Source organism: Dasypus novemcinctus, chromosome 13 (assembly GCF_030445035.2).
Source record: "Dasypus novemcinctus isolate mDasNov1 chromosome 13, mDasNov1.1.hap2, whole genome shotgun sequence".
Classification (NCBI taxonomy): Eukaryota; Metazoa; Chordata; class Mammalia; order Cingulata; family Dasypodidae; genus Dasypus; species Dasypus novemcinctus.
The window spans coordinates 41,123,230-41,699,945 of record NC_080685.1 but is presented as its reverse complement, the minus strand read 5'-3'; the positions used below and the strand labels follow the sequence as shown (position 1 = coordinate 41,699,945).

The 576,716-nt window shown below is 37.0% G+C and overlaps 1 non-coding gene across 1 annotated transcript; it reads right to left on the bottom strand.

The window, feature by feature from the left end:
* Positions 1–300,012: 300,012 nt before the first annotated feature.
* LOC111766426 (small nucleolar RNA SNORA73 family) lies at positions 300,013–300,216 on the bottom strand. Its single transcript, XR_002798481.2, has one exon. It is a non-coding gene; the product is annotated as a small nucleolar RNA SNORA73 family (small nucleolar RNA).
* Between the last annotated feature and the right edge of the window lie 276,500 nt (positions 300,217–576,716).

The window sequence follows — 576,716 nt, the reverse complement described above, 5'->3', positions numbered from 1 at the left end:
GAATTCTGACCTCCACAACTGTAATATAAACCTTTATTGTGTTAAGTCACTAAGTTTATAATAAGTTACTAAGAAAGCTACCAAGTTTGTAGCAACAGGAAACTCATTCATGGTGTGTGAAGGTGAGGGAGAAATAGTGGAAGGCAATCAATCTTTCAATGTGAAACATTCACTCTACTAAATACATGCAAATGCTAAATAAATCATTGCACAAAAGATCGCAAAATGGGGCTTTGCTCTAGTAATAATAGTTCTTATCTATATTAATTACTAGTTAATAGTACTTACTATTACTTACTATGTACCAGGCACTGTGGTACATGCTTTAGGTGGATTATATCCTTTAATCCTATACAGAACTCTGTGAAGTAGTTGCTATTGTTATACAAATTTTAAAAGGATGGCTAATAAGGCTCAGAGAGTAGAAATAACCTGGCAAACTTTTAGAGTTAAGAAGGGTTGATACCATAATTCAGATGTGTTTACTCTGATTTCAAAGCCAGAACATCTTCCTGGCCCAGAGCAAAGACATACCTATAAAGCATACTCCAGTTAAGGAAGACAGAGCCAAAAATCATTGCTTTCTGTTAATCAACTCAGTTCTCTTCTCTTTCCCTTACATGGAATGTCTACAAACAATTTAATATATGAACAAGGGTCCCCATTCAAAGTAATAATAAGAAAAAAAAATCAAACATAGTCCTTATGCAACATACTCAAAAAGAAGAAACTATAAACCAAAACCAAGGTGCAGAATGTAAAGCATACAGATTACATCATGAAGCATATAATTACGGATCAACACATCCCTAGGAAATAAAAGAAATTAAAGATTTATGAACTGTTGACAAGAGTTCATAAAATGGATGCTAGGGTTTGAAGAAGAAATGATAAGACAGAAGAATGTGATGAAAATAGAGCTAACAGAGTTCAGGATTCAGAAAAAGGGAAAACATTTCATAAATGAAAGGCACGTTAATAGCAGAAAAAAAGGACAATAGATACCCTTGAAGCCATAGTAAAGGACATGGTGGACACATTTGAAGAAAGGAAACAAAATAGAATAGAAATGAATAAGTGAAAAAAATGGAATTCATGTTAAGATATAATGGGTATATCATTGGCGTTCTTTAGGAAGATAACTGGACAAATAAAACAAACTTAAAAGTTATAATAGAAAAAAATTGTTTTACACATGAAATACTGAGCTTTCAGTGTGTCTCAGGATATAGAATGATAAATACAAAGGTATAGTCTGAAAAAGTGTTTAAATTTTAATGAAGAAGAGAGAATCCTTTGATATAAGCAAACAATTTTAAAAAATCAAGCCACTTATCAGGAATTAGGTTGGCTTACCTTCAACAACTTCCAACATTAGTCAATGGAATGATGTCTATAGAATTCTAAGTGAAAGAAAGCTTGACCAAGAATTTTATTAGAAACCTGTAAGTCATTCTAAATTAAGACAAAAAATAGGCTTTTTAAGCATGAGCCCTTTAAAATATACTTGAAAAACATTTCAGTCTCCTGGGCAATCAATAAAAAATTCTTGGAAATAGGTAGTTGGTGAGGATTTATTCTGAATACTATAAACCAAGTCTAAACAATTGAGGGAATGATGCTGTAGAAATAATAATAAATTATTATAGATTATGAAGTATCTGGGAGGAAGGGTAGAAGATAGTATAAATAAGTAATTTCCTCATCTTTCAAATCAGAGGTGCCAACATCCTGTTAACAGTAGATGAATGAAATAATCAATGTTTAAGTATATTATTATAAAATATAAAGGTAACAATGAGAAGAACTGAGATTGGGCAGTGGGAGGGAAGTATCCGTGTACAAATCCTTATTTTTCTATGTCTAAATGTCATAACTCAAGAAACAGAGATTTGAAGACTCTGGAGGTTTGGAACTGTACACATACCTACATACAATTAAGTATCTTCTTTAAGTTAATGCATTCCTATGGATATGAACTCATTGTAAATAAGAACTGTTGATGAGGTTGCTTCTGATACGTAGTTTCTAAATATTTTCTCCCATTGTTTAGGTTGTCATTTTACTTTCATGCTAAAGTCCTTTGAGGCCTGCCTAAGAATGGTGCCGAGCACACGGAAAGCTGACACAACAAGATGATACAACAAAAAAAGAAAACACAGATTCCAGTGCTGCTGACAACAACAGAAGCAGACAAAGAAGATGCAGCAAATAGACACAGAGAACAGACAACTTGGGCAGGGTGGGGGGAAGGGGAGATAAATAAATAAATAAATCTTAAAAAAAATAAAAGAAATCATTAATAGAATAAATAAAAAGATGCAACAAACCTCTAAAATACCAGAAGTAAAACCACAAAAATACAAATCACAACAAATATATACCACACTGTGGAGAAATAAGATCAGGAATTACAAGATCCTTAAATACAACAACAGAATCAGGACCAAACATATCTGTTTTATAAATAAATGTGAATGAAACACACATATTTTTAAAAATTACTATAGAGATTAGTTAAAAGGAAAACCCAACTGTAATATGCATAAAAAAGGCACATCTAAAACAATGATCTTGACCAAGATGGATTAATTCTAGGGAAAGGTTGGTTGGTTCAACATTAGCAAATCTATCGATAAAAATAGATGACATTCCTAAGGAACAGACAGATCATCTTCCACAGAGGCTGAGCCATTTTGTACTCCCACCAACAGTGAAGGAGTGTTCCCTATTTCTTCATTATTCTCTCTAGTACTTGTAGTTCTCTGTTTTGTTTTTGGTTTTGTTTTTTAATACTGGCCATTCTGTATGGTGTGAGATGACATATCATTGTAGTTTTGATCTATATTTCTCCAATAGCTAGTGATGTTGAACATACTTTCATGTGTCTTTTGAACATTTGTATTTCCACTTCAGAAAAATGTAAACTCAAATCTTCTGCCCATTTAAAAAATTTGGTTGCTTTCATTTTGTCATTAAGTTGTGTGATCTTTTTATATAACGTGGAGATTTATCCCTTATCAGACATACATTTTCTGACGATTTTTTTGGCAGTTCCACAGAAACTAAATATAGAACTGCCATATGTTCCAGCAACCCCACATATATATCTTCAGAAGAACTGAAAACAAGGACGTGAACTGATATTTGCACACTGGTGTTCACAGTAGCATTATTTACAACTGCTAAAAGATGGAAACAACCTTAGTGTCTGTCCACTGATGAAAGAATAAACATGTTATGTATTTATATGATGGAATATTATTCAACTGTAAGAAGAAATCAATTGGGGAAGCACATGACAACATGGAGGAAACTTGAAGATATTATGTTGAGTGAAATAAGCCAGACACAAAAGGATAAATACTATATGGTCTTGCTAATATGAATTAATTAATTATAATTAGTAGACTTACGGAGTTGGACTATGAAACATAGGTTGGAGGAAGATGAAATGTGGAATGAAAAGAGGGAGACAATGCTGAATGTATGTAGACTCTTCAGTAAGGTCAAAAGTAAATATTGGCAATGATTGGAATTGAAGGTAAGACATTATAATGAATGTAACAAATTGTTGTTTTAAGGAAGTGATTGTGGCTGAAATCTAGGGAGATTAATGTTAGTAAGAAAACAGCTAGAGGATAGTATTGGGAATCTATAATAATAATTTTAGCAGTAGTTGAGGATTATGGTTAATAATATAAATACAAAAATGTTCCTCTGCTGCAGGGTGGAAAGAATGTGGTAATATATGGGAAAGTATAACCAATGTAACTTATAGGCTATAGTTAACAAAATTTTAATGTTTTTGTGGCAAAAGCAATGTTGGCACTATTTTAATGCTAAAAGTCAAAAAAAGAATATAGGGTTTGGTTTTGTGAAATATGAATACAATTAAGTATTTATTTTTATCTTCTTCATTTTTTCATTAATAAGCAGACATTGACCAAGCCATTTAACTAATCTGTACTCATCTGTGTATCTTTCTGAGCACTAGAGGAACAATTGAGTTAGTAGTTGGAATTAAGTGAGATAAAAGTGCCTGGAAAGAACTTTCTAGGAGTAATGTTCCCATAAATTGTTAAACTGTTTTTTTCTGTTATTTCATGTTTGTGGGGAATTTGAAATAAAATTATTAAAAAAGTAGATGACATTATAAAGCCATGTGATCATCTCCATGGATGCCGATGAAAAGCAGTTGGTGAAATGTATCATCAAATGTTAGTGAAGAAGGAAGACCCAAATAGTGAAAGGGTAGGAAGCTCTAACAATCAGCTCATTCCACAGGACAACTAATAATCAGCCAGAATCCATCCAGATTAACTGCCTGGGCAACTTTGAATACCAGAAACAGAGTACACCATCCAGGGAAGAACAGTAAGGGGAGATTGACCATCTGCTGTGAAGATTTGTGAGTAGATTCATCCATGTTGCATAGGAAGTTCTCCTACCTCCACTGGTGAGGTGGGCCACCTCAGGATCCACTCCCTGGCTGGAAACAGAAGCTCTCTTTCCCCAGAGGGGAAGTGACTAGCACCAACTACAGATGTTGATTGGTGGATTTGGTTACCTGGTTTCTAATCTTGAGCATAGCTGAGGTATAAACCTGCTGAGGCCACCAAGAAGCCAGCAGCATTTGTGTGTCTCCACCTCTAGCAGGAGTGGAAGCAGGAGTGACTGAAAAACACACTGGTCCCCCATGGTGGTAAGGATCAGATCTATCACGCCCAGTTTGGAAAGCCACTGCTTAAGTCCTCATACCCAGTAGGAGTAGAAATTGAGTACAGTTTGAACACTTTCTTAGGGCAAAGCAGGCAGATTCATACTGGGCACCAATGTCCCCTGGAAGGAGGGGAAGCAAGTGCTCTCTCATGGACATGGAAGGCAGATGTTCCCTGCCCACTTTAAAGGACTGGGCACACTTGGTCCCAAGGCACCCTTGGATGTAGAGGAAGCACACACTCTCTAGCAGGCAGATTTGCTCATTCCACCTTGAAGAGTACCTGCACATTTTGCATGTGTGGATAGATGTGTGCCCTCTTTCGGGGGCAGGGTAGGCAGATTCACCCCATTAACTTTAAAAAGGCTGCTGCACTCTTATGCCCAAGGTGCCCCAGGAAGGAGATGAACGAAGAGTCATCTGATTATTCTCACAAGACTGCTGGAAGAGTCATCTCACTCACCTGGAGGGAGTCTTAGCACAGGGGGTGGCAGTTGATCAGAGAACTCAGATCTCAGGGGCTGGGAGCTGTATGACAGTTTCTTCCCAGGTAGGCTGGCAACCTCAGCTTCAACCATGTCCTTACCAAGAGCTAAGTCAGCTAAGACTTAAAGGCACAGAATAACCTTAGGGCATCAGGGAACAACTAGATAGATTACTACCTGCTGGGTACTTTAGGAAAGCCTAGATTGGGGGATACATCAAAGAAAAGATTGGAAGCCTTTAGTGTCTCTTCTCTAGAGCACATTGGACTTGATCTACACTCCCTTTATAGGTCCTCTGAGCCTGTTTTGACCAGGAAACCAGAGCTTGGAAAGTTGTCTCCAGGGCCACACTGCTACCAAAATTAGCATTCCATGAAATAGCAGTGAAAGACAACTAAAGGAGTATTAAAATATACAGAGGCAAATATAAAAAATGAACAGAACAGACTAACATTCACAGAGGAGGAACAGAGGAAATTTTAGCAAAAAACCAACCAATAAGAAAGCCATAGGCTGAAGAGAGAAACTGAGCACAGAATAAACACATTAAAAATCAGATGCTAAGACACCAGCAAAAAAATTTCTAGTCATACTAAGAAACAGGAAGATACCCAAAGGAAAAAATTAAACCCTCAAATGAAACACAGTATTTGAGCCAACTAATCACAGATATCCAAGCAAATCTCCTTAAAAATTCAATGTGATGATTAAAGAGATTAAGGATATTAAGAAGACACTGGTTGAACATAAAGAAGAATTTAAAAGTTTGCAAAGAAAGTTTGCAAAGATCTTATGGGAATGAAAGACAGTGGAAGAGATTAAGAATACATTGGAGGCATTATCATAGCAGATTTGAATTGATTGAGGACAGAATAAGTGAGTTGGAGGACAGAGTCTCTGAATTTGAAAAGACAGGAGGAGAAAGAGAAAAGAATGGAAAAAAATGGAACAGGGTCTCAGGGAATTGAATGAAAATCTGAAATGTCAAACAAATATGTTATAAGTGTCCCAGAAGGAGAAGAGAATGGAAAGGGTCAGAAAAAATATTTGAGGAAATAATGACCCAAAATTTTGCAGCCCAATGAAAGACATAAATATCAATATCAGAGAAGGACAATGCACCTAAACAGAATAAATCTGAATAGAGCTACTCTGAGACACCTACTATTCAGATTGTCAAATGCCAGGGATAAAGAGAGAATTGTGAAAGCAGCAAGAGAAAAATAATTCATCACATACAAGGGATGTTCAATAAGACTAAGTACCGATTTCTCATCAGAAACCATGGAGACAAGAAGGCAGTGGTAAGTGGTATGATATATTAAAGATTCTGAAAAAAGAAAAACTGTCAATCAAGAATTCTTATAGTAATGAAGATTATTAAAAAGGGTAACAAAAAGGGTAAAAAGACAGAAAATAGTATGATAGGTCAATGGAAAGTAAAAAGATATAGTGGACCAAGTAAGTAATGCCTTTATAGTAATAATGTTAAATGTTAATGGACAAACTCCCCAATATTAAGACATTAACTGGAAGAAAGGATAAAAAATAGCCATTTATATGCTGCCTACAAGAGACTTGCCTTACAAGCAAGGACACAAATAGACTGAAAGTGAAAGGTTGGAAAAGAAATTCTGTGCAAACAAAAATCAAAAAAGAGCTGGAGCAGCTTTACTAATATTAGACAAAGTAGACTTTAAATACAAAAATGCTATAAGAGATGAAGAAGGACATTGTATATTAATAAAAGGAACAATTGACCAAGAAAAAAACAATAATAAATATTTGTGCACCTAATCATGGTGCTTCCAAAATATATGATGCACACACTTGCAAAACTGAAGAGAGAAATAGATGTCTACAATACTAGTTAGAGACTACATACAATATATACAATATTCTCATCTTTAGATAGAACAGCTGGACAAAGGAACAGTAAAGAAACAGAGAACTTGAATAATATGATAAATAAACTAGACCTCACAAACATATATAGAATATTGCACCCAAAAATAGCAGGGTTTGCTTTCTTTGAAAGTGCTCATGGATCTTTCTCAAGGAGACACTATATGTTCTCAAGGAGGCACTATATTTTACAAAACAAGTCTCAGTGAATTTAAAAAGATTGAAATTATACAAAACACTTTCTCTGATCATAATAGAATGAAGTTGGAAACCAACAACAGTGGGAAAAAGGGAAAACTCACAAATATATGGGAATTAAACAACACACGCTCAAACAACCAGTGGGTTAAAGAAGAAATTACAAGAGAAATCAGTAAATATCTATGGATGAATGAAAACACAATCATAACATTTCAAAACCTATGGGGAGCAGCAAAGGCAGTGCTGAAGGAAATTTATATCCCTAAATGCTTACATTAAAAAAGAGGAAAGAGCTAATATCAAAGATCTAACTGAGCACCTGCAGGAACTAGAAAAAGAACAGTGAACTAACCCTAGTGTAAACATAAGTGAAGAAATAAAGATCAGAGCATAAATAAATAAAACTGAGAACAACAACAACAAGAAACAATAGAGAAAATCAACAAAACCAATACTTGATTTTTTAAAAGATCAAAAAATCAACAAACCCTTAGCTAGACTGACAAAGAAAAAAAGAGAGAAGGTGCAAATACATAGAAATGAGAAATGAGAGGGGGACATTACTATTGACCCCACAGAAATAAATGGGATCATAAAAGGATTCTATGAACAAATGTACACCAACAAACTAAACAATGTAGATGAAATGGACAAAATCCTAGAAACACATGTACAACCTACACTGACCCTAGAAGAAACAGAAGACCTCAACCAAAAAACACAAGAAGATTGAAATAGTCATGAAAACCTCCCAAAGATGAAAAGTCAAGGACCAGATGGCTTCACAGATTAATTCTACCAATCATTCAAAGAAGAATTAATACAACCATGCTCAAACTCTTCCAAAAAATAGATCAGGTGTGAACTCTACTAAACTCATTCTATGGAGCCAACAACACTCTAATACCAAAGTCATAAATATAACATGATGAGTTGGGGGGAGTTCTCCAGGGCGTGTATAAAGGGGACATAAAAATGTTCCAATATATGTTGGGTATTTTTATAGTAGTTACAATTACAAACATCAACTGACAAGTGCTGAGTTCCTACCTAGGTGAGCTCTGCCACATTCCCCAATGGAACAACAATAGTCCCCCAAGTGCAATGGCAAAGACTACAAGGAAGTATGGTCCAGTAATGAGCCCTTGATACTGATGACTACGCTTATGAGTCTGTGTGCCTGAAATATAAACTAGGTCTAGAGTGGCAGAGTGCCTAAATATTAGCTCCTGAGAGCCTCCATGTTGCTCAAATGTGGGCACTCTCTAAGGCAAACTCAGCATGTAAATACATTACCTTCCCCCAGCATGGGACATTACTCCTGGGGATGAGCCTCCCTTGTGCCTAGGGATTACTACCGATCACTAACTGGTAATGCAACTAGAAAGAGACCTTGAATAAAAGGGTCAACTCAGACCAGCAGAATATCCCAGCCTACATGTAGGATCAAGTGTTAAAAAACTGCTTTTTGACCTTGAATAAAAGGGGGAAATGGCAAAGACAAATGAGTTTATATGGCTAAGTCTTCTAAAAAGAGTTGGGAGGTCATCAGAGGGCTCAGCAGGACCCCAGAGAGAGCCAAAGTAGATACAACCCTAGGTGCTGGTTCTCCTGAAGGCTACAGAGATCCACAGCATATATGGTCATGGGAGGTGGATTTGGAGTTCTGTGCCATGTCAGAGGGCCCTACTTTGGAATCTGTGCTCCTGAGTATGATGGAGCTGTATTCAGATGTGTCTCTTCTCTACACATGTCTCTTCTCTCACTTTTACTGAACCTGTGGTTGGTGCTAGGGATGTTGAATACTCAGGACACTTGAATCTCTGGACTGCCTCTGTGCCAGGTGGGCCCTGATCTTCAGCAGAGTGGTGACTCCTACTCTCTGGTTCATTAAACTTACCCAGGTCAGCTAACATGGAGGTGAAGATGGTCAATTTTCACACCAAGTAATCAAGAATGCCAACTACAAGCAGAGGAATTGCATCCACCATCCATGTGGAATCTAAGCCCCCTCTTGATCTAGACGTGGAGTGGATATCACCATTCCAGGGTCCACAGAACAGAGGAATAAAATATGTATTAGAGTGGACACACTGATATTCTACTATAAAACTATTGCAATGAGTAATAGAAGAAATTGTAGCATTGAGGTGGAGAAAGTGGCCACAGTAGTTGCTGAGGGCAGGCAGAGAGAAGAAGAGATGTGATGTGGGGGCATTTTTGGGACCTTGAGTTGTCCTAAATGATATTGCAGGGTCAGATGCTGGACTTCACATATCCTGCCATAACCCACTAAATGTACTGGGGGAGAGTGTGAACTACAGGGTAAACTATTATCTATGTGGTACAGCAGTGCTCCAAAATGTGTTCACTGAGTGCGATGAGTGTGCCGCAATGATGGAGGAGGTTGTTGGTGTGGGAGGAGTGGGGTGGGGGAGTGGGGGATATCCAGGAATCTCTTATATTTTTTAATGTAACTTTTTTTGTGATGTATATACCTTCAAAAAAATACAATTTACAAAAATGATGGGGTGGGGGTTGGAAGCCTCATGTTTTTTGTTTTTTAATGTGTTTTAATGTAACGTTCTATTGTAATCTATTAACTTTAATAAAAATAAGTGTAAAAAATAAATAAAACCTTAAAAAAGATAAAAATAGCATGAAAAAAGAAAATTATAGACTGATTTCTCTAATGGATGTAGAATATTTCCATCTACCATTTACCTCCACCAAGTAATCTGCCAGTTGGACATAAAAGATTTACTGAAAAATTTATTTCTCTCACCAGGGATTTGAAATACCACTACTTTTAAATGCTCACTATATTTGGATCTATTTATGGATGATAGATAAAAGTTATATTGTAATATTTTTGCAAAATGGCAAAGAAGGTATTATACTAATTCGAAGGGACAACAATGGAGAGGTATAAGGGGGTATAGGATTTTTCCTTTTGGAGCAATGAAAACATTCTAATTCGATTGAGGTTATGACAGCACAACTCTGTGATGAATGTGAGAGTCACTGGATATACACTTGAAATGGACTGTAGAAAACATGGGACTGTATAACAGTGAATGCTGTGGTAGAAGATGGACTTTGGTTAACAGAACAAATATGAGAACATTCTCCCATGAACTATAACAGGTATGTAATACTAATACAGGGTGTCATTAACTGGGTAAGTTGGGGGGAGGAATATGCCAAATGTAAAAGAATGGCAATAGTTAGTAGAGGTTTTGATGATGATCTTTCATAGTTTGTAACAATTGTTTCATAACAATGCAAGTTGTTGTTGGTGGGAGACCTATATGATGATATGCATGTTTGCTTTGTAAATTCACAACTTATACTATACCATTATTGTTTATGGCTATTCATGTATGAATGATACACTTCAATTAAAAAGCTTAAAAAATGTTAAGGCCAACTTAATTAAATAAATAAGAGACCTCTCCCTCCTGTCTCTCTTGCTTTCATTCTCTACCCATATTTGTACATTAAAAATCTTACCATCTGGAATTAGATTTAAAGACGAATCACCAGTCACTAGTCATATTTCCCTTAAAATAAGCTACATGTAGCACATCTGTTCCTACCACCACTACCATTAGAAACAACACTCTAGAATGTAGATGCACTTTTAAATAAACAAAAGGTTTAAAATTTGGAAATGAGGAAACACATTATTATGATATTCAGATAAGAATTGTATATGTCGACACCTTGGAAGGATATAATTGCTATTAGAAATAATAACAGCATTCCAAATATGCCAGTGTACAAAATTAATACTAAAAAAAACCTTTCCTGTATACTAACAATAATCATTTGGAAAAAAAGGTATTGTTGACAATAATACCATAAATGATAAAATACTAAAGGATAGGCTTATGAAGGCATATTCAGGTCCTATCAGAAGAGAAAACTTAAGCCCCTTCTTGCCCTATCTAAGAACATAAAAGTTTTCTTACTTGTATAGAAGGATGTACTTTTTTATAGAAATACTCATTATGGTAAATATGTCAGAAGTCTCTAAAATTATCCAAAATCCCTTTGCAATTTCAATAAAAACATCCTTAAGATTTTTATTTATGAATAGGGAAAAACAAGCTATTTCTGCGGTTTGTATGAGAAATTTTCAAAAAAGAAGGGAATGAGGAAGGGGGTGGATTAAAATTACTACTAAAAGTTAACCTTTAACAAATGTTTAGTGGTGGTGTATAAATAGAAAAAAACAAGATAGAGAGTCCATAAATAGATCCAAATATAGATGAGCATTTAATAGTAGTGATATTTCAAATCACTGATGAGGGAAATACATTTTTCAATAAATCTTATGTGTACAACTGGCTGATTACTTGGTAGAGGTAAACGGTAAATGGAAATATTCTTACTATATTGTACAGGAGAAAACAAAACCATATTAAAGTGTTTTAATTTTTGAAAAAATGTATGCGTGTATGTAACTGTGTGTATATATATATATATATATATATATATATTCATATCAAAATATAAACCAAAGATGTACTTACCAAATGCAATGGATGTGTCATGATGATGGGAATGAGTGTTGCTGGGGGGGGGAGAGGTGGGGTGGGGGTGGTGGGGTTGAATGGGACCTCATATATATATACTTTTAATGTAATATTATTACAAAGTCAATAAAAAAAAAAAGAAAAAAAGAAAAAGGAAGTAAAACCTAAAAAAAAAAAATATAAACCATAGATATATTCTTCCTGTTTTGCCTTCAGTGTGTATCTAAATGTTTTCCAATGTTTTTGCTTTTGAAATTTGGTAAAAGGTGCATTACTTTTGGGGTTATGGAAAATATTGTTTGGGACCATAAAGGATGTAGGGTAACCAAGACTTTATTTGCCATTTATTTTATTTATTTATCTATCTGCCCCCTATTTATTAAGTACCTATTAAGGGATGGATTTGTGCTATGATCAGACTTGATGATCAAATCCCACAATACTTAAACTGTAAGAGTGAATGATAGCATATTGAACTAATAAATGAAAGACTGCTTTACATAGGCTTGTGATTTTAGATGCCCTGTTATATAATGAGGCTGTACAAGCAGAAAATTCAAATAGAGAGAAGTCATATTGGGATAAAGTAAGGACTATAAATCCATAGGTAATCACTACTTAGATGCTCTTAAAAGATGACTGCCTGAAATTTCAATTTATATGTCTTTTTCATTATATGGTTCCAAGTTGATGATTTTGAACAGACTTGGTTCAACACTAAAGAGCATTTCAATACAGTTTAAGTTTGATTTATGGATTCACTATCCAATGGAATGACAAATAATTTACAAAAATAAGCATTTCTTTTCCATGTGTGAGACATGTAGTTCTAGAAAAGCCAGAGTATTATTAAGTGGATGTTATATATTGCTGAATGAGATGTATCTGAAAATTTAAAGTATATGCTACATAAAACAACCAAAAGCCTTTTTTGGGAAGGCATGTGTAGCCAGTTTTAGTTAATCATACTTCTTAGTTCATGATTAATCCTCATTGGTGGTTTAAGCAAATCCCTGTTGTCATTCTATGTTTTCTTTTATGTCCTGATTCCACACTCCTATTTCCTTATCTCCAAAGGCAAAAATTCTAATGTTTGATGTGTATATTTTTGTTTATATGTGTTTTTGTAAAACATGTGTTTTATTTATGAGCAGTGCTTTAAATATTATTTTCCAAAATAGTATTTCATTTTGTTGTTTATTTTTTCCTCTCAGCACTATATCTACATGTAACGTTTATCTATTTTGGCTCTGTGTACTTCTAGTTTGTTGCTCCTAAGACTTGCATAGTATCTTATAGTTTGAGTTCACTACCTTTTACCTTCCCATTCTCTGTCTGATGGTCATCAAGATTACCTCTGATTCTATTAAATATGCTATGATGAACATGCTTATGAATGTTTCCTTTGTGCAAAATAGGTACGATAATTTATTTGCAACATACCAGAATAGGGTGGCTGGGTCATAAGAGTATATGTATGCTTAACTTGACTGAGTGCTGCCATACTGCTCCTTAGACTGATTTCCTTTCTCTATCTCTCTATCAATCATTGACCATCTATGTATCTATTTTATCTATCAGCAAAAGGTGCATAAACATTGCGCTGAAAGAATAAAACCATCCAGAGAGTAATGGAAAAGAATTGCTTTCCTAAGTACTTCTGAATAGTGTAGCACTTTTACTTTGGCAAGGGAGAAATATTTTGCATATATATTCCACACATTTACATCAGGTTAACTGATTATAAACCCAAATATTGATTATTATTGATTTAATCTATCTTATTATAGTTTTGCTTTTATTTTTATTTACATAAAGCTTAAATTCAAAGAATACCTACAATTTCTATCTTAATTTAGAATTATAAACAAGTAAGCAATTTGTCATTAATGCATTTATATTCCACTTTGTTGTAAGAAAAATTTAAGCCAACTGAGCAATGAAGAATTTATTAATGGGGGTAAGACCCTCAAAAAACTCTGCTAGATGTGGCATTTGGACTTGGACATGAAGGAGGAAAATTGGCTAACCAAATGAGGCAGATATTGTTGAGGTCCTATCCAGGTCCCCTGGGATCTCTGGTTCCCAACCTTTAGGAGCTGTGGGCACAGCTATTAGTTTGCACTTGCAACCTTCTGCTCATGAATGATTTTTCCTTGGGTGATTGAAGTTACCTTGCCCAGAGGGGCTTGGGAGTTATTGTTACTCTTACCCAACACCACATCCTATATTTGTAGCCAATGCCTCACTGGTACAGAGGTACAAAATTCTTGCTCTCCTACCTTCAGGTAAAGCAATTCAGACCTCCCACTGGGCTTAAATAAGGATAGGCTTCATTGGAAGCCACAGTCTTGTCTAGCATCTTTGCTTTGCCTTTCTTTTTCCTTCTTTCAGACACTCAAAATGTCAGGAATCACGGGAATGGGAGTGGTTCTCCAGGCACAGTGAATACAGGCACAGAAACATGTAGAAACACACAGAGAAAGATCAAGAGTTTTGGGGAGGAAGGGCAAGAAGTTTGGCATGGTGGGACTTTTGGGAAATATATGAAAGGGACCACATTGTGAAAGACAGTATTGTGTCATATATCCTCTTTCCTCACCTAGTAGGATCAAGATGGTATTAAAAATGTGTATTTGTTGAATAATTCAATACAACTGCAGCCTTGAGTTTTTGAAACTCCATCAGCTGGGGCACTGCTCCTAATAGTCCTGCCTTGTTGGGGAAAACAACAGAGAGGCTATCATCTGGCAGTGAGTAGAGACTTGTTTGTTTGTTTGTTTGTTTTTTAATTTCTCCAGAGAGCAAAAGTGATAATATTAATTCAGCAAAAGAAATCATTGCCTTTTTTCTATGTACCAGGTAATATGTTCAGTGCTGGGTGGAATTAAGGTTAGTAAAATTTCAAGTCTTATAAAGATGAAGTGTCTAATATTATGTCTGGTAATAATTGAGCTGCCTGTTTTAAAAAGTGGTGTGATCCTTAATACTGGAAACATTCCAAGAGGGGCTGTATGAGCACTTTCCAGACATGCTTGACAACATCTTATTTGGAGAATTAAATTGTACTAAATGGTATTTACACTGCTATCCAATGGATTCATGGGAGCCACTAATTCCTTTCCTCTTCTCTTTGATCCTGCCCCTGGCTAAGCACTCACCTTTAAGCTACCTTTACTCCATTGATATTAAGTCTAGTGTGTCTGTGCAATGTTAAAGAGGGAGATGGGGAAGGAGGCCATCACCTTATTCATTACCTGGTATTGAACTGTTAGCTCATTCATTCATTTATTCAACAAAAATGTATTGAAAAGTCATGATGCAGCCACTCTACCTGTGTTTACGGTGTTCAGTAGGCAATATTTATTTGCTTTTGCCTCAGTTTCCCTCTGCACTGGCATGTTAGATTGATAGCTTTATTTCCATTTCTTAGCTATAACTCTTGTTTCAAATCTTCATGTCTTCTAGATCATAGCTCTAGCAATCAGAGCCTTTTATATTGATTTTAAAATAAAATGAAGCCTTTTGTTATTTCAAGTCAGAGTGGTTTTGTGGTTATTTTGTTTGCCTAACTGCATGCCTGCCTGTCTGTCTATATGTGTATGTTTTTTCCTGAGATAAAGATTTAAGGTTTGGTCTTGCTTTCGTGAAAATTACTTCTGGGTCACTTGGCTTTCTCTCTTAGCAGTGGTTTCAGGTGAAACCAAAAATTCCACAAAAGCCCACTTGTGTTTACAGTATACGTTTTGGCTAACATACTTGCTCACCCATTCAATAAATATTTAAGCAGTGCCAGGTACTGTTCTAATTGTTATGGAAATAACAATGAACAAAACAAAGTCCTTGCTTTTATTCTAGTAAAATTATCTTTTATGGGAAAGATTCTGGGGTCATGTGCAAATTTTAAAGGATGAAAACCACAAAATATTTATGTATCTATATGCACGTTTACATTTATATGTATATGTATATCCATCTAAAGAGAAAGTTGTTTACATGTGTGTGTATTGCTAGGTCTTTTGATAGACTAAATCTATGTCATTTGAAAAGTATTTTCCTTGTTGAAAATACATGATAGCAAAAGAGGAGAAATAAAAGGAGGACAAATTGAGTATATTTCAGATAACTTTCCCTTATCACAAATAGTGAAGTGTATTTCAGGCCTTCCAGAGCACTTACTTTCTTTCAAACTCCACCCAGGCTTTGAGTCTTAAACATACACACACACACACATCAACATAGAGAGAGAAAGAGTGAAAGGAAGGGGTAAAGAAAATCAGATTGTTAGATTGCATCCTTTTGGTGAATCATAAAGAAATCATTAAATACCTGACAATGGTAGCTATCTGAGGTGAAGATTTTGGGTAATAGAAGAGAGAACCACTAAATATTATATAAAATGTTTCCTAACTGGAAAACTCCATTTGCTTTGTCCTGATCCAAAACCCCACATTAACAACTTCTTTCATTAGTGTGGTACATTCATTGCAATTGATGCACACATTTTGGGACATTGCTACTGAGCATGGATTATAGTTTACATTCAGGTTTACACTCTTTCCAACTCGATTTTGTAGGTTATGGCAGGATCTATAATGACCCATATCTGTCATTGCAATATCACTCAGGACAATTCCAAGTCCTGAAAATGCCCCCTGACTTGTCCCTCCCTCTGAATTTAGCACCTTCAGTGGCCACTGTCTCCACATCAATGATATAATTTCTCCCATTGCTAGAATCACAGTAGGTCTGCAGTATAATACCAGTAAGTCCACTGCAGTTCATATTTTATCCCCCAATCTGCATTTATCTTACAAGTAGAGAACCTAGAACGAAAGTCACAGAACTTTCAAATAGCATGGCCAGCTTGCAAACCCAAGTCGGCCTGACTGCAGAGTGTGTGTTTTGCCACGACTCCATGCTGGAGGAGGTGTGAGAGGTCGCCACTGATGAAACCAGCAGAAAAAAGCTGGTTCACTGTGTTCACGTAGTCAGATATCCACAGCCTCAGCCAGAGCCAGAGTCTGCTTGATGCAGCGACTGCCTGAATCATCCAGATAACCATCTAGACCTCTGTATGGACTAGTACTGGCTTAAGGTGACCTTTTTAATGACATTTCTGCACTTGAGAAGGCACCTGTTGTCTTGGGTTGGAAAATAATTTTTCCCAGTAGGTTATGGAGGTTCTGAGAATGAGAAGCTTGATACTAAGAATAGCCAGTTTCCTTGAAAAACTGCTAGCATAAAGTAGATCTCTATTTATACGACAGCATGAATAAAATAGACTATTTTGCATTTATATAGTGTCTTTCCTCACATAAGAGCCCAGAGGCTTCACTAATACAGCCTTACAATGAAACACAACCACCTCTGGGAGGCCACCAGGCAGACAACCAAGCTGTGCAGACTGTAACAACAGTGGGGGAGGAGACTGTGAAGCTGAAGACATCACGCACCTATTCAGAAAACGCTTTGAAAACAATATATGCTTTCAGGGCTATGACATAAACATACCCTCATCAATCCTCAATCTTGCCAATGAGAAGAAGAGAAGTAGGTACAAATGTTCTGTTTTTGTAGATTGTGAAATAAAGAAATTATTTGTAAAATTGCATTTTCAATTTAAGTAAAAATGGTATAACCTCATTTCTGAAATTATAGCTCCTAATCTGTACAAGTAGTTCTAGAGCTCTACTTAAATGTATGTATGCATGTGTGTATGTATATATACACACATATATGTGGCTGAGATTGTATTATTGCATTATATATTATACATTAAAAAAATCTTTATTCACTTGGCAGTCTGTAAGTATTTCCCCATATATGGAAATATCAAATATAATTTAATGGCACATATTATATTTCACTTTCTATATCATAATGCTATAATTCATTTAAGCATCCCTTTTTTGTTGTTTCTTTACCCCCCACCCCCATAAATAATGTGATGTCTTTGTGAATAAAGCTTTGACTACATTTATTTCTGTTTATTTTCCTGGAAGTAGAATGATTACATGAAATGGGATGAGCATATTTAAGGCTATTAATACCCATTGCCAATTGGAAAATTAATTTCCTGAAACTTGTACAAATTTACATAATCAGAATCAGTGTATCAGTCTATTTTTGTCCATCGATATCATGTATTATCCTTTAAAATTATTTTCAAATATGATAAAGTACATATCCATTTTAAAGTTGAGTGATTTTAATGATTATTAACCATTTGTGTCTGCTCTTTATTAAATTGTCTATTTTTCTAATGGAATATGGTGATCTCATATTGACTCAAAATAACTTTTTCATTTCTTAAGGATATTAACTCTTTTGTTTCTTTTATAAGGAGAACTGTTATAGAGTGCTGTCTTTGTAACTATTTGGCTTTGACTTCCAAGCTCTGCTCTAATTTATGAGCTGTGTGGTCATGGACAAGTTATTTAACCTTCCAAAATTAGTTTTCTACATTACAAATCGGGGATAATTAGGAGTATATATACAATGAAGCTACTAAAGGGTCCTAGAATTGTGTTCAAAGGGTTATATGTTTTTGAAAAATGTGCACAAATGATATCTTAACCACACTCAGTTAAGGCCACTGTCTCTTTCCATTCCCACCTTCCCTCATGACCTTCCTCTCTATCACATATCCCCTCCATTATATTTCTTCTATGACAACTTGCACTGTAGTGTCCGCAGGCATTGTGGGATCGAGCTAAAAGAAAAGTGAGCTGGGGAAAGTTTGATTTCATACTCTGTTCTGATTCCCTGGCATTCTAACACTAAAATGCATAGGTCAAGTTTCTAAGGCAATGTAAATGTTTTTTTCTGGAGCTCATCACTGAAAGGATGTGGTTAATGGAGGAACACCAAGGTTTGAAATGTATAAAGCTGGAAGTTAATCTATGGAAAATTCTCTAAATCTTGCACTCATATACAGAAGAAACCTGATAGAATTTTCCTAAATTTAATAATAATCCTAAAAATTTATGTAACATTATCAATGACTTGAGAATCTGAAAGAAATTTCTTGAATTATCAATTATAAAAGTAAAATTTGCTTTTTTTATGAAAAAGCAAACAATATGCAGCCAAAACATGTAGGGGAAAATATAGACGTATGTCAGTAATCAGTTAAAAATATTTTTTCAGATTTCATAATATGTTTGGGGTCTATTAGTATTGTTGACGTTTGTACATAGTTTTTCTCATTCTAAATTAATATTTCCTTTCATAACTAATTATATATTTGCAACACTGTATTCTTTTTCTTAAAGGGTACACCCATAACTGTGACCCCTTTAGTTGTCCCCCAACTTAGATTCATATAGACTTGCACATTTGCATTGGGTGAAGTAAATATCTAATTTTACTTTTTGCCAAGTAGCCAATACATTTCACAACACCATTTATTGATTATTACTATTTCTCATTGATTTATAATGACTACTTTATCATATATTGAATATTCTATACATTATGATCTCTTCTTGGCCTTTTTTGGTATGAAACTCTCTGGGTATTTGTTGTGCCAGCAGCAGAAGGCTTTGATAAATATATATTAATAATATGCTTTACTTACTAGTAGGATAAATTCTCCCTTTCATGATAACTTTTACTTTTATGAAAATGTCTATTCTATCTTATTATTCTGAATTAATCCTGGCATCATTTTATTCTCTCTTGTATTTTTTTTTAACCCTATTGGTATTTTTATAGGAATTTTAAAAAACTGAAAATAATTTGCTTTGATTGATTTCTTTACAATATTTGGTCTTTCCATTCAGGAATAATACAGCTCCACAGTTGCCCAAGTCTTCCTTTTTATTGTTCAGTAATGTTTTGTAGTTTCCTCACAATGTAGTTCTTTAAACATTAAATCTAATTTTACTAGAAAGATTTGGATTTCCATTAAGTGATTGGATCCAGTTGAATAGTTGTTTGGCTTACTTGGGGATTTATTTTCTTTTATCAATTCTCAAGATAAAGAATGCAAACACAGCTTTGGGGGTCTAAAAATACCTCACTAGTTACCCAAATTTATGAGGACTGCTTCATGTCATCAATTGACTTTTCAATATATTGTCAATATTAGTTTTAACAAATGTTTTACTCTGAGATTGAGAATTATAAAAACATCTCCAGGTGAGTAAAATAGTGATGAACATTCAGACCTTAGGACTTTTTTTCCAGGGGCCTTTCAGGGCACTTGTATTTTATAACATGTGTGTGAGAGAACATGCTTATGTGGGAGTTTTATACCTTTTATACAAACCTGGGTTTAGTTCATGAAGTATAATTATAATGGGAAGCAAAGAAGCCCAGACTTATTCTAAGTCTCCATACAATGGACATGTTGATGTCTACAAGAAAGATTTGTTAATGCACTGGTTTCCTGGGTCATACTAATCATAGCATGAGGTTCCTATTAATGTTTTCATGACTGGACAGTATGGGCTATTGAGGCTCTATCCTATCACATGGAATGACATAAACATAGGTAACATTAAAACTTTCTTAAGAAAACAAAAGTAGATTGCTGACCTTTGACATATTTAATAGCTAATTTAAAGTGTTATATGTCTGTTATTTCAATATTGCAATATTCTTGGAAGATTAATGGAAATTTTCCAACCCATTAACTACTATCCCTGGGACAGTAATAAGGGCATATAATCCACAAATCAATGAATTACTATCTAAAATGAAATAGGTAATGTAAGGTGGAAATAATCCAAAATATTTTTTCAAGTTTATTTGTATCTGGAAATCACAAAAATTGGAAAAACAATATAATGAAGCCCAATTAGATTCTCAGAGTCATAGTATCCTCATCTGAAAAATAAGGATATTAAGGGAAATTACTGAGTCCCTTCTCAAAGAACTGTTCGATTTTCTTTCAAAATTGTTTTGCTAGCCTGCTTGAATTTTATTGTGACCTGATAGCTGAGTTTATAAGGTGAAGGAAAAGTGTGAATCTAAACTATTATGCCTTAATCTGGGCTTTTGGATGTTATGTTTTGGATGATATATATGTATCCATTACCAGGGTAGGCATAAAAGAACATATATAAATATTAAGATGGGTAGATATCACTGGTGAATAAGCATAGAATTGATATCAATGGGTTACATTAACCTGGAATGACTTAAGAATTGATTTTCCATCATGATTATTCCTGCATTTAATAATATTTAATATTTCAATCAATAATCCAAATGACCATGTTCATTTGGTGTGCAAATGATACCATACTAGTTAGTAGAATGAGTACTAAAATTCCATATAAGTAGGACAAGCTGCAAAAGTGGTAAATACAGAATGATCTTTACTAAGTGCAAATACATTTGGGGAAAGATAGAATGCATAAACAGAATAGAGAATTGCACATATATTTCTAAGACTGGGCAGATCTTAGAGTTTGCACCCAGAATAGACCAAAAGAGAAATAAATATGAGATAAATCTCACTATATATGAAAGAAAGTATAAACTCAAACTATAGTGTCCAATAATTAAACTTTAATGTAGAATAAATTAAGCAGTTTCAGGAATTATAAAAGCAAGGGTTATAAATGAACCCACCTACATAAATGTAGTTTGTCTCTACATTCCTTTATTTTTTCTTCTTTTGTACAGTTTATTTTGAGGAATGTAGATATATTTAACATCTATACAAAATTTAATATGTGAAAGTACCCTTGTGAAGATGGACATTTGTTATATGTAAAAAAAAGATAATTGGTTAAAACAGAGTTAATGGATAACATTTTTAAACAGTTCACAAAGCTTTTAAAACCAGTGCAAATTTATTGTATTAACAGAAAACCTTTCAACAATAGTGACTTGTTCATTTATTCATGCTCTTAACCCTTTATTTCATTCTAAGAAGGTGACGACTGTGCTTATATAAATAATCTATGTTCTTCAATACTTAGAATTCTTCTAATATGAAATATTTCAGGCACACTTGAAAGTACATATGATTACTCACTTAATACTTCTATATTCACCACTCAGCTTAAGAAGAAAAATCATTTCATTGCCAAATTTAATACCTACTCACTGTGGAGGCAGTTGTTTGTATTTCTCACAGGCATATGTCAGTACAGTCTTTCTAAAAATGGAATCTCAAAACCAGGGCCTGAGTCAATTAATTCACAGCTTTCTAACAAAAAGCTCAAATATTAATATATGCATAAGTAAAATAATGTAATGATAACGATCCTCATCAAATCCTACGGTGCAATACCCGGACTTTGTCTTTCTCTATTAGTTAGCCGAAAGCCAACTGGGTCTCCAAAGAAAATCTTGCAAGACAGAAATAAGACATACAAGGAAAAGCTAAAGAAATGTAAATTTTATAGTCTAGGAAATAAACTGAAGGATAACTTAGATGTGGCCTACAACCTATAGTAACAATAAATAGATGTATAATAGCAAATGTCATTGACATACTTCTAATAAATAACACTCATTAAATAGTTACTATGCACTGTGCTTTCAAGTAGATTATCCAAATTATTCCTCACAGCACCCTAGAAAAAAAGTACTACTAGTATCCTCACTTCACAAATGAGAAAACAGAAGCTGGAAAGAAAGGTTAAATTGTGTTAAGATCAAACATCTATAAAGGAGAGTACTGGATTTTATCCCAGCAATCTGTCCCTTAATTAGCCAAAACATTTTACAAATCACTGGGGACTTGGATTATATATGTGCAACATTTGTGTGTGTGTGTTCATGTGGATGTGTGTTGTGGTTAATAAAATGTACCTATAGGTATATCACTAAATAGTCAAATGTTGCTTCAATCATTTCTTTCTTTCTCTACGTCTTTGCCTTTTTTCTATTCATATTGCCATAAAAATTTGGTTATCGCAAATAATGAGTTATGTCCATGGTTCTTTGGAAAAGAATTTGACATCAATAAGTCATACTAATTCATCCTATCACAAAAGTTAGAATTATGTATAAAAAAGTCATTTTCCTAAAAAGTAAAATAGTAAAATAGTGACTCTCCAAGTGCGGGGGAAAGGAGAGGAGCTAGGATGATTAAATCTTGGGGAGAGGGCTGTTATCCATGGTGAGACCATGGCTCCTGTTGTATCATTTTGAGGTTGACACTTACTGGTAAGATGAACCAACTGCAGCAGTTGAAGGACTAGGGATGGGCATGGATGAAGGCCGATAATGGGGAACTTGTAGAAGACTGGATAAATCATTTAGACACTATTGTGGAGTAGAAGAACAAAGATAAGAAATACTACCTGGGTCTAGAGGAAGGGAGGTAATAAAGACAGAAATGTGTATATTAGAGGACCCCAAAGTTGTTGAGAGTCAAAGGCAGTATTAAAGTGCCTTGGCATTTAAATAGCCAAGTGGAGCATGTCCATGGCCAGAGTCTCAGACAAGATTCCATCAGACAGGGGTCATGGGTGCATTTGTTATGCTTGCTATCACTACTCCCCATGTTGTTCATTTGTCTGTTTTGTTTTTTTAAAAGATTTATTTATTTATTTATTCCCCTCATCCCTTGCTTGTGCTTGCTGTCTGCTCTCTGTGGCATTTGCTGCGTGTTCTTCTGCGTCTGCTTGTCCTCTCTTCTCATCTTCTCTTTAGGAGGCACTGAACCAAGCCTGGGACCTTCCAACGTGAGAGAGAGGCACTCAATTGCTTGAGTCTCCTTCGCTCCCTAGTTTGTTGTGTCTCTCACTGTTTTTCCTCTGTGTCTCTATTTTGTTGCATCAATTGTTGCTCCAGCTCTCCAGGCTGTCCGGGCCAGCTCTCTGCACCACGCCAGCTCGCTTTCTCCAGGAGGCCCTGGGAACTGAACCTGGGACTCTCCATATGGTGGACAGGAGCCCAAATGCTTGAGCCACATCCACTTTCCGTGTTTTGGTTCTTAAAGGGACCATTATTGGCTTCTGACACCAGGGATCTTAGGAACTCTCTGGAGAACAACTGTTATCTTGCTACCATGCATGTCAATGAACTCAATAGAGGAATTCTTATGCCCCTTTCTACCTCTGAGAGTCTGTATTTCTGTTATTCAGTTCAACACAGTACTCTTTTGAAGTGGCAACCAAATGACAGGTAACACACGAACTCGGCTGGATAACTAGACAGATGATCCTAGGAACATGTTCTGTTCCAGTGATTTCATTTCCCTCAGATAGAATGATACCTGGAGATTTAATCATTTTCTCCGGTGAGTGAATGCACAGACATGACAAGGCAGGAGAGCTCTCTAGCTTATAGGAAATGTTTACATGTAAAATATTTTTCTAAAGACATGTAGTTAATCAGTGTTTTTAGGAAATGAGAAAGCTCGAATACATATTATTTTTTCTCATTTAATCTGGAGTATTGGGGTTGGAGTAATTCATGCTTACTATGCTTTTATTAATTGATTTGTTCCTGAGAGATAAAAGGAAATTTTCCATTTTGACCACTGAAGGAAGATAGGGAATTATATTCTGTATCAAGGACATGGTGGGCATTTATAACTTGCCTTGGTGACAGAATCGCAAGCTTTCCTGATCATCCATCCACTATGTAATATTCACTGAACTTCTGCTATTTGCTGGGCACTTTGTAAGTAGCTAGAGATTCAGAGAATAAAACACAGCTCTGGGTCACTTTTGCTTTCATTCAAACAAACTTTAAAAAATATCCAGAAATCAGAGAGCTCTCTAGGCAGGACATTTTCTTGTGGAGATATTATAGCCAATGTTAAATATACATTCAGTTTAAGAAGTGTTAAAGTGTTATAATACAATTTTATGAGAGTATGAGTATATTCTCAGTGAATCCTTATATGTGAAAACTATATCAATGAATTAAATTTTCATAATTTAATTTCTTATTTTAATTAATTTTTCTTAATTTTATCAGCAGATTCTATTTCAAATATTCCTGGTATACCTTTTGCAATATTAATTCATTGTTCTGAGCTTTTATATATTCATTTACCAAGTCATAAGTATTTTCATTCTGACTGGTTAAATTTGGGAAAAAGAAAAAGTTTTGAGAATAAGCTCTTGACTTACAGTTTTTAGTCACTGAATAAATCTTGTTGCCTCTGACTACAATGGGAAACATGGATGGATTAACAGGCTTGGGAATGATTTTCAAACTTAGCCCTTCTCAGGGAATGGTATTGCCATAACCCTGATCTCAGTTCAAAATCTTAGATATACCTTTCCCTTCTCATTACCAACCAACACCCAATCACAGAGATCCAATTGTTCTAACTCCAAAAAATTTTTTTTAAACATTAATTTGTTTTCTTAACAGCTTACTGAGTCATAGTTAACCTACAATAGACTTCGTATATTTAAAGAGTGTAATTAGATGAATTTTGACATATGTAGACACCCATGAAACCATCACCACAATCAAAATAGTGAAGAGATGTATCATCCCAAAATTTTCCTCATTCCCATCATAGACACCTCTGTCTCATACATGCCTAGTGCCTTTCCTTCCTAATATAACCACTGATCTTTTATCTGACATTACAGATTACTTTGCTTATTTCAGAATTTTATATGAATGAAATCATATGGTAGGTACTCTATTTTGTCTAGCTTCTTTCACTCAGTGTAATTATTTTGAGATTCATCTATGTTGTGGTGTGAACCAATAGTTCATTCCATTTTATTACTAAGTTGTATTTTATTGTATAGTTATACTACAATTTGTTTATCCACTTAACTGTTGTTGGACAATTGAACTGTTTCCAGGTTTTAGCTATTACAAATAAAACCTGCTATGAACCCTGAAAAAATATTTATGCATATGTACTTTATTTTCTCTTTGGCAAATACCTAAAAGTGGATGGACTAGATCATATGATAAGTGTTTGTTTAATTTTAAATAATATATATATATTTAAATCTGCGTATTTTTGAAAGTTGTGGGTAACTATTTTATATTCTCACCAGTAAAGCAATGAGAGTTACAGTTCCTTCACATCCTTGCCAACACCAATATGGCCACTCTTTTTAATTTTAGCAATATATATATATACATAGTGGTATCTCATTGTGGTTTCTGCTTATATTTACCTAAAGACTAATAATGTTGAGCATCTTTTTATGTACTCACTTGACATCTATATATCTTATTTTGCCAAAGTGTTTTTTCAAAATTTTGCCCATATTTAAATTGTTTTGTTGTTATTATTAAATTTTGAAAGTTCTTTATGTAGTCTGGTGATAAGAACATTATCTGATATAGATTATACAGGTTTTTTTCAAGAAATTTCTCCTAGACTGTATCTTGCCTTTCTATTCTCTAATTAGGGAATTTTCATTTTTATTATGTTGAAATATAAATAATATAGTGTTTTCCATTGTGGTGTTTTGGAGTTATGTACCCCCATAATTACATATTCCTAATCTTAATCCGTTCTCGTGGATGTGACCTCATTATAAATACGACCTTTTGGTAAGGTTGCCTCGGTTAAGTTGTGGCCAAATTGAATCAGGATGGCTCTTAATCCTGTTTCTGGAGACCTGATAGAGAAGGTCATAGGGAGAAATAAGAAGCTGGAAGTCAACAGCACCTGGAAGAAAAAGAAGACACAGCCATGTGCAATGCTACACTATGGGAAACCCAAAGCATCCCAAAGATTGTTGGCCAGCCAGAAAATACCCATCTTGGGAGGAAGCAAACCTTTTAGCCTTTGAAACCATGATCCAATAAATTCCTCTAATCAAGCTAACCCATTGTATGCTATTTGTTTTAGCAACTGGGAACTAAAATAAACATGTTAACTATTTTTAAGTATATAAATCAGTGGTATTAATTTCATTCACAATGTTGTGCAACTATTAACGCTATTTCCAAAATCCTTTCATTACTCCAAACGGAAATTTGGTAACCATTAAGCACTACTCCCCATTCTCCCAACACCTTCCCGCTTGCCCCCTCCGGTCCTGGTAACTTCTACTCTAAATTTTGTCTCTATGAATTTGCCTATCCTAGACATTTCAGACAAGCTAAGTCATGTCATACAATATTTGTTCTTTTCTGTCTGGCTTATTTAAGGAAGCACATGATTTTCAGAGTTCATCCACATTGTGGGAAGTATGAGAACTTCATTCCTTTTTTGGTTGAATGATATTCCATTTTTAACATCAGATTTTATTTATCTATTCATCTGTTAATGGAAATATTGGTTGTTTCTACCTTTTGGCTATTGTGAATTATGCTACATTGATATACAAGTATCTGTTTGAGTCCCTGTTTTCACTTCTTTTGGTTATATACCTGAATTGAAATAGCTGGGTCATATAATAACTTTATACTTAACTTTCTGAGGCATTGAAAAACTGCCTTCTGTAACAACTACACAATTTTACTTTCTACCTGCAATGTACGAGAGTTCCAACTTCTCCACATCCTTGTGAACACTTGTTATTTTTCCATTTTTTTGTATAATCATCCTTAATTTGCATTCCCTAATGACTAATAATGTTGAACATCTTTGCCTATGCTTATTTGTCATTTGTATATATTCTTTGGATATATACAATTTAATATATCTATTAAAATTCTTTGCCCATTTTTAATTGGGTTGTCTGTCTTTTCATTGTTGAGATGTAGGAATACTTTAAATATTCTGGATATTAAAAACATGTCAAATATTTCATTTGCAAATATTTTCTCCCATTCTGTGCTTGTCTCTTTTAGTATCTTGACAGTGACTTCAATGCAGGAAAGCTTACAATTTTGATGAAGTCCAATTTATTTATTTTTTCTTTTGTTCCTGTACTTTTGCTGTAATATTTAAGAAACCATTGCTGAATACAAGGTCATGAAGAAGACTTTCCCCTATGGTTTATTTCAATAATTTTAGTTTTAGCTCTTAAATTTAGGTATTTGATTCATTTTAACTTAATTTTATGTATAGAGTAAGGTAAGGCCTAACTTATTATTTTGCAGGTGGATATCCAGTGTTCTCAGCAACATTTGTTGGAGATACTATTCTCTCCTTATTGAAGAATATTGGCAACCTTGTCAAAAATAGACTGATCATTGATGTAAGAGTTTATTTCTAAGCTTTCAATTCTCTTCCATTGGTCTATATGCTTATCCTTTTGCTAATAGCACACTCTTTTGATGACTCTACATTTGTAGTAACTTTTGAAACTGAGAAGCATGAGCTCTTTAACTTCTTTTTTAATAATTGTTTGGCTATTTGGGGTTCCTCGAAATTCCATGTGGATTTTAGAATGGGTTTTTCCATTTCTTTAAAAAAATCAATATTTTTGTGAAATTGCAATATTGGTAGGAATTGGATTGAACTACTTCATGTAGTCTTATCTTAACAATATTATCTCCTTCAATCCATGAACATGGGATATATTGCCATTTATTTAGGTGTTTTTTAATTTCTTTGAACAATGTGTTGTACTTTTCAGTGTACAAGTCTGTGTCACTTTGGTTTTATTTATTCCTATGCATTTTATTCTTTATATGCTATTGTAAATGGAATTGTTTTCTTAATTTCCTTTTTGGATTATTCATTTCTTTTGTATAGAAATGGAATTGATTTTTGTTTGTTGATTTTGTACCCTTCGAATTTGCTGAGTTTGATTCTTACTGCTAACAGTTAGTGTGTATGTGTGTGTGTGTATTCTTTAGAGTTTTAGAGATATGAGATCACATTATCTATGAAAAGAGATCCAATCTGGGTTCTTTTTCTTTCTTTCTTTTGACTGATTTCTCTGTGTAGAGCAGGGGTTCTTAACAAGGGGTCCATGAGCTTAAATTTAAATTAAAAAAAACATTATTCTTGTGGGGATGTGTTGGTGTGGGTGTGATATATTTATTAAATAGTTTACAATATAGTATAGACTTAGGTCCATGGAACTGAAAAGGTTAAGAACCCCTGGCCCAAATTTCCAATACTATTTTGAGTAAAAGTGGTGAAAACAGGCATCCTTGCTTTGTTAAAAAATTTTGCATTTAGATGCAGTTCAATTTATCAGTTTGTGCTTTAATGGATAATGCTTTAGGTGTCACAGCTAAGAAATTTTTGTCACCAGAAAATAGAATAGAAAATAGGTTAGAAAATGGAAAGCTAAGATTTAATCTGTGAAAAATTGGTAAAAGGTTGTTTGTAAATCTTTGGAAAGCATATCATGGTGTTTGTAACTAGTAGGGCTATTGTATGGGTATGACAGTAGTTAAAGGGAAAGTCTAAGGTTGTGTATATTACTAGAAGGAAAGCTAAAAACTATGGTACTATATATGACAGTAAATGCTCATAGAAAACACGAATATGGGTGATATTACTTATATAAGACTATTTTTTAAAAATATGAATACAAATATACTAGAGAGAAGGAAAAAGAGTAGAAGCTATGTACAGCAGGGGAAGTAATGAGAGATTGAGAGGTGATGATTTTTATTTGTTCCTTTGTTTTTTTAAATTTTTATTATTATTGGAATAATGAGGGTATTTTAAAAATGATTAAAGTGATATATGCACAAATGTATGATTGTACTGAATACCATTGATTGTACACTTTGTATGGATTAATGCTTTATTAATATGTACGAATAAAATTGATTTGTCAAAAAAAGAGAAATTTTTGCCTAACCCAAATTCTCAAAGACTTTCTCTGTTTTCTTTGAGAAAGTTTATAGTTTTAATTTTATTAAATTATTTAATTTATTAAATAAAATTATTTAAATCTATGATCTATTTTCAGTTAGTTTTTGAATCTATAGATCAATTTGGGGAGAATTGAAATTTAAATATTTTGAGTCTTCTGACCTGCGAACATGGTGTATTTGTCCCTTAAGTTTTTTTTTAACTTTTCTTAACAAGGTTTTATAGATTTTGGTATATAGCTCTTGACCATCTTTTCTCAAATTTATTCCTTTAAGTCTTTCACATTTATGGATACAGTTGAGAGTGGCATTTTAAAATTCAATTTCTGATTTTTCCTTACTGGCACTTAAAAATGCACTTGATTTTTTTTTTCTTAAAAGCTGTAACCTTACTAATCCCATTCATTAGTTCTAGTAGTTGTGTATAGATTCCATTAGGTTTTTATATATATAATCATGTTGCTTGAGAATAAAGACTTTTTTCTTCTTGCTAAAGCTTTTTTTTTTTTTTCTTTTAACATTTGCTTGCCTTTTTAGTACTGACTAGAACTTCTAGCACAATGTTGCGTAGGCATTGTGAGAATAGATATCCTCCTCTTAGGGGAAAGCATTCAGTCTTTTACCATTAAGTGTATCGTGAGCTGTAGGTTTCTTCTAAATTCCTTTTATTAGACTGAGAAACTTCACTTCTCTTCCTAGTTTGCTGAGTTTTTATCAAGAATAAATTTTAAATTTTGAAAAAGGCTTTTTGTACATTTATTGAGAAAATAATTTGGTTTTTCTTTTTAAGTGTGTTAATATGGTAAATTATATTGTTTCATATTTGAATATTCCTTTGCATTTCTGGGATAAATTCCATTTGGTTATGATGTACTATCCTTATCGTATACTTCTGTATTTGATTTGATAATTTTAAAAATATTTTTCTCATGAATGTTGATGAGGGATATGTGTGCTCTGTTTTCTCATGTCTGTCTTATTTTGATATCTAGGTAATGTTGGTATTATATAATCAGTAGGTGATGTTTTCTTTTGCTTCAGTTTTCTGAAAGAATGTTTTTGTGGAATTATCAAATACCTCAAATTTTACCTTGTTGAACATATAAATGTACTCATATAAATACATGTATCATATAACTTTATTAATAACTGCTATTATCGGGAAACGGACTTTGGCCCAGTGGTTAGGGCGTCCGTCTACCATATGGGAGGTCCGCGGTTCAAACCCCGGGCCTCCTTGACCCGTGTGGAGCTGGCCCACGTGCAGTGCTGATGCGCGCAAGGAGTGCCGTGCCACGCAAGGGTGTCCCCCGCGTGGGGGAGAACCACGCGCAAGGAGTGTGCCCGTGAGGAAAGCCGCCCAGCGTGAAAAGAAAGAGCAGCCTGCCCAGGAATGGCGCCCACACTTCCCGTGCCGCTGACGACAACAGAAGCGGACAAAGAAACAAGACGCAGCAAATAGACACCAAGAACAGACAACCAGGGGAGGGGGGGGAAATAAATAAATAAATAAATCTTAAAAAAAAAAAAAACAAAACTGCTATTATCATCCTGGTTTTTATAGGTGAGGAATATAAATTACAGAGTGGTTAAGTTACTTGTCCAAGGCCTCAAATTGATAGATGATGGACCCAGGTTGTGAAAATAGCTGACTCCAGACTTCATTCACTAACCATTATATTACAGCATGAGCTCTTTGGCAACTCTGACTCCTAACATTTGAATGCAATACTACCTTTCCCAGAATGATGCAATTATGTAAAGATGCACTACAGAAATATTCCTTTCACTTCTTTAGTCGACTACTCCCCTCATGCCTCTCCTTCTCTACACTTAAAAATAAGGAATATCACCTCTCAGGCTAACATAACACATCAATTTGAACATAACTACTCTGTAAGCTTACTGTGTCTGGTTCATAATTTGTCAGGAAGAGACTGAAGTAATTAAGGGTTTTGCTTTCTATTTTTTTTCTATTCTATTTCTATCTGCTGAGATGCTTTTTGGGAGGGAAGCAGCTGTTGAACTTCACCTCTGTAGGTTTCCTTTCCCCACAGCTGAACACTTCTACTGTTAGTGACCAGGGATATAGGGACTCAGTATTCTGCTGCTCTTTTTTTATTCTGGTGCAGATTTCAGGGTAGAGTTTTTTTTAAAGGAGTCCTTCTTATATTTGCATATTATTCCTTAACTCAGTCAGGATCCTATGGCCTATCCCTAAATATCCACCTTTTCCAACACCCTCTCAACAGAATTCTAAGGCTGGAAATAAATAACTGCAGAACCTGCCCACCTGCTACATAGGAGACATTAGATGGTATTATGAATGGACTCCTGGCCATGAGCCCCATCCCTTTGTTACTGGTTCTACCACCTGCTGAGAGACTTCCAGATTTCAAGTACTTGCCAGTTACTTGATTCCCTGGGTTCATTCACTCCTGGTGTCCAGGTATTATGCTCTGTCCAACTTATTAGGACAAACTATTCCCCTGCATTGGAAAGCACCCCCACCTCCCATGTGACTGGGTGCAGTCGCATACGGGGTTCCGTGAATGCTGCACTACGATGAGACATTGTTTCCTTTAAGCACCTATAAGTAGCTCTTTCTCCCTAATACTTGTCTGGCCAAGAGTGTTGAGGTCGTTTCAGGTCCTGGATTCTTTGAGCCTGGCCAGTCTTATTGTAATTAACCTAGTCATCTCAAGCCATGAGATGGAATAAAAGGCACTTTAAGGTTCATCTGCTTTAACCACCTAACTGATTCAGCAATTTCTCCTATAACCTTCCCCACAAGTCATTATCCTCTCTCTGCTTGAAGACTTCTGTGGTTGGGAAACTGACAGTCTCAGGAGCCACCCAAGCCTTTTCTCTAGCAAGCTCACTTTGAAAATTTTTCATTTCTGTTGAGCCAGATATATTTTTCTTTTAATTTTTACCCTTTATCAAACTCCCTAGTCAGGTTTAAGTCCATTAGTTTTAACAATTTAAACTTACACAGTTTGAATTTCAATACAATTATAAAGTTATGAATACAGCTGACAATGGTGTGTTTTTATTTATTTTGGCCTTAATTAGCTGGTAACCATGGGCAGATAGCTTAGTTCCATTTCTTCTTATAGAGTAAAAAACTAAACCAGATCATTATTTCTAAAATCAGTTATTGACTTCCTTAAAATGCTGGCAGACTAAAAAATTGCTTTCTCAAAGAGGATTAAAAAATGCTAGATTAAATAAATTAATCAGCTTTCTTCAATAGAAGGTTTCAAAAACCTTTAATAAACGTGTGCTTTCAAAAGTACGAGAAGAAAATAGAATACAAAATATTTCACAAAATCTTTATTGTAGTTCTTTCTTTTTGTCTATTGACTACCTATAGAATTCCACTGAACACATCATGAAATTAATTCTGGACCTGATTGGAAAGGTCTAAGTAATATGTAGATTCTATGATGAAAAAGAAATTTCCTTTGAATAGAAAGCTATAAATAGCCTTGAAATGTACTTTTAATCTTTATATATATGTAAAGATCTATATTTGCTGTCTCATAAAAACAATCTTAATATCAATTCTTTAATATACTTTTCCAATATACCCTTTAATTCAAAGTGTGAAAAACTCAATTCTTTTAGGAATTCTTCCTTGATTAATGCTTGTGTGTTCTGACCATTCTTGAACCCTGTGTGTTCTGCTGGTAAGAAATCAGTCTGCATTTGTTGACTCATGTATACAAAGGTGTATCCTGCCTCCCAAACTATGCTCTTCAAAGGTAATTACAAACTTTCTGCCTTTCATCGTACCTAAAATAGGGTTCTAAATACAAAAGGAATTCCCATATAGATGTCCTCTTTCATGAGATATACATTTTCCAATGTACTAATAGACCTGTGTTCCTTCTCTTCCAAACAATTTCTTTCTCAAGATTATTTAGCCTCATGATTTTCAAGAACCGACATTTAGCAAATGCTTAAATAACTCCTGTCGTCATCAAAGTTGTTCAAGAGATGAGTTGAACTTTAGGCAATATTACTTTCTGGAGAGAATTTTAGTCCCATTTAATACCAGGCTCAAAGAAAAATATGCCATGCCATTTCAGGCAGATTTCAAACTTCCTGTTTATCCCTCCTCCAGTGTGCCAGCTCCTCTGCAGAATGAAATGTCTCCAAATCGCTGAGACTGTAATTTCCATGACAGTGTCGTCCATCTCATTTCTTCCCTGTCCTTTCAGTTTTATGAAGGTTAGAGACATTCTTTCTGCGTGTTTGTCAAATTGTTTATCTAGTCTGGAACCAGCTAGCCATGCTCTGCCCAGAATATTTTATGCAGATTTCCCTTTCCATTGTTGCTGGCGCCTCTGAAAGCCTGCAGCCACTGAGTAAGGAAGGGACACATCTTTGATGGCTGCTTCATTTGCGTTTAATCGTATTCATTCATGTCAGTTTCTACTGCTTACTGGTTGGGCTCAGAATATATGCTGCGTCAACAGATGGGGGCATTTCCTGTTTGGTCACGAGTCTGCTGTATTTTTCTGTCTCACTCCAGTTCAGTGCACACAATGGATCTGGAGTTCCACTTCATCAATATTCAAACCTGTTGTTTCCATAAGGAAGACACAGAAATACATTCACATATTCTCTTTCTTTCTCTCTCTTTCCATCTCTCCTTCTGGAAAATCATTTTGCAAGAATGAGACATTGTTCCCCTGAAGAACTTCTCCAAATATTTAATGAAAAATATATTTATCTAGTCATTTACTGGTTCATGCCCTTGACAAATAAGTTATTAAGCATTATCATGAAACAGGCATTTTGTTTGGTACTAGGATCAAAAAGACAAATAAGACAGCAGCCTTGCCTTTGAAGAGGTTCCAAGGCTTTTTGTTTAGGGCAGACCAACATGGTAACAAGAAAATAAGATTATCTAGTCAGGACTGGAACTCCATATCTTTTTCAAGCATGGCTCGAAGGGATAAGTGTATATTCCAAAACTGATGGTAATTCTTCCATTGTAGGGGAGAGAGGTAACTTCTTTGAATGTAAATGGTTCTTTTGTGATTTTAGGAAGTATCATTATGTATTTTGGGTATGCAAAGTTAAAGCTGTGATACTGTTCCAGAATAGCAAATTTCAGGCTATGAAGAGACCTAAAGTATTCTTATAAAAACATGTATAATTGTACTCACTGTGGTGTTGTAGAATTTGAGAGAGGTTCAATTATTTGAGTATAGAGAGGCCAGGACTTAGGAATGATTTTGAGAAGGAAAAATGGTTTATTGACTGCCGGCTGGACTCCGGAGCTTTCGGTTTCAATCCTGAGCCCAGAACAAGATTTTTGAGTCCCTTTTATACAGAGAGGAAAGGCCAAATGGTCCTTTTGTTTCAGTTCTCAATAGGCTTGAATTAGCATATATGTCTTCCACATCTTAGGTAAGCTTTTAGTATGGACCTCAGGCATTCTAGATAAGCTTTTAGCATATTTTGTTTGCATTTCCCCTGAATACTTAAAGTTTATAGACCTTGCATTGTTAAACTGTTTCCTGGGACTGGAGTCCTTGCCATGGTCACCAAGGGCAGGACTGCAGCCTTTTATCATCCCACACCCACAAGTCACAGATAGTTTAGGTTGTCTCTGAAGAGACAAAGAGCCTCCCACCCCTAGCCCACATCTGTGGGAAGAGCTGTATCCATGTACAGTAAATAGATGAAAGTCTTGCCTTACACATGGATTAAGACAGAGAAGGAGAGTTTTCAATTATTAGCTATCAAGGATGGACTCCCTTGGAGCTGATGAATGAGAAGAAGTTACTGAGGCAGTGTAGGGATGAGGAAAAATGTGTGCAGAGGCCCTGGGATGGGAGAGAGCCTGGTGCTCCAGGTCCTGAAATAGGGCTAGTATTGCCGGGGAATAGAGAGTGGGTGTGGGTAGAGCAGGCAACTCAGTTGTTGTGGTCAGCTGAATAATGCGCCCCACAGATGCCCAATGCCCCAATCCCTGGAACTTGTGAACATGCTGCATCACATAGTAAAAGGGACTTAGAGATGGGAGTCCCTTAAGGATCTTGAAATGGGGAGACAATCCAAGTGGGCCCAGTGAAATCACAGGGATCCTTCCAAGAGGGAGGGAGGAAGGTCAAAGTCAATAATAGATGTGACAGTGAAAGCTGGAGTCTGGGGTGATGTGAGGAAGGAGCCATGAATCAAGGAATGTGGGCAGCCTCCAGAAGTTGGAGAGGGAACAGACTCTCCCCTCAGAGCCTCTGGTGGAAACCAGCCATACCAACACCTTGATCTGAGCCTAGTGAAGCTGATTTTGCACTTCTGACCTCCAGAAGTATAAAGAATAAATGTGTATTGTTTTACAAATAGTTATATTTCCTATCAAGCTTTTGTTTAAACTTTAATCTCTCTCAGTCAAGTTTTGAGCTTTCTTAAATGCTAAAGGCTGATCTTTGGTACTTTGGGGAGTTAGGGGGCAGAAACATGTTCTTATTTGGGATGAAACAGCATGTGAAAAGAAGCAGAAATTCATTATGCAACGGCAAGAAGTGATTTCTTGAGATGAGCAGAGATTCCGGGACAATCTTTCTTATGAGGTTATGAGCAAAAGCCAGAGTAAATCAGTAGAACATGAAACATTCACAGGTGCTCAAAGATAACTGAAGAGCAAAACAGGCTAAAGAACGGACTTCCTGCAGCAAATGGTATTAGCATTCAGGTTATTACTGTTTGGAAAATGAAAGGAAAGGTCACCTTTCCAGAGAAGGGTCCAGAAAAATTATAGGTATTTTGGTAGGGTGCACTGGAGGATCTTCCCATTATATCTTGACCAATTTCTAAATACATTATACCATAACTACATTGTGATACATTTCTAGACTCTAATGCAAACTTCTAAGGAACAAAGCAACCCCAATTGTTTAGAAACACTGTGAGCTGAAACTACCATGAGTAACCATGGACAGTGAGTAAAAGCTAGAACCAGGGTTCTAGGGGCAAGCACTGGGGTAAGATACTAAGTTCTTGGGCTTACCTCAGAATAAGAAAATTGATCCTGGTACTAAAATTATTTCTAGATTAGTAACACTTTGCTCCCAGCAGAAGGAAATGCAATTCCTTTTTGTAGGAAAGGAACTTCAATTTAGGTCCTCAGAATTTCCTTAGATTTCATTCAGTTATATGACAGCATATAATAAAATGATCTAATATATTTTTTAAAAAAGATAAAATCCAGTCATGAAAGGTTAACAAAAGACTTAGAATGTCCCCCAAATTTAAGATGTTGTAGTTATCAGCCACATTATTAAATACTGATGTGTGAAATTTTTAAAGAAAGAAAGGAGAAATTTAGGAAAGCAGGTAACAGAAACTGTAAAAACAGACATTTAAATATAATCGATTATATAAAATATGATTATTAAATTAAAGTTTAGTAAATGTTCTATACAACAGATTAATAATAGCCAAATAGAATGAACTAGAAAAAACACAAGGACAAATAGATGGAAAATATGAAAAAGATAACAAAACACATGAAAGAATGAGTAAGTTTATCATACATCTAACCTAACACCCAAAAGGAGAAAATAGGTGTAAAGAAAGTCTGCTTTACACCTATCCATTAAGTTTTTAAAAACTCAATTTTGGTTTCTTTTTCAAATCTAGCTTGTATTTTCAATATCGTCTTTTATTTTATATGCTGTTTGATATTTTTAATATTTGATGTTTTTAAGGTATAATTTTGTTATTTTTCTTGTTTATTCTGGTTTTTATTTCTTTGTGAATTTTGTGTGTGTGTGTTATTGTTAGCTTGTGTTTCTCTGACGTTAATCAGTAGCAAGCAATACTTGGGAAGTTTTGTAGAAAATAAACTCCTCCAGAAAGAATTTTCATTATCTTCTGCCAAACACTTAAGGGCATTATCATTTCATGAAATTTTAAATTAAATTCTAAGCTTGAAGTTTTGTAAAGAACTTAGTAAAACTATGTTTCATATATGCATGAGGACCAGCTAGTGGATGCAAATATTCAGAGGATATTTTCTCCTGTTTATTCAGTGTTGAAGTTCTAAACAGTCCATTGGGGCTAGGTTTGTTTGTCATTTACCATTTCACTTAGAGATAGGAGCACTGAAGTTTTAGCTTTATGTGGCATGAAGGGTTCAGGTTCATTTTGTTCTCTTCATCTTGGACAGAAGCTCAGGTGGGGCTTTGTGTCCTATTAATTCAATGCTGCATTGTGCCTGTTAATTCAATGCTGCATTTTAAAAAAGATGTTATGTGCATGTTATCCAGCATTTTAGTTGTTTTTAGGGAATGCTTTCTTAAGTATCTAGTTCACTTCAAAACATGCTGGGGAAAAGATGACAAACCACCTATCACTATCTTAGACTAGAATGACTTTGATAAGAACACCAGTCAAAGTAATCAAGAGATGGGAAAATTACAGAACAGTGTCATCATGAAAATAGGTGCAAAAATCCAAAGCAAGATATTAGCAAATCAAATCCATAAGTGCAGATGTACAAAGATAAAACAACATGATTCAGTAGTGTATATCCCAGGAATGCAAGGAAGAATTCATGTTAGAATATCTAAAAGTATTTTTCACCAAATTAATTGATTAAAAGAGGAAATATTTCAAGGAGATACATAAATATTTAGCAACTATTTATAAAAAACAAAAATAGCCATAAAACACATAACAACCTAGGTATAGAAGTACATTTTCTTCAAATGGTAAAGAATGTTTATAAAAGACTATAAGTAATATAATTTTTAAAGTTGAAGTGTTAGAAGCCTTCACTTCAATTTCAGAAACAAGACATGGGACAATATTTTACTAGAGGTTCTATCCAGCAAAATAAGACATGAATAAATAAATAAAGCAGATAAATATTTAAAATAAAGAAATAATGGTCAATATTCACAAATGAAATGATTCATGTAGAAAATTTAAAACAATCTACAGATAAATTTTGAAAATCAATATAATAGTTTATCAACTTGGCTGGATATAAAATGGGTATAAAATTAAAATTGCATTTCTATATTCTAAAATAAGCAGGCTGAAATTGTTACCTAAAATATACTAACACAAAACTTGACAAATAAAATAATGTAATAATAGAGAGCCCAGAAACAGACAAACACACATGAGTTTATTTATGACAAAGGTATTACTTTATAAAAGTGAAGAATGGGCCATCTTTTGAATAAATTGTGCAACATTAAGTCAAGGATGTGAAACAGTGGGAACATTTATACACTATTGGTGAGAATACAAATCATGCTAAATACACCAGAAAACTATTATATTACTTGAGAATTAATTTTAAAATAACAGTTGAATCTCTATTATATGCTAGGTATTATTATAGTCACCCCTGTGAATATCACTTAACAAAACAGAAAAAAAAAATCTGTTTTCATGGTGCTTACATGCTAATGAATATTCCCATATTTTATATCCCAGAAATTCCACTCTTGGCCAGTCTTGTATCATGTGAATGACCTTGTAACTTAAGGCACTCAGTGAATGTAATCAATTAGATTCTTTCTCATGTACCTAGAATGCTACTTATTATACAACTTCTTTGGGGGAATTGGGAAAATAATCATTCTCATCATTTTCTGTATTCTGGGGTACCTGTGAGATACCCAGTTGAGAAAGCCTGTGGGAAACTATATACCTCTGCACCAGGATGAATGTCCAAGAATGATCATGGTAAGGTTGCCAGACTTAGCAAGTAAAAATACAGGACACCCCATTAAATTGGAATTTCAGATAAATGATATGCTTTACTGTTTAAGTATGTTCCATACACTATTTTATCAGGCAATTATATTCATAGTAACATCATTAGTTATACCAATGCTTTTCCCAACCTCCCAAACAAAAATGATGCCAGCAATTGAAGAAATCACACTTTGTTATATTGAAGAGAAGAGTACTCATGAACTAGGAACCTCATCCATAAAAATGCTTAGAAATAGGAAAAATCAGTCCAATTCCATACAGAGTTACTGTAGTGGCAGAGAGAAGTCGGGTGTATGTGGTAGTGAAGGCCAGGATGCGAGAATTCTGAGAAAGAAGATGATTTAATTTGACTGGCCGGACTTGGCGGACTCTTGTCCTTATAAAAACCGAGCCCTGAATAGAATTTTTGGGTCCCTTTTATACAGAGGAAGTATGAGTGGGGAGTCAAATAGTGCTTATATGCAAGAGGACTTTTTGCTAGTTTCTTCAAGTGTTTTATCTGAGTATTAGGTTATTTCCTCTAGGTAAGCTTGATTTAATACATATCCCTCACATTCCAGGTAGGCTTGAGTTAACATATATCCCCTACATTCCAGGTAAGCTTTTAGTACAAACCCCCCACATTCCAGGTAAGCTTGACACATTTGGCTTGCATCCTTCCTGAATATCCAAACCTATAGAGTTTATACTTCTCAATTGGCTTTCCAGGCATATTTGGGATATAAAATAAGTTGAATTTATGCACAGGCTATATTATTACTATAAGAAGAAAAAAGAAAATAAGACTCAAAGTATTTCAACTGATGAAACTTTCCCTAAAAAGCATCCATGAAGAAGAAGAAAACTATAAGACAATATTCCAAATTGAATTAAATGTCCTCAAGCAAATATTGTGAGATATGAAAAGGGTATCAGTCAGAGTTCAACCAGAGAAGCAAAACCTGTAGGAGTGTAAATGTATAGGCATATGCCTATGTATCTTCATTTGCATATGCGTATGCATGTCTAGGTCTAGATCTATGTCTAAGTCTTGGTCTAGGTCTAAATATATATCCATACACAAAAGGAATTGGCTAATGCAATTGTGGAGGCTGGTTAAGCAAGTTGAAAGTCTGTAGGGCAGACTGTCAGGAAGGAAAGATCACAACCTAGCTGAAACCCTACAATCACAGTTCAAAGCAAGGTCTACAGGCTGTTGGGAATGGAGATCACAAGCAGATTAGAATTCCATGGGCAAGGGAAGAAACTTTTGTCTACAGTGAGAATTTTTTCTCTTTCTTAGGAATGTCTCAACTTTGTTTTTAAGGCCTTCCAGTGGGTTAAATAAGGCTCACCTAGGATAATTGCCCTTAATAAAGTCAGCTGATGAAGGAATTTAATTATATCTGCAAAATTCTCCCAGAGCAGCAAGTAGATTGGTAGAACTATCATCTAGCCAACATGGCTCATTAAAAAGTCATCACAAAGTACTACATATGGTATGATTCCATTTATATAAAATGTAAATATAAATAAATCTATAGAGGCAGAATTCAATTAGTGGTTATGGGGAAGGATAGAGAGATTGAGAGTTGACTCCTAAGGGGCATGGGGAGGTTTTCTTTGTGGAATAATGAAAATGTTCTAAAATTGACTGTAGTGATGAATGCACAACTCTGTGATTATATTGAAAGTCATTGATTATACACCATGGATAGATTGTATGGTATGTAAATATATCTCAATAAAACTGCTTAATGAAAGAAAGACAAAAGAGCTAGGCAAATAGACCTCACACTACTCCATAGTGGACTAAAAATATTAATTTAACTCCCTGAGTGTTTTATTTCCTCTTATTTTGTCTATAGAAATAGAAGATAAATTTGATGGTGATGAATTTTCTGAAAATAAAAAAGGGTACATTGACACTACTCCCAAAGGATTCCTATGTGTAATGAAAATCCCAAAAGAGCTGAAAACAAGAAATCACAATTATCTCTATACCAAAGGGTAATATGTGTGTCCTGGAAGATACCGTTATGATTAGGTTAATGTGTCAACTCATCCAGGTAATTGTGCCCAGTTGTTTGGTCAAGCTAGCACTGGGCTAATTATAATACAAAGACATTTATGGGCTTTAGTCATCATTGAATTTATTGCATAAATGGTTGATTACATCTACATCAACCAGGGAGATTGCCATCAGCAATGAGAGACAATTTATCCAATCAGTTGAATGCCTTAAAAGGGGAAGTGATTTCAGCATTCAGAGGGAATTTCCCAGTTAATCTTTGGACAGCTACTGTCTTCTAGAAACTCATCAAGGGCCTTCACTGGACTTTCAACAGAGCCCCTGGTTTGCAGCCTGCCTAGACTGGAGTATCCCCACCATCATATGAGAGGTACTTATAAAATCTCATACTATTTACAAATATCTCCTGCTGTTTCTTTTTCCCTAGAGAACCCTGACTAATACATACTGCAAACCATTGTGCAAATACCTTGAAGAGAAAAGTATACTGACACTCCTAGCTTGGCTTCCTAAAGATCAAGTCTTGTCAGAAAAATCTTATTTCCTCTGTGACAGAATGAAGCTGTAATCATTCAAAAATATAAATTTAAACTAAATAACTGAAGATATAAGAACTCACAGGAAGAAAAGTTCTCTTCATCCCCATTAAAACCTCTCACCTAAATACTGGTTTCCTGAATTTTTAGAATAAAACAGTAGGAACAATCTGCCTGGGATTCCTGAAGACAAACACCTATTTTAGAATTAGGATTATCAGGATCTGATTCCATCTCATTTTAGCTTCCATTTCCCTGAGGAATGTTCATAGTCATGAGCTTCATCTTCCACAATTTCATTGCCCCAGCCATTGCTACAGCTGTCACACCTACAACCAGAATGATTCCATTTTAAAAGAGGGACGATTTCTTAATGTGATTGAAAACTGTATACATTTACATAACAGGCTTATCCTGTACAGCACAAGCCAAAACTAGACCAATTTTGAATTTATGACTAATATTCTTTAACAAAGTAATTTTCAACTCCTGTAATCCCTTCATCTTACAAGTTTGAAGAGCTAAAAATGAACAGAATATGGTTCTGACCCCCAATTCAAAACACAGAAACAAAGATAGTAAAATGCAAATCATTTGAAAAAGTCCAACACTCTTAATGAGTCTGTCTGCTAAGAGATCTAGGCAGTTGTTTTACACAGAACTTACCAGGTACTAAATTCCATCTGAAAGAGTCAGAGGAAGCACTCTGAAATACTTCAGTATTTCATTTCCTAGTCCTGGTCCTTATCAAAGTCAAGGTTCAGATTTCAGATATTAAAAATGGGCTTAGGTGAGCTGAGGTAGAAATATGATAAAAATCGAGCCAATCAATCAGTTTTTCACCTTCTACTACTTTTCTCATCACCTACTAGACCCTTCCATAACTAAAAAATCAACTTGGGGAACTTCAGGAAGCTCGAGAGTCTTTCTGTTCAAAACCTATTATTGGCTGCATACTCCTGTGGAATACAATCCAAACTCCTTAGACTCACAGCCAAGGACCCATCAACATACACCTGCAGCCTGATCTCCTTCTATTCTCCTGCATATTCCCTCTATTATTCTCTGTTTAAATTACAAGCTTTTCTCTTTGCTATGACTAGAGTCTTCCTGCCACCATACCCTTGCTTGTTCCATGCCCTCTATCTGGAATGCTTTCCCTTCTATTCTTATCTAAGTGTAGAATTCCTATCCATTCTCAAGACCCAGTTGGAACATCACACACTCTGTGAAACCTTCCTTGTTTATACCCAAGGAGTTATGATATCTCTAAAATAAACCCTCAAGTAACTTGTTCATCCTTTCTTAAGATACTTATTATATTCTATGATCAGTATGATTTTTTTAGGTTCATACACTAGTTCTCCTGCTGAACTATTAATTCATTACAAGTTTTTTTTTTAATGTAACTTTTGTGAAAAGCTCAGAAATAAAATTAGTCACAGATAGAGATTCTGAGTTATTGATGCAATATTATTTTTCCATATATTGTATACTTTGCAAAGGATTGACAAATGTCCAGGCCTTCTTTATGTCTGGATTTATATTTATGCATATAAAATGTATATTTTATTAAAATACTTAATGTTTAAACTACTTTAATACTAAAGTACTTTATTTTTTACTTTAAGTACTCAATACAAAAAAAAAGTCATCACAGTCCATCCTTTGTCATCTTGACACCAACACAACAAATCTCTTTAACCATACTTAATCTCCAGATAAAGACAAAAAATAGTTAGACTTCCACTTAACAGGATACTGGTACCCTACACAAAACTAAAAACATGCTAATCCTTTCCCCAGAAAAAGGTATCAACTCCTTGAGTAATGTTCACCCTTCTCCTTTGAAATCCCTTAATTTAAATGCTAAGGTATGAAGTTACATATCATTGAAACATTTTGTGCTTGATGGTAAGTGGAAAAGAGGGGGAAAAATATTTGGTTGATATATATATGCAAAAATATTCATATCAAAATAAGGAAGAAGACTCATAATGCAATATATGCTTATCTTGTATTTATAACTAACTTCTTTGCTAAGGCAAAGACCCTCAGATGATCATGGTTCTTTGTTTGGTAAAGTAACCCAAACCTTCATTCCTGAAAGGTCTGGCTTTTTAGCAGTCCTACCTGATTAGGTTGTATTTTTTCTTTGACTTTAATCACAAGGTGTGGGAGTACTGAAATGTCCCAAGGTATCCCCTGTATTCCAGACATTATCCACTTTATTCCCAATGTGTAATAACAATCTAGTTTACCCTTGGTAGATGAATTTGATCACTCTCAAAAGTACAGTGCTTCCCTTCTTTGTTAATTCAGACATGGGAAGCCCAAAGGGGCTAGGTAACAGTCTTTCTCAACTACCATTTCAATGGAATCATTGTATTTTCAGTTGGAAATATTCTTCCATTTGGAGCTAAGACTTCTAGACAAGGTCATGAGAACAAGAAGCAAAACTTTTGCTAGTGAATCACTAGGTGTAATAGAAGAACCACTCCCATTTCCACACTTTGATTCATGGACCCATGAACCCTATGTATGGGAATAATGACACCATTTATTCAGAGTATATACCTCATCCTATATTATATACATTGACCCAGTCCCCAAAAATATTGGCACATACCTGCCACCTGAATCTTCAAAAGAATGTTCCAGCATACCATCTTCTTCAGGATTGTGGGAAATATGGTAAGACCAGTGAATTTCATAAACATGACTCTATTGCTATACTTTGTTTACTGTGAAATACATTCCTTACTCAGAAGCTTCACTGAGTGGGATACCATGACAGAGTATAAAGCATTCTGTAAGTCCACAGATGATAGCTTTGGTAGAAGCATCCCTGGAAGGGATGACAAAATCATATTTAGGGCATGTGTTGATTCCAGTAACACCAGTGTGCTGACACTTCCAATTTGGAAGTGGTCTTATGTAATCCACCAGCAACCAAATAACTGTCTGATTATCCTAGGGAATGATATATACCATTTTGGGCAGCTCAGTTTTTGTCTCTGCTGCTCATAATCATTCAACACTGGCTGTAGTCAGGTCTGCCTTGGTAAGTGAATGTCCATGTTGCTGAGCCCATTTATAATCTCCACCACTGCCACCATGGTCACTTTGTTCATAAACCCATTACAGAAATGACAGGAATATCTAGGAAAAGAGACTAAATGATAAAACAGAACAGGCTATCCTATCCACTTTTTCACCATCCTCCCCTGGAATATCCCAGAAAAAGTCTCTAGTACTACAGCTATCTACTTTTGGGTGGTGCTTTAATATCATACAGAACCACCTACAAATCAGGTCCTTGAGTTTTTTTTTTCCTTCCTTAGTCTACCTACTGGTTGTAGAAGATGCCCCATGAAGCCAGAGGTAAGTACTGAGAAACAAAATGTTATGTGGCAGGAGTAGGAGCCATGGATATTTGGGCCACTTCCTTGTGAAACTTTTGCCTTCAAGAACTTCAGGCCAATCTTGTACATACCAATACATATCTTTACAATGGTTTGATGGGCTGGACAACATCCAGTTCCTGATGGGCAGCTCAAGTTGTATGGTAACTTCATGATCCATGGTTAAATGTTCCATCTCTACTAGGGCCCAGTAACAAGGGAAAAATCCTTTTTCAAAAGGAGAGCAGTTATTCACAGATAATATGGTTTTGTTGCAAAATCCTAAAAGGCTGTTCTGTAATTCACTTATATTGGGTTTTTATAAGCTCCAAACAATATCTCTATCTGCCACTGACACTTCAAGCACCTTAATACCTGGTGGATCATATGACCCAAGTGGTAGGGCAGCTTACATGGCAGCCTGGTCCTGTTGAAGATTCTTCTCTTGTTTTGGACCCTGCTTAAAATGCAGCTTTTGAATCACTTGGTAAATGGGTCAGATTAGCACACCAAAAATGAGCTATATTCAAAATCTAAAGAGGCCCACTGCAGGAGGGGTCAGATGCAAAAATGTATCTTTTACCTTGGAAGGGATATTTCAACATGCCCAAATTACTGGACCCTTGGAATTTCACTGAGATAGAATACCCCTGAATTCTTGTGAGAATGTGTAGTGAGATAAAGATGGTGAGAATATGTAGTTGAATCAGGTGAAATTTATTCATATGGGTCCACTGAGAAGAAATTTTGGATGCAAAGTTTTAGTTTTAGGAGTAAGGAAGTGCTCTAGAAGTTCATCTGGTTAGTTGACTGATCCCGTTTGCTTACATTAAATAAAATTGAAATACCAGAATTGCCATGGGATACTTTAGAGAAAGGGATCTAAAAAGCTTAGGGATATTGGAATGTTAGAATACATTTACCATGAAATAATTTCTTACTAGCCAGTCCCAGTATAGTCCAGAGGACTCATCTTTCACAACAACTGAGAAATAACTTTGAAAGGTGTGGTAGTTTAAGGCTGTATGTACCCCAGAAAATCCAGTTCTTAAATAAACAAATTTAAATAAATTTAATCCATTCCTATTGGTGTAGGACATTTTGATGAGGCTTCTTCAGTTAGAGCGCACCCCATCTCAATCAGGATGGGTAGTAATCCTATTACTGGAGTCCTTTATAAGAGAATGAAATTCATATGGGCAGAGGAAAATCCACAGGAAGCAAGAATTTGAAATGGAACCTGGAAGAGAAAGAAGAGAGCATAAGACAGTTCAATTTGCATTGCCATGTGACAGAAAAGCCAAGGAACAAGGATTGCCAGCAACCTGTCCCAGAATGCCATAATTATCCGAGAGAAAGCATCACCTTGATTTGGACATTAATTTTGCCTCAAAATCATAAGCTAAGAAATTTCCATTGTTTAAACTGACCCATTTCATGATATTTGCTTGAGCAGCTTAGGAAACTAAAACAGGAGGGGTCCACAAAATCCTTGAAGAGCTCTGTGATTGCTCTTCTCTGTAGGTTAGAAATTACAGTGGAAACTGCTGACAACAAATTGGAATTCCTCTATTCATTGCGATAATTGGATCCCAGTGTGCTAGGGACCATGTGGTAGCACTTAATCACCAAAGAAAAGGTGGGCATGGTTATTGTAATGGAGAGTGGAGCCAAAGCAGTAATCAGAATAGTCTGACATACGAGATCTATGGCATTGGCTAATTGAGCAAAGTTTCTCTTGGAAAGTATGAAATGGACAGTCTATCAAACTCTTAAATGTTCTAAATAAACAGAAGAGTTCTAATTCTAGTGAAACAGAAGCCTAACTTGAATCACCAAAACAGAGAGACTTGACCCATCAATCATTTCCCAGATTTGAGTCTCTTTATCGACCCAAATATCTTGATAAAGGTAATGTCATGTCCTCTTGAAGAAGGACTCTGCTACATTGCCAACAAGTATACTTTTAGTCTTTTTCCCAATCTTTCCTAAGGGACCTATGGCCATTTACCAGTGTAACTGAATATTTAGAAAGGAAAATGAGAAGACTTTTGGGGGATTACTGCACACTGGCTCTGAACTGACACTGATTCTTGGAGACCCAAAACATCACTGTGGTCTACTAGACAGAGTAGGGGCTTGTGGAAGTTATGTGGTCAGTGGAATTTTGGTTTAGCTCTGTCTCACAGTGGGCTCATTGTTACCCTAAACCCACCCTGTGAATATATCCCTAATTCTAGAGTTCATAATTGTATTAGACATCCTCAGCAACAGGCAGAGTCCCCAAATTAGTTCTCAGACCTATGGAGTGAGGGATATTTTGATAGGCAATGCCAACTGAAAGCCATTTGAACTGCTTCTACCTACAAACATAGCAAACTAAAAGCAATACCACATTCCTGGAGAGTCTGCAGAGATTAATGCCATCATCAAAGACTTGAATGATATATGGTTGTTGATTCCTACCCCTTTCCTATTCCACTACCCTCTTTGGCTTGTACAGAAGACAGATGTATTTTGGAGAATGACAGTAGATTATCATGAACTAAATCAAGGGGTGACTCCAATTTCAACTGCTATTCCATATGTGGCTTCATTGCTTGAGCATATAACCCTTATTCTGCTATGCAATTGTTGATCTGGTGAATGCTGTTTTCTGTGTCTTTTAGTAAGACCTAAAGGTAAAGCAGAGTATGAAAGTAAGCATGTGCCTCACAGAGTTTCTAAAAGAAACAAAAGGGTTTCTAGGAAAGTTAAGGACAATGTTCCTTGGCCATCCCACTGGAACCACAATAAAGAAGGGAATATTTTTATTTTTAAAGTTGTTATTATTTTTTTATTTTTAAAGAAGCTTTAGATTACATAAATGTTACATTTTTAAAAAATGGTATTTCCATATGCTCCACTCTCTCCCCCCCCTACATTTTCCTACACTAACAACGTCCTTCATTAGGGTGGTACATTTGTTATAATTGATGAATGTATTTTTAAGCATTGCTACTAACCATCAACTATAGTTTACATTGTAGTTTACACTCTGTCCTGCACAATTTTGTAGGTTATGACAAAAAATATAATGATCTGTGTCCAACAATGTCATTCAGGACAATGTTCTGTAAATGCCCCCATATTACATCTTTTCTTCCTTTTCCTTCCCCTCCGAACCTTTGTTGACCACTGCCTTTTTATATCAGTGATAAAATTCTTCCATTGCTAGAATAATAATAAGTCTACTTTAGTTTTCATTTCCCAGTCTTGAGGATTTGGGGATGGTAATGTTAACTCTGCTTCTAATTGAGAGGAGCTTAGATTACATGGGGCAGAGGGATGGCATTATCTTGCTTGCAGTTGCAGACACTCTCTGTTCCGTGGGATGGGTGTAGTCCTTCATTAACTCCTTGTTGTCCGGGGTGAGTTCAGTGAACTGGAGAGTAGGTGTTGTAACACTGCTGAGATTTAGGGCTCAACTGGCACATGGATAGACCAAAGATTTAAGTCTCTGGGACATGTTTATCAAGTGTAGTGGTAATTATATGTTCAAATAAAAGGGGCAGAAAAGCCATGTATAGGGAAACTATAAATGAGCGTAACTGCTACACTGTGGAGCTTAAATATCAAAGTAAAGTCAACTGACAGGGTGCTGAATTCCTGAGCTGCCTGTCCTGCTTATAGAATCTGGATGTCTCTAGAGCCCTCAGGGGCCCCACTGTTTGAGGCATTGTTTACAGTGGCAGTCAATGAGATCTTGCTGAGACATGCATAAGCATAAGCTCTGGAATGACCTCCCAACTCACTTTGAAATCTCTTAGCCATTAAAACTCATTTCTACTTACCATTTTCCCATTTTGGTCAAGGTCTTTTTCCAGATGTATTGCTAGTTGGCACTTGGTGACAGTCCCTTGGTACCAGAGAGGCTTACCCCTGGGGGTCATGTTCCACTCTAGGGGGTGGGGGGATGGAGGATGGAGGAGAAAGTAGTGGTAATGCATTTATAGGCTGAGTTTGGCTTATAAGGCGCCCACATTTGAGCAAGAAGGAAGTTCTCAGGAGGTCACTCGTAGGCAATATATAATACTAAGCTAAGTTTCAGTTTCACAAGAACAAGGTCCATAAGTACAAGCCTAAATGTCAAGGGCCTGGTGTAATGGTCTGTCTTCCTTCACTAGGCACTGTCCTGTACTCTGGGGATTCTTGCTATTTAATTAGAGAATGCAGCAGAACTACACAGGATAGGAATTCAATATTCTTTCAGTCATTGTGTGGCTCTCTACCCACCAACACAATGCCCCATGAACACTTAAACATATTCATATGCCTTACAGGTATGCCCCCAGGTGGACCCCTACCCATGCGTCCCCCCATCAACAACACCCGGCATCAATGATCCTCCCTTGCAACAGTTGCAACCCTTCTGTGATCCAAAACCTCTCCAAAATTGAAGCCAACAAAATAACCAAATAAAGTTAAAAGAAAATGAAATAGTAAGCTTTAAAAATAAAATTTTTTTTTATAAATTAGAAATAAATAAAATTTTTTTAGATATTGTGTCTTTCATCACTGTAAGATCTGTGGTAATGTATGTACCATGACATTTTCTTCTGTATATTCCCCCAGTGTCTTATTCTTTTTTCATTTTATCTTCAAAGAAGCTTTAGGTTACTGAAAAGTCACATAGAGAATATAGAGGATTCCCATATACCTAATATGCTCCTCCTTTTCCCTTCTCTCCTATTAATAACATTTTTCATGCAGATGGTACATTTGTTACAATTGATGTACAAATATTGAAGCATTGCTACTAGCTATGGTCAATGGTTTACATTATGGTTTATACTTTGGACCATATACTTTTATAGGTTCTGACAAAATTTAAAATGGTGCATATCTGTTATTGCAAGACCATGCAGAACAATTCAAATGCCCTAAAAATGCCCTATGTTCCATCTATTCTATTCTTTCCTCCCACTCCCTTGAGAACCTATGGTAACCACTAAGGTAAAATTTTTATTTTATTTTATTTTTATTTTTTAATTGTATTTTTTGAAGATGCATAGATCACAAAAAAATGTCTCACGTACAATTTTTGAAGAGTAAGACTCATAATTACTTGTAACAATATTGAGGGTTTGACATATTGGTGTGTTTTCTTTTACTTGGCACTGCCTAATTTCTTTAGAGATTCTTACCCCTTTAATTGAGAACATACCAGGACTCCCCAGGATGCGATTTAAAAAAAATGTATTGAAATATATCACTCATACATAAACATACATAAACAGTAAGTGTATAGTAATAGTTGTGAACTTACAAAACAAACATATATAACATCATACACAACTCTCATAACTCACCCTACCACCAACACCTTGCATTGTTGTTAAACCTTTTTAACTGATGATTAAAGAGCATTGTCGAAATATTACTACTAACCAAAGTATTTTCCCCTAGCCCACCCTATTATTATCTGTATATCATTTATATATCAGCATACATAAAAAATAAGTGTATAGTAAAATCTGTGAATGTACAAAACAAACATGCATAACGTCAGACAGGGATCCCATACATGAACCCTCCACCAACACCTTGCATTGTCGTGAGATGTTTATTGCAAGTTATGAAAGAATATTGCCAAAATCTTACTACTAATTATAGTCCTTATCTTCCATTTGGTGTGTTTTACCCCCAATTCACCCTATTAATATTTTTAAAATATATTTTTTATGACAGAAGTTATAAACTTATAAAACAATCATGAACATGTGTAGAATTCCCAATACACCACTCTATCAACACACCACACTCTAGTGGAACATTTGCTACAGATAAGGTAATATCTGAGTGCTACCACATCCATAGTGTACATTTGGTTCACATTTTCCATACTACTCCATTATCAACACAGTACATCTTTGGCATAGATGCAAGAATATTATAATATTACTGCTAACCATAGTCCATAGATCACTCCAGTTGTATTTTTCCCATGCTTCTCCACATTCCTACCACCCTGCAGTATTGATGTACATTTGCTCTAGCTCACAAAGGACACTCTTGCATCTGTACCATCAGCCTGCTAGGGCTGCAGGCCCAAATGGGTGAAAGAAATTGGTTCCAACTGTCACTGTGATTTTCAGTCAGTGGGGCTTCCCCTCATGCTGGGGACAGAGTCAAAATGACCTGGCCTTTTTTCAACTTGTGCAGATTCACACCCTAGCAGTTCCTAGGGTTATAACTTAGCCAGCCCAGTCTACCAATCAGTAGCCCAAATCGGTGGCCAACCATCTCTGCTTCCCCTGTTTTTGGGAAATGGAGCTTCAAGTTCTAGCCACAGAACAGCTTCCAGGAAGGCTTGTTCAGCCAGAGTAGGATAATCACCAGTCTCTGTGGCTTGGCTGGTAATTTCTCAGAGAGGCTGGCTCAGGTCCCTCCAGCTTCCTCCCTGCTGGAGGTAGGGCTGGGGCCTAGGCTGGAGCTGCAATCTAATCTGGATGGAAAGAAGCTAGTCCCTACTAGCATTGTGATTTTTCAGTCTGCCCCACTTCCACTTGTGCCAGGCACGGAGTTAAGATGGTGGCTACTGGCCTCTTTCTGACTGGGAGAGCTCAAACGTTAGCTGTTCTCAGAATTATATTTTAGCCTGCTGAATTTACTCATCAGGAGCTGAAGTTGATGCCCAACCGTCTCACCCTCCCCCATTTTTGGGAAGTGGAGCTTTCAATTCCAGCTGCGGAACAGCTCCCGAGGCGGCTTGTGCCTCCAGTGGAGGATGGGCACAGGCCTCCGTGACCTCGAGCCCTCTACTTACAAGTCTTCTCTGCAGATGGGCAGTCTCCTCCTTGCATTCCTTTAAGAATGTGGCAGGATGTTCTTCTGGTCTCCTGGAGCCCCCAAACAGGTGCTTCAGCTAGCTCCAGAGAGCTCTGGGTGTTTATTAACTACCCTGTAGCAGGAGCTGACTCTAGGAGTGCCTTACTATGCCTCCATCTTACTGGTTGTTCCCCAGGATGGGATTTTAATATTTTTCTGCTTATTTTGTGGTCTCCATTCACTGAGATGACACACTGTGACAGGATGAACACTTTCATATTCCATAGAGGTATGCTTCAGGTGCACTTTATACTATATCAACTCCCCGTAACTGACACCCTACAGCAGTAACCCTCCCTTGCCATATTTGCCAAAAGAACATTCTCAACATTGTAGTTTTAACCACAGACCTGCAAATCTCCAGAGTTCACCTGCCTTCCCCCAACCCTCCCACCAGTTCCATGGATAGTACAGTCCAACCATTTCACCCTACTCAACCTCACAGACCACCACCACCCAACCCTAATAGCATTAATGCACCATTGTCATGCCCATTCACTGCACAACTACTCCCTTCCACCTTATCATAGATTTTGCCCATATGGGCATTGGCTTATAACCCTCTACTTCCCTTTGTCTCCTGTAAACCTATCTTCCAGATTCTAGCTCTGTGAGTCTGCTCAATTTGCTTAATTCACATCAGTGAGGCCATGTAATATTTGTCCTTTAGTGCCCAGCTTACTTCACTCAACATAAGGTCTTCAAGATTCATCCATGTTATCCTATGTGGTAACACTGCATTTCTTCTTACAGTTGATTAATTTTCCATTGTTTATGTATATACCACAGTTTGCTTATCCATTCATCTGTTGATGGACATTTGGGTTGCTGCCAACTTTTGGCAATAGTGAATAATGCCACTATGAATATGGTTGTGCATATATTATTCATGTCCCTGCTTTCAGTACTTCTGGGTATGTATGATCGATCATATGGCAGTTCTATAGTTAACTTCCTGAGGAACTGCCAGGGTGTCCTTCACAATAGCTGCATCATTCTACATTCCTGCCAGTAGTGGATAAGTGTTGTCTTTCCTTAACACCCTGTCCAACACTTACAGTCCTCTATTATTTTTTAATAACCACCAGTCTAATGGATGTAAGATGATATCTCGTTGTAGTTTTGATTTGCATTTCCCTAATAGCCTAGTGACCTGGAGCATCTTTTTTTTTTTTTTTTTAAAGATTTATTTATTTATTTAATTCTGCCCCCCCCCCCCCCGCCCCCGTTGTCTGTTCTTGGTGTCTATTTGCTGCGTCTTGTTTCTTTGTCCGCTTCTGTTGTCGTCAGCAGCACGGGAAGTGTGGGCGGCGCCATTCCTGGGCAGGCTGCTCTTTCTTTTCACGCTGGGCGGCTTTCCTCACGGGCGCACTCCTTGCGTGTGGGGCTCCCCCACACGGGGGACACCCTTGCGTGGCACGGCACTCCTTGCGCGCATCAGCACTGCGCATGGGCCAGCTCCACACGGGTCAAGGAGGCCCGGCGTTTGAACCGCGGACCTCCCATATGGTAGACGGACGCCCTAACCACTGGGCCAAAGTCCGTTTCCCAACCTGGAGCATCTTGTGCTTTTCAGTCATTTGTATTTTTTCTTTGCCCATTTTTTAAATGTGTTGTTTGTGTTTATTTTTGAGATGTAGGATTTCTTTATATATGCTGGATATTAAACCCCTATTGAAAAAATGGTTACTAAGTATTTTCTCCCATTGAATGGACTGACTTTTTACTTTCTTGACAAACTCCTTTGAAGCACAAAGGTTTTTAATTTTTAGGGGGTCCCATTTATCTGTTTTTCTTTCATTGTTCATGCTTTGGTTGTAAAGTTTATGACCATTTCCTACTAGAAGATATCAGTAGATGCTTCCCTACATTATCTTCCAGGATATTTATGGTCTTGACTCATATTTAGATCTTTGAACCATCTTGAGTTAATTTTTGTATAGGACATGAGATGGTGATCCTCTTTCATTCTTTTGGACATGGACTATCCAGTTCTCCAAGTGCCATTTGTTGGAGAGGCCATCTCTCTCAATTGAGTGGGCTTGATGACCTTTTAAATATCAGTGGACTGTATATGTGAGAACCTATATCAGAACTCTCAGCTCTGTTCCATTGGTCAGTATGTCTATCCTTGTGTCAATGCCAGGCAGTTTTGATCACTGTATCTTTGTAATATGTTTTAAAGTCATGTAGTGTGATTCCTCCTTTTTCATTTTTCTTTTTCAATGTCTTTGGCTTTTTGGGGTCCCTTGCCTTACAAATATATTTCATAGTTAGCATTTCCAATACAGTAAAAATGCTGTTGTAGTTTTTATTGGAATTGCATTAAATCTGTAAATCAGTTTGAGTAGGATAGACATCTTAGTGATGTTTAGTCTTCCTATCCACAAACAGGGAATATTCTTCCATCTATTTAGGTTTTCTTTGATTTCCTTTAACAATGTGGTATTGTTTTCTGCATACAGGTTCTTACATCTTTATCAAGTTTATTCCTAGGTATTTGATTCTTTTAGTTGCTATTGTACGTGGAATTTTTTTCTTGATTTCCTTCTCAGATTGCTCATTATTGGTGCACAGAAAAGCTACTGATTTTTGCATGTTGATCTTATATCCTATCACTTACTGAACTCATTTATCAGCTCTAGAAGCTTTGTTGTTGACTTTTCAGGGTTTTCTATGTAAAGGATCATATCATCTGCAAACAGTGAAAATTTTACTTCTTCCTTTCCAATTTGTATGCTTTTTATATCTTTTACTTGCTTAAGTGCTTGAGTAAGTTCTTCTATCACAGTGTTTAATAAGAGTGGGGACAGTGGGCATCCTTGCCTTGTTCCAGATCTTAGAGGGAAAGCTTTTAGCCTTTTAGCATTGAATCTATTTTGAAGTGTTTTTATCAGGAAAGGGTTCTGTATTTTGTTGAATGCTTTTTCTGCATCAATAGATGATCATGTGATTTTTTTCCTTCAGTCTGTAAATGTGTTGTATTACATTGACTTTTTTTCTTAGGTTGAACCATCTTTGCATACCAGGCATGAAACCCACTTGGTCATGATATGCAATTCATTTGCTGTCTTATACAATTAATGAGTATTTTGTTGAGGATTTTAGCATTTAGGTTCATTAGAGAAATTGGTTTATAGTTTTCCTTTCTTGTGGTGTCTTTGTGTGGCTTTGGTATTAGGGTGATGTTGGCATCATAGAATGCGTTAATCAATGTTCCCTCCACTTCCAGGTTTTTAAAGAGTTTAAGCAGGATTGGTGTTAGTTCTTTTTGGAATGATTGGAAGAATTAACTTGTGAAGTTATCTGGTCCTGGGCTTTTCTTAGTTGGGATGTTTTTGATGACTAATTCCATCTTGTTATTTTTTATTGATCTGTTGAGTTCTTCGATTTCTTCTTTTATCAATGTAGGCTGTTTTTGTGTTTCTAGAAATTTGTCATTTCATCTAAGTTATCCATCTTTTTGATATACAATTTTTCAAACTATTCTTTTATGATACTCTACATCTGTGGGGTCAGTAGTGATATCTCCTTCCTCATGTCTTCTTTTTAAAAAAAATATATATATATATATTTAAGATTTATTTCTCTCCCTTTCTTAATTTACATATTTGCATCTTCTCTTTTTTTTCCCTTTGTTAGTCTGGCTAAGGGTTTGTCAATTTCATTAATCTCAAAAAACCAGCTTTTGTTTTGTTAATCTTTTCTAGTGTTTTCTTATTTTCTATTTCATTTAGGTCTGCTCTAATCTTTGTTATTTCCTTATTTCTACTTGCTTTGGGATTAATTTGCTGTTCCTTTTCTAATTCCTCCAGGTATGCAGTTAAGTCTTTGATTTTAGCTCTTTCCTCTTTTTTTATTATTTTAATTTTTTAATTTTTTAAATTTCTCTCCCCTTCCCCCCTGCTCCCCGGCCCCCCCCTGCCCCCACTGCCCCAGTTGTCTGTTCTCTGTGTCCTTTTTCTGTGTGTTCTTCTTTGTCCGCTTCTGTTGTTGTCAGTGGCATGGGAATCTGTGTTCCTTTTTGTCGCATCGTCTTCTGGTGTCAGCTCTCTGTGTGTGCAGTGCCATTCCTGGGCAGGCTGGACTTTCTTTCACTCTGGGCGGCTTTCTTTATGGGGAGCACTCCTTGCATGTGGGGCTCCCCTATGCAGGGACACCACTGCATGGCATGGCACTCCTTGTGCACATCACCACTGCATGTGGGCCAGCTCCACATGGGTCAAGGAGGCCCGGGGTTTGAACCGCGGAGCTCCCATGTGGTAGACGGATACCCTAACCACTGGGCCAAGTCAGCTTCCCTCTTCTTTTTTAATATAGGCATTTATGGTTATAAATTTCCTTCTCAACACTGCTTTTGCTAAATCCCATAGGTTTTCATGTGTTGTATTGTCATTTTCATTTGTTTCAAGGTACTTAGTGATTTCTTTTGCAGTTTCCTCCTTGACCCCCTGATTATCTAAGATTGTGTTGTTTAACTTCCATATCTTTGTGCCTAATCTGGTTCTCTGCCCCTACTGATGTCCAACTTCATTCTATTGTGGTCAGAGAAATAACTTTGTATCATTTCAATCTTTCTGAATTTGTTGAGAGTTATTCTGTAGTCTAGAATGTAGTTTATTCTGCTGAATGAGAATGATCCATAGGCACACGAGAAGAATGTATATCCCATTGCATTTGGGTGTAATGTTCTGTATATGTCTATTAGGTCTAGTTCCTCTAATGTTTCATTCAAAGTCTGTTTCTTTATTGATCCTCTGTTGAGATGTTCTGTGCAATGCTGATAATGGTGTATTAAATTCTCCCATTTTAACTGTAGAGGTATCTATTTCTTCACTTAGTTTTTCCAATGTTTGCCTCATATATTTTGAAGTGCCCTGGTCAGGTGCATAAATATTTATGATTGTTCTTTCTTCTTGATAGATTACCCCTTTTATTAATATATAATGTTCTTCTTTGTCTCTTACAATAGTTTTGTATTTAAAGTCTATTTTGTCCAATATTATTACAGCTAATCTGCCCTTTTTTGGTTATTGTTTGCATGTGAAATTGTTTTCCAACTATTCACTTTCAGCATCCTTGCATCCCTGGATCTAAGGCAAGTTTCTTGTTGCCAGCATATAAATGGGTCATATTTCCCTATTCTTTTCGCCAATCTGTCTCTTGTTATTATTGTAAGGCATTTCTTATATCAGCCAAATTTTCTTTAGGTTTTTATTTGTCATGTATTGCTTTTATTTCTCTTTTTATCTTTTTAGTTATTCTCACCACTAATCTTCCTTCCTACACTCTCCTCCAATCCTCTCTGTCCTGTTTTTTCCTTTCACCTTGTAGAGTATCCTTTAATATTTCTTGAAGTGCAGGTTTTTTGTTAACACATTCTCTTAATTTCTGCTTATTTTTGAATATTTTGAACTCTTCCCCATTTTTGAATGCCTGCTTTGCTGGCTACAGAATACTTAGCTGACAGTTTTTTTTCTTTTTAGCACCTTAACTATGTCATACCACTGCCTTCTTGTCTCCATGGTTTCAGATGAGAAATCAGCACTTAATCTTATCAAGTTTCCCTTGTATGTGATAGATCTCTTTTCTCTTGCTGCTTTCAGTATTCTTTCTTTGTCTTAAGCATTGGACCAATTGATAAGTATATGTCTTGGGGTAGGCTTGTTAGGATTTATATTGTTTGGGGTATGCTGCACTTCCTGGACATGTACATCCATTTCCCTCAGAAGAGTTGGGAAATTTTCAGCCATTATTTCCTCCAACACTCCTTCTGACCCTGGTTGAGAGGGGAATATTTTTCAAAGATGTAAGTACAGATTTTGTCTAATGGAGTGAAACCTGGAGCAATTCATGCAATGTTGACAGATTCTTCAGGAAAGTGTTTCAGAAGAAACACTGCCTGTTTGGACTAAAAAGGACAATGAGAGTACAAAATGAAAGGAGACTGTTCAAACCCCTAGATTCTGACAAGACACAAGGTAGTAAAACTACTCTGATACAAACACTACCATTCATGTAAAAGTAAGAGTGACATGGAGAATGAAACCAAAAGCACAAAGGGGAAAGTTGAGAGGCATAGTAGACTGCTCTCAGGGCTTGGAACCTAATCAGGGAACTCTGCTTGGAGTTTGCCCAGCTGGATTTCAAAAACTGCTTTGGACCGGTGATTTATTTTCACCTTTCATTTTCTAAAATTTTCAACCAGAATACCTATAATTGTCCCACCATCGTATGTTGGTATTTGTATCAGATAATTTTTTTTTCTTTTTGATTTCACTAATTCACAAATGGAGAAAAAATTTCCCCCAGGTATTGTAATGAACTATACCCAGAAACTTCATCAGAACCTATGTAGATGATTTAGATTATGGTATTTTGGACTTTGAATTAATGCTGTAATAGAGCCAGAATCTAGGGATTGTTGGGAAAGGATAAATGTGTTTTATATTTGCAGGGATATGAATTATTGAGAGGCAGAGGGTAGATTGTAGTAGGCAAAATTCTAATTTGATCTCCAAGATTCCTGCATCTTGTATAACTGCTTTGTTTAAGTTCCTCCCCTTGCATCTTGACAAAACCCAGGAATCTGACAGGTTATCATTTCCATAATTTGATCACTAATAAAATTAAAAGAGAGAATATCTGGATGGCCCTAACTTGGTCAGGTGGGTCCTTGAAAATTACTGGGAACTTCCTGAACAGAAAGGTACAAAGTTTGAAAGGACATAAGGAAGAGGCCATGTAGTCTTTAGTTGCTGAGAGTGGTCCTTGCAAACAGCTAGCAGAGTTGAGTGTTCTCAGTTCTACACAAGAAATTGAATTCTGATAACCACCACATGAGTTTGAAAAAGTCTCCAAGATCCAGAACTGAATGCAGCCCAGTAGACACCTTTATTTTAGACTGGTGAGATCTTGAGCAAAGATTTAGTTGCCCTTTGCTTGAACTTCTGACCTAACCAAACTGTGGGATAATATATGAGTATTGTTTTAAACCACAAATAAAGTTTGTGGTAATTTGTTATGCAGCAATAAAAGACTAATACATGTAGAATTAGAAACTCAAAACATAAATGAAATTGACAGAAATAGTATGAAATACATTAAAAGTTGATTAGACTAAAAAAAAATCAAATAACAGACAAAGAAGATAAAACACATCTTTGCTTGAAATCCTGAAGAGAAAAAATGAAAGAAAACAAATAGTTTTAGTCATAAACCAAGAAAACTTTATTGATGTAGGTGAAATCACAACATGCATTTTATCAAAGGCCAACTAAGTACCTGAGAAAACTGACACAGAACAGTCAACTCTGGTACATATTCAAAGGACCTATTAGATAAAGAAAATATTCAGGATCTCCAGGGGTGGGGCGGGGTGGGTGGTTTCAAACTACTTATAAAGGTAAAAATATTAGATAAGCACCAGACTTTTCAAGAGTAGCATATTAAGCAAGGCAACTGTGGGAAATATTTTTAAGAAACTCAAGGAAAGAAAGTGTGAGCCGTGTAATAGAATTCTCTAGGGAAACAGAATCAAAAAGAGATATCTATAAATAGTATGGATTTTATAAAATTCTCTCACGTGGCCACGGGTATGCACAAGTCCAAATTCCACAGGCAAGCTGCAAACCAGGGACTTCAGTGAAGATCCCTGACGAATTCCCAGGAGAAGGAGACATTGATTGTCCCAAGTCGGGCTGGAAAATTCTCTCTGAATCCTTAAATCACTTCCCCTTTTAAGGCATTCAACTGATTGGATAAAATGTCATTCACTGCTGACAGCAATCTCCTTGGTTGATCATAGATGTAATCAGCCATCTTTGCAATGAAGCCACTGATGAAAAGTCCATAAATGTTCTTGTATTATAATTAGTCCATTGCCTCCTTAACCAAACAACGGGGCACAATTACCTGGCCGAGTTAACACATTAGCCTAACCATCGCAAGCCCCAAATTTTATATCTAGTCAGTTTTTCAAGTATCAAGGCTTTAGATAGACAATTCTGAATATTGCAGAACTTAGGCAACACTGCATTTAGGAACACTTCATCTAACCCCGCTACTAAAGGAGAAACTTCATCAAACCAAGAGGTGAATGGAGTAACTTGGCAAAAAAGAATGATGGTGAGCATGTAACATATAGAGTTGTAAATCTGAAATGAAGACAAGGGTGAGGACGGGGTTAAAAATAGTAGGATGTAAACATCATATATTCTGACAAAGTAAGAACAATACTGCTAAAAATTAGAGAAGGGAAAGAGAAGATTAATATGATTTATTATGTAAAGGTAATATGAGAGTCAAAACACAATCTAAAACTAACAAACCACTCAATAAATTATTTCATAAGGGAAAAAAAGGTAGATTAGGTCATCTTAGATGTAAAGGCACAAATGTAATCACTAGAAATAAAATGCAAACCTTTTTAAATACCAAAAATAAAATTTTAAAAAGTGGAAAAAAGAGAGAAGAGAAGGCATACCACTTAGAACTATACTAAATATACCATAATACACAAAATATATGGCAAGATTTGAATGTAACATATCACCCTCATCAATAAAATTAAAGGGGCCTGACATATGAAAAGAAAAAGATTTCCAAATTAACACATAGAGCAAAACCATGTTTACAGAGACACCTAAAATAAAGTGACCCAAAATGCTAAAAATAAAGGAATATGCAGACATATCAAGGAAAGGGGGAGAGCTAAGAAAACAGGTCTACTCATATTGTTGTCAGACAAAGTAGAATTGAGACCAAAAAGCATGAAATAAGATCAAGAACATTTTAAATGCTAAGAGTCATGATTTTCAAGGAAGATATAATGGTTTTGAATATCTCTACACCAATAACATTGCAATGACCTGAAGCAGAAACTACAAGAGATTCAAGGAGAAATCAATAGAATCACATTCATAAAAGGAGACTTGAATTCCCATTCTTCACCCCTTCACCAACACCTTACATTGCTGTGAAACGCTTGCTACAAATTATGAAAGAATATCATCAGACTATGGGAATTCTGCACATTATGAATTATTTGTAAGCTCACAACTTTTCTAATAACAAATATATATTTAAAAACAGTAAAATAAATTACCAGTAAAAAAGCAGACTTGAGCACCTATCAATACAATATAGATCAGTGGTCAAAAAACCTCACAAAACAACCAAAAACCAAAAATCAACAACAAAACAAGGATGTTGAAGATATAAACAGCATAATCAATCCAACTGATCTCTTGATTGTGTGTGTGTGTATAAAGCACTGTTAACACAGAATATATAAAAATAAAAATGTTGCAGGTTTCTTATCAAAATGCAAAAAAACTAGAAGTTTAAAAAATAATAAGAAAAGAAACTGAATGGAAATTTTATAAATATTTTAAACAAGTCTCGGATGAAAGGGAAAATAGAAACAGAAATTACAAAATATTTGAAAAATAATGAAAACACAGCAAATCAGAATTTGTGAGACTTAAAACAAAGATCAGAGAAAAATTCATACACCTAAACATTTATATCAATATAAATAAAACAATAAAAATGAACAACTAAATTATTTGCTGGAGCTACTATGACAAATACCACAGAATTGGTTGGCTTAGCATTTATTGTCTTAGTGTTTTGAAGGCTAGAGATCCAAACTGAAGATGTCAGCAAACCTACTTTTTTGTTGGATATGGGATATTTTGGTGATAGCACTCCTCGGAACATGGTGATCACACTCGCCTCTCTGCCCTCTTCTGACTTCTGGCTGCTATTCACTGAGTGAGTTTGAATGTCTCTTCTTCATAAGACCTCCAGTCACACAGATTAATAAGAGCCACTCTGATTCAATATGGCTGCACCTTAACTAATACAAACTTCAAAAGCTCCTATTTACAAATAGGTTCACACACCCTGCAAAATAGTTTAAGATTTGAAAAGGTGTTTTGTGGGAGACATGATTCAATCTCCAACAATTTTCCACTCATAAATCCGTTTAAAAGAACAAAAGAATAAGCCAGAAGAAAGTGCAGAAAATGAAACAATAATAATATAAAATAGAACATAATAAAAGTATAATAATTCATGAGATAGGAAATAAATAGTAGAACAAATTAATAAATCAAAATCTTAATTCTTTGAAAAAAAGTGAAAACAATAGAAAAACACTTGTCAATGTAATCCAGCTGCAAGAAAGAAAGCATAAATCTAGAAAATATCAAAGGGAAAAGATAAATAATATTGATACAGGAATTATATCTGCTTTATAAAACTGTATACAAATAAATTAGAATACTTGGTAGCATAATTTCCTAAGAAAATATAACGTATCAAAATAAACTGCAAACAAGTGGTGATGCTGATGGTAGGGACTTATAATAATAATTTTCATAAAAGAAATACAGAATACTCTCAAGGAACTACTCTACCAATAAGTAAAACAAAAAACAAAATACCAGACCCAGATGGATTTAGAATGGGGTTCTAGCCAATCTTTGGAGACCAGATTGTTCCAAAGAATTATATATTGTTTCAAAACATAGAAAGTGAAGGAAAACTTCCAAATTCTTTTTATGATATACTTAAACTAGATAAAGATGGCTAAATAAAAGAAAATTACAGAACGATAGCTCTTATATTTTTTATATTTTTTAAATTAATTTTTAAAAATTTATTTATTTTTAAAGATTTATTTTTATTTTCTCCCCTTCCCCCCATTGTCTGCTCTCTGTGTCCATTCGCTGTGTGTTCTGTTTCCACTTGCACTCTCAGTGGCAATGGGAAACTGCATGACTTTTGTTGCTGTTGTTGTGCCATCTTGCTGTGTCAGCTCTCCGTGTGTGCTGCTCCACTCCTGGGTGGACTGTGCTTTTTTCGTGTGGGGTGGCTTTCTTGCAGGGCACAATCTTTGCATATGGGGCACCCTCATGTGGGGTAACCCTGCATGGCTGCTGCGCACAGCAGCTCTGCTCATGGGCCAGCTCACCACATGGGTCAGGAGGCCCTGGGTCTCAAACCCTGGACCCTCCCATATGGTAGGCAGATGCTCTACCTGTTGAGCCACGTCTGCTTCCCAGCTCTTATATATTTTATGCAAAAATCCTAAATAAAATATTTAACAGAATCCAACATCAAATTAAGAAACTAATATGCAAATGACAAGGTGGAATTTACATCAGAATACAAATATCTTTCAGTATTGGGAAATCTGTTATAAAATGTATCATTTAAACAAGTCTAAGAAGAACAAAAACAAACTGTGATTATATCTCATAAATGCTGAAGAAGCCTTAGAATAATTCAACATATTCCTTATAAAAACTCTTAAAGAAGTGGAAATTTTAACCCTTAAAGGTGATATCTTACTTAAAATGGGAAAATATTAGAAACATTTCCATTAAAGTGAGGAAAGGTGAGGATATCCACTAATTCTATTACACTTTAACTCTTGGAACCATTTAAGTCTTAGGAATTGCAAAAGAAGGGAACTATCTCTATTTACAGATGACTTGATAATATTACCTGGGAAACACTAGACCATGAAAATTAATGGTAAAACTAACTCCAAAAAAAAAAAAAAAAAGAATTCAGCAAGGTATAAAATGTTAAATACAAAATCAATGGCCATTTAGAAGATATAATGAAGGGAAAATCTCATTTACAATAGCAAAAGCAACAACAACAAAAAATGGTGAATCCTGGAGAATATACTTACCAAAAATATTAAAAACCTGTTTTAACTACTGACGCAAGAATTCATTTAAACAAATGGAAAGATATCCCTTATTCTGGGATAGAATTCCTCTACATTATCAGGATGCCAGTTTTCCTTAAGTTAATTTACACACTTAAAATTACCCAAATATAAAATATCAGCAACTGTTTTTATGCAGCTAAAGAACTAACACTAAAGTTCAAGTAGAAAAATAAACTCACAAGAAGTTTTCCATAATTGTTTTGGGACAACATAACAGCTATGTGAAAAAGGGAATATAATACTATTTTAGACACTACACACAAGAATAAATTCTAAAGGAACTGGAGATCTTAATTTATAAAATGAAACTATAAAAGTATTGAAAGGTAGTGTGGATAAATTCCTTTACAACTTGGGTGCAGGGGATGGCATTCTAGTAGGACTCAGAATTCAGGTGCATCCAAAGATTGATGAATTTGACTCCATAAAAATGAATGGGTATTGTATGACAGGCAACAAAATAAGTCATATCAGAAGGCAGATGACAAACTGGAAGAACATATTTGAAGCATATATTATGCAGGTGGGTCTAATTTGAAATATATATATGTATAAATTTTAAATATTGTGTTTAGAAAGACCAATGATCCTATTAAAATGACTAAAAGAAGCAGTCAATTCACAAATAAAGATACAAAAGTGGCTCTTAAATATAAGAAAAGCTTTAACTGCATTCATACAAATGAAATGAAATGCAAATTAAAACCATACTGAAATACTATTTCTTACCTAACAGATTATTTAATATCAACAATATTTAGTAGTAAGATAACATAAGTATATAATTATGTGATATTTGAACTTAACAATAATAATAATATAAATATATTTAAAAGGTTGACAATACTCTCTGTTGGTATGGCTGCAAGGTAACAACACTTCCTTTACATTGCTAAAGATGATATGAAATAGTAAACCTTAGAGAGGGGACCTTATCAGTGTTTAACAGAGCAAATGCACATTTATCCTTTGACCTGGCAATCCTATTTCTAGGAAAACTCTTCAAATACTCCCCCAACAATAGGAAAATACATATACACGTTATGTGCATATGCCTATAATTACAAAATGCTGGAAGGTATCTCAACAAACAAATAGGAAATTGGTTGAATAAGTTGTATATTCATCCAATGAAATAATTTTTCAAAATAATTAAGAAGATCTCTATAAACTGATATGGAGTAATTTAAGGATATGTAAAATGAAAAAGTGAAGTGCAAGAAAGTATATATAATATGTTAACTTTGTAAAAGAAAGAAAAGGAACTAAGAAATCCTACATATATTTGTTTTTTTATATAAAGAACAACAATAGAAAGGATAAGCAGGAATACGATAAAATGTGCTCTCTTCAAGGGGTGGAAATGAGTGGGAGGAAGAGGAGGAAAAATGTCACTTCCCTGTGTATCCCTTTTTACAGAGTTTTTTTTTTTTTTTTAAGGAGGTACTGGGGATTGAATTTGTAAAACAGGCTCTCTCCCACTGAGTTATACCTGCTCTACCCTTTTTTACATAGTTTTGACTTTTGGAATCATGTTAATGTTCCACATATTCAAAAACTAAAATTAAATCAATAAGAATGGGTGGGAGGTTAGGGGAAGAGGCTTAAACCATAATGCACTAAGAAACGAGTAAATCCAAATAATTTAGCCATACTGAAGGGAGGGGAAAAAGAGAACTAATCCAAGTAATTTGTTGATAAAAAACTTTTAAATACATGCTCAGTCTAAAGAAAACAAACAAACAAATGTAACAAATCTTTAGCTCTTACTAGGCTTACTTTTCATATTGGTATGGCTATCCAAATTCTCCAAATCCTTGTGTGAGTTTAGAAATAAGCAAAAGAAGAAATATGTAATATTCTGAAGAGCTAAGTTTTTACGTTAGGAGAAGGGAATACAAATATGGAATAAGGAAAGAGGAGGAAAATCCTGTAATGTTTAATTGGAATTGAAAAGTATCCATAGAAACTCATTATGAAACATCAGCATAAACTCTTGGGTCTTTTCTTTTTTCTCCCTTAGCAATTTGATTCCTAAGGGCCTAGAAGTAATGACACCACTTGTAGTGCAGATTTTTAAATATAGTTCTCCACCAAAAAGAACAAAACCTCATGGAGAAATGGCTGATATCATGGCTACACAAATATGTGGGAAACATATAAAATGAGCCTGGAAAATCTTCTTGTGCCATAAAACAATGAAGTGCTCACAGTATGGCAGGATTATATCAAAAGGACACAGAAACCAGTTTGAAATGATACCTACTGGTCAAATTTGGGACAATTTGCACACCAGAATAAATAAGGACAAAAATGGATTATATATCATTGACTCAAATAAGAATTCATGAGTTCACACTGGTAAGAAATAGATAAATAGGTGAATAAATAAATTAAAATTACTTGAAATAAAATCGGAATGCTATCTTTAGATTAGATAATAGCCTCATCTCTAGAGTAGGGATAACACAATACCTATTAAAATGGGATTGCTGCAATGATTGACAGATGTAAAACAATTAGAACAGCACTTAGGAAGGACTCAATAAATGCTAGCTATTAGTATATAATGCCACTCAATAAAACAGTAGCAGCAAACTATCATTAACAATACATGTAAACAAACAAAAAATATATATATTTTTTCATTATCCATTATATTCCTTCTCATGCTAAAATGGGCATAAATAATTATTGTGATTTATACAAAATTCAATGAAAAGATCAAGGAAAAGATAAACAATATGTATACTATATGTATGTACATGTATATATACATATATCTGTATATGCATTTATGTATGTAAATCAACCGGTTTTGTTGAGCAATTTTCATAGAGTGACTTTTGGTGTTTTGCATCTGACCTTGGATGTGAAAGATGCTTAACTGTATATAGCTCTTTTTTCTAAAAACAGAGTGTTTTCTATTAAATATTTATTATAATATTTAAAATTAAAATTTTCATAATAAAAAGTAATTTTATAATTAATTGATTAAATTGACTCATTACTTCAATTAATTGAAATAATTAATTGAATAAAATGTGCTACCTAATTCACAAAAAAGTAATTGGATAACCAACGTACCATAACTGTGTCCACTTTGTACCACTAGCCATTAGCCATTTTATTAAAATAAATAAATTCCCAAACTCTATTTTAGGATACTGAATTTTAGGCCATCCCATTTACTAGCTAGCCACATCCCCAATTATGATTTCCATCTTCATCACAAGACATTAGGGCAGCAGTAAAAGAAGAGGATTAAAATGAAGGAAAATAATATTGTAGCAAGTAGTACACCCATTTTGAGACAAGATAATATTGATGTAGGCTATGGGTGGGTGGGGGGCTGTTCATCTCTTTGTAGGTAACCTGAGCTGTATGTGTCCTGAGCTATGCATTTGGGACAGTGAGAACTGCAGCCCTGCCCTTGGTAACCATGACAACAACTCCAGTCCCAGAAAAACAGATTAGCAATGCAAACTCTGTAAACTTTAAATATTCAGGGAAAATGCAAACCAAATGTGCTAAAAGCTTACCTAGAATGTATGAAGTCCATGCTAAACGCTTACCTAGGATGTGGAAGATATATGTTAATTCAAGCTTATTGAGCACCAAAACAAAGAACCATTTGGTGCTTCCTTTGTATAAAAGAACTCAAAAATCTTGTTCAGGGTTCAGATTTTGAATGAGAAGCTCTCAGCCTGGCCAGTCATAAATAAATCTTTTCTTCCTTCCCAAAATTATTCCTGAGTCCTGGCTTTTCTATATGCAAAAAATTGAACCTCTCCCAACTTCTACAACATTTTTGGGGACCTGAGAAGTAGCATTTTGCTACTCCTTCCAAATCCTAAAGGAAGCTGGGAGGACTCAGGTGCACCCCAATCTGGGTGCCCCTGGATTACATTTAATCCAGAAAAGATGTGGGCTCCACCGGAATCTTCCTGATGAAAATCAAAGGAAATGGAAGTTTTGAAAAAAAATTCTGGGAATGAAAAAGACTCCAAACACAGAAGAAGGTGAGACTCCCTGGAGAGCATAGTCAGGACAACCCTAGCTTTAATTGCTAGGAAAGGAGCCCAATCACCTCCCAGGGGACCCCATTACCTCCAGAAATTCAGGGAGAAGCCATCTCCTCCAGGTTTAAAAGGGAAGAAAAAAAAAAAAAGGAAAAAAGCCTGGTGTTTTGGGTTTGTCTAACTGCATGTTAGTATCTGGTTTCTGGTCTTGTCTCCAATGAAAGAGTGAAAGGCTTGATTATAATAAGAAAGGATGTTTGTAGGTTTGAGTCCTAACATCCTGGAAATTGGTCTGGATTTTGAAAAACTTGGTTACAGGAAAATGAATCTGCTTTTTAGTGAAGCTTGGTCTCAGTATAAAGTTAGACAGTGGAAAGGTCTAGCTGGAATCCTTTGTTATGGTGTTGAATTGTGAATGAATTTGCTTTATACCAGATGTTAATGTTAAGTGTTCTCTCTTTCTAAAGTTTGTAATGGCTGCAGAGGCAGCCGTGCCAAAGAAAATATATATGGAACTTGTAAGTCAGATTAATAAGTTTTGTGCTTCTATCTGTGTCAGCTCATTGCTAGTATTAAAACTGTGTAATTATATAAAGTGGTAAAATTTGGTTAAGCTGGAACCCTCCCTTGCCATTGGCAAAGGAATGAATTGATTGTAGTTTATAAAGCAAAACTGCAGCATGAATGTGTGTGCACTTGCTCTGCTGTCTTGCCTTTCTGGGTTGGCCCCATTTGTTGGAACTCAGGGATTGTCTGTGTCTATGTCCATGCCACACACCCAAGTTTTTTGGAGCTGGCCCAGTCAGGGTGGCTGGTGGAGCCAGTGACTTGACTCATAGCCCTGTCAGGACAGGGAGTCCCTGGGAAAGGTGCTGAATTTGAAACATTTTCTCAAGCCATTTTAGTAGCCTGGAACTTGCTACCATCACCTTATCTCCCCGCCTCCCTTTAGAAGGATGCATAATAAAAGTGGAGAGCTGGGAAGGGGGGTGGCTTGCCCCTTTCCAATGATCTATTAGTAAGCCACATTCCTATCAAATCACTGATCAACTTGGAAGGGGGGTGGTTAAGGGAGATCCCTCTCTTTGTAAGTCTATGTAGAAATGCTTTAAAATGTTTAAAGCTGGAAACTGGTAAAATACCTTGGTCTAAAGGAAAGAGGCTATTGCGTGAAAACAATAAAACTCTAATCACTTGATAGCCCTTTTAATGGTTTGGCTGGGAGCAGTAGCAGTAAGGGTCATGAGATACCGCAGAAAAAAAAAAACCCAGATAAATGTGAAAACCCAAAAACTTCATGTTATGTGTCCTTAAAAATTGAAAAAATTATTAATAAACCTCAACTTCTCAATTTAAATTCAATTATGCCTATAAAAGGTATAAATAGTAATCAAAATAAGATCTCATGTGCTATCAGTTTGGGTCAGAGGGTTCCTTAAAATGCTAAGGTATGGAATTCTGACTTTAAAATCTGTGTTTGGATTCGGTCAGGTTGCTTGTGCCTAAAAAATCACCATAAAAGTTAACTTAAAATGAATCTTTAAATGACAATTTTGTCTTGCTGGGAAATTAAATGCATAAGCTGCAGATGAAATTTGTTCAGTTACTAAAAAAACAGGAAAGCTTCGCAGGGTTGTTACTAATAAGGGTCTTGTAACTTAATTAATAAAGGTATCCAATTCATCTTAAAGTAAAACATGCTAAAAACTGTAGCTAAGAATTAAAATCACTGTGAAAGTACCCATATATATATATACATATGTGTGTGTGTATGTGTATATATATATATATATATATGTTGGTAACTGGGGCTATTGCAATGGAGTAAATGTAGCCTGGATTTCAGCTATTGTGACAGTAATTGTAGACTGCATTTAGTTGTGATTCCTGGAAATCTGGCCCACCTCTTAACAATTCAACTTAATAATTAAACTTTAAAAACTTATGGTTAAATTTAAAAAAGGGGATTTATGCATATGACTTTTGTGCCATTCTATATATTTTTGGTCTTCTCATTTCCTCTTTACCCTTTTAAAGGATTTTCCAAAATGAACGATATTCTTCTTAGGGTACCAGACTTTACTAAACAACCCCCCATTGTTCAGGCTATCTCAGAGGAAAAAAAATGAGTAAAAGTTACCCAGTTTCTCTCCAGTCTTAACAAAAGCCCAAACGCTTGCCAGGTTCCCTCCAAACAGCAATTTTGTCAGGCATTGTCACTACTTCCACCCCACTCCCAACCCCATTGCCTGCATTAGTACCTGGTACATAATGAGCATTCGGTAAGTAAATTGATGTGTTTAAAACCTCATGGAAAAGTACCATAAGCATTTCCTCTAATTGTTTTCTTAACTCATTCATATGTGTGTATGTGTGCATATGTATACCATCTATACTAATGTAGTGTTACCTGTCATATTAGAGGGTTTATGACTGTGTGCACCAGTGGTCAGACTGCAGATATAAAATGATATAGCCCTTGATCATATATATATATATTTTTTCTTTTATGCCATCTTTGTAACTCTAATTATAAATAGAAAAGTAAAAAGGGAGGTGTAAATAGCAAGTTGGTGTTTCTGTACCAAACTATTCATGTATGCCTATTTGATCAATTTATTAAAATTAAATATGCAGTTATATAAGTAATATATATACATATATATATATTTCTAAAACCCAAATTAAACTAATGGCAGAATACATCATGTAAAATCTAAATATACAGAACAGTTAAAAGACTATAAAATCCTCATTAAATTATAATAAAAAAGGTTAAATAATTGCTTTATATTCTAGAGCCTAAAAATTGGTATGCTTTTAAAATTATTCAGTTTTAAAATTATCAAAAATAAAAAGTTTTATGCCCCTGTAAAAAAGAAAACAACATTCTTTATTTAATCAATAACAATTTCAACTTGTTTGGCTTAGGTATTATATCTTAGGTTTATAAAATACCAGGTTGATAAGTTAACATTATATGTGTTGAATCTTTAGAATAATGGAAATTGTAAACTCATGTCTCATAAAATTAAATTTTGTATAAACTTCTCTCTCTCTCTCTCTAAGATGCATAAAGTAAATTCCATTGGTTGCTAATTGTAATCTAAGGTAAATTAGCCAGTCTGTGATTGTGGTCAATTATTAAGAGTTTGTAAAAGCATCTTCCAAACTGAAGTGTTTAAATGGTTCTAGTTCTAGAAGCCATTGTTAACTAAAAACCTGGATTGGTACTGATGGCAAAGAATAACTTCGTATAATAAAACCTGTCTGAAGGTCACCACAAAGTGCATATTTAAGTAAATGGTGATGAAAGTTACCTTAATTCTACTGGGAATCTTCCATTTTCATTTTAACAATGAAAAATAGTTTTTTTCCTTCTACTACTAAGGTAAAATGCCTGCTAGTATCTTCATGGTAAAAGTGTAAAAGAAATAAAGTCATTTGATGTATAATGTTTTGCATTAAAAATGTTTACAAATATATATAAAATCAAAGGATAAACTTTAACATTGTCAAATTCTCATGTGCATTCAAACCAGGCCTTGAATACATTACAGGTTGCCTCTCCATGTGAGTTATTGGCTAGGTTGGTCACTGACCCCTCAAATAAAAATATTTGCTGTGTCTCTGATCGTACTCCTGAAGTTAATGGAAACTACGTTGCAGTTTCAAGCCCCTGCAGCAGCCAATGATGGCTCGGTATAGCCAAGTGTACAATGGATATCGCCTCCAGACTGGCACTGTTTCATAATGTCAGAGAACACTGTGCACCAGTCCAGTAAAATACTGGAAACTCTTGCTAGGATCAATGATATTGCAACTTGCTCACTGTGTAAAAAACATGCTAAGTGGAGCCATGATTACCAGGATACTATAAATAAAACTTAAATACAATTGGCATTATGGCCTGCTCCCATGGAGAGATAACATGTACAGTATTACACACCTGAAACTTAAAACTATTAATTGCAACTCAGAATCCTTATGCATTAAGTAATACATTAATTAATAGTAAGTGCTGTACTTTTATCCTGTTCTAAATATATGCCTAATAATTATAATGTTATCTTTTCTATTCTGAATCAGATATAAAAGTACATTAGACAATGTTAAATTCCTGGTAACTTCATTTTCTAAATAATTAATAAACATGTCTATAAAATAAGGTGGCAGTCTTAGCTGAAAAAAATGAGGCCACCAGTGGCTTGCAGGTAGCCAGTTAATTGGTGCCAGGCTCAGCCACCCTACTACTCTACTGTACTCTACTGTGTGGCAAAATGAGTCTTGCTTGCTAGTGATGGGTCACCTTTTGAACAGTTAAAATTACCAGAAATTATTCAATTAAAACCAAAATGTAAAAGAACTATTCTGCCCAAAAAGTGCCAGTTCACCAGAAGTACCTGACGAAGCACACAAGTGCCAATCATTAAATAGCCTCATATACATCTTCAAAACAAAGCTAAGTACCTAATACTCTTATCTATTACAATTTCTCTTTGAAAATAAATAACTTAAAAAAATATGTAAATATATATATATGTACTGCTCCCCACCAACTTTTACAAAAGGGTACCATCTTTATAGGCACCCAACCTTGTCTACCTCTGTAGTCCAGTGTCCTCTTTTAAAAAACAGGTATTCCAAAACTTTAATTAAGTTAGTTTCTTTCAGAATGAACATTTTATTAACCATATGAAGACTTCATCCAGGTTCGTACAGAATGCCAGATCCAACTTCCTCCAGTCAAATAAAATAACAAAGTTTTTATACCTTGTTAGGTAAAAACTACAATCCATGGCCAGCAGAAAGTAATTACAGAAAAGAGATCATCTCCCTTCAGCACCCCTTTAAGATTAAAGGCGTAAACTCTCTAAGAGTAAAATAAAATTAATAGATGGATCTGGAGCTTAGCAAGAAATCCATGTAAGCACCAATAACCCCCAGGATGACTTCTGGGGGACCCCACCCCCAGGATTCTACTGTCCAGGATGAGAACTTCTTCTGAAAACAGGATAAACCCCAGATGATACCCAGGAACTTTGTCTTTGGGCCCTCACTGGGAAATTGATAAGTGGAATAATCAATCAAAACAACGAACAGCCACCCACCTGATAACTCCAACAATAATTATGTCAAAGCTTAGCAAGATAAGCTGGCATAAAGGGGGGAAATGATATCTCTTTGTAGATAACCTGAGCTGTATGTGTCCTGAGCTGTGCATTTGGGACAGTGAGAACTGCAGCCCTGCCCTTGGTAACCATGACAACAACTCCAGTCCCAGAAAAACAGTTCAGTAATGCAAACTCTATAAACTTTAAATATTCAGGGAAAATGCAAACCAAATGTGCTAAAAGCTTACCTAAAATGTATGAAGTCCATGCTAAAAGCTTACCTAGGATGTGGAAGATATATGTTAATTCAAGCTTATTGAATACTGAAACAAAGAACCATTTGGCCCTTTCACTGTATAAAAATAATTCAAAAATCTTGTTCAGGGTTCGGATTTTGAATGAGAAGCTCTGAGCTGGCCAGTCATAAATAAATCATTTTTTCCTTCCCAAAATTATTCCTGTGTCCTGGCCTTTCTGTATGTAAATAATTAAACCTCTCTCAACTTCTACAACACTATGTTTTAATTTATGTGCTTTGTGGCACAACCCTACTGACCATTCCTTCACTATCCTACTCTCAACCCACAATCCCCTCAGAAATATCATGTTCAGCCATATTAAATTCTGTGGAAATCCAGAGGGTCCCATGAATTGTCTCACTTCAGCAGTTTTTATAATAGTAATGATAGCAATGTTAACCTATATGAACATAGTTCAAAGTCCAACTATTACTTTTGACTAAAGTGCCTTACTTTACTCAAGACTCAGCTCAAATGCCAACTCCAGGCATCTTTTCTTTTTCTTGTCTCCATAATGTTTCAGTCACACCTTTAAATTTCAGTCATCATGTTGTTGTAATTATTTACAAGTTTGAGTCCTCTGGACTTCTCCATAAAGCCTCTTCATTCCCAGCATAATGCTGAACCCAAGTAATCATTTAATAAATGTTCGTTGAATTAAAATTGTAATTATTTGCATATTACTTTACAATTTTTGGCACCTTTTTTGTACTAAGTCTCTTGAGGTGGTAAACTTCCCTGTGGGGGAAAAAAAGACCGTCTCTCAGTTGGGTCTACCTGCAACAGTGTAGTCCTCTCCAAACTTTTAGGGACAGATTGCGTGACTACTATTGCCATCTCATTCACCTATCCTTGCCCCCAGCCTTCCCTGAGACCTCTCAGAGCTGTACTGTAATTGTAGATCACTACTAATAATAATTGCTTATATCACTTGCTATGTGTCAGGTTCTAAGTGCCTTACATACATTAACTTATTTATTTCCACATATTCCTTATAATCTTCATAACTTATTATGTCCATTTTTTATAGAAGAAGAAACTCAGTTTGAGGGAGACCAAGAAACTTGCCCAAGAACATAGCACATAGATGGAGGAACCAGGAATCATACCCAAGCTCACTGGTTCTAGAGACCACTTTATTTTTTTAACCTCTAAAAAGTGTTTTCCAAATTCCAGATAGTTACCTTATAAGGAATTGCAAAGGAATTGCAAAATCAGTTCAGGGGTCATAACTAGTATAAATAAGATAAAAGACATTAGAGTATATTCCACAAATTAAGGGTGATTATTGGTATTATTGTTTTGAAACACTTGTTTCAGAAATGCACATGCATGCACAATTTCACTGGTATGGTGTACAGTTTGGGAACTTCACAGAGGCTCCCAGATAAGGAATTGGGAGGATAAGTATGGCACTCTACACTTATGTCCAGTCAGGTGCCCAAGGTTATGTCTGTAAGAAATGGCATTTTTCCAATTTGCCCAGATGCTGCAGAGGGAGCACCTTTGTCTAATTTCCACAAAGGCACCATAATAAAAGCTGGCTGTGCCTCTACACACATATATGCAGGTGCTGGGTTGTGATATAAAATATGTTTCTTACTATGGACCATACTCAAAGGAAATAAGAAATTTCCCTACATCATAGCATGAACAAGAAGACACATGCTTTAAAACAGTGCAGAAAAGAAACCTGTAAACTTCTTAAAATTTATTCCAAAGGTAGTGCTTCCTAAAGCTTAGTGGAGAGAGAAAATGGATCCCACTATGCGTGGGGTTTAGAATTGGTTCCTTCAGCAGGTATCAAGCTCTGATCACAGATACTGGGCATGAAACTTGAATTGTGAAAGTGCTCTCAGGGCATGTATAATTCTCACCATTTGGAACTTAGAGTCTAACCTAATTACTATTTTAGGAAAGTTTTGTTTGAAAATAAAATGTTCCTGGAATCTCTGCAGTAATAATATTAATTAGGACAATGGTGATGATGATGATGACAGTAGTGCTTAATAGATATTGAGAACTTAATATGTATAAGGCACAATTCAAAGTGTTTTACATTTAATCCTTATGGCAGCATTATGAATAGGTCTTATCATTATCCTCATTTTATATACAAGGCTACTGAGGTATAAATAAAGTAACCAAAGAAGTATAGCTACTAGGGGTCAGATATGGGAATTTTAACTCAGGCCTTCTGAATTGAGGGTCCAGATGTTAACCCCTCTTCTATTCTGTTTCTCAAAACTAATTGGAAATATATTTTGTCATATTACAGCATCTCAAACTGTTAAATTTCAAACTTTTTGGGATAGATTCTCGTGAAATATTTATCATCACAATGGCAAGATATTCTAAATAATCCCATCAACAATTGCATATCATAGAGTGGTTATTCTACTCTCTTACTATGAAAAACTACTGTGAAGAAAACAGGATGTGATTGTTAAATAATTAATAATTTCAGACTGCTCATCAAGCACAAAGTCAGGCATTGCCCTTGGGGGTGTGACATCATAATGTTTGCTACCTCCACTAAGTACAAGATTGCACTTTCAATCGAGTGAGTCTTTAAGAGGCCAGGGAAAGAGTGCTGAGACCTCATGATCTCATTTCGACACGTATGCCAGCAAGTGATAAAAACCTGAGAAGTGAAATACAGAACTATCAGTTGATAAAGAAATAAAATTGTCTCTAAATGCTATGTCTTTCAAAGTTTTCCAGGATACATTCCTATGTCTGTACAGACAGCCTTCCCTTCTTTAAAGACAGGGTCAGTCAAGGGCAGCCAGTCATTTATCTCTGAGGTGGCAGAAGTCTATAACTTAAGAACACCCCACTTGAAAATGACAGTCATCTGGAGGCCCCTTTTATGATATCTCCTTCTTTCAAGCTGATAATAGAACAGAACTTGGTAAGGGCCACTCTGTGCCATGAATCAAATCGTACTTCACAAAAGTCATTTCCTATTGATGTTGATGTGCCTGTTCCTCATTTGTATCGATCAGTGGACATTTGTTTGCCCAGATAAAACTAAAAGAGATTGCCTAGGTGCCCTGTGACATTTTCAAAGGGGAAAATGCATTTTTGCAGCATTCTGTATGTCACTGGATTTCAGAAAGAGGGAGTTACAAATCTTTTCCTTTACAGATGTCTAGGATGGAATGGGGAAGATAATATTTCTGGGTCATTTTCTGTTTCCCAAGGGTCACCTTTACAAAGTTGGAGTTTGTGTCATTTGTAAAATGAAATTGGGACCACGTATTCATTCAATTCAGTTAGGTTCTAGGATTTGGGTGTTTGTAAGCAAATCTTGGCACTTATCACATACAGAGGAAATAGTTGAGCTCTAGAAAAGTGTTAAAGCTCTGCAACCATTGTGCATAAAACACTGGTTTCTGATATATATTGAATAAAAAGTCCTAATGTATATTGTGTGTGTCTACCTCCCTACCTATCTACTTATCTGTCTGCTTCTTCCTGCCTTCCTCCCTCCCTCCATCTTTCCATTCCTATCTATCTATCTATCTATCTATCTATCTATCTATCTATCTATCTATCTATCTATCTATCTACCTATCATCTACCATCTATCTATTAACAATCTCCCTTGAAGCTGAGTAGAAAAATTGAATGTTAACTTAGGAAAAATGCTTACTTACATTCAGTTCCTAAAAACAAGTGATCAAATCTGTCCCACTCAGAACATCTGCACATGTCTTATATCACAATAAAGTTATTTGCATAAGTGGTTCATCAAAATCAAATATCTGCTTTAACTGAAAAGAGACTACTTTGAGAAAGAAGCTAAAAGTCACAGATTAATGCATTCAGAAATGGAGGCTCAAACCAAATGCCCATTAAGTAACAGTTACTGTATTTCATCTTGACAATAAAATGTATAAGGGCATTGAGGAATTGACCTATTGTGGGAATACTGTATGACAACACTTTTCTTCAATTGATTTTGGTGATACTTTGGGTCACATACAAATCTTTTAAGACTACCTGAAGGGGCTAGCAATCAAACTCAATCAGCAAATTGAAAATGAGATGCTCTTTTGAAGGTCACCAATAATCTTTTGTTTACAAAATTCCATAACCTTCCCTCATTTTTCATGATTTCTACATTTCCTTACTTTCTGAAACTATGTATGGGCCTTTTACCTGAAGCCCCCTTGGTTTTCTTATATTTCATGATAAATAATGCTCTCTTCATATTTCCTTCTCGATATTTCAACATTTCATTTTTCATCTCCTCTCTGTCCTTTTCCAGTTGAAATTGGAATTTTCCAAGATTTACTCTTTAGCCTTCCTATTTTCTCTCTGTGAGATCTCATATAGTTATTTTATTTGTTCTTCTAAGAAAATAACTGTTTGTACTATTGTTCTATTGTATTACTACCTTAGGCTTAGACACAACTGGGTTTTAGGCAAGACTGGGAAAATTAAAACATCAAGTCCAAGCATATCTATAGAGCTAGGCAATGCAAGATTTTAGAATGTGAGAGCAAGGTGATACAATGCTTATTCAAGATATAAAAAAGCAGATAGGGAAGCAGATTTGGCTCAGTGGATAGAGCATCTACCACATGGGAGGTCCAAGGTTCAAACCCAGGGCCTCCTGACCTGTGTGGTGAAGCTGGGCCACGTGCAGTGCTGATGAGCACAAGGAGTGGTGTGCCACGCAGGGGTGCCCCCGCGTAGTGGAGTCCCACGTGCAAGAAGTGTGCCCCTAAAGAGAGCAGCCCTGCTGGAAAACGTGCAGCCTATCCAAGAGTGAGGCTGCACACACGGAGAGCTGACCCAGCAAGATGAAGCAACAAAAAGAGACACAAATTCCTGGTGCCGCTGTCAAGAATACAAGTGGACACAGAAGACACACAGCAAATGGACACAGAGAGCAGACAACTGGGGGAGAGTGGAAAAGGGAGAGAAATAAATAAAAAATAAATCTTTTAAAAAAAAAGCAGATAAATGATTGAAGGTATGTGAAAAGCTGCAAGACCAGTATTAGTGATGGGGAGATTAGACAGACATTAATTCTACACTTGTGGGAAAGAATATCAAACCTACTCAACTAGTCCTGGCTGCTTTCCTGAAAGATAATTCTAAATTTCTAAATGTCTTTGGGTATGATATCCCATAAGAATTATCAAATTTATTACATCACAAATCAAAATTATCTCGATTATTCACCAATGGATTTTCTGCCACTCTTGACTTCTTTCTTTTGTTAATGACACCACAAGTCTAGAAAAGGAAACAGGTATCCACTTGGGCTTTGGATAGGCTGCTCATATTTTAGATCAGATGAAACTCTTTCGCAAATGATGTCTTCATCTGTCTAGTCTCTCTTTCACCACTTTTGTGGTGCATTTGTCCTTAGGCCATTATCCCTGTTTTTATGTTTCTTGAATAACCCATACATGAGCTTGTTCAAATATTCTAAAACCCAGCATTTGGCAGGCTCTCTCATCCTACCTGGACACCATGTTTTAGACTTCCCAACATTTTCTATTATTCGAGGTAGGCTTAAACTAAGCAATTAAATCATGGCGGTCCTCATGTGTGGGTGCCATGCTAAGGAATTTAAAAGTTATCCTAAAATCTATGGAGAACCACTGAATGAATTTAAGGAGGACCTTAGCATGACTAGACAAGCATCCTAGAAAGAGCAGTTTAGTCGAAATGAATGCGTTGGAAACAGTCAAATTCGGAGATAAAGAGAACTGTTGGGGGAATATAATCAATCTAGGGAAAAATTGTTGAGAACCTGAACTAGGGTTTTGATATTAAAAGTGAAGCAAATTTGAGACATTGAGCAGGTATTTGTGAGTAATTGGATTTGGGAATTGAAAAATGGGGAGGAGAGAAGTTTAAGATGAAGTCAGGTTTCTGATTTCCATGATTGGACATGTGATAATGTTTTGCACTAAGATAAGACAAAGAAGAGTAGAAACAGGTTTTGTGGGAAGGATTCTGAACTAAGTTTTTTACCTGTGGAAACTGAGGTGTCTATGGAACTTATAAATGGAAGTGTCTAGTTGGAGGTTTAACAGTGAGATCTAGATTAGAGATACAGATTTGGAAGTTATTAACAACATGTGATTTGGCAAGCCATGAGAACAGATAAGGTCACCCAGAGAATGTATATAGAACATGATCAGGTTCCAGAATTGCACCTAAGAAACACCACATCTTTTAAGAGCTATTTGAAGGAAACACAAGTGTGGGAGGAAGGAAGGAAGGAAGGAATAAAGGAAGGAAGGAAGGAAGGAAGGAAGGAGGGAGGGAAGAAGAAGGAAAGAGAAAGAGAGAGAGAGGGAGGGATGAGTAAAGGAGAGAGGAAGGAATGGAAGAAAGAAAGAGTAAGGAAGGGAGTAAGAAAGATAATTGAAAATATTTACCTTATAGTTAAAATGCTACTAATAAATATAAAAGAAATGCAATCATCAATAACTAAAATTAGTAGGTAAAAATTGACCAGGAATAGAATATTACATAGTCTCAGAATATCTTTCCACAATTTACTTATTAATTACAATGGAAAGAATGTAACTTTATGCTGGAAAAACATGATAGACATAATTTTAGCCAAGTAATCAAAATTTGCATCACCGAAACTCCACAGGTCTTATAAGATTCCTGCAACTAAAAAAATCCATAGCCTGAATCTAATCATGAAGAAACCTCAGACAAATCCCAATGAGGGATATTCTACAACATAATTAGCCTACCCTTTTTTAAAATGTAAAGATCAAGAAACAGAAAAAAAAAATCACTGAAGTTGTATTCCATATTAAAGGAGATCATAGAGACATGACAATTGCATGCAATACTTAATCCTATATTAATCTTGGACCAGGAAAAATAGCTCTAAAGGTGACAACTGATGAGATTTGAATATAGGCAGTGGACAAGATAATATTTTAAATGGTTCAGAAAAAGAAAAAAATTACAGATAGAAATGATAAAGCAAATTAGAGAATAATTGAGAGGCTCTGTAACATGTGTACAAAAATTCCGTGTACTAAATCTTGGTATTTTGCTACTTTTCTATAAGTTTGAAATTTTATCAAAAGAAAATTACCCCCAAATGTGCCATAGAAGGAGAACACAATAGTACCCTGACAGTGGATCAAAATATTTATATTTAACTTAGCTATTATACCCCTTTGTTTGTCATTTTTCCTGGGCTCAGTTCATTCTTTTAATGACTTCCTTCTACTCTCTTACATTCACTGCCATTCTTTCGTAAAATGAGGCTATATGGGGTGGGGAGTAAAAGTGGGGGCTCTAGAGCCAGGCCACCTGGATTGGTTGTGTGACTTTGGACAAGATACTTAGCATCTAGTTCCAGCTGTTGTTTTTAATCTATAAAAGGGGAAAAATAAGACACCTACATGATAGGGTTATTATGATCTTCTTAACATTGTCTGATATACACTAAGCAGTCAATAATTGTTACTATTTATTACTTTGGGTCCTTCATATACAGTTTCTTCTCCCATCTCTTTTCTTTCTTTTTAAACAACTGACTTCAAGAGATAGGAACTCATGGGAAGTTGTATTGTTTCCAATTTAATTCATATGATGTAATATCTTACTGAGCCTTGAGCCTCTAGCTTTCTGAGTCGTTCTATATCCACCCGCCATTTTTTTTTCCCAACATACTAGAATTATCCAAGAAGTTAAATATACTGAACGAGGGAAATGGACTTTTCATACATTAGGTACAAAATTTTTCTCCACCATCCCATTGTGTGCTGTATTAACATTTTCTAGATACCTCAATCTGTTAATAACAGTTTCAACCTGAAAATCTTATTAGTACAGATAGGCCAGTAGAGTACCTATAAAAGATTAATCCTCACCATGACTCAGAGTAGAATGACTTCTGATTTGGATTTTTTTATTAATCAGCAATGAAATATAATCTAGACCCATGTAAATATGGCTAAAATAAAACACAGTGTCTGAATTTAAAATATAGTTAGTGAAGATAAGAGAGCAAAGATGTACAAACTATCCTCAGAGGAAATAGGACTTTCAGACTCAGCTTCCTTGACACAACAGTTTTAAAGCTGTGTATTCTGTGATAGGAGAATTTTAAAAATAAGGCTGTTTGGAAGTCCTGATTTTAAAGTGGTCCCATCAAACAGGTCAGACCAAACTTCCCTCTTCATTTATTTATTTATTTATTTATTTTATTTATTTCTCTCCCCTTCCCCTCTCCCCCTCCCCCATTTGTCTGCTCTCTGTGTCCATACACTGTGTGTTCTTCTGTGACTATTTCTATCCTTATCAGTGGCACCAGGAATCTGTGTCTCTTTTTGTTGCGTCATCTTGTTGTGTCAGTTCTCTGTGTGGGCAGCGCCATTCCTGGGCAGGCTGCACTTTCTTTCACGCTGGGCGGCTCTCCTTAAGTGGTGCACTCCTTGCGCATGGGGCTCCCCTACGTGGGGGACACCCCTGTGTGACACACCACTCCTTGCACACATCAGCACTGGGCATAGGCCAGCTCCACACGGGTCAAGGAGGCCCGGGGTTTGAACCGCGGACCTCCCGTGTGGTAGGCAGACATCCTATCCATTGAGCCAAGTCCACTTCCCCCTTTTCATTTAAATTATGTAGGCTATGTCAACCAAAGACTGTCATTTGCTTCTCAACCCACTGTTATTCCCAAGTCACCTTACCTTACCAGGGAAGGGAATAGATCTAGGTTTCATTCTAATGAGATACCATTGGGGGGATTTTAAACATCTAAACATGTATGTTTTTAAGGAGATTACTTTGGCTGCAATGTTAAAAAAAAAAAAAAGACACACAAGACCAAGTTAAAAGGTTATTTCAGAGCCCAGGTAGGAAATAATGGTGGCTTAGAGTAGGATGTTAACTGCCAGAATATAATGAATTTTTGACACTGTCAAATCTAGTGCTCAGAGCCACCCTGGCAGTTGAGAGAACTGGGTTCATTCGGTTGTTGTTCATCTCCACTTTGGGTTCAGTTTCTATGCCAGAGGAGAGACAATCTCCAGGCTGCTTGAACCTTGTACAACAGGGATATCAATAAGCATCACGGTTTATTAGGTTTATCAAACAGCAATCTAACTGGTCTACTGGCCAGGATGTGTTGATCTGTTATGCTAACTCAATCTCACTTTTTCCCACTTCAGTCATCTGTGAATACCGTCGCATGTTCATGCTTAAAATATAATATGAATGGCATTCCATTAAAACACTAAGGAGTCCATTCAAAGCATAATAGAGGCAGAGGCAGTGAGTCTTACATGTGAAAGGAGAAAAATTTCAGTTTTCCTCTCTTTTAGCAATAATAAAATTAAGTTCTGGGACCTTATCTCTTTCTAGAGGATCATCTATTACATTTGCTGCATTTTATATGTTAAAAAATAGCTTTCATATTCATCATTTTCATTGATATTATCAACAGCTTGAGTTTGGACTAGTATAACTACTTTTACGGCTAGAACTACAAATAGTTAATCAGTTAATTTGCTGAAAGGAGGGCTGTTAGCATGCAATCCTAGTAGCAAATTACACTTAGGGGTATAACCCACAGCAACCCAAGCAGTACATCCTTTATATACATTCTCTGCTTTCTAATATAACAGCATAACAGCCAACTTTCTTTCTTAAATATATGGAAGAGGTATTTATAGAGGCCATTTAACTTTTATCCATTATAACCATACTTTCACCTTCATCAAATGCCAAAATTAAGACAGTTTTTCCACTGGACCAATGGGGAGAAAGGAAAACAATGCCAGTGGTACTATACTTGTCTCTTGGCTCCAGGTACATATTTACCATTGGATTATGTGAAAGTTCAGAAATACCAATTGATAATCTCTGCTTTAGCTACTAACTGATGATGTTTGTTTTCTGATGCAACTTCTAACCATGTATCACCTCACTTTTTGTATTTGGGAGACATGACATATTTTGTCTATCCTAACAAACTAAACACTTTCTTAAAGATGTCCAGAGTTCTCCCAGGTAGAAGTTATTGCACTCTCTGTTGTGTTACCTTTCCTCCTCCTACAAATCTGCATTATCCTTTGCATCATCACATTTCTGCAAGAATTGATAAACTGAGTTTTCTTATCTACTAGACTCTGAAGCTCTTGATAACATTTTAAAAAACGTACCTTTAAATCCTGGTTACTTAGCATGGTTACTGAGCACACAATAGCTTTCAGATGTAGCTTGAACCTGTTTTGTTGGATGAAATAGGATAAAATGGAACTCCTAACTCTACTTTGCCTCCAGAGACTCATAACAGTAGAAATTAGGCAACAAAGTGATTGTAGGAAAATCTTATCAAAACCCCTCTTTTCCCATGTAGAATTTACAAGGAGAATATCTATAAACCTGATCCACAGATTCTCTGTTTTTTAACAGATCAAGGAAATGAAGATAAGAGAAGAGTTTGAAGGTTTCTTCAGAGGAAAAGGAAAAGGGTATGGTGGGGGAGTGCTAACCCTTCATTTGGAAAATAGAATGTAGGTTAGTTAAGTAGAAGTAAAAGGTGACTGGCAAAGGATCTAGCGGTAAGGAACCATATGTTTGCAGATTTTCAGGGACATTTCTAATATCAAATAGCCTGTGCTGTTGTCCCCATAATTATACTCATGCTGTCAGACTACATGTTCCAATTTTTGCAGTATAAATTATAGTCACTATAACTAAAGATGACTCAGAGATTTTTTTTAAGTGGTGATAGAATGTTCATATTTTATATATGAGGAGTTCAAGAAATAGGAGAAAAATGGTCTGACTGGTCAGAAAAATCAGGGCAGCTCAGGGTCATTTCTGATTATCCTTTTAGTGTTAGAGCCTTTGAACGCTTCAGGGTTTTCTTCCAAGAGGCATTGCCTAGCTTGGACACTTAACCTACATTTCTGCAGAGGCTGATGAAATGTTAATATCTTTGCATCAGTTAGAGCCAATCAGAGTGAAAGACAAAAGGAGGGTGATTTGGGGGAGTGAATTATAAAACTATATATAGGCTTGTGTCAAGGAACCTAAAGCCGTAAATGTGGCCAGAAATGGAAAGCCACAAGGAACTTGAGAGAGATCCTGTTTCTCATTTTGACTTCATCTTCTTTATTCCCAGTCTGTAGACTACCTTTCTCTGCTACTCAGTCATAAAATAGTATAATTACTAGTTAACCATTATAGAGAGCATGCTTTGTGCTTCATTTACATATTACCTAATTTAACCATGACAGCTTTATGAGGGAGTCCCAATTTATAGGTGAAGAGATTGAGGTGTAGGGAAGTTAAGTAACTTTTCCAAACTCTTAGTTGATAGGGCAAATCTTTGAAAACGGCCTTATCTGACTCCGGGCCAATACTATCAAACTCTCTGATACATTCTTTCTACCTGACAGTAGGTGCTATCCCTCTAAAATCTTAAATTTATACATTGTCGGTTATGTTCCTGGAAAAGAGCATCTCTATTTCCTCAGACCCAGTTCTGAATCCTTGATTGATCAAGATTGAGTCAAATGGGCATTTCTGATAGGGGATGGTCATCCTTTAAAAATATCCCAGTTTTAGGGCACATGTTCAATAATCAGAGGTTCTTGGTTCAAGATGTTGTCTACTTTCTGACAATAGAGTCTCATATCCTAAAATATACCTTTATACTCTGTGCAATCAGCATTCCAAACCCCCGATTACAGGTTAATTCAATTCTGTTCAACAAATATTTATTGAATACCTATTAGGCATATGGCATTACTAGGGTTGGCTGATTTTAGCAAATAAAAATACAGTATGCCTAACTAAATTTCTATTTCAGATAAGTAAGAAATAATTTTTTGCATAAGGATTTCCTGAATATTGCATGTGCATCCTCTATTTTATCTGGCTGCCCTAGTCATTATTTTGTTCCCTTAAGGTTTCCAGTGCCTTGAGGAAACTGGTCATCATTCCTGCTTAGTCATGTAAAACTGACCCAGACTATTTAAGGTAATGTAGACAACCTTGAAGGGCCTGACTTTCTCCCTATTTCAGTTTGGACTCACTCCCAGTATCAGTACCCTTTTCTTTTCTAGGCAGAAGAGATTATTGCTCAGGTTACCTGTGGGTTTATTTTGGTAGTTATAAAATGAATTAGCCCACTGAAGAGCCCTTCAGCCAGATATCATTAAAATCACGTATCTTTGGATTCAGCATAGGCATCTAAGACTTTGAATCTGCTCCCCTGTCTTATTTAGGAAATTAATTCTTTAAAAATATTAAATGGGTGGGAATGGCTAATTTAAAATGATTAAGTGGTCCCTAATTAAAAATCAACTTTGTGTCCAGGAGAGACTTCTGTCCAGGTGTGTGTTATGACAACTTGGCTCTCCAAATGTCAACTCATTAAACTGTTTCCACATTGCTCCTTTTACCTCACCTCACTGCACCATTTCCACTCCCTGTCTTCCCTTCATCACACACACACGCACACACACACACGCACGCACACATGCATGCATGCACACACGCATGCATGCACATACACATGTACAGACACACAAACACACGCACTGGTTGGATAGACTACCTAGTTTATGCTTAGAGAAAGGAGCCTATGACTTTGGCAGCATACATCTACCTAACCACAACATTTCCCTGCAAAACTCCCCCTCCTTTCCCGTCTGGCTCCAGACCACATCCTGTATACCTGAGGCACCGGCTGTGCTTTATGAAGTCTAAAATTTTCAACTGGTTGTGTCTTTCCATGCAAACTCATTAGGCACTATTTACACCCGCTGCAGCTGCGAAGAGAGAGGTTCTGAACTCTGGCATTCTACAGTAGGCTTTGTTTCTCATTTACATTTGCATATTAAAGTGTTTGCCTGAAATAGGCTATTGAAATTAATTCAGGATTAATTGGTGTCTTTATCTCATTAGGACAATCTAATTTAAGGATGATGAAATTGTTTAGCCTCCCGTTTGCATAATTAGATTGCTTTGAATTGCTGTCATTATTGGCTCTTTAGCATCATCTGTAGGCCTCAAACAGACAAGAGCTTCAACCTCATAAAGACCAATCATGTGTTACAGCAGAGGGCTGTTAACCCCTTTTAACCCAAACTCTCTTGGATTAGCAGTCACAGTAGACAGGCCTTGGTCCCTGAGAGCCTTAAGTGCCTTCTTTTTTTGAATTCTTGATATTTTGATTGATAAATTTCCCTGCATTTATGTATTTGGCCTTGGGAACTTTTAAAGCATATCTTCTGGGATCCAAAGCATTCAGAAGACCCTCTTCTTTGAGTATCACCCTCAATGTTGTGGTGACCTCCCTTCACTATAAATCTCTTTCTACCTCCTTAGTTGATTGGAAATTCTTCCGTGACCTCAAAATGTGACAGCTTTCCCAGCATCCCTGAGAGAGTGTTCAGCTTCTACCAAGCCTGATACTCTTTACTTGTCTGAATGTTCAGCAATACATATTAAATCAGTGATGTTATAGAATAGATGAGACATAGGGAGCTAGCTGACATTTGTTTAATTATTCATTCATTCATTTATTTGTTCAATGTTTAGTAAATATTTTATAGAGTACCTTCAATGTGCCTGACATAGTGCAAGACATTGAGAGATCAATGATAAAAAAGTCATAGACTCTTCTGCATTCTATTGTATGTGGGGAAGTGGGGGCATAGAATAAATGACAGCAGAGCTGGGTTCTGGTTTGAGCTGTACTAACCTAGTGAAGTCACAGAACCTGAATGGACTTTAATTTCCTTATCTTGCTTCATCAATGAAGAGTGGTTATATTAGTGGTTCTCATATTGGGCAGCACATTACATTTCCCTGAAAACTTTTTTTACTGATTTAGTCTATTGATTGTAATCAGTGGGCCTTACCTTGAAATATATGACAACCTATTTCCCCAATGTAAGAGTTAGACACATTTATAATTTCCCTACACATAGTTCTTCTACTCCTTTTATTTGAGCCCAAAATTAGCACTGTACCCATTAAATATGTCTCAGAGACTTAAATCTTCAGGCTGTTTGTATGCTTGTTCAACCCTGAGTCACAGAAGAATTGTGGCCAACGCCTAACTCTCCAGATCACTGGACTCACCCAGGTTAACTAACAAAGTGATGATAATGGAAAACTCCAATTCCCCAAAACTGAGAGTATCTAGAGCTGCAAGCAAAACTTCTCCTTCCATCTGCCCCATTAGAGCTAATCTTCTCTCAGTTTGAGGCAGAGCTGGCATTGCTATCTCCATTCCTCAAGTTTGGAACTACCTTGAGGAACTACCTAATTGTCTTCCACAGTGGCTGCACCATTTTACAGTGCCACAGCAATGAATGAGTGTTTTCTGTATCCTGTCCAACACTTATAATTTTGCATTTTTAAGTAGCCATTTTAGTGAGTGTGAAATGGTTTCTCAATGTGATTTTGATTTACATTTCCCAAATGGCTAATGATGTTGAGCATCTTTTCATGTGCTTTCTGGCCATTTACATATCTTCTTTGGAGAAATGTTTATGCAAGTCTTTTGCCTATTTTTCACTTGGGTTGTCTTTTTGCTATTGAGTTAAAAGATTTCTTTATATATTCTGTATAGTAAACCCTTATCAGATATGTGGTTTCCAAATATTTTTTTCCATTATGTAGGTTTTTGTTTTGCTCTCATGATAAAGTCCTTATTGGTACAAAAGTTTTTAATTTTGATGAGGTCCCATTTCTCCTTTTTTTCCTTTTGTTTCTTATTCTTTGGATGTAAATTCTTAAGAATACATAACTAAACATAAGGTACTGAAGATGCTTTCCTACATTTTCTTCTTGTAGTTTTATAGGTCTTTAATACATTTAGGTATTATTACATTTTGAGTTGATTTTTGTATGTGGAGTGAGATAGGGGTCAACCTTCCATTCTTTTGCAAATGGAGATCCAGTTTTCCCAGCACCTTAGTTGAAGAGACTATTCTTTCCCAATGGAGTGGTCTTTGCCCCTTTTTTCAACAAAAATTGGCCATATATGTAAGGGTTGGTTGCTGAGCTCTCATTCAATTCCATTGGTCTATAAGTTTGTCTTTGTGCTGTACCATGCTGTTTTGATTACTGTGGCTTTGTCATTAGTTTTAAGATCTGGAATTGTGAAGCCTCCAACTTCGTTCTTCTTTTTCAAGATGGCTTTAGCTATTCAAGGCCCCTTAAGCTTCCATATACATTTGGTGTTTGGCTTTTCCATTTCTGCAAAATATTACATGACCTCACTGATATGACTTAAGCAAATTGAGCAGACTCACAGAGCTAGAGTCTGGAAGACAGGTTATCAGGAGACAGAAAGGGAATAAAGTGGAGAGCTTATGCCCATAAGGGCAAAATCTATGATAAGGCAGAAGGGTGTGGTTGGGCAGTGGATGGGCATGAGAATGGGCCAGTGATGTGATTGGGTTTGGCAGTGCTGGTCTGTGAGGGGGAGTAGGGTGGAGGGGTAGAAATATTCATGGAACTGGGGGGAGGGTTGGAGGAAGGAGGAGGTGATCTCTGGGGATTTGTAAGAAGGCTATCAGAATTTTGATTAGGATTGCAGATTTTATAAGTTGCTTTGGGTAGAATTGACATCTTAACAATATTTAGTCTTCCAACCCATGAACATGGACTATCATTCCACTTATTTAGATCTTCTTTGATTTCTTTTGGCAATATTTTGTTTTCTGCATAATAGTCCTTTATAACTAGACCTTTGTTAGGTTTATTCTTAGAAATTTGAATCTTTTAGTTACTATTGTAAATGGAATTTTTGGTCTTGATTTCTTCTTCCAATTGTTCATTACTAATGCATAGAAACACTACTGATTTTGGGGTGTTGATCTTTTACCCTGTCACACTGTTGAATTAATTTATTAGCTCTGTGAGTTTTGTTGCAGATTTTTCAGGATTTTCTGTATATAGGGTGATAAAATCTGCAAATAGGGAAAGATATACTTCTTCCCTTTCCAATTTGTATGCCTTTTATTTCTTTTTCATGCCTAATTGCTCTGGTAAGAATAGCCAATACAATGGTGAATAACAGTTGTGACAAGGGACACCCTTGTCTTGTTCCTGTTTTTAAAGGGAAAGTTTCCGGTCTTTCACCATTAAGTATGATATTAGCAGTCAGTTTTTCATATATGCCCATTGTCATGTTGAGAAAGTTTTCTTCTATTCCTATTTTTCTAAGTTTTTTTTTTTTAATCAAGGAAGGAGGCTGGATTTTGTCAAATGTGTTTTTGCAACATTGAAATGATCATGAGTTTTTCCCTTCATTCTGATTATGTGGTGTATTATTTTAATTAATTTTCTTTTTTTATACCACCTTTGCATACCTAGGTATGTATAATTCTTTTAATGTGCTGTTGGATTCAGTTTACTAGTATTTTGTTGAGGATTTGTGCACCACGATTCATAGGAGATATTGGTCTGCAATTTTCTTTTCTTGTGGTATCTTTATCTGACTTTGTTATGAGGGTGATGTTGGCCTCATGGAATGAATCAGGTAATTTTCCCCCTATTCAATTTTTTGGAAGAGTTTGAGTAACAATGGCATTAATTTGTCATGGAATGTTGATAAAATTTCCCTGAGAAGACATCTGGTCCTGAGCTTTTCTTTATTGGCAGGTTATTGATTACTGATTCAAGTTCATTGCCAATTTTCTTTATGGAGATCTTCTGTTTCTTCTTGAGTCAGTGTAGGTAGTTTTTGTGTATCTAGGAATTTGTCCATTTATTCTAGGTTATCTAATTTGTTGGCATACAGCTGTTCATGTATGCCAATAAGTTGTTCATACCCTTATAGTCCTTTTTATTTCAGTATTAGCAATGTCCCCCTTTTCATTTCTGATTTTAGTCACTTGCGTCTTCTTTTTTCTTCATCAGTTTAGCTAGAGGTTTGTTGATTTGTTGATCTTTTCAGAGAGCCAGTTTTGTTTTGTTTTGTTTTATTTTGTGGATTCTCTCTATTGTTTTTTATTCTTGATTTTATTTATATCCACTCCAGTCTTTGTTATTTCCTTCTTTCTGCCCATTTTGGGTTTAGTTTGCTCTTCTTTTTGAAGCTCTTTCAGTTTTGAGGGAACATCTCTGTCTTGCTATCTTTTTTTTTTAAGTGAGTATTTAGAGCTATAAATTTTCCCTCTCAGCAATGGATTTGCTGCATCCCATAAATTTTGATCTGTTGTATTTTCATTTTCATTTCCCTCAAGATATTTCCTAATAACCACTGTGATTTTCTCTGTAACCCGTTGGTTGTTTAAGAATACACTGCTTAATTTCCACATAGTTGTGAATTTTCCATCTCTTCCTCTGTTATTGATTTCTAGCTTCATTCCATTGTGGTTGGAGAAGTTTATATTGTATAATTTCAACATATATATTTTTAACTTATTGAGACTTGTTTTGTCACCTAAGATATGGTCTATTCTGGAGAATGATCCATGTACACTCAAAAGGAAGGTGCATTTTATTGTTGTTGGGCAAATGGTTCTAAATATATCTGTAGAATTTAGAGTATCATTCATTATCTTGTATTGCCTTGTTGATCTTCTGTCTAGATGTTCTATCCATTATTGAAAGTGGAATTAAACTCTCCTACTACTAATGTAAAACTGTCAATTTCTCCTTTCAAATCTGCCAGTATTTTCTTCATCTATTTTGGGACTCTGCTGTTAGGTATGTATATATTTATAATTGTCATATCTTCTTGTTGAATTGACCCCTGTATCAGTATATAATGGTCATCATTATCCCTTATACCAGGTTTTGACTGAAAGTCTATTTTGTCTGGTATATGTTTAGCTAGCCTACCTCATTTTTGGTTACTACTTTCATGGTATATATTCTTTCCACCCTTTCACTTTCAACCTATTTACATATTTGAATTTAAGTTGGATCTTTTGTAGATAGCATATAGTTGGGTCATCTTTTTTTTCCCCCTTCTGTCAATCCCTGCCTTTGACTGGAGAGTTTTATCCATTCACATTTTAAGATCCTTGTGACAATGCAGGATTTTATCTGCTATTTTGCTACTTAGCCTTTTTAATTCTTGTATCCTTTTTTACCCCTCAATTCTTCCATTAATGCTTACTTTCATATTTTTTAGATTTTTTTTTTGTATTACACCATATTGAGTCCCTTCTCATTTCTATGTGGATATATTCATCATATATTTTTCTTCATATTTACCTTGGAATTAAAATTTAACATTCTAAATATATAAAATCATATTTGATTAGCTGCCATCTTAACTTCAATAGTGTACACATACAGTGTTCCTATACTTTTTCATGCCCCCACCACTTTTTGTACTTGCTACAAATGATATCTTTGTACATTTTATGTCCAAGATAATATATTTTTCATTACTATTCTTTTAAATTTATTTTTGCATTTTCATTTTAGCATCTGTAAGAATTAAGAACTGGAGTTACATAGCAAAAAATACAATATAATAGTATTGGCATTAATAATTATCCATATGGTTACTTTTACCATAGGTTTTTATTTCTTTGTGCTGCCTTGAACCACTGTCTTGGGTCCTTTCCTTTCAGTATGAAGAATTCCCTTTAGTATTGCTTATTGGACAGGTCTAGTGGTTATGAACTCCCTCAGCTTTTGCTTATCTGGGAATGTCTTAATCTCCCATTTTTGACTGAATATAAAATTCTTAGCAGGCCATTGTTTTCTTTCAGCACATTAAGTATTTTGATCCACTGTCTTTTTGTCTCCATGGTTTGTAACTAGAAATTGGCCCTTACTCTAATTGGGATAAGCTTATATATAACACAGTGTTTTTCTCTTATAGCTTTCAGAACTCTCTCCTGGTCCTATGCATTTGACAGTTTGAATAGTATGTGAAGGGCATAGTTTTCTTCATGTTTATCCTATTTGGTATTCTCTGGACTTCTTGGATGTGCATATTCGCATTTTATGCTGTGTTTGAGATGTTTTCTGTTATTTTCGAATATCACTCCTGCTCCTTTCTTTCTTCTCCTCTGGGACCCCTGTTATGCATATATTAGTATGTTGATGGTGCACCAGAGGTGTCATATGCTATTTTCAAACTCTTCATGATTTGTTTCTCTTTCTGCTCCTCAGCCTTACTCATTTCAATTGTTTTGTCTTTGAGTTTCCGGATTCTTTCTTCTGCTGACTCCAAACTGCTGTTGAAACCCTCCTGAGAATTTTCATTTCAACTATTGTGATCTTCAACTCCACTAGATCTTTTTGGGTCCTTTTGAAAATTCATGTCTTTTTATTTAGGGTCTCATATTGTTCATTCATTGTGTTCATTTTTTAGTTCTTTTTTTGTGTTTTCCTTACTCTCCTTGAGCCTGCAGACAATCATTTTATTAAAAGTCTGTGACTAATAATAAATGTTTGAAGCATTTCTGAATCTCAGAAAAGATCACATTCTTGGAGCTAATCCATTCCTGTGGGTGCGGAACACTTTGATTGGATTGAGTTGGGGACCTTTGATTGGATTCAGTAGGGGACTTTTGAAAGAAGATTTTGGAGCAATGGATTGATAGAAAAGGCCTAGATTGCTTTGCAGAGACTTTGAAGAGATTGTTGGTAGATATAGGGATGCTGATAAGGCCTTAAGAGGAAATAATGAATGTATTACTGGAAAATGGAGGAAAGGCAATCCTTCCCTTAGCAAAATTGACTCCTGATTTTTAGAAGGAAGGCAGAATTTGAAAGGGATGAGCTTGGATATATAGCTACAGAGATTTCTGAAATAAATGTGGAAAATGTGGCCTGGCTTCTTGTGGTTTATAGTAAAATATGAAAAAAGAAAGTTGAGAACTGAACCCCTGGACACAAAGAAACCAGAAATTGATGATTTTGGAAAATTCTGAGCTTCCAGAAAATGAGTCCCAAGAGGATAGGGTCCCATGTGAGGACTTAAATAAACTTTGAAACAGCCAGCTATTTCCTTGCAAATCAGGATTGGAAATGCAATTATCCAGAAAGAATTTGTGGAAGGTCCTATTGTCTGATGGTTGGGAGAAAAATTAAGAGACACACAGAGAAAGAGATTTGATGTTTTTACCCTGCCATGTGAACGGTGACTCTAGGATCACTTACTGACACAGAAAGACAGAGAAATCCCTAGAGGCTGAGAAAGAGGCCAGTGGCTGCCTGAAGCTGAAGCAATGAGGCCAGGAAGAATGAGGGGAGAAAGGAGCTATATACCTGATCACCAACAGCTGAGCTTAGGGAGAAAGTGAGCTTGAAGGAGAAGATACAGACCAGCCACCATTTTGCCTTACCATGTGGCAGGAGTCTAGAATCAGTAAAATAGCCAAACTTTGATGAGACAGCATCTCTGATGATGCCTTAATTTGGACATTTTCAAGCTACAGAACTGTAAGATTTTACTCTAATAAAGTCCCATAATAAAAGACAACCATTTCTGGTATTTTTTCTGCAGCAACCATTAGTAAACTAAAACAAAGCCTTTGTTCAGTATGTCTAGTCTGGTCTTCTTTGTTGATATTTTCTAGACTTTTTCCTATTTACTTATGATGGACCAATATTTCCTGTTTCTTTGTCTTATAATCTTCCACTGCACACTGTACATTTTAGTATTTTAAAATGGTAACTCTGGGATTTATTCCCTGAGATGTCTATTTATTGAGTTTGTAAACACCTGATGGTATGACAGATTTTCTTGAGTGTCTGCCCTTCTATCAGGAATGTCCACCCAAGGACAATGAAAAGTGCAAGGTTCTCTCTGTCTTTTCTAGGCCTGTATTTTTTTCCTGGACTTGTTCTTGGCCTTAGGAGTTCCCCTTTTTACAGAAGTTTGAATGCTACCTCAAATTCACAAGGGACAGAATTTCTCCCTCTATCGGGTATTCCACTGTTGGATTTCTCCTGTGAACTTTCCAAAAAATACCTATGCCTGTGTCCAACCCCCAGTAAACCAAATCATAATATTTAGGGGTGGAGCATGGAACCTGTGGTGGATAGAATTATGTAACCCAATTTACACATGTTCTTGATCCATAATCCTATGACTGTGAACTTGTAAATAGGATCTCTTGAAGATGTAATTTTAGTTAAGGTGTGGCTTATCCAAATGAGCCTTTTTCCAAATTTCTGGAGTCCTATATAAAGCAGAAGATATTTAGACTTAGAGGTAGACAGTTATGGAGAAGAGCTGGAAATCATAAGTCAACAGTACATGGAAGAGAACACCACTGTGGTAGACTGAATATTTGTGGACCTAAAAATAGCCTGTTCTTAAAGCTAATCCATTCCTGTGCATATAAACCTTTTGATAAAATTACTCCAATTAAGGGCCTTTGATTAGATTGTGTAACATAGGATGGTTTTAATTCTCTTATTGGTGTCCTTTATAAATGGAGGAATAAAAAACCACAGATACAGGAAAAAATCTGGAGAGATATAGAAGAACACAGAAGCTGAGAAAGAAGTCCCTGGGAGTCAGAAACTGCAATCAATGGAACACAGAAGCTGAGAGGAAGCTACTTTAGCCAGAAGCTTAAAGCAAGGAGACCCAGAGGAGGGGACAGAAATGAGTAGACTAGTTTTGTTCTGTTTTTTTTTTTTTTTTTTTAAACAAAACTAGTCTGTGATATTTGTGATAGTGGTCTAGCAAAACTAAGGCAAGTTCCCTTACAGCTTAAAATTAGGTGAATCTAATGCACTGAAAACCAGCCTCCCAATGATTTTTAAAGTTCTTTCTAGTGATTAAAGCAAAAAAAAGATTGTGTTTTCACTTCATGCTAGACTCCCAGTAAGATTAAATTCTGGGATACAAAATTTGATTTCAATCTCTTCAGGTATTAAAAAGAACTGAAATTAAAGAATAAAGAGAATTTTTTAATTTAAAAGAAATAAAAATAAGAACCCTAAAAATCAATACTTTATATGAAGAAAACAATACTTGAGGAAGTGAAAGACAAAAATAAAACACAAACAATATAAAATAAAACAATGACAACAACAGAGAAGAATATGTAAAATATTTGGTTGCATTTTTTTTCTGAAAAATTAAAGTGGCTTTTTGAATTATTATGCACTAAAATATGCCTGGGTCTCATATCAACTCCGTTTCTCTTATATCCCTGGCTCTGGTGACCATAAAAAATGTCCCTTGCTTGATACCATCAGCTAACAAAACACTCCTAATCATGCCAGTAAGAGAAAATAGAAAAAAAAAAAAACTTTAAACATAAAATTATAACTTAGATTATATTTTGGACAATTTAAAGGACCCTTTATGAGTACTATTAATTAATATTCCTTACCAATAATTATACAATAATTATATAATTATAAATAATAAAATATATAGAAATATATAATTACTATATAAAACTATGATCCCAGTTGATAGTTTTATATTATAATATGTATATATATATTTATTATATTAATAATCATATAATAACTATATAAAACTATCAACTGCAATGATATGTATAAAACTATCATCCAAGTTTTACAGAAGAGAAAACTGCAGTAGAGCAAAGGAATGACCCACCATGAAGGATTATAACATCTGATTTCTAAAATATGCTTCTATTTCCACTGAACCTTGCTTTCAGTTTTGCCTGGCTTCATTTCTTAAGGGCTTGGATTTTCATATATGTATTCACATTTAGTAAAGAAAATAAACTCCTGGTTTCTCAAAGAAGTGTAACTATGCACCCAAGCCAGAGGCTGGAGATTTGGGTTTAATTGACTACTTGTATGAGTTTGAATAATTTGCTTAACTTCCATGGTCTCAATTCTTTAACTTAAAATGAGTGTCTAAGGACCTCAAAGTCTTGCCTATACCTAAAACCACACTTTCGAACATCTAAGAAAATTGATTATACCCTAGAGTATAAAATGTTTCAACTAAGTTGGAAAAATTGGAATCATATATAAAAATCATGGCATAGATTAGGGACTATAATAAGGCCTGAAGACAGACAAAACACAAAAGTCAAAGTATGTCAAAGAATGGCACTAAATCCACTCAGGAGTTATAAGTAGCAGAAAATATCTGTGAAGTTAATGACAATGACTATTCTGTTTTTCATCTTGGAAAATATAATTGCTTTCAGAAAATGACTGACTTCAATCTGGACCACCAAGTCCCCTAGCTGGATATAAAGAACTAAATGGACCACCAGCTTCTCTGAGTTAGGAAAAAAGATAGTGCAAGAGAGAGGCTGCTTTATGAGTCACTTCACGTTTGGCAACATCTGGTTATGTCTCATCACATTGCAAATTTATGACCCTGGAAACAACATGTTGATGTTGATGATCCTTTGTGAAGAGAAGCCTGAACTATAAACTTCTGACCAGAGCGGTAACAAGGGCCTGGTGCCTGCTTTCTCTGATCTGACAACTCTGGCTTGGGTCAAGCAGTTAAAGGCTTGGACCACTCACCCTTCCTAAACAATGTCATATATGAATACTGAGTGAAGAGGACTAGCTGACAAAGGAGCAGAAGGTTACCAGGAGGTAAAGAAGGCCTGAATTCCCCCAGAAGGAGCTGAGTGAGATTTAGCAGGGGCCAAATCTTACAGAAATCAGGAAATAAAGAAGACATATCACACACCAAGCCTACAATATTTATTAACCTACACAAAGGCAGAGTCATCAAATTAAAAGGCAGATCTATTCTCAGAAGATACCTGGGATTTGCTTTTTGATAATGCTGAATCCCAGAAGGTCAAAGGCAAGCTGTTCTTTATATTCATGTAAAATGATTGCCTCAAACTTCTAATCACAGCCATGTTACAATATGAGAGATAGTCCACCTCTCAAGCACTATGTTTTCAACAGCAGGAGAAAAGAAAGATCTCTTTCATGAAAGACTCTCTTTTAATAAATTTCTTCTCTCAAATGAAATTCAAGACCCTAACATTTTCTTATTTTGCGGACACTGCTAAATATATCTCAATTTTTGCTGGGCAATCTAGGTAAGGGACAGATGGTTTTGTTATGGGTAATATTATACTAAAATAGCTTATTTTTAAGACTTCTGGCAAAAGGTGGTGTCATAAAAGATTTATTCCTTTCCCTTTCTTAAACCTTGGTCCACACACAAAAAACAAAAACAAAACCAAAAAAAAGTAAAAAGTAAAGAAGAAAATTGCATTTCCTAAGAAGCTAAGAAGAATATTGCCAAATAGAATAAAGATTGTAAAATTGAGGTGAATTGTCAACTAACACAAACAATGCCAGATCTCAATTAGGGTATATATGCCTCTGCAACTGAGTTAAAACATCTTGAAAGACCCAAGTAATAGTTGGTTTATTTTAGTGATGAAAAGTAGGCATAAGTGTAGGAAAGGAAAGTGCGCAGAATAAAATGAGACAATATTCCTACAGCAACAATGAAGAGCAGAATGGAAGTATACTAAAGGAAGGATTGCCCAAAGTTTCCCAAACCCAAAAACATAATGGGTGAAACATTTGGAAAGAGAAAATTGCACAACTAACAACTCTGTAGTTCCTGACAAAGTCAACTGAACAGAAGAAAACAAAAAGTAATAGAACAATTAAAATTTTCACAATGTGTCATACAGGATTCTTACCAGGGTAATCTATTCATCCCAAAAAGTAAACTTGGCAAGTTTAGGAGAGCTATTTACCTAGATTGGAGAACACAACAAAATATGATAAAAAGTGTTTTAAGGCAATATGACCAAATAATAGATGCTGGCTCCCCAAGCTCACTTTCTCATCTTATCCCTATTAATGAATCTTGCTAGGATTGTCCCTTTTAAAGACGATTAAAATGCAAAAAAGTGCCCAATATTTGGCCTATGGAAAGCAATTATTTTAGGCAAAGAAAGGAATATAACAAGGAGAAATGAGTTGAAAACACATTTTAAGAGAAGATTAAGAAAACATGATTGTCTATACAGGTGTTTAATAAAGGCAATATTGACTCATTTAAAAGAGAAATGGACTCAAGCAAAAATTAAGGCAATAGTAAGGAGGCAAGAAGTACCATGCCCTGAGTCTGGATGTGGGAAACTTCTCCTGGGGTTCTGAGTGCTCGTGCTTGCAAAAGAAGGATCATTGATATTGTCTACATTGCGTCCAAAAATGAGCTGGTCAGCACCAAGATCCTGGTGAAGAAATGTACTGTGCTGCTTTTCAGCACAGCATGCCAGCAGTGGTAATTATGCTCTGCTACTGGACTGCAAGAAGGGGGCCAAGCTAACTCTTGAGAAGGAAGAAATTTGAAACAAAAAATGATCAAAGACATTTCAGAAGGAATGTGATGAAAAGCAAAAGAACGCCAAAATCAATGGTCTTCTGGAGGAGCAGTTCCAGCAGGACAACTTCAAGGCCAGGCCAGTGTGGCCAAGCAGATGGCTATGTGCTAGAGGGCAAGGAGCTAGAGTTTTATCTGAGGAAAATCAAGGTTGGGAAAGGCAAATAATTCCTCCCTCCCATCCTAGCTCATGTGATAAAAGTGTTTATTGTTTTATGAAAAAAATAATAAGGCAATAAAATTTGTTAAAACTTGAGTTGCCTGGGCCCAATAAAGATGTGTTTTTTAATCTCAGAACTAAAAAACACATTAGAGTCATTCAGAATTAGAATAGATGTTGCTTAAAGCATAATAAATTACAAGAAACATGGTTTAGTAAAATCATGTAAAACAAAGCAGAGAAGAGAAAAGAGCTACAAGTTGATAGGAATAGATGAGAGGGAGACACAATATTTGCATAATTTGTATTCCAGAAGAAGGAAATAGAATAAATGGAAAAGTCAAATACTCAAAGATAAAATACAGAAAAAACTTCCTGGAATAAGAAAGAACTGAAAATCTAGATCAAAGAACATGGGTAAATGATAAAACATGGTTGAAAATTTTTAAGAGCTACACAGTTTAGAACTTACTGAATTTCAAGTTTCAAGGACCAATACGTTATTTCAACAGCATAAAGGCAAGGGATCTAGAAAACCAAAAATTGAAAATAAAAATGATAATAGAGCAAACCAAGAGCCAACACCATGTTTAAAGGAGGCCTAGTAGAATCATTCACATTGAGGACAAGGACAAAACAAATATTAGTAACTAATGCTAATATTAGTTAACACTATTTTGGAATAGTAGTAAAATTATAAAAGATAATTAAAATAAATAATACTACTACTAGAATCAGAGAGTCAGCCCTTATTTGCAGTTGAAAAGATTTGCAGTAAAAAATGCAAAGGATTTGACTGAAAATCTACTAGTAAGGTAAATGGCTACTCAAAAATGAATAGTAGTACTGTTCTATGCCATTGAAACAAGAATAAAAGTATTTAAAATTTTCTTTTCACCTTTTTTTATTTTCTAAAAGATACTGCCATTGTATAAATGTTACAGGGATTATATAGGGGATTCCATATGCCCCACTCCCCACACCTTCCATATTTTCCCACATTAACAATATCTTCCATCAGTGTGGTACATTCATTGCAATTGATAAACACATTCTTTTTTTTTTTAAAGATTTATTTTTTATTTATTTCTCCCCCCCGCCCCCCACACACACACACAGTTGTCTGCTCTCTGTGTCCATTCTGTGTTCTTCTGTGACTGCTTCTATCCTTATCAGTGGCACCAGGAATCTGTGTTTCTTTTTTGTTGTGTCATCTTGCTGTGTCAGAGCTCCATGTGTATGGCTCCATTCCTGGGCAGGCTGCACTTTCTTTGGCACTGGGCAGCTCTCCTTATGGGGCACACTCCTTGCGCATGGGGCTGCCCTATGTGGGGGACACCCCTGCGTGGCACGGCACTCCTGGTGCACATCAGCACTGTGCATGGGCCAGCTCCACACGGGTCAAGTAGGCCCAGGGTTTGAACTGCATACCTCTCATGTGGTAGGCAGACGCCCTATCCATTGCGCCAAGTCCACTTCCTGATAAACACATTCTGGAGCATTGCCACTAAGCATAGATAATAGCTTACATTGTAATTTACACTCTTTTCTATTTGACTCTGTAGGTTATGGCCAGATATATAATGGACTGTATCTGTTATTGTAATGTCATTCAGGATGATTCCCATGTCCTGAAAATGCCCTCCTATTATACCTGTTTTACCCCTCCCTAACCCAAGAATATGCATGGGTCACTGCCTCCACAACAGTAGTATTTCTTCCATTGCTAGAATCACAATAAGTCTATAGTAGAATACTAGTAAGTTTATTTTAGTCCACAGTTTGTTTCCCAATCCTGAGGACTCCGGGATGGTGATGCCTATACCCCCATTAATTGAGGGGGGCTTTGATCCCATACATCCTATGAAAGGGACTCTCTTGCTTGCAGTTGTAGGCACTCTTGGTTCCTTGGTATGTTGTTTGTCCATCATCCCCTCCCCACCTGTTAGTTGTCCTGGGTGAGTCTATTGAACCAGAGAGTAGGTGGTGCAACTCTGTTGAGATTCAGGGCTTAGTTGATACATGGACAGCACAAAGATTTAAGTGTCTTGGATGTATACCTACCTACCCTAATACTAATTATAGGTTCAGATAGAAGGACAGAAGAGTCATGAATAGGGGAACCACTGCTGAGTTTAACTCTGTCACAGTGGGGAGCATAAATACCAGATTAGGGCCACCTGGCAGGAGACCAAATTCCTGAGCTATCTGCCCTGATCACAGTGTCTGGATGTCTCCATATCCCTGAGGAGCTTCGCCATTTGGGGTAGTATTTACTTTGGCTGTCAATAAGATCCTATGGAGATGTGCGTTAAGTGCTACTTCTGGGATGGCTTCCCAACTCACTTTGAATTCTCAGCCATACAAACTCATTTATCTTTAGCTTTTCACCCTTTTGGTCAAGGTTTTTTTTTCTTTTTTTTTTCCAGATGCATTGCTTATTGGTACTTGATAGCAATCCCTCAGTACCAAGGAGGTTCATTGCTAGGAGTCATGTCATATGCAGGGGGAAATTATTGCTTTTATATGCTGAGTTTGACTTAGAGAGAGGCCACATTTGAGCAACAAGGAGGTTCCCAGTAGATAACTCTTAGGCACCCTACATCACTAGGCTAAGGTTCAATTTCAAGAGCAAAGGCTCATAAGCATAGTTATCAGTATCAAGAGTCCTTCAATGGACCATCCAATTTCACAAGCCTTATCCCTGTACTTGGAGCATTCTGGTTGTTACATTAGACAATGTGACAGAGCTCCCCTACATAGGAATTTGATATTCTCTTGGTTATTTTGTGAATTTCCACCCATTGTCACAATGCCCCATGAACATTTGAACACATTTATATACTTTATATTTATACCCAAGTGAACTTCCTCCCATGTATCCCCCATCACTGACACCCTACACCAATTATTATTCCCTGCCTAGGTTGTAACCACTCTGAGATCCAAAACCTCTTCAAAAATGAAGCCAATAAAACAGCCATATACAATTTATAGGAAAATAAAATAATAATAATGATAGTTTTATACATACTAATGATAAGTTTTAGACATAAAATACAGGAAAAATAATAAAAAGTAACAATAAAATAATATTTTAAAAATCTGGGATATTACAAAATAATGAAAAATTATTTAAAGAAATTTTTTTTTGACATTTTGTCTAAGATTAAAAATGTTTTTGCCGTTTGCTGCAGTTAGAACAGTTAAATATAGATGTACAGCAGAATTTCTAATATTATGAAAATTTCCATTTAATTTTTAAAGGAAATTATCATAAATAATCTGATTGAATATAAATATTTTGCCAACTCCATTCATTCATCTGTGAACTGTATCCCAGCAAGCATGGCCTAAATGGAATAAATTAAGATAAGGGAATGGTACATTTTTCTGAATTAAATAAAAAATAACTTTTTGATGTCTTCTAGCAGCACTTTGAAAAAAGGTTTGAAAATTTTCAAGAAGATATTGAAAGGACGCACTACATTACAGAAGCTAGTCAATATGAGTGCATCTAAAATGGACAGTTTACAACAAAAATTACTAGGCATGAAAGAAACAAGAAAATATGCTACAGACACAGGAGGAAGGGGAAGTGACCAAAAAAAATGTTCCTGAGAAGGTCCAGATTTTGGAATTAGTAGACAAAAATTTAAATCATGCCATGCCTTAACTGAGGTACCCTAATCAAAAGGTCCTACTTACAATAGGTTTACACCCACAGGAATGGATTAGCTTTAAGAACATGTTTTTATGGGGTCCATACCTCTTCAAATCATCACAATAGATAAGAGAAAAAAGTGTTATAACAAAAATATATTTGTACTTGTTTCCATAATATGTATTATTTTTACTGATACTACTTTTACTGACACTTGAAAAATTTTTTATGTAGATTTAAATTACCTTCTAATGTCCTTTCTTTTCAGCCTGAAGGACTCCTTAGTATTTCTTGTAGGGAAGGTCTGCTAACACCAAGTTCTCTCAGCTTTTGTTTATATTGATATGTCTTAATTTCTCTTTAATTTTGAAGGAGGGAACAATTGGATACAGAAATCTGGCTTGATAGTCTTTCTTTCAACACTTTGAAGATGTCATCCCAAGGTCTTATGACCTCTGTAGTTTTTGTTAGGAAGTCAGCAGTTATTCTCATTGAGAATTTCTTGTACATGATAAATCATTTTCTCCTTACAACTTCCTAATTTTTTTCTTTGTCTTTGACTTTCATCACTTTGACTACTGTGTGACTAAGTGAGAATCTCTTTGAGTTTATTATTCTTGGAGTTCATTAAGATTCTTGAATGTGTGTAATATTTTTCATCAAATTTGAGATGTTTTAAGCCATTATCTCTTGAAATATTTTTCTATTTTTTCTCCTCTTCTCCTTCTGGAACTTCCATTATACATTTACTGATAACCTTGATTGAGTTCCATAAGTGTCTGAGATTCTGTTTGTTTTTATCTTTTTTCCTTTTTGCTTCTTATACTAGATAATTTCTATTGACCTATCTTCAAGTTCATTGATTCTTGCTTCTGTCAGTTCAACTCAGTTGTAGAAACCCTCTAGTGAATTTTTCATTTCAGTTATTTTATATTTCAGAATTTCTATTTTTTTAAATAATTACTGTCTCTGTTGATAATCTCTGATTGGTGAGATGTAATACTTTCCCTTATTTCTTTAAACCAACTTTCCTGTAATTCTTTGAACCTATTTATAACAATTGATTTAAACACATGAAAAAATGTTCAGCATCACTAGTGATTAGGGAATTGTAAAACAAAATTGCAATGTGATATCATTTCATACCTATTAGACTGGCAGTTATTATATGTTGGAAAATTATAAAAATTGGAGAAGCTGTGGAGAGATAGGAATGCTTATTCACTGTAGTTGGGAATGTAGAATGGTACAGCCGCTGTGGAGGGCTCTTTGGCAGCTCCTAAGGAAGTTGATTATAGACTTGCCATGTGAACCAGCAATATCTTTACTAGGTATCTATCCAGAAGAACTGAGAGCAGAGGCATGAAGAGACGTCTGCCTACCAATGCTCATAGTGGAATTTTTCATGATTGCCAAAGGTTGGAAATAACCCAGTTATCAACTGATAAACCTATTGTGGTGTATACACATGATGGAATCTTATGCAGTGGTAAGAAGAAATGAAGTTGTAAAGCATTTGACAACATGGATGAAACTAGAGGACATTAGTTGAGTGAAGCAATTCAGATACAAAAGGACAAATACTGTATGATTGCACTATTATGACCTAAATATATCACATAAACTTATGGAGTTAATAATTAGAATATGGGCCACCAAAAAGTAGAATGAGGTTAAGAGAATGGAGAGCTAAGGTTTAATCTGCACAGAATTGGTAAAAAGTTATTTGTAAATCTTTGGAAATGAATCAAAAGGCAGAAAGCCTATTGTGGTATTTGTAGCTAGCAGTGCTATTGTATGGGCATGACAGTGGTTGAAAGGGAAAGTCTAAGGTCATGTATATTACTAGAAGGAAAGCTAAAAACTGTAACATGGTACTGTATATGACAGTATATGACAGTAAAACCTCATGTAAAACACCAATAGAGTGATACTGCATCTATTAGTGCAGATTTTACAAAATATAAATACAAATATACTAGGGAGAAGGAAAAAGAATAGCAGCTATGTATGGCAGGGAAAGCATAGAGAGATTGAGAGGTGATGAGTTTTTGTTTTTGTTTTTGTTTATTATTATTATTCAACTAATGAGGGTGTTCTAAGAATGATTGAAGTGATATATGCACAAATATGTGATTGCACTGAATACCATGGATTGTATACTTTGGATGGATTTGTTCTTTATTTGTATGCACCAATAAATTTGGTTTGTTAAAAAAAAGAAACAATGGAAGAAAGCAGGGCCAGCCAGCAAGTGAGGGAAAGTGGAAAGGCATCAGGTAGGAGGAATAGGCAAGGGTCAGGTCATTGTGGAGACTTGCAGACAAAGGTGAGGAGTTAGGATTCAAGTCTAAATGCCATGGGTTTGGAGCAGGGAAATGAAATGATTAATAATTTAAATATTTAAAATGTTACTCTGAGGAGATTAGAAGTTGGAAATGATGGTGGCTGTGGGGGTTCCTTAGGAAAATATTTAACTTTTGTATTAATTTTTAAAAATTTCCATTAAGTATGATATTTGTTTTAGCAGCTGGAAACTAAAATAGGTGAATAAATAAAATAAAATGGATATTTTATATTGATATGAAAGTTAATCAGAAAGACAAAATAGTTATGAACATATATGTATCCAACCACAAAGCTGCAAAATACATGAAGTAAAAATTGAGATCAATGAAGAGAGAAATATATAATTTAACAGTAATAATTGGAAACTTCAATTTCCATGTTAAACAGTGGCTGTAACAAATTAGCAGAAGTTGAACAAGGAAACAGCAACTTGAAAAATACTAAAAATTAACTTGAGCTAGTCTGTATCTAAAGAACATTCCATCTAATAGCAGAAAACACATTCTTCACAAGAGTACATGGAACATTCTCCAGAGTGGATCATATGCCAGGCCATTAAACATGGTTCAATACATATAAAATGATAGAAGTCATACAACGTATTTTCTCCAACAACAATGTATTTAATTAGAAATCAAAAACAGAAGAAAATTTGAGAAATTCATAAATTTGCTGAAGTTAAATAATAACATTCTTTTTTTTTTAAGGATTTATTTATTTATTTAATTTCTCCCCCTCCCGCGGTTGTCTGTTCTCTGTGTCTATTTGTTGCCTCTTGTTTCTTTGTCCACTTCTGTTGTCGTCAGTGGCACGGGAAGTGTGGGCGGTGCCATTCCTGGGCAGGCTGCACTTTTCTTTCATGCTGGGCGGCTCTCCTTATGGGTGCACTCCTTGCGCGTGGGGCTCCCCTACGCGGGGGACACACCTGAGTGGTGCAGCACTCCTTGCGCGCATCAGCACTGTGCATGGGCCAGCTCCACACCGGTCAAGGAGGCCCGGGGTTTAAACTGCGGACCTCCTATGTGGTAGACGGACGCCCTAACCACTGGGCCAAGTCGGTTTCCAAATAATAACATTCTTAAATAAGCAATGTGTTGATTTAAAAACCAAAGGGAAAAATTAAACATATATTAATATAAAGATGAAGGAAATTTTCTCTTTCTCTTCAACTTGTAAAGAGCTTCAAAGCCATCACTCCAATCCCAACACTGAGTAAAAAGCTAAACAAACTGAAAAACAACTTTAGATCCATTAGAGAATTGAGGTCACATTGGCTAAACACAAGCCACTATAATGTTTCAAATTAAGTCGAACCAGGTATCAAAGAAGGGCTGTAGCATTAAGCTAATCAAATAGAAAACCCTAGACTAAAGAGATAAACTGAGCTCAGAATAAATATATCTAGTAAATCAGATGCTGAGACACCAACAAAAAATAATCCATACCAAGAAACAGGAAGACATGGCCCAGTCAAAATAACAAACTAGGCTTCCAGAAGTGATGAAAGAGTGAGATAATCATAGATGTTCAAATAAATCTCCTTAATAAATTCAATGAGTTGACTAAAAAGATTAAGGATATTAAGACACAGGGTGTGCACAAAAAAGAATTTGAAAGCAAAAATAGAAAAATAGCAGATCTTATGGGAATGAAAGGCACAATAAATGAAAATAAAAGTACACTGGAGGGGAGTGTTGTATGGAATTCCACACATGTACATGACTGCTTTTGTAAACAGCAGATTTGAAGAGGCAGAAGAAAGAATCAATAAGTTTGAAGATAGGACATCTGAAACTGAATATACAAAAGAAGAGATAAAGAAAAGAATGGAAAAATTGTACAGGGTCTCAGGGAAATAAATGACAGTAAGAGAGTGAAAACGTATGTGTCATGGATATCTCGGAGAAGAGAAGGGAAAAAGGGAAGAAGGTATATTTGAGGAAATAATGGTAGAAAATTTCCCAACCCTATTGAAGAACATAGATACCCATGTCCAAGAAGCACAAAGTACTCCCATCCAAATAAACCTGAATGGACCTACTCCAAGACATATGTAATGGTTTGATATTATTGATAAATTCCAAAAAGAAATATTGAATTATGTTTGTAAACTGGTCTTTTCCTCTGGGCATATGAAATTATATTGGATTCAGAGGTTTACTTGTGTCAGTAGGATTTTGAGTACCCACACTTGGTGGGTGGGAACTTGCAGATAAAAGGCAATGCAAAAGACAGAGTTGAGGGTTTTTGATGTTGGTGTTTTTTAAAGATTTATTTTATTAATTTCTCCCCCCTTCCCCTCCATTGTCTACTCTCTGTGTCCATTCGCTGTGCATTCTTCTGTGTCTGCTTGCATTATCCAGCAGCACTGGGAAACTGTGTTTCTTTTTTGATGCATCATCTTGCTGCATCAGCTCTCATGTTGGGTGGCATCACTCCTGGGTGGGCCGTGCTTTTTTTCATGTGGGGTGGCTCTTCTTGCAGGGTGCACACCTTGTGTGTGGGACACCCCTATGGGGGGGCATCCCTGTGTGGCATGGCAACTCTTTGTGTGCAGCAACACTGCACATGGACCAGCTTAACACACAGGTCAGGAGGCCCTGGGGATCAAACTCTGGACCACTCTATCAGTTGAGCCACATCCACTCCTCTGATGTTGGTGTTTTGATGTTGGAGTTTGATGCTGAAGCCTTAAACTGGAGCCCCAGAACCCAGGAAGCCTGAATTCTTGCAGATGTTGGCAATCATCTCACTGTAACACGTGAAAATAGACTTTGGTGAGGGAAGTAACTTATGCTTTATGGCCTGGTATCTATAAACTCCTACCCCAAATAAATACCATTTTATAAAAGCCTAAATAAATAAATAAATAAATAATAAAAAGTTAAAAAAGAACAAAAATTACATGATCATCTCAATAGATGCCGAAAAATCATTAGGCAAAATCTAACACCCTGTCATAATAAAATCACTCAACAAACTAAAAATTGAAGGAAACTTCTTCAATCTGATAAAGTGTGTCTATGAATACTCATAACAACCAATAGAATTAATGGAGTTTGATTGAATGCTTTCCCATCAAGATCAGAAACATGACAAGAATGTTTACTTTTTATTAGTTCTATTCAACATTGTACTATAATTTCTTGCCAGGTAAAAAAGGCAAGAAAAATTTTTAAAAATTGCATTCAGATTGGGAAAGAAGAATCAAAACTAACTCATATTATGGTGACATGATCTTGTATATAGAAAACCCCGAGGAATCTAGACTAAAAATCTGTTAGAATAATAAAGTTTAATAATGTAGCAATAATTAACTGAAATTGGTCATAGATATAAATGTAAGAAATAAAACTATAAAATTCATAGAAGGAAATATAGGAGTAAAACTTTGTGACATTGGATTAGTTAATGGTTTCTTCAATAGGAAGAAAAGCATAAGTGAAAAAAGAAAAACAATAAATTGGGCTACATCAAAATTGAAAATGTTTGTACATTAGTATCTATGCTCAATGGAGAAACAAAATGTGATATAGCCATACAATGGAATATTATTCAACAATAAAAAACAATGAAGTACTGATATGTGCTATAACGTGGATGAAACTGAAAAATATATAAAAGAAGCGAGTCACTAAAGACCACATATTGAATGATTCCATCTATGTCAAATATCCAGGATAAGAAAAAAGTTAATTAGTGTCTGCATGTGGCTAAGGTTGGGTGGATATGGTTTAGGAATGGGAATTGACTTCTAAGGTGTATGTGATTGCTTTCTGGATGCTGAAATACTCTAAAATTAGATTGTGTTGATGATTGCATAGCTTTGCAAGCATATGAAATTCCTTGTGCTATATACTTTAACTGGGTGAATTATATGATATGTGAAACATATATCAATAAACTATTAAACAAAAAAGAGTCACCAATCCAAGATGGATAATATATTTAAAAATCCTAAAGACACAGATATTTAAAATGCCAGTAACAGTATATAAAGATGATGAACTGTATTAAAGATTCAAAAAATCAAATTAAAATGAATTCCAGTTTTCATTTATTTTGGCAAAAAATTGAAAGTTTGATAATGTTCTCTGCTGCATAGTAGTCAGTAGTTGAAATGTAAATTGGAGCAAACATATTGAAGGCAAATTGGATAGATAGACAAAGAGATATGGATATTGATATAGATATATCATAACATTTTTTTTAAAGATTTATTTATTCCCCCCCCCACCCCGGTTGTCTGTACTCTGTGTCTATTTGCTGCATCTTCTTCTTTGTCCGCTTCTGTTGTCAGCAGCACGGGAATCTGTATTTCTTTTTGTTGGGTCATCTTGTTGTGTCAGCTCTCCATGTGGGTGTTGCCATTCTTAGGCAGGCTGCACTTTCTGTCGTGCTGGGTGGCTCTCCTTAGGGGCACACTCCTTACACGTGGGGCTCCCCTACGCAGGGGACACCCCAGCGTGGCATGGCACTCCATGCGCACATCAGCACTGCACATGGGCCAGCTCCACACGGGTCGAGGAATTCCGGGATTTGAACCGGGGACCTCCCATGTGTTAGATAGACGCCCTAGCCACTGGCCCAAGTCTGTTTCCCATCAAAACATTTTAAAATGCAAATATCTATGGGTCCAACAATTCTGTTTCTAGAACTTAATTCTAAAGATCTACAAGTTGATATATATATAAGAATATTTAATATGCCATTTTTATCATGATAAAAAATGGAAATAATTTAATAGTATATAGCTACATACATAATGTTTTTATTATATTAAAGAAGTTGTGGTTTTACTGAACAATAATGCATAAAATACAGGATTTCCATACACCATCCCACCAATACCTTCCACTAGTGTGGAACATTCATTACAATTGATGATAACACATTTTTATAATTGTACTATTAATTAAACCCACCGTTTAACTTAGGGTTCCCTGTTTGTGTAGTGTAGTCCTATGGATTTAAAATTTTATTATGTTATCATATATACAATCTAACATTTTTGCTTTTAATCATATTAAGTTTTATATTTCAGTGCTTCTGTGTTCACAGCATTGTGCTGCCATCACCAGCATCCATTTCCTAAACCTTTCCATCATTCCAAATAGGAATCTTCTACATTTTAAACCTTAATTTCCCATTCCTTAGCCACACTCCATCCCTAGTAACCTATATTCTAGATTCAGACTTTATGAGTTTGTTTATTCTAATTGTTTCAAATCACTAAGATCACACGATGATTTGTTTTTTTGTGTCTGTCTTATATCACACAACATGATGTCTTCAAGGCCCATCATGTAGTAGCATGTATCAGGTCTTCATTCCTTTTTATGGCTGAATAATAACCCATTGTATAAATATACTACATTTTATTGATCCATTCATTGATTAGTGGACACTTGGGTTGCTTCCATCTTTTAGCAATTGGGAATAATGCCACATAAACACCAGGGTACAAAACCTGTTTGAGTCCCAGCTTTCAAGTTTTTTCATTGTATACCTAGTAGTACAATTGCCAGGTCATATGACAGCTTTGTATTTATCTTTCTGAAGAATTGCCAAACTAGCTTCTACAGTAGTTGCACCATTTTACATTGTGACCAGCAATGAATGAGAGTTCCTATTACTCTACATCCTTTCTAATACTTGTTATTTTCCATTTTTAAATAGTAACCATTCTAATGGGTATAAAATGATATTTCTTTATAGTTTTGATTTGCATTTCCCTGATGTTGAGCATCTTTTCATATGCTTTCTGACCATTTGTGTATCTTCTTTGGAGAGATGTATATTCAAGTCTTTTACCCACTTTTTAATTGGGTTGTGGTTTTTTTTGTTGATAAGTTGAAGGATTTCCTTATACATTTTGGATATTAAACCTTTATTGGATATGTGGTTTCCAAATATTTTCTCCCATTATGTAGGTTGGAACTTTGCTTTCATAATAAAGTCCTTTGAGGCTCAAAAGCTTTTAATTTTGATGAGGTCCTATGTATCTATTTTTTCTTTTGTTTCTTACACTTTGGGTGAAAAGCACAAGAAACAATTGCCTAACAGAATGTCCTGAAGATCAAACTCCTGGAAGGAGGAATTCTAGCTCTTATATTTAGGTCTTTGATCCATTTTGAGTTGACTTTTGTATATGGTGTGAGGTAGAATTTTCTTTCTTTTTTGTTTGCAAATGGAAATCCAGTTTTACCAGCACCATTTGCTGGAGAGATTATTCTTCCTGAATTAAGAGGTCTCTGGCACTTTGTCAAAAATCAGTTGGCCCTAAATGTGAGGTTTAATTTCTGAGATTTCAATTTTGTTGACTGATCTATATATCTGGCCTTATGTCAGATGTGCTGGGTTTTTTTTTTTTAAGATTTATTTATTTATTTATTTCTCTCCCTTTCCTCCTCCCCTGCCCCCCCCCCCCCATTGTCTGTTCTCTGTGTCCATTCACTGTGTGTTCTTCTGTGACTGCTGCTATCCTTATCAGTGGCACTGGGAATCTGTGTTTCTTTTTGTTGTGTCATCTTGCTGTGTCAGCTCTCCACGTGTGCGGCACCATTCTTGGGCAGGTTGCACTTTTCTTTCGCACTGGGCGGCTCTCATGGGTGCACTCCTTGTGCGTGGGGCTCCCCTACATAAGTGACACCCCTGCATGGCAGTGCATTCTTTGCATGCATCAGCACTGTGCATGGACCTGCTCTACATGGGTCAAGAAGGCCTGGGGTTTGAACCACGGACCTCCCACGTGGTAGGCGAGTGCCCTATCCATTGGGTCAAATCTGCTTCCCCAGATGTGCTGTTTTGATTACTTTTATAATAAGTTTTAAGATCAAAAAGTGTGACTCTTCCAAATTGATTATTCTTTTTCAAGATGGCTTTAGCTATTCAGGGTCTATTGCCCGTCCATGTAATTTTGATGGCTTTTACATTTCTGTAAAGAGAGTTGTTGGAATTTTTATTGGGATTGTATTGACTTTATAAATTTCATTGGGTAGAATTGCTATCCCTGTCCTGGATGTTTAAAGCCAGAAAGCCTTTTTCTAAGACTGTCTGTCTCTATAGATTTTTACACTCCTTTTGTTGTTTCAAACTCCTTTTGCCTGGTAGGCAAATTCTGGGATGACAGTCCCCCAGAGAGACTTTCTTAAGTCAGTCTTTCCCAGCCAAAACAGGGCCAGGGACACACAAAGTGGGCTCAGACTGGCTCCAAAATTCACTGGAGAAGTGATCAGGAAGGACACCAAGAACTTATCTGATGGCTCTTCAAACATGAGCTCTCTTGGACTGCCCAGCAAATGTAGCCCTTCAGCTAACTGTTCCCTGTTAGCATGAGGATCTACAGTATCCTTAAGTCTCCACCACTGCCAAACTCTGCCCAGGGATGGCTGAAACAAGGGCTGCCACTGCCCTGTCTGGATAGATTGAAACAATGACTGCTGCCAATTTTTTCCAGGGTGAGTTGAAACAATAACTTCCTTCAGAGCTGGCCCCCAGCAAAAGCCATGACCAGCTATCAGCTGTGGCCATGCCTATTCTTACAGAAGAGGATTTTTAAGCCCCTTTCTGCCATAAGAGAACTAGCCAGGGAGTGGACCCCACAGTGATCTGTGGCAATAGTGGGGGAAATGAGAGCCAGTAGCTGCTGTGCAGAGGGAATAATTTACTGTCTTTCAATGGAATTTATCAGCCTTTTCCTCCCACTCTTCCCTGAGTACTGTACAATGTTCTTCTGGACTCTGCAGTTCCAAAACTTTTGTTCAAACTGTTCCTGCCAGTTCAATAGTTGTTTTGGTGGAACAGCTGAGTCCTGAATCTCCTTACTCTGTCATCTTCCCACAATCTTCCTCCATACATAGTTTTTATTCATACAATTACATATATTATTCATGCATTATATATGAAAGATCTATAATAATGATATCAAAATATGACATAAAATGGTGAAAAAAGCATGTTTCAATAGGATGATATAATATAATTCCATGTGAAATAAAAACAGAAAGGTGTGCAGATGCTTTTTAATGCACGAAAATTCCTCAAAAATATAAATGTAGCTGTTGAAAGTGGATATATCTGCTAATGGAATGAATGCCTTTATTGCTTCTGCATACACTTATAGGCTTGTAAATTTTATAGCAAGTATTTTATAAAACTGTTTGAAATACATATTGTTGTTGCCAAATAATAAAATACAACTGATATTCCATAGCTATTGACATCTACAAACTGTAAATTTTTTCCCCTTACTTTCTTAACAGTCCCTATCATTTGCATTTGTCAGGATTAGGTTTAATGATAGCAAAAATCCATATTAGTAACTTAAGCAAAGAAATCTCTCTGGTGAAAAATATCTGGAGATAGGCAGTGCTTCAGGCTTTTTCTCTCTTTCTGCCCTACAATTCTAGCATGCAGCTTCCAGCTTCAAGGTCACTTCTTGATCCAGTATGGAGGTTGGAGCATCAGACATCAAATATTTGTTCTTAACTCCTCAGTTCTCTGTTTAAAATAGGTCCACTTAGAGGTCAATGCTCGCAAACAATATCACCAAAAAATTACAGCTGGCCAAATTCAACATCAATGGTTGAAACTTAAGTATGCCCAGATATTTTCCACCATGGCTCTATTTCTTCTGGCTTGTAATATAAATTGAAACAATAGAAGGAGGTGGGATATTATTTTTAAAGGGATCTAACTACATCAAATGCTTTGTCTATTAGTTTTTCAAAGTTCATATCCACTAAACACATTGTTTCCTTAATTCTCCACACTTTCAGTTCTAAAACCTGGGTGTTCTATAGCAGAGCCTTAGGTTTTTAGAGTTGGTATATCATCTCTGATATTTACATCTGGGAGTATTAAAAGTGACAGGCTTTTCATAATTTCTTTTGAATTTTCTCTGTTTATATTACTCAGAAGTGATGAACTTTGTGTTTTCTGCAGACATAATGGGGAATTCTATATGGCTGAGACTCTAATTTTACTCCATACTAATACACTAAATTGTAACAACCAGTGATTATGTCATTTAAATATAGTGCTGATGGCAACTGACAAAAACAGTGAAGCCCTAACACCATTTTGGAATAGAACTTGAAACCATCTTTTGCAGAGAAGGGCAATCAAATCTGAGTCTCAATCAATTATTTTCCTGTACTTGTTGACCTTATAATTTCCTTGGAATACTATGTAGCAAGTTGTTCCTAAAGGCTGGTGGCTTTCTCAGTTCACTTTTCTGTCTATTAAAGTAGACATGTCATTCTCAAATGGTCAGAGTCACTCAAAAGACTTTTTGAGAGAAAGATACCTTTTAAAAAGATAAATATGAATAGAATTGTCTCTTAAATTAGGAGGACATTATGGCTAAGGGAAGTGACAGATGACTACATAACTGCCAGAGGAACATCTGCATTGAGTGTCATGCTAGACTTACTATCTGCTTCTCTGCCAATATTCCATGAATGGTTATAGCTCTTTTGCTCCCAATGCATGGAGGCAATCTTTTCTGGGGTAATTAAATTTGCCTCCTATTTATAGGTAGAAAACAATTTCAAAGTTATATAATATTCGCAGCAGTGCCCTTACTTATTGATTAGGTAGAGAATAATAGTAATCATGGAACCCAAAATAAAGGGAAGGAGCAACACAAGACAATAATAAAAAGAGACCTTTTATTTTATTTTATTTTAATATTTATTTATTATTATTATTTTTAATTACATTAAAAAATATATATGAGGTCCCATTCAACCCCACCGCCCCCGCCCCCCACTCCCCCCACAGCAACACTCTCTCCCATCATCATGATACATCCATTGCACCTGGTAAGTTCATCTCTGAGCATCACTGCACCCCATAGTCAATGGTCCACATCATAGCCCAGACTCTCTCACGTTCCATCCAGTGGGCCCTGGGGGGATCTACAGTGTCCCGTAATTGTCCGTGAAGCACTATCCAGGAAACTCCACGTCCCGAAAACGCCTCCACATCTCATCAAAAAGAGACCTTTTATTGAAAGCCTACTATTGGTAGACATTGTACTAGATACTTTATGCACATGATCTGTGTTAACTCCAACAACAATCTTACCTGAGATTAAAAGAGCTTAAATATTAAACATATGTATTATGATTCCTTATTTATAAATCTTTGCAGATCCAGATTCTTTAGCATAATATTGAGTTTAGAGTAGGCACTCATCAAACATTGAGTAAGTGAATGAATGAATAGAACATAGATTAACAAAGCAAGGTCACTATCTTCAAGAACCAAGTCTACTGGAGGTGGTCAGGGAAGAATCTAAGATGTCCAAAGCCATGTAGCCTCCCAGTACTCATTGATTCCTTGAGTAGTGTGGTTTCTGGGTGGATGCACTGAATTTCAGTCATACTGTAATAGCCTAATTTTACATTACATTAAAGATTCACTACACAATGTGATAGGGCTCTTTAAAAGGTTAATGAGGCATCGAAATTAAAAAGGCTTGAAAATCTTTGCAAAAAATATAATTTAAAGGTAAATGATTATTACTCACTTTATTATTTCCTGCAACTATGATTCAGCCTGAAGTTGATAACAAATCTATCATGTTTGCGGTCTCCTGGTTCATTCTTGGATTCTTAAAGTGAAGGAAATATTAAAACTAACAATTTGATACCTCCTTGCAAAATAATTCATATTTTCTAATCAATTACATTCTATCTGGTGAATTGATGATAGAAAATAACAATATAACTATGTTGGAGCTTATATGTGCATGCATTTTTTTCTATATGTAGATATTTATTTGAGTGTATCAATAGTGGTTATGTTTAGATTGAGTGATTACTGGCCATTTTAATATTCTACCTTATCTTTTCTCTTCTTTCCACATTTTTGCCAGTAAAAACATGCAGTCCTTACGGTAATTATAATAATATCTAATATTTGTTGAGCACTTAGGTGTGACCATTACAGTTTTGAAAACATTACATGAATTATTTATTATTCACCATCATCCCATAAACAGGGCATTATCTCAACTTTATAAATTAGGAAGCTGAGACTTGAAGAAATATATTGATATTCCTAAGGTTGGTGAAAGATAAAATTGGGATTTGAACCAAGAGCTCAATATGCTCTTGAAAAGAAAATGAGAAAGAGAAATTGAGAGAAAGTAGGAGAGAATGAAAGAGAGAAAAAAAACAGAGAGAAACCATTCTGTAATTTATTTTTGGCACTAGTGAAGCAAATGTGGTAGAGTGAAAAGATTGCTCAACTGTGAACTATGGAGCTCTGCATTCTGAGTCAATCTTTTCTCCTAAATTAACTAACATGGACTTGGGCGAGATAAGTACTAATATATCTTCTAACCTTAAATTCTGGCATTTCGAAGCTCAGAGAACTTGGGTGCATGAGCACGTGCCAGGTATAATTAGAAGATCTTTAGTTGGATAATAATATAACGAGAGAAGGCATTATTCTTACTTAGTAATAATCATATTTGGAACATCATTCTATCTGTCAACTGACCAGGGCTTTTTGTAGTGTTTCTCATAGCACACACCCTAATAACTCTATGAGGTGCTTCTGACAATTTAAATTGTTTTGGATATGGTCTATTTTCAGTGTACTCTAGATGAAGGAAAGGAAATGAAAACTTAGACCACCAAGCAAACAATTAAACAACGACTTTGAGGTGTAAAATTTGGGCTTAGTTGTCTTCCTAATATGCTTATCACTCTGGATTCTGCTGTGACTTTTGGAAGATCCAAACGGAAATGAGTTTTCTTCTGATCCTACTCCATTGCACTGGGTAGTGCATCAGGCATTTCTGCTTAGGACACCAAAATCTTGTCTGTAATTGACAGTTTTGTCTTCTTATTTCAGAATCCTTTTTAAGATATAAAACCATAACAAGTCTTGAGGGATTCCTTTCTTGGGACTTTTACATAAAGATTAAAAAACCAAACAGATGAAAAGAAATTAAGTGCTACCTCACAATGAACAGTATACAATTTATTATACAGATAATATAATCATATAAACGAGTATTTAACCAACCATTAATATACTTATGCACATATAATGTGATTATAGTCTTATTTTACCAATTTCCTCATTCCTTTATTGTTTACCTTCTCTTTTGCTTTTATGGACTGGTTCTCTGTTGTTTGCCAACCCTCTTAGATATCTTAGTGCGCATCTTAAGCTGATTCCTCTTATACTAGTCATTTCCATACAATAAAAAATAATATGAGAATCCAGATTCTGGTTTACTCTATCTGACATTGACCAAATTTAAGACTCTAAGGTTCAAAGTTATCATTAGTGTAGTGCCTATAAATCTACTTATTTTAGTTATGATTTACAACTCTACTTATGATGAAATACAGTATTCTATTTTCCTCACAGGTAGGAAAAATGTAGAATTCTGCGAAAAGACAATTTCTTTTGTCTACTCTGCTATGGAGAGTGACTTTCATAGGTTATACTAATATTTACCAGAAAGAGGAAGACCTTCAGGAGAAGTGCTACCTTGGAAAGTCTTCTCCCATTGCTCAAGAGATTGTTCGTTTACAGTTACTTACTGTTCACTCTATTATAGACCACATAACAGTTTTGAAGCTACTTGCATTTTATGCCCAGAACTGAATTAGTTCAACTTCAGTTTCATTTTTTTCTTGGTCTTTTGAAGACCAGGTATGAATTAACGGAATAGAATTTGGATTTATGGCATAAGGAGAGTTTCCTACTAAAAGAAAACTCTGCAGATTAGGTTTTCTTACCTGTGTCTTACCAAAGGAGAACCAAAATTAAAGGTTTTCCTTCCCCCCCTGGAAATCTATCTGAGGATGATGAATGCTTTGAACTGGCTCCTTGAATGGGGGACAACAAGTGGAGTATCTGTGTCAAGTGGGGGATCCTGTAAGTTATTTCACAGTCCAGCACTGCATAAAGCTAAATTCACTGACAGAAACCTTGATATAAGCAATTTGATGACTATTTAGACATCATATGAGCTCCTTGGAATCATCCAAACAAAAGAACATTTCAGATACAGCTGGGATCTTGAGCAGCACAAAAAGCTAGACCAACCAGCTTTATTAACTGCTTTTCCTAAAACTGGGGGGACACATATCAGGAAGATTCCAAAAATTCTCTTTCAGCATCTATTCACACAACATACAAAACTGACTTTTGTGATTCTCTGTACTTCCAAGAAGGGATGCTGCATTTTTATGATGGTTTACAGAATTGTGAAGATACAGATATAGAATGTGTATACATGCATAGGTGGGATGGTTTTGTGCTAATGTGGATTAATTAAACATCCAAATGGAGGAATAGTCCTATGATTTCTTAAAATTTGTGTAGATAGTAAGCTGCCTTAGATGGTTTAATGTATAGGATATGTAGCCTTCAATCCCTTTTTTTTTTTTTTGCTTTCTATATTTAAATGTGCTCCTTCATACTAAATTTGCACACATACAGCATTGTGTTTTCTTCAAGCAGTGCCAAGCACCTACAACTTAAAATTTTGGACTAGGTCCTGAATTAGGGATAGAATAGAAAAAGTGAAGAAAATAGTATTTAATTTTGAAGATCATTTAATCTATTTGGACAAATAAATAGGAAAACACATATGAACACCTCCACCAGAAGTAGACAACCAAGCTACTATTGAATAACTCTAAAGAGTCACACTTTAAAAAGTATTGGAAAGCATTTCTGAAGCTAATGTATGACTATCAGAGTTTGTCTTTGAGAAGCTTTATTGAGGAACTAAATGTTAATTGCCACAGAGAGAAGCAAAAATAAATTTCAGAAATGAAGATTTGAAAACTCAAAAGACCTGTTGGAGTAGTTGGCAAGATAAGTTTGAAGGTTAATGAGCACATCATTTTGGTCACACAAAAAAATAACATGTGAGTGTTTGACCAAACAATCATTTTCTTTTATATTTTATAGAATGCAAATTAGATGAAAGTAGAACATCTCTTCTATTGCAGATATTAAAATCTGTACAGAAAAGTACACAAGAATACAGATAGAGCCATAGGCCAATGAAAAGAACATGGGCACTCTCCAGATTAGGCAAGTCTAGAAGGTGAGCCACCGCATTTTTTCAGAGCAATGAAGTGAATTAATTAAAATGACAGCCAAGGATATGGGATTTGCTGTTAAGTATGGGAACAATGAGTGAATCTTTTACATCTTAAGTCTTGGCCAAATAAAAAGAAGTTCAATGAACAGTTTTAGTCAATATGAAGGGATAAATTGAAGAAGGATCAAAAGCAACAAAGAAACACAAATCTGAGGATGGATGAAGTACACTTTTGATTTCTTAATCTCTTTCAGAAATCTAAAAGCTAATTGGAAGAAGTAGAGATTGTTAGTGTGAGGAAGAGAATGTACATGAGGAACATGGCTTCTACTTCAAAAATAAAATGTCCAATGAAAGAGAAATGGGTTTAGGTTTGACTAGAGGATGTAACTAGGGTCGCAGGGTAGAAGACAAAAGAAGATAGATTTTCTTTTAATATTAGAAAGTCTTTTAATTAGAATTTTCCAATACTGAAATATGCTCTCACATGAATTGGGGAAAATCTTTCAAAGGTGCATGTCAAATCAAAATCTTTTTCATTGTCTATATAGATACTGGTAAAAGGATTGGTAAATTACTTGGAACTTTGTTCTAGAATGTTGTATCTAGGAACCTTTTTATTTTTAAGATTCCCAAAATAAGAAGAGCAATGGTTTAAGATTACATTAACAACAATGTGGTATCATAGGAGGAGCTAGATTCTTCACAACTCTTCAACCCCATGTAAACCAAGTTTTATTCAATGAAGTGCTAGGGAAGTAGAATGAAGCTGAGGACTCCAAGGAGGCATAAAAGCAATGATGGCGACACTTGGGGAATTTCAATTGAATAAACAGACTAAATGTGGTGGTTTAAAGCTTATGTGCCGCAGAAGAACATGTTCTTAAATTTAATACATTCCTGTGGGTCTGAACTTATTATAAGTAGGACCCTTTGATGACTTTACTTCAATTAAGGTGTGGTCTAGCCCAATTATAACAAATCTTAATCCTATTCCTGGAGGTCTTTATAAGAGAATGAAATTCAGACAGAGAAAGAAAGCCATAGTAAGAAGAAATTGAAATTCAATAAAAACTGGAAGAGAAGGGATATGCCAGGAAAGGCTGCCATGGGCATTTTCATGTACCTTGCCTTGCGACAGAGGGGATCAGGATGGAAAATTGCCAGCAGACAGCCCCAGAATACCAGTTTTCAGGAAGAAAACATTGCCTTGATGATGCCTTGATTTGGACTCAAACTGTGAGCTAATAAATTCCCATTATTTAACCAACTTATTGCATAATATTTGCTTGAGGAAACTAAAACACTGTGATCAGAAGAACGAAAACAAATCTTCCGCACTTTCAAACCCTGCCCATTACTCAAGTCTAGCTTAACAATCTTCCTGTCAAGGATCAACTCCTTAACCCTTAACAACTACTGTGTACAAGCACTGTCCCAGGCAATGCAATACAAGCCAATTGCTTAAAGAGTTGTAGTCTTATCTGCCACTGAAAACCAGAAGATTATTTAATAATGTTTTAAAATACCGAAGTATCTTTAAAAATTAGTATTTAAAAAGCTCTGCAGTTAATTAATCTAATCACCAAATTGCATTTTATCATTTTTGCTTTTCTTTCCCTCAAAAATCTCAGTTTCCATTAAATTTTCTTCCTCTAAATAGTTGTCCTTGTTGTTTGGGTATAATTAAGTTTCCAGGTTGCTTAGGAAACTAAACATAGGCAGCAGCTGCCAAGGCTTAACAATGAGATCCCACTCCAATTCAGCTCCTTTGTCAGAGGTTAAATGGACAACATATATTATTTCAGAAGAAATATTTTTTAAAATAATGTATTTAATTAAAATGTAAAAATACATTTCTGAAATACAAAAGCCCAAAATCTCTCTTATCTAACAGTTGCTAAAGAAAAAGAGGTCTGCATTACTGTTAGAACCATACACTCCAGTAGGTAACAAACCATTGTATCAAATGCAGGTAGCACTGGGGACCTGGCTGGGAGAAAGGAGCTATGTTTGCAGGAGTGCCAGCATCTCTAGACAGGCAAATGAAAACCACCTGCCAGAGCAATGATACACAGGAGACTTCTCAGGCCAGGCACATAGTCAAGTGTTGTTAGAAAATGAAGGAAAAAGGGTTCAGTATCATAGATATTAAAATCATTCAAGAGATGAGGAACATAAGGATAATGGCTTCTGCTGTGGTTTTAGAAGAGTTATCAAACTTTCATGGACACTTTTTTTCTGAATGTTTTGGCATCATAATTATGAGTCACCTATTAGTCAGATAGTATTATCAACTTGTTAGGCACACAATAAAAAATATTGTATAGTTTTCCTCCAGAATCCTACTTCATTTACTGTTATTTGCACAATTAATTTTCATATGTATTATTTTATTCATTAAGCACATACTTAGCAAATGCCAGTATGTATTAAGAATTGTGGCAGGTACAGAGTAATACAAAGAGGAAAAAAATCATAACTTTTCATTGAAGGGAGCTTGAAGTCTGTCCATTCAGACAAAGTAATCAGGCAACATCTAGACACTGTGATAAGTGCGTAGGACTAAGAACAAAGTGCTATGGGGGCATGTAGGACAAGCAACAAACCTAGCTTGCTGTGATGGTCAGGAAAGACTTTCCAGAAGAATTTAAGTTGATGCCTGGAGATTACGTTCTTTTAACTATTGGCAGAAAATAGGTATGGAGCTGAGACTTCTATGTATAGGAAAGTACCATGAGATGATTTTAGGGAGTAAAGCAAAGGGTAAATTATACAAGACTTTGTTTCCATATTTAAGAAATGTTCTCTATCAGAATTATAATGACTCTTAGGTGTTTTAGATAGTAGAGTGCATTTTCTGTTGTTCTATAAAGATATATTTTTAAAGAAACATATAAACAAAGAAAAAATTATCTTCTTTATGGAGCTTGGATTAGAAATGGGAAAACTAAAAGTAGAGACCTGTGAGAATCTGTTACCATAATCCAGTAGTGAGACGCTGGTGGATTAACTAATGTAAGAACGATGAGGATGGATATATATGGACAAATTTGACAGGTATTTTGAAGGTAACATTGACAGGATTTGACTTTTGGGCATTGAATGAGAGAGAAGCTTAAGTTCAAATTTAGGTTTTTTACATAGGCAGATAGTGTAGTATTAGGGCTATCTTTTGAGATAGGAGAACATCAGAGATAAAGTAGACCATGGAAGATTTGCTTAACAACATCCCTGGGTAATGCACAGTTCAAGGTACTGGAGATAAAGTAGAAAACAGGAAATACAGGAATCCTTATCTCGAATAGTTTATATTCAAATTGGAAAAGCATAAGTAAACAAATTACCAAATGCTTAAATATGCTGATTATATGGTACTGAGTTATTGATGTGATTGATGGAAAGTGTTAATAGGAAAATTGAGGGAAGCAGACTTGGCCCAATGGATAGCGCGTCCGCCTACCACATGGGAGGTCTGCAGTTCAAACTCTGGGCCTCCTTGACCCATGTGCAGCTGGCCCATGCGCAGTGTTGATGCGCACAAGGAGTGCCCTGCCACACAGGGGTGCCCCCGTGTAGGGAAGCCCCATGCGCAAGAAGTGCGCCCCATAAGGAGAGCTGCCCAGCGCGAAAGAAAGTGCAGCCTACCCGGGAATGGTGCCACACACACATGGAGAGCTGACACAACAAGATGACGCAATGAAAAGAAACACAGATTCCCGGTGCCGCTGGTAAGGATAGAAGCGGTCACAGAAGAACACACAGCAAATGGACACAGAAAAGCAGACAACTGGGGTGGAAGGGGAGAGAAATAAATAAATAATAATTCTTAAAAAAAAAAAAGAAAATAAAAAAAAGAAAAATTAGAATATCCAAAAAGTCTTCTTTAAGATGGTGCTTGAATTGAATAATGAGATAGAGGTAGACTTGGAAAGACCTGGGAAAATAGCACCCCAGGAGAAGAAACTGTGCAGAGGCGCTAAGTTTGGACTGACCTTGGCATGTTTCAGAAACAGAATAAAGGTCAGTGTGGTTTAAGCAAAGTGAGCAGGTAGGGGCAGAGAGAGATCATGAGACCATACAAGTAAGCAGAGATCCCAACATGTAAGGCCTTGTATGCATCACTAAGGAACTTTAATTTTATTCTAAGAGCCGTGAGAAGGCAATGAAAAATTTAGACCAGGCAAGTGACATATCTAACTTATATTTGCTTTATAGAAAAGTGATTAATTATAAGGTGATAGGATATTAGGTAGGAAGGATATAATTACAAGTAGATCGGTGAATATAGTGGTGATTAGATGAGGTTGTTTTCTTCTTATTGTTATTATTTTCTCAAAGAATTATGAAGCAAAATATCAAGTGGGAATATGGAGCAGGTAAAGGAATTGTTGGTGATTCAAGAAAAGAGGAGAAGTTAGAAATAGCAATATTCTGCTGCTTGAGTACAAGCAGAGTAGATGTACAGTTGTATTTACCCAGATTTGGGATTTTGTTAAACCATTATTTAAGAGTGAAAGGAGGATAAGGGCATCAATTGTAATTCAAGTGTGTAATTATAATGTTGTAACAGGAATGCCCATGAAAGTGTGATGGGCAGTGAAAGAGGGTCAAAGGATTTGAGGCGTTTAAGAAAGAGATATAATGTTGGATTGGAGTTATTAGAGTGAACTGTAAACATAGAAGATTTTAGAGAGAGAGATTTTTTACATTAAGATTTCAGAAACAGAAAAATGGTGATGACATGGGATTGGGGAAGTGATATGGGTAGAGAACTTGGGCAATGAAAATAAGTTAAAGGAAATGAAAGTCCAGGGCATGGGTATACCATTCAAGTGCTTGTTGAAGTCACTAGGCATCATGATGGGAGTAGTGGCAAAAAAAAGAAAGTATGCCAGATGCTAAAGTCATCAGTAAATGAAAAAGGGGGTAATCAGGATGACAGCTAATGAAAGGGAATGTAATTTAATGACGTTAATTCTCAAATGATCTTGGGTGTTTGCAGGAGGACTAAAGAAGAGTTATTTTGCTAGTATATGTGGCTTTATTGACTTTTCTGGACACAATTAATTTAGCCATTAAAGAGATGGAGAGTCTGCAGGACATGCAAGAAAATATTTATTAATATAATATGTATCTGGAAGACAAGGATGTGTAATGACTAAGGAAAAATTTGGTTAAAATAGCTAATTATGGCAGTTGAATACAAGGGAATTGTGAGCTCATCTGGTGGGAATTTTGAGGGACACTATACTTTGCATGGGGTGGGGGGCAGAGGAAGAGGAACTATAAAGAATAAGAAGCATCCAGAAGTATAGAAAATATATTATGAGAAATGCTATGTAATCCAGGGAAAGAGAAATCTTCAAGACAGAGGTAATGATTGGCAGTGTCAATGCTGGGAATGTGTCAAATAAGATACGCACTGTAAAGTGTCTTTTGAATATAGCAATATGAGGTCATTCATGACTTTGACAAAAACAAAACAATTGAGTGATGGAGTCAGAAGTCATATTTTCCTGTTTTGAAGAGAGAATATTTGGTAAGAAATGGAGCCAGTAATTGTAAATAACTCTCAAAAAGGTCAGGTATGAAATCTGTGAAGAGAAAAAAAATCTGAAGAAAGTACTGAGGATTTAAGAAGGATTTATTTATTTGGGTTTTTTTGTTTGTTTGTTTTTTGTATTTTGTTTTAGGAGGTCCTGGGGATTGAACCCATGAGCCTATATATGTGAAGCAGGCTTCAACCACTGAGCTATACCCACTCCCCTAGAAGGATTTTTAAAATACAATCCCTGAAAATGAATGAAAATGTATTCCTGTCTCTTTTTTATAGCACTGGACACACTGAATTATAATAATTTCTTCACATGTCTACTATCTACATTGTACTGTTAGCTCATAAAAGGAAGTGACTAGATTGTACTCAACTTTGTTCCCCAAATACCTACCACAGTGTTCCCAATGGGACATAAAATCATTAAATAAATGCTTTTTAAATTACTTTTTACATGAAAACTATATTTTGGAAAAAAAGCAGAGAGATTAATGGGATTAAATTAAAACAGAAGAAAAGAAAGTTTCACTATTTTATAGTTTCAAGATGAAGAATTTAATCTTTATGATATTAGATATCCAGAAAGAAATATCAGAAAAGCGCTGAAGCAAGTAAGCCTGAATTGAATGTGCTGTGTGTGTATGCATGTATGCATGTGTGTGTGTGTGTGTATGTGTGTATTGTAGGTTTAGGAACTGTTGGAATGGTGAGATAGGTCAACTCAAAAGAAAAATACTCAAGCCTCTTTTGGATGGGAAGATTGAGGAATGAGGTGGAATCTCTACTACACCACAATTTAAATGGGGGAAAATTGTAAACAAAAAAAATCATTTAAATTTTCTAGAAATTGTCCTAAAAACATAAAAAGGGACAAACATTTATTCAAGAAAATCAACTAAACTTTGGTAAAAACAACAAGTGTCTAGGATTTGAGATGTGCCCCATTTGCCACACCACTGTCTCACAGAAACTACCATAGAGACTCTAATTCAGGTATGTAGGGGTTCCCTTTTCCCTTCTACTCCTGGTCTGGAAGTACAGTTTCAACTTGGATGAGCAGGCCACTGGTGTTTCTCATATCTCCCAGCCTTATAGTGCAAAAGATCTATTCTAGGTAGGTTTAACCAATTGGACTGGTCTCTGTTCCTTCACCAGACCCCACTTGTTTGTTGGAAACTGTACTCCAGGTGTAGCAGGTCTAGTATACATGGCCCTGACCTCTCCTGCCACATATAATTTGTAGGGTAGAAGACAAGCCAAGAACACATGAGTTACCATTACTCCACTACCCCCACAATATTGGCTTATATAGCAGAGGTACCACTCCAGGCAATGTAGGCTGTTGTCTCTGCCCCCAACACTATGTTTTGAACAGAGATTCTGCTCGAGCAAGAGATAGCCCAGAAAGGTCAGCATCAGAAATGAGAAGCTATGCAGCTCTGCTTAAGGAAGCTAATTTTATTTGGAATAAATCATAGAGGATACCTTACCTAGGGGCATTGTAGAAAATAATGGAGATCTTGGTGGACAGTAATGAAAAGGACACTCATAGCTTAATGATCTAAGTAGCAACAAGCAAAATAGCAGAACATTCAGAAATTTATCAGTGAGAACAAGGAAAGGGACAGACAAGAAGGGTACTGGGAGTCTGAAAGGTTGTGCACAAGCATTAGTCTGCATCCATCCAGGAAATATCAGGGTGGGACATGGTGAAGGTTTAAAAACATTCCCCATATTGGATGTGGGGGGCATGTGGGACAGGGTGCATCTGGGGCTGGCTTCTAGGGAGTGTGTGTAATATTCATCTTGTCATAATGTGTTGTATCAGTGGGTGGAGACCCACTTAATGAATGGGAGCAAGTTGGACTCCCATCTTGGGGAGTCTTGCTGTGTTCTCAAATAGAGGGGCAGGAGTCTCTCAAGAGCACAGGCAGTGCCTAATAAGGGAGGGCAACCAGTATGTCAAGGCTTCAACTTTGTTTCAAGTAGTTATGAATCTTGTCCTACAATGAGTTAACTTGGTGGTTACCACGGGCTCTGAGGGGAAGGGAAGGAAGGAATAGAATAGATGGAACATGAGGCATTTTGGGGGCAATGGAATTGTTCCACATGATCTTGCAATGATGGATACAGACCACATTAAATTTCATCAAAACTTATGAAAGCGTATGGTCCAAAACGTAAATCATAATGTAAATCATTGACCATGGTTAGTAGCAATGTTCAATATTGGTGTATCAATTGTAACAAATGTACCATCCACATGTAAAATGTTATTAATAGGGGAAAGGAGAAGAGGGGGAGGATGTTTGGTATATGGCAATCACCTATATTCTGTACATGACTTTTCTGTGACCTAAATCTTCTTAAAGACATAATGTAAAAAGAATACCCTGGGGGAATAAGCAAAAGAAAATGTCACTGTACATACAAGACAACAAATTTTACAATGATGAAAGATATAAAGTAAAAAATATTAATTTCATAATTTTTATTATTTCAAAAATTTTAAGTTTTTTATATTTTATTTGTTTTTTTAAACTATTATTATTTCATCTTCTTATTAATTGCATTTGGTTATTTTGTTGGCTTCATTTTTGAAGAAGTTTTGGATCACTGAAGGGTTACAACTTTGGCAGGGGAGCATAATTAGTGTGGGGTGTCAGAGATGGGGAATGCACAGGAGGAGGTTCATCTGGGGCATACCTATAAGGCATATAAATGTGTTCAAGTGTTTATGGCACATTGTCACGGTGGGTGGACATTCACACAATAGCTTTAAGAATATCAAATTCCCATCCTGGGGAGCTCTGCCACATTCTCTAATGGGACAACAAGAATCCCCTGAGTATGGGCAATGACTAGTGAAGGAGGATGGTCCATTGATGGGCACTTGATGGTGATGACAGTACTTATGAAACCTTACTTTTGAAATTGAGATTTAGCCTAGTATTATAGGGTGCCTAAGAGTTACCTCCTGAGAGCTTCCTTATTGCTCAAATGTGACCTCTCTCTAAATCAAATTCAGCATATAAATCCATTCTTTACCTTACCCCAAGCATGGGACATGACTCCCAGGGATGAGCCTCCCTGGCACCAAGGGATTATTGCCAAGCACCAACTAGCAATGAACTGGAAAAAGGCCTTGACCAAAAGGGGGAAAGGGTAAAGACAAGAGTTTATATAGCAAAGAGAATTCAAACTGAGTCAGGAGGTCATTTCAGAGGTTATGCTTATGCAGGTCTCAGTCATATCTCACTGACTGCTCTTATTGCCTCAAATAGCAGGTCTTCAGAGGGCTCTGGAGACATCCAGAGACTATAGTCAAGGCAGACACCCCAGGAGTCTGGCATCCTGCCAATGGGCCCTACTTTGATATTTATGCTCCCCAGTGTGACAGAGTTGGACTCGGTTGTGGTTTCCTACACATGGTTCCTCTGACCCTTCTATTTGAACCTAGAGTTAGTACTAGAGTTGATAGGTGTATGTCCAAGAACTTAAAATCTTTGAGCTGTCCATGTGCCATATGGGCCCTGAATCTCAACAGCATTACAACACCTAGTCTCCAGTTCATTGACTCACCCAGGACAACTAACAAGGAGATGTTGCTAGACAAGCACCATCCCAAGGAACAGAGAGAGTGTGCAACTGCAGGCAAGATAGTCCCATCCATCTGCCCCATTGGAACTAAGCCCTCTCTCAATTAGAGGCAGAGTGGGCATCACCATCCCAGAATCCTCAGGATTAAGGAATGAATGATGGACAAGGGTAGACTTATTGTTATTTTACTACAGACTTATTGTGATTCTAGCAATGGAAGAACTTATATCACTGATGTGGAGGCAGTGGCCACTGGAGGTTCTGAGGGGAGAGGGAAAAATAGATGTAATATGGGGACATTTTTGGGACTTGGGAATTGTTCTGAATGACATTGCAATGACAGATGTAGTCCACTATGTATCTTGTCATAACTTACAAAATTGTGTGGGAGACGGTGTAAACTACAATATAAACTATAATCCAAGCTTAGTGACAATGCTTAAAATGTTTTTATCAGTTTTAACAAATGTACCACACTAATAAAGGATGTTGTTAATGTGGGAAAATGTGGGAGGGAATAGGAAGGGGGGCATATGGGAGTCCCCTATATTTTTCACATAAGATTTATGTAATATGAGTATCTTTTTTATTTAAAAAGTATATTATAAAACAAAACAAAACATTCCCCAAACCCTACATAGATCTATCAACAAAGATCAGAAGCTTCACTGGGATAATGAACTTTTATGCCCAATCTCTGGTCAACTATTTTAAAAGCAACAAGCTACTTCACTCAGGGAACATGCCTAGGAAGTCAGCCTTAAAAATTAAAATCACATGATCCCTGGAAGTCTGGAAGATTCTAAACATGTCCAAGCTGTGTCCTCCAGGAGTGATGGTTGCTAGATCCTGGATGAATATGGGGCAAAATGTAAAATTGAACTGTAATAGAAGTCTCCAATTCATATAAATAAGTCTGATGTCAAGAGTTAAAGTTTAACTGGCTAAGGAGGCTTAAGTATAAGATTTGAATTACAAGATGCTTAAACTGAGCCAGTGACAACCCCTTTAGTAAACTAAAAGATAAAATCAAGAAAAAACAATCTGAGCATGGACACCAGGGCTGCATAATATGGGAAAAATAGTTTTCAAAGAGTTAATTCAGCAAATTAGCTGAATAAATTAGTAAACTACCAAGCAAACAATGACAACAAAGAAATCAACCCTGGGGTAGGAATTTGATGGTAGATAAAGGATGATCCAGTTCCAGAGTTGCATTAATATATTATCTGAAATGTCCAACTTTCAACAAAAAATTACAAGACAAGCAAATAAACAGGAAAGTGAGACCCAAATATATAAGCAAAAACATTCAATGGAAGGGGCTTTTGAAGGGGCACAGCTAATGAACTTAGAGGACAAATAATTAATAGTAGCCATCATAAGTACTTTTAAAGAACTAAAGGATACCATAGCTAAAGAAAGGGAGGCATTTCCCCCCAGCATGGGACATGACTCCCAGGGATGAGCCTCCCTGGCTCTGAGGGATTACTACCAAGTACCAGCTGATGATGTAACTAGGAAATGACCTTGAATAAAAGGGTCAACTTGGACCAGCAGAATATCTCAATCTACATATATAATACCAGGAGTTAAAATGCTTTTTCACCTGAATCAAGGGGGAAATGGAAAGGACAAATGAGTTTATATGGCTATGAGTCTCCAAAAAGAGCTGGGAGGTTATCAGAGGGGTTGCCCTTATGCACACCTCAGCAGAGTCCCAGAGACAGATAAAGTAGATACAACTCCAGGTATTGGTTCTTCTGAGGGCTACAGAGACCCACAGGTTTTATGGTCATGGCAGATGGAGTTCAGTGCCATGTCAGTTGGCCCTATTTTGGAGTTTGTGTTTCTATGTGATGGAGTTGGACTCAGATGTGATCTTTGTTCACAAGCCTCACCTGTTACTTTTACCGGAACTGTAGTTGGTGCTGGGGTTTATTATATACTCAGGGGACTGAATCTCTGGACTGACCATGTGATAGCCAGGCCCTGAGCCTCAACAGACTTCAGCTCCTAAACTCTGGTTTATTGGACTTACCCCACTCAGCTAACATGGAGTTGAAGAAGGTCAACTACCATACCATGGTGCCAAGAGGACCTACAACTGAAAGCAGGAGGATTGCATCCAGCATCCATGTGGAATCTAAGCCTCCTCTTTATATAGATGTGGAATGGACACAACCATTCCAAGGTCCACAGGATGGAGGAATAGAGTATGGATTAGAGTGGACTTACTGATAATCTATTCATGAACTATTGAGATTAGTAATCGAAGAAAATGTGACATTGGTGTGGAGAAAGTGGCCATGGTGGCTGCTGGGGGTAGGGAATGGGAGGAAGAGATGAGATGTGGAGGTGTTTTCGGGACTTGGAATCATCCTGGGTGATGCTACAGGGACAGTTACCGGACATTTTATGTCCTCCCATGGCCTACTGGTTGAAACGTGGGACAGTGTGGGCAATAATGTGAATCATTGACCATGAGGTGCATTGGTGCTCAGAGATGTATTCACCAAATGCAATGAATGTCTCATGATGATGGAGGAGATCGTTGTTATGGGGGGAGGAGTGGAGTGAGGGGATAGGGGGTATATGGGGACCTCATATTTTTTTAATGTAATATTAAAAAAATTAAAAAGGACAAAAAAACCCCCAAAAAACCACATATCTATTAAAGGTTTAATATCCAGGATGTATAAAGGAATTGTACAAGTCAACAATGAAAAGGCAACTCGATATTAAAAATTGGCAAAATACTTGAATAAACATTTGTCCAAAGGGGAAAAAAAAAAGGGAGGCATGAAAACAAGTTATCATCAAATAGAGAATATCAATAAAGAGATAAAAAAATATAGAAAGAACCAAATGGAATTTCTGGAGCTGAAAATTACCATAACTGAAACAGAGCCTCAGAGAAATGTGGTTCATCTTAAGCATGACAAAAGGCACATAATGTAAGTACAGAAGGAGAGCAGAGGGAGAAAGAAGTATAAAAAATATATGCAAAAAATTAATGACAAAAGAGTACTGGGTGGGACTTCTGGGAAAGATTGCAGAGTAGGGAACTCCAAGACTCAGTACTTCCACTAAATTAACTACTAAATGGGCAGGAACTGTCTGAAACACTATTTTGAAACTCTGGAGGACAAGAGAATACTGTACAACAAACAGCGAAGAGCAAGAGGAAGAAGCTAATAAACCAGTAAATTGTGCTCTCAGTGAGGCAGCTAACAGTGCCCATCATAGTAAGCTGCTTCGGGGTGAGCCCTTGACTTGCTTGTTGGCAACAGAAAGAGACATAGAAATCCTCTTCTCCAAGAGCAGGAGTAGGCATGACAAATCAATGATCCCATATTTTGATTAGTGAGTTTGGATCAGTGGGTGCCCAGTTCTAAGGGCAGCTGTTGTTTCAATCCAAACTGGGAAAAGGTTGCAGCAGCCATTGTTTCCACCCTGCAATGTTTTGTTCACTGCACGGCAGAAACATTCATTTTCTCAAACCTCTATGGACATGATCATAGGCAGTGAAGATTTAAAGATATAGCACTTCCTCACAGCTGTTGAGGACACTTAGCTGAAGGGCTGCATTTGCAGGGTCAAAAAACCTCAGCTTTAAGAAGCCATCAGAGGGAAGAAGATGTGGCTCAACTGATAGAGTGTCTGCCTACCATAAGGCGGGTCCATGGTTCATTACCCAGGGCCTCCTGACCCGTGTGGTGAGCTGGCCTGTGTGCAGTGCTGCTGCATGTAAGGAGTGCCATGCCACCGGGGCTGCCCCCACATAGGGGAACCCCACGCACAAGGAGCATGCCCCACAAGGAAACCCACCCCACATGAAAAGTGCAGCCTGCCCAGGACTGGCACTGCACACATGGAGAGCTGATGCAGCAAGATGACACAACAAAAAGAGACACAGATTCCCTGTGCCACCTAACAAGAATGCAAGCGGACACAGAAAAACACACAGCAAATGGACATAAGAGAGCAGACAATGGGGGCGGGGGGAGAGAAATAAATAAAATAAATCTTAAAAAAAAAAAAAAAGAAGCCATCAGAGAAGCTTTTGGATAATTACCTGCTGCCCTCCCCAGGGGGCTTTGGAGTCAGTCTGTATCCCGATTATGGGCTTCTGACTCTGTTTTGGCAGAGAAAGCCTGACTTGGGAAAGTCATCTCCAGGGTGAGCCTCCTTCCAGTATTTTGTCTCCAAAAGCAGCGTGAGACAATGAAAGGAGTATAAAAATTATAGAAGCATGCAGTCAGGGACAAAGGATTGTCAGCTTCAAACACTCAGGAGAGAGAAGTCTTCTCTGAGGAAACAGAGGGGACAGCCAAATGTATAAATGGGGAAAATCCAAAATAACTAACAAGAAAAAGCCCAGGACAATACAGAAGTCTACAAAGACAGGGAAAATCCTGCACATTGCATTCATCTTGGCAGACATTTTTGATAAGAGAGCTGAAGCTCAAGAAAATCTGTCTCATCACCAGTTGATTACAAAACCAAAAAATAGACATCTCAGTGAATAAGTGTAAGAGTTAACATTTAAAAATATTAAAATACGTGTGCAAGAAAAGAATACAAGACAAACAAAGAAACAGGAAATGATGGCCCATCCAAAGGAAGAGGATAAAAAAATACAGAAAACACCAGTAGAACCTTTAAAAAAAATGATCACAAAGAAGACGAAAGTACAGAGAGAGAACTAAAGGATATCAGGAGAACAATAAATTAGCAATATGAGAGCCTAAGTAAAGAGATAGATATTTTTTAAAAAAGGAAACAAACAGTAATACTGGAGTTGAAGACCACAATAAATAAAATGAAAATTTCTGAGGAGTCTTTCAACAATAGATTGGTGCTGCCAGAAGAATCAGTGAACTTGAAGATAAGACACTTGAAATGAGTCAGGTTGAGGAGCAGCAAGAAAAAAGAAATATTAAAAGTGATAATAGACTAAGAACACTATGAGAAGTTATCAATTGCACCAATATGCACATTATGGGAGTTACAGAAGAAGAAAGAAAAGGGCAGAAGGATTAGTTAAAAATAGGGGGTGGGATGGGGAGAGAGAATTTCTCAAACTTAGCAAAAGACATGAATACGCTCATAAAAGAAACTCAGAGAACACCTAAAATTATAAATATGAAGAAAATTACAAACTGTCATATGTTGATTACAATATCAAATGCAAAGGACAAGGAGATAGTTCTGAAAGCTGCAAGAGAAAAGCATCATGTTACATACAAGGGAGTCCCAATAAGATTGAGTGTCAATTTCTCTTCAGAAACCCGGGAGGCAAGAAGTTAGTGGATTCAAACCTTAAAATACTGAAAGGAAACAAATTACTAGCTAGACAAGAATTTTGTATCCTGTGAGACATTCTTTCATAAATGAGGAAAACTTAAGCTGAGGGAGTTCATAATTACCTGACCTGCCCTACAAGCAAAGCATAAGAGAGTGTTAAAGACTGAAAAGTAAGGATACTAGACAGTGGTTCAAGCAGCATAAAGAAATAAAGATCTCAGCAATTATAAATGCCGACATTGTATTATTCAGTAGGTAACTCCACTTCTTACTTCCTACAGTTGCTTAAATGCAAATGAATAAAAGCATGATAAATCTATGCTTTTGGACATACAATATCTAATGATGAAGTGGTAGGTACAAAAATGGTGATGGGAGGAAGAAGTTTGGGAAATATATATATATGCATGCTATTGAAGTTACATTGGTATCAAACTAAATATGACTTTTATATATTTAGGATTTTAAATTTTAACTTCATGACAACCAGAAGGAAAATAGATGAAAAATACATCCATATGGAAATGAGGATACATTCAATATGGGACAACACATAAAAGCAAATATATATGCACATAGTCATTAACAGAAATGAGGGACAAAAGCATGTAAGACTTACAAAGTTTATGTGGCAACAAGGCAAAAAAAAAAGTTCTGTATTATCAGTAGTGATTTTAGAATTAAAACTCTCCAGTCAAAAGGCAGTGATTTGCAGAATGGAAAAAAAGCATGACATTGCTATATGCTGTCTTGCAGGAAACTCACCTTAAATTCAAAGATGCAAGTTGGTTGAGAATGAAAGGATGGAAAAAATTATATCGTGCAAGTAGTAATCAAAAGAGAACTGGAGTGACTATACTAATATCAGATAAAATAGATTTTAAGTGAAAAACAGTTATAAGGGACAAATAATTATATGCCAAAAAAGGGGACAATTCAAGAGGATGCAAAATTATAAATATATGTATAACTAATAGCAAAGCCCCAAAATATATGAAGCAAACAGTGATAGATTTGAAGGGAGAAATTGATGATTTTACATAAATAGTGGAGACTTCTTTAACACACTACTCTTAATAATGGATTAAAAATCTCATCAGAATTTCAGTAAGGAAGTACAGGACTTGAATAACACACTAAACCAACTAGAACCAACAGACACATATAGAAAATGGAACCCAACATAAACAGATCACATATTCCTCTCAAATGCACATGGAACCCTCTACAGGATAGACTATAGGTTGGGAAACATATTCCAATAAATTAAAAAATATTGATGGCATGCAATGTATATACTCTGGTAGAACAGAATAAAGTCAGAAATTAAAAAGATAGGAATGGAAAATTCACAAATACATGGAAATTAAACAACATACTCTTAAACAAACAATGGATGAAAGAGGAACTCAGAAGTGAAATTAGGACATATTTTGAAGTGAATTAAAATGAAAATACAACAACAAAAAGTACAACAACCTTTCATGATAAAATACTTAGAACACTAGGAATAGAAAGAAACTTCCTCAACATAAGAGCCCACAGTTAACCTCCTACTAAATGTTAAAAGAAAGAAAGCTTTCCATCTAAGATGAGGAAGAAGACAAGGATGTCCACTGTCACCACAGTTATTCATCATTGTACTAGATGTTCTTGCCAGAGCAATTAGGCAAGAAAAAGAAATAAAGGCATGCAAATTGGAAAGGAAGAAGTAAAACTTTCCTTATTTACAGATGATATCATCTTATATACAAAAAAGAAAAAAAAGAAAGAAAAATGTACAACAAAGCTCCTAGAGCCAGTAAACAAATTTAGCAAGTTGACAACATTTGCGATCAACACCCTAGAATTAGTAGTATTTAATACCTAAGTAATTAGCAATCTGAGGAAGAAATCAAGAACAAAATTCCATTCACAATAGGAACTAAAAGAGTTAAATATCTAGGAATAAATCTAACCAAGGGTGTAAAGGACTTGTACACAGAAAATTACAAACCATTACTAAAAGAAATCAAGGAAGACCTAAATAAAAAGGTGACCATTATGTGTTCATGGACTGGAAGACCAAATATTGTTAAGATGTCAATACTACCCAAAGCAATTTATAGATTCAATGCAATCCCAACAAAATTCCAAAAATCTTTTCAGAAATGGAAGAGCCAATCATCAAATTTATATGGAATGGTAAGGGGCCTCAAATAGCTAAAGCCACCTGGAAAAATAACGATTTTGTAGGAGTCACACTTTCCATTCTTAAAACTTATTCTTAAACCAGTAAAATTTAAATAGCATGGAACTGATACAAGAACAGACATATAGACCAATAGAAAAGAATTGGAGGTAAGAAATCTACCCCTCACAGTCAACTGATTTTTGACAAGGTACCAGAGACCACTTAATTGGAAAAGAACAATCTCTTCAACAAATGGTGCTGGGTAAACTGGATCTCCATTTGCAAGCAAAAAAGGAGGACACTCACATCACACCATATATAAAACTCAACTAAAAATGGACCAATAGCCTAAATATAACATTTAGAACTATCAGACTCCTGGAGGAAAATGTAATGGAGCATCTTCAAGACATTGTGTTAGGCAATTGTTTCTTTAGACCTTACACCCAAATAATAATCAAGAAAAGAAAAAATAAATAAAGAAGACATCATCAAAAACAAAAACGAAACAAACTTTAGGGCCTCAAATGACTTTACCATGAAAGTAAAATGACAACCTACATGATGAGAGAAAATACTTGGAAACAACACATACAATAAAGGATTACTTCCAGGATATATAAGGAAATCCTTCAACTTAACAACAAAAAAAGAAACAACCCAAGTAAAAAATGGCAAAAAATTTTGAAATATATCTTTCCAAAGAAGATATACAAATGGCAAGAAAGCACATGAAAAGATGGTCAACATAATTAGCCGTCAGGAAAATGCCAATCAAAACTATGATGATGATGGGAAGCGGACTTGGCCCAGTGGTTAGGGCATCCATCTACCACATGGGAGGTCCGCGGTTCAAACCCTGGGCCTCCTTGACCTGTGTGCAGCTGGCCCACACGCAGTGCTGATGCATGCAAGGAGTGTCCTGCCACGCAGGGGTGCCCCGGCATAGGGGAACCCCATGTGCAAGGAGTACACCCCATAAGGAGAGCCACCCAGCGTGAAACAAAGTGCAGCCTGCCCAGGAGTGGTACCATACACACAGAGCTGACACAACAAGATGATGCAACAAAAACAGACATAGATTCCCATGCTGCTGACAACAACAGAAGCAGACAAAGAACACGCAGCAAATGGACACAGAAAACAGACAACTGGGGTGGGGAGGGGAGAGAAATAAATAAAAATAAAATTTAAAAAGAAAACTATGATAAGATACCATTTCATACCCATTAGAAGAGTTGCTAGTAAAAAAGTGTAATATAACAAGTGTTGGAGAGGATGCAGAGTAATGGGAACACTCATTCATTGCTGGTGGCAATGGAAAATTGTTCAGATGCTGTGAAGAAGAGTTTGGCAATTCCTTAGAGAGTTAAGTGTAGAACTACCATGTGACCCAGCAATCCCATCATTAGGTATATACACAAAAGAATTGAAATCAGGGGCTTGAGCACATATTTTCACACTGATGTCCATAGTGGCATTATATCCAGTTGCCAAAAGATAGAAGCAATCCACGGGTCCATCAATTGATGAATGGATAAATAAAAAGTAGTATATACATACACTGAAATATTATTCTGTTCCAAAAGGAGAACGAAGTCCTGATACATGAAACAACATGGAAGAACCTTAAAGACATCATGTTGTGTGACATAAGACAGACACAGAAGGGCATATACTGCATGATCTCACTATTTGAAACAATCAGAATAAGCAAAACTGAATCTGGAATATAGGTTACCAGGAAATAGAGGAAGCTAAGGAATGGGAAGTTAAAGCTTAAAATGTACAAGATTCTTATTTGGGATGATGGAAAATCTTAGGAAATGGATGGTGGTGATGGTAGCACAGCATTGTGAATGCCAATACCAGCACTGAAATGTATCTCTAAATGTGATTAAAAGAGGAAATGTTAGATTGTATCTATCATAACAATAATTTTTTAAAAAATCCATGGAACTACAGTACACAAAGAGTGAACCCTCAATTAAACCAGGGACTTTAATTAATGGTACAATTATAAAATGTGGTATCATCAATTGTAACAAATGGTCCACACCAATTCAAGGTGTTGGTGGTAGGTTGGGATAATGTTTTTAAGCTCTATATACTCCAGAAAATTACATTCTTAAGTTAATCCATCATTGTGGATGTGGACCTAGTGTGAGAAGGACCTTTTAGTGAGTAGGATCTTAACCTAAGATGTGACCCACCTCATTCAGGGTGGGTCTTAATTCTCTTACTGTAATCATTTGTAAGAGAAGGAAATTCACACAAAGAGGAAGAAACCCTCAGAAGCAAGAAGTTAGAAGCAAAAAAAAAAAAAAAAAGAAGAAGAGAAGGGCATGATTAGCAATCATAGCTATTTGTCTTGCCATCTGACAGAAAGGTCCAGGATTGCCAGCAGCTAGTCTTCAGGAAAAAGGTATTTTCTTGATGATGTCTTGATTTTGACATTTTCATGGCCTCAGAACTGTAAGATATAAGCCAATAAATACCCATTGGTGACACCAACACATTTCATGTGGTGTCTGTTTGAGACTCTGTACTTAATATTGCTACTGAAATTATTTAATGCTTTTGGGATATCTGGATGGAAGTGTTTTGCATATGGAAAGAACATGTATTTTGGGGGTCCAAAGGGGGAGATTGTAATGGTTTGCAGCTGTATGTACCCAAGAAAAGAATATTCTTAAGTTAATCTATTTCTGTGTGTGTGGACCTAATGTAAGTAGGATCTTTTGGTGGGTAGGATGTTAACTTAAGATGTGACCCACTTAATTCTGGGTAGGTGTCAATCCTGGAGTTCTTTATAAGGGAATGAAATTCAGGCAATAAGAGAGAAAGCCACAGAAGCAAGAAGCCAAAAGCAATTAAACCCAGAAGAGAAGGGAGTGACCTGCAGATGCCATCCTGTGCTTTGTAATTTGACAATGTCCCATTGTAAAAGCCAGTACATGGTGTCTGCTTGAGTAGCTTAACAAACCAGAACAGGCCGTGCATGGGAATCCTGTATTTTAGGCATGATTTTCTGTAGACATTCAATTTTTCTGATAAAAAAAATTAATGACTAAAAATTTCCCAAATTCAGTGAAAAACATTAGTCTAAATATTCATGAAGCTAATGAAACTTAAAGGCTAAATGCAAAGAGATCCACATTCAGATACAGCATAGTCAAAAAGTTCAAAGTCATAGATGAAGTGGAAGTCTTGAAAGCAGCAAGAAAAAAAAATGACCAATCAAGAATAAAGGAACCCAAATAAGATTAACAGCTGACTTCTCATCAGAAAAAAATGGAGTTTAGGAGGCAGTGGAATGACATACTGAGAATGCCGAAATAAAAAACAACTGTGAATTACAAATCTTATATATAGCAAAATACCTTTCAGAATTGAAGGCAAAGTAAAGGCATGCCCATATTAACAAAACTTGAGATAATTCATATTTAGAAGTCCCTCTTAAAAGAAGGCATTCTTCAAACTAAAAAGAAGCCATATCAGAGAGCAATTCAATCCCCCTACACACATACACACACAAACATAGAATGTCAGCAAGTATGATTATGTAAGTAATTATACATGATAGTATAGTTGCATATTACTTCCCCTCCATTTTCTTAACCAATTTAAAGTGTAATTGCATCAAACTATATATAAAATAGCATTGTTGAGCTTATGTAGAAACACATTATATTTTAAAATAATAGTACAAAGGGAGTGGATGGGAAAAAAAGATTATTGGAAAAGGAGATTACACTAGATGGTAATGCAACATCCACAAAAAGATTTGGAAAGGATCTGAAATGGCAAATAAGCAGGCTAACATAACAAACTCTAAATATATGTCCTCCTACATTCTTCTCTCAGCTTCATTATATTCATAATAGTATACAAATTAATAATTATTACAATTATTGTTGGATTTGTAATACATATACAGATACAATTTGTATAATGGTAATAGCAAAAAATGTAAGAGGAATCAAGACATGAAAATATGTCTTTATTTTACTGTATTAAGTTAATATAAATCTATAATGGAGTTAGATAAATTAAGATGCATATTGTAATCCTTATATTAAATTTTTAGCTGCAATTGCCTATATTTAAAAGAAATAAGAGCTCAAATTAATAAAGTCTTCAATTTAAGACACTGCAAAAAGAAGGGCAAACTAAACTGAAAAGAAACAGAAGGATGAAAATAATAAAAAATAGAGTGGAAATAAATGAAATGAAGAAGAGAATAGAAAAAAAAAAAAAGAAAATCCATGAAAACAAAAGATAGATGTTTGGAAGATCAACAAAACTGACCATCTTTTGGCTATGCCAATCAAGAGAGAAGATTCAATTATTAAAATCAGAAATGAAAGAAGGGACATCACTACTGATCTGATAAAAAGTAAGACTTTAAGGAAATATCATCAAAATATATGAAAACAAATTGGATAACTTGGATGAAATTAACAAAAAAAATGTAGAAAAATGTAAACTAAATAGATTCAAGAAGTAGAACATCTGAATAGACTTACAAGAAGCAAAACATTGAATTAATAATTTTTAAACTTTCAACACAGAAAAGCCCAGGTGAATCTGATTTCACTGGTGAGTTCCACGAAATATTTAAAGAAGGATTAATGTCAATTCTTCACAAACTCTTCCAAAAAATTGAAGAGGAGGAAATAATAACTCATTTTATGTGACTAGTATTATTCTGCTATGAAAACAAGGGGAAATGTCATGAGAAATCTGCTTTTATAAATGCAGGAGTAAAATTTTCAAATGCATCCAGAAACATATAAAAAGCTTATACAATATGATCATATAAGATATATCCCAGGAATGCAAGATTGTTTAACATCCAAAAATAAATCAGTGTTATACAGCATATTAATAGAATTATCAACAAAAACCACATCATCTTCTCAATAGATGCAAAAAACATGTTTGTTTCTTTGTTTGTTTTTATAAAATCCAACATGGTTTCATGATTAAGAACAAAAGGAAACAAAAAACAACAACAAACAACCCTGAAGACACTGACTAGAAGGGAACTTTTTTAATCTGATAAAGGTTGCAATGAAAAAGTAAACAGCCTGGTAGTTAATGGTGAAAGACTGAATGCTTTCCCTCTAAAATCAGGGACAAGATAAGGATGTTCTCTCTCACCACTTCTATCCAACACTGTATTGGAGGTCCTAGGTATGGAAACTAGGCAAGAAAAAGAAATTAAATGCACCTAGACCAGAAATGAAGAAGACCATATAAATATAAATGGAAAGATGTCCCATGTTTATCAGATATTGTTAAGATGATAATACTCCTGAAATTGATCTATAGATTCACTACAATGCTTGTCAAAATCCCAATTGCCTTTTTTACAGAAATTGACAAAGTGATGCTAAAATTCATATGGAAATGCAAGAGACCCAAAAGAGCCAAAACAATCCTGAAAGAGAAGAATAAAGTTGGAGGATCATATATCCCAATTTTAAAACTTATTACACAGCTGCAATAGTCAAGACAGTGTTATGAGAATAAACGTAGATCAATTTTATAGAACTGAGAGTCCACAATAAATCCCCATATTAATGAGCAATTGATATTTGACATAGGTGTCAAGGCATTTCAGTGGAATAATAACAGTTTTTTCAATAAATGATGCTGGGATAACTGGATTTTAACATGTAAAAGAATGAATTTGGTCTTTTATCTCAAACCATACATAAAAATTAACTCAAATGGATCATAGGCCTAAATGTAAGAGCTAATACTATAAAACTCTTTGAAGATAACATAGGAATTGACAATGATTTATTAGATATGTCAACAAAAGCCCAAGAGACAAAAGACAAAAAAAGATAAATTGGACTATATCAAAAAGAAAAATTTTTTGAGTTGCAAATGATACTCCCCAAGAAAGCAAAAATACAAATTTTCACAGAATGAGGGAAAATATATTACATATCCAGAATACATAAAGAGATTCTATAATTCAATAATTAAAAGACAAAGGATTTGAATATATGTTTCTCCAAAGAAGATATGCAAATAGTTAATAAGCACATGAAAACATGTTCAACATCTTTAGTCATTAAGGAAATGGAAATCAAACCACAATTAGATACCACTTCATACCCACTAAAATAGCTAAAATAAAAAAATTAGAAAATAAAAATAGTGAAGAGGATGTAGAGAAATTAATACCTTCATACTTTGTTGATGACGATGTAAAACGGTGCAGCCATTTTGGAAAACAGTTTGGATTCCTCAAAATCTTAAACATGGATTTACGATATAACTCATTAATTCCATTCTTAGATATATACCCCAAAGAAGGGAAAACTTATGTCCACACAAAAACATGTACACCAATGTGTATAGAAACATTATTCACAATATCAAAAATAATGGAAACAACCCAAATGCCCATCAACTGATGAATAGTTAAACAAAATGTGGTATATCTAAACAATGAAATATTATTCAGCAATAAAAATGAATGAAATTTGATAAATGCTACAGCATGTATGCATGTTTAAATATTATGCTAAGTGAAAGAAGCCAGTTGTAGAAGACCACAGATTGCATTATTTCATTTTATATGGAAGCCTAGAATAGGCAAATACATGGAGAAAGAAAGCAGATTATTGTTTGCCTCAGGTAGAGGTGGGGTGGAGTGGGAAGAGAGTAGTGACTACTCTTAAGTAAGAGGTTTCTTTTTGGGATCGGGAAAATATTCTAAACTTACATTGTGGTTATGGTTGCACAACTATGTAAATATACTAAAACTATTCAATTATACTTTTTTGCAGATCTAATATTTTATTTTAAATCGGACAAACCCAACAAAATATATCAGTAGAGCTTCTTTTTTCAAAAAATATTTTTATTACAGAAGTTGTGAAGTTATAAAACAATCATGCGTATGTGTAGAATTCTCATACAACACCCTGTCACTAACACACCACACCATTGTGGAACATTTGTTACAGATTATGAGATAATATCATCAGACAATTACCACTAACTTTGGTCCATAGTGTACATTCGGCATATTTTTTCTATAACCCCTATAATTAACACAGTACATCTTTGGCATTGATGCAAGTATATTACAGTATTGCTGTTAACTATAGTCCATAGGTAATACTAATTATATTTTCCCATGCTGCTCCACATTCCTACCACCCAGCAATAGTTACATACATCCATTCTTGTTCACAGAAGGGCCTTCTTACATTTGTACTATTAACCACAATTCTCATTCACCTCTGGGTTCACTGTATTACTCAGTCCCTAGATTACTCTCTAGCTTTCTTTCAATTGGCATTTACATCCCTAGGCTACCCTTTTTAGCCACAATCCCATTTATAATTAAATGAGATGGATTTATGTGTTAGTTCTACTCACTATAATGCGTTACCATCAACTCTATCCATTTCCACACTTTCACAATCAGTTTAATTAAAACTTCTACATACATTAAGCATCAGTACTCCTTGTCAGCCCTCCTCTTATCTCCTAATACCCTGTACTCTAGGTTTTAACTCCATGGATTTATTCTTTGTATTTAGTTCCTATTTGTGAGAATATGCAATATTTTGTCTTTTTGTGTCTGGCTTATTTCATTAGCATAATGTGTTCAGGTTTCAGCTGTGTGATCATATGTGTTCCAATTTCATTTCTTCCTACATTCCACTGTGTGTATATACTGCATTTTTTAATCCATTCATTAGTTGATGGACACTTGTGTTGTTTCCACAATTATGCTTTTTAAATGGATGAATGTTGTGAAGTATGAAAAAATCTCAAAGATGCTTAAAGAAATAAAATAATCAGGTGATGCATGTCATAAGAAAAAACGGAGATGAGAATGTGGAAGACAGTTTCAAGGAATGGGAAATTGTCTAATTTTGCTGGAGCAAAAGATAAGAGTGGGTGGGAAGGATTAGTGGGAAATTATACTGGAAATGCAGGATGGTGCCACATTTCTGTCTATGGAACTCATGCTGAGAAAGTCACTCTTCTGCCATGGAATAATGGGAACCAATAAAGCCTTTCATGAAGAAGAGTAATGTGATCCAAACAGTGCTTTATGAAGATTGATTTTTATGTGGTATGATTTTTAGGTTGGATGATATGATTCTAGCATTTTAAAATGCCATCATTAGATACCAATATTATTTCTCATTTTTTGTCAATATAACCCCTCTACAGGAACCAAGGCTAACTGCTTTGCTATTTCTCATACTTAAACTGTATATGTCTTTCCTTATTTCATTCACCCCCCACTGGGAGAAACTATTCCCAGCCATCCACTGTATTTTAAGACCCAGTTTGAAAATATTTTTTCCTGAAATTTCCCTCGACTCCCTCTCATTTAACTCTGATCATTCTTTTACTCTATATGTTTCTTTCAACTTGTGTGCATTCAATGTATACTGGGCAGGTTGACATATTTCCATATATAGAATTAATTATGCTCCTCTATATATTTTCCAAACATACGTTGAAGTTAAGAGCTACTACTTTGATTACTGTTGACTAGGTCCTGAGTAGCCAAATACATGATTGAGTGGCTAGAAGTTACTCAAAAACATTGCAGCCAGCAAACTCCTTAGGGAGGTTTACATTCATTTAGTTTATGCTTCCTTCAGATCATTTGGCCAAATCTAATTTTCTCCTTGTGACATTTAATGGCTATACTCTCAATTTTCAGAATGTGCTATCTATAATATACACTTCCCAGATGGTCCTATTGTTACAATACTATTACAAAGTGCTTACATCTTTCTAACTAACTTTCTTCCCTACTGACATCTTCTGACTATTGCTGCATCCAAATCACAGTGGCCTGGTGGTGACCTGAGTTACTTGGAAAACCATGTGCTATATCGTTGTGACTTCATTGCAAATGCTAAGAATAACTGTGTTAGGTCCCCCAAAAAGGGAGTGCTCACTCAACATTCTGCTCAGGAGGTATATGCCACAACTTGTTGGTTGCCACTTTCTTCTTTAATAAACAGTTTTAATTAGGAATTTTTCCTAAGGGAAAGAGCCTTTTATGAGTCAGGGTTAGTATCATCACAATTTTTTATGGTGCTTGCGACCTATAAAAGATGGGTCTCCTCCTCAGGAAGGAAAGGGTACCTGATTTAATTAAGTCCCAGTGCACATGACTGAGGCCATAGCCCTGCACGGCCTAAAGGAGGGCCACATGCAGGAAACTTATGAGTAGATACAAAATACCCTTTTGTTTATTTCCATCCCCAACACAATTCAGCATCCAGGAGAGAATTTAATTTCACCGTATGAAAGTCTGCCTTAAATTCAGAAGACCTTGGACTAGTTTCAAATTCTAGTTTTTACTATATATTTATTTTGAGGTAGCTTGTAGAAACTTGCTGAGCCTCAGTTTTGGTTGCCCTATCGAATTTTGTAAAGGACAATTATGAAGAGCAAATGAACTAAAACTAGAAAAGTGACTTGCCAATTTAAGTATTATACAGATAAAAGCTAATGTTATTTTGGAAGTTGAAGACTATAAAGTATATATTTCAAAGTAAAAACAGTCCAGAGATAAATGCCAAAAGACTAACTTAAAAGCGGCCTTGAAAAATTTGATCTTTATTTTCTTCATGAGCTAAATAAACATACAAACACCCAAACATAAATGTTGGATTTTGTCTATTAAAAATATGGGAAGATAGGTTCTTCTTAAGTGCAATGAAATTAGATAAAATGGGCCAGACTTTGGAATTACAAGAACAGTGCAGCAGATGCTGGGGCAACAGATCTAGCTATAATAAGTTAGAAGGAAGTATTGTGAAAGGTAATGGCGATAGATAACAGGTGGTAATCCTGTGGAATTATTGGTATGAGGAAGATTTAGTTAGCTTCACAGGGTGTATCTGCATGCATCCAGTCTACAGCATTGGGGTCCCTGGAGAGAGAGGATGTGTGGAGTCAAATTAGCCAAGTTTACAATAGTTGGCAGGGACTCAGACACTTGACTGGGGACTCAGGATAGGACAGCAAATGATTTGCAGGAAGGGAAAGGCAAGGCAAGATGAATCCTTGGATTTACTGGGAATTAAGTTTATCAAGACAGGAACTGAGTCAAAGAACAATAGGACTAAAATCCAGTTACCAAGGCTGGACCCAAGATGAGAAGTGGGTCTCTAGACCAAGGCAGGGGAATAGTCTGGGGAATAGTAGTAATAATACTAATATTAATAATGACACCAAGGAGTGTTTATTGAGTGCTGAATATTTGTTGGGTATAGATCTTTGTGGTACATGCATTATCTTCCTGACTTCTTATAACCTTCCCATTAGTTGAGACTTATCACCATTTTATTGATGGAAACACTGAAGCACAGAGAGGCTTAGCAATATGACCAAAGTCAAACGAGGAATTTCCATCCTGATATCTGTCTCTGGAGCCCTGGCTTTAACTACAGCATTATGTTGTCTATTAGTTCATGAACAATTCCAGGTGAGACTATCAGTGAAGGTGACTTCATGCTGTCTGATGTCTACCACCATAGGGATGAATTTACCAGAGTCAGAGACAATGAATTGGAGATTTCAAATTGCTTTTTACAGAAGTTGAAGTATGAGCTGTGAACATAATTATTAGTTTCAGGTCTAAACTATATGAAGAATGATGACTTAGTAAACAAAGGAAAAGCTGGTGTCAGGTAGGGTGTTTGCCAGATGAGATAAGTCTGGAGATATGCATTTGATGATGAGGCCAAGATACATGTAGCAATACAGGCACGACAATTTGAAGAGATGAAGTAGTTTGGAGGAGAGCTAGATCCAAAAGATTTGTGCTCTTTAAATAACTCCCGCCTCAAGTAAAAACTGGGTAGATTGGGATGGCTGCACCAGCAGAGAGAAAAGGCAAGCAGGGGCATTATTCTCCTGCAGTGAAGGCTGGATCATGCTGGCTTCATTTAAATTTTTCTTTCCAGAATGCTGCTTTAGCTTAAGTATAGCATTGATTCTCTTTTAGAGAGAATTTTGATTCAAATGATAGATCCATGTTTTCAGACATGTGTAAGAATCAGAAACAACTTGAATTTCAGTCATTCAACTTCACCTTCACACACTCTCTTGGGGAAACTGGTAGTTTTATATTCCAATAGAAATAGACTGGTGCAGTAGTAAACTCAGGAAATTTCCAAAATTGCAACAATATATAATAAATCACATTTTGAAAGTTTCCCTTACTGACAGCACATTCAGGATATTTCCACATTTCCTCAATGGGTGAAAATGCCCCCACCCAAATTCTTCCTCCTCCCTCAAATAAAAAGTAGGAACTAAAAGTACACAAAATGAATCATAATCAGAAGGACTCACTATGGACAATCCCAGATTATATGTGTTGTATAAGGAATTTTTTAAATAATCTTGGTAAAATGGCTGAGAATATGACATTGGAACTCCTGGAATGGAAGGAACCCATTGAGACACTTAATTCTGAATATACCTTTAGGGTTCAATTCAATTCAACAAATAGTTGTTGAGTGTTTTCTAATGCTAGGAATTGGAGAAACAAAATGATTAAAAAATGAACCCTGATGAATTTGTTATGATTTGTTAGTCTATTGGAACACATTTATTTTTCTCTCATATGAAAGGAAAAGAAAGTAGTCCAGGGCTGTTACAGAAGTTTGAGATTTTAGAGACAAAAGCTTCCTTTATCTTTTTGCATTGACAATTTTTTCTTTATTGAAGTGTACTTTACATGCAGGAAAATGCACAGATATTAAGTATATAGTTCAATGAGTTTTGAAAAATTTACAGATACTTGATATCAATACCCAAATCAAGAAACTGTTTCTATCACAAGTTACCCTATGTCTTTTTTCTGTCAACCCTTCACCCCTTCCACCACAGAAAGAAACACTTTTGTGATTTCTATCCTTAAAAATTAGTTTTGCCTGTTCTTTAGTTCCCTTTAAATGAAATCATACAGTAAATCTTACTTTGAAATAGCTTCTTTAGCTCAGTATAATAGTTTGGAAATGTTTGCATGTTGTCGCATGTCTTAGTAGTTAATTCCTTTTTTGTTGTTATTAAATAGCATTCCATTGTATGAATGTACCCATGACCGTTAAGTTCATGTGTCAAATTGGCCAGTTTATCATGCCCAGTTGTTTTGTCAAGCAAGCACTGGCCTGATTGTTACTGTGAGGATATTTTGTGGACTTAAATCAATAAGTTTATTGCATCTATGGCTGATTACACCTACAATCAACTGAGAAGATTGCCTTCAACAATGAAAGAAGACTCATCCAATCATTTGGAGGCTTTAAAAGCAGAAGTGATGACTTCAGCAGTCAGAGAGAAAATTTCCATTTGTACATGAGACAATAAGATTATCCTGGAGAATTCTTTGAAAACCTTCACCAGAGTTCCCACCTTTAGCCTGCCCTATGGAATTTGCACTTGCCTATCCCCACAGAAAGATGAGACAATTCTTGTAAAAATCTCAAGGTATTTACAGATATCACCTGTCAGTTGTGTTTCTCTAGAGAACTCTGACTAACATGGCACCATAATCTGTTTATCCATTTTCCTATAAACATTTGTGATGTTTTCAGCTATTATGAACAAAGATGCTATTTAATGAAAACATTGTTTTACAGGTCTTTTTGGACATATACTTTTATTTATTATGCTTAAATACCTAGACATGGGATTACTGGTTATAAGGTATATTTTTTAAGAAACTACCTAAAGTTTTTAACATTTTTCTACCATTTACAGTTTTACCAGCAATGTATGAAAGTTTCAGTAACACCACATTCTCTCAATATTGTCAGTCTTAAGTTTTAACCCTTCTAGTGAGAGTGAAGTGGCATATCATTGTGGTTTTAGCTGACATTTCCTTGGTGACCAGTGATCTTAAGCACTTTTACATGCTTTTTAGCCATTCATATATTTTCTTCTGTGATTTGTCCTTCATGTCTTTGGTACATTGCTAATTGTTTACTGTGTCTTTTTATCCATTTGTAGAAATTGTTTATATATTCTGGTTGTAGGTTCTCTATAAGATACATATTTTGTGAATAGTTTCTTTCAATATGTGGCTTAAATTTTCAATTTCTTAGTAATGACTTTTGATGAGCAGAGGCTTTTAATTTTTGATGAATTTCCTATTCGTCAATTTTTTTTTCCTATAATGGGCAGTGCTTTTCGTGCCCTGTGTAAAAAAAAAAATTCTACTCCAAGGTTAGGATGGTATTGCCCTATTTTCTTCTTCAGGCTTTATAGTTTTAGATTGTACGTTTAGATATATGATCCATCTCAAATAATTTTTTTGAATACAATGTGAGGTTTGAAGCAAGTTTATATACTTTCCATATGGATATCTTGTAGTTTCAGCATGATTTGTTGAAAATACTCTCCTTTTCCGTAGAATTGATTTGACAAATTCATCAAAATTCAATTGAATGCATATGTATGGATACATTTCTGCTTTCTCTATCCTGTCCCATTGGTCTATTTGTCAATAACATACTATCTTGATTACTGTAGCTTGTATAGAACTTCTTGAAATCAGGTAGTAGAAAGCCTCCAACTTTGCTAATCTTTACTTAGATTATTTCACTATTCTAAGTCTTTGTATAACTATGCATAATTCATAATCAGCTTATCAATTCTACAAAGAGAAAACAGCTCTTATGTATTTCTAAAATTTGACAAATTTTATTTTAAAAATAATTTTATGGGAGTGGATGTGGCTCAAATGATAGAGCTTCCACATACCATATGGGAGGACCTGGGTTTGATCCCTGGGGCCTCCTGGTGAAAAAGAAGAGAAAGCATGCCTGCATGGCAAGCCAGTGTCCACATGAGCATGTGGTGAGCCAGTGCCTGCGTGAGTACCTGTGTGATGAGCCAGTGCCCGTGCAAGTGAATCATGCAGCTAGATGATGATGCATCAAAAAAGATACAAGGGGCGAATCAAGGTGAAGTACAGCAGAAACCAGGAACTGAGGTGGCACAATTGACAGGGAACTTCTCTCCACATCAGAGGTCTCCAGGATCGAATCCTGGTGAATTCTAGAGAAGAGAAAATAAGTAGAGAAGACAATACAGACAGCAAAAACAGCAGGGCAGGAGGAGGGGAAGGAGGAAAATAAATATATAAATAAGTCTTTAAAAAATAATTTTATATTTTTAAGTTTTTTTAAAGAAAATATTTAAATTTACAGAAAAGTTGTGGAGATAATATGGAGTGTTCTGTATACCCCACACTTAATCTCTCCATTTTATTAATTTGCCACAATTAATGAACCAAGATTAATACATCATTATTAATTAAAGTCCATACTTTATTCCTTAGTTTTTACCAAATTCCCTTTTTCTATTCCAGGATGCAATTTAGGATGACACATTACATTTTGTCATCAAGTCTGTGTTACACCAAAGATTTTTGAAGACTATTTCAATGTCCTGTGGCCCAATGGTGTTCATCCATGGAATGAGGCAAATCAAGTGTTCATCAACTCGCTAGGGTAAGAGGGAAAATATGGATGGATTAGGGGTGCTCTGGTTTGTTTTTAAAGAAGGGTTTTCCCAAAGGAAGCCAGTCTGCTCACCCCCACCAGCCACAGCTCAACCTGGCTCTAATTAGGAAAGCCCTTGGGTTTCCCTAGCAACTGTGCAGGACTTTTAGGGATACTTCAGGCTCTGTGTGATTGCTAGGGAAACAACAGCAGGGGGCACTGGGGAAGCTGGGCATGGCAGGAAGCTGCTGGTGGTGAGGTACATGTCATATGGGAAGATCATTTCAGACTCCTGAACTTTCAGTAGGGCAGGTTTCACCATTTCTGGAATCATTAGTTTCTACCAACAATGAAATTGTGAAAGAGTCCTCTCTTTAGTCTGAAGCCTGAGAAGCATCTTCTCCTCACCCGCCCCCAGCCCGATTTGTGTCTGTATAAATAATTAGAAACAATAATCATAAGATAACTTGGCAGAGGGGATTTTCCGCTTAAAAGACAAAGGTTGTCTCTTGCGAGGGGGACACGAGAGGCATCTGGTTAGAGACGCCATAGGGGAAGAGCTTTGCAAAGTTTGAGAAATGTCTCCCATTATTTGTAGAGCAATATAGGAAAATTTCTCAGACTGAAACAAGAAAGGCAATTAGTTTCCTGTTCCGAAACAAAGAGACATCTGTGCGAAGTATGCTAGCATATTCACTAGGGGCAGGCACTGTTCATGAGGAATATATTCCAGCTGTACTTCTCTCCCCTTCTTTAGCCCCAGTTCAAAAGCTCCAGTTAGTCTCAAATGGAATTATTCACCATGATCTAAGGAAAGTACGGATGCATTAGTAACCAATTTTCTCCCTTCTCAAGGGCACAGGAGAAAGATGTGCTGTAGGCCCTAATTATAATATTTATAGGCAATTTAAAAAGATTTGTGGTACTCTCTGAATCTTAAAAATTCACAGTATCCTTATTTCAAAGAAAAGTAAACTGAGGCTCACAGATATTAGTAACTTACCCAAGTCACAAAGTAACTGAAATAGGAAGGGGTCCCTTATTATATGACAATATTAATTACATTATTTATTAAACACTTAATATATGTCATGCTCTATACATATATACTCTCACTTAATCCTTATAACCACCCAACAGAATATGTGTTAACATTTCTATTTTATAGAAAATATAACAGGCTCAGAGAATTATCAAGCAAATTTTGTAAGGCCACACAGGTAGTAAGTGATAGAAACTGGATTCAAACCTGTGACCATCTGAATCTAAGAGCCAAGTGTTTTTCATTACATCTTTCAGCACCTTCTGACTTTAGAGTCTGGGTTACACTCATATAGTGATATGAAGTCTCATGCGTAGTTAGGTAATCACTGTTGGGGAGAAAACAAAGCTGAACTACATAAGCAAGCATTTGCATAGTTTCCTTAAATCACTGCTCTTTCTTCTTTTCTGTCCCAGTTGAAGATTGTGAGGAGTAAACATCTACCCTGCTGCTCTCCTGATAAGGTTGTATCCATCTTTTGACAATTGTGAATAAGGTCATTATGAATATTGGTATGCAAATATCTGCTCGAGTCCCTCCTTTCAATTCTTTTGGGTATAAACTTAGAAGTGACGTTGCCAGGGTTATGGCAGTTCTATACAAATTATTTGAGGAATCCCCAAACTGTTTTCCACAGAGGCTGCACCATTTTATATACCCACCATCAATGAACAAGTGTTTTTATTTTCTACATCCTCTCCAACACATGTAATTTTCTCTCTCTTTTTTAACAATAGCCATTCTAGTGTATGTGAGTTAGAATCATTCTGGTTTTGATTTGCAAGCCCCTAACGGCTAATGATGATAAGCATCTTTTTATGTGCTTATTGCCATTTCTGTGTCTTCTTTGGAGAAATATCTATTCAAGTCCTTTGTCCATTTTTAAATTGGGTTGTTTGGTTTTTTGTTGTTGAGTGGTAGGACTTCTTTATAAATTCTGGATATTAAACCGTTATCAGATATGTGGTTTCCAAATATTTTCTCCATATCTGTAGGTTGTTTTTTCACATTACTGATGGTGTACTTTGATGCACAGAAGTTTTTAATTTTTATGAAGTCTCATTTAACTATTGATTCTTTAGTTGCTCATGCTTTTGGTATAAAGTCTAAGAAACCATTGTAACATGAGAACCTGAAGATGCTTACCTATGCTTTTTCCTAGTAACTTTATAGTTTTGATTCTTATATTTAGGCCTTTGATCCATTTTGAGTTAATTTCTGTATATGGTGTGATGTGGGGTTTGATGTTCATTCTTTTTCATATGGAGACCAGAGTTTCCCACCACCTTTTGCTAATGATACTATTCTTTCCCCATTAAGTGGATTTGGCACCCTTATCAAAAATCAATTGGCCATAGCTGTGAGATTTCATTTTGAACTTTCAATTCATTCCATTGGTCTATATGTCTGTCCTTGTGTCAGTACTATTATATTTTTATTACTGTAGCTTTCTAGTAGTTTTAAAATCGGGAAGTGTAAGTCTTCCAAATTCATTTTTCTTTTCAAGATGATTTTGTTGATTTAGGGCCACTTATCTTTCAATATAAAATTTGTAGTTGAATTTTTAATTTCTTCAAACAAGGCTGTTGGAATTTTTATTGGAATTGCATAGAATCTGTCAATTGTTTTGGTTAAAATTGACATCCTAACAATATTTAATCTTCCAGTCCATGAACATGGAATGCCCTTCATTTATTTAGGATTTCTTAATTTTCTTTCAGCAATATTTTGTAGCTTTCCACATATAATTCCTTTAAACCCGTGGTTAAATTTCTTTCTGGATATTTGATTATTTTAGATACTATTGTAAATGAAATTTTCGACTTGATTTATTCTTCAGATTGTGCATTTCCAGTGTGTAGAAACGCCAGTGATATTTGCATGTTGATATTCTAACCTATCTATTTGCTGAATTAGCTTATTAGCTCTAGTCAATGGATTTTTCCAGGTTATCATGTATGTAGAATCAAACTCACTACATTCCACCCAATGTTGAGACATAACTCCCAGGGATGAGCCTCCCTGGCACTGAGGGATTATTACTAAGCACCAACCAATGATTCATTTGGAAAAGGACATTGACCAAAAGGGGGAAACATTAAAAAAAAAGAGTTTTCATGACTAAGAGATTTCAAAGAAAGTTGGGAGTTCATTCTGGAGGTTATGCTTATACAGATCTCAGGAAGTTTTCACTAACTGTCACAGTAAACAGAGCCTCAAACAAAAGTACTTCCAAGGACTTTAGGGACTTGTGGACACTATAGGCAAGGTAAGCAGCCTCATGGAATCAACAGTACCTTGGTGGGCCCTATTTGGGAATATAGGATAATCTATTTCCCCAATATAACAGAGTTAGTCTCAATTACAGTTTCCCTCTTCATGATTTTTCAATCCCTTTTATTTGAAACTACAACTATCTCTATGCCTTTTAAACATATGTCTCAGAGACTTAAATCTTGGAACTGTTCATGTGCCATTTTAGCCCTGAATCCCAGCAGAGTTGTGGCCAGCAGTATTCTCCAGATCTTCGAAACTGCAAAGGAAAACTAACAAAATGATGATGATGGGCAAGTCCCATCTCAAAATCAAGAAGTATCTACAACTGCAAGCAAAATAGTTTCTTCCATCTGCCCCATAATATTATATCTAGGCCTGCTCTTAATGTGAAGCAGACAGAGCAGGCATCTTCTAAAGTTTCTCAAGATTGAAGAATGAATAAACATAATGGGGGACTATAACCACAGACCAAAGCAGATATATTGTTATTTTGGCTATTATCATGTGGTAATGGAAGAAATTGTAACATTGATATGAAGATAGTGGTTACCGGAGGTTCAGAGGGAAGGAGATGGATGAATAGGTAGAGCACAGGGCATTTTTAAGGCATTGAACTTGTTCTAAATGATTCTGCAAATGACAGATATGTGACATTATACATTTGTGAAAGCCTCTAAAACTGTACAGCTCAAAGTGTAACCTATAATATGAACTATAGACCTTGGGTAGTAGCAATGCTTCAATATTGGTTAGTCACTTTTAACATATGTAACACACTAATGTAAGATGTTAGTAATAGGGTCAAATGTGTCTGTGGGTGGGATAATATGGAAGTCCCTTATACTTTTGACGTAACTTTTCTGAAATCTAGAACTTCTCTAAAAATAAAGTTTATTATTACAAATAAAAGAATCATATCATCTGCAGATAGGGGAAGTTTTACTTCTTTCTTTCTGATTTAGTTGTATTTACTTTCTTTTTTTTTTTTTTTTTTTTTGTCTAGTTACTCTGGTTAGAACATCCAGGACAATATTGAATAATACTGATGACAGTTGGCATCCTTCTCTTGATCCTGATGTTAAAGGAATAGGTTTCAGTCTTTCACCATCAAGTCTGAATTTAATTGTGGATTTTTCATATATGCCCTTTATCAGGTAGAGAAAGGTTCCTTCTATTCTTAGTTTTCTAGATGTTTTTTTCAAGAAATGGTGCTGGATTTTGTCAAATGTTTCTTATGCAATTGTTTCTTTTGCAATATAATATGATGTATTATATTAATTATATTCTTATGTTGTACTAACCTGTGTAAATCCTACTTGATCATGGTGAATAATTCTCTTAATGTGCTTTTGGATTTAGATTGGTAGTATTTTCTTGAAGATTTTCACATCTAAATGTATAAGGGCTATTGGTCAGTAATTATCTTGTCTTGTGTTATCTTTACCTGGCTTTGATATTTGAGTATTGTGGCCTCATAGAATGAGTTAGAGTTTTTCATTCTTTTCAATTTTATGGAAGAGCTTGAGCATGATTGTTGTTAATTTGTCTTGTAATGTTTGATAAAATATACCAGTGAAGTCATCTGGTCCTGGACTTTTCTTTGTTGGGGAGTTTTGTTTTATTTTGTTTTGTTTTAACTGCCCCATCTTTTGTTATTGGACTGTTCAGTTCTTCTATTTATTTTTGCATCAATGTGTTTCTAGGTATTTCTTTGTAGTTTTAGGGATTTGTCTACTTCATCTAGGTTGTTTGATTTGTTGGTTTATAGTTTGTCTGAGAGTCTTTTTATAACCCATTTTATTTTTGAGGGTTGATAGTAATGTCCCCTCTTTCATTCTGATTTTAGTTATTTGGATCTTTCCTATTTTTTATTTATATTGCTAAAAGTTTGTTGATTTTCTTATCTTTTCAAAGAACCAACTTTTGGTTTCATTGGTTGTTGTTGTTGTGGTTGTTGTTGATTTATTCTCTATTTCATTTACCTACACTCTAATATTTATTATGCTCTTTTTTCTGTTCCCTTTGGGTTTAGTTTGTTCTTCATTTTCTAAATCTTCCATCATAAGATTAGGTCCTGAGTTGAGGTCTTTCTTCTTTTTTAATGTATATATTAGAGCTATAAGTTTCCTTTTCATCATTGATTTTGCTGCAGCCTATAAATTTTGTTTCATTCCATTTTTGTTTTATTAACCTCAAAGTATATTCTAATTTCCCTTGTAATTTCTTCTTTGCCCATTGGTATTTAATATTGGGTTTTGTATTTCCACATATTTCGAATTTTCTAGTTCTTCCTCTGTTACTAATTTCTAGCTTCCTTCCATTGTGATTGGAGAAGATATATTACCTGATTTCACTGTTGGCTGAAATGTCTGTTCAGTCTAGTCTTCTAGATTGAAGTCTAGATTCAGTCAAGTCTTCTAATTCCTTCCAGCTTGATCTTCTGTCTAGATGTTCTACCCATTATTGAAAGTGGTGTATTGAAGTCTCCAGCCATTAATGTAGAAATGTGTTTTTCTCTTCAAATCTATCAATATCTGTTTTATATATTTTGGAGCTCTGCTGATAGGTGCATATATTTATAATTGTTATATATCTTTATTAATATATAGTGACTTTCTCTGTCTCTAGTAACAATTTTGACTTAGAAGTCTCTTTTGTCTTATATTACTATAACTTCTCCAGCTCTCTTTTGGTTATACTTTTCATGATATATTTTGTCCCATCCTTTCACTTTCAACCTACTTGTGTCTTTGAACTTAAGGTGAGTCTCTTGTAAAAAGCATATAGGTAGGCCATGCCATTGGCTCTGTTTTGAGGTATTTATATCCTATCCCCAAATGACCAGCAGAACTTTATATTGCTCTACCTTGGTTTTATGTTTCATAGCCAAAAGCTTGCCTCTCAGCAGAGGATGCTGGCATATTAATTCCTCAGCCCAGGTGACCAACTGGGAAACCTTGAACTCCTTCAAGGTCCATACCTGGAGAAGAGAAATTCAAACCACAGCACTTGGGCTTCTCCTTCATTTCCACCTCTTGGTTGGAACACACTTATCATAGCTGCTACTTTACAATCAGGCAAAACCTTGTCACTACCTATAGATATAATAAAAGAATAGCATTTTAATAACAAAATAGCCTCCACACACATGAAAAATATTTTTTTAACATCTACTGTATGCTGAGGAAAACAATGGGCAAAACAGTGTCGCTAATGTCCAAGGAGATAATACAAGGTAGAAAAAAAGTGTAGTATAATACTATGCCGTTCAAACCCATTTAACTGTGAGAAATACAGATTATACAACATCCCTACATACACACACAATGATATGAAGACAGAAATAAAAGTTTCATAAAAAAATACTGACACTACATGTGATACCCTATGATTTTTTTAAATTGATTTTATCAATCATGAATAAGTCACATGCCAAGTGTTGAAAAACTCAGGTATAATAAAATGCCTAGAGGATTTGAAGTCACAGAGACCTGAATTAAATTTCCACTCTGCTGTTGATTCCTTTTGTGATCTTAGCAGATTATTTACCTTTTGGAATCTCTGTTTTCTCATCTAAAAAACTGAGATAATAGCACCTTTTTATAGGCTCTTTCTGAGATTTAAATACTATAGTATCTCTGAAGTTCTTAGAACAGTCCTGGCTTGTAGAAAATAATTGCTAAATGGCAGTTATCATTATTGTTATTATTATTTCTAGTGTAGTTATTATTCAGACACAATTATGATGTGTGGGTAAGGAATGTTAATTCCCCTCCTTGTGGTATAATACAAAATTAGGTGCTCAGAAAACAAAAAAAAAAGGTGTAAACTGCTTATGTAGATGATAACTTATGCTGCGTCTATGCTGCTTAGACAGGGCACTGAGGAAATGGGTTGTGAAAATAATCACTACTCCTGATAAAGAGTAAGTGTAAGAGACACAGGCAGCTCCCTCTTATCTATAAGAATTCTGTTCTTTCTCTCTTTTTCCTTCCTTCCTTCCTTCCTTCCTTCCTTCCTTCCTTCCTTCCTTCCTTCCTTCCTTCCTTCCTTCCTTCCTTCCTTCCTTCCTTCCTTCCTTCCTTCCTTCCTTCCTTCCTTCTCCTTCCTTCCTTCCTTCCTCTCTCTCTCCCTCTTTCTCTCTCTCTCTCCCTTTCTCTTTCTTTCTCTCTCCCTTTCTCTCTTTCTTTCTCTCTCTCTTTCTTTCTCTCTCTCTTTCTTTCTTTCTTTCTTTCTTTCTTCTTTCTTTCTTTTGTTGGTTTAAGAAAAATAGCAGCAATCTATCACAACCTTATGATAAAATAAATGTTATGGAAAAAGTAAAAGAATGTAGTAAATGAGGAGGATTCAGTTTTACTAGTTGGAGAATGGACATAGGTCTTTTGAAAACTTTTTTAAGGAAAAGGCTGGTTGGTTTTTAAAAAACCGGGACCCCAGTATTCTAAGAACCCTATGTTCCAAGTGATGACTTATGTACATTAGAGTATTAAAAAGGAGAAGACAAAGTTCTGCAAAAGAAACTACCTGAGAATATATAGGAAAAAAGTTATTTGGAGAAAATAGCATGTGATTATCTGGTTAATATTGAGAAATCAGACTGTTCTGATTCATATGACTCAGTCAATCTCGTTTACTTGCAGAAGAACCCTATGATTCGTCTCCCTCCAGTACTCTTACTTTTACAATCTGGAGATTGACTCTGTGTCTGTTAACTGAACATCTAATAATTCAATATGAAAGTGACCATTAGAAATCCTTTTAACTGACTTACTATTCCAGATGAACACTATCACTTATATTTTCTCTGCTCAACAAAAACTTAATTTAAAAAATAGGAAAAAAAAATAGAGGCTGGAATAAAGAACATGTTTTTCCTTCTTTTGGAGCTATCCAAAGCATTTACATTAACCTGAGTATGATAAATGTATGTGTCACTTTGCTAAGAGATAAGAATCTCTGACCTTTCAATGTTTGGGGGAACCATTAGCACAAATTATGAAAAAGGAAAATTCACTACTGAAGCAGGAATTACCCTTTTTTGGGTTTCAAAATCCTCATCACCTATCTTCCTCTGCTGCTCCTCTCCCCTTCCTTTTCACTCTTTATCTAGCTTTACAAAACTATAATCCAGAAGAATGGGAATTCATGCTTGGTGATTTATAGATTTGCTCATGGAAACTGGTAAGTGATCCACAAATTGCTTAAGTCTCTTATAATGGCCAGACTTGGTGTTTTGTGATCTGGTTGAAGAGGAAGATGCTTTGGAAAGTCAGATGTGCAGGTGCACTTTAGGGAACATTGAACCACCTGGAGTTTCCATAAAGTGGCCTCTCCAGTCATTTTACGAATAGAGAAATAGCATAGAAGGTTATTATCATTAAATTTCGAATTCTAAAGAACAGTTAGGAGAAATTAAATCCAGACCCCTTTTTCAGAGAAGATAAAGTGTCTAGAAGATTGAAACACTTTGTCAAATTCATAAACCTAGTTAATGTCCAGCCAGGTTTATTGATACCTGGTCTTCTCAAGTTACCATGACACTAAAAGTTCAGAAGAGTTTCCTTATTTCATTGATTTAAATGAATCCCAATCCAATTTTTTCCTAACATTGCCATGATAACTGAGAATAATTTAGATGATATTATAGAAGGTCATGGTCCTTTGCCAGTTGAAATTGAAACAACCAAAAGAAAAGACAGTGCAGTGCTTCTTCAATCAGGCAAGTATCATATGTGAAAAAAAGAACCATACAAAAGCAATGAGTGCATACAGATCATGTCTGCATGGCACGGGACACAGAGTTCCAGAGACATTAATTTTCCAGGAAATTAAGAACTGATATTTTCATGTGACTGAGTTAATATGAAAACAAACCATAGTTTGTGAATTTGATCTAAAGTCAGAAAATAGTTTTAGTGTCACTGTATATAAGTGAAAACCTAAATCCTGCATGTTTATCAAATATATGCTTTCTATTTTTCCTTCTCAGTATTTTATCAGATTTATTAATATCCATTGTTTCATTATTGTTTTCTTGGTGTGAAAAGATGGAGAAAAACATGGAGAGTCATAAAAGGGAAAATCAAGAGTGGTTTGTAGGATAGAGACTGCTGTACAGAAAAGAAAAATGACAGGTAGGTAAGAGGGGAGTCAAGTTCAAGCTCAGTTTTTGAAGACATTTATGCCACATTTTATAAAACTATAATGTTACTCTCTTTATAAAAATGAAATAAGAAATGCTTTAAGGGTCTCTATTTCCTACCCAAAATAGTAGCTATTTACAACAGGTTAACAATCTATTTTTCCAAGTCCCTAGTCATTCTGCTCTGTATATAGTGGACTGGTTAAAATCTTTTATACAGCATTTGCTAAATATGGTATCCATTTTCATATTTTTTATATGAACTCTTGCAAATGCATATTCAACCAGAGTTTACTTTTTCATTTTCCAAACATAGTTAAGATATTATCTACTTTTCCTAGGCAGAATTAATTCCACTTTAATCAATGTCTTGACAAATTTTTTTTTCATGTATGTTTGATAATCCTTGTTGCATTTTCTTAGTTATGCATAGGTGTGTTTATTTCCTTTGAGAGAATGTGAGTTCCTTAAAGTTAAGGATACATGTTATTTATCCTTGTATCTCTAGTATGCTCCTGACATATGGCTAATATATGTTTACTGAAATGAATTTATGTATATTTTTTTATTCCTTGCAAGAACCTAGGGAACAGATTTTAGACCTCCGGATTGAAATTGGAGCCCAGTTCTTTTTACTGAACTGCATGGATTCCTTGACTCTCCAGCTTTTTTTGAGAGTGCTTCCTCACCCACCCCAGCTGGAGCAGTCATGCTCTAGTGACTCCAGATGGTTGGCCTGGGCCTTGGGCAGCTGCGTGGGGAATGCACCTTCCATCTGATTGCACTCACCATGGGTGGCCAGGTACCCTCTGTCAGGATGGCTGCAACCAGAAGCCAAATGGGTGGCTCACTGAGGTAAAGGCAGCAAGCACGAATTACCATGATTCAAAGCCCAGCAATGCCCCTGAGCTTAGAAGACATTATATAGTTGACCTTGAAATAACAGGTTCCTCCTGATGCCTGTCATTTCCATTATCACTGTCTAAGGGCTTAGACTCTTTCTCAGATACCTTTTACTGATGTTACATATCCAGCTTGAGAAATAAGTCAACAACCACAACGTGTCATCAAGTTGTCTGGAGTGCTACCAAATTGTCTTTAGGTGGTGGGGGCAGATGGGCACAGGTAAACAAAGGAGGTATGTAGGCCAGCTTCCTCCAAGCTCCTTCCACTGGGAGTTTCCCTGCCATACCTGACCCTTCTCACTGCTTCAAAGTCACCAGCATTTCTCCCTGGATATTATAGTTGCATCCTAACTGGTTTGTTGGCTTCTGTTTTTTAATCTTCTTCAGTCTGTTTCCTTATGACAACGAGATTTTTCTCTTAAACAGAAGTCATCTTAGGTTACTCCCTTGCACAAAACTCTTCAATGGCTTCTGATTTTGTTCTTAGTGGAAGCCAAGGTACTTGCAATGACTGTATGGCCCCATGTAGCTTAACTCCCCATTATCTCTCTGACCTCATTTTCTATCATTCTGTCCCTCCTTTACTCTGTGCCATTCATTCTGGCCCCCCCCATCATTCCTCAAACATGTCAAGTATGCTCCCACCTCAGGATTTTTGCATTGGCTGTTCAGTTTTGTCTGGACTCTTCTTTCCCTAGCCTTGCATTAGATACCTGCATAATGAATACCTCACCTCCTTCTAGTCTTATAAATTTGAAGCACCCTTCTCCATGACACTCTTAATCACTTCCCCTTCATTGCTTTGTCTGAAGTATTTATTACTAGTTGGCATACATATTTTCCTGATTTATTGTTTTATTGTCTATGTCTTCTCTGAAGAATATAAGTTCCACAAGGGAAGGATTATTTGCATGTTTCATTTGCTGCTTTATCCCCAGGGCCCAGAGCAATGCCTGACACACAGTAAGCAGTATTTTTGGAGTAAACATAAGATATTGGAAATATTAGTCACAATAGCTGCTACACATAAAATCTTCTTTTAATAGAAAATGCATGATCCATATTCCTTGATGAGATAAGCCTTTGTTTTTTCCTTCAGCAGTAGCCATGTTCTGTATTACATAACCCTGTGATTTTACCCTCCTATGTTGCTACCATAATTGATTGGACTACAGGTGGGTTCCCGATCCAAGCAATCAACCCATATACTGTTCAGAGGTAAATGGGTCTCTGAAACTGATTAACTATGCTGATTAGAGTCTCTCTTATAGGAATCTGAAGAAGGAAATAAGAGGAGAATTATTCAAATGGAGGCTAAAGGGAATGGAAAGGGAAACAAATGAAAGAAAGAAGAGCAGAGACCTGCAAAATAGTTGGCTTCCATGAAAGTCAAGGCTCCTAGCTTGAGGGTGAAGAAGACATGCTTTTTAAGGAGTAACCCAGCTCCAAGGAACTTCTGAGTTCACTGACATTCCCTTCTTTCCTACTATAAAGTTATTCACAATGAATCCTTGTCTTTTGAAGAGGTTGAAACTTCTCTGTTGCTTGGCTAAATAAAGCAACCTAAGATTACCTGGCTGCAGAGGAAGCAGATTAGTTTTATTTGGTTGTCAAAATACTGCTCTAGCTCAGGCAGAAAGATCCTCCAGATTTAAATTTCTTAATAATAATATGTAAAAAGTATTAAGCTCTTATTATATGCCAGGCACTGGGTTAATCACTTGACATACACTAGCTAATTTAATCTTCATAACACTGGAACGTACAGTCTAGACTCATTATTCATGGGAATTGTGTTCTATAAATGTCTGAATTAGTAAATACTGAACCATTGCTCTTAGGAGAAATATAGGGTTAGGTTCCTATGAGCCTCTACTCCCAACATTTCTGTCAACTTATCATTGCATAACCTTGTATTGTGTACTTATTATTTAACAGATATTTCTTATTCATTGACACTGAACTCATGGCTAATACCATTATAACTAATTCCTGAATGAAGCTTATCTAAACACATGTGTTTTCTCCATAACGTACATCACAGACTTCTTGGGCTTGGGAGCACTGGACAGCACTTCAGCACTATGCTTGGGGGCCACTTTAAACAGTGAATGCACCAACAGATAGCACAAAAGTGTGTAAAGCGTGTCACTAACTATACTGTGAAAAGCATACTTTTTCTTAGAATACAAGAATAGAAACAAGAAGACAGAACATTGCCTTGTTCAACCACAACTGAGAATGTGTGCATTGGGGTCTCAAATTTTTCACTGCTCTGTGCATATCTACAGGTGGCCATGAAAGCACCACAAATATTGATTTCAGTTACAAATAAATTTTAGAGAGTATGTGAATTCGTAAGTAGAGAATCTGTGAATAAGGAGGATTGACTATATATAAAAGTATTTTGAAAATCATAAAATGTGACACAAATATGCAAATTACTGTTTTTGTTCAAGTGGATCGCCATACCAACATTCTAATGTGGCTTCCTTGCTTCTATTCTTGTCTCGTTTTTATACTCTGTAGAGGTGACACATTGATAGTAACTTTTAAATGAACTAATCAGATTATATCAATCCTCTGCTCAAAACCACCTAGTGGGCTCCCATCCCATTTAGAATTAAATTCTGCCTCCCTCTATTGCCCATAAGGCCATTCTATTCTCCTCCATTCTCCACCTACATCCCAGTTTTACTGCTTATCCTCAGTCCTTGTTCATATAATTCAGTCACTCCACATCCTTGGGACCCTTAATTTTCTTCAGTCCCCTTATACCAGCTGATCTCTCTGGCTGGCTGCTTTCTTCTCATTATTCAGGTGTGAGTTCAAATGCCACCTTTTTGGAGAAAGCACTCTATACCGTTCAAGACATTCTTTAGATCTGTGTTATCTAATACAGTAGTCAACAGTCAGGTGTGGTTATTAAGCACTTGAAATATGGCTTGTCTGAATGGAAATAAGCTGTATGAACAAGAGTAAAATACAAGTTGGATTGCATAGACTTAGTATGAAAAATATAACTTTTAGAGTTATTATATGTGAAGCCATAATTTGGATATATTGGGTGAAATGAAATATAATCAACATTAATTTCATTTTAAAAATTTATTATCATAAAATTTTCAATTGCATACATATACATAGCTCACATTATGTTTCTATTGCACTGCACTGATCTATGCTATCATTCTGTTTATTTTCTTCTTAGCATTTGTGATTCTCTTAAATCATCTTACTTGTGTGCTTATTTTCTATCTCCTTCAGAAAGTGAAAGTTCCAGGATAGCTGGGACTTTCTTGTGTTCACTTCTATATTTCATACCCTAGAATAGTGACCGGCACAGAAATGATGATTCATAAAATCCATGGATGACTAACAATTGAAGTAATGGGGACTTTCTTCTTTAATTCTAGTCTCCTTTCAATGGATTCCATTTAACTGGGCCCAGGTGCCTTCAGAATAATAATATTAATATTCCGTTATATTACAACACCACCATTTACATAGTCCAGGGATCAACAACCTTGTTCCGTAAAGGGCCAGATAGTGACCGTTACAGGTTTGCATTACAAATATGGATATTTTCCAATAAAACTTTAAAGAAAAAGGTGGTGGGTCAGATTTGGCCAACAAGCACTAGTTTGCTAGATGAGATGTGGAGGCGCCTTTGGGACTTGGAGTTGCCCTGGATGGTGCTTCAGGGGCAATCACCGGACATTGTAAATCCTCCCAGGGCTCACTGGATGGAATGGGGGAGAGTGTGGGCCATGATGTGGACCAATGACCATGAGGTGCAGAGATACCCAGAGATGTACTTACCAAATGCAATGGATGTGTCATGATGATGGGAGTGAGTGTTGCTGGGGGGGGGAGGGGTGCGGTGGGGGTGGTGGGGTCGAATGGGACCTCATATTTTTTAATGTAATATTTTTACAAAATCAATAAAAAAAAAAAGCACTAGTTTGCTGACCCTTGATAGTGACTATTCAAAGATAATAATTTGACCACAAGGACATTTGAATCAATTAAAAAATACGTAGTAAGCACCTGTAATATATAGTGCCTTTGAAAGCACAGAAATTAATAAAATGTGTCCTCAAGTGCTTCCTGCTAGGGGCAGAAACTTGCATGCCAGGCATGCAAATATGTCTTGATAAATGTGTAGGTGTTAAGACCATAACCAGAAAGCTATACATGAAGGGTAGAGACTCTTCCCACATTTTAATATACTGGAAAAAAATTGGGTGGAATGTAGAAAAGATATAGAATTTGCACATTCAGCTCACAAAAGAAAGACATGTCTTCAACATAAGTACCACAGTGCTACAGACATTTTATTCTCCTGGCCAACAGTTAAAGACTTGAGATCTATGAGAATCTTGAAGAATGAATCTTTGTGCAGACAGGTATTCTCTAAGATGTTAGGCATAGCACTGTAAATCTGCAGGAGAAAAATTTCCCCCAAACATCTAAATCTGACATTTTGGTAATTTCCATAGGCCAATTTTATATTTCCTTGGAAAACATGGAATAGAGATGGCAAGACTAATGTGTTTGAATTTGATTGACATTATGGGCTAGCTTAAGCAACTTACATCTGAAGGAATTGTGGTGACTTTTGAGGTTCTCTGTCATGTAAAAGTACTCCATATTTTCTAATAGGTCTTAAAGAATGTTTTCCAAAGAGAACCATGAATTCTCTGAAGAACAGGTAAGATCTCACTCTTTTAGAATCAACAGTTCATTTTATAATCTTATTGAATGTTTCCAGTCACTTACCTCCCAGGTAAAATCCTGCTTGGCCTGGTTTGAGTTTCCTGGGCACACTTCTTCCCTCAGTTAGGAGGTTGGGAGGGAGAAGAGATGACCTGCAGCTTAAAGCCCACCTTATTTTTAAACAAATTTGCTCTCATTGTCTATGAAAGTGCAAGGCCTACCTCTGTCCCTTCCTCCCTAATTTGCTTTTTTTATTATCCATCTTGATGCTGATGCAGCACCACTCCTGTGGTTTTTCCAGGAAAGAAAGGTGATTACCAGCTGAATGACAATTGGGTTAAACAAGTCCGCATCGAAGAGCCAGCTGCTGAAATTTGACATTATAACTACCACTTACACTGGCATTTCTGGAGAGGAGCTTACATATAATCATTGAAGTCATGTCCTTTAGTACATGTCTATGCAAGAAGAACAAGGGAATGAAAAGAGGGAGGGGAGACATGAATGAATAATAACATTTATATGGAGCATTACAGCTTTCAAAGTACTTACTATATGTTATTGCAAATGACTTGGATAAAATACTGTGAGGGGATGCTTCCATTCACATATAAGTCATTTCTATAAATAATCATCCAGCTACACTGTATATTCTGTTAGGATCTCTGAAAGGAGAAATTAAGGTAGAAATTCAATAAATAAAATACAGAGAATAGAAATTATGGTTTAAGTCAAGTGACATGCACCAAAGCCACATAACTAAACACTGGGGCAAGTGGGACCAGAACCAGCGACTACATTTCTGAGATTCTGCCCCATAAAATTTTCTTCTTAGAATTTAGGCTAAAATGCTAGAGGTAGAGAAAAACTAGACCAATTTATATGTGAGTTGGATATATAAACAAAGGACAGATAAAAATCAGCACTGAGAGAATATCACTTATTCAATTATCCCACTCACCTAATAGGACCTAATTCTCCAGATGGTATTATTACTGACCATATATTCTTTCTCTTTTTTGTAAATTAAATTTGAAGTTGAAAACCACAAGAATTTAAATTGTCCAACCTCTCTCACTCTGATACCTAATCACTATTTTGAATTTTTGCAGAAAGAAGGAAAATGAGTGGGAAATCAGAAATACCGTTTTCGTTTCTCTTTTCTCCCTCCTGCTTTCCTCATCTATTATTTTTCCCCTCTGCTTCCCATTCTTTACCTTTCTCTCATGTCCTTAGACCTACCAACGAATGCACAAGTATTTGAACTCTCTTCTCATGCTACCCAACCCCAGCCTCCCAGAAAAAAGTCAGCCCTAAAGTTTTACTGAATTCCATAGTAATACTTAATTTGTAAATCATAAGATTTGACTGGGTGAGTCTTCTGAGCATGTTCCAAAAGGAAACTGGGAGGGGGCTCAGCAACCCTCTTTAAAAATAACAGAAAGGGAAAAACAACCCCACTGTCTCAGGTTCTTCTCTTCCCCTCTCCCTACTATCTGCACAGGGCTGAGGGAGAAGGAAGGTCTTTGTCCAAGAAAGTAATCAGGCCCTTACAAGAAGTAATTTCAAAGTTTCCGTGGGTCTTTGTGTAGCCAGATGAACAGCCCTTAAGTGGTCCATGGCTAGTCAAAGAGCCCTATTCCAGCAGGCTCAAAGGGCCACAGCATGTAGAGGAAGGGCTATGGCTGAATGAGGCTAGCATTACTTGGGAATGGAAAATAACAGTACAGCAGTGAAAGGAGGAGCCTTGCAGTTGTGGTTAATTTGGAAAACATTTCTTTCCCTACTTTAGTATCAGACAAGTGCTTCTGAAACTAAGGGTTTCTGAGGATTACCTAAACAATGTTTGGTACACAAATGGAACAATTTCAGAAAATGTTCTTTTAAGATGGTTCAAGACAATTAAAAATGATGAAAATAAAGCAATATTTAAACCTGCAATTTTATTTCCTACATATGAGAAGTTATTTAGCAACAAAATAAGCCTACTATGGGCCAGGCTTGGTTCTAAATGCTGGGCACAAAGGTGTGAACAAAACAGCCCCTGCATGGTGGAACTGACATACTAGCAGGGGATTTACTGATCAATGAAGTGAGGAGTGTGAGAGAAAGAGTGTTGTACACCGATATAAATTGATGTGCTCATGTGCAATATTTAGGTTATTCTGAGTAGATAACTGCAGCCGCCAAAGATGTCTGAATTGGTGAGGGAGTGCTATATCCTTTCATCCTCCTATCCGATTATAATGAACAGTGATCTCAGACCAAATCCTGTGATACATAAAGTCATTTATTGGCCAAATATTCTTTGGCAATAGAAACAAAATATGTCATAGACCCACTGACACACTCAGTGAAGTCAAGCTCTCGTACCATGTAGGAAAAAATTAATTCTAGTCCAACCTAACAGATCTTCTGAGGCAAGAAGCAGAACTTCATGGTCTATAGTTAAAATCAAGAAAGAAAAAATCCTGAGCCACTGGCTGGACAAGGACTGATTAAGGGTCCAGCCACAGGGTCCCATCTCTAAAAGGCTGCAGGATGTGGATCTCAGAAGAATGTTTAAACACAAACATAAGGAGGATGGCTAAGCAGCTTTAACTAATATTTGTATTTTAAATACTTAAATTGCACAAAAGACAGCCCATTTCTACTATCTGTCATACTCACTCCTAGGCTGCTAGATTCACCAGTAGAAATCTTATTTGACATCCAGTATGCTAATTAGCAAATGCTGGCTCCCCAGTGAAACAAGACTAGCAGAGGGTCTTACTGTAGCTGTCTCTTGAGTGAGGTTCTGACTGATAAAATGCTGGCTGACTATGCCAGGACTAGGAATTCTAGATAATATGGTGGCTGACCCCCACCAGGGATCAAACTTAGTCAAATTGAAAGTGCATACTGTCTTACTGATTATATACTTTAATATTATAAAATAAAGATCTCAAAATATGTAGGTGGGGAGGCCACTAAGAAGACTTTCAAGGTTTCAGCCTGAGCAAAAGAATGGAGTTGTCATTTATTGAGAAGGTACAAATCAAGGAAGATAAAGATTTTGGAGAAAATCAGAAATTCATTTTGAATACATTAAGCTTGAAATGGTTACTAAACACCAAGTAGAGATGTTGACTAGAAAGGTATATATATGATCTGAAGCTCAGAGGAGAAATCAGAGCTAGAGACATAAATTTGGGAATCATAAGGCTCTTCATGATAATTGGGGACATAAAACCAATGAAATCACTTAAGGAGTGAGGTAGATAGAAAACAAGAATTTCTGGGGACTGATCCCTGGGAGCGTTTCAACCATAAAAGATCAGGGTAGTGATGACGATGATGATGATGATGATGATGATGATAAAAGCTAAATCCTACCTTGTGCTTATATATACTGGACACCATTTTAAATCTTTACATATATTTGTTCATTTAATCCTCAAAAACAATTCTATGATCAGATACTATTATTAGTCCTATTTTATAGTAGAGGAAATTCAGAAAGGTTAAGTAATTTGTGCAAGGTCACAGGTAATAAGAGGAGAAGAAACCCAGCAAAAGAGAGAAAGAAGCAGCAGCCAGTAAAAAAGGAGGAGAAGTAAGACAGAGAGATATCAGGGTGCCAAGTGAAGAAAGTGTTTCATGAAGAAGGGAAAAAAACATACGGTGTCAAATACTTTTAGATCAAGATAAAATAATTGAGAGACATGGTCATTGGTGTACTTCTTAAGAGCAGATTTTTTAGGATATAGTCATGATAAAAACCTATTTGGAGTTGATTCAAGAGATGTGATGTGGGGGCATTTTTGGGACTTGGAGTTGTCCTGAATGATATTGCAGGGGCAGATGCTGGACATTGTGTGTCCTGCCATGGCCCACTGAATGTACTGGGGGAGAGTGTAGACTACAATGTAAGCTATTACACATGTAGTAAAGCAGTGCTCCAAAATGTATTCACCAAATGCAATGAATGTGCTACAATAATGAAAGAGGTTGCTGATGTGGGAGGAGTGGGGAAGGGGGGTTGGGAATCTCTTATATTTTTTGAATGTAACATTTAAAAAAAAAAGAGACTGTAGGGGGTGGAAAAGAATAAAAGGGAGGAACAAAAGTAGTGATAGAAAATATTCACAACTGTTTTTAAGGGGTTTTGCTGTAAAGGGGGTGAAAAAAGAGGGCAATACATAAAGATGGATGAGCCATGTTTGTATGCTGATAAGAATGATTCAGTAGAGTAGGACATTTTAATGGTGCCAGAAAGAGGGTAGGTGGGTAATTGAAGAGCAATGTCATTTCAGAAGCAGACAGGTTGAGATCCTGATAATAAATGGAAGGATTGATTCCAGACAGGGGTAGGAAAAGTTTATACATTGTAATGGCAGATTAGTGGGAGTGTGGGAGTGCTCATTAGTTTGCTTCTATTTTCCCCCCAGTGAATTAAGAAGCAAGGTCATCCGTTAAGAATAGGTGGAGAGAAATTGTAGTGGTTTGAGAAATGTGAAAGGGGTGAACTATGATAGGAAATCTGAAAATCAAATTGAGCAGAGAAATGTAAAAGGAGAGCTTGGTAGCCCTGTCTTCTTAAGGTTAGTGGTTATGAATTAAAAGAAAGGTATTATTTAAAATTGTAATTAGCGTTAAAAGTAAAGCTTTGCCAAGGAACCAAGATACACAGACACAGAAAACCAAGGCAAAGGGCCCTAAAAAACATAAACTTTCAAAATAGGTGGCTGAAATATGTTAGTGTTTGGTGGAATGGATGCAGCGCACAGCAGAAAAAGAGCTGGGACACGGATACTTTTTATGTCTTGCTCAAGTATACCACTTGGAAGGTGTAAGGATGTTTCAGCAGAGATTCTGGGTGTAGAGAGGATCAATAGGGAAACAGGGGATAAAGAAGAAAGGCTACCCCAAAGAGAAGTCCTGTCTATGTCACTGGTGTTGGAGCTGAAAGGGCCTGCCCACAAAAGAGCACCAACAGTGAAGGGTGACTAAACTGCCTGTAGAGAACTGAACTCTGTTTCTCCAGTCTTCTCTTCTCTTCTCTTCTCTTTCTTGCTAGTGGCTAAAACAGCAATTGTCAAGCCAGGGTAGGAGAAGAAATGTTAAGCAAGGACAGAAAAAAGAAGGACCAGTCCCCTAGCTCCATAAGAAGTGAGTATACATGATTGTCATGAAATAATTACTGTTGTCGACTTATTCAGAAACCGCAGCAGTGTTTATGAACTAAACCGTGGAATCTATTAGTAAACAATAAGCATAAAATTCATAGTACTATACCCTTTGTAAAAAACCCAGAAACAGAGAAAGTGTTTCCCTACTAAATTTGTTAAATTAATAAAGAAAGATAAAACAAATTTGTCGTTGTTCAATATAATAGTTACACAGTCTTTTACATCTTTTAACTTCTTTCCTTACTCTTAACCTCTATTAATGTAAAGATCCTAATTCATACTGATAGATCATTGTAAAGACCAAAAATGCATTTGGTGGCTCTATTAGAAGGTCTGGAATATTCAGATGAAACGAAGACCCAGAAATTAGATTTTTTTCATAGCATTGCACAAATGCTAAGATAAAGAACCCATCACACTAAAATTGTTGTGTGTTTCAATGTTCCCAATGAATTTTTGATCCATTCTTCAGATTCACTGAACTCTGGAACGTATTTCTTCACATTATTATGGCAGTATTTGGATGAAGTTCTAAAATAGTACCAATAATGCCTTACTGTTTTTTAAGTGTTAAAAATCAAGCGATAACAAAACATAAAATTTTAGTGAATGAAATGATTGTGCCATAGTTTGGATTTCTAAAAAAAAAAATGCTTGTATCTTATCCTCAACATTTAAAAAATTCTACTATTTTAGGCTAAAGTGATAGCACACAATCTGTCACTGGGTTAGGCCCCGAGAGCACACCGTGGGCAGGCTTAGAAATAGTCTGTATGAGCATGCTGAAAAAAATGCATATTCCCAATTACACTATTTTTTTCAAAAGTTAATTACCATAATGAGGCATATATTGACCAAAAAGTTGTTAAATTGTGTGCATTGTTCTTAGGGTGTACCTTATTTTAGTTGCATACCTGTTAATATTGATCCCAATGGACCATTTTCAATTTATATCATATTTTCCAAAGTAATCATTATTTTTCCTGTATTGTGGCTCTTTAGTGATTAAAGCAAATGTGTTCCAACATTTCTCTCTCATATTGGTTTTGGATAATGTATCAGGAGTTTTCCATACTCTTTCCACATATACAGCAAAACACCTGCCCCAGACATAAGTGATAGCATTTGCTTTGTCACCTTGTGCCAATGATGTTTATTGATGTCCAAATTTTGTCATTCAATTTCTTATTCTGAATTATCTCTAAGGAATCCCTTTGTCATTAATGCTGAATAAGTTTCCTGGTAGGAGCATGACCTGAGAAAAGCACAAGTGGGCACATGATCCAAAGGGTGTAACTTGAGTCATACTTCTGTAATTTTCTCTTCTCTATTTGATAATAAAAATTTTTCCTTTTTTATAGAAAAGACTATTTTTCTTCTTTTCAAGGGGAAAAGGCTCAGTTACTTTACTGGAAAGATAACTGTATTTTATTTCATAAAGATACAAAAACGTCAGTGACCCCTTTCTACTATTTGAGAATAAATACAAGACACCAAAGGCCAAATGTTAATGCTTCTATTGTCTAATAAAATCCAGTTTTCAGGAGTTCATTTTCATATTTTCTATTTGCTCTTTTATTCTGAAATCACTTGGTGCAATCACCACACTCACAGATGAACTTGTTGTAGCACATACTAGAGTCCTGTTCACAATTTATCTAATTATGGTTTCTGATATTTACTGTTACTACTTTATCATTCTTTTGTATTTCCAAAAGTTTCTCTTGAGACACTGGTCTGTATTTAAGAACTGGAGAAACAACACACCACAAAATAAATGCAAATTTAATAGAAATAAGCCTTAATATGGAAATGACAAGAGAATACATTGGCTGAAATGAACTATACTCTGTTAACTGAATGACAGTGGAGTTGAACTTGACAATGCAGCCCTTAAATGCATGTTCTCACTTTAAAAAAATGTGTCTGCTTCAAGACGCTACCGAATTTCTTTGAAAAATCATTTTACATTTCACATTCATGAAATGTAATTGAAAAAAAAAGTTTGTCTTTGAATCTGTCAGATTGCACACAAATTTCTGGAGGGTATAAAAGGTCATTGGATACACTTTGTGAAATAATAGGTTATAGTAAATATCTCTAGAATGTTTGTCTTTGTGAGGTGTGTGTGTGTGTGTGTGCAGGTATATGGATTGCTGTCTTTATGAGAAAGAGAAGAAAGACCTAACCTCTTGGAACCCAATAGGTCCAATTTACCTATTGGGACAGAAGAATAAAGAGATGTTTTTGTAACTTCCTCAGGTTGGAAGACTTCAACAATGGCTAGATTTGGGGTGCCTTCTCCCATTTTGAAATATTTTTAGAACTTCGATAAAGTAAAGAGTGGACTATTCTACCTGAGCCATTGAGACATTATTTTAGGTACAATATTTTAGGTTTAGATGCTGTCATAAAATCCTGTACTCTATGTCTTAATATAAAGGTTTTTAGAAATATATATATGTAGAAGATAGTTACTTCTCCTCATTTCCAGCCTTATCATCTTTGTTTAGCCTCTATTGTCTCTTACCTGGATTATTGCAACAGCCTCCAAATCTAGGCTCTTTGCTTTTGCCTCCCTACTGCATATTTTCAACTCCCCACAGAGTTGTCCTTTTAAAATGTAAATCAGATCATGTTACTCCTCTATTAAAACCAAAGCCATTACAGTGGTACCCATATAACACCATAGGAGCTCCTCCCCTGCTCCACTCCCCTTCATTTCCTACCATTCTTCTCTTTGCTCAGCATGCTTTCTCTAGCCTCACTGGCTTCCTAGGAAATTCCAAGTATCCTTTTGCCTTGGGTCACTTGCAATTTCAATAATTCAGCATAGAATGCTCATCTCCCCTATATCTTGGTGCTTTACTTCTTCACCTCCTTTAGTTCGTAAGGGTCACCTTTCTATGTATAGTCTTTCCCTACTAAAAATTGCATCCTGGCTTTCACACCTGCACTTACCAGTCCTCTTCCCTGCTTTGTTTTTCTCCATAGAACTTATTAACACCTGTTATATTATATAATTGATGTATTTCTTTATTTTCCATCTCTCCCACTACAATGTAAGCTCCATGAAGCCCAGATTTTCATCTCTTTTTTCCACTGGTATATATTCAACGCCTAGATCATTATTTGGCACATAAGTATTTAATAAATATTTGTTGAATAAATAATGAAGTGTATTAATGGAGGCAAGAGGAAGGTGTATCTTGAAATGAGCCCAAACCTCTTTGAGTAGGAAGGAGAGTTCTCCAAAGTGGCAGGAGAGGTATATGGTGGAATTTAGTAGAAGACATCAGGAAAGTACTTTCTTAGAGAAAACTATAGATCTGAAGGCAAGTTTCACAAATGAACTATACAAATGAAATGTTTAACCTTAGACACTTTTCCCTTGGACTATGCGATTTTTACTGTTTTGTTTCATATGATGTAATTCCCTTTATTTTTACATAAAACTAGTAGAGTCTAATAAACCAAACTCAGTACAGTAGCTGTTTGAGGAAAGTCAGAGGAATTGAGGCCTGCTTCACATTCACCTGCCCACCTCCACAAAAACCCCATGTGGAAGAGGTAACCTTGTATCAAGGGAGAGTGTGAGGTGTGAGCTTTATGTCATGAGCTGCAGCTAAGAGAATGAAGTGAATGGGGGCAGAACATTAGAGCGGTGATCAAGGCCATTGCTTGGGAATAGATAAGAGACAAGCCCCCCCCCCCCCACCTTGTTTCTAAATATATTCAGCAGAGGTGACCTTTTGGGGAAAGGAAAACCTGATACTCATGATATACATAGGTAAGGAAATGAACCCTGAAAAACAGATTGACATATGAAATGCTCTTAATCTTTGACTCCTTAGTGCAGTTCTTTTTCTACTATTCTAGGCTACTCTCCTATATTTAGCTCATCTTTAACCCACAGATTTATTGGCCCTAGTTTCCTAATCTACAATATGGGCACAACAATTCTTACACTGTAATTTATCACAATTTACATGTGTCTTCCAAGTAATTTTGTCTCTCGGGATTTTACACAAATCTTAAATCTTGCTAAATGTAAATTTTAGTAATTTTTAAATGTCTCTGCTTTCATCTACATGGAGTTTGCCAATAACCCTAAGTAAAAGACAATTAAGAAAGGAAAAGAAGCAATGCAAAAATATTCTGTGATCTATGCAGACTGTTTTTTTTCCTATCCAATATTCTACAGTCAACAAGAAAATATTTCCCTAAAGAAAACCAGACTGATAAGGGTATTTTCTCTTTTAAGAAATGAGAAAAGGGAAAAAAAAAGTTTGTATTGGTTTGAAATAGCATGTATGATTTTGTCAGTTAGAAATGAAAACAACCCAGGTTCTTCCAAGGACCCTCAAACCAACCTATATTCAGTCCGAACTGGTAGAACCCAAAGCTCTGGACGGGGATAGCGTTGGAAATATTGTCTGTCTAGGTGAAGTCACACGATATTGCAAATGTTCAATTGGTGTGTTGTTTATTTCCCCTACAATAATTGCCTTTCTTTTAGATTTCAGTGTTTCCCTTTTGTGTTTACGATAACAGAGGGATGCTTTATTGCATTTCACCAGGCCAGTTGCCATGGTGATCAGCAGTTGCTGTATGCTGTAAAAATAACACTCCTTCCTTGATAGATTTCACTTGAGTGAAAATAACCCTTAAAAATAGGTTGAAATTTACATACTAACTCTTCCAGCAGGTTCAATGGGGAAAAAAATGAATTACATCGTGATTTGACAAGCTATTAGGATAGGGGCTGCTGGACAAGGTTTGAGCAGAGGAGTCTGATACAGGCCAGTGAGAGGCCCACCAAATTTCAGTATAAAACCATCAAATGTATGTCTCTTTTATTGGGTCTTTCCTCATTAGTACTATATGATGGCTACAAAGGAATATGAGGGGAAATTTAAATTTCTGTGGACATTAGAGATAGCAAGAGTTGGTAAATCATCATAGTGCAGGATGGTCTAGATTAGATCACCATTTCTCAAACCATGTTCCATAGAATGCTGTTCAGAAAATGTCAATGGAATGCTATTACAGAAAATGTTAACCATGTGTACTGTGGGCAAATACATATGAGAAGCAGCACATGCTATACTCATATCATCAAGGTGAAGTTTCTGAATTAGTCTACAAAAAACTGCTTCTCAGAATTAATAGCCATAATACATTTGTTTAAACGTAGATAGCCTGACAAATAACAATTATAAGCATTCCATGTTGGAAACTTTTAAGATCCTTCAAGTTTATGATTTCATGAAGATGGTGTCACAAACTGGAGGATCTCCTATGAATTTCCTTTGAAAATGTTTTTGCCCAAGAAAATAAAGAATAAATAAAGTTTATAGATAACCTGGGTAATGAAACACAAGAAAAGAATACCTCCTTGGCTGTCTCAGAAGAATTAACAAGTCCACAGTAAAAATTGTTTCAGGATGAATCAGAATTGTCTTATATACATACCTTAATAATTTGTGGTAAATAAAGATTTTTAAGTATCAACAAAATAATCCCATAAGCAATTCTTGATTTTGAGAAAAGTTTATCTGGAAAGATTTTGGGCATACTCAAAAATTATTTATGTCTCTCCCTCCAAGATACTGAACCTACAAATAATATCTTTTTGGCCTTTCCCTGGTTATATTCTCACATCTGGTATCTTCTGGTTCAGATGTTTCATATCATTATTATACTGAATGTATTTTCCACCTCTGTAAATAAAAATTTAATGATTTCATTTTCTATCTAATACCTAAGGCTCTCTGGAGACAAGTTATATATTTCATGGGATGCTATCCAAACTCCTAATTCTAGGGAGATTGAGCTCTTATTATATGACCAGGATATTTCTCTTGTTTCTCAGTTTATTGATCTGAAGATATTCATTTTTACCAAAATCTGAAAACTTTCCAAACTACTTGTTAACTCTGACTTCTTATCCTCACTCCCTTGAAAGAAGGAGCCATGGCCTCATCATATCTTTATTCCTGAAAATTTATTAATTGAAATGAATTAAATGTTTCATATAACAACATATCATGACATCTTACATATCTATACATATATAACACTTGTGTGAGTGCACACACATCACACACATACAGGTTTCATAACTTCATGGAACTCATAGTTTAAGGAATAGATCTCAGTAGATTATCCTTTTAACCTTCACCCTCACAACATGAATCATATACCAAAATTGTAAAGCAAATTTTTGTAAGCAAATAACTTGCAAGCTTGAAGTAGGTACAAATTTCCTAGACAGGGCATAGAAAGTAATAACCACAAAAGGAAAAAAAAGAACAACATAAAGTGGGACTTTAAAAAACCTTTTAAAATTCTGCCCACCATAAGATATCCTTAAGGGAATGAATAGGCAAGCTACAGACTAGGAAAATATTTGCAATACATACATATGACAAAGGGTACATATCTAGAATGTAAACAGAACTACAAATCAAGAAATAGGCAAATAGCCTATTAAAAATTGGCAAAATAACCTGAACATATACTTCATAAAAGAGGCTAGAGGAATGGCTAATAAGCACATAAAATTATGCTCAACATCATTATTCATCAGGAAAATGCAAATTAAAACTTCACTAAGATACCAATTTACACCCATTAGAATGACTAAAAAAAAAAACAACCAAAACAACAAGACAAACAAACAAAAAATATCTAACAAAATGGACTAACAAATTCAAATGTTGGCAAGAATGTAGAAAATTGCAGCTCTCATATATGGTTGGAGGTATTGTTAAATAGCCACCCATTTGGAGAACTGTTTGACAGTTTCTTACATAGTAGAACATGTATCTAGCCTATAACCTAGAAATTGTCCTCCTTGGTATTGCCAAAGAATAATAATGTATGTGTATAAAAAGACTTGAGTAAGACTCATCATATTAGCTTTATTCATAATAGTGAAAAATGAAGCAACACAAATGCCCATCAATAGATGAACCGTGAACAAACTCCCAGTGTGTTTTCTTTGCTGGAATATTACCTAGCAATTAAAAGAATTAAACTACTTATACATGCCATAGCATGGATGGATTTCAACCCACTAAGTTGAGTGAATGAAGCAAGGCATAAAAGAATGCATCCTGCATGATTCCATTTATGCGAAGTCATAGAAGGGATAAAACTAGGGTGGTGAGGAAAAAATAACAGTGATTGCTCTGAGGGTACAGGAACTGATGGGAAAGAGGCACAAGAAAACTTTCTAGGGTGATGAAAACGTTTTGTATTTTGATTGGGTTGATGATTACATGATTACAAACATTTGTCCAGACTCATCTTACTGTACACTCAAAATCTGTGCATTTTACTTCATACAAATTGTATTCCTTCTTAAAAATATTAAAATAATAAAGATGAAGAATGTTGTTGCTTCTTAAATTTTATCTTTTTTCATAAGCATCACTTCTGTGGTCTGGGTTCCTTTCTTAGTATTGCCCTTAGTCAGAACTCAACTACGGAAAATGAAATAAACAAATCTCACAGATATTGTAATAGTCATTATTGTCTCCTTTGCCCAATTAACTGAAGGGAAAAAGCAATAGCTTGAACTTTATCGGTGACTGTGTTTTGAAGCTCTTTTGTTCATTTTTGAGTTTTTACCATAGGACCCCAGGAAAGTGGAAAGAGGAAGCAGGAGTATTTTTAATTCCTATGTCTGACTTCCATCACATGGGATGTTGTCATTTAAAATATACTGAAGCACAAACTGTTTTTTTTCCACTCTAATATATTTCCTGCTTGAGGGAGGTAAGTAAGAGAGTGGACACTGGAACAGGAATAGGTAAGGCCTAAATTTCTTTGTCAGATTGAAAATGAATATCTTCTTTTCAATATATGTAAAATAGAAATCTATACTTTACCTTTGGTTTGTTTGCTGGCAAATATAGTGTTAATTGCTGTATAATCCTTACACCTCTGGTTTCTGTCTTCTTATATATAGAAATTTATTTCTGGAAGAGTAAATTAATTCTATTTGACCTCCTTGGTGGCAGGGCCTACATGGTATTAACCTCTGAAGCCATTGCATGAAGAACAGTGCCTAATTCAGAGAAGGTTCTCAATATTTGGGGGATGAAGAAGTAAATGGAGGGATGAAATTCATCTTCAAAATTTATTTAGATTTGGTATATGTATTACTAAAATATGATAATGTAATTGTTCTGATATCATTGGCATTAGGATTTTAGTCTCTAGTTTTATAGGGAGAATTTCTATGTGATTCCTTCTGGACAATCACTACGGGATTTGTTCTCAGTGCTTCCACCAGCGTTAGGTATTTGTAACAGGAAAATTGCCCTGTGCTTTAGTTTTGTGTAAGTAAAATATATTTACATTCCCACTTGAAGTGTAATGAACTTTAATAAATATATGTTATAAAGAGTTTAGAGACCCTAGCACCAAAGGTGCTACAGAACTGGCCATAGTTGTTGAAATTCAAGAAAAAAAATCATGTAAAAAGTACTATTTCTGACTGAATGACTATTGAAGAAAAGCTACTTAAGACTACATTGCAATATATACTCCGGGCTCTCACTTTTCTCTAGCCCCTGAACTATTTCTGTTTCCTTGTTTTCATACATACACACACACACACACTAAAAAAGAGATAACAAACTCAGACAATATTAACTTTTTTTTTTAAGTGAGTACTTTGTATTCTTTTGAGTGAAGATTCTATTGTGTACTTTGAGGTTGTGCCTGGAGAGAAACAAAGCCTTTGTAATCAAAGGCAAAGACAGCACATTTAAGCATTTAATGCTTGCATCTTGATGATTTCATTATTGACTTCTATTAAGCTCTCTCTGGGCTAAGAACCAAACTCCCCCACAGCTCTACAAAGCTGCATGGCTGGATCTATTTGCTATTAAGTTTAAATCCTCATTTCTCCCCATGACATGCTTACTGGCTTGGGATGACTTCCTCCTGGTCCTATGGAGACATCTGCAGATGCCGTATTAAGTTTCTAAACTTCCATCCTCTCCCCTCCCTCCAACAAAAATTTGCTGAATCTCTTCCTTCACCAATTCTGTCTCTTTTATTTCTCTCTCACTCTTTCAGCCTCTCTTTCTTTCTCTCTCTTCGCCTCCTGCACCCCCCCCCCCCCCACTTCAGTCACTTACCCCCGGCCCTGGAGGCCATTCTTGGTTCTGAAATAGAACCAAATTCCTCTTGCAAGGTGAGTCCAACTATCAGGAGTAAAGTAATGAGATTATGATTAAAAGTACACCTCGATAGTGGAATATCCATCAACCTGTCAAAGAAATCTTATCTCTGGTGCTAGTCTCATCAATCTGACCTTTCAATTACTATCCCCAGTTCATGACTCTAAGTATATATAACTCAGAGATGGAGTATGAGATATACAATTCTTTGTTTAGTACTATTGGCAGTTGATGCACTGGATATCTCTTTTCTGCAATCGGTGGCCTCCTTGGAAGGTAAATTTTGCTAGGATCAAACCTGGTCATTTTTTCTATGACCTATGTATTGACATGACACTAGCTGCTATGATGTACAGACCTCTAGATATTAGGGCCTTAACAATGAAAGTTTAGTTCTATTCACACAATTGTCAAAGAGGGTATTCCTAGTTGGTAAGGGGTTTTCTTCTACATGGAGATTCAGGGACTCAGTTGCCTTCCATTTTGCAGATTTGTTAGCTCACAGAGCCTGGGGAGAGTTCTGTACTCAGAAAATGAGGAGAAGGCTGACCTGCTTTTTAAAGTCCCCATCTCGAGTGTGACATATATTGCTCCTCTCACATTCATGAGAACTAGTCACATGATCTCAGCTCAATGTGAGGGTTGCTGGGAAATAATGCTCCTGGTGGGACAAACATATCCCACACACAATTCAATATTATGGAAGGAGGAGCAGGAGTCTTTGGTGGTCTGCTAGCCAGCTCTGTCACAACCCCTTTCTGTAATTCTGTAAAGATTTAAAATATTTACTGAATGCCTGTTTCAGTCCTAAGAGACTATATTATTATATTAAATTTCATTTTCTACCTGAATTTTGTTTTGTCAGATACACACTTGACAAGAAATTCCTTCTGGAACATGGGATGAAATGTTAGGTACTGAGGCCATTCTGCAGCATGCTAATATAGAACTTGATTACAGATTATAGGTTTTCTAGTTACAAAGCTGATGACTCAATTTGATTGTTAAGAAGTGCCCATGGCTGACAAATTCAATCCAAAGGCATTTATTAAGTACCTTTCTGTACATAAATAAAGCAGAATCATGCATAGTGCAGAAGATTCATTACAACCCATTAATGACCTTTTGAAAGGACTTAAATCCCTCTTTAGCCAAAGTATATAGCATACAGCCACATCTCAGTGTCCTTTTTACTTGCCTGGAGGCAACAAGGAACTTGGGAAATTACTGGCCTGGGTGTCAGTGCCCCAGTTCTGGACTCCCTCACCCACAATCACTCACTAGCCTGTTTCATTTTCCTCCACTCAAATGATAAGGTTGGACAACATAAGGTCTTAGGTTTCTTCCACTGCTAGTGTTCCATTCTAATGCCTGTGATAACAACAGGCATTTTTCCAAAATCAGGAAGGAGACAAAATAAAATTTTTTTGGAGAAAGTATCATCCGCCTGATTTTGGAATCTGAAAAAGTAGCAGCCAAGACCATTTTCCCTTAAAGATGATAACAAAATTGCCCAACAAATTGGGGGAGGGAGGGGCAACATACGAACATAGGAGATTGTCAGGTGTTGGTTGAGAGTAAAATGCTGAGAAAATCGTATCAAAAAATAATTAGGAGGGTTACCTGTTTAGGATGCTCGGAGGGGATGGTCTGACACGGGACGGACTCCTGGGGAGTGTCTGAGTGCTCATTTTGCCAGGGTGGGTTGTACCATTGGGTAGAGACCCAAGTAGTGAGAGTGGGGGTGGACCCACATCCTGGGGAGGACTAATGCCATCAAATAGAGGGAACTGTATCTCTCAAGAGAAAGGGTGGCTCCCAGGGCATTAGGGCAGTTGAGCAAGCCAGGCTCTGAACACTGTTGCAAGTATCTCTGGACGTGGCTCCTTGGGAAATGGAGATTGGCTGTCGCTGTGGGCCCCAAGGGGAGGGGAAAATGGATGTTGATTGGATGGAACCAAGGTAAATGTGGGGGCAAGAGAGGAGTTTCACGAGACTACACAAGGATGGATATAAAACATGTAATAATACACCAAAAACATATAGGGGACGACAGACTAATAATGTAAACCATAATGTAAAACATAGGATACCTAAAAAATTTAGAAAACTATATAGCCTAAAGTATGGACCACAATGTAAGCACAGATGTCACCTTGTTTGAAAGCTATTGTCTCGGAGTCTGTACATCTGTTTCAGTAAATATGATATGAATAAGTTAAAAGATTATCGCTGTGGAAGGGAAAAGGTTTTATGGTGGATGTGTGGGAGTACTGTATATTGTATATATGAATTACTGTGATCTAAGGCTCTTGTGAAGAGAAGCTCAATAATTAGGAAAAAAGAAAAGAAAAAGATAGGATGTAGAATTTTTCCAAATCAATATGTATTCTATATCTAACCTTTAAACTCATCACTATATTCCATTTTACTAGTAAGGGAACCTGACATTATATTGGGCTTCACTTTTCAGGAAGTTTTGGATCACAGAGCAGTTCAACAATGGCAGCGGAGGAATACTGGTATGGGTTATTGACAGGCGATATAGGGTTGACAGGGAGTTATACAGGGCATGTGTCGAGGGTGCATGGAAATGTTTGGATATACTCATAGTGGAAACAATTAAAAACAACAGCTGGGAGGGTACTGGGTCCCTGGCTAGGGGGGCTCTGTCGTGGTCCCTAGGGGAGCAGCGGCAGTCCCCCAGGTGCAACGGTAAGGACCAGGAAGGAATGAGGGTCCAACAGTGAGCCTCTGATACTAATGACTATGCTTGTGAACCTATACACCTGAAATAAGAACAAGGCCTAGAGCAGCACTGTGCCTAAGAGTTCCCTCCTGACAGCTTCCGTGTTACTCAAATGTGGCCAGTCTCGAAGCCAAACTCAGCATGTAAATGCAATGCCTTCCCCCCAGCGTGGGACATGACACCCGGGGATGACCCTCCCTGGCACCGAGGGATCACTACCAAGTACCAGCTGATGACGCAACTAGAAAATGACCTTAAATGAAAGGTTCAATGCGGACCAGCAGAATATCCCTGTCTACATATTATAACAGGAGTTAAAAATGCTGTTTGACCTAAAGTAAGGGGGAAATGGAAAAGACAAATGAGTTCATATGGCTATGAGTTTCTAGAAAAAGAGTCTGGAGGTTGTCAGAAGGATTGCCCTTATGCACACCTGAGCAGAGTCTCAGAGACAGATAAAGTAGATACAACCCCAGATATTGGTCCTTTTGAGGGCTAAAGAGATCCACAGTTTCAATGGTCATGACAGATGGGGTTCACTGCCATGGCAGTTGGCCCTTCTTTGGTGCTGGTGTTTCTGTGTGATGGAGCTGGACTCAGATGGGATCTCTTTTCACAAGCCTTTCATGCTACTTTACTGGAATTGTAGTTGGTGCTGGGGCTTAAGATATATCTAGGGGATTTGAATCACTGGACTGACAATATGATAGCCAGGCCCTGAGCCTCAACAGATTTCAGCTCCTACACTCTGATTTATTGGACTTACTCCACTCAGCTAACATGGAGTTGAAGAATGTCAACCACCACACCATGGAGCCAAGAGAGCCTACAACTGAAAGCAGGAGGATTGCATCCAATATCCATGTGGAATCTAAACCCCCTCTTGACATAGATGTGGAATGGACTCAACCAAGCCAAGGTCCACAGGAAGGAGGAATACAGTAAGGATCAGAGTGGACTTAATGATATTCTATTCATGAACTAGTGTGGTTAATAATAGAGAAAATGTGGCATTGATGTGGAAAAAGTGGCCATGGTGGCTGCTGGGTGCGGGGAATGGGAGGAAGAGAAGAGATGTGGAGGCATTCTCAGGACTTGGAGTTGTCCTTGGTGGTGCCCCAGGGACAATTGCCGGATGTTGTATGTCCTCCCATGGCCCACTGGATGGAACATGGGAAAGTGTGGGCTATGGTGTGGAACACGGGACATGGGGTGCAGCGATGCCCGGAGATGTACCCACCAGACGCAATGGATGTGACATGATGATGGGGGAGAGTGTTACTGTGGGGGGAGTGGGGGGGGGGTGGGGGCAAATGGGGACCTCATATATATATTTTTAAATATAATATCTTTTTAAAAAATGAATAAATAGAGTAGAATTTGGAAAAAAAAAGATGATAACAAAAATACCACATATAGAAAATTGAGAAATGTATTCTTTCAAAAGGTTGAGTGAGACTATTTACAATTTATCACTTCACAAACCATCAAATACTTTATATTCAGAATTGTATGCAGAGAGTATCAGCGCCAATAGTGCTGCAAAGAGATCCAGCATATTTATCATCTTGAGCTCAAAACATAGTCTTTGATCTCAATTGTGTAGAGCAGCAGTGGATGGCCCGTGCCTTCAGACTTCAGGGGGCAAATACACACAGACATTCTGCCAAAGGAAGGGCTGTGCCTCTTAATGGGTCAACAACATTGTTGCATCTTTCCACCAGCCTACTACCAACACAGCAATTACTTTAACATATGCTTAATTTTTTCAGACATTAAACATGATAACAGTTCTTGGCCAGATATGTGTCTTGAAATAAAATGCCCAGGTGAGAGGAAGAGAAGAGGTGAAACATTACTGATGGGGAAAAACCAAGTGCTCCAAGCAGGATATCATTTTTGCTCTTGAGCACACTCAAGAGACTCTAGAAAAAGAGTTCTAGCAGGGAGGAGACTTCTGTATTGACTAACAGGGGAGTTAGCCAACCCAGCAATCAGCCAATTTCTATCTTTCTGGGCTCCATCATTCCTGCAGTCTTTATCTTTTATTTCAAGTAGTATTGGAAAGTTCTTAGGAAGACTGCAGATTAATCATTTCTTCTACTTTGAGTAATGCATATTGAGATGTTCTGAGAGAAGGGAGAAGGGCACATAGGCATTTGAGAATTCAGAAGTTTGCAAATGTAAAGAACCCTGTGGAGTTTTCAAACATTGATAAGTGCATGTTTATTTTAAGTGAAGAGAGAGAAAATAATTTCCATTGGTTAGCAAAGATTCAGAAGAGGGTTATGGTTTTGGACACAAACCCAGAGAAATTTGTTCTTGCTGCTAAAACCAAACACAGTGAAGTCAAAGCAGTTATGCAATATTTAATAATAAAAATAGCCATGATTGAATAACCTCTTTTTATGTAGAAGTTCTGTAATGGTGCTTTATATACTTGTCCATTGAATTATCAAAATATCCATGAAACATATGTTTTAGACAAAGGGATTGAGATTCATAGAGTTGTGAAAAATTTTTAAGGACAAATATTTGAAAGGATCAAATATTTAAACCCATGTTTAAAGCCTGTGCTCTTACTGCTCAATGTCTCTTCTAAGATTCCTTTCCTCTTTATTTTATTAAAGAAAGCTGCTTTTGCTTCGTATGAAGAAGAATGAAAAGAGAAAAGGATATTGTGAAAACTTAGAGTCAAGAATTAAAAAATGTAAAGTTAATATATTTAACCAATATGCTTTTAAACTGGCAGTTAAGATCTTTTCAGCCTAAAACAATAAAACAGCTCTGCAAAAATAATCACCTGAGAGTTAAATACAAACTGAGCGTTTGCTTATGCAAAATCTATTTGAGCAATCAGTAAGAAAAATGGTTAACTATCTTTTTGAAGAAGGATTAGGACAATGAAAAGATAAATGAAGCAGTCCTCCTTGATAACAGTTCGACTTTGAGAAAACATCTAACTCTACATAATACTGTTTTATTTGCTTATATCTTTACTCTAAATCACATATGCCTTTCCACTAATGATAGGTAAAAGCTTATGTTATTCTTAAAATGGTTTACTTTGGAGAAAAATCATATATTTCTAGTAAGTGCTTTATTTTCTTTTTTTTTCTCAGTTATTTGAACCTGAAAAATGTGTAACATTGACATAGTTAAGTAACACCATCTGTCTTGTAACAGATACACAGTTTATAAACACCAGGATTACAAAAAATACCTCTAATTTTAGTTTTATACATCTAAGCCTATAAAGTTACAGAAAATGGCATCAAGTTCATTCTTTGGGTCACATCATTTTAGGGAATTTCTGTATTTCATTGAGTCCCTAAATTTTAGAATTCTAGACACCTTAAAGCTGTCCTGCTTCTGTGCTTCTCAATCTGTTTTTTTCATTATCATACCACCAATGAGAAAAAAAAATTATTATATTTAAATTCTCCCTAAAAAGAGAAATTAGATAACAGAGTATGATTTTGTTGGGTTGGCTTGCACTTTGGAAGGTCACAAACCATTGTAATACATAAGACTCTTTACATCCCTCAAGAATCAATTTCCACCTTCCTGGGGGAGAAATTACCCCTGTTGAGAATTGTGATCTAATCCAATTTACAAATAAGCAAACAGAACCTAGAGAAGAAAGCAACAATGGACACACAGCAGCAATGTGGTGTCAAAACCATGTAGAGGACTTAATGCTTTGGGCTCTTGTGCCATTGTTCTTCTCCAACTCTACCCTGTTTCCTATCCCAAATCCAAGAGGGCCATTCTAGAACAGGCAGAATGTGCTAAGATGGACTCTGACCCCCCACTCTGGTATGCCACCACAAGAAATGCAGTATTTGCAATGAACAGATACACAGCGGGACATTCAATTCCAGTCTGATCCTCACCTATAGGACATGCCAAAAAAGAAGGCTGCATGAAGAGCAGGACCTGGACAAACACCTGCTGTCACACAGACTACCACTCTGAAATTCAAACCCAGTGGCCATTTTACTCTGGGTTTCTCAGACAAAGAATCTAAGAAATCAATATTTACTGCTGACAGAAAGAGTAGTCTTTAAAACCAATTGCCCACTCTCAGAATAAGTACTCGCAAGAGCCAAATTTCTAATAGAAAAAAAAATGAAATGAGTTTTTCTTGCTACAGGGTTGTCCATTGAAAGCATCTCCTCCTTTAGAAAACTTGACTCTGAATGCTTAACATTCTCATTGGCATCCCTCTGAATAAGAGCTGAGTAGAGGCAAACAAGTGCAGAAGCATTTCATGCTCCTTTAGTTATGTGTGCAAGTAGTCCAATATGGTCATAAGCTAAAGCACTTAGAATTGGATTAAAAGCAAAACAGGTAGCATTCTTGAGTAGTGATAAACAAGGCTGGCACAGAAAGCATTATGGTTATAGCTGAGAATAATCGTGAAGAGTCGTGGTGTATTAAAATAAACTATTTGGATGTCAGGCTTAGTAATTTATTTAAATGTTATTGCTGCTCTGCGACTCCCAGTGGAGTTTCCTTCTCACATTTTTAATATCAGATAACTTTGAACAGCCCATATACAAATTTCATAAAATTAATTAATTCATTTTTGCAAAACAATCTTAGCATTTTCATTTGCTAACTCATAGCAGTAGCTTCAGGGCTATGAGTCATTGGTGAAAGACTCTGCCCTCGCCAGCAAATTGTTCACTTGATGTTGGTGAGGTAACAGAGGTCTTGCACCCCGGCTGAGTATAATGATATTTCAGAATTTGTTCTGATCTCTATTGGGATGAGGGAGGAAAGGCACAAAGCAAAGGGAAAAGAGAAGAGGTTTTAGCCATCTTTTGACCACTGATGCTCTATTAGTGATGTCATCTCTATATATCCATCTTGGCACTTCCATCTCTGGATTTGGAAGTGCAGGTAGGCAAGAGTTTCCCATATTGTCCTAAACAAGATGGGGGGCTTATTATTTTTACATAAGAAAGAATGTTTGAATGGTGCCTCCAATTCAAAAGACAAATTTAAGAAGGGGTTCCTCTTATAGTAATAAGGAGCTCTTTTTTTGCTCTCTGATTTCAGATATAGAACACTCATTAATGGTGTCCACGTAACTCATATTGTGAGCAATTTGCTTGTTTGTTAAATTCTTGTGAAAATTTTCTAAATTGCATGCAGCTAAAAAAGGTGCTGATAGAGGAAACTATACTCCTCAAATATCCACATGACATTGACTAAAATCCTAGATCATAGTTTCCCACAGCTTTAGGCACTGGGGTATCTTTGATGGGTTCAAGGTGTGCCAGTTCATTTATCCCCTCAGTTGGCCTTTGAGTGGTTAGCCTAAGTGGATGGAATTTTCTTACAGCCTTTCATATGCCTTACAAATATGATAATTTTCTGTGTGTTTCATGAGAAGTCCTGATGTATACCATCATAGCTACATACTTCCCTGGTACCTTAAAGGTTTGAGGATAGTTAGTTTGTTCCAAGAACAAAATGACTAGTCAGAAGTAGGATTGTGGACAGGGCTGAGGCAGATGACTATATTTATTAAGTATCTCTTATCCAGTCAGTGCTCTGCTGGGAAATTTACATATGTTTTAGGCATTCCTTACCAACTGTATAACATAAATGTGATTATACTCATTTTAACTTGGGAAAATGTTCTTGGAGTTTCTTGTTGCCCAAATTCGCTCAGTAAAGTGGATAAAATTAGTTCAAATCCAATTCTGCCAGACTCTAATGGCCATGCTCAAACCATAAACAAGTGTTTCACATAAAATAGGTGTCTGGCAATGTCCTCACCTGCTCCTACATCTAATTGCAAGCTTCTTGAAGGCAAGGCTAGGCCTCAGTCATCTGTGGATCTCACAGAACATCTGGTTCATCTAATAACAAGTGATGAAATTAGAAATGAAGTGAAATGTCAATACTTCATTTTTGAAAGGAAAATCAATGACTGTGTGAATTTATAAGCCAGAAAAAAAGCAGAGATGATTTTCCATAGCACAAAAGTATTCTAAAATTATCAATATATCAAAAAATAAAGTCAATAAATTTAAAACATGATTGATTTGCAAATTCAGAGGAATATATTTCATAAAACAAAGTAAATCCATATTCTATCTTTTGTCTTTGAAAGAGTGTGTGAGGTCCAGGGTCATAGAGTTTGTATAAAAAGCAAGTAAAGATGCAAATGGGATAGCTGTAGAAAGTATAGTTAATAATCATGTAGTGTAAGTAATGAATGGTCTCCTGTCTCTGGGAAGAAGAAACTACACACAGTCTCATTTCCCATCAGCCCCAAAATACCAGGATGCCTTTGACTGAGAAATTAAAGCCCATTTGTAAATAGAACTAAAATCTCATGATGATGGTAATGTTTGGATATACTCATAGTGGCAACAATTAAAAACTAAAGCTGGGGGGGTACTGGGTCCCTGGCTGGGGGTGCTGTGCCGTGGTCCCTAGGGGAGCAGCGGCAGCCCCCCAAGTGCAGTGGCAAGGACCGAGAAGGAATGAAGGTCCAACAGTAAGCCCCTGATACTAATGACTATGCTTGTGAGCCTACAGGCCTGAAATAAGAACAAAGCCTAGAGCAGCACTGTGCCTGGGAATCTCCTCCTGACAGCCTTCATGTTACTCAAATGTGGCCAGTCTCGAAGCCTAACTCAGCATCTAAATGCAATGCCTTCCCCCCAGCGTGGGACATGACACCCGGGGATGAGCCTCCCTGGCACCGAGGGATCACTATCAACTAACAACTGATAATGCAACTGGAAAATGACCTTGAATTGAAGGTTTGATGTGGATCAGTAGAATATCCCTGTCTACATAGAATAATATGACTTTAAAATGCTGTTTGACCTAATGTAAGGGGGAAATAGAAAGGAGAAATGAGTTTATATGGCTATGAGTCTCTAAAAAAAAAAGAGTCTGGAGGCTGTCAGAAGGATTTCCCTTATGCACAACTGAGCAGAGTCTAAGAGACAGATAAAGTAGATACAATCCCCAGGTATTGGTTCCTTTGAGGGCTAAAGGGACCCACGGGTTCTACGGTCATGGCAGATAGGGTTCACTGCCATGTCAGATGGCCCTTCTATGGAGCTGGTGTTTCTGAGTGATGAAACTGGACCCAGAGGGGATCTCTTTTCATAAGACTATCATGCTACTTTACTGGAATTGTAGTTGGTATTGGGGTTTAAGATATATTTAGGGGATTGAATCTTTTTACTGACAATATGATAGCCAGGCCCTGAGCCTCAACAGACTCCAGCTCCTACAATCTGAATTATTGGACTCACCTCACTCAGCTAAGATGGAGTTGAAGAAGGGCAACCACCACACCATGGAGCCTAGAGGGCCTACAACTGAAAGCAGGAGGATTGCATCCAGTAACCATGTGGAATCTGAGCCTCCTCTTGACATAGAGGTGCAACGGACACAACCAATCCAAGGACCTCAGAGAAAAGGTGGCAATGGAGTGGGAAAAGTGGACATGGTGGCTGTTGGGTATGGGGAATGGCAGGAAGAGATGAGATGTGGAGGCGCCTTTGGGACTTGGAGTTGCCCTGGATGGTGCTTCAGGGGCAATCACCGGACATTGTAAATCCTCCCAGGGCCCACTGGATGGAATGGGGGAGAGTGGGGGCCATGATGTGGACCAATGACCATGAGGTGCAGAGATACCCAGAGATGTACTTACCAAATGCAATGGATGTGTCATGATGATGGGAGTGAGTGTTGCTGGGGGGGGGGAGGGGGTGCGGTGGGGGTGGTAGGGTCGAATGGGACCTCATATTTTTTAATGTAATATTTTTACAAAATCAATAAAAAAAATAAAAAAAAAAATCTCATGATGAGAACACACAAGATATAGAATGCTATTCAGTAAAAAAAAAACAAATTTTGAACATGACTTAAACTCTGGATGCACTAATTTTAAAATAATGAAGAGGAAGCAGAACTTTGAATAGTATATAACAAAGGTACAGAACTCTTTTTTTTTCTTGAGAGAAGCATTAGGCTTAATCATAATGATGATTCAGATGCTAGAATTCATAGCTATCATCTGGTGAAGAGAGTGAAAGTAAAGTTACAGATATCTCTGGCTTATTCCTAATTTGGAAGTGGTATCTCTGGGAAAATACACTGTGCCTCTTTGCTCCACTGTCAAAGTTTTTAAAAAAGTAATGCTGGGTGGACCACTAGTGACCTGGAGGTGTTTTCTGAGGTTGAAATCGCCTTGGATTGTTTTTTTGTCCACATACCACCATATACAAATCCTCTACATGTACACACACACACACACACTCACATCAACACCTACACAAAGAACAGCAACTTCTCCCCCTGACTACCCATTTTAAGACAGCTCTTTAGGAAGCTCCCATTTGATTAAACAGCAGGCAAGACTCAAAATAATCATTCAACCTTCTCCGGAAGGCCAGAGCAGTGGGGAATTGTATGCTAATACCACCCATAATCCCATGCTAATTTATTTTATCAAATTAAAGCAAACACTGCTCTTTGACCTCCAGGGACCTTCCATTCTTTTCTTTGGGTCCCCACAGTGAGCTAGAATCCGTTTAGTGGAAGAGTTTGCCAAGAGTATAAATTAATAAAACAGGATTAAAGGGAGACATGGTTATAACCGATTCCTTAATCCCAGTGAATAATTAATGATAGTGATTCATGATTTGGCTGAATTCTACTTATATTTGAATAATAAATAGCTTCAAAATAAACTTGCAATGAAAACCAACTGAGGCAAAATTCTGGCTAGTGAAGCTTTTCTTGAAGGGATCACATCGCTGAAACAGAATCTGGAGAGGCCTCCTCATTCTGCTTGCTTTTCAGTTCATGTTTCAGGACAGAGGAGTAATTCCATTACCCACAAAATCTTCCATATTTAATTAAATATATTTTTAAATGTTGCTATCATCATAAGGTGGTCAGCCCAGCATGAGATTTAGGTTATAGTCTTCCAAAACTAGTTAGTAATAATAACATATTAGTGTCCAGAAAACAAAGATACTGAGATTGGTGCTCACTCAAATATCCATTCAAAATCAAAATGTATTTAGTGGTTTCTGCGGTTAAGCACTACTCTCAGAAGTAGGGAGGGAAACAATGGGTATAATGGAGAGAAATGCTGTCCTTTCTGGAGTATCCATTGCACTGTTGCTAAAATGGATTTTATTTGTTTTGAGATCTTCAACAAAATGTTATTGTTTGACTTGTACTTAAATGGTGCAAATAATATAAAATAAAGTAGTTTTCCCTGTGATAACTTATCATTTCTGTCCATTATTGGATAGACACTTTGGTATGGAACAGCTACCAGCTGAAAAGCTGGCAACTGAATAGCTTCTGAACCATGTCATTTCTTCCACTCAGTACCCCATGACTCCCAGAATATCACCTTTCCATATGATGTGCTTTTAACTTTTGCCCTCTTTCTGGGTATCCATTAGCTGTAAATAACATGAGAGGGATGGGAAGAACCTCATGTGATTCATTCATAGCAACCCCTCATTTCTCCATTGCATATCAAACTGTCCCCAGGGCCCTCAAACTTTCTGATTTGCACCCTGCCCTAAAAGAGAGGACATGTATTTAAATGCTATGCACCAGTCATTCTCCAGCTCGAGAGACCCAGCCCATTTTCACAAAGTTCATAGATAATATAAACTATGCATAAATATGAATTTTAAAAGCATATCTATAATATATTATATATGTTATATAATATATAATTCTTTAACTCATTCTCCTATAAAACAGAAATTAAAGGAAATTAATTTATAATAAGACATGTTATATTCCAATATAGATATGCTTGGAAATGCTACACTGGAAGTCATAATTAAGTCATTAGTAACCTCTATATGTAGATTTACTCTGAAAATGACAGCTACAGATGCAAACAATTACAGGGGTGTTGTATTGGGTACTTAGTACTACAACCAGTTTTTCCTTCAATGATGTGATGTTCCAAAATGGTTACCAGATTGTCTAAAGTTTCAAACAAAATGTAGCAAACTTTTCCCCCAATTGACATGGAAGTTACAGTCCTGGAAAACTCAGTGTATATAAAAATCTTATGAAAGTATATAATTCTTTACATGTAAAGTGGATTTAGATTTTTAACTCAGATCATTTAAAGCAGGTTTTTCATCCACATAAATGTCAAAAGGGCACAGGACAATCTTTCTTCTTTATTGAGCTGGTCTGTCCCAGAGATTGCAGACCCCTGTCCACTAAGTGTCATTCATTCTCTGCAATCATGGTGGCAACCAAAACAGCTCCTACAAATTTCCAAAATATGTTTTAGGAAGCAGTATCACCCCTTGTTAATGACCACTGCTGGAAATTTTTGCAACTAATCTACTTGCAAATTTGTAAAGAAGGAAAATTTTATTTGAAATATTTGATCAGAGGTTTAAAGTTTGCAATTGGAAAATCAAATATGCCAGAATTTCCTGGCTTACATCAAACATTATAGTCTGAATATATAATATGAACAGGGAAAACAGTCTTTGGTCGATTCTATTTAGCAGCCATTTCATTCTGTATTCAGAGTACACTGCATCTGATTGCTGAAGGGGAATGTTGCTCTCCTACTTTCAGAGAAAGAATTATTCATTCATTCATTTGACAAATATTTATGAAGACCTTGCTAAGAGTGTGATGCAGTAGAAGATTATAGACGTAAAACAATAGCTTACACATATCATGGAGTTTCATACTAAGTTGGGGAGATAAACCATACATAAAATATTCAAAAACTCTTCCCCTACAAAAATCCATAAATTTTATTATGAATCCAAATCTCACAGCAATTGCTCATATCAATTTATGAAGTAATTGGGTAGGGGAATGGGAATTTTATATCTGAATTTCCTAAATTAGACTTTTTTCCCTCATAGAAACAATATATATAAGAAAACAGAGATGCCTCAGGCTTGTGGGGTCCCCAGCAAATATTTTTTGTGAGGTCCCCAGCAAATATTTTTTTGTGGGGCCCCCAGCAAATATTCTTTTTGTGGGGTCCCATCTGTATGAATAATTTGATGAATCAATGATATTTCAGGTTAATGAGTAGAAAAGGAGGACTTCAGTGTTTGTGCATTGTCTAAAATCAGTGCACACAATGATACTGTGTATCATCCAGGCACAATATCTTCCTGTTCACATCTAGGAATCATCTCTTTCTGTTCTCTCTTGTCAAATGTTTCATTCCTGACTCAACATATTTTCTATCTTTTTCTCATAGTAGGACAGTTGATCTTTGAACCCATTTTTTATTGAAACAATGTAGGTCTTGTTGCCCGTGTATTTCCTGGTTTCATTTATTTAATGCCCGGTTAGCTCTTTACCTATGTGATAGCCTCATCCATGGTGCCACCCGTGAATACTGTCTTCCAGTAACTCTCTCAGTGATGATGACCACAACTGCAAATATATTATTTGGAATACACAGAAAAATATGAAAATAATTTTTAAATTAGCCATTCAGAACTGTATAACAAAAACAACAGATCTCCCAGTCAAGTCATCTCTTAAATACTTCAGGCTGAAATTACTGCATTCTTCAAATGTGATCTCTTTCCATGTTGACTGCAGTGCTGTTGACTGCCAGAACATAAATGGTGGAGAGGGGACTGAAGGGCCCACATAGGCAGTTAATGCCTAAACGCCAGCAGTGAACTGGTACCACAGATCTCTGAAATCACCGTTTCCAATGTGTATCACCCAAAATCAATGTGTCAACACCATTTTGGAAACAGAATTTTGTGTAATACTATGAAAGAAAGACCTTGTCAGTCCGAGAGAATGATCTACTTGCTAGGCCATCCTCTTAGCACCAGGCCCTGGATATGGAAGCCCGATCCAACCCCCTAGATATGAATCCTGGAGCTCTTTGGGGCATCTGGTCAATTCTACATGTGAGGTGAAGAGTTGGAGGTTGCCCCAAAGGGGAGAAAAGAGAACCAGGACCCATGTGGGTTCCTGTCTGGGCCTGGGGTACCGTGCAGGGATGGTACTAATGGCTCTGGCTAGTCCCAAGCAGTGAAGTGGGTCATAGAAAGTATTGAGGAAGGCATTCCAAAGCATTGGAAGTGAGGGTTTTCTCAAGCACTGTGACTGGGGAGGCCCTGTTTGTCTGGATCTAAGTGCCGTACTAGAAAAATTCATCAGCATCTTCAATAAATAAACTACATTGCTATGCGGAAGGATGTGTTTTCAGAAAAATGATAAAATTTCCAGTCTTGCATTTTATTTGAATAAGACCGTGCATGATTCCTTCAGAACAGCCTGATGCAGTTTGGATCCTCAGTCTGTGGATCAGTATGAATTGCTTCAGGTTTAATAAAATCTGAATATATATATATATATATTATATATAAGTATTTATGTTTGTGACAACAAATTAACTTCTAATCCTAATCAAATATTAGCTAAGGGTGTATTGCATTTATAGCACTGTGCTAAACTCTTCAATTAGAATAGGGCATATATTAAACCCAAATCTTACTTTCAAGGTACTTATATTCTATGAAGAAGAATGAAGAGGAGGAAGACTAATAAAATAATTAAAAGGTTAACACCCAATCTTGACTACAGGAAAAGATTATTTCATGATTTAATATAAAGTCAAAATAGAATTAATTATTGGGTTTTTCTTTGTTGAAACAGTTTAATTTATCAATTGGTCAAATGATGATATTGTAAAGGAATCTCTTCAATATTTTTTTGTCTAGTAGTTCACATTCACTTTGAATTAGCTGAAACCTTGGGCTAGCCTGGAATTAAAACACAATGTACATTTAATCAACAATTCTGTAAGTTAAAAAAATATGTATCACTTAAAGCCATTTAGCCATCATGCCAGGAGAAGCAGGTGAGCTATTTTAGCATGTGAAAACTTGCTGCTGCCAATTCCCCCTCTGTTCCAGGAAAGTACTGTCTATCTTAAAACTGCCAAACACAGGAAGTAACCACTCAGTAGAATTTTTTATTTTATACACTCAAAAAGAAATGGGCTCTGAGTATCCTCCTTTACCTGGGAGATAAGACACTGATCATTTTGCTGACTCTCTCAGTTGGAAGAGAGCCAAGATAATAATGGCTATCTGAGGATCCTCAAAGATTTAATCTTGGAGATGAGTTCTTTACAGGGCTCAATTCCTTTTGCTTTCCCGACCTGTCTACTTTCTGAAATGGCCTTTAGCGTAAAGGTACCTGACAGAGGTGTGCACCTTCTGAAAGCCAAGTTACTGAACTTCATTTCTGTAAATCTCAGCTGCACATGCTGGAGTCGGCTACAGTGGTGCTTAGGATCAAGGGCCGTGCTGCCTGGGATCTTGAGACCAAGCCCAGACTTTTCAATGACTCAGTCCAGGTATCTCTGCAGTCAAAAACCTCACCGCAGAGGTTTAGAAGGGACAGGACAGAGTAATGTGCAGATGTGAAAGAAGTGCTTCAGTTGAAGGTAAAATACAGTCAGCATTCATTCATGTGTTCATTACTCTTTCTTCAAGGTTATTTAGTGCCTGCTATGTGCTCAGCACTGTTTCTACAGTCTAGTATACAATAGTGAACAAGACAAAATCTCTTCCTTCATGAAGCTGCATTCTTATGAGGAAAACATAAAAATAAATAAAAGCAAATATAAGGTAATATAAGTTGGTGATAAGTGTTATGAGGAGAAATGTAGTACAAGATTTTATTAGGAGTAAGACTAAGTTGCTATAACAAAGAAATTCTTTAAATTTAACTGACTTAAGGAAGCTAGAAGTCTGTTTCTCTCTCAATTAGTGAGGTGAATATTCCAGGCTGGTGGACAACTGTGTTCCACCTGGCCATTCAGGGACTTAGAGTCCTTCCTTATTGTTGCTTCATAATCCCCTACAGCCTTGTTGTTATCTGCATGGCTGAGACTGCCTTGCTACCTGGACCTAGACAGGAGAAAGTAGAAAGAGAGCAAGAAGTCATAACCATGGCCGTATGGACTGGCCTGGAAGCAGCATGCATCACTTATAGTTACATTCCATTGGGGAGAACTTAGTGAAAGGTCATTAACTGCAAGATAGAAGGGGGGTAATATAGTGTAGGTGGGCATCTCTAATTCTATCACTGTAGGAAAGAAAGGATAGATTTTGCAAATAGCAGGCTCTGTCATATAAGGTAAGGGTTAGAGTGATGGGGGCAGGGGCTTAAGGAAGATTTGAGAAACCAAATTTTGAATTGGGACCCAAATGAACTGGAGGAATGAGTTGCACGAATATCAGATAGAAGAGAGTTCTAGACAGATGGAACACAAGTCAGGCAAATGCTTGGCTCTTTTTGAAGAAGGAGGTTCATGTAGTTTTAACACAATAAGGGGGAAAGTAAATAGCTTGATGCCAACTCATGAAAATCCTTGCAGAACTTAATAAGGTCTTGGAAATTTATTCTTTGAGAGGATGGTACAATAAAAGGAGAAAGGCCTTTGAAGAAATGTTGGCTAACGATGGAACATAAGCTGACCAGTAGAGAACAGTTGTGAAAATGTTAGAAAGTATTCCTCCAATGAAAAAGACGTTCACCCCGTGGGCATGAAATGGGGAGGACAGATTCATTTTACAATCCTACCTTCCACCTCTGGCTTCTATGTGCTTTCAAAGAAAAGAGATTTTACTTCTTTGAGTTTATACTGTTAATTATGAGGACCAAGTATTGAGTGTCCTTTTAACTGCCGCTATTATTCAAGAAAAAGATTACTGTAACTATAGTAGCCAACACTATTTACAGCAATACCTCAGACTACTTAACATTTTATTTATACTAATGAAAAACCACTTAAATTCATTTGTATAGGCTGCTCTTTCCAAGAGATTGAGAATAATGAATATGTGCTATAAATATATGAAAATGACTGATTTCATTATTCTTCTAATAGTTGTTCCTGATAACAGGAATTTAAAATGCAGGCTGAAGTTTTAGCTTAATGCACTTTCATAAGTCACAATTTGTATAGATTTTTCCTGCTAATGACTGTCTTTCCCTATCATTATCTAAGTAGTTTGCAAGTGGTGAACAATTAAAATTTAATGTTTCTCTTAATATTGGAAATAAGATTAAGATAGGAGACTCTCCATATGTCTTATTTTAACAAGTATACAAAAACCAGACCTTTGGGAGATAAATTCCCCTTTCTTGTAGTTATTTTGCACTCATTTTGGCAAAATTGCTATCCTAGGTGAACTTAATTATTCACCTTAGTTAAGTCTGTATTCAAGATGCTAATTGCTGCTGTAGAAAAATAAATAGACAACTCATAAATTGGAGACACTTCTGGATCTTTAGCAATGCTTAGCCATTCCAGTATAGATTCTTAATCAACTAAACCCACAATGACTGTTTCCAACATTCTCATACTATTCAAATATATCAGCCTTACTTATGCTTCCTCACTCTCAGCAAAGACCTCCTCTCTTCATCAGCACACAGAAATTCTTCAGTTTCTGACCCCAGATTTACTGATCTACACATAACCTCCCTTTCTTTTCCCCTTTCCCATCTGTTTAGGTAGAAGCAGTGTCTCTTTCAAAGACAAATGTCAGCCCTGTGCCCTGAATTCCATCCTTGCTAGCCTCCCTAGCACCTCCATTACCAATAACTTCAACCTTTCCCTCTCTGTTGGCTCTTACTCATCAGCATTTAAGAGTTTCTTCTATTTTTATATTACATTTCTCTTGCATTTTCAGAGGATTCACTATCTGTTCCCATTTTCTCAACTTGCTTTCCTTACTCAGACTGCTACAGTCTGGCTTCCACCTACACCACTTCTCTGAAGTTACTTTATTCAAGGTCTTCAATGAAACTTGTTACTAAATCTAATGATCAATTGTTGCAGATAACTTTCAAATTGTCTAAAGCCTTGCTACTCACAGTATAATTTCTAGAATGACATCGTCATCAGTTGGGTACTTGATGGAAATGAGAATCTCAAGCCCCACCCCAGATCTACTAAATCATAATCTTAGGTCCAGGAAATAATGTTTTAACAAGCTTGACAAATCAAGATAATCATGCACACTATAGTTCTGAAACTGTTCATTTAGATGAATGATGTAACAGTTCTTCCAAATCCTGCACACATGGTCCAATCACATTGTTCACTCAGCTCAGGCACCTGTCCCAGAGCTAAGTACTTCTATAGGCCATGTATTTTTCCCTTGGGATGGGTGTAGCTGATGATTTAGGGATGCTGGTGTCCCTTCCTGGACCACAGCTTAACTGCACGTTTTTCTTTGCCTATGGAAATGCTCCTTTCTATAGTAAGTCAGAAGAGTTAACTTGGTCTCAAGGTATTTGCTAATGATGAGGAGGTGTCCATTACAGAAATTGTGAAGCAAAATAGGGCTAATTTTTTTATGGTTTCCTCCCCTTGGCATTGTGGATTTTGAGATAAAAATAGGTTTACTCTTCATCAAAATTCTCCAAGTCTGACATCAGGCATAGACATTTATCTTTATGGGCAAGTAACTCCTGTGTGTGTCAGGATTCTAAGAAACAAACTCTGGTTGATTAAGCAGAAAAATAATTTATTAAATGGATATTGAGTGAGTTCACAGAATAGGTGAGAGGGCTGATCAGACTTGAACCCATATTTTCAGAATAATACCCACAATCATGTTCCACAGCAGGCCTAATGAGGAAACCACATTAGGGTTCAACAACCCTTGTACTTTTGATGTTTCAGTTGGCAAGCCCATGGCTACCATGTTCCAAATTTGACTTTGCAATCAGTGATGGCCCAAATCTTGATGCCTCTACCACTACTTTTACCAGAAAATGGATTCCACGTTGTCTTATTCCTCTTTTCCCAGGTGAATCACTTCACAATTGAAATCTCCAGCAGGTGCTTTTGGTCGGTGGCATCTGTGGAATGAGTGGCTTTTCAGTGCATTGTGGGAACACAGGCTCAAGCACAACAGAGACTTCCAGCAAAATGAATACTAATTGCTTGCACAGCACAAAGGATCCAAAAATGCAGGAGAAAAGATCCCGTGTTGGCTGGTCTCCCAGGGAGGCCAACTGCTAGATTGTTGTTGGAGGGCAACTCTGCAAGCCTTTCTCCTTGTCCAGGATGTGGGACCAATTGTGCTGGTCCCCTTGGGGAGGCCAAACTCTTTGTCCACTCCACATGCCTCACTTCGTGTCATAGATGAAGGATACCTGTACTGACCGAGTGCCGAGCTTTTATACACTCCATGGGGAGAGGCTCTGCTAATAAGCAAACTTTGTGCCCTGGTAAACAATTGGAACTGGTTAAGCTTTAACATTTCTCCGGCTGCCTGCAGTTTCTTGTGAAATAGAAACATACAGAAGACTTGTATATAAACAAACAAGAGGAGAAAAGACAGGGAATAGATGAGGGTTGGGAGATGGCCGCTGAGTGTATCCTTGACTTCCCTAATATCATCTAGATTATATGCTTGTGCTCTCGTTGCAAAGAAGGGTGGGGAAAAGTGCTTATTGCTTCCTTCATGGAAAGGCAGAGAGCAAATATAGGAAATTTTTTAAACGTAGAAAGTTTCGAAAATTCTGGCCAAATTGAAAATCAGGACAAATATTTACTATAATTCTGAAGATACACCAAGAGAAGAGGGTATGTATTAAGGTCATATGTGTGTTGATGTAGTGGGGGTGGAAGGGGGAGAGGAGAGGATGTTATCTTAGTCAATCAGGGCTGCTTGTCTTAAATAACAAGAATTTATTGTCTCACAGTTTTGGAGGTTAGAAGTCCAAAATCAAGGTATTGGCAGTCCATGCTTTCTTTGAAGTTTGTAGTGTTCTTCTCGTGCTGGCTTGCTGGAAGTCCATAATTCAATGCCTGCCTCTATCACATGGTCATCTGTCTCCTTCTGTGTCCTCCTCACTCCCACCACCATGACCACATTCCTTCTTTTTATAAGGATTCCAGTCATATTGTATAAAGGCTCACTTTCAATCAGCTTGGCCCCATCTTAATAAAATCTTTGAAGACCCAATTTACAAATTAGTTCACACCACAGGAATGGGGGTGAGAACTTGAACATGTAGTTGTGGGGGCCATAAATTAATCCATAACAGGTGGTACTCAATACATAAGAATTTTTATAGTCAGTCATGTGGATCAAAATAAACTTCTTTAATTCATTATTCATTCTGGGCCACAACATATTATGTATCTAAATATAAACATATAAACTATGTCTTTTACTTCTTTTTCCATGCAAGATAATCACATTATTTAGAAAATTCTCCATGCATTGTTTTCAGGCTTCATTTTTCTTGATCTTTCAGCAGCATCTGACTTTTTTCTGTATTGCTTAATGCTTGTCATCCCTGTAAGTGTAAAATTCATGAAGGCACAAAGCAATTCTGAGAGATAATTTTAGAAGTGGATTCTATGGTTCATCTCTAGTGCCTGGCACTTAGTAGAGTGGCAGTAAATATCTGTTGGATGATTTTATCCATGGATGAGGGGTGGAATAATGGTTGTATCTCAATTCCCAACTTGTATTCTCCCACTCAGAAATTTTATATTTCATTGTTTTCCTTAGGCCCGGAATTTGTATATTTATTACCAGTTCTACCTTGGTAAAATTGTATGGCGATGCTATAAACTGACTGATATTAGTAATGGAAGAAAGGAAACTCTGAAGATGAAAGATATTTTTTAAGAGTAGGATGTTTTATTTTGCTTGGCATTCATGCCCGCTCATTAAAATGGAGCTGAGTTTGGAGGATGGAGTCTTCCTTTAAGACTATCAAATACATTCTGCTTATTTTTTAGATGAAAAGAATGAGATGCAGAGCAGTTAGATGACTTGCCCAAAACCAGAACTGGGTCAGAATCAAGTTTCCTAGGTCTCAGTTTATAATTATTTTTCTATGTAATACAGTATGAAGGAGTAGAGATTTTCCCATCTTTCATCTAAATTATGGAATCTAGTTTGTTACTTAACCAGAGGAGAACATCACCATGATGGGAAAAGAACACTAGATTAGTGCAGAAAGTCTTACAGCATCTTAGAGATCATATTGCACAACCTCTCCTTAGCAAGAATTCCATCTGTATCATACGTTATGCATTTGGATACACATAGCCTACTCTTGGCTTTGCTGTTTCCTAATTGTGTTCCCTTTGGTATTTACTCCTTTCAAGCTTAATCCACCACAGTTGTTAAACAAGGTTACTAATATTTGCCCTATGCATTTAATAAGGTATTTGTGAGGATATAATAAGCCTATACATTTGAGTGTTCTTTGAAAAGACTAGATAATATCATTACAATACAAAATATCTTAGGAACAGTTCTTTGAGTCTCATCATACACAAAGGTAACTTCAAGAAGAATCTCTCCTTGGATAAGACTGAACACTATCCATTGTTAATGTGGATTCCTGGAAAACACTGCTCTAAATCTGTATGCATCTATATTTCCATGCTCAGTGCTACAGAGTTTTGTTCACTTCCTGACTTGGATTTTCTGATTTGTCTCTGGCCTTAATGCAAAGGATACAATGGTACTGGTGTTTATCCTCCATTCTGGAGATTGATATGCAAGTTTCAAGGATATGGGGAATCTTGTCCTAGACCTAAAGAGGTTTGTAAGTGCTCCAATAAAGCTCTTCATGTCTGATTACAGCATTGCCAGAAAACTGAAACGAAAAGGATCTCTGGTCAGCTCCCTGCTGGTGAGTGGAGCAACTAGGATCAGAACCTATGGCAGCCATTACTCTTTTCACTGCACTAGGCAGTTCAAAAAAGGAAAAGAAATAAAAGCTGAGCAAGACCAAGGCTAAGAGCCAACTGGGAGAAGAAATAGAGTTTTAAGATTTTAGAAGAGTACTTAAATTCTGTAGTTAAAAAGGAAAAGGAGATGGATAAGTAATTTCAGGAAGTTTAGGAAAAGAGAAATCAGTTTATAGATCTCTTAGCTGGAGAATCTGGAGAGTTGTTAGTGAATTTCATTGTTTTAATTTGAGAATGAATCAGCATTGCCTTGGGCAGCACAGCTGTCACTATCAGCCAGAGAATAATACAAGATCAGATTCAGCAGAGAACTTTGGAAAAAGTCAATTTAATTCCTTCTCTCTTCCTTACTCTGGCCCCCACCTCCTCCTTTATTGCCAGCCCTTCAATCCTATGGAAAGGATGAGATTTTTTATAAGGATGGGAAATTAGGGATGGAATGCATTAGTACACTGTGCATTATTTGGACTAGCATGAACAAAGTTGCTTTATCAGCCACATGATCCACTATCAATACTGACCCCTTTATACCAATTGTAATGGGATATTATCTAGGACCACCATAGCCTCATCTAGATAAATGGAGAAAAACCAAACAGTGAAATGGGCCGTTCTCTTGTGTTTTCCTTATTAATGCCTTTTATTGGTAAATACTTTATCATGTTATAAGGTTTCATATTAAAGTCACCAAGTTTAGCAAATGAAAATACCGGATGTCCAGGTAAATATGCATTTCAGATAAACAACAGATATTTTGTTAGTATAATATGTCCCATACAATAATTGGGATGTACTTAGAAATTATTCATTTTTTAAATCTGAAATTCAATTGTAACTGGGTGTCCTATATTTTACCTGACACCCATATTTTATGCCCATTTTCTCAATTAAGATCCACAACAATTTTTTATATGATTAGGAGTTAGTATAATTCCCCTTTAAGGAACTGTTCCAAAGTTCTTCTATGACTCTGCCTACACAGTAATGCATAGGGGCATATTTTCAAATCTGGAACTTTTTGACAGATCAGGTGAGCTAGTGGGGTGGAGAAATGGAAAAGGTTGGTGTCATTGGAAGCAGGGCACCTCAGAATAGGACAAGCTGAAAATTCAGAAGAAACATGGTGAGAATGGGCCAGATTTAGAAGAGATCAATAATCAAGGCATCTTACTTGCTTGGTAGCAATGCATGATAGCCCAAGTCCCCCCAGGGAAGTGGTATTATTGGATAAGTAGTAATATATAAGTACAGTTAGAACTATAAGTAGTCTTAGGGAAACCCAATTATTCAGGGAGAAGGAAGGATTAGGATACCTGAAATATGTGAGGGTACAGGGATGGGGTCCAGTCCTTAGGCAGGAGAAGCAGGTAATAGAGGTAGGTACCAAATCCAAGGATAGCACAGAGGAGGGACTATCTAAGCTGTGTTTCAGAAGTGGAAGGAAGGGGTATTTCAGTCATTCAGGGAGATTAAATATAGAAGAAAATATAAATATAGGTTAAACGGATTTGAAATTACCACTGACATTTCTAAGCATAAATTCAAAGAAAGTAAACTCAGAGGAAACAATTTCAACAATTTCAGCACATAAACTTTTCTCTCTCCCAAAATGCCATAAAAATCTTGAAAAACAGTTGCAATATCATATGACAAAGCATAGATATCTTTTTTATACAAAGAACCTTTACAAAACATTAGGAAAGCACAAATTCCTCAAAAGAAAAAAAAGGGGAGAGGGAAGACAGACAGAGACAGTTTATAAGAAAGGAAATACCAATGATATTTAACATAACATTCAATTGCACTAAAAAATAAAATAAAAAATATGAATTAAAACATATTTTCATTTGTCAAAGTGACAAAGTTTAAGAGCATAATTACTAGTGCTAGTGAGAATATAATGTAAATCCTGTGCCACCTGTGGGAGTTAATTTTGTAGTCTGTTGGATTAGCAATTGCCAGTTTACAAAGACTCAGAAAATGCTAAAAAAAATCGAGAACCTGTGATCAGATGATGCCGTTTCTAAGAATTATTTCTAAGAGAATAATTAGAAATTCAAAAACAAACTTTTGTAAAAGAGTATTGAGTAAAGCACTTAAAATAAAAAAATAAAAACAACCAAAGTGTTTTATAATATAGGATCAGTCAAGTAAGCCATCTGCATTAAAGAAAGGAATATTAGATTACCCTTAAAAATATGTTTTGGTGAATATTTATTGCAAGGGAATATTGATCCAATGAAAAATTAAGTGGAAAATATGGGGAAAAGAGCTACATATTTTTAAAACAAATAAGTACACAGAAAAATCTGGAAGGACTTCAGGAAAACAATAGTGAGCTTATGAGTGACTTTAAACATTCCCTATATTCTTGATAGGTTCTTTCTATTGTAACTCCTATAACTGTAAATTTAATATTTTTAAATTCAACTTCTAAATGAAGCATAACATATATAATGAAATGTGAACAAATCACAAATTAACAACTGGATGAATTTTTATAAATGTAAATACACTCTTGTAATCTGCACCAAGATAAAAAATGGCACACCATCAGCACTGTCCCAGATGCTGTCCTGACTTCTATCATTGGTGTTTACTTTTACCAGATTTTGAATATTATATAAATGAGACACACAATGCAGTGCTTGTTGTGTTTGGGTTTTTTGTGCTCAGTTTTATGTTGTGAGAGTCATTCTTCTCGCACGTAGCAGTATTTTGTTTATAATGTTGCACTGCATAAATATACCACCATTAATTTAATCTTTCTATTATTGATAGAGATTTAGGCTGTTACAAAGAGATATGCTAATATACATTTTTTTCTATGTGTTTCTTAGTGAACACAAGTATGCATTTCTGTTCAGCATATATATTGTAGTGAAATTACTGGTCGTAGTCAGGTCTGTTTGGCTTTATTAGATATTGCCAAACCATTTTCCAAAGTGACTGAACAAATTTATACCCCTGCCAGCAGTGTATGAGATTCCTAGTTACTCTACATTCCCACCAACTTTAGTATTTTCAGTCTTTCTTTAAGTTTAACTGTTCTAGCTGGTGTGTTTTGATTTATTATGATTTTAATTTATTTGTATTTCCCTGACGTCTAGTGAGATTTGCACACCTTTTCATGCATCATTGGCCATTTGGATGTCCTATACTGGAAAGTTTCTCTTCTATCTTTATTCTATTGATTTGTAGTACTTCTTTATACATATAAGACAAGTCTTACTTTGAATGCATGTATTGCAAATATTTTCTTCCACTTAATATTTGCCTCTTTAGTCCCTTAAAGGTGTCTTTTATGAACTTAGGTTCTTAATTTTAATATACAGTTATCCCTTCCACACTTGGACTTCCCCCATTGTGGTTTCAATATATTATGGATCCGTGTAAGAAATTGAATGGGAATGTGCATGGGGGGGGGGAAGTTTGCGGAAGCTGCAGATGATGTGCATAGGCCAGCAGACAACAGAAAAAGTTTAGAAACTCAGAAATGCATGAAATAGATGTATAATTTTGTACATCAAGATATTTTATCTTTTAATACCATAAATATAGGCAACTTTTTAAAGTTAAAATAAGTACAAAGTTAAAGTTTGTGAAAAGAATGTGAAAGCCAGCAGACTACAAAGGCTAGACGTGTAATCTTAAAAAGTTTAGTAAGTCATAACTGCATAAAATATATACACTGGTATGTATAATATTAACTGTTTATATGCATTTAATAACACAAATGAACAGCTACTCAGTTTTTTTCTTAAAATTAAATTTCTAGAAAAAGAACTGTGATTCTACACACTGCTTTGGGGATGCCAAGTATGTTTATGGCGGTCTGTCACGTGATATCCCACAGTGCTCTTGCAGTGATCGTTCAGCTTGAGTTTCTTACGTGCTGTGTTGCTCAAACATCATAAACTCTATTAAAATCATGGGTCCCAAGCATAGTGTTCCTAGTGGTTCAGAAAGTGCACCCAAGAAGTAGAGGAAAGTGATGAACTGAAAGGAAAAGAAAAAATGTTAAATATGCTGCCTTCAGACAAAACAACCACTGCATTTGGCCGCCATTGCAGTGTTAATTAGGGGACTGTGAGAGAGACAGAGTGCTACACCAACTGAAAAGTATTTGCATGAACAAAGAGATCCGCATCTCGCACGTGAAGGAAATGCAACATTATTTTGGGTGCAGGATTGTAAAAAAAAAAAAAAAAAGTCATTCTGGTGATCTCTGGCATCGTACAAAAAAAAAAGGCTAAATCGTAATATGAGTCCCTAAAGGAAAATGAAGGTGCATGGTCTACCCCTATGGGATATCTGGTTTGAAAATTAAAAAGAAAAAGTTAAGCCTATACAATGTAAAAGTAACGGAAGAGTCAGCGTCTGCAGATGAAGAGGCAGTTAGGGAGTTTCCTGAAACCCTGAAGAAACTAATTGAAGAGAAGGTAACAAACTGGAACGGATATTCAGTGCTGACAAAACTGCTGTATATTGGAAAGAATTGCGTCAGAGGACATACATCAGCCAAGAAGACAAGCGAACCCCAGGTTTTAAAGCTACAAAGATTAGAGAACCTTGCTTTTTTGTGCCAATGTTGTTGGGTTCATAATAGCCAGCCCTGATTTAGAAAGCTGAGCTCTGAAAGGAAAGGACAAGTACCAGCTGCTTGTATCTTCTGGATGTTCATTGAGAAAGCATGGGCAACAAAAACACTTTTTATTCACTGGTTTCATCAGTGTTGTGTGCCAGTAGTTAGAAAACACCTTGCCAGCACACTCTTTAAGGTGTTAATTGCTTCTAGACAATGCCCTTGGCCACTCAGAACCTCATGAGGTCCACGCTGAAGGCGCTGAAGTCCTCTACATGCAACCTAACACAAGGTCTCTCCTTCAGTCTCTTGATGGGGGGTAATATGGACGTTTAAGGCGTACCTCACATGCTTCTCAATGGAGTGGATCCCACAGACTATTGAAAGAAACCATGCCAAAGACAATGTAAGGCCAGGGTAGAAAGAGCTCAATATTGCCAATGCCATTTATGACATTGAGAGAGCTGCAAAAGTTAAAAGAAAAGAAAAAAAAAAATGGAGACTTCTTCTCTGGTACAAAGGGAGGACCAAAAATGTAAAAAGAATTTTCTGGATAGTGGGACAGCCATGCTCCTGAGCCCCCACTCCTGCGTTGTGGAAGGGATATCTGTAAGTCTAGTTTTCAATCTTTTCCTTTATGGTTAGTACTTCTGTGGCTTTTTAAAGAAAACCTTTAATCTACTCTAAGATAATGAAGATAACTTCTTCTACAGTCTTCAAGTAGCTTTATTTTTATTTAACCCTGATTTTTAAAATTACCGGTAATCTAGAATTGAATTTTGTGTTTTGTGGGAGGTGAAGGTCAACATCCCTTTATTAAAATCGTTATGTTTATGTGTATTCAAATAAAATTCAGTTTAAATAATCCTCTCCTTTCTCCACCGCACTGCAGTGTCATTTTCACACACACACACACACACACACACACACACAAAAGTGACTGTAGAAATATGGTTTTGTTTCTAGACTTTCTATTTTGTTTAATTGAACGACCCATCTTTCTGCCTATTGACAGTATTTTAAATACAATTAGCTTTATAAACCTTGATATCAGGCAGAATAAGTTCCCAAAACTTTGTTATTCTTCTTCAAAATCATCTTGACTAGTCTTAGCTTACTGTATTTCCATTTGTCATTCCACTAAAAATATGATGGAATTTGATTGAGATTGAATCGGGTTTGTAGATAAATATGGGGGAAATTGTCACCTTTACAATATTGAATCTTCCAAACAATAAACTTGATACTTCCCTCAATTTACATCTTTTATATTTTTCAATAATCTTTTTTTGGTATATTTTTCTTGTATATATTTTGTTAAACTGCTCATTATACACTGTCGTCCACAGTGGCTGCACCATTTTACAGTCCCACTAGCAATGAACACAAGTGTTTCTATTTCTCCACATTCTCTCCAACACTTGTAGTTTTCTGGGTTTTTTTGTTTTGTTTCTTTATTTAGCAATAGCCAGTCTAACGGACATAGAATGATATGTCATTGTGGTTTTGATTTGATTTCACTAATAGCTTTTTATGTGCTTTTTAGCAATTTGTATATCCTCTTTGGAAAAGAAAATTGGGTTGTTTGTCTTTTTATTGTTGAAGTTTAAGATTTCTTTTTATATTCTGGATCTTAAATATGTATTGGATACGTAGCTTCCAATTTTTTTTTCCCCAGGGAGGAGTTTGCCTTTTCACATTTGTGACAAACTCCTCTGAAACACAAAAGTTTTTAAATTTGAGGAGGTACCATTTATCTATTCTTTTATTGTTTGTGCTTTGGGTGTAAAGTCTGAAAAATCATTGCCTAACACAAGATCCTGAAAATACTTCCCTACATTTTCTTCTAGGAGTTTTATAATCTTTGTTCTTATATTTAGGTATAAGTAAATTTTTGTATATAGTGTGAGATAGGGGTCCTCTTTCATTCTTTTGCATATGGATATCCAATTCTTCCAACACCATTTGTTGAAGAGGCTTTCCTTTCCCAATTGAGTGGACTTGACAGCTTTGTCAAAAATTAATGGGTCATAGATGTGGTGGTCTATTTTTGAATATTCAGTTCAATTCCATTGGTCAATATAGTTATCTTTGTGCTGGTACCAGGCTGTTTTGAACACTGTATCTTTGTAATGTGTTTTTTTGTTTTGTTTTTTTGAAAATATTTTATTTTTATAGAAAAAGCATCCCAAATATAGGATTTTGTAAACACTGGTAGGTGAACAAGTACAACTTTAAAAGTAAAAACAAAGTAAAAGAGTAAAAACCTATAAGTACTTTTTCCTTTAAGAAAAAATATAATATTCTTCTACAGAGGCTACTGCACCCAGAGCACAGAAATGGCTCCACCTGCATGAAGCCACCTAGTTTGCTTTCTGATTGTAGGCCCCACTATCCCCATTTTAACAATTTCAAAATGATGGCAAGCAATGGCACTGAATAAATTACTATATTCTTAACTTTCTATTGACACTTGATAAAAAAAGATTCCATATCAAACTTTATAACAGAGCTTGAGTGTAAGCCTGTGCTTTGAATATTTGTTTTAAAGTCAGGAAGTATGAGCCCTTTGACTTCATTCTACTTTTTCAGTATGCTTTTGACTTTTTAGTGTCCCTTACCCTACCATATAAATTTGATAATTGACTTTTCCATTTCTTCAAATGGAAATGTTGGAATTTTGATTGGGATTGTGTTAAATCTATAAACCATTTTGCATAGAATTGGCACCTTAGTGACAATTCAGTCTTCCAATCAATGAACATGGAATGCCCTTCCATTTACTTAGGCTTTATTTTATTTCTTTTGGCAATATTTTATAGTTTTCTCCATAGAAGTCCTTTACTTCTTTGGTTAAATTTATTCCTAGATACTTGATGATTTTATTTGCTATTGTAAATGAATTTTTTTCCTTGATTTCCTCCTCAAGTTGTTCTTTACTAGTATATATATATCACTACTGATTTTTGCTTGTTGATTATATACCCTGCCACTTTACTAAATTCATTTATTAGATCCAATAGCTTTGTTGTACATTTTTCAGGACTTTCTGTATGTAGGATCATGTCATCTGCAACAAGTGAAAGCTTTACTTCTTCCTCTCCAAATGAATGTCTTTTAGTTTTTTTCTTGCCTAACTTCTCTGGCTAGAACTTCTAGCACAATGTTGAATAAGAATGGTGACAGTGGGCATCCTTGTCTTGTTTCAGATCTTAGACAGAAAGTTTCAATATTTCACCATTGAGTATGATGTTAGCCATACGTTTTTCCTATATGCCCTTTATCATGCTAGGAAGTTTCTTTTTATTCCTGTTTTTCTATATGTTTTTATCAAGAATTTGATAAAGTGTTTTATCAAATGCCTTTTCTGAATCAATGGAAGTGATCATGTGAGGTTTTCCTCTTTGTTTTATTAATGTGGTATGTTACACTAATTGTGTTGCATACCTGGAATAACACTCACTTGATCTTTTTATGTACAATTAGATTCAATTTGCAAGTACTTTCTTGAGGATTTTTGCATCAATATTCATAAAAAATATTGATCCGTAACTTCCTTTTCTTGTAATATCTTTATCTGGCTTTGGTGTTAGGATAATGGTAGCCTCAAAGAATGAGTTGCATAGTGTTCCCTCCTCTTCAATTATTTGGTAGAGTTTGAACAAGATTGCTATTAATTCTTCATGGAATGATGATAGAATTCAACTGTGCCATTGGGTCCTGGGTTTTTCTTTGTTGGGAAATTTTTGATGATTGATTCAGTCTCTTTACTTGTGATTGGTTTCTTCTCAAGTCAGAGTAGGTTGTTCATGTAATTCCAGGAATTTTTCCATTTCATCTAGGTTGTCTAATTTGTTGGCATACAGTTGTTCATAGTACTCTCTTATCATCCTTTTTATTTATGTGGGGTCAGTAGTAATGTCCCCCATTTCATTTCTGATTTTATTTGTGTCTCTCTCTTTTCTTCTTTGTCAGTCTAGCCAAGGGTTTGTCAAACTTATTAATCTTTTCAAAGAACCAGGTTTGGTTTTTGTTAATTCTCTTAATTGTTTTCTTTTTCTCAATTTCATGTATTTCTGCTCTAATCCTTGTTATTTCTTTCCTTCTGCTGGCTTTATAATTAGTTTGCTGTTCTTTTTCTAGTTTTTCTAGCTGTGAAGTTAGGTCTTTGATTTTAACTCATTATTCCTTTTTAATGTAAGTACTGAGGACTATTAATTTCCCCCTCAAGATTGCCTTCACTGCATTCAGTAGGTTTGGTATGTTGTGTTCTTGTTTTCATTTGTCTCAAGATGTTTTCTGGTTTCTCTTGCAATTTCTTCCCTGACCCACTGATTTTTTAAGAGTGTTATTTAAGTTCATTAAATTTTGGATTTTCCAGTTCTCTACCTATTACTGATTTCCAGCTGCATTCCCTTTTTTATCAGAAAATGTGCTTTGTATAATTTCAATCTTTAAAAATTTATTAAGACTTATTTTTTGACCCAGCAGTGGTCTATCCTGGAGAATGGTCCATATGCACTTGAGAAGAATGTATATCCTGCTGTGTTGGGGTACAATGTTCTATATATGTCTGTTAGGTCTAGTTCACTTATCACATTATTCAAGTTATCTATTTCCTTATTGATCTTCTGTCTAAATGTTATATCCATTGATGAGAGGGGTGTATTAAAGTCTCCAACTACTATTGTGGAGGAGCATATTTCTTCATTTTTTGCCAATGTTTGTCTCATGATTTTGGTCACTGTTACGTGCATAAATATTTATGGTTGTTATTTCTTCTAGATGGATTTCTACTTTAATACATAGTTTCAAATATATAGTATCCTTCTTCATCTCTTTTAACAGCTTTTAACTAATGTCTATTTTGTCTGATATTAGTATGGCAATCTCATGTCCTTTTAGATTACTATTTGCATGGAATATCTTTTTCCAACCTTTCATTTTCAATCTATTTGTATATTTGGGTCTAAGGTGAGACTCTTGTAAACAACATATAGTTTGATCATGCTTTTTCAAATCCCTTCTGCCAATCTGTATCTTTTGATTGGGAGTTTAATCCATGAACATTCAATGTTATTACTGTAAAGACAGTACTTATTTCAGCCATTTTGTCCTTTGGTTTTTGTATGTCATGTCTTTTCCTTTTTGTCTCTCTTTTCTTTTGTTGCAAAATAATTTTCTGTTTTTAATTTTCTGTGAGGTATCTGACTGATCCCTTTCTCATTTCTATTTCTATATTTTTAAAATCCTTTCCTTGTGGTTACCCTTGGGTTTATATTACATAACCTACATTGATAAAGTTACCAACTTAACTTCAATAGCACACCTATTCTCTGAATCTTTATTTCTTCACACTATTCCAAGCCATGCACTCCTGTATTTTCCTTTCTACCTGCAGAACTCCCTTTTGTAATTCTTGTAAGGTAAGCCTTTTCTTGAAAAGCTCACTCAGTTTCTGTTTATCTGCGACTATTTTAAACTCCCCTCATTTTTGAAGGAAAGTTTTGCCACATTAAGAACTATAGGCTAGCAGGTTTTCTCTTTCAGTACCTTAAATATATATATATATCATACCACTGCCTTTTCACCTCCATGGTTTCTGATGAGCAATCAGCACTTAGTCTCATTGAGGATCCCTTGTACATAATGAATCACTTTTCTCTTACTGCTTTCAGAATTTTATTTTTATTTTTGGTATTTGACATTCTGATTAGTATGTATCTTGGAGTAGGGCTATTAGGAATAGTTCTGTTTGGAGTATGATGCCCTACTTAGTCATGTACATTTCTGATTTTAATAAGAGTTGGAAAATTTCAGCCATTATATCTTCAAATTTTCTTTCTGATTCCTTTCCCTTTTCTTCTCCTTTTGGGGAGCCCAGGAGGCTTGTGCTGCCTACTTTCACTCAAATCCCTGAGATAATTCTCAATTTTGTCTGGTCTTTTTACTGTTTTTCTGACAGTTTTATTGCCCTGTTTTCTACTTTGCTGCTTCTTTCTTCTTCCATTTCAAATGTGCTGTTGTATGAATCTAGTGCTATTAAATCTCTACTGTTTTGTCTTCATCCCCATAATTACTATAGTTTCTTTTTATACTTTCAAAATCTTGTTTATGAACACACGTTGTCTTCTTAATATCCTTTATCTCTTTGTACATATTTTCTTTCATCTCCTTGAAATGATTTAGGAGATTTGCCTTAACTTCTTTAATTTTTCCAAAATCAGTGTATTCTCTGAAGTTTGAATTTGTTCCTTTGATTGAACTATATCTTCCTGTTTCTTAGTACGGCTTGTAATTTTTTGCTGATGGCTAGGAATCTGATTATTTTGATTGGTTAATTCCGAATGTCAGCTTCTACCTCTTTTCTAGGGTTTTATCGTTGATTGGCTTTTATTATGGCTATTCTTTGACACTTGATCCAAAATTTAGAATAGCTCTAGTTTTATTGATCGTATTTTCTCAACTCTTCTTCATCTGGTTCTTGCCCAGGAAAAGCAGTACAATTTTTAAGACTTCACTTTTTGTGTAATTGTTTCACATCCAGGAGAAAGCTCCCTTCCTCTGTTCCTTCTCCAAAAATCTTGAGCTGCTCTCTTTGTTTTAGTGCAGAATTTTCTCCCTAGCTTCTATGATTTGTTTAACTCTTTCTCTTACTCAGTGCCCCTTTTCCTTATACTTTTCAGTTTTGGCACCCTCCAGATCTTACAGCGGATCAGTATAACCTCCCTCTGCTTAAATTTTTATTTGCTTTTGTGAGGCTTTTCTGTCTCTAATTTCTTCCCCATGTAGTTATTACAACCTGAGGAACCAAGTGGGATCACTCCAGAAAAGTGGATTACTTCAGAACAGTTTGTTTTGTCTTTAGAGTGTCCTGCCAACAGTAACTAGATTGAATGAGTACATCACTTGGCTGCTGCTGTTCTGCAGTGTTGTTGTTGTTTTTCTCCCACCCCATCCCCCTCCTGGAGGCCCTTTTTTATGCAACCCTCCCAGTGTCTTATTTTCAGCCCTGGGTCTCTGTGGATTTGGGTCCCTTTGCCTGGATTTGTGCTGGGTTCTAACTTGCTACTATGAGTTCCTCTGGAGTTTGTGTTCCTTGTGGGTGGAACTCTAGTGACTGCCTCTGGCAAACCCCCAAGCTTTGTGTGGGACTGAATGAGGGGGAAGGGAAGAAGACTGGCCAGTCCAGGATAGAAATTTCCTATCTAATATTTTTCTCTTTCTTCAGTTCAGCATTTATGGAATCATTCACCAGTCTCTACCATCCTACTGCAATTGATTTTTGTATGTTGGCATTATATCCAGTGGCATTGCTAAATTAAGTTGACTAATTATATTCATTAAGATGAAATTTAGAACTTACTAAGCACTTTCCCTTTAATAATTGTGTCATTTAACTCTTACAGCAAACTCTGAAGTAAGCTCTATTATTGCTCCAACTGAGTTTACTGGACCTTAAAATGGTTGACTGTCCAGAATCACCCAGTCACTAGGTAGAAGAAGTAATATTTGAATGCAGACTGGACTGACTCTAAAGCTTTACCATTATATTATAATTCTTGTGTGGCCTTAAACAGAGCTCTTGCTCTTGATTTCTTTTGTCATTTTATTTCATCACCACATACCTCAACTCTTCAGGACAACCTCTTGGTCATTCGTAAATGTTCGTTTTCTCTGAACCTCTGCATACAATAGCAGCCAAGACTGATTTCACATCTGCAAACCTCTCACATTTCTCCTTTCTGTGCTATGTTAGCTCAGATTTTCTTTAACTCCTAACTTTTGGTCCACTAATATAGTTCACACATTATTGCTGGATTAATTTTCCAATGCTCTATTTTGATCATGCTACTCCCTGATCAAAAAAGTTTTCACTGGCTTCTCATGTTCAAATTACTTTAGCCAGGTATATTAATCATTTTTCATAATACAGAATTAACCAATTAAAAATATTTTCATTGTAAAATAAAACAGGATGCAGAAAACCACACAAATCAAATGTATAAATTAATGAATTATTGTAAGGCCAACACCACTCAGGTCATGACATAAATTTGCAAGCTTCCCCAAAAGACCATTCCATGAACACTGTCCCAAGCACTTCATCTTTCCTGTCACAAGTAACCATTATTTTGACTTTTAAAGTAATCATTTCTGTGCATTTTTCTTTTCCTACTTTATCACCAGAATATGCATTGCTAGACATCTGAGTTTTGTTTTGCATTTGTTTTTAAATCTGTTATCTTTTAAGGCCTTTCTTAAATATAAATTTCTCCTCCATCTCTTTCATTTATTACAACTTATATGTTTGGGAACACAGGCCATTTGACCTATAAAGTAACCATCAAATTGGTTTTGCTGATCTACATTCTTGGTGTAGCTCAGCATATTCCTCTGTCTTTGACGTTTCCTGCAAATAGGAAGCTGAATCCAGAGACTGGATGAAACTTAGGTCTATCCATTTGGGAAGACCATTGGTGGTATACAATGTCTGGTGATCTTAGCAGCCACTGATGCTCAATGGGTATATCTAGTCACTCATTGAGGTTGGAAAATGGTGACATTCTAACTCTTTTATTTTTCTTGCATTTATTAATTGGAATACTTTTATGAAGAGACATTTACCCTTATCTACTATTTAGTTACTTAAAGATATATAATTCATGCAGGAAAGGCAGGATAAATTATTTAGGCAGGGTGATTATTTTCCTTTAATTTCTGGTTATCTAGGTAATCAATTGATTCCCTTTCATCTGATATAAAGGTGATAAATTCCTATTAAACTAGTATACATAAAGATATTTTATCAGTTTTAATAAACTACAATTAATATTTCATCAAATTGTTTCATCTTTGGCCAGTGAGAACCTCTCCAAGGTAACTCCTGAATGCTTTTTAACATGACCCTACTAGTCATTTATAGCTTTCTTGCTAGCTGTTGTTATAAATGTTCCAAGATCATTTTATGTATTTCCTGCCTCAGACCTGGAATTAGCCATTTCCCCAAGGAGAAACAAGTTTCTTTTAGTGATGATGGTATTTTAAGACTACTATCTGGACTCTAAGTGATGCTCATTATTACTGTGTAGACTAATGGGAGTTGATCTACTTTTATACATTCATTAATTATCCATTCACCCTACCACTTTTGAAGCATTTATTATAAGCAAGATATTTGGTTGAGTGGTATGGAAATTCAAAGGTGAGACCACGTAAGTCTTAATCAAAAGGTGCTTACAATACAGTAAACAAGCAACTAAAATTCTACACATTTAATAATTGTAATAGCTGAAATATTGATCATTTACATGTATCAGACACTATTCTAAAATAGAATAGTTAACTTCACAGAATACCTGTGAAGTAGATATTACTATTATTGTTACCATTATATTGATGTTGGACAACAAGCTCAAGTAACTTGCTCTAGGTACAAACAAACATGAGAATTCAAAACCAGGCAGCCTGGACCTAGGGTCTTCCCCCTTAACCACCACACAAACAGCTCTCTGGTGACATTTAGAACAGTTTTTCCTGTTTTTACAGGGAGAGTTGGTATTCAGATCATATGAGTGGTAAAGCCAAGTGATTGTCTCTTGCTAGCAGTTGTAATATGTTATTATGTGTATGTGTGTGTGTGTATATATATATATGATACAGACATAGAGAGAGATATAACAACTGGTATGTATACAAATACCCACACACATTATACTGTATTGTACACTATAATGGTTGTTAAATATTTTGAATATGATCCCCATAAATTATAAATAATAGTCATATATCAGATAAATACATACTCATACACCATGCTATTTCTCTATCATGTTTCTTTTTGTTCCTTTTTTTTTTAAAGATTTATTTTTTTTAATTTATTTCTCTCCCCTACCCACCCCCCAAGTTGTCTGCTTTCTGTGTCCATTCGCTGTGTGTTCTTCTGTGACTACTTCTATCCTTATCAGCGGCACCGGGAATCTGTGTTTCTTTTCGTTGCATCATCTTGCTGTGTCAGCTCTCTGTGTGTGCGGCGCCATTCCTGGGCAGGCTGCATTTTTTTTTTTCATGCTGAGCGCCTCTCCTTATGGGGCACACTCCTTGTGCGTGGGGATCCCCTAAGCAGGGACACCCCTGGGTGGCACGGCACTCCTTGTGCGCATCAGCACTGCGCATGGACCAGCTCCACACGGGTCAAGGAGGTCCAGGGTTTGAACTGTGGACCTCCCATGTGGTAGGCAGATGACCTATCCACTGAGCCAAGTCCACTTTCCCATCTTTTTGTTCCCTTATAACATCTTAGAAATAGTAGTGAGAACTCCGTAGAAGTGATGATACACCAAAGTGATGGCATGCATGAGCTGAGAAAAGGCAAATAAATGATCACTCAGCATATAATGGATTTGGAAGTCGTTGCGCTCCTGGGAGATATAGTACCCAGCATGGACTTCATCCTCTATTACTAACTACTCTTGATAAAGGAGATAAACCCACTCTTTTAGTAAATGTGATGCTATCTTAGTTGGAAGTGCTAGTTAAAGGAAAGATTGTGAAATTTTCTCTTATAGTAATGGTCAATTAATCTAATATATATTGCTAATGCACAGTCCATTCCTCATCTTTCAACTTCCCAGTTTCTGGTCCAATTGATGAAGGCCAAATCAGAGGTTGCCATCACCACAAATACAGCTTTAATTCTTTATTAATTTTAATCATAAGCAACCTTTCTATTGAAATCATAATGCATTATGAATGTGTTCACAGAGAGGGGATAATATGGTAGTGATGACATTTCTTGGGCCTTTTTTTTTTTTAATATGGGTTAGCATCAACTTGTTCAAACAGAAAAGAGTGGGGACTGATTAAATATCAGGGCTAGAGTATAATGAAAGAAAAGTCCATAGTAAATATGTGGTGATTGTTTTAAATCAAATGTGTGGGAGAGTGGATTTCAGGTGATAGCTCAGCAGTTACATTCCTAATCCTCACTGAGGCTGCCATGTGATTTTTCATTTGGCTTACAAAATGGAGCTGGATTTCTACAAGTCCCTCCTGGTTGACCCATGAGCCAAGTACCACATGCTTCCCTCTTTGTCATCTAAAAATATTGTTATTAATATTACCAACTAAGGGAAGAAAGATACTGCTGATGATAACCTCTACTTTGAAAAGTTGTATTAACTCCTTAAGGTTCTGAAACTGGCTAGGCTTCTTTAAGTAAAGCAAGCAGTTGAAAATGGGATCAAGAAAAAATGCTCTGGGTGTCAAGAAGTGCCAGGATTTCAATTTACATCAGTGAGGTCATGAATATTGTGTTTTATTTTAGAGGTTTCCACCTCAAGTCCGTCTATTAGAGAAAGTCAGAAGCCTTGAATATCATGTCATTAGAGACGGTTTACTTCCTTGTGTATCATTTAATATTGGCTTAGAGAGAACGAGCATGCTTCTTTATCTGACCCTGTGCTTTGGACCCAGGCTGAACTACTCTCATATTACCTAGCAGATATGCAATAAAAGGGAAACTAAGCAAATGGACATTTCAAGGCCAAAGTCCAGGACCTCTCACTTGGGCTTTCCCTTGCTTTTTACTTCTTAGTCACTCCATTCCTCCCTCCCTCTCTTTTTTCCAGTCTTACATGTTTTGGATTTGAGGAAGCATAGACAAAGGGGGCATGGCAAAACCACTTAAAATAGCAGGGGAAATCTGCAATATCAAAAATTATCTCTAAAAATATCACAAAATCTCCACCAGAATTTGTACACTGCTGATGGAAAGATCATATGAGTAGTGAGTTTGTGATAATTTGGTAGGAGGAAGAATGAAAAATAGTATGTCTTTTGTTTCTCCTATGTTCTTGAATAGTGCTAGATACTTTACAGCCATTATCTTATTCAAACATTGAGTCTGTTCTTTATAACTTCGGATCCATAATATGAATGGCAGGCAGGTCACTATAGTGGAAGGACTCCTGAGCCAGGAATCAGGTTTCAAGATCTGGTTCTACTTCTACCAGTGTCATTCTGTCAGGCCTTTTCACTTTTATCAGCCGCAGTTTTCATGTTTTAAAAATAAAAGCATTATTTTTAAAATGCTTTCCAACTTCTTTTAAAACTTTCTGTTTCTTTGATTTCATGATCCTCTCATAAGATACATTTCTTGGTAATCTTATAGAACCAGTTTTAAATAATAAAACTATGTGCTCCTTTCAGAATCTGATAAAAATTGCTGGGGTAGACATCCTTTGATTAGCCTACAGCTATCCTTTCCCTTGGAGGTCTTCTCTCCAGTTATGTGTGGTCCTAGTGGGGCAGGAAGGAGCATATGACTCAGCCTAGGCTAACCACATTCCTCTGGAGCCAGTGATTGGCTAAAGGGGTGGGCATGTAACCAAAGTCCAGAACAATCATAGTCTTTCCAAAGTATTTTCTGAATTGCAAATAGAGACTTATTCTCTCATCTTTTTGGACCAAAAATGGATTTTCAGTCCAGTGCTGCTGCAGTCTTCCCAAGGTGTGGAGAAGGCACAGCTCTAAAAAATGAGATCATCACATAAAGAGACAGAGAAAAAGATAGAAAGAAAGTAGACAGAGTGAGAGGAAGAGAGAGTAAGAAAGAGACAGAGGGAGAGAGAGAGTGAGCCAATGTTATTTTTTAAGACCTTAAATCCAACCAGCTTCAACTCTGGACTTCCCAGTTTTGTGAACCAATTGTGGAAGTTTGAGATTATTTATGAATCCCACAGAGAAAGATCATGTTTGTAAACTAATCTACTCTGTGTGATATCCTTTGATTATGTTGGATTCAATTGAGGGGTACTTGATTAAATTACTTTTTAAGAATAGAGCTTTGATTAGACCATGTCAGTAAGATGTGACTCAGTCTGAGTCCCTGTCCCCCTTGGTAGTTCTGTATAAATGGACACACACTCAAGAAAACACCTGGGAAGAAAGAGAGCCAGAGGAGAGAACTTTGTCATGTGACAGAAAGGGGAGGGCTCAAACAGCTAAACACTGGGGAGAGATGAGCCGTTTGCCTGATACTTTGCACCTGAAGAGAGCAGAGCAGCTGAGAAGGCCCTATACCGGACACTGATATAGGAAGCCCTGAAAGACCACGTAGAGTTCTTGCTTTAATACGTGGCAAATGATGTTGGTGAGAAAGCAACCTTGAGTTGAAGTCTTAGGGACCCTGTAACTGTAAGCTTCTACCCCTGATTAAATACCCCTTACAAAAGCCAGCAGAAGATTTCTGGTACTTTGCATCAGCACCCCTTTGGCAGACTAATAATCGTCTGTATCTGCTTTTTTTAAAACCTGTGTGTTTCGCTAATTTGGGTTGGCTACTCTCACTTTCTTCTGGATATAGAGTTATGGACCCATTCTTCAGAAAAATGAACATAGTCAAAAAGAGTATCCATGCCATTAATTTAGGGGTGGGAGGTACAGACATCATCACCAGCTTAAGAACCTTGGCCTTAGAAAAGATTTTCTCTGAAATCTTTTTTGGTTCTTATGAAAACATTGCAAGTTTTGTGTCGTTATTCCCACTTTACAGATAAAGAAATAAAGGCTCAGTGAAGTTAGAAGATTTTCCAAGTTACATAACTAGGAAGAAAATGACAGAGACAAGTCTAGAATGCTTTTCAATAGTTTTGCTTTACAGAGGCAGCCTAGAAAGTAGCATGGAAAAGAAAACTCTCTTTCTATACTCTTACATTTGCAGAATAGCAGAAGTAAAATTTAAGGTTGATGAAAAGTTGCTATAATTTCTCATATTATCTTAGCCAGTTTCCCCTTTCTAATTGTTTTTCTCATGTTGCTTCTTCTGCTTGTGAGCGCTGCTTAAACCAAATGTTTAAAAATTTTTTCCATTGAAGATTAAACGACTCCAAATCTGTATTTCATTACTTAGTTCCATTGGGGTTTGTGTTTGTGCAACAGCCAAGACAGAAGAGCAAAAAGAAATTTTGTCCGTCATGCATTATGTATCTGCAACCATTGGATTTGGGCCGGGACCGAGGCTGTGACGTCTTTACCGAGCTTGGCATTTACTTTGAGCTGTTTGCTGTGTTTGAACACATCCTCTTCAGACTGTGTGGGGTTTAACTCATGAGTCAACCAAGTACAACTATTCACATTATAAATTCCAAGAAAAGTCAAGGAGATTTAGTTTCTAGGTTTGATCTTTAAATGATCAATAGATTTCATCTTCTTGTAATGGCAGTGAAAATGCTTCACTTCCCCCTTTTGGTCTCCCCCTAATATATACCAGCTCTTTGAATTAGAACTGTCAAGATCAATGCCATTGTGTTAATAAATGCTTTAATAATCCAAATAGGGAAAAATATGTAAAGTAACTGGGATAGGAGTGGGTAGGTCTGACTCTTCCATAAACTCTGTTTGTGTGATCTTAGTTCAGCTGTTTCACCTTTCCATTCTCAGTTTCCCATTGGTAACATGAAACTTTGGTATCAGATGAGTCTGAAGGCCCGTCTCTTCTCTAAAATTGTATAAAATTGCATCTACAGAGCCATTTCATTTTATTTCAAGTATAATTTGTGTTCTACAATACAGATTTTAGTTATTGGCTCTTATTTAATTTATCAACTCTTAATTAGAGAATTCTAAACAAATATCTAGACAAAAAGGACTATTTTTTCCAGATTGGGTTAAAACACAATACCTTAGGGATGATACAAGCTTACATGTGGTATAAATGTATTGCTTTTAAGCATTTGGTTCAAGTCATAAATGAGATTATGTATCTTTTTATTTTCTAGAGAAATCAAGAACTCTTTTTGAATAATATTTAGAGAAGTCATTTTAGGTTTCAGTTATTTGTTTTATTTGATATCACTGTGTGTTAGTCAGAGAAAGGGGTGCTGATGCAAAATACCAGAAATTGGTTGGTTTTTGTAAAGGATATTTATTTGGGGTAGAGCTTACAGATACTAGGCCATAAAGCATAACTTATTTCCCTCACTGAAGTCTCTTTTCATGTGTTGGAGCAAGATGACTGCTGATGTCTGCGAGGGTTTAGGCTTCCTGGGTTCCTCCCTTCCAGGGTCTTGCTTCTCTTTCCTCTGTGTACTTACTTCCTGGGGCTCCAGCATCAAACTCCAACATCAAAAACCCTCCAATTCTCTCCTTTGCCGTGCCTTTTATCTGTGAATGCCCTACTGGCACAAGATTACTTAATCAAGTAAACCTCTAAATCAAATATAATCTAATAGGTCCAGAGGAAAAGATCAGTTTACAAACATAATCCAATATTTCTTTTTGGAATTCATCAATAATATCAAACTGCTACACACTGAATCTAAATTTTTTATTGGAATGTTGGTAGATGGTATATTTAGGATAAGGTTTAGCTTAAAAAGCTTCTCTTTCTTATTCTCTAGAACCAGCTTAAAATGCGTAGCAAATGTAACTATTATAAAACAAAATTGAAAGAGCATAATTAATTTGGAAATCAGAAACTGTAAGTTTTTACATATATACATCTATTATACTATGACCTCATGTATAAATGGCTTAGTATAATTATATAAAGTAAATCTTATTTTAACAAATAATCTGAAAAATGTTCTTAGGTCTAGAAACAAACTTGAGTTTGTTAAATTCTGATCATATCATCCTGTTGTTAAATACAAAATCACCTTTAATGACTTTCTACTGCCTATTAATTAACGTACAGATGTCTCCGCTTGGCATTCAAGATTTTTCATAATCTAAGCATACCAAACCATTAAGCCCTCTCTTTCCTAAATGCCAATAATTTCTAGCCAAATACTACTACAAGACAGTTATTCAACATACTTTGCACTTTCCTGCTGCTATGCCTCTTGATCATTCTCTACTTTTCAAAAATCTACCAATTTCTAAAGCATGAACTAAATGCTACATCCTTTATGAATCTAATTCAGGTCCCTCTAACTAGAATTCAATCCTTCCTCCTTCCCTTCCTCCATCTCCTTCTCTGTGTTCTCACAATATTTTGTTGGTACCTCTCTTGTGGCATTTAACACACTCTGTCTTATAGAATAGCTAACATCACCTGGCTGGTAAATTGGATTTTTGTCTGCTTAAAGGAAAACTAATATATGAAAAAATCAGAACTTATAAAACAGATTCACTAGGAAATGATTATTTTCATGGCAAGAAGACTCTCTGGTTGACAAGATAATTTGCTGTGAAATTCCTTGAAATTACAAGTACTTTTAATGTACTGAATATTATTTGATTTATCACAGTTAGATTTAACTCATCGCTGTAGGTCACATACCTATTGCATAGATAGACTGAGACAGTAAAAAGTAAATTAAATTAATTTGACTTTATAAAAGTCCTAAACTTGGAGCCAGAATTATAGGGTAACCATTGGACCATACATTTTAAATGTGTGCAAGAATTTTGTAGACACTATTATACCAGTGATTTCAGATCCTCTGCATTAGAAGGGAATCTCAGGTATTATGCACTGTTTGATCTTTACCAGAGTCTTTGAGCAGAATCACTTTGAGACTTTAGTCATCTTTTTTCGGGGAAAATGAACAAAACTTTTGCTGGGTAGAGGAAGTGTAGTTGCTTTGTGCTGAAGATGAATGAGTAGATAAGAAAGAACTTTATCCAAAGGAAGAAGATCATGGGATATTTGTACATTTAACTGTTTTATTTATTTTTTCTTTTTTTCCACTTAGGTCTGTTCTTCCTCCTTTCCCTGATTTGTTCTAAGGCTCAATTCCTAGGTTCCCTTGCTCTCTGGCTTCAAGGTATATGGTCAGTGGAAAATTGTTATGAATTGAACCATATGTCCCACAAAGACATGCTCAAGTCCTAACCCCCGATCCTGAGGGTATGAATTCATTTGTAAGTAGGATGTTTGAAGATGTTATTAGTTAAGGTGAGGCCAAACTGAATCAGGATGGGCCTTCATCCAGTATGACTGGGGTCCTTATAAGCAGAGGAAATTTGGGTTTGGTCAGGATAAGATAGTCAGCAAGAAAGATGACCTTGTGACAGAGGCAGAAATTGAATTATGGATTGCCAGGAAGTCACTATCAGAATGTTAAAAAGAAAAAAATTCAGTCTTTAGCATGGTCCTGCTAATACCTTAATGTTAGACTTCTAGCCTCCCAAAATATGAGACAATAAATTATTCTTATTTAAGCCGACCGGTCTGTGGCACCTTATGATAACAATGCTGGAAAATTAAGACAGGAGGGCATGTGAAACATTGGAGGGTGAGTAGAACAGAAAATCCAGAATGTTTGTGTCTTCTCTCTCTACTTTTTATGGTATCTGGCTGTGGCCGTGTCTCTATATGCCTCCACAAGAAAGCCACTTCCTCTATGGTCTTAGTGTCTGCCAGGCAGGTGTACCACAGTTCCACCATAATCTGTTGACCGTAGACACTGGGATTTGGTAACACTAACTTCCAGATTTGAGCTTGGGACTTAGAGGTGGTAGTGATCCCCTGCTTTTGCTAATCTCTGGGTTGACCCACTGTATTTTTGGCTTCCCAATTCTTTCATCATTCATATAACCAATTTCCTGTATTAATTTCCCTCTGCTTGAAATATATACCATTGTTTCTCCTGCCATGATTGGATACTGACTGATAAAGACCCTAAGTTCTGGAACTCATCTCTACAAAAAAGATGAGAAAAAAACCACCTTGAAAATGATTGTCTGTTCTCCTCTATGTGCTTTTACATATGTTATATTATGATCCATACAATAATCACACAAAACAGATTTCATTATCCTTATCTTGTAGATGAGGAAGCTAGAAATCAAAAAGTTTACATAACCACTTCAGGATTAAAAGTTTGATAGTGTGAGAGACAGGATTCACACTTGGCATTTCTATATCCAAATCTGTTGCACACACGGGCATTTGGCTCTTCTTTTCAGTGGGATAAGAAACTCCAAGTAGAATGACTTTGTCTCTTTCCAATTGGGGTGGCTTATAACTCAACTCTGAGTCAGAAGACGTTTGCATAATCTTCCCACCCTTCACCCCAGAATTAACTCATGGGAATTTATGCATCACTAGTCACAGAAAAATCTTATTATAAAAAATGGTTCAAGATAATTTAGTAGAAAAAATTGTGACTTTTGAATAAATGTCAAAGTTTTCTTCTCTCTTCCTGAAAATCCTCTGCAGTTACACACTTAAAATGGCAAAGGCAAAGGTCATATGAAATGCCATCATTAGGGATCCCAGGCCTCAGGTTAAGCTACTCTGCTTTGAAGTGCAAGTACACTAGAGAAAATCTTAAAAATCACCCAGGCTTGGAATCAGATTTTCTCCAGTGGAAGATATGGGAACCGTTATTTGCCCTAAAATCTAGAAATTAGTTTATTCATTCATTCATTCTAAAAATGTTTTTTGAAGATTTCCAGATACAAGCTGTTGAGTCAGAGGCTACAAAAGTTCACTTGTAAAAGTGAACAAAATAAAGTAAAAAAATGCATGTATGTATAAGACCTTTCTCTAACTCATAAGAAATAAAAATCTATCCCCATACTAGGGATACTACATTATTAGGACTAGACTAATGAGATTACTCAGACACTCTCATATTTTGGTTACTTCCTCCTATAGCTATTGTTTCCTTTTTACTATCTCAGTCCTTTAGCCTTGGTCCTATAGACCTTGAATTTCTCCTTGGCAAACTCACATTTTCCTTTATAGTTCCTCAAGTTCTAAAGATCTCCTATCATACACATTCATATACTCTTAGTCCAATTATTTCTCACTTCCAACTCAGGAATCCAGTAAATTCTGATCTATGAATAATTGGTGATATGGACAATGGGTAAGAAATGGGAAAATCAAATGAATATTTGAAAGAAATGGGAGAAGCAATCTAATCTAGGTTTTTGGCTAGGACTGAGAGGGAAGCCCAGAGTAGCATGTAGATATTGGACATCTGGGAGGTTGAGTGAACTATATGGAAGAGAATGTGAATATGTTTCCTATGGCTATAAATGGTGGGCAATAAATGAAAGCCTAATGAAAGAAACCCCTTTATAAAATGTATAACTTTACAAAAATAGAATGGGTGCTCTGGATCAAGGGACTTTTCTGTGCTCGAGGTATATATATAGGCATAAATGTGTATCTGTATTGTGAGGCTGTCACAAAATGGATTTAAGCACTGGGTAACAAGTGGATTTTATGATCATTAAGATCCCTTCTGCCACTGAGATTCCAATCTAAAACTATGTGCCTATATATTAGAACAGAGATCTCATTTTCCTCACCAGCTCTCCATCCTCCATAGATCTACTTTGTCTTTGTAATTCTAGACTATATTTCTATTCTCAAAATCTGCCTTTTTTGTTGTGTATCCATATGGGGTAAAGGATGTGATAGGAAAGGAAAAAATGAAAAATAAAAGATAAAAATTTCTGGTAAGCTGAGCTTCACCTTTCACAATCCAACAAGGGATCCTGGAAGCAAAATGCCTACATCTCTTCACAAATAACTTTGTGCCAAGAGTCCTGGTGAACATCTTTAGTGGAAGAAGCAAAGAGACTTGGTTCCTGTAAAGAATTATCAGAGCTTTACCTGAGTTGCTGCTAGTGGAACCTCATCATCCAGAGCTGACAGATAAAATGGTTACCTACTGGAGTGGAACCAGGTCATTTGTGTGTCACAAGGCAGGTAGCTCTATGTGCCCAAGGCACATTAAACTTTTATTTACACATGTAAGCAGTTATTGGCTGTTGCCACCTTCTCCTCCCCTGCTCTCCAGCCTCCATTTTCTTCCTCTGGTTTTCACATTATGTCTACCAGGGGCAAAGATGAATGGTTTGTGTCCTTGCCCTTTGTAGAGTACCTTTGGCTTCCTCATCTCTATTACCTATAGAACAAAGTCATTATTTGTAAGCCTAACTTACAAGTGGCCTTACCCCACATTTTCTACCTTGACCATCCCATTTTCTTTCACGTATATTGTACTCCACTGGAACCTATGAAACCCCTCTGCCTTATGCCTAGAATGCTCCCCAACCATCAATACCCAAATGCATCAATCTTATCTATTCTTCAAGACTCAACTCATCTAGAGCCTGGAAAAAACTATTTATCTAAAAATAAGGAAAGTTCTGGTAGAGAAGAACCAGCATCAAGAAGCTGTTTTCTGCATGCCAAGGCTGATGGTAGAAGATGCCAGTATAGAACCAACTCATTGATAGGAATGGAATGGCAAAATATGAAAATAATAGAAGATACATGATGGTTTTCAACTGTCAAAAGCAAAGTGGGTACAATTATCATAAGGAATGGCAAGGCCAGAATTAGGGTTGGGAAACTGAACACAGTTTTCCTATAGCAAGATAAATTGATAACCAACCAGATTGTTGTTAAATCTATAAAACCAAATGATACAATAGATGGATAATTAGAAACCCGAGGTAAGCAGTCTATAATATTTCACAATCCCTTGCCTAGTTTCCAAATCTGAGACAATGTATATGCCAGGAATCCACTGATTGAAGGATAAGCCAGGTGCCCTGTAGGAAGAACCCTGAAACATCATGACAAGTCTATGGTAATGATTTTCCATAGTCCTTTCCATAAAGGACAAATGGCCATTTACTTGGAAGACTATACCCTGGGAAATATTTAGACATTTTGAGGACTGTTGGGCATAGTGTCCTGGATCACACTGATATCTGAGAACCTGAAGAATTGTCATGCCCCTTTCCTTTCGACCAGGACATATGGGGGGCCAATAATAAATGTAACCCTAGCTCAGGCCTGAATTAAAGTTGGTCCAAAACCCACCATCAATTATTTCTCCTTTTTGTAAAAATGTAATTATAATTGTAAATGAACATACTTGGTATTGACCAGAAACCCTGTGTTGGTTCTTTGGCTATGGAATTTAAACTGTCATCATGGGAAAGGCCAAGTGGGAGTCTCTGACACTTCCTCTACCCCAAAGTTAGTCAAAACAACATTTTATGAAATGACTGATAGGAGATCCAGCCTGTGGTTCAGGAACTCTAGCTATTTGAGTCATATGACCCAGCATATTCTATGATGTTAGAAGAATCTGTGGAAAAAGTAAAGGAATCTGTGGGGAAGAGGCCAGTTGGGGTTTATGAGAAGCCTACAGGAATGGGCAAGAAATTGAGTAAGAAATGTGAAGATCTTTGAATCATCTATTAACACCCACTAGAGATCATTCACCCCAGAAGAGATATTAAACAAAAAGGAGACAGAATGACTCAGGATGTTGCCCTCAGTCAGCCTCTACCATCCAATTTCCCAATACTAGAACAATAGGTATCTTGAATGGAGTGACCACAGGGGCAGGGTGGAGGTGATGCAAGGTCAAGAGCTCAGACTCCCATTTACCAAGGCCAATCAATGACCACTGCTGGTGATTGTCCAAGTTAAGGGCAACAGAAATTATTCTTAGTCCTTTATACAGCATCATCTCTCATGGAGACAACCAGCTACTTGGCAACAAGTTGACTACATTTTACCCTTTACACCAGGGAATAGGCAGTAATTAATAAGGCTTAATCTTGACTGAAAGCAACACATATTCTGGATATGACTGTCCTGGTTTGCTTGGGCTCCTGTAACCAAGTGCCACAGACTAGTTCACTTAAACAACAGAAATTTATTGTCTTACAGTTTTGGAAGTTAGAAATCCAAAATAAAGGTGTTGGCAGGATTGTACTTTCTCTGAGTCTGTGGCATTCTGATGGTAGCTTGTTGCCAATTCACAACTCAATCTCTACTTCCATCACACAACCATTTGTCTCCTTAATCACTGTGTCCAAATTTCCTCTACTTATAAGGACTCCAGTCATATTGGTTAAGATTCATCCTGAATCAATTTGGCCTATGTTAATATGTTAACATGTTAATAACATCCTTAAAGATCCTATTTATGAATGGGTTCACGTTCATATGTCTGGAGGTTAGGATCTTAACATGTCTTTATAGGGGGCATGATTCAATCCATAACAATGAGTTAGCCTTTTCTGCCTGAATGATTCCAGCCTGCACTACTATCAGAGGGTTTATAGAGTATTTAATCCACCATCATAGGATCCTACATAACATCACATTTGACCAAAGTAGGTACTTTAAAGCAGAGATATGGCAGTGCACACAAGAACATGAAATCCACTGCTCCTATGACATATGATATCATATAGCAGTTGCCCTCTGTTAAAAAAACAAAGCACATCTTTCATTTATAATCTCACAGCTGAAACCCTAGTCCTGCAATTTATTTTATTTTTATTTTAATTTTTTAAAGATTTATTTTATTTATTTCCCCCGTTGTTTGCTCTCTGTGTCCATTCACTGTGTGTTCTTCTGTGTCTGCTCATATTCTCATTAGGCAGCTCTGGGATCCGATCCTGAGACTTTCAGAGTGGGAGAGAGGTGATTACTCTCTTGTGCCACCTCAACTCCCTGTTCTGCTACATCTTCTTATTTTCTCTCCTCTCTGTCTCTTGTTGCATCATCTTGCTGTGTTGGCCAGCACTCCTGTGCAGGGCACCTTTCCACGCAGGGTGATATTCCCATGCAAGGTGACACTCCTGCACTGGGCAGCATTTCTGTGTGGGCCAGCACTCCGTGTGGACCAGCTCACTATGTGGGGCAGCAGGAGCCCTGGGCATTGAACCCCAGACCTCCTATATGGTAGACAGGAGCCCAATTGATTGAGCCACATCTGTTTCCCCTGCAATTTATTTTTGATAACACTGAGGAAAAGGAGATGTTATACATTGAGTTTTTACTTTGTATGCAGGATAAAGATGACTCTGGAATTACATTTGATTCCTTGAATCTACTGTGAATACCATGTAGGATTTTTCTCCTTCATGACATTCTCCTTTCTGGGTTCTCATTGCACTAATCAGTATTTATTGAGAAGTATGCCTGAATTATTTTTCATAGGTTATCCATGGTTGCTCCTTGCATGCTGGCTTTCTTAATGGCTTTTTTGTGCACAATTACTTAAGTCATGCTGTGCAAGGAAGCTGATTCTTTAAGTAGTATACTACAGTTTGTAGGCCACACTTGGTCCACTGCTGTTTTTGTAAATAAAGTTTGACTGGAACACAGCCATGTTTATTCAACTACATGTTTTCTATGGTTATTTTCATGTTACAGTGGCAGAGCTGAATAGTTGTGATAGAGACTGCATGGCCCTGCAAAGCCTAAAATAATTATTGTCTAGTCCTTTACAGAAAAAGTTTGCCAACACCTGCTTTGAGCCAATAGCTGAAGATATCAGAACTGCTTTTGGATTCAGTGTCTTTCAACATTTCAAAGAACAGATTTTTGTATTAGAGAAAAGATACAAAATTGTGTGGGACAGTGTAAAGTATAATGTAAACTGTTATCCATGGTTAATATCAATGCTTCAATATGTGTTCATGAATTGTAACAAATATACTACACTAATGAGAGATGTAGTTGATGTGGGAAAGTGTGGGAAGGGGAGGGAGTGGAGCATAAGGGAATCCCTTATATTTTTTAATGTAACACTTATGTAATCTGAAGTTTCTTTAAACGTAAAAATGACTAATAAAAAAAGATACAGACCCATTTTCCATACTGAGAAAATCCCATCCCAGTGCCATTCTCATCTCTCTCTTCTTCGAAAGTGAGTGCATGGATTGTGGGAAGATGGTGTTAGATTATGCAGAGAAGGCTCAGCTCACTCATACACACACAAAATGGAGAAAGAGTCAAAAGTTACCCAAGGGACTTGCTTTGGGGGTCAGCAGACCAGGACAGTGCTTCACAATTCCTAGGAGGGTGAGGGACAGAGTGACAAAGAAGCTGAAACAACAAACTGTGAATTACTAAACCTCCAGGCTGCCAAGAAGGCTCCCCCTGACCCTTGACCTATTAAGTGGCAGTAAAACTCCCAGCTCATTGCAGCTACTGAGAAGGGAGAGATGTCTTTCTCCCTGTCAGCTGTTACAAAGGAAAAGGAAGGGGGAGTAAGGGGGGTGGTTTGCTTTAGTGAGTTCCACCAGCGGAATCCACTTTGAATCTTGACACTGGCCAGATCAAAACAAAGGAAAACCAAAGATCCACCTCTGTGGAAATGTGCACCAATGAGCACCATCTGCTGGCCAGTCTGTAAATTGCATGGACAAAAACTGATTGAGTTTCTCTGTTCTCTAACTTCCGGGAGAGCATCTGTGCCCCATTAGTGAGTCCCTGGCATGATTTTGATAATTTAAGCTGGGCACTTTTTTAATCCCCCACCCCAGCTTGCTTGCTGTCTGCTCTCTTTCTATTCACTGTGCGCTCTTCTGTGTTGTTGTTGTTTTTTGCTTGTCTCCCTTTTTTGTGTGTGGTTGTATAACCTTGCTGAGATGGCTCTCCGCAGTACTTGTGGGCTGGCAGCACTCTATGGTGCCCGGGCTGGTGGCTTTCCACAGCATGAGGGCAAGCCTACCTTCACAAGGAGGCCCTGGGATGTGAACCCAGAACCTCCCATATGGTAGATGGGAGCCCAACTGATTGAGCCACAGCCACTTCCCAAGCTGGGCAATTTTAAAGACTTAGGATAAGGTGAACCAAGTGTCAAAGAGCTGTAAAAAATTAATAATAATAAGCAAGAGAGAGAAATTGGCCTTCAGAGTAAATTCACCAACATATTCAGATGCCTAGGCATCAGCAAAAAATTACAAGCCATACTTGGAAACAGGAAGAGATGGCCCAGCCAAAGGAGTAAACCAAATATGCTGAAGAGGTGCAAGATTTAAGACAGTTAATCAATGATAATCACACAACTCTTCTAAATCAATTTAAAGAATTGAAAGAAAATATGACTAAAGAGATATGGAGTATTAAGAAGACACTGAGTGAGCATAAAGAAAAAATTTGAAAGTCTGCAAAGAAAAGTGACAGACCTTATGGGAATGGAAGACATGATGGATGAAATTTTAAAAAAAAATAGAGGCACCTAAGAACAGATTTGAATTGCTTGAAGAAGGTATTAGTAATTTTGAAGACAGAACATTTGAACTGGAAAAGACAAGAGAACAGAAAGATAAAAGAATGGAAAAAATGGAACAGGGTCTCAGGGAATGGAATGACATGAAAAACAAGAACACCCACATTATGAGTGTTTCAGAAGAAGAAGAAAATGAAAAAGGGGCAGAAAGAGTATTTGATGAAATAATGATTGAAAACTTCTCTACCCTTATGAAAGAGATAGACATCAATATTGAAGAAGGACAACATACCCCAAACAGAAGAAATCCAAAGAGACCTACCTGGAGACACCTAGCATTCAGAATGACAAATATCAGAGATAAAGAGAAGATTCTGAAAGCAACAAGAGAAAAGCAAAGCATCACATACAAGGGAACCTCAATAAGATTAAGTTCCAAACTCTCATCAGAAACCAGGGAGGAAGAAAGAAAGTGTTATGATATATTTAAGGTACTGATAGAGAAAAACTGCCAGCCAAAAATTCTGTATCTGGCAAACCTGTCCTTCAAAAATGAAAGTGAGTACAAAAAAAAAAAACACAAAAACAACCCTGATAAATTAAAGTATGTTGCCAAAAACCAGAATTACAAGAGATACCAAAGGGAGTGCTGCAGCTTGAAAGGATAAAGCAAGGATGAGAGTCTTGGAGGAAAGTGTAGAAATGAAGATTATTAGAAAGGGTAAATTAAAGGGTAAAAAGATAGACAATAGTATGATATGATGACAGAAAGCCAAAATCAAAATGGATGAAGCAAGTAATACGTTTTCAGTAATAATGTTGTATATTAAGGGCTTGAACTTCCCAATCAAAAGACATGGACTGAAAGAATGGATAAAATAATATGAGCCATCTGTGTTTCCTACAAGAGACTCATCTCAGATGTAAGGACACAACCAGGTTAAAAGTGAAAGTTTGGAAAAAGATATTGCATTGAAATAGTAACCACAAGAGAGCATGAACAGCAATGCTAATATTGAACAAAGTAGATTTTAAATGCAAAACTGTTATAAGGGATGAAGAAGTTCATTATATATTAATAAAAGGGGTAATTCAGCAAGAAGAAATAATTATACTAAGTATTTATGCACCTGAGTGTCCCAAGATACATGAGCAAAGCTAAAGGGAGAAATAGATGTCTCCACAATAATAGTTGGAGACTTCAATACACCAAACTCAGTATTGGATAGAACATCTTGACAGCACAAATAAAGAAACAGAGAGCTTGAATAACATGATAAATGAGCTAGATCTAATAGACACCTATAGAGCATGGCACCCCAAAACAGCAGGATATACATTCTTTTCAAGAGTCCATGGGTTCTTCTCCAAGATAGACCATATTTGGGTCATAAGACAAGTCTGAATAAATGTTAAAAGATTAAAATGATACAAAATACTTTATCTGATCATAATGGAATGAAGCTAGAAATCAATAATGGACAGAAATAGGGAAAATTCATGAATATGTGTAAATTAGACAACATACTCTTAAATAATCAGTGGGTCAAAGGAAAAATTGCAAGAGAATTCAGTGAATATCTTGAGATGAATGAAAATGAGAACACAATGTATCAAAACCTATGGGACATCACAAAGCAGTGCTGAGAGGGAAATTTATGATCCTCAATGCTTACCTTAAAAAAGAAGAGCCAGCTAAAATTGATGACCTAACTGCAAACCTGGAGGAACTAGAAAAAGAAAAACAAACTAATCCCAAACCAAACTGAAGGAAAAATATAGTAAAGATCAGAGAAGAAGTAAATGAAGTCAAGAACCAAAAAATAGAGAGAATCAACAAAACTAAAATTTGGTTCTTTGAGAAGATCAACAAAATTGACAATCCCTTAGCTAGACTGACAAAGAAAAAAAAAAGAAGACACAAAGTAATAAAATCAGAAATGAGAAGGGGACATTACCACAGACCCTGCAGAAATAAGAGAATTTGTAAGAGGATACTACGAACAACTCTATTCCAAAAAACAAGAAAATGTAGATGGGATGGACAAATTCCTAGAAACACACAAACCACCTAGTGAACCACCTAGAAAATCACAAGTGAAGAGATTGAAACAGCCATCAAAAACCTCCCCAAAAGATGAAAAGCCTAGGACCAGATGGCCTCATAGATGGATTTTACCAGTCATTCAAAGATGACCCAATACCTATATTGCTCAAGCTCTTCCAAAAAACCGAACAGGAAAGAATGCTACCAAACTCATTTTATGAAGCCAACATCACCCTAATACCAAAACCAGATGGAGATACTATAAAAAAAGAAAATGACAGACCAATGTCGCTAATGAATAAAGATATAAAAATCCTCAAGAAAATACTTACAAACAGAATCCAAAAGCACATTTAAAAAATTATACACCACAATCAAGTGAGTTTTATCCCAGGTATGCAAGGGCAGTTCAACACAAGAAAATCAATTAATGTAATAAACCACATTGATATACTGAAGAAGAAAAATCACATGATCCTCTTGATTGATGCAGAAAAGGCATTTGACAAAGTATAGCACCTTTACTTGATAAACACTCCAAAAGATAGGAATAGAAGGAAGCTTTCTCAATATGGTAAAGTTCATACATGAAAAACCTACAGCTTGCATTGTACTCAATGGTGAAAGACTGAAAGTTTTCCTACTGAGATCAAGAACAAGACAATGATACCATTGTCACCATTATTATTCAATATTGTGCTGGAAGGTCTAGCTAGAGCAATTAGATTAGACAAAGAAATAAAAGGCACCCAAATGGGAAAGGAAGAAGGAAAGTTTCACTATTCACTGACGACATGTTCCTGTATCTAGAAAATCCAGAAAAAATCCACAGCAACGCTACTAGAAGTAATAGACCAGTTCAACAAAGGGCAGGACACAAGATCAATATGCAAAAACCAATAGCATTTCTGTACACTACTGATGTGCATCCTGAGGAGGAAATCAGGAAAAAAAAATACAGTTATAATGTAAATATTTAGGAGTAAACTTAACCAACGACATAAAGGACACGTATTCAGAAAACTACCAAACATTGCCAAAATATACTGAAAAAGCTTAAATAAATGGAAGGACATTCCGTGTACATGGATTGGAAGACTAAAGATCATTAAGATATCAATTCTGTCCAAACTAATTTACAGATTCAATGCAACCTCAATAAAAATCCCAAAAGCCTTTTTTGCAGAAATTAAAAAGACAATAATCGAATTTATTTGGAAGGGTAAGGGCCCCAAATAGCTGAAAATGTCTTTAAAAAGAGGAACAAAGTTGGCCGAATCTCACTTACAGACTTTAAAGCATATTACTTAGCCACAGTGGTAAAAACAGCATAGCACTGTCATAAGGACAGACAGATTGGCCAGTGTAACCAAATCAGGAACTCAGAAATCAACTCTCACATCTACAGTTAAGTGATTTTTGACAAGGCTATTAAACCAACCCAGCTGGGCCAGAAAAGTCTATTCAACAAATGTTGGGAGAACTGGATATCCATATCAAAAAGAAAGAAAGAATACCGCCATCTCATACTAATGTGGGCTATGGGTGGAAGGCTCTTTGTCTCTTCAGAGATAACTAAGTTGTTTAACTTGTGGGTGTGAAACGGTAAGAGGCTGCAGTCCTGCCCTTAGGGACTGGCAGCAGCTCCAGTCCCAGGAAATGTTTAACAATGCAAGGGCTATAAACTTTAAGTATTTAGGGGAAATGCAAAAAGCAAATACGCTAAAGGCTTATCTAGAATGTCTGGAGTCCATGCTAAAAGCTTACCTAAGATGTAGAAGATATATGCTAATTAAAGCCTATTGAGAACTAAAACAAAGGAACCATTTGGCCTTTCCTCTCTGTATAAAAGACGTTTGAAAATCTTGTTCAGGGCTCGGGATTCAAACTAAAAGCTCCCGAGTCCGGCCGGCCGTCAATAAACCATTTTTCCTTCTCAAAATCATTCCTGAGTCCTGGCCTCTCTATACTCAAATAATTGAACTTCTCTTAAATTCCACAACAATACCTTATACAAAAATTAACACAAAATGGATCAAGCACCTAAAAATAAAAGCAACAACCATAAAACTCCTAGAAGAAAATGTAGAAAACCATCGTCAGGATCTTGTCATAGGTGGTAGTTTCTTAAACCTTACATCCAAAGCACAGGCAACAAAAGGAAAAATAGATAAATGGGACCTCCTCAAAATTCAATATTTTTGCACCCCAAAGGATTTTGTCTAAAGGATACAAAGGCAGCTGACTCAATTGGAGAAAATATTTGTCAATCACGTATTTGATAAGGGTCTATTATCTGTGATATATAAGGATGTCATAGAACTCAACAATAAAAAGACAAACTATCCAATTAAAAAATGGGCAAAAGGCTTGGAAGGACAACTGGTCAAGGAAGAAATACAAATGTTGAAGGAACACATGAAAAAAAGTTCAACACCATTAGTAATTTGGAAAATGCACATCAAAACATCAATGCCATATCATGTCACACCTATTAGACCGGCCACTATTAAAAGTCAGAAAACTGTAAATGTTGGTGAGAATGTGGAGAGGTAGGAATGCTTATTCACTCTTGGTGGAAGTGTAGAATGGTACAGTCACTGTGGAGGACCATTTGGCAGTTCATAAAGAAGCTGAATATAGACTTGCCATGGGACGCGGCAATACCATTGCTAGGTATACACCCAGAAGTACTGAGACTAGTGATACGAATAGACATCTGCACACTATGTTCATAGCAGTGTGTTCATGATTGCCAAAAGTTGGAAACAACCCAGGTGTATCTCAACTGATGAATGGATAAATAAATTGTGGAGTATACACATGGTAGAATATTATGCACAGTAAGAAGATATGAGGTCACAAAACATATGACAACATGGATGAACCTGGAGGACATTATGTTGAGTGAAGCAAGGCAGACAAATACTGTATGATTGCCCTATTATGAACTAAATATATTATGTGAAATATAAATATATTATATGAAATATGAATATGGGTAAAATAGCATATATAAGACCATTTTTCTTTGAAGCTGAACAAATGTAGGTTAATACTACAAAATGTTAATATCAGACCAAAAAACCCATTATACTTAGTGAAGGAGACCAGACACAGTGCTACATATTATAAGATTCTATTTATATAAAATGTAAATATAAATCAAATTTATAAAGATGAAATTAGATTAGTGGTTATGAAGGGCTGAAGAAGGAATAATGAGGGGTTTGGAGTCTTTTTTGGGGGTGTTAAAGAAATTGTTCTAAAATTTTTGAGATGATGAATGTACAGTATTGTAATTATACTAAAAGCCATTGATTTTACACTTTGGATAGATCATATGGTATGTGAATATATCTCAATAAAACTGCTTAATGAAAAAAAGGGAATGCATTATTCAGAGGTATATGATCTGTGAATCTGATTCTCATGTGTTTCAAGACTTTGATCTATCATAGGCACAGGAGCAAAAGAGAAGAGGCAGGCAGCAAGCAGAGGTCATGATGGGAAGAGACTTCCGGTCTAAAGCAGTGGCTTTCTTGGGGATCGCAGTGCCTGGCTCTTTTTCCATCTTCTTATTACTCTTCCTTCATTAAGTGTCCATTCTCTAAAATCATGGCCCACTACACCCCTCTTCGGACTGTCTGGAAGGATTCATTGGCAAATGTTTGTCAATGTGCTCCAAAGATTGACGCTTGTTATGTCCGTGTTAAGCATTATTGATTAAAATGGCCTTCTGCTCTATCTTCACAGACTTTCTACTAATTATGGCCATGTTTCATTTTTCTAAGTGAACATCAATGTCACAAAGAGGATTTCGTATAGAAAAGCTGAGCGCCCACACTATCTCCCTTAAAACAAATAGATTTTTCATTGAAATCAACATATCTTTCTGAATCGAATTGGTTTTCATGGGACCAATAAATTTCTTCAAAACAATGCATTTTTATTACAACATATTTTTGTTCAAACCAATACTTTTTGACAACCAGATATTAATGACCTGGCCAGAACTATAAATTTACCCCAAACTATGTGTTTTCTCAGCAGAAAATAATTTTTCTTATACAAACACATTTTTATTCGAATCAATCCTTTTCTGAAATCAGATATATTTCTACAGGGGACATTGGGAACCTTCTTTCTAAGAAATGTTATTTTGTTTAAAGGAACATGGTCTGGGTTTCAAGTTTCCCTTGTGAATTACCTTAAACATCTTTATTCAAAGATGAGTAAAGTAAAGACTATTAAAGAAAATCTGGTTGTTGTTGTTCTTTTTTTGGTCAGGCAGAAATACACTAAGATATGAATAGACATTTCTTATGAGGACTTAAAGAAAAAGATATCAAGTTCTACCTATCGCCAGCTGTGTTTACTGCTTCCTTGAGTGCAGCCGATACTCAGATCATGTTCATCTTTAGGGTGTCTGGGTAAATATGCTAACTGGAGTGCACCATTGCCATAAAATTAAGGCTCCTCTTTGGCACTGGGTAGCAATGCTTGTGCTACTTTTGCTTTTTAAGGAAAGTTATCTCAACATTTTGGATTTTCCCTGTACTTAACTAGACTCTAAGAAAGACATATTCTAAAGAAAGAACTTTATTACTACGGTTGTCTGTACACATCAGCCTGTTCTGGAAGCAGGCATCCATCTTTTTAGATAAGGAATTTCTAACCCTTCTCAAATATGAGAAATTCAAATAGTTGACTGAAGGATTATAGGGAGTTTATGGTTCTGTAAAAGCATAAAAACAATACTTATAAGTTTCAACAGATACACTCATAAAAGATAGAATATATTCCCATGGTTTCTCATTTGTTCTTTTTCTCTTTTCCCTTGTAAGTACATAGCCATTTGATCAGCTTAAGGCCTCACCAAAGATTCATCAATTCTAAATGTCCTCCCACCAAAACAACAAATAAACAGACAGGGACTATCTGAAACTACTATTTTGAAATTCCAGATGCCAGAAAAATACAATTCTGCATTGAGGGGTGCTGTCAAAGAAGAGCCTTAACACAAAGCCAATCAACAATAAAACCCAGAAAATAGAAAAAGTTCGCCTTTAGAGGTAACTCACCAAGATAATCAGATGCTTAGATAGCAGCAAAAATTATAAGGAAGATATGGCTCAATCAAGGGAACAAATTAAAACTTCCAAGGAGATCCGGAATTTGGAACAACTAATCAAAGAATTTCAAACAAATCTAAGTCAATTCAAGGAGATGAAGGAAAATAGGCATAAAGAAATAAAGGATATTGAGAAGACAATGTATAAGCATAAAAAAATGTGGAACTATAAAAAGAAGCATAACAGAAATTATAGGGATGAAATTCACAATAGTAGAGATTAAAAACACACTAAAGCAGAGGTTCTTAACTCCCAAGGGGTCCATGGAAAGATTTCATGAGTTCTGTGAGCTTAAATTGTGGGGAAGTGTTGGTGTGGATATGTCATAAAACGATCTGTCACTACATTCTGAGAAAGGGTCCATGGTTTTTACCTGACTGGCAAAGGGGTCCATGGAACAAAAAAGATTAAGAACCCTGGCACTAAAAGCATACAACAGAAAATGGGAACAGGTAGAAGAAACAATCTACAGATTAGAAAACAGGACAAACAAAATCATACAGTCAGAAGAACAGAGAGAGAAGAGAATGGTGTTTCAGGGATTAGATGATAGCATGAAGTGTACAAACCTAAGTGTGGTGGGTATCTCAGAAGAAGAAGAAAACAGAAAAGGGGCAGAAGGTATATTTCAGGATATAATGACTGAAAATTCCCCAACTATTATGAAAGACATAAATATATGTGTCTGAGAAGCACAATGTATTCGAGAATAAATCTTATAGCTCTACTCTGAGACACATACTGATCAAGATATCAAATGCCAAAGATAAAGATAGAATTCTGAAAGCAGCAAGAGAAAAGTGATTCATCATGTACAAGTGATCCTCAATAATACTAAGTGCTGATTTCTCATCAGAAACCTTAAAAGCAAGAAGGCAGTGAAACCATATATTTAAGGGATTGAAAAAGAGAAACTGCTAGGCAAAAATTCTTTGTCTGGCAAAGTTCTCCTTCAAAAGTGGAGTGAGTTTAGAATATTCACATATAAAAAGAAACCGAGAGATTAGGCAATGAGACCCCTGCCCTACAAGATTAATAAAAGGAGTCTTGCAGGAAAAGACAGGAGAGAATGACCTGAAATAGTGTGAAGAAACATAGTTTATCAGTAATGGTATTTAAAAGGGCAAATGCAAAATCCTATAATACTTTGTCCTCAGTATATAACTCCACTCTTTAATTCGTATAATAGTCACAACACAATTGAACAAGAAAAAGGTATACTTCCTGATATGTACATACAAAATATAAAGGTGTAACTGGGATAAACACAACATATAGAGAGGAAACAGAGGGGTATGGGACCATAGAATGTGTAGGTTATTGAAACTAGGTTGGTATCTTTTAAAATTAGTAGATTATAGATGTAGGTTGTGTAATATAAACCCCAAGGTTTATAACCACAAAGAAAGTATTTTAAAAATATACAGAAATGGAAATGAGAAAGGGATCAGTCAGATACATCACAAAACTATACAGAAAAGGAGTTTGCCATAAAGGATGAGAGACAAAAAATATATGACATGAAAACCAAAGGACAAAAACGGCTGAAAGGAGTACTGCTGTCTGTATACTAGTAACACTGAAGGCTAATGGATTAAGCTCCCCAATCAAAAGCACAAAATGGCAGAATGGATAAAAAGGTATGATCCAACTATATGTTGTTTACAAGAGACTCACCTTAGACCCAAAGAGAAGGTAAAAAGTTGGAAAAAGATTCCATGCAAATAGTTAGCAAAAGAGAGTTTAGGTTGCTATACTAACAGCAGATCAAATAGATTTTAATTTAAAAGCTGTTATAAGATAAGAGGGACACCATATATTAATAAAAAGAGCAGTACACCAAGAAGAAATAACAATGAAAAAATATTTATGTACTTAACCACAGTGCCACAAAATATGTGAGGCAAACACTGACAAAACCAAACAGAGAAATAGACACTTCTATAATAATAGTTAGGGACTTCAATACACAACTCTGATCCATAGATAGAACATCTAGACAGAAGATCAATAGAAAACTGAGAACTTGAATAATATGATAAATGATCTAGACCTAACAGATACATACAGGACATTGCACCCCAAAGCAGCAGGATATGTATTCTTCTCAAGTGTACATGTATCATTATTCAAGATAGACCACATGTTGAATCACAAAATAGGTCTCAATAAATTTAAAGAGATTGAAATCATACAAAGCATCTTCTTTGAACATAATGGAATGAAGCTGGGAATCAATACTATGTGGAGAAATAGAAAAATCCACAAATATATGAAAGTATACTTTTAATGCTCTCTTTTTAAAAAAAAAAAAGCTGTGGATCAGAAAAGAAATTGCCATGGAAATCAGTAAACATCTTGAGCTAAATTGAACATGAACACAATGTATCTAAACATGTGGAATGCAGTGAAGGCAGTGATGAGAGGGAAATTTATAGCACTTAATGTTTACACTGAAAAAGAAGAAAGTGCAAACTCAAAGACCTAACCGCATACATGGAGAATGTAGAAAAAGAACATCAAAATAATCCCAAAGCAAGCAGAAGGGGAGAAATTAAAAAAATAAAAATAGAACAAAAAGAAATAAAATTGAGAAAAAAAAGCAATAGGGATAATTAACCAATCCAAAATTTGGTGCTTTGAAAGGATTTTAAAAAATTGACAAATCCTTAGCTATAGTGACAAAGAAAAAAAGAGATAGGACACAAAAAATAAAATCAGAAAGAGGGGGAATATTACCATTGATGCCACAGAAATAAAAAGAATCATAAGAGAGTAATAGGAACAACTATATTTCAACAAATTAGACAACCAGATGAAATGGAAAATCCTAGAAACACAGAAACAACCTACACTGATTCCACAATAAATAGAAGATCTCAACAGACAAATTATAAGGGAAAAGGTTGAATCAGTCATCAAAACATCCCAACAAAGAAAAGCCCAGGACCAGATGGTTTCATAGGAAAATTCATACCAGGAAGAATTAACACCAATCCTGTTCAAACTCTTACAAGCAATTGAAGAGGAGGGAATACTATTTAACTCATTCCATGTGGCCAACATCACCTTAATACCAAAGTTAGGTAAAGATACTATGAGGAAAGAAAGTTACAGACCAATAATTCTTGTGAATATGAATATAGATATAAAAATCCTCAGCTGTAAAAAGAAATTAATGAAGTCCTGATACATTTGACATCATGGATGAACGTGTGGACATTATGCTGAGTGAAATAAGTCAGACTCAAAAGGACAAATACTGTATGATCTCACTAACTTATTTATTTTATAATCTCATAAAATTTATTTATTTTAATTATCTCATAAAATTAGAATCCAGAAAATAGGTTACCAGACAATAGATTGGGAGTAGAAAATGGGGAGGTGATTCTTAATTTGTGAAGAATTTCTATTAGGTTGTTTGCAGATTTCGGAAATGATGATGTTTGCACATAAATGTGCTGTATGTTAAAGAGGTGGAAGGGGAGGAAGTTTTGGGTCATGTGCTACTAGAATTGAAGTTAGAAGATAAAACATGGGACTGTATAACACAGTGAACCCTGTTGTGGATGATGGGCTTGGGTTAATAGTACAAGTGGAAGAATGTTCTTTCTCAAAATGTAACAGATGTAGGACACTAATACAAGGTGTATGGAAAACACACCTATTGTAAACTGTGGACAAAAATTAATAGGGCTGCCTTAATAATTCTTCATCAATTGTAACAAAGGTAATTGCTATTAAAAATAGTAAAATTACAAAAAAAGTGCTATCATCAATTGCAATAACTGTTCCACACCAATGCAAGGTGTTGGTGTTGGAGTGGTGAATGGGAATCCTGCATTTATGCATAATTGGTCTGTAAACACAAAACCTCTCTAATAAAAAAAATTTATTTAAAAACCTGCCAACCAAGAACTTTATATTTGGTGAGAGTATTTTTCAGATATGAGGGAGAGATTAAGACATACTCAGAAACAAAAACTGAGATAGTTCATACCACTAGACAAGCCCTACAAGTAATGCTAAAGGAAATTCTTAAGACTGAAAGGAAAGGACACTAGACTGTGGTTCAAACAGCATAAAGAAATAAAGATGTATGGTAAAGGTAACCATTTCAGCAATTATAAATGCCATTATTATTGTCTTGTATTGTTTGGCACTGTAACTCCACTTCTTACTTCTTACAGGTACTAAAATGCAAATGCATAAAATGTAAAACATAAATCTATGCTTTTGGGCATATGATGTGCAAAGATAAAATTGGTAACAAGTGTACAAAAAAAGGCGGGGGAACAGAGTTAATTGTTAAATTGGTATCAAAGCAAATATGATGGTGATATATTTAGGATGTTAAATTTTAACCCCATATTAACCAGAAAAAAATAGATGAAAAATATATCCAGCTAAAAATGGGAAGGCACTCAATATGGTACCAAACCAAAAGCAAATAATTATAAAAGTAGGTTTTAACAGAATTGAGGGAGAAAAAAGTAGATGAAGTAAATACTGATTGATTTGAAGGGAGAAAATGATGGTTCTACATTAATAGTAGTAGACTTTAACACACTACCCTTAATAATGGATAGAACATTTAGTCAGAAGATCAGTAAGGAAGTACAGGACATGAATGATACACTAAACCAACGAGGTCTAACAGACATATATAGAACACTGTACCTAATAAAACAGAATACACATTCTTCTTGAGGGCACATGGATCACTTTCCCAAACTGACCATATTTTGGGTCACAAAATAGGTCTCAATGAATTCAGAAAGATGGAAATCTTACAAAGTCTCTTCTTTGATGATAATGAAATGAAGTTAAAAATCAATAACAGCAGAAAACTGGAAAATCCACAAATATAAGGAAGTTAAATAATATTCTCCTAAACAAGTAGTGAATCAGAGAAAAAATTGCAAGGGATATCAGGAAGCATCTTTCTTTCATCTTGAGATAAAAGAAAATGAGGGATGCAGTGAAGGCTGTGCTGAGAGTGAAATTTATAGCTCTAAATGCTTACATTATAAAAGAAGAAATACTTTAAATCAGAGATCTAACCTACAAACTGGAAAAACTAGAAATAGAAGTGCAAAGTAAACCCAGAGCAAGCAGAAGGAAGGAAATAACAAAGATTAGAACAAAGATAAATGAAAATGAAAATAAATAAAAGAAAATAGAATTGACAAAGTCAAAAGTTGGTTCTTTGAAAAGATCAGTAAAATTGACAAACGTTAGCTAGACTGACAAAGAGAAAAAGAGAGAGGAAACAAATTAAAATCAGAAATGAATAGGGGTTCATTATTAGCAACCACATTGAAATAAAAAAGACTATAAGGGGATACTATGAACAATGGTATGTCAACAAAAAAATTACCTAGATGAAATGGACAAATTCTTAGAAACACACAAACTACTTACATTGACTTAAGAAGAAATGGAAGATTTCAACAAATCAATTACTAATAAAGAGATAGAACCAGTAATCAAAAACATCCCAACAAAGAAAAGCCCAGGACCAGATGGCCTCATAGGGGCAATTCTAACAAACATTCCAAGAATACCTAATTCCAATTGCTCTAACTCTTCCAACAAATTGAAGAGGAGGGAACATTCCTTAACACTTCTATGAGACCAATATCATCCCCATACCAAGCCGGACAAAGATACCAAAAGAAAGCTACAGAACAATGCATTTTATGAATATAGATGAAAACCTTCTCAACAAAATACTAGCAATCTGAATCTAACAGCGTATTAAAAAGAATTATACACTAGGATCACGTATGATTTATCCCTGGTATGCAAGCTTGGGTTCAACATAGGAAAACCAATTAATGTAACACACCACATAAACAGAATGAAAGAAAACATCTGCATAATCATCTCAATTAATGCCGCAAAGGCATTTGAAAAATATATCACCCTTTATTGATAAAACACTTACAATACAAGGAATAGAAGGATACTTCCTCAACATGGCAAAGGGCATATATGAAAATCCTGCAGCTAACATCCTACTTAAGTGTGAAAGATTGAAAGCTCTCCCTTTAAAATCAGGAACAAGACAAGGATGCCCACTGTCGTCATGGTTATTCAACATTATCCTGGAAGCTCTTGCCAGAGCAATTAGGCAAGAAAAAGAAATGAGACATCCAAATTGGAAAGGAAGAAGTAAAACTTTCTCTGTTTGCAAGTGATATAATCCTTTTACAGAAAATCCAGAAAAATCCACAACAAAGCTTCTAAAGCTAATAAATGAATTCAGTAAAGTAGCATGGTGCAAGAGCAACACTTTAAAATCTGCCCTGTTTCTATACTTAAGCAATGAACAATTGAAGAAGAAATTGAGAAAATTGCAAAAGCAACTAAAGAACCAAATGTAAAAGATGTAAAAGACTTGTACACAAATAACTACAAAATATTGCAAAAAGAAATTTACAAAGACCTAAGTAAATGGAAGGATATTCCACATTCCTGGTTTGGAAGACTAAATATTGTGAAGAGGTAAATATGACCCAAAGCAATGTATAGATTCAACGCAATCCCAAGCAAAATTCCAACAACCTTTCTCCAAAAGTAGAAAAACCAATTATCAAATTGATATGAATGAGTATGGGACCCCAAATAGCTAAAACCATCTTAAAAAGGAGAATGTAGTTGGAGGAGTCACATTTTCTGATCTTAAAACTCATTAAAAAGCCACAGTAATCAAGAAAACATGGTACTGCAGCACAAACACAGACATATTGACCAATAGAAAAGAAGTGGGAGCTTTGAAGTCAACCCTCATAGTTTTGGCTGACTGATTTTTGACCAAGTGTCAAAATTGGGAAAGAATAATCTCAGCAAATGGTGCTGGGAAAGCTGCATCTCCATTTTTTTTTAAAAAAGAAGGAAGTCCCCCACATTTCACCAAATGCAAAAATCAACTCAAAATATATCAAAGACCTTAATAAAAGAACTAGAACTATCAAGTCCTTGAAGAAAATCCAGGGAAGCATCTTCAGAACCTTGTGTAAAGCAATGGCTTTTTATGCTTTACCTCCAAAACACAAGCAACAACAACAAAAAATAGATAAATGGGACTTCATCAGAATTAAAAATGTTTGAGCCTCAAAGGACTTTATCAAGAATGTAAAATGAAAACTTATACAATGGAAGAAAATATTTGAAAACCACATATCCAATAAAGGATTAATATCCAAAATATATAAAGAAGTCCTTCAGTGTAACAACTAAAAGACAAACAACCCAGTTAAAAATGGGCAAAATACTTGAAGAGACAGCTCTCCAAAAATGATATTCGAATGGTCAGAAAGCACATGAAAAGCTGCTCAGCATCATTAACCATTAGGGAAATGCAAATGGAAATCAAAAATCTCAATGAGATATCATTTCATACCCATTAGAATGGCTGCTAGTAAAAATAACAGAAAATGGCAAGTATTGGAGAGCAGGTAGAGAAATAGGAATAGTCATTCATTGCTGGTGGCAATATGAAATTGTGCAAGACAGTTTGGTGGTTCCTCAGAATGTCAAGTATAGAATTACCATATTATATGGCAGTCCCACTACTAGATATATACCCAAAAGAATTGAAAGCAAGGACTTAAACAGATATTTTCACACTGAAATTCAGAACAGCATTGTCCACAATTGCAGGGGATGGTGGTAACCCTGGTGTCCATCAACTGATGAATGGATAAATAAAATGTGCTAAATAATATACTAGAATATTATTCAGCCATGAAAAGGAATGAAGTTCTGATATGTGTAACAACATCAATGAACCTCAAAGACATAATGTTAAGTGAAATAATCCAGACACAAAAGGACAAATCTTGTATGATCTCATGGATTTGAAACAATTGGCATAAGCAAACACAGAGTCAGAATCTGGAATATAGGTTACCAGGGAATGGGGTGGGATAGGGAATGGGAAGTTAGGGCTTAAAATGTACAGGATTACTATTAGAAATAATGGGAATATTTTGGTACTGGATATTGGGGATAGTAGCAAATATTGTGAGCACAATTAACACTAAATATGATTACAAGGGGAAATGTTATATTGTATATATGGTAACAGAACAATACATTTTTAAAAATCTTTGGAAGTACACTACTACAAGCACTGAACCCTAAGTCAGACCACGGAATTTAATTTATAGTACAATTTTAAAATGTGCTATCATCAATTGTAAATATACCACACCAATACAAGTTGTGTGTTGGTGGGTGGTGTATGGGAATCTTGTATTTTATTTATGGTTGTTCTGTAAACTCACAACTTCTCTAATAAAAAAAAATAGTTTTAAATTGAGTGGTCAAAAAAAAAGAAAGAAAACAAAGAGGGAGAAGAAAATGAGAAGTACTTTGAGGGAAGATTAGAGCAGGAGGCAGGGTAGAGTTAATATAGAATGAAATTCTAATTTAAGAAAAAAAGGAGTGGATTGCTCTGCTTTAGCCTCTGGACCGCACATGTGCACTTGATTGTCACAGATTGGTAATGCATTTGAGTAACAAAACAACTCTCTATGTCCTAAGACCATGGGCATAGGGAATACTTACATGGATAAGAAGATGAAGACAGGTCTTTCCATCAGTCTTGAAAGTGAGGCATATAGTCATTTTGCTATGTTAAGACCAGGTCATTATTCATTCATTAATTCATCCCTTTAAATAATAAATTTGAACACTTATGTTCAAAGAGCTTTAAGGAACTGTATATTATCCTTGTACTGACAACTTCTAAGCTGTTTGGGAAAATGAGACATTAAATTGCAGCATAAATTAAGAAAAATTTCACAGATGGATTTAACCTTAAGTACCAAATGAGTAGTATAAACAATAATTGCTATGAGCTCATGGGAAGATTATGTTTGGAAATGACAGGGAAGGCTATGTTGAGGAGGTGAGTATTCAGCTGGCTTTAAAATGGGCCAGAATTAGATAAAGAAGAGAGTGGAGAAAATCTTAAACATGGGAACCGGAGCTGTCAAAAGTGCAGAGGAAGAATGAGCATATAATATGTGAGTAATGAATAGATCCAATTTAAGTGAGGAAGACTGTTTTGAACATTGATTAGTACAAGAATAACTTGGAAAGTTGGATTGTGGAGTATATGAACATAAGGCTAATGAAAACCTTTTGGTAAGGAAAGTGATAAGGAAATGGTGTTTTAGAAGAACATGGTGTGGATATGGATTGTGAGTAGGTAGAGCTTAGGAAGAAGATAAACTTTAGTAGCATTTTTTTAAAATATATTTTTATTACAGAGGTTATAAACTTACAAAACAATCATACACATTTTTAGAATTCCTGTACAACACCACATCATTGTGGAAAATTTGTTACAGATTATGATAGTATCATCAGACTATTATCACTAACTATGGGCCCTAATGTACTTTTGGCATATTCTTTACAAATCCCCCTAATAGTAACACAGTGCAAATTTAGCATTGATGCAAGAATATTACAGTATTGCTGTTAACTACAGTCCATAGGTTACATTAATTATATTTTTCCCATGCTTCTCCATATTCCCACCACCCTGCAATAGTGACGTACATCTGATCTATTTCACAGAAGGACATTCTTGCATTTGTATTATTAACACAATTCTCATCCACCTACCATTTTCTGTGTTATTCAGTCCCTAGATTATTCTTTAGCTTTCTTTCAATTGACATTTATTTCCCTACACTACCCTTTTCAACCACAATACTATTTATATGATCGCTGCTACTCACTAGAATGTGTTACCATCAACTCTATCCATTTCCACACTTTACAGTCAAGTTAATTAAAACTTCTACATACATTAAGCATAAGTACCCCTTCACAGCCCTCCTCTTATCTCCTAATAACCTATACTCTAGGTTTTAACTCCATGCATTTATTCATTGTATTTAGTTCATGTTAGTGAGACCATGCAGTATTTGTCCTTTTTCTGTCTGGCGTATTTCACTTAGCATAATGTCTTTGCCCTTTAGTAGCATTTTGTATTAAACCTGATGGCAGAATTAAGATAGTGGAATTGAGAAAATAGAAAACAATTGTTTCTGAGTGAGTTGTAAGTGAAAGCTATTGAGATTTTGTGACTGATTGAATATAGAGCAAGAAGAGAGTCAAAGATGATTTTCAATTTGTGAGTTTTATCATTGTCTGGACATTTTGAAGACCAAAATTATAAAAGGGTTTGTTGTATGTGATAGAAGGAAAGAGGGTTAGAGGAGAAGGGCACTGTATTGAATTTTTAACAGATTAACAGAATTATCTCCATGTTGTTTAACATAATAGTCAAAGACCTCCAATTTCTGACCCAGCTTAACCATTTTAGGTTCAGATCCTATCTTCCTCTTACAGAAGTAGCTCCCAACAGTTGGCAGCACTTTAGAATTACTTGGAAGCCTTTAAAAAAAAGTCCTCACATCTAGGCTATACCCTAACTAGTTAAACCAGGAACTCAGCAAGTGGAATCCAAGTATAATTTTTTTGAAGTTACTCAGGTAATTCTAAAGTGCAGCCAAGTTTAAGACCGTTATCTTATAGGTATTCGCTGCAGGCTATTTTCAGCATTTCTTCCTAGAGATCCGGCTTTATTAAAAGATTCACTTTAAGCATAAATTATGTTGTACATAAATAAGATGTCACAAGTTCATACATTTATATATTTATTCAACAAACACTTATTGAATACCTGAAATGTGGTGGGTACCATATTATACTGGGATACATCACTGAACAAATATAAAAAACTAAAAATATTCTTGCTTTCATTCTAGTAAAAGGAAATAAACAATAAATAAAATAAATAAATTATATCTTATAATTAGAAAGCAGTAAGAGTCACAGAGAAAAGTAAATCAGGAAAGGGAGTTGGACAGTACTGCAGACAGGTGAAAGTCTAAATAGTGTGGTATTATATTTATTTTTATAATATATTTACTATAGTAATAATAGGTAATAGTTGAGCAAAGTCTTGAAGGAAGTAGAGAATTGAGCCATAAATCTAGGAAGAACATTCCTAGCAAAGGGAAGAACACACCTTAGAGCCTGAAGATGAGAGCATAACCTGGGCTGCTCCAGTAAACTAAAGAGCTGGAACAGGTGGGGTAAAAGGGAGAAGCAGATCATATGAGGTCAGGGGGTGGGAGGGAAGGAGGCATGTGAGGTAGGGGGACCTTGCAGGTTATTGTAAGGATTTTAGCCTTACTCCTCGTGAGATGGGAGAAGGGAGGATTTCAAGTGGAGAAATGACATGATATAACAAGTTTTTAAAAAAATCAAAATGACCTCATTGTTCTGGATGGATGGTTGGGGTGTTCACAGTCCTCAAGCCCCTAGTGATATCTCTCCCATTGCTCTGAACCAACAAAAAGACGGCCCACTCGTTATTCTCTCTGTGTCCTAGTATACTCTTTTCAGGTCCTACTCATTCATCAAAGCTTTGAGTACCAGCCTCCTCTTTCATAAAATTCATCCAGATTTGGCTTGACTCGAAGTGAGCACTTGGCTCATTCCAGTCTTCAACTTCTTTTGTTTGAATATTTTCCCCTTTCAACACATTTACATTTCACTAAAGTTGTCTGTATATTTTCCTTCTTCCTTCATCTTCTCCCATCATTGGACTCCAAATCTACTTTCCAATGTGCCCCATTTCACAGACTAGCACTATCACCACCACCGCCAATGTGGACATGTCCTTGACTCCTCCTTCTCCCCTAAATCCCACATCCAATATCCAAGACTTAAAATTTTACCCCTTAAATGTTCTAGAATTTGGCCACTCTTCCTTCCCCATTACCACTTTTCTGGCTCAGGTCATCTTTACTTACATCCAGATTATTCAAAGAGCCTTCTACCTCTTCGAAATTTGCTCATTCTCAATTCCATATCCATATTGTAGTCAAATAATTTTTTCTAAAATGTTAATCTGGTCATATCACTTCTCTACATAAACCTCAGTGGTTCCATATAGCTATTAGGATAGGGTCTAAACTTCTTTATGTGACTTGGAAGACACTCTTGAATTGGCCTTTGACTATTTCTTCAGTTTCACATCTTGCTATTTTCCCCTCACATTCAATCATTTGGCCATAATAGATGTTCTCCCTAGTTTCTGGGTGTTTGCACATAACGGTCCCCATGCCTGGAATATTCTCCCCTCACCTTCCCACTCACCCCTTAATTAGCTCCTCCTCTTCTTGATCACCCTTCTCCACTTTCAGCTTAGATGACAATTCCATATGAAAACCTTCAATGATCTCTAGCTGTGCGTTAAATGTTCCTCCCTTAGGTTTTACCCTTTTTATAGCATTTATTACGTTATTTACTTTCTCAATTCCCACTAAACTGGAAGTTTTTTTAAGTGCAAAGACTATGTCAATTCTGATCACCGTTTTATCCCCAGCACCCAGAAAAGTGCCTAAAACATAGCAGATGCTCAATAAATAATTTTAGGATCAACGTGAAAAATTAATCCCCTATTATTATGTTACAAATAATTTGGGGACAGATGCAGTGACTGATGTACACTTGTTTCCCATAATGTGAACCAAAAGCAAATAAATAACGGCAGGTAATGTTTATTAATTTTAAATTCAGGTCTCTATGCAGAAACCAGTAGAAAAGCAGAACACTATAGTTTTAATCATCTCTGTGTAAAGGTAGAAATATATGAGGGTTACTCAAAATTAATCTAACTGTTTATCTCTTTGAATGCATATTATTCCTATAAAAAATTTAAAGATATCACCATTGGTATGAAATACAATAGACAAAGGAATGAAATTAATAAGAATTTTAGTGAGACACCCACCAATCATGAACATTTACCTAGGATGAATTAAATGCCAGAATTGAATGGTAAGGTGTTCTATAATTTACTAACCCAACACTTTTACCAAGCACCTTAATTTGCCATTCGAATTGCTCCCTGGAATTTAGATGTTCACATATGTGCTATTACATTTTCTCATGTAAGAGAAGATTGAGATTAAATTGCATTGCCTCAAAATTTTTGAGATTAATTTCCTTCAGGAATACGGGAGAGAAATTAAAATGGTTTGGGTTTTCTTATCTTTTGGTTTCCACCTCCTTTGCCACCCAGAGATGCCTGGCAATCAGGGGCAAGCAGCCCTGCACCATAAGGATTGAACATGTTTCCTTTGTTCATTCTTCTGTGGGAGGACATTTTAGGCATGTGTAGCCACGCCCTCTGAGACACAAGAGTGAATTAAAAGTGGATTTAGAGAGCACCCAGCAATGATAAAGTGAGTTCTGAGAGGAATAAATTCACTGACTAGACTCCCTTTGTGCTGCTGAGGGAGGGACGAGAAAAGGAACAAAATTTACCTTACTTTAGCAAACAAACAAGGAGTGTGGAGTTCCCTCACTACTCTACAAATAATCCATTAGAACAAGAATAAAAGAATCTAGGCTCTATTTATATATCTTAAGTTGTAATGGTAAAGAAAAGTGCAGAATTAGAATCACTCCGTAGAAGGAATTCCCAGAGAATTTAATTCTAACCCATTGAATGACAAACCATCTTAGATGTATGGGTGGTAGGGACCATAGGAGTTAATGAATCCAACCAGCCTCTGATACTCTAATCTTCTCTGTAACACCTGGGCCATTACCCAAGTATTTGTCTCACATAAATTCTCTGTAACAGGAAAGTCCCAGATGACCAAGAGTAGGTGAAGTCCCTGGGAGTTGTCTTCTAAGGCCTTGCTTCTTCCTAATCTGCCTTGTTGGCAGTCCTGCATCAGCAAAATCTCTCCAACTTCTCCCCAGAACTCAGAACACCATGAACATAGGAGAAAATCACTTATCCTATCCATATCCTATCCATCCCATAATCCTGTCTCTGACTGGAGATGAAAGCTATCTGTGGGAAAACATAATAATTGTCCTCTGTGGCATCCTTTTAGGGGCTGGGGAATTACTAAGAAGCATCATGTTTTCTCATTCTACATCTCTCACTATCACACGTATTCTCACCCCTTTTCTCAACTAACTCAACTCACAGCTCTTGAGTTCCAACTCTAGATAAGCATTGGGCGAGTGCTCTCCAAGACAAGCTTACTGACGTTCCGTGAAAGAGAACTTCTTAGTTATTCCCATCTAATCTTTTTATGTTTCATGGAGCAGCACTTGTTACAGTTCTTTCATTTTAGAGAAAGAAACACATTGAAATTAAGATTATGAGTTCTTCTCACCGATAAGTAGAGTATAATCTATCACGACTGGTCAGTTGATTGTGGGTTTATTGTTAGTTTTTATCTTTGCTTTTATGTCATCTTTCTTATTCTGTCTGGTCTAGTATTTCTTATAGTTTTCCACTGTGGTATTCCAACAACATAGGCCCCAAAATCTGGAGTCCACTACATAAAGAGATTTTTGTTTTAAATGTATAATGTATATATTGCATTCTAGATCATTAAATATGTACTAAATTTAATGAAAATAATATTTTATATGAATATTAATTAAAGTTAATGTTTGTCCTGTGGCTTCACATTTCTCCTGGCAGAAAAAGAGAAACTCCAGGGGACACATATATCTTCCATATCAAAAAATAAATGACTGCAATCCCACCTCTGAAATCTCTCCTGATCCTTTGCAATCCCTCTCCTGTCCTCACTGGCACAATCACAAAACCTGGATGTCCTGGGCCCTTTGATGATTTTCAGACTCAAAGTCCCACCTGATGCTCAGCTGTTCTCCATCATCCCATCTTTTAAATATTTATCGAATGCCTTCTGTGTCCTAGACACTGAGAGAGGTAGCCTCTAACCCACCTTTTCTCTTTGTCTCAGTTCCTCGGCACACCACCCTACCCCCATGAATATGGTATACCATAAAGAACTTAGAAGAATGTCTGACCCTTTTGTAAGAACCAATGGCTCAACTTTATAAATTCTTGTCTAGCTTCCTTTCTGATTTTAATGGACTTCGGCCAAAGAATCTAAGGTTTTACAACTATATCTTTTTGAACTTCCTATAAACTCACCAGTCTATTTCCTATTTTCTATCCATGGGAAAAAACATAGAGATCAGAGTTAACGTGGCTTATTGATTTTACTCTGTGGCTCACGAGCTATGTGACCTTGAGTAAGATGCTAAACTTACTGAGGCACCTTTACTTTCCTGAAGAATAGGGATGGTAAGACTTAAGGCTGATGTTAAAGTAAAGTTTAAATAATTCTAGTAATGTAAGGAACGTAAATGGACCTGTTTCTCAGTAGGTCTTCCATAAATAAATGTGTTTTAGAACCCATCTGGAGTCAAGTTTTAGCCTTCCCTTGCTGTGGGCATGCAGCGATACGTTATCGACAGCCTAGTCACTGCGTAAGGCACCAGCAAAGAGGCATACCAACGATGAGAACATATCGAGAAAAACTTGCATATTTTAAGAAACATAGTAATCATGGAAAAAGTAGATTTTTATTTCAGTTCCTCACCATTATTTTACACTGAATAAGGGATGTTTGAAGTTGGGAGCACCATCAACTTTTTAGTTCCTCTAGCCTAGGGTCTTAGGCTTGCTTAGCAGACACGCTAGAAACTCTGTCTCATAGTAAGTGCTGAAAAGGTAATGCCATCCTCAGTGCACTATTCTAACTGCCAAGGTCCTCCCTCAAAAAGGGTGACATGGGAACTGTGAAAAGCTCCATTTCCTGTCACTCTAGATAAAAAGAGTCACCATTTAGTGAGCACCTTCTATGTATCACACCATGATGCATTTATGTGCATTATTTTGTTTAGGTCTCACCATTATTTCAGCCTTAACATATGAGGAAATTAATGCTATGATGTAAAGCCTTGTGCATGGCTTACACAGCTACCCTGGAGAAGAGCTGGGATTTGAAGCCTGGCCTTTCTGATTCTGGAGCCTGAATGTTTAACCCCTATGCTAAGCAATCTCATTATTTTCCTAGGACAAATGGCTATTTACAAGTCAGGCTGCATTAATGCAGTTTAGGCAAATCATTTGTTAGAATCTTTCTTCCACTGTAAACTTCACGTGGATGAAGAAAAAAAGTGATAAAGAAAATTAAGCCAGAAGACAGAAACGGCTAAGAGAAATGATTGCACAACCTTTGAAAGAATTTGCAAAGTGAGACAACAGAGCTAACCCCTGTCACAAAGGGATGTTAGGAGAACTGATGAAGTAACTGGTATGAGCTGTACTGTGTTCCTTGGAGGAAAGAGCTTTATAAATAACTGAGGCTACTTTTCTCTTTAAAAGTGAATTAAATGACTGTTGATTGTTTGCTTAACTAGCACAACTTGACCTTTATTGCTAGTGATTTTTTTTTTCTTTCGTAAAGGGCAAGGCCCTTGAGATCACAGGCCATCTCCAACATGTGGAGCAGCCCACAATTTGCATAGAGGGTCCCCAGAAAACCATCTTTGTCCCAGACGGCCTCGCCCAGGCAAGCACGAGGAGTGCATTGGATAAGCAAAGGGCTAGGTGCCATGGCATTTGTTTTCCATTGAATAGGATTAGGGATTCTGACATGAATGATTAATCACCACATTGCAGACGGCTGACGAACACAGGAAAGAGTCCACACGGAATGGATGGTGCACGCAATCTATTCCAAACAGCTGCTGGGTGTTCCTGTCCTTTCGCCCTCCCCACTCTTTCCTTAGTTTGCTCACTCCTCACTTCTCTCTTTCTCACTCCCTTTCTCCCTTTTCTCTTCTAACTCCTCTTCTCTCTTTTTCTTTCTTTCACAGTCACTTTCTTGTTCCTACCCTGTCTTTGTTGAGTACCATCCTCCCTCCGTCTCCTCTTCCCCCTCTTCTTGCCCCACCGTTCCTCTTCTTGGACTTTATATTCTTAGCCACTTCTCAGGTCCAGAGTCCAGAGGGGGAACACACTGAGGGCTTTTTAAGTGAATGTTCAGGAAGCTGGATTTGAAAGCACTGGGCTAAACTGCAACAGTTGCCTTCGCACCCCTCTGCATAAGGAAGTGAAGAGGAAAGTGCCCTTCAGCCGACTGAGGTGAAGAATATAAATAGAATTGTACAGATGCAGGCACACAAAATTTCATGGAAAGAACCCAGCAGTAGGGGCAGCATTTGCATTTCTGAGTCTCTCAAGATCTGGAGGTTTAGAGTAGCTTTTTTTATGGGAATAGATTTAAAGGAAGAATATTCCACATTTACAACGGCTTGTTAATACATAGTTTAACTTTAGAATACAGTTTCCTCTTTTAATCATTTGGGTTTTTGGAAAGCTGTGTTTTCTGTAACTCCTCTTTGGAAAATGATACAATCTCATGTCTTTGGGTACTGATGGTCAAGAGCAAGGACTCTGGAGTCTGATATTCTTGTTTTAATTCCTAACTTCTGGTTTCTTAGTTGTGTTACTTTCCAATCAATGGTTCTCAACCATAAACATGCTTCTGAATCATTGGGAAGTCTTATAAAAATACAGACTGCTGCTACCCACTTCTAGACTTTCTGCTTCAGTAGGTCTATAGTGGGGTCCAAGAATTTGCATTTCTCATAAGTTTCCAGGTGATCCTGATGCTGCTGGTACAGGAACCAACTTTGAGAATAATTGTCCTAAATTATTTCCTTGACTTCTATGCTCATGATTCCTTCCACATTTACAAATGCATGCAGGGTCTGTAGCATCCCATTTATATCTTAGAAATTTGAGGATTAGTCTTAGAGGAAGGAAATGTTGCATACAGAGTTAACCAAAGATCAGAAATGAGTGTAATGTGGTCAAGTAAACCATCTAAGGCTGGATGCTCAAGGATGGGCCCCTATACTTACTCTTTTCATAAATTTATTTTTTATTTAATTTTTAATAGTGAAGTTGTAGGTTTAAAAAAATCATGCATAAAACACAGAGTTCCCATAGACCAACCTATAATTGATCACCTTGCATTACTTTGGTACATTTAATACAATCAATAAAATGTTATTTTTTTATTACTGTACTATTAACTATAGTCCATGGTTTGCATAAGAGTCATTGTTTGTGTTGCATAGTCCTATGATTTTTTTAAAGAATTTTTACTCTAGTAACATATATACAACCAAATATCCCCTTTGAACATATTCAAATATATAATGAGGTGTAGTTAATTAGATTTACAATGTTGTTCTATCATCACCACCATTCATTTCCAAAATTTTCCATCACCCCAAATAGAAACTTTGTACAACTTAAATAACATAGAAGTGTTGCTTTCTGAACTCTCAATTTTATTCTATTGGTCTATATGACTGTCTGACTGTCCTTGTGCCAGCTCCATGCTCTTTGTATTACTGTGACCTTGTAATAAGTATTAAGATTGGGAAGAATGATTCTGACTTTGTTCTTCTTTTACAAAATGACTTTAGCTAATCAGGGCCCCTTACAATTCCATATAAAGTTTATGATTGGCTTTTCTATTTCTGCAAAGAAGGTTGTTAAAATTTTGATTGAAATTCCATTAAACCTGTAAATCGCTTTGGACAGAACTGATATCTTAACAATATTTAGTTTTCCAATCCATGAATATGGAATGTCTTTCCTTGATTTTCTTAGCAATGTTTTCTGTGTACAAGTCCTTTACATTCTTGGGTAGATTTATACCTAGATATATGATTCTTTTAATTGCTACTATAAATGGAACTTTTAAAATTATTTAAAAGTATTTAATTCTTCAGTAGTGTATAGTGATTTTTTATGTTGATCTTGTACCCACCTCTACTGAATTTCTTAGTTCTGGTAGCTTAGTGGTAGATTTTCTCAGGATATTCTTTATACAGGATCATGTAATTTGTGAATAGATAAAGTTTCACTGTGGATGCCTTTTATTTCTTTCTCTTTTCTAATTGATCAAGCTAGAAGTCTGGTACAATGTTGAATAATAGTGGTGACATTGGGCATCCTTGTCTTGTACCCAATGTCACAAGGAAAGCTTTCAGTCATTCACCATTGAGTGTGATGTTGGGGTTATTAGCCCTTTATTATGTTGAGGAAGATTCTGTCTATTCCTGGTTTTCTAAGTGTTTTTACCAAGAAGGGGTACAGGATTTTGTCAAATACATTTTCTGCATCAATTGAGATAATCATGTATTTTTATTTTTTTTCCTTCGTTCTGTTAATATGGTATATTACATTACTTGATTTTGTTATTTTGAACACCCTTGCATACCTGGGTAGTCTCTTTCAGAGCTTAGCATTCCTATCAAGATCAGACTGAGGCGAATAAATACAAAGTGTAGGGTCCTCTGTCTTATTTGAGACTGCGTTGAGCCACAGGGCCTGTTTCTTTTCCTGGCTGTGCTTGTTCCTGGACTAAGGCATTCCACATTTACAGTTTACAGAAGTTCCTCTGTGCATGCCTCCTTTGAAATAGACTTTCATCCTTCTGGGTGCTCTCCTGTGACTTAATGCATGTAGTTTTTTTTTGCCTCAGGCCACTTTGAATTAATTGTTTCTCACACTATCTCAGTTGTCTGCAAGCTACTCCTCTGCCTTCTGGACAAACACTGGGAGGATGAGCCTGAGACAAGTTCCCTGGCTCAGTCCCTTATACTTCCACCATAGATTGGCACTGACATACAAGATCCCTGGCATGCACTCAGGGCCCATTTTGCTCTCTCTGGAGCAGGGCCAGGGACCCTCAATGGGAACACGAGTTGGCTCCACCCTTGTGGAGGGGGTGTGGGAGAGGAGACGATCAGCCAATTTGCAAAGACCATGAAAGATGTTTTTGCTTTGGTTTTTAAATTTGATCAGCTCTTGGCATTCAAGAAAATCTCTGTAGTATCACTAGCTGGATGCAAACTTAAATAACAGGTAGCTCAAGGACTGCAGCAAGGGTGGCAGAAGCTTCTTCTATGGCTTTTGAAGTGCATTTTTGTGACTCAACATTTGTCCAGTTGATGTAGTCCTTTAACTGTTTTCCATAGTTTTGAGGAAGGAAACTGTCTTAAGATTCCTCTGCCGATTTTATGCAAGGATGGATGGAGCAATGGCCACCCTTAGAGCTGGCTCCCAGCAATCTAAAGTAGCTAATAAAAAATAGTGATCAGTGATCAGACCACACACACCTGGGATTTGGAGGACTAGGTCTCTATGTCCCACTATGCATCAGGAGCCTATGCTGCAGTCACTACTGCTACCTGCCACAAGGCTGGGGGAATGAGGAAGCATACCTGCTGCAGGGAGGGTGGAACTCACCAGCATTTACTGCAATTTGCCAATCTCTTCCTCTTGCTCCTCCCCAGATGCTGCACAGTGTTCCAATAGACTCTGGAGTTTCAAAATAGCTTTTAGATAATCTTTGCCAGTTCAATATTTCTTTTGGTGGAGGGACTGATTTCTGGATTTTCTTACACTGCCATCTTCCCACAATCCTCTCCTTCCCCATCTATTTTATTTCATTTTTTAAAAAATCATATCCAGATGTGAATTTGCTTGCATGTGGCCACAACTGTATAAGCTCTGTATGCCCTGATTTGCAATAAAGTGGAACAACTTCAAGTGTTGCCTCCCTGGAATACTGGCTTCATAAATGTAATTAGTGCCTTGAAACAATTGGCTCCAAATCCTGGGCTCACTTTTTCAGACACTGGCCTCCTAGGCCAAAGGCCATTAAATGTACTGACTCTTACTAACTCACATTAAGTGTCCCTGACTATGCTGCTGTCCCCACCTTCTGTAGAAATAGCCCTGAGGGAGAAATTGTCTCAGTGCATTTAAGAATGTACCTCAAGCACATGCCTAGAAGGGAGAATAAAGGACATTTGTCTTTGATGAGGAAATACAATCTTAAAGCCCATGGATAGGTGATAGCTATAATACACATAGTCCCCAAAAGCTGAGCTGTCACATTTAGCTAATGGATGGAAGCAAGTAAAACTTTGGAAATATCAAAGCTTAACATTTTTCTAGTAACATTGATTCACTTACCCTGTACATAATTTTTTTTAGATTATTCATTAGACTGCTAAAATAGTTTTATACAGAATAGGAGAAATATGGTTGCTTGTATGTGCCTAAGAGTCTCTCAGGTTTTGTATCCCCTAACATTTTTTTTTTTCAGTATAAACTTGTACCTTAGTGCTTAATTAACATACCTTTTTGCATATAATTTCCCTAGTACTTTTTTTGTTTGTTTTAAAAGAAAGTAAGACTGGAACAAAGGAACTGCCAGTATATAATAATGTTTGTATTTAAATATTCTACATAGATTTTAAGGTTAGCATGATGACTTGGGTGACTGTGTGAGGGGAAGGTACAGGTCACCATTTTGTTCCTGCCACTATGTCTGTGCAGGCATCTAGCCAGGCTAACCCAACCTGATGGGGGAGGAAAGCTGAGAGAAAAATATGGTTTCTCTCCTCCCCATTTTCAGCCACTTACTGAGATTTTCCTTCTCAAAGTTTTAGTAGTTTACTCAGAGGCTTTCCTGGGTACAGACCTCTGACTCAACATGAGAGTTCCTACCGCCACCTTCTTCTTCAGAACCTGGCCCTTACCTACCCTAATCCCAATGCCTTGATCTCTGCCACATGACCATTGAGTTAATCTGAGGGGAGGTCAGAATTGAGGTGTAGCAGGATATCACTGGGATTTTGGATATTTTGCCCAAACTCTCTTAGAATAAATTTCTTCATCTATAATGGGAACAAACCCTTTAAGTCATAGAATTATGTTGAATAATTGAAATCAAGTTACAATTATATGAAAGTGTCTAGAACATTGTTTTGCTTTGTTTTCTACATCTTCACAACACCTTACCCACACCCCCCAAACACACACCAAGAAATTTTAGGGAAGAATCCCAATGCTGAGAAGGATGTAAGAAATGTCTTTTGTTCATGGGACATTGGATGTAGGTGAATGTCTATTACAAATCATTGTCTGGAGTCTCCCAACACTGGTCCAGTTACACCCTGATGCAGTGAATATTAACAGTCCACGTTAAATTATAATTTAATTTAACAACAAAAGTTTATTTGCACGAAGCCTGATGTAGAGCTCATTGTAACTGAGCAGAAACTCACTTTTGGGAAGCAGGGCTTGAAAATCTGTCAATGGCTGTCATGAGAGCAAGGGAATCCAATATCTTTCACACATACAGTAAAAACCTTGAACACAGATTGAGGCTGCTTGGGAGAGCCTAGAAAGGGCACCCCTTGCTATACTGAGGACTAAAGTTGCCTGACAACTGATGTCCCCAAGGGAAATGCTGTCAGAAACCTTGCTTGTCCTCTGTCAGGCCAAATTTAGATATGAGGCTTAGGGAAGATGAGTCAATTGCTTAAATAAAATTTGAGAGGATGTAGAAGTTTGATATTATTTATGAATTCCAAAAAAAAGATATTGATCATATTTGTAAACTGGTCTGTTCCTCAGGGCGTGATACCCTTTGATTATATTAAATTCAAAGGTTTTACGTTTTTCTTGATTAAGTCATGATTAGAGCTTTGATTTAACCACATCTGTAGGATGTGACTCAGGGTTGAGTCCCCACCCTCTTGGTGGGCTGATAGAAACACTCACTCAAGAACTCACACAGAAGAGAAGAGAATTTGATCCTTTCAGTCCTGCCATGTGACAGAAAGGAGAAGGCTCAAACTGCTAAAGCCCTAGGGGGAGCTGAGCCATTTGCCTGATAATTTGCAGCTGAAGAGACCAGAACCCTGAGCTGCTGAGAAGGCCCAGAAAGAAACAAGCCCTCCAGCCTACAGCTATGGCTGGAAGAAGCTGGGTCCATGGAGCCTTAAAAGAAAGAGGAAGGCTGAACCCTTGCAGAGACCAGCAACCATTTTGCTTCAACACGTGGCCACAGACTTTGGTGAGAAAATACCTCTTATGGTACCTTGAGTTGGACTCTTCAGGGCCTTGTAACTGTAAACTTTTACCTCAAATAAAGACCTTTTATAAAAGCCAACAGATTTCTGGTTCTTTGCATCAGCACCCCTTTGGCTGACTAATACAGAGGATATCTGATCTGAATTTATGGTAATAATGCTAACTGTATTCATTATATATAAGGCCCAATTTCTCTTATTAGCCATTTTAGATTCTCACTGTGTTCCCTCCAATACAAACAAATTCTGGGGGGAAAAATCCTCTGTTAAATTAAATCATGAAAAAATAATTAGATCTAATTTTCAAAGTAAACATTTATTTAAGCTTTTCCAACCCTCTTCCCTTACCACAAACAAAGAGACACAAAGATTTATTTCCAGAGACAACATTCATTTTCAGAATCTGCTCTGGACCATAGTTCTTCAGGTATGTTTGGCAACTAATTTGCGAAAATGAGCATTAAAGGCCCTCCCCTGGCTTTATTTTTCTTGATATCAAGAAAATGTGAGAAATATATTTTACTCACAGAATATCTACTGGGAGCATAGTGCCAAGTATAGAACATTTGTTTAGTAAATTTTGTGAACCAATGGATGAAATATATACATATAAGCAGTTACCAACATCAGTCCCCTACATCCATATCTATCTATCAATCCATCTAATCTGTCATTTATCTACCTATCTATCCATCCATCTGTCTTATCTATCTATATATGTATATACACACACATACACATGTATAAGGATTTGTATGTAGAAGCATATGTGCATACAATGGAATATAGTTATATTTTTTAATGCTTTTCTCCTCAAATAAATTTATATTATCACCCCACTCACTCTTTAGTTAGGTAACATAAGTTTATATGATCATGTAAATATTTATCCTGACTCCTTGACTAAAAATTACCAAGTTCTGGTTTTAGTTCAACAAATTTATAAGTAAGCTTTTCTTATTTCTTATTATTTTTCTTTTTTCCACAGGAAAATGCATTAACCTGTACCTGACATTAGAAGATAGCTTGTCGTACATGTATATACATGTAGTACAATATATACATATTATGTGTATAACTTATATTCATGATTTAAAGAGACAGATATTTCTATAAGATATGATGAAAAATAACAGTATATCCTGTCCCAAAGCTTTCCATCCCACTCCATGGCCCACTGCCAAGAAACAGTCACTTTCAACGTTTTTTTTAGCAATTTATTTTGGAACAGATTTCCTTGCTTTATAAAACCCTGCCTATACTAATATTTCTTAATTTTCAGACATTTTCTTTTGACTTCATTGTATGTAAAATTAGGATTGTGTTCATTTTCTTATGCACATAAAACGTTCACAGACATATCTAGCATTTTCTATCTTTCCCCATTGTAATCATTTCATATTTTTCAGTGAAATCTATAGGCTGTGCTTAAGTTTGATGATTATACAATTATTGCTTAGGCACAGATTGCTCTGTGACTATACTTCCTCTCTTGTACAATACTTTGTTTTTCCTGAATTCATAATCATTGCCTTGTCTTTCATCTGTTTAATTTCCTGTGACTGTAGAACAAATATATAGTGAAACTTTGCTACAGCTTTTGTCTTGTCAGTTCTGTTTTGTCTTGTTGGTTGATTGGTTTGCTTTGGGGACACTCTCCTTGGGCCATGGTCCCCTAGCTACCACAGAAGAAGTGTGGGGCCATGCCTATCCTCCCCATTTCACCCTGACAAAGTTGCTTCCTCCTGTGTTGGATCCCTGTTTCCCTGGATCCCATGCCTTCTCTTTTGATTTCCTTTTTGTGTGAGAATAGTGTATTCTCCTGAGAAGGTGGGCAGGGGAAAATGAATTTTGATGATGTCTTGCTGTTTTTGAGTATATCTTCATCCTACCTTCCCATCTGATTATTTCAGTTGAGGAACAATTCTAGGTGGAAATTTTCTCTCTTTTCTTCTAGTTTTTCCATTGACCTCTGACTGTCAGAGTTTCTATGAAGCAAAATGCCATCCTGCTTCTCAATCCTTTCTATATTTTTCTCTCTGAAAATGATCCATGTTGCACCCTGGTATTCTCAGCTTCAACCTGATGGGCCTTGATGGGCCTGTTTCCATCCCCTGTAGGGTGATATTAATGGGCCCTTTCAATTTGAAATTTATGTCCTTGACTTTGGGGAACTATATTTATGTTATTTCTTTGGGAATACCCTGTTTTTGTTTGCTAAAGCACTGCCAGTGCAAAGTATCGGAAATGGGTTGGTGTTTATAAAGGGGATTTATTTGGGGATAAAGGCTTACAGTTCCAAGGCCTTGAAAAGTCCAACTAAGGCACCATAAAAGGTGCTTTCTACCATAGTCAGTAGCCAGATGGTGAAGCAAGGTGGCCACAGATCTCGGACTAGGTCTCCGCCTTTCTGCAGCTATAGGCAAACCTGATACCTGGCTTGTCTCTTCCTGGGCCTCCACCCTGGGCTTCAGCTCTTTGAGCCTCTCTGACTCTTCTTTCCTTGCAGCTCAGCTGTGGGCAAACCTGAAGTCTTTTCTCTCTTACATGGCAGAATCAAACATGGCAGCTCCCTTTTTCTGTGTCTTTCTCTGTCTCTGATTTTATTAGACACAGCAAAAGGGTAGAGACTCAACTTGAGTCAAGTCTCACTAACATGATCCAGTCAAAATGGTCTCACATGCACAGGAATGGATTCATTCTCTTTCTGGGATTCATAAAACAATTTCAAACTGCCACAGACCCTTTCCTCTATTTTCTTGTTTTGTTCTTAGAACTTCTATCATGTAGGTGTTTGACCCTATGCATTAATCCTCAGATTTTAGAATTTCTCCCTGATTTTCACTCCTTTGTCATTTTCTTTTAAGTTTATTTTTGCCGGGGGTTGGGGGGGGAGGGTGATTTCCTATGCTTGGAAAGTTCCTGAATTTAGAATTCTGTTCTTGATTCATGCAGGCAAATGATATGCATTTGGATATTAATTCTAAGATGTATTTTCCTTCTATTTCCTATGATTTTCTCTGTTTTCTTCCATGTGTCTCTCTATGTTTCCTGTTTGTATGCATTGGTTCTAGCCTTCATGTTAAGTACTTTAAAAATCTGATGATTCTTAGTTGCCCATTTATATTTTAAGAGCTAGGCACTAAAAATCTAATTGTATGTGGGTAGAGCTGATAGACTGGTAGCCCGCACAGGAAGGATATTAGGCAGAAACCTACCAGAGTATCTTCAAAATGGGGATCTGCAGATCTTTTCTATTGCCTTTGTCTATTTTCCTAGAAAAGAATTTTAATTTCTCTTTTCTTGAAAATAAAACAATATTGGCATCTATCAATATTTTTGTTGTTGTTGTTTAGTTTTGCTGTCTAACTTTAAAGTAATAGGTCTGTACAAATTTTGCTTAGAAATTATAATGAGAAATATCCTGAATGGAAAGCAGGGAGAGGAAATTTCTAATTTGTCGAAAGCTTCATGACAGAAACTTTTCCTAACAAAAAAAAGTGTCATTCATAAGACAATAACAGTTGGAATCCTACATGAAATTACTGGTTGGTTTTATTCTTGTGGTTCCTCACTTGACTTGTGGAGGTTAATATGAAGCAGTACCAATAAGATCCTTTAAATAACTAAAATGTAGGGGACCTCCAAGGGCAGGGCCAGATTTTAACTCACATAAGTCTATCTTTTAATTGCACATACCAGCTCTTTCCTAGTGCCATGGTGTTCAATGTTGCTGGCAGGAAAAAGGAGAGCAAATTAACAAAAATCCAGCATCTTTTTCAGCACATGGGACTCTGCAGAGCCTAGAAGTCAAGACCACTCTGAGTTCTAATTCTAGTAATTTATTAAATGGAACTGCCCTTTTGACCTCAAACAAGGAATATTCTGATAGAAAAAAATGAGCAGTGCACTCACTTCTCACCCTTAAGAACTGGTCTGAGATTGATATCTGCCATTCCTGCCTTTACAAGGGTATCAGGTAATGAGAGCTGGTAAAGGATTTGGTGATATTGGAATAAAGCCTTCTATAATTCTGAGAACTGTCAGAGTGTTTAAAAGATTGACCATGCTACAGTATTGCCAGCAAGAACTTTTTTGTGGATGTGATAAGCAAGTGAATATCAACTCATATCAACCGTATGATACACTGCATTGTTTGTCACCAGTGAAGCAATATATCAAACCAGGGATAGATGAAATTATTTGCACCATTTCCAATGCCAAGGAAACAGAGGTGGTACCTATAGTCATTACTTCAAAGCTATAAATGCTGTATCTTTGCCCCCAATGAAATAGACTCCAAATTGGTCAAGGTCAAAAAGGATTCAAGAAAAATTGAAAAAAAAAAATCTTCCCAAATCTTGATGCACACATGCACAAACACATACTGTGAGTTAACAGAACAGGAGCTCAAGCAATGTAAAGATAATGACTCTTTCTATAAGATAATTGATAATTATAAAAATTGGACAAATTAAATATGACTAAAAATTATTTTCTACTTTACAGAAAAAGTCATCTCAGAGCTCCTTTCCTCAGTTACTTTTCCTGAGCCTTTATTTGACAGTTTTTAGACTATTAAATGATTCAAATGACAAAGAGGCAGGGTTGAAATAGAGGAATATGGGCAGCTGCTACCAGATGAAAATCAACTACGAGAAGAACATAAACTATTTGAACTGACAAATTAGGAAACTGGAAAAATGAGAACCCATTCACAGTACTTTCATATTTGTGTGGCTTCTCCAGAACATGACTTTCAGTAACTGGCAAACTACAGTCACAGAAACCCAGAAAATCAACATTTCTTTGTTTCAGGATATACACTGCAAGTATCAGTGCCACTTTCTTGGAGATGGGTAGACACTTGCCTTCTTTCTAGCTTTTCACCTTCAGTTCTAAGACTTTATGAGAAAATAAAGACATTGAACAAAATGAAATATATTATCTTGCTATTTCTCTCATATAATAGTAGAAAGGATTCAATAACATCCAAACAAGATTGCAATCTCAAAATAAAAGACAGTCCTTTACTTTAAATTCATTTAAAAATATCAAAATAACTTAAAAAAAAATCTTACTGCATGGTCTTTAGGTTTTGAATCTTGGGACATGCTGGTGCTCACCTTTCTAAGATGCAGCAATGGTGACTGGAAAGGATTTGTGAGCCACGGATCCAGACGTTGCCAGATACTGGAAAGTCATGCATTTGATCCCCAAAGAAGTAATCACTAGAGCTAGAAAGTGACTCGGGATTCGTTTGTTAAATTGTTTGTTTTAAAGTCAAGGAATGAAGACTTTGGCATGTGTAGAGTAGCTCAGCGAACCAGAAGCAAACCAGAGATGAAACGGGGTCTCAGTCCCCTGCTTTCCCATCTGCTACCTTGCCCAGTCCCTGACCTGTGTCTTCTTTGCTGAGATGATAACATTTTCGCACAGTCGTATGGGGTAGGGAGGCTCCTGAGGGAAGCTTCCTTCAGGTTGAAAGGGCTTCATTATCAAGAAGTATTTATGCGGCACTACTCTGTACATGTCCCAGTGGATGCGGAAATCTTTTTTCTTGAGTTGCATGTAATGTTTTATGTGCAGTTTAAGTGCATAAAAACAAACCTAACAATGCAAAAGATAACATAAGATCAGACATTCCACAAGTGGGCAGACAGCAAGTGTTGACGGGATCTGGGGAGAGGGCACAGTCTCGCGTTTCTGAGAGTTATTTATAAGAAGCAGTGCTGCCCCATGTAATTTGGCTTTGGAGCTCAGAATTTGCCTCTGTCAAAGAACTAAGAAGATTGAACCTTGTCAGTGCCCTCATGAGGGCTTTGGATAACTTAAACCTCAATAATTTCAGTTCTCAGGAGACAAAGAATTCAGGGATGGTGGAGTTGCAAAGATGGCATGGAGACCGGCAATGAAATATTTAAAAACCTCTTTTTCTACTTCGGTAGATGCCTCTACCTTCACCATTAAATATGCTCTTGACCTTGTGGGACAAACTCCAGAAGCAAATTTCTCATTTACCGGCCTCTCCCTGGGCCTTCTGCGACATTCTGCTGCTCAGACAAGTACTGTTCTTAATGGGTTTATGGGAAAGGGTTGGCCTGCCTTTCCATCTGCACCTTCTGCTGGCTCCCTCCGAAAAGCTCTGGCTTGCCATACGACATTCCCTTGAATTATTTAGATTGGTAAATCTTTCTGCATCTCACATCTTTAGTCCATCTGTTAGCCGGAGCTTTGCCTTTATAGGAAGTGTCCTTTATGCATGCTGGCATCTGTCAGCAGTACACTTCCCTCTTTTATTCATGATCTTCTATGGGAGAGGGTACAAGCTGCAGAAATGCCGCATGCCTGGTATGCATTTCATTTTAATGGAAGATTACATGACTGGGGTGCTGGTTTATTACCTTGCTCCACATGCATCCATTCATCACCTGGCAGCCCCCTTCACCCAGCCTGCCCTTCTGCATCCCCGTGGTCCCCGCTTTACTCAGGAAGTGGGTTTGATGGGGGAGAGAAAACCAGTTCTTTAAAAGAAAAGATAAAAGATGGTGAGGAAAGAAAAAAATATAATGGGGAATCAAGGCCAGGGGAAAGGGAAAGGGTCTTGACCTTAGCCCGATACCCAGATGCAGACATGGAATTATTTACACAAAGCACTGCATGCATTAAGGAAAATAGTACTGTGAGCACCATATTCTAGCTGAATGTTTTCTCTGAAAATTTCCTATTTTCCACTCAGGATAATTCAATCTTAGAGAAACTGTCTTATCTAAATTTTCCTTTTAATGCTAAGATGGCCTTTATAACACTGTTTACTGTATGCAGATTTTCCATGGGAATAATTTCCTATATGAATTTTTAAATTGTTTTATGCTATTATTTTGATTTGATCTAAAAATAATATAAGGAAAACTTAGATAACATGATCATATATCCAGATTGCCTGGAACATTCATAGTTTATGTCTATTGTGGATTAATTAATGTCTGACAGTGATTTTTAGCACCCCCTTGCATTCACAAAAGTATGCTGATTTGGATGACAAATTATAGTAAATTTTATTTTAAATAATGCAGGTGACTATTTGATCTGAATACTGCTAGTATGATTTCAGAGCTCGTGTTAGTGACTCTGTTTGTTTTCTCATTGGAGCCATGGCATGCTACTTTACAATGAAAATAATGATTATGTGCCCAGTGAGGAAGGGACCAATACCTATACTCAGATGATGTTTTCTCCTTCTAAGGCGTATTTTTGAGCATAATATCCACTCTTTCATTCATTTAGTAAATATTTATTTATTGCCTTTTATGTGCTATCTTTTCTGGATACTGAGGATACAGGGTAAACAAGACAAAAGTCTATACTTTTACGGAACTCAAATTGGTTGAATACGACTAAAATTACATTCCTATTGATAGCCACTTCGAGTTTATTTTGTTTATTTATATACATAGTGGAAAAAGTCTTTTGGTGTTAGTTGAGCACAGATTTTGTTAGGTAGCACAGATAAGAAGAGTGAGGCAAAGGTAAGGAGAACCAAGGCCAGTTCAGAATTCCTGTGGACATACAAACTCTTATTATATGTGAGCTGTGCTGTGCCCCTTCTCCCCTCTACCACATTTGATCAATTTTATGGGGAAGCAAGAAGAAAGAAGGCTGAACTCCTGCCGCTTGTTATGGAAACTTATGAAAAAACTGGAAAGTGGCCAGGAGAAATATGGGTTAATCCTCTAAGCAGATGTGGAAATTCTCAGAAATTTTATTGGAAAGAAACATTGGAGGGAAAAAAATTAGTCTTTTGGAAGTGAAAATCTGGCATGCAGAAACTCGAAATTATAGTTTACTAGAAATTTCCTTAATTTTATCTTCCAGCTCTTCCACTGGATTTTCCATTACTACAAATATATATTTGATTTTTAGGAGCACTCTCTTATTCTCTCACTTTTCCTTTTTTATATCATCCTGCTCAAAGTTTATGAATGCAATATAATCTCTTATCTTGAGAATATTAATAGCAATTGGGTTATTAAAGCTTCCTTCTGCTCCTTGCAATTGTCTTTGTTCTCTATGAATTCCTTTTCTACTTGTTGATTTGGGTTCTGCCTTTAATATAGGTTGTTTGTTTTTAAAATAAAATATCAGGTGACTTATGCCCATTTACTAGAGAGAGGTATTAAAAACTTGGGTCTATCCTTGGTAAAAAGGGAGGTGGTCGTGTTTTCCTTGCATTGGATGGCATGAGATTATATGAATGTTTTGATCTTTAAAAAAATTAACTGCAAGGTTTAATGACAGACAAGACATTCATGACTGTACATGTATTTATAAACCCCTAACTTCCTGGTGGGGTTGGAGTATCTGTTTCAATATAGGATTTATAAGCACCTCTTATGAGAAGTTATGGCTGGGGGGTGGGAAGGGCAGGGGTGGGAAGGAATGGGACACAGCTTCTGGCACTGAGGACTTAACCATGTTGGATTCAAAAGTGGGCCTGAAAACCTGAAGCTTACGCTTCACAACTGGGCTATAATTTGGACGTGAACTCAATTGATCTGCGAGGTCATGGCTGAGATGGTGACAGTGAACAAAGTATATAGGATGTGCCCAGTGGTAGCTATGGAAAAGTATACCAGAAGGACTTTGAAGGACCAAAGGTTTAAAAGTATATTGTATCACCCCCGTACTGACTAAGGTAGTGGGATGTATTTGGTTTTCAAATTGGATACTTTTAACTCTTTAGTGCCTGACTGCTGTTCTTCACTGATTTTTGACTCAGTCACTCATAGCTTAATTGGTCTGGACCAGCTCATTGTTCCTGGGTAACAGATATGCCTATCGTTCCACAGATCCTGTTTCACTTGAATGAAGGAAGTATGTCTTAAAATGCAAAGCTTCTAGTTCTCACACTATTTCTGAGGTCCAAATGACTGTCGTCGATGTGTAACTTGATGTCTCAACCCCCAGCGAGAAGAGTCAATCCTTTTGTGTTTACCGACGCCAGAGGCTTCACTGGAACAGGCTTTTGGTTTGGGCTCTGCTATTTGTTTGCAGAAAACCCAAGAGCAGGCAAGCATCCTCTCTTCACAGCAGTACCTCAGGGTTTTGCCACTGTAAATGGGTCTAATGTGATATGACAAGACCAGAGAAATTGAATGTAAATTTACATTTTTTTAATATGCTTGTTATTGTACATGATATATTTAGGGTATGCAGCTCCTTTTGTAGTTTTTATTTTTGCTATTTAAGTTTGGAAATGATGCCAAATTTTTGCATTTCTTTAATCAATGTGTTCTCTTCAGTGATATATATTGCATTATATATTGATGCGTATATCAATATATACTGATATGTATTACACGTACAAATGCGTAAATAAGAGGGGGTGAAACGTAGCCTTTGCATTCACTATAGCCTCTGCAGAGAGATCCTAAGCAGCAAAATCTTGGTGTTGTGATGTGCAGAAATAAAGAAAGGTATTAAACCATATTTAAGGAAAAATGAAAGTGCCAATGGGAAGTTCTGTGTCCAGGGGAAGGGCTTGGAGCCTATTAGGAGTCACTGTATGGTGATTGGGCAAGGTTCACACATCTTCATTGGAAGATCCCCAAATATCAATTCTATGAGTCTTTTCTCTTTGACTAGTCAGTTTCCCTGGAGTGGAAGCCTTCAATCTCCTTCCTAGAGGATCTAAACTGTCTACATTCTACATGGTAAAAGGGGTCGGGAGGCTGGAGAATCTCATGGTTCACAAATGCTTTTACTTAATCCCCTTTTTCTTATATGGCACGTGATCCCCTTTCTCTAATATGCCTGGCATCTCCTTGCCTGGATCCTCTTTGATTCATTTTCTTCAGAGAGATAGCATCTTATACCCCCACGATGGGGAAAGAGTAATCACCTATGTGAGAGAAATGGGAAAGGGAATCTAGGGACTAACTGAACTTTAAAAAGACTTTCAAGCAATCCTCCATTTCAGCCCCTTTGCACCCCACCTTTGAAGGTAATGGGTGCCTCCAATTGCCAGACCTTCCTAGGCTTGCATTGGATTGCTTCTTCTTGGCCCTTATTCTGAAGGCTTGGGTTTGGCTATTTTTGCTTTGTCAAGCGAGGTGAAAATAGTCCATTTGCTTTCTCATTTCCAAAATCTTATCTATAACCTTTTTCTGATACCATGTCCTTTTCCCTTTTGAGTTTTTTCAATTTATAAGACGCTTTTAAAATTCTATGTACTTGTAGTGGATTTTTAGGCAAGAGCAGAGATGAAAATTTCCATCTTCCAGCTTTAACTGGAGACCTCTTTCTCCCTTTTCCAGGATAAAGATTTCTGATTACTCCCTCAAGTCTTCATATGAAACGATATGGAGCTCTCTTGCCAACCTAAATGTCTTTTCATAGCACAATCCATTACTCTTTGACTTATTTCAACTCTTAATTACTATTTAAAAAAAAAAAAAGAACATAAAATACAAGCTCCATGGAAGTAGGGGATACTTTTTTGTTTTTTTATGTTGCTATATACTAAAATGAATATATAGAAATGATATATAATACAGACCTGGTCTTTAAGATGGTGATATTTAGGATTTGGCTCTCAAAGTCAGAAGATTAGCCAGATGTCATCAGGACCGAAGGCTCTGCTCTATATTTTCTCAGCTCACCAACTTCTTTTAGGCTTCTAGGCAGGTAGAAGATAGGTAAGATAAGAGCCCCAAATCTCCTCCATTCTACTGACACTCACTTCATTTGATCAGGGATGACTCTGTGGTGAGGAAGTCTCTGTGTGCTGAGGAATCCAACACAGAGGATATCCTGTTTTCAGGGCCAGCTTCGGGGGTGTCCATCCTGGGCAGCTATACAAAAGAACCCAGTGCACGGTTTAATGCACTGCTGTCCCCATCTTGAAATTGTTAGTAAGTTTTGAACAAGGATCCCCCCTTTTCATTTTGTATTCGGCCCTTTGCACTGGGCCAAAATTTGCATTTGCAGATTATGTAGCCAGTCCTGCTGGGTATACACAAATACCTTGCAGCTGAGGGAGTAGAAGGTGACTTTACAAGTCTGACCTCCCTGTTGTGAGAAAATGGTTGGAAATGATCAGAGAAACTACCAAAGTTTAGGGAAAAAATAGCCTGGCAACAGAAGATGCAGTATAAATGGGATCTGCCCTGGCAAACACACATATTCAGTTTCCAGGCAAGCAACCTAAACGTGGGAAGGAGCTGGTATAATAGGGTAAGGTTAGCTGTTGGCAGGCAGAAATAGCATGTCCTTCCTAAAAATACTCCAATTCAATTGTAAAAACACAGAGCTGTAGTGATAGATATATTATACAAGTTGACCACCAATTTACAACCCGTGTTTATAGCCATCCAGGAGACCCTTGTAAAGCCATGGTTATTTCCCAAGACATCTGCTTACCTTGCACAGTTTCTTCAAACTAAGATTTTTCTCATTCAAACAAGGATGTTAGGTCAGTTCATGTATCAGTTTTCATCTTCCCATCCACTGCTTTCCAAAGATACAAATGTGTGTCTTCTTATACTTAGGACACTTATGTGGCACTACTATTTGCACTGCATCTTCCTGTTTCCCTTTCTATGACCCTTGTCAGTCATGCTGTATTTGGTATTTGCTGTAATCTGATTAGATAATTGTGGTGAAGACATCATTCCCTGGGCAGATGGGCAAGTTGGATAAGCCTTGTGAGCATAGTGGATGAGGACACTAAGAACCTGCCTCACTATGGCAGAAATGAAGAAAGGTGTGTGTGTGTGTCTATGCACCATACTCTGGTGGGATAAAGAGGTGTTCTCTCATGATTCAGGTGGGTAAATTAATTCTATCCAAATATAACACTTGTGTATAAAATTGTGTAATTTATTTAAAATGGGACAGCTTTGGAGGAAAGGGAATACCAGCTAATTTGAATGAGGCCCAAAGATAAAAAAGAAAACTGAAGTTCATAATCCTTGGGCCTACTATAAAGGCCAAAGATTTAGGATTTTTATAGATACAAATGAAAATAAAAATGAAGCCTACCTGAAACCATGCTAGCCCAAGAGAAAATATTTTTATATGTTTAAATTTAATCTACATCCATGTTTGGAATTCTAATTGCACAAGATAAGGTGCATCTTATTCCCCTCAACAGTCACCTCCACTCTATTTTCTTCTGTCTTTTGAGTTTGGCCATAGGAGCATCTCATCTAGGCAAGTGGGTTCACATTCTTCTCATTGGCTACATTTTTTTAAAGTGATTCAGTCAGAGGAAGTAGATTTCTTGCAAGAAATCTGCCATGCAGCAGTCAAGTGCTTTTGGTTTTTCATTAGATGCTAATGGTGTTAGATTTAAAGTTGACTCCAAAGCATAATTAAACATGATGCTAATGCACCTAATCTGCCTATTAAGATACAACACATTTCAGAGCCCAGTTCAAGATAAGTTAAAAAGAAAGCTGTTAAGAACTGAGGTGGTACAATTAACAGGAACCTCTCTCCTCATCAGAGGTCTCTAGGATCAAATCCTAGAGGAGAGAAAATGAGAAGAGAAGACAACACAGAAAAGTGGACATGGCTCAACTGATAGAGTGTCTGCCTACCATATGGAGGGTCCAGGGTTCTATACCTAGGGCCTCCTGACCCATGTGGTGAGCTGGCCCACACGCAGTGCTGCTGCACGCAAGGAGTGCCATGCCACACAGGGGTGTCTCCCACGTAGGGGAGCCCCACACATAAGGAGTGTGCCCCATAAGGAGAGTCACCCCACATGAAAAAAGCACAGCCTGACCAGGAGTGGAGCCTCACACACAGAGAGCTAATGCAGCAAGATGACACAACAAAAAAGAGAGACAGTTTTCCAGTGCTGCCTGATAATACAAACAGACGCAGAAGAACACACAGTGAATGGACAGAGAGAGCAGACAACTGGGGGGGGGGGGGGGGGGGAGAGAGGAGAGAAATAAATAAAAATAAACCTTAAAAGAAAAAGACAACACAGAGCAAAAACAGCAGGGTGGGAGGAAGGGAAGGGGGGAAAATAAATAAATCTTTTTAAAAAAAGCTGTCAACATGAAAAGACTCTGTTAAGTGCTTTAAATACAAATTTTGAATTTAAAATGCAAGTAGGTTGATGCCTCTTTTCCTTTCTTTAGAAAGGAAATTAAATGGGTGGGCGTACAGAGAGTTTTATTTCATTTATTTTTGCTAATCACTGTTTTGCTAATCACCTATTAGCAAATACAGTCAATTACAGCAGTGTTGGAAATGGCAAAAGGAATTGACTAGAGCTAACAACTCACTCTTAGCTCCTCGCTAGCTGAAAGTAAAGCAGGGAGCAAACCGACCCCACCAATGTTGACATGTCAACACATGTATTGAAAAAAATAATTGAGACTGAAACAGGCCGGACCACTGGCACTCTTTAGATCTGTGCAGCTGTGGAAAGGTTCAATACCTGACTTCATCAAATTGAGGTGGGCAGAGAATTGGGAAAAGCCAGAGAAATTCCAGGTGATGGGCTCCAAATCTGCTGAGCCTGGAAGAGAGCTGACTGTATTAACTCTGATAATCTGAGTTCCAGGAGGGCAGTGGGTGAAGAGGGACACAGGAAACCATGGTGGAAGAAGTGGGAAGATTTGGGGAGGTAGGAGAGTCTGTTTGCTTCCCTGCATTCACTTTTATCCCAATTCCCATTACTACCAATTATGTGTAAATAGGACAGTAATCAGTAAGAGCTTGAGGTGAGATTCATCACACTACACCCAGAGTGGAGTTGCTTCTCTACATTTATATTTCTTAGTCATCCCTGAAATGTTACTGACATTCATTGAAAAAATACCATGTCTTCACTATGATCACGTTAAGAGTAAATGAACCCAAATAACAAGTGGTTGCTCTCCTGAAAGAGTTTGCAATTGAAACAGAAAAGACAACCCAGAAATAGCTGCCCTTCCAAGTGATAAATGCCTCAGTGGAAATCAGCACAAATTGATCTTTACCGGGGTGGAGAGAGAAGTGGGTTTGAGGCAACTTAGAGAAGAAGGACAAGTGAAGACCTCAGGAAGACAAAATATTTGAGTTGGACCTTAAAATAAAAGTAGGATTTTAGTTGTTGGACCAGAAAGAGAGGTAAGATAAACACTGAGGTACTTTGATAACAATGTTTTAAAATTAAGGTATCAGACGAATTGAAATGGTAATGTAAAAGACAGCTCAAGTCTATTCAACTCAACCAAAAGAACCACAACTTGATGACTTTATTTTCTGAGATGTTTATTGTTTTATAACTGACACTAAGGCATTTTATATGATCTTTTACGGGACTGAAATGACAGTTTTGACTACTTTAAAATTTGTGTTACTTTGTTCTTAATAAATTAAACAGACTTGGAATGCAGAGATCTGATTGAACAACTAATCCAGAAAATTGGATGTAAGTTGGTTTCATAAACCCTGTCACTGGATCATTAAAATTGTTTAAATCATGTAACCTCTTCAGAAAGAACTCCATAAGCCTTGGTCAAAGCTCCATACCAATCGTCAAACCAATTTATTTTGTTTCCATTAAATTCAGTTCCTACCATATGTGCAATAGTCTGTTAAATAGATGGAGAACACAAACCCATATGCACACTCTCACACACACACACAGAGTCTCTGCTCTCAAGGAAGTTAAAATTTTCATGAAAGAATTTGTGCACATGAAAAACTATAGAATTAGCTACTCAGTGCAAGTATATTTATCCAATGCATGCATATTTAGTTCTCTGACTTTTCCTTCCTACTTGATCTTTGCTTCTGTCTTGGGTCATTTCTCAGATAATTAATTTCTTCACTTTCCAAGAGAGAAGAAAGGCAAAATAAATGTAAGCTAGTCTCATGTCTTCAAAGGAGAAAAAATGGAAAAGGTCCAAACTGTTGTTCCAAATGTCAGCGCTAACTGACCCCAGCCCCACCAAGTTCCTTCAGTGCTGCCTTTGGGTATTTAAAGCCTTTGACCTGCCCTCTGCCTTTGCCCTACACAGAGACAGAGCCAATTCTGCCAGGCCTGGCTATATATGTGGAAGGAGACATCAGAGAAATAAATATACCCACATTGGATAGCCAATTCCTGAATATTCTCAGAACCACAAGAGTTATTTTGAAAATGATATATTAATGAGAGATCAGGTGGTTTCACCAGAATTTGGATTAGTCTTCAAGTGAGTTTTGGCACCCCCCAACTTATAAATAGACCATTTAATTTAAGGAAAAATAATACACACTCATTGAAGGAAAACAGGGCAAATTGGAGCAGTCAGAAGAAAATCAAGATTACAGTTTCTCTATCATTGTATATGAAGCTATTAAAACATAATTTGCAACTTCCATGTGCTAGAATATTGCTCCCTCTCACAAACAGGTATTGGCACCAACTCAGACACATTAACTATGTTCCAAGTAGTGTTAATTTATTTTTTCTCATCTTCCTAATTACCGCAATATATTCACAGCTTAATTTTATCAAATAATTTAATTTAAAAGAACTATTTATTAAATTCTACTAAATTGTATTTTTCCTAGAGTAGAGCATTTAATATTGAATTATCAAATTTTGTTTCCTTTTACTTCCAGCTTTTTATCTCTAGGCCTTTTCTACTCTTTTATATGAAACAAACAATGCCTCCCAAATTTGTTTATTAAACTGATTTTACCTATAACTGATAAGAACACAGACATGCTAAAAGCAGATTTATTTCAAGGTCAGAAACTAATTTTGTTACTGAGAAACTAAGCTTGTGAATAAGTTCTTAATCCTGATCAATTTTTTGCTTTAACCCAATTTGTCCATGTCTGACTTTTTCCCCTTAAGGTCGTTTATATTCTCCCTATCTTCACTACCTGTTTTCTGTAAAGGAAATAGGTTCTGATGAGGTGGAATATAAGGCATTCCTGAATAAACTATACTCTAGTGGCAAAGCAGAAGGCTGGCCATCATGAGCCCTCCCTCCTATTTTTGGCAGATGGCTGTGAAATCTCAAAAATAGTGACAGCTGTTCCTGACTTGATTTCTCTAACTTGTAAAAGGAGAATAATAACATGTATCCACATCCATTTTGCACTTATAGCAATTTGTAAGTATTATGCAATAGTTAATTTGATAATTTATGTAGAAATTGTTTCCAAGTTTTAATGCAGATACACAATTTTAAAATTTAATGCTTTTCTTAGGCAATAAAATTGCAATCTTAAAATGGGGAAAAAAATGAAAAACTATAGAGCAATAATAAACTATGTAATAAAATACTAGATTGAATATAATTCAGTACCAAAATCTATAGTAAAAGACAAGCTCTGTGGGTGGCAAGGACAGAAGAAATCAAAGCTGGAAAAGCTTAACTGAAGTTGGCTCAAGTTAATAATTTTTTTTTTTTTTTTGCTTGTTTTCTGCTCTCTGTGTCCATTGGCTCTGTGCTGTTCTGTTTTTACTTGTCTCCCTTTTTGTTGCATCACCTTGCTGAGTCGGCTCTCTGTGACGCTTGTGGGCTGATGGCACTCCGTGTGCTTGTGGGCTGGGTGGCACTCCACGGTGCTTGTGGGTGAGCCTGCCATCACAAGGAGCCCCCAGGATGTGAACCCAGGGCCTCCTAAACAGTAGATGGGAGCCCAACTGTTTGAGCCGCAGCCGCTTTCCTCAAGTCAATTTTTTAAATGTACAAACACTATCATCTTAAAGAAGACTTAATAATGTTAAAATGATATGTACTTTAAGGTGCAAAAATGAAAATTGACATGCTCTATCAGAAATTGCAATTTTATAAAACTTGTCAAAGTTTATGTTTTTTAAGTTCTTATCCTTAAAAAAATTTAACATGTTGAACTATTTAATTTTCTGAAAATCATGTTGAGAAAACAGTGATTTTTAAAATTTATCTTGTTTTCAAGGGTAAATTTAATTGTAGGGAAATTGAATGACATTTAATGCATATTGCTAACTGAAATAATTAAATGATAATTGCTTAATAATATCAAATTATTTTCTGCTGCATACAATTATTAATCACATACAAAGAACAATTGAATAGTTTGTTGCTTTTTGGCAACTGCAATGATTGAATAAAATTTTTAATAGCATACAATTGTGTTCTAGTCAATGATAAGATGATAACTGATTGAAAAGTAATGGATGAAGTTAGTCTGCACAGCTAGTAAACAACACTACATGGATTAGAAATCCATTTTAAATCAAGAAAAGGAATAAATCACATAATTATTCATATAAATCACTACATTACAGTAAGTTTAATTTTTCCCTTTTTAAAGTGAGTTAGAATACAACTATGTACCTTTAACATTTTTCCCCAGGGGGGAAAAATTTTTGAAAGCTACTACCTAAGCCCAACCTGGCCCCTTTTTGTGCAGTGATGTGGGGGGACTCTCCCATCCTATAAGGGTGCAGATATAGTGTTTTCTGAAAACCTGCATGAACCTGAGGAAGGTTTCTAAATGATAGGGCTCATGTTCAGTTGATTAGTAAGGCAGACAGACTGAGTGAGATGCAATTTCTTTTTTCTTTTTTTTTTAAGATTTATTTTTTTATTTATTTCTCTCCCCTTCTCCCTGCTCCCCCTAGTTGTCTGCTCTCTGCGTTCATTTGCTGTGTGTTCTTCTGTGTCCACTTGTATTCCTGTCAGTGGCACCCAGAATCGGTGTCTCTTTTTGTTGCATCATCTTGCTGCGTCAGCTCTCTGTGTGTGTGGCACCACCCTGGGCAGGCTGTACTTTTTTTGTGCTGGGTGGCTCTCCTTACGGGGTGCACTCCTTGCACGTGGGGTTCACCTACACGAGGACACCCCTGCGTGGCAGGGCACTCCTTGCGCACGTCAGCACTGTTAATGATCCAACTCATCACACGGGTCTGGAGGCCCTGGGTTTGATCCTTGGACCTCCCAAGTGGTAGGCAGATGCCCTATCCATTGGGCCAAATCCACTTCCCCACAATTTCTTTAAACATACCCAATCACAGCAACACCTTCATGGGCAAATTTTCTCTTTTTCCATGTTGGGAAAGATGTCCTTCTTTCCTTCACTAATAATTCCACCCTTGGATAACAGCTGTTATTCAAGAATCAAACAATAGAGTTGTAATGGATCCTAATATTCATCCACTTACATTATCTCCCCAATACATGAATTCACCTCCTCTTGGCGCTGAAAATGCACTGCACTGGGGACTCATGGACTTGAGGGGAGAGACCTCAGGCCAATGGTAAGTGTTCCATGCACTCCTCACTACAGCAAGAGTTGTCACAGCCGCTTCTCCACCCAGTGCAGGGGATACTGTCACCATATTGTAGCTGATGGAAACTTCCTAGAGGAGAGGGTAGAAAAAATGTAGGATGAAAAAGCAGACAGAATTAGAAATAAAATAGAGAAATGCAAACAAATATCTTGCTCTGAAGAAGCACAGTCTAATCACATGGTGAAAATGAACTGTCTCTGTGTATTTAAAGGCAAAAGAGAGAGAAAACAGGAAAATGGATGGGTGGATGGATGGATGGATGGATACATCTTCCTTATGATTCTTTGATCATATGACAAAACACCCCCTCTACTTATGCACAACCTTGCCATGGTAGCCCAATGTAGGCAAAGAAAATTTCAGATTTTATAGACCTAAACCTTTTTTTTGTCAGACTTATGAATTTTTAATCAATAGTTTTATTATAAAATTAAATTTTTTCATTGTAAGTTACAAAAATAAAACTATCTTCCCTTACCTGCCAATGTGTCTCCACCCAATTCTTTTCCCCAGAGGTACAGATTGCAAACAACTTTTATCTAGCTTTCTAGAATTTTGGAGGGCCTTTAAAAGCAGCTATAAAATATTTACACAAAAGAGATCATCAATGAACAGTATTTGGTAATTTGCTTTTTCCAACCTAAAAATATAGCTTGGGTATAGTCTATATGAGGACATATGGTTCTACTTACTTCACACTTTTTAGCATATATTGTGTTATGTATTTGTACACTTACATTTTTAACTAATTTTCACTTGATGGATACTTAGGCTGTTTTCAGTTTTTCAGTGATACAGACCTGTTGAATGTTAAAAGCTGTTCAGAACACCCTGTTAAGAGCCTGCAATATAGGAGCTATTCATTAAATAATAGGCTAGACCTAATGCTATGAAAACCTAAGTCTGAAAACAATAGAGCCAATGTTCTTTGTCTACTTAGCCAGTGAAGACAGCAACATAAATGACTCAATTGATTGCAACATTTAAGATTGATAACAGGGGAAAAATTAAAATAGTTAATACACTATCTATAAACATTGTCACCTTTACTTTATGACCTTAGCAAGCCTCTGCCTGTTTACCCCTTCTGTAAAGTGATAATAAACTATGTCACATCACCAACACCCAGAAGTGAAGTTTTCCCCAGTTTTCAGCCATAAGCATCATTTACATAGAAGAAAATAATTAGGATGGAATTTACATGATTTTAAATGGACAGTGCCATTGACATCATTTCCTGAAGTACACTATAAATCATTACTTAGGGAAAGAAGTAAAAAATAATAAAATCAAGACTCTGGACTATTTTTTCCCATATTTTCCTTGGAATTTTGGTCTTATTCATTTAATACATATTTTTGAATGCTCACCATGGGCCAAACACTGTGCCAAGCCTGAAAATACAACGGCGAATGTGCTGTAAGGTAATCTGTGTCTCCACATCACTTCAAAAGTAGAGTTGATGGTAACACATTATACTGAGTATAACAAATGCAGATGGTTTATAAGTGGAATTGTTGCTGAAAGGGGTGGTCTAGGGATGTAAATGTCAATTGAAAGAAAACTAGAGAATAATCTAGGGACTGAATAACATAATGAACCCAGAAGTGGATGAGAATTGTGGTTAAGAGTACAAATACAGGAATTTTTTCTACAAACTAGAGCAAATGTACATCACTATTACAAGGTGGTAAGACTATGAAGAAGCATGGGAAAAATACAATTAATGTAACCTATGTAACAGCAATATTGTAATACTCTTCCATCAATGTCAAAGAATTACTGTGATAATAATAGGGGCATATGGAAAAATATATACCAAATTATTATAAACCATAATTAGTGGTAATAGTCTGATGATGTTACCTCATAATCTGTAACAAATGTTTCACAACGATGTAATGTGTTGCTGAAAGGGTGTTCCATGAATTCTGCACATTTCCTTGATTATTTTGTAAGTCACAAAATATTTTAAAAAGTACTAAAAAAGTACTTTTTTACACCATTAAGTTCTGAACTTTTTCAGATTATACTATCTCATACTTTCTAATCTATTTCTGATTTCCTGCATTCCAGTTTCAAGTAATGGCAGGTAATTCAGTGTGGCTCCAGCTTAAAGTATGTAGGGATTGAAGAGAGACTGGAAAGGACCTCAGCTGAAGAATTTCAACTTTCTTTTGTAAGGGCAAAGGATTTGAACATGGAAATGATGTGATCAAACCAGTGACTTAGAAAGATATTTCACAATAGGGTTGTTGGAAGAAATAATTTTATTAAAAAGCAAAAGAGAAATGACAACGGACTTTAAATATGGAGGGGCAGCAAAGGTGGAAAGGAGCAATAATTTCAGAAATATTTCAGAATAAGAATCAGAAAGGCATATGGAGCTACTGAATATAGGAGAGAGGGAAAATGGCACTCTGATGAAAAAAAGAGCCCTTTTTTTTTTTTCGCCTGAAGTGGAGGAGGGTGTTTATCTGTATGTCACTATCACCAGAGAGCTTGGTGTTATGTGTGTCCCCGTGAAACCCCCAGCTTCCATTAAACAAAGTGCTCTTCTTAAATGCCTTCCTTGTAAGACCTGGCTGCCCTACCCCAAGCCATTAGTGGGAACAGAACGTTAATAAGGAGGGACTGTGGTATCTCTAAGAGAGGTTGACCTCCTTCAGCGGAAGCAGGGCACCCATTATAGTGTAATGATAAATCACAAGCTTTCCCCTTCCATTATTTCCCCAGAAGACTCTTCTCTGAATGCATAAACATACTGGAGAGAGAGAAAGGAAAAAATAAGCAACAGATGAACAGAAAGGTGACAAAAGATAATCAGCAGACTCCCAGTGAGAATTTTAAATAATGAATATACCATATACATCCACACATTTGCATCTAGTGAAATTTTAACATAAACTCATAAGGAAAAAAACTATAAGAAAATGTATACATTTTCTATAAGATTCAAGCACCTCCCTCTGAGAATTATAAATACAAACATCATTTCTAGGTGTGTTTCATTGTATTTAATACAGTATATTAATCTTTGCTGTGTATTCAAAAGCAAGCTAAACCAAAGTGAGCACTAGTAATTAATAAATTTATAACTGAGCTTATTACCTACTTGCCTCACCAGTCTTTCAGTTATATTAGGGATCCCCTCATTCTGGGCTTCAGAGGGATTCTTATTAGTAACAGGAATAAGATCAGGGGAAACATTTGCTAGGTTCTCCTCTCATGATCCATACAGAGGATCTAGATCAAGAACCCATACTGAGAAGGTTTTGATAACACTTACTGGCCATAAATTGATGTCTGTTGCCAAAGACTTCTTGTATCAACAACAGCAATGTGGTTACTGGGTGACTTTTGCCTCTAGAACCAAGGATATACCAGGCAAACGTTGAAATGACTTTCAGAGCTCTTGTTCAATGAAAACAAGATCAAAGTGAAACCATATTGCTAATGAATAAGGCAGGTTCCAAGGTGGTTGATTGTGTTTATAGCTTTTCTATGTGGGATCAAAGAGCTCACAGAGTGTGCAGGAATTAGTTGGACTGTCTCTACCCAGATTAGAACATCAGATTGCATCTACTTCTACTTTATCTCTGCTTCCAAGATCTCTCCATATGTGAAGTCTTTGTCTTCCAACTATGACTCTCCTCTAGTTCTTAGCATTATTTATGCCCCTTTCTGTTGAAATCCCCTACATGGGCTCTGGTCCAATAGAAATGGTTTCTCATATGGCAAATAAACTGAACCAGCCCCAATCTGCCTATAAGAAGGACATTTAGGTAGATGAAGGACTGGAGTTGGATATTAAGGGCCCTGGAATCAAAGAAAATCTAGCTGTTCTTTTATTTCTCTGGATTCATTTTCTATGTCTATAGCTATATCTGTATCTGTATCTCTCTGTTTCTGTCTCTGTATGTCTGTCTGTATCTATACCTATACATATATCTATATGTAATCACTCTATGTTTTTTAACATTCTAGTGGAAGGTAGTTGCCTCTAAGTTTCACGTCTATTTGATTTCGAGGTCCAGATCCATAAGGTCCTGGAGAGGCTGACTTGACCTCTGGCTACAGAAATGAAGTGCATGTCCTAGGTTAAGCCAATTGATACATTTCACTATCCTTGTCCCTCATATCCTGGCCAAAGTGTTATGTGACCTGAGCTGGTCTATTCAGAATGAATTTCAGTACTGTTTTCTGAGGATGCTGGCCTGAAGGTTTTCTCTCTTCTGCAGATGTGGATGAGGAAGCATGAAGCTGGTGGAGCTCTTGCAGCTACCTTGGAGCAACAGTGAAGACAGACTTGGAGACCAGTCTGTAGCAGGTAAGGAAGAACAAAGAAATGGGGAGAAAATGGGCCTTAGAGCAATACTGGAACTCCATATGAAGCTCTCCTGAAGCTTGCCCTCCTTTTAGAAAGTTCATTTATATGAGGAATTGCTTTAAATTTGAGGCCAGTTTGAGACAGGATTTCTAAGTCACAATCAGATGCATTCTTAAGTAATTTGCTTATGAAATGTGGTTTCATAAATCTGGTATATGATTTGTAAATAGTGTATTTCCAATGTGTTATGCCTTCAAGCAAAAACTAACTGACATAGTAAAGTGAATAGTTCAAAATTACTGGTCAATTTATTTTTCTCTATTGGGCATTTAGCTAACCTTGAATTTCTTCCTCCAGCATATTAGATATACCTTACTTCCATTATATCAAATTTTTACAATTTCATAAAAATTATTTCCATGTCCTTCCTCCTACTCTTCTTTCTTCATGATTTTCATAGCTCTTTTTTATAACATTTGCCGATATTTCTCCTTTGTTTTAGTAAGAATTGCAGACAGCACCACTTGCTTAGTAAAGAACCAGATCGTCTTTGGTTTGAGCTGAGAAATATTCCTCCCAGACTACTGATTTATGCCTCAGATTTTTCAAATATTCTCTAATAGTGTTTTCCATCAATAGCTACTTTATATGTACAAAGTATTCATTGCTTTCTAATAACCCAGACTGCTTTTCCTTAGCTTTGTTGCTAACATCTATTTTTTTGACTATACGTCAGTTCAGTAACTCAGTCATTTTAGAGCCATCATGATTTTCATCCCTTTTCTGATTTATAGGCAGACTACTTTCTCTCTAGTATGCCTTTCTTCCTTAATATATTTGTGAAAGACTCTTTGACCCCAGCTGTCCTGAATGTTTTACTGTGTTTCCTGGCCAAGGCTTTTGCAATGGGTGCAGTTTTATGAATCTCAAAATGAGCTTTGCTTTTAAAATCTGCCCTTTCAGTTCATTTAAATAAAATGTCTCCAGCTGTGTTTATACTACAAAACCATTTGTAACCATCTCCTCCACTTTGGCCCCAAACATTTTTTATTCAGAGTCCTCTAGATTGCAGCCACAATAGTTCACGTTTTTGTACTTTGCTATGAACCTGTAATAAAACTATTTTTGAGAATTATCATTCATTCCTCCCATTCTGAGTCTGCCATTCAAGCCAGAGCCCTGGTTAGAATACAGGCTTTACTAGCAGCATCTTCATTGTAACCCCTCTGCCCGAACACCCAGACAGTACCTGCCACTACCAATTTTCAGAAGCTCTGAAAGGTCCATTGGGTGAAAGTACCTTGTCTAATTCATGAGCTAAAGAATTTGACCCACAAGAACTACAATGAAACTATAACCATGTTAAATTTGTAAAGGTATATTTTCAGTATGGCAGTGGCCCAAAATTAAAAGAACACCTTCATGGATTAATCGGTGATTCCTTGTTTTGTCTTCTCTCCACTGTTTTGCTTGATCTTCCATCTTCTTTTTCTCCTCTTATTTGATGTTATTTGAGTGCTCCTTCAATTCTCATAAACAGATATTGGATATCTGTTTGAATACCCTCCTCCCCCCTGCAACAGTGATACATACTAACGGCATTGACAAACACTAATGTGGTTGTGTTGGATTTTCCTTCTTAATCAGAAGTATTTCTACCTCTGGCCTTACACTTGGATTGTGTCAGCACATTCACTCATCATTCCATACTGCAGCATAATGTAGATTATCAAATATCAATATGGCACATCAGGCAGGCATGGTCATAACAGAGAGAATTAGGAATGTGTGATTTGAGAGCCTTGTAATGAAAGGTGCTCTACCCTGTGTAGCTCAAATTGGCTAAAAAATAATCAGTAGATTGATCCCAAGCCAAGTCCTCAAGAGAAATTTGAGAGGCAAGCTGGGAAGATAAAATACCAATGCCAAGTTCAGAGAGACAAGGAAGGGATTATACCCTGAGAATAGAGCCAAGAATAAGAAGCCAGCAAAAATAAAAGAGTAGTTGTTTTGGGATCATAAAAAAGGGGGTTACTTTTAGGCAATAAATTGGACCATAGAGAGAGATTTGTCTCTGTGGCAATTATTATATCAGGCAATTTTAAGTCTTCACTAACAAAGGATGGAAAAATAGCACAATTGGGTTTAATTTTATCTTTTATCCATAACTGCAAATTGATTTTGCAAGGTGGGCCTTAACCATAAGCATGATTTCTTGATCATTTGTGCTTTCAGTGCATGATCATCATAGCCCACAGTTCTTAAATAGCAGAAAGTGCTCTTTGCCCAAATCATAAGTAGTCTCTTCTACTCCTTCCTCCACTGATAGATCTCTGACCTTTGCTAAATTGGTAATAATCCAATGAACCTGTCTATTGATAAGTAGTCAGAAGCTAAATTATTATCCTATTGTCTCTCCCTTAAGTTAGAAAAGAAGTTCCAGTTGAAGTGAAGTGTGTTGCTTTGAATCTAGAGCTCATGGGAATGTCAGTGATCTAAATTTAAATTTTAATAATATTAATAGTAATATAGAAGCAAGCCATCCTAAATGCAGTGTAGCACCCTAGATTGGATCCTGGAACAGAAAAAGGACATTGGTAAAAAATCTGGTGAAACCTGAATAAAGTCTGCGATTCAGTTTATAGAAATGCACCAGTGTTAATGTCTTCGTTTTGAGAAATGGACTGTGATTATGTGAGATGTTAACATTGGGGTTAACTGGGTGAAAGGTACATAGGAACTTTTCATGCTATCTTTGCAACATTTCTGTAAATGTAAAATTATTTCAAAATAAAGTTTATTCAAGTGGTAAATGCAAAGCAGAGAACAAAATGTGATTTCTACCACCACTACCTTATTATTTCTCTCTGGCAAATTTCACACACACTCTTTATTTAAATGGTTTGATTTGATTCTCTCTTTTCCCAAAGGCAGGAATTAATGATTAAAAAATTAGGCAGTCAATTTCTTGGTTATCAAAAATAAGATATTTGCAATAAAACCAAGAAAAGAAACAAACAAAACAACAACCCACAACACTATAAAGTTCATCTTCCTTTCCTCCTCTTTATCTAAACAAACTTTTCTAAAAGTACAAGGATTTTTATATTCCATGGAATCAAGACTCAAAACCCTTTGGATTCCCTTAGTTTTTAACCCAGAATCCTCCATAGGTTTTCTCCATGAAGCACCTACAGAAGCTATTTTGCCTTGGTCTGCATGCCCAGTTCTTTTAATAGCTGCAGGTCACTTGATAATGACAAGCCTTGGCAGAATTCTGATTTGATCTCACTCTGGAGACCTGGCTGGTTTAGTTTCCTAGGCTGCTTAAGCAAATACAATGAAATGGGTGGGGTTAAACAGTGGGAATTTATCAGAGCACAGATTTGAGGCTGGGAAAATGAAGGCCTCATCGAGACAATGCTCTCTCCCTGAAGACTGTGGCATTCTCGGGTTGGCTGCCAACAATCCTTGGTTCCTCTGTCACATGGCAAGATACGGGTGGTGTCTCCTGGTCTCTCCCTTCTCTTCCGGGTTCTGCTTTGACTTTTTGCTTCCTGTGGTTTCCTGTGGCTTTCTCTCTGTCTGTCTGAATTTTATCCTCTTAGAAAGGACTTCAGTAATAAGCTTAAGACCCGTCCTGCTGAGGAGGAACACCCCTTAGCTGAAGTAACCTCATAAAAAAAGCTCCCAGATACAATGAGTTCACACCCACAGGAATGGACTGAATTTGAGAACATGTTTTTCTGGGATATATACAACTTCCAACTACCACACTGGCAAATGGTGGTTCCTTAATAAACGTTGCTGAATCAATAAATCAGATTGAGCAGTGAGCTGGGAGTAGAAACAGAGACCAAAGGACTCTGTCACTCTGGTCAGATGAACCATTTCTGGCCCAGACCAAGTCCTTGAACACTATCTAATACTTATAGTACAATAAGTCACTGCTGGATATTGTCCTGTGCTAGAAACTGAATTTGCTTTGCTCATGAACTTCCCCAAAGGTGAATCTTGTCCAGAGGCAATAAGGATACCCTGGGGTCATAAATGGGAGAATTTCTCAATGAGTTTAGTTCTTTTCTTGAATTGAAGAAGGTCAATTGGCTATTGAAAGCTTGATTTGACATGACCAACCAGATTTATAAATGCATGCATGTAAAGAAGGTGGTGACAATGTACCATAATTTTCACTGGAACTCACAACTGCCTATGAGCTCTATGGACCTATCCCCTGACATCTTTGCAGTTAAAGAAGCTATTAGGGAAAATAATTCTGCAGCAATTTATAATAATTCCTGCTACTGACATTTGTTTCTAAGCAGTTTGTGTTTTGAAGACATTCTGTTCTCTTTGCGACCACCGGCAAGAATTTCTGACTCTGAGCAAAGAAAATAATTTAGCAGTTAAGAGAATGGAATGGGGGTTAGATTCCCAGTTTAGCATTTGCTAGGTATCCCCAATTTTGTCCTTGGCCTTTTATGTTTAGTTGTTGCTACATTATGTTTAATAACAAGAAAGGAGATTGCAGAGTTTGAGATTGCATATGCCTCTCATCTACCCACACATGCAGAAGGGTAACTATTTCTTGGAAAGATTTCAAAGGTATAGAGGAACCTCACCCAAATAAATTTAATTCCATAATTAAATATCCATTCCTTTTGGCCTAGAGTTTTCTAGTCTGTTAAAATGTCCCTGGGAGATAGCACATTAGCTTTAGAAGCCATTAATGTGAATTTGTTTAACAGACCTTTTCTGGAGAGTTTGGGGAGAAGAGAAAAAGACCTTGAAAAAGAAGATGTGAGGAAGTAGCAGTTCTTAAATGCATTTTACATGTTTCATACTTAATCCTCATATGACCAAGCTCCATTTTTCAGATGAGGAAATGGAAACTTGCAAGGGTTAGACAAATTGACCGAGTTCATCTGTATTAGTCAGCCAAAGGGATACTGATGCGAAATACCAGAAACTGGTTGGTTTTCATAAAAGGTATTTATTTGGGATAGGAGCTTACAGATACCAGGCCACAAGGCATACGTTGCTTCCCTCACTAAAGTCTATTTGGAGCAAGATGGCTGCCGACATCTGCGAGGGTTCAGGCTTCCTGGGTTCCTACATTCCTGGGGCTTGCTTTTCTCTGAGTTCAAGGTCCCTCTCTTCCTGGGGCTGGCTTCTCTTTCTTCTGTGTGCTTACTTCCCAGGGCTCCAGCTTAAGTCTTCAGCATCAAGCTCCAACATCAAAACTCCAACATCAGAAAACCTTCAACTCTATTCTTTGCCATGCCTTTTATCTGTGAGTCCCCACCCACCAAGGGATGTAGACTCAATGCCCTAATCATAACTCAGTCATGCCCAGGTACAGAGTAGATTACAGGCATAATCCAATATTTCTTTTTGGAATGCATCAATAATATCAAACTGCTACATTGTCCATGTGTCAATTAAAAGTTCCGAGGCTTAAATCTGGTGCATCTGACTCCCAAGTTCCACTCTACCCACTGGAGGAAGCCAAGATGGCATTGAGTTGCAAGTCAAGGATGGGACAAGCAGAGTACTAGTAAGGAGGAAGGGAGAGGGACACGATGGAAAACAAAAGATAGTAGTATTTTGTAAACACTGGTTTCTGGGTCCCCAGGATCTTATTAGGTTAGTCCTGCAACATTTTTTTTGTGAGGATTTACCCCCCCCCCCCACACACACACACTATAAAGAGACAAATCAGTGTAAAGATTTAGCTCAGGGGCTCTGAAGTTAGAGTAGGACCCGGGTTTCAGTACAGTCCCTGCTTACTAAGTGTGTGCTGAAAAACGTACTTATTTCTCTCTTGTTCTTGTTCTCACATTTGCAAATTTCAAAAATTAATTGAAACTTCTTCAAAGAATTATTGTGATGAGTCAATGAAATTCTATATGTAAAGTGCATATCACCAAGATTGAAATAGAGTAAATGCGCAATCAATGGCTGCTGTCATTCTGCAGGGAAAGGCAAGGGGATGGTATCCTGTCATGATAGATCCTTCCAGCCTTTCTCAGGAAAGGAGCAGCCTCAGACTCTTGACTTCATGACAGTGAGGCTTGATTTTATGGTGCTATTTGAAACTTCCTTTGTTTTTTTTCTCCCCATATGGGGCTTCTCATCATCTCATTACAGTTCTGGCACCTTCCTGTCTCTGAATATGGAGCAGAAAAACACTGTAAGTGCAATTTTCTCAAAGAGAGAGACAGAGGGAGACAGGCAGAGAGGATGTGTCTGAAATGGCTGAAGGATCTGGAAGCAGGTTTATGTCAACTTATGCCTTCCTTTTAAGGTAGGTCAAATATTTCATATTTCCATTTGCCATTCTTTGTTGATCTCTCTTGCGGTTTTGAAAGGGGAAGGGTGGTCCATAAATGGGAGAGAGTAAGCAGGAGGCTCTCCAAAGGTTAAAAAGTCATTAATTCCTGTGTGGAAAAACTGCAATTTACATGGCAGGGAGTAGGGCAGTTTTTCCTTGTCATTCAGAAAGCTCACCTGGTCACAATAGGGCATATCTAGTGAGAAAGATTTTTCTTCCAGGGGCTGCAGTTAAGATAGAGAAAAGTAAGGGAGAAGAAGTCACTTGCATATTGCCACTGAAAATGGATTGGGTTTGGGAGTGGCCAGGAAGAGAAGGGGAGGGGAAAGGAGGCTGAAATACAAAACAAAACAAAGCCAAAACACCCAAGAGAGACCCAGCCCCTTAGCTGGTAATAAGTCAGCTTTTGTTAGCTTGGCTTTTGAGTATTAAGCACTCAGTTCATCTCCATTGATTTGTAATGAGGCTGGGAGACTCACAAAGCCTTAATCAAGCCAGGATCCCTTTAAAATGAACTCTTCTGCGAAGAGAGCTGGCAGATAGCATCTGTGGAGTAGCTGTGTTGGAGAGAGCTCACTGTCCCCATTGTGAGGCTTACACTGGGCCAGAGGATGGGGTAGGGGCTTCATTAGTCTGATAAAAACAGACAGGCCAACTTTTCATTAGAGGGATGCACAAATCCACTTTACTTGGCTTTCCTCCTTTACATTATAAAAGCATTATCAGGCCCAAGCTTCTGGGACTCATTATTCCGTACAAACACCAGGCTTGGATGAGGGGAGGAGCAGTGTGAGCTAAAGCGTCCATCTTGGAGCAGGGATTGAGCTCTTCAGGTAGTTTTTTCAAAGCAAAAGCACTGAATTAACCAAAGGCCAAGCTTCCCAACTCCACAAAATTAAGATCCATAAGAAAATTTTCTACTTTTTTTTCTACTGTCAAGCAAAAAGATGTGTTAGAACGTTTGACCTTTTACAACAAGGGGGCAATTTCTTCTCAGTTTATGCTGCAGGACTATAGAGAAATTCTAATGCTTATACGTCTCATGATCTCTATTGCAGTTAAGATGTTTTTAAGCACTTTAAGTAAATCATATATTGCTGTTGTTATTTTCCTGCATCATGCTTATACATAAAATCACAGATAGTATTTATCAAATGCTATAGTATGTTTATGTTAAAGTTAGGGGTGGAGGGGTTTTTATGATGGCTAGGAGCAATATTCCTAAGGTAAATTTTGAAGCACTTTTTCCACTTTTGCCTCTGCCTTCTGTGACCCTATCTCTGTCCTACTCACTTTTTAATACTCTCAATTCTTTACCATCTACTAAGCCGAGGAATATATACCTTTCATAATGTGCTCCTGCCTATTGCCATGTCTATGCCTCCATTTTACATGTGCTATATTGCTGTCTGATGTTGTCTTAAATTAAGGCCCTTTATTTTGCAAAATAAGAAAATAGGATGCTTTATTAATATGGTATGCCCCAAGTTCTGAGAAAGTTTATTCAAAATGAGGTATACTAAATAAACTCACAATTTATGAAAATGAAAGGTCTTTTTTTTTTTTTTTGCTTTTTACAAATTATATTGAAACCTTCACTGGAGATAAATAATACAGCCATAAAAAAGCTAAAATTTTGGTTGTATTATGCTGCTCCAGACTAACCAAATAACTTACTTCCTACGTAGAGATTATTTGTGGCTTCATGGGATAAAAATCAGGTTGGACATGGAGGAAGCTCAATCTACACAGAAAACAAAGGACTCACTGCATTCTCTGACATACCTGAGGCCAAGCATGACTTGACCTGGAGCTTCCTGGTGTCATAATCCATTCATCTGTGTGCTTTTGGCCAGTTACACAGTAGTAGGTGAAGTCTTCCAAAGATTGGTAATGTCCTGAACCTACTTTTAGTGAATTTTAACTTCACTACAGATATCAGCATCGACATTTCAACCTACGTGTTGCTTACATACTCTTAATCTGATCCCCCTTGAGGTGCCGTAGAATCCAACCTACTTGACCAGTGCTTAACAGAATGATATATACTAGAGTATGTAGCCAAGCTATGTTTGTAACAGCCAAGATGATTATGATGGTGTGATAATAATGAAGCAAACCAATCCATTCCCCTCTCTGCATTTTTAACTTCTAACCTGAATATGGCAGAGGCTGAGTAGCCAAGAGCTCAACGGTTTCAACTTGCAGAGCTCAAGTGATTCATCACTAAGGTAAATCTATAATTTCTAGAGGGTGACTTTGACTTAAGTTGTCATTTCAAGATGTCTCCGTGGGGTAGGCCCTGGGATCAGTTAGGCCCAGAAACAGTAAAATGTGCGGTGTTCAGTTCTCCAAATTTTACTTGACAAGATACCAAAAAGACATTATGCTTTTCTTCAGGAATGTCTGAGTTTACTAGACAAAGGTCTAACTTTACTTCTAAGAAGGCAGAATTTGGGACAAGGCCAAGAATATACAGATAGTAGCATATTTGATGAGAGAATAAATCCATCTTTCTCAGTTTGTTTAAATATCTGTGAGACCCTATCAGTATCTACTCTCTAAATCCTTACCTGACACAGGATTTACTTAAGTTTATATTCAAAGAAGAGGAAACCCTGGCCCTTCCTTAACTCTCTTTGAACTGGGACTGCCATGAACCCTTATTACACATACAAAGTTGCTATTGAGTCCTAAACCTGAGTCCCAACCACTAGGAAATTACAGATGTTTGCATCATGTGCCTGAGACCATGCCATTGACACAAACCTACTGGAGACATGCTAGTTGGTCTGAAAGTTGGCTTTTTTCCTTCCAATTAAGGGTCAAATTAAGGGTCAAGCTCCTTCTTCTTTATATAATGGCATTAAGAGGCTTGGGTTGTTTTGTTCCCTTTAGTGATAAATCTAATTGGGTCCTAGTCCTGAAAATGACCTCTCTTTTGGCACTTATCCCATGAGAGATGGTGTGTGGTATGAAGGTCAAGCAAAGGGTGATAAATTGAGGAATTATAGGCCATACCTTCAGATCTGTTGTTTTAATTACTTTTGTGTCACTATGAAGTAAGACTGATCCAACAATAGTCAAGTCCTTAACAAAATAAAGGAAGAACTGAGGACATGAATAACAGGAATAGTTATGCTCTGATGTGGTGTTTTCTGAGGTTTAGGCATATGTAACTTCAACTTTTTCGGACACCGGCAATGGAATCCATGGAAGTGATGTAGACTTGGAGATATCAAGCCTCTCAAAGAAGCCCTAGTTCTAATACAGACTTATTATGAATGGGCTACTGTCAATGACTGAGAGTTGTCAGACTGCTTTGGATTCCAGCATAAGGGACAAAGCAGGCAAAAGGGCCCCTGCAGCAGTACAGATGTGGCTGAGAACAGTCTGATTGTTCTGAAAGGGCCTCCCAGTTTGGACAGAGACCCAGCGTACAAGGACCTTGACCAATGTAGAGCTATGGGCATTTCATCAGGGGATGCAGTGAAGACCGGGGCTGACACCCAAGACCAGACCTGCCGAGATACTTCAAACCAGATACCCTTGCCCCTGCTGCCAAAACTACCTTGGTGAAAAGAAAAGGAGAAAAGGAAAGCAAAGAACATAAGACTCTGACTATGTAGTTAACCAAAATTCAAAGTTTAAATCAAAAAAGTTTTATGCAAATTTGTGTAAATTGGTAGATTTTTGTTTTCTGCCACCAGCAGAAAGTTAAATATCTGCACACTTGAATTTTGTGACTATAAGAGGTTCTACAAATATCAGGGAGGACTGGAGATATTGTGAAAGAACAAAAATCCAGTAAGGTAAGTATTGGAAAGGATTCTGTGTATGAAACAATGTGATGATTCTTTAGGAGCAAGCAGTTTCAATATTGGTGCAGACTGCAACAGGTTGAGAAGTGAATGGGATAGTGGTGGTAGTGAACTTTTTTAAGATCAGGGATGAGAAGGAAATAAGGAGAATAGATATTGACAGGACTTGAGGTCAGACTGAGGATGCAGGTGGTTAGAATGCTTGTATGCTAAGGACAAAGCCAACAGAGAAAGTAGTAACAGGAAAAAGAAAGGGACAGGGTAGGAGAATATGTAATGAAGTGTTCAGGTAGCTTGGTTAATTTTGAGTAGGAAGAGATTTGCTTTGTTTCTTCCAACAGGAAGAAAGTAGCTAAGAATGATTATATTGCACTTTATATAAAATGGGATAAAGGTTCAGGCAGGTAATGGCTGATCAGATTTCTGGCATGGATAACCTGCACCATCTCATTTAGACACTCTTGCATGGTGATTATCTTCCTTAGGTGAATATTTTAACTGCTGTCTCCCTCCAAGAATCTGGGATCATGATATCTTAGAAAAAGTCACTGAAAACTGTATTATCAGCCTCTTGCCCTCTGTTTCAACCTTTTCTCTCCTCCTAAGTCTATTCTGCTCTGACCCATAGATTCAAACCTTGTCTCCAGCTGCTCTTCATGGAGTCTTAAACTGGCTTCAGATGTCATTTTTTGAACTTGGTAATTTCCTGATCTGTGGCCTCCAATATTATGGCATTAGATTCATAATGAAGCTAATAGACAAGGGACACCACCCTGCATGTTGGCTTCTACTCTACCATACCCTGGAACCCCACTTTTATTAATGGGGTAGAGGTAAAGGAGAACCAATTTATTGCCTTTTTCCCCCCAAGTGTATACCCCTCTACTTTTTCTCCCTAATTTGTTAGCATAACCAAATTTCCTATCTTCTAACTGTTTACATCTGAGAAAGCTGTTGAGTACATAAGGAATTTATAAAATTATATGATAAAAGTAGAATATCCTAGATTGAGTTTCTGACAATTTATTTTCTTCCCTGGAACCAAGGAGATGCTGTTGCTTGCCTCACCTTCCCTAGAATCCAAAGAAAAAGGACTGTAGTTCTTAATCTCAGTCACCCAAATTGGTGAACAGCAGTTGGCCTCTTTTTGATAAGGCGGAAACTGTGGATCCTAACAGCATTTAATTTCTTGGCATCACAAGCAGCCTGGTCTGTATTATTGTTTGAAATCTATGAGTGTTCCACAAGATGCATAAATTAATAAGGGGAGTACTTAGAATCACTATTTTCACACCTGAACAATTCAGGTCTCCAACAGTGAAAACTGAGACCAAACAATTGCCTCATTTATTTATATGCAATCAATGAACATCATGTGAAACCTTTTAGGAGCTGACATTTTGTTAAAATAGGATATACTGTATTTAATAGAAAAGAATATCCCTTTTAGCAGTGGGAAGAAAATCGTATTTATATAGCTGTTCCCTGGATAGGTTTGAATTCAGATTGAGTTGACTTCCAACTTAGCCACTCACTAGCTATGTAACCATAGGTAAGCATCTCAACCTCTGAGTCTTCAGTCAAGTGGAAATAACCATACCTAAGTTCCATTTCTCTCTTAGGAAGATCTATAATGATTCTGAACTTGTAAATATTCCACCACCAATGGAATATAAACTATGGCGTTTACTCCAGTCTAAAAACATTCTTTTGGTTGACTGCTGCTTTAACTTCATATCCCTGTATAATCAGACTGGTACCTTGTTTTCTTGCTACCTTTATACCTAAAGTAGAGGTAGGTCTGACCAGTTTTCTCTATGCCTCCTTTCCCTGTGCCACATTCTGGTCCCACAGCACCTTCTGAGGGTAAAGGCAACTCAAATTAGGATGCTTCCCCCAATACACCCTACCATGTCCTCTGTACCAGCATGAAGAGAAAAAAGGGCCAAATCAATAGAAAGGTTTGTACCACCTCTGTTTCACTTGTAATCCCTTATTCCTTCTACTATGATTTCTGTATCTAATATTGAAGCACCTTTGGTTGTTCAATGGAAAGTGTTTAACATAGAAACTGTAACTCAACCAATAGTAGCTATTTTTATATCCTTGCTATTAGCATTCATTATCTTGGTTATTGTTACTGAGAGCTACAATGAACAGGTCTTCATTAAAAGTCCAATGTGCCAGACCACAGCATTTTTTTCTTTATATAGAAGGGACTTGGAAGTCCCACCTGCCCATAGTTAAGCTGTCACTGATCTCTTAAACAGTATCAATGAAAGATCTGAGCACTGGTTTTGCTACAAGTCAACAGTTTGAGAAGACTGGGTTCTGAGCAGCTTCCCTTCCCCCCTGGAAACATAAGAAGAGAGTTGGAGCATGGAGGCTAAATTTCTCATATTCACCAGATTTACCCTGTCCTTGACCTACAGGCCAATGCTTCTTCCTTAAGGGTGTTGTTTAGCCAAGAAAGGCAAGTAGGATTTGGGGAGTAATAGGATGTGTTGGGCTTACATTAATTAGTATCAACCATAAGAGCCCTAAGTGCCAATTGTTAGATCATAACCAAGTCTGTAGTTTGTGTACATCCCATCCCATTGTGCACACTTCTGATTGAGAAGGGGCACTAGCCTTTCTGAAGACTTAGAGAAGCTACTCGTGGGGAACTGGGTGCTCTGGCAGCATTCTCACTGACCTTCCACTTGTCCTCTTTTCAAGGTTCACAGGCATACTCTCCCCTAATACCAGGGCAGAGAGCCCTGAACTTGATGGCAGTGCCTCCTCTAAGCAACAAGTACTGGCTGCTGCCAGGGCAGCCCTGCGGGATTCAATGCCGAGCGGCACTGTTCCCAAGCTGTCTGGCTCCACCCCAGCCGCAGCACAGATCAGCTCCAGGAACCCAAGCCCGCTGTCTACAAGGGACAGATTGAGAGGTCTGGGCCTGTGCAGACAGCAGCCATGCCAAGGGGGCTGGGGTGACGTCCCTCTGTGGGAGAGGGGCCAGGAGGGAGGTGCTTGAGCCTGAGGTTGTCGATCAGGCTTCCTATAATAAACCAACCTGTGAGCAGTAGCAGACAGCTCCTGAGTCCTTTACTGAATGAGGCAATAAATATATCACTGCACCATGAAATGGCCTCTGGGTGGCTATAGAACACTTAATTATTGATTAATCTTCATTAATTAATGAATTTGAACATGAGTGCTGCTAAACAGGAATATGAAAAGCCAGTGTTGCATGAGAGTGGAGAGAAAAGGGCTTGCTGTGCTTCCAAGGCAGGAAGGACTCTGCCGCAGGATGAGCTATTGCCAGAGCAGTGCTCAGCGACTCTTGTCCTAGATGCTACCACTAGGGTTGATGGTGCCTGTGGGTGCCACTGCAATCCCAAGACTGCATGTAAAATAAACCAGGTGATAAAAGGATAGCAAAGGAGGAGGGAAATAGATCAGTGAAAACATGGAGAATGACAGGGGAAGCAGCGATTCAGCTTGACTTTTATTTACCACCTACTATTTGCCAGGAATTGAGGTTTCAAAGGTAAATAAGAAATTGGCCTGCCTTTGAGATGTTCACAGTTTAGTAGGAGAAACAGATGATTTCAATTTAATGTCTAACACACTTATGCTCAGCACTGCCTGAAAATTCTGGAAATGTACAACAGGATCAGACGATACTGAAGCAGTACTCTAAACATTCATTTAACATGTGTACCAATAAGATCAAGAAGACCCCAAGATATAATAGTAATAATAATAATAATAATATCTTTCTTCAATTGAGGGAGGAAGGACAAGAAATTATGTAGTATTGCAATCTCATCTCTTCCTCCAGAATTTTGCAGGTAAGGAGGTTTGTCCTTAAAGGCAGCACAGTGAGTGAATGCTAGCTTTCCTACTTACTGGCTGTTGGGCCTCGGGCAAGCTCCTTCACCTCACTGGCTTTTAGTTTCTTCATCTGTTTAATGGAGGTAATTATATCCTTCTTACAGTGTGGTTGTGAAGATTAGATACAGTTTTGGGAAAAGTGTAGAGATTGCTGATGTAAAGTTCATTTATAAATAGTAGTAATAGAGCTACTACTCTTTTTGTCTGTGTATATTGTAACCCTTTTATCATGTAACTTCCATGCTCAAAAATCTTCAATATTCACTAGTGATCATAAGAAAATCACTATGATACAAGGCACATAAAGATATTTCCACCTGCAGACATAGATAAACTAGTATACTACTTAAGATCAGGGGTCCTGCCTTCAGCTAGTATGAATTTGAAACCTACCACTGCCATTTATTCACTGTCTAATTTTGAGCAAATTACTTTACTTTTCTAGCCAGAACCTGAGTTTCCTTATGATAGATGAGGATAATGAGAATTAACTGTTAAATTGCATGTAAAGCACTTAGCACAGTGCTTAGCATTTAAAAATACTCAAATGTTAAGTATTAAAATAATGAATTTTAGTAATATTATTAGAGGGAATCACAACTAAATCCCATTGGGGCAAAATGTTCTACTACTTGTTGAAAAAGCAAACTCTTCCTTCCACCTACCACCCCTCCCTTCCTTTCTTTACTCACACCCCTGTACACTCACACAAACACTTTTAATTTGCTATATTGGGGTGAACTGAAGAACAACTCAAGCAGTATTTTCTAACCTCCAAGTTTCAGCCACCTAGGAAGGAGCTAACTTTCAGAGAAGCACAACTGTGAATTTTTTCCACTCTGATAGCAAATTTACAATTAATCATAGCAGGACATGGTTACAAAAGGCTTATCCTTTTCTTGGTAGAAATTTTAGCAATGAATAAAACAGTGTTCCTACCCCTAAGGAGTTTACAGTTTAAAGGGAGAAATTACACCTGTACAAGTAATTTGAATGACTATTTTAAAAACTAGAAAACTGGTATAAAAGCAAAACTCAGGAGAAACTTGGAGAATAAAAAACTTTCATCTGACTGACAAAGTAACTTTCCAAGGAAGTATTTGAATGACGCTCTATTAGTCAGCCAAAGGAATGCTGATTCAAAGTACCAGAAATATGTTGACTTTTATAAAGGGCATTTATTTGGGGTAAAAGCTTACAGTTACAAGGTCCTGAAGAGTCCAACTCAAGCCTGCTTTCTCACCTGCCATGTATTGAAGCAAGATGGCGGGCGATCTCTGCTCGGTCTCTCCTTCCTTCTTCCATTTTATTTATTTGTTTTTTTGTTTGTTTATTCATTCAGTCATTCCTCATAATCATCTTTATTTGTATTCATAAATACATTAGTTTAATAGGCTAATCTACTTTGCTCTTACTATCACAATACATGGGTTATTTAGTACATTAGATATTAAAACTCGTATACGGTTTTGGGGTGACCTGAAAATTTGCATTTCTAGCCAATTCCCATGAATCTATCTTTAAGGCTGGAATTCTTTGATTTACTCAGTTTATTAAAAAGCCAAACATGGAGATATATGTGACAATTTTCAAACCTTCCATGATCATCTTCAAGATAGTATAGCATCCATTTTCCCGCCTTGTATTTCAATGTCAAGGCTTTGTTCCTCTTCTCTTCTCAAATCTGAAGTATTTTGGAATTCTTTTGAGAAGATTGTGAAACAAAGGTACAAAGTGTAAATGTAATTCACCAATAGATTAAAACAAGCAAAGCACACTTCTCTTGGATACATAGTAAACTGACCCTAGATCCAGATTGGGATGCTCAAGAGAACTGTTTCCTGCATGGTTTGTCTCCTCAGTCATTGTCCATAGGACTCTGAGAAGCTGTAGGAATATGCAGGTGCGGGCTCGAGAGCCCGGCTTCATCTCCAACGTTGTGGAGTAGGGTTGTACATCACTGGGCTGAGCCCTATGCTCCTCTGCACCACCTGGACAGAGCCCAGGGAGAGTGACCTCCCAGGTATCCATGTTGGAAGCTTCTTCCATTTAAAGCTTCGTGGATCCAGCTTCTTCCAATCTCAGCTGTAGTTTTTGCATAGGTCTCCCCTCTCAGGGCTTCCTTTATCATTTCTTTCCAGGCTTTCTCAGCTACAAACAGGCAAATGACTCAGTTCTCCCTGGAGCCCCAGGACCAAACATTACAGAGCTTTCTCCTCTTCTATGTGTTTTCTTGAGTAAGTGTCCCTTTATGTGGGCCCACCAAATGGACGGGGATTTAACTTGAATCATGCCTTACTGCCTTAATGATGTTGTCAAATCAAAAGCCCTAAATTGATTTTATCAAGTAAACTTACCAGGGAACCGAGAGAGCCCACAGCTGCAAGCAGGAGAATTCCATCCGTCAGCCATGTGGGACCTAAGCCCCCTCTCGATTTAGAGGTAATGTGGACATCGCCATCCCACGATCTTCAGGATGGAGGAAGAAAATATGGATTAGAGTAGACTAACTGGTATTCTACTATAGAAGTATTGTGACTCTAGCAATGGAGACAGTGGCCATGGGAGTTGCTGAAGGCAGGGAGAGAAAAAAAGAGGTGTGATTTTGGGGCTTCTGCAGGACTTGGAGTTGTCCTCAATGATATTGCAGAGATGGATGCAGAACATTATATATCCTGCCATAACCCACTGAATGGACTGGGAGAGAGTGTAAACTACAACATAAACTATATTCCATACTGTGTAGCAGTGCTCCAAATGTACTCATCAAATGCAATGAATGTACCACACTAATGAAAGAAGTTGTTGACATGGGAGAAGTGGAGGGTGTGGGGTGTGGGGAGTGAGTGTATGGTAACCTCTTACATAAATGTTACACAATTGTAACATTTGTGTGATGTATGTATGTTAAAAAAAAGATAATTAAAAAAAAGAGGAAAAAAAGCCAAAAACCTTTGAATTAAATACCATCAAAGGGTATTAGACCCAGAGGAACAGACCAGTTTACATAATCTTTCTCTTTTTTGGGGATTCACTAATATCAAACTGCCAGAGATGCCTTGAAGAATAAGTAGAATTTCAATAAGCAGAGAAGGCAACTGAGGTTATTCTAAGCTGAAAAAATAGCATATATGTAAAGACATTAAAACGTGGGATAGTCTAGAAATGCTATGTTTGTGACTTTAATCAGTGATTTCTATAAACATGTATGTTGTTTACTAGTTTTTTGTTTAACTCTGAGTAGTAGTTTCATTTCCTAGGACTCACAAAGAGTCCCATGTTTTAAAAAGCCTCTTTTCAGTTCATAAGAGACATGGTGGAGATAGACATGTTTCTGATTCTCTATCGGAAGCCATTTTGTGGAGCTGGAATCTGGGGCTGGCCCTTGAGAAAGTGGCTAATAAGAACCACAGAGAAAGAATTTTTTAGTGTGTCACCTAAGCCCAGATTCCTTAGAATGTATTCTGGTATGGACATCATAAAAATTTATAAGAAAAAAAAAAAGAAGTAGATGAAGCTCAAGTGGTTGAGCACTTGTTTCCCATGTGCAGAGTCCTGGGTTCAATCCTTAGTACTACCTCCTAAAAAAAAAAAAAAAGAGAGAGAGAGAGAGAGAAAGAAAAGAAAGGAAAAAGAAAGGAAAGTTATAAGAAACAAACAAAAACTCTCAATCCATGAAATGCAGTCCATTACCCCATGGGAAGTCTGGAAATGCGGCTGGTGACAGCTATTTGTTGAGGGGCAGAATGATCTGGGGCAGAGCTCTTTTCCAGTTCTTAGGTAGATTCCCCCACAGAAAAGAAATCACCAAGACATCTATCTCCCAGTTCCTCCCCACCCTTGTGTGCCATTGAATGCCTGGGGGAAAAGAAATAAATAGCAGGTAGAGTTCAAACCAGGAAAAAAATGGAAACCAGATTCTCTGAGGGAAAAACACAATCAGCAACACAGCGAGCTGCGAGAGAAACCTGGAAAGCAGAAATGCTAAAAGCGAGTCAGTGAGGCTCTTGCAAAAGGAAATTAGATATGAGCTGCCAGGTGATATAGCAGCTGAAAGGTCAATGCTATTTTGGGCTGAATATGAAGAGGCTTCAGGCATCTCAGGACCAAAAAAAAATTGTACAAACTAGAGAGGGTTCAGAGAAAGGCAGCAGCATTGATTAAAGAATGGCTGTTGGCTTTGTGGTGAAAGATTAAAGACACAAGATAGGCAGGAGCAGCTAGGGAGCTTGGTGCCAATTGTATATTAATAGCACTTTGTGGTGACAAAGCACTCAACACTATGTTTATTTCTTATCTCTCATGTGGCTGTTCTCCCTTGTAAAATGTATTCATTCATCCAACAGTCATTTATTGACCACCTGCTATGTGCCATTTACTGTGTTGGTGAGTCAAAGTTAAATAAGTGACAGCCTCAGTCCTTGAAAAGCTCACTGGCTAAAAGAGACAATGACAAGCAGTAAGAAGAATGCTATGAACTCAAGAAAAGAGAAGATTAGTTGTACCTGTAAAAGGGAAGGAAATGCTTTAAGGAGAAGTTAATCTTTTAGCTGGGATTTTGCAGAGTGAATGGTTTTTCACAAAGTAGAATGAGTGAGATGGTGGTTGGGGAGAACATTCCAAGCAGAGGAAACAAAATGATTAAGTGCAGAGATTAGGGAACATGGGCCAATGAGCTTGAAGCTTGGGGCACATGGTCAGAGAAAGGAGGAAAGTAGTGGAAAATGAGTCACAAAAGGAACCAATCATTTATTAGAGTAGGTTGAAATATTTTGATTGACATTTGACTTGTTAACAAATATCCTTAAAGGTCTGTACTAGACACTGTAGGAAATATAAAGGCGAATATAAAATAATCTCAGAATTTAAGGAGTACTTCAATCTATCAATAAACATTTGTTGAAGTCCTACCCTGTCCTAGGTGCTAAACAAGAAGGGAGTTCATCTCAAATAAGACAAGCCCCTTAAAAGCTTTCCATTTAGAAGATGAAGATTGATCACTCATACAAATTATCCAAATTTTAAAAAAATGAATAATAACAGCATGCTGGTGGGAAAGGAGCTCAGATACGGGATATTCCTGTTCCAAATATCTGGTATAAAATAAATCTCCACAAATCTTAATGAATTAAAACTGGTTTAATATCATTATAGCTCAGAGTTTTGTGGTTTGCACATTGGGTGGTTCTCATTTGAGCTCTTTAATGCACTTGTTGACAAATGGTAGCTGGAGCTGGAATCATCTAGGGGCTCAACTGGGCTGGATGTAGAATGGCTCCTTTAATTTGTGGTGCCTTTGTGGGGATGGTTGACATAGCTAGGGACTGCCCATGCAGCTCTCTATCTCCATGTTTTAGTTTGCTAGGTTGCTGAAAGCAATGTAGAAGAAATGGGTTGGCTCTGACAATGGGGATTTATTAGCTTATAAGCTCACAGTTCTGAGGACATGAAAATGTCCAAATCAAAGGATCATCAAGATGGTACCTTCTTCCTGAAGACTGCTGCTGGTAATCCTGGACTTCTCTGTCAGGCAAGACACATGGCTGTGCTGCTGGTCTTTCCTTCTCTTCCAGGTTTTGCTGCTTCAGCTTCTTGCTTCCAAGGCATCCTCTCTCTTTGTCTGCATTTCATTCTCTTATAAAAGACTTCAGCAAGAGGACTAAGAGCTACCCTGGGCCACACCCTAACTAAAGTAACCTAATCAAAAGGCCTTTAACTGAAGTAACCTAATCAAAAGTTCCTGCTTACATAGGCTTATACCCACAGGAATAGATTAGCTTTAAGAACATGATTTTCTGGGGGTCCATACAGCTTCCAACCATCACACTCCATGTGGACTCTTTGTGTAGCTACCTTTTACTTCCTTACAACATGGCAGTCCCAGGTAGTTTTAGACATCTCACTCTGGCTTCTCTCAGAGCATGTGTTCCAAGAGGGAGTGTTTCCAGAAACCAAGGAAGATGCTTCAAATTTCCTTATGACCTAATCTGAGAGTCTTGCAATGCCACTTCCATCATATTCTATCACACAAAATGCAAACCATGGATAAACTAGATCCAAGGGGAGGGACTACACAAGACCAGAACATTAAGAGGTGTTGGTCACTGGAGGCACTGGAGACAGTGGATCTCAGTTTCAAATGGCAATACGGATTGCAATGGAGGAAAGAGTATTTGGGCATAGGATTGTGTGGCAGTTTGAAATTATATTATGAATCTCAAAAAGAAAAAGATTATGTGTATAACTAATCTATTCCTGGACTGTGATATCCTTTTATTGCATTAAATTCCATTGAGGGCCCTTTGATTAGATTACATGTTAAGATGGCTTTAGGACTTTTGACTGGACTACATCAGTGATGTGTAACTCTGGTTGAGTCTCTGCCCTTTGCTGGGTCTGATATAAACACAGGGATGAGAGATAGACTCAGAAAAGGGGAGCTTCCATGTTTGATTCTGTCATGTAAGAGAGAAAAGACTCCAATTGCCCCTTGCTGAGCTGTAAGGAGAGAAGCTCCCAAAAGGCTCAAAAAGCTTAGTCCTAGGGAGGCCTGGTAAGAGACAAGCCCTATGCTTAGTTTGCCTACAGCTGCAGAAAGGCAGAGACCTTGGCAGAGATTGGTGGCCATTTCGTTTCACACATGATGGCTGACTCTGTTGAGAAAGAACCTCTTATGGTGCCTTGAGTGGACTTTTCATGACCTTGGGCCTGAAAGCTTTTACCCCAGGTAAATTCCCTTTATAAAAGCCAACCATTTCTGGTATGTTGCATTAGCAGCCCTTTAGCAAATTAAAACAGACTGTCATGGAAGATACTCCACTGAGGAGATGCTTAAGTTTAACCTTGAAGGAATTGTGGGTTATACCTAAGAAGAGAGACGAGCACATGGAAAAGAAAACATACTTTCAAGAGAACCTGTTTCTATCTTCTCCACTTACTAATCATATGCCTTTGGGTGTGATGCATCACAGAATGTGATAATATATGTAAAAAGTCTGGATCCTAGTAGAGTCATTTAAAAAGGAGCTATTATTATTACTCACAAATGAGGATATTCCAAATTGTATAAAAATTAAAGACTCAAGATATATGGAGGACAAAGTGAATGAACTACAACATTATGTTAGTGATGTTCAGAATGGATTAAAGGAGGAAGATTCATAGAAAGGTCCTAGATCCCTACATTTGTAACAAATTGGGCTTCCTAAAGTGTATATGTAGATAATAATATGGTCATGCACCATTGTGGTGGTGTTAGAGAGCAAAGAAAGACTCCCTTATCCCAAAATGTCATCTTCTCTAATATGCCTAAGAGTCTTCTATACTATCATTAATAGTTCATTCTCCTTGCTTAAGATATATTGTTCCTAGGATGTCCTATCACAATGGATATACTCTTGAAGAGTATATATTAAGATATCACCAATTACAAACAATATATTATCCTCTCAATTACTTTTCAATGGTAATATTAAAGATATTTTAGGTTATGTTGTGGTAAAAAAAAAAAAATCTTAGTTCCTTTTAACACAACCAAACTTATTCATACACAATCCACTGCACTTCTGGGCAACTCTCCAAAACAGCTGTACTCCATGTGTTGGTTGAGCATTACAGACTGCTTTGATCTTGTGGACCTCCATATCAACACATGGTCCCATGATTACTACAGCAGAAGAAGAGAGGACTGGAGTGTCATGTCTTGGCAATTAAATGCTCTTACAAGAAAGTGGCATACATCCTTCCTTTTCCTATTTCATTGGCCAAAAAGAGTCACATTGCCACACCTAACTTCAAGAGGGGCAAGGAAGTATAATCATCTCATGTACCCAGAAGAACATCTTGGTATTAGTTCAGAGTGATATAAACAGCAGACTGATTAGAGAAAATTCAGGACAGAAAGGAATTAGGCTTCAATTGAGAAGATGTTTGATAGTGAAAAGGGGGGAACTTTTAAGTGCAGAATAGCAGCAGATCAGATGGATCATCACTACAAGTTTCTGGATACATAGATACCACAGGTTACTTTAAGCTTCTATAGAAGGAGGCATCAAAGTTGGAGATAGAGGCTCCCTAATGGAAAAAGAAGTACATACCCAGCAACAGCTTTGGCTCTTCCACATTTAAATATCTAGTCATTTGTCTTCTAACACTATATTGTGATGTTCACCATCATCAAAAAAACAAAATTCTAGTGGTACTCTTTTACCAATAGTTAACAGATGGAGAGGGTTCTGGAGTAAGCATTTCTCTTTTTGGTAGGGGTGGATGTATGCTGAAATGAAATAGCAAAAATTGATCCAGAATTGTGGATTCATAAGAGAAATGGGTCATGTCTGGGTATTAGGAGATATCACACTGAGAAGCTGAACAAACAAGGATAATCTGAAATTACTGTAAACTAATTTCAGTTCAGTGTTCTGGGGTGAAAGAGGGAGGGAAGTAGTGGGAAAAAATACTTTGGAGAGGGTAGCAGCAGAGAGAGGGCTAGGAGTTCTAGCAGAAACATCCCAAATAAGGGAGATGGTCATCCTTCTTCTCCCGGATCTGCTGCCCAACTTTCTCTGTGGACTTTGGAAGCTCTATCAAAGAGTTTATCTCTGCCACCCTGACTCAATTCCTACTAACACTTATCCTCTAGGTTTCAATGATAGTGGTTTTATATTAGGTGAATGGACTGCAGCTTATTTTATTTTGACTTTTTACTTCAGAAGTTTTAGAAAAATTGAGCAGATAGTACAGAAGCTTCTGTATATCCCACAGTCCATTCCGCCTATTAATACCATCTTAATTTTGTACCTCACTGGCCACATATTAATAAATTAGTATTTTTAACAAATGGCTGGCAACTTTTAAAACCACTTCTATGTATGATTTGGAGTTTGGCAACAAGTACAACAAAAATTTTAAGTCAAATAGAAGGGCTTATGAAACAGTAAAACTTTATATATAAAGAGTAGAACATTTCAGCAACATTATCTTTGTTAGGTAAACAGCAATAACAGAATCATGTACAAAAAAGTCCTCTAGGACCCAAAAGGGTGGTTTTTTTATTTTTCCATTTATACCCTAGAATTCAAACTCAATGAGACAGAATAAAATTAATGGGGCTATAGAGCTATTAAGTATATGCAGCTTTAAAAAAAAACAAAAACCAAGAAAAAACATAGTCACTAGCTAGAACTATATTAGACTCTACCTATCTCAGCTCTGCTCAGCTGCAGATTCTGGAGTCTTTCAACACACAGACCCTGGACCTCTCTTAAATAAACCTGACAATGAATTCACTAGCCTTTTCCCACAGGCAGTGTCTGGAATTACTCATGTTGCTCCAGGCTGGATATCTAATAGGCTCAGGTGAATGTCTGGGTTCTGTGTGCCTTCCAAGCCTCAGTCTTCTCCACTAATACCCAACATATTTGCACATCTTAAACTTTCCTGATCTACTTCTTTAGCCCTCCCCTGAGCATCCAGCCTACTTGAATGATGATACTAGGGTCCTTTCCATATGTGTCAACAAACAGCTGGACTTTATCTCTTCCTATACCTGCCACCTGGTGGGAACTATTTCAAGCCAGATAGACCTCATCGAACAATATTTCTATTACTTTTCTGACTATGAGTATTATACTTCCAAAGATACCTGCTGCTATTTTTCACCCATTCCTTGGATATCCAAAACAGCTGAGATCAGAACCAACATCACCCTCACAGAAACCACAGAACCCTCTGGGCACTGTGATGCAAACTGCTGGCTGCCTTAGTTTGTGTGCAGACTTGGCCATTGTTGGACAGTCTGACCTTTCAGCACAAATAGCCAGCACTATCTGTTGACCTGAGGAGAACTAAAAGTAATGAGGACAGTACAAAGTGTTATGTGCATGTTGAGGATTGTGGTGGGGTTAGTGCTGGCGTCCATAAAAAAGTCTATAGGACACAAATATAGTGGTTAGGGAAGGCCATTGATAGGGAAAGGCTGTGGGATCATAGTCAGGGTTAGGGACAAGAGAAAATGGAGGAGTTCCAGAAAAGCTCAGGTGTCAGCGTTGTTTTATTTTGTATAGGACCTCCTTTGAAAGAACAGGGAACTGGGAGAGTATCAGGCAGAAGAGAAAAAAAAAACAACTGATTACTAAACTAGAAAAAGGGTGAAGACTACCTTTTCCTTAAACTGGAGATTTGAGTCACTGCCAGTGACTAGGCATCTGTCCCAAGAGGCCATATCACTGCTCTGAAGCATTAGTCACTTGCCCCACAATTTTGTCTGCACCTAGATTTTGGCACAAATTATAAAATTATTCGCTTTACACTTTCATCTTTGATTTCCAGGTTTTAGTTACACTCAAGGTTTCTATTTCATTAGTGGAGATATATGAGAGCCCTCCAGTGGCCAAAAGTAAAACCTATAAATTTATACCACCTCTAAGTAAAGCTTCTATAGCCTTGTGGAAAAAAGTTGTCTCCATATTTCATAGGCTAAGAATTCAGAGCCAGACAAGGCAGGACTTTTATTATAATTCCATTGACTCTCAAATAACTTGAGTAATTCTTAGCATCACTGGATAGATGAGCAGCATTGGAAATAGAATCAGAAGTGCAGTATTAAAATACATGCAAAAAGACTCTTGGTATATATTTTCTTAAATGCAGATTTGTTATCTATATAAAAAAGTAACAACAAAAAAGAGTTAACATTCACTATAGTCAAATTAAGGAAAGAAATTTGGACTCCTCTCATTGAAGATATAAATCTATAGCCATGAGGAATTGCTCCTACGTTCTTAATAGGGATTTATATAGATATATGTGGCTGGACTGGGGTGTTTTTTTTTTTTTCTTCCCTCCCTCTGGCTTATCTATGCAGCACACTTTCTCTTATTCATGCTAATGGAGGGGATCAGTAGTGCAGATAATTGAAAGGTTGTGTGCCAACAAACTGCTTTGTGGTTGCTGCCAAAAACTCCCCAGTGTTGCATGGTTAATGAAAACTCAGGCAATGGCAGGGTTCTCATCACGTAGCAGCCCCACATAATAATAATAGTTATTATTTATTGAGCCCACACTATGTGCCAGATTAAGCACTTTATGTCCAATTATCTCCTTACATCCTCACCTACAACCTTACAAAATTGGTGTAAAGATCTCTATTTTATGGATGAAGAAACTGAAGCTCAGAGGGTCAAGTAAGTTCCCAAGGTCACTCTACTGGTAATGTTAAAGATGCTTCCTAACCCAAGTTTTCTATTAAAGCAAAGTCTATACATGGAGTCATTAAGGTGTATTGCCTCCTGATGCTACCATGCATAAATTCATGCTTGGGGGAAATTTTCTGCAAATGTGGAATTTTGGAAGTGGATTCCATGACTGGTACTGCTCAAATCCTCCAAAAAAGGATAAGGCCAGGCTAGTCTTATTATTCATAGGCTATCTACAATTTCTGATTCATCTTTGATAAAGGAAGGATTTTGAGATTCCACATGCAAGGGACACATTTTAATCTTTATCTTACTGAGGTGCCCAGTGGAATTTGGCTAGTAACAGCTCCCTTCTAGGAAATCTTTCTTATTTCAGTTTCAGGACCTGTTGAGTACTGGTTCTTCTTTTATTTCTTTCATTGTAGCCTCATGCTCTACCTATCTCTTAAATATTGGTATTTCCCATGGTATTGCCCTTTGCCCTCTTTCTGGCTTGCTGTAAGCACTCTGGACATAACTTCAACCAGGGCCCCTACACATTGATTTGCTAATCTCAATATTCAGCCCTAATCTTACTTTATTGTCCTAGTTTCCATACTTGCATCTGGAAAATTGCTATTTCCATTGGAATATCATGTTGGTACCTCAAACTCATGAATTTTGTGTGTATTGCTTAAATTGCCAAGAAAATTATATTATTGCTTAGCAAAATGCCTAGCAATTAATAACCCTTGCTAAATGATATGTGTTTTTATCATAATTATTGATAAGCAATGGGTGAACAAATGTATAAAGTCCAAGCCTCTTAGCCAAGAGTATAGAGACTGTCTTTCCCTGGCCTTATATCATCCTTCATTTTCATGTTCTCAATTCCCTCCATTTCTGCTCTACCCCCATCTACCCTCAGATACCTTAAGTTCTTTCCTTAACTTTCCATACTCTAAAGATAGACAGTATTTTTTTCTCCTGTCTCTGGTTCAGTGCATATTGTTTTCTTTGTTTTCTCTTTACCTTGTGAATTTTTGCCCATCTTATAAAATTCATTCCAAATATCCCAGTTTTTTTGTCCAGTTCTCCCAGGTAAAGTTAGTGCCATATTTACCTGTAAACCTACAGTATCTTGTACACAAAACCATGCCTTTTACAACTGAGAATTACATTTCCTATGTCTCTGGTCACATTGGTAAATGGACAATTTCAGCAAACATGATCTATGATTAAAGCAAACTGGACTCAGGCCACTCAGTAATGAAGGTCTGTGTCACCCAGCAAGCAGTCCCTATTAATTGAAGTGCCAGACAAGAGAGAGGAAAATCTAGAGTGTGTGGTAGAAGGAAGAGATGTTGGGTATCAGTTCATCCCTCTTGACCAGTTGCAGCAATGGGATTGTAGCTTGTTTCTTTAATCTCTTTATAAATCTCAATGAATATTATTTATTAAACTCCTTGCAAAGGTTGTGATCCGTCACCACCTTGAAGAGTCATTGACAGATCAAAGTTGGCATAAGCAAATTTGTACAGTATAAGGGGTGGGCTGTATCACATGTGTCTGGTGTCCCATCCCACATCATCTCATCATCTCAACATACATGTGATTTCAGCCATGACAACAGTGGACACTTCCATGTGGGTTTCAACTAAGTTCATGTGACTGAGCTTCCCTTCAAGAATGCACTGCTTGCCTTGGGTTTCTGCCCTAGAGTTTTCCCAATACCAAGGACATTGTCAGAAATTTAGTTAGGCAGCTTACAAATGCATCTGGAGAGTCGAGCCTTGAATGATGAGGAATGGACTCTGTTAGATAAATCCTCCCACTTTTACAGTTGTGAAACCTTGGAACACATTTCATAAATTTCTCAGGAAGTCCCAGTAAAATTGAGGGTACATTGCTCGTAGTGGTGACCTCAATAATGTGTACTTATATTGGCTTTTTCTCCTTTCCTGTCTTACTTCCCTTGTCTTTCATTTTTATTCTCCAAATTCATACCCAGATAAACAACCTGAAAATAAGTCTTTGTCATGGTATTTGTCTGGGAGAACACAAGCTGAAACAACAGCCCTGGGTTGCTATGCCATGAAAGAACCATTTAATTTATTCTTGCCACCATTATTTTGGCCAAAATTATATCCAACTATTAATAATACACTTCTTATGAATCCTATTATATTCAATTCTATCTTGATATATTTTTCAGTTTCAATTGCTATATTTGTCCAAATTCTTTTGGCATTTTCAAATTCAGATTCCGTAGAGAAAGTCTTTGATTGGCTTAGTTCTTCTGTTGACACCAAGTCAATCCATAGCCAGGCTATCTAGCTACAGATTTACTGTCCTTGTGGAAAAGGCATATTATTGGTCAACTTAACGGGAGGGGTAGGATAATGAACACAAGGCTGTTCCTCAGCAGTAGCATAAGTAAGACAGCTTACCTAGAAGGAGCTGTGAGAGCCTAGTCAGTCTGGTGACTGACTTGAATAACATAGTCCTCCAAGCCTCCAAATCTTCCCCAGGTGTCTCTCAATTCTATCCCTTCATGTTCATTTCTACTGCCAGAGAACTATAATATAATTACTAAGTTCTGGTTGGTAACCACAAAAGTCTTCTAGGACATCTTCCATTCCTCTGACTTCATCATGTTTTCATTCAACTTTCAGAACTCTGCCATACTATTCTTTCTGAGTAACCACTTCAATCTTTATCCTCCCTTGTCGAAGTATCTACTGTATGTATTTCTTGCTTACATCAAATTTAAGCCATTAACTCTGACATTTAAGGACACCTATCAACTACCTACTGGAATACAAATTTCTTTCAGGAAGAGAGTATGTTATCTGTTGCATTAAATATCTCCTGTGTACCTGCAGAATTCTAGGCAAACAATAAGTGCTCAGTAGATGCATGCTAAATTTGATTGAGGCTTTTGAATCTTTTATCTATAATCTTCTTAGGAATTTGATGGAATCTCCAATCTGAGAAAACAAATAATTTCCCATTGAAAAATCATGCTAAACAAAATAAGAGGCTATAGAATAAAATAAATAAATAAAAGAACTGATATTACTTGGCATCCCCAGAAACTGGGGAGAACAAAAATAGGTTATATTTTAGTGTAGAATATGTCCAGAGAAAACAGGTAGTTCCAAAGTTATTCTTGCATATTTACCCAACTAAAAAACTAATGTGTATTGCTAACTGATCAATTTTGTTAAGTCCTTTGTAATTAATTATTAATACAGATTTAAAAATCCATGAAAATTGGTCATGTGAAAGACAAAAACATGAGGTTCATCTCAAAAAGACCACTTATTAAACACTATTAATTGACTTTCATAGAATATAATGTTTGCTACATTTTTCAAATGTCTTTATTTTAATAATAAAGATTTTTAAAAAAGAATGCCTTTCCCTATATGTGTTTAAATTGACAACTCCTTAGAGTTAGACAATTTAGCCCCTTAGCTCCTGTAATAACGATCACCACAATTCTACGTGGAGTACCAAGTTCAGGTAGGAAAATTTGTTCCTATAGCCAGTGAGGATCCCAGTTCTCCTTTAAACTTTTCTTTTGGATCACGGGCTCCTTTTGATTCAGTTGAAGGCTATGCAGTCTTTCCCTAGGGGAAGAAAAAAAAATATCCACAATATATTGCAAACAATTCTGAGGAGTAAGAGAACAATAGGCACTTTGAAATCCAACCATTGATCCTCAGGGGTCTCAAATTTAAACCCTCTGTCTTAAGTGATGTCTCCAAAGTTACAAGCTCTTAGGGAACATGAGTGCACATTCATTCACCCAACACAAGGTCCTTCTGTGTGTCAGATATGGTGCTAGGTCCTAAAGTAGGAGATAAATAAAACACCTTCTTTTCCCTAAAGGGAAATTAATATCAAAATTATGATTCTTGTATGCATTGGGGGAGAATGCTTTCAACTGGAAAAACCCTCCTATATGAATAAAAGGGAGGGGCTAGCTAACTGGGGGCAGGAGAGGAGTGGAGTGAGGAGCAGCAAAGGTAATACACTGCCTTCCTCCTCCTTATGAGCAGTTCCCTGGGGTTTATAGGAGTTCAATTGTGACGTTCTCCAAAACATGGAGGTACTTTTCTCTATGAAGCATCTATCATCCTAATAAATACTTGCTATAAGTGCTGCTATGCAAGCAGAGTAAATGACTTGAACAAGGGCACATGGGGGAGTGACCAAAGAAAGACAAAAAGCTTCCTAATTCTTGCTTGGTTTCTTCTCCAGCACACCAGATGGACTTCCAAATGAAAATTCATTTATTTGATTTATCCAATGAAGCACACATCCTTTTAAGATGACAAAAATTATCTTGGATGGGCATTATAGCAGAATTTTAAAGGCATCAAGCCATTATTTACAAAATAATAAGTAATAAAAATTATTACCAGAACATGATAGGAAAATACCAGCTATTTGCTGTTTCCTTGAATCTCTCCAGTAATAAATCAGTTCATTTTAAGAAAATCGATCAGTGTTCATTTAGTTTCATGAATAGATATATTTTCCATAGAATATTGAGCTTTGAGTTTTTTATCTAGATGTTGTAATATAGGCTTCAGTTCCTAGAATAACACTTTTCAAATTTTCTGAAAACTAAAACTAAAGGTTTCAGCTGTGCATCTGCTTCTTTGCCCTAAATCTTTGTTTTAAGAATGGAGTGAGACAATGTATATATATCAGTTATCATAGTACCTGACATAATATAAGTTCTGTTATCAGTAATATCAATAATAAAAACTGGAATTATGATTCTCATAATATCTTTCCTATGGCAACATTTGACTTTTTAAAAATACACACACTAAAATGTTTATAGACAGAAGGGATAACAGGTTTAATATCATGGCCAGCAGGTAAAACTTGTTCCCTTGAAAATCCTAAGTTTTTGTTTCATTTTTGAAATTCCACAATCATAATTTCAATTTGACTACAAAGTAAAATCCCTAGCATCTACAGCTTCCTTCACCTTTGCCCCTGAAAACTAGTAATTTAATGATATCAGTCATTTTTCACCTAAATATGGACAATATCCAGAGAATGGATTTGATAGTGGTGGCAGATAAGAGACTGAAAACACAATATTTGAAAGGATGAAGTTTGGAAGTTCACGCCACATTGATTCAGGGAGAGGAGGCAGGCTGTGTCTTAAATATTTGGGTTTCTGAGGCCTCCTTTCTTACCCCCCTACTCTGTCCCTCCCACCTTCTCATTCACTTCACAGGTTGGAACTGCTGTCAGATTGCTCAGGATCCCAAACTTTTCCAAAGAGATCACCATTTTGAGAGCCTGTTTACTTTGTACAACTACATACAGAAATTTTCCACATGGAAAAGTCTTCCACATGAAATTGGTACCCCTTTTATGGCCCCCCAGCAGTGTCCAACTCTACCATAGCACTCACCATGTTGAATTGTAAGAGTTTCTTTCCTGATCACCATTAGGGACTGATAATCCCTTGGGGGTAAAAACTGTGTCTCTTGTTCATTCATTAATTTATTCATCCATTATTCATTCAATAAATACGTGGCTCATATTTAGATCCAAGGGAATACAATCATGCTTGGCCAGAAAGAGTGGGCAAAGAATGTTTGTTTTATGAAGGAAAGGGTGAATAAATGAATGAACAAAACAAAGAGACTGGCCAGCCCGAAAGACCAACTTCCCCTATTTCACAATTAGGCTCTGGATTTTCCCTTGCCTAATGTTCAGAAGCTATCATCAGAGGCAAATGTATGACTGTCTCTCTCTCCCAGAATATTGTGTAACAGAGTTCAGGAAAAGGCAGTGTGATGAGAGTGAGATTAAGCAGTTTGATAACATCAGACTCCAATTGCCATTTTTCATGGTAGGCTGAATGATGAATGCAGTCTTGTCAGGCATCTATTGAAATTCCTAGGGCACTTCTCTCCTGGTTTCCGGAGTAGCTCTTCTCTCCTATCTCTGCATGGATATGAGGAAATACATTTCAAGCTTAACTTTATCTCAGAAGTTCCAGAGACTGGTTTTGGGTCTTGGAATTTCCCTCCTAGGACACTAGTATTTTATTGTACTTCCTTTGACCTCTTGGGTAGCTAGAACTGGTTCAAGTGTTGTTTGACTAAATCATTAATATGTTCCTAGATAGAATAATAAATGGAAATATACTTTGTAGCTTTTTAAAAACCAGTTTTTCAAGGCAGAGCAACTATTTTTCATTTGCTACCAATATCAGAAAATGAGCCAGAGGACCACCAAATGACTGAAGAGACGACTGGCTCAGGTTCTCTCAAAATCAAAGTCTTGGATTTTGTAAAAGGATATGCATTTTGTATCCTTGTTGATTTCAGGGTTAGAAGACAACCAAAGGCTGTTAAAGAGCTAGGAAGAAACAATATCTAGTTCACATTTGTTGTGTTACAGATGATAGAATTGAGTCTCGCAGAGTTCAAGTGATTTGTCCAAGGTTATTCAATTACTTGATAGCAGAACCTATGGTACAACCTGGTTTGTAAATTCCTGACCCATTCTTCTCTTCCTTGTTCTTTTTTTTTTTTTTTTAACTGTACCACAGCGTCTTCTGAAAATTTACTATATTCTGGCACACAGTGAACTCACAGATTCATTCACTATTCAACAAGCCTTACTGAGTATTATGTGTAAGATACTATGCTCCACACTGTGGAGGATCCAAGGATGAATTAGACCCTCATTCAGTCTTCATGAAGCATAGAGTCTATTCTCTAACAGGATAACATGATAGTTTCAGAAATGGTCTACAGTGTAGTACCAACAAAAGAAAAGGTTTCTTGGGGACCTGGAAACTGAATCTGCTCTCATGCCCTATAATCAGATCTGACTGTGCGTTGCCTGCTATCATTTTGGTAACCATCCTTACTGGCATCCAGGGAATCTCCTTTCCGGATGGTAAGCAGGATGAACGTTTTGTTGATGAATCTTGCATTTCTGTTTCTTAGAGCTGTCGTCCCATATTTCTCTGGGGTTCCATGGCTTCACTCACCCAAATCCCAAATTAAATCCCTCATGATCATTATTGCTAAGTGGGAGAAGCTGTCTCACAGTGCCTCTGAAGTCTCCCATGTGCATCCAGCAAAGATTTGAGATTTGAGCTGCAGGGATAGTTGAAAATTGGTGGTCTTCAAAACTAATCCAGACTGTACATATGTTTTGTTTGACATGACTGTGTTGAGCTATATAGTACTTTAATATTGAACTCACTTACATCTAAATAGTCAGAAATTTCACCTTTAAACTTGACTTCCAGACTCCATGGAAAACTAAAAAAATCTGTCTTCACTGAGTTTGCCTTTACACAAAGCAGTGATCACTTGAAGATTAGTAATCATTTGTTCCGCAGATGGAGCATGTACTCTCTAGTTTGCCATAGTTCCCATCGCTTGATATTATTTTAGCATATCAGAGGCCCAGTGAGAGAGACCACTGATTATATTTTACCTGTTTTACCAGTTTATATCAACACCTGGCTCTGTAGGAATTGAGCTGACACGCCTGTTCTATGTAATACTAACAATGATTAATTTAATAGTTAATTTATGTTTACATATGTTTACATTGGTTCACATTCAATTAGAGTGTAGTATTTACAATTGCTTTTTCAAAAGTTATAGGCTTCCCAACTCCATGAAATGGGATAGAATTATAATTATGCCCACTTCTCAGCTAACGGCAATGAATTTTGGATAAGTAGAATAATTTGTCTAAGGATATACAGATCTCCTCAAATTACCCAGCTCAAGACTATATGACATCCTCACTTGATAACTATGGCAACTACTATAACTCTGATAGTAAGAAATAAGTACACACTTGTCTTTTGGTTCCTATATTACTGGAGTGCTATTGAAGCAAGCTTGTATTAATATGCAATTGCAGTAATTTCAGCGACAATGAAGCACCAGTGTTAGGCTTCAAACTTAATCCAGAAAAAACTGAATTTTCTAATTGATAATGTTAATCTGTGCAACTCTTTGGATTTTAAATTATATTCTATCATAAAGTGTTAGACCCGTTAGACTTTCTGTATAACTTAGTCTACCTCCTTTACTTTACAGATGTTAAGACTAAAATTTAAAATATAGACAGTGCCACAATTGGTATGGGAACCCAGATATCCCAGTCCTAAAAAACCTCTTCATGCTCTTTGTTGTGTTATATATATTAAGAAGAATTTACTTAATTCAAGGAACCATGAAAATAAATATAGTAGCTAGCAAATAAATAAAGGACAATTCTTGCCTGCCCTCAAAGAACTTAAACCTTCTCTCTGGAGCTACAAAGTAAAACCCATTAGAGAAACCAGCACAGGTTCCGCCATGTTATATAAAAGATAGATTATGCTACATGTAATAACCTAGAAGGAATTCTTACTAAAACTCAAGGGACTCAGCTGTGTGTCATTTCTTTTATCCTCTTGTTTTTCTTTTGAAGTACTGCATTATAGAGTACACAAGAAATCATTAAGATATAACCTGAGGCAAAGGGACCAGAATCCAAGGTAAACACAATGGGGCTATGGACACTAAACCACTTACATAAGGAGGGAAAAGGCATACTTTCAGCTCAGAGAAGGGAAAGGATCTAAGCTAGCAGGTGAAATATGATTATGGTGATGTAGGCAATAGTTTTGCCTCAACCTCAGGACATGCAGTCTGAGTCCAGTCAAAAGTCCTTCCATGAAGGAAACATCTTCTGCGTGAGAATGGAACTCAACATAATACATAACTGAGGGGTAGAAGATGTGGCTCAAGCAGTTGAGCACCTGCTTTCCACATTGGGAGGTCACAGGTTTAGTCCCTGGTTTGGTCCCTGGTGCCTCCTAAAACCAAACAACAAGTAAAGAAAGGAGGAAACCAACTCAGGGGAGGCAATGTGGCTCAGTGGTTGAAGGCCACTGTTTCCCACCTGCATGGTCCAGGGTTCAATCCCCAGCCCTGGTACCTCAAAAAATAAACAAAAAATAGAACTGATGTAATGAATGAGTTTTATCACATTGTTATATTTTTTACTCTTGGATATTGGAATGGCACATTTGGGGGAGGGCCATTGTAGTGAAAGGGATGGAGGAAGGATGGTGTTTTGGTAGCCAGGCCCATGATCTTTAGATGGCTTGTGTGAGAATGAAGAATGGTATTCAAGTTTCCAGTGAAGGGCTGTCTCCAGGATAAAGCAGTTTATCAAGGCTTTATCCATGTAACCAGAGAAATTTCTTCAAGCACTAGACTGATAGGACATTAAAGTGCTAAGTGGGGAAACGAAGGCAGAAGACAGGTCATGCAAACTGTGTCAGCACAAAGGAAAAAGTCACAGCTGAGAATGTGGGTGAAGGCTGAAAGTCAGTGGACAAAACTTCCTCAGAATTAATCACCACACCCCAGAGTCTCATTTGGTAACCAAAAGTCTAAGACCAAATCCCACCAGCTGGTGGGTGGAAGTGTGAAACATACGTTCTACCCTGGTCAGGACTGCCTCATGACCTGAGCTAGTCTGGATACAGCAACAGGGGCTAATGCTGACAGTGGCTGGGGACACCATAGCAGAATAGAAATATCAATGGTTTTGTATTTTGTTCTATGTCTCTTAAAAAATAATAATGCTCAAATCAGTGGAATGTTTATCATACATATTTACAAGAAATCCAAAGATATTTGAAAATCTAAATTAAGGATTATCTCACGTTTCTCTCTTAACAAAAGGTTTTACATTTAAATAATTTAATTTTTTTTCATTTGTATGATGCATCTGCTACTGACATTGCGTTCTTATTTCTGAAAGCACTAGCAAATTACACAGCAACATTAAGCATTTCAACAACCATTCTTCATCTTTCAAAAAACAACTCTCCATATTGTTGTGGAAGAAAAGAATATTTTTTAAATCACTATATCAGCTTTGGGGTTTTGCATTGTAATTTGAAAGCATTAGGAAGAAGAACAGGGAATGAAAACATGTACATTTAAATTTTGAATGAGAATTCTGATCTTCAGAAACAAATAAACAAAACTAATTGATCACTTATAGCCTCCATGTGCTAGATTCCAAATGTTTAACAGTGTAGTGGTCACTGCTTTCTGTAAATCTGGAATATATGAGAAGATCATTTGATTTTAGTTTTGCTCTGGGGCTCCTATCTTCCCAGAAGGCACTAAGAGAGAAACACATCTCAATCATCTGCAGAGGATTATCTACTTTTCAATTTGTACATGACGAATCTCTCAGAGACAAGGGAATGCTGGTTTGTTTTCGACATATTTGTTAATAAAAACAACAGCAGTATTCAATATCCATGTTGTCTGCATGATTCGCATAGTGTTTTCTCATTCATTGCCATTTCATTGCCACAGAATCCCTGTGAGGTCAGTAGGGCAAGTACTATAATCTCCAATTTATGCTTACATATCTGAGGCACAGAGAAGTAAAGTAACTTATCCCAGATCACGCTGCTAGCACACAGGTAGAAGCAAAACTAGAATCAAGTCTTCAGACTCCTTTGTGGGAAGCAGACTTAGCCCAGTGTTTAGGGTGTCCTTCTACCACATGGGAGGTCCACGGTTCAAACCTTGGGCCTCCTTAACTTACTTGACCCATGTGGAGTTGGCCCATGTGCAGTGCTGATGCACGCAAGGAGTGCTGCCCACACAGGGGTGCCCACCCCCCACGCATAGGGGAGCCCCACACACAAGGAGTGCGCCCTGTAAGGAGAGCCGCCCAGAGCGAAAGAAATTTCAGCCTGCCCAGGAATGGTGCCACACACGCAGAGAGCTGACACAGCAAGATGACGTTACAAAAAAAGAGACACAGATTCTGGTACCTCTGACAACAACAGAAGCGGACAAAGAACACGCAGCAAAGGGACACAGAGAACAGACAACTGGGGCGGGGGTGAAGAGGAGAGAAATAAATAGAATAAATCTTAAAAAAAAAAGAATCCTTTGTATGCATATGTGTATTTGTATGTATATATAGTTGTGTGTGCATATCTGTGTGTTCTATTCTACCTCTTTTATTTCAATAGGAAATGAAAGGAAGGAGGAAATGAGGTTCAGCTACCCCAGGAAACCCTTCTGAAAACCCTTTCTTTGTCCCCTACATATTCGATGAACTAGCCAGGAGAGTTAAAGGCAAAGCTGGTGCTTTCCTTACATTGAAGAGGATTGTGGGAAGAAGGGGACTTGGAGCAGTGGAGAGAAGGGGAATGGGGTGGTGGTGGCAGCAGGAAGGCATCGAGCTGCTATGGGGGGTTAAGGATAACCACGATGGAGAATGTAGTTGGTATTTACTCCCCTTCCCAGTGAAGCCTCCACAATGCTGCTTTGCTTCCTTGGATGGACGTCCCTGAACATCGACTCAATCCACTTCAACCTGTATTTACTAAATGCAAACCATGTGTTCAGTCATGAGCATGGTACCATGGGGGACATAAAAGAAGAACATATTACATAGTGCCCACAATAAAGGAGCATGCAATCTTTTGGAAGGGAGGGGAGATGGTGCAATACATATGAACCAGTAGGTGAGAAATCTAAATACAATAACTTACAAAGTGTTTATCTGAAAAACCAACATGTATGGAATAAACAATAGATGTGCTAGGAAATTCAGACAGAGGAGAAAGTGGTATTCACAGAAATTATCAGGGAAAGCTTTGTGGAGAAAATGGGACTGGAGATGAGTGAGAATGTATTAAATCATTGAGAACTGACAAGTAACGCTGTAGAGAATAGCCTGTCACCCAAAACCAGAATGCTCTACAACTTTTGGACAGCCATGCAGGCATCTAGCTTCACCTTGAACAGTATCAGAAACAGGAGACTATCCAACCATGCTTAAGGGTTGTATCATAAACTTACTCTTGGAAAGTACTTCCTTAGTTTGAGCTGAATCTTGCCTTCTTCTGCCTCTCATTTTTGGTACTGACTGTGCTTGCTGTCTCTAGAATTACACAGAATAATCCTAATTCCTCTTCCACATGACAGTCCTTCAAGTGTTTGAGGAAAGGCCCTGTGTTGCCACAGTCTTCTTTCCAATCTGATTATCTCAGGTTTTTCTGCCAGTTCTTCACCCCCCAAAAAACTGAAATGCTTTGGGGGAAAGAAGGACTGAGAGGATGTGGTCTTTTTTTTCCCATCAGCTTGGAGCCATTTCCTTGAAGTTTGAGTGTAGATCTACTAGACTATAGGTAGACTAAAACACTGTAAGGAATATTGTGAAATTCCAAGAGGGTAAAAAGAGATTTCACTTTTTTACTTTGCTGCCTTCATAGGACCAAGTGTTTTTGTTGTTATTGTTGTTTTTTAATGTTTTTCTCTCTCTTTCCATTATTCTTCCCTTCTTGTTATATAGGATAGCCAGAGCTTAAAAGTGTTAATGTGAGAAAATAACTAAAATTATGTGTATAACACATAAATCAGGATCTAGAAGATATCTTCCCATTTTGAAGGAGCAGAAGCACTTCTACATTAGATCTGTATTCCTTCAGAATCTAGATAGGTAAGGTAGTATTTTTCAATTGTTTTTAGGAACTCATTAGTGAGTCACAACAAGCACTGAGTCAGCAGGAGAGCTGAACACGATCTCACATTGGGAAAAGGAGTTGCTGGGTCAAAATATCAGTGACTAGATTCCCTGACCAATTTTAGCCTCCCTTAAAGTTAAGTAGCCAAGCATTATTTGGCTCCTAATGTGAGATATTGCAGAGAATACAACACCAACCATGAAGCATTCCAAGAATGAACTATAATATAATCAAAGTTTTAAATCTCATCTTCTATCTATAGGAAACATAAGCAATAGAGAAACTACTTAAATGACACGGTAAGATAGCAATCAGACAAATGCAGAATTTGTCTTAACCTAGAGCCTTTTATAAGTCCATTAATAGGTTAATTTCAGGAAAAAGAAATAATAAAAAAGGAGAAAGTCTAAACAGCTCTGGATTAAATAAATTTAAAAGGTATTTACAGATTTAATAATCAAATGCAACAAGTCGACCTTATTTATATTCTGACTTGAACAATTCAACTATAAAAAATCATTTTTTAAACAAATGGGGCAATTTAATATGGACTGGTAAGGGTATTAAGGAATTATTGTTAATTTTTAAAAAATAATAATGGCACTTTGATTAAGACAATATTCTCTTTGAGATACAAACTAAAGCATTTAGAGTTAAAATGAAGTCTAATATTTGATTAAAATTACACCAGAAAAATAAATAAATAAAAGATGACAAGGGTGAGTAGGACAGATGAAATGAACAAAATGATTTCTTCAATGGCTTTTGAAGCTAGATCATTACACTCTCTACTTTATATATATATATATATATATAATTTTTATTTTTTAAACATACTTAGATTATATAAATGTTACATAAAAAATATAGGGGATTCCCATATGCCCCACTCCCTACATCTCCCACTTTTTCCCACATTAACAACATCCTTCATTAGTGTGATACACTTTTTACAGTTGATGAACACATTTTGGAGCATTGCTACTAAGCATGGATTATAGTTTACATTTTAGTTTATACTCTCTCCTGTACAATTTTGTAGGTTATGGCAAGATATATAATGGCTTGTGCCTGTCATTGCAATGTCATTCAGGACAAGTCCAAAGTCCCAAAATGCCCCATATTATAACTGTTTTACCCTGTCCTTGCTCTTAGAACCTCCATTGGCCAATTCTTCCACATCAATTATAGAAGTTCTTCCATTTCTGTAATCAAAATAAGTCTATGATAGAATGCCAGTAAGTCTACTTAGTCCATAGTTCATTCCCCAATCCTGAGAATTCTGGGATGGTGATGGCCACTCCACCTCTAAATTGAGAAGGGGTTTCAGTCCTACAGGGCAGATGGGTGGGACTCCCTTGCTTGCAGTTGTAGACTCTCTCAATTCCTTGGGATGGTCAGTGTCCATCATCATTTCCTTGGTTAGTTGACCTGGATGAGTCCAATGAACTGGAAAGTAGGTGTTGCAATTCTGTTGAGATTCAGGGCCCAACTGGTAAATGGACAGCACAAAGATTGAAGTCTCTTGGACATACACCTATCACCTCTAGTACTGACTCTAGGTTCAAATAGAAGGGTCAGAAGAGCCATATGTAGGGAAACCACACCTGAGTCCAACTCTGTCACACTGGGGAGCATAAATTTCAAAGTAGGACCCACTGGCAAGGCACCAAACTCCTGAGCTATCTACCCAGACTACACTGTCTGGATGTCTTTCTACTTTTTATAAGTTTGGAAATTTTTGTAATAAAAAGTTTAAAAAATCAGGGTGGCAAAGAGGAGACATAAGACTGAAAGTTTCAGGTTTACATCAGTGGCATTTAGCCGAGTGAATGGGCAGCGACAAATTCTGAGGGATTTTGAGTGATCAGAAATGATGGCTCCATTTGTGTGGAGGAAACATGTTGTTGATTATGGGATAAAATACTAAAAATTTATTTGTTAGAAAGCGTGTTGTATAAAATAGTGCAGCTGCTGTGAAAACAATTTGGTGGTTCCTCAGGAAGTATAGAATTTATCATATGATCTGGCAACCCCACTTATAAGTAGATAACCAAAAGAATTGAAAGCACAAATTTGGACAGATACTTGCACACCAATGCTCATAGCAGCATTATTCACAACTGCCAAAAGATAGAAGCAACACAAATGTCCAAAAATAGGTGAGTGGCTAAACAAAGTGTGGTATATACAAATAATAGAGTAGTATCAGCTATAAAAAGGAATGCAATTCTGATACATGTGACAGCTTGTATGAACCTCGAAGACATCCTATTGAGTAAAATAAACTAGACACAAAAGGACAAAAATTTTATGATCTTGCTGATATGAAATAATTAGAATAAGCAAATTCATAGAATCAGAAACTAGAATACAAGTTATCAAAGACTGGGTGAGGGTATGGAATGGGGAGTTAATGCTCATTTGGTAGTTTCTGTTTGGGGTGATGGAAAATTTTGGTAATGGATTGTGGTGATGGTAGCATAATATTATGAATGTAATGAACTATAATGAGCTATATATTTGAAAGTTGTTGAAAGGAGAAATTTTAGGTTGTATGTTATTAGAATAAATTTTCAAAAGAAATACTATAGGACTGTGCAACACAGACAGTGAACCCTTATGTTAATTTTATACTGCAGGTAATAGTATTACAATAATGTTGTTTTATCAATTATAACAAAGGTACTACACAAATGCAGAGTTAATAATAAGGGAAAATTGTGTGTGAGGGGGCATATAAGGGAACCCTGTGTTTATGCATGATTTTTCTGTAAACCCACACTTCTCTAATAAAAAATAAAGAATAGAAAACAGGTTGATTTTTCCTGGAAGAAAGAATCCCCTTAGTGATTTTAGGAGATAATTTTATTCCTATTCTTATCTGTAGATTGGCCTACCATAATCTTAATCTTTCCCAATATAAAAATGTTGTAATTCAATTGCATCAGTTTAGGGATAAGAATTTTTTTTAAAAAAAGCAAGAAAAGCAAAGGCGAATAAGCAATAGATGAACATAAAATGAGACCATTCTTCTGAAACCATTTGTTGTTTGTAACCTCGCTTTGCCCAGCAAGGCCTCACCATGCAATGTCAGATGTAAGAGAAACAAAGCATTTAAATGGGGTGAGTGCAGGGACATTGTAGTGGCTTGAGTAAATTGACTCTGCTCACACAGCCCCTACTCCTACAGTGCCAATTTGAACACATTTTTTTTCTCACTCACCAGATGATCACGTCTCACAGGCATAGACAATCCTATTCAACTGGCTTTTTTGCCCACTGCCCATTTGGCCAAGTCTGTTAGAAAAATGGGCTGTCAGCCACGAGGCACAAATTGCTTCTGTTTCCTTATCAATGGTTTGAGATACCTTTTTGTTTCATGGGCAGATAGGAAACTCTATCCACTAGGTGCCAATGATCATAGAAATCTCTCCTTGTTTGTCTAAGAAAATTGATTAAGAGGTCCTTTATTTCTTTGAGCAGAAAAGTCAAGAGTTGCTAAATGACATGAAAATCCATCAAACACAAAGAATCACTTACTGATTTTTTGGTCATGCTATAGTTTAGGCTGAAATCTTGACTGCTTATGATAGCTAACTATTGTTAAACCAAGGGAATAGCATTCATTCTATCATTCAGTACCCAAGAGAATCCTTCAAGTACCAGGCACAGGGCTAAATGCCAGGGATATGATCATGGAAATGACAGGCGTGGTCTCTACTACTACAGGACATTTAATCCAGGGGAAAGGACAGAGATAAAAAGCAAGGATGATAGTTGATGTCTGGCAAGGAAACTTGGAAAGATCTCCTTGCAAGATGACATTTCAAGTTTAGATCTGAAAGATGAGGAGAAATTATAGGGAGGCTAGGAAGGAGTGGAGGAGCTAGGTTTTGGGGATAAGGAGAACCATAGAAGAAGCAAGCAGTATAGTTTTGTTCCATAGAAGAGTACAAGTTATACTCAAGCTACTAAAAGCCTTGTGTTTTAGTAGACTTGTGTTTCTGTTGGTTTGTTTTTTTTCCCACAATGTATAATATATAGATTAAATATAAAATATGGAAATAACCAAGATGTTTACCTTTAGCTAAAATGGGTCTGATCTGTGAAATTTTCTTGTGGTATTCACAGATTGTCAATGACTTACCACGGTCTCGTCATTGAATTCTTGTAGCATTCACTGTGTGTAACATCCCTTGTGTGCTTGGCACATGTGACACATTTAGCATTTCAGTAAGGCCATATAGATGTCTGGATGCTCCTCTAACTTGAGTATATACTTATAAATACCAATAATGCAATAATTTGCTTCAATAAAGGATTAGATTCTTAAAATAGAACCCCCAAATAATAGTGACTTAAATGATATTCATGGTTAAATTTTCTCTCACATAAAAGAGTTCTTCAGGTATATAATCCTTGGTGAGAGAAGCAGATTTGGCTCAATTGATAGAGCGCCCACCTACCATATGGGAGGTCCAGGGTTCAAACCCAGAACCTCCTGACCCATGTGGTGAACTGGCCCACACACAGTGCTGATGCGTGCAAGGAGGGCTGTGCCACGCAGGGGTGTCTCCCATGTAGGGGAGCCCCATGTGCAAGGAGTGTGCCCCACAAAGAAAGCCACCCCACACGAAAAAAAGTGCAGCCTGCCCAGGAGTGGCACCGCACACATGGAGAAGTGACACAACAAGATCATGCAACAAAAAGAGACACAGAATCCCAGTGCTGCTGACAAGAATACAAGCGGACACAGAAGAGCACACAGTGAATGGACACAGAGAGCAGACAACTGGGGGTGGGGAGAAAGGGAGAGAAATAAAAAAATAAAAGGAAAAAATCTAAAAGAAAAAGTTAAAAAAAATCCTGGGTGAGGAGGGAGGCTACAAACTAATCAGGGACAAGAATCCTTCCATCAACTGGTTCTGTCATTCTTAGCTCATGCTTTTCATCTTCAAAAGCATCTCATAGTTCTAACTCCAACTACCTTGACAGAGATTTAGACAGCAGGAAAGAGGAAGAACAAAGGGTCATACCTACCAACCAACTCAGTTTTCTTTAAAGAACTTCCTCAGGAAGTCCACCAAATGCCTTTATCTGACATCTCACTGGCCATCACTATGTTAGAGGTTATGAAGAGGAGACTTGTTTGTTTTTTTATTTATTCATTAATCTTTTTTTTGTAATTTCTTATCTAAATATATTGCCGCCCCTAATAAATAGAGATTCTGTTGCTAAGAATGAAGGAGGAACAGATGTTCTGTAGGAAACAAGCAGTCTCTGTCACAATAGTGATCATTTGTTGGGCATTCACCAAATGCCAGGCACTGTCACAGATATTTTTGTTATGTAATTTTTATTTAATTCCACAAAAAATTGTGCAAGGTAAGTAACTCTATCCCATTTTACAGATAATATAAGCTAAAAAGTCCAGAGGCGATGTGCACACATAGCCTGGAGGAATAATTTTGAGATCTAAACAAATGCTGCTTGAGATTTTCATTCAAAAATGCCCCCCCCCCCCTTTACTTTATTTATGTATTTATGTCCAAGCACTCTATAATCTACAAAATTCAAATACCTAGGTGAAGGGGCCCTCCTTCTTGCTCCTCCTCCTCCTCCCACTGCTGCAAGAACCTCAGTTTGCTTGTAGGAGAGGTCATTAAAGTTTGCTATTCCAGTGTTTGTTTAGAGCCGGGCTAGTGTTCATTGCACTGCTCACAGACCATCTCTCTATACCACAGGTGCCTCTTCCTTCCAGGCTTCTTACTGTGCTCCAGTTGGTCCGGGCCAAGCCTGTCTGCACAGGAGATTGCTCACAGGAACAAGAAACTCCTGCTTATTCATTACCCACCTAAGGGCCGGCTGCTTCCAACTGCTCCCTCTGTCCAGGCAGAGGCAACTCTGAAAGTAACAAAAGGTAACCCTTCTTGTTTCCACAGTGCCACTGGCAAAACAAGGGTAATGTGGCAGGTGGGCAAAGTTTAAATCATACCAATATCACAGCCAATGCTTTCTAAATCCAGCAGTACTATGGAAAGATAAACACCAACAAGGCAAAAGAGACTCTCTTGCAAATGACTGTTAATATGGTATTTTCACACAAAAGAGACATTCTTATGGATCAAGGTTATTACTTGCTACCTATCTTTAGGACTGGAGCACAGTAATATACCTAAATGCTCCAACAACTTTAGCTGAAAATAATCAGAGAGAACAAGTACATTTACTGAGGTTATCACTACCTAGTTCTTGCATGTTACTGTGCAGAGAAAAGAATGTACAAGTGCAAGGATACATACAGATGGCTTCTGTTATCAAACATGCCTCCCAATAATAAAGACAGAGGCATTAGATCATGTCTCAGAAAGAAAAAGGAAATCAGAAAACCTCAACAATGCAAACATTAGGAATCTCTTCAACCTGTATGGACTTTCTTATGGAGTGCTTAAATACCTCTCTGCTCATCACAATTTCTTTAATAGTGGCAGTTTTATAGTTCATAGGTATAAAATTAGCAAATATTTTTTTCATCCCTTTTCTCTTTCTGTTTCACTCCATTTCTCCTTTCTTTTGTGGCATGTCTAATGCTAGCTAAATAAGGGGGTAAAGTTTATTATCTACCTCCCAGGATGGCTGTCAAATAGAGATAGATCATATGAACTATTTACTATAGATATATCACTTTTTGAAACGTAGGTGGTTTGCAAAGTAAGTAAACAAATAACGTTATTTTAAAGGAAAGCTTAATAGTTCATTGAATACACTAAGGCTGTTTCAAATGGTGCGTTCTTGGGCCCTGGAATTTCTAAGGAAATGCCACAGGACCTGCCTGGGGGCAATAGAATAGACATGAGGTGATTTTTAATATGCATGTAAACTTCTCTTTTAGAAATGCCACTTGAAGATAAGATTTGGAAGCTAAAATATTGGAAAACTCGTACACTCAACACATTTGCTATTTTAAGTAAACATCATGAACGCAGCCATTTGTTTCAATCACCTTAGACTCCCCAGTGCATACAACAATACTTATCACATAGTAGGGCTTCAAGTAATATACTTTGTCAGAATGCCTGACAGAAGCCCAAAGTAAAATCTGTAGGACACAGTGCAGTACTTTAAAAAATATCTTTTAATCCCACTCCCCCCAACCCCCTGCCGGGCTTGCTATTTGCTTTCTGTGTCCATTCCCTGTGTGTTCTTCTGTGTGTCCGTATTTTTTTTTATTCCCCCTTCCCCCAAACAGCTTGCTTGTTGTCTACTCTCTGTGTCCATTCGTGGTGCACTCTTCTGTGTTTTCACTTGTATCCCTTTTTGTTGTGTCACCTTGCTGAGTCAGCTCTCCGTGGTGCTTGCAGATCAGTGGCTCTCTGTGGCATGTGGATGAGCCTGCCTTCACAAAGAGGCCCTGGGACACGAACCCAGGGCCTCCCATATCGTAAACAGGAGCCCAACTGATTGAGCCACAGCTGTTTCCCACAGTGCAGTACTCTTTAATATTCTTTCTTGTATTATTCAGCCAAAGGGTACTGATGCAAAAGATCAGAAATTGGTTGATTTTTGAAGGGGTATTTATTTGAGGTAGGAGCTTACAGAGACCAGGTCATAAAGCATAAATTACTTCCCTCATCAAAGTCTGTTTTCACATGTTGGAGCAAGATGGCTGCCCACTGCTGCGAGGGTTCAGGCTTCCTGGGTTCCTCCTCCCTTCCAGGGTCTTGTTTCTCTATGGGTTCAAGATTCCTTTCTTCCCAGGGCTTGCTTCTTCCTGGGCTCAAGGTTTCTCTCTTCCTGGGGCTCACTTCCCTTTCTGTGAGCTGACTTCCTGGGGCTCCAGCTTAAGGCTTCAGCATCAAACTCCATCAAAACTTCAACATTAAGAACCCTCAACTCTGTCCTTTGCCATGCCTCAAAACCCCAATCATAACTCAATCATGCCCAGGTACAGACCAGATCACAAACATAATCTAATATTTATTTTTGAAATCCATAACCATACTAAACTGCTTCATTTAGTATAAAAAAAAAAACTAGAAGATCTTAAAAATCTCTGTCTACCCATTCTCTACATTATTTTGTCTACAAGAATAAATCAGTCATTCATTTTCATTTCTGATCTATTGAGTTAATATTTAATGAACTACTATAATATTCCAGTAGTAGACATTGGGAATTTTGGAGATCATGGGGACACAACCTCTGCCCACAAATTGCTCATAATTAAAAAGGAAAAATAAAAGGCACAAATACCACTATTAATATAAGGAGACAAGTTATAATAAAAGGGCAAGTGATGAGATATTCAATCTGCACACAGGTGCTCAGAAAAGTCTTCTTAAAGGAGTGAAGTTTTATTCTAAGTTGTGAAGGATAAAGGGGATTTCACAATTCACTATGTCCTCAAGACAAATTATTTAAATCACAGTAAAAATAAATCTGAGGCATAAAGAAGTGCTTTATAATGTGCTTTGTCACATGTAAATGATAATGAAAAATAAGATCTAGTAAACTATGCCAAATTCAGAACTCTGGAATTATACAATCATCTGCCTGTGGTGTCTAAACCTTGCTGCCAAGGTATGGTTGTTAGACTGCTAGAAAGCATTAAGCTAATTGTAATAATAATCACGATCCAGCCAGACATTATTTCTTTAAAGCAATCAATGATTGCCTGAGACATGCAATGATTGCCTGAGACTCAGGGTGAAAGTTGGAGATGAACAAAGACCCATTAAATCATCTTGGTTGTTCCCCCTGGAGGCCATATTCAGATCAAATTGGGTCATGGAATTTGCCTTTGTTGTAGACCTATAATCAGGTCAACCCAGGGAGAGAGGGAGAGTGGTTGGCTGCTTTGTCAAAATTTCACAGAGAAAATTTCCTATAACCCTAAGTAGCAGAATTCCACTACTGTCATGAAGCAACCATTGCCTAATTTATTTTAAATGAAAAAACAAGACAAAACAAAACTTAGATAGTAATATAAAAAATGCACTGCTTTAAATGTTGCTTTTTCTACTCAGCTTCACAGTAAGAGATCTTCATTGAAGAATCTCCCTGTGACACAGGGTGCAGAAGTGTCATGAATACTATATAAAATGCTTTAGCAGTACTGATCATCCTTGCCTTGATTTTCTTGCTATCTCTTAACCCTCACGGCCTCTTGCCCCTTTACCACCTACCCCAAATCCCTTCTTGCCACCTTGAATCACCCACTTCAGGAATGGAAAGAAGTTTTGACTCTTATCTGGCCTAAGAGGAGACTTTTCACCCAATTCAATCATAGACTTTCTTGGATTTAGTATATCCTTAATAAAACAGGAACATAAATACACCCATACACATGCATGTGAGCACAGACATACAATGCCCACAGGGCACCGTGTGCTTGCCCAGGGGATAGGGTTAGGCATGTCAACTTACCAGTTTTCCCAGAGCACTTCTGAAATGATCCAAGTTAATTAAAATTCCAGGCGATCCAGCTTTTACTTCTTTGATGCTTGGAGGAGGGAGTAGCAGTGTTGGCACCATCAGAAAGTGGGGGAATATGGGTGACAACCAACATTTCCCATCCCTAAAGTGACGAGGTTATGTAACACCCAGTCCAAACTCATAGTAGAATCTCCCCAGATTTGAACAGGCAGGCTTACAAAAGGTAAACCCAGCCATATTTTCCTTTTTTTCTGCAACAGCTTCTACCTAATTACCATGGTTTCCATAGTTAAACTGGAGTCTTGCTTAATCTAAGCTTATATAAAATGCAGCACAAACAGAGGCTATGTGGAGAAGCTAAAAGATTTCACCTAGGTTTCTTGGCAAAACCTAAGGAGCCCTCTCTGTGGAAAAAAATGTGAGAACCATTTATCCAGTCACGCATTCAACAAATATTTATTGAACAGCTTCTCTAACACATAGAAGTATCTGCCTGGGATCATCATTCCCTACCCTGCTGGTTTGCCAGGTTGTGGAATTTCCACCACCAACCAGAGAGACTCTTCAGAGAAGAAAATGCAAACAGACTGCCTGTTGGCTTATCTGACTCACAGATTTGTTTTGTTTTGCCCACTTAATTTTTAAAAAGTTGAATCTGTTTCCAATATGCTAGACTTGGACCATTTCATATTAACAAAAAAATGTTTTTCCAGGATCTGTTCAAAGACTGAAACCTCCAGAAATTCTAGACCCAAATCTTCTTATCACAACAACAACACAACCTAGTATTGATGGCCTCTTTGAGATGGGTCTTGTGCCTTCCAGTCTGTCACAGTGCCTTGGAACCCCCAAATGAAGTTGTTTTAGGCATTTAAGTTTATGATACTTTCTTGTTTCATCTAGGAAACTCATGACTTTGGAGGAAGACATAGGAAGTTGGGGGAGCTCTAGGGAATGAAAAGGTAAAAGAAGAAAGTGGGGGAGAGAAAGTACCTGAGAGAAATATGGAGTTAAACTCTATCCAATTCACTATTGTTTAAGGTATATCACCTCTGATACTCACCAATCAAGAAATTTTCTCCTTAAGACTTAGAGACCTGGTGTAGAGATCTATTTGGGACTATGGAAGAACAAATTTCATCATCTCACAACCAGATAAATCATTGGCAGCAGTAGCAAGTTTACTGTAAAAAGCTTGACATAGGTCAAGTTTGTCTTTGATGTCAGTGGCAGACCTTAAGATGATCTCCAGTAATGTTCATGCATTTGTGTAAGTCCTCCCTTTGAATATGGAAGAGAACTGTGACTTCCCTCCAACAACAGAAAAGGAAAAAAATAATGCATGTCACTCCCTTGATTATGTTATGTTATATAAGATTGTAACTAAAACACCTTGTTGTGGGCTTGATGAAGTAAGATGTCATGTTGGAGAAGCCCATGTGTCAAGGAACTGTGGGTAGTCTCTGGGAACTGTAAGTGGCCTCTTGGCCCTGTGGGCAAGAGTTGAGGGAAGGCTCCAGTCAACAACCAGCACACAGCCAGGGTCTTTAGTCTTATAACCACAAGGAAATGAGTTCTGTCAACATCCTGAATGGATTTGGAAGCATATTCTTTCCCAGTCTAACTTCCAGATGAGAACAATGTGGCTAACACTGTGATTGAAGTATTGTAACTCCTTGAGCAGAAGCCTTAGCTAAGCTGTTCCCAGACTCCTGACTCACAGAAATTGGGAGATAATAAATATGTGGGGCTTTTTTTTAGCCATTATTTGTGATAATTTTTTATGCAGCAGTAAAAAGCATATACTGTATCCTTCTTTCTTCTTCTTATACCCTCCTTCCCTATTCATGTCCCTTCTAGCAGCTGTCTTATATCCATGTGAAACTATCCATCTGTCCAATACCCCCTTATTTCCATTCCTCACAATGCTACCCAAAAATAGTTTTCTCCATATTATTTTATTTTCTGAACCACTTGTCCAGACTTTTTCCCTTTTCACTTAATCTTTTGCTTATGCATTTACCAAAATGTACCTCTTCCAATTCCTCTGTGAATCAGTTTCCTATTGCTGCTATAACAAATTATCACAAACTTAGTGGCTTAAAACAATATGAATTTATTGTCTCACAGGTCAAAATCAAAATGGATCTCAATGGACTGAAATCAAGGTGTTATCATGGCTGCATTCCTTTCTGTAGACTCTCAGGGAGCATCCATTTCCTTGCCTTTTTCACTTTCTAGAGACCTCCCACATTCCTTGGCTCAGAACCCTATTCCTCCAGCAATGTTGAACCTAGTCCTTCCCATGCTAGCATCTCTGTGGTTCTGACTTTTTGCCTCCCTCTTCTACTCTAGGGACCCTTGTGGTTATTTTTACCCCATCCCCAGATAATCAGGAACAATCTCCCCATCTCCAGGTCAGCTGATTAGCAACTTTGATCCTATCTGAAAATTTAATTTTATTTTGTTATGTAATCATGTAACATCCATGGCTTAGGATGTGGATATCTTTGTGGATGCATTATTCTGCCCAGCATACACTGTGAAAGCTATAAATTCAAATTGCAATCTGTGATACTAATTGAAATCCTAGGTGCTAATGACTATTAGTGGCTTACTGGGTTAATCCTCCCAGGGTAATCTGCATCCTAAAGAGACTTGTCCAAAATATACTGAAATTTCATACCTAAGGAATGTCTTTTAAAGGGAGGAATTTGCCATTGGCCCTGGCAAGTCTGTGAGAGAGAGATATTTCAGGCAAGGAGGGTATTTAACAGTTCACAAATTACATAATACAATGACTGCTTGTTCTGTCTCTTTGGAAAAATATTTCCCATTTTTCAGTTCATGGTCCATACCAGTACTATTCTACTTTCATCATTAAAAGAGGTTATTGGTTTAGGCTCTGATGATCATGTAGTTAGATGAGAAAACTGGGAGGCTCCCCACAGAGCTGGTACAATGACTACACTGCCCTAGGGAGGGAACAAAGGCAGTGAACCATTTCTGCTGTTACAACACCCAAGCAGCAGTCAAATTCAGGGGCTCCGTTTTGTGACTCCCCAGCGTGTATCAATTATCTCAATAGGAGTTGCAAATTTTTCAATAAGTCTCCAAACAAAATTAATTTTAATAGCTTTAATTAGCCTTAATTGTATTATTACTATTATTATATATGCTCCTGTCGTGAGGTTGGTGAGAAAACCCTTTTAGGGAAACAAACCAACAGGCAAATGGGAAATATACAAAGTCCAAAATATTTGTATAGTAATTGCCTATATACTTTCTTATTTATATTTCTGGTATAGAAAATAGGTCAATTACAAATGGCTGTGGCATTTTCACATTCTCTCAGACAGAGGCAAGAACTATATACTCTGATTTATTTCTCTTTAAAATAGCTGTTTCCTTCCCAATACACACACAGTCAAGGAAAAAAACTATATATATATATATATATATATAATCTGTGTTTTCCTGGTCCTCTAATTCATAGTTCTGAGAACTGTCCTGTAGGTCACTGTTCCAACTCCCCCACTTTTTAAAAAATCTGGCCATGGTTGTCAAGAGGAAATTAATCTTTTACAGCCAAATGAAATTTGGGCTTCCCAGCACTAGCCACTAATGAAAAATGCATTAATGGCAAACATCAGAAAAACCCCTGGCTCTCAGTTCCAGAGGGTACATTTAAATAATTCTATGAATATAGATCAATAAAACTAATTTACTTATAGCCTTTGTGAGCAGTATTCAAGTCTGAATAAAAGTCATTTGTATGACAATGTTTTGTATTAATTTGAGGTATCTATTGTTTTACATATTAAATTAATCTTGGTCTTGAGACAGAACTTCATATATGATATTAAAATATGAGACCTGGGATTTGATATTAGTAATGCTATGATTTTATAATTCAGCCTGGTTTTCCTGGATGTCATTTGAAAGGCTTGGAGAGGTCCCAGAGGGCCAGCTCTGAGAAGCCAGGGTTAAATTGGAGAGCGAGCAGAAGGCTTTAATATTCAAGAAGGCACGTATCAGCAGTATCCCCAAAGGCCCTCTGGGAGCTTGGGGGTTTCGGACGGGTGCCTCCTGAGTAGGGACATGGGAATGACATTCATAAACACCTGAGTGCTCAGAGCGTGAAATGGTGGCTGCAGAATGTGAATTTCCTGACTGGAGTGCTGGGATCAAGAGATTACTTCCTGTTTGAACAACAATAATTGTTTATCTGTCAGATATTTATGGATTGCCTTCTCTTTACTAAGGGCACAGGTAGGAAGATTAAAAGACATAAAATAAAGTTTTAGAACCTTAAAATCAATGCAGGCAAGTTACTAGGCAATTGTGTTTCAATGTGATAAGTACTATGTCAGTTTAAGTTCAGGGGGCCTCAAGGACTCTTCAATAATCCTCAGGAGCCCACTGTTTTCAAAACTAATTTGGCCATATAACATTAAAAATACTACTTCATATCCCTGTAAACCCTGTACTAATATATAACCATGGGTGTAAAACAATGACAGTTAACCAAGAGATAATGATGAAAGTTAAAATTCCAACCCAGCCCTATCTATCCTCCATGAAACATATGGCAATGCCACCTCACTGACTCTGACCCCTTCAGCATCCCCTCCACAGAAATGTTCTTGCTGTGCATTATGGTAGACAATGAAATTCTAGATCATCATTTTATTTATTCACATAACCTCTATGCCTAAGACACAGTGATAGTTGCTGGAGTGAAGCAGGGAGCAGAAAGACGGTTCCTGCCTTCATAGAGCTTACAGCCTCGTGGGCAGGGCAGGTCCTCCTCTGCTACTTCTTAAAGCCCTTAGAAGTTTTTAATGAGGGGCCCCATATTTTCATTTCCCACTGGGTCCCACAAAATATCTAGTCTATACTGATACAGAACTTACTGTTAAAACAATAAGAGTTAAAGAGTTGTTTGTATTAAGACATACTAAGAAAGAAAAATGAAGTACACAGAAAGAAGATAAAGGGGACACACTCAAAACTAAGTGAGCATGGCAAAGCACCAGTGTCCAATCTAGATTGCTGGAAAAGAGACAGAAGATAGAAAGATAACTGGATACTTGCAAACTGAGGTCATTTAGCAACATAAACAAACAAATATAGAAAAAGAAATGAGATCAAAGTGAAGAATAGCAAAGAAACAATTCCACCTAAAACCTAACTGCAGCCATATTGGTATAAGGTCATGACAGAAGAGCTGTTGATGGAGGGTGTGGAAACAGGGTGGAGTCTGGGCAGTGTAGGGGTCACAACCAGATCATCAGGATGAAATTAGAATGACCAAATCCCTTCAATCTGTCCTGGGTCAACAACTGCTTGGGATGGAGATAAAATTTCTTATGGATGGCCTCTTCCATAAGGCATGAACTTTTGCTTTGTGGTTTCATAACAAGAACTGCCTTGGACTTCTGGTTTAGACAAACATCTGAGCTTTCCCTGCCCTACCAAAGGTCCTGAATTTGGGTAATTATGTATTCAATATTGCTTAAATATCACAGGCTGAGTTTTATGTTCTATTAATTCCCTAGGTCATTTTGCCTAAGTCGGCATTGCTGAAAAATAGTGCATACTAATCATGACAGTGGTGTGACTGTAAACTAGATAATACTGATCTATGCCCTTGTCCTCATGAGCATATAGTCTAGTAAGAGGGAAATATGAGCATGCATGATTAACATATTATGTACTATAACAGGAGTATACACTGTGGTGGCACAAGGAAGGGAGTGATGAGATGTGCTTAGGTGGGTCTAGAAGGTATAACAAGGAGAATCTCTCCAACATTGCCCTAATTGTGTCTTAAGGATTATATAAGAATTTGCCTGGTGGATGGATGGATTAAATATATGACTATGGCATACACATTGAAAATCATCATCACACAAGGAAACATAGATTGGAGGGTTAATGAAAAGAATGAAAGTAAAGTGGCATATAGAAAAAACCCACTCTTCACCACAAATTCTAAAGGTTTTTGTCTTTGCATACACCTTAGAAGTAAGTGCATATACCAGTGAATAGCATGAATCAAAGTTGTTATTTTTCTTCTTCCTTATTACATCATTTTTAATACTCATATTTTTTTCAGCAAGTCATTAAGTTGTACAAATTTAGATTCTTTCCCACTTTGTCTCTGACAGCCAATTCTGTTCCTCAGAGGATACCACCATGTTTTTTTAACAGTTTTATTGAGATACAATTCACTCATTTAAAATTTACAATCCAATGGTTTTGAGTGTACTCACAGAGTGTGTAACCATCACCATAACTTAATTTTATAATATATTGGAAAATAAACCTCTTGCCCATTAGCAGTTCCTCTCCATTTGCCTCTGCCCTCAGTTCCTGGCAACTATTAATCTACTTTCTTTCTCTATCTGTATTAGTCAGGGTTCTTTAGAGAAAAAGAACTGACAAGGATGTGTGTGTGTACATATATGTATAAATATTAAGATATTTATAGCAGGAATTGGCTCATGCAGCCACGGAGATTGGCAACTCTGAATTCTGTAGGCACACCAAAAGTTGGAAACTCCAGTGAAAGTTTTAATGAATTCACCAGGAAAAACTGAAGAAGAGATAGAAATTCTGAATTCTGAAGTAATCATTCTCCCTTCAAGGCCTTCAACTGGTTAGATGAGACTTTTCTCATTTCTGAAGACAATCTCCTTTGTTGATTTTAGATGCATCAATTGACTAATGGGGAAGCAGACTTGGCCCAGTGGTTAGGGCATCCGTCTACCATATGGGAGGTCCGCAGTTCAAACCCCGGGCCTCTTTGACCCGTGTGGAGTTGGCCCATGCGCAGTGCTGATGCGGCAAAGAGTGCCCTGCCACGCAGGGGTGTCCCCCACGTAGGGGAGCCCCACACACTAGGAATGCACCCTGTAAGGAGAGCTGCCCAGCACGAAAGAAAGTGCAGCCTGCCCAGGAATGGTGCCGCACACACGGAGAGCTAACACAACAAGATGACGCAACAAAAAAAAAAGAAACACAGATTCCTGTGCGGCTGACAACAACAGAAGTGGACAAAGAAGATGCAGCAAGTAGACACAGAGAACAGACAATCGGGGGTGGGGGGGGAGAAATAAAATAAATAAATAAATCTTAAAAATAAAACAACAACTGACTAATGATTTAAATCTATGAAACACCCTCACAGTAGCCATTAGGACAGTGCTTCCTTGACCAAACCATTGGACACCATAACTTAGCCAAGTTGACACATGGATGTAATCTTCACACTCCACACCTTGCCAACTTGGCACCCACATACATCTCCATAAAACACACTTAATCACTAAATTAAAAAAGCAGCAGTCATACTTTCACCTAACATAATTCAACTGTCCTGCATATAAATGGAAGTGTACTAACCATTTCCCAAGAAAAGGATACAAGTCCTTGGGTAATAATACTCAGTCTTATAGTTGATGTCTTATAACTTAAATGCTAGGACATAAAGTTAGTACAACATGTTATTTGATGAGTAGATAAGATAGAGCAAAACGATATTTGCTTTATGCATGTGCACAAACATTCATAAAACATGGCAGAAACACTCATAGCCATTGTAGTCCTTGTTTCTGCAACTGCTCACATGAATATAGCTCATATTTATAACTACCCTCTTCCATGACCCATTCTATATTCCTTTTGTCCTCAGCAAGTTGGTTTTTCCCCTGGAATAGTAAACCTTCATTCTTGAAGGGTCTGGACCATTAGTAGTCCTGCTGTATTGGGTTGTTGCAGATTTCCATGGACTTTAATCACTGGGTGTGGTAGTACTAAAAGATGTCTTTAGGGATCTTCTGTGATTTAGACAAACTCTTCTTTACCTCCATTTTGAAGTAGCAGTGCTCTTTCCCCTTGATAATCAGTATCAATCACCCCAGCAAGTGCAAGAATTCCTTTCTTTGCCTGTTGACTCAGAGGCATGAGGAGCCCAAATTGGCTAGGTGGCAGTCTTAAACTTCCAGTTCAAAGGAATCATTTGTTGTATTTCCTGGTGGAAACACTCTACCTTTTGGAACTAAGACCTATAGATCAGCAGAGTTTAAGGTCATGGGAGCTGTGGTAGTTTGATATAATTTATGAATTCCAAAAATAGGTATTGGATTATATTTGTAAACTGGCCTGTACCTGGGCATGATTAAATTATAATTTGGGCTTTGATTGGACCATGACAATAGGGTATTGAGTTTCTGCTCCCTTGGTGGGTGGGATTCACAGATAAAACTACACGGTGGAGCAAAGGAGTTATTTGGAGTTTTGATGCTGGAGTTTTGATGTGAAGCCTGGGGAAGGAAAGACAGAGAAGGAGGACTCAAGGGAGTTTTGACTGAAGCCAGGAAGTCAGCACACAGAGGAGCAGAGCAACTGAGCTCAGAGAGAAACGGAGCCCCTGGAAGAGAGGAACCCAAGAAACCTGAACTCTTGGCAGATGTAGGCAGCCATCTTGCCCCAACATGTGGTGTAGGTTTTGGTGAGGGAAGTAATTTATGCCTTATGGCCTGGTAAATGTAAGCTTCTACCCCAAAAACTCACCTTTTGGATGACTAATACAGGAGAAGAGGCAAAATTTGTTCTAGTATATCTCTAGGGGTAATAGTGAGTGGTGCCACTTGCAATTCTTCATCTTGATTCTTGAATCCTTGAATCCTGGCTATGGGAGAAACAGCACCATAGAGTGGATATTGATTTAGAGCATATATAGTTTCCTGAAAACATTGCTCCAGCTCTGCAAGATTTTGCCACTCAGTTGGTGCCATAATTGAGCCTTCAAAAGGTCATCCCACTGTTCTATCAATCCAGTTGCTTCAAGATTATGAGGAATATGGTAAGACTAGTGAATCATGAACATGTGACCATTGTTTCACTTAATTTGTTATGAACTGGGTTCCGTGATCAAAAGCAATGCTGTGTGGAACACCATGATGGTGGATAAGGCATTCCATAAGTCCACAGATGGCAATTTTGGCAAAAGCATTTTGTATGTTTGGCAGAAGACAATTTCATGTCAATTCCAATAAGAACAAAATGCTCCCCCTTCCATGATGGAAGTGGTTCAATGTAATCAACCTGCCACCAAGTAGCAGGCTGATCACTTCAGGGAATGGTGCCATACAAGGGAACGTGTGTTAGTTTCTGCTGCTGGCAGATTGGACGCTTAGCAGTGGTGGTAGCTAAATAAGCCTTAGTGAGTGGAATTCTATGCTGCTGAGCCCATGCATATCCTCTGTCCCTCCCATCATATTGGGGTGGCTAGGGTAACCTATTGGTGCCCAGCTGATTGTTAAAATCCCCCTCTGCTGGAGTAACCCTCTGGTGAGCATTTATATGGTATGCAAATATCTTCATGTTTTTCACCCATTCAAAAAGATCTAATCACATACCCCTCCCCTAGACCTCTTTTTTTGTGAATTTCCAATCATGCTCTTTCCAAATCCCTGACCATCCAGCCACACCATTGTCCATAGCACATGGAAAAATATGCAAACCCACCTTTGGCCATTTCTCCTTCCAAGCAAAACGAACAATCAGGTGCATTGCTCTAAGTTCTTCCCACTGGGAGGATTTCCCTTCACCACTGTCTTTCAGGGATATCTGTAGTGCTATAGCTATCCACTTCAGGAGTACCTGTATATCAAGCAGAATCATCTATGAACCAGGCCTGAGTTTTCTCTTCCACAGTTAAGAGTTAAGAGAGTTAAGAGAACTCTCCACAAGAGTTCATAGCTGTGGGCTGAGAAAGAGAAGGTAATTTGGCAGAAGTAGAGACCATGGGCATTTAGGCTACTTCCATGTATAACTTACTTGTGCCTTCAAGGCCTACTTGAGCCTGTTCTCTCTTATACCACTTAAATTTGATGATGGAGTACTGCTGTGGACACCTAACTCTATGGCTTGGTAGGTCCATACAACACCCAGTTCAGGATAGGTAATGAACTCAGGTCTCATGGTAACTTGGTGGCCCATAGTTAGTTTCAGTCTCTACTAAGGCCCAATGGCAGGTGAATGCTCTTTCTCAAAAGAAGAGTAATTATCTTCAGAGGATAGCAGAACCTTGCTCCAAAATCCAACAGGTGTGCACTATGATTTTCCCATAGGGGCCTGCTAAAGGATCCAAACAGTGTATTTATTTTCCACTGAAACTTCTAGCGTCATTGGATCTACTGTATAATATGGCCTAAGTAAATGGATTGGAGTAGCACACCCAAATGATAAATATGTTGACTGCAAAATCCAAAGAGGCTAACATGGTATTGTTCCTCTTTTTGGGTTGTAGGAGGAGCCAAATGCAACACCTTATCTTTCATCTTAGAAGAGATAGTTTGACATGTTCCATACCACTAGATGCCTAGAAATTTCACTGAGGTGAAAAATCAGTGAATTCTTGTTGGATTTGTCTCTGACACCCAGTAAGCCTACAGTAGTTGCTTTTTCTTATCACTAGATCCAATCAACATAATTCCATCAATGTGATAAACTAGTTTGATGCCTTGTGGAGGGGAAAGGCAACCAAGGTCCTTGTATGCTAGATTTTGATACAGGGCTGGAGAGTTGATATACCCTTGAGATAGGACAGTGAAGGTGTATTGTTAGCTTTACCATCTGAAAGTAACTATTTCTTGTGGTCTTTATTAATAGGTATCAAGAAAAAAGCACTTTCCAGATCAGTAGCTAAATGCTAGGATATGCTAATTTGCTCAAGCAATGATACCACATCTGGAATAGCAGCTGCATTTGGCATCACCACCTGGTGAAGTTTATGATAATCCACTGTTATCCTCTGTATTAGTCAGCCAAAGGGGTTCTAATGCAAAATACCAGAAACCTGTTGCATTTTATAAAGAGTATTTATTTGGAGTAGGAGCTTACAGTTATCAGGCCATAAAACGTAAGTTATTTCCTGCACCAAAGTCTGTTGCCATGTGTTGGAGCAAGATGGATGTTGTCATTCATTCAGCCTTCCTCTTCCTCTTAAGGCTCCATGGTCCCAACTTCTTCCAATATCAGCAGTAGGCTGGGGTAAGTCTCATCGCTCTCCTAGGGCTTTTTTCTCTCTGGGCTCAGCTGGTCTGTTCTCCCTGGGCTTGATTCTCTGTGTGTTTACTTCCCAGGATTCCAATATCAAAACTCCAACCTCCTCTCTGCAGTGCAGTTTGTCTGTGAGTCCTTGCTCCCCAGGACTCAACATCCTAATGATGTGGCCCGGTCAAGTAAAGTGAAACCTCTTAATCCAATATAATCTAATATGCCCAGAGGAAAAGACCAGTTCACAAACATAATCCAATAAATATTTTTGGAATTCATAAAGAATATCAAACTGCTACATCCTCTAACCTCCATCTATTTTCTGCACAAACCAACTCAAGGAACTGAGTGGGGATGTGGTTGAAATCATCACCCCTGCATCCTTCAAGTCCTTGATGGTGGCACTAATCTCTGCAATCCCTACAGGAATATGGTATTACTTTTGAGTTACTATTTTGCTAGGTAAAGGCAGATATTATAGTTTCCATTTGTCTTTTCCTAAACCCTCACTCTACAAATCAGGGAACCAATGAGGGGGTTCTTTCAGTTGCTGAGTATGTTTATTCCATATATGCATCCCAGACCTGGGAAAATAACTACAGAATTGGTTTGGGGACCCAATCAACCCACTATGAGATGGACCTGAGCTAAAACTACATATCAACTGATCTCTATAAGCTTCAGTTCTGACTGGTGGCCACAGTGATGTTTTGTGTCTTTTGGAATTAATTTCAGTTCAGAGACACTGTCTAATCACCCCAAAAATGTCTTGTCATTTAATTTTCCCCAATGCACAGTCACTCAGGTACAAAGCTGTAAACCCTTTTGGGAAAGCTGGGAAGAAGTTTAACAGTATAAATTTTGACAGTGTAGTAGGGTTCTTCCCCAAGAGAATTTGGACTTCCTTTCATTCAAGGGGTTCTGGGTCTATAAACTGACTCAAGTCTGGAAATTGATTCAGTAGCTGTGAATCTCTGTTTTAGTGATTCAAGTTAGTCTTTTGTTTACTTGACCTAGATCTTCTGCTTATATAGATCAAGTAGGAATTGAGGAGACTGCCCATCTATTTCAATTCTAGGCACCCCATGATCAAGAAACTCACATTTTAGGCCTCTGCAAGTCAAACTATTCTGACTTTGACTCTGCTGCTTTGACTCTGCTGTCCATTATGGTAGCCATTCTCACCTTTTCTTCAGCAAATAAGTGTTGCCACTTGGCTCCTGCCAAACCAGGATCCAATCCTTCCCATTGTGTTTAAGTATTCAAGTTCAGTAGCAACAGATCCCACAGTGTACTATCTGGCCTGCAGAGAAGATTAATCACAGAGCTCTTCAGGAATAGTGGAACTGTTCTCAAAAATTTATTTCTTACAGCCCTGGTAAAAGGTGTGTCCTCTGGATGTTCTTGGGTGAGTGAGTGGATCTTACATACTAAATCCACTCTAATATTCCAATCTTTCTAAGCCTTTGGATACCATCATCTACATTATACTAGAGCAATTCTGGCATTTCAATTTCAGGTGCCCCTGCCTCAGCCAAACATCTGAACAAATTGTTAAAACCCTTTCTATCCCCTTGAGCTACAACATTGACTCCAGAATCTCTCCTTAGGGGGCTCATAAGTAAGTTCAACCTGTTCCAACTTATTCATTATCTCACACCCTTAATATCCATTCCTATACATATTCCCCTGATTTCTGTCTATATAAATTGGGATGAAATCATGCAATTCTTCTGGCAGCTTCTCATAGGTCACAATTTGTACCTCATCTTTTGGGAACTGCTGGGAATTCAGCCTAGTATAGATATGGAAGAAAATAGGGGTAATGGGGATGGATCATGTGGGAAATTAGCAGGGTCTTCTAAGCCAATAATTCAGAAAATTCCATTACAGTTTCATCTCATTAAACAGGATAAATCTCTTCAGAGGGAGGTGTCAGGGCTGCTTTCTCAGGGGAGGCAATCATAGGTTTATCAGGGACAGTAGGTTTAATTTCTTCAGATGGAGGTAGGATGATCGATTCCTCAAGGAAAACTGGAGATTGAGTAGCTAACTCCTCAGGACAGCACTTTACAGGTATATCTGGCAAAGAAAAACAGCAGAATCTAGAGTTTTGATGTCCTGACATCATTACCAGACCTTATGTTCCCATTCCAATGTTCAGGATCCCATTTCTTCCCAATCAATACATTCACTTTAACAGTGATACCCTGCAAAATGGAGAATTCAATTTACATTGTATTTCAACCAATCACATAATGAGATTCTGGATATGGTTTTCAGCAATCTCAACTCTGCAGCTATAAGAAATAACAATTTCTGTCAAGGCATACATAGAAACTTTCCTGTCCTTCATGAAATGCTTGAGCTGGGAATTTGGACCTACCAAGCCATAGAGTTAACCATCACACTACGAATTCACCCATTTTGAGAGTTTCATATAACTTGAAGCCTACAATATGTGGTCTTTTATAACTGAATTCTTTCACTTAGCATAAGTGTTTAAAATTCATCCATCGTGTAGCATTTATCAGTAAATATTTCTTTTTATGGTTATATAATAGTCTATTGTATGGGTATATCACATTTTATTTATCCATTCATCAGTCAGTGGACCTTTGAGTTATTTCCAGTTTTTGCATATTATGAATAATGCTTCCATGGACATATGTGTATAAACTTTTACATGTATATATGTTTTAAATTCTCTTGGGCATATACTGAGTGAAGGAACTATTGGGACATGTGGTAAATCTATGTTCAGTTTTTTGAGGAACTGCCAAAATGTTTTCCAAAGCAGCTGTACCATTTTATATTCCATTTTACTAGCAATGTATGAGGATACCAATTTCTCCATGTCCTTGATGCAATTGTTAATGTCTGTGTTTTTGTTTTTGTTTTTTAGTTTTTCAGTTTTGTTTATGACATTCCTAGTAGATATGCTGGTATCTCATCTTTATCACTTATATTTACCTGTGCTTTTCATGTGCTTAAAGCTATTTGCATATGTTCTTTGGGGTAATGTCTATTCAGATTCTTTGTCCATTTTTAAATTATTTTATCTTCTATTATTGACTTTTAAGGCTTTTTAAATATACTGGATACAAGCCCATTATCAGATATATGATTTGCATATATTTTCTCCCATTCTATTGGTTGTGTTTTCATTTCCTTGATGGTATCATTTGCAAGGCAAAAGCTTTCATTTTTATCAAGTCAAATTTATCTATATTTTTCTTTTGTCATTTTTGTTTCATGTTGTATCTAAGAAAACTTTGCCAAAGTCATGAAGATTTATGCCTCTTAGACTTTTTAATTTGAGCTCTTGATTTAGATCTATGGTTGGCTTTGAGTTAGTTTTTTGTATGGAACAAGGAAGGATGCAACCTTATCCTTTCGAGTGTATATATGGTTATTTCAGCACCATTTGTTAAAAATGACTCTTCTTTCCCCCATTGAATTGTCCTGGCCTCCTTGTTGGAAACCAATTAACCCTATAAGTAAGAGTGTTTTTTTTTTTTATTTTTCCTGAACAATTCAATTCTCTTGGTCTATATTTCCCCCCATACACCAAAGCATATTTTCTTGATTAATATAGTTTTGTAGTAAGTATGAGTTCTCTAATTTTGTTTCTTTTTTCAACATTGTTTTGGTTTTTTTGGGTCCCTTGTGTTTTCATATGAATTTTAGGATGCTTGTCAATTTCTGAAAAAAAGATATCTAGGATTTTTATAGATATTCATTTGAATCTGTAGATCAATCTGGATGAACTATCATCTTAGCAATATTAAGTCTTGTGAATCATGAACATGACATGTCTTCCATTTACTTAGAACTTCTCTAATACTTTCCAAATGTTTAATAGTTTTCAAAGTATAAGTTTTTCAATTAACAAAACCAAAAGTTGGTTCTTTGAAAAGATCAGCAAAATTATCAAATCTTTAACTGGACTAAGAAAAAAGAAAATTCAAAGAAATGAAAGTGGTGACATCATCACCAACCTTACAGAATGGAAAAGGATTATAATTATACTATGAACAACTATATAACAAAAAATTAGATAACTTAGAAAAAGTGTACTATTTCCCCAAAAGAAATACCAAATTACCAAAAGTGATGCAAGAAAAAAGAGAAAATCTGAATAGATCTATAATAGTTAAAGAAAAGCATTTAAACATCTGTTAGATCTAGTTGGTTTATAGTGTTGTTCAAGTTTCTATTTCCTTGTTAAATTACTGTCTAGTTATTCTATCATTGAAGTGAAATATTAAAGTCTCCAACTATTAATTTTGAATTATCTACTTCTTAATTTTTTCAGAATCTTCTTCAGATTAATAATAGTCTAATTCCAGTGATACACAGAACCATCACTTCTATATAACACTATTTCCTCTTCCCCATTTTGTGCTATTGTTATTATATATGTTACAGCTACAGTATAAATGCTACAACCCCAAAAATACAGTTATAATTATTACTTCATATAATTGTATGTATTTTAAAGAAGCTGAGGGAAGCAGAACAAGCATCTTTTTATTTACCAATTCTAGTTATCTTCATTCTTCTAGTATATTTCAGTTAGCTTCATTTTCTTTCTCCATTACAGCTTTGTTCCCCCCACCTCCTTTTGCTGCCTTTGTCAAATATATTTCATTTACCTATATTTTAATCCCAACAAAACAATTTTACATGTTATTTTATATAATTGCTTTCTCAATAATTTATGAGAATAAAGGAATAAATTACTATCCTTTGTAATTACCTACATAATTACTTTTACTGAGAATGCTTCATTTTTGTGTGGTTTTAGATTTCTCTCTAGTGTTACTTGCTTTCAGCCTGAAGATTTAATTTAGTATTTCTTGTGAGGTTTATATTCTAGATGAATTATCTCAGTTTTTATTTATCTCAGAATATCTTTATTTCACCTTAAAAGGAAGTATGCTGGATATAAGATTCTTGTTTACTTTTTTATGTTTTCTTGTTGCACTTTGAATAAATCATCCTACAATTTTCTGACCTCCATTATTCTGGTGATAAATCAGCTATGAATCATATTGGGATTCCCTTGTACATGATAAGTTGGTTTTCTCTTACTGCTTCAAAGGTTTTCTCTTTGTCTTTTCCTATCAACATTTGACTTTGCAGTGTCTGGATGTAGATCTGTTTGTATTATCCTACTTGCTTATAGTATAATGCAAGAAGAGAAAAATAGACTAAAGAAGAAACTATTAAACATAAAGTAGCATGGGATTGCTGGTTTTGAAATTTTTTACCATGTCAAACAATGCTACACTTAAGAAAAGTCCTCTAAGCAAAGTGAACATTTTGGCAATTATAAATAGAGCTCATGTGGACATTTGAATACAGGTCTTTGCGAAGATTTATACTGTCATTTCATTTGGGGAGATACCTAGAAGAGACGGATGGGTGATATGGTAAGTTTATGTTTGACCTTATAAGAAACTGCCGAATTGATTTGTAATGGTATTACAAAGGGGTATGAGGAAACTGGGGGTGGGGAGAATGTATTTGTGGTGGCATGAAGACATATACCCCAGTAAAATATGTTCTTAATCTTAATCCATTTCTGTGGATGTGAATTCATTGTAAATAAGATCATTTTTTAATAGTATATTTTTGTAAAGTATTGGGTTTTTTTAGAGAAGCTGTAGTTACAGAAAAATTAGGCAAAAAATACAGAATTCCCATATATCCCCATTAGTAACACCTTGCATTAATGTGGTACATTTTTTACAATTGATAAAAGAGTATTAGTGTAATTGTATTATTAACTATAGGCAATAGTTTACATTATGGTTTCCTTTTTGTGTTGTACTTTTGTGTTATTATTCTAGGAAATATACAGCCTAACATTTCCCCTTTCAGCCACATTCAAATATATAACTCAATGCTGTTATTAATGTACAGAATGTTGTGCTACCATTTCCACTACCCATTATAGTATAATGTTTTTAAAGCTGTGTTGGTTACAGACAGGATGCTTTTGCTGATATGGAAACTAAACTGGGTAAAACTGAATTTCCCAAACATGAGTAGAAAGTTAATGTGAAACTACATAGTCAGAGGAAATAGAAGATTAAAAGAAGATCAACTCTACCAAACTAAGTTTTCTCCACAGAAGTAGCTGAATTCCTAAAGTTGAACCAGTCATTTTGAGATATGAGTTTTATTTATGCAGTGACATCTTCACATTGATATATTACTCATGTGTATATTCAGAGGCTTATAACTGTGAAAGAAAAAAGAAACAGAAAGGAGGCCAGTTTTGTTGGCTAGCTTTGATAAAAGTCTTGGCTGGAAGAGTTGGTTGAGATCACTGTACCTCGTGGATAGTTTCGTTTGTGGTCTAAGGTGTCCCCTTGTCAGGCAATTAAGAGTTAAGTTTTATAATTTTTTCTGTCTTTTTGATGAACTAGGGTGAATAAAATCTGTACCTAAATCACAGTGAAATGTGTGGGTACTTATTGGACAAATAGGCCCTGAAAGAAAGCTGGGAAAAATTTTTTTTCTTCTACCTTGATTGTCAGTCAGAATTAAAGTACACCCCATGATGAAACAGTAGAATTGTATGATATTGGATACATTTATTAAAATGTAAAATGTAAAATTCCTGAGACTTAGTCCTCTTATCTGTAAAATAAGATCTTTTGATGAGGTTACTTCAGTTAAGGTATGCCCCAGCTTAATCTGGATTAGTCCTAATCCTATTACTGGAGTCTCTCATAAGCAAAATGAAATTCAGACACATAGAAAGTAAAAGGAAGAATCTGGAGGTCAATGGAACACAGAGAAGCCAATTATAAATGTTAATCAATTAAAATTCTTAAGAAGTGTAATCACTGAGAATTATGGTCTATCTTGATAAATGTTTGAGATGTTATGGAGCTGTATGTACCACAGAAAAACATGTTCTTAAACTTATCCATTCCTGTGAGTGTGAACCCACTTTAAGTAGGAACTTTTGATGAGGTTACTTCAGTTAAGGCGTGGTCCACTTCAATCAGAATGGGTCTTAATCCTTTTCCTAGAGTCCTTTATAAGAGAATAAAATCCAAACAGTCAAAAAGGAAGCCACAGACAGCAGCAAGTAGCTGAAATTCAACCAAACCTGGAAGAGAGCAAGGAAGCCAGGAGAAATTGCCATGTGACAGAGGAGCCAAGGATCAAGGATCACTGACAGCCAGTCACAGAATGCCAGTGTTTGGAAAGAAAGCATTGCTTGATGATGCCTTCATTTGGACTTCCTTTTAGCCTCAAAACTGTGAACTAATAAATTCCCATTGTTTAAACTGACCCATTGTATGGTATTTAGTTGAGCTGCCAAGGAAACTACAACAATATTCCATGCGCATTTTAAAAGAATATACATTCTCCTGTTGTTGGGTGGAGTGTTCTATAAATGTCATTAGATCAAGTTGGTTTGATTCTGTTTTCCTAGTGTCTTATATTCTTTAGATATTTTTAGTTTTGCCTATATGTTCTATAAATTAATTAAAGTAGTATGTAATCTCATTTATATAATAATGAATTTGTCTATCTTTTAAGTTCTAACAGCTCATGTATTTTGAAACTCTTTTATTAATATAAACACATTTCAGACTGTATTTTACCAGATAAATTGATCAGTTTATTAATTCTGAAATGCCCCATTTTATCTCTGGTATTATTCTTTATTTTGGTTCTTATTTGTTTTGTTCTGTTCTGTTTTTCCTTTCAATCATAATTTGTTTTATTTTATTTTAATTTTTTGGTCATTGTTTTCATTGATTTTTAAAAAATTATCTTTTTTTAAAGTTAATAGAGCACACAAAATGTTACATTAAAAAACATAGAGGTTCCAATATACTCCACTTCCCACCCCCTCACCCCAATCATTTTTTTTATTGTAGGTTTTTTAAGATACATAGATCACAAAAAAATGTTACATTAAAAAATATAAAAGGTTCCCATATACCCCACTCCACCCCCACCCACACACTCCTCCTGCATCAACAACCTCTTTCCTCATTGTGGCACATTCATTGCATTTGATGAATACATTCTGGAGCATACATTCTGGAGCACTGCTGCTCCTCATGGATAATAGTTTACATTGTGGTTTACACTGTCCCCCAGTCCATTCAGGGGGTTATGGCAGGATATATAATGTCCAGCATCTGTCCCTGCAATATCATTTAGGACATCTCCAAGTCCTAAAAATGCCCAAACATCACATCTCTTCTTCCCTCCCCCTGCCCTCAGCAACCACCATGGCCACTTTGTCCATATCAATGCTGCAATTTCTTCCATTACTAGTCACAATAGTTCTATAGTAGAATATCAGTAAGTCCACTGTAATCCATATTTTATTCCTCCATCCTGCAGACCCTGCGATGGTTATGTCCACTCCACCTCTATATCAAAAGGGGGCTTAGATTCCACATGGATGATGGATCCAATTCTCCTGCTTGCAGTTGTAGGCACTCTCAGTTCCCTGGTGTGGTGGTTGACCACCTTCACCTCCCTGTTAGCTGACCTGGGTAAGTTCAATGAACCAGAGAGTAGAAGTTTCAACTCTGCTGAGACTCAAGGCCCAGCTGGCACATGGATAGTCCAGAGATTCAAGTCTCCTGAGTGTACACCAACCCTACCACCAACCATAGGTTCAGTAAAAGTGACAGAAGAGGCATGTATAGAAAGGCCATATCTGAGTCCAACTCCATCACACTCAGGAACACAAATTCCAGAGGAGAGCCCACTGACATGGCACTGAACTCCAGAGCCATCTGCCATGACCATAGAACCTGTGTGTCTCTGTAGCCCTCAGGAGCACCAGTACTTGGGGTTATGTTATTCTTTATTTTGAAGCCTTATTTGTTTGATACTATATGGCTCCTCGAGCTTTCTTTTATTGTTTAAATGATGTATATTTTCTATCTTTTTATTCCTAATCTATTTATGCCCTTATATTTAAATTTGGTTTCTTATACACAATATTTAGCTGGATCTTGATTTTTTAAAACTTATCTGACAACCCTTTTTTGAAATGGAGTTTAATATAATTATTAGTGCTATTGGCTTTAAACCCTCTCTTTTGCTATGTGTTTTATATTTTTCAATCTGTTTTCTGTTCCTCTTTTACTTGCTTTTTGTCTTCCTTGGGAAAATTGGGATTGTTTTAGGATTCCAGTTTCTCTTTGGTATTGACATTAATTGTACCAATTATTTTTTAGTGTGGTGGATCTAGGGTTAAACATCTCTAACTTATTATAGTCTACCTTTTAATTACATTACACTATTTCACATATAATATAAGAACCTTACAATAGTATACTTTAGTTTTCTTTCTCCCATTCCTTTTGTTATTATATTTACAGACTTTATTTCAACATAAGTTAAAACTCTCCCAAATTCATTATTATTTTGTCTTTAAGCAGTTAAATATCTTTGAAGCCATTAAAATGTCTTGTATATTTACTCACACTTTACCATATCTAGTGCTTTTCATTTCTTTTTGTGGATATGAATTTTCATTTGACTATTCCCCTCTGTCTTAAGAATCAATTCAGTATTTATTAACTTTAAAACTTTTTATTTTGAAATAATTTCCAATTAAGAGGAGAGTTACAATAATAATATAAAACCATTACAGGGAACTCCCATATATCCCTGTACCAGATACTCAGATTCACTAACTTTTAACATTTTGACACATTTCTTATATTATTCTATCATCTATCTATCTATCTATCTATCTATCCATAATCTATTTCTCTCCTCTCTATTTATCTAATCTATCTATTTTCTAAACATTTTGAGAGTACATTGAAAAAATCATGGCTTTGAACACAATACTTCCATGTATATATCCTGAGAACAAGAGTATTTACTTATATAACTTCATTGAATATAATTATGAAGTTAAAAAAATTTAACATTGACATAAAATGTATAGTCTATATTCCATTTTTAAATAATTGTATAACAATGTCCTTTGGGACATTTTCCCTTCCATTATTAGACTCGATCCGAGATCATGTATTGCATTTAGCAGTCATTGTCTCTCTTTTTTTTAAAGCACATTTTACTGGCTTTGCAAATTTTTTTTAAAAAGATTTATTTAGTTATTTATTTCTCTCCCCTTCCCCAACCCCCATCCCGGTTGTCTGTTCTGTGTGTCTATTTGCTGCATCTTCTTCTTTGTACACTTCTATTGTTGTCAGCGGCATGGGAATCTGTGTTTCTTTTTGTTGCGTCATCTTGTTGTGTCAGCTCTCCGTGTGTGCGGCACCATTCCTGGGCAGGCTACACTTTCTTTCGCGCTGGGTGGCTCTCCTTACGGGGCACACTCCTTGCGCGTGGGGCTCCCCTATGCAGGGAACACCCCTGCGTGACACGGCACTCCTTGCGCCCATCAGCACTGCGCATGGGCCAGCTCCACACGGGTCAAGGAGGCCCAAGATTTGAACTGCAGACCTCCCATGTGATAGACGGACGCCCTAACCACTGGGCCAAGTCCCCCGCCTCATTGTCTCTTTAGTCTCTCTTCTTATCTTTTAATTGTTAGAACATATAAACTATCCCATCTTAAACATCCCCAGCTGTACAATTCATTGGGATTAATCACATTTACAATGTTGAACTGCCTTTACCACCATCCATTACCAAAACATCCATTAGCACAAACAAAAACTCTGTACAGATTATGCCATAGCATTCCATTTCCCATCAGGGTAACATGCACTCTAATTTTTGTCTCAATGAATTTACACATAATAGTTATTCTTTATAAGTGGAATCATGGCTGTCCTAATGTCTGACTTATTTCTCTCAACATGATGTCTTCATGGTTCATTCCTGTTGTAGCATGTATTAGAACTATATTCCTTTAAATGGCCGCTAATAGTCCAATGTGCATGTGGTTGTGTATATGCCACATTTTGTTTACCCATCCATCTGTTAATGGACATCTAGGTCACTTCCACATGACAGCTATTGCAACTAATGCTGCTATGAACATTTGGTATACACATATCTCTTCAAGTTCCTGCCTTAATTTCTATTGAGTATATACCTGGTAGTGGGATTTTCAAATTAAATGTTAGTTCTGTGTTTAACAATTTGAGTTAAATAACAAACTGTTTGCCATGGCAGTTACACCATTTCACATTCCCATTCATAATATGAGGGGCATACACACTGATACTTCTTTTCTCTTTTTTTCAGATAATAGACATTCCAATTGGTAAGAGGTGGTGTCATTTCCCTAATGGCTAATGATGAGCACATTTTCATGTAATTTATGGCCATTTGTCTATCTTCTTTGGAGAAATATCTAAGACCTTTGCCTATTTTTAATTGTTTGTCTTTTTTTTTTGGTGAGTGGTAAGCATTCTTTCTTTTTTTTTAAAGATTTATTTATTTATTTCTCTCCCCTTCCCCCCCCCACCCCAGTTGTCTGTTCTGTGTGTCTATTTGCTGCATCTTCTTCTTTGTCCACTTCTGTTTTTGTCAGCGGCACTGGAATCTGTGTTTCTTTTTGTTGCGTCATCTTGTTGTGTCAGTTCTCCATGTATGCGGCACCATTCCTGGGCAGGCTGCACTTTCTTTCACGCTGGGCGGCTCTCCTTATGGGGTGTACTCCTTGTGCATGGGGCTCCCCTATGCGGGGGACACCCCTGTGTGGCACGGCACTCCTTGCGCGCATCAGCACTGCGCATGGGCCAGCTCCACACAGGTCAAGGAGGCCCAGGGTTTGAACCACGGACCTCCCATGTGGCAGATGGACGCCCTAACCACTGGGCCAAGTCTGCTGCCTAGGCATTCTTAATATATATTGTTTATTCAAACCATATCAGACATATGTTTTCCAGATATCTTCTCCCATTCTGTAGATTGTCTTTCCACTTTCTTGTGATATCATTTACTGCTCAAGTTTTTAATTTTGATGAAGTCATTTCTGTATTTCCTTTTTCGCCCATGCTTTTGGTGTGAAGTGTAAGAACCAATTGCCTAATACAGGATCCTGAAGATGCTTCCTTGTTTTTTCTTCTAATGGCTGTATACTTAGGTCTTTGATCCATGTTGAGTTCATTTTTGTATGTAATATGAGGTCAAGTTTCACTTTCATTTTTTTTGTATTTGAATAGTCAGTTTTCTTAATTTTTTTTTTTTTTTTTTTGAGGTACTAGGGACTGGGAATTGAACCCTTGCATGTGGGAAGTCAGTGATCAATGACTGAGCTACATCAGGTCTTTGAATTGCTTTTTTCATCTGTTTTGCTTGTTGTTGTTGTTTTCAGGAGGCATCTGGAACCAAATCTGGGACCTCCTGTGTGGGAGACAGGTGCTCAACCACTTGAGATTCATCTGTTCCTCTTCTCAGTATCATTTGTTGAAGAGACTATCCTTACCCCCATTGAATGGAATTGGAACCCTTGCTAATAATAAATTGAACACAGATGTGTTAGTTTATTTCTAAACTCTCAATTATAATCCATTTGTTTATATGTCTGTCCTTGTGCCAGGGTCACACTGTTTTGATTACTCTAGATTTGTAATAGGTTTTGAAATCAGAAAGATTGAGTCTTCTACCCTTCTTTTTTTTTCAAGATGCTTTTGACTATTTAGGGAGCCTTGCCCTTCCATATGGATTTGATGATTAGCTTTTCCATTTCTGCAAAAAGGGTGTTGGAATTTTTGTTGGGATTGCATTGAATCTATAAATTGTTTTGGAGAGTATTGCTATCTTAACCATATTTTTTTCTAACCCATGAGCATGTAATATTGTTCCATTTATTTATGTCTTCTTAAGTTTCTCTGAAGAATTTATTTTACCATTTAACATTTCTTGAATTACAGCATTGTTGGTAATGAATTCTTTCATTTTATCTTTCCTTTGTCTTAAAAAGTCTTTATTTTGCCATCTTCATTGAGAGACATTTTTGTTCAGCATAGAATTCTACATTGACTTTTAATTCTTACTGTTCTTCATTGTTGAACATCACTGTCTTCTGGCTTGCATATTTTGTGATGAGAAGTCAACTATTATTCTTATCATTTTTGCTCCATACTACTTTGTATGTAATATGTTTTTCTCCCTCTGGCTGTTTTTCATATTAATATTTTTTCTTTGTCCTGAATTTTTAGTTGTTTGGGATATCTGTTGTAATCTTTATAAAGTTAATTATGTTTTGGGTTTGTTGAGGATTTGGATCTCTCAGTTTGTTTTTCATCAATTTTGTAATATTTTTTCAGTATTTCTTCACATAATTTTTCTTTCCCTTCCTCTTCTCCTTATAGACTCCAATTATACCCCTGATAAAATACTTACTATTGTCATACAGTCATTAGGTTCTATTCATTTTTAAACCTTACTTTCTCCTTCAGCTAAAATTTGCACAATTCTTTTGTTATGCTTTTACCTTCACTGATCTTTTTTCCTGCAATAGCCATTGTGATGTTAATCCATTCCATCCACTGGATTTTTAATTTCAATACTGTATTTTTATCCTTAGGATTTCCAGTTGGACCTTTTTAAATATATTTCCATTTCTTCTTATCACGTTAATATTGGAATTTACCTTCTTAAACATTTTAATCATATTTATGATAGCTGTTTTAATATCTTTTTTTTTTTTACTAATTCCACTACTTCATTTATGAGTCTGCTTCTATTGATTGATTTTCTCCTTTTCATGATCATATTTCCTTGCTTATATCATGCCTGGTAATTCTTATTTGAATGCCAGAAATTTTGAATTTTATGTTATTTATTACTAGATTTTGTTGCTATTTTTCCTCTAAATAGTTTTACACTTTGTCCTAGAAGTAAGGTGCTTATGATTAGTTTAATTGATCCTTTGATTCTTCCTTTTATGCTTTGTTAGGGCATGTCTAGGGCATTCTTTAGTCTAGAGCTAATTTATCCCCACTAACCAGGCAATACCTTTGTGAGGACTCTGCCTGATGATTCATGTTTTATGAAGTCTTTCCACTCTGATTCTTAGAAATATGAACTATTCCCAGTCTTCTATGAATTCTAGGAATTGTTCAGCATACTATTTTCCAGTGGTTCCATACCTGTATGAAAATTTTGTTTTTCATATATCCATAGTTCCATTCTCAGCCAATGACTCAAAGGGAACTCTCTGCAGATTTCCAGCACAGTCTATGTGAAATTTCTTCTTCCCTGGTACTCTGTCCACAAAGTTCTAGTTGCCTTGGCTTCTCTGAACATCAATCTTAGTTTCCTCAATTAAGAAAGACAACAGGACCTTGCATGGGTTCCCCCATTCTGCTGTAGTTTATATACTCCCCAGGAATTAAGCAGGAGCACTATAGAGTTTCTGTATTACTCAGGGTTCTCTAGGAAAGCAGAATCAATAAGAGATATCTGTCAATAATATACGATTTTATAAGAGTCTCTCATGCAGTCATGGGGATGCACAAGTCCAGGTTCCACAAGCAGGTTGCAACCAGGGGCTGCAATGAATGTCCAAAGAAGGTTCTTGATGAGTTCTGGGAGATGCTGGCTGTCCAAAGACGACCTGGGAAATTCTCTCTCAATGCTGGAATCACTTCCCCTTTTAAGGCATTCAGCTGGTTGGGTTAAACATCACTCTTGCTGTTGGTAATCTTCCTGATTAATGTAATTATAACCAGCTATCTATGATTTATCACTGCAGTAAAGTCAATGGTGACTAAAGTCCATAAATGCCCTGGTATTACAGTTAACCCAGTGCTTGCTTGACCGAACAACTGGGCACAACTACCTGGCTGAGTTGACACAATAGCCTAACGATCTCCACTTCTTTCACTTTTCTCCTGGATCACAGTTCTTAATACCTACAGTCCAATTACTAAAAATAGTAGTTTCTTATCTTTTGTCCAGTTTTCTATGTATTAAAGCTGGAAGGATAGATCTGTTTCTTAGTACTACATCATGGCTGGATATGGAATTTAAAATTTTAATTTCTACCAGCTATTCTGAGCAAAGTAATTCACCTCTCTGAGCCCCAGTTTCTTCTTTTGTAAAACAGAAATAATAATTCTTTTAGAGGATTATTGTGAGAAAAGAGAATGGACATAGAATGGAACTATGTCTGCAGAAGGCACTGGGATAAGTCATTTCTTTCCCTTTTCTTTGATCATCAAGAGACACAGTAGCCTTCTCTACTTATCTAAATGATGAGATAAGTAGATATCTAATCAAGATATTAGGTATCTTGATTATCAAGAGTTAATCAAAACATATTTTTCCCCTTAACAATGTCCTTGCCAACCTCAGACTAAAAGGATCTCTCCTTTATCTGAAATCTAGCAATTATTGACTGTACAAGTTTTTCAGTAATTAATCATAGGTGCCCTTTAATGACATATATCCTGTTGTCTAGAAATATTTAAATCCTCTGTTGTTGTATATCATCTAATGTTTGGAAGTCTCTCTACCAAAAAGAAATAAGCTTCAGTTAAGACAGATAGTTAATTTTAAATGTGTTAATATCCTCTACACCTCTTGAATCAGCACTTAGCACATAATAGGAGCTCAATTATTAATTTAATTGTCATAATATGTGGTCAAAGTAGCTGTTTATTCCTTAGGTCTTTTCTCTCAGTTGTATTTTTTTCTCTGCATCATCCTCAAGGACTTAAAATTTTATCCTAGAAAAGGCATGAAATCAACACATAATACATAGGAAAGAATCTCTCCCTCTTCAATTCAGCCCTAAATGAACAGCTCTGATCTTTTCATTCTGTGCCTCCTTTTTTGGCATTCTTTAGAGGAAAGAATGGGTAAGAAGAGGACAATAGGATACAGGAGAAAAGCATATGGGAAAACGTATGATATCTAAAATCATAACAGGTCCACAATAGAAGAGTTGTGCCCAATTTAATTCAGTTCTGTGTGTGAAGCATGTGGTCTGCCAGTCTCTATCCATCCAATATAAGACTCTGATCAAACAAAACATCAGGCAGATAAATATCAATATCCCCAATTTCTTGGTCATAGCCAAAGCTAAATCATGTGGTCAGTATGAGCTGTAAGATTTACTGTGCTACTCCTTATTAACATTAAAGAGTATTTCCCCCCCCAAAAAATGCTGCCGCCATGAGCTTGATATTTTAATGATGTGCCAAACATGTAAGAAATCATCTATAAGACTCTGAAATGGCAATTGGTATCTGCTCTTGCTTTTCCTACCCCATGACCATTGATCATTTTCCCTTGAACTGGAATTTTCCAGGGAGAAATGACACTTTAATGAATGATGGTGTGGATTTGGAAACTTATTTCATCTCGGTGACTCGCCCAGAAATTGTTTGCTAGTCACATGGTGACTGGTATGGCTGAGAACCTTGGAAGACTGCGAGAATCTGAAAATTCCCTTGAAATCTTACTATGTTGGCACAAAATTCAGGTACTTATAATTTTACCCTGATTATAATTATATAGGAGATTAATGGGGCTTAAAGAAACAGAATCCATTGTCCTAAACTCTCCAGGCTAATTTCAGTCACTTCCTTTAAAATGAATAATAGTGAGAATGTTGTTCTTTCTTATATCCTTGTAACCAGAGGCATTACGCAAGAAAGAACATGAATTTCATGGATTGCCAGTAGGTCTAAAATGGAATCAGGAAATGTTTATTTCTGTCACAATAGATACACCAGACCTAGAGCCTTTTTTTGCTAAGGAAAACTCTGAAGTACACTTATTCTCTGGTTTCATCTGGTCAGTCAAGTATGCCCCTTTTCTCTGTCTCAGTCTTTAAAAATCATTCATTCACAATTTACTAAATTCCTTACTTATTCTTTAAAACAAGAAAAACCTTAACCAAAAGGGTTGAGTGTCTAATAGGGTATTTTAAATTGTAGCAATAGAAATTTAGGGTCATAGAGGTTTCTCATAGCCCCTGAACCCAACTCTACAGCCACACCTTACTATACCATCTGCTAAGGGTGATCCAGAGGGCCACTCAATTAGTTTTAGCCAATGCAGAGTTCTCTTCCAACAGATATAGAAAGGCCCAGCAAAAAGAGTTCATTTCACACCAACACAACCAGGAAGGATCCTGCTATTTCACATCTTTCACTCAAAGTAGCAGACTCCTCTTTCGTATAAATGAAGTCTTTCTCAAGCCTCTTACAGTCTCCTCCTCCAGTCTTCACTTTGCACAATGGCTGTTTTGTCCTTTCCTTGACCTGTTCTCTGGGATAAATGAACCAAAGACTTGGATCACTACTTCCTGTGTGAGTTCCTCTGCTTCACAGGAGGAAAAGAAGACAGAGTGGTCTCTGGTTTCACACTTCTCTACCTCCTCTTTTCAGTTCCATGACTCCTTAGTTCCCCCAGACTCCCAAGGGTGAGCCCTGTTTTCCCTCCATTGTCAATACCTGACTCCAGCCTCCCTCCCCCAATCCCTTTACTTCCCCATTAACACACTGAGTCCGTCATGTTTCAGGAAGTTTGTGAGGGCAGTTGGCGAGGTGAATTGTGTTCCTTGACAAGTATGCAAAGCATTCTATGATATACTGGATCTGGAAGTCCCTATTACAGGAGATTTACTATTCTGTTCTAAGGTTGCACTACAGGTTGAAATTGGCTGACAAGGTCTCAGCTTGGGTAGGATTTATTCCCATATATTAAATTATTTTTTAATTAGTTCAGTGCCCAGGTCATTGCTAAACCAAAGAAAAGTGAAATAAATAAATTCCTAAAGTAAAAAAGAAATAGGCCATAGTTTGTGTCAGTTGTTCAGTTGATATAAAATTGTTTGTGGTTCCCAAGCCCTTAAACATTTCTACATATTGGCTTAAGCACCAATGAGCCACATATAGCCTAGACCTTCAGAAATGAATTCCTGTTGTTACCAACCTTCTTGGTCCCTGCTTTCAGATCAGTGCTTTTTAAGCAAGAATAAAGTGTATACAAAATCTTAAGCAGAAAGACAGAAACTGGGTCTTTTCAGTCTCTTTCTGAAATCCTCATCCACATCCCTAGTTCAGTGAGTATAGAAGCGTGGGAGAGGTCGACGAAGGGTGTCTGTGCATGGCAGATTGTGGGGAGGAGGTATTATTGCTCATACACATGCAAACACAGTCACACACAAACCCCAGATGGTAACTAGATGAGGAAAAAGAGTGCCAACAACACCAGGAGTTATTTTAGGAACAAAACTAGGAATCTGCATATGTCTAGATTTTTCATCCTAAATGTTGCTCTTGCATATGACAAGTTCCTTGGTGAAGTGTAAGCCAGTCCATTGATCTAATCAAGCTTCTTTCCTAGAGCCTCTTGAAGGTAAAAAGAGAGGTGAAATCTCCTTTAACAGACCCCAAATATCTCAGATCTCCCGAAACCCTCTTGGTGTGGACATGCAAGGACTGGTAATGGCAAAGAATAGTTAAAAGTCAAGTAAGATTGCAAAACTTCATCAAGGTGTCTTTCAACCTTTGGTGGCTAATTAGCTGTTTTGGTTATGGGATACTGCTGGTGAGAAAAAATCATGTAATTGATTAGCTTTGCTAATGCTCCACACCCAGCAACTGTGCCCTGAACACTAGTCAACAGATGCATAAATTTATGCTGCTTGGGAAGGAAAAAAGAAGGACAATGTGAATGGCATAACACAAATTCTTTACTGCCACTTTTATTACTAAACCACCCCAAACATAATGCTGCATAAATGGTAAATTATCAGCATCATCTTTATATATATCACTGATATTGTTATTATCTATGTGTGTTCTGTAGGTGAAGAAAATTATGGATACAGAAAGAAAAGCATAAAGTGAGTACCATTTACCTTCCTTTTCTCCTGTCCCATCCTTCTAATCAATCATTGAGGGCCACTAAGGGACAAGTGCCATGAATTTCAGGAGTAGTTTTCAATAGCATTATTTACCCAAAATGCAATGGAAGTCTATTTTTTTCACATTGTTGCTTGAAGAGTTGATGCTTATATAACTTAAAAACAGTTTCAAACCAAGGAATACTTAGTTTACTCCTCTTTAGCAATATATAAAATGCTACTGAATTATAATATGGAAAACTCTGGGTCAGCCACTGGGTATATGAAAGAGACAAAGACAAAGTCCCTGCTCTTAAGGCGCTCACAGTCTATAGATGAAGACAAAAACATAAATAATAATTACAAAGCATTGGAGTAAGTGGATTACCAGATGTGTACATTTGATGCTATAGGAACACAGTGTAGTGAGTCATGAATCAGAATGAAGAAGGTAATGCACCTGCTTTAGGGAGGGAAATTTTTTCCCCTCCTCTTCAAATATGTGATTCTACTAGGTATAGTCAATTGTAGTACTCTACCCACTGAACCCCAGTGTTCTTTGATTTGGAATTGTGGGAAGATAAGCATTCTTTCTTGAGTGGAGGGACTTTTAAATGTAACTGGGATCTACCAATTAACATGCCTTAAGCTCTTGGAAGAAGCCCATCTAAGAGAATGAGTTAGGTACACAAAATGACACAGAAATAAGAAAGAGAGGGAGAGAGAGAGAGGGAGAGAGGGAGAGAGGGAGAGAAGGAGAGAGGGAGAGAGGGGGGAGAAAGAGAGAGAGGGGAGAGAGAGAAAAAGAGAGAGAGAGAGAGAAAGACACACATCATAACCCTGTTTCCAGTCATCCCTGAGACCCAACTGCACCTCTTCACTCCCTGCTGTTTGATTATGGACCCAAAACATTTCACTTTTTGCCTAAGCCAATTTAAGTAGGTATTTACTTCTTGTGTCCAAGAGTTCTAACTAATTTATATTGCCAACAGAGTCAATGCTGGCATTTCTCCACAAACCGAATCTATTCAGACTTGGTATGGTTTCAATCCACTTATCTACAAACAAAATCTATTTCTACAGACTTCAATTACCTAGTCCTAATGACTTTCTTTTCCAGAGTCTTTCTATTCTTCCTACATGGATGTTTCTGTAGATTGCATAAAGCTACAACCACACAGAGTACTGGGTTAAGAAGAGTTTAGAAATCAGGAGGAACAGACAGGAATGCATTGGCTTATGAGTTCCAAGTATATACCTTCTTCTGAAATTTGGGCTGGGGACTAAGCTATTCCAGAGGATGTGTCTCTAACGTAGACGTAGAACTTTTGGCCTAGCATGTCATTAGATAGGCAATTGAGGCAGCTCTTTGGAAGCAGGTTGGGAAAGTAGGACTGGCTTTATTTCCAAGAACTTCCAGTTGGACCTGTCAATAGTTAAGTTCATCATTTGCCCTCCCCATCCTGCTCCTCTTCTAGTATTCTTCAGCTCAGTTAGTGGGATCACAATATACAAAGTCACACAAACTAAGAAATGAGGGCTTTATCCCTGATAGAGCTTTCTTCCTCAGTTTCAGCATCTAACTATTCACTATCCCAGGTAATTTTAACTCAAAAGTATACACCAAACTATTCTTTCCAACCCTGCCAATAATGTCCTGGTTCAGATCCTCATCATATTTTACCAGCTCTAGTTCAACATCCTCTTAACTGGTCTCTATGCCTCCAGTCTTGTCCTCTTCCATCTTTGACACATCTGTCAGAGTAATTCACCTGAAAGGCAAATTTGATCACATTACTTTCCTTTCTGTTATGGAGAAGACAGTCCAGGCCTACTTCTATCTGCCTTTGCAGTTTCATTACCTGCACCTCTGAAGTTTTCACACCAGCTGTGCTGTCCTTTTTGCAGATCCTTGTTCATGTTACTCTTTTCGCTGAAAAGTTCTTTACTTGGGCCAGAATTAAGACATCAAGAGACCCTGAGCATGGAAAAAATTAGGATGTCTCCATATAAAATCCAGAATTAAAACAATATAAAATATAAATCAAGTCCAACATTGTGTTATTGTATTGATTTTCCTTTAATGAGTCCTTTTCTCATTTTTTTTTTCTTTTTAAAGAATCAAATATCCAAAGGAATTTTTATAACATCTGGGGTGTATTATATGGTCTGGATCAAATGATGCAATAAGGACTCCTCGTTGATTTCCAAACACTGAGTAGATGGGAATTCTGAAGTCACAACTTGCAATTGCTCATGCTCTGCCCCTTCTCCTGGTAATAGACCCACCCATCTTCCCCTGATAATACCTTTCTACTCATCAGTGAAAGGAAGGGAGAAGCAGCCCATGTGTGGAGACTTCCTGATAACGCTATTGCCTGCCTAGAAGGATAGCTTGACTTTTTTTTCACCAAGCAATTACTTAAATGGTTTTTTGGTCCTTTTTTCTCTGAAGCAGGACATAACCTTTATTGACATTGTGGCTGCTGCCACATCTGTTACACTGACAGAGAGAAGGAGCTGGCCCGATCCTTATGATGGATTTGGCATTGTCAAACTTTCAGCACAATTTGTCATGGGGCAGAAAGCAGCACGTTGCCAGGGGAAGGTTCCCAATCTTTGCAGAGTTGGGGGGGGAGCAGAGGGGAGGATAGGCGTAGACCGTGCCATTCCTTCTCCTGTCACCTTCTTCTTAGTGTTGCCTGTGAAGTAAGCCAGAGACACAGACTTAGATCCCTTTTCTGGAAGGTCCTCTCATTCTTGCCAGCTGTTGGTCATTGCAACTGGAAGCAGCTCAACGTGGGCTGAGAAGAAATTTTCCCCTGTACCTGCATAGACATCCCATAAAGCTATCACCCAAAGTCAAATGAACACAAAAAGAAAACAAGAAGGAAAATACCTGGGCAAGAGCTACTGAACAGAGAGAGCTATGGATGGAGATCCCTGGCAGTCCAGGAATAATGTGTTGCAGGGTTTGCATTGGATACAAGCTCAGGTTGTTCCTCATATATTTACCATGTGCATTTTGTAGAATAAAGCTCTGTCTGTGACTGGAGTCTAGGACATCTCTACTCCAGTTCAGAGTACTTTATGATTTAGCAATCTTAACTGGACTTGGCATTCAAAAGAAAGGATGTAGTTACACACCATACTGAACTGAGGTCCTCTGGAGGTAATAAAACACTGAGAAGATGCTATCTCGTGGATTTGGAGCATGTCATTCCCTTGAAAGTCAAGGAGACAGCTGATTTAAAGTTTCCAGCTAGGTCACAGAAAAGTCAGTGGCGGCTGCATCCAGCTGAGTTCAGAGTTTGAATATTTATGGTGTCAATCTGAAATCCAGATAACCACAAATAATATAAATCCATTAACTCCCCCTCCACAGAAAAGCTTTCTAGCTGCTAATGCCTTGATTGCTAGGTTACCGCAGGACTGGTGCATGGATTTCTTGCATTGGGGTTTTCTTTTTGTTTTCTCTCCACCCCCTCTCTGTCTCCCTCTTCATTTTTTTTTTCTTTCTTCTCTCTCCCTTTCCCCTTCCAATCCCTCTTCACCCCCTCTCATCCCTCACCCCCAACCCCACCCATGACTGTGCACAGCTGTACCAAGCTGCTCTAAGATGACTGAAGCCACTTCCCAGGAAAGTACAGCAGGAGCAGCAATGCTGAGAATGGCTGGTTTCTCTGTCCTCAGCATTTATTTTTAAAATAATATGGTTTAGATAATCCATCTGAGAACCACAGTGCTGGATTATTGTTTTTAGCATTTACATGGAGCGTGTACGTTATCCAGGTCACCAGACTCTTGTACCTGAAGTCCACAGTGTATTTGTTTCCTCCATAAGTAAACTGCTTACCCATCAAATGATAATCATGTCTTGTCAGTGTTCAGCCACCCCAGAGGGCTGTCAGTGGTAGTGTCTGATGGTCCAATAGACAAATAGCATGACCTTTTACGTATGATGGGACACTTTTTGTTTATGATCTTGTTTGAGCTTTATGACAGCCCTGTAAGGTAGGGATTATTAAGCTCCCCTTTTTATGGATGAGAACTAACAATTAAGCAGCAAGCTGAAGATCACAGAGTCACATTAAGAAGGATTTGAAGCTCTTACATAGAGAGCTTGTGTTAGAAAGAATTCACCAAACTGTTGATGGCCGAGAGTACTCCCTCACAGAAGGCTTTGAATGACTTGTTGGGAAAACTTTGCAAAAAGAGCAAGACAAGGCCTGGAAAGGACAATGCCTTACAGAGAAAGAAAACTATGATGCCATGATTTGGGTGGACCAGGAGCCCTGCACGGCATTCATCTCGGTTGTGCCATTCCTGACCTGGCTTTCTCTACTTCAAAAACATTTTTGTGATCTTGAAGACAGTTGGTAAAAATCAGCAATAATTCTCTTGCTCCTGCCTCCCTCAGCATCACCATTATCAATGCTTGGCCCTGAATTAAACACTAGTGTATGAATGGCAACAGAGGGACACCCTAGTGTCAGGAAAATTACAGCCTTGGGCAAAATAATGTGGGCCAACTCAAAGACTTCTAAACGATGACTCAGTGTTATAGGATCAAACAATTAAACACATTCACAAGCATGTAGACATATGACATATATTAATACAAAGCCCTTTTAAAGCACTGGTCCTCAAGGTTAGCTTAAAGAAGCAGTTTTCAATAATCTTTGTGCATTGGAATCACATGGCAGAATTTTTAAAACAGAGGTCTGGCCCCCAGTCCTAGAGACTTTGATTTAGTATGTCTGATCTAAGGCCTGGGCAACAGAAAATCTAAAATATCCCAGTGATTTTAATGTGCAGACAGGATTAGAATCACTAATTTAGGGATTTAGGTTCAGTGGATTCAAGAGCTGGGCTCTTCAAGATATTTTTAAACACACTGATAAGTAATAATTCCATGGCACATATTTGCTAGACCTTGTTTTAAGTACTTTAGGTATATTAGTGCATTCATTCCTTACAACAGCCTGATTTGAAAAAAATACTTTTATTATTCCCATTTTACAGATGAGCAAACTGAGACACAAAAAAGTTAAGCAATTGCCCAGAATCATCCAAATGATTAGTGGCAGGTCTGGAATATGAACTCAGGGTGCCAGAGACTGTGTTCTCACTAGACCATAATGCTTCTCTGAGGTTTGGGGGCCACTCACTTAGAATTTTGAATTTCAGGACTTGTTAAAGGGCATGAGGGAATCTGGTTCTCAAGTCTATGTTTCCCTTCAGTGGATATTTCTACTGACTTAGGTACAGCAGGAGATCAGTGTAAATGATGAAAATAGTCTCCAGTTAGTCTCTCAGTTTCAGTCTCAGGGAAGAGATTTTTAAAGTTTAGAATCCACTTAGGTAACCCCAGTGACCCTTTTCATGAAAATTGAAACTGTGGCATTAAAACAGGTTAGTTTTTGGCAATATGTCACTTCCTGCTCTTCAGGCCACGAGACTTTTTTAAAATTTAAATCTCAAGTTGCCTTCTCAAGCAGTTAGTATGACTTATGAAGTAACATTTAGATGAGTCCAGGCTAAATAAATCAGAAAAGTATCAATTACATAACCTTCAAAAGAATGTACCTTAAGAGTGTAAAGGAACAGGAGCCCGATAGTATGTCCAGTTTTACAAGCCTGGTATGTCTGAAAAGGTATTTGGAATATTTTTAAACCCTAAATGATTTTGTACTCCTCATTCATTAACTGTAATGAGTGACTATAAAAACGTAAGTCATATTTTATTTTTCCCCACAAGAAAATGCCGTTCTAGGAAAAGCAAGCTACTTCCATCCCTATATGAGAGTTTGAGCAAGAAGAAACATTTCAATGGAATCAATCCTTTTTGACAATTCCCAAAGATGTATTTTCTGACTACAATGTGCCCAACCTGGGACCAAATACTCTGAGATTAACCATACAATACAATTCCTTCTGATATGATCTTCTGGAATAACTCACACCTTACTTTTAGAGGGTGCTCCATTCTAGCCTCAAAGAGCAATTCAGACACAAGGTACATTCTCATATAGACTACTAGATCTGTGGTGAAATGGTCAGTCTAGTCAGCCTTACTATTCACTAATTCAAATTAAGTTAAATTTAAAAAAAACTACCACAGGCAGTGGATGTGGCTCAAGTAGTTGAGCGCCCTCCCACGTGGGAAGTCCCAGGTTCAGTTCCTAGTGCCGTCTAAAAAAGACAAACAACAGATACTGAGAAAAACAACAAGCAGACAATGAGAAAAAAACAATGAGCAGACAATGAGCAGACACTGAGCAAAAACAAACAAGCAGGGAGCAAATGTGGCCCAAGCAGTTGAGTGCCCACCTCCCACACGGGAGGTCCTGGGTTCTGTTCCTGGTACCTCCTAAAGAAAAAACAAACAGACAAATGAGCAAGAAACAAAAAGCAGACTATGAGCAGACAATGAGTGCAAACAACAAACAAAAACAATGAGCAAAAACAACAAGCAAACAGATGAGGGAGCCAAATTGGGGGACAGGGTTAATTTACTGAATGTCTATTCCATAGTAGGTAAAGGCACTGGTCATTTTGACAGAACTATAGTGACAGTAATGTTATCTTTAGAAAAGTCTTTACTTGCCATATAATAACCACTAGACATCTACACTTCAACATGGAGCTTCATGCTTCTCTTCATTCTACACTCCTTCCAATTCTTCATTTCCAACTAGGGTTGTTATCTTGTCCTGATTTGCCTGCTACTATCCAGGTTTTAGTACTAAAAGTACCATGTCCCAGTAAACCCCTCAGTCCCTAACAAACCAGCACAGCTGGTCATGGTTATAAGTTGAATTTTATCCTTCTAGAAAGATATGTTCAAATCCTAAAGCCTATTCCCTTGAATGTGATCTTATTTTGAAATAGGATCTTTGAAGATGTTATTAGTTAGGATGAGGCCAAATGGGAGTTGGATCAGTCCTAATCCAATATGACTGGTATCCTTATAAAGAGAGAAAATTTGGAACCATCAGTAAAAAAAAGACAGAGAGATAGCCATAACTCACATCAGACAGAGGTGTGTTATGCCAGAAACTAGGAACATTCTGGAATGACAGAAAACCACTGCCAGAACAGTACAGACTTCAGGAACAGTGCTCTGCTGACACAATACATTGATTTTAGACTTCTAGTCTGCCAGACTGTTAGGTTATACCTTTTGATTGTTTAAGCCAACTAGTCTGTGATACATTGCTATAAGCCCCAGGAGATCAAGACCTACTCTTAACATATCCCTGAGTCTCACCTTATCTTTGAGCTTCACCTTGTTCAGAGTTCCATGCAAGTGAAGGATTGTAGGCCAAATGGTTCACAAGGGCAGTTTCTCAGCCACTAATGAAGAATCTGGGAAAATACTAGGTATCAAGACAACACAGGTCATTGGATGTGTGACAATTTACCTTTAACTTCATATCTAGACGACAGCATATTTTCATCCCAGTCTCAAAACATTATTTTAAGAAAAAATCTATTACCCTCAGCAACTGGTGATAAACTGCGATAAAGGAGAACAGTTCAGCTAAAATGGAAAATGGTTATACAATCACTCCAACAAGGCCATGATCTACTGGCCAGGCCTATATCCACACAAAACTGCCTTATGCAAATAGATTTTGGCTTTTGGTGCAGGAAAAGAGCACTACACTCTTCTTTCCAGAGCAGCATTATCCTGCAAAGGATGCATGGATTAGGGGTTATTGAGGGAGTCTATTCTTGTCAGGGGAATGGAAGACCATTTATGCTTTTGTATGTCTCATAAATCACTAGCTTCCATAACTTGAAAACCTGAAGTCAAAATGCTTAGCCAGAATTGAGAGATGGTCACTTTGCCTTTGGCAGCATGATACCAGAGTCATTTACAGAGCAGGTACCAACAGCCCTGCCGACAGGGCGTCATGTCATCCATCATGTGAAACTAAACCAACAAGGCGTGAAAGGATGGTTGCTGGAACTCTTGTCAGAGGGGTCAGACCACTTCATCAAGGAGGCAGGGCAACATTTAAGATATCAGGCCAATGAGATGTGTTGCTTGGGGTAGACTTTTAAGGGGTCCTTTCCTGTACTCTAAAGAAAATCTCAGAAGGTAGAACCTTACCTTTATGTTTGGGACACCAAAATGTTTGAACAATTCTCACTGCTGAAAATATTCTACTAACTCCCTTTCTTCCTTCCTGCTGGTACTTTTCAAATTTTTCCCTCAATATCAACTACTGAAATAATCACCTTGACAATTTGCTACTTAAGAATGTTATTCAGCCTTTATGAAAGATCTATATTGTGAAATAGCCTTGATCACTGAGCCAGTGCTTGATAAGATGATCACATTCTATGCAGTATTCCATACTAGACTTTACAGGCACTTACAAGGGAGGAGGTACGGCTATTGCTCTTAGTCAGGGTTGTAGAGTTGGAGAAAAATTAAAATTTATTTAATCCAATCCTTATTCCACACCCCTTTACCTTATAGAAGAGAAATATGAATGTCACATGTAGTAAAATGAGAAAATGTCTTTCATCAATTATTTGATTATCCTATTATGCAGTTGGTTCAGGAAAGGATGGCAAAATTCTTGATTCTTGCTATTTAATACCAGTTTTCAAAATAGTGATTAGTTGTCTTAACATTTTCCAAAAATGATCAATGAGTTTTGGGGCTTTTAAATATTATTGTGTTCGTTAGCTGGGGTAAGTCCAATAAACCAGTGGATAGGAGTTGCAAGTCTGTTGAGTCTCAGGGCCTGGCTATCTCATGGACAGTCCAGAGATTCAGGTCCCTTGAGTATACACTAACCCCAGCACAACCACAGGTCCAGTAAAAGTAACAGGAGAGATCTGTGAACAAAGATCACATCTGAGTCCAACTCCATCACACTCAGGAACACAAACTCCAAAGTAGGACCAACTGACATGGCACTGAACTCCATCTGCCATGACCATAGAACATATGGCCCTCAGAAGAGCCAATACCTGGGGTTGTATCTACTTTAGCTGTCTCTGGGGCTCTGCTGAGGTGTGCATAAGGGCGACCCCTTTGATGACCTTCCAGCTCTTTTTTGGAGCCTTATAGCCATATAAACCCATTTGTTCTTTCCATTTCCCCCTTTTATTCAAGGTCAAAAAGCATTTTTAACTCCTGATATTACATGTAGGCTGAGATATTCTGCTGGTCTGAGTTGACCCTTTTATTCAAGGTCGTTTCCTAGTTACATCATCAGCTGGTACTTGGTAGTAATCTTTCGGCACCCTACAACTGAAAGCAGAATTGCATCCATCATCCATGTGGAATCTAACTTCCCTCTCAATATAGATGTGGAGTGGATATCACCATTCCAGGGTTCACAGGATGGAGGAATAGAGTATGGATTAGAGTGGATTACTGATATTCTATTCATGAACTATTGTGATTAGTAATCAGAGAAAGTGTGGCATTGACGTGGAGAGAGTGGCCATGGTAGCTGCTGGGGGTAGGGAATGGGAGGAGGAGATGTGATGTGGGGGCATTTTCAGGACTTGGAGTGGTCCTGGGTGGTACTGCAGAGGCAGCTGCTGGACATTGAGTGTCCTCCCATGGTCCACTGGGTGGACTAGGGGAGAGTGTGGACCATTGACCGTGTGGTATGGCGGTGCTCAGAGATGTGTTCACCAAGTGCAGTGGATGTCTCATGATGATGTGGGAGGTTGGGGAATGGGATGCTAAAATAATCCCACCTGTCTTCCATGGAAAGCTGTATAAATTAACTCCTAATGGTTTTGACATAATTCTAGAGACCACTGAAAATTTCTTTGATATATTGTTTTCTAGTTTTTTAACCTGTTTTAAAATTTCAGGCCCACACAGCTAACAGCCATTTTTTTCATGGAATCTTGGTTCTGTTCCCTGGGGAATGGTATTTAGAAACCATAATCTGGGTGAAAAGGTACACATGGCTACTGAGTTTTTCACTATTTCTGGAAATTTATAGTGGAAAGAGCTAGGAAATATGTATTTCCTTTTTGTTAGTTTTAGTAAGGTATAACTTTTTATAAAGTACACTCATATTTAAGAAGCTAGTTTGATTCTATGTGATTACCAATGTAATCACGTTCTCATCATCACTATCCAGATACAGAACGTTTTTGTTCATATTTTTAAGTTGTTTCTTTTGTTTTGATTTGATTTGGTTTTCACTAAATATTTCCTGGAGATCTCTATGTCAATATGTCAGTAAATAGAGATATTTTCTATCTCTTTCTAGTCCCATATTACTCCAACATATCGATATGTCTATTCAGTCCTTATTTTTTATAATAGTATTGCAACAAATAGTCTTGTAAGCACCTATTTTTGAAGGAGCATTAACAAACTGGAACACAGGTACAGGAAGTCAATGAGAATAGCAAGGGTATTAACACTGCATCACAGTGTTAAAGGATCTGAGGATTGTAATCTGGAGAAAAGACGATTGGGAAGCAAGTGTGGAGGTTTGATTTCTTTTTGTGGAACCCCCAAAAGTATGTTCTTCAGCTAATCCATTCCTGTAAATGTAAACCTATTGTAGGTGAGAATTTTTGATTAATTTACTTAAGTTAAGGACCTTTGATGAGGTTGTATGACCCAGGATGGGTCTTAATCATCATTCTGGAGTCCTTTATAAAAGGAGGAATGAAAAGCCATAAATACAGAAACAAAGCTGCAGGATGAAGATAAACTGAGAAGCTGAGACAGAAGTTCCCAGAGATTAGAAGCTGAAATCAACAGAATTCAGAGACTGAGAGGAAGCCACATTAGCCAGAAGCTGAAAGCAACAAGTCCTGGAGGAAAAGGGAGAGACTAGTGGATGATGTCTTATTCTTAAGCACTACAGCTGCAGATCAGGGAGAAAGCATCTTCTGATGATGCATTGATTTGGACACTTTCATGGCTTCAAAACTGTAAGCTTGTAAATTAATAAATCCCCACTTTAAAAGCCAACCCATTTCTGCTATATTGCTTTGGCAGCCTTTAGAAAACTAAAACAGTAAGGTACCAAATGTTCATTTTCAAATGTTTAAAGAGAAGTTACAGTAATAATAGAGCTCACTACATCTCAGGCATTATTATCAGTGTTTTATACATGTTAGTGCACTCACTCCTCACCACAACCTCATGGGGTAGTTAAAATTATATTTATATAAAATATACTTATATATTTTTATATATTTATATTATTTATTCATCCTAACTAGATGAGGAAACTGAGGTACAAAAGGAACAAATAAAGGCCCAAATGTCACATGGAATCAAACTATTAAAACATGGCTACTCTTTTTTTTTTTTTTAACTGTGGCTACTCTTAACCACTAAATTTTTTCATGAACACAGTATAAATTAGTCAACAGAGAGGGTTTGAATCTAGAGTCACCTATTAGCTGTTTGAGTTTTTGGAGTCACACATTTTTTTAATGCTTCAGACATTTCATAAAAGATTAAAAATAAATAATTTATTTATTTACACAGGAAACATGTAATTATTATTGAGTATTGCCTATGTAATAGGCACTGTTTCATTTGCTCCTGCTAATTAAATGGTGTTAGGAGAAGATAAAGAATAAACTAGCGATTGATAAAATAGTTTTGAATATAAAAATGCTGTGAAGACAAGAAAACAAATATTAGCATAGAGAGTGGCTATTTTAGATAGGGCAGTTAGGAAGGTCTTCTGGAGATTTCATTTGCACAGAGACCTGATGAGAATCTAGCCAGAAGATAATCAGAGTTAAAGATTCCAGATGGAATAAGCTCCAGTGAATAGCCTCAAGGCAGGACAAGCTTGGAGGAATTGATGAAAAGCCAGAAATGCATTTTGGCTGGAGTTTAAGGAATGAGGAGCAAGTAGAGAATGAATTTGGAGAAGTAAGGGGGATCGTCCCTGCTTGTGCATAGAACAGTGTTTTAAAAAGAGCTACAAAAATGTAAGGTATTTATAATAATCATAAACCACATTATCTTTCTCTATTGGGATTTGTGCAATGTCTGCTATGAAGGCAGGGCACTGTGCCTGGCCATAGGGATACTTTTAAGTAGCAGTGCCAAATGCACAAGGTATAGCAATTATCACCCCTCGTTTCCCTTTCACCTAAGACCAGAAAAAATTGCCTTAGACAAGCCAGGGAGAAAATGTCTTAATGCTCTTCTTTTTTAACAAATGCATCCTCTCTAGACATAGTTCAAAGCTATGCCAGTAATTAGTATCACCAAACAGCACCATCATTCATGAAAGTGACCACTTCATCACTTTCCAATATGTACACAACACCACCATTGAACTTAAAGCAATAGGACAGTTTAGGGTCAATTAAAATGACCATATGGGTTCATAAAAGGGCTGGACAGGGAATATTCAGCTCATGGTGATGGGGATGTGTTTACAAAATACAAATGGAACCCTGATATGAGTAGTCCTCCTAATCATTCTAAAAGTTAACTTTTACAAAGAGCTAGTACAGTTTTGTCTTTTTTTTTTTTTAAACAATAGAGCATTCCCAAGAAATAAGATACTTCTCTCACACATGTTCAGGATCCAAACCAAAATTTTACAACTGAATCTACCTGTCTGAAAAGTGCAGAGAAAAAACCTTTCTCAGGGATCTCTCTTCTATGGGACTCATCTTTCTTTTAGCAAAATCTTTAAATGTTAAATTTCCAGAGGCTTGCCTCTAAGTCAGAAGCCAGTGGAAACTGGAAGCTAAAGAGTAAGGGACCTCTCATCACTAGAGTCAGATGGAAGGGATGGGGTGGGAGTAGGCAGAAGGGTTCTCTGTTAGAGGCTCTGTACTCGGGCCTTTGTCACTCTCTCACCACTAGCTAGTTATGGACACAAACTTACGTTTCAAGGCTCCATTTTCTTATGTCTACAGTGAGGTTAGAAAAGAAAAATATCTGCCTAGAATATCATAATCTCTTGAGCTCCCTTTCAGCTTTAGGAGCTATAGGTATATGAAGCACCACTGAAATTGCAGTAACCCCTCTAGAATACTGGGATGGAAGGAACTCTCTGTGGAAAACGATGCTTCTGGTCCCACTGATAACTAGTTGGTTGATTTTAAGAAAGTCACTTCACATTTCTGTGCCTCAATTTTTTTTTGCCAAAAGAGAAAAATACATTAAATCAATGTATTCCTAGTCACAAACATTCTGCTTTTAACAAAGTCTTATGCCACGTTCCAATATTTACAAAATTTTAAATAAAGCTGATTTAGGGATCAAAACTTGGGAATTTTTACTTGGAAGGGATAAAAAACTTGGAGCCTCATGATTCTACCCTCCTAGATGGAGCTGCATAATCCCAAGGGATAGCTCAGATTAAAGAGTCTATAATTTCACCTTCATAAAAATCAATTTGCATGCAGTGTTGGACAGACATATTATATTATGTAAAATGAGACATACTTGTATTCAACTCTCATCTCCTCAAGAAAGTTTTCACAAGTCAAAACAATGTGCCCACTCCAAATCTAACCCTCATTGTTTTCAAAAAAGCTACATGCTTGGTTCATGGATATTTTAACCTTCTATCTATGGCGTGCCTAAGGGCAATCTGAGACCTTTCCATGACCTACTCTGCTCTATTTCAGTGAAGAGAGGAATCTCCCCCTTCTAGATAAACTGTTCCTCACAGGATTTATGATCACACACTCTCTGGCCCACAGGTCAGGGCACAAATGAAAAGAAAGTCCCCTATGGGAATTGTTAAAAATTTAATGAGACAATAAGGTTTTGGTAAATATCTTTGAATATTTCAGTTTTCTAGCTGTGATGATCACTATCACTCCTATCTCATCCTAAACCCTAATTTCACTCTCCCTAATGAATGACATAAAAACCTTTGGCAAATCTGTTTCCCCTCTCTGCAGCCTCAGTTTTCCCACATCTGAAGGAGACTGGCTCCCTCTAGCCTGCACTGAGAGGTTCCAGAGATAAAGGAAAATACCAGTAAAGAGCAAGTTCTGTAATACTGGGGTGTCACTAGAATATCAAGTCATATCATGAGAAGAATCTTTTCCCCCAAACAAAAGGTCTTAGGAAATTGTTACACAGGCTCATCTGTGCATATTAAAGAAAGGGTGAAGGTTGAGCCTTACTAGTTGATGGATTTGGTTCACTTTTATCAAGTCAGCATTGCACAGGATGAAGGGACAGAGCAAACTTCATTGAACTGATGACTGAGATCAATTACTGTTGTTTATTCAATACTTAGATGGGGAGAGTGGGATATTGTGTTTTTAAGTCTTAAAGCATGTTAGAGCTTTTGCATCATGGTCCTTTTGTGTATTACTAAATCCCTAGTAAATAAGAATGGCTTTGAAGACAAATGAGGAAAACTTTCAAATACAAACTTCTCTTCTCCACCTCAGATTTCCAGGAATAAACTGCATGAGAATTGATTGTTTTGGGGGAGAAAGATGAGTTGGAAGTAAATAAAGCCTTAGTTCAACTACCCATGTGCCTGTTTTTATTCAAAGGAAAACTAAGCTGCTTTGCAAGGACCAGACTCTTTAAAGGGCCTAGAATTCCACACTCCCTCTGACCAAGAACTATCTGTACCAATCGATCATTGAGATAGCCCCTGGTGAGGCATACTAATCACTTAATGCTGAAGTCGGCTTCTTTGCTAGGGGGAAAAAAAACTTGGCAAGAGGTAGAAAGACTCATGCACACACTAAGAGCTACATATTTTATGATAAATGATTCATATATCATGTAAATAAGCTTGCAGATAGGTTCAACATGCACTAGGCCCCAGAGACTTTACTGGCCTTTCACACTTTCGTCAATTTTCTCACATCTTCTAGTGTGACAGAATCGATATATCTGATAGAAACACACTTTATATCCCTAAACAATATAGTTGAGTAAACATTTCATTAGCCTGCTTTTTATTGGCTTAAGCCCTCCCTAACCCACACTTTCACACATTGAAAGCTCAGTAGTTAACAGATGTTCATAGTCCTACCTCTGATGTACAGCAATATCTTAAAGGATCTTTTGAATTTTTAAGGATTCCCTTGCATTGGATGCACTTTTGGTTTTACATGTGTTTTATGGTCTATATAGGGTCAGACAATTATGGCTCATGAGAAAACTCCAGCCCACAATCTTTTGAGTGGTGCACAATTCCTATCGTCTATGGTTGCATTTGCACTACAATGGCAAATCTGAGTAGTTGTTAAAGAGAACAAGTGGTGTGCAAATCCTAAAATATTGACTACTAGTCTTTCTCTGAAAAACTTCCCAACCCCTGTTCTATATTAATTTGATAAATGACATTCTTGGCATGATATGTGTGGTGAGCAATGGTGTGGCAAAACCTGCTTAAACCAGTTCATGAAAGCTGACTGGGCACATCACTTCTCAACTTCACATTCATTGTGTCATGCTGTAACTGGAAATTGGTCATGGTGGGAACATTTACACCAGGGAAATTATCAAGCACTTCAGATCAGGGTTATTTGTTGGCGTTTTGTTTTGTTTTGTTTGGTGTGTGTTTTTTTCAGAGAGCCAGTTGTTAAATATTTACCCTCTATTGGTTAGAAACCCTCATTATGCTAGAAAATGGATATATTGGCATCTGACAAGTATCTCATTAACAGCATGGACCCAATCATTGTTAAAGTACTATAACCTCACAGGATTTCAAGGAATTTAATTTTCTAATTACAAAACTAATTCAGCTTAATGTAGAAATACTAGAAAACACAAAGAAAAAATGTCTATAAACTCACCAGTATCAGTTAGAAATTTTCATGTATTCCATTCATATGATATAATTTTATTTGAAAATGAGGACATGCTATTTATAATATTGCAAATTTTATTTTGACAGAGTAATAGAGCATTTACATCTTTTGATGTTGATAAATATTCTTCTGCAAAATCATCTTACCTGACTATCTAGTATTGCACTCCATAATTCAATTAACTAAGTCTCTGTTGTGGTATATTCAAAAGGCTGTAATGGAACCACTGTAAGTAAATACATATTCACAGCTCTGCATATTTCTTTGAGGATAAATTCAAGAGCCTCATTTCATTAAAGTCCAAGATTTAAGGTTAAATAATTTTTCTTTCATTTTTCCAAGCTTATCATTCATTCATTAGCTAAACTTAAGGTAAAACTTTTATTTGTCAGATGCTTTTCTAGGAACTGGGGATAAAGCAATGAAAAAAATAGACCAAAAAATCATTCTTACCACACTGGAACTTACATTTTAAATACCCTGGACAGGAGTTGTGAAAAAGAACTTAATTAAGTCACAACTTAATTCTACTCAATACAACACAAATTCATTCAACATCCACTATGTTCCAGATACTTCAGAAACTATGATATTGTGCTTAATCACTTTGGCACTAAAATCTTAGTCAAAAAGAGCAATAAGTTAACTGCATGTATCAAGTGTAAATCTTGATTGCAATCAAATCTAGTGTTTGAGAGCTTAAGCCAAAAGGGGAATGTTTTACAGGATAAACGTGTATCTCAAGTAACATCATCAAATGGCAATGTAACATATCCCTTGGAAAAGTCTTTCCTCAGGAACAACTAATAAAAGGACAAATGCCCCTTGTTTGGAGCTCTGGATAATGATAAAGACAGGATAAGGACTCCCCAAATGTTGAAATTAAAGAAAAAGAAAAAAAAGGTAGGACATCTATGACCTGGGCCTGACAGTCAGAACCCCTCCCTGTCACTCTGTCATACACAGCTTAAGAGTCACACAGTGACAGCACAGCCCAGGTACCACCTGCCATGGATGCAGATCACAATGCTACTCACAGCAGTGTGTTAGAACCCCATGCATATTCAGGCACAAGGACCAAAAGCTGCAGAGACCCAGGACAGAACCCAAGTGGCTGGAGAGCACATGCATACAAAATAGGCCCCAGGAAACAGAAGAAACCTTGGCAGAACTGTTAGCAAGAGATGCACATACCCAAGCCATTCTCTGATTGCTGGAGCACCAAATAAAAAGCCTGGGCCTTTTTGAACATTGACTCTATCTGAATCCCTAAGGGCAGGATAATCTAATGGATAAACATGATGGTTTGAAGCTTTATGTATCCTCTGAAAAACATATTCTTAAATTGAATCCATTCCTGTGGATATAAACCCTTTCTAAGGAGGACCATTTGATGAGGCTACTTCAGTTTAGGTGTGACCCACCTCACTCAGGGTGGGTCTTAATCCTATAAATGGAGTCCATTATAAAAGGAATTAATACAGAAAGAGCAAGAATCTGAAGGCAACAAAATCTGGAAGAGAAGGGAGAGACAAGCAGATGCCTCCATGTGCCTTGCCATGTGGCAGAGGAGTCAAGGATCACCGGCAGCAGGTCTTTGGGAAGAAAGCATTGCCTTGATAATGCCTTGATTTGGACATTTTCACAGCCTAAAAACAATAAGCTTGTAAGCTAATAAATTCCCATTTTTAAGCCAAACAATTTCATAGTATCTGCTTTGAGTGGCTTGGGAAACTAAAACAGATTTTGGTACCAGGAAAGTGGAGTACTGTTACTGCAAATACCAAATGTGGAAACAGTTTTAGAATTGGGTATTGAGTAGAGGCTGAAAGAATTGTAAGGTGCTTGATAGAAAAGGCCTAGACTGCTTTAAATAGACTATAGAAATATGAATACCAAATGTACTTGTCACGAAGTCTTAGAAGAAAATGATGAATGTGTTACTGGAAACTGGAAGAAAGATGATCCTTGTTTTAAAGTGGCAGAGAACTTGACAAAATTGAGTTTTTATATAGGATAGAAGGCAAAATTTGAGACTGATGAAGCTGTATATTAGTTGAGGAGATTTCAGAGCTGAATGTGGAAAATGTAGCCTGGTTTCTCCTTGCAGCTTATAATAAAATGTGAGAGGAAAGGGATAAGTTGAGAACTGAACTCCTGGGTACAAAGAAACCAGAAATTGATTTGAAAAGTTCTGGGCTTCCAGAAAGCAAGTCCCCAGAGATTAGTGCTCCATGTGAGGGCTGAACTGAACAAGGAACCAGTCAGCAATTTCAGTACAAGTTAGCATTGGAAATGCAGTCATCCAGAAAGAATCTGTGGAAAGTTCTTTGGTCTGATGGTTTGGACCCCTGTGTACTACATGCAAAATTGGCAAGTATTTTTGTGTGTGAGATCTGTCTGAATGGAACCACTGCCAGCCTAGGATAAAGGTACAAAAAAGGGACAGATTGAAGAAAAAATAACTTCAAGGACAGAACCATGGTAATTGAAGTCTGGACTGAAAACATCTTTTCAAGCTTAGAGAGTGGACCCACCCTTGTGTATGGAAAGGGTAAGTCTGACTCAGAGCTTGAAGAGGGCAAACCTTCTACCCCATAGTTCAGAAAGAGTGTTACCACCCCAAAGTTCTCACAGAATAGAGTCCATTCCCTGGGGATTACAGAGAGACTGGCCATCACCACAGGGTTCTAAAGGGGTGGGGGGGGGCATGAACCCCAGTGTTCAGGGAGAGCATGGCTACTGAACAAGCACTTGGAAAACTCCTTCATGCCTGGTAGACAAAACATCATTCTATAGATGATGTTCAGATCTTGAAATCTAATGGATTATGCCCTGCATGGTTTCAGAATGTTTGGAGCTCATGACCCATTTTCCTTCCAATTTTTCCCTATGGGAGTAGGAAGGTTTATCCTATGTATATCCCAACAACACATCAATTGACTTATATGGCATGAATGAGTGGGTTTTATCCCAGGTATGCAAGGATGGCAACATAATCAAATCAATTAATGTAATACACTACATTAGCAAGTTGAAGGAAAAAAATCACATGGTCATCTCTATGAACATAGAAAAGGCATTCAACAAAAAAAGACCTCCCTTTCTTGATGAAAACACTTCAAAAGAAAGGGTTAGAATGAAAATTTCTCAACACGATAAGAGGCATATATGAAAAGCCTACAGCTAACATCAAACTCAATGGTGAAAGACTAATGGCATTCCCTATAAGTTCTGGAAAAAGACAAGGATGCCCGCTATCATCACTCTTACTTAACATCATATTAGAAGTACTTGCTCAAGTACTTAGACAAGAAAAATAAAAATAAAAAGCATCCACACTGGAAAGGAAGAAGTAAAACTTTCACTATTTGCAGATGAGATGCTCCTATACATAGAAAGTCCAAAAAAAAATCTACAACAAAGCTAAAAGAGCTGATAAATGAGTCAATAAAGAGGTAGAATATAATGTCAATATGTACAAGTCAGGAGCATTTCTGGATACTGATAATTTGCAACATGAGGAAGAAATGAAGAAAAAATCCCATTTCAATAGCAACTAAAAGAATAAGATATCAATAAATAAACTTAACTAAGGTTGTAAAGGACTTGAACACAGAATACTACACAACATTATTAAGAGAACTCAAAGTGGACATAAATAAATGAAAGAATATATCCTGTTCATGGATTGAAAGACAAAGTATTATTAAGATGTCTATCCACGGGCTACGGACTTGGCCCAGTGGTTAGGGCATCCGTCTACCACATGGAAGGTCCGTGGTTCAAACCCTGCACCTCCTTGACCCGTGTGGAGCTGGCCCATGTGCAGTGCTGATGCACACAAGGAGTGCCATGCCACGCAGGGGTGTCCTCCACATAGGGGAGCCCCATGCGCAAGGAGTGCACCCCATAAGGAGAGCCGCCCAGCATGACAGAAAATGCAGCCTGCCTAAGAATGGCACTACCCACAGGGAGAGCTGACACAACAAGATGACACAACAAAAAGAAACACAGATTCCTGTGCCGCTGACAACAACAGAAGTGGACAAAGAAAATGCAGCAAATAGACACAGAGAACAGACAACCAGGCTGGGGGGGAGGTGAGGGGAGAGAAATAAATAAATAAATACATCTTAAAAAAAAGATGTCTATTCTATCCAGATTGATTTACTGATTCAATACAATCACAATAAAAGTCACAATATCATTTTTTACTGAACTTGAAATACCAATTATTAAAATTATTTGGAAGGGTAAGGGGCCCCAAATAGCCAAAAACATCTTGGAACAGAAAAATGAAATTGGAAGAATCATACTATCTGACTTAAAAACATACTACAAAGCTACAGGATCAAAACTGCATAGTATTGGCACAAGGATAGACATACTAATCAATGGAACCAAATTGAGAGTTCAGATATAGACTCACACATGTATGGTCAACTGATATTCAACAAGGTCACAAACTCCACTCAACTGGAACAGAATAGTCTCTTGAACAAATGGGGCTTGGAGAATTAGATATCCATACTCATAAGAATGAAAGAGGATTACCATCTGTGTCCTACACACAAAAAAATGGATCAAAGATCTCAGTACAATAACCAAAAAAATCTATTGAAGTTCCATCCTGGGGCATCCTGCTACTCTTTCTAATATAGCAGCAATAATCTCTAGAGTACATAGGCATGGCTAATAAGAGAAAACAGACCAATACACCAAACCCTTAATATTAATGCTTGTACTTATGAATCTTATTCTTGTAAAATTGAAACTTAGCCTAATAATACCTATTGCCTAAGAGTTACTTTCTGAAAACCTCCTTGTTCCCAAATGTGGCCTCTCTCAAAACCAAACTCAGCAGATAAACTCACTACCATCTTCCCATCATGGGACATGACTCCCATGGATAAGCCTCTCTGGAACCAAGGGATTAATATAAGTGCCAAGCAGTGAAGCATTTGGAAAAGAGCCTTGACCAAAAGGGGGAAACATTAAACACAAAAGAGTTTTTTATGGCTAAGAGATTTCAAAGTGAGTCGGGGGTCATTCCACAGGTTACACTTATGCACCTCTCAGGGAGATCTCACTAACTGCTATGTTAAACAAAGCCTCAAACAGGGGTACTCCTGTCAGCTCTAGAAACATCTGGACTCTATATGCACATGAAATCAGCAGCCCATCAATGGGCCTTACCTTGGGATATCCAATAATTTATTTCCCCAATGTAACAGAGTTAGACTTATTTATAATTTCCATACATATGATTTTTCTTCCCCTTTTATTTGAACATATAAATAGCACTATACCCATAAAATATATGTCCAAGAAAAGCTTAAATATTCAGTTTGTTCATTTGCTGGTTGAGCCCTGAATCTCAGCAGAGTTGCAGCCAACACCTACTCTCCAGTTCATCAGAATGGCCAAGAACAAATGACAAAATGATGATAATGGACAATCCCCACCACAAAAAGCAAAGAGAATATGTAACTGGAAGGAAAATATTTCCTCCCATCTTCCCCATAAGATCTAAGCCCCCTCTCAATCTGAAGCAGAGCAGGCATTACCATTCCAAAATTCCCAAGATTGAAGGAATGAACAAACATAAGGGGGAATGCAACTATGGACCAAAGTATACTTATTATTATTATAGTAATGGAAAAACTTGTAACAGTGATATAAAGACAGTAGTCATCAGAGGTTCTGAAGGGAGGGAGAAGGAAGAATAGGTGTAACATGGGCATTTTGGAGGACATTGGAATTGTTCTGCATGATATTACAATGATGGATACAGATCATTGTACAGTTTGTCAAAACCTATGAAATTGTATAGTGAAAAGTGAAAACCATAATGTAAACTATAGATCATGGTTAATAGCAATGCTTCAATATTTGTTCATCAATTGTAACAAATGTGCCACATTATTGTAAGATGTTATTAATAGAAATGGGAGGGGAGAAGGGTGGGATATATTAGAATCCCCTATTTTTTTACATTATTTTTCTGTAATCTAAAACTTCTTGAAAAATAAACTTTAAAAAATGTTGAATCACATGTCCAAGGTAAGAAACAAATACAAAGGACCTGACAAAATCTGAACCATTTAACATAGGCTACTCTAAAATTCTGTATGAGCTGGATCAAGCATTAAAGTATATACTTGACATATAGCCAGTGTTCAGTAAAACCCTAAGCAAGAGGGAGAAACTGACCTTCAAGTTAGCATATCAAAATCATCACATGTCCAGAGAGCAGCATCATCAAATGGTAATGTAAGACATCCCCTGGAAAGGTCTCCCCTCAAAATCACTAATAAAAGGACAGATCCCTTTGCTTGGATCTGTGGAGTATGAAAGAGACTGAAGAAGGACTCCACAAATGCTGAATCAAAGATAAAGAAAAAAAAAACACCAAAAAATGTAGGAGATCTATAACCTGGACCTGACAGTCCAGACTCTTGCCCCTCACTTGGTACTGTGCAGCTTGGAAGTCACAGAGACCACACAGACTAGGTCCCTCCAAATGCCGATAATAGAGCCACTCATAACAGTTGAGTTAAAACAACACACATATCCAGACACAGGGATCCAAGTCCACAGAGATCCAGGGCAGAACACAAATGGTTGCACAGTGCCACATTAAAAAAAAAAAAAAATGCCCCTATGGAAACAAAGGAGACCACAGCAGAACTCTTGGCAGGAGATGCACACACTCAATCCTGTCTCTTTTCTAGACCAACTAAATGCAAAACAGACCTTTCTGGGATGAACCTATTTGCTTTCCATGGTGGGACACCTTAACAGAGAAGAAACCCAAGACAGAAAAGCTTCACAGAATAAAAGGGGGTGGGATGGGGACAGAAGAGCTGTAAGACAGGACAGATCTCAAAACTGAAGAGTGTATCAAAAAGGGAACACTGCATAAAGGAAAGGATTTAAACAAATCATAGGAACTGGTAAGAACAGAACAGTTCAAGAAGGAACAGAGGAAAGGATGCTTTCTTGTGGAGGTGAAACAACTGGACACAGCAGGACAATCTTAAAAACTGTACTACATATTCAGGGCAAGATTCAGGTGTGGAAGAACTGAGAAAATCTGAACAGTAAAACATGGGCTACTCCAAAAGTCCAGAAAAAGTTGGACCAAGCATTAAGAAGAGTCTTAAAGCAAAGCCAATAAACCATAAAGCCCAAGCAAGAGGGAGAAATTTACCCTCAGAATTAACACATCAAAATAATCAGATGCCTAGATATCAGCAATAAATTACAAGCCACACTAAGAAACAGGAAGAGATGGTTCAGTCAATAGAACAAAAAAATCTTCAGAGGAGAAAAGAATTTGGAAAGGCTAATCAAAGAAGTTCAAACAAATTCCCCAAATCAAATCAAGGATATGAAGTAAAATATGCATAGAAATAGAAATAAAGTAATTGTAGATATTTATTTGAAATAATATTAAGAACACAATATATGAGCATAAAGAAGAATTTGAAAGTTTTAAAAGAAGCATAACAGAAATTAAGAGGCTGAAAGACACAACAATGGAGATTAAAAATACACTAAAGGTATAACAACAACATATTAGAACAGGCAGAAGAAAGAATCAGTAAACTAGAAGACAGGACAATTGGCATCACATAGTCCTAAGAACAGATAGAAAAAGAATAGAAAAGCTAGTGCAGGGTCTTAGGGATATGAGTGACAGCACAAAGCATGCAAACCTGTGCTTCATGTATGTCCCAGAAAGAGAAGAGAAGAGAAAAGGGGAAGAAAGAATATTTGAGTAAATAATGGTCAGAAATAACTCATATGAAAGACATAAAATACAATGCACTTGAAACAGAATAGTAGACCTACTCTGAGAAACATACTAATAAGCCTGTCAAATGCTAAAGACAAAGGGAATTCTGAAAGCAGCAAGAGAAAAGTGATGCATCATGATCAAGACATCCCCAATAAAACTAAGGACCAATTTTTCATCAGAAACCATGGAGGTGAGAAGGAAGTTGTATGACATACTTAAGGTACTGAAAGAGGAAAACTACCAACTAAAAATTCATTAGTGGATAGATTTATTGTGATTCTAGCAATGGAAGAATTTATTGATGTGGAGACAGTGGCCAATGGAGGTTCTGAGGGGAGGCAGAGAGAAAAATTGGTGTAATTTGGGGGCATTTTCAGGACTTGGAAATTGTCCTGAATGATAATTATCTACTTTGTCATAACTTACAAAAATGTGTGGGAGAGAATGTAAACTACAACATAAACTATAATCCATGCTTAGTGGCAATGCTCCAAAATGTGTTAATCAATTGTGACAAATGTACTACACTAATGAAGGATGTTGTTAATGTGGGAAAATATGGGAGGGATAGGGAAGGAAGCATATGGAATCCTCTATATTTTTTATGTAACATTTATGTAATCTAAATATCTTTACAAAAAATAAAAAAGTATATATTTAAAAAACGAGTAGTTTATAGGCTGTGACAACATTGAAATAAATTATTTCAAAATATAAATGTTGGATAAATAGAAAAAAAATTCGATATGAATATATTTCCAGTCAGTACTTCTGTTTTCTATATGTTCTAAAAGATAAATAGAAGATCCAGCAAGATGACATCAGTTTAAACAGGCATTCACTAGATCTCTCACAAAAAACAGCTATGAAGGGGTAAGATCCTGCCTGAGTGAGTTGTTCTGGGAATCCACAGAGCAGGAGACTTCAGGGCATTGATCTGGAAGGAACTGGACAAAGAGATAAAAAGCTCAAAGGAAAACCATGAATTTATCACCCCAGTGGCTGGAAACCATGGGCAGTTAAGGCCTACCCTCAAGACAAAGAGCCACTGGGAATCCCCTTACTCCCACCAGCCACCAAGAAGTAAGAGGAATCTGGTGAAGGGTGGAGAGGGGTTTCCTTTTTGTGGGTTTGGTTATCTGGATCCCCTTTGAACTTTAGGGTGCATATCAGCTGGCAAGAGGTGGCCTCAGGGAAGAGGGGAGAAGCAAATCTGCTTAGGCAGTCTGATTTACCCAGCTAACTGGGAGAGAGGAACTTGGGCTGGAAGAGGGTGGAGTCAGAGTCAGGCAATTCACTAGTCCATGCTGTAAATGATCAAAATTTCAATTCCCCTAAAGGAGGCAGGCAGTAAGAAGCACTTAATTAACCTTCCAAGGGCCTATTGAGTGTCCCCTGGGAGAAGGGGGAGGTCTGAAAGAGGGTTAAGAGTCATTTCTCTGCAGTGAGTTCAGATACCAGGGTCCCATTTGAATTTCAGAAGGGAACTCAACCTGACCAGGAGAGGTAAGAGTCTTGAAGATAGATTTACAGGAAATAGAAAGGGAGAAGAAGGTTGTGAGTCAACGCCCATATGGGTGAAATCTATGAAAATGTGGAAGCGAGTAGTTGTGCAGTGAAGGAATATGAGAGGGGTGTAGTGATATACTGGGTTGACAGGGGGATGGGTGGGGAGCCTGTGTTGGACAGTCCATGGAACTAGGGGGATAGTTGGGGGATTGAGCAGGTGAACACTGGGGATTGGAGGGTATGTGGTTGAAACTACAATGTTGGGACAGCTCTTTTGGCAATATGACAAGGAGGAGTTACTGGTTTAGGATGTTGACTTGGAGGACATTATGGACAGGGCACTCATGGGGCAGTCTTCTAGAGGATGTATGAGTGATCATTTTGTCACAGTGTGTTGTGTCAGCGGGTAGAGACCCACATAATAAGCAGGAAGAAGTTGGACTCCCATTCTGGGGAGGCCCGATTTGTTCTCAAACAGAGGGGTGGGTGTCTTTCAAGAGCATAGGTGGTTCCTAATAGGGGAGGACAGACCAGTGTGTCAAGCCCTCAGTGTTGTTGCAAGTAATTATAAATCTTGTCCTTCAAGGAGTGAAGCCTGGTGATTGCCATGGGCCCAAGGGGAGGGGGAAGGAGGAGTAGAATAGATGGAAGAGGGGTATTTAGAGGGCAATGGAAATGTTCTTCATGATCTTGCATTGATGAATACAGGCCATGTTAAATTTCATTAAAATTTATAAAAGTGTATGGTTTAAAATGTAAACCATAATGTAAACCATTGACCATGGTTGGTAGCTATGTTTCAATATTTGTACATCAGTTGTAATATATGTACTATCCATATATAAAAATGTTATTAATACAGGAAGGGGGAAAAGGGGAAGGATGTTGGGTATATGGGAGTCCCCTATATTCTGTATGTGACTTCACTGTGACCTAAAACTTCTTTGAAGACAAAATGAAAAAAAAAATGGTAAGACACTGGGAAAGAAATCGAAGAAAATGTCACTGTACATACAGGACAACAGATATTACAGTGATGAAAGGCTAAACATCAAAAAAAATTTTAACCTTTTTCATTTTTTAATATCCCAATTTTTAAATCTTATTTTATTTTTAGTTTTTCTAAATTATTATGCAATTTATTTCTTATGTTTAAATATTTCATTATTATTTCATTTTCCTATTCATTATATTTGGTCATATTCTTGGCTTCATTTTTTAAGAAGTTTTGGATCATAGAAGGGTTACAATGGTGGCAGGGGAAGATCACTGGTATGGGGTGTCAGTGATGGGGGATAAATGGGAGGAAGTTCACCTGGGCATACATATAAGGTATATGAATGTGTTCAAATGTTCATGGGGCATTGTCATAGAGGGTAGAGACTCACAATAACTGAAAGAATCTTGAATTCCCATCCTGGGGAGCTTTGCCACATTCTCTAATGGAATAGCAATAATCCCCTAGTACAGGGGCAATGACTAGTGAAGATGGATGGTGCATTGATGGGCCCTTGATATTGGTGATTATGCTTATGAGCCTTTGCTCTTGAAATTGCAACTTAGCCTAGTGCTGTAGGATGCCTAAGAGTTACCTTCTGAAAGCCTCCATGTTGCTCAAATGTGGCCTTTCTCTAAGCCAAACTTAACATATAAATGCATTAACTTCCCCCCAGCATGGGGCATGAGTCACAGGGATGAGCTTCCCTGTCACCAAGGGATTACTACTGAGCACCATCTAGCAATACAACTGGAAAAAATCCTTGAATAAAAGAGGAAAAGGTAAAGACAAAATGAGTTTATATGGCTAAGAGACTTCAAATTGAGTCTGGAGGTCATCCCAGAGTTCACGCTTATGCACATCTTAGCAGGATCTCATAGACTGCAAAAGTAGATACTACCCCAAATAGTGGAACTCCAGGAGTCTCTGGAGACACCCAGGTCCTATGGTCATGGCAGATCACCCTGGCGTTTGGTGACTTGCCATTGGGCCCTACTTTGGAGTTTGTGCTCCTGAGTGTTACAGAGTTGAATTCAGTTGTGACTTCTCTACACATGCCTCTTCTGTCCCTTCTATTTGAACCTATAGTTGGTGCTGGAGTTGGTAGGTGTCCGTCCAAGAGACTTGAATCTTTGGACTGTCCATGTGCCAGCTGGACCCTTAGCCTCAGTGGAGTTGCAACACCTACTCTCCAGGTCATTGGACTCACCCAGGACAACTGAAAAGGAGGTGAGGATGGACAACCACCATACCAAGGAACCAAGAGAGTCTACAACTGCAAGCAAGACAGTCCCATCCATCAGCTGTATGGGATCGAGGACCCCTATCAGTTAGAGGTAGGAGTCATCACCATCCTAGAATCCTCAGGCTTGGGGAATAAAATACAGACTAGCATGGACTTACTGGCATTCTACTATAGACTTATTGTGATTCTAGCAATGGAAGAAATTATATCATTGATGTGGCAACAGTGACCACTGGAGGTGCTGAAGGCAAGGAGAGAGAAAAAGAGTGTAATATGGGAGTATTTTCAGGACTTGGTATTGTCCTGAATGACATTGCTAGTGACAGATACAGGCCATCATATTCCTGCCATAACCTACAGAATTGAGTGGGACAGAGTGTAAACTATATATAAACTGTAAGCCATGCTTAGTGGCAATGCTCCAAAATGTGTTCATCAACTGCAATGAATGTACCACACTAATGAAAGAAGTTGTTAATGTGGGGGAAAGTGGGAGGTGTGGAGAGTGGGGCATATGGGAATCACTTATTTTTTTATATAACATTTTATGTAATCTAGGTATCTTTTTAAAAATACATATTTTAAAAAGAGGTAAATACATAAAATAATAATAAATCAACATCAGTGGGCAAAAAAAAAATCATTAGTGGGTAAAACTATCCTTCAAAAATGGAGAAGAATTTAAAATTCACAGATAAACATAAATGGAGAGAGTTTGTAATCAAAAGACCTGCCCTACAAGAATTGCTAAAGGGAGTTTTTAAGGTTGAAATTTCAAGAGTTCTGGAAAGATGACATCAGAGAAGGCAGGAAGGGCTCAACTCTCTCACAAAAGCATTGGAGAAAGGGCCAAAAGCTGTCTGAGGGACTGCTTTGGGGGTCAGCAGACCAGGAAAGTGCTGCCAGGAGGAAACTCCCAGGAGGGTGAGGGATAGAGAGATGAAAAACCTAAAACAACAAACGTGAGTTATCAAACCCCATGGCATCTGAGAAGGGCTCCAATTCCCATCCTCAAGAGATTAAGCCTGGATAAAAGCCCTGGCTCAATGAAGCTGACTCAGAGGGGACCTCTTCCTTCCTGTCAGATGTTACAAGGAAAGAAGGAATGTGAGTTAGAGGGCTTTTGTTCAATGAATTCAGCCAGCAGAGACTGCTTTAAATCTTGGCTCTGGCCAGACAAGAAATATTGGAAAGCCAAGGTTGAGGGAAACACCTCTGTGGAAAATTTCACAAACATGAGCCATATATGATCTGGTCAGCAAAGTGCATGGAGAAAAACTGCTTTTAGATCTCTCTTAAGACTCCCTGGGAGAAAATCTGGACCCAATTAGTGAGTCACTGGCCTGATTTTGATAACATAAACTGGGCAATTTAAAAGACTTAAAATAAATTGAACCAAAAATCAAAGAAGAGCTGTGAAAAAACAAAACAAAACACTATGCAAGAGAGAGGAATTGACCATCAGAGTAATTTCACCAACATATTCAGATGCCTAGACATCAGCAAAAAATTACAAGTCATACTTGGAAACAGGAAGAGATGGCCCAGCCAAGAGAACAAACCAAATATCCAGAAGAGATACAGGATTTAAGACAACTAATCAATGATAATCACACAAATGTCTTAAATCAATTAGAAGACTTGAAGGATAATATGGCTAAAGAGATAAAGGATATTAAGAAAACACTGGGAGGCAAGAAGCAGACGTAGCTCAAGTGATAGGGCTTCTGCCTACCATAGGGGAGGATCCGGGCTCAATCCCTAGGACCTCCTGTTAAAAAAAGAAAAAACAAGTACCTGCATGGTGACCACTGCCTGCCCAAGTGAATCACACAGCAAGATTATGACGTAACAAAAGACAGATGAAGGTGAGAGCCAAGATGAATCGCAGCAGAGACCAGGAACTGAGGTGGTGCAAGTGACAGGGAACCTCTCTCCACATCAGTGGTCCCCAAGTTTGAGTCTCGGTGAATCCTAGAGGAGAGAAATGAGAAGACAAAAAGAGAAATAGATACAGAAGATCACACAGCAAATGGACACAGACAGCAAAAACAGCAGGGTGGGGGGAATATACATTAAAAAAACAAAACATCTAAAAAAAGAAAACACTGGGTATGCATAAAGAGCACATGAAAGACTGCAAAGAGAAGTAACAACGTATGGCATGGAAGATATGATGGATGAGATTAAAAATAAGTAGAGGCACATAAGAGCAGAGATGAATAGCAGTTCAAAGACAGAATTAGTGATTTTGGGGACACAGTGTCTGAACTGGAAAAGGCAGGAGAACAGAAAGAGAATAGAAAGGGGAAAAAGGAGTAGGGTCTCAGGGAATTGAATAACAATGCAAAACTCACAAACATACTTGTTACCAGTGTCCCAGAAGGAGAAAAGACTAGAAAAGAGACAAAAAGACTATTTGAGGAAATGTTGACCAAAAAAGTCCCACCCTTATGAAAGACATAAGTATCAATATCCAAGAAGGATATCACACCCAAAACAGAGTAAATCTACATAAACCTTCTCTGAGACACCTACTATTCAGAATGACAATTATCAGAAATAAAGAGAGGATTCTGAAAGCATTAAGAAATGATCAAAGCATCATGTACAAGCAATCTCAATTAGGTTAAGTGCTGACCTCTCATCAGAAACCATGGAGGCAAGAAGAAAGTGGTACAATGTATTTAAGGTACTACAAAGAAAACTGCCAGCCAAGAATTCTGTACCTGATAAAATTGCCCTTCAAAATGAGGATGAGTTTGATGTCTTCATAGACAAACAAAAACTGAGAGTATGTTACCAAAAGGCCCAATTTACAAGAGATACTAAAGGGAGTACTGCAGCCTGAAAGGAAAAAATAAGAGCAAGAGACTTGGAGAAATTAAGATTATTAGGGAGGGTAAATTAAAGGATACAATGACAGACAATAGTAAGAAATGACAATGGAAAGCTGAAGGACAAAATGGATGAAGTAAGTAATGCCTTTACAGTAACAAAATTGAACATTAATGGCTTGAACTCCTCAATCAAAAGACATAGATTGATAGAATGGCTAAAAAGTACAAACCATTTGTATGGTGTCTACAAGAGACTCACATTAGACATTAGAACACAACCAGGTTGAAATGGAAGGTTAGAAAAAGGTATCCCACACAAATAGTAACAAGAAACAAGCTAGAGTAGCAATACAAATATTGGACAAAGTAAGTTTTAAATGCAAAATTGTATACAGGATAAAGAAGGTCATTATATACTAATAAAAGGGGCAATTTACCAAGAATAAATGACTATAATAAATATTTATGCATCTAACCCAGTAGCCCAAAGATACATGAGGCACACACTGGCAAAACTGAATGGAAAAAGATGTCTCGTAATAATAGTTATAGACTTCAATACACCACTCTCAGTATTGGATAGAACATCTGGACAGAGGGTAAATAAAGAACCAGAAAACTTAAATAATATTATGAATGAACTAGACCTAATGGATATTTATAGAGCATTGCATCTCAAAACAGCAGGATATACATTCTTTTCAAATGCTCATGGATTCTTTTCAAGGATATAACATATGTTGGATCAGAAGACATGTATCAATAAATATAAAAAGATTGAAATTATACAAAATATATTCTCTGATCATAATGGAATGAAGCTAGAAATCAATAATGGATAGAAAAGGAAAATTCATAAATATATGGAGATTAAACAACACACTTTTAAAAAAATCACTGAGTCAAAGACAAAATTACAAAAGAATTCAGTATATATCTTGAGGTGAATGAAAATGAGAACATAACATATGAAAACCTATGGGACACCAGAAGGGCAGAGCTGAGAGGGAAATTTATAGTCCTCAATACTTACATTAAAAAAGAAGAAAGAGCTAAAATTGAAGATCTAACTCACACTTGGAGAAAATAGAAAAAGAACAGCAAACTAATCCCAAAACAAGCCAAAATAAAGAAATAGTAAAGATCAGAGCAGAAACAAATGAAATTGAGAACAAAAACAATAGAGAATCAAGAAAAGCAAAAGTTGGTTCTTTGAGAAGATCAACAAAATCAACAAGAACTTAGCTAGACTGACAAAGAAAAATAAATAAAATCAGAAATGAGAAGGGTGAAATTACCACTGACCCTGCTGAAATAAGAGAGATCATAAAAGAATAGTCCAAACAAGTGTATGCAAAAAAACTAGAAAATATAGCTGAGATGGACAAATTCCTAGAAACACACGAACCACCTACACTGACCCTAGAAGAAATAAAAGACCTCAAAAAAAAAAATCACAAGTGGAGAGATTGAAACAGTCATCAAAAACCTCCCAAAGAGGGAAATGGACTTGGCCCAGTGGTTAGGGCATCCGTCTACCATATGGGAGGTCTGCGGTTCAAACCGTGGGCCTCCTTGACCTGTGTGGAGCTGGCCCATGTGCAGTGCTGATGCGTGCAAAGAGTGCCGTGCCACGAAGGGGTGTCCCCCGCATAGGGGAGCCCCAAGTGCAAGGAGTGCACCCCGTAAGGAGAGCTGCCCAGCGCAGAAGAAAGTTCTGCCTGCCCAGGAATGGTGCCACACACATGGAGAGCTGGCACTACAAGATGACGCAACAAAAAGAAATACAAACTCCCATGCTGCTGACAACAACAGAAGCGGACAAAGAACACGCAGCAAATAGACACAGAAGACAACTGGGGAGGGGGGAGGGGAGAGAAATAAATAAATGAAAATAAATCTTTAAAAAAAGTTAACTCTAAATAGATCAAGGACATAAATATGAAAGTCACAACCATAAAACTCCTAGAAGAAAATATAGGAAAACATCCTCAAGATCTTGTGGTTGGCAGTAGTTTCTTAAACCTTACACCCAAAGCATGAGCAAGAAAAGTGAAAATAGATAAATGGGACCTCCTCAAAATTAAATACCGTTGCACCTCAAAGAACTTTGTCAAAAGGTAAAAAGGTAACTGACTCAATGGGGGAAAATATTTGGAAATCACATATCTGATAAGGGTTTAATATCCATGATACATAAAGAGACACAACAAAAACACAAATTATCTAATTAAAAAATGGGTAAAAGACTTGAAAAGACAACTGTCCAAAGAAGAAATACAAATAGCAAGGAAAAAAAACATGAAAAAATGTTCAACATCACTACAGATTAGGGAAATGCAAATCAACACTACAATGAGGTATCATTTCACACCTATGAGAATGGCCACTATTAAAAAGTCAGAAATCTACAAGTGTTGGAGAAGATGTAGAGATAGGAACACTTCTTTACTCTTGGTCAGAATGTAGAATGGTACAGCCAATGTGGAGGACTCTTTGACAGTTCCTAAGGAAATTGAATATAGAATTGTCTTGTGACACAGCAAAACCATTACTAGGTATAAAATGGAAACAACCCAGGTGTCCATCAACTGGTGAATGGATAAACAGATTTTGGCGTATAAATACACAGTGTATTATGCAGCTGTAAGAAGAAATGAAGTCATGAAGCGTATGACAACATGGATGAACCTGGAGGACATTATGTTGAGCGAAGCATGCCAGACACAAAAGGACAAATACTGTATGAATGTGCTATTATGAGCTAAATATATTGTGAAAACTCATGGAGTTAATTAGTTAGAATATAGGTCACCAGAAAATAGAATGAGAGAGAATGGAAAGCTGTGAGTTAATCTATGCAGAATTGGTAGAAGGGTTGTTTGTAAATCTTTGAAAATGAATAGAAATAGTGAAAGCAGATCATGGTGTCTGTAATAAGTAGCACTATTATATGGGTATGACAGTGATTGAAAGAGACAGTCTAAGCAGGAAAGCTAAAAAATATAAAATGGGACTGTATAACATAGTGAAACATGTGAAATATGAATAAGGGTGATATTGCTTATATAATACTCTTTACTAAGTATAAATAACTAGAGAGACAGAAACAGAGTAGCTGCTGTGCATGGCATGGTTAGCATGGAGAGATGGAAAGTTGATGAGATTTTTGTTTATTTCTCTGTTTTTTGTTTATTATTATTATTGGAATAATGGAAATGCTCTAATGAGTAAAGTAACGAATGCACAACCATGTGATTATGCCAAATACCATTGATTGTACACTTTGGATGAATGCATGCTTTATTAATATATATCAATAAAATTGATTTGTTTAAAAAAAAAGAAGGGAGGGAAGCCGTCTGCTTGGAAGTACCACAATAGTGAAAAAACATGCAGTTAAAGCAGGAGGAGCAGGTGTCATCCTTCACAGCCTTTGTCACTAAGAATGAAGAGCTGAAGGCAGCTTTCTACTTCAGACTGGGCTGAAGAAGCAGTTTAATTAAACAGAGTTTGAACAGCTGAAGTTTAATAGTGGCATACTCAGCCACTTGAATTTCTTTAAACCTTGTCCCAAATCAGAATTTCTTCTGGGAGTATCAGCATCACCTGGGAACTTGGAAAAGCAAACTTTAGGGCTCCACTCCAGACCTACTGAATCAGAAACTCGGGGGGATGGCAGTTAGTAATCTGTGGTTTAACAGCCCTCCAGGTGATTCTAATGTATGCTAAAGTTTGGGAAGCCCTGTTCTAAATAATGTATCACTTCTTTATATACAGAGTAGCTATTGTAAATTCATTTCATTTAAATAAAGAATTATGAAAAGCAAAAAAAAATAAAAGAAAGTTAAAGACAAAAGAGTGGCTTGAATAGTGTGAAGAAGTGAAGATCTTCAGGAAAGGTTACCTAAGGGGAAAATGCAAAATCCAATAATACTGTATCCTCAATATATAACATTACTATTTAATCCCTATAAGAGTTAAATACAATTGAATAAGAAATAGTCATGTTTATTGATAATGGATACAAAATATAAAGAGGTAATATGGGACAAAATAGATAATGACAGGAAACAGGGATATTGGAGCAGATAAAATATATGCTATTGAAGTTGCATTGGTACCTTCAAATTAATAAATTATAGAATTAGATTTTGTAATACAAACCCCAGGGTAAACACAAAGTAAATATTTTAAAAATAGGCAGAAATGGAAATGAGAAAGGGAGCAGTCAGACTTATCACAAAAGATTAACTATACAGAAAAAGAGGCTGCAATAAAGGAAAAGAGAAACAAACATGATATGACATATAAAGGACAAAATGACTAAAGTAAGTAATGCCCTTACAGTTATACCTCTGAATGGTAACTGATTAAACTCCCAATCAAAAGACAGAGATTGCTAGAATGGATAAAAAAGCCTGATCCAAATACATGTTGTTCATAAGAGAATCACCTTAGAACCAAAGATACAAATAAGTTGAAGTGAAAGGATGGAAAAAGATAATCCATGAAAATAGTAACTAAAGTAGAGCTGGGATAAATATACTAATATCAGACAAAATAGACCTTAAGTCAAAAGCAGTTATAAGAGAGAAAAAAAGGACACTATATATTAACAAAAGGGTCAATCTATCAAGAAGAAATGACAATCATAATATTTATACACCTAACCACAGTGCCCCCAAAATACATGCGGCAAACACTGGCAAACTGAAGAGAGAAATATACATCTCTACAAAAGTAGTTGGAGACATCAATAAAACACATTCATCAATAGATCAAGTATCTAGATAGAAGATCAACAAGGAAATAGAGAACTTGATTAATATCATAAATGATCTAGACCAGGGGTTCTTGACCAGGGGTTCATGGAAAGATTTCAGGGGACCCATGAGCTTGATTTGAAAATTCAAAAAAAAATTATTCTTATGGGGACATGTTGGTGCGGGTGTGACCTATTTACTAATAATACCCCATATAGTGTGGACTTAGTAAGGAGTCCTTGGTTTTCACCCAATTGGCAAAGGGTTCCATGGAACCAAAGAGGTTAAGAACCCCTGATCTAGACCTAACAGATATATACAGAACATTGCACCCCAAAAACAGCAGTATACACATTCTTCACAAGTGCGCATGGATCACTCTCGATTATTGACACAATGTTGTGTTAAAAAATGTATCAATAAATTTAAAAAGACTGAAATTAAGCAAAGCATCTTCTCTGACTTCAATGGAATGAAGCTGGAAATGAATAACAAGGAGAGAGGTAGAATCCACACGTGAGGGGTTAAGGCAGTTAGGAATTCCCTGTAAGGAACTTAATAACACACTCTTAAACCATCAATGGACCAAAGAATAAATCTCAAGGGACATCAGTAAGTACCTTGAGATGAATGAAAATGAATACACAGCATATCAAACTTATGTGGGCAATATCTCTTATGAATATTCATGCAAAAGTCTTTAACAAAATGCTAGGAAACTGAATCCAATGGCAGGTTAAAAATATATACCAGTTCATCTTGGGATTTATCCCTGGTATGGAAGTATGGTTTAACATAAGAAAATCAATTAATGTAATACACTACAATGACAGAACATATGAAACCATATACCAAATGATGCCAAAAAAGCATTTGACAAAATCCAGCACTTCTTCTTGATAAAAAATAAACAACAACAAAATACTTAGAACACAAGGAATAAAAAGAAACTTCCTCAACATGATAAAGGGCATATATGAAAAACCCACAGCTAACATCTTAATATTGAAAGAAAGAAAGTGTTCCTTCTAATATCAGGAAGAAGACAACGATATCCACTGTCACCACTTTTATTCATCATTGCACTTGAAGTTCTTGCCAGAGCAATGAGGCAAAAAAAAATAAAGTAAAATAAAATAAAATACTTCCAAATTAGAAAGGAAGAAGTAAAATTTGCCCTATTTGCAAATAACATGATCACATATACAGAAAATCCTGAAAAATTTACAACATATCTCCTAGAGCAAATAAACTAATTCAGTAGAGTGATGGTATAATATAAACATGTGAAATTATTAGTGTTTCTATACACAAGACATGAAATATTAGAAGTAGAAATCAAGAAAAAAACTCCATTTACATTAGCAACCAGAAGAATCAAAATATTCAGCAATAAATTTAACTAAAGATGTAAAGGATTGATGTAGAAAACTATAAAACTAAAAGATTGGTTGCTAAAAGAAATCAAAGAATACCTAAATAAATGGACATTCTGTGCTTGTGAGTTAGAAAACAAAATACTTTTATGACATCAAACCTCTCCAAAATGATTTATAGAATCAATGCTATCCCAATCAAAATTCCAAGAATGATCTCTGCAGAAATGGAAAACTAATCATCACATTTATATGGAAGGGTAAAGTGTCCCAAATAACTAAACCTATCTTGAAAAAGAAGAATGAAGTTGGAGGACTCACACATCCCAATCTTAAAACTTATTACAAAGGCAGAGTAATCAAAAACAGCATGACACTTGTATATGGACATACACCAATGCAATAAATTTCAGAGTGCAGAAGCAACCCTTCTATTTATGGCCAACTGATTTTTGACAAGGTGGCAAAGACCACTCAATCAGGAAAGAATAGCCTCACCAACAAATGGTGCTGGAAAAATGAGATTGCCATTTGCATAAAAATGAAGGAGGATTCCTAACTTACACAAAAATCAAACCAAAATGGATTAAAGACCTAAATATAAGAGCTAGAATTATCAAACTCCTAGAAGATAACATAGGGAAGTATCTTCAGGACCTTCTGTTGTCCAATGGTTTCTTAGACTTTACATCCAAAACACAAGCAACAAAAGAAAAAATAGATAAATGGAAGCTCATCAAAATTAAAATGTTTTGCATCTCAAAGAACTATATCATGAAAGTAAAACAATGTGAGAAAACATTTGGAAACCACATGTTTGATAAAAGTTTAATATACAGAATATATGTAGACTTTCCTTAACTTAATAACAAATACATACAGACAACCCTTAACTTAATAACAAAAAGACAAACAACTGTTTTAAAATAGGAAAAAGACTTGAATAGAAATCTCTTCAATGAATATACACAAATGGCTAGATGCACATGAAAAGATGCTTAGCATCATTAGTCATCAGAGAAATTTAAACCAAAACCCCAAAGAGATACCATTCATGCCCACTAGAATGACTGCAATTGAAACTACAAAATTACAAGTGCTGAGAGGGTGAAGAGAAATAGGAACACTCATTTCTTGCTAGTGGCAATGTAAAATGGTACAGCTGCTGTGGAATATATTTTATTGGTTCCTCAGAAATTTAAGTGCACAATTATGATATGATCCTGCAATCTCACTACTAGGTATATATCCAGAAGAATGGAAAGCAGGAAATAAAACAGTTATTTGCCCACAGATACTCATAGCAGCATTATTCACAACTGTCAAAAGATGGCAGCAACCAAAGTGTCCATCAACTGATGAATGGATAAATAAAATGTGGTTTATACATACAATGGAATATTATTCAGTTGTAAAAAACAGTGAAGTCCTGATACATGCAACAACAAGGATTATCCTTGAAGACATAATGTTGAGTGAAATAATCCAGATACAAAGGGACAAATATTGTATGATCTCACTGATTTGGGACAATTAGCATAAGGAAACTGATAAGGTCAGAATCTGGAATATAGATTACCAGGGGACAGGTTGGAAAAGGGAATGGGATGTTAAAGCTTCAAATGTACAGGGTTCCTGTTCAGAATGATGGAAGTATTTTGGTAATGGATGGTGGTGATGTTGGCACATTGTGACTGTGATTAACAGCGCTGAAATATTTATCTGAATGTGGTTAAAAGAGGAAGCATTAGGTTGTATATATGGTAACAGAACATTTTTCTAAACCCCTGCAACTATACTTCATTCACTAAATGGAAATGACAGGAGAAAGTTCAGTTAGTGTTAAGCTAGAGCAAAAGAAATTATGCAATGTGAAGACTATTGAGAAAAATTATATATATATATATGAACAATATCAATCACCTTGTTGGTATTACAATAACTGTAGAATAATCACTGTTTTCAAGTGTATGTGGTGCATTCAACAAGATAGATTGCATTTTTTTAATTAAAATTATTTATTTATTTTTAAAAATTACATTAAAAAAATATGAGGTCCCAATCAACCCCACCACCCCAACCCCCCACTCCCCCCACAGAAACACTCTCTCCCATCATCGTGACACATCCATTGCACCCAGTAAGTACATCTCTGAACATCACTGCACCCCATAGTCAATGGTCCACATCATAGCCCACACTCTCCCACGTTCCATCCAGTGGGCCCTGGGGGGATCTACAATGTCCCGTAATTGTCCGTGAAGCACCACCCAGGACAGCTCCACGTCTTGAAAACGCCTCCACATCTCATCTCTTCCTCCCATTCCCCAAACCCAGCAGCCACCATGGCTACTCTTCACACACCCATTCTACATTTTCTCTGTGGACATTGGATTGGTTGTGTCCATTGCACATCTATGTCAAGTGGGGGCTTAGATTCCACATGGATACTAGATGCACTCCTCCTGCTTTCAGTTGTAGACACTCTAGGCTCCATGGTGTGGTGGTTGACCTTCTTCAACTCCATGTTAGCTGAGTGGGGTAAGTCCAATAAATCAAAGTGTAGGAGCTGAAGTCTGTTGAGGCTCTGGGCCTGGGTGTCTTATTATCAGTCCAGAGATTCAAATCCCCTAAATATATCTTAAACCCCAGCACCAACTACAATTCCAATAAAGTAGCATGCAAGTCTTGTGAGAAGAGATCCCCTCTGAGCCCAATTCCATCATGCAGAAACACCAGCTCCAAAGAAGGGCCATCTGACATGGCAGTGAACCCCATCTGCCATGACCATAGAACCCGTGGGTCTCTTTATCCCTCAAAAGAACCAATACCTGGGGTTGAATCTACTTTATCTGTCTCTTAGACTGTGCTCAGTTGTGCATAAGGGCATTCCTTCTGACAACCTCCAGACTCTTTTTTAGAGACTCATAGCCTTATAATCTCATTTCTCCTTTCCATTTCCCCCTTACATTAGGTCAAACAGCATTTTGAAGTCATATTATTATATGTAGACAGGGATATTCTGCTGATCCATATTGAACCTTTAATTCAAGGTCATTTTCTAGTTGCATTTTCAGCTGGTATGTGATAGTGATCCCTTGGTGCCAGGGAGGCTCATCCCCGGATGTCATATCCCATGCTGGGGGGAATGCACTGCATCTACATGCTGAGTTTGGCTGTGAGAGTGGCCACATTTGAGTAACATGAAGGCTGTCAGGAGGAAACTCCTAGGCACAGTGCTACTCTAGGCCTTGTTCTTATTACAGGTGTATAGGCTCAAAAGCATAGCCATTAGTATCAGGAGCCCACTGTTGGGCCCTCCTTCCTTCCTGGTTCTTGCCGTTGCACCTGGGGGACTGCCGCTGCTCCCCCAGGGTCCACGACAGTGACCCCCCGGCCAGGGGCCCAGTACCCCCCCAGCTGTTGTTTTTAATTATTTCCCCTATGAGTATATCTAGACATTACTATATACCCTGGGCATATGCCCTGTATAACTCCCTGTCAGCCATATATATCCTGTCAATAACATCCTATATCAGTATTCCTCCACTGCCATTGTTGAACCACTCTGTTATCCAAAACTTCCTGTAAAGTGAATCCCAACATAATGTCAGCTTCACAAGAGTCTTAGATCACCGAAATTCATATATACAATATACAGTACTTCCCCAGATCCACCATAAAACCTTTTCCCTTCCACAGCGATAATCTTTTAGCTTATTCATATCATATATCCTGAAACTGATGTACAGATTCCGAGACAATAGCTTTCAAACAAGGTGACATCTGTGCTTACTATGTAGTCCATTCTTTAGATTGTACAGTTTTCTAAATTTTTCAGTTATCCTATGTTTTGCCTTATGGTTTACATTATTATATCGTCCCCTATATGTTTTTGGTGTAATATTACATGTTTTATATTCATCCTCGTGTACTCTCACAGAACTCCTCTCTTGCCCCTATATTTACCTTGTTTCCATCCATTCCAGATCCATTTTCCCCTCCCCTTGGGGCCCACAACGCCAGCCAATCTCCATTTCCCAAGAAGCCATGTCCAGAGATACTTGCAGCAGTATTCAGGACCTGACTTTCTCAATTGCCCTAATGCCCTGGGAGCCATCCTTTCTCACGAGAGATACAGTTCTCTCTATTTGACGGCATTAGTCCTCCCCAGGATGTGGGTCCACCCCAACTCTCACTTCTTGGGTCTCTTCCCAATGGTACAACCCACCTTGGCAAAATGAGCCTTCAGCTATTCCCCCGAAGTCCGTCCTGCATCAGACCATACCCCCTGAGCATCCTAAACAGGTAACCCTCCTACTTATCCTTTGATATGATTTTCTCACCATTTTGTTCTCAACAAACACCTGACACTCTCCCATGTTCGTATGTTGCCCCTCCCACCCCCCAATTTTTGGACAATAGTACCCCTCTTCCCATCCCCAGCCCCCCTCAAACCCACAAAGCTCCACCCGAAGGCAACCCCTTGCCCCCATTTTGTCCCTTCTTTGTGTTTATACTTACTGCCAGCTCATCACAGATTCCACACCTGCAGATGTTAACTCACATCCTTCCTCCACCCCCCGATTTCCTGTAAGCCTCTTTTCCAGACTCTAGCTCTCTGAGGCAGTTTGCTTATTTCATATCATTGAGGTCATGTAGTATTTGTCCTTCAATGCTTGGGTTGCTTCACTCAACATAAGATTCTCAAGGTTCATCCATGTTATCACGTGTGATTGTAGTGTATTTGTTCTTACAGCCGAGTAGTATTCCATTGTATGTATATACCACATTTTATTGATCCACTCATCTGTTGATGGACATTTGGATTGATTCCAACTTTTGGCGATAGTGAACAATGCTGCTATGAACATTGGTGTACATATATCGGTTTGTGTCCTTGTTTTCAGTTCTGATGGGTATATACCTAGCAGTGGTATTGCTGGGTCATATGGCAAATCTATGGTTATTTTTTTGAGAAACCGCCAAACTGTCCTCCAGAATGGTTGGATCCTTCTGCATTCCCACCAGCAGTGGATGAGTGTTCCCCTTTCTTTCACATCCTCTCCAGCATTTGTATTCTTCTGTTTTTTTCATAGCTGCCAATCTTATGGGAGTAAGATGGTATCTCATTGTAGTTTTGATTTGCATTTCCCTGATAGCTAGAGATTTGGAGCATTTTTTCATGTGCTTTTTAGCCATTTGTATTTCTTCTTTGGAGAAGTGTCTGTTTAAATCTTTTTCCCATTTTTTAAATGGGTTGTTTATCTTTTTGTTTTCAAGATATATGAGTTCTTTATATATGCAAGTTATAAGTCTCTTATCAGATACATGGTTGCCAAATATTTTCTCCCATTGTGTGGGTTCCCTTTTTACTTTCTTGACAGATTCCTTTGAGGTGCAGAAGGCTTTAATTTTGAGGAAGTCCCATTTATCTATTTGTTCTTTTGCTGCTCATGCTTTTGATGTGATATTCATGAAGCCATTTCCTATTACAAGGTCCTGTACATGTTTCCCTACACTGCTTTCCAAGATCTTTATGGTCTTGGCTCTTATATTTAGGTCTTTGATCCATCTTGAGTTGATCTTTGTATAAGGTGTGAGATGGTAATCCTCTTTCATTCTTCTACATATGGCTATCCAGTTCTCCAGGCACCATTTGTTGAATAGGCCATTTTCTCCCAGTTGAGAGGGTTTGATGGCTTTATCGAATATTATTTGACTATATACATGAGGTTCTATATCTGAACTTTCAATTCGATTCCATTGGTCTGTGTGTCTCTCCTTATGCCAATACCATGCTGTTTTCACTACTGTAGCTTTGTAGTATGTTTTGAAGTCAGGAAGTGTGATTCCTCCTATTTCGTTTTACTTTTTCAATATGTCTTTGGCTATTCAGGGCCTCTTTCCTTTCCAAATAAATTTCATAGTTAGTTTTTCTAGTTCCTTAAAGAAGGCTGTGTTGATTTTTATTGGGATTGCATTGAATGTGTAGATCAGTTTTGGTAGGATAGACATCTTAATAATATTCAGTCTTCCTATCCATGAACAAGGAATATTCTTCCATTTATTTAGGTCTTCTTTGATTTCCTTGAACAGTTTTGTATAGTTCTCTGTGTATAAGTTTTTTACCTCTTTAGTTAAATTTATTCCTAAGTATTTGATTTTTTTATTTACTATTGTGAACGGTATTTGTTTCTTGATTTCCTCCTGATCTTGCTCATTATTGATGTACAGAAATGCTACTGATTTTTGCGCATTGATCTTATAACGTGCGACTTTGTTGAACTTATTTATGAGTTCTAGAAGCTTTGTTGTAGATCTCTCAGGGTTTTCTATGTATAGGATCATGTCATCTGCAAATAATGAAATTTTGACTTCTTCCCTTCCAATTTGAATGCCTTTTATATCTGGTTCTTGTCTCAGTGCTCGAGCAAGTACTTCCAAGACGATGTTAAATAGGAGCAGAGACAATGGGCATCCTTGTCTTGTTCCTGAGTTTAGAGGGAAGGATTTCATGATTTTGCCATTGTAAACAATGTTGACTGTAGGTTTTTCATATATACTCTTTATCATGTTCAAAAAGTTTCCTTGTATTCCGATCTTTTGGAGTGTTTTTATCAAGAAGTGTTGCTGTATTTTGTCAAATACCTTTTCTGCATCTATAGATATAATCATGTGATTTTTTTCCTTCAATCTGTTTATATGGTGTATCACATTGATTGATTTTCTTATGTTGAACCATCCTTACATACCTGGAATAAATCCCACTTGGTCATGGTGTATAATTCGTTTAATGTGTTGTTGAATATGATTAGCAAGTATTTTGTTAAGTATTTTTGTGTCTAGGTTCATTAGAGAAATTGGTCTGTAATTTTCCTTTCTTGTGGTGTCTTTGTTTGGCTTTGGTACTAGGGTAATGTTGGCATCATAGAAGGAATTAGGCAGTGTTCCTTCTGTTTTGATTTTTTGGAATAGTTTCAACAGGATTGGTGTTAGTTCTTTCCGGAATGTTTTGTAGAATTCACCTGTGAAGCCGTCTGGCCCTGGGCTCTTCTTAGTTGGGAGATTTTTAATGACTGATTCTATCTCTTTGCTTGTGATTGGTTTGTTAAGATCATCAATTTCTTCTTTCGTCAATATGGGCTGCTTATGTGTTTCTAGGAATTTGTCCATTTCCTCTAAATTGTCATTTTTGTTGGAATATAGTTTTTCAAAGTATCCTCTTATGATAGTCTTTATTTCTCTGGGGTCAGTGGTGATATCACCTTTCTCATTTCTTATTTGTGTATTTGCATCTTTTCTCTTTTTTTCTTTGTTAGTCTCACTAAAGGTTTGTCAATTTTGTTGATCTTCTCAAAAAACCAGCTCTTGGTCTTGTTTATTTTTTCAAGTGCTTTCTTATTTTCTATTTCATTTAGTTCTGCTCTTATCTTTGTTATTTCCTTCCTTCTTCTTCCTGTTGGGTTACTTTGTCATTGTTTTTCTAATTCCATCAAAAGTGCAGTTAGTTCTTCAATTTTTGCTCTTTCTTCTTTTTTGATATGTGAATTTATGGCTATAAATTTCCCTCTCAGTACTGCTTTTGCTGCATCCCATAAATTTTGGTATGTTGTGTTATCATTATCATTTGTTTCAAGGTAGTCATTGATTTCTTTTGAGATTTCCTCTTTGACGCACTGCTTTTCTAAGAGTGTGCTGTTTAATTTCCAAATTGTGGTGTGAAGTCTGGGCCTCTGTCCCTTGTGAATTTCCAGCTTCACTCCACTGTGGTCAGAGATATTGTTTTGTATGATTTTGATCTTTTTGAATTCATTAAGTCTTTTTTGTGGCCTAGCATATGGTCTATCTTGGAGAATGTTCCATGTGTGCTTGAGAAAAATGTATATCCTGCTATGTTTGGGTGTAATGATCTATATATGTCTATAAGATCCAGCTCTTCTAATATACTGTTCAAATGTTTTGTTTCTTTAGTGATTTTCTTTTGAGATGTTCTGTCCAGAGTTGATAGTGGTGTATTAAAATCCCCCACTATAATTGTAGATGCATCTATTTTTTTCACTTAGTTTTTCCAGCGTTTGTCTCACGTATTTAGAGGCACCCTTGTTAGGAGCATAAATATTTATGATCGTTTGATCTTCTTGACAGATTGTCCCTTTCACTAAAATGTAGTATCCTTCTTTGTCTCTCACAATTGTTTCACATTTAAAGTCTATTTTGTCTGATATTAATATAGCTACTCCTGCCTTTTTTTGGTTATTGTTAGCTTGTATGATTGTTTTCCAGCCATTCACTTTCAATCTCCATGTGTCTCTGGGTCTAAGATGTGTCTCTTGTAGACAGCATATAGATGGGTCATATTTCCTTATCCAGTGTCCCAGTCTGAATCTTTTGATAGGTGAGTTTAATCCATTGACATTCAGTGTTATTACGTTCAGAGAATTATTTGTGGTAGCCATATTTTGGTTGGATTTGTGTTTGTTATATTTTGTTTGTATTATTTTTTTCCCCTTCTATTTTTGTCTTTTTTGTTACTCTTACACTCTCCTCCATCTCTGACTGTCCTGCTTTTTCCTTTCTTCCTGCAGAACTCCCTTAAGAATTTCTTGAAGGGGAGGTTTCTTGTTGATATACTCTTTCAGTTTCTGTTTATCTGTGAATAATTTGAACTCTTCATCATTTTTGAATGCTAGTTTAGCTGGATAGAGTATTCTTGGTTGGAAATTTTTTTCCTTTAGTACCTTGACTATATCATACCACTGCCTTCTTGCCTCCATCGTTTCAGATGAGAAATCAGCACTTAATCTTATGGAGCTTCCCTTGTATGTGATGGTTTTCTTTTCTCTTGCTGCTTTTAGAATTTTCTCTTTGTCTTGAGCATTGGATAATTTGACAAGTATATGTCTTGGGGTGGGCCTGTTGGGGTTTATGACCAGTGGAGTGCGCTGTGCTTCTTGGATATGTACATCTGTCTCTTTCAGTAGATTTGGGAAGTTTTCAGTCATTATTTCCTGCAACACTCCTTCTGACCCCTTTCCCTTCTCTTCTCCTTCTGGAATGCCTATAATACGTATGTTTGAGCATTTTGCATTATCATTCAGGTCCCTAAGTCCTATCTGGATTTTTTCTACCTTTTTATTGACCACTTCTACTATCTGCTTGATTTCCAATGCACTGTCTTCCACATCACTAATTCTCTGCTCTGCCTCTTCTAGTCTGCTGATATTTGCTGCAAGTGTATTTTTGATTTCTTGAATTGTGGTGTTCATTTCCATCATATCTGTTATTTTTTTGTGCATGTCTGCAATTTCCCCTCCAAGTGTTGTCTTCATATTGTTAACCTCTTTCATTACTTCATCAAATTTGTCAGTGATAAATGTTCTGAGATCTTTCATTGCTTGTGCAAAGTTCTGCTCCCCTTCCTGATTTTTAGTTTGTTGATTGGATTCAGCCATGTTTTCCTGATTACTGGTTTGGTTTGTAGATTTTTGTTGCTGTCTTGTCATCATTTTTCCTTGACGGGTTTAATCAGTTCCGTAGCTTCTTTGTCTAGTCTTGGAGATTAATTAGCTGTTGTTTTTGCGTAAGTGTTATATCTTCTCTTCGTCACTTTGTTCTTCCTATTCCAATTTCTTATTGCTGGTTAAGTTCACTTTAAAGGAAAGTATTAGTGCTGGGGAAAGGCAATTGTGTAAGGAAGGAAAAAGTGTAAAGTAGTATTGGTGATATATGGTAACAAAGCATCAATATGAGTTCTGGGAGGATGGAGGATAGACCATGTAAATTGTGTAGAGTTATAGTAGTAGGAAAGTACCTATAATGAGGTAGACGACTGAATATGGGAAGGATATGGTACGTACTAAGAAGCTATTGTTTTCGTGAGAGAGGGAAAGAGAAAAGAAAGGTAATAGTTTCAAGGGCGGATACCAGATGGAAAACTAAACAAAGGTATTAGAAATTAAGAGTTAGACACTTTGTGGATCAAAGAAAGGGAGGTGGAATGTAGGAGAGATAGCAGATGGTGGAGGATATCAAGTTGTAGGGGAAAGGGGATAGTGTAGATAGCCTAAATCTATTCACAGAGAAATGAGGCAGTGGAGGATGAGGAAACCCAGCAATGTGAGGTGTTTCCTGCAGGACCTATTGTATTATTAAGATAAAATAGAATAAGAAGAAGATCGGGAACAAGAAAGAGAGGATTAAAAAAAAAAAAAAAGAAAAGAAAAAGAGACTTTGGGGGATACGCTGGGAGAAAAGACTAGGGGATAATGCAATGCCAGGAATCAGAACATTAAAAAACCAGAATAAAAAAATAGAAATAGAATAAAAATAAAAACAAAACAAAATAAAACAAAGAAGAAAAAACACAAACGTTGAGGGCTAGGACATTCAAGGGCCTCAGATGAACCTCAGGGCGTGGTGGATTCAGGGATGGACAGTCTGAGGTATTGAGGCCTCAAGAGGTGTGAGTCTCTGGCATGTGGGCCGCCAGAGTCCAGGGAACTCAGACCTGGCAACCTCAAGTCCAGTTAACAGGAATCCTGGGAGCACCACAGTGCATCACAGCCTTCAGGGATCCCCGCAGCTGGGTGCCAGCCCTATGGGTGAGGTCTCATCCACAAGCTCTATCCTGTGTTCTGTGTCCTACAATTCACTCACTTACTAGGGTCTATTGTGTGGATATATCACCAATTGAATTCAGGAACCCTCCCACTCTGTGGTCCCCAGGAACGTCCACCTGGGGGCTCCTCTAGGCTGCAGCCAATTTAATGACTCAGATCAAATATCCAGGTCTGGGGGAGGGGCCCCAGCCAGAAACGCTAATAACAGAGTCCAAACCTGAAATTCCCATGCTTCGCAAAATATTCCCCTAATCAGCTTCCAAACGTCTGCCACCCCATGAGACCCTGGTAGCGTCTCTTTGTTGCTATCACTTTGAGACTGCTGTAGGTCAGCAGCCAGGCTTGGGGGGGGGGGCGTGGCTCTAGGCAGAAACGCTATTGTTTGTGTCTGCAACCACAAATTCCCCCCGCTTTGCCCTAAAACCCCCATCTGTCTGCCCAAATGGGTCTGCAAGCACCTCCCTTGCCACCAACCCCCCAATAGGCCACCCAGGGCCCACGAACTCCCCAGTACTGCAGAGGCTCCAAAAACAAAGAACAGAAACCCCGCCGCCGGGCTCGGCCTGGCTCCCCCAGCCGCCGCGGTGCTAGATGCCTTGGCTCCGCCTACCCAAGGAGGGAATCCTCCACATGTAGCCGGGATCTCCGTGTATATTTCACAGACGGATCTTCTCTGTTACCTTCCCTCCAAATCGATGTCCAGACACCTCCGGACCAGCAAAAATCCCGAAACAACCCGGTCCCAAAGAGTCTCCAACGCCGCCCAGCCAACTCCCCGCAGGAGACCCTAACAGGGAAGTTCACTCAGCCGCCATCTTGCCCCTCTCGATAGATTGCATTTTGAACCATAAAACAAGTCACTTTAATTTAAAAGTTTGGTATTATATAAAGAAATACTGTCTGACCACAATAGAATTATGCTGGAAAACAATATGAGAATGAGATCTATAAAATTCACCAGCATTTGAAAATTAGACATCACACTTCCAAATAATACTCAAATCAAAGAAGTAAATAGAACATTATAAAATATTTTACCTGAATGATAATATAAATGCAGTATGTCTAAATACAAAAGCAAACTCTTATAGATTGAATTGTGTCCTCCACAAAAATATGTTCAAGTCTTAACATCTGGTCCTGAGATGTGAAGATACTACTATTTAAGGTGAGGCCAAATTGAATTAGAATGGGCCTTAATCCAATATGACTGGAGTGCTTATAAGCACAGGGAATTTGGAGGAGACAGTCTGGGAGAAAGACAACCATGTAATAGAGACAGAGATTGAATTAAGAATTGCTAGCAAGCCATCACCAGGAAACTACAGACTTCAGATAAAAGTCTGATCCTGCTGACACTTTGATTTTGGAATTATAGCCTCTAAATTTGTGAGACAATAAACCCCTGTTTTTTAAGCCAGTTAGTCTGCAATAGTTATTATAGCAGCCCTGGCAAACTAAGACACAAATGCACTGCTTACAAGAAAATATTAGAAAAAGAACAAAATTGGAGGATATATACTACCTGATTTCAGAAAGCCAGAATAGTCATAATAGTGTGAAACTGATAAAAGTTTCGAGAAATAGATGGTAGTCCAGAAATAGACTTTAAAGAATGTGGCATTTGACTTTTTAATGAATTAGAAAAATGGATAAATAAAAGACTTTTTCAAAAAATGGTGCTAGAATAACTGGATACCTATATGGGGAAAAAACTGAACCTCATAACATCTCCCAAACTGAATTTGAACTAGTTTGTAGACCTAAATGTAAATGCTAAAACATTAGGCTTTTAGATGTAAAACTTAGGTTTAGGCAAAGGATTTTTAGATAGGCCACAGAAACCTAACTAATAAGTTAGACTTTATAATTAAAACTTTCTCTCATTAAAAGATATGATTAAGAAAAAGAACAAGCAACCACAGTCTAGGAGAAGATATTTATAATACATATATCTGGCAAAGGATTATATCCAGAATAAAAACTCATACAGAATGTGTAATATTAAAAATAAACAAAACAACATGAAATGTTGACAAAGATATAGAGCAAATGGAAATTCATATATTGTTGGTGGGAGTGTAAAATGGTTCGACTACTTTGGACAACTTTCTTATAGTTTCTTGTACAACAAAACATATGCCTATATCCAGCAATTCTACTCCTAGGTATTTTCCCAATAAAAATGAAAGTATAGGATGACAAAAAGTCCTGTAAAATAATGTTCACCATATCTTTATTTATAATTTCTAAAAAACTAGATATAGCCTAGATACCAGAAAAGAAATGAAAAATGATATATTAATTGATAAATTTATACAGTTGAATAAATTTCTCTCTCCAACTTTTAAGGATCCATGTGATTACATTAGAACCAGCTGGATAATCCAGGATAACTTCCTTTTATTAAGATTTATGGAGTTTCTATTTAGGTTGATGGAAAGGTTTTGGTAATGGATGGTGGTGATGATCACACAACATTGTGAACATCATTACCAGCACTGAATTACATATTTGAATGTGGTTAAAAGGGGAAGTTTTAGGTTGATTATATGTTATTAGAATAAAAATTTTTTTAAAACATGACTGTACAACAGAAACAATGAACTTTGTTGTAAACTATGGTCTATAGTTAGTAGTACAATTTTAAAAATATTTATATATTAGATATACATATTTTATATATTTATATACAAATATTTATATTTTGTACTATAGTTAATAATATATATAATATGTAATATTTATTTATATATTAGATATTACGTATTATATATATAAATATTTGATTTTATGCAAATCTTCCCCACTAATGCAATGTCTTAATAATAGGGCAATATAGAGGAACCTACATTTTATGCATGATTCTATAAACCTACAACTTCCCTAAAAAAATTAAATAATTTAGATAATATAAAAAAAGATTTATAACCTTAATTCTACCTCCAAGTTTAAAAAAAAAAACACCACATAATATAACATGTTCAGTTTCCAGGAATTAGGGTGTGGACATTTTGGGGAAGCCATTCTGCCTACCTACCACATTGATGTTCACTGTAATATTCCTTTTCACCCTAGTTGTACTATATTGGGGAAAAAAGAGGGGTACAGTAATATCTGTCTTATCTAATCATACATTTGTGATTAATTTCAAATGAAATAATTGATAGGAAATTATTATATAAAGTGGTATTTAAGTAAGTAAAACATCATACTATCATTAAGCTTTACAGTTAAAGGCTTATTTTATTCTATTTATTTTTTAAAGGCTTATTTTATTTTTTTTTATTTTTTTTTATTATTTATTTTTTTATTGACTTTGTAATAATATTACATTAAAAATATATATGTGAGGTCCCATTCAACCCCACCCCCCCACCCCACCTCTCCCCCCCCCCCCCCCCCAGCAACACTCGTTCCCATCATCATGACACATCCATTGGATTTGGTAAGTACATCTTTGGGCACCTCTGCACCTCATAGTCAATGGTCCACATCATGGCCCATACTCTCCTCCATTCCATCCAGTGGGCCCTGTGAGGATTTACAATGTCCGGTGATTGTAAAGGCTTATTTTAAACACAAGGTTTTTTGTTAAAGAGACACTGATTGAAAAGTTTTAAAGTAATTTTTTAATTTTAATTTTATTTTCTCCAATACAATCTATGTTTCACTATGACAATCTTTTAGTCATTGAAATCTTCTACTCTCTCAATTATTGAGTACTACAATTCTCTGTGTCTTTCTTCACTTCCCTGACTTTCCATATTCTTTTACTTTCTCCCTACTACTCTTTTAGCACACTTCAGATATCTATATTCATCCTTCAGATTATTCAATTTTACCCACTTAGGTATACTTTGCACAAAATCCTAAATTAAATTATGTGTCCTTGTTGTGTATTTCATATATGTTGAATAGGTAGGTAAGGTATTTATTTTCTCTATCACCACATAAGATTCTAAATATTTTTATCCTCTCTTCTCCATGTTTGACTCCAGAATCTGTGAAGGAAAGAATATTGTCTGACTTGTTCACCACCATATACATGACACTTAGAAAACGATCTAGAAAATAGAGGTTTCCCAATGAATATTTGTAAAATGAATGACTAATTGAGAATAGTAAGAATTCTCAAGATCAGAATTTAACTTTGAGGCCTCCACAGCTAGTACAATTCTTGCAATTGTTTTGGTATTCTGGATAAATCTTTCCTATGAGGTACCTAGTTCACTCTTTCTTAGCCAACTTTCCAAAATGCTCCCTCTGGCAGAGAAATTCTTTTTACTGCCTGATCCTTTCTTCCCTGTCTACACTTGACTTTTTCTTCCTTGACAAATAGAAGGTATCTGCCAGAATTATCTTGCATAGCTGGATTTCTAGTTCTGGTTTCTTCCAATTAGATATGCTGTATTACCTCACACTTCACTCTCAATTATCCCAGGATAACTTAAAAATAACAAAAAGTGAAGCCAGATTTAAATATCACCATCCAGTGATAGATATCTTTATTAGAGTTCCTATTTATTTTTAATCTTTTCCCTTAAGCATTTCAACTCCCTCACATTACATCCTATTATATCATATTATTGTAATTGTCCACTGAATAAATAAAGAAAATCACAGGATTGTCCCTAATATAAACACAATGAATATGCATTGGAGACAGATGTAAACTCTAGCCATGCAGCTGCAGCCCACACAGAACAATATGGGGTGGGAAGATGCCAGGAAGATCCAGTTTTAGGAAATGACTGACAAAACCACAAATAACCATTGCAGGGTAATCATGGCTCAGGGACTGCTCCACACAATTGTTGGCGTGGCTGCCAATGAAGATGTGATTATAAGACAACAAAGTCCATGCAGCTGGACTCACAATAGAGGGGAATTCTTTGCAGAAAATTGGTTAACTGCCGGCAGCTCCTTAAACCCAAGGTAAATGAGGACAGAAAGAAAAGATTTATTTTTTCAGGCTTACATGTAAGCAGTCTAATCACATTTCTATTGCAGAGGCTGAGAAAGGGAGCTAGACACTTCAAATGAATGTGCAGATTTCTGGTTCCCAAGTCCTCCACTCACTCATGTCTGGTGGGGAAATGGGGTGGCCCTCAACTGGAATTCATGAGGAAGGAACCCTCCAGTGTCAATGCAAGTGATCTTCTCATCTAGCCTCACTGACTTCTGCTTGAGCTTGGTTTACTTTGGAATATAACTCTTGTCTGTGAATATGTTCAGTCTGAATAGAAAAAAGGAGGGGCTTTATTTAGGAGGAGTAGTGGCCTAATAAGAAACCTCCTCAAACATGTTAGTATTTAGGTAATGACATTGTTTTGGAGTCCACAAACTTTGAGGATATCCTTTCCCAAAGTTTGGTAAATAACTGCATCAGAAATGTCAATTATTTCTGAAATGTATAGGTTCAGATAACTGTGCTAGTCCCAATGAATTCCAATTTCCAGGAGTAGAGCCTAAGGTTGTACATTTTAACAAACACCTTTTAGTGGTCAAAGATACACTAAAACTTGTGAACCCTTACTAAACGAAGCCCACAGATGGGCTTTAAGGGACTTCAAATCCCTAAAATTTCATGTAAAATTTTATGCAGTTGCTGGTGGTTTTTGTTCCAGATATGGTGGGTAGCTTGTATTGGGTTAATTCTCCACAGACAACAATAGACTGAACAAAATACAAATCAAACAGGAAAAGTATATGAAGACATTGGAGAATGACAAAATTAGGAGATAGCTGACTTTGGGAAAAAGGAAATCCACAGGGTAAGAGCTATATTTATATGGCAGTTATTCTGAGGGTACTCCCCAATCCATAAATGAAAAGCCTCAGTATTATGGCCTGAGGAGTCAAAGGATGGAATTTAGCTGCAAGTCAAGAAGGAAGATCTTGGAGAAGAGAAAGAGCTACTAGAGGGAATTCCACAAAAACTGCACATAAAATATCTTCAAATACTTGGCTATCTCTAACTGCATGCATGAATGAGTTGGAGGAAGGTTAACAACTGGAAGGCAGAAAATTCTGAGCAGATGTTTCAGCTACTGACCACAAAGATAAGACACAACTAGATTTGTAGTTCTGCGAAGTAAGAGCTGTAATATTGAAACCCTAGGGACTATACTTTATAAGTAAAAACTATGTTCCAGGGCTTAGGGATTCACCCTAGGACTAAGAAAAATACCAAAACACACCACTCTTAAAAGAAACCTAAAACCAAATATCCACAAGGTCAAGATGATCTTCAGACAGTGATAAATTAAATAAGTGCATGTATGTGCACACATATATTACTCACCTTTCTTTCTCATTTACATATATATACACATATACATATATACATATAAATATGTATATATATTTCAAACCCTGCAGAAAGAACTAAAAAGTAAAACAAAGAGGCATAACTAATAAGCCAATAGTAGAGATAAGGTAGAAGCACTTAAAAAGGCTCATTTGCTCCAAAAGAAAACAAAAAAAAAGAGGAAACAAGGACTAAAAAACAGATGTAGATCAAACTCCAAGCATATCACCATTACACAAAATGTAAGTGGTCTAAACAGTACAGTTAAAAGATAGAAATGATTGGATTTGATTAAATTTTTCAAAACCCAAAGCTGAATTATATGTCTTACTTACTCATTTTTAGATATGAAAACATGGACAGGTTAAAAGTAAAGGATGGGGAAAAAAAGATAAAATATACAAAGCCTAAGCATTAGAAAGTTGGAATGGTTTTATTATTTTTAACAAAGTAGCTTTCAGACAAAGAAATATTACCAGGGATAAAGATGACTATTTAAAACATTCAAAGGATGCATTCAACAAAAAGGCAAAGAGATTATAATTTTAGATGCATCTATTAACAGAATTTCCAAATACACAAAGCAAAAATTCATAGAAATGAAAAAATAGATACATCCACATTATGGTTGGACATTTCAGCAATCCTTTCTCAGTAACTGATACAAGTACACAAAATATCAGTTGAGGGTGTAGAAGACTTGAATAAAGTCATAAACAAACTAAAAGATAATGTCATAAACAAACAAAAAGATCTATTTGAAATGTATAGAACATTCTACCTAAGAATAGTAGGCACACATTCTTTCCAAGTGCAAATAATATGTCTCCAAGATAGACCAAATCCTGGGCCATAAATTAAATTTAAAAACAATGAACTCATAAAGGGTAACTTCTCTGAGCACAGTGGAATTAAATTAGGAAAAAAAAAGGTGTAAGAATGCTGCAGAATCTCCAAAAATTTGAAAATTAAATAACAGAATTCTAAATATTCTATGGATCAAATAATAAATCACAAGAGAAATAGAATATTTGAACTGGATGAAAATGAAACTCTTCACATTAAAATTTGTGAGATACATGAATCTTCTAAAGGAGTGTTTAGAGGGAAATTTATCACATTATGTGCAAGTAATGAAGAATAAATACTTAAATCATTCATCTAAGCATTTCCCATATGATAAAGAAAAAGAAGAGCAATATAACACCAAAATAAGCAAAAGGAAAGATATAAAAAAGGTAAGAGAATGAATCAATGAAGTAGAACACAAACAATAAAAATAAATTGATGAAAGAAAAAGCTTTTTATTTGGAAGATTAATATAACTGATAAATTTCTAGCCATATTTATCAATGAAAAAAGAGAAAACACAGGGAAACAGACTTGGCCCAGTGGTTAGTGTGTCTGTCTACCACACGGGAGGTCTGCGGTTCAAACCCCAGGCCTCCTTGACCCGTGTAGAGCTGGCCCATGTGCAGTGCTGATGCGCACAAGGAGTGCCGTGCCACGCAGGGGTGACCCTGTGTAGGGGAGTCCCACGTGCAAGGAGTGTGCCCCGTAAGGAGAGCCGCCCAGTGTGAAAGAAAGTGCAGCCTGCCTAAGAATGGCGCCACCCACACGGAGAGCTGACACAACAAGATGACGCAACAAAAAGAGACACAGATTCCCGTGCCACTGACAACAACAGAAGCGGACAAAGAAACAAGATGCGGCAAATAGACACAGAGAACAGACAACCAGGGTGGGGGTGGAGGGGAGAGAAATAAATAAATCTTTTTTAAAAAAAAGAGAAAACACAATTTACAAGAAAAAAGGAAGTTATCACTATAGATTCTACAGTTTTAAAAAGAATAATAAAGAAACATTATGATCAACTTTATATGACTACATTTGATAACTTGGATAAAATGAACAAATGCCATGAAAAACATAAATTATTAAATCTCACACAAGAAAAAATAGATAATCTTTTTAGTGTCATGTCTAGTACAAGTATCAAATTCATCAATAAAAACTTTCCTGCAAATAAACTAAAGGACTAGATGACTTCACCAATGACCTATGACAACAATTTAAGGACAAAATAATATTATTATTGCAAAAGTTTATGCAGAAATAGAAGAGGAGAATGTACATTTTATTGTGCCAGAATTACCATGATAACAAAAGCAGACAAAGATTCACAACAAAAGAAAATTCAGGTTAGTGTTATGGAGGAATACAGATGCAAAAGTCTTAACAAAATTATAGCAAATTGAGTCCAACAATATATAAAACAGATACATGCAAATGAAAGGGGATAATCAGTGCAATTCCAATAAAAATGCTGGAATCTTATTTGTAGAAATTGATAAACTGAATCTAAAAATGTAAGACTTAGAAAATAGACTAACAGTGTTGGAAAAGAACAGTCAGATGACTCACACTACCTGATTCCAAAACTTACAAGAATTTTATAGGAATTAGTACTGTCTTATATTGGTAAAAGAAAAAACATACAAATCAAAGGCATGGACTATAAAGCGTATAAATAGACCAAAAAATCTATAAGTTAATTGGCTTTCAACAAAAATGCCAAGTGCAAAGGATTATTGATACGTGAGTTTTAGAGAGTCTACATTTGGAAGGTGGGAATCTCCAAAATATAAGGAGGATTTTCAAAGATGTCAAACAGGCACATATAGAGGAAATCTAATACAAAAGCAACTTTGCTTTTCCTGACTTCTTTATATATTTTTCCTAACACCCCTTCCTGAAATGTTAACCAAGATCTATGAACCAATTTTAAGATTATCTAGATCTAAAACTATTGCCAGCTATGAACGTCATTGGGAAAAATCCTTCATTTTGTAATCTAATCAATCCCCTCCCTCATCTCCCTGCCTTAGTCTTCCTACAGTTGGATAGACAGATATACCGAGGCCCAACCCATCCTAGACCTGAAGCATCCTAACAAGAGCAGGCAATATATTAGAAGCCCAATAACCTCATCTGGAGAAAGCTGGAATATATGTCTCTACCAATAGACCTAAAGTCTTAGAAACCATATTTGGGACTTACATATCTCTATAATAAGAAAGCTACAATAGTTTCTCCTTAGCTTCTTCCTTATATATGGGCTTCTTACTATATAGTAGATACCTCTCTTATGCTACAAAACCAGTAAGCAACAAATGCTCACCCATTTTATTTTATATAAATTAAATCTGGACTCCAAGTTCCCAGTCCTTTGGGCTGGTAAGAAACCAAATCTCAGATATTACTTCATTCCTTCAAATAACCCAAAATGTGAAAAGGTCATACGATAATTTACTGAAGACTATATCAGGCAATGGCCTTCCTGTTGTTAGGAAAAACTGATAATCATTAAGATATCTGTTGGCGCTATCTACATGGTCATCTCAAGTTCAGCACTTGCACTCCTTCTATGTCTTGTTTGTGGAACAGGAAAATGTTTCTTAAACCTTATGATTTGCATCCAGTTTGTATATATGAATCATCACATGGACAAATTTCCTCAAAACTTTTGGAACTCTAGACCTTTGTTTGTCTCCCTCTAGGTATAAGGAACTTTTAACAATAATCCCCATCACCTATTGCACATTCCTCTGCTGACTAGTATAATCCCTCCAAAGTGTTAATAATTTTAAAAGCCAGGAAGAGTGGTTATTATATGCAACCTCTGCTTTTGGCTTGCCATACTAATGTCCCTAAAACAAGGAAGCATATAAGACCTAGAAACCTTCTAGATAGGGAAAAGAAAAAAGAAAAGAAAAAAAAAAAAAAAACCATAAACTAAAATCTCAATAAATTATTACCCTTATCTTGTCTTATTCTCTAGGTCCAGATTCTACTGGACTCTCGCCCTTCTATCCAATTTATTATTGAGAAACTACTCTTCTGTCTTTTCTCTCAACTTTCATTGTTACAGAGTCTAAGAACAACTTGAATCCTCCAATCATAGACTTTGGTTTTAGCATGCAATAACCAATCACCCAGAGCAGGACCTTACCCTCCAAGCTTTGAGTATGGGCAGCAGAGGAGTTCTGGGAAAATGGCATTGTTGTAGGTGGGCACTGCCCAGCTTTTTCACAAAAAATTACTGGGAAGGGGCAAAACCTTAACTGAGTGAGTAGTTTTGGGAATACACAGAGCAGGAGACTTCAGGGCATTGACCTGGAAGGAGCTGGACAAAAATAAATTCAAGGAAAACCATGAGTTGCTCACCCTTGTGGCTGGAAATGAACCATGGGCAGCTAAGCCCCACCCACAAGGCAAAAATACTCCCTGGTAGAGAGGAACTTGGTCAGGGAAGTGACAGACACAGGCAATTAACCAGCCCAGCCACTGAAAACTATTACAAATCCAACTCACCTAAGGGAAACAGGGACAGGAAGAGTGCAATTAGCTTTTGAAAGCCTATTTAGCCTGTAGAGCTGCTGTTGTGCAGTGGGGGAATTCCTGCCTTGCATGTAGAAGGTCATGGTTTTAAGTCCAGTATACCTCTTAAGAGAAGGGCTCCAGGGAGAATTAATGCACTAAGCTGATATTTTATGACAGGGAACTTATACACTGAGTATCTACTGTTTTGTTTTGTGGTTTTTATTTTGGATTTTTTCTTTCTTTTTCCTTTATTTTATTTGCTAAAACAGGATACCTCACCTGTGGAAGACAGGCTGCAGGGTGATCAGTTGATCAGCACCTGCATCCTAAGGTCTCTATGGGTCTAAAAGGGAAGGCTGATTTTCCTGGATTGCTTTTTTGTTGCTGTTTTGTTTCTTGTTTGTTGTTTTCTCTGTCTTTGTTAGCTTTTCTTCTTTTATTTATTTTTTAACCTACTTTATTTCTCTTCATTCCTTCATTTTTCTGTCTTATGATTTCTATTGCTTTTCTTCCATTCCACCACTTCTTGGTTGTTCCTCTTTTTTTTTTTTTTCTTTCTCTCCTTTTTTTCCCTTCTATTCTCTTCTCATCTGTCTGGCTTTTTAATGCATTCTACTTTTTTCCCTCTCTATTTTGTTTATTGTTTTAATTTTCTCTACTCATCTGTCTGATCTTTTAATTCATTCTATTTTTTCCTTCTCTCTATTTTTTCTCTTGTTTTATTTTGTCTAATCCATCTCTTTTTATTCTTTATTCCTCTGTATTTTTTATGCTTTTTTTACTCATATTACTTAATTTTCTAGATCTTGCATATTTTCTCTTCTACCTTTTTGTATTATTATTCCTGTTATTCTTTTCCTATTTTTATTCTTTCCTTTTCTCTGGTCCTAATATTTTTTTCAAGGTAAGATAGACAACTGATAGGATGAAGAATAAGAGAAACCAAGTATCAAAAATAAACCTCACCACACAAAAAGAAACAACAAAATAAAACCCTAGAGAGAAAGAGAAGCTAACCAACCAAATAAGCCCATCAAGATAAATAAATGCCAGACACTAACAAAAGATTACAATCCATACTAAGAAGTGGTTGCAATTATGCTCATCTCAGCAGGATCTCAGAGACAGCCAAAGTAGATACAACCCCAGATACTGATGCTTCTGTGGGCAATGGAGACACCCAGGTCCTACGGTCATGACAGATGGCTCTGGAGTTCAATGCCTTACCAGTGGGCCCTACTTTGGAATTTGTACTCCTGAGTGTGATCGAGTGTGACCTTTCTATGTATGCTTCTTCTGTTGCTTTTAATGAACCTGTGGTTGGCACTGGGGTTGGTGTTTGCTCAGGAGACTTGAATCTCTGGACCATCCATGTGCCAGCTGGGCACTGAGCCTCAGCAGAGTTGCAACACCTACTCTCCAGTTTGCAGGACTTACCCAGGTCAGGTGATGATGGTCTACCACACCAGGGAACCAAGAGAGTCTACAACTGCAAACAGGAGAATTCCATCCATTAGCCATGTGGGATCTAAGCTCCTTCTCAATTTAGAGGTAGAGTGGGCATCGCCATACCAGTGTCCTCAGGATGGAGGAATAAAATATGGATTAGAGTGGACTTACCGGTATTCTACTGTAGAATTATTGTGACTCTAGCAATGGAAGAAATTGTATCATTAATGTGGAGACAGTGGCCAAGGGAATTGCTGAAGGTAGGGAGAGGGAAAAAGAGGTGTGATATTGGGGCACTTTTGGGACTTGGAGTTGTCCTCAATGATATTGCAGGTTCATATGCAGGACATTATATATCCTGCCATAACCCACTGAATGGACTGGGAGAGAGTGTAAACTACAACATATACTATAATCCACACTGTGCATCAATGCTCCAAAATATACTCATCAATTGCAATGAATGTTCCATGCTAATGAAAGAAGATACCAATGTGGGAGGAGTGGAGGGTGTGGGGAGTGGGGTATATGGGAACCTCTTATATTTTTTAATGTAACATTTTGTGTGATCTACGTATCTTTAAAATAATAATAATAAAAAGAAGACATGGATCAGTCTAACAAACACACTAAAAAACAAGAGGAGATGCAGAATGTGGAAACAACTAATCAATGATGTCCAAACAAATATCATGGATCTCCTAAATGAAGTGAATAAAGAGATAAGAGATATTAAGATGACACTGGGGGAACATACTGAAGAAATTGTAAGCATACATAAAAAGATAATGGACATGATGGTGATGAATGGCACAATGCAAGAAATCAAAAACACACTGGAAACATATAACAGCAAATTTGAAAGGTAGAGGAAAGAATCAATGATGTGGAAGACAGTACATCTGAAATCAAACAGATAATAGAACAATTAGATAAAAAGATAGAAGAAATCCAGCAAGGACTCAGGGATTTGAATGACAACACAAAACACACAAACATATGCATTATAGGCATCCCAAAGGGAGAAGAAAAGGGAAAGGGTACAGAAGGATTATTGGAGGAAATAATGGCTAAAACTTTCCCAACTCTATTTTGGGACATGGACATACATGTCCAGGAAGCACAGCATACTCCAAAACAGTATAAATCCCAACAGGCCAATGCCAAGTCATATACTTGTCAAATTGTCCAATGCTCAAGACAAAGAGAGAATACTGAAAGCAGCAAGAGAAAAGAGAACCATTACATATAAGGGAAGCTTAATAAGATTAAGTGCTGAATTCTCATCTGAAACTATGGAGGCAAGAAGGCAGTGGAATGACATAGTTAAATTACTTAAAGAAAAAAACTTCCAGCCAAGAATTCTATATCCAGCAAAGCTGGCATTAAAAATGAGGGATAGTTCAAAATATTCACAGATAAACAGAAATTAAGAGAGTTTGTCAATATGAAACATACCCTTCAAGAAATACTAAAGACAGTTCTGTAGGTTGAAGGGAAAAAACAGCAGAGAGAGAATTGGAGGAGAGTGTAAGAATAACTAAAAAGATAAAAAGAGAAATAAAAACAACATGTAGCATACATAAACCTGAAGAAAATATAACTAATGTAAGTAATTCCTTGACAATAATAACACTGAATGTTAATGGATTAAATTCTCCAATCAAGAGGCACAGATTGGCAGAATGGATAAAGAAATATCTATATGCTGTCTACAAGAAACTCACCTTAGGCCCAGAGATGCAAGGAGGCTGAAAGTGAATAGCTGGAAAACAATTTTACATGCAAACACTAATCAGAAAAGGGCAGGAGTAGCTATATTAATATTGGACAAAATAGACTTTAAATGGGACAAAGTGTATGGGCAGCAACCAAGACTTTCCTTGTTGAGAGACAATTCTCTATGGATCTTACGTATTTCTGCATGACTTGCAAACAGAGGCACTGACTGACTTTGTTTGAGATTATCTTTATAAGAATATTTGTATGGAGAAGAGCCTTGAAAGATAAAGACAGTGACTGCTTCTGAATTAAATAACACATATGCTTGATGAACAGTACAACAATGATATTGTCTCTCTATGAAATAAAGGGCAGATTTTTTTTACATTTTTTTTACAACTATAGAATAGAGAGAGAGTTATTTTCTCTGGAGTTAATGAGGAGCCATACATAAAATATATGAGTTCCCTAAATTCAGGTCCTCTCCAGTTACACAACCCACTGCATGTGTACACCCGACCCTCTTTTCATCACTCCATAGAAATTGGTCTGGGAGCTCAGCAAAAATTTAACACTCTGGCTCCTATTATTGCTATGAATAATAAATTCTTTTGTATCTGTCACAGGTGTCACTTGTCTTCTTCCAACATCCGTGTAAGATTACTTGCTGGCAACTGGAGTAAAATATCAGGGTCTGTAAAATTTCTGGCACCCCTGTGTTCTGTCTGCTGAGTAGGACTCCACCCCCAAACCCAATAAAAATATTTGCTCCAAACAAGTCTAACTTTACGAAATTCCTTACACATAATACCAAGGATCTGCTAGTAGTCTGTACAGTGTCAGGCCCAGACTCCCACAGATCTCAAAGCCAAATTTTGGTATAATTTGTTTTCAAGTTCTTCCTGTCATCTCTGCACCTTAATGTTGAGATTCCAGCATACAACAACTGAGCCAGCCCAGTTTTCTTTTTTTGAAAAGAAAAAACAATCAAGATTAAAAGTTTAAATAGTATTTGGTTAATATTGTATTTTTTCAGCATATTTATTAAGTGCCATAGGGGTACAAACTTTATTTTCAATTAAGTATATATTTTATTCATCTTTTAGGAGCAGGTAATTATGCATTATGATAGAGGGATTAGATGAGCTTTTTGTTAACAAATTATTTTCTAAACTCAAGTTCCGCTTTCAACTTTTCTATTTTTTTCTGTTTACTTCAAGGTGCTCCTCCACTTCTCTACATATTTTATGACGTGAATGGATCATTGACCACAATAGTTCTCTTCCTGCTCATGCACAAAACCCAAACTACCCTATAACTGTATTCTATGGCTTAGGGAATTTTCCAGGCTGCAGCTCCTAACCCCCTCCTCTATTGAAATACTTTTGTTTACGTATAATTCATAGGTTTCTACCCTTCAGTCTTATATACAAATACATAAACACACACATATGTGTGTGTACATATACACACATGAATATATATTGCATACAAAAGAACACAATAAATTACATATATAGTTTAAATAATATTAATAAAGTTCATTTACCCAAAACCCAGCTTTAAAAACTAAAATATTACCAATATATTCAAAGTTCCCTCTCTGACTTTCTCCAATTCCACCCCCAACTTACTGTTAATTGCCATTAGGAAAGATTGCTTAACTTTTGAAAAAAGTGTATAGCTGTATTCCTCTTTGTTTAGATTCCTAAATAATATATGGTTTCAGAAATCATGATTTTGGCTTTGCATGAAAAGAATCATATGCATTATTCTGTGCCTTGTTCTATGCAATGTTTATGGTGGTAATTATTCACATTGTTGCATATGTGGCTATAGTACATAAATTTTCACTTGATAATTAGATTTTTATTCTCTCTCTGGCACCTTTGGATAACTGATTCTACTGCCTTCACTGCTTGGCTTTGGTCCTAGTGTTGGTCCTGAATAGTACTTCACACATCACCCTCAGCATCATACTCTGCACACCTGAGCAGGTTCCTCCTCCTGTCTAACCCAGATATCCAGGATATCCTACCCAAATTTAGGTCCTTTATCCAAAATTTCTCTCTTCTGTAAAGAAGGACAAATGGTCACATATCTTTTTGTGAGAACCCTGAATTTTCTTAGTCATCTTCCTGCTCTACTGCCCAGTGTTTCCATGGCAACTTGTTGCAACATCCACACATGGTGGTAGAAGGTATTGAACCTGCCTGATTCCTCCAATCCCTTCCCTGTCTCCCCCATAGCAGGATGTGTAAGTCACAAGGACTTCAGCCCCACATAGCACAGCAAAGCTACCCATTAAAGTTTAGCTCAGCTAGCCCAGCACTCCAGTCCAAGTAAGGCAAAAAAAAAAAAAAGAAAGAAAGGTAAGGTGATCAATATGAAAAATGGAAACAGGCTCAATGAGAGTTAACAACAGCAACAACAACAAAAAAAGCCTAGCCCAAAAAACTTTTCAAAAATTGAAAATGCATCCTAATATTGAATTTGGATAGGGAGAGAGTAATTGAATTGGTTATAAAAAGATCACCTCATACTCTTACATGAAAAGATCCTTTTCCCCTCCTGTCCCTCTATGGCTCCTTCTAATCCCCTCTTACTCTCTTCTGCTTTCATGTGCACAAAGCAGGCTGTTCCATTTAATATGAAACCACTGAATTCAATATACCTAAACTAATTTACACACTCCAGTCCCTTCCTTTCTCTATTTTTTTCTATTGACTTTACAGGATTTGGTCTGAGACAAATTGCCATGGTTTAACATGCAGCCAAATGATGGTCCAGTTAGGGTAGGAAATTGCGGGGACAGACTAAGGAAGGTTGAGGAGAGGGAGGGATCGGCATTGGTGAATTGGGTAAGTTCAATGCCAACAAAATTTTGGCAACTTTGATGGTTTTTGAAAACACATGCAAGACTAGTTTAACACAGTCTTCAAACTAGTGAAAGCTCATGCCAACTTGTCTTTCCTGCATTGTCTAGGAGGGCTGGCACATGTAACTCTGAATTCCTATTTCAGTGTCACATCTAACTTTTACTCAGTTTAATTCAATTCCATTAATTCTACAAAATTTATTGAAACTTACTTTGCCAAGTAACTACAATAAAAGCCACTGCAATAAAAGAAAGAGAATATTTTTAAACATTAATAAAAAGATCCAATGTAAAGAAACAATGGTTCTGAAGCCTTCTTCTCAGCCTCTGGTTTCTTCATCTGACTTTTCTAAGCATGAGCAGCAAAAACTATAGTAAGTCAGGGCCAGAGAGAAGAGTTAAAGGGAGAAAGGTAGAAGGAGAAAATGTAGGAAAAGAGCAAAATAAAATGGGGAGAGACAGAAGAGAGATGCAAAGTGGTTCAAGAGCCTTATTGGTGCATATTAAGAGCTCCATGTGTATCATTTTCTAAAGAGAGATAGCATGATGCAAGGCAATGTTCACTGAATAGGAGTTGAAAGATCCTTCTCAATTTGGGCAAGCAACTTCACCTCTCTGAGCTTTAATTTTCTTAACACTAAAATGATACAATATGATCTTACATTTGAGCATTGTTCTGAGATTCTAATTAGGGAAAGTTTTAAAGAGTACATTATCTAATAAAGGTTTAAATTAGAAACTACTTTATAGTCATATCTATGTGCTCTTTTATTTCAGTGATTCTATTCTGGCAGGAAGCCTTCCTTAAGGAGCATCTTGAGCACAAGGAAAGATACTTAACCCCTCAATACTAAGTTTCCTCAAATATAATATTAGGAATATAATAGCAATTACATCGAGTTGAGGTGGGAAATAAATGAATGTTGAGTATATAGACCATACAGTATGTCCTCAATGAATGTTAGCTATTGTTACATTTTCATTCTTATGAAAACATGAGAGATTAAAAACTTACTCATAGAGTACTGTGAGGATGTATAAATAACAAATCTAATAGGGTTTTTGGTTTTGATATACTCAACATTAAACAAAGTGTCTTTGCACATGATAACTTCTCAGCAGATATCTGTTAAATGAATAAATGCTTGTGAATGCTGTATTTAGAACTTCATAAACACTAGTTCTCTCTTTGTCTTTGCCTTCCCTCTTTTCTTGCTTCTTTTCTCTCCTCTATCAAATGAGAGTCATATTTCCTTGTAAGGCCATGCTCTCACTCTTTCACTTTGCAGATACATCTATAGCTGTTTTCATCTGCTTCTCTGCACTGGTTCCCTGACTCCAGTCAAATCACACACTCTCTTCCTCTCTACTCTTTGCTTAGGTGGTATTTTCCAGTCCCAAGATTCCCTAGGGGGCCTACATTTTGCACTTACTGATTAGTCTCAGTCAGATTCATATATTTCCTAAATTGGTCTGGGACTGAGTTAGATTCAGAAGTTAGAATGACGGTCAGGTTTGCTTCAAGATTTTGCACAATCACGGTCTGTAATGAGGTGAGTAATTTCTATACATAGGAAGATAAATCTAAAGTCAGGATCATTTTAATTAAAATAAATTCAGTAATGCAATCTTGGTTTTCTATTAAAAGTAAAGTATTTTCTGTGAATATTCATGCTGTTATTTCATGATAATAAAGACTTGACCCACTGATTTGTAGATACACAAAGGAGATATTTTGAATTGAAAAAAATATTGTTCAAAATTTTTTTTCTTTTGAAAAAGACTTAAGTATCCTATCAATAGCCTATGGCTACAACTTCCCAATGTCCAAGCTATTAACCTGTGTACAAAAGCCTTTCTCAGACAATGTTTGAGATGTTTCAAGTTGATAGCTAAGCACTTTATGGATTCTCTATGGGACTCTGCATACTGTATTTTTATAAGAGATGCAGTTGAGATTTGACTTAATCATTTGCTCCCATAACTTGGCTCTCCCCTCACCTACCAATTGAACTTACAGATTGTTGAAGAAATGTCACTAGTAAATTCAAATACATAATAATAGAATTTCCAGGCCAATTTTAGTTCAATAACGAAAAATGCCCAAGCTATGATGTAGTAGAAATGAGGTGAGATGTAGGACTCTGCTGAAAATGTAAAGAAAATGAAAAAGCATGCTTCATTTATTAACTAAATAGAGAAATGTCAAGTTCTAGAGTCAGCTGATAGAAATCAAGTGAAAACCTTTTGGTGGGAAAGTACCATCTCCAACTCCTACTCACTGACTCATAATTCGTCCCTATAATACAAACTAAAGACTGAAGAATGATACATATTACAGTTCCCAGTTGCCCCAAAAATCTGGAAGAAAATTGAGAAAAGTAATCATAGGTAAAATTTATTTGCTGCCCTAGTCAGGAACAGCTTTAAGATTTCTATATATGAGAGACTTAAATGAGGAAAATGGAAGAGGAAATGACTTGACCAGTTGGAAGTGTAAAATAACATTTGTATAGCACTTTAAATAAGAGTGAGAAAACATCACTATTCCATATTTTTTAAAATGGAATGGGGGTGAGGAAGATTATGGAGTGCTAACTCCCTCCCAAGATTTCCTTCTTTCATGACAACTCTTGTCAACTCATGGTTACCTCTTGCTTAAACCTACCATCAATGAGATTCTTGACTGTGAAGCCCAGAAAAGAAGATTCCTCTGGTATGGACTTTAGAACCCACCCGAAAAGCAAACATTTTTAGTTAGCATCCTTACAATGAACTTAATACATATAAGTTAAATTTGCTTATTTCAACAATATTTATCAAATGCATACATTTGGTCAGGCACATTCTAGAAGCAGGTGCTACAAGAATAATTACTTATGACTCTTTCCTTAGGTAGTAAATTGTTTTATTAGACAGTCAGATAAGCAGATATTTTTCTAAAATTTAAGGACACTGACAGAATTATACATACTGCCACTGAAAAGTGTGGCAAATTGGATGCCACTTGAATGAAAAAGTAAAGGAAAATCTAATTGAAAAAAATGAATAATGCATATACATGTAAACCTTTTCATGTAAATAGCATTTTTATTCACAAATAAAAGGGAACTTCACAGAAACTACCACATTCTTCTGATTTTGAGGCAAAAGAAGTAATTTTTAATTTAAACCCTGCCATTCATTTATCTCTGCTGTCATTTAAAAAATATTATTTAACATCTATATAGGTCAGAAACCAAACTAGGCCACTTACTTGTTTTATAATCGATCTTGGAAAAGTCATTTGAAGGCAATATGCACCTCCTTATCTGCAAATTGAGCATTATAATTTTTATTTCACTTCGGTCATTATAAAAATTAAGTGTCATAGAGCACTAAAAATATCTACATGTTTTTAGGTATAACTTGGCAAATTATATATACAAGACTAAAATGCTCAGAAATACCCTAGTTTTCTCTCATTCATGAACCTTCCATCCCTGTAATCATTGTTACTTCAGAGCTCCCTGGTACCTACTGATTCTCAATTATTAACTTCATACTTGAAATAAGACAATATCAGGACTTCCAGGAAAATAGCATCAGAATAGGTAGGTGGGGCTCAACTCTGCCTTTTACCACAAAAATGGAGGAAGGGCAAAAAGCTGTATGAAGGGTTCTGCTTTGGGATTTTCAGAACAGGAGTGTGCTGTGCACCCCCCAGGAGCGCAAGAACAGAGAGACAAAAAGCCAAAATGAAAACAGTGAGTTCCTACAATACCCATCCCCCACCTTCAAGGCAAACAGCTGGAAGAAACCCAGCATGGTACTGAGTAGACATTTCTCCAAAGAGGAAATACAAATAGCCAAAAAGCAAATGAAAAAAATTTCAGTATCACTAGCTATTAGGGAAATGCTGATAAAAACGACAATGAGATACATTATAAAATGGCCTTTATAAAAAAATGCAGAAAACTATAGTGCTGTAGAGCATATGCAGAAATAGAAACACTCCTTCCCTGTTGTTGGGAATATAGAATATTGTAGCCTCTGTTGAAGACAGTTTGGCAGTACCTCATGAAGCTGAATTTAGAACTCTTGAATGATCCAGCAATCCTGTTACTAGAAATATATTTAGAAGATCTGAATGCAAGGACATGAACTGACCTTTGCAGACTGATGTTCATAGCAGCATTATTCACAATCTCTAAAATACAGAACCAGCCCAAGTGTCCATCAACAAATGATTAAACAAAATGTGGTATATACATACAAATGGAATACTATTAATCTGTAACTAGAAATGAACTTGGGATGCATATGATGTGGATGAACCTCGATTATATTACATTGAGTGAAATAGGCCAGACACAAAAGGACAAAAATTGCATAGTCTAACTGAATTAAATATGATGAGTAAACTCATGGAGGTAAACTCTAGAGTGCAGTTTATTAGGAAATAGAATGTGGGTTGAAAATGAGATCTGATGCTCAATGTGTATAGAATTTTTAATAAAGTTTATTGTAAAAGTGCAAAAATGAATAGAATTGATGATAACACATTATAGTGAGTATGACTAACTATGGATTTATAAATGTGATAGCGACTGAACGGAGTAAGTCTGTGGATATAAATCTCAATTGAAGGAAAGTACAGAATAATCCAGGGTATGTATAACTGTGATTTTGGTGGTCAAAGAAGACTGTGATTAATAGTATAAAAATAAGAAGTTTCTTCTTTTACAAAGTGTTAATACTGTGATACATTGGAAAATTACAACTAATTTAACTTGTGGATGGTAGTTAACTGTAATATTGTAATATTTTTGCAGAAATGGCAAAAACATTGGAAAATTACAACTAATTTAACTTGTGGATGGTAGTTAACTGTAATATTGTAATATTTTTGCAGAAATGGCAAAGAAATTATATTAATTCTAAGAAGCAACTATATAGGGTTAAAGGGGTTAGGGAATTTTTACTTTTGGAGTAGTGAAAACATTCTAAAATTGATTGAGGTGATAACAGCACAACTCTGTGATGAAAATGAGTGCCACTGAGTGTACACTCTGAATGGATTGTACAAAACCCTGTGGTTATATAACACAGGGAATCCAGTGGTGGAAGATGGGCTGTGGTGAACAGGACAAATATGGGAACATTCATGAACTATAACAAATGCATAATGCTAATACAGTGTGTTAGTAATTGGGTGGGTTGGGGGAAAAAACACCAAATGAAAGACTGGGCTATAATTAGTAGAAATATTTTGATGATGTTCTTTTATAGTTTGTAACAAATGTTTCACAACAATGCAAGGTGTGGTAGTGGGTTGATATATGGGAGCTGTGTATGATGATATGCATGTTTTTTTTGTAACTTCACTTTTACTGTGCACTTACTGTTAATGCAAAGTCATGTATGAATGATATATTTCAACAAAATTTTGTTAAGAAACAAATGAGAATACCCAACGAACATTCGAACATATCTATATACCATATATGCATGCCCTGGAGAACTCCCTCCCACCCATGTACCCCATCAATGACACCCCACACCAATGGTCCTCCCCTGCCATAGTTGAACCCCTCTGTGATGGAAAACTTCAAAAACGAAGCTTAATATATTGCCAAATTAAATTAGTAGGAAAATGAAATAGTATTGATAGGTTTAAAGATTAGAAATAGAATAAATAATAATTTAGAAAAATTAAAATAAAGTAAAAAATAAATTGGGATATTAAAAAATGAAAAATATCATAAAACTTTGTTTTTGACATTTTGCCTTTCATCCCAGTTATAGGTGTTGCCCTGCATATACAGTGGGAAGACAATCTCTTCCTTTCCTTCCTCAGGATCTACATCCTTTTTTTTTAATTTTTAAATTTGTCTTCTAAAAGTTTTAGATCACAGTAAAGCCACATATACAATATAGGGGATTCCCATATACCCAACATCAAACCCTTTTCCCGCTTCCCCAGTAATGATCTTTTTGCATGTGGATGTTATATTTGCTACAGCTGATATACAGATATAGAAACAAAGCTACCAATTGTGGTTCCATTATGGTGTACAGTATGGTTTATATTTTAGACTGTACACTGTTCTAAATTTTTGGTTACATTACAGTTACATTAGGGAAGAAAATTTATCATTGATGAGGAGAAGGTGGCCACAGGAGTTGCTGAGGGCAGGGAGAAGGAGGAAGAGGTGTGATATGGGGCATTTTGGGGACTAGGAGTTGTCCTGAATGATATTGTAGGGATAGATGCAGGACATTATATATTCTACCATAACCCACTGGATGGACTGAAGAGAGTATGAACTTCAGTGTAAACTATGACCCATGCAGTGTGGCAGTGCTCCAGGTGTATTCCCAAATGTGATGAATGTGCCTTATTGATGAAAGGGGATGTTGATGTGGGAGGAGCTGGGGGGGTGGCGAGTGGGGCATATGGGAACCTCTTTAAAAAAAAAAAAAGAAAGAAGGAAACATATGAGGAACTTCAGGCTTCCACTTGAAATATAAAAATAAATTGAAAGAATGATGTTCCTACCCTAACAAGAGAAATCCAAATAATCTCCAAAATTATAACTTTGCTTGAATCCATCCTGAAGCTATGGGACAATCTTCTAGCTTGGATTCAAAGGAAAGAGAGGTGCCTCCAAGGAAAGAATACGATCCAAACAGTTGCTTACCTGTGGTGGAGTACAGGCAGAAGATACCTTAGGCACCAGGCAACCTAGTCAGAAAAATCCAACTTAATATTTTAACCAATTACTAAAGGTCAGGTGTGGCTTAGATTGAGAGTATAAACTACTGGCTGCCACAGACACAAAGTTTGTACCACTCACAGGCTTATTGACCCTGTGAGGTGCTCATAAGAAAGACTAAGCCAAGAAATGGAGTCCTGAGAAACCCTGCTGCAGGTCTGGAGGGTTAGGTACAGTAGTTGCTGAAGGAAAGGATCCCCACATGGGTCCTTCTCCTCTATAAACCCTAGGGAACAAAAGATTGAAGTCACTGTGGAAAAGACAAAAAAAACATGTCACTCTCAGGTTACAGATGAACATTATTCCTTTTGGGGAAACAGAACAAAACCAAATTCTTCTGCATCTGAGGGGAAAACCTTAGAGGTATCAACTGCTGGGGGAAGGAAAGATCACTGAGAAAGATCCAGATCAAGAGGAAGAACAGCGCCTACCTAAAACTGTGGCAGAGCCCAAAGAGAATCACCTAAACCATCCCCTCAAAGAGGCACTGAATAAAATTTTAACAGCAGTCTAACAAAAGGAAAGGTAAGAGCACAGAAAAATAACTGAAGTATAGGTTCACAGGGGAATTTAAAACTGAGCATGAGACAGAAACAGTAGGAAAAATTCCCCAGCAATAAAAAGCAAACTCTCCTCACTAAGCACAAGAAGAATTTGGAGCTAGTGGTACATTGAAGATAACCATATCAGCAACAAAACCCAATCCAGATCAATTCCTGATTAAATTGATTCAATCATTCACACTACATGTTTAGCAAAAGAAAATGGGTGCCCCTTTCCTAAAATAAATACTAGTCACCTTACTCTCACAGAATATTCAGCTTTCAACCAAAAGCTATGAGCAGGAAGAGTAAGCAAGATAAACAGTATAAAAGCAACACATCAGGAGATATAGTAATCAATCAAACAATGAAGATATGACTGAGATGTTGGAATTATCAGACAGGAATTTAAAGGACTATGACTAACATATTAAAGGTTCAGTGGAAATGGGGGCAATGCATATAAATGGATGGAGAGTTTCATTAAAAAATGTTATCTATAAGAATCAAATTGTGGAAGAAATTCCAGGGAAGATAGTGGAGTAGGGAGGTACAGGATCCAATCCTTCCAATGAAACAACTATTAAACAGGCAATAATTAACTGAAACAACTATTTTGAAATTCTGGAAGTCAGAAGAACAATATAGGAGTATCCAGGAAATAATGAGAGGAAGAAGCTGATAAACTATGGTAAAGAATAGTAAATTGCTCTCTCCATGTAGCAGTTACCAGTACCCATTCCCTAGACATTTTGTAGGCTATTGTGGAGTCCAGTGTCAGTTTTTGCTGGTGAGAATAAGGGAGATGAAAATCCACTTCTCCAAGAATTGAGGTAGGCATGGTCAATCACTGATCATGGTTTTTGATTAGTGAAACCAGATTGTTGGGGACCTGACCCAGAAGAGTTATAGTTTCAACCCACCCTGGACAAAGCAGGCAACAGTGATAGTTTCAACCCTTCATGGATGGAGACACAGAAAATTTAAAGATGCCATACTTCCTTAGGTCTGCAGGGGACTGTTAGCTGAAAGGCTGCATTTTTGGGGCAGGCCAAGAAAGCCCAGTTTTGGGGATCCATTGGAAAAACTCTTGGTGACCTTCTTGATCCCCTCCAATGGGAACTTTAGAACTATTCTAAACCCCCTTCATGGGTCCCTTGCCTTGTTTTTGTTGGGAATGACTGACTTGGAAAAGTCCTCTCTGGGGTCACTTTCTTCCCATAATTTTTCCTCCAGGATAAAGCAGCTTAAAACAATGAAAGGAGTGTAAAAATCTATGGAGGTGGGCAGTCTTGGACAAAGGTCTGCTGGTTTCAAACACACAGGAGAAGTCGATCTTTCTCATGGGAAAGAGAGGGGCCAACCAAATTCTTATTAACAGGGGAACTCCAAAAAGACTAACAAACAAAATCCCAGGACAAGACAGAGGCCCCAAAATAGAATGAAAACCATGCACAGGGCATTCACCTTGAGCAGACCTTCCTAATATGGGGGCTGAAGGTCAAGAAAATCTGTCTTATAACCAGCTGATCACAGACCAAGAAACAGATATCTTAGCGAATAAATCCCAGAGTTAATATTTTAAAATATTAAAATGTACTGTGTGCAAAAAAGAGTACAAGACAAATGGGAAATTATGTGGTCCATCAGAAGGAAGAGGATAAAAATACAGTAAACAAAAATGAACAGAAGAATGTTGACATACTGAGAAAAGCACTTAAAAATTTACTTTATATGCTCAAGAAAATGAAGGAAAAAAAAATGAAAAGATATCAGGAAAACAATGGATGAGTTTTTGAGAATTTAAGTAAGAGATAGAAATTTGAAAAAGAAACCAAACAGAAATAGTGGAGTTGAAGACCACAATAACTAAAATGAAGTTTTTCAAGAGAAGATTGGAGCTGGCAGAAGAAAGAACCAGTGAACTTGAAGACAAGACACATCAAAGGAGTCAGGCTTAGGAGCAGAAAGGAAAAAAAAGAGAGAAATATTGAAAGTGAAAATAGCCTAAGACAGCTATGAGACACCATCAGGCTCACTAATACATGCATAATGGGAGTCCTAGTAAGGACAAAAAAAGAGAGAAAATGTCAGAAAGAATAATCAAAGAAATAATGACAGAGAACTTCCCAAACTTAGCATAAGGTGTGAATATGCACATCTAATTTGTTCAAAGAACACCAAAAAGGACAAACATTAAGAAAAAACACTCTCTCATACGTTGATTACACTATTGAATGCAAAGGACAAGGAAAGAGTTCTGAAACTGCAAGGAAAAAGCAATATGTTATATACAAGGAAGTCCAATTAGATTGCATGCCAATTTTTCATCAGAAAACCTGGAGGCAGGAAGGCAGTGGGTTGAATTAATTAAAATGCTGAGAGAAAACAACTCTCAGCAAATAATTTCATATCTTGCAAAACTATCTTTCAAAAATAAGGGGGAGGGCAAGAGAGTCTCAGATAAAAACTAAGGAAGCTCAATACTAGATGTGCGCTACAAGCAATGCTAAAGGGAGTTTTTCAAACTGAAACAAAATGGCACTGTACAGTGGTTCAAGGGAGCAAAGAGAAATAAATATCTGCATATAGGCAACCTTTTGGGTAATTATAAATACCAGTATTATTGTAGTGCATTATTTGGCATGTAAATCCACTTCTTACTTCCTACAGAAGCTAAAAGAAAAATGCATAAAAAGTAATGATAAATCTATATTTTGGACATAAAATGTACAAAGATATAAGTGGTAACAAGTTCGAAAAATAGTGGAGGACAGAAGGGTTTAGGATAAGTATGTGTGCATACTATCATTTATATATATTTGGGGTGTTAAATTTTAATGCCATGGTAATCACAAGGAAAATAGATGAAAAATATATTTAGGTAGAAATGAGAGGATATTCAATGTGGTACAACACCACAAGAAAGCAAATAATTATAAAAGTAGGAATTAACAGAAGTAAGGGACAAAAATCAAATAAGACTTACAAAGGCTAAATAGCAAATGACAAGAAAGACCTGTACTATCAGTAGTGACTTTAAATTAAATGGATTAAAATCTTCAGTCAAAGAAAGAGATTGGCAGAATGGATTAAAAAGCATGACCCAAGTATATGCTGTCTGTAAGAGACTCATCTTAAATTCACAGATTCAAGTAGGTTGAGGGTGAATGAGTGGAAAAAAATACCATGCAAATAGTAACCAAAGGAGAGCCGGGGTGCCTATACTAATATTAGATAAAACAGACTTTAAGTTAAAAGCAGTTATAGGGACAAAGATGGTCATTGCATACTAATAAAGGGGACAATTGAACAGGAAGATGTAACAATTATAAATATATGTGCACCTATTAGCAAAGCCCCAAAATATATGAAGGAAATACTGACAGATCTGAAGGGAGAAATTGATGGTTCTACATTAAGAGTAGGAGACTTTAATACAACACTCTCAGCAATGGATAAAGTATCTATTTAGAAGATCAATAAGGAAGGACAGGACTTGAATTATGCAGTAAACCAACTAGACCTAACAGACATATATTGAAAACTGCAACCAATGAAAACAGAATATATATTCTTCTCAGGTGCACAAAACAAGTCTCATTAAATTTAAAAAATTTGAAATCATGCAATCAACAATGAGAAATAGAAAATTTGCAAATATATGGAAATTAAGCAACATATTCTTAACAATGGGTTAAAAAGAAATCAGAAGTGAAATTAGAAATTATCTTGAGGTGAATGAAAATGAAAATACAACATAGCAAAACTCACATGTTGCAGTAAAGGCAGAGCCAAGGGGGAAATTCATAGTTCTAAATGTTTTCATTTAAAAAGAAGATAAACTTCAAATCAGTCAGAAGAACTAGAAAAAAAAGAGGAAACTAAACCCAAAGGTAGCAAAAGAAAGTAAGTAACAACATGACTTTGTGGTTAAATGAAATAGAAACAATAAGTAAAGAGAATCAATAAAAAACAAAACTTCGTTCTTTGGAAAGAACATAAAACCAACTAATCTTTAATAAGACTGACAAAATTAAAAAAAAAGAGGAACCAAATAACAAAAATCAGAAATTAAGAGAAGGACGTCGTTAATGAAAAGTATAAGTACTTAAGTATAAATACTTAAAGAAGAATAAATGAGTACTACATCTGCCAAAAATTTAGATAACTAAGATGAAATGCACAAAATCTTAAAAACACACAAGCTACTTACATCAACACTAGAAGAAATAGAAGATCTCAACAAATCAATTGCTAATAAAGAGACTAGACTAGTAATCAAAAACCTTCCAACACAGAAAAGTCCAAGAACAGATGGTTTCTCAGGGGAATTCTTCCAAACATTCCAAGAATACTTAACTCAAATTCTACTCAAAATCTTCCAAAAATTAAAGAGGAAACATTCCCTATCTCATTCTACAAGGCCATCATCACTGTCATACCAAAGTCAGATAAAGATATGACAAGAAAAGAAAACTACAGTTCAATACCTTTTATGAATAGAAATGCAAATATCCTTAACAAAGTACTAGCAAACTGAATCCAACAGCATATTCAAAGAATTATACACCATGATCAAATTTGTTTTGGTATGAAATAGCAGTTTAACATGAGAAAATCAATTAATGTAATACAACACATTAACAGAATGAATAAACAAAAACCCATGTGACAATCTCAATCGATGCAGAAAAGGCAATTGACAAAATCCAGCATACTTTCTTGATTAAAAAAAAACAACAACAACAAGCAAAACTCTTTGAACACTAGGAATACAAGGAAACTTCCTCAACATGATAAAAGTCATGTATGAGAAGGCCACAGACAACATGATAGTGAAAGATGAAAGACTGAAAGTTTTTCTTCTAAGGTCAGGAAAAAAACAAGGATGCCCACTATCACCACTGTTACTCACCATTGTTCTAGAAGATTTTGCCAAAAAAATTAGGCAAGAAAAAGCAATAAAAGGCATCTAAATTGGAAAGGAAAATGTTAAACTTTCTCTATTTGCAAATGGTATGATCCTATATACAGAAAATTCTGATGAATCCACAACAAACATCCTAGAGCTAATAAATGAGTGAAGCAATGTGGCAGGGAAGATCAACACATAATAATAGTGTTTCTAAACACAAAAAATGAACAACTGGAAGAAGAAATCAAGAAAAAATTCCATTTACAATAGCAACTAAAACAATCAAATATCTAGGAACTAGTGTAACCAAACATGTGAAAGAGCTATACACAGAAAACTATAAAATATTGCTAAAAGAAATTAAAGTCCTAAATAAATAAAAGGACATTCTGTGTTTCTTTGTTCATGTATTGGAAGACTATTATTAAGATATCATTTGACTGAAAGCAATTTATAGATTCAAAGGATCTCAATAAAAATTCCAACAGCCTTCTTTGCAGAAATAGAAAAGCCAATCATCTAATTTATACGGAAGGATAAAGGACCCTGAATAACTAAAACTGTCTTGAAAATGGAGAGAAAGTTGGAGCACTCACACTTCCCAATCTTAAGACTTATTTCAAAGCCACTGTAATCAAAACAGCATGTGGGGATGGGGAGTGGGGTATATGGGAACCTCTTCTGTTTTTTAACATAAAGTTTTGCATGATCTATTTATCTTAAAAAAAAATAGACAATAAAATTTTTTTAAAAAACATACAAAACCCTTAAACAATTAGAAAATTTTTAAAAATATTTGTAAGTAATCTAGTTTTTTAAAAAAGAAATTAGAAGGAAAGCAGGGTTTCAATGTAAGTCACAATAAAACTACAAAGTTGTAATTTAGAATTAACAAATGTTTATGATTATTGAATCATTATTTAGATTTTTTCCTTATTATTTCAGTATATTATAGATTAGTCAAAAGTTAATACCTGAAATTGCTGAAACCATCTATATCAGCCTCACCCTTGTGTATACTTATTATTGTGGTAGTAATTCTAGACTGAACTTATCCTTCTTTATTATTATTTCAAACTAGGTTCACCTTTGTGTATATTTATTATTGTATTGGTAACCACTCCACCCTTCCCGGTTTGAATCCATTAAAACTCTAGAATCCTAAAAATTAAAAAAAAATTAAAAAAACACAGCATGGTACTGGCACAAGGACAGACATATACTCCAATCAAATAGTATTGGGAGTTCAGAAATCAACCTTCACATTTTTGGAAAACTGATTTTTGACAAGGTGGCAAAGATCATTATATTGGGGAAAAAAATAGCCTCTTCAACAAATGGTGCTAGGAAAACTGAATGTCTCTTTCCAAAAGAGAGGTGGACCCCCATATCACACCATACAGAAAAATCATCTCAAAATGGATCAAAGACCTAAATATAAGAGCTAGAGCTATCAACCACCTAGAAGAAAACATAGGAAAGCATCTCCAGGGTCTTGTGTTAGGCAATGGTTTCTTAAATTTACACCTGAAGTACAAGCAACAAAAGAAAAAATAAATAAATAGGACCTCATCAAAATTAAAAACTTTTGCACCTCAAAGGAATTTATCATGAAAGCAAAACAGCAACCTATAAAATAGGAGAAAATGTGTAGAAACCACATATCCAATAATGATTTAATATCTAGAATATATAAAGAAATCCTTCAACTTAACAACAAAAAGACAAACAACCCAATTTAAAAATGGACAGAGAAATAGGAATACTCATTCATTGCTGGTGGCATTGTAAAATGGTGTAGCCATTTTAGAAAACAATTTGGCAGTTCCTCAGAAAGCTACGATATGACACAGGAATCCCACTACTGTGCATATACCCAAAAGAATTGAAAACAGGGAATTGAACAGATATTTTCATACTGATATACGTAGTGACATTATTTCCAATTGTCAAAAGATGGAAGCAACCCAAAAGTCCATGAACTGATGAATGGATAAATAAAATGTGACATATACATACAATGAAATGTTATTCAGCCATTAAAAGGAACAAAGTCCTGATATATGTGACATGTTGAGTGAAATAATCCAAACAGGAAAGGACAAATATTGTTTGATGTCACTGAGTTGAAACAATTAGCATAAGCAAAGTCATAGAGTCAGAATCTATATTACAGCTTATCAGGGTACCAGGTAGGAATAGGCAATGAGAAGTGAAAGCTTAAAATATACAAGCTCCTATCTGGAATAATGGAAATGTTTTGGGAATGGATAGTGGTGATGTTAGCACCAACTATGAATGCAATCAACAGCACTGCTATATGTATATCTGAATATGTTTAAAAGGGGAAGTGGTAACAGAATAAATTTTTTTTAAAAAATCCATAGAACCACACTACATAGTGAACCCTAAAGTAAACCATGGATTTTAATTAATAGGACAATTATAAAAATGTACTATATGCCATTGTAACAAGTATTACACACCAATGCAGAGTTTTGGTGGTGTGGTATGTGAGAATCCTGTACTTTATGCATGATTATTCTGTAAACCCACAACTACTCTAATAAAGAAAAAAATAATCCAATTGTCATGCAATAATAAATAAAAGCACATGGTGATGCGTATAAAGAATATCTTTAACAGGAACATAAATGAACGTGTATTTCAATAGCAGAAATAGACAAAACCATACATAGATGATTTCTGTAGATGAAATACTGAAATACATATTTGAAAGAGGAGAAGAATACTTGATTGAACATCAAGGAGATGTGGTATACTATCACACAGTTTAATGTATGTATAATGTAAATCCTCGAATTGGAAGAAAGAATGAAACAAAAGAAATACTTGAACTTCAGAGAACATGAAGCAAGATAAACTTACACACAAAACACACTCACAAACATATTATATTCAAAATTTTGAAAACTAAAGATTAAAAGAAAATTATGAAGGCAACCAGATCAAAAATAAAACAAAAACCACACACTGCATACAGAGTAACAGAAAGAACTATAGGAAACATCTAATCAGAAACTATGTAAATCTAAAAAAAGTACTGACATATTTCAAGTACAGAAAAATATTGTCAGGCAAGAATTCTATATCCAGTGAAAATATCTTTTAAAATGAAGGAAAAATAAAATCCATTCCGGAAAAACAAAAACTTAGAAAATTCATTATTAAGAGGTGTGTACTACAAGAAATGTTAAAAATTTTCAGGTCAAAGCAATATGATACCAGACAGAAACATGGAATTCAACAAAGAAATAAAGAATTCTGGAAACAGAATGAAGGTAAATAAAAATACACTGTTTCTTCTTAAAATTGTTCTAAATGAAGATTTCTAAAGAAAAATAAAAGCAATTATTTTGTGTTTATACCATTTGTGATAATGGAATATATGAAAACAGTAGTTGAAAGGAAGGGAGAGAGGAATTGGGAATACAAGGTGTAAAGTGCATTGCACTTTATGTCATACACTATATTACTTAGGGGTAAACAATTATTAACTAAACATGTGTATTTTAAATTGTAGGGCAACCTCTAAATATTTTTCAATAAGAGATTAATAATAAGCCAAGATTTCAGTTAAAATGGAATTTTAAATAGTAATCAATAAAAAAGAAGGCAGAAAAACTATTAAAAAGAGCAAAAACGCTAATGGAATAAAGAGAAAACACATAGGAAGGTGGGTAGATTTTAATCCAAATATATCAATATTGTGCTAATATTAAATGATCTAAACACACTAATGAAAAGATAGAGGTATCAGATAAGATTTTAAAAGTCAAGATCCAACTACACACTGTCTATAAGAAACAAACTTTTTTTAAAGATTTATTTTTTATTTATTTCTCTCCCCTTCCCCGCCCCCCCCCCCCCCAGTTTTCTGCTCTTTGTGTCCATTTGCTGCATGTTCTTCTGTGTCCGCCTGTATTCTTGTCAGTGGCACTCAGAATCCATGTCTCTTTTTGTTGCATCATCTTGATGTGTCAGCTCTCCATGTGTGCAGCACTGTTCCTGGGCAGGCTGCACTTTTTTGTGCTGGACAGTCTTCTTATGGGGCACACTTCTTGCGCATGGGACTCCCCTATGCAGAGGACACCCATGTGGCATGGCACTCCTTGCGCGCATCAGCACTGAGTGTGGGCCAGCTCATCACATGGGTCAGGAGGTCCTGGGTTTGAACCTTGGACCTCCCATGTGGTAGGTGGACTCCCTATCCATTGGGCCAAATCCACTTCTCAAGAAACACACTTTTAATACAGTGACATACATGGATTAAAAGTAAAAGAACAGAAAAAATAAATACCATGAAACGGTAAGAAAAACTGCTGAGAAGACTATATTACCATCAGACAAACTATAATTTATAGCAAAGACATTTACCATGGTTAAGAAAGGATATTATATAATAATAATAGCCAGTTCTCAAAAGAACATAATCTTAATACTTCTAAGTTATTTGAGCATCAACTGGAAGAAAGGCCTCTTAAGAAACCCTTGACATAAATGAAAGCACAGAAGAATTACAACTGAGTCAATAAAATGAAAAAAAAAGACAAAAATTTAATGAATACAAATGTGAACTTTCATTTTTATAGAATCCAATATTTCAGAATATTTTCAAATCTGACTTACAGAAATACAAGAATCATATAAAAATCAAACCATCTCTGACTCTCCTGGGTAGAATTAGGACCTCTGAGGGCAGGACCTGGGCAAATACAATTTTAGTAAATCTTACAGGTGGATCTGATGCAAACCAAAGTTAACAAATGAAGTAATAAGAGAGAGAGAAAGGAAGAGTTAAAGAAATGATTTGCCAAAGTTACATGGATAGTTAGTTAGTGGCAATAGAGTAACTTGAACCCAGGAGACTAGATTTCCATTGCTGCGTGTTTCCATGTAAGTTTATTCTCCTCTCTTAGGAACCAAATCAGTTCAGCATATGTATGATATATTTGAATATTTTCCTGTTGATTAAAAAGGCAGTTGAAAATAGTGAGATATATTTTGGAGTATAAGTTCTGCCATATAATGCCAAATGATTTAAATTCAGTTCAACAAACATTTATTAGGTGCCACTCTGGAGCAATAAAGCATAGACCTTGCCCTCAAAGAATGAAGGTAGGATATATAACCACTTCCCAGTTAGAGGAATATTTTCTATGTTTGAGTACCCATGGGGCTTCATCTTTATCTCTCATATTACTTACTACCTTATTATTATAATTAATAAAAATAGTTAACATTTATCAAGTCTGTTTGAGTGCAAATCCCTACTATGTAATTAGGATGTACTAGCTACTTTAACTGAATTAAATAATTTAATCCTCACAACAACCTCATGAGGCACTACTATTTTTCCTCTTTTACATGAGGAAACATTTTAAAACTTAAAAACTGATAAATATAACCCGACTATTAAGAAGTGAAACAAGCATGCAAACAGCTATCTGTCTATACTCACTAAGGAGTGGCATAGAGTCTACAAACTATAGAGGAAACAGATTCACTGAATGAGTCCAGCGAAGTCACTAAAACTAAACACACAAATAACAATAAACAACACAGGCAATAGAAACTACCATTGAAGGGACAAGAAGTTGGACAAAGTAGAAAAGACTTCAAAACAGCTATTACAAATATATTCAAAAATCTCAAAGGAATAATGTTTAAAGAATTAAAGGAAAGTATGATGACAATGTCTCATCATATAGAGAATATCAATAAAGAGATAAATGATTTAAAAGAATCAAATGGAAATTCTAGAGTTTAAAAGCACAATAACAAAAATAAGAAAGGAACTAAGAGCTGACAGAAGGAAAAAAATCAGCAAGTTTGAAGACAGATTAATAGAGATTATGCAAGCTGAAGAACAGAGAGAAAAAAGAATCATGAAATGAACAAAACTTCAGAGAAATGCAAGATCCAATTAAGTATAATATACCATCATTTGCATATGGGAGTATCCAGAGGAAAAGAGAGAGGGAGATATAAATGTGTAGAAAAAATTTTTTAAATGACTAAAAAATGCCTTAGATTTGATTAAAAATATTAATCTGTGTATACAAGAAGTTCAACAAAAGTATGGTTAACACAAAAGGATCTGTTCCCAGATACATTATAGTGAAAATGTTGGAAGACAAAGTTAAAAAGAAGATCTGGAAAAGCAGCAAGAGTAAAACAACTCATCACATACACTATATTGGAACACCAACAGGATTTACAGATAATTGTCATAAGAAACAATGGAGGCCAGAAAGTAGTGAAAGCCATATTTAAAGCGCTGGGGGAAAGAAGTGGCAACCAGCAATTCTATAATCAACAAAACTTATTTTCTTTCAAAAATGAAGGAAAAAGAATCCCAGAGAAAAATGGAGAGAATATACTGTTAGAAAACTGGCATTATAGGAAATACTGCAAGAGATTCTTCTGGTAGAAATCAAGTGACACCAGAAAGTAATCTAGGGAAATGGACTTTGGCCCAGTGGTTAGGGCGTCCGTCTACCACATGGGAGGTCCACGGTTCAAGTCCCGGGCCTCCTTGACCCGTGTGGAGCTGGCCCATGCGCAGTGCTGATGCACGCAAGGAGTGCCGTGCTACACAGGGGTGTCCCCCGCGTAGGGGATGCAAGGAGTGCACCCATAAGGAGAGCCGCCCAGTGCGAAGGAGGGAGTAGCCTGCCGAGGAATGGCGCCACCCACACTTCCCGTGCCGCTGAAGACAACAGAAGCGGACAGAGAAACAAGACGCAGCAAAAAGACACAGAAAACAGACAACCGGGGGAGGGGAGGGGAATTAAATAAATAAATAAATCTTTAAAAAAGAAAAACAACAATTCATAAAATAACATTTAAAAAAAAAAAGAAAGTAATCTAAATGTACATATTAAAAACCAAGAGTACTGAAAAAGTTAATTAATAGTTAATTATGAATGACAATGTAAGCGAATATTCTTTTTCTTCTCTTGACTTATTTAAGGAGCAATTGCATAAAACAATATGCATATAATTGTGTTGTTAGACCTATAGCACAGAAATGTAATAAAGGAGACTGGTGGGAGTGAAGCTGTTTTGAAAGAAGGAAATGAAACTAGAAGGTAAGTAAAATCCAAAAGAAGCAAAGACAGGAACAAGAAATGGGAAATAAGTTTACTCTAATGAACTCTATAAACATATACGTGCTCATCTTTCTACTCTTAGCTTCTTTAAAAGTAAAAAGTATATATAATAATGATCAAAAGAAAATAATGATGGTTTTATATAGCACACAGACATAACTGTATAACAAAATAGGACTAAAGAGAAGAGGATTGATCTATGTAAGAGTAACACTTACAGTAAGTTAAAATAAGTCTGAAGTAGATATTTGTAAGTTAAGCTGTATATTTTAAGCTTTGAGCAACCAAGGAATATATACCCTGACCAATTGGAATTTATCCCATGAATGTAAGGTTGGTTTAACATCCAAAAATAAAATATGAAAAAAAAAATCAATTACTATTCAGTAGAATAAAAAACAAAAACTCGTAATCATTTTAATAGACACAGATAAAGCATTTGACAAAATGCAACAAGCTTTCATAAAAACCCTCAACAGACTAGTGAAGAAGAAAATCTACTTAACATGATAAAGAACATCTATGAAAAATATCATACTTAATTGTAAAAGAATGAATATTTTCTTCTAAGAACAGGAATATGACAAGGATATCCACTTTTGTCACTTCTATTCAACATTGTACTAGAAGTTCTAGCCAAGGAAATAATACAAGGAAAAAAAAGGGAAATCATCCAGTTTGGAAAGGAAAAATCCAAACTATCTCTATAGAAGACATAATTTTATATACAGAAAATCCTAAGGAATACATTTAAAAATGTATCAGAGCTAAGAAATGAGCCAGTGATGTTGAAAGATAGAAGATTAAAATATAAAATCTATATTATTTCTATATACTAACAATGAACAATCCAAAATTAAAACAATTGAGAAAACAATTATATAGCTTCACAAAGAATAAAATTTTTAGGGATATATTTAACAAAAGAATTTCAAGACTTTTTCACTGAAAACTACAAAACATTATGTAAAGAATCAAAGAAGATCTAAAATAGTGAAAGACAATACCCCGAGTGTATGTATAGATTCAAAAAATCCCTATGTATATCTAAACTAGATTATTGCAAAAATGGACAAGCTCATTCTGAAATTCATATGGAATTGCAAGGGACCAAGAATAGCCAAACCACTCTTTAAAAAGAAGAACAAATTTTTAGGGCTTGTACATCCTGATTTCAAAAGTTACTATAAAGGGAAGCGACTGTGGCTCAATCAACTGGGCTCCCATCTGCCATATGGGAGGCCCTGGGTTCACGCCCCAGGTCCTCCTTGGGAAGACAAGCTGGCCTGCACCAACAGAGAGCTGGGGCAGCAAGGTGATGCAACAAAGGGAGTCAAGCTGACACAGAAGAAAGAGCAGCAAATGGACACAGAGAGCAGACAGCAAGCAAGCCGTGTGTGTGTGGGGGGGGGGGTGATAAATAAATAAATAAATAAAATTTAAAATAAATAAATCTTTTTAAAAAGAAGTTATTACGCAGATGCAGTAATAAAGATAGTACAGTATTGGCATGAGGCTACACATATCTATTAATGGTATTGAATTGAGAGTTCAAAAATAAACTCTTAATTTATGGTCAATTGAATTTCAATGTGGATGCCATGACAATTCAATAGAAGAAAGAATAGTCTTTTCAATAATCAGTCGTGGGCAACTGGATATCTGCATGTAAAAACATGAATTTAGATATGTACCTCATACCATACACAAAAATTAACTCAAAATGGATCATAGAACTAAATGTAAAAGCTAAAACTGTAGGAAAATGCAAGAGAAAATTCCATGACCTTCAATTGGGCAAAGCCTTTTAATATATGACACCAAAGCACAAGCAACAAATTAAAAAAATAGGTAAACTGGACTTGATCAAATTGAAAACCTTTGTGCTATAAAAGACAACCCATAAAATCTGAGAAAATATTTACAAACCATTTATCTAAGAAGGGTCTTTCATCCAGAATATATAAGAGTGTCCTACAATTAAATTACAATTTAAAAATGGGACGGCCAGGCCCTGAACCTCAGCAGACTTGTGACTTCTACTGTCTGGTTTATTGGACTTCCCTGGCCAGCTAACAGGGAGAAAAAGAAGGACAACCAACACACCAGGGAGCCAAGAGTGCCTACAATTGTAAGCAGGGGAATTGCATCCATCATCCATGTGGAATCTAAACCCCTTCTCGATATTGATGTGGAGTGAACATAACCATTCCAGGGTCCACAGGATGGAGGAATAGAGTATGGATTAGAGTGGACTTCTGATATTATACTGTGGAACTGTTGTGATTAGTAATGGAAGAAATTGTAGCACTGATGTGGAGAAAGTGGCCACGGTAGTTGCTGAGGGTAGGGAGAGGAAAGAATAGATATGATGTGGGCGCATTTTCAGAACTTGGAGTTATCCTGGGTGGTACTGCAGGGACAGATGCTGGACATTGTATATCCTGCCATGGCCCACTCGGTGGACCCAGGGAGAGTGTAAATTACAATGCAAATCACTATCCATGTGGTACAGCAGTGCTCCAAAATGTATTCACCAAATGCAATGAATGTGCCACAATGATGAAAGAGGTTGTTGATGAGGGAGGAGTGGGATGAGGGGGTGGGGGGTTTATGGGGACCTCATATTTTTTTAATGTAACATTAAAAAAAAAATAAAGACGGAAAAAAGGGGTAAATGATATGAATAGACATTCCTCAAAAAAAGATATATGAAAGATCAATAAACATGAAAAGCTGATTAATATCATTAGTCATCAGGGAAATTCAGATTAAGCCCACAATATGATACTACTCCATACTTACAAGGAATGTTATAGTCAAAAAACAAACAGTAGTAAGTGCTGTCACTCTCAAGTCTACAAAATGGCTGAGTAGAGAGCTCTAAGATTCAGTTCATCCTCCAGGGCAATTAGTAAACAGCCAAGAACTGTCTGAAACAACTGCTTGGGGGTTCTGGAAACGACAAGAACACTGTGGAAGAGCAAAAAGAAGAGACTGATAAAACGTGGTGAGTAGCTGGGCCCTTATATGCCCCTGACATGAGATTCTGGATATATAATACACATGAGTTTCAAATGTGCCAGACCAGAGTTCCAGAAACCAGTAGTAGTGGTGGGTTAGTCAAAAGGGGTGCTGACTCCTCTTGATCAAGAGGTAGAGTGGACATCACCATCCTAGGGTCCACAGAATGGAGAAATAAAATATGGATTAGAGTGGACTTATTGATATTCTACTATAAAAATATTGTGACTAGTAATGGAAGATATTGTAGCATTGAGGTAGACAAAGTGGCCACAGTAGTTACTGAGGGCAGGGAGAGGGAAGAAAAGATGGGGGGGGGCACATTTTGGGGACTTTGAGTTGTCCTAAATGATATTGCAGAGATTGATGCTGGATGTTGGAAACTGAGGCACAGTGGTCTCACAAGGAGAGATATAGCTGTTTCCATGGCTACACTTGCAGCCTAGGGAATGCGATAGTTGGGAGTTCCCGGCAAACAGGATGAAGCTGTTAAAGGCTGAGGGAAAGGATGAGCACATACCTTTTGTGGTAAATGGAACACTTAGACTTTGTACCTTGAGATGGGATTTTTTGAATTCCTTAGACTATGAGTAATGCTGATAGCTAACTGCATGTTGCTGCTTGTTCTCACGTGGAGTGGGGTATGTATAGAACCCCTTGTGAACAATAAAGTTGTCTGATGAGTCTCTACTCGCAGACCCCTCTTTCTCTTTCTTTCATTCTCCTTTTTCTCTTTCTTTCATTTCTGATACCCTTTGGGCCCAAATCTCCAACAAATGGTGCCCAACATGGGGCCTGAAGAAGTGAGTCTTTCAAAACAGTATCGGGAACCATGGAAAGGACTCCTACGAGGGTCATGAATGATGTCCAAGGCAGTGTGACTCAAGTCTTCTTTTAGGTAAGTAACATTTCCACAAAATCATTAGGGTAATGGATAATCAAATGGGACATGTGGGAGAATATTTGCAAGTGTTAAAAACTTTGTTGAAAGCTAGTGGGGTGCCTGTAAAAAGTTGTGAGTTAATAGAATTGTTTGCTTTAATACAAAAGCATTGTGGTTGGTTTCAGCCTCAGGGGCATAATCTCTTAAATTCAAAACAGTGGAAACTGTGTAATGAAAGCTTTATGGAGAGCATATCAAAGAGGGGAATCCATTCCTTTTATTTGTGTGAGCTTTGTGCCAGCAAATTGCTGCCACCTTAGATCCTTTATAATCAAAGGAAGATGATGAAGAAGAAATTACTATATTTTCAAAACCCATACACAAACAGAAAATGGAGGGCCATTTGAAAGAACTAAATTCTGAGCCAGAAGGCAGAGGAGAGTCTCCTGGCTTTATGCCTAATCCTAGTACTAATCCTTTTTTCGATAAGAAAATAACTATCTGCTCTAATGAAATATTCAATCTCCATATATCTCGTCTAGGCGCTTATCCTTGCTTATATCCAGTTCAACCAACTGCTCCTGATGAGCTGCCTCTTATGTCTGCCCCAACCTCAGCACCTGGATTTTTTTCAGATATGGCAGACACTTTACTGTATGTTAAAAAGATAGTTGTTTCCAACCCCACTTCTCAAATACCCTTGCTGCACTGTTTATTGCAAGGATCTCGACAAGGGGATCTGGAGGACATGCAATTCTTTTCAGCTTTTCTGGTTATATCACGACCAACCCCATCAGATGCTAACAATCCTCAGAGAGGTGCTGAGTTCCATCATGAACCAATACCTTTTAAACTATTGAAAGATTTAAAACAGGCAAAAATACTAAATAAAGTCCTTGTTAGTGAAATCAGGCTTGTAAGAAAACTCTCTGTTAAAGTGTTAACTAGGGTAAGGAAATTATTCTGGTAGCAACTCTGTAAACCCCCTGTTGTCTACATAATAATATAGTTGTGGGCTAGTAGGGGTTAATGAAATTAAAATGAAATTAAAATGGAAAAGGAGAAAAACGTGGTAACATTGGTGTTCTGTTTTGTTTCCATGCTAATTCTGATTGGGCCTATTTAACCAAGATAATAATAAAACTAGTATAAAAATTTTTATCAAGGTGTTAAAAGGATTTTTTTTTAAATTTTTAATCAGTCTTTTTTTTTGTCTTTATTTATTTTTTTAATATTGCATTCAAAAAATATGAGGTCCCCATATGCCCCTCACCCCCCTCACTCCACTCCTCCCCCCATAACAACAATCTCCTCCATCATCATGAGATATTCATTGCATTTGGTGAATACATCTCTGAGCACCACTGCACCTCATGGTCAATGGTCCACATCATAGCCCTCACTCTCCCACATTCCACCCAGTGGGCCGTGGGAGGACTTACAATGTCCAGTAACTGTCCCTGCAGCACCATCCAGGACAACTCCAAGTCCCGAAAACGCCCCCACATCTCATCTCTTCCTCCCATTTCCTACCCCCAGCAGCCACCATGGCCACTTTCTCCACACCAATGCCACATTTTCTTCAATTACTAATCACAATAGTTCATGAATAGAATAGAATTAATAGACTATCAGTAAGTCCACTCTAATCCATACACTATTCCTCCATCCTGTGGACCTTGGAATGGTTGTGTCCACTCCACATCTATATCAGGAGGGGGCTTAGATTCCACATGGATGCTGGATGCAATCCTCCTGCTTTCAGTTGTGTAGGCACTCTTGGCTCCCTGGTGTGGTGGTTGACCTTCTTCAACTCCATGATAGCTGAGTGGGGTAATTCCAATAAACCAGAGTGTAGAAGCTGAAGTCTGCTGAGGCTCAGGGCCTGACTATCCCATGGTCAGTCCAGAGATTTAGGTCCCCTGGGTATATATTAAACCCCAGCAGCAACTACAGTTCTGGTAAAAGTAACAGGAGAGGCTTGTGAACAAAGATCACATCTGAGTCCAGCTCCATCACACAGAAACACAAACTCCAAAGTAGGGCCAACTGACATGGCACTGAACTCCATCTGCCATGACCATAGAACCTGTGGGTGTCTGTAGACCTCAGAAGATCCAATACCCAGGATTGTATCTACTCTATCTGTCTCTGGGACTCTGCTAAGGTGTGCATAAGGGCAACCTCACTGATAACCTCCTGGCTCTTTTTGGAGACTCATAGCCATATAAACTCATTTGTCCTTTTCATTTCCCCCTTTAATTCAGGTCAAAAAGCATTTTTAACTCCTGGTATTGTATGTAGATTGAGATATTCTGCTGGTCCAAGTTGACCCTTTTATTCAAGGTCATTTTCTAGTTACATCATCAGCTGGTACTTGGTAGTAATCCCTCTGCACCAGGGAGGCTCATCCCCGGGAGTCATGTCCCATGCTGGGGGGAAGGCAATGCATTTACATGCTGAGTTTGGCTTCGAGACTGGCCACATTTGAGCAACACTGAGGCTCTCAGGAGGTAACTCTTAGGCACCCTGCAGCTCTAGGCCTTGTTCTTATTTTTCAGGTGCACAGGCTCACAAGCATAGTCATTAGTCTCAAGGCTCATTGTTGGGCCTTCCTTCTTTTTTGGTCTTTGCCGTTGCACTTGGGGGATTGTTGCTGTTCCTTTAGGGACTGTGATAGAGCTCCTCTGGCTAGGACTCAGCACTCCCTCAGTTGTTGTTTTTAATTGTATCCACTATGAAAATATCCAAACATTTTTATGTACCCTGGATATATGCCCTGGAGAATTCCCTGCCAACCATGTGTCCCCTGTCAATAACATCCCATACCAGTATTCCTCCCCTGTCATTGTTGAACCTCTCTGTGATCCAAAACTTCTTCAAAAGTGAAGCCCAATATATTGCCAGGTTCCATTAATAGTAAAATGGAATATGGTGATGAGTTTAAATGTTAGATATAGAATACATATTAATTTAGAAAAGTTAAGGTAAAAATAAATTGGGATATCAAAAAATTAAAAAATGCAAAAGCTTTGTTTATGATATTCTGCCTTCCATCACTGCAATAAGTGTTGCCCTGTATGCAAATTGGCAAGGCAACTACTTCTATCTTTTCCTCAGTATCTATGTCCTACCTTATTATTTTCTTTTTTCTAATTATTAAGCTTATCTTCACAAAAGTTTTAGATCACAGTAATTCATATATACAATATACAGTACTCCTACATATCCAACATAAAACCTTTTCACTTCCACAGCAATAATCTTTTTACATATTCATACTATATTTACTGAAACTGATGTACAGATATTGAGACAATAGCTTTGAAACAAGGTAACATTTGTGTTTACATTGTGCTTTATATTTTAGACTATACAATTTTCTGAATTTTTAGTTATCTTATGTTTTACATTATGATTTACATTTTAGCCTATCAGCCCCTATATATTTTTGATGTAATTTTACATGTCTTATATCCATCCTTGCATACTCTTGTGGAACACTTCTATTGCCCACACAGTTCCATTGGTTCCATCTATTCAATACCTCTTTCCCCCTCCCCTTAGGGCCCACAATGACAGTTAATCTTCATTGCTTAATGGGCCATGTTCAGAGATACTTGCAACGGTGTTGAGGGCTTGACATGCTCCACTGCCCTAATGTACTGGGAGCCACCATTTCTCTTGAGAGATACAATTCCCCTTATTTGAGGGCATCAGTCCTCCCCAGGATGTGGGTATACCTTCACTCTCATTATATGGGTCTCTATCCAATGATATAACCCACTATGGCAAAATGAGCATTCACATATTCCCTAGGAGCCTGTCCTACAACAGATTATCCCCTTTAAGCATCTTAAACAGGTAACTTTCCTTATTACATTTTTGAAAAAGTTTTCTCAACATTATACTCAACCAAATACCTGACATTCTCCTATCTTCATATCTTGCCCCATGCTCCCCCCAATTTCTTGGGCAATATTACCTATCCTCCCCTACCTGGCCCCCCTCAAGCCTGCAAAGACCCACCCAAAGGTAACCCTATGCCCCCATTTTATTCCTTTCTTGTAAAAATACTTACCTCCAGCTTATCATAGATTTCACCCATGTAGGTGTCAGCTTACATCCTTCTCTAACCCCCAATTTCCTTTAAGCCTATCATCCAGTCTCTAGTTCTCTGAGGCAGCTTGGTTTATTATTTCATATCATTGAGGTCATGTAGTATTTGTCCTTCAATGCCTGGGTTGCTTCACTCAACATAAGGTTCTCAAGATTCATCCATGTTATCACATGTGTTTGTATTGTATTCGTTCTTAAAACTGAGTAGTATTTCATTGTATGTATACATCACATTTTATTTATCCATTCATCTGTCGATGGGCATTTGGGTTGATTCCAACTTTTGGCAATAGTGAACAATGCTGCTATGAACATTGGTGTGCATATATCGGTTTGTGTCCTTCTTTTCAGTTCTGCTGGGTATATACCCAGCAGTGGAATTGCTGGGTCATATGGCAAACCTATGGCTAGTTTTTTGAGAAACCGCCAAACTGTCCTCCAGAATGGCTGGATCCTTCTGCATTCCCACCAGGAGTGGATGAGTGTTTCCATTCCTCCACACCCTCTCCAGCATTTGTAGTCTTGTGTTTTTTTCATAGCTGCCAATCTTACGGGAGTAAGATGGTATCTCATTGTAGTTTTGATTTGCATTTCCCTGATAGCTAGAGATTTGGAGCATTTTTTCATGTGCTTTTTAGCCATTTGTATTTCTTCTTTGGAGAAGTGTCTGTTTAAATCTTTTTCACATTTTTTAAATGGGTTGTTTGTCTTTTTATTTTCAAGATATAGGAGTTCTTTACATATGCAGGTTATAAGTCTCCTATCAGATATATGGTTACCAATATTTTCTCCCATTGTGTAGGCTCTCTTTTCACTTTCTTGAGAAACTCCTTTGAGGTGCAGAAGGCTTTAATTTTGAGGAAGTCCCACTTATCTATTTGTTCTTTTGCTGCTCATGCTTTTGATGTGAAGTTCATGAAGCCATTTCCTATTACAAGATCTTGTATATTCTTCCCTATACTGCTTTCCAAAGTCTTTATGGTCTTGGCTCTTATATTTAGATCTTTGATCCATCTTGAGTTGATTTTTGTATCAAGTGTGAGATGGTAATCCTCTTTCATTCTTTTACATATGGATTTCCAGTTCTCCAGGCACCATTTGTTGAATAGACCATTCTCTCCCAGTTGAGATGGTTTGGTGGCTTTAACAAATATTATATGACTATATATATGAGGATCTATATCAGAACTCTCAATTTAGTTCCATTGCTCTGTATGTCTCTCCTTGTGCCAATACCATGTTGTTTTCACTACTGTGGCTTTGTAGTATGTTTTGAAGTCAGGTAGTGTGATTCCTCCAATTTCGTTTTTCTTTTTCAATATGTCTTTGACTATTCGGGGCCGCTTTCCTTTCCAAATAAATTTCATAGTTAGTTTTTCTAGTTCTTTAAAGAAGGCTGTGTTGATTTTTATTGGGATTGCATTGAATGTGTAGATCAGCTTTGGTAGGATAGACATCTTAATAATATTTAGTCTTCCTATCCATGAACAGGGAATATTCTTCCATTTATTTAGATCTTCTTTGACTTCCTTGAACAGTCTTGTGTAGTTCTCTGTGTATAAGTTTTTTACATCTTTAGTTAAATTTATTCCTAGGTATTTGATTTTTTTATTGACTATTGTAAATGGTATTTGTTTCTTGATTTCCTCCTGAGCTTGCTCATTATTGGTGTACAGAAATGCTACTGATTTTTGCGCATTGATCTTATAACCTGCGACTTTACTAAACTCAGTTATGAGTTCTAGAAGCTTTGTTGTAGACCTCTCAGAGTTTTCTATGTATAGGATCATGTCATCTGCAAATAAGGAAATTTTGACTTCTTCCTTTCCAATTTGAATGCCTTTTATATCTGGTTCTTGCCTCAGTGCTCGAGCAAGTACTTCTAAGAGAATGTTAAACAGAAGAGGTGATAGTGGGCATTCTTGTGTTGTTCCTGATCTTAGAGGGAAGGATTTTAGGATTTCACCATTGTAAATGATGTTGGCTGTGGGTTTTTCATATATACTCTTTATCATGTTCAGAAAATTTCCTTGTATTCCAATCTTTTGCAGTGTTTTTATCAAGAAAGGGTGCTGTATTTTGTCAAATGCTTTTTCTGCATCTATAGATAGAATCATGTGATTTTTTTCCTTCAATCTGTTTATATGGTATATTACGTTGATTGATTTTCTTATGTTCCTTACATACCCAGAATGAATCCCACTTGGTCATGGTGTATAATTTGTTTAATGTGTTGTTCAAATTGGTTAGCAAGTATTTTGTTGAGAATTTTTGCATCTAGGTTCATTAGAAAGATGGGTCTGTAATTTTCCTTTCTTGTGGTGTCTTTGTTTGGCTTTGGTATAGGGTAATGTTGGCATCATAGAGTGAGTTAGGTAATGTTCCTTCTGTTTTGATTTTTTGGAAGAGTTTCAGCAGGATTGGTATTAGTTCTTTCTGGGATGTTTTGTAGAATTCACCTGTGACTCCATCTGGCCCTGGGCTCTTCTTATTTGGGAGGTTTTTAATGACTGATTCTATCTCTTTACTTGTGATTGGTTTGTTGAGATCATCAATTTCTTCTTTCATCAATATCGGCTGCTTATGTGTTTCTAGGAATTTGTCCATTTCCTCTGAACTGTCATTTTTGTTGGAATATAGTTTTTCAAAGTATCCTCTTATGATAGTCTTTATTTCTGTGGGGTCAGAAGTGATATCTCCTTTCTCGTTTCTTATTTTGTGTATTTGCATCTTCTTTTTTTCTTGTTAGTTTAGGTAAGGGTTTGTCAATTTTATTGATCTTCTCAAAGAACAAGCTATTGGTTTTGTTTATCTTTTCAAGTGCTTTCTTATTTTTGATTTCATTTAGTTCTGCTCTTATCTTTGTTCTTTCTTTCTTTCTTCTTCCTGTGGGGTTTCTTTGTTGTTTCTTTACCAGTTCCTCCAAATGTGCAGTTAGTTCTTCAATTTTGGTTCTTTCTTCTTTTTTGATGTATGAATTTATGGCTATAAATTTCCCTCTCAGTACTGCTTTTGCTGCTCCCATAAGTTTTGGTATGCTGTGTTATCATTTTTATTAGTTTCAAGGTAGTTATTAATTTCTTTTGAGATTTCCTCTTTGACCCACTGTTTTTCTAAGAGTGTGCTGTGTAATTTCCATATCTTGGTGTGAAATCTGGCCCTCTGGCCCTTGCAGATTTCCAGTTTCACTCCACTGTGGTCAGAGATACAATTTTGTATGATTTCAATCTTTCTGAATTCATTGAGCCTTTCTTTGTGGCCTAGCATATGCTCTATCTTGGGGAATGATCCATGTGCACTTGAGAAAAAATGTATATTCTGCTGTATTGGGGTGTAACGATCTGTATGTGTCTGTTAGATCCAGCTCCTCTAAGATACTGTTCAAAGTTTTTGTTTCTTTATTGATTCTCTTTTGAGATGTTCTGTCCAAATTTGATAGTGGTGTATTACAGTCTCCCACTATAATTGTAGAGTCATCTATTCTTTCACTTAGTTTTTCCAGTGTTTGCCTCATGTATTGGAGGCACCCTTGTTAGGAGCATAAGTATTTATGATTGTTCATTCTTCTTGAAAGATTATCCCTTTCACTAATATGTACTATCCTTCTTTGTCTCTCACAATAGTTTCTCATTTAAAGTCTATTTTGTCTGATATTAATATAGCTACTCCTGCCTTTTTTTTTTTTTTTTTGTTATTGTTTGTTTGTAAGATTGTTTTCCAGCCTCTCACTTTCAACCTCCATTCATCCCTGGGTCTAATATATATTTCTTGTAGACAGCATATGGATGGGTCATATTTCCTTATCCATTCTTCTGGTCTGAATCTTTTGACAGGTAAATTTAATCCATTGACATTCAGTGTGATTACTTTCAAGGAATTATTTATGTTATCCATATTTTGTTTGGATTTGTGTTTGTCATATTTGGGGCTTTTTTTTTTCCACTTCTTTTTTTTTCTTTTTTGTTGCTCTTACACTCTCCTCCAACTCTGCCTCTCCTATTTGTTTGTTTTTTTTTTCTTCCTGCAGAACTCCCTTTAGTATTTCTTGAAGGGTAGGGTTCTTGTTGGCATACTCTTTCAATTTTGTTTATCTGTGAATATTTTGAAATCTCCATCATTTTTTAATGCTAGTTTAGCTAGGTAGAGTATTCTTGGTTGGAAATTTTTTTCTTTTAGTACCTTGACTATATCATACCACTGCCTTCTTGCCTCCATGGTTTCAGATGAGAAATCAGCACTTAATCTTATGGAGCCTCCCTTGTATGTGATGGTTCTCTTTTCTCTTGCTGCTTTTAGAATTTTCTCTTTGTCTTGAGCATTGGATAATTTGACAAGAATATGTCTTGGGGTGGACCTGTTGGGATTTATGGTGTTTGGGGTGTGTTGTGCTTCCTGGACATTTCATCCATCTCCCTCAGTAGATTTGGGAAGTTTTCAGCCATTATTTCCTCCAACACCCCTTTTGTCCCCTTTCCCTTCTCTTCTCCTTCTGGGATGCCTATAATATGTATGTTTGTGCATTTTTCATTGTCATTCAGGTCTCTAAGTCCTAGCTGGATTTTTTCTATCTTTTTATCGAACAGTTTTACTCTCTGTTTGATTTCAGATGTACTGTCTTCCACTAATTCTCTCCTCTGCCTCTTCTAATCTGCTGCTATTTGCTGAGAGTGTATTTTTTATTTCTTGAACTGTGGTGTTCATCCCTATCATATCTGTTATCTTTTTGCACATGTCTGCAATTTCCTCTCCAAGTGTTTTCTTCATATTGTTAATCTCTTCCTTTACTTCATTAAGTTGGTCTCTAATATATGTTTTGAGATATTTAATTACTTGTCTGATGTCCTGCTCCCCTTCCTGATTTTTAGTTTGTTCATTGGATTCAGCCATATTTTCCTGATTATTGGTTTGGTTTGTAGTTTTTTTGTTGTTGTTGTTGTCTGGTCATCATTTTATCTTGATGGGTTTAATCAATTCCTTAGCTTCTTTGTCTAGTCTTGGGGTTTAATTAGTTGTTGTTCATACATAAGTGTTATGTCTTCTCTTTGTCACTTTGTTTTTCTTAGTGTATTTTCTTGTTGCTGGCTAAGTTCACTTTGAAGGAAAATATTAGGGCCAGGGAAAGCAAAATGAGTAAGAAAAGAAAATGTATAAAGTAGTATTGGTAATAAATGTTAACAGAGCAACAATGTGAGATCTGGGAGAATGGATATTAGACTCATGTAAGTTGTGTAGAGTTATAGCAATAAGTAGAGTACCTATAATGAGACAGTCAACTGAATATGGGGAGGAATATAGTATGAATTAAAAAGCCAATGTTTTCAGTGACTGTGACATCAGATCCCTCCTGCTCTTTTTTTTTCTTCCAAATTCTACTCAGTTTATTCATTTTTTAAGAAAATATTTCATTCAAAAAATATGAGGTCCCCATTTACCCCCACTGCCCCCACCCCACCACTCCCTCCACAGTAACACTCTCCCCCATCATCATGACAAATCCATTGCATCTGGTGAGTACATCTCTGGGCATCGCTGCACCCCATGGCCTGTGGTCCACACCATAGCCCACACTCTCCCACGTTCCATCCAGTGGGCCATGGGAGGACATACAATGTCCAGCAATTATCCCTGCAGCAGCACCCACGACAACTCGAAGTCCTGAAAATGCCTCCACATCTCATCTCCTTCTCCCATTCCCCGCACCCAGCAGCCACCATGGCCACTTTTTTCACACCAATGCCACATTTTCTCGATTATTAACCACAATAGTTCATGAATAGAATATCATTAAGTCCACCTAATCCTTACTGTATTCCTCCTTCCTGTGGACCTTGGCTTGGTTGTGTCCATTCCACATCTATGTCAAGAGGGTACTGGATGCAATCCTCCTGCTTTCAGTTGTAGGCATTCTAGGCTCCATAGTGTGGTGGTTGACATTCTTCAACTCCATGTGAGCTGAGTGGGGTAAGTCTACTAAATCAGAGTGTAGGAGCTGAAGTCTATTGAGGCTCAGGGCCTGGCTATCATATTGTCAGTCCAGAGATTCAAATCCCCTAGATGTATCTTAAACCCCAGCACCAACTACAATTCCAGTAAAGTAGCATGAAAGGCTTGTGAAAAGATATCCCATCTGAGTCCAGCTCATCATGCAGAAACACCAGCTCCAAAGAAGGGCCAACTGGCATGGCAGTGAACTCCATCTGCCATGACCATAGAACCTGTGGGTCTCTTTAGCCCTCAAAAGGACCAATACCTGGAGTTGTATCTACTTTATCTGTCTCTGAGACTCTGCTCAGGTGTGCATAAGGACAATCCTTCTGACAACATCCATACTCTTTTTTAGAGACTCATAGCCATATAAACTCATTTGTCCTTTCCATTTCCCCCTTACTTTAGGTCAAACAGCATTTTTAACTCCTGTTATTATACGTCGACAGGGATATTCTGCTGGTCTGTGTTGAACCTTTAATTCAAGGTCATTTTCTAGTTACATCATCAGCTGGTACTTGGTAGTGATCCCTCGGTGCCAGGGAGGCTCATCCCCAGGTGTCATGTCCCACACTGGGGGGAAGGCATTGCATTTACATGCTGAGTTTGGCTTCAAGACTGGCCACATTTGAGTAACACGGAGGCTGTCAGGAGGGAACTCCTAGGCACAGTGCTGCTCTAGGTCTTGTTCTTATTTCAGGTGTATAGGCTCACAAGCATAGTCATTAGTATCAGGGGCTCACTGTTGGACCCTCATTCCTTCCTGGTCCTTACCGTTGTACCTGGGGGACTGCTGCTGCTCCCCTAGGGATCACGACAGAGCCCCCCTGGCCAGGAACCCAGTACCCCCCAGCTGTTGTTTTTAATTGTTTCCACTATGAGTATATCCAAACATTTCCATGCACCCTGGACACATGCCCTGTATAACTCCCTGTCAACCATATATCACCTGTCAATAACATGCCATACCAGTATTCCTCTGCTGCCATTGTTGAACCACTCTGTGATCCAAAACTTCCTGAAAAGTGAAGCCCAATATAATGTCAGGTTCCCTTAATAGTAAAATGGAATATAGTGATGAGTTTAAAAGTTAGATATAGAATAATATTGATTTGTAAAAATTCTACATCCTATCTTTTTCTTTTCTTTTTTCCTAATTATTGAGCTTCTCTTCACAAGAGCCTTAGATTACAGTAATTCATATATACAATATACAGTACTCCCACATATCCATTATAAAACCTTTTCCCTTCCACAACGATAATCTTTTAACTTATTCATATCATATTTACTGAAACTGATGTACAGATATTGAGAGAATAGCTTTCAAACAGGGTGACATTTGTGTTTACATTGTGGTTTATACTTTAGGCTATACAGTTTTCCAAATTTTTTGTTATCCTATGTTTTACATTATGGTTTGCATTATTAGTCTGTCATCCCTATATGTTTTTGGTGTAATATTATATTTTATATCCATCCTTGTGTGCTCTTGTGAAACACTTCTTTTGCCCTCACATTTACTTTGGTTCTGTCTATTCAATATCTATTTCCCCCTCCCCTTGGGGCCCACAGTGACAGTCAATCTTCATTTCTTGAGGAGCCATGTTAGAGATACTTGCAACAGTGTTGAGGGCTTGACTTGCTCTACTGCTCTAATGCCCTGAGAGCCACCCTTTCTCTTGAGAGATACAGTTCCCTCTATTTGATGGCATTAGTCCTCCCCAGGATGTGGGTATACCTTCACTTTCATTATATGGGTCTCTCCCCAATGGTATAATCCACTCTGGCAAAATGAGCATTCACATATTCCCTAGGAGTCTGTCCTGTGTCTGATTATCCACTTTGAGTATCTTAAACAGGTAACTTTCCTAATTATATTTTGAAAAGTTTTCTCAGCTTTTACTCTCAACCAACACCTGACAATCTCCTATGTTCGTATGTTGCCCCACCCTCCCCCCAATTTCTTGGGCAATATTACCCATCTGCCCATCCCTAGTCCCTTCAAACCCACAAAGCCCTACCCAAAGGTAACCCTATGCCCCCATTTTATCTCTTCCTTGTGCACACACTTACCTCCAGCTTATCATAGATTTCACCCATGTAGATGTCAGCTTACATCCTTCCTTTAACCCCTGATTTCCTGTAAGCCTATCTTCCAGTCTCTAGCTCTCTGAGGCAGCTTGCTTCTTTCATATCATTGAGGTCATGTAGTATTTGTCCTTCAATGCCTGGGTTGCTTCACTCAACATAAGGTTCTCAAGATTCATCCATGTTATCACGTGTGTTTGTAGTGTATTTGTTCTTAAAGCCGAGTAGCATTCCATTGTATGTATATACCACATTTTATTGATCCACTCATCTGTTGATGGGCATTTGGGTTGATTCCAACTTTTGGCGATAGTGAACAATGCTGCTATGAACATTGGTGTGCATATATCGGTTTGTGTCCTTCTTTTCAGTTCTGCTGGGTATATACCCAGCAGTGGTATTGCTGGGTCATATGGCAAATCTATGGTTAGTTTTTTGAGAAACCGCCAAACTGTCCTCCAGAATGGCTGGATTCTTCTGCATTCCCACCAGCAGTAGATAAGTGTTCCCATTTCTTCACATCCTCTCCAGCATTTATATTCTTCTGTTTTTTTCATAGCTGACATTCTTATGGGAGTAAGATGGTATCTCATTGTCGTTTTGATTTGCATTTCCCTGATAGCTAAAGATTTGGAACATTTTTTCATGTGTTTTTTAGCCATTTGTATTTCTTCTTTGGAGAAGTGTCTGTTTAAATCTTTTTCCCATTTTTTAAATGGGTTGTTTGTCTTTTTATTTTCAAGATATAGGAGTTCTTTATATATGTAAGTTATAAGTCTCTTATCGGATATATGGTTGCCAAATATTTTCTCCCATTGTGTGGGTTCCCTTTTTACTTTCTTGACAAACTCCTTTAAGGTGCAGAAGGCTTTAGTTTTGAGGAAGTACCACTTATCTATTTGTTCTTTTGTTGCTCGTGCTTTTGGTGTGATGTTCACGAAGCCATTTCCTATTACAAGGTCTTGTAGATGTTTGCCTACATTGCTTTCCAAGGTCTTTATGGTCTTGGCTCTTATATTTAGGTCTTTGATCCATCTTGAGTTGAGCTTTGTATAAGGTGTGAGATGGTAATCCTCTTTCATTCTTCTACGTATGGCTATCCAGTTCTCCAGGCACCATTTGTTGAATAGGCCATTCTCTCCCAGTTGAGAGGGTTTGGTGGCTTTATCGAATATTATATGGTTGTATGTATGAGGTTCTATATCAGAACTTTCAATTTGATTCCATTGGTCTGTGTGTCTCTCCTTATGCCAATACCATGCTGTTTTCACTACTGTATCTTTGTAGTTTGTTTTGAAGTCAGGTAGTGTGATTCCTCCAATTTCGTTTTTCTTTTTCAATATGTCTTTGGCTATTCGGGGCCTCTTTCCTTTCCAAATAAATTTCATAGTTAGTTTTTCTAGTTCCTTAAAGAAGGCTGTGTTGATTTTTATTGGGATTGCATTGAATGTGTAGATCAGCTTTGGTAGGATAGACATCTTAATATTTAGTCTTCCTATCCATGAACATGGAATATTCTTCCATTTATTTAGGTCTTCTTTGATTTCCTTGAACAGTCTTGTATAGTTCTCTGTGTATAAGTTTTTTACATCTTTAATTAAATTTATTCCTAAATATTTGATTTTTTTAATTTACTATTGTGAATGGTATTTGTTTCTTGATTTCCTCCTGCTCTTGAGAGAAATGAGCCCTCAGATGCATGATTCAAACCCTCTGGGGAGTAATACAACAAAAACCTCCTGAGCTGTATTCATTACTTTACAAAAACAAAAAGGGGGAATATGGAAATATAGCCAGAGGTTAAAAATACTTCACTGAGACCTGTGGCAATTGCTGCCATGCATCACATTAACTTTACAAATCCTAGAACTGTGAACTTGCAGCTTGTGTCTGCCTATGGACTTTGGGCCTGTGTGCTCTCTCCTTATGCTATTGTGGCAGGAATTATTAACATTACAAAGGAAAATGGATATTGGCCCCTTGGGTTAATGATACTCGTGGTCATAACCTACAAAGAATTTGTAGAAAATATTTCTTGGAATTGTCCCTACGTATGAATGGCTGGGAAATATAAATAAGACAGGACAGTATTCAACCCTTAATCAAACATATCGTTTTAATGCCTGTGTTAGAGATCCATTTGTTTTCATAACTAGTAAGATAACTATTAAGAATGACTCGTTGTTTAATGAGAATGGTGCCTTGTATACATGTCTATCAGAAAGTGTGTTGGAGGGTGAAGAAACAATAGCCATGGCCAGAAGAAGAAAAGGCATCTGGATACCTGTGAGAATGACACAGATTTGGCAGCCATCTTCTGAAAGTCAGTTATTGCTACATAAGAATTATTGAAACAGAGTAGGTGCTTTATTGGACTGCTTATTATAAACATTTTGGGACTGATTGGAATCATTACAGCTGCTGCTACTGCAGTGGTAGCTTACATTAAAGTACAAACACAACAATATGTACATGATTGGAATAAAAATGCTAGTGATTTGTGGCATACTCAAGAGCCTATAGATGAGCAGTTAAATAATCGAGTTAATAATTTGGAATCAGCTGTTTTACATGTTGAAGATCAATTGTATAATTTTGTTAAGGGGGTTAAGGTGTGACTGGAATGAAAGTAATTTCTGTATAACTCCACTTGCATATAATTCATCAGATATAATATGGAAAAAATTAAGAATCATTTATTAGGCCATAAAAGTAATATCTCCCTGGAAATAGTTGAATTATAAAGGAAAATATTAGAGATGTCTCATAATCAAATTCATGTAGCAAATGATAAGGATATTTTCTCAGATATTATTTCACATATTACAAAATTAACCCAGTTAATTGGTGGAAATCACAGCATTTCCTGTCAGCTTTAGGAATAAGGCTAATCATATTTGTTCTGTTGCTCATGATTCTCACCTATGCCGGACAGTGCTTTCGAAGAAAATTGCAAAGCATAAAAGCCATGGAACATGCAAGTAATCTGGTGCTAGCAAAAGCACTTCAATAATTTCCCCAAGTCGAAGAGCTTGGCTGGTAGTCAATGACAGGTTAGACTCTCAAGAGGAGGGCAACCTAAGACAGGCACGGTCACCTCAACTAAAACAAAAAGGGGGAAATGTTGGAAATTGAGCCACAGTGGTCTCACAAGGAGAGACCTGCTGTTTCTGTGGCTACACTTGCAGCCTAGGGAATGCGGGAATGCAGTAGTTGGGAGTTCCCGGCAAACAGGATGAAGCTGTTAAAGGCTGAGGGAAAGGATGAGCACATGCCTTTTGTGGTAAATAGAACACTTAGACTTTGTATCTTGAGATGGGATTTTTTGAATTCCTTAGACTCTGAGTAATGCTGATGGTTAACTGTATGTTGCTGCTTGTTCTCACGTGGAGTGGGATATATATAGAACCCCTTGTGAACAATAAAGTTGTCTGATGAGTCTCTACTCGCAGACCCCCTGATCCCAGCTCTCTCTCTTTCTTTCTCTTTCTTTCATTCTCCTTTTTCTCTTTCTTTCATTCCCGAAACCCTTTGGGCCCAAATCTCCAACAGCTGGACTTCATATATACTGCCATAACCCACTGAATGTACTGGGGAAGAGTATGAACTATAGGGTAAACTGTTATTCATGTGGTGCAGCAGTGCTCCAAAATACATTCACCAAGTGCGATGAGTGTGCCACAATGATGAGGGAGGTTGTTGGTATGGGAAGAGTGAGGTGGGGAGGTGGGGGGTATATGGGAACCCCTTATGTTTTTTAATGTAACATTTTTTGAGATATATATATCTTCAAAAAACAATTTACAAAAATGATGAGGGTTGGGGAATGAGGAGTGAGTTATATGGGAACTTATGTTTTTTAATGTAACAAAACTGTAATTTTAAAAAGTGTTAAAAAGGGGGGAGGATGATGAAGCAAAGTACCAGAAATCTTTTATAAAGGATATTTATTTGGGATAAAAGTTTACAATTACAAAACCTTAAAGTGTCCAGTTCAAGGTACCATAAGAGGTACCTCCTCACCCAAAGTCTGTTGCCACATGTTGAAGCAAGATGGTAGGCAATGTCTGTGAGGGTTCAGCCTTCTTCTCTGTCTTAAGGATTCATGGTCCCAGCTCTCTCTGTTCTCTGCTATAGGCTGGAGAGCCTATTTCTTTCCAGGCTCAGCTGCTCTGGTTTCTTTACACAGTGACCTGTAAACTATCAGGCAAATGACTCATCTCTCTTCCTGGGGCAGAATCCTCTTACATGTCTATGGTGATCCCTTCCTCTTTTCTTGCATATCTTCTTCTGTGTATCTACTTCTGTGTCCATGATTGAGTGTCCATTTATATAGCCTACTAAGGGGAGCAGGTACTCAACCCTGCATACCCTAATGACATGGTAGAATCAAAGCCCTAATCTTTTTATTTTTTTTAAGATTTATTTATTTATTTATTTCTCTCCCCCACCCCCCACCCCGGTTGTCTGTTCTCTGTGTCTATTTGCTGTGTCTTCTCCTTTGTCCGCTTCTGTTGTTGTCAGCGGCATGGGAATCTGTGTTTCTTTTTGTTGCATCATCTTGTGTCAGCTCTCTGTGTGTGCGGCACCATTCCTGGGCAGACTACACTTTCTTTCGTGCTGGGTGGCTTTCCTTATGGGGAGCACTCTTTGCACGTGGGGCTCCCCTATGCAGGGGACACCCCTGCGTGGCATGGCACTCCTTGCACACATCAGCACTGCGCATGGGCCAGCTCCACACGGGTCAAGGAGGCCCAGGGTTTGAACCGTGGACCTCCCATGTGGTAGATGGACTCCCTAACCACTGGGCCAAATCCACTGCCCCAAAAGCCCTAATCTCAACATAATTTAATTAAAGGCATTTCAACCACATTTAATACAATTCAAGTGTATCACACCCAGAGGAACAGACCAGTTTACAAACATAATCAATTATCTTTTTTTGGAATTCATAAATAATATCAAACTGCTACAGGTGGTAAAAACTGTATTGCCCCAGAAAAACATGTTCTTAAATCTAATCCATTCCTGTAGGTGTAAACCCATTGTATATAGGACCTTTATGATGAGATCAGTTCACTTAAGGTATGACCACCTCATTCAGGATGGGACTTAATCTGATTACTGGAGTCCTTTATGAATTAGACAGATAGCCATGGAAACAGGAAGCTAAATGCAACAGAACCAGGAAGATGGCCCAGCAGAGCCGCCATGTGGCAAAGAAGCTGAGGATCTTGGCAGCTGGTCTTCAGCAAGAAAGCATCATCTAGATGATTCCTTGATTTGAACATTTCCTGGACTCTGTGAATGAATAAATTCCTATAATTTAAGTCAAATCATTTAATAGTATTTTCTGAACCAGCCTAGGAAACTAAAACATCAGCAACACCAGGAATGACTATTGCTGAAACCTGCCTGGATTTCCAAAGCAAAGAGAACAGCACAGGCCCATCAAACCTACAAGTAACAAATAAGGTCAAAACAATTGGAACTTGAAAAGTCAGCAGGGGCAAGTTTACTTGCCAGAAACAATTGCTGCTCATCGCAAACAGATCTACACCCAACCAGTCATCAAGAGATTATAGAGTACCCACAGAGAAAACCTTGGGTCAAGAAAGAAACACTAGACTGGGAGATGGACAACATACTTCTGGCTCTCTCATCAATTTCTTGCGTAAATTTCACTTTGAAATTACCTTCCAGATCTAATAGTCTCTGATACAAACACATTCATAATCCACAATTCAGAGCAAATGTACAAATGAAAACTTTATGTAAGAAGATGTGTGATAAAGACAGTTCCTGGCTCTGGGCCTTAGATTCATCATTTGTAAAATGAGTGGGAGCAGAGGGAGAAACTAAATGATCTCTAAAGTGGCCTGTTTTTACTAAGCGCTATGCCAGATGCTTTGTGTAAGGAAGAATTAAAACAAAACAAAACAAAAATAAACCACTGCCCAAAAGATGTTCCAATAAAGCTAGAGAGAGAGAAGACATATATACCAATCAAAAAACTTGCAACAAGAATATGACAACCTCATATGTGTCATTATTAGCAGGTATTTGATTGCTTGGAATAGGCTGTTCAAGATAATAGCAGTATATTAAGAAGTGCTAAAATATAATGTGTTAAGGATGCAGAGAAATTGTAGACTTTGTACATTACTGGTGAGAACATAAAATGGTGTAGCTGCTTTGGAAAACAATTTGGTACTTACTCAGACAGTTAAACATAGTTAGCATATTACTCAACAATTCCACTCTTATGTATGTACCCAAAAGAAATTAAAACATACATCAATAACAAAAAATTTATATGTGGAAATTCATAACAGTATCATTCATAATAGGCAAAAATGAAAACAACCTAAATGAACATCAATTTATGAGTAAATAAACATGTGATATATCCATAAATGGAATGTTATTTGGCTATAAAAAGGAATGCAGTCTGACACATGGCACAATATTAACAAATTCTTAAAATGCTAAGTGAAAGAAACTAGAAACAAGAGATGACATTTTGTGTGATTCCATTCACATAAAATATCCTGAACAGGCAAATCTATAGAGATAGGAAGTAGATGAATGGCTGCCCAGGTTCTGGGAATCAGGAGTTAAGAGTGGTAGGAAGGGGGCATGACTGCTAATGACTACATAGTGTTTCCTTTTGGGGTGTTGAAAATGTTGAATTTTATAGTATGTGATTTATACCTCATAAGATAGTTAAAAGAGAGAGAGAAGGAATAATCTCAAAAGCACTGATATGTGAATGTTCTGAATATGCATTAGCTTGGCAGAATCATTGGGTATATAGGACTGATTTTAAAGGAAGAATTTTCATAATTTGAGACCACTACTTATTATTTTGGAGTTACAGCACTGTGGCAGTTTGATAATATTTATGTATTCCAAAATGAGATAATTGATTATATTTATAAACTGGTCTGTTCCTCTGGGCATGATACCCTTTGATGAATTTAAATTCAAAAGCTTTATGTTTACTTGATTAAATAAAGATTAGGGCTTTGGTTCTACCACGTCATTAGGGTGTGGAGGGTTGATTCCCTACCCCCTTGATGGGCTATATAAACAGACACTCAATCAAGAACACAGAAGTAGATACACAGAGAAGATACATAGAGGAAGAGAGATGGCTCCATAGACATGGCAAGGCCCTGGGATGAGAGATGAGCTATTTGCCTGATAGATTACAGCTGACCTTGTGAAGAGACCAGAGCAGCTGAGCCTGGAAAGAAATGAGTTCTCCAGCCTATAGCGGAGTTGAAAGGAGCTGGGACCATGAATCCTCACAAGAGAGAATAGACTGAGCCCTCACAGACATGGGCTGCCATCTTGCTTTAACACATGGCATTAACTTTGGTTGAGGAAGTACCTCTTACGGTAATTTGAGTTAGACTCTAGGGTCTTGTAACTGTAAGCTTTTACCCCCAAAAAAGCTAACAATTCCAGGTACTTTGCATCAGCACCCTTTTGGCTGACTAATAGAAGCATACTTAACATTATTCTCCATGCATGCATTTGGTATTTAAATTAAAGTTAATTAAAGTATATTTTCTGAGACGATTTCCAAAATATTGTGTTCTATGCTGTTCTACTTCAGCTGTGTGGTAACAGATTGCAACATATTGCTTAACAGACTGCAGTTGACCTTGTAAAGATCATGGTATTCAGTTGGTAGCTTGTTCCATTGATGCCTGTAATGAGCTAATGCAAATGCCCAGCACAGGGCCAATCACTAAGTAGGTATTCATTTAATAGTTGTTGTTGTTGTAATGTACAAACTATGCCAAATACCAGATTTCTGATTATAGCACCACTTAAATGGTTTCTGAGAATTTGGGCATGACAATATTGCTTTGCCATCTGATTGACCTATGCTGATGAGATTCAGTTTAAGTTACAGTTGTTCATGGCTGACCTAGGTGTAGAGGAAGGACATATTACAACTTTTGAGTAAGGAGTAAATGTTATTCCTTTTGAGCTGTTACTCTTTCAGCATTAGCCAGTATGATGGGTAATTTCATGTATCAACTTGGGTAGGTAATGATGTCCAGTTGTTTGGTCAAGCATTGGTGTTTCATAGATGGATGTAAATCTTTAATCAGTTGATTGTCTTTATGGCCTATTACATCTACAATCAAAAGAAGATTGCCTTCAGCAATGAGAGGTGTCTCTTCATCCAATCACTTGGAGGCTTTAATGCAAACACTGAAGATTTTAGCAGTCAGAAAGGCTTTCAATTTCTACTTCAGCCAGCCCACTTCTCCTGGGGAATTCAACTTCACCTTCATTGAGTATTCAGTTTGTGGTCCGCCCTACAAAATTCAGACTTACCAATTCCCATGGTCACATAAGCTAATTCTTCTAATAAATGTATTAATATTTGCATATATATATATATATATATATGTACAGACACACATCCTTATATACCGCCACTAGCTTTGTTTCTATGGAAAGCCCTGATACTGTCAGTGTTTTCATGGTGCCTTTACTGCTGGTTTGTTCCTCTAATATGCATTCTCATCTTTTACTGCTAAATATTTCAGAAAACAGGACCATGCTCCACCTTAATTATAGTTATTTCTTTCTTTTTAGACCATGCCATTTAGCACCTAAATTTAGCAAGCCACAGAAATTCACAGATGTAAGTGACAAATTAAAAGCCAAAGTAAGAAGGGACTCACAGCTTTTAGATAATATTGCTCAGATGTTTGCTGGAAATAAACAGATTTATAAATTGATGCACACTACAGAGCATGTCATGTTCTTGAAATAGAGAGATGGGATTATCTACATCTCTTCATCTACAAAATGGGACCAAGAGTGTTTACCAACTTCCCATCTCATGTGGCTGTATGAGGGGAAAAGAAGTTCACTCAAGGAAAATTCTCTGGGCTGTTTAGAAGACAGACAGACCATGAATAGAGAGATCACTTTGTTTGGTGGCAAAACAACCAATCTTCCAATTCCTCTGGAGCACTAAGATCTTATTTCCAAAGTCTATGCTTTGTAAGAGAGAAAAAGCTAAGAAACAGTGTTCTATAAGTAATAATTCCACATCTACCTGAACCAGGGAGAGACAGAGGATGATAATTTAATCAGCAGTTGGGGTAATTCTGGCAAAATATCTGTGTACATACATTCTTTTTTTTTTTTTTTTTTGAGTTTTAAAACTCTTTTTTTTTCCTTTATTTTCTTTTAAATATTATGTTCAAAAAATATGAGGTCCCATATACCCCCCCACCCCCCTACATCATTCCTCCCACATCAACAACCTCTTCCATTATCATGGCGCATTCACTGCACCTGGTGAATACATTTCGGAGCACTGCGGCACCACATGGACAGTGGTCTACACTGTAGTCTACACTCTCCCCCAGTCCACCCAGTAGACCATGGCAGGACACACAATTTCCAGCATCTGTCCCTGCAGCACCACCCAGGACAACTCCAAATCCTGAAAATGCCTCCACATCATATCTCTTCTTCCCTCTCCCTACCATCAGTAGCTACCATGGTCACTTTCTCCACATCAGTACATTCTTGCACCTTTCCCCCTACCTCTAACCTCACCTGCTCCCCAGACTCCCCCTCACTCCTATAGAAAAAATATTCATTTATTCCATTATTATAGTTTTTAATCATTAAAAAGGACTACAAGCCAATTTTTCTTTAGGAGAGAAGTAGCACTGCTCTAGCATCTGTGAGTCAGAAGCCTGCGTTAGGAGGTAATATGCTGTTGTGGTTATAGAACTTGTTCTAGATTCAGATCCTGACTCTAGGTGCTGGCTTTGGCTGCAGATAACTTACCTCCCTGTGCCTTAGTTTCCTCATATGTAAAATAACATCACTTATCTAAAACATACTTAACGTACCAAGCACACAAAATAGTCCTTCTGTTGCATTCTGCAAGGGCTCAGGAGAGAGTGTGAACTCCATCATTCCACCCACTTCCTTCTCAGGTACTGAGTGCTTACAGGTCAGGGAAGAAAGGAGTTTTACCTAATTTTTCATTAGAATGATTGACAATAGAGGTAACACCAGTGGACTGGGGAATAGAATGCTTGGATTTCTAGATATACTCTTTCACCAAGTACTGTAGATGTTAAATCATTGTAAGACTCTGGGCTTCATCTTAAAGAAGAGGATACTTTAATAAAGGCTTAGCAAAATCTGTACTCATCTCCATCAGCTATGTCACATAGACAAAAAGGGGTAATATCAATGAAAATACTTTGATAGAGTATGTCACATAGACATAGTTCTAAAAATTAAAGCTCCAGCTGTGTTCATTCTCATGATTCTCAAGACTAGGCAGTTATTTTCAATAGGGTCATTTTCACTAAGAGAAAGAAAACAAAGAGGAGGGAACTTTCTTATTAATGGGGACTCTTCTAGGCAGCTTTTAGCACAGAAGTATTTTGTTTCCTCATGTGAGGACAGTGAGCCCAACAAAACCCATCTCATTGCAACAGCAGAGAGTGTTCTACAACATCCTTGCAGCCCAAAGAGAGCTGTGCAGATCTGTGCAACAGCAATTAGGAGAATGCATGATCGATGGACAGGTTTTTGATGACTTTCATGTAATCGGGAAATATGGTATAATAGGACAGAAGTTGGAGAAATTACTGACAGAAAGAATGAATATTTATTATACTTAGCATCTCTGAAAAGGAAGTGACCTGCCCAATACTGATAACTCTAGGTGACACTAAAAGCCAGGTGACAAAAGATTCAAGATCAGGGAGAACAGATGTAGCTCAAGTGGTTGAGCACCTGCTTCCCATGTATGAGGTCCTGGGTTTGATCCCTGGTACCTCCTAATAACAAACAAACAAGTAAACAAAAAAACCAACTCTCATTGGGGAGCAGATATAGTTCAGTGATTGAGTGCCTGCTTCCCATGTATGAGGCCCCACGTTCAAGCCCTGGTACCTTCTAAAAAGAAAAATAAAAGAATCAAATCAGGAACTGTGAAGAGACATAACACAAACACCCTTGTCTGAGTACTTGATTTAAACTGTGTGTGAAGAGCTTGGGTATTTAACATAAGACCCATGTGACATTTGTATCTGTATATCATTTTTGAATTGCTATGTAGCTGATTTCATGTTTCCAGTTTTCATAGCAATTGTGCATGTGTGTATGCAGTTGCCATTAAAACGTTTTTAGAGAGTAATAAAGTGGAAAGTCCACGTTGGTTGGAGTAGATCATGATTGCTATTGAAGGGCTCCTGTGGAGAAGGTCAGATGAACCTGCCTCTTACACGGTGGCATCTGAATAGAGACCAGTCCTTACAACAGCACTAACCCTCTGAAACAATTGTTCTTAGTACTGGTTGACATTGATTAATAAATTAACAATGGCAGGATTTTGTTCAATATTAGGAAAAATTTAACAGAGAGGCTGTCTTATGAAATACCATGTGGAGGGGCTTAAATAGAAGGATGGTAATTTGTCAGAGATGCTGCTGAAGGTGTCATGTTTAGGGGAGGCTATTTCTTCAATCATCCAAGAAATATTTATTGAGTGCTAAATACTAGCATGGTAAGCAGGCCTAATGATGCATGCCAACTGCCGCGTATTTGCAGTATCTTCCTGGGGCAATGTTGAGACACTAGAACAAACACTGTAGAACAGACTAATATAATAGATTAGTAATGTCTGTCATAGTATCAGGAGTGGGGAGAAGTGCATTAAACTCTAGATTACTGTGTTTCTGACCTACAAGTTTCCAGGCACTGTTAGATACTGAGCACAAAACAATATACAACAGAGTGATCGTTCCTGCTTTCCTGACATAACAATTCTCTTAGCAGAACTCAGAAACAGAACTCTAAGAATTTCTACCAGTGAAGTTTTCTATGATTACATTAGAAAGCTTTTGTCCTAGTACCCCACACTAAACTAATTTGAAACAAAGTTTCCAAGTATGAAATAATGAAAAAGAATGTACACTACAGAAAGAAAGAAACAAATTTTCTTTGGTGTTATTCAGAAGCTTTGCAACATCATTTATTTCTGAAATGTCAATGAAGACCAAGGCAAGGTACAAAGGACAAGGAGTGCCCAAAGAGTTGGCCCAGTCCTGAAATATCATCCCAGTTCCACAATCATGGGTCAGCAACAGCCATCTCAGGGAAAGTTTTTTATTTTTCTAAAAGGAAAAGGTACAACAAATCAAAGTCATGTGATATGAAATAACGGTATGTAGTCTCTGAGAGGAAAGAGTACTTATTAATTTTAACAAAGGGATATGGCCGCCCACACTTCCCATGCTGCTGATGACAACAGAAGCGGACAAAGAAACAAGACGCAGCAAAAAGACACAGAAAACAGACAACCGGGGGAGGGGAATTAAATAAATAAAAATAAATCTTTAAAAAAAAACAACAAACAAACAAAAAAACAAAGGGATATGGAAACACCAACGAAATATGAAAGACTGATTAAAGAACTCAAGTTACCTGGCATAAATACAAACAGGCAGGCCTGCAAAGAAGTAACTGCCCTAGGAAGAGATGCATGATCAGGACTGCTCATGCTATGGAGTCCTCGAAGAAAAGTTATTAAATCAGTAAATGTCTGAAAGGGAGCAGAGCAAGTAAACCCTTGGAAAACTCAGGGAAGATGTCTGAAGCATTGACAGATGCCCTAGATTGACAGTGAGAGGCTGGAAAATCTTCTATTCGCTCTCCTTACCTGGTTTTAGAGGGAAATAGGGAAAAGATGGCTAAGTAATTTCACATAAAGTATGACTCCCTGTATATAGCTCTCCAAATAAAACAAAGATAACTCTCAAACCACCTGTAAAAGTGAAATCTGGAATGTCAGAGAGCTCCTATGGGGAGTCCCCCTAATGTGGGCCATTATTCCACAGGTATTGACATATCATATGACCAGAAAAAGACCAGGTATTGTAGGTGAATCTGATAATATTTGAAATAGTCTCTGCCTTATATGAAATTCTATTCTAGTTGGAAAGATAAACCAGTTACTCAGTAATAATATAATAAGAGTGAAAGGCAGATTTTGATACAGCCCATAAATAAGGAAAAGATTTAAATGATGCCTAAAGATGATGCATGGCTTGTTTAATTAGAGGAGGGAAGAAAACAGGTTATCTTGAATATTATCAAAAGACAGAAATCAAGAGCCAAAATAACTCATCATCCTAATAACAACACTGCTTAATCATCTTATGATTCTCAACGTATAAAATTTCACGTGACATGGTATCTCATTTAAATTTTAGTATCTTCACAGCCTTGCCTTCCAGTAAATCTCCAAGTCACAACCTCCCAGCCACACTAATCCACTTATAGAATACAATATAGCACTCATTCCAGCACTTTATTCCCTCTCTCTTCTTAGCCAGGAATGTCCTCCCTCTCCTTTCCCATCTCATGCGTAGTAAGAGTCATGCCCTGATTCATCCAGTAGTAATTAATTGTTCTTTTATCTTCAATCAAACATGTTCCTTGTGTTTTGTTTAGTATTTGCTACATTTCACTTTGTAGAATATATTGTATTATAATTAAATTATTGCATGCCTGTTTCCTCTACTAAATTATAAGCTCCTTGAGGAGGGTTGGATCATTTCTTACTCATTTCTGAAATTCCTAGTTCCTGGTGTTTTGTGCTTGCTAATAAAAGACAGAATTGAAAATGCAACCATGCCTCCTTCACCAGTTTGCATGCAAGTGCTATTGTATTTGTGGGGTACAGCTCTGTTAGCTCTTCATATGGGACAGAATATGATTCACAGTACAATGTTGAGGCCCAGAATGCAAGGGCTAAAATCAGCCATTTAATAACTGTATGACCTTAGATAAATTGATTAAGGCCCTGGGCTTCAGCTGCTTCACCTGTAAAGTGGGAATAATAGCAGTACTTACATCATAAGTACATTGTGGGAAGTGGATTTGGCTCACCTGATAGAGCATCTGCCTACCACATGGGAGGTCCAGGGTTCAAACCCAGGGCCTTCTGACCCATGTGGTGAGCTGGGCCAAAAGCAGTGCTGATGTGCACAAGGAGTGCCGTGCCACACAGGGGTGTCCCCCATGCGCAAGTAGTGCACCCTGTAAGGAGAGCCACCCCACACAAGAAAAAGCACAGCCTGCCCAGGAGTGGCGCCACACACATGAAGAGCTGATGCAGCAAGATGATGCAACAAAAAGAGACACAGATTCCCAGTGCCGCTGACAAGAATATAAGCAGACACAGAAGAACACACACAGCAAATGGACACAGAGAGCAGACAACGGGGGAAGGGGAAGAGAAATAAATAAAAAAAAAAAAACTTAAAAAAAAAAGTACATTGTGAGGTTTAAATATTTTAATTTGCAAAAGCCCTTAAAACACAGTGTCTGTCACTTAACAAGCACTTAAACATCAGCTATTTGCTGTCATTATTCTTTTCCTGTCATACTTAATTATACAATTCTAATTTTACCTGGACTGGTAAAATTATTGTATTTACCTATATAAACTTGTAATAGACATCATTGTTTTCCCACTTAATCTCATATCATTTTTTCTTGAGATTTGGATGATCCTCCACCTGTGTGAAGCCATATGTTAAGAAAAAGTGAATTACCACCAGCTCAATGGCAAATCCCGGATTTAAAAAGTCAGATACAGTAATTCCATTTTCCACAGTTTAAAGGTAGTCCTGTTATACAGTTCTGTAATGAGACAAGAGGAGATATCTACTGAGGAACTTCTAAATTAGGTTTGTTTCATCCCTCCCTCCCTCCCTCCGTCCCTCCCTTCCTTCCTTTCTTCCCCAATTAAAGAAACACACTAAAAGAAACAGTTTTTCTGCTGCTGCTAAGTGTGATACCAGGACTGCAGCAGCCATTTTGTGACCAAGAATGTCCTGACCACACTGGTGATGGCAAAGCAGATAGAAGCGCTTGGGCCCAGGTTACACTGTTGACTACATTGACTTGTCAAACCTTTGTAAATATATAAAACATCTGTGTAGTACCGTTTTTAAAGTACAAATTCCCAGGCCCTACCAAACCCAGAATCAGAATATCTAGGGAAGAGCCTAGAAAGCTGTGATTTTACCCAACTTTTCAGGTGAATCTTATCATCAGAGAAGTCTGGAAAACAAAGCCTAATCAATTTTTAAAAGAGTTTTCTATTATTTCATCCAGAGCATCCTACCTGATATAATAATTCCCTCAGTTCTTTGCCTTATTTTACTGATATTGGGCTATTGAATTGTTTAGAAGGAATAACTCCTTGAAGTTGGATAAGGGTGAAATAATCCATCAAATTCCAATGGCAGGGACTATGGCTAGGATGTCTTCTTCACACCTCCACATGCCCTCCCACCTCTGACATGGTGGTCTTCTGTAGAGCCAAGGAATGAAGGAATGGTTAAAACATTCTGAAAGGGTAAAATCAACTATTATTCTGTTGCAATAATAGACAGCCATCTAGCAGCAAGCGAATAAATCATAAGGTGAAATGTGTCTGAACCAAACCATATCTCAATAGCTCTTCTATCAGCACTTAGGTAGCCACCCAGTCTAGAGTCAATTTACTTTTATTTTAGTACTTGGAATTTCTGACTCTGCTAATCCTACTCTTGGTGCAGTTTATCTTCTGCCTACTCTGATATCAATCTCCGGAATCATGAGCAAAGCCTGGCAGCTTACTTCACAGTCTTGCTAAGGACTGAGTCTACTTGCTAAGGACTGAGTGCACCAAGAGTAGGATCCTTTACTGTTTCTACAAAGACCATTCACTCCTGGGCATAATACTGCATTAAAAAAGAAACTACATTTTATTTTGTAGTATTCTCTCTGCTGTTAAACTTTGAACTTTTTGAGAACAGAGTTAGTCTTTCTCCTTTGTTCATATCCTGTCAAAATTCACTTCCACATTCTTTCTTTTTATGATTGTCTGTTTTTGTGACTCCCCTCTCCCCACTACTGACTCTTCTTGAGAGCAAAACTTGTCTTGCTTAGGTTTATTATTCCAGCGCCTATCACAGTGCACATAATAGGCACACCAAATATGCTTGCTACAGAATGAATACATGAGTGAATGAATGGATAAATGAATGAAGCTCAAGTAATGTGCAGTTCAGAGAAGCAGTACAATATTATGCACCAACTGGGCATTTGATAAATATGCCAACTAACTGACTAGCGAACAGAGCAACTCTGTAAAGATAACAAATTGCATCACTTTTCCCGAGCTAGATTGATTACACATATTACCATGGCTATTTCTTTCCTGCATCATTTTTCATTATGGGGAATATTAATGACTTAACAAGGACTCTATATCTGTTTATCTCCTTTCCCATTTTAACAAGTCATTCTGATGCTAATTGACATATTTCTGAATTTATAATAACTTGGCCACTGAGGAAATACTGATGTGGAACAATGTTTTCCCCTTTTCTATACAGAAATAATTATTAGAATTCCTTGGTAAAATCTGAAAACATATCAATAACAAATACTATCCATCTGTAGGTAGGCAAGGTTTCCAAGGGTTTTAGGTCACAACATTTTAATCGAATCAATTGATATGTGTTTATTTAGCACCTAACATGTTCAGTGGACTATGCTAGGCACGATTGGATAGAAAAAAATAATATAAAATGCTGGTTTCTTATCTAAAGTTACAACTTGACTCTGTTGAAAAGATAAATACAAGCGAAAAGTTTAAATGAGTCAGTATTGGTGATTGCAAATAATCTATGCTTAATATGTAATAAACTTGATGCAAATAATTTATATTTCATATACTTTCCTGAAATATATTAAATTTGGAGGAATATATATGAAATATATTTATGTATATATATGTGTGTGTGTGTGTGTATGTATGTATGTATATATGAGGAAGTATTGTAAGAAGCAAGGACTATCAGCCGAGAAAGATAGATACCAAAATGTAACAGTGGTTATCTGTGTGTATGGTAAGATTAAGGATTGTTTTAAATGTTCTTCCTATACTTGTATTATGTGAATTTTTTTAGCAATTGTATGTACAATAACTTTCTTTCCTGAAAAATATAACAGGATTGGGGAATGAACTATGAACTGGAGTGGACTTACTGGTATTCTGCTATAGACTTCTTGTGATTCTAGCAATGGAAGAGCTTATATCATTGATGTGGAGCCAGTGGCCAACGGAAGTTCTTGGGGACAGGGAGGAGGAAGAGCAGAAGTGATACGGGAGCATTTTTGGGACTTGGCACTTGTCCTGAGTGACATTGCAGCGACAGATACAGGCCATTATAAATCTTGTCATAATCTATAGAATTGTGTGGGAGAGAGTGTAAACTACAATGTAAACTTTAGTCCATGCTTAGTGGAAATGCTCCAAAATATGTTCATCAATTGCAGTGAATATCCCTCACTAATGAAAGATGTTATTAATATGGGAATACGTGGGAGGTGTGGTGAGTGGGGCATATGGAAATACCCTATATATTTTTATGTGACATTGTATAAACTAAGTATCCTTTAAAAATTTTTTTTTAAAAATTAAAAAATATATATAATGTGATGAATTATAACTACCAAATGAGGGCTACAGAGGATGAAAATGCTAAGAATTCAAAGGAAGGAGAGATGACTGGGGCTGGATTATTCAGGAAAACCTTTTTGGAGGAGATTGGACTTAAGCTAGGCTTTGAATGATAGGTAGAATTGGGGTAGTTGAAGATAATGGAGGGCACCCATAGTTGCACATATCAGCTTTGAGTCAACATAACACAAAGTAACACCATACACTGGCCCACCATAAAAGTGAGGCCCCTCAAGAAGAATTGACATTAATTTCCCAGAATACATCTTATTTATTCCCTGCTTTTATCCTCTTGCCATCTGGCCTCCAAATATTATGCTTGCCCTATGTTTTTTACTCCATGACTAGTCTTGGCACTAGGGCTTTGCAATTGGTTTATTCTTCTTTGGCCTCTGCTCTTCCTCAAGGACACTAACCCTGATGCTCCCCTCTTACTTCTTGCTTCAGCATTAAGCAGCATGACCCATCCTGAGATGGGTCCTGGCACTGGATAGTTCCACAATGGGGTCTGCCAGATCTTCGTCCTCATCAACACTAGAGTACAAAGTTTAATTCCAGACACTGTAAATGGAATGATAAAGTTTGGAATGCAAAAGGTATGCTTAGAGATAAGTGTTTCAGAGTTCAGATTCAGTGTTCATGTAGGGAAATTGAGGGCAAAAGAGGATAATAGTGTAAAAGACCTTGAAAGCCATGTATTAGGTTCCTACTGCTTCTGTAACAAATTTCTATAAACATACTGGTATAAACAACACAATTTTATTATCTTACTCTTCTGTAGGTCAAAATTTTGAAGCAGGTAGGCTAAAATCCAGATATCAGTAAGGCTGCATTCCTTATGGAAGCTCCAGGGGAGAATCTATTTCCTTGCCTTTTTCAGTTTCTAGAAGTCACCCACTTTCCTTGGCTTATGACCTCATTGCACCTTCAAAGCCATCAACGGCCAGTTGAGTCTTTCTTACATCATAGCACTCTGGTGCTGATGTTCCTTCTGCCTCCATTTCCACTCTTCTCAAAGGACCCTTGTGATTACATCGGGCCCACATGGATAATCCAGGCTACTCTTCCTATTTAAGGTTAGCTGACAAATAAATGTCATTTCATTTGCTACTCTAATTACCCTTTGCCATGTAACATGCCATATTTACAAGTTCCAGGGACTGGAATGTAGGCATCTTTGTAGCAAGTGGATATTTTTCTGCCTACAGCTGTCAGAGTAAAGGTTTGAATGTTGTTCTCTAAATAATGGGGAATTTTTAAAAGTTTTTTATAAGTGACAATGTAAAAGGAAGATTAAAGTGCATAAAGTACAGTTTGGGTCATTTATCATGAGAAAATTGAGTATCTCCCCTTTAAAGGACAAAGTTCTAAATCCTATCACCAGGAAATTCTCGTCCACGTTTTGCAACTTTATGTTAACAAAGAAAAATGGAATCATATATATCTAAAAGTGACAAATTGCAAACTAGTTTGATTAAAAATTAAACCGGTAGAATTACCTGATGAGACCAATGCTCTTTTGCTTCCCAGGTTCAGATATTCCAAGTCTGTATTCAGAATGATGCCTGCCTTTGAAGCAGATTGCAGAAGACTTGACTCAACCTATCTCAGTTCCCTATCACACTACTCTCCATCTTCCTCTGACTTTCTTCCACCCCTAAAATTAATTTCAGGCAGGCATTTGTGCTTTGGCTGACATTCAAAACTGTCACCTCCATGCACACATTAACTCCAAGGCCTCTGTCATCCCTCACATTAAAATTCTATCACCGGGAGTCAGCACAGCTTGACTCAGCAAGCTAAAGGGGCTGGTTCTGAGCAAGATGCACTGACAGCAGACTTCATGTGTGACAACCCTGGTCAATTTGACAGCAATAAGACACCCTCCTTAGAACCAGTTGCAGCTCTTGTTGACCCAAGTGGAAGGTCATCCTTCTGAGCAATTCTCCCACCTTCCCAGGAGAAAGAAAAGCCAGGGGTTACAAGACTCAGGTTGTGAATATGTTATAGGTAAATGAACACAGTAGTAAAGAACAATTAGTAAATTCCAGAATCTAAGATTACATCTAATTGTGATGAATAACCATATTGACTTAAGAGAGACTCTTTAACATGATAGCCCAAGGAAATAGAACTACAGACTACTGGTAATTCCAAGTAAAATCCTAGAATGGGAAAGGATTTTGAAGTCCACATGTTAGTCTTCCTCAATTTACAAATGATGTCCAGAGACTTAACATGTTTTGCCAATGGTCACATTATCAATTGCTGCCAGGCACCTTGACATCCTCCTCTCCCACACCCCCATGCCTTCCCACTGTCACACAACCCAGAAAGTGCCACAGCATTGTGATTGGGGAGAAAAAGTTCATAATGGCCATAATTTAAGCATTCATTCACTCAGTCATCTTTTTATACTAAGTTAAATGCAAAGAAAACATCACAAAAAGCAAAAGTACTCCCTTCAAAATCCACAATCTACAAAGTTTTTATGACTTCTTGACATTCCCCAAGGAGAGCTCACCTTTGTGAGCTCTCATGGTAGTCTTTTTTATTAATTCAATTTAATTTTGTAATATGTAAAACATTTGCACAGTTTAAAAGTCAAAACCACGTGAACATATACTCAGGCAACTCTCGTATCTATCCTTGTCCTCTCAACCTCATTCTCTCTGCCTCCTCTACATAATCATTTTCATTCATCTCTGGATTATTCTTGTCCACTCCTTAGTCTTTGGATATTTCAATAATAAGAGGTGGGATTCTTTAGTAACCTTATGAGAGATATGTTTGTCTCTCCCACTAAACTGAAAGTCTCTTGATAGCAAGGAATATGCTTTATCTGTCATTAACATGCCAGTGCCTAACACAGGCTAGGTACATATTAGGCTCATTATGTGTGTGTTGTAAAATACCAAGGACTCCTAACTGCATGGGCCAAAGCACATCCCATTCAGTTAGCTGGATTTTTATTCTTAAGTGACGTTCACAACCATAATGTCAACGTGCCTATCATTTGGGAGGAATGAAGCAGAGAATGAACATAGCAGACAGGGTATTAGGCTCTGGAAGGAGTCCGGGCTTGGGGTAAATCACTTAAAATCTCTGAACCTACTTCATTATCTGTAAAGTTTGGTTGTTAATAATGCACACTTCACCAAAGCTTTGTGAAGATTAAATGAAGTAATTGATGAAGAGGAGCACTATACCTTTTTTCACCTTTGGAATTATTATACATTGTCTAATTTTTCATGTTACCTTTTTTGAGATAAAACGCAGGCTATTTTAAACTCTTTCCTGATATATTACACCTTAATCACAACAACAAATTATCTGCAAAAACTGCTCCCAGAACTGTCGAAAGCTGCCTTTTAATTTGATTCTCTCTTTGATAGAGATTTTAAGCAGAAGATGTCACAAAATCAAGACTGGATGGAAGAATGGGGTAAGAAATATAGTATTGTGGAGAAGAAAGTGGGAGGCAAACAAAGGATAGTCATCAAGTTCAATGATGCCCCAGACCTGGTTTCTTCCAGACACCATTCAGAGTCATTCTAGATTTCTGGCACTTAATAACACTAAAGTTGTTCTTGGAATGTCTGGTACCATCTGGAACCAGTGTGTTAGAAAGAAACTGGCTGATTATATAAATGAGTAGTAAAGAAGCATTTAGAAGAAACTTTAGCATAAGACTGATAAAACAAGCACAGACTTAGGTGATTCCTTTGCAACAAGGTGAATCTGCTCTGTCCCATGGTGGCTAGTTGCCAAGAAAGGATTACCAAAAAAGCAGTGGGAAGGTTTCCCCTTTATTATCCTAACAGTTAAGGTTTCTATAGCACTTTAGACTTCACAAAGAAATTTAATGTACATTATCACATTTGAGTCTTTCCGTACTGCAGATGATGACACAGAAATTGATATACCCATAAGAGGCAGAGCCTGGATTCAAATGCATCTCTTTTGACAATGGCTTTGAGGATTTCGACCTACACCTGCAGGGTTGGACATAACACAATGAACTGTCTGGTGATACTTATTGCCCTCTGGACTATTTTAGATACAGCCTCTTTCTTTGGGTTATTGTGTTCTCCTGCATCCACCCATTGCCTGGACCTCTCTACCCATCCCCTCCGGCCTATATGTATGTTAACTAGGTCAAGGCTACTTTTTCTTTGAAACTTACCATGGTCTTCCCAGCACTCATGAGTCTTCCCCCCCTGAACATGCATGGTTCATGCTATCTGTATGCTAATTAGCTATTAGCTACTAACAACTTTCTATGAACCTTTATTTTCCATAGGACTGCCTCTTTAACTAGATGGAAAGCTTCTTCAAGGAAGGAACCAGTGTTGTACATCCTTGAATCATCTGTAACACCTAATAAAGTATTTTGTACACTAAAGACACTTAGATTTTTTAACTAACTAAAAACTCATACCCTTGAAAGTGATTCATTTAGAACCAAGACTATATTTTTAATCAGAGCAAGATATAATTAAATGGAGTAAGTATTCTACTCTACTCAGATATTCTACTTACTACTGTGAGAAGAACTTCTTTTCTTTTCTTTTCTTTTTTGTAAAGTGCCTGGTAAAAAAGGATGAACATTTCATACCTATGAAATCATTTAGGAAGTTTATGAAAGGAGAACTCATCTTTAACATCTAAAAGTTGCATGTCCTTATCACCCCTCCCCAACTTGGAAGAAAGCCAAATTTTATGCCGAACTATATTCAAGGACTATCAGTTTGAATGAGTTAAAGCTCCAAGAATCCAACTATCATTGAGTTAACAAAATGTCTTAATTGGGCTGCATATCTTGTTTTTAATAGAAGTTTGTTGAGAGTAAATGCTCAAAGCAACATTGTAGACATGGATCAGAAGTCTCGAGTTGAATCCACTCTGGTATTGCACCAGACTCAAGTAGCCAATAAACTTATTCAATAATTCAACTCATTCATTCATTCATTCATCTCTGTCTAAACAGAAAAACGTTGGGGTTCTTTGTATTGAAGCAGTGTATGTTCATGTGGAAAATGATAACTGCCAGAGTCTGCCAATGAGGCTTTGTGAGGTCATGAGGTAAACTCAATCAATGGATTCCAGATGTCTAGGGATTTCCTTGTAATTTCTTTGGGTGAGAAAGGATTCTAGTAGTCAAGACTAGACCTGGGAGAACAGTACAGATAAAACAGGCCATGTCAAGGACCTTTCCCATTACTGGTTAAATTGTTCAGGGGCTTTATTTTATAAGAATGTTTAATATACTAAAGATTTGAGATATTTGTGAAACATAAAATACAGGAATGGGGAGGCAGAGGAGAAGAGAAAAACCAAAAATAAATAAAAAATTCCAAGCATTACATAATGATTTCTTATTAGTTTGCTAGTTTGTTTCTACACATGCAGTAAAACCAGTAAATCATTAGGCAGCTTTGGTAAATCTCTTGTGTATTGAAAGGTCATGTTAATTCAGTTAAAATGTATAAAATATGATAAATTATCACTATCAGCACTGGAAATTGATCTTGGAATTTGGAATCCCATTAAGCATCAATTTCTTTATAAGATTAACCTTAGAAGTCCCAACCTAAAATAAAAGCAGATGCTACTCATTTCATTTTTCTTAAATGAATTATAAATGACTTATTTAACTTGTTTTAAGAAACTGTCCTTTTATGTTAGTATTCTGATTACTCTTCCTTACTAAACGTATGAAAATTTCAACTTTATTTTCCAGGTAATCCTCACATATGTAATTGAGAAGAGATGTGTTTAATGTAAAATCATTGTATTTTTGAGGAACAGAAAAACAATAAAATGACAGATGCATTTAATGCCCTAAAAAATAAACAACATATCAGATATTTTAGAATATATCTACATTCTAAATTTAAAATGAATGTTCTGGATGTACAGGGCTAGGCTGGATGCATTGGTCCTTCATTAGATACTATGCACTTACAAAATAAGATTACATGCATTTTGTTTTTCTCATAATTTATCTATATAATAAATGCTGATAATGTAAAGAATGTTTTACATTTTACATAATTTCTTCTCAATTACATATGTTGTTAATATTACCCTTGATGGCAGAAGACAGTAAAACAAACAAACAAAAACAACTTTCAATGTTTACAACAACACAAGTTTATTTCTCACTGGCATTGCTGTTGGTGACAGCTTTGCTCTTGCTCCATGTGTCTTCTTTATTCCAGATAAAGAGAGAGGAGTCCCTTTCTATTCAGGCAGAGAGAAAGAGAAAGAAGATTGACTGAAATGTCAAAATGACTGCTTAGAATTCACATTTCATTGTCCAAAATAGATCGTTTCGCTTGTAGATGTCAACGGGGATAAACTCCTCCCCCAGGAAGGCACTAAGTCACATGGTAAAAGGTGAGAGTGTATAAACCTCCTATAAGGAAAGGAAAGGGAATTGGGCACAATAATAAAATCCATTGTACCACCTATCCCAGTGTTTGAGAAAGATACATAGCCCTTGGTATGGGAGAGATCATAATTGGCTTGGGTATAACCAAATCTGTGGAATGGTCAGTAGGGAATTATGACAGATTCCTCCCTCCCTCCCTCCTTTCCTCCTTCCCTCTTTCTCTCTCTCCCTTCCTTCCTTCCTTTCTTCCTTCCTTCCTTCCACCTTTCTTTCTTCCAAATCCCAGAAATTGTTTTGAATGATTCATCCTTTGTTCCAGGTTAGGCTGAGTCTTTCTCAAAGTAGCTGAAGTTGAATAAACATGTGTGATAGAGTGGAAAATGGGGACGGTTCATCATATATATATATTTCATCACAGGATTGCAATCCTCTGCATCTGTAAACACAGAGCAAATCAAAGATATCAGTGATCTAGGCTTGTGCCTAGGTGTTTCCAGGAATCACCTGGGGGTCTTATTATGCAAATTCTGATTCAGAAAATCTAGGGTGGGGCAAGGATTCTACATTTTTAACAAGTCTCCAGTCTAGGTCAATGTTGCTGGTCCTGGGACCACACATTGAGTAACAATAAACAAGATGACCCCTGAACTTCTTTCTAACCTGGGTACTCTCTGAAGTCATATCAATTAGTTTCTCACAATCAGATAGCTTGTATAATAGTATGCACAAAGTATACATAATATGGGGTGCTTAAACTGTTATTAGATTGCTTCTTAAGGGCAGGGATAGACTTTTAACCTTCTTTGTGTCCTTTATGACCCATACCACTGGGAGATATAAGTAGCTGATAATACATAGTAGTTGGATAAATGAAATACTGAGCTTAGAGGAAGGGGAAGGAAAAGGGACTTTATGAATATCAGAGTAAACATCCTTCCAGAAGAGAGTCTTGCTCCCCTGGCAGGTCCTTTGGGACAGTGTGCTAAACCTTTAATTTTACTCCAAGGACATCCTTGCCTCAGAGACTCCCCAGGATGAAGATTAAACATCTCATCTTGGGAATGGGTTTCATTTACTAGGAAAGCAAGACCATTCAATTCCAATTAGCTGCATAGTTCTTGTGTAAAGACAACCTTATATTTTTCGACTATTTAAAGAAAAGCAAAAGCTCCCACCCTTACTTTTTCATAAAACAGAATTTTCCTGACAGGGCTTTCCTGTTCTTTTGAGTCAATACATCTCAAAGAGCTTAAAAATAGATGATGGTTTTACATTTATCATTTGCACAAACATGGGAAACTCAGAAATTATTGTCATGGAATTCCGGGAATTATTTTTCCATTTTCTGCAGTTGGAAAAATGGATCTTAGGGAACAGTAGACTACATAAATATACAGTGCCAGGGATGTCCTGGTTCCTCTCCTCCTAAAACATGTTATTTGAGGCCAATCTCACTTGAAGGCATACTAAAGGTTTCAAAAATGCTGCTAAGATGGGAAGTAGATGTAGCTCAAGTTATATGGCCTTCCTCTATGATATGGGAGGACCCAGGTTCGATCCCTGGGGCCTCCTCTTGAAAAAGAAGAGAAAGCATGCCTGCAAGGTGAGCCGGTGCTGGCATGGTCAGCTGGGTGCCCATGCAAATACCCACACAAGTGCCCACGTGGTGAGCCAGTGCCTGCACAGCGAGCCAGTACCCATGTGGTGAGCCAAGCACCCATGCAACAAGCCGAGTGCCTGCATGGTGAGCCAGTGCCTGCACAAGTGAGTTATATAGCAAGATGATGATGCAACAAAAGAGAGGCTAAGGGGAGACTCAAGGTGAAGCATAGCAGAGACCAGGAACTGAGGTGGTACAACTGACAGGGAACCTCTCTCCACATCAGAGGTCCCCAGGATCGAATCCCATAAATACTAAGGAGAAAAGATGAGAAGAGAAGACAAAAAGAGAAATAGATGCAGATGATCACACAGTGAATGGACCCAGACAGCAAAAACAGCAGGAGGGGAGGGGGAGGGAGGGAGGCAGGGGGAGAAAAAACGCTGCTAAGATGCACAGCAATGAAACTCTCTTTCCTGGGGGCACCCAATGACACTAGGATACCACAAGGACTTCATTTTCAAGTCATACCATTTTCTCCTATTCCCAGATGTATGTTGGAGAGTACTAGGGAGCTGAGAATTAAGTAAACCGATACAGAGAAGCAAAGGAAACTGAAAAGTCCAGTGCTCTAGAAAATTTAGAGATAATGGGTTCCAATTTAAAAGTATAACACTAATTAAATGTGTGAACTTGGACAAGTTACACTTCACCGCCCTCCCTTTTCTTATCTGTAAAAGGAGAGGATGAGATGGGATCTCTAAGGACCTTTTTGGTGTTATCCTTCTCAAAAGAAAATAGTGACATTAGTGTTGATAATTAAGTGGGAGGTGTTACTGTGTAAGCATATAGGCTCCATAACTTACGTAGTGTAGTAAGTCTGCATGTAAGGATGAATAAAATAGGGAGCAGAAGAAATGAAGACTTGGCATCGAAAGAAGGACTATAAGTTAGAAGAACCAATTCATTCACTCATTCATTCATTTATTCATTCATCACTCAATCATACACTAGTCACTTATTCAAGAAATAGTCATTCAGAGCCAAACATTTGCCAATCACTAGACTGGGGACTGGAAGGTGACAGTGAAAAAGACAGACTTTGCTGCCCTTTTGGAATTTCTGTTCTCCTGGGAGAGACAGACAGCAAATAAATAAACAAATAAAAACAAGATAATTGAAGATTGTTATGAATGTCACAGAGGAAATAAATAAGGCTCAGAATCCCTGATTAGCAAAAGGGCTTGATGTGGTTGAGAAATAGTAAAGCAGCCAGTGTGGTTAGAATGCAATAAGTAGTAGAGTGAATATAGGAGATAAAGTTAAACAAGAGTCAGGTCATGTAACACCATACAGGTAAGGATTTTAGAATTTAACTTAAGAGTAAACGTAGAGCACTGATGGAATTTAAGGAAGAAAGTCACAACTTATATATTTTTTAATCAATCTTCCTGGGTATTTTTGTGGAGAAAGAAGAGGATAGAGGATGGAACAGAGATGATCATTGTAGACTCAGGGGTTTTATTTATTTAATATTTTACAAGGAGCCAGAGGCGATATTCCAGTTTATAAAGGAACTTACCCATGTTTTCTAATAATTTGATTTTTTTTTCACTTTAGGTCTCTGATTCATTTGGGATTTATTTTGATGAACGGTGTGAGGTTTGCCGATTTTATCCTTTTCTAAATGGCTATCCAGTTGCCTCAACATTTTTTAATAGCTCATTTTTCGTCAGTGATTTGATACACTACTTTTACCATTTACCAAATTTCTAGCTTCTATTTCTGGACTCCCTCTATTATTCCATTGCTCTGTCTATCAATTCATATGCCATGCTATCTTTACTTTAGAGTCTTTATAGTATGTTTTAATATCTGATAGAATAGTCTCCAGAAATTGATCTTCCTTTTGCATGGTGTTCCTGGCTATTACTGCTTATTTATTTATTTTTCATATTAGATTCACAATCCACTTACCTCACTTTAGAAAAAGAATTGTAGTTATTTTTGTTAGAATCACTCTCATTAATAACTTGATAAGAAGTATGATTTTGTGAAATTGAATTATCCCACCACAGAATATTCACGACATTTCTGTGTGTTCAACTCTTCTTCTGTTTCCTTCAGGAGTATTTTACAGTTTTCCTCATTTAGGTTTTGAACATTTTTTTGAAAAATTAACTTATGAGTATTTTATCTTTTTTTTCTTGTTCTATCTTTATATCTTCTAGCTGCTTATTATGTTTATATATGGAAGCTATTAATTTTTACATATTAATTTACTATTTTTCAACCTTGCTGAATTCTTTTATTATTTTAGCATTGTTTTTCTATAAATTCTTTTTGGGTTTTAAAAATAAAGTTATATCATTTCATGTACAAATAGAGGTAATTGTAACTCTTCCTTTCAAATTCTTATGCCCTCATTTTGTACACTTGTCTGAATTTGTATATTGAATGATAGTGAAGAAGTGGCCATTTTTGTCTTGTACCAGATTTTAGAGAGAATTGGTTAGGTGTTTTCTTATTAAATAGATGCCAGCTTGGGTGTGAGGTATATATATTTCATCATGTTAAGATTATATCCACTGATTACTTTTATTATGTGTTTTTATTGGGAATATGTATTCACTTTTATCAAATGCATTTTCAAGATGAACATATGATTTTCTCCATATATCTATTCATATGCTGAAGTATACTAATGGCCTGCTTTCATTTTTGGTATAAATTCTACTTGATCCTGTATTATTTTATTAATGTGTTATTGGATGCTATTAATACTTATTTTGGATTACTGCATTAACATTTTTCAGTAAGATTGGTCTATGGATTTGATAAAGGTTTTTTTAAATTTAATTATTTATTAGAGAAGTTATAGGTTTACAGAAAAATGATGCAAAAAATACAGGAGTTCCCATATATGTCCCCCCACACACACACACATACAGTTTTTCCTTTTATTAACACTTTGCATTAAGGTGGTAATTTTGTTACAGTTGAAACAATATGATTATTTTATGCTATTAACTATAGTCCATAGTTTAAATTTAAGAGTCATTGTTTGTGTTTTACAGTCTATGTTGTTGTTTTTTTAATTCTTATTTTAGTAACATATATACAACTTAAAATTCCCTTTTTAACCAAATTCAAATATATAATTCAGTAGTGTTAATTACATTCACAAAGTTGTGATATGAGAAAGGCATTTTTTAAATCAACTTTTGTTAACATTATTACATTATTTTTGTCAGAAGGATTTGAAAGATTTCCTCTTTTACCCTCCCATGCTCTTATACAATTAGGTTTACCTCGACTTTGAAGTCTTGTTAGAATTCCTCTCTTAACTTCTTGCTTATTTGGGACTTGGAGATTGGGAAATAAGTCTTTGTAACTTTCTCCAATTCTTTTATGGAAATTGGTCTGTTATTCTTGCTGTAGTCGGTTTTGGCAAATTATGTTTTCCTAGATACTTATCCATTTTTTGCATTATTTATATCTGCTCTGTTTCAGTGGTTATTTTATGCATTTCTTATCTTGTAAATTTGTGCTTTCTCCTACTCCAATCCTTTTTCATTTATAACTTTTTTCTCCTCAATTAGATTAGCTAATGATTCTCTATTTTGTTGATTTAAAAAAAATTATTTATTGATTGATATGGCTATTTTTTCTCTTTTTAATTATTTAATCTCTGCTTTTATTGTTATTATTTCCTCTCTCTTGCCCTACTTATTAACTGCATTGTTCTTTCCTTCCAAATTTTGGTTTTGAATATTTAATTCATTTGCTTTCATTCTTCATTTTTCTTGACGTATATGTTAATTCTCTTTGCTGCATCAGCTCTCGTGTGTGCACGCCAGTCCTGGGCAGGCTATAGTTTTTCACACAGGGCGGCTCTCCTTGCAGGGGGCACTCTTTGTGTGTGGGGCACCCCCACGCGGGGACACCTTGCATGGCACAGCACTCCTTGCATGGCAGCTCTGAATGCAGGCCAGCTCACCACATGGGTGAGGAGGGCCTGGGGATCGAAACCTGGACTCTCCATATGGTAGGCAGATAGATGCTCTATCAGCTGAGCCACATCTGCTTCCCTTATCAACCTTTTTTAAAATGCCTGTAATATTGGTTTATATTTCCTCATTTGAACCCAGTTTAGAGGCAAATAATCAGAGAATTTTTGTAGCATTATTACTTGTGTAATTTGTTGAGTTTTGTTTTTTTTTTACTATTGTGACCTAATATACAGGGAATTTTCATAAATGCCTTATGTGCATTAAGATTTATTCTCCATTGTCATGGGACAAATAATTCCACCTAATCTATTGTTAATTTTGTGTTTCCTATATCCTTACTGATATGTGTGTGTCTATTTAGCTTTCCCATTCTGAACATGGTATGTCAAAATCTCTTAATGTTTGGTTCTGTCTCTTTGTATTTCCTGTACTTCTGTTTTAGAAAGGTGGCTGAGTTCAGAGTCTCTATTTTTGCTGAGAATTGTGGCCTTTGTCTTTATAGTTTTCTTCTTTGTCTTGTCTGTCTCTTTATATTGTGAATTCTACCTTGTCAGATAGCAAGATCACAAGCCCTGCTTTCATTTTGTTTGCATTTGCTTGGTACACTTCACTTGTTTCTTTATTTTTCATGCTTTCTGCACCACTTTGTTTGGGTGAGTCTCTCGTATACTGCACAGAGTTGGTTTTACTTTGTGAACCAATCTGAAAATATTTTTTTCATATATGTTAATACCATTTATATTTATAAATACAACTGATATATTTCATCATAGCTAATTTAAATAATTTACTGTGTGTATTATATACTTTCATTATACAGTACCTTGCTCTATGTGATGTTTTTTTCTCTTTGTTTTGCTTATTTTACTTTTGTTTTGGTGTCTGCTTCTTTTTGTTATTTAGGAAGGTTTGTATTTATGACTAAGTTATAACCTTATACTACTACCTTTCTATAATGGCCAGAACCTCTTTCTTCCTTACTTGATTTTAAGTAATATGGCAGGTTTAAATGATATTCTCTGACTCTACCATGCCTTCTTCTGCACTGTCCCCATCTAACTCTCTGCTCTGGAGTGGGCTTCAAACCAATTTCTGCTGGCTTAGTTTGCTTATTTTCCCATGGAAATTAAAATTTGTAGAGGTCTTTGTCTCTGTGTTATATAGTAAGTTGAGAGATGTGAGTGGTTTTATTTGCTCTCTTTGTTGATCTGTATTTTTTTTTTCTTTATTTTGGAGAGATTCTAATCTAGGCTTCTGCCATTATCCTATGGACCTGGATACTTCTCATAGATTTAAATGAACTTATCTATGTGAAAGCAAAGATTCCCGATTACCCTTTGACGTATAGACACTAGTTAATTTTTTCTTGCACACAGGAATACACATTTTTCTAGCTACTGCTCATTAACCCTTCTGTGTGAATTAATTTACCCCCTTCAGCTTTCTCACATGTCCTAAGGGAAAAGTCTCAAAAACCTTCGGTTTTGATAGGTAGAAGGGCCTATAGGATTGCCAGAAAGATGACATCTCAGTAGACGTCCCTGGAGAATAGGAATAAAAGAGGTGCTGGAAAAGAAAGCATGAATGCAGAGGAGAGATTGACAAAACGGAAAATAAGGAGGAAACATCCTTAGTTCTTTTCTATTTCTGCTTAGGTTTGGCCCAGACCTTGAAGGCAGCTGAATATTCCAGTATTTTCAAAGCACCATTTAGCCTAGGATAAAAAGGAGAACCCTGGAGATATTTCTGAGCAATAGGTGTATTTACTGAACATTTGCTATGGAGATGGCATTGCACTTGGACTCCAAGAAACAAAGATTCATGATATATAGTCAATGGCCTTGATGAAAGTTTAAAAATACATATAAGGAGATAAGCACTAATCTAATATGCTTACAACAGCTCAAGACTGATTTATTATCATTTTCCTTTTAGATTAAGATAAATAAAGATTCAGATTTGGAGAGGTTAAGTGAGTGGTTGAAGGTCATATAATGGAAAAGGAGCAAAGCCATGACTTGATTCAAAGACTTCTTTGCTCAAATCCTATCTACTTTCCATTACAATATTTAAGATGAAGAAGGGCAAGAAGTGTGGCTGTCACAGACATGTTACTAGATGCTTAGAAGAGAAAGTTACTCATGGTCTGAAGGGGCTGAGAAAACTTTTCTGAAAAGGCTGAATTTGATTTAGAGTCTCCTCTGTGTACAACACTTGCTGCCTGACTGGACCAGCTGTGAAAGGGATGCTTAGCCACTCCTGTCTCTGAGACTTAGTCAGGAGCAGTTCCTTCTCCTTATAAAAGAGACTCTTTGTACAGAGAACTTCAGGCTGGGGGGTTGGGGGGACAGGGTAAAATCAGAGATTGCAATTAATATTATCACTGGGTCTTGGGAGGGGAGCTTGATTGAGAGTGCAGAAATGGAGAGTGAGGAGATACAGATTGCCTGTTATCTGATCAGGAGGGCCTGTGTTTGACTTCACTAGGAGTAACAAAGTAGGGCTGTGCACTGATCCTAAGAACCAGATAAACCCAAACAGGGTGTGAAGTGGTCTTGTAATGACCTAAGGCCAAATCTGTTCTGAGACCAGGGAAGGCTTATAAATGTCAGAGCAGCAGGGAAGGGAAGTCATTCTAATTGAATTAGGTGAGATTACTGACCGGACCTGGCTCTGCAAGTGTGACTTCAGCTTTCCAGAGATGTTATCCCTGAGTTAAATTCCTTATTTAGGATTGAGAAAAAAAGAAAAGAACCAAAGAATGACAAAGAAAATTTAGTCAGCCTAAAGTCCAAGGAAATGGCAAAATCTCCAACTTTGCATTTAGGTGCATGGCAACTTCACAGAATATTAGAGCTGCAAGGCCTCAGAGGAAGATGATGCTGGCATTTTCTTTTCTACAGGTGAGGAAACTGAGAATTCTTTCCACTCAACCCCAACCTTCCCCCAAGAAAATTAATTACTTGGCCCAGTGACAGAATCGAAAACAAGCCCTAAAGCTATTGAAGGCACTCCTCTTTGCACTACAACTCTTTGTGGATTACTCCAAAGAGGGGGGAGAGGCAGTAGAAAGGAAAGAGCACAAATTACCATCTTCATTGCCTATTTTGAGCCATGTGGCTGTAAGAAAAATCACTTATCCACTTGGTACAAAAGTTTTTACATCCATCAAATCTAGATAGGGAAGCAGACTTGGCCCAGTGGTTAGGGCGTCCGTCTACCACATGGGAGGTCCACGGTTCAAGCCCCGGGCCTCCTTGACCCATGTGGAGCTGGCCCACGTGCAGTGCTGATGCGTGCAAGGAGTGCCATGCCACGCAGCAGTGTCCCCCCCGTAGGGGAGCCCAATGCACAAGGAGTGTGCTCCATAAGGAGAGCCACCCAGCATGAAACAAAGTACAGACTGCCTAAGAATGGCACCGCCCACATAGAGAACTGACACAAGATGATGCAACAAAAAAAACCAACAGATTCCTGTGCCACTGACAACAACAGAAGTGGACAAAGAAGAAGACCCAGCAAATAGACATAGAGAACAGACAACGGGGGCAGGGAGTGGGGGAAAGGGAGGGGAGAGAAATAAATAAATTAAATAAATCTTAAAAAAAAAAAGTCCAGCTAATAATCTTACCTTTTAGGAAAAACTGAGAGGATGGAGCTATTATCTCTACCTGGGAAAGATCACAGAAAAAAGGAATTTTAAGCTGGCCTCACAAACTGGCTGAGGCATTGGGCAGGAGGGCTTGGACAACAGACATTTTAGGCAGAGTGAGTCAGAAGCAAAGTCATGAATGAGGAGAAATATAAGTCCTGTGGGTTGGTAGTCTGATCTGGTTGAGCTTTGAGTGCCATGCTACTTTAGATATTACCTATTAGTAGAAGTCATGGTCGTTGTCGTAGTAGGTAACATTTATTGATTGCAAAATCACTGGCCAGGCACTGCTGTCAGGATTTTCCATTTATTCTCATATTTAATCCTTGCAATAACATCATGTAAGTACTCTTATCTTCAATTGATAGATGAGAAAACTGAGGCACAGAGGTTGGGTTACTTGCCCAAGTTCACATAGATAGCAAGTTCAGAATCCAAGCTTTATACAATAGGCAATGGGAAGCCAATGAAAGGTTCTTAAGCAATGTAGTGGAAGGGTCAGTGCTTCTGTGTGTGTATATGCATACATATGTGTGTATAGACATGGTGTGTGTATTCACATACACATGCACATTCATGTGGAGAAGGAGGTATGAACTTCAGAAAAGAAAGCCTAAACCTAGAGAGACAAGAGGAACCTATTAGAAGACTATTTTAATAATCCAGGCAAAGAGATGATAGTGATTTAAACAAATGATGTGTCCGTGAAAATGAGGAGGTATCAGAGGATATATTTAGGAGAATCAAACACTAAACTTGACAGACTTGAGAATGCAAAGTGAAAAAGAGGGAACTATCAAGGTTCACTGTGAGATGGGGAAATTGGAAGGATGGTGTAACAGTTTGGGGCTATTTGTGGATCCCAGAAAAGACCATGTTCTTGGAGCTAATCCATTTCTATGGGTGTAGGACCCTTGACTGGACTGGATTCAGTTGGGCAGCTTTGAATGGATTGCTTCAGTGAGGCTTGACTCAGGGTAGGCCTTGGCCCTCTTGCTGGAGTCCTTTAAAACAGAAGAAGCATGCAGAGACACACAGAGAAAAGTGACAGAGACAGAAAAAAACCCCAGAGGCTGGAATCAGTGGAGCACAGAGGCACAGAAAAAGGCTACCAGGAGGCTGAAAAAGATGAGGCTGGAAGGAGCATATCAGCCATATGCCTGATGACCCACAGCTGAGTTTGGGAAGAAAGTGACCCTGAAGGGAAAGGCAGAGACCAGACACTGTGTGCCTTGCCATGTGGCGGGAGTCCAGGGACAGCCTTTGGTGAGATAGCATCTCTGATGATGCCTTGCTTTGGACATTTTCACAGCCTCAGAATTGTAAGCTTTTAACCTAGCAAATTCCCATTATAAAAACCCACCCAAGAAGTGGATGTGCACTCAAGTGATTGGGCACCTCCTTCCCACATGGGAGGTCCTGGGTTCAGTTGCCAGTGCCTCCTAAAAAGAAGACAAGCAGACACAGAGAACACACAATGAACAGACAGAGGGAGCATACAGCGAGTGCAAACCACAAGGGGGGGTTGTAAAATAAATAAAATAAATCTTTAAAAAACATCTAAAAAAAAAGTAAACACATTTCTGGTATTTTTTGCATTGGTAAACTTTAGCAAACTAAGACAACTGATGATAATGATGGGGAGGATGATGCTCTCTTAAAACAGTTGTTTCCAAGCCTTTTATTACAAATATAAAGAAGTCTCTCTACCTACAAGTAACTTTCAAGGCACAGACATAAAAAATCCAAAAAATAAAATAAAATATAAAATAAAATATAATAAATAAAAAATATATAAAATAAAATAAAATAAATAAAATTAAATTAAATTAAATTAAATTAAAATAAAATAAAATAAAATAAAATAAAATAAAATAAAATAAAATAAAATAAAAGTGACTTGTCTACTGACTGAAAAACTGCAAGTCCCGTAAGGAAGGCTCTGCGAGCTTTCTTCCACTGAGACTCTGATCTACCATTGCAGTTCTGTCACGCTAAACTTGATTTGGGCGAGGAGGAGCACCGTGGTGATGGATAGGTGTTTGGGGTCTGGATTAAGAATAATACATTCCAGGATCATGTCTTTTTGTGCCTACAGCTATGCCCACATTTTACACTACACTGGGAGAGGAGACAAACAAGAATGTCAAAATTATCAGCACCAAAATATATTTAATATGTGCATATTTTCCCCAGTGAGTTCTGTCCTGAAATGTTACTCTCCAGTCAATGTTAAAGAAATACAGTGAGAAAGACACTTTCTATTTCTTTAGGAAAAAAATCTAAATCCCACCATACAGAAATTATCAATGGAATATTATTTAGTCATTACAATAATATTTCCTCCCAAAATAACTTAAAAAAATGTTTCTTACATTAAATAAAATTATAACAAAATGGCATATAGATTCTACAAAATAACTGACCAGTATTCCTTTATACTGTCAACAAGAATAATCTGAGAAATCGTTATAGGCAAGGGGAGCTTAAGGAAACATGTTGACTAAATGTAATGTGGTATCCTGTATGGAATCCTGGAACAAGAAAACAGACATTAGGTGAAAACTAAGGAAAGCTAAATAAACTATGAACTTTAGTTATAATAATGCATCAGTATTAGTTTGTCAGTTGTGACACATGTAGCATACTAATGTAATATATTTGCAGTAGGTGAAACTGGGTGTAGGGCACACGGGAACTCTCTATACTATATTACAAATTTTTATTAGCTCAAAAGTATTCTAAAATTAAGAAAATGCTTTTTTAATTATGTAGAGTATAATGTTAAAATAAGCATATAAAATACATCTAAATAAAAATTTAAAAAAAGAAATACCAAAAGTGATGCATTCTTTCCACAAGTAAAATAAGCACCTATTATGTGCTGTAAGCCTTGTGGGATGCAGCAGTGAATGAAGAGTTAAATACAGTTCTTGTTATCTTGTAGCTTAAAGTCTAGGGGCTATCTTGTTTATGTGTATGTGTGTTTATGTTTTCCAAGTATTCCATAATGTGTTGTGTTAACTTTATAAAAGGAAAATATTGGCTTCCAAACATTCTTTATCTGAAAGGATATACCCGAATCCTTAATAATGATCAAGAATGAGGGTCTGGGGTTCTGAACACATTCTTCATAGCAATTAGTATTACTATTGTCATTTTAAAAACCACTTTTACAGTAAAGCTTGAGGAAATTAAATAGTATTTGTCAAGTGATTTAAATACATTTGTTTAGAACCACATTGGTTATGGTGCTGAAAATTTTACAATTGTATGACTACCCAAACAGCATTTATTAAATATATATATAGCTATATAAGCTGAAGAAAAAAAGGCCTCTATTTTTCATAAACTTACATTTAAAACAGTACAAAATGCAGGTACAAGTAACAAAGCATATAAACTTTTACTTTTATACAACTCCTACACATTGGACTGAGAAAGTTTACAAAGGCCTGAATTTTCATATGATATTAAAATAATATATTTTTTGAAATGCCATGTTAAATTCTTTCAGTAAAATTTGGGGGTCTGTTAAAACTCACACACACACCCCCACGCTCTGTAAGTGGCTTCTATGTCATGCTTTAGGGTAGAAGTGGCTTACCCAAGGCTGAGTCACGCCCTAGGCAGACAAAGCACGTGATTGGAACAATCCAAAGCAGGGCACCAAAATCATTTATTTGAAATAAACTGGGGATATTTCTTGTTACTATAACTGAAAATCATTAGGTACTATTTATATTTTGGATTAGTTTGAATCATACAGAATTGCCAATATTCACCTATTTTGCCCTAAAAAAGAAAAAAAAAGTCATTTCCTATGGTTCAATTTAGTACATTTGAGGGATGGGCAGCCTAGCGCCTTTTTGTTTGGAGCATCTAAAGAATCGACGCGGCTTTAAATAAACTGCATGTTACGCAATATTTGAGCGGTCAGCATTGTAATACATCTGCCCTTCTCTCGCCTCACCTAATTCCACCTCCAACCCCAAAAGAAATAGAGGGGAGGAAAGGCAGCGTAAAGAGAGCGAGGTTATGCGCTCTAGCTTGCCGAGAACACAAGCAAAGGAAAAGTGGATTTCGTGGGAAGTTTTTGAATCTTAGAAAAATCGCCGTATTCAGTGGGCCCTCTAGGACTTCATTTCTGCTTGGGGGGACTGGGGCCTATTAATGGCATGATATTTCCTGAGGGGGGTGGAATTTCAGAAGCGAGTGAGGAAACATTAGGGAATGAGGGTCTGGAAAAAGTATTTGGTTTGTTAAAAGGCTCCCGCGCCCCGTGTTTGACCTGCATTGCAGAGTCCTTAGTAATAAGGCCGTATTTTATCCCAGCTTCCTCCTGCTCTCCTTCCCCCTCCTTCCAATTCCCCTACCCACCCCCCCTTCTTTTTGCCTGCATAGCAGCCACGGAGCATGGGGTGAAAAGTCGCTGGAAGGACAAGTTGACAGATAGCATTTAGGTTGCTGGGTCACTGAAAGGCGTCGTGATCGGGGCTCAGACGGAGCGATTTCCCCGGTGATTTTAATCTTTCGTCTGTTCACACGTCAGGCCACCTGGACATAATGCAGAGAAATCTGGAAGCTTAACAAACCCTTCCCCTTGCCCCCAAAAAAGATCCCTTTGAAAAGAGAGAGTGAGCGAAGAGTAAGAGAGAGAGGGCCTCTCCCTTCTCCATCAATAGCAGAAAACCTGGTAGTGGGACAGACCACGCCGGCAATTAATAAGCTTAGAGCTTTGTGTGAGCAACGAGGGCCTCCTCTTTATGGAGACTGTAAATAACATAACAAGTTGTCCCCTTTACTGCCTTAGACAAATATAAGTGGCAGCTTTATCCTTTTTCGTTGACCTTTTGTCCAGGTTTTGATTTACTTTCAATTCTCTTGTCGTAGATTCTTGGAAAACATTTATTTTGGTGGTGGCAGGGTGGGGTGCAGACAGTGGGAGAAAGGATGTAGAGAAAGAAGGTTAACCATGAAGGCAAATATTAATATCTTTCCTGTGACTCTGGCCAGACTGTCTGCTTTTCTTATTTCCCCATAAGGTTCAGAGCTATTTTTGATCAAGGGTGTTAAAGCTTAGAATTAATGGATTTCAGCAAAGTAGATGACAATGTTACAGAGAAATGCTTCTGCTTAACTTGTTAGAGACATGTTTCAGGCCACACTTGATAGAATTGGGGGGTGGGAAGGGAAAGGCAACTGAGGATTGCTGGGAAGATGCTCTTTCAGGTTTCTTCCCTCTGGAAGAGTGGTGGAAAGAGAGAAAGGCTCCCAAGACCTTACCCCATGTACCCAGAGCACTCCTCAGACTTCATTAAACTTCATCATGGTAATCTGCTCAAATGTCTGCACTAGACTATGAACTACTCAGGGGCTGGGACATTTGAATGTTTGCTTGTTTATCAAACAAGGCCTGAGCACCTACTGTCACCAGCCAGAGCCAGCCAATGAGGACACATTGAGGAATACGTAAAGGTCCCTTTTCACAAGTTGCTCATAGTCTGCTAGGGGAGACAGACACACAAATGTTACAGATGCTGGCCTGGATATACAAGATTCCATAAGGAAAATAATTAAGGACATGTCTATTCTACTGGGGAGGAGAAAGGAGGATCAAGAAAGATACCATACATGAAATGGTTGTTACAGATACAAGCTGGGAGACACACAGGCCAGTTGAGAGGCTATCTCAATAGACGAAGAGAGAAATACCAGGATCTGAAATAAGGGCACTATCAGTGGGGGTACAGCAGAGGGGACAGCATAAAAAGATGTAAGAGGGGAGCAGATATGGCTTGCACAGTTGAGTGCCTGCCTCCCACATGGGAGGTCTCAGGTTCGGTTCCTGGTGCCTCCTAAAGAAAACAAACAGATGAGCAAAAACAAGGAGACAATGAGGAAAAAAAAGGAAAAAAAAAAGATGTAAGATATGCATGCTTGTTTTCTAAGTTCACATCTTTTACTAACATTTATTGTTTATGTATGTTCATTCACGAATGATATACCTCAATAAAAATTTTAAAGGGTAAAAGTAAGATCTAAACTTTATACACATACTAATCCTCAATGAAAAAAATATATTCTTATTTATTATTGGGAGGGCCTAGACTAAATATTAACATTTACTATCTCTGGGAGATAATGAATGATTTAGTTTTCTGTTTTCTTTTTTTCTATTGACAAGGAATATGTATTTTTTTTTATCATTTGCAAATCATAAATTTTCTTGAAAAGCAATAAATATTATTAAATTAACTAAAAATGGGGTGGGGGGAGATGTAAGAGATGTGGACTCCACAGGACTCAGTGGCTGTAGTGCAGAAAGGAAAAGAAGTCGAGGACTACCTGCATGTTTCTGATATTGGATGACTGAGTCACTAGTAGCACAGTTCACCAAGATAAGGAAAAGGAAAGAAAGGCAGTTCATGATATTTCCAGTTTTACAGGGGCATAATATGGCAGTGTTTACCAAATTCCAATAACCAATCTAACCGTTTGCACAGATGATCCCATTTGCCTTGGCTTTGAGCAGGTGCAGCTTGCCTTGCTGCCATGAACCTTGGAACAACTCCACTTACCTGTGCCACAGTACAGTGGAGACATCATAGACAGGAATTTTGGAAACCTGGATTTCAGCTGCAGCTTTGACTCTCTGAATCCCAATTTACTTACCTCCACACTGGAGATGCAAACTTCTCCCCTGTCTTTCTCATTAGTTTGTTGGGAGGGCTCAACAAAAATGCATCTGAAAGCTACAAAAACATAAGAAATGAGAGGTGGCTGACTCACAGGCCCATGTAACTCAAGAATTGGGGTGGGGAGGGGAAGTACATTGGCCTTTTAACCAGACAGAAGGCTGAAGAAAATTATTATCACTCCCTGCTTTGAAGTTAGCAGGCCTGGATCATAAGGATGAAACTTCTCTGAAAAGGATATTTGCCAAGTGGCACTGTTCAAAGCAAAGTATTCTGTCAAATCTGCCCAGCATTGGCTCCAGATTGCTGAGCTTTCAGGAGGTCCATTTATCAGAGGAAAACCACAACCAGTTCCCCCGCCAAGTGACCCCAACTTGCACAGGTGGGAGCCCTAAGTATTGGCCAAATTCCAGTTGAGTAATTCCATTCAGCTTCTCATCATTCTTGCTTCAGCTTCAACTGGGAACATTGCCCTTCCTTTCCTGTCCTGCACATGGAAATTTCCAGTAGTAGGGAACATATGACTATTATTTTTGCATGTCCTAAGTGAATTTTTCTTTGCTTTGTAATGAGGACATTTTTCTTATTAGACCAACTTCCAGGTTTTATTTTTGGGACCTAGTCCCCAGAACTTTTCTCACTAACCAAGTAAATTAGAGAATGATAGATCATTCTGCTTGGGAACTTGTTTGTTTGTAGGGACTGCAAATGCCAAGGCTTACTAGCGGCCAGGCAGGCAACATAGATGTGTGAAGTGGCCAGTGGGGTGTAAGACAACTGGGAGCAATGAGGACTAGGCAGGACATTCCTCATCAATGCACATCTATGTCTTTTATAAAAGTAAAGCATTGTACAACCTAAATGAAACTCATGTGTGAGCTTAATTTGGCTTGTAGTTCATCGGTTTGTAATCCCTAATAGTCTAACCCTTGAATCTTATAAGTTAAGAAAAATAATAACAGGTGCAGAAAAGTAGTTTATAGACCCCATTGATGGCAAGTCTGCATTGTTGCCTGGCCTTCTACCTATCAGTCCACAGCTGTTCTTCCATGCCAGACTGCCTTTTCTTCTAGCCGTTAGAAGATTGTATTGTTCCACCATGGTGTCTTTGCTTGCCTAATATTCTTCTCCATCTTTTATGCTGGAGATAAGCATTTAGATGCAGAAGAAAGAACAATGGGTTTTGTATCAAAAGGGTCCGATCTTGATTCTACCACATAACCAGCAGATCAGCCTGGACCAGTTTCTTAACCTTTATGTGTTCATTCACTGGTGGCTGCTGAAACAAACTGAAGAATGCTCACCTAATGCATTGAGTTTAAAATTTTAATGGCACCCAAATTCAAGTTTAAAAATGTTTGCTGTCCAAATATTTGTGCAATGGGCCCTCTATATAGTATGCCGTTTATTTGAAGATCAGAGTCATCACCTAAATTTATTAAATAAATTTTTCTGCAATTAAGATCCCTCCCTCAAAAACAACAACAACAACAAAAAATGTGTCCTTTATGCAATAGGTATGTACTGAAAAATCAGTTTGCTATTTAGTCTCCATTCAAACCATTTTAGGGAAGCAGATGTGGCTCAAGCAGTTGGGCACCTGCCTACCACATGGGAGGGTCTGGGTTTGGTTCCCAGTATCTCCTAAAGAAAATGAGCAAGACAGCGAGATGATGTGACAGGCTGGTGCAGTGAGCTGACACAACAAGATGATGCAATGAAATGATGCAATAAAGAGACACAATGAGGAAACACAATGAGAGATACAACAAAGAGAGCAAATGTGGCTCAAGCAATTGGGCACCTCCCTCCACATGGGAGATCCCGGGTTTGGGTTCCAGTGCCTCATAAAAAGAAAATGATAAGACACAAAAATCAGACACAGAAAGCAGACAGTGAGTGCAAACAACGAGGTTAGTGAGGAGAAATAAACAAAATACATCTTTAAAAAAAAGAACAATTTTAGGAACATTAGCAGTATATATAATTGTTTAAGTGACATTGGGTTTAGATGGGCTTGGAATTAAAAACTTACTTTGCCATCTAAAATCTTTGTGACTGTGGATAACCACTACTCAATTGCCTGGTGGATAAAATGGTATAATTACTTGATCAATGTAAGAGTGCACGAGAATGCAAGCAATGCACCATGGTATATAATAATTGTTAATGGAAGAGAAATCTATATTATATTTTCAGGTGTCTGTCTTTATTACCTTTCTGCCTTCCTTCCCTACCAAAGAGAGATGACCAAAACATTTGTTTATTCAATGGTTTTAACTGCTTTATTCACAGAAAGTTTTTAGCACTCTTTTCTAGCTGGAAAAAATCTGGAAAGCTGGAAAATGTGGTGTAATTTGAAGGGAAGTAGCATTTGACTGCTTAGCATGTGTCCAACTGTGATTGATTCATTTCCTCAAAGTTTCCAAGAAGGACTGTTCCCTCATGGTGACCCCCTACTTAAAATAACATATTATAGAAGAGTAAAGGGTGTGCAGTTTTTTGAGGTCTGAATTCATTAAATACTTTTGATTTTCAAAGATATTTATGCTCCAAAGGCATCCAAGTGAGAAAACCTCCTGCCATACTCTCCCACCTTCTCCATAGTGGGAAAATTTCAAGCAACGGTTTTGTGCGTATAGCCTATCTTTAGAGCATCTCCAAAGAGTTTCTTCCCTGAGCATGCAGAGACTTGGCTCAAGCTGGTTGGTCTGATTGAGTCAAGTGATGGTGTGAGGGTTGGGACAGGATCTAATTGGGATGGGATGTGAAGTGGGAGAAGGGGTTCAGGTACCTTTCTTTCACTATCCTTTTGCTCCAATCACTGAGGACTCCTGGGACTTTTTACCTTCTGGAAGACAGAGCATGTAAAACTTTTGACACACTCATCTGGATCTGAGTCCATTATGACTAGATTCCAAAGGAAGCTCCCTGCTTGAGGTTTGTTCCCGGATTGGGGTTTCAATCAAATAATATGAAATGCCAGTCACAGAGATTCTAGGAAGATTCACAGCATACCATAATTTCAAGTGTTTAAACAACTTCTGATGGATGCATCTTTGCATATGAGATCAAATAATTATATAGCTTAACGACTTTCCAGCTCAACCCCCATATTTAACAAATAAAGAAAATAAAGCCCAAAGACAGTAAATGGATTATCTAAAGGAGGAGTTGGCAAACCATGGCTCATGGATAAAATTTGGCTCACTGCCTGTTTTTGTAAATAAAGTTTTATTGAAGCATAGCCACACTCATTCATTTACATATTGTCTCTGGCTGCTTTTACTACAAGGGCAGAATGGAAAGGTTGTGATAAGGACCATATCACCCACAAAGATTAAAACATTTACTATCTTGCCCTGTAAATTTAAATTATGCCAACCTCTGATCTAAAGCCATGCAACCAGCAAGCAGCAAGCCAGGGCTAAAATTAGGAATTATGATTCTGTGCCCAACAGCCTCTCTTGCACCACACCAGAAGAGCCAGAGATATGGTGAGGATGAAAAACACAATGCATGTAAGTACTTGGGGTCCTCCAAATAAGAGGAATGACTGAATCTGAGATATTTCTATTTGTTTCATTGGTGCTATAAGCAATATGAGAGACTCTTCCACATCTACCAGTCCTAAACTGGACTTTTACTAGGGACAAAAAAATAGGGTGAACTATATTATATGTTAGTTCACTGGAGTCCTCTATGGCCTCTGCATCCCACTTATCCCAGATACCTGTCAATCTGCTCATCAGACATGCTGTTATACATCTTCTTACTGTGCCTTTAAAATAAAATGTCCTGGTTAAGGATCATTCAGCATCCTAATAAGGATTTCACAAAGATTAAGCAGCAAGGGCATTTAAAGAACAAATCACACCCGACAAACTACACAGCCTTTTACAATGTAATTTCAAATTAGCAGATGAAAGAAAGGCAAGGGATCTTATATCTCTGCCTTTTAGTAAAACACTTATGACAGGATCTCTCACAAAACGTTAGTGGCAATGCTATTTTATATCACCCTTTGCCAATTCAAATGGGTTTGAATGCTGCCATCTAGACTGAAGAAAGCATGATGATAAGTGATGATGCATGGGGTCTGGGTATGGATGTAACTCCTCTGAGGTTAAGAAACACCATCATTGACCTTGAATAGAGCACTATAAGGTCATGATCATCAAATATGTGGGTGATACTAAAAAAGATAATAAAATATCAGGGAAGATCAGATGAAGAGGTAAGGATCTGTAATTTATTTTTATTGAAAGAAGGAGCCATTTTAAGACAAGAGCTAACACCTTAAAATAATCACTCTGGAAGCTCTATGGAAACTACAAAAGGGCCAGCTAGAAGGAGAAGGACAAACTAAAAGATGATTGCAATATTTCAAGAAAGCGGTGTTGGTGGCTTGGGCATAGGTATATGCAGACAAGAGAGGAGATGAAAAATGGTTTGGAGTACAAATATGTTCTAAAGATACTTCCAATAAGATTTAGATATGGGAAGTAAAAGAAAAGGAGTCACTGACACCCCCAAGACTTTTGGCCTGAGCATCCTGATAGATGGACTTGCCATTTTACTCAAATGAAGAAACCTGGGAAAAGAGACAGTTGAGGGGGTAAAAATCAAGTGTTCAGTTTACACCAGTTCTGTGAGCCACAAGAATACACACACTACCCTTATTTATACATGGTCTTTCTGGAACCTTCAGGACTTTTCCATGTTATGACCCTGTAAGGGACTTGATGAATTCAAGTTTAAGGCATGGCACCCAATATTAGTAAGCAACTAAAATGCTCAAGAAGAAAAAAAGTTAAGAGCACAAAGAGAAACCTAGGCAGCCAGCCACAGAGCAGAAATTTCACTGACCCCACCAATAAAGAGCCAAAAGTTAAATTTGTTGTAGAAAATTAGTAAGAAATGTCAAGGAACAATTTGATTTTGGTGCTGTTATATTCTAAAACAGATCTTGGTGTGGGCAAATCTAGGGGTGGGAAAAGAAAACAAAAAAGAGGATTAGGGAAGAAGATGTTAATTTGCTCATTGCATTTAGAGAGCAGAGAAGTGTGTGGGTAAGAATCTATTGTTCTTAAATTGCGAACAAAGAGAGCAAAATAAATAGTGTTAGATTGTGGAATGTCAGGATTAGTTGGTCACCTTCAGAAAGTCATTTCCTTTCTACAGCTTCAGTTTCTTTCTCTGTTAAATAGGAGGTTTAGAGTAGACAAATTTTTAAAATGCCTTTCTGTTTTCTACATTTTCATAAATTCTAGTTTACCTCTACTTTCACTCTTTGATCCTCACCTCATGATACATGCTCCTCCTGCATGAGGTGCATGTTAATAAATGAAGGGGGATTGTTTCAAAACATTCAGTCAGGAAGATATCAAAGGCATCAACAAAAATTAGGACCAAGAAAAATGAGGTCAGACCTACCCTCACTCCCACAGGACATTACTAAACATCTTTCCCCTGAAGCCCAGAGCCCTCTTACCCTGTGAATTCAAATCTCAAGGTTCCCCCAAGATTTTCTTCTTGAATCTCCTGTAAGAGACATCAGCCTTATGTTGCAGGAACAGATCCTCTCCTCCTTCTTCCCCTGGCATCTAACCATCCCAGACAGGACTACTCAGCCTTACCAGTACTGACATTTTGTTTTGGGTCAGATAATTATTTGTTGTATACTGGGGGGATAGGTGGTCCTGTGCATTACAGAATGTTTGGTAGCATCCCTAGCCTCTCTCTACTAGATTCTGAGTAGCAATATCCCCACTGCCCCATCTCTGGTAACTGTAAACTGTTTTCAGACATCTTCAAATGTCCACTGGAGGACAAAACTGTCTCTCTGGTGGAGATCCAGGGAGTTAAGACAAGAAGGTCCAATGGGTTCCATTTCCTTCCTTGAATGAAATGCACTACGGGCTATGTGCCCTCTGACCACTGCTCATTGAGTTTACAGATAACAATATCTGCCCATAATATAAATTCACATCCAAACAATTAAGGGAGACAGTTTATTTGTATATTAGCATATCCAGCTGCTTGTTTGTCTTTGCTTGATATTTCAGACCAAGTAGAGTGGTTTGGCATAAATAATACCCAGTCAGCTGAAGGCCAAAAGATATTATAAATATCCAAGACCTAAACTAGTGTGGTTTTTTCAAGTATATTCCATATAAACCACTCTTTGCTTGAAAGGGAAGGGAAAAAAAACCAACCCCAATGCCATTACTTAAATAGGGCCATTAAAAATGAGCTGTGAGTGAAATACAGCTTTATTAAACAGATGACAGTACATCAGGAATGATGAATCATAAAGTTTCTTTTTGGTATTACAATGGTATACGACCTTTTAAACTTTAATCATTCACCTCATATTCTGAACTACCGTCAGGTGTGCAGGCTTCTTGCTGATTACATTAACATGAGGCAGCTGGGGAGCTGTTGGCATCAATTCTCAACAGGCTTTCACGGTGTGACTCGGCGACTCACAGCCAGAGCTGGGGCAGCCCCGGGCCTGTCTGGAAAGGGAAGCCTGGCCTCCCCCTGGCTGCCAGGGTCCATTTTCTTCAGGCTCAGCAGTGACAGGAAAAGAACTCACATGTCTTATAAATCATTGTACTCCCAGAACTTGGCAGAGGGTCAAGCAGAGACTCTATAAATGTTCATTGAACAGATTTCGAAGTCCAAGGTATCAGAAAAGTCTGTTACATTTGGACAGGGCTTCCAGTTTACAAAGAACATTATCTTAGTTAATCTTCACAGGAGGTAAAGATAGAGCCAGACTGCAAGTTTGTGTTCTTTTTACAACTTTCCATAGTGGATACAAGACAATATTGTGTCTCCCTAAGAGCACCAGCTTGGCTTCTATCCCAACACTTCTACTGAGTAGTTAGGCAACTTGTCTCAAGTCACTTCAAACTCTTCCAGACACACTGCCCTCATAGGTTGATTGTGAAGAGTATTTAAGATAATGCATGTTAAAAGCTTGGCAGAATGGCTGTCACATGATAAGCACCCAACAAATCGTATCTGTAAGTATTAACATCTTCATAAAAATATCCCATGGGGAAATGGAAAACTGGTATTACAGGATCCTCAAGGGAAAAGCATAATTGAAACTGCAGGGACCTCATGGGCTATCACACCTAAAAATGGGCTTAAGACTCAATTATTCTTGGGAAGCAGACGTGGCTCAACTGATAGAGCATCCGTCTACCATATGGAAGGTCCAGCGTTCCATACCCAGGGCCTCCTGGCCCATGTGGTGAGTTGACCCATGCACAGTGCTGCCATGCGCAAGGAGTGCCGTGCCCAGCAGGGGTGCTCCCTGTGGAGGGGTGTCCCATGCACAAGGAGTGCTCTGTGCAAGGAGTGTGCCCCACAAAGAGAGCCACCTCACGTGAAAAAAGTGCAGCCCACCCAGGAGTGGCGCTGCACACACAGAGTGCTGACGCAGCAAGATGATGCAGCAAAAAGAGACACAGATTCTTGGTGCCGCCTGACAAGAATACAAGGGGACACAGAAGAACACACAGTGAATGGACACAGAGAGCAGACAGTGGGGGGCGGGGAAGAGAAATAAATAAAGATAAATCTTTAAAAAAAAGACTCAATTATCCTGCATTCACCATATTCACCATTCTCTAGCTCTTGTACTCTCCTTTCTAGTTATTAAGAAGTAGAATAAAGAAATATTTGTTCCTCAACAACTCCATCTTACAATCTGTTATAAAAAATATACTGGAACCCTTTTCAGGAAGCTCTATATCATGGTGTTTTTGTATCAGTGATTAGCAAACTAACCACTTAATATGTAAGTGTTTTTAATAGTACTTCTCCTACCTCTTGTCTGCTCACAAATATTCTAAACAGCACAGGGAAAAAATATAAAGAGGGTCAAGAAGAATTTGTAGTAAATTTATCTAATAGACCTGAAGCAAGTTAATAAAATATAGCCAGGAACTTTTGAAATAAATCCCATCTTTTGAATTGTGACCATATAAGAAAAGGTTCCTTTTTTTTCCCCTTTGGTGTCCACAGCTTTCTCTTCAGGGACACTGTACCAGTTTGGAATCATTTGTATTTTGTTGCAGAATAGCATAAGCTATTTTCCTTATGAACTTTAATTCAAAATTAAGATAACATGTCATTTAGGACATTTTAGCCATTAATTTCAGAAAGATCAGCTAAAGTAACATGAATGATAAATAACAAATGTCAGGAGGTATGTTGATATTAGAGTCTTTTCACTTGGTAACTCAACAATGTCAGCTAGACCCAGTTTCTTTCCATCTTTCATTCACCACTGTTAGGGTGTTGCCTGAGTTCTTTGTCTAAACCCTTTTATGGTCTATCACACCTTCTCAACATTGTGAAGTCCAGACGTAAAAAAGAAAAGAACTATTTCCAAGAAACCTTCCCCATTATTCCATCTCCTCTTACCCACTCCTGCAATAGATCTTTCCTATCCCATTGGTTGGATCTGGGTCACATAACTACTCCCAAACTAATCATTGGCAGAACAATTACAATTACTAGGATTGTCTTAGAACAATTGTGATTCGCTTTCCTGAGCTAGGAGGGACAGACCTTGCCTCTCCTATTTCACACAGTCATTTAATGCCTGAACAAAGAAAGGAAGACAGTAATTGAGAATGGCTGCTGGGTGGACAAACACCTGCCTGTCATCATCCCATTAGTGTTCATTAGGGTTCCTAAGGTTCCCTAGTTGATTCCAAAAGTTTGGAAAAGTTTGGGGATGGATGTCCTAGCTATGGGCCCATGTGAGTGATGCTAGCAGGAGTCTATTAAGAGATTTCCCTACTGGTCCAAGGCATCCTTCAGGTCCCATTCAGTTCCACTGGCACATATAGAAATGCCCTATGATACAGTGTTGACTTCAACAGGAAAGGAAATAATTAGGACACAAAAATAAGCCATCATACCAGTGCAGACTCTACACAATGGTCCAAATCTGGGAGACAACAAAAATTCTTATAAATTAGCTGAAATATTGAAATATTAATATTTGTTTGATTGATTTTAGCCAGGTTACTATTTCCAGAGGATGATTAAAATGGTATTGGGTAGGTTTGCACTCCAATTTACACTACAAAATTGTAGAACCTTGAGGGTCTTCTAACATAGCTGCTGAGATGCACAAAATTGCAGGGATTTTTATTTATTTTGTTCGTTGCTTTGTCCTCTGTGACTTATACCAGGCCTTATATGTACATTGTGCTTCGTTTTCTCAGTTTAACCTCTCAATGCCAATTTTCTCATCTGTTATTTCTGAACACTAATACTTATCCATATATTCCCTATATATAAAGAAGGAACAAACACCTTTGAAAATGCAAATTTGAGCTCGGGTTCTACCACCACTCAGCTGAGCCATGTGGCAGGGAGTCACTTAAGTCCCCGAGCTTCTGTAGGAGGAGAAATGATACTGTGTACCTCATAGAGTCTCCATGAGACCCTAATGTGTTGTCGTATGTGAAAGTGTCTTGCAAGTGGCTATGAATTATTATTTTGAATGGGATAAAAAGCCCAGAAGCCTTAAAAAGTTAAATGGTCAATTAATGCAAGGCAATATTCCCTCTAAAATATGCTTTTTCTTTCTCCGTCTTCCTCTGTCGCTTTCAAAATGTTAATATGGGTCTCCTCTATAAATAACGATAGTGGCATACTGACATCCAGATTTAAATGCTGCAGCACAGCACCCTGTACAAGGAGAAGGCTGACACAGAGCTTCTATTTTTATATATTTAGTGATATATCCAAGTGTCACTCAACAACAACAGGAAAGGAGCGAGTGTGCTGATATCATTCACTCATATCTTTACCCCTCCTCTGCCTACCACTCAGACACATCCGTGACAAGCGCTGCACGGCTCCACCTGCTCACCGCCTGTCAATATCGGGTTAAAAAAAAGGCTTTAACACATGACTTTATTTTCATTAGTATAAATGTGGATATTCTGAATAATAATCTATGTCCAGCACTTACATTGCAAGGCCACAGGAATTCAATTTTGCTTGTCCCTTGAAATGTTCTCTTTCTGTATCAAATGATCTCTGCAAAGACTTTCTGAGATGGGAATCAAAATAGGTTGTGGCACTTGACTGAGATGACTGGGGAAATGCAAGGAAGTCCCTTGGACTCTGATTAGAACTTAAGTCAGGATTGCAGGGTCAATTCCCCCAACTTCAGGGAAAGCTGTCCTTATGGTTTTATTCCCCCTAACTGAGCAAACCAATGCTATAGCGTCCCTCCTTTTCTCACAAACCTTCCAGAGACAACTGGTGCACATCTTCAATGAAAATCTGGGGCAAGAGCCTAATCTACTGAAAATCACTGTGTCTTGCAATGCCTTTAAGACACCTGGGAACTTTTCACATGTAAGAAGATCAAACCCCACCCTTCAGACAAATGATAGCCAGACCTAACTGTGCTTACAGGCAGGAGAAGAATGAGTACATGTGTTAATAGTTTATTGTTCAATATGCTATAAATGATTTACAAGTTTGCATGTCCTATAAATTTGATTGAGGTAGCTGGTTATAGTGTGATAGAGCCAGCTATGAAACCAAACAAGTGTGGGTTCAAATCCTGGCCCTGGCACTTCTTGGCTGTGTGATTTGGGACATGTTTTTTTTTCTCCAAACCTGGTTTTCTCATTTATAAAATAGATATGCCAATGCCTAACGTTGAAGATTATATTGAGGATAACATCATTATATGTGCACAATATCTAACATAGGACTGGTTTATAGTAAGTTATAGCTAATACTTATTAAACCTTAATACATTCTACATACTGCTTTAAGCACTTTCTAAGGTATCTATAATTGATTGTATTAATAGTTTCAGTGGCTTCTTTTTCTCTAAAACTTTACTTCCTTCATTAAATTTTATCTATGCTAACAACATTGAGCCCAAGGCTGTTTTTTATTTGCTGTTCTAAGACAGAAGTCTTACGGAAAAGACATTGACTTATAGCATGATGAGTTCAACCAGAAAGAAGACACTGCTGCAACTCCAGTGCAAGAACTTTTGCTAGATTGGACTATTTATATCACAAATGGAAAGATATAACTGAGGATGGACCCAAAAGGACTTGGAAGTTTGAGGGCCTTCTCATTCTATTTTCACTTAACCTGAAACCATCAAAGCACATAATAAAGTGTATAAGTGCACCTACCATCAAAGGCTCTCAGTAAATGTCATCTGGAGTTAAAATTTAAATTCCTCTTATTTCTTAATATCTTCATTGAGTAGAGATGTGTGAAGAACTACATAATGGAAAAATCCTTCTTTTTTCCAAGTTCTGATTTGGCTACCTAAATCAAAGGGAAGATAATAAACATATATTTTTGGAACCTAATCTAATCCAGGCACTAGATGGTTTACATCTGTTATTTTTATTTAACATTTATATTTGCTAATGGTAGCATCTCAGTTTTATAGATGAGGATATTGAGTTTTAAAAATATTCAATAACTGGGCTAAAGCCACAGTGCTAATTGACAGACTAAGATTCAAACTGGTCTCTCACTCTAAAGCCCATTATATTAAACTGCCCTCAACCTAATTTCTGTGGAGAAAAAACTCTCTTATTTAAGAATATTTCTGACTTGTCTCTACTATTATTGGGTCATATTTAACCTTCCAATCTTTGTGCTAAAGATTTACTGCCTTACCTACAAAATTACAATTACCTTACCCACAAAAATTAGTCTTTATGAAAATAATTGCAGATGATAGTACAGCACATAAAAGATGCTCAAAGAAATACAGTGACTTGCAATTGAGAGAATTAGAACTAACAACAACAAAATTAGGGTTTGGGTAGAAACTGAGGAGATCTAAAGAAGTTTTCCAACAACTATTGGTATCACATCCCTCAAAATAACACTTCAAAGAGCCCTACTTACTTTTTCTCCTGGGGTCATAGAACTTAATGCCTCCAAGTTATAAATGGCTTTAGAGGTCACATATACAAGCACATATGTGCTATAAAACCTGAGAAGGGATCATCCAACCTCTCTGTGAATGTCTCCAGTGATGAAGGACTGCCTCCTGAGATAAATATTCCTTTTTTCCAAAAGCTCAAACTGTTGAGAAAAAAAAGTGGTGTCTCCCTTGCTTTGCCTATGCAATATGATGTTGTCTTCCCCTATCTACACAAATGGCCATGAGATGCCTCTGAATAGAACATCAAGAATCTGCATCTGGGAAGTGAATGTGGCTCAAGTGATAAGGACATGGGTTCAATCCCTGGGGCCTCCTGGTGAAAAAGAAGAAGAGAAAGCATGTCTACATGGTAAGCCAGTGCCCACATGGTGAGCCAGTGCCTGTGCAGTGAGCCAAGTGCCCACGTGGTGAGCCACATGCCCACACAAGTGCCCACGTGGTGAGCCCAGTGCCCGTGTGGCAAGCCAAGTGCCAGCATGAGTGCCCGCATGAGTGCCCATGCTGTAAGCCAGTCATGCAGCAAGTTGATGATACAACAGAAGAGAGATGAAGGGGAGAGTCAAGGTGAAGCACAGCAGAGACCAGGAACTGAGGTGGCACAGGTGACAGGGAACCTCTCTCCACATCAGAGGTCCCCAGGAGGGAATTCTGGTGAATCCTAGACTGGAAAGATGAAAAGAGAAGTAGATACAGGAGATCACATAGCAAATGGACACAGCAAAAAACAGCAGGGGGCGGGGGGGGGGGAGGGAGAGCAAGGGGAAAGAGGAAGAAAAAACAAATGTAAAAAATTTTTAAAAAAGAATCTGCATCTTCACTCCAAAACTAGGCCCCAATATGTCCACTAATGCATATGTGTGGGCAGTGGTTGTTTGTTCTTGATGGCCTTGAATTTCAACCTCCTAGGGATTCATGGCTAAATATCCTTCCTTAGAAAAGGCAGAGACCCCTTCAACAAAAGGATTACAAAGCATGAAAGCTTTCAGCATAAAAGGCGAACTGAAAAGGTGCCAACTTGTATGGGGATGAAGACGTGAGAAAACCTTTGATCAGTACTTGATTAGAGGATTGAAGAGGAAAGGACATGGAAACTGATGGAAAATCAAGCAGCCTAGCTACATCACAACCTTTAAATGTTCTTTTTAAAGGATTTATTTATTTAATGAATTTTAATTTTTTTCAGTTCTCTTATGTGTTTCTCTTTTTCCTTATTAGAGAAGTTGTGGGTTTGCAGAAAAATCATGCATAAAATTCAGGATTCTCATATAACACCCTATTCTTAACACCGTGCATTGGTGTGGAACATTCCTTACAATAGATGAAAGCATATATTTATAATTGTACTATTAACTACAGTCCATGATTTACCGTAGGATTCACTGTTTGTGTAGTGTAGGTTCCATAGATTTAAAAAAGAAATTATTCTGTTACCATATATACAATCTAGCATTTCTCCCCTTTAGTTATATTCAGATATATATTTAAGTGCTGTTAATTACATTAACTTATTAATTTTCTCACAAGGGAGTAGGGTCAGATAATCTGAGGACATTCTATTCTATAAATTTAGGGGTACTATATGACAAAGTCAAGTAATGCTGATGTTGTGGGGATGAGAGACTCTGAAGGCAAGGGAGGTTTTGAAGGGCAGAAATATAAATTGAAAGTGCATATTGTCTAGAAAAGGATCCTTTTTTAAGAAAGTCTTACATTCATAGAAAATAACTATCACACCTTTCAACTAAACGAATTGGGAGTATGTCTATATGGAATTCGGTTAGAAATTATACCTATAAATGTCTTACAGACTTACAAAGAAATCTTAGTTAGAGACTAATCTATAATTCCCACAATTCCTACCACCTAATAGGTAAATTAAATACTGAATTATCTAAAAGCCAGAGCCACAACTGTTCTCACAAGAGGAGGGTGTTGTAAGCACCTAGGAGATAAACTTGAATCTGGTTTGGGAAGTGACAAACTTTGTAACAGAGTAACTAAGGCAAATAAAAGAACATTTAAAGCATATATACTACTAGGTTCCTTCAACAATCAACAGTTAGATGAGACTATAAAGGTTACTTTTCCAGCCTCTTGATCCATGTAAACACTTTCTTCTCCACAGCGTTTTTAAATAGACCAGAATGCATCTTTAATAATGCCTTTTATACCACCACCATGTCATCATCACGACAAAAATGACAGTCATTCCTCAGAACCATCTAATTCCCAGCCCATGTTCGGATTTCCATGACCGTCTCCAAATGCCTCCAGAGGTGGTCTGTGCAGAGCAGGACCAGAGCCCACCCCGCGCCTGCCCCTGCAGCCTGCCTTGGCCCGGCCCCTGGCAGCCTCGAGCCTCTGGTTTGTGGAGAAGGGCGTCCATTGCCAGGAAGCATCCTAGGTCTGGGCAGGCCCCGTCTTCCCCTTGGCGTGTCTGAACCTGCCTTCCATCCCGCTTATTTCCCGAAAATTCATTTCTACCATTCCATCTGCATTTGTCAGCCAAAATTCGTAAAAAACAAAAAGGAACAAAAATATTGTCCTTCAGATATTTGGATGACCTGAAATGCATCTCACACGGGGGGGACGGGAGAGCTGACCCTGACATCTTCTGTGGAAGCAGCCAGATCTACAGCATTTTTTTAACACCCTCATACCACCTCAAATGTGGTGCATTTCTGCAGAAGTCAGAGCGTTCCTCAGGATACTAAGCCATTATTTTCTGGACAGTATGTACACAATGGTCTGATTTTTAACTGGAAATCACCAATATCTCTACTTTATCTAGGCATCACTAAATATTGTAATGAGAGAGGAAAATTTTAAAATTGCCCATTGAATTCGCTTTTTTTCCCAAGTTGGCAAGAAAGATTCCTGTTGTTACTCTAGCCACTTGTTTCCTCAAGAAAATCTCTGCTAATATGGACACCACTTATTAAATTAAACTTTTATTTCTAGTGCATAATAAAGAAACATATATTACTTGGTATATTTTTATAGTTCAAAAATCAGATGTTATTTAGAAAACTATGAATTCTGTCATTCTTCGCTGTCCCCCAACTTCCATAACTCACTCACAGACCCATAACGAAATCCTGTGATTAAAATGCAGTTATCTTAAACCATGTCTACAAATTTCATGCTGAAAGTAGAGCAGACCCTGGGAGCTCTAAAAATAATTCTTCGATACTAGGAAGAATTTTAGTCTGGGATTTTCTAGGTTATTCGATGAGGGCCCTGTGGAAGGGAGCCAAGCGTTGAAATACTGATTGATGGATATAGATGCCAGGTATCCTCCAATTCTGAATATCAATAATTCGATAAATTTCTCAAGAAGGAACCAAGTTCACATATATCAGGCAAACTATCACCATATAGCAGTGGTGGCAGAAAATAGTAGCAAATCTTTTAACTAGAATTCTTTCTTTTATCTCTCGATGCAAACACACAGAAGGAAGCAAACCTGCAGGGTTGAACACTCATCTCAAACCACTGCCCAGGAATCCCCCTGCCTGAATGCAGGGAGCCTGTTTATCCAAAGCCCTATGGATCAGTAATCAACTAACCTCTACAGAAATAATATTCTAGGGATGAACTGAACTGCGTTGTAATACCTGAGATTAATGCCCACTTTCTAGTAATGTTAAAGATCACTAAGTCAAACCAACTCTAAAGAAAGGATAAATTAAGCAAAATTCCAAATAATAGACGATTTTAAGGAAAACTAAAACTTATTACATTTGAATGCGTGCAGTATTCAGGATTATTGCTTACTAGGATGTTGTGATGTTTTGTTCCTAAAAAGATCCTCTTGCTTAGATTTTCTTAGTAGATAAGTTTCATTTGTAATTAAATAACAGTATGCACCAAACACTATGTCTGGCTTCCTACATAGGTTGTTGAAGCCCTCAGACAATTATTTTTATACCATCATCTTTATAAAGCCTTTTTCTCATAAAAACGTAGAAAGTAAACTTCTACCAAGCCAGATTTCAGAACAATCCTCATTTCTCAATTAGAGTACTGGATATGAAAAAAGTTTTCCTGTCATGGAAGGGTTTCTTAACAATGAGTATGGATGGGTTTGTCTGCTTTCCATACTAAAGATCTTTTTTTTTTTCCACATTTATCTTTTTCCTCTCATTTTGCTAACCACTTCCCCTCCCCTTCTCCTTTTCGTAGAACTTATTTTCTCAAGCTGTTCTCAGTTAGGCAGTGTCTGCAAAGAGCGCTGATGTTTCCACTCTGAGCAGTCTCCAGTGATTACACCCAGTCTCTTTCATGCTAAAACTACATATTTATCAACCCCAGAGAGCGAAGACGAGGCGGCACCAGGATAGTGAGTGATGTGAATTGCTGTCACAGCAGAAATTGTGCTAGGGGAGGCCTCTAGATAGGAAAAAATCATTGAGTTGTGGAGGGGGCAGAGAATACAAAGAAAAAGAAAAAAAAAGAGAAAGGATGAGCTAAAATGTTTTTTGAAAAGCAAGAAGAAAGTAGAAAGTAATTAGAGAAGACTCGGTGGTGTGCACAGTTGCCAATCCCTGCTGGAAATGCCCTCCAGTGGCTAGAAGTGGGTCATAAGTGTAATGAGCCAGGCAGCCTGGCATCTGGACTCTTTAGTCCAGCCTAAAGTTTCCACCTGGGTATGACAACTTGAGCACTCCAGAGCAGAGGTAAGTTGATGATTTCCAGTACTTCATATTTCTAGTCTCCTTCATCAGTCACAGTCTCATATTTTCTTAACATGGAACAAAACCCAGACTTGTTGACTAAGCAGAAATTACCAAGGGATGTCCCGTCCAGGCTGGAACCCTCTCCAGACCTGCCCTTTCTATGGGGAAACTTGCTGCAATCCCTGCCCAAGCGCATAACTTATAAGTTTCTAATTAGCATCCAGGATATTTGAATTTGTAGAGATACAGATAATGCTCATTTCTAATAACTCATTTCCTCTAACAACATCCAGAATCCTTGCAAAGATTATCTATTTGTCTTCTAGAGAACTAGACAAGAGTGAGTGCATGGCTCATCCAAACCATGTTACTGCTTGTGCAGATTCCCAGAGCACTTTGTATCCTGGCAATGGATTAGTATGGCCATTATCAAATACACATATGGCAACCACATTTTCTAAACCCCAAACAAAGTCATATTGGTCTAACAATAGGACAGAGTATTTGATATTGGAGAAATCATTTCCTTGTTACTCAGTCTTTTCAGAGTGTTGTGGTCCATCTTTACTATCCTTCTTTCCATGACTTTCTTAACAAATCCCAGATGGAGAATAATTTTGCATCTATATATTCAATTTTTCTTCTCCTCCAGCTTTACTCTTTATTTCTCCAGTGTTATCTCATCACCTTAGAGATAGTATTCATCTCTGCAGAAGCTGAGTATAAAAAAGTCTAAATGCCCCATCCTAAAAGCAAGTAGTATCTTCAACTGCAAGCAAAAACAATTCCATTCCTCTTCCCCTTAATATCTATGTACCTTGTCAGCCTAAAACAGAGTGGGCATTGTCTCAAATCCCTCAAGATTTAGGAATGAACAAAAATAAGTGGGGAATGTAACCATTTACTAAAGCAGAATTATTGTTATTGTAGTTATTACCTTGTATTAACTGAGTAGCTTGTAACATTGATATAAATAAAATTTTAAATCAACATCAAAATGCAAATTAATTGTTGCTATATCATTGCTCGAAATGCTACGGCAAATGCTACTCAATCAAAATAGGAAAATTGGGCAAGACATATCCTAATTCCATTACATCTGTTTCAACTTCCTAAAATAGGCTGGAAATAGAACTTCAGGCTAAGTCATTGGGCCCAGGCAATACAAGTGTCCTCAGCTGACTGAAATTAGGGAACTAGAAAAGAATATTTCCAATTTCCGAAAGTTCATAAAATATAAGCTTACTAGTCAGGAATCACTGTAGAAAAATACTGTGAACTCTTACAGTTTCCCTCAGACACTTAGGAAAGTTCCTTTCTTTCCAGACTTCCCTTTTCATTGTCTCCTTTTCTTTCTTAGTAGGTCTAGGGTGGAGCCTGAGCGTTTATATTTCTAATAAGGCCCCAGCTGATGCCAGTGCTGCATGTCATGGACCATTCTTTGAGGAACAAAGAACTAGACATTCAAGAAACAAGACAGAAGGTCAATACAAGGATATGTGCATTTTCATAGTGTCCTGAGAGTGTCCTTTTGACAAGAACTGGAAGAATGACTCTCTAATGATTGAACAGTAAAGAGTAGACAAAGCATGACATTTGGAGTCAGAGAATATGGGTTTATAGCCAGGCTTTGGCAATTGCTATCTGAGTGACCTTGGACAAGTCATTTAATATTTCTAAGGCTCAGTTTTTTCAACTATAAAATTAAGAATCATAAAAATATTTCCTCTGGTGACTGTGAAAATCAGAAGTGATAATGCATGGTAAGGCCTTAATATGGGTAAACTGCAGGACTTAGCAGGTCATTGTAGGAGATAATTTTAGGCAAATGGCCCATCAAATCATATCAACAGGCCATGTGCATATCCTGCCACTTTAATAAACAGTCCTAACTGAGTACACAGAAATGCACAAAAGCAAACACCACAACTGGAGCCCATTGATTTAAGCAGGTGACTTTATTTTAATCAATCATCCAGTAGTTATGGATTAATGTGATGTGTGTTTTTATCTTGTACATGTGCTTACTGAGTTGTCTCGGGGCCCATAGCTTCAGCAAAACAAGATAAATAGCAGAGCATAAATTCTCAAGTCTGTTCATTGCTCCACTGTATCTCAGTCCTTTTACTATTATGGTTTTTCTAGAGGCAGGTTAGAAATGCTTAGCTGTCCCAGGAGGAAGAGTAGTGTGCTTGGTGTATAAAATACCCAGCTGGTTGGGATTACAGAGGACTCATGATATTCTTTGCATGACTTCCCAAGAAAAAGGAGGGAGATGCATCTTGGTTTCAGAATAACTGGAGCAATGTGGATGCAATCCCTTTTTCCCACCCTGGAAAAACACAAAGTCTGTCTCACAATGTCCTGAATGACGTTGAGGGGAGCAGGGAATGCTTACTCCAAAATCTGGCTGTCCACTACTTTTAATAAGCCTAAATTTGTAAAGAACAAAAATGCCTCCAGAATGAGAAGTCCAGCTCACACAAGATCAAATGCTGGAATTCACAGCAAGAGGAAAGAGAACTGGTAGGCAATATCTGACTTAATCCATGAGGCAAATGGGTAGCAAGTAGCGTGAGAAAATACTACGGTCCAGTATCAGAAGTTCATTAAAAGATGACAAGAGCAGAACCTGGGAGGTCCCAAAAACATAGATGGCAAAACCATGGCAAAACCAAGTCAAGCATCAGTACCCAGGAAAGCAGTTGTGGTGACAGGAGATGGAGAAGAGGAAGGCAGGCACTAAGCCATCTGACAATTTCGCCTGAATTTTTTCCCTCTGCTTCAGGGCTGTTTACATCACTCTTAGCTGAAGACTTCTGATTTTGCTACTGGGCATCTCATAGACACTTCCCAATGCCTAATTGAGTAACCTATTGTCTTGCCAGGGACCCAAGTGCATCATGCACCTGTGCCTTTCCAGTCCTTTGAAATTGAAAACTGTTGGAGAACAGAACTCTATTTCTTTCCTACCCTTCAATTTTATGCCCAGAGCAGGAACTCAGAAATTCATGAATAGTGAAAAGAATACTATGATAAAACCTCATGTCTAATGCAGTTGGTGTGAGAAGAATTTACACTAAGTTTGGGGACTGGCTGCACCCATCATGTTTAGCTTTTCTGAACCTGTGCAGGAATGAAGATTCTATTGGCAATATAAATGGGAAAGTTGCTCCTACCAGGTCCTTTGCCCCCCAAAAGCAAATAATTTGATTGTGACTTTGCGCAGGGTTCCAAGAGTGGACTCTCGGCAACTTAAGCACCGGGATTTATAGAGGAGACTGGACTGTGTCAAAAAGAATGCATTATTTGCTTCAATAGAAATTCCCAGTTTCTTGCTTCAGGTCGGACTATTCAATTTACCAACTGCAAACCCCTAGCTAGAAATGAGTGTTCATCTTGCCAGACTACATTATGATAAATTTCTACCTTATCACTGTGTCTTATTACACAGCTTATGGACAAGAAGGGACTCAGCAAGTTGATAATGTGGGAGATCCATTTCTGGTATTTGGCACAACCTAATTTCAACTCTAGTTGTCTTTATTTATCCTTTTTCAATAGATTTTGGCTCTCTTGGATTCAAATGACATCTTTAAGGGGGAAACAAAGAATTTGCAATTGTTTCCCAGCAATATGCAAATTGGCACTTAATTGAGAATTAATGGTGTGCTAACTGCTCTCTGCAGCCATTCCCACTGCAAATTGCACTGGGACTGCTTGCACTTTTGACTTTGACAAGCTTTTTATAGGGGTACATGAGTAATCCGATCTGTAAAAGGGAGAGAAGATTCCACCTCCTGAAGGAAAAGTACTAATTAGTAGTGAAATCTAACTGCTTTTCTCCAGCATGGTCTCTTTCTTGCTATGTTTGGCTTAATGCAAACCCCTGCCATGCTGAGTTTCTACACATTGGATTGTCCAATACAGCTTGTTTAATTTTAATTTCCTTCAGCAGAGTTGATATTCAATTATCCACAGCAGTGAAAGGATGCATTAGCACACATAATAACCTCTTAACTTTTGTATAAAGCTTTAGAGTCTACAAAGCACTTTCACATTTGCTCTTCATAGCCACTGTATTTAACAACAATTATAAACCCCATTTTACAGATGGTGAAATTAAGTTCAGAGGTGCTAAGGAAATATCCAAGGACACAAAGGAAAAAAAACTATGCAGATGGCATAGTTTTTAATTCATTGCTTTTTACCCCTACTCTACAAAAAAAACCACGTTGTTGATATTATTGCCTTAGGTTTATAACATCTTCCTTTCATCCCCAGATCATTCATTTATCCATTCATTTTCTTTTCAACATAAAATTTTACTGAACAGCACCATGTAAATAGTATTTTTCTCAATGTTCTTGGATAAAGAAAATGTAAGACGGGATTCTCAGCTCCCACAAAGTTCTTGAAGATGTGACAAATAAACATAAATGTAAATGTTAAAATTAGGCAAAAATCCAACTCTTGTGTGATTGAACTATACCCAGTTCATTTTATCCACAGATCTTAATATAGTGTAGAACCTAGAAAATAATAGGCAGAACATAAATATTTGTTGGAAAAAACAAATCTCTATGCCTTACTTTCTTGCCTTCCTTATCGCCTTTCTGTGCTTTATTTTTCTTTATAGTAATTATTATCTGTTGTCATATATTTTATTTACTTGTTTATTTTCTGTCTCCCCCACTGAAATATAACCAACATAAGCTTGGGAATCTGTTTGTTTTATCCAGTGATATATTCCAAGCACAGAAAACAATGGTTGGACTTTAGTGAATAAATGGAAAAAAACAGAAAATGAAAACAAAAAACAAAAGAATAAGTGACTGACTTGATTTGTAAGCTGGTTTTGTTGGCCAAAAAAGTCTACAGTTGAGCTTTGTGCTTCTACTTACCAATCTTTGGAAGCTGTATTCTGAGTTTGAAAGCTTCACTCCTCTGCCTAAGATAAAAGTGACCTCATTCATTGAAACAAAAACTTTTTGGGGGAGTTTCTCTTCAAGTATTCTGGGACACTTAGAAGAAATAGCATTTATATAGAGCCAGAATCCTGTCCCTCTACTGGTGGTTTGATGTCAGATGACCTCCTCCCTTAAATAAACCCTGAAGGTAGAAACATCAGGATAACAGTTTTCACATCCCAGAAATGCCTCCAGGTAGATTTAAACCTAGCCTCAGATAGCAAATGTGCAGAGTCAAGTGGATCTGAAAACTTCAGTGCCCTCACCAAAAAGCCTGGGACCCTGATTATTTTCTGACTTGTGGTAAAAATCCTTCTTAGGATTCTTCCAAAAATGGGATTGGGGAATTGGGAAGAAGTGAAGAAGAGACCTTTGCCTCCTGCTGAGAAGGTGTGAGTTATCTGGCTGTGCTAATCCTCACTTAGCACCCAGGCCAAGGATGGCTCAGGGAAGACTGGCTCAAAGCCCAGGCTAAAAAGTACCCTGAGATGGTTTTTAATGAACCTCCTGGTAGGGGCTAGAAAAGTTAATTGGCATGTAAAAAATAGTTTTGACTACTTCAAATCAGAAGTAGTTGGATAATGTTAAATATTATTTCTTTGATCAGCTTGTTTATATCAAATATGGTGTTCTTTTCATGGGATTTTAGTATAAGAAGCATGTTTATTATTATTTTTTATTTATTTCTCTCCCCTTCCCCCCCATGTTTAATGCTACATCATGTAGTCATTTGGTGTGGTGGAGTCATTCAGAGATTCACTATTTTACAGGAGGATAATAACATGTATCTTCTAGATCTGTGCTGTCCAATTCAGTAGCCACTAACCATAGGTGACAACTGAGCAGTAGAAATGTGACTAATACAATAATCAAATTTTTTATTTTATTTAATGCAAACTAACTTAAACTTTAAAATGGATTTTTATCTCTATCTCTAGTTATCTGTCTGTCTAAACATTCGAGTATAGGATTCATGGAATGTTCTCCATGAACATTTAATATTTTCATCCATATCGCCTCATTAATTATAGTCATCAAGTTCAAGAAATTTAACATTGAAATAAAGCATGTAGTCTGTATTTCATTTTTTAAAAATTGTCCCAATAATGTCAACTTGGGCATTTTCTCCTTCATTTTTAGATCCAGTCCAACATCATGTCCTGCATTTAATCATCATCATCTCTTTTTTTCTTCTGCATTAGAGAATTGTGGGTTTACAAAACATTCAAGCATAAAATACAAGATTTCCATGCATCACCCCACCACCAACACCTTTTACTGGTGTGGAACATTTGCCAGAATTGATAATAGTATATTTTTATAATTATACTATTAAAGACTCCCAGGGGTGAGACTCCCTGGCACTGAGGGACTACTACCACGTACCAACTAACAATGCAACTGGAAAAAGACCTTGACCAAAAGTGGGAAAGAGTAAAGACAAATGAGTTTATGTGGTTAAGAGACTTCAAAGTGAGTCAGGAGGTCATTCCAGAGGTTATGCTTATGCACATCTCAGCAGGATCTCATTGACTGCCAAAGTAAATATTGCCTCAAATAGTGGGGCTCCTGAGGGCTCTGGAGACTTCCAGACACTATAGGCAGGGCAGACACTATAGGCAGGAGTCTGGCACCCTGCCAGTGGGCCCTACTTTGAAATTTATGCTCCCTGGTGTGACAGAGTTGGACTCAGTTGTAGTTTCCCTACATGTGGCTCTTCCCCTTCTATTTGAACCTAGAGTTAGTACTTGAGTTGATAGGTAGATGTCCAAAAGACTTAAATCTTTGGCCTGTCCATATACCAGTTGGGCCCTGCATCTCAAGAGATTTGCAACATCTACTCTCCAGTTCATTGGACTCAACCAGGATAACTAACAAGGAGATGATGATGGACAGTGACCATCTCAAGGAACAGAGAGAGTCTGCAACTGCAAGGAAGATAGTACCATCCATCTGCCCCATGATATCTATGCCCACTCTCATTAGAGATGGAGTGGGCATTACCACTCCAGAATCCTCAGGATTGGGGAATGAACGATGGACTAGCGTAGACTTACTATTATTCTATTGTAGACCTATTGTGATTCTAGCAATGAAAGAACTTTTATCATTGATATGGATGCAGAGGCCACCAGAGGTTCTGAGGGGAGGGAGAAGGAAAAAAAGTTGTAATATGGGGGCATTTTTGGGACTTAGGAGTCATCCTGAATGATATTGCAATGACAGATATAGGCCATTGTATATTTTGTGATAATTTACAAAATTGTGTGGGAGAGAGTGTAAAATACAATACTCATTTCAACTGTTTTGTCTTCAAGTCACTGATTCTTTCTTCTGCCTGCTCCAATATGCTCATGAAACACTCCTGAGCATTTATCTTCAACTCCAGTAGTTCTGCTTAACTCATTTTTTAACTTTTTTCTCTTTCTTGTATTCTTATATTGTTCATTCATTGTTTTCTTGGTTTCCTGTGATTTTTCATGTGAATTTGATGATTAGTTTTTGTCATTTACACCCTTCTACTTTGAATTATTCATTTCTGGTATATAGAAACATCACTTATTTTTGCACATTAAGCTTGTATCCTACCACTTTGTTGAATTCATTTTTTAGATTTTGTCGCTTTCTTGTGGATTCTTCTGGATTTTCTATGTGTATGATCATGTTATCTGAGAATAAGGAAAGTTTTATTATTGACTTTCCAATTTGGATGTCCTTTGTGCTTTTTTTTTTCCTTGAGTAATTTTTTCTATTTACTTTCCCTCATCTCCTTAAGCAAGATAATTTTCTAGAAGCTTTGTTTGGTATGTCCTCATTCTCTTCATCTTTGTTGGTATTTTCTGTCTTTTTATTCTCTTCCTTTAGATGGGCCATCATTTTATATATTTTTGTTTGTCCCATACTCTTTTTTTTTTTTACACACTGTACATTTTAATATTTTTAAATGTTAACTTTGGGATTTACTGTCTGGGACATAGCTTTAGCCCTCCTTTCAGTAAGGCCTGCCAAAGATGAATACAGTGCACAAGATTTTCCCTTTCTTCCTGTGTCTCTGTCTTGTCCTGGGTGTTTGTTTGTTAGTTGTTTTAGTGTTCCCCAATATACAGAAGTTTGGCTGTCTCCTCTGCTTTCCAAGAGCAAGACCTCCCTCTCCCTGGTGTCTGAAGGCAGAAGGCCTTTATCCCACACTGGAGGCCTCTAGAGTCTTTTACAGTTCTCTCTTTGACTCATGCTGCTTTTACCTAGAGGGCAAATTCTTGTAGGAGGGTTACCTCAGGGAGGACTTTTCCAATTCTGTCTTTCCCAACCAAAACAGCGGCAGGGACCAACAGAGGGGATGCAGACCAGCTCCAAAGTGCCCTGTGGAGGGCATCAGGAAGGGTGCCAAAAACTGCTCTCCTGGCTCCTCAAAGCTGAGCTTTCCTGGTCTGTCCAGCAAATGCATCCCTTCAGCTAACTTTTCCTTACAGCCCTGAGGAAGCCCTGTGTCTTTAAATCTTCACCAACTCTGCCCTTGTCGAGGGAGTGTTGAAATACCTCACTACACAATTGTTCCCATCTCTACTCATAAATCAATTAGAAAGCCATTTGAACATTTAAGTATATTTGCAATAACAGCACTCCATTCCTGGCACTGAAATGTATCCTACTTTTCCTTGTTGCTGAAAGCAGATACCATAAAATGTGTTGATTTTAACTATGGGAATTTATTAGCTTACAAGCTTACAGTTTTAAAGCTGTGAAAATGTCCAAATATAAGCATCATCAAGACAAGGCTTTCTTCCTTGAAGACTGGCTGCCAGCGATCCTTTACTCCCTGTGACATGGCAAGGCACGTGGTATATCTACTGGTCTCTCCCCTTACTTCCAGGTTTCATTGCTTTCAGCTTCTTGCTTCTGTGGCTTTCTCTCTCTTTGTCTGAATTTCATTCTCTCATAGACTCCAGTAAGAGGATTAAGACCTATCCTGAATGAAGTATGCCACATCTTAAGTTTAGATCCTACTCACCAATATATCCTACTTACAATGGGTCCATGTCAACAGTAATTGGTCAACTTTAATAGCATATTCTTCTGGGGGTACGTACAGCTTCAAACCATCACAATGGCTAATGATGTTGAGCATCTTTTCATATGCTCTTCAGCCTTCTTTGGAGAAATATCTATTAAAGTCATTTCTCCCTTTTAAAACCGGATTGTCTTTTTGTGGCTGAGTTGTATATATTCTGGGTATTACATCCCTCCCAGATATATATATTTTGCAACTATTTTCTTCCATTCTGTTTTCTTTTTTTCCATTTTCTTGATAAAGTCTTTTGAAGCACAAACTTTTTTTTTTTTCATTTTAATGAAGTCCAATTTATCAAATTTTTTTTCTTTTGTCACTTGAGCTTTTGATGAGTTGCAGGAGTTATTTAAATATTCTGGATATTAAATCCCTTACCAGATATATAATTTGTAACTATTTTCTCCCATTCTGTTGTTTCTTTATTTTTAATTTTCGTTCTCTTGACAAAGTTCTTTGAAGCGCAACATTTTTTCATTTTAATGAAGTACAATTTATCTATTTTTTTTCTTTTGTGGCTTGAGATATAAAGTGTAAATATCCATTGCCTAATCCTGAAGATGTTACCTGTGTTGTGTTCTAAAAGTTTTATAGCTTTGGCTCATCTGTGTCTATTTAGAGTTAATATTTATATATTATGTAAGGTATGGTCCACTTTCATTTTTAGCCTATAGATACCCAGTTTTCCCAGCACCATTTGTTAAAGAGGCCATTTTTTTCCCCATTGAATGGACTTAGCACCCTTGTCAAATATCAATTGGCCATGTAGAATGACTCAATCCTATTCCATTGGTCTTTATATCTGTCCTTATGGTAGTAGCAAACTCTTTTGATTACTATAGCTTTCTAATAGGTTTTGAAATTGAGAAGTGTGAATTCTCCAACTTTGTTGTTCTTTTTCAAGATAGTTTTAGCAATTCAGGGTCTCTTGCCTTTTCATGTGAATTTGATTATTAGTTTTTGTCATTTACACCCTTCTACTTTGAATTATTCATTTCTGGTATACAGAAACATCACTTATTTTTGCACATTAAGTTTGTATCCTGCCACTTTGTTGAATTCATTTTTTAGATTTTGTAGCTTTCTTGTGGATTCTTCTGGATTTTCTATATGTATGATCATGTTATCTGAGCATAAGGAAAGCTTTATTATTGACTTTCCAATTTGGATGACCTTTGTGCTTTTTTAGTGTATGTAATTTCTCTGGCTAGAACTTCCAGCACAATGTAGAATACTAGTGGGGAAAGTCAATATTCTTGTCTTCTTCCTGATCTTAGGGGGGCAGTTTTGAGTCCTTTAATGTAGAGTATACTATTAACTGTGGGTTTTCCATATATGCCCTTTTACACGATGAGGAAATTCCCTCTATTCATAGTTTTCTGAGGTGTTGTTTTATTAAACAAGTTGTTGGTTTACAGAAAAGCCATGCAAAAAATGTAAAGTACCCATAAATCCTCATTACTAACATTTTACATTAGTATGGTACATTTGTTACAATAAATGAAAGAATAATACTACAACTGTAATATTAACTAGAGTCCATCCTTTTTATCAATAAAGGTGCTGGATTTTATCAAATGATTTCTCCAGCATCAAAAGAAATGATCATTGTTTTCCCTTCATTCTATTTATGTGGTAGATCACATCGACTGATTTTCTTATGTTAAAACACCCTTGCATTCCTCAGTTAAACCTCACTTGCATGGTGTAAATTCCTTTTAATGTAGCTCTGGATTCAGTTTGCTAGTATTTGGTTAAGGATGTTTGCATCTGTATTCATAGACATTTGGTTTGTAATTTTTTGTTCTTATAATATCTCTATCTGGCTTTATTATTAGAGTGATGATGGCCTTATGGAATGAGTTAGGAAGTCTTCCCTCCTCTTCAATTTTTTGGAAGAGTTTGAAAAGAAGTGGTGTTAATTCTTTGTATGTTTGGTATAATTCAAGGAAGCCATCTGGTCCTGGACTTTTCATTGTTAGGACGTTTTTACTACTAATTCAATCCTTTACATGTTATTGGTCTGCTGAGATCTTTTACTTCTTCTTTAGTTAGCTAATTTGTCCATTTCATCTTGGTTAACTAATTTATTGTCATATAATTTTTCATAGCATCCTTTCATCATTCTTTTTATTTCTGTAACATCAGTAGTAATGTCCCATCTTTCATTTCTGATTTTTCTTATTTCATCCTCTCTCTTTTTCCCTTGTAATTCTAACTAAAGATTTCTCAATTTTATTGATCTTTTAAAAGAAACAATTTTGGTTTGATTTATTATCTCAACTGTCTTTCTATTCTTCATTTCATTTATCTCCACTCTGATCTTTATTATTTCCATCCTTCTCCTCACATTTGGTTTAGTTTGCTCTTCTTTTTCTAGTTCCTCCAAGTGTGAGGTTTAGTTACTGATTTGAGATCATACTTTTTAAATGTAAACATTAGTAGCTATAAATTTTCCTCTGAGCATTGTCTTTATTGTATTCTATAAGTTTTCATATTTTGTGATTTCATTTTCATTCACTTCAAGATATTTCCTAATTTCCCTTGTGATTTCTTTTTTGACATGATTATTGTTTGAGTGCAATTTTTAATTTCCACATATTTGTGAAATTTTCCATTCTCCCTCTGTTATTGATTTTTAGCTTCATTACATTTTGGTCAGAGAAGATACTCTGTATGATCACAATCTTTTTTTTTTTTTAATAAAATTTATTCTGATCACAATCTTTCTAAATTTACAGAGTTTTGTTTTGTGACCTCACATATGGTTAATATTAGAGGATGATCCAGGTGCACTTGAGAAGAATGTGTACTTTCTGTGTTGTTAGAAGAAATGCGCTAAACACATCTGTTAGCTGTAGTTGGATCATGTTGTTCAAGCCCTCTATTTCCTTACTGATTGTCCATCTAGATTGAAAGTGCCTTTTTGAAGGCTCCTACTATTAATGTAGAATCAATCTACTTCTCTCTTCAAATCTGTCAAAGTTTGCGTCATATATTTTGGGGATATTTTAAGGTGCATTTATATTTATAATTATTTTGTTTTCTTAATGAATTAATCCTTCTATCAGTGTACATAATGCCCTTCTTTGTCTCTTTTAACAACTTTTAACTTAAAGTCTATTTCTTTGATATTCATATAGCCACCCCCATCTCTTAGTCACTATTTGCATGGAATATTATTTTCATCCTTTCCCTTTCCACCTACTTGTGTCTTTGAACTTTAGATAAGTCTCTGACAAATAGTACATTGTTGGGTCATTCTTTTTTATCCATTCTGCAATCTCTACCTTTCAATAAAGAGTTTAACCTATTATCATTTAAAGTGAGTTCTGATAATGCAATATTTCCTTCTGCCATTTTTTCTTTTGGTTTTTGTAAATCTTAAACTTTTTTATCCCTCAATTCTTCCTTTACTGCTTATTTTTGTATTGAATTGATCTATTGTAGTGAACTCTCTGAAGTCTCTTCTCAATTCTTTCAGTGCATACGTTTCTTCTTTGCAGTTACTGTGGGGTTTATATTTAAACTATAAAACTCTAACAGTCTTATGAGAAATAGAAAGTGGCATTCAAACCAACAATACCAAAGTGCTGGCATTTATATTTCCACATCATTACCTTCACAGGTGATCTTTATTTCTTCATGTGACTTCAATCTATTGCCTAGTGTCCCCTCCTTTCAACCTGGAGAACTCCCTTTAGCATTTATCATAAGGGAGTCTAGTGGTGACAAACTCTCTCAGCTTTGGTCTGTCTGGGAATGTCTTAATTTCTCCCTCATTTTTAAAAGGCAGTTTTACTGGATATAGTGTTCTTGGTTGACAATTTTTTCTTTCAGCACTTGGATTATGTCATTTCTTGCCTCAATAGTTTCTGATGAGAAAGTGATACTTAATGTTAATTGACTTTCTTGTACATGATGCATTGCTTCTCATTTTTAGTTTTCAGGATTCTCTCTTTGTCTTTGACATTCAGCAGTTAGATTGCTATATGTCTTGGGATTTGTCTATTAGGGTTTATCCTGCTTGGAGTTTGTTAGCATCCTGGGTATATATATATTCATTTCTTTCATTAAATTGGGGAACTTTTCAGCCATTATTTCTTTGACTATTCTATCTGCCTCTTTCTTTCTTCTCCTCTGCTCCTTCCCACCTCCCAATAATTGGTGTACTTGGTTATGTCCCACAGGTCTCTCAGACTTTGTTCACTTTTATTCATTCCTTTTTTTTCCCTGCTCCTTAGACTGAAAAATTTCAGTTATCTTATGTTCAAGTTCACTAATTCTTTCTTCTGCCATTTCCAATCTTCTGTTGAACACTTCTAGGAAATTTTTAGTTTCTGTTAATATGTATTTCAGCTATGTTTGGTTCCTGTTTATTGATATTCTTTTTTGTTTTTCTATTTTTTCCTGATTTTTTTTTGTTCTTTCTCACAGTTTTCCTTTAACTCTTCAAGCATATTTATGAAATTTATTTTAAAGTCTTTGGTATGTCCAAGACCTGGTCCTCCTCCTTGATGATTTCTAATGCTTTATCTCGCTCCTTTGCATGGGCTATAATTTCCTGTTTATTTGCATACCTCATAATCTTTGGTTGCACTCTGGACATGTTACTATTTTAATGTGTTATCTCTGGAATTTTGCCACTGATATATATATTCCATAAGTTTGCATTCAAGTTGTGTTATGATAGAGATTTCCTTGAATGCCAGGAGGCAGCAAAATAAAATAAAAACATCTTTCCTTGTCTTTGAAGATTTGTCTGTGAAAATGGCTAATGAGTTTAAACAACAGCCTGAAGCAAATATGTAAGGTCCTTCTTTATGTTTGTTTGTTTGTTTTTTCTGAGTCTTGTCCTGGGCACGCATGTGTTACCATAGGAATTCTCCCATTTACATAGGGGAGTTAATATTTCTCCCCAGTCTTGGGTACTGTACTGTATGTCTCACAGCTGGCAATCCTTTGCCCCCGGCAGCTATAATTTCACTGTTCTCCAACAACATAGAACTACCCTGTGAGCTACCTCTATGAGTAGGGCAAGTTCTGAGATGGCAAGCCTACAATAAATGTACTTTTCCAGTCCTTCAATCTGCCACCAGATATGTTAGCACAGACACACATGCACCTAATATATGCATAAAGGTTATTCCTTTCCCTCTGAAACCAGGACTAGGGACCTGCACTAAGATTGCAGGCTGTCTCTGCACCAAGCTAATAAGGGGGTGGGGAAGGGCCAACAAGTGTGCCCAGGATTTTTCTATCCATTTTTTAGTTGCCTCTTTCTTGATTTGACATTGCCCCATTACTGCAACATTTTGTTTTCCGGAGTTCAGAAAGATGGTTCTGTCAGATTTTGCTTGTTTAAAGCTTCTGTGGGAGGTACACTACTCTGGAGTGTCTCCTTGTGCCATCCTGTTGATGTCATTCATCTTTTCTTTTAGAAAAAAAAAATGTAGCTACTGGAAATTTTTTAATTACATTTGTGGCAAACATTATACTTTCATCAGATAATATTTTTCTAGATAATAGTGATGTGCTAAAATTGAGCTTCCACCAAGAACAAATGCTGGCACAATAGCTATTGACTTCATGTTACTTGTTCATTGTCTTTCTCTCCCATCTGATTATAAACCCTGTGAAGGAAGTGATTGTGCTTTTTATGGGCATTTAGGTATTTCCAGCATCTGGCACAGGTCCTGTCACATAGCAAATGTTCAATAAACATCTGTTAATTGAGTAAATGATTATCTAATTCATTTAATCAATGTGAATGGCTAATCTGTGTGATGGGGACTGAAAACTGAAAAAATATTATGTGTTTCTCATTAGCATGGGTTTGTGGTTTGAATTTTTTCCAATAAACTTTTGCCACTTATTTTAATTGGTTGTCTCAAATACTGTGTCTCAACACATGGAATTGGTTGGTCCTTCGGATATCAAGTAAGAAGCTGGGTAAACTGGGTCTGTCTTGTGGGGAATTCTGTGCTGAAGATATAAATATGTGAATCATTTGCAAAAAAGGTGATAACTGAAGATGTGGAGACCATCGACTAATACAAAATACAGAGGAAGTAGTGTAGAGAGGCTAGGACAAACACTTAAGAAGCAACAACACATGAAAGCAAGAAGGAAGCCAGAGCATTACACCAGAAGTCTTGTATTACAGAAACCAAGAGGATATTCAAGAAAGATAGATAGGTCAAGAGCTGAATATTCCTGACAGAACAAATAGGATTAAAACTAAGTTGTTCTTGCTTTTATCTCTTCCACTGGAGCTACAGTTGATTGCCAACCTTTTCATCTGGTTTCCCTTCATCCACTTTCCTCAGGCTGTACCCATCTACATACTCCTTCCCTATCTGCCAACCTCAGGCTGATTAACTCAGGAAACTTGGAAGCTAGATGTTGAAAATTGAAGAGTTACAAGAAGGAAGGAATTTGGGAATCAAAATTGCTGCTTGGAGAAAAAGCAGTCAGGAATACTGTTTTAGATTTTGCCAAGGAAAAATAAATTTCTATCATGTTTGAGTGATTATGTGTTTTAGGATTTGTCTTTATAGAAGCTAGCAGTAGTGTAACTACACATGTAACTAATACATGGAGGACTACATTCCTCAACTGTTGGCTTATAACTGAGAATGTATTTTCTTTTCCTAGTAGTAAAAACACAAGACATAGGCTGACCAAGTTGTTGTGTAACAGCCTGGTTGTAAACTTAATTAATGTTTTAAAACTCCCTTTCTATTAATATTTTATAGGCTATGTATTCTCAGTTTTAAACAACTGGCTTAGAATGAACTTTTGGGAACATACCTGTTTTTATGTTGGGAACTGCTTTTATAGCAAATGCATTGTTGCTGAATGGTCAATTTAATACACTTGTCATAACTACTAAACTATCCAGACATGGTCCATTTATTCCAGTGAACATAATGCCTGCATTGGATTGAAGAAATTGGATCAATAGACCTTAACCATCAACCTGAAAATGGTCACTCTGGACAGTCATGGAAAATCAACCAGTCCAGTTGCCTGAAAAAAATAACATTGGCAAACAAATTATTTTATCAGTCATCTTTGTTTTTAGTGAGAAATGACATGGTTTCAATTTAGAAAATGTTATGGTCCACTAACATATGGTGACCAATATCTAAAAATTGATAGATATGCTATATCACAAAGCTGATAGAGAATAGGAATTAACCAAATGTACAATTTCTGTTAATTAAAAAGAAATCAGTACTGAAAATTGCTTGTTTAAATCAATAATAGAATGTCCTGGACAATTATAACAATTTTACAAGGGATGTAATGAATTGGGAATATTCCCTTATAAAGTACCTGAACTACATGTGAAAATGTTCAGTGTTATTTTAAGGTGAACATATATTAGTTTAAAAATGTGTATTATAAAATCTAGGGCAACCACTAAAATTTTTTAAGATGTATAATTTTCATGCTAAAGAGAAGGTTAAATAGAATATATCAAATAATGCAAACCAAAGAAGCTAGAAAAAGATAAGAAAAAGAAACAAAGGAAAATGCAACTGACAGAAAGTAGTTAAGAACATAGGAGATATTAATCCAATGATATCAATAATCACTTTAAATATGGTCTAACTGCACTAATTACAAGACAGAAGAAATTATCAAAAAGGATGAAGAAAAACAACACACAACTGAATGATGTGAACAAGAAATATACTTTAAATATAAAGTTTGAGATAGATTAAAAGTAAAGGAAATGAGAAAGATGTATCATGCTAATACTAACCAAAAGAAATCTGGAATAGCTATGTTAATTTCAGAGAAAGGGAAATTTCAGAGATCAAGTGGTACATTATATAATGATAAAGTGACCAATTGTCCAAGAAGACACAGCAATCCTGAGCATATATGTGCCAAAAACAGTGTCAGAAAATGTGAGGAAAGAAGGTGAGGGGAAATGGGAGGGCGGTGGATTAGACTATCCATGGAACTAGGGGGGAAGATTGGAGGAAGGTCAGGTGAACGCTGGGGATTTGTAGGTCTGTGATTAAAATGACAATGGTGGGAATGTTCTTTTGGCAAATATGGCAGAGAAGGGTCACTGGTGCAGGGTATCAGGGATGGGGGATATGCAGGATAGGGCATACTAGTGGCAAGCTTCTATGGAATATGAAAGTGTTCATCCTGTCATAGTGTGTTATCTCAGTGGGTGGAGACCCACACAATAAACAAGAAAATATTAAACTCCCATCCTGGGGAGTCCCGCTATGTTCTCAGATAGAGAGGCAAGAAACCCTGGAGAACATAGCAAGTGCCTAATAAAAGAAAACAGAGCAATATATCAAGTCCTCAATATTATTGCATCTAATTATGAACTTTATTCTTCAAAAATTGAAGCTTAGTGGCTATCATAGGTTCTGAAGGGAGGTGGAAGGAAGAATACAATAAATGGAACATTTTTAAGGCATTTTTAAGGCAAAGGAGTGGTCTGGCATGATCTTGCAATGATGGATACAGGTCACTTTAAATTTTGTCAAAACCCATAAAAGTGTACGGTACAAAATGTAAGCCATAATGTAAACCATTGACCATGGTTAGTAGCAATGCTTCAATATTTGTACATCAATTTTAACTGTGTACCATACACATATAAAATGTTATTAATAGGGGAGAGTAGGAAAGGGGGAGAGGGTTGGGTATATGAGAATACCCTATATTTTCTATGTGACTTTTCTGTAAAGAAAAACTTCTTTGAAGATAAAGTTTAAAAAAACACACACTGTGGGAACATAGAGAAGAAATTATCAATGTACATACAAGATCACAGATAGGCGGTGGACTTGGCCCAGTGGTTAGGGCATCCGTCTACCACATGGGAGGTCCGTGGTTCAAACCCCGGGCCTCCTTGACCCGTGTGGAGCTGGCCCATGCGCAGTGCTGATGCGCGCAAGGAGTGCCCTGCCACACAGGGGTGTCCCCCGTGTAGGGGAGCCCCATGTGCAAGGAGTGCGCCCCATAAGGAGAGCTGCCCAGTGTGAAAGAAAGTGCAGCCTGCCCAGGAATGGCGCCGCACACACAGAAATGACACAAGATGACGAAACAATAAAAGAAACACAGATTCCCTTGCCGCTGTCAACAACAGAAGCGGACAAAGAAGATGCAGCAAATAGACACAGAGAACAGACAACCGGGGTGGAAGAGGAAGGGGAGAGAAATAAATAAATACATAAATAAATCTTAAAAAATATTGTCTTATTTTAAAAAAAAAGATCACAGATATTACGGTGATGAAAGACATGATGAAAACGTTTATTTTATTTTTAAATTTTTGTATATTATTTGTTACTTATTACTATTTTATTTTCTTATTATTTTTATTTTTGGTTTTGTTTCTGGGGAGGTTTTGGATTACAGAGGGGTCACAACTGCACAACTGTGGCAGGGGAGGATCACTGATGCAGAGTGTTGGTTAAGGGGGAAAGTATGGGAAGGGGTGCACCTGGGCATATGAATGGCATATGAATATGTTCAAGCGGTCATGGGGTGTTGTCTCAGTGGGTAGAGACCCACACAATAACCCAAAGAATATTAAATTCTCATTCTGGTAGTCCTGATATGTAGGCTGGTTGATCCTGAATTTCAGCAGAGTCACAACACCTACTCTCCAATTCATTTGACCCACCCAGTACAACCAACAAAAGGATGATGATGGTCAATGTCCTTCCCAAAAAACAGAGAGTATCTACAACTGCAAGCAAGACAGTGCCATCAATCTGCCTCATGGAATCTTAGGCCCTTCTCGATCTGAAGCAGATTGGGCATCACCATCCCCAAATCCTCAATATTTAAGAATGAGCAAACTTAAAGGGGGAAAATGCAACTATGGACTCGATTTTTTAATATTCTAGCAATGGAAGAACTTGTATTGTTGTTATAAAGGCAGTACCCACCAGAGGTTCTGAGGGGTGGAAGAGGGAAGGATAGGTATACCACGGGGCATTTGGGGATTGAAATTTTCCTGGATGGCATTGCAATGATGTATACAGGTCATAATACATTGTGTCAAGACCTATAAAATTGTACAGTGCAAAGTGTAAACTATAATGTAAACTATAGACCATGGTTAGTAGCAATGCTTCAATATGTGTTCATCAATTGTAACAAATGTACCATTTTAATGAAAGATGTTGTTAATGGGATAAGTGTGGGAGGTGGAGGAGATGAGGTATATGGGAATTCCCTATATTTTTGATGTAACATTTATGTAATATAAGCTTCTTTAAAAATAAAAATAATAAAAAATAATAAAAATGATAAATAATATAAAAATAAATGTAGACATGAAAAAAATAAAAGATTCAATTTATAGGGAAAATGAAATACAAAAAAATACATGAGGCAAAAACTAAGAACTGAAAAAAGAAATAGACAAATTCACTATTAGTAGTTGGAAATTTCAAAACCCTGTCAGAAATTGATGGATCCAAAGGCAGACAATCAATAAAGATATATGACCTGAATAGTAATAGCAATCAATTTTGATTTAATTGACATTTATAGAAAAATCTATCCAATGAAACTAAAACACATATTCTTCTCAAGGACACATAGAACATTCATCTAGATAGACTACCTTCTGGACCATAAAATGTACAGCAGCAAATTTCTAAAAATAAAAATCTTGTACAAACTATGTTCTTAGGGAAAAAAAGGGAATTAAATCAGAAACCAATAATAGAAAAATAACTTGAAAATCTCAAAATATTTGGGAAACACAACACAATTCTAAATAACCCATTGGTCAAAGGAGTCTCAGGAGAAATAAAAGATATTTTTAACTAAATTAAATGAAAATGCAATTTATCAAAATTTATAGGATTCAGTAAAAGCAGTGCTTAGAGGGAAATTTATAGCCTTAATTACATAAATTAGAAAAGAAAGGTCTAAAATATCTAAGCTTCCAACTTAGAAAACTAAAAAAAGAATAGCAATTTGAGTTCAAAGTTAGCAGGAGAAAATAAGTACAAACTACAACAGAAATGAATGAAATTGAAATTGGGAAAACAATAAAGGAAATCAACAAAACTAAAAGCTGGGTCACTGGAAAGATTAATAATATTGATAGACTCTAGCCAAACCAAGAGAAAAAGATAAACAACACAATTTACCACAATTTACTGATTACTATTCCTGAAATATTACTACTACTACTACACCAGAGTACTGTGGATTCCATGAACATTACAAGGATAATAAATTAATGCAATAAGCAATTCTATACTGACAAATTTGATAATTTAGATTAAATAGATCAATTCCTTGAAAGACATAACTATCAAAACTCACACCAGGAAAAATAGTTAAATTGTATAGCTCTCTATATATTAAAGACATTCAGTCAATGATGTACCAGGCCCAGATGGTTTTACTCATGAATCCTACCAAACATTTAGAGAAAAAATGATACCAATTCTACACAATCTTTTCTAGAGAATGCTGTAAGGCCAGCATTAATCTATTATGAAAACTAAATAAAAACATTACAAGAAAGTAAAAATACAGTCCAACATCTCTCATGAATAGATGCAAAAGTGCTCACAAAATATTAGGAAATTGAACCCAACAATGTATGAAAATACACATCAAAACCACCTGAAATTTATTCCAGCTATACAAAACTGCTTCAACATTTGAAAACCAAAAAGAATAATCTATCATATCAACAGGCTAAAGAGAAATATGATTACATAGATAGATGCAGAATAAGCATTTGACAAATTTCAAAAACCACTAATGATAAAATCTCTCGGTAAACTAATAAGAAAAGTGTCAGTTTCTCAACTTGATAAAGAGCATCTACAAAAAAGAAAAGAAAAACAAACCAACCAACCAACAAACAAAAAACCTACAGCTAATATCATACTTGAGGATGAGACTCCCATCACTTTCCTCATAAGACCAGGAACAAGTTAAGGAAGAAAGTACCTTCTTTCCCCTCCTATTGAACTTCATATTGGAAGTCCTAGTTAGTACAAAAAAGAAAGAAAGGAAGAAAAAAAAAGGAAGAAAGAAATAGAAATGTGGTAGTTTGGGACTGTATGTACCCCAGAAAAAGATGTTCTTAAATTTAATCCATTTCTGTGGGTAGAACCCATTGTACTTAGGACACTTTGATGAGGTTACTTCAGTTAAATTGTGACCCACCTAAATCAGGAAGAGTCTTAATCTTATTCCTGGAATCCTTTATAAGTAGAATGAAATTCAGATGGAATAAGAAAACGTCATGGGAAGCAGGAAACTGAAGATCAATGGAACCTGGAAGAGAAGGCAGAAGCCAGCAGAGGTAGCCTTGTGCATTGCCATGTGACAGAGGAGTCCAAAACCAAGCTTCACTGGCAGCCAGCCCCAGGACATCAGTCTTTGGGAAGAAAGCATCACCTTGATGACCCCTTGATTTGGACTTTTTCTTAGCCTCAAAACCATGAGCCATTAAATTCCCATTGTTTAAGCTAACTCATTGCATGGTATTTGCTTCAACAGCCAAGGAACTAAAACAACAAAATAAACAGATTGAAAAGGAAAAAGTAAAACTATCTTTATTTGCAGGTGACACAATCACTTATGTACAAACTCTCAAAGAATACAAATATGTCTGGAATGAATATAGCAAGGTTGCAGGATAAAAAGTCGATAAACAGAAGTCAATTGCTTTCCAATATATCAGCAAAGGACAAGTGGGATTTGAAATTTTTAAAAAAGGTTACATTAATAATAAAGATGAAATACTTAATGGGAAACGGACTTTGGCCCAGTGGTTAGGGCGTCCGTCTACCATATGGGAGGTCCACGGTTCAAACCCCGGTCCTCCTTGAGCCGTGTGGAGCTGGCCATGCGCAGCGCTGATGCGCGCAAGGAGTGCCGTGCCACGCAAGGGTGTCCCCCGCGTGGGGGAGCCCCACGCGCAAGGAGTGCGCCCGTGAGGAAAGCCGCCCAGCATGAAAAGAAAGTGCAGCCTGCCCAGGAATGGCGCCGCCCACACTTCCCGTGCCGCTGACGACAACAGAAGCGACAAAGAAACAAGACACAGCAAATAGACACCAAGAACAGACAACCAGGGGAGGGGGGGAAATTAAATAAATAAATAAATCTTTAAAAAAAAAAAAAAAAAAAAGAAATACTTAAGTATAAATATAACAAAATATGGACAGAATCTGTGCAAGGAAAACAAAAAAACACTGATGAACTAAATCAAAGATCTAAAATCGTGGAGAGATATACCCTGTTAGTGTATATAGATTGAAAGACTCAATATTGCTAAAAGGTCAGTTCCTCTTGACTTGCTCCATAGATTAAATGCAATCCCAATCAAAATCTCAGCAAGCAATGTTGTAGATATCCACAAACTGATTATAAATTTTATACCCAAAGGAAAAGACCTAGAATAATTTGTACAAAACTGAAGAAAAAGAACAAAGTTGGATAACTCACAAAACCAGATATCAAAATGTACTAAAAGGTGCAGTAATCAAAATACTTTAGTATTGGCAAAAGAATTGACACATAAATGAATGGAACAAAATAGAAAACCCATAAACAGACCCCCACAAATATAGTAAACTGATTTTGGTGAAGGTGTAAGGGGTTTCAGTTTTTCATCTAAAATCCTGGAATAATATTCCCTAGCTCAAAGTCTATAGCAGGTATCCAGTGAAATGATATGAAAAAAGATCTTAAGATAAAGTGTTACATCTTTTTATATCATTTTTTAACATGTCCTTTTCTTCTATAAAAAGGGTTGATGATTTACAATCTTTAGAAGGTCACATAATGTTAGTGTCCATTACAAAGGGCTTCAGGTAACCTTGAATGGACTGTTTATGGAGGTCAAGGCAGCAGAGCAATGCAAGCTCTACCTAACACAGCTCCAGGGAGTGGAGTAAGAGAACCACATCTGCCAGTGAAATGCACTTTCATCAGGGAAGAAACTAGCTATTAAATCCAAGCAGAGAGTAAACTAAGGTCAGAATATCATTGTCAGTATGGTTTTCAAGGAAGTTAGAAGTCATAGTCAAGGAGAAGATTAATGTATATTTATTCAGAGTATTATAATATAAAACTCCTTTATATTTTTCTTACTTGATTCTCTCAACAGTGATGAGAAGTAGTTATTTTCAAATTCATTTTATAGGTGAAAAATAGTTTCAGAAAGATCCTGTGACCCAGCTAAAATTACACAGGTGGTGAGTGGGAAAGCTGGCATTCTGCAGGTAGCCTAAAGAAGACTGAGAAGAAGTCAGGAAGCCAGGAGCAAGGGGTAGGTCACAGAGGGAGACAGAGCAGGAGGGCAGGTAGGTCAACTATCACTGAAGATAATCAACTCCAATATAGAATGGAGCAAGGTTGGTACAGTAATACTTTGATCCCCTTAGGCCGGTCACTCTAGTTAGTAAAGAGCTCAAGTCTAAGGTTGATTCAGGATTCTTAGTGGTTTGGACATATGAAAAAAAAAAAAAGATTTTGATATTCATAATTCTGTATGGAAACACTGTTTCCCATGGGAGGCTTGATTGAACCTGGGACCATAAATACTCAGTGGGAACATTCAATACCTAGTTGCTGACTGTCAAGTGTTCTTAAACATCCAGGTGCCTTCGTTTGCCTTCTCAGCAAATAAAGTTCCTCACGATTGGACTTCTCAAATACCAAGCTCCTCGGTATATCATTTTTCCATTTGCAGTAACTTAAGACAGACAGTATTTTGTCACACCCAGAGGGTTTCTTTTTACTTCAATTATATAATAGGTTTCCTGGCATTTTTGTCCCCAAATGTAGGTTAAAAAGTGCTTACTAAAATTAACTTCTGTTATTCTGCACTCATGGGGCTTTCTGAAGAAGGGCTGTCCACTTAAAATAGCTTCTAAGGGAACTATTCAGGACACTTACAGCTTTAGGTTTTATTAAATGACACAAGCTGCTGATGCTGGTTTTCCCTGACATGTAACTGAATATCATTTGATCAGGAAAAAAAAAAAGATCTCTGTGTTGCTGATGAAGTAACGGGATTCCTTGGCCATGCTATACTGCCATTTTAGTCATCTGTATTGGGGGTGAGAATGGTAAGTATAGGAAAGTCTGAAGATGACAACTTGGGGGAGACAGTTTGGCTCAGGTTAAAGGGCACTCAGGGACTTTGACTTCTTTCCTTGTGGCCGGCTGTGTATCTTGGAAAGGGCAGATGGAAAGGCTCAAACCATAGAACTATCCTGCCCTATGATAAGAGACACTTGCAACATGCAAGTTCATGTATACATAGATGTAAAACCATTTTTCTCCAGGCCAAACCATCATTGGAGGCCACTATGGATGAATGCCAATCTCCTTGCAGTAGTATTTGACTTCAACTGCAACATGCTCTTTCCTTACCATGACTCCTTGGTCCTGGGTGATTTATACTACTCCTCAGTGGCAGTGGTGACTTTACTTCTTCCTAGAGGCCTGTGACTGTTCCTGCTGCCCACCCAAAGTGCCACCAGCAGGATCTCTTTTAGACTTCTTTTGTTCATTCCTCTATTCCCCCTATTCATTGCCCCTTCATTGCAGCCCACAGTGGCAATAATTGGCTCCTACTTATTGAACATTTGTGAACAAGATCATTAGAATGTCCCAGAGGGGAGGACTAGAGGTACTAGGAGCAGCAATTCCAAGCAATACTTGCAGTGGTTCAAGCTGTAAGATGGAACACATAAATGGAATGAAGAGGAAGGCTCAGACTTCAAACTTCTCTTGACAAGATTTCACCCCTTTTTCTCTCCCCAACTGCAAAACGAATGCCCACAGCTTCACCACCACCATTTGTCATGGAGGCCATCAGAACTAACCCTTTATTACTGTTCCTGGGCTCTAGGAGACATCACATTGTCCTTCCCTCCGTGATCTAGTCCCCATAGCCATATTGCTCTGGATATTCCTAATAGGATCCATTTCCAAGCTTTCCTATTTCCTAACACCTTTCTTTTTACACTCTGGAACTTCTGATCCCTCATCACCGTATTCCCTTGTGACTGAATAAATAGCTTCTTCTCAAAATATCTTCTTCTTTCACTAACTCAAACTTTCTCTCCCCTGAGGACATTGCTTCCCCCGTAGTCCTTTCTAGTTGTAGCAGTTTATCTCCCTCTCCATCCCCTCCCCAGCCCCACTACTAGGTGAGATAGATATTCTTCTTGCTCATCTTGCTACTTCTAGCCCAGACCACTATAACAGCCCTCCTCCCAGTGATGAAATTCATGCCATCAGAATATGCCATCAGCTATACTTCCTTACTAGAGTCATCTTCAGACAACTTGACTATTAGCTAACCACCACCTTCTATTTATGAAGCGCACTTCCCCTTGAACCTAATTCCAACAATTTCATCATTCCATAAGGACATGTAACACAAAGGTCCTACTTTACTTTTACTTTTAATTGTCCTTTATTTTCCTTATTTTCTCACATTCTCCCATACCCACCTTAAATTCTATCACTCATTATTTAATCATCTAATAATTGCCTACACACTTTCATTGCCTCCCTTACTATACTGACCTCTCATAAAACCCAAACCCAGTAAGTGCAACCCTCTACCTACTCTGTACCTGCACTTACCCGCACTTACCCAGATGAATATGATTTGAGAAAAATGCACAACCAGACTACTTGCTCTTACTTTACATTTCCTAACCACGGAATTCAAGGGGACTATTAACATAACTCAGCAATCCTATATTCCTCCAGTATATTTCTTTTGGCTCTTTACTCATGACTATTTCCTGTCGTTAAACATCTAACACTTCTTTCCTTATTTTCATTTTTAGTGATGGCCTTAATCCCTATAAGACTGAAAAGTAAAAGCAGTTAGAAGTCCACAATGGCCTGTAGCTGTCACTGCAATGTCATGCAGGACAAATCCAGTGCCCAAAAAGGCCCTCATATTATACCTATTCTTTCCTCTCCCATTCCTCAGAACCTTTGGTGGTCACTCTCTTTATATCAACAATAGTAATATAAGCTATAAGCCATGGTTAGTAACAATGCTTCAATATGTGTTCACCAATTGTAACAAATGTACCACACTAATGAAGGATGTTGTTAATGTGGGAAAGTGTGGGAGGAAGAAGGAGTGGGGTATATGGGAATCTCTTTTATTTTTTATGTAACATTTATATAATCTAAAGCTTCTATAAAAATAAAAAAATTAAGTAAAAGCTAAAAAAAAAAAAACTACAAAAAAGTCCACATTCTCCCACTCTCACATTTAGCAACCTTCCCTCATCTATAACCATATGCTCTGCCTTCCCTTCTGTTGCTATGAATGGACTCACATCTAGAGCCAATCCCACAGCTTGTGTAAAAGCCCGTTCTTCCCTTGCTTTGTGAAAGGTGATACTCTAGCAAAGTGTCTTCTCTATCCTGCATTGTAAAAGTTTACTCTATTCTAGATAAAAGTATGGTATAATATCCCCCATTTAAAAATTTTTTTCCATTGGATCCTACATCCCTTTCCAGCTGCTACTCCATTTATTTTACTTTGCTTTACAATAACAGTCCTCCAAAGAGGTATATAATCTCACTATCTCACATTCTTCTACTTCCATTCTGGCTTTAATACATACCAACCAGGTTTTAACCCAGGATTTCACTGAAATAACTCCTGACAAGGTCATCAATGATGTTGCAAAACCAATACACATTTCTCAGCTTTCATCTGACTCATCCCATCAGCAACATTTAACACACACTTGATCATTTCCTTCCATTTGAACTTCTTTCCCTCTCTTCTTGGTCCTTTTCCTCTTTCTCTGGCTGTTCCTTCCCTATCTTCTTCGCTGTTTCCTTCTCATCTCTCCAACCTGTGAAGGTTGGAGCTCAGTTCTCAGGCCTCCCTCCTTCTCTATCTACATTCACCCCCTGGGTGATAGCCTATCTCCTGGTTTTAATGCCATCTATATGCTTGTAATTTCCAAACGGGTATCTTAATCCTGGATATTTCCTCTTAAATCCAGACTCCTGCATCCTATTGTCTATTTAATAGTTCCAATTAACATGGCTGCATACAAACTCTTGATTTCTCCCATCAAACTTTTTGTCTCAGTAAATGGCAATTTCAGACTTCCTGTTGTTCAGGCCCAAAAGCTTGGAGTCATCCAATCTGTTGGCAGATGCTGTTGGCTCTATCTCTAAAGTGCTTCCAGAATCTGACTCCCTGCACTATAACCAACCAGGTCCAAACCACCATCATCTCTCTCCTTTATTGTTGCAATAGCTTCTTATTGCTCTTCCTACTTCCTCTGCAGGCCCACTACAGTCTGTTCTCAACAAAGCAGCCAGTGTGATGCTTTAAAACTTAAGTCACTTATGTTTCTCCTATACTTAAAACTCTCCAGGACTTTCCATATCATTCACAGTGAAAAACAAAGTCCTGAAATTCTATATAAGTACCTAAGCAATTACCCTCCCTACCCATTCTCCAATTTCATCTCCTTCCTCATTCACTCTGTTCTAGGCATACTGTCCTCCTTACCATTCCTCACAATACCTCGTTCAGGTCTCTGCTCAAATGTCATTCTATCAGTGAGGTCTTCTCTAACCACTCTTTTCAAAATAACAACTGCCACCCCTGGCATTCCCTTTATCATTTCTATGCATTATGTTTCCTATTGCATCTATCACCATCTTCCATACTCTTACTTTTGTGTTTATTTTCTGTCTCCTTCAACTAGAATATAAACTTCATGAATACAGATATTTTACCTATGTTATTTAATGCTTTATTCCCAATGCTAGAATCCTGGTTGACATGCAGTAGATACTCAATACATATTCATTGAAAGAATGAATGGTGAATTTATAACAAGAATAAATGTTCCAATAAAAAGAGAAATTAAACAAGTTAATATTGCAAATTCTATGATACTTTAGTTTCAGGTAGGCTAATTTGTCATTTAAACCACCCCCTTAGTAGAGTGAGAGACCCTCCTGAGATGCTGGGTATAGGAGATGCCAAACTGACACTGAAGGAGCCATTTTATTTAGACCTTCCAGTAGAAAAAGTGAAAGAAAGTACTAAAGAATGAAAGGTAGCTCATGGGCAGGCAGAAAAAGAAGGGAGAAAATGTAAAGTAAAATGTCATTTGGACATTGGCGGGTAGTAAAGAAGACTCAGAGGCCTAGAAACAAATTAAGAGGACTAGAAAAGGAGGGAAGCTTGTAAGGCAGAAACTCACTTCTGATAACCTGCCTTACATTAATTTAAGATAATACTCCATTAATCTTCATAGCAGAACCTTTAATTGCAAAATCTTTCATCAGCCTTGTTATTTGCTGCACCTGTCATTGGAGACACTCAGTGCTTTTTGTTGTGTTGTTGTCATTTCTCATGCTAATTAGAGGGCTGTTTTGTTGTGTTCTCTTTCAGTGTGGTTCTGTTTAAACAGTAACGCTGTCAATTATGCTCCTGCTCCCTGAGTAGATTTTGTGTGGCATTTTGGGCATATTTCAAAGGATAGATTGTTTAAAACATTAATTAAATATCCCCACAATATTAACAACTTTTTTAATGCCCTTTAACAATCCCATAATCCATCCTGCATCTGCTGCACAGTCGTTAAACCTCAAATATATGTGTTTAACATTCAATTGGGTACTTAATGATCTTACCTTAACTGAGCCTATTAAATTTAAGGAGATGTGCATAATTGAGTTATTGCACATCAATTATAAATACCTATTGGCTATTAAAACCACATTCCAAGGGTTAATACTTATCACTGGATTTGGTTAAACCTTGCCCAAACTCATACTTGGCAAAAAGACACATACTGTAATAAAGAAATAATGGAATCTATCTCTTATTGGGGTGGTCAAGTCAAATTGAAACTGCAGATCCCAGTTGTAACCAGATAGCCTGGGTACCTCATGTAGATTTACATGGGAAGATTAGTAATAACTCCTCATTACGTTATAGTTCTTAGTATATTTGAAAGAATATTCACCAAACATTATTGACACTAATCTTCCAAAAACACTGAGATATATACATGAAGTATATTAAAATTCTGTTTATAACAGATGGAAAAATTCAGGCGCAGAGAGTACAAATGACTTGCCTATACCCGGCAGAGCTGACTTAGGTACTGGGAAGGCAAATGGAGACCATTTGTATAATTTTGTTTGGGAAGACAGTCTGACACAATGAAAACTGAAAAAGTGGCCGATGCCCCTAGCCAACTAAATATTCATTTGTTTATCTATCATCCTCTATTTTCCTCTGTGGCTACTACCTTCCCTAGCTTCTTAAAACTGATTCTGACTGTTTCTTTCTGTCTAAATTAATGAGTGACTTAAGTAGCTTCTCTTCTATATTTTTACAACTCTGGTCTATACTGCTTGATCAGCTGTTCATAGACTTGAATTCCACATTTGATTTTCAATTAATGTAAACATATTTCCTTTACTATAAGCATACTTTAAGTTTACAACTCGTCTACCATCATGTCTGGTTCTTCTGCTTTCCCTCTAATTCATACAGTGACAGTCCATGGTGAGTGCTTCATAAATATGAGTAGAATAAGTCCCTTTATTGACACATATATTTCACCTTTAAGGTGATGCCCCTTTAAAACATTTTGGGTTCTTCTTCTTTTGTACTGAATCTTAAATTTGCCTTCAAGGCCGAAGTGTGTGAGTTTGGATGTCATGGGACAAGGGCGTGGTATGCATGAGTCCTCCCAGTTTCTTGCCTGTGCCTGAGCTCTAAAGTTCCTCCGAGTATTCCTCCTCTCAATAAGAAACATGACTGATAACAAGAAACGGCAGCCTTCCAAGGGGCTCCCTTTGTAGAAAATCCCCAAACATATTCAGTTCAAATTTAAACAGCCACATTTGAAAACAGAGAGAGATGTAGCAAATGGACCCCACCTCTGTTTTCTAATTGTCTCCAGAGAGAGATGGTGTCTGTTTGAATCTTTTTCAGCCCAGTCACATCAATGCAGTGACTGATCCTGTCCTTTTCCATCAGCCTTGGAGATTTCCTTCTTGGGCATAGTATAAAGTGAGCAGCATGATCAACAATGGCAACTCAACTAGGGCTATTGTGGCTTGTCAACATCTATATAGTTCAGCTTTGAAAGCATACAATAGCAAAGCTAGAAAAAATGCGAACTTTGGGGTACAACAAGCAGCTCTTGTCCCACATCCAACTACTGTTTCTGCTTGTAGGTTTTCCTCTATTAGTTTTAGGAATCAAGAATTTTTCAGTTCCATTATCATCGTTTTCTCAATGTGTGACTAAGGGAAAGTCACTAAACTTCTCTGAGCCTTATTTTCTTCAATGGTCAAATAAGGAGAACAATGGCTGCCCAGTTTACCTTACAAAATTGTTTTGATCCAATAGAGAAATATATATAGAAATGTTTTGAGATGTGCGAAACACCATATGCGTGTAAAAGGATAGCATTATTTGTCTCTAAAAAACATGATAATGGTAGCCATTTGTGTTCTTTACAATCTAAAACTACCATAATTAAAGAATATCATAGGAAAACAATGTAAATTTAGAAGACACTCAAAGGTGGCTTCAGCCAGAGGAAAGTGGGATCACTTCTTAAATACTTAAAGAGTTTTTTCTTCAAAAACTGACAGTGTGATATAATAAAAAGAGCACTTAATTGGGAGCAGAACTGGGCTTTAGTCCTAGTTCTGTCACTCACAAGCTATGTGATTTAAATTACTGAACTTTGCTGAGGCCTTTGTTTCTTCATCTGTAAAATGAGAGGTTTGAACTTAATGACTTCTATGATCCCTTCTGGCTCTAGAGTTCTCTGCAGATCTTTCTACCACTCTACTCCTCTGGACCCCTCATCATGTAGGATGCTGGTTGGGCATGGTTCCAATAAGCATGCAGTGGAATTAAGGCTCTTTATCAATTATGAGCTCTATTACCCAAACTGCAGTTCTATGCCTAGATTCACATAACCTGTGCTTGCAATTCTTCCCTCCACGTGAGTTCATCTGTGTGCATCTACATGGCTCAGAGGCAGGTTGCAGAGTCCTAATTGATGATGAAACTAGGTAGATGAGGTTGTGGAGGTGGAGTTGAAATGCTGAAAAACACACCCCACAGCATTGTCTTGTTCTATAATTATAACTACAAGCTGCTGTATCTGCTTTAGGACCTCTTCATCATAAACCCCTGCTCTGCTTAGGTTAACTTATTATCTTCCAAATTCTCAGAAAATGTATTTCTGGACTCCTGTTGTTCATCATACTTGGAACCTTCTCATCTCCATATCTAAATTCCACCTACTCCCCATTCTGTCTCCCATGCTGCAATCGCCTCTGTATTCCTGAGCAGGTTTCATACACCATTTTTATTCTCTCAATTTCTTTTATCTTGAAGCTTTAAGTCCCTGTACTGTCACATTATTCTTCTCTGAGCATGTAGTAAATATCTTACAAAGTCTATTTTAATTGAATTGGTGAATTTCAAATCTCCATGTGAAATAGGCCCCAATATGTATGTGTTTGATCTTATTTGCCACTTTATCATCTTACAGGAAAGTTTAGTTTGATTTTACCCTGAATAGGACAATTGGTAAATTAATTTAAAACAAACAGGGTATAACTATTACATACCTGAGATAAACTCAGTTGTTAAAATGCCTTGAAAAAAGAAGTAGAATAGTGAATAGTGAAATTGTCTTGACCATTGGTAGCATTCTTTTTAAGGAATGACATTTTTAATAATCATAGCCAAATGTCAAATTCTAGAAGTCTTTTTAAGCTCAGAAGAGAGGAATGTTTTTTTCCTAAGAGAAAGCTGGAGAAGAGGATTCATCTCAACAGATAGAGCACCTGCCTACCACACGGGAGGTCCAAGGTTCAAACCCAGGGCCTCCTGACCCATGTGATGAGCTGGCCCATGCGCAGTGCTGATGTGTGGAAGGAGCGCCGTGCCACGCAGGGGTGTCCCCTGCATAGGGGAGCCCCACACGCAAGGAGTGTGCTCCATAAGGAAAGCCGCCCAGTGTGAAAAAAGTGCAGGCTGCCCAGGAGTGGTGCCACATACACAGATAACTGATGCAGCAAGATGACGCAACAAAAAGAAACACAGATTCCCAATGCCACTGATAAGAATGCAAGTGGACACAGAAGAACACACAGTGAATGGACACAGAGAGCAGACAACAGGTGTGGGGGAGGGGAGGGGAGAGATAAATAAAATAAATCTTAAAAAAAAAAAAGAAAGGTGTTGGTGCAGGATATTAGTAGTAGGGGGATATGTGGGGAGGGGTGTAACTCTGTGAAATATGAATGCACTCATCTGGTCATGGGGTGTTGTCTCAGTGGGTGGAGACCCACACAATAACTGATGGAGTATTGAAATTCCATTCTGGAGAGTTTTGCTACATTCTCTCATACAGTGGCAAGAATCTCTAGATTACATGGGCAGTGTCTTGCAAAGGAGAACAGGCCAATATGCCAGACCCTTGATAGTTATGCTTGTACTTATGAAACTTGTTCTTGTGAAATTTAAACTTAGCCTAGTAATATATATTGCCTAAGAGTTATCTCCTGAAAGCCTCCTTGTTGCTCAAATGTGGCCTCTCTCTAAGCCAAACTCAACATATAAACTCACTATCTTCCCCCCTGTGTGGGACACGACTCCCTATCACTGAGGGATTATTACCAAGCTCCAATTTGCAGTGCAACTGGAAAAAGACCTTGACCAAAAGGGGGAAATACTAAATACAAATGAGAATATTATGGCTAAGAAATTTCAAAGTGAGTCAGGAGGACATTCCACAGGTTACACTTATGCATATCTCAGAAGGATCTTACTGACTGCCACAGTAAACAATGCCTCAAGCTAGAGCCATCTAGGCACTGTAGGCAGGGCAGGCAACCACAGGAAATCGTCACCCTGTCAGTGGGCCTTACCTTGGAATACATGGTAAAACATTTCCCCAATGTATCAGTGTTAGACTCATTTATAATTTTCCTACAAATTGTTCTACTGCCCCTTTTATTCGAATCTATAATTAGCATTTTACCCATTAAATATATTTCCCAGACACTTAAATCAGCAGTTCATTCACTGGTTGAGTCCTGAATCTCAGCAGAGTTACAGCCAACACCTACTTTCCAGTTCATCAGACTCACCCAGGACAACTAACAAAAAGCTAGTGAGAGACAATACCCATGCAGAGTGTCTACAACTGCAAGCAAGACAGTTCCATCCAACTGCCCATTGGGATCTAAGGCCCCTCTCAATCAGAAACAGAGTGGGCATCACCATCCCAAAATCCTCAAGACTGACGAATGAATAAACATAAGAGAGAAATGCAACTCTTGACCAAAGTAGACTTATTATTATTCTAGAAATGGAAGACCTTGTTACATTAATATAAAGACAGTGGTCACCAGAGTTTCTGAAGGAAGGGAGAAAGAAGAATAGGTGTAACATGGGGCATTCTGTGGACATTGGAATTGTTCTGCATGATAATACAATGATGGATACAAGCCATTATACATTTTGTCAAAACCTATAAAATGATGCAGTACAAAGTGTAAACCAAACTCCACAGATAGTAGCAATGCTTCAATATGCATTCATCAATTGTAACAAATATACCACACTAATGAAAGATATTAATGTGGGAAAGGGTAGGAGGGAGAAAGGGTAGGTATATGGGAACCCCCTATATGTAACATTTTGTAACATTTGTGTAATCTAAAACTTCTTTAAAAATAAAGAAAATAAATTTTTAAAGAAAGTTGAGTTGGTAAGACTCTCCCTTTCCCACGGACAATTTTCACACTGTAATCTCTTACTGAGGTGTCACGATGTTTCAAATGTTTAATTACATAATTCCCCTTCCACCCAAAGTTTTGCAGATAGAAAGATGTCAAAGATTGATTTGATGACAGCTTCTGGCAAGACTTCACATGTGACAATAACCCTGTGAAGGGTTATCACAGGCCTTCAAGTTTCACTTCTGGAAATTCAATTTTATCAGTCTACCAAAAGGTTATCAATATCTTGGACTCAAGCATACTAAGAAACTTGCATTTAGCAAATTCACAAACCAGAATTTTATTCATTTGGAATGAGAGAGATGTATGGAAATATCATCTAAATTGCAAATTGAACCACATTACTCCCCTGCTTAACATTAGCAATAGCTCCCTTCTGCCTACAGGATAAAATCCAAATTGCTAATAAGGCATTTCTGATATGACCTCTTTCCACCTTGTTTCCTTTCATAACTCTCCTCACACCCAATAATATTAAATAATGCTTCAATTTTTCCCAAACAAACCATGCTCTCCAATGTCTTCCTCATAGTACATGTTTTTAACATTTGCTTTGAATACACTCCCCTCCTCTTTTAAACTTAATACCAATCCTGTCTTACAACCTTAATTCTTTTATCATCACTAATCCTTACCTTTCAAGGATAAATTCAGATCTCCCATTATCCAATATCATTTCCTTGACCCCTCCCCACCCCCAACTGGATAAAGTACCTTCTCTCTGTCTTCCCAATCCATATTGTGCAACTCTATAATGTATCCTGTCTCTTCACATTATGAAGTACCTGGCACATGGAAGTATTTAAAATGTTAATTGAGGGAATGAACAAATGTTCTTAGGACTCTGTCTTCTGGTGGGTCAGAAAGAAAATACAGATCAGAAAATTGCTCGATTAGAACAGATTTTGGAGGAGAGTTGCTAGATATGTTTAACGTCTTTTTTTTTTTTTTAATCAAGTTAAGGTAACCAGTTGGAATGCCCTTCTCCTGTCTGTGGACTTTTCAGCTAATTAGCATCCCAATGTCTTTTTCCGCAGACAATACTACTTGCCCTACAGTTCTCTTTGTTCCAGCCCCCACCCAGCATTATCTTAGAAAGTCAGGTTGCTATCCTTGGTTATTATTTTATGAGCTTTTGTTTCTAAACACCAGCTGCATTTCAGTACTGAGGCACCATGCTGGTCATCTTGATGACAATTGGAAGTATTGTGGTCTTTTGCTTAGACAGAGTTTTCCCAGTTCTCCTAGATAGAGCTGGGGGAGTATCTTAATCTCATCACTATCATATTTATCAACTACCTCTTAAGAGTCAGTTACTTCTGCCAATAGACAATCTCCCTATAATATGTTGATACGTAAGAGCTTATCTTTCAGAGACTTACCGACTTACTTCTGCCTGGTCTGTCCCCTAACTCCAAGGATAAACTAAAACTCCTATGCCTGCCCATATCAGCCTTGTCTTTATAAAATAGTTGCCAAATCATTTTAAATTTGCATAGCCTCTGAGCCCTGGCCAGGAAAAGAGCATAGTTACACAAATCCCCCTTCCTAGGTTTCTATGCTCCAGAGAAGTTTAGCCCTGGAGAAAGGGTCCTCTGGTAGATCCTTTAAGAAGGAGGCAGTCTCAGCTGTGACCTAATGACTTGGCACCATGGGGAATTTCCCAATTTGCTTTGCAAAGTTTGCCCGATCTTGGCTCACCGCACTGCTCAGATAGCCTTCCTACAGAATCTGGCTGTGCTTCTTGTGTTCGTTTATTTTAAACACAGTGTCTTCTCCTCATCCCTTGATGCCTATTGTGTGGATTTAATTGCTACCCTCTGCCTGGTTCTTGCCAGCATGATGTATTGCGAGACCAACACACACAATGCAGTATGTGTTTGGAGGGACTGACAAGCCCAGCTTCCAAACCGAGTCTCAAAGGGAGAGACCAATGAAACCCATCGTCAAGAAAGTGATAATTTCTGTGCCATGCAATTATGCCCTTTAAAAAATATACCTCTGGTGCACTATCCTGCCAACAGTTTACTGATGACGAGGAAACAAAACCAGCAGTTGATGCTGGAATGGCTATGGAAACCCTATAATCATTTTAAAAATAGATTTATATAGGGAACCTGGTTGTTATGAGTGTGGTTTTGCACTATTTCAAAAGAAAAAAAATTCCTCTCCACAACTTTAGCCATTTCAATTTCATTTTCTACTGCAAACTTGCAGACATTTGGGGTTGAAGGAGAGGTGGGAGAGGTAAGGAAGAGAGGAAATGTGCCACTGGGGTTTTCTTTCTGTCACATGCTTATCCTCAGTTACCCACCCACAGACGCCTCCACACATACCACATCCCTATCATTATGGGAACAACTCCCCACTGATGACACCCACCAAGAAGCCATAAAAGTAACCCTTGTCATCACAACTACCCACTCACAAATAACCACTGTTCTGAGTTTCACTTTACCCCATTTCTCCCCTTTCCACAAGCAATACTCTTCAACTCTTTCTTTCCAAGTACATATAAAATGCACAGGAAGGTAACAGTCTTCCAATGGAGGGTTTGCTTACAATGGAAATAATTACAGATGTGGCCAATCCAGGTTGCCATCGCCTTTCTTAATGGTTTGCAAGTTAAAATGGTAAGAGTCTAATAAAGTTCTAGAAGGTGTAACATATCCATGGGTTGCAATATATTAATAAGTCTGGGTAATCAGAAAGGTTGGACTGAGAGTTTAAATGCCATTGCTAAAGTTGTCAATTGAATGATTGGTATCTAACTGATTATATGAGAGCCATATGGCATATGCCTAAAAGTGAACTCTGCAGATAAAGTGTTTGGGTTTGAATCCAGGCAATTATTTATTTGTTTGAACCTTGGACAAATTATTTCTCTATGACTCAGTTCTTTCATCTGTAAAGTGGAAGTTCAAACAGTACATATTTCAAAGGATTGTCATGAGAATTTAATTGGTTAAATGTAATACACTCAGAAGAGTATTTAGCACAGAAAAAGAGCTTCTTCTTTTGCTATTGTTATTGGTGTTGTTGTTTTTATCAAGATTTGGGGGATTAAGCCTATGTGTTAAGAATGTCTCATTTTATTTGGATTGCTCCATGAATACGCAGAGCCCACATGCTTTAGCGTTTTATGGAATTCCTTAGCAAACACAAATAAATGGCTTAGGAACTATACTGTTTGCCCAGGAAAATCACATCATATGACTGATCCAAAATGATATGACAACTTGCTTTACTATGGAAATGACCTGGAATAGAGGATAGATGATGAACTGGAGAACAAGAAAGGGGATACAATTTTAAATTAAAAGGAGAAGGAGAAAAAGCACAAAAGAAATGACAGTGAAAGATAAAGGTAAAAATAAAATCTGGAAAAATCAAACATTCTAAATAGTACATAGATCAAGGATGTCCACACAATCCATAAGACTGCTTTGTCAACTTATTTTATCATGTTTTCAGTTAAAATTAACCTGCCATTTGAGTGTTATGTAGATGTGAGACAAATTGGAATATTTTATGTTCTTCAGAATTTAAAATCAGCCATGGTACTTCATCTCTAGATTCAAATCAACTACATCCCTCATGACAAGCTCCTTGTGAGCAGAGATCCTGTTGATCTAGTTCACAGCTATATTCTTATTTAAAATAGAGCCTATCACATTGTAAGTGTTCAAAAAATATTTATGAAATGAAAGAATACGTGAATGAGTGAGTGACTGAATGGACCCTCTCATTCAACTTGTGATGGAATAAAGCATTAACTATGTGACTCAGTAGAGACCCATTGGATAAAGAATCAGATGTGGGACCTTATCCCTGCTTTGGCAGTACTGATATTTGCGAGTTATCTCTGACATTTGCAAGTTATCTGAGAGTGTAAGAGCAGTGAAGACAATAATTAGTCGTTCCCAGGAATCCAAAGAGGATAACAGGAGATAAGGTAAGTGAAATGCTTAGTTAACTGTAAAGCCACCTCTTCTTTTTAATTGAGTAAACTAAGGTCAGAGAAGCAAATGGCTCACCACCACTTAATCCAGGTGGTGTATTCTTTTTTGCAACAATTTTCACATAAAAACAGACCCCCAGGAAAGAAGAGAAAGTTAAGAAATGGAGAGAAAAACAGAAGGTGCTGGGGAAATGAGGAAGTGTTTCAGAAGCAAGAAAGAAAACATTTTCACCTTTGACTGCAGTTTACCCAGCAATAGCAAGAATAATCAATATTCTAGAAATCATTCTCAAAAATTGAGCAGCATGCCCTCATTTCTTTTTCCAGATCTCCTCAAAGGGTACAGGCTTGTATTTGGAGTGCCTTTTTCAATTAGTCCACCCTCTAGAATCTAGATCCAGGTTGGGAGAAGCTTGCCAGGGCAGAGGCTTTTATCTTATTCAGTCACAAGGAACATGGAAATCAATTTTTCCCAATCTCAGTTATAGCTGGAAATCCATCCTTTTTAAGTCAGCAAGAGGATTAATCTATTGAATGGTTTTCTGGATTTTGCTGACATATAAACATTTTAAGAATACATTACATTTTTTTCCTCTCTCTCTAGCACTATTTTTAAAATGAAGCCAACTTGCAGTGCCAGGCAAGAGAAGAAAGATAGCCACACATTTCCTCCCCATGAGAGTGCAAAACCATTTTTTCCACAGCCTGAAGCACAAACTTAAATTCACATTGGTCAGTGCCTCCTCTCAGCCAACTATCCCAAGTCACAGGAAGGCCTACTCTTTTCACATAGATATTTATGATTCCAAGTAACCCCATTTAGAGACTCCCGTATTCTAGAAAATGCTCCTAGCATGTAAGTAGCCACTGCAATGATTTGATTGCTTTGCTGCACTTAAAACTGGGGGTAAAAGTATACTTATGAAATAGTACCAATAAGCAAAATCTGTTGGGTCTATAAATGGGTCATCATCCTTGAAAAGTTTTAGAACAATTGATATAGAGTCAATAAATAGAGATGGAGGTAGACTTGAGTGGGATGGCACTATTAAAAGAAACTAAGTCACAATCAAAGATTTTGTCATGTGATGGTACAGAATGGGTAGTGGGGGTGGTTTGGGATAGCCAATGTGACTCAAGCCTGTGGCCATAGATCCAATCAACCCTGCAAATGGCTGGGAACCAACTGAACAGACTCCTGCCATTTTGAAGCTGTGCAGACTAGGAATAAGGGAATACACATACCACAAATGTCATGAAGCTTAAGCTTCAGGACCTTTCCTTGGCATGGCCCTTTCCATGGCCATGGGAAGGGCCCTAACAATGTGTTCACATGATCACAAAATTTTGTAAAATGTGTAAAGGTAGAATATTTTAACATTAATCATTACAGGTACTCTGCCATCCACTCAGACACACTTCCTCTCCTATTAGGTGGCATTGGAGTAGTTGTGCTCATTTGGAGGATCCAGGAAGCTGGGTTCAATGCATATTTAATTTATGTTGAATGGGATAGACTTATGTAATTTGTAGTCACTTCCACATGAAATTGAAGCATTTCTAACCACCCACATGGAGGAATGGCTCCTAGCAATATCACTACAGCTCACTCTGCTGACCTACCTGTTATGAAACCAAGACACAGGCGGAAGGGTTTGCTATTTTTTAGGAGGTACCAGGGATTGAACCTGGGACCTCATACATGCAGCACAGGTGCTCAACCACTGCGCTACACTGGCTCTGAAGGCTGAAGGTTTTAAGATGAAATAAACGAGTGGGTCCTGTATTCCCCCAGGTGTTGGTGGGCAATGGAAGAGAAACAAGGTTTGAAATGTGCTGAACTAAAAGTTAACCTGTGTAAAATTCTTCTGATTTTTCACATCTAAAATTCAATTTCTTTTGAATGCCTGGTAAAGATGGAAATCCATTCATATTAGAATATAATTATTTTCATGCAGATTGTGCCATTAAAATATCCCATAGAATATATGTATTTGTGGGACATAAAGCTGTAGCAGTATTGTAAACAGTGTATTTGTTCCTGGGTGAGGTGGATATCCAATGTATGTCTACCAGCAAAAATAAGAAGCAAATTTTGATCAACCATGCTGGAGGAAATAATGAATTGTCTTTCTATTCTTCAGATGAAAGTATTACAGAAATTGCTGTCATGTGAAGAGATTTTGCACCCACAATATATAAGAAAAAATTATTAGAGAGATATATGTCTGTAATTTTTTTTGTTTTTTTAAGATTTATTTTATTTATTTCTCCTCACCCCCTCCTTGTTTGCATTTGCAGTGTCTGTTTGTTGTGTGGTGGTTTTCTTTTTAGGAGTCACCAGGAACTGAAACTGGGACCTCTGATGTGGGAGGGGGGCACCTAATTGCTTGAGCCACCACCTCTCCCTGCTTTGTTGTGTCTCTCATTATGTTTTCCTTGTATCTATTGTTGTGTTATCTTGTTGTGTCAGCTTGCTATGCCTGCCCATTGCGTCAGATCACTGTCTTGCTCATCTTCTCCAGGCAACACCAGGAACTGAACCTGGTACTTCCCATGTGGTAGGAGGGAACTCAATCACTTGAGCCACATCGGCTTCCCATCTGTACTTAATTAATAAAAATGTATAAAAATATATTATTTTTCTGCATTTTTTTGTTTATTGAATTTTAATTTGTTGTGATCTCTTTTCTCATTCTAAACAGAGCTTCACTTTTCTAATATTGTATCCATAATTTTGCATCATTTTTTATGACATTTTCTCTAAATGTCATTTTTAAAAAAACTGCATCCTCCCCTAGGGTAAGGAAAAATTGCTCACTCATCATTTGATATAAAGCTAGCATAAATTTTATGAAGTTGTATTACAGTATATGGTTTAGGGTTGGTACTATGGTTTAGTGACTTGGAACTGTTAAATGGATTGGCAGGGTCTGGAGACAACTTGTCCCTATGTGTCTAAAGCAAAGGCAAACTCATCTTTACATATAAAGTAGAAGCTAACTTGTCTATACATCTTGAAATCATCCCCACATGCATAAGACAAGCTATTCATGAGAAAAGTTATCTGAGACTTTCCAACTTGTACAAATGCTAGGATGTTCTAACATTATTTAAACTTGGGTCTTGATTTCCCTGAAACCAGGACTTTTATCAGGAGTAAATAAGACTTGTTAGTCAGCATTCCATCCCTTTTTAAGTCTTGTTTTCCTTGTGCTTTTACTTAACCAATCATATTTTTCTCTGTGTAACCTCACTGTACTTACTACATAAGCTTCCTCTTTCTCAGGGAAAAACGAAGTGCTTTTGTCTCAGCATGGAGCATTCCCCAATTTGCAAACTGTCTCCTTTTCATAAACAAACAGTCCCTCTTTTTTAAGTTCTTAAAATTTGGCAGAATTCATGCTGTGAAGTCTGATAGAATTGGGTTCAAATCCAGGTTCTGCAACTAACCACCTGTGTGACCCTGAAGCCTCTGTCCAAATGCTTACAACCTTGTTCATCACTTGAAAAGCTAGACCCTTTTGGTTTGAGGATTAAATTACAGTACAGAGAAAGAACTTATGACTCTACCAGGCAAATGGGATGCACTCAATAAATGTGACAGAATTAAAGAGAGACACATCTGCAAATGCACATATATCTTAATGAGGTCAGCATTAAAACACCTCTGAAAAGTGCCTGTCATAAGAAGTCAGTAAGCAAGACTGGAAATAAACATGCCTAAAACATAGACTTGCCCTCAGGGTGCATGCTACCTCGTTGACAGCCTTAAAGTTAGTCACTTACTCCCTGGACCTGGACTGTTCATGTTTCTATTCATTGTGGATCTGGTTTATTTTCCTCCATGTGTAGTTACAAGGGTCAGGATAGGTTGTGCAAGTTGATAAATTGTGTTTATTTATTGGCAAGGCTGTACCAAATAACATGCAAATGATATGCAAAATGACATATACATTCACATCAACGACTCAGTCACTTATGGTAATAGCACTCCAACCCTGCTCTGCCTCTGATTGTGGCTGCGCTGTTGTTTCATAAGTATCGATTGCGCTTGACTTTTGCTGATGCAGGCAGACAGTTCGTCAGGAGATAGGCCAAAGAGGCCCATCCCTTCATGTTAATCTGTCCTTCATTCACCCCCTATATTCATGCTAGCACTTGTGCCTTTAGGGCTTTAGTCCACTGGTATTACATCACTGACTGCAGTATGTATAAGAGCTTCATTCCATGGGTCATTGCTGTTCTCCAAGGTAGAGCAGACAGGACTTAGGTTGTCTTTGTTGAAGGCAAATGAAACTCATAGTTGGGCCTCCAAAACCTAGCAATATAGAATGTAGAATACAGCCAGATCACTCCTCATCACTCCCAAGAGACCCTACTCTTGCTGGTATCTGCCAGTCAATAGCGGCTCTTACCTCTGAGCACCTGTCTCGTCAGGTGGCAGCATTCTCTGAGCAAGTAGATGGGCCCGGACCAGCCTCTCTCTCCATGATAAACATGTCAGGATGTGACACTCATTTCTTTCCCTGGGAATGCAATGATGATATGATTTTCAGGGCCCTGCTCTGGATGTATGAGTAGCAAACCCATGATCCATCATCCACAATAAACTGTCTTCGGGTAGGTATTAATTTAGTCTTATGTAATAGATAGAAGCGATTTGTTAGCTGGCAAGCAGAAAGCATGTGCTTAACTGGGCCAAACATATTTGGGCCTCTCCTACACATTTCTCTAACTTGATCGTACATACCATGCATATTGATTGCTCCTTCATATTGGAGGCTATTTTCTGAAATGCTTTTTCATGGTCTTCATTACGACACAATGCTGTTGCTGAGAAAAAATGGTGGATGGCTATGGCTAAGCACACTGGGCTTTTCAAGGACTTAATTACTAAGCAATCATGAGAATAAAGAACAATGAAAATGGAATGGCTTAATTTTTTTCTCTTTAAATGTTTTTGAATAGATGCTAATTTACATTGGCTATTTATTAACCTGAATTCGGGGCTCTTAAAGACATACTCAAACCTTACGGAAGGCCAAAGAGTTTAACTTTGGCTTTAGAAAAGACTGCAAATAAAATATCAGACTTTTTTTCATTCATACTATCTTCTAGATCAACTCTAACCAATAAAATAATAGAGCCACACATGTGATTTTAAGTTTTTATAGTAGCCACATTAATAAAATGCCTTTAAAGGTGGAATTAGCTTCACCATATTTTGTTTAACTCATATAAAAAATTTATTTCAATATGCAGTCAATACAAAATATATTTTAATGTACATTAATATAAGGAGATATTTTATATTCTTTTTTAGGTAGTATGTCTCATAAATATGATGTGTATTTTGTATTTGCAGCAAAGCTCAACTCAGACTGGCCCCATTTCATTTGCTCAGTAACTACAATGGCAAGGAGGTCCCATATGACCGCATAGCTGCAGAAAGCCATAAGCTAACCTATGGTTTCACAATCTTCTTTTATCATAGATGAATGAACATGCTCTAATGATGCTTTACCAATTTACTAATAAATGTCAGTATTCTTTTTTGAAAATCAGAAGAACAGCAGATATATGGACTATTTGAACAGTAGACTGACAACTAGGAGTTACAGGTTCTATTCCTGACCCCATCACTATTTAAAAGTGTGATAAAACACAGTTTTCTCATCTATGAAGTGAGGTCCATGGTCACAACAGGTTATTAGCTTCCTTTCAAAGGTAAAATTATGTCATTCCTTTTTTATTTTAAGTTTATCTTATCTTTCAGAGCAAGGACGTAATGATTTCTTACCTCCATTGTTATGCCTGGCCGGGCTTTAATGCCCTAAGTGTAGGCTTTCCCACTTCTCCCTTGGACTGGTGGCCCTTACATTTAATCCCTCATGGTTTCTTGGCCCTCTGAGCATTTTCTTCTCTTTCTTGATGATCTCTGCAGGCAAGTAATACGTTGCTCCCCCGTTAGCTTTTCCCAGCAATGTTCTCCCCATACACTAGTTTCCTGTCTACTCTCCTCATCAGCCAGGTCATTACTCATTCTTCATGGCTGTCCTTTGTGTCCCTATCCAAGGCAGGAAGTGATGAAGTTTGAACTAGATGATAACCTGCCTTCCTTATTTCTTTTTATATAGGGAGAAGAAAGCTGTTGACTAGTGGAGGGGAGGGAAAGTGAACTCCTGTTTATCCTGTCTTCTCTTCCTAGAGCTTCCATGGAGAATTGTTACATTTCTGAACCATCCTCTCTACATTCTGCCTTTCTCAATCTTGCTGTCCACTTGAGATCACCTTCTTTATTTTTATGCCCCATCAAGGTTGGTGGAGGTTTCCCAGGTCCTGCTTATGTGGGGTTTAGAGGAGGGTGTTCCTTTAAGCCTGGGCTGCCCAATAGTCACAGGTAGAGCCCTTGAAATGTGACTAGTGGGATAGAAGAATTGAATTCTCTATTTATTTGATGAGTTTGCATTTAAAAACTGATACTCTATTGAGTTATTGAAAAGCAGTCAAGAATGTCTGGAAGAACTTGGGTATATGAGTCTACTCTTTTACCTGTAAATTTTATGAAACATAAATACAAATGAAATATTTCTGATAAAAAATTAGCATATGAATTGGGATGTTCTGTAATGCTAAAATATCTACTGGATTTCAAAAATGTAGTATATTAAAAAGTAATAGAACATGTCATTAATAATTATTTATATATACTATATGTTGAACCAATAATATTTTGGATATATTGGGTTAAAATGTTGATTTTAGTATAGCTACCAGAAAATTTAAATTTACATATGTAGCTGACATTGTTTCTCTTGGACAGTACTGCTCTAGGCAAGGCTTCTTTGGAATTCTGAATCTTCTTTTAAATTTCCATTTTTCAATGTGCTAGGTACTCTGAATACATTATTTCATGTAATCCTCACAGCAACAATACACAAAGTCAGTGCCATTATCCTCATTCTACAAATCAGAAAAAGGCTCAGAAAACTTACATAAATTTTCCAAAGTCTCATAGCTATATTTAGTAAGAGACAGGGCTAGCATCTGAATTGCCATGTTTGGTCCACTCCACAGTCCATATTCTTTTCATTTCACTGTGTTCCCTCAATACCTGGTGTTCACCCTTGGATATTTCTCAGTCTTGAACTCATCAGATACCCATATCTGAGTTCATCAGATGTCTATTTGTGCTATGTAAAATAAGAAGAATGTCTTAGTTTTACAACTTATCAAGTTTATTTACATTTATAATCTTATTTGAGCTACCTTCATTCAATGAAGAAAGAAGATGGTAAATGACAGAGCCAAGACCCAAATCCAGTGTGCTTCTCTTTTTTTATTTTGCTTATATCAAGAGTTGGTGGGAAGCGGACTTGGCCCAATGGACAGGGTGTCTGCCTACCACATGGGAGGTCCGTGGTTCAAACCCCAGGCCTCCTTGACCCGTGTGGAGCTGGCCCATGCACAGTGCTGATACGCGCAAGGAGTGCCCTGCCATGCAAGAGTGTCCCCCGTGTAGGGGAGCCCCACACACAAGGAGTGCACCCCATAAGGAGAGTCACCCAGCGCAAAAGAAAGTGCAGCCTGCCCGAGAATGGCAGCGCACACACAGAGAGCTGATACAGCAAGATGATGCAACAGAAGAAATACAGGTTCCCAGCACCACTGATAAGGATAGAAGCAGTCACAGAAGAGTATACAGCGAATGAACACAGAGAGCAGACAACTGGGGGAGGGGGGAGAGGAGAGAAATAAAATAAATAAATAAATCTTAAAAAAAAAAAAAGAGTTGGTGAATGGGCATGTTGTGTTTGAAAGGAGAGAAGACTGAAAATATCACGTTTGCCAGGTTTGAGGCAGCAGAAGAAAGGGAGCTTACTAAGTATTTTAGTTTTCCGGCTGCCAAAGAAAATACCATGCAATGGGTTGGCTTAAGCAATGAGAATGCATTGGCTTATGGTCTTGAGTCAAGGAAAAGTCCAAATCAAGGCATGCTCAAGGCAATGCTTCCTCTCCAAAGACTGGGGCATTCTGAGGTTGCTGCCTGCAATCCTTGCTCCTTAGCTCCCTTGTCATATGGTAATACACATGGAGACCTCTCTTGGCCTCTCCCTTCTCTTCCAGAGTCCATAGACCTCCAGCTCTTACTTCCTGTGGTTTTCTTCTTGGTCTGAATACAAACCAGCTTTTAAAGGAATCAAGTAATAGGATTAAGACCCATCCTGTTGGGGTTGGGCCATACCTTATCTGAACTAACCTCATCAAAAGAATCTTACTGACAACGAGTTCATACCTACAGGAATGGACTAAGTTTAAGAACATATTTTTTCTGGAGTACATATAGCTGCAAACCACCATGCTAAGTTAGGAAGTCAGGATGTTGGGGAATTAAGAAGACTGTCTTAGTGGTGTTATACAAACTGAAAGTAAGGAGGTCAGAGTGTCAATCCTCCCTGGTTGCTCTTCTGAGGCTTCACAGGTGACTATTGGTGAATGTTTTTAATAGCCCTCCTCTAGCCTAGCAAGTTTTAAACTGCAACTCAAGACCTACTAATGGGTCATGAAATGAAATTAGTGGCTCACATTCAGTATTTTAAAAAGTGAAGTAGAATACAATAGCAAATAGAGGGTATCTCATGTAATAAGTGTTAAGTATTGTTTTATGACACTTTAACTTCCATTCCATACCTAAAAGTGCATGGGCTGCAATGGAAATTGTATTTCTTACTGTGAATCACAGTAAAAAAAAAAGTTGGAAAGCACTGCTCTCTGCCATCCAAAGGGTCATAGCTGTACATTATGCTGCACTAGCACTGTACCAGGAGTACAGTGGGGCTGTTTCTTCCAGTAAACCTCCTGCTGTACTGGATCAATCAAGCTGACTGCCTGAGCCAATTTCACAAGGCATAGAATTGTCGTAATTGGTCCAAGAAGATGTCATTCAGGATGATATACAGTCAATTATATAAGTCTACAGCTTGAGTTAACATTTCAATATATAGCCTCCTCTACTCCCCCAGATTACTTCATCATCATTATTTTTTACCTTGTGAAACTCAAAAAAATTAAACTCTGCAGGCAAGAGCTGTGAGTATAGGCCATAACAGTGGATGTAGACTGGGAAGGATTTTAGATGGCAGAAGATGTGCATGCATTTATTCACCTGGTTCTTACTGACTACTTTTTTATGGGAAAATATTAATTTACTGTGTTATGATAAAAAGTAATCATGATACCATGTAAAGTTCACCTCATAAACAGGAAAACTGACCATGTCTGGAGATGACATGGAAGCTTTCCCTGAGTAAGAGATGTTGAAGTAAAGACCATAGATAATTTTATGGAGCAGACTGAGTTATGTACCCTAAAAAAGCATGTTCTTAATCTTAATCTTCAATCCTGAGGGTATGAGCCCATTGTAAATAGGGCCTCTTGGGGATGACATTAGTAGTTAAGGTGCTGCCAGCTGAATGAGGGAGGGTCTTCGTCAGTTTAATGAGGCTTTATAAAGAGGACCCAGAACACACAGAAGCCTGAAAGAAACAGACAGCATCATGTGACAGGAACAAGCGACACAAGCCAAGGAACCCCAAGGATTGCTGGCAGCCAGCACCAGTCAGAATGCCAGTCATCCTAGAGAAAGCAAGCCCTGCTGAGATCTTGATTTGGGACTTTTTTCAGCTGGAAAGCCCTGAGCCAATAAATCCCCATTGTGTAAGCCAACCCATTGCATGGTATTTGTGATAACAGCTCTGGCAAACCTAGGCACCCTACTATGAGACATGTCAGTAAAGAGAAGGGGACACTCGATTAGCATGCCTGAGAACAAAGACAGAGAGAGTGCAGACAACTCTTTGGAGGAGTTTAGGTTTGGAAGAGAAGGAAAGAGAACAGGCACTAATGGACAAAGAAGTTGCTTCAAGAATGATTTTGTTTTGTTTTGATGTTTTAGATGAAAGGACTTGATCATGTTTAAAGACTGGTGGGAAATTTCTAGGAGAGAGGCTATGCCTCCTCATTTTCACTTCTTCCTTAATTTTTATTCATTCTTTAAGGTCTAAGACACATGTCACCTCCTGTGAAAAACTCACTTGCTTCCTCAGTTCTCTCTCACATCTCCTCCTCCAACTGATAATTAATTATTAATTAATGTATTCCTCCTCATGCTTCCCAGGTCTTCTAGTATTTGAATATTTATTCATTATGTAGCAATAATGACTTTATTCTGTACACTTCCTCAGTCTGTTTTCAATCTCTTTCATTATATTGTCAGTTTCTTGAAAGGAAAGCCCATGTCTTGGTCATCTGTGTCACTTTCTATAAGATGACGGAAATTTAGAATGCACTCAGCAAATGCTTGTTGATTAAAGCAGAAAGCCTTCTGAAAGCTGCTAAGAGAAAATACAGAAATAGAAGCAGAGAGGCAAAATTGCCCTTATCCACTTTACCCCTTATCTCTCTCACACTCAGAAGCATCTCTGTTCCCATTCCATTAAGAGCCTAAAATAAGGACTTTAATGGTTAAAATCAACAGCAAATTCAGAGGCTACCAGGAGGGCCAGGGGTCTTACTAGGTCACTAGAATGTTTTCTGTTGGCTTGAAAAATGGTTTTAAAACTTGTGAAAAATTTGTTAATTTTAAATATAGGAGGATTTCACATAAGATTTAGATACACAGCTCCTTTCGAAAAATTAAAGCACTCAGTTGTGCTTGGATCAGTTCCCCAACTGGCAACCAAGTGGTTAAGTTGAGTCAGTGCTACCCAATTTGGGCAGGACCTGATGTCCAAGCTGGCTATTGTCCCCATTGTACTTACTTACCTCAGTCATCTGAAATGTCTGCCTAGTCCTTTTCTTCATCTTGTGACACCTGAATTCCAACCAATTGAGCAAATACTCCTAATGTTTATCACTAGGAGTGGGGAAGGGGGGCAAACTATTCATATTTTGGCAAAAACAATTTTTTCTTTTGTGTGACTAACCCATTCACTTCAGCTTCCTTGCCCCATTCCCCACCAGCATTAAGTGTTTGCAGGGGCATCCTACCAAAGTCGATGTGAAAACCAAAAGCACCTCCACACATTTTCATTTCCAAATGAACCAGGACTACCATGCATTGATAATCACTGCTTAGACAGAAGATACCATGATCTATGCCATATTCCCAATAACTAAAACTATAGCTTACCAAGTATACCCCAGAGGGATGTATGGGAAGACCCTGGCCTCATATCCACCTGGGAAGCAGCCATGGTCTCATATCCACCATTCAAGGGTACTCAGACGTAGACGATGCTCAATAATCTTATTATTCACTGTGGCAGGGAACACCCTGAGTGTCTGTGGAACCCCCAATTCAAGCAATCCCTGCTCCTTCCTGTACTGGCTCAGGACCCAAGAGTAAGCTTCCATTAGAGTTTGCTTCCTCATGTCCTGTGAGAAATTAAGCCCAGTTCTAATTCCTTGCCTTCTTAATTGGGCCCTGTTTGCCTCCCTAGCACTTCAAAACCCCCTGCTCTAGTAACTTGGTAGATTATTATAGGGCGGGGATGGGAGGATTACTTCTCATTACTCATGCTCATTTGAAGTCCCAAGCTATATCCACTAGATGATTTGAATACCATTTACCACCCTAATTTTCCTAGGATTTTGCTACCCTGTAAAACTGAATCCTTGGTGGGAAAACACAACAGAAGCTCACTTGTCATCTGTTACATCAGATCCTGGCTGCTTTTCCTTTCTCAGCAACTTCTATTGCTGAGACCCCAGCATACCCAATAGCCAAAGGCCCCAGCATGCCCAATAGCCAATTTCCCAAACTATTGGTAAACCTACCAATCATTGTAAAGCTCTCAATATGGTACGTGAAGGGTCCATATCAGTGTCGGACAGGGGCAGGTGATACCCCTGAAAAAAGTAGAGGGAAAACTATGAGAAAAAATAGTAAAAGCTCTAAGACCTTACAACAATTATAGAATTCTGTGGAGGCAGTGAAGGATGTTATCTCAGGATTAGAAGGAGATGCTGCTCAGATGAGAGAATTCTCCCTACCTTTTCCCATCAAGTGATTGTCCAGGTTGTGGGGACAATCTCGGTGATGGGACATCTTTCAGCATACCTCTTAGCTTGGATAGATACGATGACTAATATATCTTCACACTGAGCTCAAAAACTCATTACCCACTGGAAGCACACTCATTTTTTCTCTACTTCTTGTAAAGTAGGAAAAATTATAACACAATAATACTGGAAACTTCAGCACTCCAACGTTGTTTATTGAATGTTTGCCACATGTCCAAAAGTAGCTAAATGCTCTATAGACAATAGCTCATAAGAACAAGATTAATCCTTGTTCCATTTCCATGGTCATTAGAATAATGCTCTCCCCAAAGATGTCCTCAGCCTAAACCCTGGATGAGTATGTTATGTTACATGGCAAGGGGGAATTAAGGTTGCAAATGGAATTAAGTTTCCCAATCAGCTGGCCTTAAAAAAGCAAATTATCCTGGATTATCCAGTAGGTTCAATATAATCACAAGGACCCTTAAGTAGGGAAGAGTGGCCAGAAGAGTTCATGTCAGAGTGATGTGCTGTGAGAAGGACTCAAATGGCCATTGCTGACTTTGGCTTTGGAGATGGAAGGGGGTCACAAGCCAACAAATGTGGGGCAGCCTCTAAAAGCTGGGAAACGAGACCCATTCCAGACTTATGACTTCCAGAACTGTAAGATGATAATTTTGTGTTGTGTTAAGTCACTAAGTGTGTGGTAATTTGTTACAGCAGCAAAAGGAAACTAATACAACATCAAAATTCCTTGCAAAAACCAGTTGTACTCCATTTTGTACTTTGTTCCCAGGCTAAGCATCTCTAGCCTTTACAAGCAAAGGCTGGTTTACACACAAAACAAGTATAAAGTAATATACTTGTTATTTGGCTTGCTTTGGCTTGGTTGCTATTCAATATGATATTTTATATATCTAAGATGACTGTTTTCCAAAGTAGTCATTTTAGGAATCATGATATACTCCTTCTCAGTGCTGTCATTGCTCCCAATATTTTGGAACTTGCCTTCAGAGTTTTTTAAGAAATGTTACTGTATTATAGTCAGAGCTTTTTGTTGCTGTTAAAAAAAAAAACTCATTTTTTGTAAAGATTTATTTATTTATTTATTTCCCCTTCCCCTCCACCCCGGTTGTCTGTTCTCTCTGTCTATTTGCTGCATCTTCTTTGTCCGCTTCTGTTGTTGTCAGTGGCACGGGAATCTGTGTTTCTTTTTGTTGCGTCATCTTGTTGTGTCAGCTCTCCGTGTGTGCAGCACCATTCCTGGGCAGGCTGCACTTTCTTTCGCGCTGGGCGGCTCTCCTTACAGGGCGCACTCCTTGCACGTGGGCTCCCTACGCGGGGGACACCCCTGCGTGTCACGGCACTCCTTGCGAGCAGTGTGGACCAGCTCCACACGGGTCAAGGAGGCCCGGGGTTTGAACCGCAGACCTCCCATGTGGTAGATGGACGCCCTATCCACTGCGCCAAGTACGCTGCATTTTTTTTTTAAACAACTCATTTTTGAACTAGAGAAATATTACTCAGACTTACCCATCCTCTTATGCACCTCACTTAGCACAGAATGAATTTTAACTACTTGCAAAAATTAAATACCTCTTCAAAAGATTGAGCTTTGACACCACTGAGACTGCTCCAAACAATGTGTTACAATTTTTTTTCTAGGGAATTCCCCCCAAAGATGATACCAAAACACTTAAGAGCAAGGGCAATATCTTTGAATAAGACCAAAGAGAGAATCTTATGCTTAGACTTATTGTCTGACTCTTAAAACAAAAACAACGAACACAACAATTTAAACCCAAACTTAAATACAATTCTATAGGAACAATGGAAACATTTGTTTCTCTTTAGTGCTTGAAAGCAGAAAGAAATGGTAGGAGCCACTTGTCTGCTCTTCTCATGCCCCTTCTTCATTCTGTCATGAAGATAAAGATAAAATCTCTTCCTCATTCCCCAGCCTCTGCCCATTCAAGAAAATAGAAACGGAACAGTATATTACTTAAACAATCCTGCTGTATTTATTTACGGTCTAGGTGTGAATTACTTGGGACACCGAGAGTCTGGGGAGAAAGACTCTCTTTGCCTTTATCACAGTTTTGTTTGCATGGCTTTTTTAAATGTTGATCCCCAAACAGTAACCAGCCTAATAACTCTCAACACTCCATCACTAATAAACTTGGTAATGGATTTCTTCTCTCTTTCAACATGCCATAGGTTTTGCCTGGGCTTCCAATGAAAGTGAAATGTGTTCTGCATTTCCTCTCTCTCTCTCTCTCTCTCTCTCTCTCTCTCTCTCTCTCTCTCTCTCTCTCTCTCTCTCTCTCCTTGTTCCTTTTTAAGTTATAGTCACTGGAAAGGCTTGATAAGTTTCTCTCTTATCTCACTAAGACATCTGAGACTGATCCATAGTAACTGAATAATCAATTAATTCTCCTGCAGAGTTCCATTTACATAATGAAAATGCAATGCACTGGCATTTTATACAAGTCATTTTTGATCCTCTAGACTGATAATATATTGTCTATTGATTGTGGGGGGAGCCTAATGGATCTTCTGTTGTTGAAGTTGCAAAATTACAATTAAAGTAAAATGACAGAAGCAAGCAGTTATGGCATTCATATCTATATATCTCTTTTTAATAGAGAAGTTTAAGTGTCTGGATCTGATCAAGGCTTTGCTCTTATTTGAGCAAAAAGGGCATGTATTTATATGGCTGTTTTTGTTATATTACAAGGGTCAAAATCAATAATGTACTGTTTACAAACATTGCCAGTAGACATGACTGAATCCTGGTCTTCTGCATGACCAGGGCACCTGTGACTTAAATTGCCCTCACTAATGAGGCAGTGACCTCTTAGCCTGGGGAAGGGAAAGATTTCAAGTAGAGGTTAGACCAAGGGGATGAAAGCTGAGAATCCTGTGGTCTGCATAATCCTGTGGGGAAAATTAGAGTTGGTTTTCAATCCTTGTCCTTTTGTCTTTATATAGTTATAGAATCAGATCATCATCATTGATTTTGTTTTATTGTAGTCCTACTACAGATGGCAATCCAGTGTAATGGTCAAGCTCACGGGCTCTGAGGCCAGGCTATGGAATCCCCAGCCCACCTCCATCATTTAATAACTGTGAGCCACAGAATAATTTCTGATTTCTTTGAGTCTCAGGTTCCTCAGCCATCCAAAGAGATACTGACATAATAATGCTCACCTCACAGTGTTGTTGTCAGAATTAAATGAGCTAATACTTGTTAGGTACCCAAAATAAGACCTGTCACATAGCAAATGCTCTATAAACATAAACTGCAATAACCAAGAAATCTACAAAGAAAACTCCTGTGTCCTGGCCCTCAAGGTAGGAGGTTTTGAATTTTGTTCGAGAAGGCTAATGCACAGCTAAGAAGATAATTCAAAATAACAAAGTTAGAATCAAGGAATTGGAAGCCACTTTTTCAAACATTAACTTTAGATGGTAGATTACATCTTCTGTTGTTCTTCTTTTTATTTTTCTGGGTTTTTTTCTGATATGTCTATGATGGCCATGGATCACTTTTATAATCATAAATATACAGTTACTGCCATCATGATGGGGGAAGGGAAACCATGAAGCCAGGAAGCAGTAGCAGTAGTATCGGAAGTTCATAACCTGGGATTCTGTGTTTTGTTCCCACCACATCTTAAATACCTTTATCCATGCTCCTTTTTGGGTCTCACATCAACTTCCACAAAATTTCTAGATGTCTTCAGATGTGCCCTTTGACAAATGAGGGTTAAGTCCAGCTTATGTACCTTTATTTACATGCACATATTCTCCATTTGCCCCTGCCCCTTTTCCCCCTCTCACCACAAACAAAACCTCACAGCATGAAACTTAGAGCAAGTGGCACATGTTTAAACTTACTTTTTTCATGAGCAAGCCCCAGACCTATCACTGAGATGGGAGGAGGCTCTTCAGCCCTAAGGTGCCACTGATGATGCTCCAAAATTAATCAGTCCCCCTTTGTCCTGTAGTGAGTAAAAATTTTCTTGGAGCTAATTCAGCCCTGGGAAGACAGAACACATTTGATGAGAATATGTGGAGTAGCATTAACTAGGCATGGAAATTCAGTTAACTCCTCAGCTCCCAGAAGTTCAGCATAGCGACCAACAGTAAAGGAGAACACATCCATCTCCTATAAAGACGGTTTAGTCTGTGCCTGAACTCAGCGCTGGATTCCAACTTCAAGAAATATTGTTTTGATATGTAGAAGGGGAAGTGGAAGCTATACTCTTGATGATTCATGGATTACTCTTTCCGACAATGGAGTAGGAAATCAAGTTATTCAAAGAATTGAGTTAAAATTAGCATTGGTGGCAGGCATGATTGTATTCTTATCCCAAGGACTGGAATTCTCCCATGAAGGTAAGAACATGAACTACACTAGACCATACACTTTGAAGACACTGTAAGAATTTTTGCAGGTTCATAGGTTGTCCAGGATAAAAAGAGATTGGAGTCTATTACTTGACATTTACTATTCATATTGTCTTTATGTACTAGTTAATAAATAATAACACTTTGTATGCATGCTTGATCTACCTCCATATGTGGTGGTAAATTCTCTAGTGTTTCAAATATTACAAAGCATCTATCTAGTCTCAGTATTAATTTCACAATGTGAGAAAACAAAGTAGACTAAGATCTACTTTCTTGATCTTGTACCTGCCAATGGAATTCACAATGAATGTGAAAGAAGAGTATAATTGTATAAAATGGGAAACGTCCACGGTAGATTTAGGATCCTGGACCACCTGGGTAGGTTATTGAGATCAGAGTCCAACTCAGAGGCCATGCCAGATGAAGGGGCCATGCCGGAGGAGTTAGGCTATCTAAAAGATATCTCCAAATTGTCCCAGGAATATGCCACAGGGAAAGGGGCCCAAGAGTGGCATGCGTGTTTAAATGGATTTTGTTACAAGTTTCCTCAACACTTCAAAGAGACACATTTTATTTTCCCACAGATCTAAAAGAGTATTCCTTGAACTCATGGAGATTAGATGTGAAAGAACATTAATGGGACATTTCCAATTTCCTGGAATTAGGTACTAGCATCCAAGCTAGGGGGAAAATAGATGCTGAATAACCATTTTCTAAAGAAACCAGTCTTCAACTAGAATCCGACACCACTCTCAGGGAATCTTAGTCAAAAGGTGTCATCCTAGGGAAAAGTTAGGTGGAAATTTTCTTCCTTTTCCTTGAGTAAAATAAGGAAGGGATATGTTTCCCTACCAAATGCCGAAGAAAGCAAGTTACAAATATTAGCCATGTCTACAAGAAAGAGGATCAGGCACCTCTCTCTGGATGGCTGTTTTCTCAGACAATAGGTTGATAGGCAACCACCAGAACAGAGGGAAAGGGAATTGAAGAGAAAAGGGGCAGCAGGAAGCAGCTGTTCTCCCTCTTTCCCCTGAACCAAATGGACCACAGAGAAGGAAGACTGACTCTCTTGCCAGCACCCTACAAGAGCAGACCAGTCACCAGATGAAGGGAGCCTGGCAGGAGAGTGTTTTCATTACGTGTGGGAGTTAAGGCATGGAATAAGTCAGGCCATAGACAGTTCTCTCGCCTGAGGGCAGGTGAGGGTGGGTGGGCTGGCCCACCAAATCACTCATACATGTGCTTGTACTCACACCATTAAATAGGGTGTCAGCTACACAGAGACTTCATAGCCTGGCAATATCAGCCAGAGGATCAGTGATAACCAACAAAAAGTTTTAATAAAAATATGTTGGTTTTTCCCATGGTATTTCTCCTCTAAATGCCTGTACCAGAGAGGTTAGACCTTGCTAATGAAGAAGAGGTTTCCCAGAACCAGACCTTGTCCAAAGTGAGGGAGGAGATGAAGTCAAAGAGCAGATCTCATTCCCTTCCCTTTCCATGCCCCTCGATCCCAAACCTGGCTGGTTCTGTAGGGGCAGGGAGGGGAAAAACAGAATTTAAATTATAGTGAAATACAAGTTTTTTTAAGCTGATTAGGCACAACATTAAAAAAAAAAAAAAATCCTGAAAATGTTCAAAAAGCAATAGATTGTCCCAAGGTAACAATGGCTTAAAAACCACAAATATATTTTCATGCTCATTCCACCAATGGGTTAAGATAGCTCAACAAACTAGTTACAATGATGATTTGCATATAATGCCTTAGTATTGGAATGGGAACTTAAATACAGATCATCTGACTCTAAACCTTGAGTTTCTGCTACTTTATTGATCTGCTTTTCTCCATTCATACCAAGTGATTCACCTTGCCTTTATAAGGGAAAAAGTGACAAGAGTGGAAAAATATTAATAAACATTAAAATGCTTTCATTTTCAGAACCTCTTTAAAATTACCACCTCTGCCAATATGTTTCTCAAGTGATCATTTCTTAAACCTGCACTTGTAATGACTAAATAAGATTAAAAACAAATGGGGGTTGGGGTGGAGACACTGTACCATTGTGCCTATCATCTTAATAAATGCAGTTTTCCTCATCACTCAGGTTCAGAGGCCAGCAAGGCCCTGCAGTTTGCTGAGTCAGACCCAGCACATTTAATAAAGGGGATTGAAAAATAATGCTTGATGCCGCTCTACTTCAGATGAGTAAATTGTGAGGACATCCCATACATTAAGTCAAACTATTCATTTCCATAATGTGATAGGATCATCTCCATTGATCCCACCCTGCTCTGAGGACAGATATTTGCCTTGAAACCTTGTGCCAAGGCTTAAAAGGGGCTCAGAGGAGTTGACAGGAGGCATTGCACTAAACCCTTCGCCCAAACCCCAACAAAAATCTCCCTGAATTTTCTGGTTTAATTGCTTACTTTCATCATATCAGTGGAAGATGCCAATTTTCCACTATCTTTTGTACAGTATAGACATAGAGCGTGTGTGAATTTCCCCATAATTCATTTTTCTTAAGTAGTGAGTTTGTTCCTTCTGATCTAAAGAGAGCTCCACATGACTGACTGATAGGTACAACTGAGTGAACTGAAAATATGCCATCTATTCTATCACCCCTCAAAGTTATGTCCATTTTCCCAAGCATATTTCCCATCTCACTTAGACTGGAATTCATAACCAGTCATCAGATCTTATATTGTTGTTTACATAGAGCTCCTATTTCTCCTCCACAGGTACAGAGCAATTTCATATTTTATACATTTGTTTCTTTGACCTGGATCATTGCTAGAGTCCTCTAAGACATCCGAATATCATCCAACATCATTTAAAAAATGTTTATTTGTTGAATATGATAAATTTCGGAAAAATGATGTGAATGTGATACAGTGTCTATCCTCAAAGAACTTATAATTGAATAGAACAAAGCTAAGGAAGAAAGATCGTGAAGGTCAATTCAATTCTGATTTGCCCTTGGTAGTGATTCTGGGGAGAAAATTTAGGCTGGTTGTCAAGAGGAGCTAAGATCCTTGTCATAGGAAATAACAAGAAATACAAAATTCAAAGAATGAGGCAAGAACAAAAATGAAATAAAGAGCCGTAAGTGAAACTGGGGGCTTAGAGAGTTGAGAGCAGAGCAGGTGAGGTGTTTGGATTGGGTGGAAGTGAGTCATGAATGGCTGATTCTGTGAACACCAAGAGTCTGCAGCTAGACCATGGGATACTTGCATGGGTCAGATGCAGGGATAGGGCAGAGCGACTTTAAAGTCTTTCCAGGCTGGATAGTTTTCACAGGTTATGATCACTCACTCTATATTGACAATGCTTTCATAAAGCTTGAATATTGTTAGTGGCCAGTATTTTCTTTAAATGATAACCACCAGAAGGAAATTTTTAGATAAATATAACATCTTTTAAAATTAGGACCTCATTTTACCATGAATTTGGTCAAACTTGGTCAATTAAGCACTGAATAATACAACCTCATTGAAGCATTTTTCTTCATGATTCAGTAAAATCCCTTTAATACAGGTATTATAGTTGCTCTCCCCAACCTATGTCCAGTTACAAAGTCTTGTTGGGCAAAGTGTGGTAACATTATCCCCCAACTCAAAGATTTCGTGACTGTTATGCACGGCTTCTAATGATTGCTTCACGAGCTATAAAAACTGGCTTCGAGTGAGTTGCACACAGTGTACGCAAGTCTGGCAGATAGGCAGAGCCCCAGGATAGCACTGCAGACCAGCAGGCATGGCCCACATCCTCCACCTCCCAGGGCCGCTTATTGTTCTGAGGGCACAGCTGTAATGTTTCCTGTTCCAACATAATCGTGTACCGTGACAGAGGGAGGAGCCTGCCTCTACTTTACCTAAGGGCCACGCAGGCTGGTGGCCCTGCCCAGGGGCCACGTGGAATCACAACAAGACCAAGACCCTTCAGCTGAGGACAACAAAGCTTAGTTCTGCTTTGCCTGTGACAGTTCACCCTCCTTAAAGCTCTAATGGGTGATGGTGTTTATTATTCTTAGTGTTAATGGACAAGATGAACTTTATTCATGAGAAAACTCATCAGCCTCATTTATATGTACCATCCAAGTATGCATGTAATAATAATAAACATAGATTAAGCACTGACTATTGCCAGGCACCATTCTAAACACCTTATAATTATTATCTCATTGAAGCCTCACAACAACTCTATGAGGGTAAGTCATATTATTATCCCCATTTTACCAATGAAGAAACTGAGGCTTAGATAAGTAACTTGCCCAAAGTTAATTAACACTAGGAAGTGGTCAGTCAGGGGTTATCTGATTCCAGAGTCTATACTATTATAGAAGAATTCCAGGTCCAGCCAAAAAACCCAAGCGACACTCAGAGAGATGGAAGAACTCAGGTTTATTACACACACGGACCCAGAGGAGAGTTCGGTCTCCAAGTTCTGGGCCCTGAGCTGCAGTTTTCAGAGGCTTATATAGGGGGTGGGAAGCAAGCGGGAGTACAGAAGCAAATTTTGCTGTTAGCTAAGATAAATGGACACAGGCTTAGGCAACAGCTGCTAGCCCAGATTAGCCTGCTGGCTCACAAAATCAAGCTCTTACAGGTGCACACCCTGTAGCTCACAGCACACACACACACCCAAGGGCTGCATTATCAGAAAGCAGCTTGTTTCAGCATTGCACATTGGAAAAGAAGGATGGGAAAGGGGATTCCTTCAACATTCCCCCCTTTGATGCCCTTAATAATTTTTGTGGGGCATCATTCTTTGACACAGAGTACTGTTCCCTTCTGCCTAGCAGTTGATATTTCACCTGAGGCATCACTTGGCGCTTTAGGTCGTTTAAGCGGGAGGTGACATACCGCGTCAGGTATTGCAGGACGCACGGCCCAAAGGTTATGAAGAAGAAAATCATGGCTATTACCAGCATGAATGGCAATATCCAGGAGAGGAGATATTGCAGGTAGCTTCCACTAGTGGCTGCCTGGTAAGTGCGATCTAAGCGGGCGTCAGCTTTTTCTTTTAGCACAGCTATTTTGTCCCAGACTATACCTGAAGAGTTGGCATAAAAGCAGCACTCTTCTCCCAGAACCTGACAAATCCTCCCTTGGCTGGCAGTCAGCAAGTCTAATCCTCATCTATTCTGCAGTACCACTTCTGCAAGTGAGTGTCTTTGGTTTTGAATCCCACTGAGGGGTCCCATTATTTCCTCGAGGTCCTTCAATGTTTCCTGTGCCAGGTTTTGCCAGCCCTGCTGACCTACCGCAAGAGAGGCCCTGGCTGCTGCCGCACTTGTGGCCATCCCCAGTCCCAGGAATACAAGGACTGCCTGTACTGCTCATTTGGTTTGGGAGAGTTCTCTAGGCAGCTCATTCCCATATACCAAGCATAATGGTACT